Raw genomic sequence first — 574,449 nt, 5'->3', positions numbered from 1 at the left:
TCAAATGACTTGCCCTGCCCAGCCCTCTTTCCTTGCTATCATGGTCCCTTAATGGCCAAGGCCTGGGAAGAAGCCGAGGTTCTCTAGGCTTTACTGGGGTTGGCTGGAATCAGCGACCCCCAGGGAGTGGAGAAGGGGCTACCACTGATTGCCCTCACCTGGGTACCTTGCTCCGCCCTCTGATGCCTGCTAGCACCTAGGACAGGCCCTGGGGGCTTTCAGGCCCTTGTGCATGAACTAGATCCTCCTGCCCCAGGTCTTAGCCACTCCACCTATGGGCATCATGGGAATTTGCTGAGGCTGATGGACCCAGAGGATCCCACACTGACCTAGGAATGATCTCAAAATGCTGGTCTCAGAGAAGATGGAGACAGCTGCTGAGGGTACAGCCCGAAAATATTGACAGGTCTCCCCCAGCTGGAAACTGGGCTCCCTCCCATTCTCCTGGGGGGCCTGAGCCTGGGGGGCTGCCCTGTCCTTGTGAACCATCACCCCCAGAGTGGCAGCTTGTCCCCACCTTTCTCTCCTCTCCCGCTGAGTGACTGAGAAATGAATTGATGCTCATTAGCATGTGCTAATGAGTGTTAGCTGAACTGCCTTCCAAAGGGAGAGCAGAGGCAGGGAGGTGAGAATGAAAAGGAGGTCACCAGGGGAGAGAGGAACGCCAGGAGGAGACGCGGAGACGGAGGGGCAGGCTGCCCCTTAGGGGAGGGATGAGCCCTGAGTGAGCAGGGCTGAAAGAGGCAACACGATGAAGAGTCCAGAACCACTTGTGGTTTGTTTTTTTTTTCTTTTTTTTTTGCCTAGCACAAAAGTATTTCCAGTTACTTGCAGGAACAGAGTAAGAGAGAGAAGTTGTCATAAAAAGCCAGCTTTCCAGGCCTGTATGCACCCTCTGCCCCCATGCTGTCTGGTCCAGGGCTGAGGAATTCACCAAAGCCGCTGGGTCTAGGGTGGTAGGATTGTCCAATGGTTAAGAGCAGGCACTCTATAATCAGGCTGCTTGGATCTGAACCCCAGAATAAGCTGTGCGACCTTGGGCAAATTACATAACCTATCTGTGCTTCAGTTATTCTCTTTTAAAACATGGGAATGTAGGTATCTACCTCACAAGAATTGTTGCAAGCATTAAATGAGCTCACACTCCAGCTGCCCTTTGTGGAGACGGAGATCAGCGGCAGTTGGCTTGGCAAGAAATTTCTTGGCCAGCATCCCTCCTTGAGGGAGCCAATAGCTTCTAGAGGGGCTCACCCCAGAGTGAGACCAAGGAAACGCTGGGCCAGACTCTTTAACATTACACTGTGCTGCCGGCCCCTTTTGGCTCTGCCACTGTCATCTGGGCTCCTCGGCTCACCTCCTGTGCCCTCCTCTGGCCCAGACAGGGCGAGAGATCTCAGCTCCAGTTCTCTAAAGATCCAAACCAGTACCTCTTTGCTGCTGGTTTTCCTGGCGAGAAAGAGAGAGTGGAACTCATGCTTGCTACTTTTCAGAACTGCTGAGATGGGGGAAGATGTTGGCCTGGCGAGGAGAGGTCCTGAGTATGACTGCAGGGTTCCACAGTGGCCTCCAAACCCGGCATTGGGACAGCCCTGCTTTGTCATTTTCGTGCATGCTTGGAGTCTCCTTCTGGGAGGCGCACCCCTCACTTCCAGATACAAGCCCGGGAGGGGTGGCAGAGCCCAGGCAAGTCCCTTTGTCCCCAAGGTGAGTCCTGCAGAAACAGTCACGTTTAGTACTGACAAGTCCCTGCCCTGGGATTGGAGAGATGTGGGTGCAAAACCTACTTTGAGACCTGTGCTCAGTCGTGCCTGACTCTGTGACCCCCATGGACTGCAGCCCACCAGGCTTCTCTGTCCATGGAATTTTCCAGGCAGGAATACTGGAGTGGGTTGCCATTTCCTCCTCCAGGAGATCTTAGACCTTGGGCAAGCTATTTAACCTCTCTGATCCTTAGTAGAAATACAAGTCATAATAATACTGGTGGTGCAAAGTTAGTGTAAGGTCTAAAAATAATGTACTCAAAGTTAGTTATCAAGAATCCTGGCAGCAATAAGTGCTTACTTAAAAAGTAGATATTATTATTAATATAGAATGTTAGAAATTTTTTCTTGTTGTTCTGAAATAGTAGCACACAAGGGACTGAGTACCCCACTTGCAAAGCTCCTCCCCAGGAGCCAAATATCTTGTGTTCTGTCTGCTGGGCTGCCCTCTGCTTCCAACCAAAGCCATGGGCTGTGAAAGGAGAAGCTGCCTGGGGGAGAAGGAGGAACCTTAGTCTTCAGGGAGTGCAGCGTGTGTGGTTTCCCTGAAGCCACACTCTGTTGGGGAGACTCTAGAAAACTTCTGCAGGTCATGAGGGGTGCCTTCTGTAAGGGGACATTGGCAGGCCCGCCTCTTCCCCGAGCAGAATTCTGGAGTCTGCACATGAAGACAGAACTGGTGCTTTTGTCTGCCTCAGAGCTGTCTGAAGGCTCAGGCTGTCCTGTCCTGGGCCTAGAAGGAAGATGGGAGTGATCACACCCCAACCCGTTCCTGGTCTCTGCAGCCCCTGGAGGTCACTGTTGTTTCTGTGAAAGGTGCATGGAGTTGAAAAGAGGAGCAGAAGCCAGGTACTGCTGGTTAATTCTTGGTGTTGAAGGAAGCTAGGGTAGAGCTGAAAACAGCTCCGATAAAACCTTCATTCAACTGTGCAAGGGGCCCTCAAACTCCCTAGAGACCAGCCCACAGTTCTGCAACCTGAGGTGACCGGGTAGCTAAGATCTCCTCCTGGCCCCGGGCCCCCTACTCACTGAGGGAGGAGACATCTCCAAACCGGCCCACCCCTCCTTTCCATGATCAGCCCCAACCCAAGACTCTCAAGTCTCTCATCCAGTTTGCAATGGGGGAGGAGGAGAGCTTTGAATAAGAGCAGAGTCTGGAGTTTTAAGCTGGACCTAACCAAGTTTAAATACCTGAATGTGAGAAGAAGGGCATGGATACAGAAATTACTCAGGAATAAGAAAGAGAGTCAATGAGCACAGTTGAAAGCAGTGACTATAGAAACAAAATTCTTTTTATGTTTATATCTAAATTGAGTCTTGTGATTATTTTTGGGCATCTGAAGTTCTGCTACTCTTCCAGAATCTCCGCACATGATTTATAACAATGACGATGAGGACCACAAGGATACCTTTAGATGACTTTAAAAAGAGGGCTTTATTGTGCCTTGCTTGGTGAAGTCTTCACAGCTATCTTATCAGTGCAAGAATTGGGCCCATTTTAAAGATAAGGAAACCAAAGCTCAGAGAGATTAACACCCAAGCATGACCTGGCAGGAGTGGGATACAGGGAACATTCTGGCTTCTCTAGTATATGGAGACCTTGTGGACCAGGTGGCAAGGCCCTGACGTGCTTAGTCACTCAGGCATGTCTGACTCTCTGCAACCTAATGGACTGTAGCCTGCCAGGCTCCTCTGTCCTTGGGATTTCCCAGGCAAGAATACTGGAGTGGGTTGCTATTTCCTTCTCCAGGGGATCTGTCTGACCCAGGGATTGAACCCATGTCTCTTGTGTCTCCTGCACTGCACGTGGATTCTTTACCTGCTGAGCCATCGGGGAAGCCACTGGGGAAGACAGTCCGAACAAAATAGTTCCCATTTTCTGACCACCGGAGCTGCAGGGCGCCTCCTAGTGGCAAGGAACCTTGCCATGTCTGCTGTCCCTGAGATGCCAGGCGCTCAGCTGATGGTTGCTTCCTCCTTCTCCAGAAGGGGCAACCTGGGTACATCCTCCCTTTTGCACCCCAGGCCACCAGCTGCATCGTGAGTGCTACAGTCTAGTACCAAAGATTGGCAAGAAGTCTTGCCCTCTGCCTCAGACCCCAGACCTGCACGCCCAGGAAGGGAGGGCGGCCTGCTGACTGAAATGGTGAGATGCAGGAGAACAGATGACAAGCCACGTTCCAGCCAGTATCCACTGGGCCGAGGTAATTGGCAGAGCTGCTCAGAGCACCTGTGCTATTTTGGAGACCATCAAAGGAAAAAATCAGAAACCCCGTTTGGTTCTTCCTTCTGCCTGGAAATATTTCTTCCAGATATTACCTCTTTGGTCTTAATAATGGTTAGGCCTGGCTACTGGGGTGCCCGAGAGCTGGCCTTGCTTCCCAGGAAGAAGGATGAAAGGGATGCAGGAGCCCAGCAGTTTCCATGGAAACGGATCAGGTGGAGGGAGAAAAGCGTCCGGAGGAACCCAGAGGTGGGAGCAGGACTTTTGAGTAAATTTGGTCTGAAGCCAGAGAATCTGTGGACAAAATACTTCCCTCTGAACCAAGGATTTGGGTCACCAGGATAGCAATACGAAGTGGAATGACAGTAGCTGGGGCTGTTGAGTGACACCCTCCCCCAACAGGCAGGGACACACAAGAGGCTGAGAGCTCCGGCCCCAAGATCCCCCGTCCCCTTTTAGCTCTTGGTTTTGCTGCTAATCAGCAGCTCTGCCACGTGATGGCCATGTGACCCTGAGCAAGGCCTCTAACCTCTCTGTGCTTTCCTGTCCTCATTGGTAAAATAAGAATAATTCTAATAACTTCCTCATTGACCTTTCTGAACGTTAAGAGTTGGAATGCACGTAAAGAGTGATGAGGGCCTTGGACATAAGGAACACTCCAATGTTGTTATCATAGGCGAGTAAACGGAAAGCAGATGCTAGGGGGTCTCATCGAGTCAGTGCAGCCCACTGCTTGGCCAAAGTGCAATCTAAGATAGGCAGTAAGAGATCGCCTTCCAGAATGGGAAGGAGCTACTGGAAGGGATGCCCTCTCTATGGCAGGCAGACTGAATGCAGCTGTGAGGTCTGGAATTGCTGCAGCCATCTTGACACCATGAGCTAAGAGTCTAGAGTGGCCCAAGATGGGGAAGGGCATGGAATGGGGGTGAAGTCCAATCACAAAAGGCAAGGCAGGGAAACTGCAGGAAATTGGATCATATGTAACATCATTTGAGCTGCTGGATTGAGCTGAACCTGAAGCATCTTGACCTTTTCAGTTATATTAATTGATATGTACCCATTGATGTTTAAATCCCATTTATATTAGATTTTCTTTCATTTGTAACCAAAAAAGGCTTAGCTGATAATCCAAGAAGAGGAGTTTTTCTCATGAGACCTGGACTTGGGAAACCTTCAGGGACCGAGGCCTCTGTCTTTCGTTTTATCTTATGGCAGCAAGCCACTCCTGCCAGGGTTCTGTCTACACAGCCAACACAGTTCCTCCGGTTTCTTCTGTCCCACAGCACATGTCCTTATCGCTTTGCCTTTCATTGTCTATTATACCTACCCGGTCTCCACTTGTCCTCAAGAGTCACATCTTCCATTTCCCCTAGTGGCCTGAGTCTCTCAATTTCCCTTTCCTAAACGCCCACGAGAAGGATCTGATTGGTCTTGTTCACTTTTTTATATCAAGTCATTCATATCATAGGTTACTGCCCAGCTATGGGTGACACCCACCCCTTGATCCCATTAGCTATGGATCCAGTCAGAAGAGGGTGAGGGGAGTTGAGGTGTGAAGCAGTACAGAGAAAGGGCTGTTGCTCTTAGAGGGAGTTGTGGGCACAGCGGCATTAATGAACACCTCTAGGCTTGGGTGCTCAGTGTGGAAAACTCAAACCTGCAGTGGGAGGTGTTTGCAGTAAACCTGCATATGAGACACTCTGACCAATGAGTCCAAATGTGAAAAAGCCCAGAGGGGGGATGTCGTCTAGAACAGGGGTTGGCAGACTTTTTTGTAAAGGGCCATATAGTAATATTTTCGGCTTTGCAGGCCACAGAGCGTCTGTCTCAGCTACTCTGCACAGAAGCAGCCAAGGATGGTATGTAAACAAACACAGCTCCGTTTCAATGAAACTGTATTTACAGAAACATGCCCTGGGCCGGATGTGGCCTGGGGGAGGTAGACTGCTGGACCCGGAATGAATGACTCCTAGGCTCTCTCTAACTCCTTAAAGCCCCAGTTTCTTCTTTGATGAAACAGGGACACTAATAGAATCTCCAGAGAAGAGTAGTAATGATTCAGTAAAACGATGCATGTAAACTCCTCTGCACAGTGTTTGGCACGGAGTAGATAGATACTGGCTGCATTTATTCTCTTTATCGCTGGGTGGGATCTCAGAATAACTGGATTCCGTTTATTTATTGGCTGTGGGTCTTCGTTGCTGCGAGAGGGCTTTTCTCTACTCTTGCGGTGAGTGGTGGGCTACTCTCCAGTTGCGGTGCTCAGGCTTCTCACGGCAGTGACTTCTCTTGATGCGGAACATGGGCCCTAAGTGTGCAGGCTTCAGTAGCTGGGGCGCACGGGCTTAGTTCTCAGCGGCACGTGGACTCTTCCCGGACTAGGGACCCAACCTGTGAATTGGCAGACAGATTATTAACCCCTGGACCACTGAGAAAGTGCCATAAATGGATCCATTGGTTTGCTTTATGAACCTACAAAAGTCTCTTCATCTTCTCTGACTTGATAATGCCTCCCTCTAGAAGATTACAGATCACTAAAGGCCCGGGGTGAAGGAGATGGAGAAAGACAAGGCTCGGGAGGAGCGCAGAGGGAAATATAGCTGCATAGGAATCTGAAGCTGCAGGGCCTCCGTGTGAGGCTGGTTTGGCCTTTGTTTGGGGACCTGGCAGGGAGCCCTGGGCTTGATTTGCAAACAGATCCTGCTCTGTTTCCTGATGAAGGGGACTTCCTGGTGACTGTGAGTTTGGATCCTTTCTCTAAGGATAGGTAAAGAGTGCCTAGGGGAGCAGGGTCCCACTTCCAGGATTTTCCAGGATGTAGCAGGCAGTTGGAGTGAAATACTGAAAGCCAAGGGATGTCTTCCATTTATTCATAAGCTCATCTAAAATCAGAATTGTTCATGCTCTCAAAGATATATTTAATAAGCCCCAGCTTTGTGCCAGCACTGTAGGAGGCCCTAGGGATTCACTGGTTAGAAAATCAGAAATAGTCCCTCCTCTCGGGAGTGTCAATTCAAATGGGAGAGACAGGTATTGATCAAACTACACAATGGAATGTAGAAGTGCAGGCTGTAAGAGCAGTCCCCGGAATATCTAGTGTTTAAGAGAAGTCATTCTGAGAGGGAGTTAGCTGAGAAGGGAGGTGGGGAGCATTCCTGGGGTTTGACCCCCCTGTTCCATGGTGGAGGAACTGTAAGAAGACCAGTGGATTTGGAGCATAGGGGGTGTGGGGGGTGTGGTGGGGAAGACCTTGGAGAGGCAGGCATTGGCCAGGGTCCATCTCCAGGGGAGATGGGCGCCTTCCTTCCATCAAGGACGATCCCTGGAGAAGGGTCCTGGTGTGACAGGTTAGCAGCTGTGAGGTGAGAGCCCTGGTTAGTGAAGGGGGTGGATAGGGACCCAGCAGCGGCTGCTGCACCCCTAACAAGACAGGTGTAGTGGAGCTGTCTAGGCAGTAGCAGACCAGGCCAGCCACTCAGGAGCAGCAGCCAGCAGGGAGGACCCAGTGTTCCTCCAAGCGATGTCCACCCCTCACTGCTAGTTATCCAGTTATCACTGCCCTCCCTCACCCTCAGACACTGCCCTGGAGATGGAGGTGAGGAGAGGATGGAAAAGACTGCACGTTCTCCAAAGGAAACCAACTCCTTCAAATCGCCCTTCTGAGCAAAACAGCAGGGCGGTTCCACAAACTGGCGATTTTAAAGTGTGCTCCCCCGTTCCTGCTCCCACTGCCAGGCAGAGCAAAGGCATTTGAGGAAGACTGAACCAGTTACAGTATACAGAGAAACTGTTTCTTCCTTGCGCATCTATCTGAGTGATTTGTGGCCTTACCACACACAGTTCTTCCTTGTCACCCTCACAAGAATGGAGGTGAGGACCCTGTCTATTTTGTTCATCACTTTTCTGCAGCGCTTAGCACAGTGTGTGGCCCATATACACTCAATGAATAACTGCTGAGCAGATGAATGAACGAATGAATGAAAGGCAGCAGGGAGGAAGAGATATATCTACTTAGAGACTCACAACCCTTTGAAAGCCCTAGAAATGATCCCTTGTACCAACATGGCCAGTGCAGCTCCTGGTGATCAAGTGCCAGGCAGCAGGCCTCAGCAGGTCACCTTCGAGGGGCAGATGCTCACCCTGCTGGGGGCTGAAGCACCGTCTCGGGAGGAGGAGCCGCCTGCTCTTGTCCTCTCCCTCATTCGTTAATCCCCAGGCCTGGCTCATAGCTGCTCCCCACCCATCACGTCAGTGGAGATGCCCTTACAGGCAGAACACAGATGGGGCTCTGGGGAGAAGGCTCAGGCCAGAAGGATCTCATTGGGCACTTCTTGGAAACTTCAGCTCCGGCTGTGATTCCTGATGGTCTCAAACAGGAGCCAGAGCCCGGGCCAGGCACAGCCCAGCCAGTGTTGGATGGTGACAAAGGAGGAGGTCCAAGGGGAAGGGAGCAAAAGGAGGAGCAAGGGGAGGGGAGGGAAGGAACTGTGGTTTTCCAGGAGTCACAGAGACGGATAGGTCGGGCCTCCAGGGTCACTTGCCCAGAGTACATCAGTTGTGTCCTGCTGAGGACCCTTCTAACTCTGGGACTATGCTCCCTGGCTGCTGTGAGTGTTGACTGCTAGGGCTCAAAGCTGCTCCATTCTCTGGAGAATTGCCACCTTGCCCAGAGATGTTCCCCCATCCCCACTGGGGGACAACCCATGATCAATGACTGACAGATACAGGGTATCACAGTCTGGCCCCTTTCCTCAAGATGAGAGAACTCTGTGGTCCATCCCAGCTCCACTGGGGAGCTCCGGAGCTCCCCAGAGATCAGACTGAGGCCAGACTTCAGCTGAACCTATACCTTCTCCCCTCGCTCCTCAGGGTTCCTCCTGGACACCTCCCTCAATAACTCCTTGCACAGAATCCCTGTTGCAGGCTCTGCTTTTAGGTCAGACCTCAGACACACTCTTAGAATAAGATAACAAAGATTCCTCTCTCACCACTCATTGAAAGGCCCCACTGTTTAGTCTAGGACCCCAGTTTCTGACACTATCTAGAAATGCTATGTTTTCACAAGAGGGCAGGACATTTCCAACATGTCAGAGGTTCTAACAAAGGGTTTTACCACTGCCATTCATTAGCTGCATGAACTTGGACCAAGACTTGAGCTTCTCATGGTTTATATTTCTACAGCTGAGGAACTGGGATGATGACACAATCTTGGAGTGTGGCTGTGAGACAGAGAGGGTCAGGGGAGCTGGCGACAGAGAAACCGGCTTTAGAGTCAGATAGAACCCCACCCCCACCGCTCCCCAGCTCCATGCCTTGGGTGTGCTGTTAACACCACTCTTCTCTGTTTTCTTATCCATAAGATAAAAGTGATGTTGGTACTAAAGCCATAGGTTTCTGAGAGCCCTAAGTACTTGCCAGGCACTTACAGCAGAGCCTGGTCCATCCAGGGAATATTAGCCATGGAAGGTTTATATGGCACCTGCCCAGACTGAGCTCCCAGTACCCAGTGAGTATTGATTGCTGTTTTGGTAATGGGGTGGTATGTCTAAAGTCAGATGCGATAACAACAACAGATACCTTTGGTAGTTTGGGAGAGGCACCTAAAGAGTGGCCCATAGTGTGGCAGATGGAACCCTCAGGACTTGACAACATTGGAGGTGGGCTGAAAGGCAGATAGAGCCCACCCCCATCAGCTGGCGTGAACCTGAGGCCATTGCTCGTCAGCAGCCTGCCGCCGGTGGCTTGCCGGCATGCCAGCCCATTTGTCACCCTGTCATCTCCTCCACACTTGAAAGCAGATACCCAGGGATCACATACAAAGCATGCCAAACAGGGAGCCGATTCTTTTTCTCAAGGGCTGGAGACGGGAGGCAAGGATGGAGAGCAGCAAAGAATGACCACGGGCTTGTCCTTGCAGAGAGGATGGTTTGACAAGATGGAAAATGCGCAAATTCTGTCTTCCGCGAAGGACTGGGCAGCGAGCTAGGGCTCTCGGGCAAAAGCCAGCCACCTCCCATGTTTGCCTGGCCTGCAGGCTAAGAATGGTTTTTACGTTGTAAGTGACGGGAAAAAGTTAAAGAATATTTTATGAAAACGATAAGAAATTCAAATTTCAGTGTCGGTAAGTAAGGTTTTACTGGGACACAGCCATGCCTGCCACTGCATCCACGTACATAATGTCTGTGGCTGCCTTCATGCTGCCATGGCAGAGTCCAGTGATCACAGCAGATATTCTGTGGCCAGAAAAGCTGAAAACGTTTACTCTCTGGTCCTTTCCAGAAAAAGCTGGCTGACTTCTGACTCGGAGCATCAGGCTGGATAGAAGAGAATGATGCTTCACTCTTGCTTACATTTGCTTTCCCTCCATGATTCCATCTCTTTTCAATAACCTTTCCCTTCAAATGCTTGGTAGTTTCTTAACGCCTGGCTAAGGCAGAAGGAAGAATCTGATTAATAAATTCACACTAAGGTGTTGGTGACTTAATGTATTGCACCCTCCTTCTCCCAGGAGATTGGACTGAAGGAGTAAGTCTTTGAGAGGTGAAATTTGGAAACAGTTGACCCTGTGTGTGTGTGTGTGAGTGAGAGAGAGAGAGAGAGAGTTGGGGAGAAAGAAGGAGTTAGGGAAAGAGAGGGGGAGAGTAAGAGAGAGGGGGAGTGAGAGAGAGATGAGTAATGACAAAGGATGACAGCTGTAGAGCCCTGGCCCTAGGGTATAATAGATCAATAACTTTCTTGGGAAGGGCCTAGCTGGGAATGAGCAGTGAGAGCCCCCATTAGTGGCCCCCAGAACTTAGGGCGGGTTAGAGAAGGTGCAGTGCTTCTGATGTGATGACCATCCTGTCATCAAAGACACCTTGCACCATCAACCCAGATGACCGGATGGTACTGGGAGTCTGTGAACAAGTCAGGGCAGTGGGGGCACCACCTCCTCTCAGGTGCTGCCCAGGAGGTCAGACCCCCACGGCATGGCCAGGGGACAGATGACAGCTGGCTCTGTGCATGTGTTGGCCTTGACACTTGCTCTGCGGCCTCTGGTGCCCTGGGTACCAGATGCTTGCCTTTATGCAGAGGCATACTTTTGTTCTCCTCTTCTCTCTGCTGCCTGGATCTGAAGGTCAGTCGCAGCCAGAGGGCAGGGTCAGTGCAGCACCACTGCTCAGCTATCCCACAGACTGCAGACTCAGCCACCCTGACTTCAGGCTCTGAGTGGCTGGTTTCACCCAGCCCGTCACCTCTGGTTTCTCCTACCAGAGCCACGGAGAGCTTTCTGAAATGCTTACTTGTGTGGGCTGAATTGTGTCCCCCTACCCCAATTCACATGTTGATATTTGAACCCCCAGCACCTTAGACTGGGACCGTATCTGGGGATAGGACCTTTGAAGAGGTAATTAAGTTAAAACAAGGCCCTTGGAGCAGGCTCTAATCCAGCCTCACTGGTGTCTTTCTAAGAAGAGACAGTTTGGACAGAAAGAGAGACCGAGGATGTTCAGAGGATAGACCATATAAGGACACAGCGGGTTTTCTGTGGGGTTTTCGCGTGGCATCCCTGGAGAACTAACACCCCAGCTGAACTGCAGACAGAGCTCACCGTTTGAAATCTGCATTGGCCGTCCATTCTCAGATCTGCTCTCTGTGCAGCCTCTGTGCCCCGGCCTCTTCTTCCACCGCCCCCAACTCAGCCTGCATCCCCCCTCACCAAAGCCCTCGCAGTTGCCAGAGTGTGTGTTGTTCCCTGTAGGCCAAGCCCTTGCCTGTGTTGTGTTCTGTGTCGGAAAGCTTGTTCCCCAACCTGGCAACTCCCATCTCTTCTTCGAGACTCCTTCCCAGGGTCACCTCCTCCCACCTCTGTGATGGGACTGCCAAGCAGGGTTCTGGTGGAAGTTACATGCTAGGTCCCCTGGCGATCCATCATGTTTCTCCTAGACTAGTTTCGCTCATCTCTGTGGCCCCAGAACTCAGCACACGACCAGATACAGTAGCACCTTTTTGTGAGTGCTTCCTCCGTGGCGGGTGATGGACTGAGCATCCCACCTGGATGACATCATCTAACTCTCAGCTACCACATGAGCATCATGTACTTACACCTCCTACCCCTGCACCAAGGAGTCAACACTGAAGGGTGCCCAGAGTGCTCGACACAGTGCCCTGTGCCTGGGATTGCTTCTGTGGGCTTTGCTTCAGCTCACACCTGCTGCCTTCCTTAGGGACCATCTGAACCATACCACGTTCAAGGGAAGCGCTCACGCGGGGCTCAAGCCAGGCTGGGGCTTTACCTGAAGTCATGCCCTGGCTTGGCCTCTTTCCCTTCCTTGTCCTGCTCCTTCTGCCCCTGTACTGGTCCCTCCCAGCAGCATTCCCTTGATAAATCTCTTTCCCCAAATCTTCGTCCCACTTCTGGGAGATTCTAACGTGAGATGGGGTCAGCAAACTTTTTCCATAAAGGGTGAGATAATAAATACTTAATCCATGTTTTGAACTTTGTGGGCTGTCATAGTCACTCACCTCTGCTGTCCTAGTTCAAAAGTACCCATAGGTATTCCATGAATGAATGTGCCTGGTTGTGCGCCAATAAAACTTTATTTAAAGAAATAAGCATGTAGGCTGTATTTAGTCTGGGGGCCATGGTTTGCTGACCTTAGACTAAAGACAACAGCCTTGGAAGCTTGGTGCTCTGTCACATCCTCATTTTTTTTATTTTTTATTTTTCCAGAGAGAGTTTATTTTTATTTTTTGGCTGTGCCGCTCGGCTTGTAGGATCCTAGTTCCCTGACCAGGGATCGAACCCACACCCCCTGCATTGGAAGCAGAGAGTCTTAAGCACTGGACCACCAGGGAAGTCCCCACACCGTCATTTTTATAGACAAAAAACCTGAGGTGCAGAGAAGTGAAGTAGCCTGCCCAAGGTTACATGCTGGTGAGCGGCAGGGCCCGCAGCCTGGCTCTGAAGCCTGTGCACTAAACTCCCTGAAACTGGGGGCTGGTGGGGGCAAGGCAAGTGCCTTCCAGGGTGAAGGAAACAGGGAGCAAGTGAGAAAGGTCTGTTTGGCTTCACTCCCTCCATCTCCAGAAGGAACAGTGGCAAACATATCCCCAGGGTGGGGGTGGGGTGATGTGTCTCCTCCAAAGTTCTGGGCGATTTCTACTAAATCATTAACTGTTTCATTTGCCTTCCTAAAGCACTGGGCGGACTGAGCGGGACTCCTGGAATCCTCTGTGAAACTATGAGGTGGAAAGATTTTAAAAATAGCCCCAGATTTTTTGACAAGTGAAGTGTTAATTAATTACCCTGTCGATCCAGCACCCTGGCCCGGGTGCTGCCACCACTGTCTGCCCACGGGCTTGGGGCTCTCCCCCAGCTTTGAATCCTGAAGTCTTTGCTGGGGAGTGATGTGAGGCTGTCACTGTGTCCTGGATTTTCTTGTCAGGTCAGGGAGCTGCATCATAATAAGAGCTTCCAACCTGAACGTGATTCTGATGGGGGTGTGGCAGATTCTTGCTTTCTATACACGCCAGGGAGTAGGGTGGAGACTTGAGGAGCCAGGTTGGTCCCACCCAGTGACAACCAGCCCAGGAAGCTTTCTGGCTAGCTTTCTGTGTGTTTGTGTATATGTAAACTTTTCCTGAGCAAGAATACTTTATATTCATTGTAGTAAATGCTGCTAAACAAAAAGAAAAACCACCCACAATCCTATCCCCTGGGATAGTGATTTATCAACATTTTGGTTTAATTCTTTCCAGTCTTTTGCTTATACTTATACACATTATTTATTTATTACAAAAATGGGGTCCTACTGTGCAAATGGCTTTGTTTCAAAGACATAGCTTGACCATCTTTCCATGTCATTGCATATTCTTCCCAATGTCTTTTAAAATGGCCACGCATGAGACACTTCATGCATGCATCCTAACTTTATTTACCAATTCCTGCTTACTACGGAAAGAGGTATCATTTCCAGTTAGTTTGCTTGCGTAAATAAAGTAGCTAAGTCTTTGTTCATCTTTGATGATCCGCTTATAGTTTTAGGTGTGGAATCTCTGGGGCTTTGGGTAACCTGGAGGAGGCTGGCGTCTTATTAATCTGTTCTTGGTTACCTACAGTTTCTTGATAAGACATTCTAAGGGAGCAACTGGGGCATGCGTTTTAGATTGGACCCCTGGGTTTGATTCCCAGCTCTGTCTGGAAAAGGTTTGAGAACCTGCGTGTATATTACTTAACCTCAGTTTCTCTGTCTGTAATGTTTGAACAAGAGGGCTCGACTTTTTCGTGTCACGGTTGTAAAGATCTGATTCTCTTCCTTTGGTCTGGCCTGGTCCCCTCACTGCCTCAGTTCTCTCAGGTCGTGGTTCAGATGAGAAGAGTGTGACCTGTTTATTTTCGAAATGCAGTTTTAATGAGGAGATTCAGTTCCTCTTTTTTCATGCTCCTTTCTGACCATCCACTGTCCATCACTCTCTCTCGCTTTACTGGCTATGTTTCTTAGACCACTATATCTTCTTGACATATGACATGTCTATTTTCTTTTGTCTATCTCTTCCCCTATCCTGAGAATACAAGTTCCTGGAGGGCTAGGAGTTTCTTTGTTCATGGCCATGTATCTGAATTACATTGTTTGCCTTATAGAAGGTGCTCAAACATAATTTTGGGGATGACTGAATTTTGCATTTTCAAGTCCTGAGTACAGTGCCAAGCCCGAATTGATGTACAGTAAATTGTTACTTATCTCTTAGTAGAGCTGAATGGAGTGAACGAGAAGTTGAAAAGGTGTGCTCCAGGCGTCGAAGCAGTGGGAACCCTCTGAGGAGGTGGGAGGCGGGAGGTAGGAGGGATGTCCTGATGACAGGCAGCCCTCAGTGGGACAGGAGCTGGCGCTGGCTGGGGCGACGGGCATCGGGAAGGTGTGGCAGTCCCGGCCTGCTGCGTCCTGCCAGTGCCCTTCCTCTCAGGGACGCTGGCCCTCCTTTCCCCGATGCAGAGCCACCTCTCAACTAATCTCTTCCTTTGCTCTTTGGTTTTAAGGGAGAGTTGAGTAGCTGGAAGCCCATGGAAAGCCAAGGGACTTTCCCTTTCCTCCCTTGCTTTCTTCTTGAGCTACGTTTCTCCTCCTCTCTTTCACCCTCATTCTCCCTGCCACGTACAGCTGCATTGAACTGCTTACTGCACCCCAAAGGCTCTCTCCCATCCCTGGGTTTTTGCACATGCTGTTCACTCTGCCTGGAGCACCTTTCATTCTGTCCATTTGCTCCCTCCATCACAGCTAACTTTTGCCCAGCCTTCAAGACTCAGCTTCGGTTTTGCCTGGAAAGTACCCAGCGCCCCTTCCCCCAGTCTGGTGCCTCCCTGCCCCCACGCTTCTGTTCTGCCTGCTTTTCTTGCGCTGCGCTGTAACTGTTTTCTTATTGGCCTCCCTGACTGCACTGCCTTAGTGAACACAGCAATGCTCACCATTTATCCTCAGTGCCTTGCTCAACACAGAGAAAGTGTTCGGTGCTGTTGAATGAGTGGATTACTAATAAAATAGGCACCAGTAAGTGTCAGCAGGGGACATCTCTTGCGGGGGGATGCCTGTTTACAGTCACGTGGTTAATTCATGCCAGGGCCCAGGGTCTCAGGTTCTTCTCCCAGGCTGTTACTGAATTTGGGTTTGGGTCCGTTTGCCTGATGTGAAGCGAAGCCAGTCTCCTGACACCAGGTTGTGATGAAAGAAAGTACAGTGTTTATTGCGGGGTGCCAGGCTAGGAGAATGAGCAGCTAGTGCTCAGAAGACCTGACTCCCCAACAGCTTTCAGGGAAGGTTTTTTAAAAGCAACATAGAGGTGTGGGTTGCAAGGTGTCTGACCAGCTTATGGACATTCTTCTGATTGGTTGGTGGTGAGATAGCAAAGGTAATGTTTGAGGAATCAACATCATCAACTTTCCGGTCCCAACTGGTCTGTGGTCTGTGTGCTTGTGATCAGCAGTTTTCATTTCATGGGAGTCTGGTTTCTGTAAAAACGACTTAGGAGTGTGCATCAAACGTTGTTATCTGTGTCTGTATCTGTTAGGGAGGAACTAAACAGTCTGTGACTGCTATATGGCTGATCTATTGTTTAAATTATTACCAGTTTCCTGGCCCAATAGCTATACGTGTTACAACATCTTCACACTTTCCTAATCATTAATTCAGACTTTTGAGATTCAGGGGGAGCCTGACACCTTCATATTTATAGAAACTGGCTACTTAAAGAGACAGGGGACTTAGAGGGCATGTATACCAGAGAGCATCCTGAAGGGTTCTGCTTGGTTTCAAGGCCGGTACTTCCACGGTTTCTGGATAAAGCATCCTTGTGTGTCTAGGGGAGTGACATTCTCTGCTTGGTGTGCTAGTCCTATTAGATTCAAATGCTTTGCCCAATTTCTATAAATGTGAACATTTGAATCAGGCAGCAGCTGCCATGGTAACTGGGTGAATCTTAGAACTTGGGGACTAGAGCAGACAAGAGATCAGATGACTTTTAAGGGGCTCTTTTTGAATCGTGCTGGTGTTTGGAAGCTCACCAGTAAGAACTGACTTTGCTCAAGTGCCCCAGGATGCCGGGTCTCTGCATTTCCCTCTCTTTGGGAACGGATCTTTAAGGACTTTCACTGTTTGTGGCCTCATCATCTTGACCTCTTGGATCCCAGGTTGTTTGGGGCTCAGATGAGGCAGACTTAGATTTTCCTTGGTACACCGAGGTGGCAAGACTGGGGAAGAGATATGGTAAAACAGGGGGATGACGTCACACATACCTTTCATATTCTGTTCCAGTCAAACTTCTCAGTAACAATCTCACGGGTGCCTCTTTTTGAAGCTTAAGTGGCAGGACAGTATTTTTGAAATATTAACTAATGGTATTTCCCCAAGACATTTTTTCTCCTCCCCATTCAGACTGCATGAATGTGTTGTCAACATTTTGAACCATGCACAGCTGTGAATATGCATACAGCTATTCAGGTTGTACATGAGTTCACCTGGTGCTCCCTGAATTGTGCAGTGTGATAGCCCTGAAAAAGGATTTAACAACAAAAGAAAGTGGAGCTGCCTCAGGGACTCTGGCATTCAAAAGCCTTGGCCTTGGGGGAACAAAATGAACTCCAAGTATAGATAAAAAGGGTAAGAGAATGCTGGATAACTAGAAACAAGAATTCTTCAGCCTCAGTCTAAATAAAGATAGATTCCATCAGCTGTCAGAGGCCCAAGAGACAAGTGCATAGAAGTTAGCGGCTCTCTGGGAAGAGGACCCTCACCCCGCTCCCTGGCCAAGTCCTGGTTAGGGCAGAAGGGTGTGGCGAGGACCTCAGGTCAGTTTGCAGAATGAAGAACCTGTGATGTGTGCTCCATTTCCCTGTGGAGCCCCCGAAAGAAAGGGCTGCATGGCAATTCTAGGCAGGCAGGACCTTCAAAAGCGGGGGCAGTGGGATGATTTCAGTGCTTTGGGCATAGCGTCTGAGCTGGTCAAGAGTTGTTGAAACTGACCGAGCCTGTGGCCGGGTCAGTTTTCTGGGCCATCTTCTGTGTGGATCAGCGATGAAGGTGGATGGGGTGATGGCCTGAGTGGACAGGGAACAGCCGGAGTCAGGCCTTCCTCCACTCCCAGACCTTGACACTCCTGGGAACTTGGATGCCTGTTTGTGGGGAAGTGGAGTTGGTATTCTCATTTTGGCCAAGATCTCTACTCTGGTGGGGTGAGAGGTCAACATAGAGATTAAGTTGCATTAAAGAAAAACAAGGTAATGTTTCTTGCAGTCAGGCCTGAATCTTGGATACAAGACTTTTTCCTGCAACAACAAATTGCTTCAAGATTCAGGAAAAGAAGCCTGATTGGCTGTCACTGGCTTATGTTACCAGGGCTGTTTCTTAGAAATACCTAGGGAGCTTGCAAAAACATACAAGTGCTTTTAGGTTTAGAGAAGCAAACTGTCTCAGATGGGGTTGGTCTTTATATTCTGTTGGCTAGATTAGTGCCTAAAAAGTAACCAAAGAGAATCTTTCTTTGTGGAATTTGCTATGTGCTTTTGGAAAAATTCCTTATCCTTTTTCTTGTTTTGTTATTTATAAAAGTGGGTAAACCTCTCTTCTTGGGAGTGACTCTGAACACTCAGAAATCCTCAGAAGCGAGATCTTAAAAGAGATATATAGCAATGCTGTTCATTAAAAAAAAAGCATTCCGTTATTACTGTTTAAAAAGTAGTCTTTGGCACTTAGAAATTCATTCTTTAATATTAACAGATGAAGTAATGAGATGATGATAATAGTAATAAAACTAGTTACCTATAAAGGGAGAGGAAATAGATGGAACAGGGTCCAAAGCAGAATTTTTCAGGATGTACATTTTCTGTGCATTTGACTTGGAAACAATGTAAATGTTGTACATGATTACAGAACAAAATGAACTGAAGAAATGGGGAAAAAGCCCTGAAGTAACTGAAAAATGAAAATAACCGTTGTTGAATATTGAAAGAGACATGAAGCACTGGAATCTGATTGAGTACCAAGCTGGAGGCGCACAAAGATGAGTTATTTCATAGGACCTTTAAAATACAATAATTGTATATACCCAGTCGAATATATCCTAAAAACAAAACAACTAAAACAATAGATCTTCCACTGTTTTCAGTAAAAATATCATCAGAAATAATTATTGTTCAAAACTTTCTGCCATGCACAGAGTAAAACAAATAAGTAACGATGTTATTAGAAACCAAGATTCTCAGCATGAGAAAAGATACAAATGTAAGTGTACCACTTCAAGGAAAAATTCTGTAATTTAAAATTTGAATTGGAAATATTTGAGATTTATGATATATTTTCTCTTAAAATACACACACACACGTGCACACTATTTGTGTTTCTTACATCTGTAAGCCCCAGAAGCCTAGAATAATGACCAATCCCATAGCAATGCAAGGCTCAGACTCATTTTTTAGTCTCCAAATCCCATTTCAACACTGGAAGGGGTGCCATTTCAACCAAATGCAGCATGTGGAACTTTAGATCCTAGTTTGAGCAGAACAACTATAAGGAAACACTTCTGAAATAATTGGAAAAATTTGAAGACCTGTTTGATATTTGATGAAATTAAGCCAATTATGATAGTATCTGTGTTTTGGCTATGCTTTTAAAAAGAGGCTTTATCATTTAAAGGTATATACTGAAGTATTCACAAAAGACAACTCTTGGGTTTGCTTCAAAATATTTCAGTAGGAATGGGGGAAAATTAGGGGAAGGTATAGAAAAAAAAGAAGACTGGATATGCAGAGATCATTAGTTACATGGGCATTCATTGTATAATTCTCTGTACTTTCACATATGTTTGAAAATTTCCATCAAAAAATTGCTTTAAATTGAAAAGAAGGAGTAGGAGAAGAAAGAAGAGGGGATCCCACATATCTCCCAAGTCAGAGGATTCTTAGGTTGTCCTCCAAGAGGTCCAGGCACCTCCACACAGCACAGGCACTGCCCTCTGCCCAGAGGTTCCAGTGCCTGCAGGGCAGGGGGACACGTGACTGGTGACCCAGGCAGTGATTCGAAAACCATGGCAGTGAGTTGGATAATCCATTTAGAGCAGCTGGCTGAACTGGCCTGGTGGGAGGGCAGCCGGGAGCGTGCGCAGAGGGAACTGAGGGGTCATGGTCCCTCTTCTCTCTGGCCATGGCTTTTAAAGGGAACAAATCCTATTTTTAAGGCACTATGGTCCTACTTAGAAGATATCACTGCTAAGGGCTCACCTAAGTCAGGCTCTGGAGACACTATGTGATTTCAGCTTTAAAATACTTTGTAATGCAAATTTGTGGGTTTTTTTTTTTTTCAGATTTTAAAAACAACATATTCTTTTTTTTTAATTAAATTTTATGAGAGTATAGTTGCTTTACAATGTTGTGTTGGTTTCTACTGTACAACAAAATGAATCAGCCCCTTCCTTTTGGACTTCCTTCTCATTCAGGTCACCACAAAGCATTAAGTAGAGTTCCCTTTTCGATATAGTATGTTCTTATTATCTATTTTAAAATAACATATTCTTAATATTCAGTTCAGTTCAGTTCAGTTCAGTCGCTCAGTCGTGTCTGACTCTTTGCGACCCCATGAATCACAGCATGCCAGGCCTCCCTGTCCTCACTAAAACTAACCAGCTTGAACATCTGGAAGTTCACTGTTCACGTATTGCTGAAGCCTGGCTTGGAGGATTTTGAGCATTACTTTACTAGTGTGTGAGATGAGTGCAATTGTGCGGTAGTTTGAGCATTCTTTGGCATTGTCTTTCTTTGGGATTGGAATGAAAACTGACCTTTTCCAGTCCTGTGGCCACTGCTGAGTTTTCCAAATTTGCTGGCATATTGAGTGCAGCACTTTCACAGCATCATCTTTCAGGATTTGAAAGAGCTCAACTGGAATTCCATCACCTCCGCTAGCTTTGTTCATAGTGATGCTTCCTAAGGCCTACTTAACTTCACATTCCAGGATGTCTGGCTCTAGGTGAGTGATCACACCATCGTGGTTATCTTGGTCATGAAGATCTTTTTTGTACAGTTCTTCTGTGTTATTAAATAGCACATTATGTAAAAAGCATAATGTTCTGTAAAAGGAGTTAGACATAACAGAATACAGAAGATATTATTCCATTTATATAAAATTCAAAAAGAATGCTTGAAGCTATGTTTGTTTAGAGATACATGATCAAGTGGTGATTTAGAGGAAAAACAAGTGTGTGAACAATAAGATGGTGAGGGGAGTGGTTAGTTTTAGTGAGGAAGGAGGGGGCTGGGATCAGAAAGGTCATGGTGGGCTTCTAGGGTGCAGACATAGGGAGCAGTCACATGGGTGTTTATCCTGCTCTTCATTAAGCTGCAAATTTATATCTTTCTAGATGTGTAGTGTTTCACAATATAAATATAAAAACAATATATTTTGCCTGTAGGAAATTCAGAAAATAGGGAAAGTACAAAATAGAAAAAGACAGGCCACCTATGATCACTCCTTCTGAAAGTAACCACGGTTGACATTTTGGTGGGAATCATTTTAGAAGGAGTTGATCTTGGTAGTTAAGAAGTGGACTTGGGAGTTAAACAGACCCAGCCAGATTCAGATCTTGGCCCTTGCCTTATACTAAAGGTAAAAACTGGGAAAATGATTAAAGTTCTGCAAAGGGGGAATAATAATAATAATAATAATACTTACCTTGGCAAGATGTCATGGGGATCAAATGAAATAATGCATGAAGAACATCTAGACATAATAAATGTTCAATATGTTAGCTATTTTTAGCTCATTCCAGTCTTTTAAAAACTTATGTGTATTATATATGATCTTTGTGTTACATGCATATACATATAATTAATGTTTTTACAAAATTATGATTGCGCTCTTAACAATTCTGACTTGAGGCAATTTTTTAAAAAGTAATTATCCACCACTGAACTTCTCAGAGGGACGCTGCTGTACAATAAAGCCTGAATAATCTGGTGTAACTTCCAAAGCAGCCTGTAACCAGTGCTGGTCCATCGTTCTCCAGAGTGTCTGCCTGAGCCTTGGCTTACCTCACTCCCTTCGCTGGTGCCCCTTCTCCTTGTTTGCTGGTTGAATTTCTGCTGATTCTTTGGGAACTAGCCTAACTTCTCCTCTGTGAAATGTTCCCAGCTGAGGCAGGAGAGAGCAGTCCTCTCCCTGCAGATTTTCTGGGCCATGGAAACCTCAGGGGGAGGAGCCCCCATTTCCTCTTAGCTCCAAGGCACAGGTGGAACCTTAGTTACTACTTACCAATAAGGGTGGTGAACTGGTCCCAGGCTTATTTCTGGCTGATCGGAAGGCCATTAGAAATGAGGCTCAGGTCAGGGCTCAGGGTGGGGATAACCTGCACCTTTGAGCAGAATTTTAAACCCGTCAAGTGGTATGACTCCTTCCTATCTTCTAAAAGCTGAAAACAAACTGCAGATTAAAACATAAGGGCTCATTCTCTCACATAGAAAAAGTCCAGAGATGGTGGTCAGGGCCTGAGAATGGGGGCTGACTCCCATCTATCTGCTTTTCTTTTCTGGGGGGCTGCATTATGAGAGGTCCCGGCTGCCGGAAATGAAGGCTTAGAGAGCTGAGTTCACTTATCTGACGTCACAAAAGACGGAATTGGGATTTGAACCAGTTCTGTTTGATTTTGAAGCCCTTGTTCCTTAACTATCAGGCTGGAATGGCTCTTACTCCCCTTTGGCTTCCCTGGTGGCTCAGGTGGTAAAGCGTCTGCCTGCAATATGGGAGACCTGGGTTCGATCCCTGGGTCAGGAAGATCCTCTGGAGAAGGAAATGGCAACCCACTCCAGTACCTGTGCCTGGAAAATCCCATGGACGGAGGAACCTGGTATGCTACAGTCCATGTGGTCGCAAAGAGTCAGACATGACTGAGCGACTTCACTTTCCCCTTTGGGAAAAAGAGGGCCTGAGAGAGTTAAAATGACTTGGAAAAGATTGTAAACCAAGTGAGTAGGAACACCATCAGGACCCAGGCTCCCAACACTTGCTGCTGAGCTGTTGACGTCATTGCCCAGAACCTCAGAGCAGCACCCCGGGCAAGCTGACTGATGTGGCCCAGATCATCCTCAGGCTCCTGCCCGCGCTGTGCCATTCTAACCTAGAGGCATCCGGGCTGATCAAGGCCAGAGGCGGACTGGTGAAGTTCCAGAAGAAGCTGCAGACTTAGCAGGAGGGAGCAAGAAGCATCTTTTGATTTGTGAGCTAAACCCCTTTGATCTGAAAATCAATAAGAGTAAATTGGTTAGAACCACAGAAGCCTTTCTCTGCCATGCCCTGCCTGCACTAGCTCTTGAACTCGCTGCTGTCCTCCAGCACTGTGACTCCCCCCAGGATGGCCCCTGCCCTGGCCCTGGAGGACAAGCAGGCAGCAGATGGAGTTATCATTCTGCCAGCACCGAACTGGCGGTTTTTTCACGGATTCCAGCCCATAGCGTGACTTCAGTATCTCTTCCCCACTGTCTAGTAGGGGCAGCTGCCCCAGAGTCATAGCTGTAGGACGAAGGCCTGGATTTAAGAGGTCTTTATAGAATATGCCAACTGGACCATAATAAAACTTCCTGGAGACACTACAGGGAGCACCATAGGACTACTTCAAGACTCCTTAGCCTCGGTCAAGGACTGAGCGCTGTGACCAGCCAGGCATTTGCAGCCTGGGGCCTGTCTGTCCTGTCAATCACTCAGAAGCTTTTACTGACCACCGGATTGGTTTCAGGAGCACCTAGGATCAGCAGACCCAAAGCTGGAAGGGAATGCTATAGTCAACTTGTCTACTCCTGAATCTCTATGGCAAAGCAGACCTACTGGGAACATTTTCCAGTTATAAATCATTTGGCAGCACATCCTCAGCGCTTTGAATAAGCACTGAATGAATGAAAATATGAACAATGCTGTAATGAATGACTTAGCCATGAAGTTCTGCAGGAAACTCTGAGAACTCACATCAGCTGTACAGGAGTCGAGACAAGTATGAGCTCAAGAAACCAGCACCTGGGTGTTCCTGACACTCTCCTCACTGAGCATGGACCTGTCATCTGATCTCTTGTCCTGTCACAGGCAGATTTCCTTGTCTCTGGTGGGTGTAGTATGGTGATCGAGACAGTGAGTTTCAGTGTCCAGCACGTCTAGGTTCAAATCCAGCCTCTGTCACCTGTTAGCTGTGACCTTAAGAAAATTACTTCATCTTTTAGAGACTCAGTTTGTTCATCACCCGAATGGAGCAATAGCTGTACATGCATATTCCTCCTGGTAAAGAATTCTATGAAGAAAAGTAAGGCAGTTTGAGGGGGAGAGGGTATGCAATGGTGGGCTCTGCTCTTATCATACAATCTCTTCAGGGAAGACCTCACTGATAAAGTTGATGTTTGAGCAGAAACTTAAAGGATATGGAGGAAGAGGCTTTGTGGTCCCAGGGAAGTGCAGTCTAGGTGGAGGGATTATCAAGTGAGAATGCTCTGATATGGGGGTGCGCTTTGATGTTGGGTGCTATGTGAGAAGAAGTGAATGGGCTCAATGATGGTTTTTGGCCTGAGAAACTGAAAGAATGGACCTTCCATTTATTGAGATGAGAAGGACTGTATTTTATTGTGGGAGAATTTAATTTTTGATAAACTCTTGACATTAGCATAGTTTTTGATATATAGAAAAATTGTGATGATACTACAGATCCCCTCACACCCAGGTTCCCTTATTTGTATTATATATTAGTATACAGTTATCACAATTAGTGAATCAATATTGATACATTAGTGTTGACTGAAGTCCATCCATTATTCAGATTTCTTTGGTTTTTACCTAATGCCCTTTTTCTGTTCTGGGATCCCATCCAGGGTATCATAGAACATTAACAGTCATGTGTCTTTAAGCTTCTCTGTGTCAGTTTTTCAACATTTCCTTGTTGGGTTTTTTGAAAAATGAACTTGGCAGTTGTGAGGAGTGATGGTCAGGTATTTTGTAGAATATCCCTCCACTAGGATTTGTCTCATTTTTTCCCCCTCATAATTAAGGCTGTGATTTATTTGGAGTAAGACCTTAGAGTGCTCTTCTTATCATATCACACCAAGAGTACATTCTACCAACATGAATTATCATGTTGATGTTAAACTTGATCATCATCTGGATAAAATGGTGTTTCTCAGGCTTCTCTACTACAAAGCAACTTTCTTATACCTTTTCCAGGCTGTACTCTCTGAAAGGAAGTCATTCTGTACAATCTACACTTAAGAAATGTTATGATCCACCTCCTTGAGGACAGAGTATCTTCATAAATTATTTGTAAATTCTTCTGCATTTAGCTAATCTCCTCAATTTACTTATTCATTCAGTCATTTATGTTAGTATGGACTCATGGATTTTTGCTGTATCAGTTCAGTTCAGTTGCTCAGTTGTGTCCGACTCTTTGTGACCCCATGAACTGCAGCACGCCAGGCCTCCCTGTCCATCACCAACTCCCAGAATTTACCCACACTCATGTCCATTGAGTCGGTGATGCCATCTAACCATCTCATCCTCTGTTGTCGCCTTTCCTCCTGCCTTCAATCTTTCCCAACATCAGGGTCTTTTCAAATGAGTCAGCTCTTCGCATCACGTGGCCAAAGCATTGGAATTTCAGCTTCAACATCAGTCCTTCCAATGAACACCCAGGACTGATTTCCTTTAGGATGGACTGGTTGGATCTCCTTGCAGTCCAAGGGACTCTCAAGAGTCTTTTCCAACACCACACTTCAAAAGCATCAATTCTTTGGCGCTCAGCCTTCTTCACAGTCCAACTCTCACATCCATACATGACTACTGGAAAAACCATAGCCTTGACTAGACGGACCTTTGTTGGCAAAGTAATGTCTCTGCTTTTTAATATGCTGTTTAGGTTGGTCCTAGTTTTCCTTCCAAGGAGTAAGTGTCTTTTAATTTCATGGCTGCAATCACCATCTGCAGTGATTTTGGAGCCCACAAAAAGGAAGTCAGCCACTGTTTCCACTGTTTCCCCATCTATTTGCCATGAAATGATGGGACTGGATGCCATGATCTTAGTTTTCTGAATGTTGAGTTTTAAGCCAACTTTTTCACTCTCCTCTTTCACTTTCATCAAGAGGCTCTTTAGTTCTTCTTCACTTTCTGCCATAAGGGTGGTGTCATCTGCGTATCTGAGGTTATTGATATTTCTCCTGGCAATCTTGATTCCAGCTTGTGCTTCTTCCAGCCCAGCGTTTCTCACGATGTACTCTGCATATAAGTTAAACAAGCAGGGTGACAATATACAGCCTTGACATACTCCTTTTCCTATTTGGAACCAGTCTGTTGTTCCATGTCCAGTTCTAACTGTTGCTTCCTGACCTGCATACAGGTTTCTCAAGAGGCAGGTCAGGTGGTCTGGTATTCCCATCTCTTTCAGAATTTTCCACAGTTTGTTGTGATCCACACAGTCAAAGGCTTTGGCCTAGTCAATAAAGCAGAAATAGATGTTTTTCTGGAACTCTCTTACTTTTTCAATGATCCAGTGGATGTTGGCAATTTGATCTCTGGTTCCTCTGCCTTTTCTAAAACCAGTTTGAACATCTGGAAGTTCATGGTTCACGTACACTTTGCTGTATACTTTGGGTTATAATCTAGTACTACTCTATTTTGTTGCTGAAGTTGTTTGGCCATTGAGAGTTCTTTCATTTGGCTCCTGTGTCTTTTTGACATATCCGTATCATTATTATTTCCTTACAATTAGTATGCTCCAGGCTCATCTTGTATATTTTCTTCCCTAGTCTCTGGAATTAGCTATTTCTCCAAGGATCCCTGGTTTCTTTCATTGAAGAATGGTATTACCGAGATCTAGAAACCAGTTCTGCTAGTTGCTACTGGGACATTGTTGTTTCTAGTCCAGGAGCTCAAATTTGGTAATATTTATTTCAAGCCTCTCATTTGATGTCTAAGTTGAGATGTGTGCACAGATGGCAGTTCTGTATAGAGGTCTGGAGTGGAGGGAGGGATCTGGGCTGCAGAGGCATGTTTGAGACTCATCATAGTGGAAATGATCATAAAATTACAAGACTGGATGAAACTTCCTAGCAAGCAAAAAGTAATTAACGAGAGATGAGGAGTGAGCAAAGAAGGTGAGGTGTGGCCAGTGAGATAGAAAGGCAAGAGGAAAGATTTTTCAAGAAAGAGATAGTGATCAGTTGTGCCAAGTGTTGACAATATTGATGAGGTGGTTGAGTGAAATGAGCACTGAGAATTGATCAGTGGATATAAGCCATGGGGAGGTCATTGGTAATCCTAACCACTACTCTTTTAGGGAAGTGATGGAGACAAAAAAAAGCCTGACAGCTTCAGAGGAGACAGGGAAGAGAGAACCCAGAGACATTGAGTTTGGATAGCTTTGTAGAGTTTTGTTCTAAAGAAGAGTGGAGAAATGGGGCAGTAGATGGAGAGGAATGTGGATCAAGAGAAGTATTTTTTTTATTGTAATTTTATATTATAGTTGATTAACAATGGTGTGTTAGTTTCAGGTGTACAGCAAAGTCATTCAGTTATACATATACATTATGTATTCTTTTTCAAATTCTTTTGCCATTTACATTATTACAAGCAGTAGGTCCTTGTTGGTTATCTATTTTAAATATAGCAGTGCCCCAAATTCCCACTCTATCCTTCTCCCCCTGGTAACTATAAGTTTGTAAGAGAAGGATTTTAAAATTTATCCCTTTTAAAAATAGCTATTACTGTGTGTTTTATTCTTAGGAGAATAATCCAGTGGAAAAGAGAAACAATGGTTCAGTAGCAACTGGGGACAATAGCTACAGTGTTTATCGAGAATTTACTATTTGCTAGCTGCTAAATGCTGTGCAGGTACCATCTTATCAGTTCAGTTCAGTTCAGTCACTCAATCATGTCCGACTGTTTGTGACCCCATGAATCGCAGCACGCCAGGCCTCCCTGTCCATCACCAACTCCCGGACTTCACTCAGACTCACGTCTATCGAGTCAGTGATGCCATCCAGCCATCTCATCCTCTGTCGTCCCCTTCTCCTCTTGCCTTCAATATTTCCCAGCATCAGGGTTTTTTCCAATGAGTTAACTCTTTCCAAGAGGTGGCCAAAGTACTGGAGTTTTAGCTTCAGCATCAGTCCCTCCGAAGAAATCCCAGGGCTGATCTCCTTCAGAATGGACTGGTTGGATCTCCTTGCAGTCCAAGGGACTCTCAAGAGTCTTCTCCAACACCACAGTTCAAAAGCATCAATTCTTCGGCGCTCAGCCTTCTTCACAGTCCAACTCTCACATACATACATGACCACAGGAAAAACCATAGCCTTGACTAGGCGGACTTTTGTTGGCAAAGTAATGTCTCTGCTTTTCAATATGCTATCTAGGTTGGTCATAACTTTCCTTCCAAGGAGTAAGCGTCTTTTAATTTCATGGCTGCAGTCACCATCTGCAGTGGTTCTGGAGCCCAAAAATATAAAGTCTGACACTGTTTCCACTGTTTCCCCATCTATTTTCCATGAAGTGATGGGACCAGATGCCATGATCTTTGTTTTCTGAATGTTGAGCTTTAAGCCAATTTTTCACTCTCCACTTTCACTTTCATCAAGAGGCTTTTGAGTTCCTCTTCACTTTCTGCCATAAGGGTGGTGTCATCTGCATATCTGAGGTTATTGATATTTTTCCCGGCAATCTTGATTCCAGCTTGTGTTTCTTCCAGTCCAGCGTTTCTCATGATGTACTCTGCATATAAGTTAAATAAGCAGGGTGACAATATGCAGCCTTGACATAGTCCTTTTCCAATTTTGAACCAGTCTGTTGTTCCATGTCCAGTTCTAACTGTTGCCTCCTGACCTGCATACAGGTTTCTCAAGAGGCAGGTCAGGTGGTCTGGTATTCCCATCTCTTTCAAAATTTTCCACAGTTTATTGTGATCTACACAGTCAAAGGCTTTGGCATAGTCAATAAAGCAGAAATAGATGTTTTTCTGGAACTCTCTTGCTTTTTCCGTGATCCAGCGGATGTTGGCAATTTGATCTCTGGTTCCTCTGCCTTTTCTAAAACCAGCTTGAACATCAGGAAGTTCACTGTTCACATATTGCTGAAGCCTGGCTTGGAGAATTTTGAGCATTCCTTTACTAGCGTGTGAGGTGAGTGCAATTGTGCGATGGTTTGAGCATTCTTTGGCATTGCCTTTTTTTGGGATTGGAATGAAAACTGACCTTTGCCAGTCCTGTGGCCACTGCTGAGTTTTCCAAATTTGCTGGCATATTGAGTGCAGCACTTTCAGGATTTGAAAGAGCTCAACTGGAATTCCATCACCTCCACTAGCTTTGTTTGTAATGATGCTTTCTAAGGCCCACTTCACATTCCAGGATGTCTGGCTCTAGGTCAGTGATCACACCATCGTGATTATCTGGGTCGTGAAGAACTCTTTTGTAGAGTTCTTCTGTGTATTCTTGCCACCTCTTCTTAATATCTTCTGCTTCTTTTAGGTCCATACCATTTCTGTCTTTTATCAAGCCCATCTTTGCATGAAATGTCCCCTTGGTATCTCTAATTTTCTTGAAGAGATCTCTAGTCTTTCCCATTCTGTTGTTTTCCTCTATTTCTTTGCATTGATCGCTGAAGAAGGCTTTCTTATCTCTTCTTGCTATTCTTTGGAACTCTGCATTCAGATGCTTATATCTTTCCTTTTCTCCTTTGCTTTTGGCTTCTCTTCTTTTCACAGCTATTTGTAAGGCCTCCCCAGACAGCCATTTTGCTTTTTTGCATTTCTTTTCCATGGGGATGGTCTTGATCTCTGTCTCCTGTACAATGTCATGAACCTCAGTCCATAGTCATCAGGCACTCTATCTATCAGGTACTCACAAAACCCTACAAGGTAAACATGATTCTTATTTAAAATACTAGAAAACTGAGGGCCAGAGAGATCAAGCAACTTGGCCAAGGTCTAACAGCTTGTGAATGGTGGATACAAGATTAAAATCCAGGTTTTTTTTAAACCAAAGTTCATGCTCTTAGCCAATATACTGTCTCTTAAATCTTTGGGAAATTCCCTCTTCTCTTTCCTTCATTTGCTTCTTTCCTCTTCAGAAGAATTTTTAGAACAGTGGACACCGTGTGGGCTGATAACCCTTTCTGTGGTTGGGCTATGGAGCCACCACACTTCTCTTGAGCCACATAAACAAAGTGATAATTTCTGATGTTCCTCTTCTCCAGTGTGGATGCTAAGATGTCTCCAGCCAGCCAGCCAGCCAGCCTGCTAGCCCAGGAATATACGGAGCACCTGATAAATGTTAGATGCTAGGGCTACAATAGCAAATGGACACAGTGGACACCTGCTCTCACAAAACTTACCATCCCCTTCCTGAGACCTTTGGACAAAGGAGGCCAGTTCTGTGGTGAAAAGTACCAGTGACCTTTTTCTGTCCTCTGGTCTCAGGCAGGTACTATAAGGAAGGCAGAGGGGTTGGGTGTAGCACAAAATGGATAAGCAGGGACTCTGGTGAACTGAAAAGTGCATGCCATACCTCAAGCAGGAGCCACTCCTGAATTCCTCCTGAATATGGTCCCCAGGCCATATTGTCAGTGTTGTCAGATATTTGTATTTTGTCCAAAGAAGGTGGAAAATTAACATTTTTATGTGAGAACTGCCAATTTAAAGATCTAGGCAACTCATTCTAATAAATCTTCCCCTGTCTGTTCCCCCTTTTTGTGCCCCCAACATTCCCCTCTCCCCCATCTGTGGGTCTGATTCACCCTATAGGCTGTTGGTTTGCAATTTTTGCTTTACGGCAACCCAGTGGATTACCTAGCTTGATAGCCCCCGTTTAGGAGATGCAATTTCATCCTTGCTAGTCTTTGATCTTATTAAAAATTCAGATGAGACTTTAGCCCTGCAACTATTACCACTTAAGAATAATTTCTCTGAAATATGCCTTCTGGTTAGTGAAATTACTGAAGTATCCCCAGAGAATGCATGCATAAACCTGCATTTAGCTATATGGGTGTTATTGAATTTTAAAAGCTACCTTGTTTAAGTAAAAAGCTTGAAAGAAATATATCATAGGAAAACTCTTTGGTGTTTTGGAGCCCACTTTGATAGGAACAGTCAGAGTACGGGAACAGGACAACACAACTCAGAAACTTGGAACTGGGACATAGCCAGTCTTTAATGTCTAGGTCACTGAATTGAATCCACCCGAAGGCAAAGCTGTCTAAAACATGTAACCATCAACTGCTGCTCAGTGGACTGTGTGAAGGACTCGGGATCTTGATTTGCTATCGTATTTAGATCTTCTGCACCACTTTGTGGCTGAGCTTAGGTGCTGCCCTTCACGACATATGTGTAAACGCTACCAGCATGATCATTCCCTGTTTAGTGGCTGCAGACACCCGAGTGGAGAGAGGATGGGCTTCTGTATTTAGAGAGACCAAGAAGAAGCCAAGATTTAAGTTTTGATCTTGAATGTATGTTCTTTGTCCACCATGTATAATACAGTGTTTCCTATGCGCCACGTGTTCTTATATTGCCATGATTCTTATCACAGCTTTGTACCACCTGTGTTCTTATCTACACAATTTAAAAAACGCCCCATATTTTTGCTTAAATAATTAATTTTATAAGGAAAATTTATCTCACCACCATTTAATCTGAAACCATTATTACTGGCCATGAATAGAAGCTAACAATAAGGTATGATAAAATTACATAAGCGTTACAGTTTTGTAAATGTTTGTCCATGTATTAATTGTACTTATTTTGCATGCCATTAGTGGAATGCACTATGTCTAAAGCCTTCTGTGAGGAAAGAAGAGTATGCCTAGCTTTGAGTGTGTGTAAGCGATAGGTCAGGTTCACCTTCCTCCTGTATCTCTTTCTGGGTAGCTATTAGTTCATTCATGCATTCATTGACTCGACAGTCATTAGATCCCTACTCTGAACCATGCAGAGTTTCCCAACCCTGTGATCCCCCCTTTTTTCTTTGTAACTCTCCTGAGTGAGATTATTTCCTTGGGTCATGAATGGTGGGGTGTATTGCCCTGATATTTTGTTAGGCTTCTTTGGCTGCAAACTGGGCTGATCTTCAGACAGAACACACCATAACAGTCATACCAGTTCCTTATGACTGCTGTCTGCCCTGATTGCTCAGGGCATCTGGTTCAAATGGGTTGGTTGCTAAATTTTTTGAATATAACTATTAGTGGCAAGCATCAGAAATTGATTAAAATTAGTTTAAGCAAAGGGGCGTTCATTGGAAGGAACTGAGAGCTCACAGAATGTTTTAAAGGCTGAAGAATCAGGCTGGGCAGAGCCAGGGCCAATCTGGAGTGCGGCGATGCCGGAGACACCAGCACGGTTAGCACCTGATGCTGCCCAGGAACGGACCCCACAAAGGTCGGGCTCTTGACTCACCGATTGGGACATAAAATCCAGAGCGTGCCTGACTGCCTCAGGCTTCGGTCAGCTGGACACAGTTTGAGAAGCAGAGTGTTAGGCACAGGTATTTATATCTCAAAGGAAAGAAGTAAGTTCTCAGAAGGAAATAGAGGTGCTTTTAGAAAAGGGAGGTAGAGGCGGGGTGATCAAAAGGCAAGATGAACCTCCAAATATATTACGTTTTCAGATCTGGCAGAGAAAAACAGTATTTCTAAACTTAGAAAAGCTTAAAACTTGTTTATCAGGGGAATAATTGTGAGATGGGAAGAAGATGAGTTTTGTCATAAACCATAGCATTGGAAAGTAATGGCAATATTTACCCTTTAATCATTTATCAGAAAGAAGTACATTTTTCTCTCTCAGCGATTTTGTATCTCCACTGCATGATTGTACTGACATGGTGTCACTGACTCGATGGACATGGGTTTGGGTGGACTCCGGGAGTTGGTGATGGACAGGGAGGCTTGGTGTGCTGCTGTTCATGGGGTCTCAAAGAGTCGGACACGACTGAGCGACTGAACTGACTGACTGACTAAACCTGCCTATTTATTTATTTAATTGAAGTAAAGCTGCATATTTAGTGAGAAAGATCATTGTACCTGGAGTGAAAGTTTCTCATTTCCCCAGGAGTTCCTCTCTGACTTCATGTAGGTAAAACAAATAAACACCCCTGTCCCCACAGAGGTGGGATTTAGTGAGTAGGATATTTATCCCAGTTCTTTCACTGAGTAGCTTATGAGAAGAGGTCTTTGGCAAGACGCTTTCCAGGAAGCTTTTCTGTGGCCTGAAGCCAAGACAGACTTCCCAGTGTCTCTCCTGGGTTGATGTTACCCAGATTGGTATTCTGAAGCATCCAAATCTTGTGAGGCCTCCCCAGTTCATGAGCTTTTAGGGACTACTCCTCAGTTTATCAGCCTTGTGGAGAAAAATAGTTTTCTTGATTATTTAGCATCAGGCAGATCAAACCCCAGATATCTGACTGAATTTTTGACTCAGTAGGTTTGATATTTGGAGTGCTAACTTCAGTTCTCCAAAGTTGTGGTATGTTGGGTCATTGTTTTATTGTGGCTAGACGAGGAGAAATGGCATGTGTGACTTTAGTCGAAGGGAGACACCAATAGTCAGTCAAGCCGGAAATAGTTTGAGAATGGATTTTTCTAAAGAAAAATGAATCAGTGGTTTTCTAGCTTTTGACACATGTATGCGTGTGTGTATGTATTAATATATATATATATATCAGTATACACACACATGCAGGATTCATGAAATAGTACTTTGTGCAAATACACTGTGCTTTTTAAATTTCATCCTTTTCTTTTAAAAATTCTGGTCACAAGCCTTTAGTATTGATTTTGCTATAACCGCAGTTTTAAAAAGACTGGTATAGATGGTGCAAGTCCAAAGCCAGCACCTTCTGCCCTATTTGCTGTTAGTGGGGCGGTCCACAGTGCTGATTTCTGCCCACTAAATAGATCTGATATGTGAAAAAAGGCCTCCTAAAAACCTCTTGAGTTAGCCACCAGGAGATGCAGTTTTATGCTTGGTTTCTCTTCTTTCCCATCTTGAAAAATATTCTCTGACTGCAGGGCTAGATTTATCAATGCAGAACTCTGTGCAGTGAAAATAGCCCTTGCTTACCGTCAGTCACTGTTCTAAGAGCTTTGCCTATGTTATCTCCCTTAATCCTCATAGTAACCCTGTTTGCAAGAGGTGGACATCATTCTTAATATCCATTTAAAGATAAATAAGTGAATTCCCGAGGAGATTTTATAACTTGCTCAAGGTTGCGCAGTTACAAGGGGGTGGAGTTGAAATTCAGTCTAGACCTCTCTGACTTCAAAGATTTTTAATAAAACATTCTCCTTAAGATGTGTGAGTATGAAAGTTGAATAATTTAGATCAATTCCACAGTGTAGTATTTACTTTTTAGCAGAAGGTTCAAATAACGTACTCAGCCCAGGGCCCAGAACTGTGGTGGCTTGTCACAGGGCACAGCTGCGTGAGATGCTCCGTGCGTGACTGGCCAACACCAAGGACTAAGCCTTGCTGATGGCCAAAGACACCTCCCTCTGACTCAAATCACCCTGCCATCTGGAGAAATGCTTCTCTTATGTTTTGAGGGATTGCTAAACACAGCAAGGCCTCTTGCAGCAAAACATACCTTCCACATGATTATCTGCTGGCTTTGAGATGATCCAGCCAGAGAGAACACAGCCAACTCCAGAGAGTAAGAAGAGAGCACACAAGTTCAAAGAGCACCTGCATTTGCCATCCATGTAAATACACCCCCTAGTTCAAACCAAGGAGTTTACCATAGCTTCATAGATGGCTGGTGTTATACCAATGCAAGCTTCCCCAAGGTCACCTGGGAACTGCAATATTTTACAGTCCAGACCTCTGACATGAACCAGATGGCTCCCTTCTTTTTTCATAATAACATGTTTACTTCTTCTCATCCTCTGTCTGACATTTATGGAGTACCTGGTCAGATGAGCAAAGAAAAATAAGGCAAAGCTCATCTGCTCTTGAAGCCGATGCAGTCTCCTCCCTTCCAGAACTGCCTATCACAGGGCTTTGTGCATTGCCCGAGGCTTCACCTGTCTCTCTCTGCTCTTCTGTTCTGTTTCTGTAAACTCCTCCCTACTTTCCCCAGAGATGATCACAAATTAATGTGGGCAAGGAGACCAGCACGTGATGACAGGCAGGATTTTAAAAAAGGAAATTTTCCCTGTGTAGACACTGTAGGCTTGTCTCCCCATGGTTCTTCAGCTTCCAATCAAACATGCCGATTAGATCTCCATAAACAAGCAGAATATCAAATGAGAGTGATTTCAAAATGGTTAAACATAGAAAGTTGTTTGGAACTCTGCTAACACTGTGAGTTAATATTTATTTTTTTAGCCCCTATATGCAGCTTGTGGAGTCTTAGTTCCCTAATGAGGGATTGAACTCATAACCTCTGCAGTGGAAGTGCAGAGTCTGAACCACTGGACCACCAGCGAGGTCCCATGTGGGTTAATATCTCTTACTCTATGTTCTCCATCTATATGTATTACTCTGCTCTCAACCTGCAGTCTCTTACCTACTATACAGGATTCTGGAGACCGTTCTGCCATCATCTTTATCAGAGTTGACAAGTAGCACTGACATAGTTTCGGTGGTTGATCAACTGATACTTTATAAGGATAGGTACTGCTGTCTCTTCCGATCTCCCTCTGACTGCACGTGGCAGGTGCCGAATACACGTTTGTTGAATTGATTCATTTAAAAATTGATCTGGGCAAGCACCACCATGACAGTTTCAGTGCCAAGATTTTGGCTACAGCCCAGGTCCGTCTCGAAAGGGTTTTCATGTTCCTGGATGGTATAAAACGGAACAGTCTCAAAAGGAAATATTCATAAAATGAGAACTCTGAGAGTCAGCAAAGCTCTCTGGATCAGAGGCTAAGGTCCTATCAGCCAATGTCAACTGCCGTCTTTTCTTACAGTGCCCTTTGCTTGTCCTAGGATGTGATTATAGGGATTATAGGAATATAGAAAAGATAGGAAGGCTAAACTTAAGGTTGTGAAATATTACAGTGAGAGAAGGTTGAGGGACATGTGGACAAAAGGTGACTGTTTGAGTTATCTGGAAGATGATTAAAACCTCGTTCCCATCACTGGGCAAACATCCATTCTCAACAACATCTCCTAGAATTCCACAATCCAGACAGAGTGCTCTCTCTCCCCTATTCTCTCAGGACCCCAGAATGCCCCAAGGGTCTTGGAATTTTAGAGCTAGAAGTAACTTTCAATATCACTGAATCTAAGAGATCTTGTTTTATAAGTGAATCTTGGGCTAATTTAATTCCTTCAGTTGTTCATTAATTCAGTCTCTCGTCTTAAAGAGCTACTGAATGCCAGGCACTGAGCTTGTGTTGCTACAGGGCCACAGTCGTAACCAAAACAGAAAGAGTTCTGACTATCTTCTGTACTCTTTGGTAGTTTACATTCTGATGGAGTGATACAGAGGGAAAGCCAGTCAAATAAATAAATAAAATGAGATAGTTTCAGGTCGTGATGAACACTGGGAAGAAGATAAAACCAGGTAGACAGGGTGGAATGGATTGGGAAATCAAGGTCACCATAGGTACACTATGTATCAAGTAGATGGCTGGTGAGGGCCTGCTGTAGAGCACAGGGGAAAAAGAAGGTACGATCTGTTTGTAGGACATATATATTAAATTAACCTTAAAAATGCATTCCAGTATACACTAGGTGCAGACAAATGCTGTTTGGTTCCGCCTATACAAGGCACCTAGACAAGTCAAATTCTTAGAGTCAGAAAGTACACTGGTAGATGCCAGGGGCTTGGGAGGTGGTGAGGGAAAATGGGGAGTTAGAGTTTAACGGCTGAGGAGGCAATGGCACCCCACTCCAGTACTTTTGCCTAGAAAATCCCATGGACGGAGGAGCCTGGTAGGCTACAGTCCATGGGGTGGCTAGAGTTGGACACGACTGAGCGACTTCACTTTCACTTTTCACTTTCATGCATTGAAGAAGGAAATGGCAGCCCACTCCAGTGTTCTTGCCTGGAGAATCCCAGGGACGGGGGAGCCTGGTGGGCTGCCGTCTATGGGTCGCACAGAGTCAGACACGACTGAAGCGACTTAGCAGCAGCAGCAGCAGAGTTTAACGGAGTCAGAGTTTTAGTTTAGGAAAGTAAAAAAGTTCGAGAGATGGGTGATGGTGAGAGTTGAACTGCACAGTTAAGTATGGTTAAAATAGTATGTTTTATATTATGTGACTTTTACCACAATAAAGAGAATTTTTTTTAAAGCCAAGAAACAAAGCAAAGCAAGGTAGTGAGACAGGGCCTGGGCAAGGGGACGGCCCTGGGCAGAAGGGAATGCTCCTCTACAGTGAATTTTTGAATTGGGATCTGAGCAATGAGGAATCAGCCTTTCGAAGGTCAAAGTGAGGAATTTTCTGGTTGCTTCTCTGGCAGATACCTCAAGGTGAGAATAAGCTGTTATATTCAAGAACAGAAGGAAGGCCAGCGTGACTGGATTACAGTGAGGGCAGGGGAGGCGATGCAGTGCTTATAGCATGCATGATTTTGCAAGTCATGGCCAGGGTGTTTTGAATTTCATCCTTTGTGCGCTGGGAACCACTGGAAAGTGTTAAACAGGGCAGCAAAGTGATCTGATATATTTTTTTAAAGGGCTACTCTAGCTGTTGAGAAAAACAGTCCATTGGCGGTGGCAACAGAGGAGTGTGGAGTATAGGAAAGAGACTTCTGCTGTGAGCCAAATGAGTGATAACCTCTCAGTCATATAGTGAGTTAATGGCAGAGCCTGGGGGTAAAAGATTAGATTTGTTCCAATAGTTAATGTATTTGGTACAGTTGAAAAAATTTAAAAATATAAGAATAAATATCATTTATTAAGTGCTTGCTATTGCCAGGCTCTGTGCAACATGCTGTATATGCATCATCTTATTTAATTTTTATCATAATTGTGTAAGGTAGATTCTGTTTTTCTTTCTATTTTATGGATGCAGAAATGGAAGCTTCAAGAATTTCAGTATACTGTCCAAGTTCACACACATGGCAAGTGACAGAAAGGCAGACTGGGGATTAAAATGCACACTAAGTCCCAGAGCCCACAAGCCACAAAGATGAGGCTCATTACTTGTAGTAAGGGCAGTGTTGCCTAAAGGTTAAGCTGGTAAGTGTTGGAACCAGAAAGCCTGCATTCATATCCCAGCTCCCTTGTTACTAACTCTGTGACCTTGGGCAAGTCCTTTCTTTCTTTTTTTTTTTTTAAATAATATGCTTGAATTTTTTGCTGTATGACATCCCTCTCCACCCTTTCCCCCTGCCACTTCCCCACCGTGATTAGCAATAAAACTCTGGAAAGAAATAACAACCCATGGGCTTTGTCTTTGCAAAGAATGGAAAAGCTGGGAAGACTGGGTCCCCTATTATAGCCACAATTTAGAGTAGATGGTACCTGCAGGGGAACAGAAGCTGATTCTCTGGATCCCTGGGAAGGAGAAGGGTTAGGGAAATTGTGAACTAGGCCCAATAAGCAACCTTGGGGCCGAGTAGGCAGAAAGGCCTCCTAGGTTCCTTGGTACACCTGTGGTCTGGTCTCTGAAACCCAAGTTCATTGTTTTCAGTCTGTTCAGAGTCTGTGCTCTTACACATGAAGGTCAGCAGGGGGCAGTGCAGCCAACGTGTTGCTTGTGAGTGAGGGGCTGCCTGCTTTTCACACAAGGGTCTGAGGAGTTTCTGTGCCTTAAAACTGTGCCTATCTGGGCAGGTTCTGGGTGGATGAATCCACCCTTTCTCTTGTCCAAGATCCTATTCTACCCGCTTTCCTTTTGTCTCCTGTTCTGCTTGGCTTCCTCACCTCTTCTGCTCTGCCTCATATCCCCAGACCTTTTATCTTCATAAAATGTGCTCCTTGCTGCTGCTGCTGCTAAGTCGCCTCAGTCGTGTACAATTCTGTGCGACCCCATAGACGGCAGCCCACCAGGCTCCCCCGTCCCTGGGATTCTCCAGGCAAGAACACTGGAGTGGGTTGCCATTTCCTTCTCCAATGCATGAAAGTGAAAAGTGAAAGTGAGTCGTGTCCGACCCTCAGCGACCCCATGGACTGCAGCCTTCCAGGCTCCTCCATCCATGGGATTTTCCAGGCAGGAGTACTCGAGTGGGGTGCCATTGCCTTGGGTCCTCCTAAATATTCTGTGCGAGAGACAGGGTCAGGTTAAGTATTTGTCATTTGCAGATGAAGGCCGAAGGCAGTGCCTGGTCCCTAGCCCCGTCCTTTCCTCCAGTGAACTCATAGGATATGAAAGCCAATAACGCGACTGATCTCATTTACCGTTGTAGGGAAGGCTATTATGCCCCCAGGGCACCACGGGCACTTTGGAATTAGAGCAAAAGCTGCCAGAGCAGTAAGCTGAGAAGGGGCTTGATCAGAGTTGTGGACTCTCGGGTCCTATCAATTTCCTAGGGCCCTCCACAGAAAGGATAAAAAATCAAAGGGCTAACCTTTGAATACACACTTGGGACCAGACAGGTACAGATCAATCTTTATGCTTTTTAAGAAGAGAAGCTACCAGAGCCTCTGGCTCAGTGCCCAGGTGGTTGGAGAGAGCCAGCCAGTGCTAAGGCTGTGTCCTTTGTGCAGAAGTGTCGTATTGCTAGCAAGTTTCTCCAGCTCTCTAAGCCTCAGTTTCCTTTCATATGAGGGGCAGTTATAATAGAGCAGTTGTGACAGAGTCCACACATACTCTGCATTCAGCCAGTATTGCTACTGGTGTTGAAATAGGAGGTTTACTGTTTCCATAGCTACTCATTGTGGAAGATGGATTACATTGATGGCCCTGGTTCATGACTCGCCGTATACACACCCTTTGTGGTTGAGAATTTCTAGTCCCTGCCCTCTTCTGACTCAGGCTCGCCTTGGGTCTTGCTTTGGGCATTAGAATGTGGCATCTGTTAGCCTCAAGCCTCTGGGGCCTTGTAGTCTTCTGCAGTCTCTTACTTGTTTTGAAACCCTGCCACTTCTGTATGAAAAATACTGGGCTGGACTCCTGGAGGATGAGGGCCACACGGAACACAGGCCACTTGTCCCAGCTGAGGCCATCAGACTGGGCTGCAGCCCATAGACCCCCAGTGGTGTGAGAGAGGCCAATTAAGATCAACAGGACTGCCTACCTGACCCATAGCTGACCTCAGCTACTTGAGTATGTCCAGCAGACACCAGGAGAACTGCTCAGCTGGCCTGTACAGACTCATGAGCAATAACAAGTACTTATTGTTTCATGTTGCTTGGTTTTCAGAATGTTTACTATGCAGCAATAGCTAACTAATATGTTACTTAAAGTTTTGTGTGTGCCAGTTGAAGAAGAAGGGTTATGCTAGGTGAGACTATTTGAAAGGTTAGTAACTATATTACTCTTTGGAAGATTATTAACTATATTACTGAGTACTTAGGAGAACTTGATATGTATAGAGTCTCAAGTTTAGGCATCATATGTAGTGGTTCAGAGTAAACACTGGAATAAAACAGACCTGGTTCCAAATCCCTGCTCTGCCAATTACTAAATGTGTACCTTTGGTCAAATTTCTGAACCATTTCTATGGACTCAATTTCCTCTCCCATAAAATGGAGATAATAATAGTTATTGGGAGGGTTGCTTTTTGACGATAAAGCAAATGTATGCCTAGTGTTTAGGATGGTGCCTGGCACACATTGAGTGCTCAAGAAATACTACCCACTCTTCCTTTGTTTTTTGACTTTTATTTATTTGGCTGTGTGGAGTCTTAGTTGCTGCATGCGGTTTCGTTAGCCGCAGCACGTGGGATCTATCTCCACCACCAGTGATTAAACCCAGGCCCCTTGCATTGAGAGTGCAGAGTCTCAGCCACCGGACCACCAGGGAAGTCCCCCAGTTTTCCTGGTAATGGTGAATTTAATCTCCAGAGGACATCTCTACATAGAACCCTGTGGTTGCTGCAGGTCCAGTGGGTAACATAGGCAGGATTTTGCAATTGATTCGTTTAAAGCTTTGATAAGAAAATTATGATTACATATATATTCCCCCCCTTTTTAATTATAAAAGTAACATACCTTAAGCAAAAGGGAATCTAGGGGGAAATTCCTGATTCAAAGAAAATTTGTATTGTGAGCTGTGACTTGTAATTATGAATATTGATCTCTACTTCAGTGCATCGAAGTATACCTTATTATTTTTAAGGAAGAAATGTGCACACCATGCTGAGTTGTGAGACAGGGGCATAAATCTATCTTTGTTGAAAATTATAACAATTTACCTCATATTTCATTGACCAAGGAAGCAAAGCAATTATCCACAATATATGATGTAGGGAAAAAATCATGACTATATGAGCTCTCATGTAAAAGTTTAACTCGGCAGGACATCTCAAAAGGAAATCAGATTTTAGTTTAATGTTCAGGACAAAACTTCCTGCCATGATCAATTCCTCACTGGCTTTCAGATGGCATTCACTGACGTTTATTCCTGATGGAGAAAGAAAGCTCCTCTCTCCTGGTGGGGTGGGGGGCGGTGATGAGCAGTCAAGGTAGAAAGTCTTCCCAGTCTAGAGAGAGGAATGCTGTGTCTACTCCTTGTTCCTGAGCAGAATCAGGCTGCATGAGCATTCACTGATTCTGTTGACTCTCAGTTGATTTAATTTAAAAAGTAATCAAAATAAAACTGACCCTTTCCCTAAAAGCTTGGCTTCTTTCATTTTGTCTTCATCATGTAATTGGAGTATGTGATGTTACCTACATGCCTGTGAATATCCACAGTACTGCTGATAACAGTCTAGGGGTTCCTGATCCCTGGAGTGTATCAGGGAGCTCCAGGGTCCTGCTTTAGAGGGAGTGGCAAGTTCCTCCAATCCCCTTACCCACTAGTGGATCTCACCCCTCCTCACACAGATCAGATGGAGGCTCTCCGTCTGTAGGCCACTTGTGTGTGTTATTCCAAGAATCACAGTGAATGCACTTGACATTATCACAAACATTTATCTGTGAGTTGTCTGGAAGAGATACTGACTCCTCAGTGGGCTACAGAGGAAATCTGTGATCACACCAAAGTTTGTGCTAGGCTGCCGTGCGACTCCCGCTCGGGTGATCCTGAGGTTCTTGGGTCACACCTTCCTGCAGCTTCACTCCCGGAGGGCAGCAGTGTGGGTGGGTGGGAAAGAGCTGTTGGGCAACCAGAGTCCAGCAGTGAGGCTGTTCCAGATGTTTATGGAGCATTCCCCCTGGCTTAGTTGGCATTTGGGCCTTATCAGTGGTTAAACAGTATGACTATCACCCCTGGTTACGAGTGACAGAAACCTAAGGTTTTTATTGTACCTCTCCAAATCCAGGAAGCATTGCATGTCTGTCTGTCTGTCTGTCTGTCTCTCGGTTTCTTCCTCTCACCCCACTCCCATACCCATATGTGGCTCTCTGCTTATTTTCGAGCATAGCAAAAGATGGCTGTCTCATAGCTCCTATTTCTGTTCATTTCAAGGCTCTAGTAGAAAATAATCAGAGTCTCTGAATCATAATTCTGAATCCCTGGGGGAAAGTATCTAATTGGCCAGGTTTGGGTTAGGTGCATCTCTGGATGGTGGCTAGGGGGTCCCAGTCACATTATGTAATCTTAGCATCTTGCCGGCCCCTGTGAGTGATGGGGTCGGCAGTTAGCGGAGAAGGACACGGTGATAGGTGGCTTCTGAGATGGCTCTCAGTGGTTATTGTGACTATTGGCATCCACAAGAATTATCCTCTGTGTGATTCCCCTCCTCTGGAATGTGAACTGGGTCTGGTGACTATTGCTTCTAAAGTGAACAGACTGCCCAAATTAGGTTGCAGAAGACTGGGACTTTCACCTTGCTCAGACTCTTTCTCTCTGGTTCTTGTTTTATTTGCTCTGGTACAGCAAGCTGCCATGTTGTGCTCTGTGGAGAGATTCATGGGGCAAGGAACTGAGGGTGCCAACTGGCCAAGTGCCAGCAAGGAACCAAATCCTGCCAGCAACCCTGGGAGAGAGCTTGGAAGCAGATCCTTTCCCATTCCCTTTCCCTTGAGATGACTACAGTCCCAGCTGACACCTTGATTATAGCTTTGTGAGGGACCCAGAGCCAGAGGCACTCAGCTATGCTGAGATTCCCAACCCATAGAAACTGTAAGATAACAGATGTTGTGTTTAACCGTTAAATTTTACTCCACCATTCCAGAAGATCCACCCCAAAGTGCCTACATTTTGGACTAGTCTGTTATGCAGTGGTAGATAACCAGCTAGGAATGTGGTGACTGGAGGGGCTCTGAGGTCAGTTAGGTTCATGTCTTGTCCTAACTTCACCGTGAGCCAGCTGTGTGGTTTTGTACAAGCTATTGAACCTGTTCAAGTTGCATTCTCTTCTGTAGAAATGACATAACAGTAATATGGTTGTTGGGAGGGCTAAATGAGTAACCCAGTGCCAGCACCAAGTTTAGTTATATTAATATTCATTCATTCTCTAATATTAATATCAGCAATATCAGCCAAATTTAGCTATTGTTACTGAGCTTTCACAGCTCTGCTAACTCTATACTCTTGGGTTATTGGTTGCCTCAGTTTCTTCAGAGAAGTGGAGAATTCTGTGCCCTTTACAGGAATGATATAGAGAGGAACATAAAATACCCCAAAATCTCTTTAAAGCAAATAGCTTTTAAACTGGTAAATATGGAGGACTGTTTTCCTTTTACTCTTTTCGGTTTCCTGGTAAAGAACAATTTCATATCATGGAGAAGTTAAATTACAGAATTCGTGCTCTACAGTTCCAAGATATCAAAAAATATTTGAGTTGATAGAATTTGTTTTTGCAGCTTCCTTCCCACAAAGGCATCCAACAACCTTCTGCAACCAATTATTCTGTGCATGGAAATGCCAGGGCACTAGGCAGGTGGCAATCCATCACCGAGACGGAGCCCGAAGATGAAGAGCAGGGGGATGATCGTTGGTGCTTAAAAGGTTTCTGCCTTCTGAAGCCAAAGCCCGTTGTGTCAAAGGTTTGATGGGACTTGCTCATTAATTCCAAGCTCCAATGCTCAGTTGCCATGTTTTCATTACTCCTTGGGGATGCTGTTTTTCTCCCACTGGCGGCTGTGGACTTCGTGTAATGGTGGGAGATGTCAGGTTTTCAGATCTCCCACCCATGTCACCTCCATTCCCCCTCTACTTCATCCCAAGACCACTGCCCAAGCCCAGCTTCCCCCTGCATCTCCTTCTGCCATGCTGTGGGTTTATTACAGGGCCTGGGGCTCAGCCTGCCTCCTCTCATCTCCACTCCTTCACCCTGCTGGACTCCTTTCCTTCCTGAGCTGGCTGCTGAGTGGGGAGCAGCTTGGCTCACCCATTTTTGCTGTCCCCACTCTTTTCTGTCAAGTACCACAGAATCCCTTTCTGTGTTAAGGGTGACAGTACTCCTGGCTGGGAAAACACAGAACAGAAGAAAGAGTAAATGAGAGGTGTAGTCAGATACCCTTTGAAAAAACATACCAAGATTCTTGAAACGGGCCTGCCACTGCCACAAGGCTGGCGTCTGCTAGGTTCATCACATTTCGTCTCCTCCCCCACCCAACCTTGTCCCCAAGGATGGTAGAGTGAGATAACCAGTCTCCTCATGATGGAAAAAACACTGCTTTTTTGCTGCCAGAATCACTCTCACCTGTCACCCAACGAAATAAGCCAGTTAAAAATAATTACCAGCAATGACCAAACAGGGAAAGAGCTTATCCTCATGCTATAAACTGAAAAGCATCCAACAAAAGGCGGGGGGAGGAGGGCTCGGGATGGGGAGCACATGTGTGCCTGTGGCGGATTCATTTTGGTGTGTGGCAGAACCAATACAATATTATAAAGTTAAAAAAAAAAAAAAAGAAAAGCAGATTTTGGTGAGACTTAGTGCAGCCTCTATACCACCCTTTCCCCCAGAGAGTGATAAATAGGGAAACGCTGAGAATTCCCACCATCCCCTGATTTAGATAGCAACAGCACAGCGGGCATAAAACAGATAAAGGACTGCCCCTCCCCCCAAAAAAAGTCTACAGAGGAAATTAATAAGAACATGGATTCAGTAAGACAAGGCTTAAAACAAAACAAAACCCACCTACTTCAGTAATGAAATTTAACAAACCACAAGATGAATAGAGAGGTCAGGAGAGAAGAACTAATGCGACACTAATTACCAGGTGATCATGGAATAAATTCTGTAAGCTCATGAGGGAAAGAAAATCTACATGTCCTTTGAGAATAAAGGAGACGTTTTTAAGCTTGCTCAAACTTTGCACCTAGGTGCCCTCTTGAGAAAAAAAAAAAAAAAAACTCTTGGAACCATGATAAAAAGACATAAATGGAGAGAGCATAGTAAAAGGAAATGAATTAGCTTTTTATTATGACACCAAGGTTTGGGCCTGTTCAACTGCAAGAGTGCATTCCCATCTACTGACACGGGGAAGGCTGTGGGAAGCAGAGGTGTTTGGGACTGGAACTGGATCTCAGTGAAATCTGAGATGTCTAGGATGCATTCAAGTGGAGGTACTGAGTGGCTAGTTTTGTATATAAGAGACTAGAGGTTGGAAGAGAGATCTAGGTTGGAGATATAGATCTAGGAATCATAGAGGTAGAGGTAATATTTGTGGCTTGAGATTGGATGAGATCACTCAGGGAATTAGTGTAGAGAAGGTCAAGGAATGAGCTATGGTTAATCTCACTGTTAAGAATCAAGAGAAAGGAGAAATGAACAAAGAATACTAAGCGTGAAAGTCAGTGAGGAACGAGGTAAACCAGAAGGTGGTGGTGTCAGGAAAGCCAAGGGAAGGGTGGGTGTTCAGGAAAAGTAGGTGATGAACTGTGGCAAGTGTAGCTGAGAGACCAGAATAAGATGAGACTTGAAAATTGTCCCCCGCCTTTGGCAATGCAGGAGTCACAGGTGACCTTAACAAGAGCTGTTTCAGTGGAGTTGTATAGTTGAAAGCTTGATTGGAGAGAATTTAAGAGATAGTTTTCAAGAAATGCTGTTGTATTTGAGGCAAAGAAAAGAGGAGGTAACTGGTTGGGATGGTGGGGTCAAGATAATGCTTTTTTTAATTAACAGATTTTATTTTTTAAAGGCAGTTTAGGTTTCCTGAAAATTGAGCAAGTAGTACAGAGTTCTCTCTCCCCTCTTCTCAGGGTTTCCTTTCTTATTAACATCTTGCATTAGTGTGGTATATTTGCTAAAACCGAGCCAATACTGGTACAATATTATTAACTAAAGTCTCTAATTTATATTAGGGTTAATTCTTTGTGTCATACAATTCCATGGGTTTTGACATGCATCATGTCTTGGGTCATTATAGTATCCTACAGAATAGTTTCACTGCTGTAAAAAAAAAAAAAAATCCCCTATGCTCCAAGGATAATGCTTTTTAAGATGGGACTGCATATGGTAAATAAAAGAGAAGAGGGACAATTCTAATTCTGTTAAGCAGTTGGCCAGCTGGCTCTAGCCTCAGCAGTGAGCTCTGGGTTAAAGAAGTAACTCAAACAGTCATCAGCTTATTTAAGGATTGCCTGGAGATCAATGAGCCACCTTATCGGGGCATGTAGACTGAGAAGAGTGGAAGGCCTAGTGGAGAACTCTGGGGACACCAACATATAATGCATAGTCGGAGGTACTGGAGCCCACAAAGAAGTTGAAGGAAGAAGGAGCATAGGAGGAAAACCAGGAGGTTGTGTTGTCACCAAAGTCACAGGAAGAGAATGTTCAAAGAAGGAAGACCACAGGGTTGATTAGTGCCAGGAATTCAGTAAAGATGAGGGCAAAGAAGTCCAGGTTGGATGTAGCAATAATGGAGGTTATTTCAGATCTTCAGTGAGAGACTTTAAGGCATATAAAAGAAGAGAAACACATTTTTCATGAGCTGAAGAATTACTGGGAGGTGATGACGTGAAAGCCATAAGCATACAACTCTTTCAAGAACTTTGGCCATGAAGGAGGTAGCGGAGAGATAGGACAATGATTGAAGCAAAACATGAGTATGAGAGACTTATTTTCAAGATGGTAGAGACATGCATATGTAAATGTTGATGGAAGCAGAAGAGAGGGTCGGGGGAGAGGCTCCTCTGTGCCTATGGCATGCAGTTCAGCGAGAGAGATACAGGAGAGGGAAATGATTGATTGAATCAGGTCCTCTGATAAGGTGGAAAGACCTGGGACACAGAGGAGGGGTTAGTCTTAGACTTCTATTGAATTATGACAGGAAGACCAGAGAGTGGGTACAGACAAGTTTGGGATGAGTGGCAGAATTCTGAAGGAGTTCTCTCCTGATGGCTTCTGTTTCATTTGTGAGGGAGGAGGTGAGGTCATCTCCTGTGATGATAGGGTAGGAAATACGAGAAGAATGGGAGAAGTCCAAAGTCTCTGGAAAAGAAAAAAACTAGTCACTTGGAAATACAGACAGGGAATCAGGGAAATAGAAGGGAGTTTGTTCCATATTCTTCTTTGTCTACTGAAGTAAAGTGAAGTGAAGAGAAATCGCTCAGTGGTGTCTGACTCTTTGTGACCCCACGGACTGTAGCCCACCAGGCTCCTCGATCCCTGGGATTTTCCAGCATCAATACTGGAGTGGATTGCCATTTCCTTCTCCAGGGGATCTTCCCGACCCAGGGATTGAACCTGGGTCTCCCGCATTGTAGGCAAACGCTTTACCATCCAAGCTACCAGGGAAGGCCAAGAAATGTACCTCTTCTCTTCAAAATGTTAAGGGGATTCAACATCAGTCTTTACTTCCATCACCAGTCACATCCACAACTGGGCATTGTTTTTGCTTTGACTCCCTCTCCCTCTCTTCATTCTTTCTGAGGTTATTTCTCCACTCTTCTCCAGTAGCATATTGGGCACCTACCGATCTGGGGAGTTCATCTTTCAGTATCATATCTTTTTGCCTTTTCATACTGTTCATAGGGTTCTCAAGGCAAGAATACTGAAGTGGTTTGCCATTCCCTTTTACAGAGGACCACGTTTTCTCAGAACTCTCCACTATGACCCGTCCATCTTGGGTGGCCCTACACTGCATGGCTCATAGTTTCATTGAGTTAGATGCTGGACAAGATTGAAGGCAGGAAGAGAAGCGGACAACAGAGGATGAGATGGTTGGATGGCATCACCGACTCGATGGACATGAGTTTGAGCAAGCTCTGCGAGTTGGTGATGTACAGGGAAGCCCAGCAAGCTGCAGTCCATGGGGTCACAAACAGTTGGACATGACTGAGTGACTGAACTGAACTGAAAGGGGATTCAAAATGAGTGATCAAGAAGGTTGTGGATAAGTTGGTCTTGGATTCCTCTAGGTCTCCTGAGAGTCATTTTCAAAAAGCTCCTTGCCTCCTTAGTTGGTTCTCTCATGAGCCTTCCTCAGCTCCTGGGCTTGGAGGTGTGAAGGGATTGTTCATGTGAGTCCAGCAGAGACTGTGGAGGTGGAATCAGGATGCTGGGATTCGGGATGAGACAGAGAGGATGTTTAGTGAAGGAACTAGACACATAGGAGTGTCTACTTACTATCTTCTACAGCAAGGTCCCCAACCTATGGCCCATGGGCCATATCTGGCCCACTGCCTGCCTGTGTAACAAATGCATTTCAGTACAGCTATGTCTGTGGTTGCTTTCCAGCTGTAACATCAGAGTTAAATGGTTGTGACAGGGGCCTTATGGCCCACAACGCTGAAAATATTTACTATCTGGCCTTTTTACAGAAAATGTTTGTCAACCTCTGTTCTAGAGGAAAGATGGGAATGTTTTGGAGGAAGGATAACCTTGAGAAAATCCCAACTTCTGAGTCTGTTTCCTTTTCTGAAAAATAAGGACACCATTCATTAAATCGTTCTTTCATTTAACAAACATTTATCGATTGCTCACTATGTGCCAGAAGCTGGGAGAGAGAGATCAATAAGACCCAGCCTTGTTCTTTCAAAGCCCAATAGCAGAGATAAATGGGTAAGCAAATAGCTGGCATACTTAGAGATAAATGCTCTGTGCGTGCCATGGGGATGAAGGGAGGCGTCTCACCTGGCCCAGATGGATCTGGGAAGGCTTCATAGGAAAACAGAAGAGGAGGGACTCATCACATGGAGGGTTGCTGTGGATGAAGATGAAATCAGCCAGGGATTCTTGCAGGCTGAGGGGAGATCAAGGGGAATGAAGGGGGGTGAGTACTTGGAAGCACCAAGATAGAAAGGGTAGGTGAAGGGAAACAGAGAAGGAGCAGTGAGAGAGGCAGAAGGAGAATCAGGAAAGTGTCAGGAGTACCAGTGGGACACACAGGGCCCCCCGATTCTACCACTCTGCCCTTGACACCCTGCCCTGCCTAGCTGATCACTGCTAGTCCAGCAGGGCCCAGATGTGGTTTCACAACTGACTCAACACAGTATTCAGAGCAGGCACCATCAATCAGCATTTGCCCCCGTGATGAAACCCAGGGTGATCTTAAAGTATACACCATCGATTTGTTAATTACAAAGCACCCCAAAATTGTAATGTGGTATTACTATCAATTGTTAGTAAAATAAAATGCAAGAAAAACTCAATAATATGGTAATATGTGTAATTCAACCCAGATATCAGAATTGAAGTCTATTTTGATAATGTAAACATAACACAAAACATAACCTATTTTTAATAGATTCATTATACTCTTTTCAAATTGAATCTGAGACGCATACTCATTCCTGAAAATCATTCATACTTATGATTTCATTGAGCAAATGGATTTCTACAGTGTGTGGGAGTTTGAATGGATTTAAGCATGAGGCAGATTGTCCTCTTTTTTTATGCTTAAAAGTTCTGGGAAATATTTCAAACATTCAAAGACGTAAAGAGAATAATATAACACCGGTGTATCTACTACTTAGATTTTTTGAAGTGCTAGCATTTTGCCACTGCTTCAGAGCTTAATAATAAGAGTAAAAACATTGTGGATGCAGTTGAGGTCCCTTTTGTGCCTCTTTCTCATCCCTTCTGTCTTCCCAGAGCTTACCACTCTCTGAAAGTTACAGTGTGCATCTTCCTCCTCTGTGGTTTTATATTTTCCCTACATTTGTATCAATAAACGTGAAGCAGATTTTTTTCATGTTTTTAAACATTACACAAATGGTAAGGCAGTATAAAACTTCTGCCACTTGCCTTTATCATTCTCTTCTGTGTTTTTGAGCAGCAGCCATGCTGATTTGTGTGTTCATTCATTTTACAAAGCTGGTCCTCTTTCCATTCTTTGAAACCTGCCCACATTGTTAAAGACAGTGAATACATTTGACAGCTTCTCAGTGACAGATATGAAATAATTTGGTCTCAATTGTCTTCTCAGTTTTCGTTTTCTCTTCCTTCATCTCCCTCCCTCTTTTCCTCTCCTGCTCTGTTATGGGTTTTGAATGTAAAAAGAAATAGTGAAAGAAGGAAAATCCTAAAAGGAAGGTCTGTACCCTATCTTCCAGAAAAGAACAGATTTCCCCCCACCCCCCCCACCCCCAGGAGCAGCTAACATTTATCAGATACTAAGTGCAAAAACCTACGCTAAGTGCTTTATATTCACTTGTTAATCCTCAGCGTGACCCTTGGAGATCTTCCTTGCCCCAAGTCACAAAGCTTGTTTGTGAAGATTTTAACCTAGACACTCAGATGGTAGAGCTGATAAAGGCTTAACCATTCAAAAAGAGAAGCCATATTGAGCCCAAGTAGGGACAGTGTTAGGTGAGCTATTAACAATAAGAATCCCCAGGGTTAGTGCTTTAATAACTTTTGGTATTGGTCTCACTTCTAAGTTAAGTATCACATTGATTGTTAATAATAAATAATAACAAAGTACTTACTTAATTCACAAGCTTGAGAGTTAACCTCAGATTAATTTTCTCACCTGAACTTCAGTCACCCATTGATTTCAAACTCCTTCCACGATATTTCTGCTTGGCTATTCCTCTATCATCCCTTACTCTGTAAGTACCAAACAGTTATTTCTTTTCTTCTTGACCATTTCTAGTTGCTGCAAATTCTGGCACCTCAGCTTACTCTGGTTCTTCACTGCCTGCTGTGGATTGAATTGTATCCCCACAAAATTCATATTTTGAAGCCCTTCCCCTCAATGTGATGCTATTTGGAGATGGGGCCTTTGGGAGGTAATTAGGTTTAGGGACAGGACTGAGCACCTAACACTAGGTTTAGATGAGTTGATGGGTGGGGATCCCCAGGATGGGATTAGTGCCCTTATATGAAGAGACCAGAAAGCTGACTCACTCTCTCTGTGTCTTGTGAGGACACAGTGAGAAGGCAGCCTTCTGCAAGCCAGGAAGAGAGCCCTCACCAGGAACCAATCTTCCCGCACCTTGATTTCAGACTCCAGCCTCCAGTACTGTGAGAAACAAAGTTCTGTTGTTTAAGATACCTAGTGTAGGGTATTTGTTATAGCAGCCTAAAGTGACTAAGACACTACCTATATAGCATTTTAATCTTATTAAGTTTCTATCCCTTTTGAGCAATCATCCTTCCTCTTGCCTGTTTTTCCACCTGTGTTATTTTTCTGAGCTAGGCTGGGACTTCCTCTACCCAAATAATAGCAGCCTTTTAAGGAAAAAATTAAAGTCTCTTTTCCCTTCCAGTTCCTCCTTCTTTCAGTTCAGTTCAGTCGCTTGGTCGTGTCCAACTCTTTGCGACCCCATGGATTGCAGCATGCCAGGCCTCCCTGTCCATCACCAACTCCTGGAGTTTACCCAAACTCATGTCCATTGAGTCAGTGATGGCACCCAACCATCTCATCCTCTGTCATCCCCTTCTCATCCCACCTTCAATCTTTCCCAGCATTAGGGTCTTTCCAAATGAGTCAGCTCTTCACATCAGGTGGCCAAAGTATTGGAGTTTCAGCTTCAACATCAATCCTTCCAATGAGTATTCAGGACTGATTGCCTTTAGGATGGACTGGGTGGATCTCCTTGCAGACCAGAGTCTTCTCCAACACCACAGTTCAAAAGCATCACTCTTTAGCATCCAGCTTTCCTTATAGTCCAACTCTCACATCCATACGTGACCACTGGAAAAACCATAGCCTTGACTAGACTGACCTTTGTTGACACAGTAATGTCTCTGCTTTTTAATATGCTATTTAGGTTGGTCATAATTTTCCTTCCAAGGAGTAAGTGTCTTTTAATTTCATGGCTGCAATCACCATCTGCAATGATTTTGGAGCCCAGAAAAATAAAGTCGGACACTGTTTCCACTGTTTCCCCATCTATTTCCCATGAAATGGTGGGACCAGATGCCATGATCTTCATTTTCCGAATGTTGAGCTTTAAGCCAACTTTTCACTCTCCACTTTCACTTTCATCAAGAGGCGTTTTAGTTCCTCTTCACTTTCTGCCATAAGGGTGGTGTCATTTGCATATCTGAGGTTATTGATATTTCTCCCAGAAATCTTGATTCCAGCTTGTGCTTCCTCCAGTCCAGCATTTCTCATGATGTACTCTGCATATAAGATAAATAAGCAGGGTGACAATATACAGCCTTGATGTACTGCTTTTCCTATTTGGAACCAGTCTGTTGTTCCATGTCCAGTTCTAACTGTTGCTTCCTGACGTGCATACAGGTTTCTCAAGAGGCAGATCAGGTGGTCTGGTATTCCCATCTCTTTCAGAATTTTCCACAGTTAATTGTGATCCACACAGTCAAAGGCTTTGGCATAGTCAATAAAGCAGAAATAGATGTTTCTCTGGAACTCTCTTCCTGTTTCCATGATCCAGCGGATGTTGGCAATTTGATCTCTGGTTCCTCTGCCTTTTCTAAAACCAGCTTGAACATCTGGTAGTTCACGGTTCACATATTGTTGAAGCCTGGCTTGAAAAAATATTTATTTTAATATATATATATTTAATGTAAAAATATTTATTTGTAAAATATTTATTTGGCTGCACTGGGTCCCAGTTGTGGCATGTGCAATCTTTGATCTTCATTGTGGCATGAGGGATGTCTAGTTGCAGTATGAGAAATATTTAGTTGTGGCATTTGAACTCTTAGTTATGGCCTGTGGGATCTAATTCTCTGACCAGGGATCAGACCTGGGCCCCCTGCACTGGGAGCATGGATCTTAGCTGCTGGACCCCCAGGGTGCTGTGCTGTGCTTATTCGCACAGTCATGTCTGACTCCATGCGACATCATGGACTGCAGCCCGCCAGGCTCCTCTGTCCATGGGGATTCTCCAAGCAAGAATACTGGAGTAGGTTGCCATGCTCTCTGACAGGGGAACTTCCTAACCCAGGGATCGAACCCAGGTCTCCTGCATTGCAGGCCGATTCTTTACTGTCTGAGCCACCAGGGAAGCCCGGACCACCAGTGAGGTTCCTCTATTTGTTTTTTTTATGGAAAGAGATGCCATTTTTGTCTTTTGTGATACGAATCTCTATTTCCCTCAATATTTTATTATGAAAAATTTTAATAGAGAAAAGCTGAAAAAATTATGTGTCCACTACCTAGATTTTACAGTTGTGAACATTTTGCTATACTAACTTTATCATTGATCCATCCTTCTATTCATCCACCAACTCATCTTCTGTGTAGTACATTTGAAAGTAAGGTGCAGATATAATATACTTCTCCCCTAAACACTTCATCATGCAAATGGTTAACCTAAAGCTCAATATTTGTTTATGACTCTTTTTTATAAAGCAAAATTTTTATTTAGTGGAATGCTAATCTGAATTGTACCATTTGATGACTTTTGACAAATATATATACCTCTTAACCTAAATCCCCTATCAAGATACAGAGCATTTCTATTACCCCAGAAAACTCCCTCTGGGGTTTTGGAACCACGATTTGTACATTGTCGCCTCGAATAATCTGAGGATGTAATTAGAGACTCAGCAAGTCGATTGGTGATAAATGATCACAGAGGCAGTTTATGTTTTGTTTGCTTTGACAGAGAATTATAATCAGAGTAGAGGCTGGGAAGCCAGTTGTTTTAATTCTTGTATGCTACTTATGTTGTATCATGCCAATTGAAGACGTAAAGAACTCTTAGGAACTGGAAAGAATAACCAGCTGTACCTGGCTTGCACTCAGACACTGTGTATGATCATTAAAAAATATTTTTAAAAGTTGATACTAAATGCATTCACATAACTGTGCATTTTAATATAAATGTGCAAATTAGTACAGGGCCTGGTGATTTTCTTTCAATTCTTTAAAGTTTTAAATATTAATATAATTCATGCGTAACATTTCATCTATTCCCTCCAAATTAGCAACAATCCATCTTCCTGCTTTTAGGACAAAATGAATAAAACTCATCTTTAAAAAAAATTACTGGTCTACTATAAGCATTTCTGGCCATGAATGTGGACTATAAAGTGGTTTTTAAATTACTGGAGGCAATTTCTGGGAATTCTCTCTGGAACAGATTGGCCTTATAGTCAGCCGACCTAGGTCCAAACCTTGACTCCACTACTAATTGACTGTATGACCTTCAGCAAATTTCTTAACCACTCTGGTCCTTGATTTCTCTGTTTATAAAATGGAGATGATACATATATTGACCTCATATAGCTGTTGAGAAGAATAAGTGAAAAATGGCAATTTTCAGGGGTTAGCACATATTACGTACTCAAAAAAGGTTAATGTTGTGATTATTTTAGTAAAAAACAGACTCACTATAAGTTTTTTTGTTTGGGATGTTTCTGATATTCATAAACCTTGAGGAACTTGGTGATTGTGTTTAAGGGATTACATATCCTTTGTCTAGTCTTTGGTCCCGTGAAAGAGCAATAACCATAGCTTTTAGTTAATATTTACTAAGGATCAGATGTAAAAAGCAACCAACTCCCATCAGTAGTTAAAATAAAAAAGATTCACAACACTGAAAGTTGGTAAGGATGTGAAGCAACCAGAATGCTTGCATACTGTGGGTAGAGATATAAAATAGTGCAAGCTCTTTGGAAAACTCTTTGGGGGTTTCTTAATCTTCCTCAATGATTCTCAAAATAACAATAATGCTGAGGTTGAGAAATCCTGATCTGCTTCATGACCCAATCATATCATGGCTAGATACTTACCCAAAGGTATTTACCCAAGAGTACAGAAAATCAGTTCAGTTCAGTTCAGTCACTCAGTCGTGTCTGACTGTTTGCGACCCCATGAATTGCAGCACGCCCGGCCTCCCTGTCCATCACCAACTCCCGGAGTTCACCCAAACTCACATCCATCTAGTCGGTGATGCCATCCAGCCATCTCATCCTCTGTTGTCCCCTTCTCCTCCTGCCCCCAATCCCTCCCAGCATCAGGGTCTTTTCCAATGAGTCAACTCTTCGCATGAGGTGGCCATAGTATTGGAGTTTCAGCTTCAGCATCATATGCTCACAAAAAAAACTTTACTCGAATGCTTTGTTGTTGTTTGGTAACTAAGTCATGTGACTCTTGCGACCCCATGGACTAGCCCACCAGGGTCCTCTGTCCATGGGATTTCCCAAGTAAGAATACTGGAGTGGGTTGCTGTTTCCTTTTCCAGCAGATCATCCCAACACAGGTATTGAACCCATGTCTCCTGCATTGGCACAGATTCTTTACCACTGAGCCACCAGGGAAGCCCCACTGGAATGCTTACAACAGGTTTATTCATAATAGCCCCAAACTGGGAATAAAACTCACATGTCCATCAGTAGGAGAATAATAAATTAAACTGTATTCTATCCATACAATGGCATACTACTTAATAAAAAGGAACAAACTACAGATACAGAAGACAACATGGATGAATATAGTCAGGGTTCCGAACATACTACCCCTAAATAGGGTGCCTTGGCATATTGAATATTTTAAGCTAAAGGAATGTAGGAAATGGTAGGCACAGGAAAGATTCTGACCTTGCTCTGAAGCAGGTTATAAGAACCTTGAGTGAGAGATGCCCTCCCTATACCTAGGAGAAAGAAACATCCTTCTCTCCAAAGATGGGAGGACTCCAAGAGGAATCTGGATAAACATACCTTGTTAAATTTTCCCCAGTTTAGTACTCTTGTTGTTGTTCAGTCATTAACTCATGTCCAACTATCTGTGACCCCATGGACCATAGCACGTCAAGCTCTTCTGTCCTCCACTATCTCTTGGAGTTTGCTCAAATTCATGTCCATTGAGTCAGTGATGCTATCTAACCATCTTATCCTCTGCCAGCACCCCTTCCCCCTTTGGTTTCAATCTTTCCCAGCATCAGGGTCTTTACCAATGAGTCAGCTCTCTGCATCAGGTGGCCAAATTATTGGAGATTCAGCATCAGTCTTTCCAATGAATATTCAGGGTTGATCTCCTTTAGGATTGACTGGTTCAATCTCTTAGTAGTCCAAGGGACTCTCCAGAGTCTTCTCCAGCATCACGGTTTGAAAGCATCAGTTTTTTGGTGCTCAGCCTTCTTTATGGTCCAACTCTCACATCCATACATGATTACTGGGAAAACCATTGCTTTGACTATACAGACCTTTCCTGGCACAGTGATGTCTCCACTTTTGAATACTCTTTCTATGTTTGTCATGGTTTTTCTTCCAAGGAGTGAGCGTCTTTTAATTTCACGGCTGTAGTCACTGTCCACGGTGATTTTGGAAATCACAGCACAAGAAAATAAAATCTGTCGCTGCTTCCGCTTTTTCCCATCTATTTGCCATGAAGTGATGGGAACAGATGCCATAATCTTTGTTTTTTGAATGTTGAGTTTCAAGCCAGCTTTTTCATTCTTAGCTCAGACTCATTTGTCACACTTTCCCACGACATTCTACTTCTTATCAAACCTAGTATAAAAACACTGAGGTTTAAACCTAGTGTGAGAAACAGTGTCTTTCAGATCCTCAATTCCTTGTGAAGGCTCTCTTGTCATGCAAAACATTAATAAATTCATATGCTTTTCTCTTGTTAATTTATCTTTTGTTACAGAGCCCAAGCCAAGAATCCTCGACTAGTAAAAGAAAGTTTTTTTCCTCTCCTACAATACTAAAAAAAAAAAAAAAAAAATTACAGTGAGTGGAAAGGGGCTGGAAATTAAAATTTCAGACTGTAATGATAGAATATATATGACATCTAGAATAGGCAAAACTAAAATATAATGTTAGAAAACAGATCAATGTTTGCTTCTTGGGGGTGAGAGAGATTGATTGGGAAGGGGCTCAAGGGAACTTTCTGGAATAAAACTATACCTGGAAAATTTTTCTAAAAATGGCAACCAACTGGTGAGTTAGGAAGATCTTGGAAGATCTTTTTTCTTCCAAACAGCTTTGCATTGGTTGCCCATGAAACTCTCCAACAGTTATATTTTCAGTGTTTCATTTTAGCTAGTCAGTGTGTAACTGTTTCATTATGGGTTTGGTTTACATCTCTCCAATGACTAATGGAGTTGAGCATGTATTTATGTTTATTGACCTTTTGGATATCATCTTTTTGAAGTTTTTGTTCTGGTCTTTTGCCCATTTTCCTAATGGGACATCTTTTCTCATTTGTTTTAGGCGATATATACTCTGGATGCAATCCTTTGTCACATATGTGTATGGTAAATATACATATATATATATATTTCCCCTTCACTCTCAGTGCTGTCTTATGATGAATAAACATTCTTAATTTTAGTGTCAATTCATGTGTGTGTGTATATATATATATATATATATATATATATATATATAAATATATAATGATTATTGCCTTTTCTGTCCTGTTATAAACTTTTTGCCTCTTTCAAGATCATGAAGATGTTGTCTTACATTTTCTGCTACGAGTTATTGTTTGATCTTTAAGATATAGATTGACAATCCAAATGAAATCTGTTTTTGTTTATTATGTGAAGTAAGAGTCCAGATAAAGCCTTTTCCATATAACACAGATATTCAAATGTCCTAGCATCCTTTTTTAAAAGATTATTTATTTATTTGTTTTGACTGCATGGGGTCTTTGTTACTGCGTGAGGGCTTCCTCTGGTTGTGGCGAGCAGGGGCTTCTCACCGCAGTGGTTCCTCTTTTTGCAGAGCGCAGGCTTTAGGTGTGTGGGCCTTGGTAGTTGTGCCACACAGTCTTAGTTGCCCTGTCACATGCGGGACCTTCCCTGACCAAGGATCAAACCCATGTCTCCTACATTGGCAGGTGGATTATTAGCCACTGGACCACCAGGGAAGCCCCACTATTTTTTTTTTTTGAAAAGACTTTTCTCCACTGATGCATATACTGCAAGAGTTGTAAAATTTGTATGTGTATACACACACACACACACACACACATGTATATATATGACATAAATGGGCCAAACTCCACATATAGTTCTATATTCTCCTATTTTCATATGACACTTTTGGCATATATAACCTGTTAATGGCTGCATAGTAGTGTTAGTCGCTAAGTTGTGACCAACTCTTTGTGACCCATGGACTGTAGCCTGCCAGGGTCTTCTGTGCATGGAATTCTTCAGGCAAGAATACTGGAGTGGGTTGCCATTCCCTTCTCCAGGGCATCTTCCCAACCCAGAGCTCGAACCCAGTCTCCCTGCATTGCAGACAGATTCTTTATCACCTGAGCCACCAGGGAAGCCCATATATATGCGTTAGTATACAATATTTATTTTTCTCTTTCTGACTTACTTCACCTTGTATAATAGGCTCCAGTATTGTTATTGATGTTATTAAGATGCTATGATGAACATTTTTTTCCCAAAATGAGTGTCAGTTGTTTTCTAAAGCTAAATTGCTAGGAGTGGGAATTGCTGGGCTAAGGTGCAAGGTTATTTTAAAGTTTGCCTTCTGTAAAAGTGAAAGTGAAAGTTGCTCAGTCATATCCAACTCTTCGTTCCTCCATGGACTGTACAGTCTATGAAGTTCTCCAGACCAGAATACTGGAGTGGGTAGCCATTCCCTTCTCCAGGGGATCTTCCCAACCCAGGGATTGAACCCCAGGTCTCCCACATTGCAGGCGGATTCTTTACCCACTGAGCCACCAGGGAAGGCCTTGTGTTCTGTAAGGTAGTAACAGTTTTTGCTCTTCCCCAAAATATGTAAACTTGTTTTCCATATTCTCACCTATAGCCATTTCTGATCTTTAAACTATTTGCTAAGTTGAGTGAAAATAAACCTTATTTATTACTATTATTTTTTAAAGTCAAATAGCTTTGTGAAGTGAAAGTCACTCAGTTGTGTCTGACTCTTTGCAGCCCCATAGACTATACAGTCCATGGAATTCTCCAGGCCAGAATACTGGAGTGGGTAGCCTTTCCTTTCTCCAGGGAATCTTCCCAACCCAGGGATCGAACCTAGGTCTCCCGCATTGCAGGCAAATTCTTTACCAACTGAGCTATCAGGAAGCCCAAATAGCTTTGTACTATATCCTTATCGGTTATTTTGCTTTTTGAATGGCCTGTTCAATCTTCTCCCATTTTTCTTTGAGGTTATCTTGTGAAAGTGAAAAGTGAAAGTGAAGTCGCTCAGTCATGTCTGACTCTTTGCGACCCCATGGACTGTAGCCTACCGGGCTCCTCTGTCCACGGGATTTTTCTAGGCAAGGGTACTGGAGTGGGTTGCCATTTCCTTTTCCGGGGAGGTTGTCTTAGTCGTTTATAAATATATGTATGTTATGATAACAGTGTTTTTGTAGTTTCCCTAGTTTGGCTTTTTAACCTCATGTTCTTCTGAGCACCAGTTTTAACTCAGCCAGTGCTAAGAGCTAAATGCTACAGCAAAACGAGAGAACCTCGGGCGTCCGGGGCCCAGGTGGGCGGGGCCAGCGTGCCTGGGACAGGTTGTCCTCGCCCCATTCCACGCCTCCACCTTCGGGGGGCGGGGCCAGAGGACGCTCGGTGAGCGCGCAGTTGCCATAGCGGCCGTTGGGCGGGGGGCTGGCGCTTCCCAGCTTCAGCACCCAGCGGAGAAACGAAACCGAGAGAGCAGAGGTCTCTTACGAGCATCGCCGACGTGCGTAACGTTGACGTAAGACGCCAGCTCAGCCTTGAGGCGCACGCGCAGTGCGTGTGTTAGGGCCTTTGGGCCTCCGTCCGCCGGCGTCTCGCGGCGGCGCGGACTGGAGGTGTGCTTCCGGTCTGCGTGTTCTTAGGGCCGCTCCTTCCTCCTTCTCGACCTTCCGGCGCGCCACCTCCCATCCCCGTGCCAGGGGCTCGGAAGACCTGAAGTAGCGATGCTCTTGGGAATCATCCCCAGGAGTGGAAGTGGAGAATGCCCTCCTTGAGTGAGGAAAGCGAGTGAAGCGCAGCCTCTCTAGACTCTGGGGGCTGAGGTGGGCGTGAGCGAAGGTAATCCAAGCCCACTTTCTGAACCCGGGTCTTCCTTCGACTTTACAGTGAATTAGGCAGAGGCTTGGGCCGGGTCAGGGACTGGGCCGCTCGAATGGAACTTGAGACTCATTTCCACCTAGAGGAAACGAGGTTTGGGGTGCCCCTGGCGCAAAGTAAGGCGCTGGATACACCCTAGGCATTATTTTCGCTGTTGCTGTGAGGAGGTGGAGCTGTTGGCACTTCTTCTAAAATTCCTTTGCAAGTGTTAACTGGAGGAGTAACAGCTATTAATGAGACTGTGTTAGTCCGGTGAATTTTGCGGGTATTCCCTTCGTGGCTTTGGGCAGGGGTATATGACTTCCTACTCAATTCTGCAAAACAACGATGATAAAACTGACCCTCGTAGCAGAATGATGATGCCACAAAGCTCTATGGAGTGCTTCATAAGAGGGACAGAGGAACCTTTTCCAGAGGATCATACTGAAAACTTTTTCCTTGTATCTCGTAAACATACGCATTTTTGCTTTTGTTTTATGTGAGGTGCTCGAGTGACGTTGAAGTCCTTAGCTAAGACTTATATTCAGAACCTGATCAGAGGCACGCCTTTTGGGCTAGTCTGATATCCCTTTCGGAGAAGGCGATGGCATCCCACTCTTCTTGCCTGGAAAACCTCTTTAGTTATTCCATGAATACTTACTGAATGCTTTCTGTGTACTGAGCACAGTTCTTACTTCTTAATAAGTGAGTAAAGAAAACAAAGATCCCTGCCCATTGCAGCTTAGGTTGTAGTTTTGGGAAGACATAAAAAATAGTAAACATAAATAAGTAAATTCCCTGGTGGCTCAGACGGTAAAGCGTCTGCCTGATATGCTGGAGACCCGGTTCATTTCTTGGGTCGGGAAGATCCCCTGGAGAAGGAAATGGCAACCCACTCCAGTACTCTTTCCTGGAAAATTTCCAGTGGAGCCTGGCTCCACAGTCCATGGGGGTCGCAAAGAGTTGGACACAACTGAGTGACTTCACGTTCACTTTTTCACTTTCACATGTTAGAAGGAAAAGAGTGTCATAGGAAAAAACAGCAAAGTTCTTACCTTTACCATTGTTAATGGAAGATGCAATTTTAAATTAGAATGGCAACTTAGGCTCCTTAGAAAAAATGACACTTCTGTAAATTCTTGAAGGAGATAAGGGAAGGGAAGAGCGTTTCAGGTGGAGGGACTGACTGTCCAGACTCCCCTTGCTGTGTGTCTGGGCTTTTAAGTGAACAGCAAGAGAGCCTGTGGGGCTGGAACACAGTGAGAAAAAGGGGTAGTAGGAGAAAATTAGGTTAGACATGGGGTGGGGCTGGAGAACAGACATCTTCAAGGGCCTTGTAGGCTATTGTAAAGACTTTGGCACTTACTCACTTTGAGTGAAATGGGGAGCCATGGCAGCACAGTTTTGAGCAGAGCAGCCATACAATCTAACTTAGCTTTTTCAGAGTTACTCTACTGCTGCTGCTGCTGCTAAGTTGCTCTAATGGGTGTGTTTCAGAATAGAATGGTGGAGGCAAGGGTAGAAGCAAAGAGAGGAGTGAGAAGACTGTCAGTAGTTCAGAAGAGAGTTGACAGGTGTTTCTAATCAGAAAGTTGGTAGCTGGAGTGAGTGAGAAGCAGTTGGATTCTGGGAATTTGGTAGTAGGAAACAATGTTTAGATAAGGTGTGTGTTATCAACCTGAACATTTTTCAACATGCTATGCTATGCTATGCTCAGTCACTTCAGTCGTGTCCGACTGTGTGTGACCCCATAGACGGCAGCCCACTAGGCTCCCCTGTCCCTGGGATTCTCCAGGCAAGAACACTGGAGTGGGTTGCCATTTCCTCCTCCAACGCATGAAAGTGAAAAGTGAAAGTGAAGTCGCTCAGTCGTGTCAGACTCTTAGCGACCCCATGGACTGCAGCCTACCAGGCTCCTCCATCCATGGGATTTTCCAGGCAAGAGTACTGAAGTGGGGTGCCATTGCCTTCTCCATTTCAACATGATATACAGTTTATTATAAATATATAATTTTGGTCCATGTTCCACAGGTATAGGTGGGAAGAACAGTGGAGTGTTTGAATCACTTTAGTTGTTCTCCTGTGAAAGTAATTACTTATTAGCTTAGGTAAGATTTCAGAGCTTACTTACAGCCATTAATTGGTATGTGAAGTTAATGACTAAAGTCAGACTTTTTCCAAAATAGAATATAGTTGAAATCTAAAAGTTGTAGTTTCCAGTAAGCAAAGTGTGAATTAGGACAGAATAACTTGTTGTAGTACTCGTGCATTTACTTTTAATTAAAATTTTAGTGAATGTGAAAATGCTTCCTTTTTGCCTTCTTTCAGAAATTTGTCTAAATATTCTAACAGTAAAAAAAAAAAACAAAAAACAAAGTAGATCTAAGGTAAGAAAAATACATTAATTGTGACTGTTATCCACAATTCTGGGGTAAATATATGGTGGCAAACAGAAATGACTTAAGATAATTGTTACTTCAGGAAGTTTGCAAGCTCGTGGGCTTTCCTGGTGGCTCAGACAGTAAAGAATCTTCGTGCAATGCAGGGGACCTGGGTTCAATCCCTGGGTTTGAACGATCCCCTGGAGGAGGGCATGGCAACCCACTCCAGTATTCTTGCCTGGAGAATCCCCATGGACAGAGGAGCCTGGCGGGCTACAGTCCATGGGGTCGCAAAGAGTCAGACACAACTGAGCGACTGAGCACAGAATGGCACAGACAGACTTGTAAGTAATTTAAACAAAATATAAAAGGATGAAAAAGTATTTTGAGGACAAAGTAAATGCTAATGGAATGCAGCCTTCTTTTGTTACTGTTTATTGTGGTGCTCACTTGTCTTTTATCTCCCGTGTTAATCTTCATACTGATGTAGAATGTATTGAATATGCTAAATAAACACAGAAGTCATGAACTGAAGCACCTGTTGATTAACACTGCCAGCAAGTACCATGTAATACTCATTGCTGTCTCTGCTGGAATTTAGAACTTTTCCAACACTATGCCCTTAAGCCTTGCTTCCTTCTCTTGCACCCCTTTCCGTTTCCAGTGGACAGATGTTTTTGGTTACTTAGACAGTATTAGAGCACACAATGTAGAGTGACTGTTTGTAATTTATATATTCATTAAGGATATTTCTTCAGTTTAAAATTATTCTGTCAAAGTATATTAAGTTTTTGTGGCAACAAAAAGATAATATTTTATAATATAAACATGGAGCTGTCTGACCGATCATATGAGGCAGGAGTCTGAAGTTTAGAGACACACCAGGGTGAACTGTAGGTCAGTTTCAGTGTTGAGCGAGAGGCTAACCTGTCAAGTTCACCACAGTTGACAAGTAGTACGGTGATGGGTGTTTGCTGGCGGGTGGCCTGTAAAGGTGATTTGGTACCACCAAAGTGCATGACTTAGCAGGAGTCAAACCTGGACAGAGGACATATTTGGCAGTCCTCATAGGTGAGTTTAAGTGGGTGGGGACAGAAAAGTCAAAGCAGGACTGGTGCCGGGTTCAGGTGCTGGAGTCTCCTGGAAGGAAGTGAGATTTGGAGGGAGCTAAAAAACAGAGCTAAAAGTCATTTGTTAATAGTTTGAGCAAAAGGATAAATCTTCCTCTAAGCATGTGTTTGGGTCCCTGTGGGTGGTGGTCTCAGCCATGGGTTCAGAACTTTGGGGAGGAACTAGGTGGGTTACTTTGGTAATAGGAGCTGCCATTCACTGATGAATGTTCTTTCATGTATGCTAACATGTTTCATCCTCATCTTAAAAAATAATACCTCAAGTTTTTAAAGAAGAACTGATGTAAAGTTATTTACCCATGGCCACTGGAATTTGAGCCTAGGTTTATTGGACATCAGTGCTTTTATTCTTTCTCTATTCCAAATTGCCTCAATATGTAATGAATTGTATTCACATTATGTACCTATTTTATGTGATTTGTCATGATTGTGATCCAGTTTGCTGTGGATTAGATTTCACTCACTAATAAAATTTGATTCACTTAATTGTGTGTTTTCTTTTTCTAGATTTTAATTTGATTTGAAAATGAGTAAGTGCAGAAAACAACCACTGGGTTCAAGTCCTGAGACATTCAGCCCAGATGTTCTTGCTGACATTTTTGAACTCTTTGCCAAGAACTTTTCTTATGGCAAACCACTTAATAATGAGTGGCAGTTACCAGATCCCAGCGAGATTTTCACCTGTGACCACACGGAATTCAGTGCATTCCTTGACTTGAAGAACTCCCTAAATGAAGTGAAAAACCTACTGAGTGATAAGAAATTGGATGAGTGGCATGAGCACACGGCTTTCACTAACAAAGCTGGGAAAATAATTTCTCATGTGAGAAAATCTGTAAATGCTGAACTTTGTACTCAAGCATGGTGTAAGTTTCATGAAATTTTGTGCAGCTTTCCACTTATTCCACAGGAAGCTTTTCAGAACGGAAAACTGAATTCTCTACACCTTTGTGAAGCTCCTGGAGCTTTTATAGCTAGTCTCAATCACTATTTAAAATCCCATCGATTCCCCTGTGATTGGAATTGGGTAGCTAATACTCTGAATCCTTACCATGAGGCAAATGACAATCTTACGATGATTATGGATGACCGACTTATTGCAAATACCTTGCGTTGTTGGTACTTTGGTCCAGATAACACTGGTGATATCATGACCTTGAAATATCTGACTGGACTTCAGAATTTCATAAACAGTATGGGTACCATTCACTTGATCACTGCAGATGGAAGTTTTGATTGCCAAGGAAACCCAGGTGAACAAGAAGCTTTAGTCTCTTGTTTGCATTACTGTGAAGCTGTCACTGCTCTGATGACTCTTGGAAATGGTGGCTCTTTTGTTCTGAAGATGTTTACTTTGTTTGAACATTGTTCCATAAATCTTATGTACCTACTAAACTGTTCTTTTGATCAAGTTCATGTTTTCAAACCAGCTACTAGCAAGGCAGGAAACTCAGAAGTCTATGTGGTATGTCTCTACTATAAGGGAAGAGAGACAATCTATCCTATTTTATCTAAGATGGTGCTGAATTTTGGGTCTGAAATGACCAAGAAAGCTCTCTTTCCCCATCACATGATTCCAGAATCTTTTCTTAGAAAACATGAAGAATGTTGCTCGTTCTTTCATAAGTACCAACTAGAGACTATTTCTGAGAACATTCGTCTGTTTGAGTGCATGGGAAAACGGGAGCAAGCAAAGCTGAATAGCTTAAGGGACTATGCTGTTCAGTATTTCATGCAAAAGTTTCAATTGAAGCCTCTTTCCAGAAATAACTGGCTAGTGAAAAAATCTAATATTGGCTGTAGTACAAATACAAAATGGTTTGGGCAGAGAAGCAGATATTTTAAAACCTACAATGAAAGGAAAATGCTGGAAACCCTTTCCTGGAAAGATAAGGTGGCCAAAGGGTACTTTAACAGTTGGGCTGAAGAACATGCTACGTATCATCCTGGGCAAAGTTCTCTTTTGGAAGGGACAGCTTTCAATCTTGAGTGTCACTTATGGCAGGTTTTACAGGGAAAGAAACTGCCAAAGGTAAAGTGTTCTCCTTTCTGTGATGGTGAGATTTTAAAGGCTCTTAATGAATCAGTTGAAAAGTCATTAGGAGGAGCCTTGAATTTTGATCTTAAGTTTAGGCCAAAACAGAAGCATTGTTGTTCTTGTCACGTTTTTTCTGAAGAATTGATATTTTCTGAGTTGTTTAGCCTTACCAAGTGCCTTCAGGATCATCAGGATAAAGAACCCAGCACCCAGATAAAGTGCCTGCTCGTGGGCTTCCCAGCTCTCCATAATATCAAAATGCCCATACCATTGGAAGTTCGACTCTTGGAATCAGCTGCACTCATGACTTTTAGCTGTTCATTGCTTCATGATGGAGACCCCACTTACCAGCAATTATTTTTGGACTGCGTACTACATTCCTTGCAGCAGCTTCATACAGGAGATGTTATGATTTTGCCTATACTTTCTTGTTTTACAAGGTTTATGGCTGGTTTGATATTTGTACTCCACAGCTGTTTTAGATTCATCACATTTTCTTGTCCCATATCCTCTGAGCCCCTGAAGACTTGTGCAGTCCTGCTTTGTGTTGGTTATCAGGATCTTCCAAACCCAGTTTTCCAGTATCTGCAAAATGTGAACGAATTGTTGAGAGATTTGGTTAACACTGAGGCACCCCAGCAGGTTTTACAGTTTGTGCCAATGGAGGTGCTCCTTAAGGGCGCACTACTTGATTTTTTGTGGGATTTGAATGCTGCCATTGCTAAAAGGTACTTGCATTTGATTATTCAAGGAGAGAGAGAAGAAATCATCGGCAGCCTTTAGTTATGAAGTTGATCTCATACTTTCTGAGATTTAACTTGATGGCTTCTTACAGTTTCCATTGTTATTACATTCCTTTGCTATTAATTTAAAACCTTCTATTTTGAAGAAAGGCTAAGTTTTGCATCATTTAAAGTCTCACTTTTTTCTGGAAAACCCATCAGCTAGTTTGACCTCTAGGGTATATACACACACAGGCATAGAGCTTCCTATATGGTAGAAGATATGTAATGATGGTATTCAGCCTCACGCAGAGAAGTGTGTAACATGCTTGGACATACCCATGCGTGCGTATGCAGTTTAGTTGGTTTTATTTATCTGCTTAAGATTTGCACCTGTGTGCCTTCAGGTTAGATTTTTTTTCCAACTAATTTTCTCTCAATAGCTAATACTGTTATGAATTGATAGAGGTCTTTGATGAAAAGAGATGAGCCACTCCTCAGCAACATTAATTTCCTTTAATATTGACCATGTCCGTTACTAATTTGGGGAACTCATCATTCTAGACATCTTGATATGTGCCATTCATTGTGGTTAGGCCACTGATCCAATTTACTTGTGTGGTTCAAATGAAGCTACTGTGCTGTTTTATAAATATTTTACTAACTAAAGTCCAATTAGAAAGGCTATCAGGACAGCTTTAAACCAAAGATCATATTTAAAACAATGAAGAATTATTGTGTCTAAAACAGTCTTATATGAGTGAAAAGTTTCATTTATCAATGGAGTGGTGATTTTAGCTTCCAGGAAATAATGTGTGAACAAAAAAATTTTTTTTAATTGCAAAATAATGTTTATGGTCTCATTGGGGACATACAAATGTGATGAACGTAGTGAATACTGAGAAATTTTGGCACTTTGAGAATGATGGTATAACATGAACATTTTTTTAATCTTCACAAATCCTTTTTTCCATATGAAAGTAGCACTTTACCAAAAGATTAACCATGTGATGTTTATTTTTCAGTTATGTTTGATTTCTTTTGCATTAAATGTATGTATCAGTATAATCAGGCTATTATGGCCAACTATGTTAAGCAGATCTTTGTACTCTGAAATTTCACAAGGTGATATATTTGTATTTTCACATGTGCATTTTAGAGATTTTTGTTAGTTATATAAAAAAATAAATATTCTTTGATGTATTTTGTTGATAGATATTAACCTGAAGTTTTTCATGTTCTTTTCTATTTTGAGTTCCATTATAGATTCATGAATAAAGTCATTAGCAGAGAAATTTTGTGTTCATTCTTTTAAAGAGAATCATAGGGGAATTTAAAAATATAACTTGGAAACACTTTTTTTTAAGGAAAGCTTTAATGGAATCTAATGTTCCTTCATTTTCTCTGATTTGTATTCATTAAAATTTATTCCTTAATGTTGCAATATTTACAGAAGCTCTACTTCGGGAAAGAAATGGAATACTTAAGGGACAGAGGAAGAGGTTATATTTAGTTCTTGATATGGAGGATGTGAGTGTTGGAGGTAGATTTCTGAAAGAAATGTGATTTCCTACTGGTGACTTTATGAAAGCTGTTACAGTTGTGTAATGGTAGACATCTGATAGAAAATTGGTTACCAAGAGAGAATTAAAAACCACTCTTGGGAAACCATTTTGCACTTAAATAGACTTTATGCCTTGGTTAATGTGGTCCAATACAGTGACTCAGTTTATTTTTACCTGTTTTAACTATTTTATTAGAATGAAGTTGAAAGCCTAGGGCCAGGTTCTGATATTAAAACTTTAAGCCCCTCAAATAAGTATTGAATGCTCAGTTGTTTTTACTGTTAACCTGGGTTGGGATATGTAACATACTGGTGTATACTAGAATGTATTTGGTTTTTAGTCAGTGTTTGGGATCAGTTGCTTTTCATCTGGCTTACTGAATTCAGAGTTGCTCTAGACGTGAGATAGAACTCAAGGAAGATTCTGATTGAACGGGGTGTAGCTGACAGGTACCAGTGATCTGTAGAAATTGCTCTGAGAAAAAGGGAAGGAAAAATAATGTATGAGAAATGGATAAGAAAGTAGAGGAAGTCCATAAGATGAGATGATTTGTGTAGGTTATCAAGGTAGTAGTTACTGTTATTAAAAATTTTGGGGGGTCTTGAAATTTTTGACTTAATTGTGATGCTTTTTGAAAAGAATTTTTAACAGCCAGGAAATTTAAACATCACAGTTGTGTTTCCTGACAAACTCAGAGAAAGCGGTCTTAAAATACACTTAATTTCTTCAATATTGTCTTATGTTTTCCAAGAGAAAAGTCTTGTATTTTAGTGGGGGGTTTTATATATCATGCTAATGTCAAAGTTTTGAAAATTTCTGGGTCTGTAAAATCCAAATTTGTGAACTTTCTCCATCTTTATAGTCATTATTTTGTTTAAAAAGATTTGCATTAAAAGTTTTTTCTACTCTGAAAATAACTAAGTGGAACAAAAGTAACAGGTTATTAGAGGAGTTGAAAAAAATCTTTATGCTTTTGTTATTTTATTTAATCTTTGATGAGAATACAAGTCCTTTAAAATATTTAAACCTTATCTTTTATTTCTAGATATTTAATTGAATATTTTTAACATTTGTTAAGGTACTGTGGTGTGAGTATATGAAATACCTCACTTTTTTTAATACCTCACTTTTTAGAATGAAACTGTTGATTATAAACCCAATTAAATTCTTATTTTTCTTGTTTACTTAATATTTTTCATTGATTCTTTAGAAATGGCAATGTATTTTTTTAGTGTATTTTTGCTTTTTAAGATAAAAGTAAGAAAAAGGAGATGTTTTAGTTTTATTTCAGTTTTTTGAATCATTTTAAGCAATAAATGATTATTACTTTTTATAGAACCAGTACATGCTTATAAAGATTTTAACTGAAGCATGAGAGATTTTCTGTTAATTTTTATGTTCTATAGCCCACCAGGCTCCTGTGTCCAGGAGGTTTTCCAGGCAAGAATACTGGAGTGAATCTCTTCTCCTGTGGATCTTCCTGACCCAGGGATCGAACCCATGGTTCCTGCCACGTCTCCTGTGTTGTAGGAGGCAGATTACTGCTGAGCCACTGGGGAAGCCTAGTAAAAAAATAAAACCATTAATTACACTGTTATAATTAGGTCTTAAATTCCCTTTAGATTTAATATAGTAATATCTAGTATATCCTTTATTAAAATGATGAAAATTATTATACATAGATGGTACTACAGATTTGCAGGGCCTGGCTGAATATTTGTTTATACATAGTTACTACTGCAAAGAGACTCAATTATTTGGTAATAGGCCTCCCCACCTTTTTTTTTTTTTTCTTTAGTTAGATTAAAACTCATTTCTGGCTGATCTTAGCAGAATTAACTATAAAACAAAAATTTCAAGGTTCCCGAATAAATTTCTGTTTGGATAGTAGATGCTTTTCTGGTTGGCCTAATGGCCAAGTACCAAAAAGCTAAAAGCTCGATGCTGCGTATAGTCGCTTATAATATCTTGGTATGTTTTAGGGCGTGTGATTAAAACAATAATCCTCAATAAATTTATGATTTTGTATTTCTAATCAGTGCACACTTTATATAAAACAGTTTATATATAATGTTTTTAATAAGGAGTTTTTCTCCTCATTCTGTTGTTTTTTCTTAGTTTCGGCCAGTACAGAAAATGAAGGTAACTTATCTTTAGATAAGCACAAGTTTATATTGGAATGTTTTGATTTGTAACTGCAAATATGGAAGATACCAACTTTTCTTTATGAATATGAAATATTTTAGTGAAAATATTTAGAAATTACCCGTCACTGAGCATAGGTTAGCATTTGGTTTCATTCAACTGAAAATTTTATGTAAAACTGTAATCAGCTTATGTTCACATAAAGGTTGTATGTGCGTGTGTGCTAAGTTGCTTCAGATCAGATCAGTCGCTCAGTTGTGTCCGACTCTTTGCGACCCCATGAATCGCAGCACGCCAGGCCTCCCTGTCTATCACCAACTCCCGGAGTTCACTGAGACTCACGTCCATCGAGTCAGTGATGCCATCCAGCCATCTCATTCTCTGTTGTCCCCTTCTTCTCTTACCCCCAATCCCTCCCAGCATCAGAGTGTTTTCCAATGAGTCAGCTCTTCGCATGAGGTGGCCAAGGTGGCCAAAGTACTGGAGTTTCAGCTTTAGCATCATTCCTTCCAAAGAAATCCCAGGGCTGATCTCCTTCAGAATGGACTGGTTGGATCTCCTTGCAGTCCAAGGGACTCTCAAGAGTCTTCTCCAACACCACACTTCAAAAGCATCGATTCTTCGATGCTCAGCCTTCTTCACAGTCCAACTCTCACATCCATACATGACCACAGGAAAAACCATAGCCTTGACTAGACGAACCTTTGTTGGCAAAGTAATGTCTCTGCTTTTGAATATGCTATCTAGGTTGGTCATAACTTTCCTTCCAAGGAGTAAGCGTCTTTTAACTTAATGGCTGCAATCACCATCTGCAGTGATTTTGGAGCCCAGAAAAATAAAGTCTGACACTGTTTCCACTGTTTCCCCATCTATTTCCTATGAAGTGATGGGACTGGATGCCATGATCTTTGTTTTCTGAATGTTGAGCTTTAAGCCAACTTTTCACTCTCCACTTTCACTTTCATCAAGAGGCTTTTTAGTTCTTCTTCACTTTCTGCCATAAGGGTGGTGTCATCTGCATATCTGAGGTTATTGATATTTCTTCCAGCAATCTTGATTCCAGCTTGTGCTTCCTCCAGTCCAGTGTTTCTCATGATGTACTCTGCATATAAGTTAAATAAACAGGGTGACAATATACAGCCTTGACGAACTCCCTTTCCTATTTGGAACCAGTCTGTTGTTCCATGTCCAGTTCTAACTGTTGCTTCCTGACCTGCATACAAATTTCTCAGGAGGCAGATCAAGTGGTCTGGTATTCCCATCTCTTTCAGAATTTTCCACAGTTTATTGTGATCCACACAGTCAAAGGCTTTGGCATAGTCAATAAAGCAGAAATAGATGCTTTTCTCAGCCCTGTCCAACTCTGTGACCCTATGGATTGTAGCCCTCCAGGCTCCCATGTCTATGGGGATTCACCAGGCAAGAATACTGGAGTGGGTTGCTGTGCCTGCCTCCAGGGGATCTTCCCGACTCAGGGATCAAACCTGCGTCTCTTGGTCTCCTGCATTGGCAGGCAGGTTCTTTACCACTACTGCCACCTGGGAAGCCCAAAAGGTTATATACTCAATTACAAATACAGTGTTTCTCTAATTTGCTCAAGATCTTGATTGTCATGTAGTCATTCTGTGTTCACTTACACCAAGTGCAGGAGCATGAATTTAACCTGTTATCAGAGATTTAATAATATTTAATATTGCAGCCATCTGGTGATGTCCATCTGTAGAGTCTTCTCTTGTTTTGTTGGAAAAGAGTGTTTGCTGTGACCAGAGCATTCTCTTGGCAAAACTCTGTTAGCCTTTGCTCTGCTTCATTTTGTACTCCAAGGCCAAATTTGCCTGTTATTCCAGGTATCTCTTGACTTTCTACTTTTGCTTTTGAGTCCCCTATAATGAAAAGGACATCTTTTTTTGGCGTTAGTTCTAGAAAGTCTTATAGGTCTTCATAGAACCATTCAGCTTCTCCAGCATTACTGGTTGGGGCATAGACTTGGATTACTGTGATACTGAATGGTTTGCCTTGAAATCGAGGAGAGATCATTCTGTCGTTTTTGAGGTTGCACCCAAGAACTGCATTTGAGACTCTTTTATTGACTATGATGGTTACTTCATTTCTTCTAAGGGATTATTGTCCACATAGATATAATGGTCATCTGAGTTAAATTCATTCGTTCCAGTACATTTTAGTTCTCTGATTCCTAAAATGTTGATGTTCACTCTTGCCATCTCCTGTTTGACCGCTTCCAATTTGCCTTGATTCATGGATCTAACATTCCAGGTTCCTATGCAATATTGCTCTTTACAGCATCAGACTTGACTTCCATCACCAGACATCCACACCTGGGTGTTGTTTTTGCTTTGGCTCTGTCTCTTCATTCTTTCTGGAGTTATTTCTTCACTGTAGCATATTGGACACCTACCAACCTGTGGAGTTCATCTTTCAGTGTCATATCTTTATGCCTTTTCATACTGTTCATGGGGTTCACAAGGCCAGAATACTGAAGTGGTTTGCCATTCCCTTCTCCAGTGGACCGCACTTGTCAGAACTCTTCACCATGACCCGTGATATCTCCATCATGACACCTGATGCAAAGAACCCACTCACTGGAAAAGACCCTGATGCTAGGAAAGATTGAAGGCAGGAGAAGGGGATGACAGAGAATGAGATGGATGGCATCACAGACTGAATGGACATGAGTTTGAGTAAGCTCTGGGAATTGGTGGTGGACAGGGAAGCCTGACATTCTGCAGTCTATGGGGTTGCAAAGAGTCGGACATGACTGAGCAACTGAACTGAATATTGCAGCCACATTGTTGGTTTGTGGCTTAAATTTGTTATGACATAGTTAAACACATTTGTAGAGATCGTTCTTTTTCTCTAAACTATTTATGTACACTATGCTGAGAAGATACTTTCATTTTAAAAAGTCTTCATAGCTTTGTGGATAACCCTATTTTGTTTACATGTATATCTACATTGTTTTCCTCTTTAAGATAGTATGTCAACACCTAATTAATTTACTGGGCAAGACAGGTGTGCTTTTATTGTCTAGACTTTTGGGAGTTTCTGTTCTGTTGCCAGTGAACTCCAGGGCTGAAGAATTAGTCTTTCTATTAGGCTAGCTGAGAAAATTCAAAACAAGCACAAACATCCTAAAAAAAAAATTTTTTTTAGAGTAAACATTATTCCTGCAACTATTTAATAACTCTAGTAATGTTAGTCTGTTCTTGGAGCTATTTTTATTGCACATACGTTTTGGGTTGTTCAATTTGAAATTAATTGATTTTTCTATTCTCTAAAACATTTTATTTGTAGTATATATATTTTAATGAAGTATAGGGCTTCCTTGGTGGTTCAGATGGTAAAGAATTCTGCCTGCAATGCAGTAGACCTCGTTTTGATCCCTGAGGCAGAAAGATCCCTTGGAGAGGGTATAGCTATCTACTCCAGTATTCTTACCTGGAGAATCCCATGGACAGAGGAGCCTGGTGAACTAACAGTCCACGCAGTTGCAAAGAGTCAGACACAACTGAATGACTAACAACACACTATTGAGGTATAGTTGATGCACAGTTTAGTCGCTCGGTCATGTCTGACTTTGTGACCCCATGGACTGCAGCACGCCAGGCCTCCCTGTCCACCACCAACTCCTGGAGCTTACGCAAACTCATGTCCATTGAGTCAGTGATGCCATCCAACCATCTATCCTCTGTCATCCCCTTCTCCTCCCGCCATCAATCTTTCCCAGCATCAGGATATTTTGAAATGAGTTAGCTCTTTGCATCAGGTGGCCAAAGTAAGATTTTCAGCTTCAACATCAGTCCTTCCAATGAAGGGTGGGTTCATCTGCATATCTGAAATTATTGATATTTCTCCCAGTAATCTTGATTCCAGGTTCTGCTTCATCCAGGCCAGCATTTCTCATGAGGTACTCTGCATATAAGTTAAATAAGCAGGATGACAATATACAGCCTTGATGAACTCCTTTTCCTATTTGGAACCAGTCTGTCATTCCATGTCCAATTCTAACTGTTCCTTCCTGACCGGCATACAGATTTCTCACGAGGCAGGTCAGATGGTCTGGTATTCCCATCTCTTAGAATTTTCCACAGTTTATTGTGATCCACACAGTGAAAGTCTTTGGGATAGTCAATAAAGCAAATAGATGTTTTTCTGGAACTCTGTTGCTGTTTTGACGATCCAGCGGATGTTGGCAATTTGATGTCTGGTTCCTCTGCCTTTTCTAAAACCAGCTTAAACATCTGGCAGTTCATGGTTCACGTATTGTTGAAGCCTGGCTTGGAAAATTTTGAGCATTACTAGCGTGTGAGATGAGTGCAATTGTGTGGTAGTTTGAGCGTTCTTTGGCGTTGCCTTTCTTTGGGATTGGAATGAAACTGACCTTTTTCAGTCCTGTGGCCACTGCTGAGTTTTCCAAATTTGCTGGCATAGTGAGTGCAGCACTTTCACAGCATCATCTTTCAGGATTTGAAATCACTCAACTGGAATTCCATCACCTCCACTAGCTTTGTTTGTAGTGATGCTTTCTAAGGCCCACTTGACTTCACATTCCTAGGTGAGTATCACACCATCATGATTATCTTGGTTGTGAATATCTTTTTTGTACAGTTCTTCTGTGTATTCTTGCCACCTCTTCTTAGTATCTTCTGCTTCTGTTAGGTCTATACCATTTCTGTCCTCTATCGAGCCCATCTTTGCATGAAATGTTGCCTTGGTATCTCTAATTCTCTTGAAGAGATCTCTAGTCTTTCTCATTCTATTTTCTTCTATTTCTTTGCACTGATCACTGAGGAAGGCTAGTTGATGTGTACAGTATTATATAAATTTTAAGAGCATAACTTAGTAGTTCACGATTTGTAAAGATGATATTCCATTTGAGTGGTACTTACATTGTTCTTTCTTTATTTTCTCCATTCTTTCATTTTTACCAGAATTACAAACTCAAGGGCAAGGCACAATGATATACTGATTTTATATCTCAGATTGTCAATACAGATGTCTACAGAATATTCTGTGATTTTTTAAAAATTATATAAAACTTTAAAACATATGCAACATTAAAACTAGGTAACAACCCTCCCATGTACCTTCACCCAGCTTCAGTAACTATGTTTTGTTAAAACTTATTTTATTCTTTCACTTTTTTTTTCTTGGAGTGTTTTAAAACAAATATCTGTAACATACCACACCTGACAAAATTAATAGTCACCCAATACTTAAGTCTGTGTTTAATTTTTACAGTTTGTCTAAAAAATGGCTTTTTCAGTTGATTCAAATAAGGACCCAAATAAAGCTCAGATGTTGCATTTACTTAGTATGTCTCCAGAGTCTCTCCGTCTGTTGAGTCCCTCTCCCAACATTTTCTTCTCCATGCCAATTTAACTCTTCTATAATTTTGTACATTCTGGATTTGGCTAATTATTTTATCTTTTAACTTGTATCTCTATGCCACACATTTTCTATGAATTGATAGTTAGATCTAGAGAATTGATTGCCTTTGGCCCCGGTACTTGGTAAGCAGTGTTGTGTTTATACTTTTTTTAATCATGTCACAAAGCAGAAATGACTGATTGCCCTGTCTCAGTGACGTTAGGATTAGTTAGAGATTCAGATACTAATTTTATTTCTACACTACTAAGTTTTCTATCAGTCTTTCACTTAATAGCATTAGCCTCTATTGAATATTGGTTTTTAGCTCTACTAAAGCTGGATGCTTGGGGCTGGTGCACTGGGATGACCCAGAGGGATGGTACGGGGAGGGAGGAGGGAAGGGGGTTCAGGATGGGGAACACGTGTATACCTGTGGTGGATTCATGTTGATATATGGCAAAACCAATACAATATTTTAAAGTAATTAACCTCCAAAAGAAAAAAAAAATCCCTACCAAATATCAACAACAACAACAACAAATTCCAAATTAGTTGTTTCTAACCATATTATGCAGAGAAGGCAATGGCACCCCACTCCAGTACTCTTGCCTGGAGAATCCCATGGACGGAGGAGCCTGGTAGGCTGCAGTCCATGGGGTCGCTAAGAGTCGGACATGACTGAGCAACTTCGATTTCACTTTTCACTTTCATGCATTGGAGAAGGAAATGGCAACCCACTCCAGTGTTCTTGCCTGGAGAATCCCAGGGACGGTGGAGCCTGGTGGGCTGCCGTCTCTGGGGTCGCACAGAGTCAGACTCGACTGAAGCGACTTAGCAGCAGCAGCAGCAGCAGCAACCATATTATGTAGTAATTGGACTTTATAATATGTTCTTGAAGTCAGCTGTTTGTTTTTTTCTGAATAGTTTGTTTTTTTCCTGAATAGTTTGTTGTGGATAAGCTGGAGAAATGCTTGCTGTTGTTCAGTTGCTCAGTTGTGTCCAACTCTGCAACCCCCATGAACTGCATCATGCCAGGCTTCCCTGTCCTTAACTATCTCCCAGAGTTTCCTCTGACTCATGTCTTTTGAATTGGTGATACCATCCAAACATCTCATCTTTTTTTTTTTTCAAATGAGTTTTTGGCCCTTTTTTTGATCTTAGTTTTTTGAATGTTGAGTTTTAAGCCAACTTTTTCACTCCTCTTTCACCTTCATCAGGAGGCTCTTTAGTTCCTCTTTGCTTTCTGCCATAAGAGTGATGTCATCTGAATATCTGAGAGTATTGATATTTCTCCAGGCAATCTTGATTCCAGCTTGTGAGTCATCCAGCCCGGCATTTAGCATGATATACTCTGCATATAAGTTAGATAAGCAGGGTTACAATATACAGCATCGACGTACTCCTTTCCCAATTTTGAACCACTCTGTTGTTCCACATCCAGTTCTAACTGTTGCTTCTTGTCCTGTATACAGGCTTCTCAGGAGACAGGTAAGGTGGTCTGGTATTCCCATCTTTTGAATAATTTTCCACAGTTTGTTGTGATCAATACGGTCAAAGGCTTTCATGTAGTCAATGAAGCAGAAGTAGATATTTTTCTGGAATTCCCTTGCCTTGTCTATGATTCAGTGGATGTTGGCAATTTGATACCTGGTTCCTTTGTCTTTTCTAAATCCAGCTTGTACATCTGAAAGTTCCTAGTTCACATATTGTTGAAGCCTCGCTTGAAAAATTTTAAGCATGACCTTGCTAGCATGTGAAATGAGTGCAGTTGTGTGGTAGTTTGAACATTCTTTGGCATTGTCTTTCTTTTGGGATTGGAATGAAAACTGACCTTTTCTAGTCCTGTGACCACTGCCAGGTTTTCCGAATTTGCTGGCACATTGAGTGAAGCACTTTAATAGTATCATCTTTTAGGATTTGAAATTGCTCATCTGGAATTCCGTCACTTCTAGCACTTTGTTCGTAGTAATGCTTCCTAAGGCCTACTTTATATCACACTTCAGACTTCAGGATGTCTGCCTGTAGGTGAGTGACCACAGCATGGTGATGATCCGGGTCATTAAGACTTTTTTTTGTATAGTTCTGTGTATTCTTGCCCACCTCTTCTTAATCTCTTCTGCTTCTGTTAGGTCCTTTAGGAATTTTTAATTTTTAAAATTGAGGTTACTAGATCTGCATATATATTACCTACTTATTAACAGTTCTCTTAATTATACTGCGTGTATTGGCCTGTTACCTACAGGTTGCCATATTAGTAACGTGAAGTGAAGTCGCTCAGTCGTGTCCGACTCTTTGCGACCCCATGGACTGTAGCCTATCAGGCTCCTCCATCCATGGGATTTTCCAGGCAAGAGTGCTGGAGTGGATTGCCATTTCCTTCTCCAGGGTATATTCCCAACCCAGGAATCGAACCCGGGTCTCCCGCATTGCAGGCAAATGCTTTACCGTCTGAGCCACCAGGGACGCCCCATTTAAACCTCATAAAAATTGAGGTTAGTTGATATATAATATTAGTTTCAAGTATACAACATAGTGATTCAAAATTTTTGTGGTTTATACTCCATTTGTAGTTTAAAAATATTGGCTGTATTCACTATGCCTTACAATACATCCTTGTAGCTTATTTAATTTATACATAGTAGTCTGTTACCTCTTAATCCCCTACCCCTGTTTTTCCCTCCCTGCATTTGTCCCTCACTGGAAACCACTAGTTTGTTCTCTATATCTGTCAGTCAGTTTCTTTTTTAAAAAATAATTTTCTTTATTTATTTAGCTGCTCAGGGTCTTAGTTGTGGTGTGTGGGGTCTAATTTCATGAGCGGCGTCAAACCCTGGCCTGCTGCATTGGGAATGTAGAGTCCTAGTCGTTGGACCACCGGGGAAGTCCCTGTCAGTTTCTTTTTTGTTATATTCACTAGTTTAATTTTTAGAGTCCACATACAACATAACATATAGTATTTGTCTTTCTAACATATTTCACTAAACTTAATATTCTCTAGGTTCATCCATGTTGCTAGAAATAGCAAAATTTTGTTCTTTTTTATGGCTGAGTAGAATTCCATTGTGTATGTATACCACATCTTTATCCACCCATCTATTGATGGACACTTAGGTTGTTCCATGTCTTGTCTATTGTATATAATGCTGCTATGAACTTTGGGGTGCATGCATATTTTTGAACTAGTGTTTTTGTTTTCTTTAGACAAATACCTAGGAGTGGAATTGCTGGATCATATGGTAGTTCTGTATTTAATTTCTTGAGGAGCCTCCATATTGTTTTTCTTAGTGGCTGCACCAATTTACCATCCCACCAACAACATACAAGGGTTCCCTTTTCTTCACATCATTGCCAGCATGTTATATGTGATCATTTTGAAGATAGCCATTCTGATTGGGTGAGGTGAGATCTCATTGTGGTTTTGATTAGCATTTCTCTGATGATTAGTGATAGTGAGCATCTTTCCATGTGCCTGTTAGCCATCTGTATATCTGGAAAAATGCCTGTTCGGATCATCTGCTCATTTTAAAATCAGGTGTGTTTTTTTTGTTTGTTTGTTTTTAAATCAGGTTTTTTTTTATATATTGAATTTGAGCTGTTTATATATTTCAGATATTAATCCCTTATCAGTCATCAGTTCAATTCAGTCGCTCAGTTGTGTCCGACTCTTTGCAACCCCATAGACTACAGCACGCCAGGCTTGCCTGTCCATTACCAACTCCCGGAGCTTGCTCAAACCCATGTCCATCGAGTCAGTGATGCCATCCAACCATCTCATCCTCTGTTGTCCCCTTCTCCTCCTGCCTTCAATCTTTCCTAGCATCAGGGTCTTTTCAAAATTATCTTCAGTTCTTTGCATCAGGTGGCCAAAGTATTGGAGCTTCAGCTTCAGCATCAGTCCTTCCAATGAATATTCAGGACTGATTTCTTTTAAGATGGACTGGTTTGATCTCCTTGCTGTCCAAGGGACTCTCTCAAGAGTCTTCTCCAACACCACAGTTCAAAAACGTCAATCTTCAGTGTTCAGCTTTCTTTATGGTCCAACTCTCATATCCGTACATGACTACTGGAAAAACCATTGCTTTGACTAGACAGACCTTTGTTGGCAAAGTAATGTCTCTGCTTTTTAATATGCTGTCTAGGTTGGTCATAGCTTTTCTTTCAAGGAGCAAGCGTCTTTTAATCTCATGGCTGCAGTTACCATCTATAGTGATTTTGGAGCCCAAGAAAATAAAGTCTCTCACTGTTTACATTTCCCCATCTATTTGCCATGAAGTGATGGGACCGGATGCCATGATCTTAATCTTTTGAATGTTGAGTTTTAAGCCAGCTTTTTCACTCTCCTCTTTCACTTTCAACAAGAAGCTCTTTAGTTCCTCTTTGTTTTTTGCCATAAGTGTGGGGTCATCTGCATATCTGAGGTAATTGACATTTCTCCCAGAAATCTTGATTCCAGCTTGTGTTTCATCCAGTCTGGCATTTCTCATGATGTACTCTGCATATAAGTTAAATAAGCAGGGTGACAGTATACAGCCTTGACATACTCCTTTCCCAATTTGGAACCAGTCTCTTGTTCCATGTCCAGTTCTAACTGTTGCTTCTTGATCTGGATACAGATATCTCAGGAGATAGGTAAGGTGGTCTGATATTCCCATCTCTTGAAGAATTTTCTACAGTCATATCATTTGCAAATATCTTATCCCATTCAGTAGAACTTTTTTTGTTGTTGTTGTTGGGATTTGTTTGTTTGTTTGTTTGTTTGTTTTTTTGCTGTGTAAAAGCTTTTAATATGGTCCCATTTATTTTTGCTTTTGTTTCCTTTGTAGTAGAAGACAGATCCAAAAATATTTTCTTCTAGGAGTTTTATAGTTTCTGGTCTTATAAATACTTAATTTAAAAAAACACTTCATCAGTTTTCAGATAAGTAAGATGGTGTCTTAGTAACTTCTAGGGGTGACCAGTGAAAATTTTTTATAGTTTTTAAAAAAATTATCTTTAGAAACTTCTGGGTGCTTATTTAGATGTATCTTAATGGATTACAGTTATTGTTTTCACTTGATGCTCAAGTTATCCTAATTGGCATGGGTGGGTCAGAGAGAGGATCCTTCAAGTTGATACTAGGTTATTTTTAAATAATTCAGTCTCTGATAATTTCCATACTTTATGGCACAACTCAGTTCCATCTTTTATATTTTCTGCCCATACCTGCTACCATCCTGACCTTAGTGGGAATGTCTGTAGTACTGTGCTTCTCAAACTTGGTCTCAAGACCCTTTTACCCTTTTAAAAATTATTGAGGAATACAAAGAACTTTAGTTTATGGGAGTTATATCTGTTGATATTTTCCATATCAGAAATTTAAACTGAGAAATGTTTTATTAATTCAAAAATAATGATAACATTTTATGTTAAATATTTTTTTATGAAAAATAATTTTCAAAACAAAAGTCAGTGAGAAGCATGGCAGTGTTTACATTTTTCCAAATCTTTTTTTGTTTATGTGTTTTAATAGAAGACTGCTAGGTTCTCATATCTGTTCTTACATTCAGTCTGTTGCAACACTGTTTTTGTTTTGTTGAAGTACTTAACATCTGGCCTCACATAGCTATGTGGTTGGAAAGGGAGGAGTATTAAGCAGCCCCTTTAGGTGGTTAGGAATATTCTCTGATGCCACACCAGAATCTGACAGATGATAGTTTCTTAAAATTCAGTTGCAATGAAGAATGTTAAACTAAATTAATGACCTTTTATACTCTGTTACACTAATATCCATTGGTCTGTCTTGAGCTTTGAGTGGGTCCCTTACCCACACGTGGTTTTGTAACACCATGAATTTGTCCTTTGGAAAATATCAGTTCCTTGAGTTTTGCGCATCTTGCAAATGTTGACACATTTGATTATATGGTATCAAAAAAGAATCACATTTTTAAACATCTCAACTAATGTCTCCAACGTAATCTAACTACTGAGAAACTGTCATGCTCACGATGGTGAACAAAATTTTTCTTAAATTCTGATTTTAACTTGTGTGCTTGAATGTTACAGCAGCAAATATTGTCAGTTGTTTTCCTTGAAGTGATAGATCATTTTATCAATTTTTGAGAAAATATCTGTCAAAAATACGTCTGAATAACTACAGTTTATCTGCTGGTTGTTCTTTAAAGTAAAAGTGGTATTCCATGAAAAGTGTAAAGCTTCAATTTACAACTCAGTCTCACAAATGCTTTTCCTGAAGACAGCCATCATGCTTGGATACACAGCAGAAGTGCTTTGGGTATAGTTCCCATTTCTTCTCCTAGAATATTAAAGACGTGTGCTCAGGGGTCGAGACTTAATGAAATTCATCATGTTTATTACTTCATCAAAGATATTCTTTTTTTAAAATATTTTATTTTGTTTATTTGTAATTGAAGGATAATTGTTTTACAATGTTGTGTTGGTTTTTGCTGTATAACAGTGTGAATTGGCCATCACTTCAGTTCAGCCTCTCAGTCATGTCCGACTCTTTGCGACCCCATGAATCGCAGCACGCCAGGCCTCCCTGTCCATCACCAACTCCCGGACTTCACTCAGACTCACGTCCACTGAGTCAGTGATGCCATCCAGCCATCTCATCCTCTGCCATCCCCTTCTCCTCCTGCCCCCAATCCCTCCCAGCATCAGAGTCTTTTCCAATGAGTCAACTCTTCTCATGAGGTGGCCAAAGTACTGGAATTTCAGCTTTAGCATCGTTCCTTCCAAAGAAATCCCAGGGCTGATCTCCTTCAGAATGGACTGGTTGGATCTCCTTGCAGTCCAAGGGACTCTCAAGAGTCTTCTCCAACACCACAGTTCAAAAGCATCAATTCTTCAGCACTCAGCCTTCTTCACAGTCCAACTCTCACATCCATACATGACCACAGGAAAAACCATAGCTTTGACTAGACGAACCTTTGTTGGCAAAGTAATGTCTCTGCTTTTCAATATGCTATCTAGGTTGGTCATAACTTTCCTTCCAAGGAGTAAGCTTCTTTTAAGTATGTATATATCCCCTCCCTCTTGGAATCCCCGCCAATGCAACCCTTCTGGGTTGTCACAGAGTGCTGGCCTGGGTTCCCTATGTTATATATAGCAGCTTCCCACTATTTATCTGTTTTACACATGGTAGTGTGTATAGTTGGTGATGGACAGGGAGCCTGGTGTGCTGCAGTCCATGGGGTTGCAAAGAGTCGGACATGACTGAGCGACTGAACTGAACTGAGTGTGTAAAAGTGTATATATGTCAGTGCTGCTCTCAGTTTCTTCCCCCTTCTCCTTTGCCTGCTGTGTCCACAAGTTTGTTCTCTACGGCTGCACGTGTATTCCTGCCCTACAAATAAGTTCATCAGTACCATATTTCTAGATTCCATATATATGCGTTATATCAAAGGCACTCAAGTATAAATGGCTTCTCCTCCCCCCACTATAATATGGTGATGAAGAATGACTCTAGTATAGTTTGTTGCCACTATGGTGATTTATGCCAACACCAGCAATTTTGCTCGTTGCTTTTGTATTACATTTACTGTTAACATAGTGAAAAAGGGAAATAAATAATGTCTTGGTTCGGGTCCACACACCACACTTTGAGAACTGGGGCTCTTTTCCCCATTATATCAGCTGCTGAGATTTTACAAATTTATTTTTATTTATATTAATGAGGTAGTAGTTCCTATTTTTGAGGCTTTTAAAAGCATAAATGAGTGTTTCATTTTTCCATTTTTTAAAATCTGTGAAGATTAGCATAGAGCATATTTTTCTCTTAGGCTCTACTAATATGATTAATTGTATTAATGGATTTCCTAATAGTGAACTGTTATTACATTTCTGAAATAAGTCCTGCTTTATCTTGATGGATATTGGGTTCTGTTTGTTAATACTAATTACAATATTTGCTTTAATATTTACAAATGAGATCTGTTTGTATCTTTGTCTTATTGAGCAGTATTTTTCTGGTTTTGTAATCAATATTATATTTGCTTTATAAAAATAATTTGGATGTTTCCTCTTTTCCCCAACTCTCTGAAGTAGTTTAAATAGCATTTGCATAATCTTTGAGGTTTAGTAGACTTCTTTGTGAAACAAGCTTAGCTTGTATGTTTTTGGCAGGGGAACTCTTACGATTTCCTATATTTCTTTTTCCCAGGTGGACTAGTGGTAAAGAATCTGCCTGCCAATGCAGGAGACATAAGAGATGCAGGTTTGATACCTGAGTTGGGAAGATCCCCTGGAGAAGAACTGGCAATCTACTCTAGTATTCTTGTCTGGGAAATCCCATGGACAGAGGACCATGGATTTGCAAAGAGTCAGACTCGACTGAGCATGCGTTGCGTGCACACATATTTCTTTTTACAAAATTCATTTGTTTAGAGCCTCTGTTTCTATTAGAGTTAGTTTTGATATATTTGCCTAGAGTTTTGTTTATTTCATCTAAATTTTCTCAAGCATTTTCTCTTGTAGAATTGCATAGAGTAGTCTCATAATTTAAAAAAAAATTGCTGTGTTGAGTTTTTCTTTTGTGTGCTTATACTTTTAAAAATCAGGTTAACTCTATTTTGTTGCTTAATTTTCAGAGAACCAGCTGTTTTGGTTTGCTTACTGTTTATTTCTGTTTTCTAACTCATCAATTTCTGCTTAAATTTTTAAATTGAGGTATAATTTATATATAACATTATTTCAAGTGTGCAGCGTAGTGATTCAGTATATGTATATATTGCAAAATGACCACCACCACTAGTTAGCATTTGTCATCATACATAAGTTACAAATTTTCTTTTTCTTACAGTGAGAACTTTGAAGATCTACTTTCTTGGCAACTTTTAAGATTACAGTATTAACTACAGACAGTTGACTCTTGACCAACATGGATTTGAACTGTATGGGTCTACTTACATGTGGATTTCTTTCACTTAATACATATTATATACATACATTACACTATCCACAGTTGTTTGAATTCGTGGTTGTGGGACTATGTATATGGAAGGTGACTGTAATGTTATACTTGAGTTTTCGACTGCATGAAAATTCAGTCCTGGGGACCTGGGGCCTGGGACCTATATTCCCTGTATAGGTCATGGGACCTCACTTTTGCATTTTTAATTTTGAATATTCTACATATAAATGAGATCATAGGTTGTCTTTCTCTGACTTATTAATATTTCACTTAACATAATACCATTTAGATCCAACCATGTTGTCTCAAACGGCAAAATTATGTTTTTTATGACTGAGTAATCCATTGTATATATACCACATATCCTTCATCCACTCATCTGTTGATGGATAGCTTGCTTCCATATCTTGGCTATTCTAAATTTAATGCTGCAGTGAACATTGAACATGAAAGTGAAAGTTGCTCAGTCGTGTCTGACTCTGAAACCCCATGGACTATACAGTCCATGAAATTCTCCAGGCCAGAATACTGGAGTGGGTAGACTTTCCCTTCTCCAGGGGATCTTCCCAACCCAGGGATCGAGCCCAGGTCTCCCACATTGCAGGTGGATTCTTTACCACCTGAGTCACAAGGGAAGCCCAAGAATACTGGAGTGGGTAGCCTATCCCTTCTCCAGCAGATCTTCCCGACCCAGGAATCAAACCAGGTTCTGAATTGCAGGTGGATTCTTTATCAACTGAGCTATGAGGGAAATGCATATATATATATGTGTGTGTGTGTGTGTGTATGTATTTGAATTAGTGTTTTTGTTTTCTTTGGGTATATACCCTGAAGGGAAATTACTGGATTACATGACAGTTTTATTTTTAAATTTTTGAAGGCTGGGTAAGCTGGTTCCTGTTATTGATGAGGGGAACTTTCTCAGGCTGAGGAGTTTCCTCTTAGCACTGAGCAGGGCCAGCCTGGGGGATGGAAATGATGCAGACAAAATGAAACTATTCTTCCTATCTTTTTTGTGTGGTTATTTTCAATTTTTTGGCTCCGTTGTGTTGCTAAGTGTGCTGCAGTCCATGGGGTCACAAAGAATTGGCACGACTGAGCGACTGAACTGAACTGTTCTTAAGTGGGGTCCTGAGCTCTCCCAGAGCTATTTTCATTCATGGATCGGTGTCTAATTGTTAACCCTTTGTGGGGGGTGTTTCCTACTCCACAGTCTTGATGAAGTCACTCTTGTTTAGGCCTTTAAAAATGTCACACTACTGTCTTTTAGGTGCATGATTTCTAACAATATGACTGTTGTAATTGTTATTAATACATTTATTTCTCTTTAGTAATTAATATGTCTTTTTTCCACCTTTGACTGCTTTCAAGATTTTCTCTTTATTTTGTGTTTTCAGAGGTTGAATTTTAATATGTATACATCTGACTTGGGTATTTATCTTGGTTGGTAGTTTAGATCTATAGTTTGATATATGCCATTAATTTTGGAAATTCTTAGCCATTATCCCTTAAAATATTTATTCTATCACATTCTTTGTCTTTTTTCCTTCTGGAGTCGTAATTGCACATCTATTAGATCATTTGTTGTCTTATAGTTCTTGGATGCTATACTCTGTTTTTATTTTTAAATGTTTTTTTCTTTGTTCAGTTTGTATATTTTTCAAATTTGCTGATTAAGCTTTGTTAAGTCTACCGAAGAGACTGTCAGTAACAGTCTTGATCTCTATTACTGTGTTTTTATTTCTAGCTTCTCATTTTTTTTTCCTTATAGTTTCCCTTTCTGCTGAAATGACTCATTTGACAATGAGTATTGTCTACTTTTTCCACCAGAGCCTTTGCAGTATTTTTCATAGTTATTTAAAATTCCCTATCTGATAGTACCAATATCAGTGTCATATGTGAGTCTGGTTCTCTTAATTGTTTTGTCTCTTGGCATTGTGGGTTCTTTCTCTTGCTTTTTTGAATACCATGTAAGTGGTATTACTACATAAGTGGTATTATTATTATTTTTTAAATAGGGGAGATAGAGAAGAAGAATCTGCGCAGGGCTCCATGGCCTTCCTGCACAGCTGCTCTTGCCCTCCCCTAAGCCTGTACCATGAGGACTGCTTTCTCAGGACTCCTGTCATATTTTTTTTGTGAGTACCCATTGAAATCTGTTGAAAGAGGGGCCAGTGAGTGACGTGAAGTTCCCTTTATCTGCAGCCTTTAGAGCTCCAAATTCTGTCACCAGCCAGTACTTAGCCTCCACCAATACAATTCTAGGTGAATTCTTCTTACCAATATTCAAATGCCCCAAGTAAACACATGCTTGCATTTCCCATCTCCCTGTAGGCATTTGTCTCTCAGATTTGGGGCTAGTTGACATTTCTTCAACTTCAGCTCTTTGATGGATTCAGGAAAGGTCATTGACTTGCAGTTTGTTGAATGTTTTTTTCAATTGTAAGGTCTTTTTCCAGCTATTGATACCCAAGTAGAAACCAGAAACCCCAAACTTACTTTTTCTTTTTACCCTGCTCACCGCCCCCCACCCCAGAATCTCTGCTGGTAGGATGACTCTTTGTCCTGGTTTATACCAGTATAGTCCCCCTTTCACTCAAGAGTTTTCTTTATTTGAATGGTAAATTGTGTGATCACTCTGTCCTTGAAAATAATACATAATGAGATTTCACTGGGAACATATGTTAACTTTGGATGAATTTGTTTATCTTGGATAAAAATCAAATATTGAAGGTCATTTTGGCTATATTCAAAAGGACATGGAGGTGTAAATGAAAGACACATCAACCAAATCCAATGTGTAGACTTTGTTTGGGTCCTGTTTTAGTCCAAAATAATTATTTTTACACAATCAGGAGCATTTGAACATGGACTTAGGTATAAATATTGTTATTCAGTTAAGTATTATAAAGATATTACAGTTATGTTTTTTAAAAAATATTATTTGTTATAAATTCTGATGTATTTGGAGGTGAAATGTTATGATAGTGGGAATTTATTTAAAAATGCTCAAAAATAAAAATGAAGGTGAAGGGAGAGAGAAATTTGATAGGTAAAAACAAGAATGACAAAATATAGACAATTACTGAAGCTAGATAATAGGTAATTATTTTATTATCTCATATTTATTGTAGTTTTTGTCAACTTCCATAATAAATACTTTAAAAAAGAGAAACAGGAATATAATCAGGAATCTTTTTTTTTTAAAAGGTAATTATCCTAAAATTGGGCTTCTCTGGTGGCTCAGATGGTAAAGCATCTGCCTGCAATGCAGGAGACCTGGGTTCATCCCCTGGGTCGGGAAGATCCCCTGGAGAAGGAAATGGCAACCCACTCTAGTACTCTTGCCTGGAAAATTTCCATGGACTGAGGAGCCTGGTAGGCTACAGTCCATGGGGTCGCAAAGAGTCAGACATGACTGAGCGACTTCACTTTCCTTCACACTTTCTATCCTAAAATTTAAAGTGGTAAAGGTGATGTTTTCTTGTGGCAGATCAGAGGTCAGGCAACCCTGCCTAAAATTTCATTTGAAAGCTTCCTGTGCTTCAGTGGGTATTCAGGTAATCAGATAATATGTTACATTACAGGTATAGGGAGGGGAAAATAAAAGAGGTGAAATGCCATGGTTTTAATGTAGTTCAGTCCTGCAGACCTACACTGGACCCAGAGGAGGGAATGAATCTTGCAGGTGTCTTATTAATCCTGGTTCAATTTAGTGTCTATTTTGTGCAAACTTGAGCTTCCCTGGTGGCTCGGACGGTAAAGAATCCTCCTGCAGTGTGGGAGACCTGGGTTTGATCCCTAGGTTGGGAAGAAACCTGGAGAAGGAAACAGCTACCCATTGCAGTATTCTGGCCTGGAGAATTCCATGGACAGAAGAGCCCGCTGGCAGGCCACATCCATGGGGTTGCAAAGAGGTGGACACGACTGAGCAACTTTGATTTCACTTCGTGTAAACTTACCTTAGAAGGGGTATGTTTTGCTTTGCTTTTCTTTTATCCAGGTTCTCAATGTTGCTCTGTTCTCTCCTGTTTTCATAATATGCAGAGACAAATGCCTTGGGGAGCGGATATCAAGGCTATAAACTCCATGGGGGCAAGGACTATTCACTGCTTTGAACTAGGTATACCTAGTACCATTACTGTACATGAAAAGCATTTAGTAAGTAATGGGTGGTTTATGTCAGCTTCATTTAAAATGAAAACAACATTGTGCAGTTGCATATGGACCACCTTTCTTTCAAATATATTTGTGGAAATAATTACAAGAGGACAGTGATTCTCTCTTCCCCTCTAAAACTCCTTAGCTCTAGTTCAGCTAAGAAATCAAGAGACTGTAATATCCTGTCTACAGAAAGTTGAAATGACAGGTACCCTTAAATAAACAGGTGTAATTAATCATGGTGCTACTTGTTTTGATGAGCATGCGAGAGTGACAAGTTAATAATAAATCTCCAGCTCATACAGGGGAGGTGGCTAAGGAGATGCTGTGGTTTAATTTACATCTTTGGAAGGCAGCGAAGATTTAATAATCTCTCTGCCTTATATATCAAACTAACACCCCAGAGGCAGAAAAGCAAACCATTTTTAACTGTTAATCTGAGAAGCAATAAAATCTTGTCTCAGGTCAAAAATAAATTGAGTTTCTGGTGGTCTCAATGGACCCTTAGGATGTGTAATTTATTCAGATTCTAAAGCGCTCAGGACCCCTGGGGACCTTGGCTGCAAAATCAGGCAAGCTGGGAACACCATGGGGATTGCCAGTCCAATCAGAAGACCAGACCGAGGGCAGTGACTGAATTTACCTTAGACTTACCCAATAATTTATTTTACCTTCTGTGTCAGCTACAAATAGATTATGGAATACAAACCTTTGTGAATTTGAGATTCAGTTCTAAACGATTGCTTTAGTTCTGTTTAGGTTAATTGTCATATCTTGTATAGTCACTCAGTCGTGTCCAACTCTTTGTGACCCCATGGACTATAGCCCACCAGGGTCCTCTGTCCGTGGGATTCTCCAGGCAAGAATACTGGAGTGGGTTGCCATTTCCTTCTCCAGGGGGTCTTCCCGACCCAGGGATTGAACCCGGGTCACCTGCATTACAGGTGGATTCTTTACCGTCTGAGCCAGGGAAGCCCTCACTTCTGTTAATACTTGTTCTTAAAAGCTCAAAAACTGTTTTGAGGTTTTTACTAAGTGTAGGACTTTAACCTGACTAGAGAAACTGGGATACAGGGAGGGAAAATAATCCTTCACGGCACAATGAATCATTTGTGAAGCCTCAAGTGTTCAGACTTCCAGCTCTTTGTTTCTAAAGGAGCTAAACTATGAGGTACATTGAATTTATTAATTTGGAAAACTGCCTCCTTATGGATACCAGTAGAGAAGATGCCATCTTCTTTGTTTAAAGAATGGACCAGAGCTAGTTGAGGATCCCAAGAGAGACACAGAAACAATTTAGAAATAACTTGAGTCACCCACTCCTTGCTTGAAGGGAACCAGACTCTTGGTCTTTGGGGAGCCACCCAAATTGACTGAGGGAAGATGGAGGAAAATTCCCTGGATCCCTGCAGGGTTAATTTATTCAAAAAGGAAACTGAAAAATACTCAACATGCAAAAGTCTTGTGAAGAAAATAAAGGAAAACCACAGAACATGCCACAGGCTGAGGAAGACCGCCCTTTGGAAGCTGTACCACAGGAGACAGAAAGAAATCCTCAACCTTCTGAAGAAGGTTTAAGCCAGGAAGCAGAAGGAAACCTTAGAGGAGGGCTGACTCAGCCTGGTTAGAGATATAAAGAGGATGCTCCTATTAAGCATTTAGACCCTGAAGAAATGACAAGAGGAACAGATGAGTTGGAAAGGCTTAGGGAAGAGATAAGAAGAATAAGAAGCCTGTTTGTGATGATGCATTGGAAGCAAAGACATTCACGCAGCCGTCCTTATCCCATGTGGTTTAGGCCTTGAATTCTTTTTTGTCTGATATTAAAATCTGGCCCCTGCTTTCTGTTAGCATTTCCTGATGTATCTTTGACTTTTGCTTTATTTTGATCATCTGGTGGAGTTTTGTTTTAGGTAGTTTTCCTTGTTATCAGCATCTGCATTTTGTATTTTGACACATTCTCTAGGTCTATTTTTCGATTGGGAAATTTCACACATATGCATGAAAATATGTTCATTCCAACATAGCAGGTTACAAAGCAGCATATTCAGGTATATCAGTTCAGTTCAGTTCAGTCGCTCAGTCGTGTCTGACTCTTTGCGACCCCATGAATCGCAGCACACCAGGCCTCCCTGTCCATCACCAACTCCCGGACTTCACTCAGACTCACGTCCATCGAGTCAGTGATGCCATCCAGCCATCTCATCCTCTGCTGTCCCCTTCTCCTCCTGCCCCCAATCCCTCCCAGCATCAGGGTCTTTTCCAATGAGTCAACTCTTTGCATGAGGTGGCCAAAGTACTGGAGTTTCAGTTTTAGCATCATTCCTTCCAAAGAAATCCCAGGGCTGATCTCCTTCAGAATGGACTGGTTGGATCTCCTTGCAGTCCAAGGGACTCTCAAGAGTCTTCTCCAACACCACAGTTCAAAAGCATCAATTCTTCAGCGCTCAGCCTTCTTCACAGTCCAACTCTCACATCCATACATGACCACAGGAAAAACCATAGCCTTGACTAGACGATCCTTTGTTGGCAAAATAATGTCTCTAGGTTGGTCATATATTTCCTTCCAAGGAGTAAGCGTCTTTTAATTTCATGGCTGCAGTCACCATCTGCATGGTCTAGTGGTCTTCTCCACTTTCTTCAATTTAAGTCTGAATTTGGCAATAAGGAATTCATGATTTGAGCCACAGTCAGCTCCCAGTTTTGTTTTTGCTGATTGTATAGAGCTTCTCCATCTCTGGCTGCAAAGGATATAATCAATCTGATTTCGGTGTTGACCATCTGGTGATGTCCATGTGTAGAGTCTTCTCTTGTGTTGTTGGAAGAGGGTGTTTGCTATGACCAGTGCGTTCTCTTGGCAGAACTCTGTTAGCCTTTGCCCTGCTTCATTCTGTACTCCAAGGCCAAATTTGCCTGTTACTCCAGGTGTTTCTTGACTTCCTGCTTTTGCATTCCAATCCCCTATAGTGAAAAGGACATCTTTTTTGGGTGTTAGTTCTAGAAGGTCTTGTAGGTCTTCATGCTATGCTACGCTATGCTAGGTCACTTCAGTCGTGTCTAACTCTGTGCGACCCCATAGACGGCAGCCCACCAGGCTCCCCCGTCCCTGGAATTCTCCAGGCAAGAACACTGGAGTGGGCTGCCATTTCCTTCTCCAATGCATGAAAGTGAAAAGTGAAAGTGAAGTTGCTTAGTCGTGTCCGACTCTTAGCGACCCCATGGATTGCAGCCTAACAGGCTCCTCCGTCCATGGGATTTTCCAAGCGAGAGTACTGGAGTACGGTGCCATTGCCTTCTCCGGTAGGTCTTCATAGAACTGTTCAACTTCAGCTTCTCCAGTGTTGCTGTGTTTCTTGACTTCCTACTTTTGCATTCCAGTCCCCTATAATGAAAAGGACATCTTTTTTTGGTGTTAGTTCTAGAAGGTCTTGTAGGTCTTCATAGAACTGTTCAACTTCAGCTTCTTCAGTGTTGCTGGTCGGGGCATAGACTTGGATTACCGTGACATTGAATGGTTTGCCTTGGAAACAAACAGAGATCGTTCTGTCATTTTTGAGATTGCATCCATTTTGGACTCTTGTTGACTATGATGGCTACTCCATTTCTTCTAAGGAATTCCTGCCTACAGTAGTAGATATAATGGTCATCTGAGTTAAATTCACCCATTCCAGTCCATCTACAAATCAGTTCACTGATTCCTAGAATGTTGATGTTCACTCTTGTCATCTCCTGTTTGACCACTTCCAATTTGCCTTGATTCATGCACCTAACATTCCAAGTTCCTATGGTATATTGCTTTTTACAGCATCGAACCCTGCTTCCATCACCAGTCCCATTCACAACTGGGTGTTGTTTTTGCTTTGGGTCCATCCCTTCATTGTTTCTGGAGTTTTTTCTCCACTGATCTCCAGTAGCATATTGGGCACCTACTGACCTGGGGAGTTCCTTTTTCAGTATCCTATCATTTTGCCTTTTCATACTGTTCATGGGGTTCTCAAGGCAAGAATACTGAAGTGGTTTGCCATTCCCTTTTCCAGTGGACCACATTCTGTCAGACCTCTCCACCATGACCTGGCCATCTTGGGTGGCCCCACACGGTATGGCTTAGTTTCATTGAGTTAAACAAGGCTGTGGTCCATGTGATCAGATTGGCTAGTTGTCTGTGATTGTAGTTTCAGTCTGTCTGCCCTCTGATCCCCTCTCTCAGTGCCTACTGTCTTTCTTGGGTTTCTCTTCCTTGGACATGGGGTCTCTCTTCACTGCTGCTCCAGCAAAGTGCAGCCGCTGCTCCTTACCTCTGATGCGGGTAGCTCCTCTCAGCCACCGCCCCTGCCGTTGGGCACCGGCTAGCTCCTCTCGGCCGCGCTCATGCGCTGTCGCAGCAGACAAAGTCTCAAATTGTGTGTGTATGCTTGTGGGTATATGTACATGCATATATCAGAAATTAAACTGTGCTTGTTTCTGTGTGATGTTTTTTATTTCTTTTTGCTTAAATGCATTTTTTAAATGAACACATCACACACATGAAGATAAACTTTTTTTTATTAAGAGTCAATCAAATAATTTGCAACCAGCTTATAAGGTCAATGGGGGCACCTAAACTCTTGATGATAGAACTATTAAAAAAAATGTAAACCTCAAAATACCTCTGGATCTCTTAGCCAGAGGAATAAAACTGGCAATTATTACAGGGGGAAAAAAAAAAAGAATGGATCATAATGATCTCAGAGAAATAGGAAGGTAGAATTATGTGCATTTGCTGTATGTACAAGTGTATTCATTGTTCTAATTTGCTATGAAATAATTTTTATAAAGGAATTAGACTGTAAAATATGATTTCATCTTTTTACACATGCTGCTTGTAATTTCAGCTGAATCACTGTGATGTTTAATGCACTGTTGCAGGAAGTAGAACATAAAAATACCCAATTCCCCTCATCTCCTACCTCCCTCCAGCCCCCATGGCTTTAAATTATTGCTGTAAATTAGGGTTGCATTTTTTCATGTCTTCCAAAGGCACACTGACTGGCATAGCATGAGCTTCAGCCTGTAACTAGCGTACCCATTCAACTTAGCAATTAAAAAACCACCAGTATCACCCCAGACATACTTGGGCTGCTTCCACCTGCCTCTGTTTGAGGAAGGCTTTATTCTCCTGGTCAGGAATTTGGGTTGGGTCAGGTAGGAGAATTCTTAGAGGAATATCTCTTTCTCATTTGTAATTGACTTAGCAAACATCCTTTTGCCTCCCTTAGGTCATGAGGATGATGGGACATATAAGGGCAGAGGCACAGAGCGCTGTGTCAGTTTCCCATGGCTACTGTAACCAGGTACTTAGTGTCGTAAGCACAAATTTACTATCTTCCTGTTCTGGAGGTCAGAAATCTAAAATCAAGGTATTGGCAGGTGTGTCCTTCTCAAGGCTCTAGGGAAAAGTCTATTTCCTTGTCCTTTCCAGTTTCTAGAGGCTGCCTGCATTCCCTGGTTCATGGCTCCTTCCCTGAATCACTTCACTTCCTGTTTCTGTTGTCACATCTCCTGCTATTCAATATGATCTCCTCTTTCCCTCTTACAAGGATTCTTGTGATTACATTGAGCCCTGGATAGTCCAGCATAATCTACTCACCTTAAAATCCTTATTCATACCTGCAAAATCATAGTTTTCATAGAAGGTAATTCATGCATTCCAGGAATTAGGATGTGAATGTATTTGGAGGTGGCCTTATTCAGCACAGAATTTGGCATTGAGTAACTCTGCCACTCTCTAAGTTTGACTATTACATGAGTTTCTTAATGTTTCTGAATATCAAGTTTCTTTTCTGAGAAATGAAGTAAATAATACCATCTCCTAGGGTTGCGTGAAGGTTGAAAGTGAAAGTGAAGTTGCTCAGTCGTGTCTGACTCTTTGCGACCCCATGAACTGTAGCCTATCAGGCTCTTCCATCCATGGGATTTTCCAGGCAAGAATACTGGAGTGGGTTGCCATTTCCTTCTCCAGGAGATCTTCCCGACCCAGGATTTGAACCCGGGTCTCCCACATCATAGGCAGACACTTTACCGACAGAGCCACCAGGAAAGTCAGGGTTAAATGCCTGAAAACAATTAGCATTGTGTCTGAGAAGTATTACTAGTTCAATGAACAGGTAGTTAATGGATTATTGTTTTTACTATTCAATGATGAAAGGGCACAGTCTCACCTCTTTGAGGACTTCTCAGTCTAGTGGAGAAGATCAACAGCTGAACAAGTCATTATAAGTCAGCATGAGGCAGTGTTGCATGGGCTATATTTGTCACAGGCCACAAGGGTCCTTCATACATGATTTCATTCATTCTTTAGTAGATGTGTAACTAACATGAGTTTTGGGGCAAAGGAAGGGAAAACATAAAAGGTTGTTCTGAGGCTATGACTGACATGGAATGTCAGGTCCTGGAAGGTTGTGTATTTTTATTTTGATGACCTCGTATTTTTTCCTAAGGAAAAACTGTTTACTGCTCTTGAGATAAAATGTTAACTTTCTTGGACTTGGAGTATGTGCCGTTTCACAAGTTAGGGCCTTGGATGTCTCAGACTATATCATATGGTAGAAGGAGAGACAACAGTGTAGGTCTGTAAGCGAAGGTTGAAAGTCTTCCTGTTCCTCTATCTTCTTGCTGCTGACGTTCACACCTTCCCTCCCCCAGTGGGAAAGAGTGCTGATCTTCTGGAGATGTTCCAGGATTCTGGCTGGGCCGTGTGTGCTGGTAATTGGAGTCCCTGTGTGTGACGAAGTCACATTCTTGAGTGGGTGCCATTTGTGTGTCTCTCCCATCACTGTGGCTTGGGTGGTGAGGACCAGGGTCCACTCTTTTCCTTCTGTGTGCCAGCTGGCCTGAGCACATGTGCTCTCCCTCGTCTGTCTTGTTTGCTAATTCTGCTCTCATTTCACCTGGCCCTTCAGCCACAGGTGACACCAACTCTTCATTCGGCTTCTAGAATATTGCTTTCTTATGTTTTCTTCTGCCTCATGCTCAGTTGGGTCTTTCTCATTTCTCCGACTTAATATTCAAACTTACAAAAACTCAGTCCCCAAGACCTCTTCTCTTTTCTGTCTCTATTTATCCCATTTTATGGATTTAAATACCATCTATATATTAATGATGCTGGCATTAGTTTTCCTTTGCTGCTGTAACAAATTACCATAAACTTAGTGACTTAAAACAACACTGATTTATTATTTTACAGCTTTTTAGGTTAGAAGTTTGACACAGTCTTACTGGGCTACAGTAACTTGTCAACAGAGCTGTGTTCCTTTCTGGAGTTGCCAAGGGAGAATCCATTTCTTTGTTTTTTTTCATCTTCTAGAGGCCTCCTACATTCCTTCAGTTCAGTTCAGTTCAGTTCAGTTCAATCGCTCAGTCGTGTCAGACTCTTTGTGACTCCATGGACTGCAGCATGCCAGGCCTCCCTATCCATCACCACCTCCTGGAGTTTACTCAAACTCATGCCCATTGAGTTAGTGCTGCCATCCAACCATCTCATCCTCTGTCATCCCCTTCTCCTCCCGCCTTCAATCTTTACAGGATCCAGGTCTTTTCCAATGAGTCAGTTTTTTGCATCAGGTGGCCAAAGTATTGGAGTTTCAGCTTCAGCATCAGTCCTTTCAATGAACATTCAGGACTGATTTCCTTCAGGATGGAATCTACATTCCTTAGTTTGTTTTATTCTTTATCAGAATCTTATATCTCTGAATCTTCTTCCTTTGTCAGCTCTCTCTCACCACAGCTGAGAAAAATTCTCTGCTTTTAAGGTCCCATCTGATAAGATTGGGTCCACTCATATAACAGGATAATCTCCCCACCTCAAGGTCCATACCCTAACCACATTTGACAAGTCTTTTTTTTGCCATTTAAGAGAATATTTTCACAAGTTTTGAGGATTAGGTCATAGACATCTTTGGAAGAACATTGTTCTACTTACCGCAGTGTCCAAGTAAATGTCTCCAGCCTAGACCATTCTCCTTAACTCTTAAGACCATATATTCAGCCACCTACTTGACATCTCTGTTTGGATGTTTAATAGACATTTCAAAGCTATTTGTCCAGAACTGAGCCCCAAGCAACACACATACACATACACCATACATACATATATATTTATGAGTGTACATAAGAAAAAAACTTGTACATATATATATATGTTTGAAAAGATTTGTCTCTTGACCTTCATTTTGGTGCATGGTATACATCTTATCCCGAAGGTAGAACTGATACTTTGAGACTTCATAATGTATTCTTTTGTTGACTATGATGGCTATTCCGTTTCTTCTAAGGGATTCTTGCCCACAGTAGTAGATATAATGGTCATCTGAATTAAATTCACCCATTCCAGTCCATTTTAGTTCGCTGATTCCTAAAGTGTCAATGTTCACTCTTGCCATCTCCTGTTTGACCACTTCCAATTTGCCTTGATTCATGGACCCAACATTCCAGGTTTCTATGTAGTATTGTTCTTTACAGCATCGGACCTTGCTTCTATCACCAGTCACATCCACAACTGGGTGCTGTTTTTGCTTTGGCTCAGTCTCTTCATTCTTTCTGAAGTTATTTCTTCACTGTTCTCCAGTAGCATGTCGGGCACCTACCGACCTGGAGAGTTCATTTTTCAGTGTTGTATCTTTTTGCCTTTTCATACTCTTCATGGGGTTCTCAAGGCAAGAAAACTGAAGTGGTTTGCCATTCCCTTCTCCAGTGGACCAGGTTATTTCAGAACTCTCCACCATGACCCATCCATCTTGGGTGGCCCTACACTGCATGGTTCATAGTTTCATTAAATTAGACAAGGCTGTAGTCCATGTGATCAGATTGGTTAGTTTTCTGTGATTGTGGTTTTCAGTCTGTCTGCCCTCTGATGGACAAGGATAAGAGGCTTATGGAAGCTTCCTGATGGGAGAGACTGACAGGGGGAAACTGGGTCTTGGATGGAGGGGCCATGCTAAATAAATCTTTAATCTAATTTTCTGTTGATGGATGGGGCTGTGCTTTCTCCCTGTTATTTGACCTGGGGCCAAACTATGGTGGCGGTAATGAAGATAATGGCGATCTCCTTCAAAAGGTCCCATGTATGCACTGATACTCTCAGTGCCCCCAACCCTGCAGCAGGCCACCACCGACTCCTGGACACTCCTGGGCAAGTCTGTGTCAGTCTTTTGTGGGGTCACTGCTCCTTTCTCCTGGGTCCTGGTGCACACAAGGTTCTGTTTGTGCCCGCCAAGAGTTTGTTTTCCACCTGTGTAAATTCTGGTGGCTCTATGGTGGGGTCAATGGCAATCTCCTCCAAGAGGGCTTATGCCATACCCAAGTCTACTGCATACAGAGCCCCTGCCCCTACAGCAGCCCACTGCTAACCCGTACCTCCTCAGGAGACACTCAAACACAGTTCTGTCTCAGTCTCTGTGGGGTCTCTGGGACCTGTGCACACAAGGTATGTTTGAGCCCTCTGAGTGTCTCTGGTGGGTAAGGGATTTGGTTCTAAACACCATTTCGCCCCTCCTACCATCTTGCTGGGGCTTCTTCTTAGCCCTTGGACATACAGGATCTTCTCAAAGTCGCTCCAGCGCTGCGCAGTCACCGCACCAGTACCTACCATCTTGCTGGGGCTTCTCTGGCCTTGGACATTGGTTATCTCCTTACAGTCGCTCCAGCACTGTGCAGCTGCCATTCCAGTGCCACTCAGCTACTGTGGGCAAGAATCCCTTAGAAGAAGTGGAGTAGCCATCATAGTCAATAAAAGAGTCAGAAATGCAGTACTTGGATGGAATCTCAAAAATGACAAAATGATCTCTGTTCATTTCTAAGGCAAACCATTCAGTATCACAAGTCTATGCCTCGACCAGTAATGCTGAAGAAGCTGAAGTTGAACGGTTCTATGAAGACCTACAAGACCTTCTAGAACTTACACACAAAAAAGATGTCCTTTTCATTATAGGGGACTTGAGTGTAAAAGTAGGAAGTCAAGAAATACCTGGAGTAACAGGCAAATTTGGCCTTGGAGTACAGAATGAAGCAGGGCAAAGGCTAATAGAGTTCTGCCAAGAGAATGTACTGGTCATAGCAAGCACCCTTTTCCAACAACACAAGATAAAACTCTACGCATGGACATCACCAGATGGTCAGTACGAAAATCAGATTGATTATATCCTTTGTAGCCAAAGATGGAGAAGCTCTATACAGTCAGCAAAAACAAGACCGGCAGCGGACTGTGGCTCAGATCATGAACTGCTTATTGCCACATTCAGACTGAAATTGAAGAAAGTGGGAAAACCACTAGACCGTTCAGGTATGACCTAAATCAAATCCGCTATGACTATACAGTTGAAGTGAGAAATAGATTTAAGGGACTGGATCTGATATACAGAGTGCCTGATAAACTATGGATGGAGGTTCATGACGTTGTACAGGAGGCAGGGATCAAGAACATCCCCAAGAAAAGGAAATGCAAGAAGGCAAAATGGTTGTCTGAGAAGGCTTTACAAATAGCTATGAAAAGAAGAGAAGTGAAAGGCAATGGAGAAAGGGAAAGATATACCCATCTGAATGCAGAGTTCCAAAGACTAGCAAGGAGAGACAAGAAAGCTTTCCTCAGTGATCAGTGCAAAGAAATAGAGGAAAACAGTACAGTGGGAAAGACTAGAGAACTCCTCAAGAAAATTAGAGACACCAAAGGAACTTTTCATGCAAAGATGGGCTCAATAAAGGACAGAAATGGTATGACCTAACAGAAGCAGAAGATATTAAGAAGAGGTGGCAAGAATACACGGAACTATACAAAACAGATCTTCACGACCCAGATAATCACGATGGTGTGATCACTCACCTAGAGCCAGACATCCTGGGATGCAAAGTCACATGGGCCTTAGGAACCATCACTACGAACAAAGCTAGTGGAGGTGATAGAATTCCAGTTGAGCTATTTCAAATCCTAAAAGATGATGCTGTGAAAGTGCTGCACTCAACATGTCAGCAAATTTGGAAAACTCAGCAGTGGCCACAGGACTAGAAAAGGTGAGTTTTCACTCCAATCCCAAAGAAAGGCAATGCCAAAGAATTGTCGAACTACCACACAATTGCACTCATCTCACACGCTAGCAAGTAATGCTCAAAATTCTCCAAGCCAGGCTTCAACACTACGTGAACCGTGAACTTCCAGATGTTCAAGCTGGATTTAGAAAAGGCAGAAGAACCAGAGATCAAATTCACAACATCCACTGGATCATCGAAAAAGCAAGAGAGTTCCAGAAAAACATCTATTTTTGCTTTATTGACTATGCCAAAGCCTTTGACTGTGTGGATTACAACAAACTGTGGAAAATTCTTCAAGAGATGGGAATACCAGACCACCTGACCTTCCTCCTGAGAAATCTGAATGTAGGTCAAGAAGCAACAGTTAGAACTGGACATGGAACAACAGACTGGTTCCAAATAGGAAAAGAAGTACATCAAGGCTGTCTATTGTCACCCTACTTATTTAACTTATATGCAGAGTACATCATGAGAAATGCTGGACTGGATGAAGTACAAGCTGGAATTAAGATTGCCAGGAGAAATATCAATAACCTCAGATATGCAGATGACACCATCCTTATGGCAGAAAGTGAAGAAGAACTAAAGAACCTCTTGATAAAAATGAAAGAGGAGAGTGAAAAAGCTGACTTAAAACTCAACATTCAGAAAACTAAGATCATGTCATCTGGTCCCATCACTTCATGGCAAATAGATGGGGAAATAGATAAAACAGTGAAAGACTTTATTTTTTTGAGCTCCAAAGTCACTGCAGATGGTGACTGCAGTCATGAAATTATAAAAGATGCTTACTCCTTGAAAGAAAAGCTATGACCAATGTATACAGCATATTAAAAAGCAAAGACATTACTTTGCCACAAAGGTCCATGTAGTCAAAGCCATGGTTATGTGAGAGTTGGACTATAAAGAAAGCTGAGTGCCAAAAAATTGATGCTTTTGAACTGTGGTGTTGGAGAAGACTCTTGAGAGTCCCTTGGAGTGCAAGGAGATCCAACCAGTCCACTGTAAACAAAATCAGTCCTGAATATTCATTGGAACGACTGATGCTGAAGCTGAAACTCCAATACTTTGGCCACCTGATGTGAAGAATTGACTCATTTGAAAAGACTCAGATGCTGGGAAAGATTGAAGGCGGGAGGAGAAGGGGATGACAGAGGATGAGATGATTGGATGGCATCACCGACTCAATAGATATGAGTTTGAGTAAACTGAGGCCTGGTGTCCTGCAGTCCATGGGGTCTCAAAGAGTCGGACACGAATGAACGACTGAACTGAACTGAATGTATTCTTGGCTTTGGCTCAGCTTTTTGTGACATTAAAAGATTATTTGGGACCAGCTGCAAAACCTCTTTGTAATCCTGTCCGTGAACTGTCAGTGGTATAGCAGGAGGGGTCAATGCAGACATAAGGACTTCCTTCCCTCACTGGGTAGGGGAGCTGGCCTCTGGCCCTCACAGCTGTTCCCTGCTTGAACTGTCATAGTTGCTGGGTGCTCTTTGATATCCTGAGCAGCTGTGACATCAAGCAATTTAGTGCAGAATAATTCATCAATTAATCTCTTGGTTATTGGACATTTGAGATGCTTGTGCCTTTGTTCATACTATAAATGAGGTGGGATGTGGCATGATTCCTGATTGTCATGCATCTCTCAATGGATGGTTGTCCCCCTGCCCAACCAGTGACCCATGGGGACCTCCAGAGCCCAGAGAAGAATAGCAACGGTGTTAGGAGTTGGTGAGACAGATTGTTGTGGTTCATTTGCTAAGTTGTGTCTGACACTTTGTGACCCCATGGACTGCAGCACACCAGGCTTCCCTGTCCTTCACTATCTCCTGGAGTTTGCTCAAACTCATGTCCATTGAGTTGGCAATGCCGTCCAACCATCTCATCCTCTGTCATCCCCATCTCCTCTTGCCCTCAATCTTTCCAGCATCAGGGTCTTTTCCACTGAGTTGGCTCTTCGCATGAGGTGGCCAAAGTAGGCAGCCTGTGGATCATACACAACCCCCTCAACACTGGCAGTGACTCAAGACTTTGTCTGACACCATATGAAGTATATTAGAATGATACTGAGTGAGAACTAACTTCGGGTCCCCTTTTAAAACTGTAACTGAGAAGTACCTTATTTGAAAACTTTAATACTGGAAACACTGGGGACAACGTAGTGTCAGGATATCATGGTTCTTACTGCTCTCTTGGAATACTTCTAATAAATAAAAGAAATATAAATTGGTGTCTATGCACTTCAGCAGAATTGTCCAGAGGCCTGCTTTTGCCAAAGCTGAAAAAATCCCTTGGAAATCCTCAGCTTCACACTTAATTACCACCTCCTTTGGCTGTTTCTCTTCTACTCCTTTTCTCTCTTCCCCCTGTGATTTTCCTTTCTTGTTGCCAAAACACACTTTCTCTTCCAGACACCATCTGTTTTCAGAATATATTTGCCTTTCCTTTTTCCTTTCCAAAATGGCCCTGCTTTGCTTCCAGTGTTTTCCCCTCAGTGCACTGCTTCCACTGGCACCCCCATGCATTGGTGGGACGGAAAGCTCTGACCTGCCACAAACTGAAATAGGATCAGTAACCCAACAGAGACCTTCTGGTCTTGAATGTATGCAGCCACCCTCCTAAGGACCTCGGGCTGCCAGGATTGGTTTGTGGTATGTCTTTAAAACAGCTTTTGTTTTTAACTTCAAAGAGTTCCAAAGTATCAAAAGGAGAAAGTGAAAGTAATTCTCTGCTGTGCCAGTCACATTCCTCAGAGGGGCATGACCTCCTCAGCCACACACAGTGACCATAGTGACCGCTCTCAACAGTGCGGCTTGTATCCTTCTAGCTTTTTACTATGCATGTACCAAAATGTGCAATATGAATGCATGGAAATGCAAAGCAAATTGGGTTAATACTATACATATCATCTGCAGCTTGCTCGCTATTATTTTACGTAAATGTCATGGGCATCTTTTCATGTCAGTACACATATTTTCTCCTTACATTTAACACCTGATATTCTACTGTATGAATGTACAATGATTTATTTACACAACCCATTAATGATACATGATAATTCCAATATCTTATTATTATTTCCAGCACCTAACACATTTCTCTTTTTCCTTGTACAGCTATATTCTGTAGGACAGTTGGAATTGCTGCATCAAAGGGTACGTGTATTTTGAATGTTGCTGAGGACGAAATACATGTTTTAAAGGGTTATGTGTTTTAAACATTGATGTATACCATCCTAAACTTTAAATATAATCACTAATATAAGCACGGAGAAGGCAATGGCACCCCACTCCAGTACTCTTGCCTGGAAAATCCCATGGATGGAAGAGCCTGGGGTCACTAAGAGTCGGACAGGACTGAGCGACTTCACTTTCACTTTTCACTTTCCTGCATTGGAGAAGGAAATGGCAACCCAGTCCAGTGTTCTTGCCTGGAGAATCCCAGGGACAGGGGAGCCTGGTGGGCTGCCATCTATGGGGTCGCACAGAGTCGGACATGACTGAAGCGACTTAGCAAATATAAGCACAGCATTTTCTCCCTTCAGTTATCAGAGATTATGAGATAAATAATACAAATTTGCAGAGTGTGAAGCATTTCACAAAGTGTTTTTATTCAACTTAACACTCACAGATATTCTATAGGGAGATAGTATTGTCTCTCAATTTACAGGTGAAGAAACAACTCATCAGAGTCAGGTGATTTGCCTAAGGTAGTACCTTTGGGTGGCAGATCTGGGCTTGAGTCCATCTTTTATCTCCAAGCCTGAAATTCTTTGGCGGACAGCAGTATTGGCTTCTCATGGAAGAGCGCCTGCTGCTATGTGAACTGACTGAGCATAGATGCAGGGGGAGAGGGAGCGTGGAGGCGATACTGGTCTGCCCACCCCTGTGGCATACCCATGGACATACAGACATTTCTGTCTCTGCCATCACTTCCTTGGTGATGTTGTTTGGTCACAGCTTCAGATACTCTCTGTATATCAGTAACTCCTAAACTTATATTTCCAGTTTAGAACTCTCTCCTTGACATATCCTATATGGAACCCTTGATCTCTCCTCCTAAACTTGCTCTGCCTATAGCCATCTCACTTGGCCACTCCCTCAACCTTTCAAGGCCAAGTTCTTTCTTTTTTAAATTAAAGTATAGTTAACTTGCAGTATTTTGTTTCTGGTGTACAGGTGAGTGACACAATTATACATATGTATTCTATTTCACATTCTTTTCCACTGTACTTTATTATAAGCTATTTATAGTTATCTGTGCTGTACAGTAGGACCATGTTTATCTATTTTATATGTAGTAGTTTGTATCTGTTAATCCTAAACTCCTAATTTATCCCTTTGCTCGCTTTCCCCTTTGGCAGCCGTAAGTTTGTTTTCTGTGTCTGTGAGTCTGTTTCTATTTTGTAAGTAAGTCTATTTGTGTCATATTTTAGATCCCACATATACGTGTCATCATCTGTTACTTGTCTTTCTCTGTCTGATTCAACTTCATTTAGTATGATAATCTCTAGGTCCATCCAGATTGCTGCGAATGTTCAGGTCCAAATTCTTGATTATTCTTATTCTCTCATACCCCTCATTCACAGAGAATAGGATGAAGGCTAGATGCCGGTTACTGCCAGGTTTGTCATTAAAATCCAGGCACGCCTTGCTTTAAAATGCACCTCGATTATCCTGCTTTATTCTGATCCCACTAAGCCTGAAATGTGGTTCTGATTTGACTCTTACAATTTGTACTCTAGGTTAGGAGTGGTATTTAGACATGAGATCCCATTCTTAATAAATTATTTCTCCTGGTTTCTAAGACTACAAAAATTGAAAGTCTGAGTTAAATTTATTGAAAACATAATCAGTTTTAGCTCAGGAGATCATTGTGCCTAGCCTCTTGAAAACAAGTCCTTCCTAGGTCAGTTTTTCCATATTGATGCATATGTGTTGGGGGAAGAAAAAAGGGGATGAGAGGAATTCCAGAGGGAGGCTCTTGCTCTGTTGCTGTTCTCTTCCTATCAAAAGTATGGGATCACAACGAAGGTCTTCCAATGGGAAGGCCGCTGATTTAGGGCGTCTAAAGCAGGAGCTGAGGCAAAGTGGTGGATCTTTCTCCATGAAAAGGAGTGCAAACTCATAAGTAACATGGTGAGAAGCTTAAGTTATTGATCAGAAAGGGGGATTTATCTTGTTAAGAGTTGTTGATTTTAATTTTAGCATGTGCTTTGGGTGTTTGTGTTTTTGTGCATATGTTTTTGTATAGCAAGAGATCATGCTTAGGAAGCAAAAGCTGAACAGTTTATGTGCTATTTTAATTATAATTCATTTGTCAACTGGGACCTCCCTGGCCTTAGGAAATTTAGGTAAACTTAATTCAAATCCTCAGTTTTCCAGCCTAGTTAGAGTTTGCCTGGGAGAGAGGGAGTTCCTGGAATGGGAGCTTTCCAATGCTAACATTGGAGAAGTTCCACACAAATTGCAACAAGTTGGTTATTCTGAGCTTGACTGAGTCCAGAGCCCTTGCTTAATTTTTTCTTCTACCTTGTTGTGATTCTTGTATAGAGGCTTTCTCGATTCTGTCCCAGGAGGACCTACACACAAATCTCAGTTCCTTCATGGATTTCCACAGAAGATTCACTTGGCACTATGAATTTAATGCAGTAAGCACCTTTCCTGAAGACTTAAGATGCACATATTCCAATGAACAGCCTTTAACCGTTTTTTTGTTTTGTTTTTGGGGTTTTGTGTGTGTGTGTGTGTGTGTGTGTGTGTTTTAGCATCTTTCTCTTTCTTTCTGTTCCTTTCAACAAAGTACCAAATTTATTCTTATTTTACCCAGAGTATTTCTGCCTCACAAGGTCCTTGGAGGCAGGGGTCCCACCTTTTATTCCATAGGGTACACCAAGAAAGGTGAGTCTCATCTAAGAGGAAGCCTCTTACCCAGCTACAGATTGAAGAATATTTTATACGAACATAAGCAAAAAATTTTGACCTGATTTGGAAATTATTAAACTGCCTTCCTTTTTTACTCTTTCCTAAAATCTTGTTAAGATGTAACTCCACCCCCAATTATGCAATGTCATTTTTTCCTTCTCTCCTGGAGCTTACGAGTAAAGCCTAAACTGAGGGTAGAGCTTAACTATCTTCTTGTTTTAGGGACATTATGGAATTTCCCCCTGAGGTATGTGGCTTTATGCATTAACAAACCCCTCAGGATCCTGGCTATGCGAGGGGAATCAAGTGTGCAACTTAGAAACAAGTGATGCATCTTAACAGTAAGCATTAAAGATTCACTTCTGACTTGGACGTGATCATAAGAAAGTTGTCAAAACCATTCATCAGGAAGGAGCTAGAGGGAAGTGAGGTCAGGTGGATGAGACTCTGGGTGGCCTGGAACCTCTGAGTTAAACGTTCTTTTTGGTCTTCTTGGAATTGACACACCTGAGCAGGGATGGGAACCTGTGTATATCAGAGGTCAGAAGTCTCACTTGGTCTCCAGTTCCTCCTACTCTGTATGTCTGGACTGGGGGGGAAACAAGGGGTGTTACTGTTAGAGAAATTAGTCAAGAGAAGTGGGAGGCATAGGGAAAGGCATCCATGGGAGATAAACGATGGGTCAAGGGAGTATAAAATGTCTAGAAACTTCTAGAAGCCTGTGCCAATGTCCCTGTTTGAAAAGTTGTGCTTTGGAGACCACAGAATAATAATAATAATAGCAATAATAGCTAGCATTTATTGCACGCTTGCTGTATGCTAGTTGTTGTTGTTTAGTCACTGAGTCATATCTGACTCTTTGCGACCCCGAGGACTGTAGACTGCCAGGCTCCTCCATCCATGACTTGGTGTTTACTGCACACATGGCAAGGTATATAACCTGGAAAATACAAATTGAAACTATAGTGTGATAGTGCTGTAAATCCACTAAAACGTCTGAAATGAAAATGTCACAAAATTGTTAGGATGTGAAGCAACTGAACTCTCATACACTGCTAGCAGGGATTTAAATTGGAACAACCACTTTGGAAAACTGATTGGTGATATCTGCTAAAAATGATACCCTTTGACCCAGAAATTCCACTTGAACCAGAAGTGTATGCATGGTTTCACCAAAAGATATGTACAAGAATTTTTGTAGGAGCACTATTTATGATAGCCCCCAAATGGAAACAGCTGAAATCTTCATCAAGAGTAGAAGGGTAAGTAAATCATAGAATATTTGCAAAGTGGTTTAGTGTACAGCAACAAAGGTGAATGGACTCTATGTGCAGTACAATGGATGAATCTCATTTGCTCCTCAAAGTAACTTTATGAGGTAATTATTGTTAATTCCATTTTACAGGTGAGAGAACTGAGCACACAGAGTAGGTTATTGCCTAAGGTCCACACAACTCGGAAGTTGAGTAACTGGGATTCAAACCCTGGCGATTGAGTTCCAACCCTTAACCACTACACACCACTACCCCCCAACCTCTGGCTGTATTATCAGCAGGTACTTGGTGTGTGTACTGCTTCAGTATAACACACCCAGAGGCATAGGGTGGAACTGGTGCAAGTGGGCCCTGCAAAAGGCATCTACCAGCTAATTTTGGTCACCATGTCACAGGCTGTGTATAGGCGCTTCACCTAGAGTATAATCCTCACAACAGCCCTCATTAGTGCGTACTCTTGTGTCCATTATTACAAGTGGGGAGACAGATATGGAAGTTAACTGGTTGTCTGAGGTCATATCACGGGTATGTGATGGAATTAGGATTCCAAGCCAAGTCTGTGTGCTACAGAGTCTGTGCCCTTCACTGTCCCACCACGTGCCTCTCCTCAGCACCAGGAAAGCAAAGCTGCAGGGCCTACATCCTAACAGGAGCCACCACTTCTGGTCACAGAGCTTGAGGTCTTTGAGCTATATCAACTGGCAAAAACTGAAAATTGAAGACCAAACTTGAGGTTTCATGAGGCCATGTGACTTCTAAGTAAAGTGTCTGTCACAGGTTATCTTCACCCACCTTCAAGGGAAAAAGAAGCCTGCATTTCCATGGCCTTGACCACGTCTTCCTAGAAACAAGAGATAGATGGAAATCTCTGCAGTTTTGAAGCTATTCCAAATTGCTCCCCAGCATACTGTAAGCATGGCCCCCTTCTAACAGCCAGAGCTGAGAGGACTAGTACTGGGAAGAAAGGGAGGGTTACTTAGCAGATGGTGGGGGTGTTCCTTGGTGAATTCTGAAACAGGCATGGGCCTGTACCTCAGGGTTCTCTAATGAGAGGAGGCCAACCTCTAGCCACTAGCTGCTCGAGAAACAAATATCCGGCCTTCCGGCATTGCCAAGAGCAGAAGACATCAGGGGCTCAGGTTCTTTTGCTAGAAGAATGAGAAGGTAGGAGGGTTGAGGACATTTTATTTCTTCCTGATTGTAGAATTTCTTCATCTCCAGCTGGAACCATTACAGTAGCTTCTTACCTGGTCTCCCTAACTCCAGCCCTTCTCCTCCCTGATTGACCTTTCCCACAGACCACAGGGAGAAAGTCTGTATCTGAAACTCTGGCTGCCACTTCCTCAAGTACACCATACAGTTGAATATGGCCATGTCTTTGCAAATGCTGAATCCTCCCACTTAACATGGCATGAGCCTGCTTATCTCTGAAGCCCCAGTATTAAGCTCTGTCTTTGGTGTGACTCTTCCTTACCGTCTTCCTAGGTAAAATTCATTGTTAACTCCTCATCCACTCCCCAAATGATTTTTCTTCCCAATTTTAATATCCCTGCTCTGACAGTGTACTATCATCATTTGCCATCCTATCTCTGGTATAGACTGTGGTCATCTTACAGGCAGGAGCTGGGGCATATTCTTCCCCATCTGGCTCTCACCTAACAGTACACAGCCTGTCTAACCACTCAGTAAACGTCTGTTGGGTGAAGTCGAAAAGCACAGAGGTTTAAGGTATGTGATCGTGGTGTGTTTGCACCCTGAACACAGCCACTGGAAAATGAAGTGCTCTTCTCTGGCCAGCTTTGCCCTCTCTTGTCACATTGCTATCTCACCCATATATACCCCTTCTGAATTTCAGCATTAGTACTAGAAAGTCTTAGCACAGTGGTAAGGAATCTGCTGGCAGTGCAGGAGATGCTAGAGATGTGGGTTTGATCCCTAGGTGGGGAAGATTCCCTGGAGAAGGAAATGTCAACCCAGTCCAGTATTCTTGCCTGGGAAGTCTCATGGACAGAGGAGCCTGGCGGGCTGCAGTTCATGGGATTGCAAAGAGTTCAACAAGACTGAGCACACTGTAAGTCTAGCTTTTAAGGGTAGGTGATGAGTTTCTTTCCTCCATCTCAGTTTTCTCTTTCAGGTGGGTGGTGGGAGAGGTGACAGAGTTATCAGGGATGAGATCTAATGTAATGAAGTATTTGTGGGTGGGGAACAAGAACTTATTGGTTCCCTGGGCCCCTAGCTCCCTTGCTGCTGCTGTTGCTGCTAAGTCGCTTCAGTTGTGTCCGACTCTGTGCGACCCCATAGACAGCAGCCCACCAGACTCCCCTGTCCCTGGGATTCTCCAGGCAAGAACACTGGAGTTGGTTGCCATTTCCTTCTCTAATGCATGAAAGTGAAAAGTGAAAGTGAAGTCACTCAGTCGTGTCTGACTCTTAGCGACCCCATGGACTGCAGCCTACCAGGCTTCTCTGTCCATGGGATTTTTCCAGGCAAGAGTACTGAAGTGGGTTGCCATTGCCTTTTCCGCTAGCTCCCATGATGGGTTAGCAAATATCAAACTCTAACTTTAATCAAAGTTTAATAAGCAAACTTTGAACAAATTTTATTTTTTAGAACAATAAGCTAAAGCGTATCACTTATTCAGATTGCCTTAGTTTTTACCTAAGAAGTTTTTTTACCTAACAGTTTTTTTCTGTTCCAGCATGCCACCCATTAAATTTAGAAATCCTGTTTACGTGGGCTTCCCTCTGCTGTGACAGTTTCCCAGACTTTGTTTTGGATGATCTTGACGGTTTTGAGAAATGCTGGCCATGTATGTGGGGCAGAAATGGCAACCTGCTCCAGTATTCTTGCCTGGAAGATTCCATGGACAGAGGAGGCTAGTGGGCTACAGTCCATGGAGGTTGCAAAGAATTGGACATGACTGAGACGCTGAACATTCACGCATGGCTATGTATATTGTAGGATGTCCCTCAATTGGAATTTGTCTGATGTTTTTCTCATCTTTAGACTGGAGTTATGGAATTTGAGGAGGAAGATCACAGGTGAAGTGTCATTTTCATCATGTCATAACAGTAGTATAAGCAAACTTTTAAAAATGTGAACATATAATTACCCTTCCTTCTCCTCAAACTTATGTTCTCTTCTGTATTTCCTAACATGATTACTGCCATCATCACACACACAGTCACAGACTGGAAACTGCACCTACTGTTTCTTCTCCATCTTCCATCTGACTAGCCATCAATTACTAATGTGCTTCTACCCCAGTAGTTCTGTACTTTCCCCCTTATCTGATTCAAGCGATCTCTGGTTAAATGTGTTATTTTTTTCCATAAACTGTAACCACAGTTCCCTAACTAGTCTCTCTGATTGCATTTCCTTTCCTCTCCACTTCCTTCTTCCTATCAGTTAACTGTTGGTTCAACATCAACTCCATCTTTGGAAATTTCAAAATGGTATTCCATCACATACACACACTATGTTTAAATTTCTTTTTTAAAAAAATGTTATTTATTTTTAAATTGAAGGATTATTGCTTTACAGAATTTTGTTGTTTTCTGTCAAACCTCAACATGAATCAGCCATAGGTATACATATATCCCCTCCCTCTTGAACCTCCCTCCCATTTCCCTCCCCATCCCACCCCTCTAGGTTGATACGGAGCCCCTGTTTGAGTTTCCTGAGACATACAGCAAATTCCCATTGGCTTTCTTACATATGGTAATGTAAGTTTCCATTTACTCTTTCCATACATCTCACCCTCTTCTCTCCTCTCCCCATGTCCATAGGTGTGTTCTCTGTGTCTGTTTATTCATTGCTGCCCTGCAAATAAATTCTTCAGTACCATCTTTCTAGATTCTGTATATATGCGTTCGTATATGATATTTATTTTTTTCTTTCTGACTTACTTCACTCTGTATAATAGGCTCTAGGTTCATCCACCTCATTAGAACTGACTCAAATGCATTCCTTTTTATGGGTGAATAATATTCTACTGTGTATATGTACTTTATTATTCTTTATTATTCATCAACTTTATTATTCTTTATTATGCATCAACTTCTTTATTTATTCATCTGTCAATGGACATCTAGGTTGCTTCCATGTTCTAGCTATTGTAAATAGTGCTGCAATGAACAGTGGGATACATGTGTCTTTTTCAATTTTGGTTTCCTCTGGGTATATGCCTAGGAGTTGGATTGCTGGGTCATATGGTGGTTTTATTCCTAGTTTTTTAAGGAATCTCAATACTGTTTTCCATAGTGGCCCTATCAATGTAATACTGTTTAAATTTCTTGATATGGAATTTAAGGCTTTTCTGGGGCTAGCTCCAAATGACCTCATTTCCCATTTAAATATTAGTTCCCTTACTCTGTGTTTAATGGTTTTGGAGAATTTATTTATCTCAAAATAAATTGGTGTTTTCTTAAATCTGTCCCCCGCTGAAAAATAAATGAAATGATGTGTGCATGTATGTGTGTGCATGCACCAGTGATGTGCACACCTCCCTGGTTATGTGTGCCTCTTCTGGTCGTGACTGTAGCTGGGAAAAGAGCTATGTGCGTGGCTTCAAGGCTAGAATGAATAGGACCAGTTCATTTGCTGCATAGTTTGTGTCAAGTTAGAAAAGATGAGAGGGGAAAAAAAGGTGAGGAGAAAATACCCTTTCCCAGAAGTGTATGTGGGTGTTTAACAAAGCATCCACTCATTTTCCTTTTCCTTTTTTTGTGTGGCTGAAAACCACAGCATCTGTCGTCTCACAGTTTCTATGGGGCAGGAGTGGTTCAGGGTTTCTCCCAGGGCTGCAGTCAGGGTATTAGCGTCTCTACTCTTTGTTTTGCACTTCAGTCACAAACCCTTTCTAAATTCACTGACTAAACTTCAAGTACTTCAAACTTTACCGCAGAGAGCTTTTGTCACTCTGTGGGAATGGTGTTTAAATGTAAATTAAATTCTTTCCTGCCTGGGAGAGCCAGTTGTCCATGTCACAAGATGTGAACTGAGTCTATTATGCTTAATTGTATAATATGGCTATCCTAAATTTTAATGAGCAAAAGAAATTAGCTTTCAAATTCCATTTGCAAATTATTTATGTAAGTCTACAGTCTTCATTATTAAAATTTAAAGTGCACAAGGAATTTGTGAAAGTCTCTTGGGCAGTCTGCTGAGGAATGCGTAAGGCCATCTGGGTCAGGGACCACTTTTGTGCCCAACGCTAGACAGAGAAGGGCTAACAGAGATGCAGAAACAAGAATGGGGAAAGCAGGGGCCACGGGTCTGAGAGTGCTCACACCCAAGACTTTGGATAAGTCATTGGATTAGTCAATCAGGAAGGCCATTGCTGATTTTGCATATTTAGGCATATTGAGCTGTTTGCAGCTCTGTTATGGGGAAAGGCAGAGATTGTGCAGAAACTGTCACCACTGGTTTGGAAACTTTTCATTTCCTGATCTCCTAAATAATGAAACTGTTTTATGAGAGTGGAACAAAAACTGTGATTCTGGGATGGGAAACAACCTCAGCTCACCTGATAAGAGCAACAACTGTAACCAAACCACCAGTGTTTCCACACTCTTTGGGGATCCCATTCTCTACAGTATAGAGTCTTTCAGTCTCACATGCTTTTGATAACTGTGTTGCCAGCAACAGAGGTAAGGGCTGTTTATTTAGAGTTTAGGTGGTGGTGTGCAGACACTGACAGACCAAGGCAGTTGGTGAGAAACAGGAAGAATACATAGAACACATCATATATTAATAATTTCACTTCATCCATGCAGACTTAGACTCTATGTCCTCATCTTCATTTTGGCTTTCAAGAAACACACAACACACACAGCACTATCGACCACGTATATGTCAGTCACGTTCCTCTACTAGGTTTTGTCCACATTAGTAGAATAGCTAAGGATATTTCAAAATGCTAATTTTTGGTATATTATCCATGCCATGACTACCTTTGTTAGTGTAGGCGTGCAATGTTTGATTATACAAATGGTCAGCCATGTTGCTACTACTCTTTTAAATTTTTGTTTCTCCTGTTTCTGTAGGTGGATTATTTTCTTAAATACTAGCATAATTTTAGATTTTACCTTGTTCATTCCCCACCAAAAGTTGTTGCCCTCAGTTTTCACAGTCATAACCATCTCCAGACGGTCAGCAGCTAGGACCAAGTCATGTCAGGGTCATCCTTGGCTGCTATTAACCTCTCTGATATGGCCATCTGCTTTCCTAATGAGGCCTGGAGCTAAGGGCTCTCTGAAGCCTCAGGGTTGGTCTAATGAGAAGACAAGGGCAATGGGTACTTTTAAATTGGACTTTCTTGTCTTGTTTCTTCCCAAGAGTTAGCCTGGACAGCTAATGAAAGACCACTGGCTCAGTGTCTGCTTCCTTCTGGCTCCTTTGTCTTCTTGTCATTAGCCTGGAGGCTGTACCCTTTGATGTTTAGTCTAGCTGGAAAATTAACCCCTGAGAATTTTCCCCTCTTGTCCCTAGTATCAGACACAATTGATAGAGTCTTGGATACCTAGGTGTTTGAGAAATCTGGGCTTAAATGAATGAATGTATGAGTTCTTATATATTCCTTTCTATTCTGTAAAAGGATATAATTATCAGAACAAAATTTTTAAAGAATTTTTATTGGAGTGTAATGGGCTTTACAATGTTGGGTTGGTTTCTGCTGTGCAGCTAAGTGAGTCAGTTATATGTATACATATATCCCCTCTTTTTTGGATTTCCTTCCCATTTAGGTCACCACAGAGCACGAGTGGAGTTCCCCACACTATACAGTATGTTCTCATTAGTAATCTCTTTTATACATAGTAATGGATATATGTCAAATCCCAATCTCCCAGTTCATCCCACCTCCCCTTCTCCCCTCGATATCCATATCTTTGTTCCCTACATCTGTGTCTGTTTCTGCTTTGAAACAAGTTAATCATTACCATTTTTCTAGATTCCACATATAAGCGATATTATTAACATATGATATTTGTTTTTCTCTTTCTGACTTACTTCACTCTGTATGACAGTCTCTATGTCCATCCACATCTCTGCAAATGGCACGATCTCATCCCTTTTTATGGCTGAGTAATATTCTGTTGTATAATATATCCATTCCGTTGTTGATGGACATTTTAGGTTGCTTTAGGCATGATCTGTTCTAGAGTGAGGATTCAATACAATGTTTGATGAATCCATCAAAGAACCTATTAGTAAGTGAATCAGAATTTTACTTGTCTTTCAACGGCCGCTTTAAATTCAACCTCTCTTAACACTTTCATGACAACTACAGCCAACCATCATCATGCTCTTCTTAACCACTCTTGTGTTTGTTGAATGTTTTTATAGAATTTTACAGTGCTGTTTATTTTATGATGTGTTGTACATTAATATTTGCTTGTCTGTGTCCCTTCTCTCCCAGTGATTTTATAGTATAATTTTCTAGAGAGAACAGATAGTTGTTTTTTCCCCCTCAGGCATGACTAATGTAAACTGGTATGTTTACTATTGATAGTTGCTTACATATCTATGTGTGCTATTTCACATGCAGACATATTCACTCTTTGTTGTACTGCTATACCTCTGGATCCTACAAAAACAGGAATTCTATTTTGTGAGATTTTCATCAAAGAAAGGAAAACAAATACTGCATCTCTAATTGTGTAACTGCATTATCAACTGTTTTCCTAATAGGGGATGATTTTTACTTTGCCAGGACATTGACAAGAAGCAAAAGCTCTGCTTACAATTGATTGTCCATGCCCGATGACAGGAGGAATCTTTCACAGACTAGCTCTGGCTACACCTCTTTTAAACTGTAGATCTTCTCTACCACACACTTTTCCAGAGCCACATGACATTTTCATATCATGAATCAATCCTAGATCCTGGGGGTTCTCATCTACTATTTCTTCAATTATGTCTCACTGCCTACAGACACAGCAAGTGTCTGCTGTCTTCTCTTAACAAGTGTTGGTCTCTGAGTCTTCTCTTGACAGTTAATCACTAGCAGTATATGTCTGTTGACTGTTCTTGTATTTGCATTTTTACGAAGTCCAAGGTAGAATAAAATCTGATTTTAAATTTGCTTCTAGCCCAGACATTGACTGTATTGACTAAGTACATGAAGTCATCCTCAGGACCTGAGATAAGATATATTTCTCCCCTACAAGCAAAAAACAGTGGGTAGTTAAACATGGTGTGGACAGTTTTTTATTCCAAGGCCCTGTAATAACTTTGTAATTAGTCTTTTAATTGTTGAGCTGAGTCTGATGTTCTAGCAGGAGAGTTCAGTTCTACTAACTGAATAACTATAAATCACTGATATTAAAGGGGCAGGCATGGGAGATGGCATGCCACAAAGAACCAGAGGGGAAACTGGGAGTTGTGTCATCTTGGTTAAGACTTTAGACCCAAGTTGGACAGACCTAAGTCCTGCCACTTACTACCTGTGTGATTTGGGGCAAGTCACTTACACTTTGTGAGCTTCTGTTCCTCACCTGTGAAATGAAATAGAATAACCCCATGGGATTGTAAGAATTCGTGTATAAAGCACTCTGCACAGAAGCACATAGTAAGCACTTCAGAAATGTTAGGTTCCATTTATTTACTTCTAATGTTTCTGTCTCTTCTAGTTCTATATATCTAGATAGATATATCTCTCATATTTTTGGTTTTTTAAACCAAACCAGAACCCAGCTTCTTCAGCTGTTTTTCAAAAACAACTCTTGATAGCAGGGGCCAGGGCTTAGTCATTTTCTGCCTAAATAATGCCTAAAACATCCCTTTGCACATAATAATCCCTCCCATTCATTCAGCAATTTACTATTTCCAAGATGTTTTTCTCTGCTGTATAACTGAGTCTCGAAAACCAGTCTCCGGTGTTCTCTGCCCTTCTGCTGCCACTCACCCAGCTGGAGCCCAGCAGAGGACCACACACTAGAGGCTCCTCCTGTGGAAATGCCTGGCTGCCTCTGTTGTCATTCAGATCTTACTCCTGGAGTCACCTCTTTTGAGAGGACTCTGGCTCATCCCTTCAGTCATTCTCCAGCACAGCGCCCTGTTGTACTGTTTCAAGCACTTTTCACATCTGATACATTTATTTGTTTATTTCTTATCCAACTTCTCATGCTGCTACTGCTGCTGCTAAGTCACTTCAGTCGTGTCCGACTCTGTGCGACCCCATAGACGGCAGCCCACCAGGCTCCTGTCCCTGGGATTCTACAGGCAAGAACACTGGAGTGGGTTGCCATTTCCTTCTCCAATGCATAAAAGTGAAACGTGAAAGGGAAATCGCTCAGTCGTGTCCGACTCTTAGCGACCCCATGGAACGCAGACTACCAGGCTCCATCCATGGGATTTTCCAGACAAGAATACTGGAGTGCGGTGCCATTGCCTTCTCTGAACTTCTCATGCTAGAATACAGGTTTTGTGAGAGCAGAAATATCCTCTCTTCCCTTAGGGTGTACATTCTCAACAGGGATGATATTATCCCCAGGGGGCAAAATTATCTCACTGTTGAGGAGTCAGTTATCTCACTCTTCTTATGTCTATAGCACAGATTTATGTGTAGTACACAAACAAATATGCAATATATATATATGGCATTCAAATCTGGGAGGCAGAATTAGGACCAAAAAAGTCTCCTGCATGGGCTTCCCTTGTGGCTCAGCTGATAAAGAATCCACCTGCAATGTGGGAGACCTGGATTCAATCCCTGGGTTGGGAAGATCCCCTGGAGAAGGGAAAGGCTACCCACTCCAGTATTCTGGCCTAGAGAATTCCCTGGACTGTACAGTCCATGGGGTCGCAAAAAAATCAGACATGACTGAGCGACTTTTACTTTCACTTAGAGGAGCATAATGAAATAAAAGGTTGAGAACATTGCTTCAAAGTATAGAGCAATGATGAACACAGAGTAGGCTCATAAATACATTTTTTTTTCCCTTTGAGTGATTACATTATACCCTTTAATAGCTGTAGAAACTGAGGTTCAGAAAGATGAAGCCACTGGCCTCAGGACGTGAAGGTAATAGATGATAGAACTGAGTCTCAAACCTAGGTTTCATCAGTCTCGTGTTTTTTTTACTTAATGCTCAATATATGCTTTCTGAGTTGACTTGAACATACTAGACATTCCCACAAGAGGAAACAAATACTTCCTAAGTGACTAATAGACAGTCTCAAAAAGTCAGTCTATTCAGAAGAATCCAGCTAGCCTTCTCCAGGGACATTAATGATTCTTGGCTCATCTTTGAAATGGGAGTTGGTTCCATCTCCTACTCTAGGTAAAATAAGAATGAAAAGTGAGCAGTATTTTAGTGTCTTAGTAATTGTTTCACAGCATGCCTGGGCCAAAAGGAATAACTAACAACTCCATTTATTAAGTAAACACATCCAAATAGCTTAATAAGCACTTCTGTTCTAACACTTAAGTGCTTGTTGAACACTGCACACCTTCTCAAGCCTTGGAATCATGTAGGCCACCACCAGTCTTATTTTCTGCTACACACTGATTTTCAAGTGGTGCTTTCTTTCATCACAGCAATTACTAAAAACCACCTTTGAAAAGATTTGGTCTTTGGAAACAGTAAAATAAACTAATATCAAAACTGAACTACCTCAAGCACTGGCTTCCCTGGTGGCTGAGACGGTAGAAGGTCTGCCTGCAGTGCAGGAGACCTGGGCTCGATCCCTGCATTGGAAAAATCCCCTGGAGAAGGAAATGGCAACCCACTCCATTACTCTTGCTTGGAAAATTCCATGGACTGAGGAGCCTGGTAGGCCACAGTCCATGGGGTCGCAAATAGTCAGACATGACTGAGCGACTTCACTTTCACCTCAAGCTAATAGTTTCTGACAGATGTTGCTATGATTTCCATGACGATTTAAAATAACCTGAGATACCCCTCTGAGTTGACGGTGGCACCTGAGGTGCCTCAGTATATGCTTTCTGAGTTGACTTGAAACTCAGCAAGTACTGTGGCAGCAAACCAGGCAAGATGTGATACTGGCTTGAGACAGAGTGGTGGCAGGGGAATTAGACAGAAGTGGGAAGATTTGCAGAGAGGTCGAAGTAAAAAATTGAAGGCAAGGAGAGCTGGTCCAAAAATGGTAAATGAACAAGATGTGGAGATAAAGGAAAAAGATTTGAAAAATGAAGTCTGGCACCGGGATGTTTGGAGACCGCATATGTAGTAGATGGCTTTCTGCCCAGCCCACCTTCACTTCCTGGAGAACTGACAGCCACCCTCCACACAGGAGTGGCCCTGGCAGTCATGTTCATCCAGTGTGATCCATCTCTCTGGCAGAAGTGAATGGGCTCAGTGGATATGTTGTTGTATGTGAGTTAGCCTAAACCAGTTAGATTTTCTCTCCCAGGGATTTGGAATGAAAACTTAGTGCAGTTGTTTCTTACGGCTGCTGCAACAAACCACCAATAACCAGGTGGCTTCCTGCAATAGAAATAATTCTCTCACCGGCTGGAGGCCAGAAGTCCGAAGTCAAGGCATAGACAGGGCTGCACTTGCTTTGGCGGCTCTGGAGAGAATCCTTCCTTGCTCCTTCCAGTTTCTGATGGCTGTTGGTGGTCGTTGGCTTCCTTGGCCACATTTCTTCAGGCTTTGCCTTTGTGGTCTCGCTGCTGTTTCCCTTTTATGTATCTGTGTCTTCTCCTATTCTCTTACAAAGTCAGTGGATTTAAGGGTCCACCTGGGTAATTGAGGATAATCTCAAGTCGCTTTACTTAATTACAACTGCAAAGACTCTTTTTCTAAGTAAGGTATCATCCCCAGGGTCTGGATTTTAGGACACAGGCACATTCTTTTAGAGTTACCATTTAACCCACTACACTTAGAGACAGAGATGAACGTGAACTGAGAGTATGGGTATGTGGGGCACTGGGTTGATTGTTTTGCAAGATTTGGGTAGAAAAGTAGGGAAAGACAAATCTAAGGAAAAGGAAAAAAATGACATACATAGAGAAGCAGAAACAAAGGCACATTTGGGTCCAGAGAGAAATATGTAGACAGAGGAACCAGGCTTACTTTAGCTTCAGTTTCTATTTTCGGTTTACTTGGTGTTTGTTCAGTTCAGTTCAGTCATTCAGTTGCGTCCGACTCTTTGCAACCCCATGAACTGCAGCACGCCAGGCTTCCCTGTCCATCACCAATTCCTGGAGCTTGCTCAAACTCATGTCCATCAAGTTGGTGATGCCATCCAACCATCTCATCCTCTGTTATCCCCTTCTCCTGCCTTTAATCTTTCCAAGCATCAGGGTTTTTTCCAATGAGTCAGTTCTTTGCATCAGGTGGCCAAAGTACTGGAGCTTCAGCTTCAACATTAGCCCTTCCAATGAACATTCAGGATTGATTTCCTTAGGATTGACTGGCTTGATCTTGCAGTCCAAGGAACTCTCAAGAGTCTTCTCCAACACCACAGTTCAAAAGCATCAATTCTTCGGCTCTCAGCTTTCGTTACAGTCCAATTCTCACATCCATACATGACTACTGGAAAAAACATAGCTTTGACTATGTGGACCTTTGTTGGTAATGTCATGTCTCTGCTTTTTAATATGCTATCTAGGTTTGTCATAGCTTTTCTTTCAAGGAGCAAACTTGTCTTATTTAATCTTCAACAAGCACCTGTGGGGTGCTTGCCCCTATTTGATAGATGTGGGAGCTACATGAAGCACAGAGAGGTTAAGCAGCGAACTCTACATAAGGAACAAGTTCAGAGCTGGAGTCATCTTATAATAGTAAGAAAAATCATTGCTCATGTATGGAGCAACTACTGTGTTCTGAGTCTTATACACATTTTGCTCTAAGGCCTTTTATAATGATAAGTCTGTGATTTCTGCAGGTTCTTACCCAGGGTCCTCCTCTGCATGGGTCCACTGGGCCAGGACTGCTGGGTTGGGCTTGGTGTCTTGAGGTCCTCAGGGTTACTGTCCTATTTTGCTTTGAAGTCTGAAAAAGCCTCTGTCTTCATAATCTTGTCTGCTAGCTGACCCAATTATTTGCTCACAACTTAGAAAGAACACCGAGAAGGCAATGGCACCCACTCCAGTACTCTTGCCTGGAAAATACCATGGACAGAGGAGCCTGGTAGGCTGCAGTACATGGGGTCGCTAAGAGTCGGACACAACTGAGCGACTTCCCTTTCACTTTTCACTTTCACGTATTGGAGAAGGAAATGGCAACACACTCCAGTGTTCTTGCCTGGAGAATCCCAGGGACAGGGAGCCTGGTGGGCTTCGGTGTATGGGGTCGCACAGAGTCGGACACGACTGTAGTGACTTAGCATAGAGAGAACAAGGCCCTAGCCTCATCTCTCTCACTTGATCAAAATGTAAGATTCCTTGAGGGGTCAGGCAGCTTAAGACAAATGGAGAACTCTTTACACTTCCTGTTAGCCTTTTTGGTTAAAGAGAAGTGTAGGTTAACAAAAATGATTTCTAAATCTGATCTACTTTTTAATACCATAATTAGCATTCAGTTGGATATCCATTTCTGCATATGTTTCTTGTTTGTGTTTGTCTTCCCTTCTGTTTGCCTGCCCCTCCATCGCTCTGGCACTGAGGCCACACCAGGCTTCTATTATCATGCAGCAGCTGCAGCGGAGCCCTATGGAGGAGCAGCCATGGTCACTGGCCACAGCTCTCAGCAGCCCTGGCAAGGCCTCTGGGGATGGGGGCTTATATAGTCTCAGGTCTGATGCCGAGGTTCTGTGTGACTGGATAAATGTTTTCCTCCCCGTAATAGTATACACTTTAATCCTTAACTTTTTTCATCTACTGTTCCATACACTTCAGGTATAACCCATGTTGCTGCCTATATTATAGCCTGTCTCATATATCTTATGTAACCCTAAAGTTAAGCAAGCATGACTTGTGGGTCACAGTCATAAAGCTGCTTAACTTTTTTCTTCTAGTCTCCCTTTAAAATGATCTGTGGGACAAATTGTTTTCCTGCTTTTGGGTGAACTCAGTCGGATGCCAAGACTTTTATGGACACTCTTGGGGGTCAAAACACGGCCTCAGTATGTTTGTCTAAAGTGATAATCAAAACTTTTAACTTAAAATTATGGCTTCTTCCTTTTTCAGTTTGGTCCTGATGCAAACAGGGAACCTGCAGGTGGGGAATGAAAGCGTGGTCACTTTCTGCTTTTTTTTCCTGGTGTTTTCTACTTGGGTTCATTGCCAGCCACTGTACCTGTGCCTCCAGTTGAGTTACTTTTTTCTGGCTCCTCTGAGATTAGATCGGGAGGAGGGAATAGAGAAGGCATCAAAGAAATTGTCACTCGTCTGATCCTGCTGGATTAGGTTGATACTTCCTCTTGTGGGGCACTTTCAAGAGTCAGAAAACTCACCCTCATTACTGGGCGTCTGTACCCTGCATTTCTCTTGGTGGGGTTCAAACTCATTTCTGTTTTGCTTGGTTTTTTGCTTTTCCTTGGTCCGAAGAACCTGACAGTACCCTTAGCTTCCCTGTGCTGAGGCATCCTTGTCTCACCAATTTCACTCTTAGAAAGGACCCCAAATAACCATACACATTTCTCAAGAGGAATCTGTAGAACCAGGGAAAGCACTCATGCATATTTTTATCCTTAATAAACCCTAGGGGAAGGTGATGGTTTGTTCCCAACCAAGTAGTTCTTCCTTTGCTCTGGTCTCTGCCCACTAGTCCGCTGAACTCTTGCTCTTTAGAACAATTAGGTAGGATTCAGACACAAGCGCACCATGCCTCTTAATATACTAAACTTATCTAGTGGTCCCCTCAAACCTCACTTTGTGGACTAGAGGTTAGGAAATGGGGCTCATAGCTCTTTGAACAGATCTTCCTTAATCACCTACTCCTGCCCCTTTTATACACTTCATGTGTTACTGTCTGCTCTTGTGTAGGTATTGTCTTCTCATGTGTGCTTAGTCACTGAGTCATGTCTGACTCTTTGTGACCCCATGGATTGCAGCCTCCTGCTTCCTGCCGGGCTTCTCTGTCCATGGTGATTCTCCAGGCAAGAATACTGGGGTGGGTTGCCATGCCCTCCTCCAGGGGATCTTCCAAACCCAGAAATTGAACCGGGTCTCCTGCATTGCAGGCAGATTCTTTACCAGCTGAACTACCAGGGAAGTGTTGTCTTCTCGTGTCTCAGCTCAAATACCATCTCCTCAATGTGAACTTCCCTAACCATCGTGTCTAAAGGGCTCATGGCCTTAGACATCTCCATCATATCACCATATTTTATTACTGCATCGTAAAGTGATCTTGTCTATTCATCTGTTGTGTCCCACACCATAAGGAGAACTCTAAGAAATTAGGGACTCTGTCTCAATGATTGCTATCTTCCAGGGGCTAGAAAAGTGTCTCGGTGGTAAATGTACAACCCATAATTAGTGATCAATAGATAATTTATTCAATGAATGAATAAAGGTCAAGAGTTAGAGTCTGGGAGGCGTCTCAAGGCAGGATTTGAATGAGGCCACACAGTCTAAGTGGAATCTGGGAAAAACCGCACTATATTTTTATCTGCATTCTCTGAGAAGAAAGAGGGGGGTAAATGCATAGAGTAGTTATTCTCTTGGACTTTCCTGGGCATCTGGCAGCCTGGGTTTTGTTTCTGGCTCCTTTAAGACTCGATAGTTATGGACCATCCTACTTGGTACAGGGACATAAATTTTTGCAGATAACTTAAGGGTTCAGAGACCTCCTGAAGAGGGAAAAGAACTCTTAAAAATTTATGGAGAGATGAAGAACCTCACTGCAACACCGGCAGATAGGCGTTAAATAAGATAATGCATGATGCACTTTTAAAGAACTAGGACAAGTGTCTGGTGAGAGAGGGTGCCTTTGGGGAGAGAAGGTGTCTGATGGAAAGGAAATGGCAACCCACTCCAGTATTCTTGCCTGGAAAATCCCATGGACTGAGGAGCCTGGTAGGCTACAGACCATGGGGTACAAGTATCGCTGCCTGGCGGTTGCTATGGACGCTTGCCTTCTCCAATCATCAAGCGGCTTGCTAAGCTGTGCGGCGCTGAGTGGTTGCTGTGGCAACGGATGGTAACAGCTCCGCTACCAGGCGGCACAGGAGGAGAGCCGGCTGCTTGGAGCCGGGTTGGGAAGCCCTTGCTACAGCGTCTGTGAGTTGGACGCGGGGTCTTGGTGGGGAATGGGGCGCGGAATTGACAGGGGGTGGAGGTCACCGGGGTCGAAGGCCCTCGCAGTGGTCGTGGGGTCGCAATATGAGGGGTATAAGGACTGACTGGGGGCATTCCCTCGTGTTCCAGCTCTTTGTCCCAGGGGTTCCCTAAGCTTTCCAGATCCCATCTCTCCCCAGCCTCCTCATGCTCTTTCTCCTCACCCCCTCTCCGCTCAATAGTGGAGCCTCCAGTTTCTGTTGGTTCCCTAGAATCTGTGTGGATGAGGAGCAGACATCAGCCTGAAGGAGAGTTAGAAGTTCACCTTGCTTCTAACTTCTAATTAGCTCGGCCTTGGGCAAGTCATTTTCTGTGTTTCCTTAACGGGAAAATGGGGTGCCGTACCCCCTCCTCCCTTCTTCTCGAATGCATTCCCGGTATACCCTGATATGTTTTACCTGTGTGGTCTTACTGCGTAGCTGCGCCTGTGAAGTGCCTAATGATTAACCGCCCTTTACAGTTCTGCAGTCTGGGTTCATAGAGTGTCCCATGGTTAGAGCTGTCGGTATAACTCTTAACCACCTGGTGTCCCGTTCTCTACGTGTCCTCACTTGTTTTACCTTAGATTTCTTGCTCCCTGCCTCTATAGGGTCTTGGCCTTTTCTCTCCAGAATACTTCAACCAGTATGTATTTTATCTAGATGATTCTTCCCCACTCTCCTTTGCTTTACTCCTTAAAGTCATTGAGATCCTACTTAATGTTTGGTAGTAACCTAGATGTTTTGCAGGAAAAAAAAAAATGTAATGTTAAGACAGGATTTGTGCTCTTATGATCTTATTTAGTAGAGTCATGTTTTACTGCTGTATTAGGTTGGGGATGCTAAGGTCAACGTTGAAGGCAAAGCCTTCGTTGCTGCACTTGGGCTTTCTCGAGGTGTGGTGAGCAGCGGCTACTCTGTAGTTGAGGTGAGCAGTGGCTACTCTGTAGTTGAGGTACGTGGGTTTCTCATTGTGGTGCCTTCTTCTGTTGCAGAGCACCAGCTCTAGACGCACAGGCTTCAGTAATTGTGGGCTTAGCTGCTCTAGGGCATGTGGGATCTTCCCGGACCAGAGATTGAACCGGTGTCCCACGCACTGGCAGGCAGATTCTTAACTGCTGGACCACCAGGGAAGTCCCTGTTCCATTATGTCTTTGTTCTTCTAAATTTTGCTGTAGCCTTCATTTCATTCTTCAGCTTCTTCTTTGAGAACATTGAGGAGGCTGTTGCTATTCATGTGGCTACCTGAACATCACTCTGCTTGGTGGACTGCTAAAGCCTTAAGAATCATTCATGCATCCTTCTGGGCTCTCCTCAGTCTGCACTGGACTGACTGTTGAGCATTGATGAAATGGACACAAGTGTTCTCAGGACTAAAAACCATCTCACCTCATTCTACAGCCCACTGACTAAACAGCAAAGACAATCACCCAGCTATTATAAAGGTTGTTTTTTTGTCCTTTTATTTGGCTGAATATGAATAAATTGAATTTCCATCATCCCCATTGATGTAACTCTTTTGAAGTCTTGTAGAGATTGTACTTGCCCTGCATAGGCATCAACACTTGATATTATCAGTCTTTTAAAACTTTGTCTTTCTTATGGGAAAATAATGTTTACCACTTTGTTGTAATTTACATTTGCTGGCTTACTAGTGAGATAAAGCAGTTTATGATTATTTACTACTGATAATTGATCTTCTGTGGGTTGTCATTCTTTATCTTTGTCCAATTTAAATCTGACTGTCCTTTTTATATTGATCAGTTGGGGTATTTTACATACCCTTGGTATGGATACTTTGAGATATTGATACTATGTTGAGATAAAATTTAAATTAATATTTTATCCCAGTATTTTCTTAGGTGTTTTAAAAACTAATACAATATTGTAAAGTTTAAAAATAAAATAAAATTTAAAAAAAAAGTCCGATTTATTATGCATGATTTACATACTGTAAAATTCACCTCTATTTTTTCTTCTAGTTTTATTGAGATATAATTGACATACAGTACTGTATAAGTTTAAGCTGTATAGCATAATGATTTGACCTATATTCAGGATGAAATGATTATCACAGTAAGTTTAGTCATCATCCATCATCTCATATAAATACAAAATTAAAGAAATATAAACAATTTTACTTGTGATGAGAACTCTTTAGGGTTTATTTTCTTAACAACTTTCATGTATAACATACAGCAGAGTTAATTGTATATATCATGTACATTACATCCCTGGTACTTATTTATCTTATAATTGGAAGTTTGTACCTTTTGACTGCCTTCGTCCGGTTCCCCCTCCCTCAACCCATTACTACTGGTAACCTGATCTCTTTTTCTATAAGTTTGCTTGTTTTTGAAGTATAGTTGACCTCCAACACTGTTAGTTCCTGTTATACAACATCATGATTGAATATTTCTATGCCTTTAAAAATGATCACTACAATAAATCTAGTTATCTGTCACCACTCAAGGATATATAATTATTGAATACATTCCCCACACTGTACGTTTAATACCCATGATCCACTTATTTTGCAACTGGAAATTTGTGCCTCTTAATCTCCGTCACCGATTACTCTCCTCCCTTCACCTCCTCCCCTCTAGCAACCACCAGAAAAACCATACAGTTTGTTCTCTGGGTCTATGACTATCTCTGTTTTGTTATGTTTATTCATTTGTTTTATTTTTTAGATTTCACATATAAGTGATGACTTTTGGTATTCTCTTTCTGACTTATTTCACTTAGCACAATACCCTCTAGATCCATCCATGTTGTGACAAATGGCAAGATTTCATTCTTTTTATGGCTGAGTAATATTCCACTGTGTACATATACCACATCTTCTTTATCTGTTTTTCTATTGATGGACATTTGGGTTGCTTCCATATATTGGCTATTGTAATAATGCTGCAGTGAACATTGGGGTGAATGTGTCTTTTCTAATTAGTGTTTTTGTTTTCTTTGGATAAATACCAAGGAGTGGAATTCCTAAGTCACATTATAGTTCTAGTTTTAGTTTTTTGAGGAATCTCCACACTGTTTTCCATAATGGCTGCATCAATTTACATTCCCACCAACAGTGCACAAGGGTTTCCTTTCCTCCACGTCCTCACCAAAGCTTATTTGTTGTCTTTTGGATGATAGCTCTTCTGAGAGGTGTGAGGTGATATCTCATTGTGGTTTTGATTTGCATTTCTCTGATTAGTGATCTTGAGCATCTTTTCGTGAACCTGTCGATCATCTATAAAGAACCCAGAAATGAATCCACACTTATATGGGCAATTAATCTATGACAAAGGAGGCAAAAATACATCATGGGGAAAAGACAGCTCCTTCAGTAAACAGTGTTCAGAAAACTGGACAGCTACATCCAGAGGAATCAAACTGGACTACTCGCTCATACTATGCACAGAAATAAATTCAAAATGGAATAAAGACTGAAATGTAGGACCTGTAACCATAAAACTTCTAGAAGAAAACCTAAGCAGTATGCTCTTTGACAATAATATTGGAAATATTTTTTGGCCATGTCTCCTCAGGCAAGGGAAACAAAAGCAGAAATAAACAAATGGGAATACTTCAAACTAAAAAGCTTTTGCAAAAAAAAAAAAAAAAAAAGCTTTTGCACAGTGAAGGAAACTGACAAAATAAAAGGCCACTTACAGACTGGGAGAAGGTATTTTCAAATGCTATGTCTGATAAGGGATTAATATTAAAATATACAAAGAACTCATATAATTCAATGTCAAAAAAGAAAAGACCCAACTAAAAATGTGCAGAGGATCTGAATAGACCCTTTTCCAAAATTTATTCCTTTTAGATGTAGAAGTACAGTTCTGTGGGTTTTGAAAAATTGCTATGTATCCATGTAAATGTATAGAATGATTCTGTTAACTCAGAAAGTTCTCTTGTTGCTGGTTGTAGTCATTCCCAGAAAAGTCTTTGTATCAACATATGTTATTATAATTTTTGGATAAGTACCTGGGAATGTGATTACTAGGTTCTATGGTAAGTATATGTTTAATTTTATAAGAAACTGTTTTCCAAATTAACTGTAGCATTTTGCATTTCTACCAGCACAGTATGAAAGTGTCATCTGCTCCACATCCATGACATCTAGTGACAGTCTTGTTCATTTTAATCATTTTTGTAGATGTGTAGTGGTTTCTCATTCTGTTTCAAATTTGCATTTCCGTGATGCCTAATGACGTTGAACAGCATGAGTTTATCGATTATTTTATCTCTTCTTTGCTGAAGTTTGTGTTTGTATCTTTTGCCCATGTCTTATTCACTTGTCTTCTTATTGAGTTGCCTTTTGGAGTCAAAAGTTTTAAATTGTGATGAAGTCCAATTTACTATTTTTTCTATTATGTATTATGTTATCTAAAATTCTTCACCTAACCCAAAGTAACACAGATTTTCTTCTGTGTTTTCTTCTTGAAGTTTTATAGATTTAGTTTTACATTTTATTTCATGTTTTGTATATGAGAAAATTTAGAATTATTTAGGGGAAGGCCCAACAATCCCTCTGGCTTATGTGGGAGAGTGATTCATGTGATCACACAGGATAGGGAAAGTTATTATCTATTATTAATTAGTGGTATAGTTTTACGAGCTTCACAGTAGCTTTGAGAATGTTTTTACATGTTAACATAAAAAAATATTTAGAAGAGGAAAACTCTCATCAAGTGTGAGAGAACCGACATAGCCTATGAGTGAGTATTGAAGCTATGTTTAAACTGGTAAACTGGGATCTGCATAGAGTAGAGATGCTTGACTCTGGATTTATGTTAATAGTTTTGTTTGTTGTTTGTTTTGAGGTGAAAGTTTTTTCAGGGAGGAGACACATTCCATAGACAGAGTGTGGGCCATCTCAGAAGGCAAGAGAGGCATTAGAGGCACCAGGTTATGGGGTTGTCAATTTTTATAGGGGTGGGTAATTTCATAGGCTAATGAGTGGGAGGAGTATTCTAGCTCTTCTGGGGAAAGGATGGGGACTTCCAGGAATTGGGCCACTGCCCACTTTTTGACATTTATGGTCGTGGTGCCTGTGGGTGTGTCATTTAGCATGCTGATGTGTTTCAGTGAGTGTATACTGAGACTCAGAGTCTAGTGGAAGACAACTGGTCTGCCATCCTGGACCTTGTTTCTGCTGCTGCTGCTGCTGCTGTTGCTAAGTCGCTTTAGCTGTGTCCGACTATGTTCGACCTCATAGACAGCAGCCCACCAGGCTCTCCTGTCCCTGGAATTCTCTAGGCAAGAACACTGGAATGGGTTGCCATTTCCTTTTCCAAAGCACGAAAGTGAAAAGTGAAAGTGAAGTGGCTCAGTCGTGTCTTACTCTTAGAGATCCCATGGACTGAAGACTGCCAGGCTCCTCCGCCCATGGGATTTTCCAGGCAAGAGTACTGGAGTGGGGTGCCATCGCCTTCTCCCTGTTGTCTCTACTCAGATTGTTGTACCCTCAGGCTATGTCATTCTTTTAAAGGTTGTACCCTGCCCACTTTCCTGCCTCATTCTCCTTTCAGAGATTTTACTCCCATAATCTTTTGGGGAACAGAAAGTCGACAGTCTTCTGTAGCTGCTTCAGTGCTGAGTGGTCACTGAAGTGCTGTGTCGACCCTGCCTGTCAGGGAGTAAGCATTTCTGCATGCCTGATCTAGGGGCCCCAGGGCAGCACGACTTCTTGTTTTGAGTTGGTATGGGATGGAATCCTCCCATATGGTTCTAGTTGTTATCTTATGTTTATGTTTAGTTTAGATTTTATGTTTATTTTCATCTTTTGGGGAACGGTGTTCATAGCTTTTAACTGATTTGAACCTTGGAGGTTAAAGATCGCTGGTTTAGGACAGCACATTTCGGAGCTCAGGGCACAGTGACACACTCCATCACAGTTGCTGTTGTTCAAAGTGAAGAAGCAGCTGTTTCCGAGGGCAGATTTTTTCTTTCATATATTTTCTCCCAAGATCTATTTCCTCATTAACAGTTGCAAATGAGCTTAGCATTTGGCTGCTCTTCATATAAAATGACTTGCAAGGGGAAGCCAGGCTTGAAATAAGGCAAAAATCATTGTAGGATCATGACTAGAAGGATTCGGGTTGGACAGAGCATAACTGAGGAATTGACATATCGCACAATGCCTCTACCGCAATTTAACTTGAAAAGCTGTGCAGTCAGTCTTTTTACATCTTTGAGGATTTAAAGTGCTTTAGTTCTCTGATTTTTTAAGGGTCATCTTTATCTGTTGCAGTGGTAGAGGAGAGAGGGCTTTTTAAAAGTGTTTCATGTGTGACTGAAAGACTAGTCAGAAAGTATATGGTATTGTTTAAGTGGTGATCTTCATCTTAAAATGAATACCAAAGAGTCAACTCATCTTACTTTGAGGAAAAATCAGTGTGACATGACTAAGAAAGAAATCTCATGTAATTTCACTGTCAGTTCATACATCTCTCCTGAATTTTATTTTAAAATCGCATCTTCTTGCTTTAATAGGCTATCTAAAATGTCCTAAATATAAGGTTGCTCTATTAACATTATGATCTCACAGCGTTTCTCTCTCTTTATTTTTTTAAACTACTCTTATAAACCCAAGTTAAAAAACTTCGCCCCTAATTTTGTGTTCTGTACAACTATGTTGTTGATGCTTGTTTTTATTATAAAGAATCCACCAGGTTTGCGGCAATGACTTTGAAAAATCCTTAATTAAAATAAATTTCAAGGTTAAGCTATTTTTATTCATGCCTGGAAACAATCACCAATACTTGTGTCTTTTAGAATGATAACAGTGTGGTAAGCATATTTCAAAACCAAGAAGGCTGAAATTTATGCTTATGAAAGCCAAAAAATTAGTCTTGCAATACTTTGGAATGTCCCAGGTAATTAATTATAGGTGATGTGTGATTATATCAAACCTCAAAGATTTGAACAGGAGGTAGAAAACAGGAGCCTTAGGTATTTCATTTCTGATATAATCCCTGTCACTCTCAGAGGGAATTAAAGTTTAATAAAAAGGAGTAACAGAGAAATATAATCCAAGAATACTAATTAATAACTTTAGCACCACCAGAATGAGATTCTGTAATAAATAGTAGACTGCCAGTTGCTAAATCATGAAATATTGCAGAGAGGAAAAAGGCAACAACACACTCTTTCACTATATGGCTTCTTATGTTAAAACTGTTAGTGGTAGGGAAGTTTTGTACTTGTTAATCATTTGTGTTTTTGCATCGCTATTTGTAATTACAATTAAACAGATGGTTCCTAAAAAGATCGTGTGCTCTTAGCAATTAAAACCATGGCAGACAGCTTTTCCTCTTCCCCAACATACAATTAAACTGAATAGAATCACACATCCTGTGGATTCCTCTGAGTAAAGGTTCTGTGCAGATTCAAGTAGATGAGCATTCTCTTCCCTAGCCCTGACATTTTAAACCCTGCAAGTCGAGAACAGTGAAGCTGGCAGAGAACTTCCAGATTTGGGTTTTAGAAAGTAGTGAGCCCTCTCTGCTTTCTGCCCAAGTCCTATTCTCACCATATGGGGATTAGTAGAATTTGTTTTTAAGTGGGATCTTTGGAACAACCTAACAACCACTGGATGTATTGTTTCTGATATGGCTTTCTAAATTCTGGGAGCTCAGCTAGCCAGTGAAATTTCTCAAGGGCACAGGAAAATTTGTCTTTTTTTCTTTGTCAGACAACTAGTGTTGACTTTTGCTTGTGAAGAAAAAATTCTTTAGAGTTTTTAATCTGAATTTAGAATTTACTTTGGGTTCTAGGGAAAACAAATTCTACCTTAGGTTTCTGTTACAACAAATTAACTTCAGGAGATTTTTCAACAAGGACTCAGCACCCCGTGAAATATTTCGCTCACTGATTTATGGCTTTGCGGCTAGTGTCCCTTCCTTGAACCAGACCTCAGCAGTGTTAATGGGTCTCCCCCAGAGTGGTGGAGTTGGAGCCTGTGGTGATTTGCTCACAGGTGAAACCTTGGAAATGTGTTTTGTTTGCATGAGCATAGATAGGCCCAAGTATACGTTTAATGATTTTTAGGTACAGGCTTTTGTGCCCACAAGTAAGCAGTTATTTGCTGGTGTAATTAACCATCTGCACCTTATTATGAGAGTGCAGCTGGCTAATTATGCCTGGTACTCGTAGGGCAGGTTAAACTTCTCATCTCCATAAAAAGTGGATTTTCAGCAAAGGACACTGACCTTTACAAATGAGTCCCTAAATTTAACTAGTTCAGTTTGAGGTCACCACTCATGGGTTTGTTTTGTTTTGTTTAGAAGAGAAATTTATATACGGGTAATGATGTTTCTATTTGGTAAGTAATGAATACAGAGCCATAGGACAGACTTCCTTTATTATGAGTCAGGCACAAATGATATCCCTGCTGAGTTCAAACTATTTTGATTTCTCACTTTGGAAAAGTTGTTCATTAGTATGGATTTACAAGTATTAATGAACTTATATGAATGACAACTTGGATCATTCATTGAGACTTCAAATGGAATGATTTGTGTATTAACCATTTCAAAATCATTTTCAGCAATAGTTGTTCATTTTTCTTGTAACTTATTGGATGGATTGTTTGAGAGAACAGCAGAATCCTGGAGAGCAGAATCTAAAATATCAGTGTAGGTTAAAGTTGCAGTCAATACCAATTAACTAAGTTTGAAGTAGATCTGCTATGGGGAATCTTCCCACATTTGTTTATCCAAAATTGTCTTTAATTTACTCTTGAAAGATACTTTTGCTGACTATAGAATTAAAAGATGGCAGTTTTTTCTTCCAGTAAATTTGATTGCATAATTCTACCATTTTCTGTCTTCCATTATATTGGGAAATTAGCTCTCAATCGAACCATGGCCTCTTTGAACATAATTTGTCTTTTTTTTATTGGCCTTTTAAATGATTTATCTATTTTTAGTTTTCTTTACCATCTCTAAGATGAGTCTAGGTATGGATTTTCTCCCATCTATCTAGCTTGGGATTTAGTGGACTTCTTGAATCTACATATTGGTCTTTTTCAACATTTCGGTAGAATCCTCAGCTATCATTTTTTTAGATATTGCCTCTGACTCATCTCTTTGCCCTCAAGGCTCCAATGATATCAGCTCTTTCTCCTCCATGTCTCTTAACTTCACTTGTATACTTAAGAAATTTCTAAATTTAGCTACTATACCTCTTATTGTTAGATGTTCTTTTTGGATCTCACGAAATCTTCTATACGACTTCCCCCTACAACTTCCCCCTATAATGTTTTCTTCTTAAAAGTTTCCAAATCTAAAGAAAACTTGAAATAATAGTACCTAAGTGCCCTTTACTTAGAGTCATTAGTTTTTAACTTTCTGCCACATTTGCTTTTGTGTCCTTTCACATTGCTCCTTTAAATACATTAACAGATACTTTCTAAGAAGAGCAAAATTCTTTCAGGTAATCACAATATTGTTATCACAGTCCATAAGCTTAAAATTAATGCAGTGTTAATAAATTCTGTATTCATTTCCCCCCCAATTTTCAATAATGTTTCCTTTTTCTTTTTAAATTCAGGATTCAGTCAAGGGTCATGTGCTTCATTGAGTTTTTAAGGTTTTTAGTCTCCTTAGTGTCGAATAGTTCCCCTGACATATTGGAGTGGGGCAGGGGGACGGTGTAGGTTTTTGCTATTTCGAATATTAACATTTTTGAAGAGTCCATTTGTTTTCACAGAATTGTTGTATCATTTTTTGGTTATAGATTCCTGTGTCCTAAAGAGATCTTCAGGCTTATCTGTTAGTACTTCAGGCCGAGTAATATAGTTATTTCATAGTTTGTATCCATTAAGTACCCTCTATGAAGCCTTTGATGATCTACTGTCTCTTCGGTTCAGTTCAGTTGCTCATTTGTGTCTGACTCTTTGCGACTCCATGGACTGCAGTATGCCAGGCCTCCTTGTCCATCACCAACTCCAAGAGTTTACTCAAATTCATGTTCATTGAGTCGATGATGCCATCCAACCATCTCATCCTCTGTCGTCCCCTTCTCCTCCCACCTTCAATCTTTCCCCGCATCAGGGTCTTTTCAAATGAGTCAGTTCTTCACATCAGATGGCCAAAGAATTGGAGTTTCAGCATCAGTCCTTCCAGTGAATATTTAGGACTGATTTCCTTTACGATGGACTGGTTGGATCTCCTTTAGTCCAGGGGACTCTCAAGAATCTTCTCCAACACCACAGTTCAAAAGCATCAATTCTTTGGTGCTCAGCTTTCCTTATAATCCAACTCTCACATCCATACATGACTAATGGAAAAACCATAGCTTTGACTACATGGACCTTTGTTGGCAAAGTAATGTCTCTGCTTTTGAATAGGCCATCTACGTTGGTCATAACTTTTCTTCCAAGGAGCAAGCATCTTTTAATTTCATGGCTGCAATCACCATCTGCAGTGATTTTGGAGCCCAAAAATATAAAGCCTGTATCTATTTCCACTGTTTCCCCATCTATTTGCCATGAAGTGATGGGACTAGATGCTATGATCTTAGTTTTGTGAATGTTGAGCTTTAAGCCAACTTTTTCACTCTCCTCTTTTACTTTCACCAAGAGGCTCTTTAGTTCTTCTTCACTTTCTGCCCTAAGGGTGGTGTCATCTGCATATCTGAGGTTGTTGATATTTCTCTTGGCAATCTTAATTCCAGCTTGTGCTTTATCTAGCCCAACATTTCTCATGATGTTCTCTGCATATAAGTTAAACAAGCAGGGTGACAATATACAGCCTTGATGTACTCCTTTCCTGATTTGGAACCAGTCTGTTGTTCCATGTCCAGTTCTAACTGCTGCTTCCTGACCTGCATACAGATGTCTCAAGAGGCAGGTCAGTTGGTCTGGTATTCCCATGCTTTAAGAACTTTCCACAGTTTGTAGTGATCCACACAGTCAAAGCCTTTGGCATAGTTAATAAAGCAAAAATAGGTGTTTTTCTGGAACTATCTTGCCTTTTCAATGATCCAACGGATGTTGACAATTTGATCTCTGGTTCCTCTGCCTTTTCTAAATCCAGCTTGAACATGTGGAACTTCACAGTTCATGTGCTGTTGAAGCCTGGCTTGGAGAATTTTGAGCATTAATTTACTAGCGTGTGAGGTGAGTGCAATCGTGTGCTAGTTTGAGCATTCTTTGGCATTGCCTTTCTTTGGGATTGGAATGAAAACCGACCTTTTCCAGTCCTGTGGCCACTGCTGAGTTTTCCAAATTTGCTGGCGTATTGAGTGCAGCACTTTCACAGCATTATCTTTTAGGATTTGAAATGACTCAGTTGGAATTCCATCACCTCCACTAGCTTTGTTCATAGTGATGCTTCCTAAGGCCCACTTCACTTTGCATTCCAGGATGTCTGGCTCTAGGTGAGTGATCACACCATTGTGATTATCTGGGTCATGAAGATCTTTTTTGTAGAGTTCTTCTGTGTATTCTTGCCACCTCTTCTTAATATCTTCTGCTTCTGTTACCTTCTATATTCTGTTTCTATCTTCTACTGTCTGTAGTTTCTGTTAACTTTGCTCATGGTGTCTTGTTTTCTTGTGTGAGGTCTTGTTTTTTTTTTCTTCATTGTCCTTGAAATATTATTTGTAGGGATTTTAGTTTTTTAGTCTCTGATAGGATGGTGCCTTCCTCCATAGGAGATTTGTATTTGCTTCTGCCAGGCACCTCAGGATTTGTTAGTCTGGGACGACCCTGAACCTAGCTCATGACTTGAAGTTCTGTGGACAACTTAAGTGATAGGACCTGGGCTGCAAATTTGAGTCAGAAGTGACCCCACCTTTTCAGATATTTTTTCCCTCTTGTTTTTCTTTTTATTCTCTTTCTCTTTTTAGCACCATGATAGATTTTATTGTGGCTTCCTGGAGATGGTGATGGAGTCGTCAGTTTTCATTGTGGGCCCCAGGCTAAGGTGAAAATGTCTCTAATTGTACTTTCCATCTTGAGTGGAGTGTGATCATTGTTTCTTATGTTATTGCCCACCAAGGTCACCAAAACCAAAGCCCAAATTTATCTGGATTAGCAAATGCCCTAAGGCAGAAGTTGGTATGCGTTCTACTGCTTTGCTCACTTCTCTGGTGTTTGATTTCCTTTAGATTTTGGTCTGGAAATTGTTGACTATATTGAAAACTCTTTAATACTTTAGAGGAGATTAAATTTTTTTTAAGGATTCCCTCATAGCTCAGTCGGTGAACAATCTGCTTGCAATGCAGGAGATCTGGTTTGACTGTTGGGTCAGGAAGATCCCCTGGAGAAAGAATTTTCAGTTGTGTTCATAGGACTTGTTGGTTCACCTGTTACCTGCCGTTACCGGAAATGGAGGTCCTGTTTAGTTTTAGAAGAAAGTTTATAGTTGTTCTGAATTGAGATATAGGCTGGATACAGATATTTTTCTTACTGTTAATGGGAATCGATCTGGCCAAGCCCTTTGAAAGCACCACACGCAGAATTTTCTAGTCAATATATAACACTGTGATGACCGAAAGAAGAAAAATGGCCCTGTAATACACTAGAGAGCTCAAGTATAGTGTTTTAGTTTGTAACCAATCTCTGTCATTGGTTTTCATTACTGAATTCTATTATGACAGCCATCCAATATGAATTAAAAGAATTCCATTTGACATTTTAATAAAAGGTGGACATGCAGGATTTAACAAGTAGCTGCTTGTGAGGGTGTATGAGACAGTGATCAGTGTGGAAAGCTCTCTCTTGAGCAGGGCTGGGCAGGCTTGCTGCTCACTTTCTTCTGGGGTTCACCACATCCTTAAAGGCCAGTGGAGACTGATGAAAGCATTGGTCCCTTTCTTCACTCATGTTTGTTGAAACCATGGAAGGGTCACTGAGTAAATCCAGATTTGCTCTTATGTGAATGGCTTGCTTTTATTAAAGAGACTCTGTGAAGGGAAATCTGATTCCCAGGCATTATTTTTGTCAGAGAATTTGGTTAACAAATAAGATCACTTTTGAATAATGTTGCAAATAACTCTTAAGTTGTTAGTACTTGGAGAAAATGATGTAAAATGTATCAATTTCTGTAAAGGATTTTTCTGTGTAGCCCTCTATAGACTTTCATCCTTCAAAGTGTGAAAATGAAATAATTTTAGTTCTTTCTTCTGGACTCACACATTCTGGATGACCAGAATATTTGGACCCATGTGAGCTTCTGCAGAGACCTTGTCACGTGCCAGTCATGTTCAAATATGGGCTTGGTAAGAGCAGAATAATTTATATATGGAATTCCTGTCCTGGGTTTTATAATCTCATATCTGATGACTTTTCATGATTTCCAGATTTCTAGGCATCCTGGAGAGTATATCTGATGGTACAAATGAATTTATCTATATAGTATATATAAATACAAAATGTATAAACTTACTCTCTCATATACTAATAGAAGTGAGGCATTTTCTACTATTTTTGGAAATAAAACTCATGTCTTTGCATAGTAGTTATTTATAAATCATCCGCCTAATTGCCAGGAGTAATTTTCAGGTAAATGTAAAAGTCCTAAAAATATAACAGTTATCACTAGAGAGTGTCAGATTTCAAGTGACAGAATCTTACTTCAAATTTCAGTACTGCTCAAACAAAATAAGAAATTTATTAGTTTGTGTAGTTGGGACACTAAGACACTAGGATGGCTCATAAGATCAAAAGATGAGCTGTAGATATCAGGGCCTCAAAGTTTAGAACTGCTTTCAATATGATTATGATTCACTTATATTCATCTTTGTTCCCACCTGTCATCCATGCATCCTGCTGACATTTCTGCTTTTATCTACATGGCATTGTCTTGCAGAAAACTTTCTCCATGTAGTGGAGAAGATGCCTGCTGATATCTTTAAATTCATTTTCAGCCCAGAAGGTCCAAAGAAAGAACTTCTCTTTCTCAGTGTTCAACTATCATGCAATAGAAGATTCCAGTTGACATTATTAGGGTCACATTGCTCACACTCAGGAACAACCAGAGCATAGGAAAACAGATTACCATGATTGGCCAGGTCTGCCTCTGCTTCTGGAGAGGGCAGTAGGTTCTTATAGAAGGAACAAGAATGGGAGGGAGAAATAATACTGGACAACTCAAATCCTTTACAAAAATAGATTGTTAAAAAGCATTAAATACTGTTAAAAAGTATTCCTAATTGAGTATGCATTCTTGAATCCAAGTGACATAAGCAGATTTGAGAAAATGATCCACTAAACCCATTGTAGTATCATATGAGAAGATATTTTCTCATGTTAGAAAAATTCTGTAGAGGAATTGATACAGCACGCTGGAGAGAGAACAATTGAATTAGAGATTTTTTTTTGGTTAGGAAGAGAAATTAATACACCCAAGATTTTCCTTTGCTTAGTTAGATTTCTTTCACAAAGAAGTCATTAAGAGATCATAGACCGTAGCTTATTTTTAAATTATTTTTTATTTTTGCTAAACCAGCAGGAGTGCCATTTCATCTGTTATTATTAAAATAAGTCTTCATTGATGTAATGGTTAGATCCAAAAAAGGGATTTTAGTTAGCAGTAAATGATAATTTCAAAATCTCTTCTTCACTGCAACAAATTCAAGAATACATTTGAATCAGTTCTACTGAGGTGGATGAAACTGGAGCCTATTATACAGAGTGAAGTAAGCCAGAAAGAAAAACACCAATACAGTATACTAACGCATATATATGGAATTTAGAAAGATGGTAACAATAACCCTGTGTGTGAGACAGCAAAAGAGACACAGATGTATAGAACAGTCTTTTGGACTCTGTGGGAGAGGGAGGGGGGGATGATTTGGGAGAATAGCATTGAAACATGTATAATATCATATAAGAAATGAATCGTCAGTCCAGGTTCGATGCAGGATACAGGAAGCTTGGGGCTGGTGCACTGGGACGACCCAGAGGGATGGTACAGAGAGGGAGGTGGGAGGGGGTTCAGGATGGGGAACACGTGTACACCCGTGGCGGATGCATGTTGATGTATGGCAAAACCAATACAATATTGTAAAGAAAAAAAAATAATAAAAAAATTAAAAAAAAACTCAACATCATAAATAAATATGCATTTGTTTATGAATTTTCTACAATGAAAATAATATGATTGCCTAGCATTCATAAGCATATAAAATAGATTACTTTTGAGTGATGTGCATTTGTATGTGGATTGAAGCAAATTCTCCAAATGAACATTCATCATGTGTTTCATGAAACCAAAGGCATTCAGAAACCAAAGGCATTCTCACTGTGCTTTTGCAAGCCTACTGGTTTTTAGACTCTGGTGGTAACAGAATCAATGGCATATAAATTAGCAGTTATTTTATTTTAGTAAAGCAAACATGGATTTAAAATAGCTTGTCTGCCATGCTTAAATTAGTATATTTGACTAAATGAACAGGTCTGTCAAAAACTGCTTTTACATGTTATGGTCTGGAACCATAACTCTCAAGTTATTTATGCTATAGTAATACATTACATTAATTAATTGAAGAAAGAAGGGAAAATCACTAGACCATTCGAGTATGACCTAAATCAAATCCCTTATGACTATACAGTGGAAGTGACAAATAGATTCAAGGGATTAGATCTGATAGACAGAGTGCCTGAAAAACTATGGACAGAGGTTTATGACATTGTACAGGAGGCAGGGGTCAAGACCATCCCTAAGAAAAGGAAATGCAAAAAGGCAAAATGGTTGTCTGAGGAGGGCTTACAAATAGCTATGAAAAGAAGAGAAGTGAAAGGCAAAGAGGAAAAGGAAAGGTATACCCATTTGAATGCAGAGTTCCAAAGAATGGCAAAGAGAGATAAGAAAGCTTTCCTCAGTGATCAGTGCAAAGAAATAGAGGAAAACAATAGAGTGGGAAAGACTAGAGATCTCTTCAAGAAAATTGGAGATACCAAGGGAACATTTCATGCAGAGATGGGCACAATAAAGGACAGAAATTGTATGGTGTTCTTGCCTGGAGAATCCCAGGGACAGGGGAGCCTGGTGGGCTGCTGTCTATGGGGTCGCACAGAGTTGGGACACGACTGAAGTGACTTAGCAGCAGCAGCAGCAACAGAAGCAAAAGATATTAAGAAGAGGTGGCAAGAATACACAGAAGAACTATACAAAAAAGGTCTTCACGACCCAGATAATCACGATGGTGTGATCACTCACCTAGAGCCAGACATCCTGGAATGCAAAGTCAAATGGGCCTTAGGAAGCATCACTATGAACAAAGCTAGTGGAGGTGATGGAATTCCGAGTCATTTCAAATCCTAAAAGATGATGCTGTGAAAGTGCTGCACTCAATACGCCAGCAAATTTGGAAAACTCAGCAGTGGCCACAGGACTGGAACCAATCCCAAAGAAAGGCAATGCCAAAGAATGCTCAAACTAGCACACGATTGCACTCACCTCACACGCTAGTAAAGTAATGCTCAAAATTCTCCAAGCCAGGCTTCAACAGCACATGAACTGTGAAGTTCCAGATGTTCAAGCTGGATTTAGAAAAGGCAGAGGAACCAGAGATCAAATTGCCAACATCCATTGGATCATTGAAAAAGCAAGAGAGTTCCAGAATAGTGTCTACTTTTGCTTTATTGACTATGCCAAAGGCTTTGACTGTGTGGATCACTACAAACTGTGGAAAGTTCTTAAAGCATGGGAATACCAGACTACCTGACCTGCCTCTTGAGACATCAGTATGCAGGTCAGGAAGCAGCAGTTAGAACTGGACATGGAACAACGGACTGATTCCAAATTAGGAAAGGAGTACATCAAGGCTGTATATTGTCACCCTGCTTATTTAACTTATATGAAGGGTACATCATGAGAAATGCTGGACTGGATGAAGCACAAGCTGGAATCAAGATTTTCAGGAGAAATATCAATAACCTCAGATAATGCAGATGGCACCACTCTTATGGTAGGAAGTGAAGAAGAACTAAAGAGCCTCTTGATGAAAGTGAAAGAGGAGAGTGAAAAAGTTGGCTTAAAGCTCAACATTCAGAAAACGAAGATCATGGCATCCGGTCCCATCACTTCATGGTAAATAGATGGGGAAACAGTGGAAATAGTGACAGACTTTATATTTTTGGGCTCCAAAATCACTGCAGATCGTGACTGAAGCCATGAAATTAAAAGATGCTTGCTCCTTGGAAGAAAAGTTATGACCAACGTAGATGGCATATTCAAAAGCAGAGACATTACTTTGCCAACAAAGGTCCATGTAGTCAAAGCTATGGTTTTTCCATTAGTCATGTATGGATGTGAGAGTTGGACTATAAAGAAAGCCGAGCGCTGAAGAATTGATGCTTTTGAACTATGGTGCTGGAGAAGATGCTTGAGAGCCCCTTGGACTGCAAGGAGATCAAACCAGTCAACCCTAAAGGAAATCAGTCCTGAATATTCATTGAAATGACTGATGCTGAAGCTGAAACTCCAATTCTTTGGCCATCTGATGTGAAGAACTGACTCATTTGAAAGACCCTGATGCGGGGAAAGATTGAAGGTGGGAGGAGAAGGGGATGACAGAAGATGAGGTGGTTGGATGGCATCATCGACTCAATGAACATGAGTTTGAGTAAGCTCCAGGAGTTGGTGATGGACAGGGAAGCCTGGTGTGCTGCAGTCCATGGGATCACAAAGAGTTGGACACGACTGAGTGACTGAACTGAACTGGACTGATCATTGAGACAGAAAACAATAAATGATTAAACTGACCATTAATCATTAAACAAATATTTATTGATTCCTGTTAATATATTAGGTTATATACTAGTGGTGAGCACAATGGTTAAGGTGTGTGAACTCAGAGAACTTGCTCTCTGGTGAAGACAGATGTAAAAATCTAGTTACACAGGCAATTTATTCATTATATGAGAAGTGCAATTACTCTCAGAACATATAACATGGGGCCTTTCAGGGTGGTCAGGGAAGGCTTTCTAGAGGCAGTGATGTTTCAACTGAGACCTGTAGGATGAGTCCAAGCAGGGGAAAGGGTATAGAATGGCAGGAGATAGTTTCAGAATTGTTATCCCTAAGTAACCCTATAGTTGGATCAGGGGAAATGGAGAAGCCTGAGAACCTAGTCAAAATGGGGACAGAGTGTACCAGTAGGGCTAATGGACTTGGAAGAAGAGGCTGGGTATTCCAGAGATGAGAACAGTGCATTTCACCGTATCATCTGAGGGTGTCTGTGATAAGTGAGTCTCATAATCCAGATCCATATATGGATCAAGACTCTTTCTGAAAGACAAAGGCCCGTCTAGTCAGAGATATGGTTTTTCCAGTAGTCATGTATGGATGTGAGAGTTGGACCATAAAGAAGACTGAGTGCTGAAGAATTGATGCTTTGAACTGTGGTGTTGGAGAAGACTCTTTAGAGTCCCTTGGACTGCAACGAGATCAAACCAGTCAACCCTAAAGGGAATCAGTCCTGAATGTTCATTGGAAGGACTGATGCTGAAGCTCCAATACTTTGGCCACCTGATGCTAAGAGCCAACTCATTAGAAAAGACCCTGATGCTGGGAAGGATCGAAGGCAAAGAAGAGAAGGGGATGACAGAGGACGAGATCATCACTGATTCAACAGACATGAGTTTGAGCAAGCTCTGGGAGTTGGTGATGGACAGGGAAGCCTGGTGTGCTGCAGTCCATGGGGTCGCAAAGAGTCAGACACGACTGAGGACTGAATAACAACAAAGCTCGGAGAGTCTCAATTTTAATATACCTGTTCAAAATTTTTTGCTTTTTGGGGTTTTTAAGGTGAGAAGGCAGAGAAGGCAATGGCAACCCACTCCAGTACTCTTACCTGGAAAATCCCATGGACGGAGGGGCCTGGTGGGCTGCAGTCCATGGAGTCACTAGGAGTCGGACACGACTGATCGACTTCACTTTCACTTTTCACTTTCATGCATTGGAGAAGGTAATGGCAACCCACTCCAGTGTTCTTGCCTGGAGAATCCCAGGGACGGGGGAGGCTGGTGGGCTGCCGTCTCTGGGGTCACACAGAGTCAGACACGACTGAAGCGACTTAGCAGCAGCAGCAGCAGCAGCAGCAAGGTGAGAAGGAGCTAGAAAAACATGCCTTTGGTTGCTTGATAGACAAATTAAAAATGTTTACTTTCAGGCACTTAAATAGCTGCAAGTAGATGCACTAAGTGTGCATCTCAGCTAATGGTAATTGTATCTCAACTTTTACCTGAAATGAGACAATCAAGATGTCAAGATATCAGCTCTGTATATCTTAGATAAGTGGCATGAATGGGATATCCAGGTAATTTCAAACATCAAGCCTCTAAGTAGACGTCCTCTTGTCCTGGGTGCTGTTTGTATTGTGAGTATTTTATATTTTATCTTCAAAGTTTCAAAAAAGTTGGAGTATTGGAAGATTCTTTAGGCGTGGGTTAGGATTTCTCCCTTTATACCATCTACACTCAGTGAACGAGGATTTCTGCTTCTAAGAATGGTAGACTAGGTAATACAGGCCCACCCTCCTGCTGAGGGTGACTGGGAAAAGTGGACAGATTATAAACAAAGGCCTGCTTCAATTCACTAGAAGGTTAATGAATAGTGAAGTTATCAGGCCACATCCAAGGGCAACAGCAACCCAGGGACTATCCTTTTATAATAAACCAGTGATCTAGTAAGTAAAATGTTTCTCTGAGTTCTGAGGGCCACCGTAGCAAACTAATTGAACCTGAGGCTGGGGTTGTGGAAACTTCTGATTTACAGTCAGTGGGTCAGAAGCACACACGCTGGGCTTGCGACTAGTGTCTGAAGAGTGGGGGCAGTCTATAGGACTAACACTTAACCTTTGGGATTTGATGCCATCTCTATGTAGATAAATTACTTGCTATTGTGGGGAACACCCCTCCTGCCCCCGCCACACCACACACACAAACACACATGCATGTTGGAATTGGTGACCGGAACAAAATACAAAATACATCTCTATTTTTCTTTTCTTCAGCCTGGTCAAATAAGAGGATTCTTTCTGAAATTTGTCTCTCTTTTATCTGCCTAGGCTATAAGCCACACATCCTGCAGAGACAGATTGTTTTCAGGACGTATTTCAGGGGAAAAGAGCAAAGCCCAATATGAAACCTATGAAATTGAAGAAGTCCAATTTAAAAGAGATCTGACACATAAGAAACCAAGAAGCATAGCAGCTTTAGAAACAGAAGAAAACCAGAAGTAGCAGCAGGATTAAAATATGAAAATTAATCCTTTTACTCCAAGTGCCTAGAGAACCCATCAGTGGTAACAAGTCATGTTGCATTTACTTGAGCATTTTCTGCATTTTTTTTTCTTCGATATTTTCCTGCTAAAATGGTACTTTGGGGTAAAGAAATATTTATCAACATCCCAGAGTATGTAATGGCCCCTGTCCTCACTTTAGCGGTAGCACAACTTGAAGACATGTGAGCAGTTTCATATGATGCTCTTACTTATTTTTAGCAGGCAAAGTTTAATTAAACGGAATTTCCATCTTTTCTAGCTTTTTTTTTTTAAACCAAACTTTCTGCTAGTAACACTAAGAACAATTATATTTACTGTACAAAGTGACATACAGTTATTGTGTCGTTTAATCCTCCTAATAAACATATGAGATAAATGTGGAAGATGGCTTCCAAGATGGCTCCCAATGACCCTTACTTCCTGGTAATTATGTCCCTGTGTGGCCTCTCATATGGAATAGGGCTGATCTGTGTGACTAATAGATCTTGCCCAAATGAGAGTATGTGACTACTGGGCCACAGAGGACACAGCGCAGCTTCTCCCATTGTCTCTGGGACTACTCTCTGTGGAAGTAGTCAATCATCGTGCCATGAGGACACTTAAGCATCCCTGTTGAGAGGCCCATGAGAGAAGGGACTGAAATCAGGAGAAGAAAGGCATTCTAGGTGTTATGTATAAGTCTGGAGGTGTGTGAGCCCCTGAGACTTTGTGAATTGTGAGTTGAGCATAAAGTGCAAGAAGGGCAGGTTTCTGGAATGGGTGTCATGATGAGAACCTTTTGGAGTATTCCGGACTAAAGGATTTTAGGTAGGGAAATGGCATTACCAGGTTTTCCCTTTAGAATAGTCACTGTGGCTGCAGTGTAGAGAGTGACTAGGCTGTGGGGGTGGAGTGGGAGTGGAGACCCAATTCTGGAGGCAGGGAGGTCAGTTAAGCTGTTGCAGTCACCAAGACAAGCCATGGAAGTAACATTAACAAAGGAAGGCAGCAGGGATAAAAAGGCATAGGTGAATTTGTGAGATATTAGGGGATAGAATCTCAGGGTAGAGGCAGAATAGTGTCACCTTTGAGAGTGTGGACTCTGGAACCAGAATGACTCTTCTCCTTGCAGCTCTCCCCTTTCCTAGTGTGGGAACTGGGGCAGGCTACTTACCTCCTCTGTGCCTCTGTTTCCTTATCTGGGATATGGGGAGACTAATAGCACCCACGTCTAGGTGGTTGTAGTGATACACAGGTGATTGATAGGTATGTGGTATTATTTAATCATGGTATTAATTTGCATTTTCCTGATATCTGGTAATGTTGAACAACTTTTCATATGCTTTTTGTGCTTGATACATCTTCAATGAAATGTCTCCATGTCCTTTGTCTATTTTCTAATTGGATTGTGTGTTAGGTAGAATAATGTCACTTTTCCACCAAGTATGTCCATGTTGAGTCTTCCAATCCATGAACATAGATCTTCTTTTTACTTAGATGCTTTCTGATTTTTTAAATTGGCTCTCTGTCATTTTTAGTATACAAGTCTTGTATATGTTTTGTTCAACTTACTTTGTTTTTGAAGGAATGACAGTTACAAATGGTATCATATTTTGGTTTCCACATCTTTATTGTTCGTATATAGAAATGTGAATGATGTTTGTGTGTTTATACTCACTTGTTAGTTCTAGGAGGTTTGTTGTAGATTCTTTGGGAATATCTATGTAGACAGGCCATCTGCATCTAAGGAGAGTTTTTTTCCTTGTTTTCTGCTCTATATGTTTTTTATTTCTTTTTTTTTTTCCTTCTTCTAGCATTGACTAGAACTTCTAATACTATGTCTGATAGCCATGGTTAGAGTGGACCTCCTTGCCTTGTCCTCAGTCTTTATGGGGAAAGCATGCAGTCTTTTGCCATTCAGGATGATGTCAACTGGGCTTCCCAGGTGGCTCAGTGGTAAAGAATCTTCCTGCCAGTGCAGGAGTTGGAGGTTCGATCCCGGAGAAGGGAATGGCCTATCCACTCCAGTATTCTCCCCTGGGAAATCCCATGGACAGATGAGCCTGGCGTGCTGCAGTCCATGGTGTTGCAAAGGAGTTGGATATGACTTAGTGACTAATCAGCAACGGGGATGTCAGCTGTAAAGTTTTTTGTATATTTTCTTTATTATGTTCTTCTATATTCCTAGTTTTCTGGGAGTTTTTCTTATCATGAATGTTGTTGAATTTTGCCAGATGCTTTTACTACATAAATTGATATGATCATATGATGTTTCTTCTTTAGCTTGCTAATGTGACGGATTACATTGAAATTTGAGTGTTTAACTAGACTTATATTCCTGGAATTAAACTATTTGGTCATGGCATATAATTATTTTTCATATTGCTAAATAACTTGTTAGGATTTTGATAATATTTTGTTAAACTTTTTTTCACTTATATTCATGATAGATACTGGTTTTTAGGTGTTTTTTGGGTATTACCTTCTTTGTCTGGTTTTGTCTTAGGCCTCATAAAATGAATTGTAAAATGTTCCCTTCTTTTCCATTTTCTGAAAAAGATTGGTAGTATTGGTGTTAATTCTTCTTTAAATGTTTCCTATAATTCTCCAGTGAAACCATCTATGCCTAGAGATTTCTTTTTTTTTTGAGTTATAAAATTATGAATTCTTTTTCCATAATACTTTGAGTTATTCAGATTATCTGTTCATATTAAGTTGTGGTAGTGTGTTTGAGAAATCGAAGCAATACATCTAAGCTGTCATATTTATGAGTGTGCAGTTGTTTATAGTGTTTCCTTATTATTCTTCTGATATCTATATGGTTTGTCCTTTTTTATTAAATTCCTAATATTGGTAGTTTGTGTCTTCTTTCTTTGCTGGAGGTTTGTCAGTATTATTGGTTTCTCCAGAGAATCAGATCTTTGATTAATTCTCTCTATTGCTTTTCTGTTTTTAATTTTACTGATTTCTGTTCTTATCTTTATTATTTGCTCCTGTTTGCTTTTGTTTTGTTTGGTCATCTTTTTCTTTTTCTGGATGTAGGTGCTTAGATGACATAATTGACTTTTACTGTTTTCTAATCTAAAAAGCCTCTTGATGAAAGTGAAAGAGGAGAGTGAAAAAGTGGGCTCAAAGCTCAACATTCAAAAAACGAAGATCATGGCATCTGGTCCCATCACTTAATGGGAAATAGATGGGAAACAGTGGAAACAGTGTCAGACTTTATTATTTTTGAGCTCCAAAATCACTGCAGATGGTGATTGCAGCCATGAAATTAAAAGATGCTTACTCCTTGGAAGGAAAGTTATGACCAACCTAGATAGCATATTCAAAAGCAGAGATATTACTTTGCCAACAAAAGGTCTGTCTAGTCAAGGCTTTGGTTTTTCCAGTGGTCATGTATGGATGTGAGAGTTGGACTGTGAAGAAAGCTGAGCACCGAAGAATTGATGCTTTTGAACTGTGGTGTTGGAGAAGACTCTTAAGAATCCCATGGACTGCAAGGAGATCCAACCAGTCCTAAAGGAGACCAGTGCTGGGTATTCATTGGAAGGACTGATGCTGAGGCTGAAACTCCAGTACTTTGGCCACCTCATGCGAAGAGTTGACTCATTAGAAAAGACCCTGATGCTGGGAGGATTGGAGGCAGGAGGAGAAGGGGATGACAGAGGATGAGATGGCTGGATGGCATCACTGACTCAATGCACATGAGTTTGGGTGAACTCCGGGCATCGGTGATGGACAGGGAGGACCGGCGTGCTGCGGTTCATGGGGTCGCAGAGAGTCGGACACGACTGAGTGACTGCACTGAACTGAACTGAACTAAATCTAAATATTTAGTGTTATAACTTTCAACCTCCTCCAAATTTTGAACTGTTGTGTTTTCATTTTCATTCAATTCAACATACTTTTGGTTTTCCTTCTTTGATTTGTGTTTATTTAGAAATGTGTTGTTTAGTTTCTAAGTATTTGGAGATTTTGTGTTATCTTTCTGTTGTGTGTTTCTAATTAGATTTCACAGTGGTTAACCAGCACCCTCTGTATGATTCCAGTTCTTTTAACTTTGTTGAATTTTATTTCGTGGCCTGGAAAATTATCTATCTTTGTATATGTTGCTTGGATACATGAAAAGCATGTACATTTCTGCTGCTGTTGGGCAGACTGTTCCATAAATATTGATTAAATCATGTTGGTTGTGTTATGTTCCTCTATATCTTGTTAATTTTCTGCTTAATACTCACGTTAATTGTTGAGAAAGGAATGTTGAAGTCTCCAACTACAATTGTGGATTTGTATAGTTGTTTTAATTTTTTGTGTCATATATTCTGAAACTTGGTTCAAGTCATATATTTTAAAAGTTGTCTGGTGCATTTATAATTATGATTGTTGTGTCTTTTTGGTAGATTCACCCTTTGACATTACATAATGTCCCTTTTTGTTCCTGGTCATTTTCTTTGATTTGAAGTCAACTTTATCTAATATTACTATAGCCCTTCTTGCTTTCTTTTGACCAACATTTGCATGATATACCTCTTCCCTCCTTTTGCTTATAATCTATGTATGTCATTATTGTTGAAGCTATTCTCTTAATCATAATTATCGTCTCCATCCCCTCTCAGGTGTTCATGTTTGCACACAAGCACTATTTACTAGTTTAGTGAAGTGGGTCATTTTCCTGTAACATTTTCTGCATTCTTGATACGGCTTAATTATGTTCTTGCACGTGTTCCTCCATTTCCTGATCTCCTGTACCCTAGCTGGTAGATCTAGAGATTAATTAGATTTAGGTTAAGATTTTTGTTAATAGTGCTACACAGGTGGTGCTGTGTACTACATCACGTCAGGAGGCACATAATATGTCTGGTTTTCACTCTTTTAGTGTTAAGATTGATGTAGAGGGCTCAGGTGTTGTTAGCCTGTTTGAGCCATTATAAAGTTCTTTAACAACATTCTTCCTAATGGTTCTGGCATTGATGATCCTTCGTTTCATTAGAGGCTGAAAATGGTGATTATTTTTCTGTCATTTCTTCTGCATTTATTAGCTGGAGTTTGTCCATGAAGAATAATTTCCCCTCATAAACTATTTGGATAACTTATGATGCAATTTGTACAGAAAGGGACAGGATAAATGGTTGATTCTTCCCTGTTATTGTTTCCAAACTAATTAGTTTTGTGTCCTAGCAACTTCCAAAGGTGACCAGTGATTGTTTTTTAGTATCTTTTTTGAACTCAGAGTTTTAAAGAGGAATCCATTGCACACTTTGTTTTTTTTTCTCCCAAATTGTCCTGTCTTTGGTGAATGAAAACTCCTTCAAGTTGTTCTGGGCTCCTTAGACTCAACCCCAGTAGCCTTTGGTAACGTCCTTGTCTTTCAGTATAGTAGAATGTCCCAAGTTCATCTTACACATTTCATGCCCCAGACCTTGAGTTACTCATTTCTCTAAGGAGTATGGTTTCTTTTAGTGGGAAGTAGTATTTAAAGACCACATTACGTCCTGGGACTGTCATTGCTTACTGAGCTTTCATTGCTTCGAGGGTCTTTCAGTAGGCAAGTTATTTAAAAGGAGAAAATAATCATGAGCTGAAACTCATATTTGCCATTTAAATTTAAGATTATAGTATTTCTTAATATAAGAACTTTTATGATTTTATTTTTTTAATGTTGAAATGCTTGATTCCTAACAATATTGATATTGCTACTTGTTTTTAAAATATTATTACTAATATTAGGACGATAAGACTACTATCCAATGATGATATATAGTCAAAAATCATGTTTTAAGGTTGTTTAGAATAACTGTTTTCTCTTTGTAGTTATGACAACAACTTGATATACAGCAAGGTTTATTTGTTTCACTTTTCAACTTTTAAGGATTGATTTTTTTTAATGTTTTAAAATATATTTTAACAGCTTTATTGAGATATAATAATTCACATTCAATTCAGGATGCAATTCATCCATTTAAAGTGTACATACAATTCACAGTTTTTAGTATATTCGCAAACATGTGCAATTATTACCATAGTCAGTTGTAAACATTTTCATTTCAAAAAGAAATCCCATACCTTTTAGTTATCACTCTTCTATCCCTTCATTCCTCCCAGACCTTTGCAATGACTAATCTACTTTTTCTCTATAGAGGTTGTCCTTTTCTGGTCACTTCATGTGAATGGACTCACACAATACATATTTTTGTGTGTGTGTGACTGGCTCATTTTACTTAACAAAATGTTTTTGAGGTTTTTCCAAGTCTCTGTGATCCAAGGGAGTGGTTCAGTCGCACCCTCGGTTCTGGGATTTTCACAAAGGTGTCTTGTCTATGGATAATTGCTGTTAATAGATGGTCTTTTTGTGAGTGGGACAGAAGTTGGCAACTACCTATTCTACCATGTTGGTGATATCACACTTCCTATTTATAATAATTATGTATATTGTATGTGATTTATCATTATTCTTTATTTAGTATGTCATCTTTGCTTTTTCTAAAATTCCTTTTGAAATTTAGGAACATTAATCTTTATGTTCAGCAGTTTTCTTTCTTTGTAAACCCTTTATAGTGCCTATATTTTTATCTATTGCTGTATAACAAATTACTCCAGATTAATAGGTTAAAACAATATTTGTTTTCTCAGTTTCTATAGGTCAGGAGTCTAGAAGATGGTTAGCTGGGTGATTCCTACTTAGGGTCTCTCATGCATCTCCAATCAAGCTGTTGGCCCAGACTGCAGTCATCTCAAGGCTCAACCGGGGCTGGCAACTCTGCCTTCATTCCCATGGTTGTTGGCAGGACTTAGAAGACCCACTGCCAAGCCCACTCATGTCATTGCTGGCAGGCCTTGGTTCCTCACCACATGGGCCTCTCTATAGGTTTCTCAGTGTCCTTACAGTTAGTAACTGGTGATCCGAGAGAGAGCCAGACAGGGCCCAAGATGGTACCAGTTCTCTTTATAATTGATTTTACATGTGACATCCATCACTTGTGCTGTTTTATATTTGTTACAATACCTAAGTACAGCCCACACGCAAGGGGAGAAGGATTATATAAATACCTGAATGCTTAGAAACAGGTATCATTGGCTGCCATCATAGGGGCTTTCTACCACAAATCCCTTAATTCTTCTTTATTCTATCTCATTAAATGGTTTGATTCCTACCTCTTATACCAACTACTACTAATCTTAATCTACTTTTTGGCTCTCTTTTCTTAATTTTCATGTAAAATTGTGTTCTTTTGGTTGGATGAGCCCATCCTCTATTACATTCTTCAGGAAGGGAACATGTTTGTAATATTCCCTGGGCTTTGGCGTGTTCAAAACTCCTTTTCTGTAGCCTTGATGATGGAAGGAGAGCTTGGTTGCTTGTAAAATCTCTGGCTCAGGCTTTTTAAAGTTTTTGGAAAATATTCCTCCTCTGTTTGCCCATTTCATGGATTGCTTTTACAAAGTGTGCTGACATCTAGTTCTCTTTTTTTCATACATTATTTTGACTTTTTGTCTGGATGCTAATTTTAAAAATTCTTTACACTCTAGTAGTTCTTCCAAGATATGACTCAGAGTTGATCATTTTGGGTCAACCTTCTTGGGTAACCACCAATTCCTTTTGCTTGTTTTTTTAATGGAAAATTTTCTTGGATTATAGTTTTAAATATTAGTTCTCCTCCTCCAGTACTTTATTTTTCTTCTTCATTGGCTCCAGTTATAGCATGTTAGAACTTCTTTAGCTGTTTTCTATTTCAATCATCTTTTTTTCTGATTGTTTTTCTTATTTTAAAATTTCATATTAATTTCTTTGGGTGTTTTATTGCTTTATTTCAGTGTACCTTATTACATTTTCATTCATATCTATTTTCCTTTATGCACCACTTTCCCTTCCAGTTTGGTCTGGTAATGCCTTACTGTCTTTTGAACTTTTAATGATTTTAAGGTTTTTTAATTTGATGTTATATCCAGCATTTCTCCCCCACAGGGTTAAAAAATCTAGGCTGCTATTACTAAAAATAGAAATCCACTTAGTCATAAGTGAAAGTGTGAAAGTGACCCTGTGGACTGACTATACAGTCCATGGAATTCTCCAGGCTAGAATACTGGAGTGGGTAGCCTTTCCCTTGTCCAGGGGATCTTCCCAACCCAGGGATCAAACCCAGGTCTCCTGCATTGCAGGCACGTTCTTTACCAGCTGAGCCACAAGGGAAGCCCCTACTTAGTCATAAATGGATTCCCAAAGTTGCAAATGTCCTAGTAGAAGTATAAGGAAATATATTCAATGGGGAAATGTCATATTTCTTTGATTTGGAGGTATTGGGCAGCTGATTAATGCCTTATTTATTACTATAAACTTCAGAACATTTTCAGAAACTTCTTCCCCATATCATCTCATGCCGCCTTTTTCAATTCTCTGCCAGCTGTGAAGGCCTGAAGCCTTATGTTTATTCTGTTTGAAGAGTGTCATGAGAGAGAATTGTCAAATAAGCAGATAAAGTAGCAAACTATGAAGTATATTTTTTGAGCAGTTTTTATCTGGGGAAGATAAAAAGTACCAAAATGTAAGAGCTGCTTGTGTTTTCATGTCTTCCCTGAGCTTAATCCAGAATCACTTGTTTTGTCTAAAAGGGGTCCCAGAGTTTGGGATAAGGCTAACTCTAGACTGGCTCATGGAATAGACTCCTACAGTTAAGGCATTGGTTCCAAGTACTGGATGTATTTTTGAAGATCAGTATTTTCTAAACCTTCTTGTGTTTGAAAAACCTTCAAAAAATGTGACCTATATTCAGAAATTAACTGCATTTGTTCTAAAACTTTTTGTTTTTCATTCTTAGGTAAACAGAGGAAATAGCTAAAAATGACAAGTAGAAGTATCGAGGAGTCCATGGGGGCTGTTCATATGGGGTTAGTCAGAACACTTAAAGGATTCCAAAGCAAGATTTTACCACCCATGAGTCCAAAGGTGGTTGCAGAAGATGAAGTAAATCGAATGGTAATGTATCAGAGAATTTCAGAGTAAAGTATCTCCTATGAGAGGAGAAGCATCTCTCAGAAAAATAGCTTTCTCCTCTGGAGAATGACAATGGCTGCCTGGCATTCTCAGAATATCAAACAGGATATCAAATATTCTCAGTTTAGTTTATATGGTAGCTTGCTACAGAGCATAGATACCTTTTAAAGCCTGGGAAGTTTTTGAAATTACATACATCAAAGTAGAGGCTTAAATTGCTTACATTAATCAGTTGAAGACTATACAGACAAAGCAATGAATAGTAGTGGGTCTTGGGTAAGCCCTTGCTGGGTTATTTAAATGATAGGTAACATTTTTTCTCATAAGATTAGAAAGTGTTAAAGCGTTTTATGTTCTTATTTGGGTAAGTGGATGTGACTGACTATTGTATCTGATGATCAGCTGAGAGCTCTTTGGAAACAAGGTATGCTCTTATGATTTCTAAAAAGTTCAAACTCATTCCTAGGCAGCACAGTCACACTTCCCAGATCCTTTACATTTTCTAAGACTTCTCTTTAACCAGGTATAACATGATAAACACCCAAAAGCTTTGCTTGCATGTTGTAACTTCGATTGAGAAATAGAAATGTCTCAGACTCTTTAGCTCTGAAGCCCTTAAGTGATTTTAGAAACCTAGAGTTTTATGCTCTTCTGAGCATAAATGTTAAGCTCATTGGACATGCTCCTGTGCAGTTTCTTGCCCTTCCTCTCCCCAACCCCATGTTCTTTTGTGTGATTCCTTTAAAATCATAAGGAAATGGCAACCATATGTCATTTCAAATTATTGTGCAAAAAGCTCAGAAGTGCATGGGTCCTTCTCTTGTTTGTATTATTTAGTTATTTTAAATGTTTTATAAGGGAACTTAGTGGCATTCCAGAATTATCCTGAAAGCTATAAACACAAATTATTCATTACTGGCACTTAGGAAAACACTTTTTCAGTATTACCACTTATGAATCTTCAGCTCCTGTTGTTTTCAATTCTAGCTGACACCCTCGGAGTTCCTGAAGGAAATGTCCCTCACCACAGAGCAGAGACTGGCCAACACCCGTGTGATGTGCCGACCACAGATCATTCAACTTTTAGATATGAGGGAAACAACACATCAAAAGGTAGCTGCTTTCTGTTGTATTTGTGTATAAGGTAGATCCTGGAATAATGTGACTGTTCTAAAACAGTAAGAACTAAGCAGTACTTATTGTTTTGGGGCCGACTAATCCCTTATTGAATTTGTTTTATATATTCTTTTTCTACCTTTGTTGATGTTGGTATCTGTAATTTGATACCAAGAATTGCAGAGTATAAGTAACTTCTGATTAGTCATATTTCTTCCTTAGCTACTTCTGAACACTATGGTTTACATAGTAAGAGTAATCCCAAGAATTATATTAGTCAAGCCCAGTTGGGTTATCTTTCTAGAAAAAGAAGTTCCTGCTTAACTGAGCTGTCATTACTAGCAAGGAGGAAGGAGGAATTGTTTATTAACACAGGCCTTTTTGTCTGTTCTGGCTCATTTCCAATAACAAATACATCCTTTTAGTCTGTAAAGAATAGATATTTTGATGTTTCTATTTTTTAATGTAAACCATATATTCCAGGCTTTAGGAACATGTTTTTAGAATGGGTCTTATTTCCTACTTTTAAATTAATTTCTTGAATTATACACTTCAGTTTTTATGCACAAATTATGGTATGAGCCTCCCTTAGTAGAACTCCTGGAGATTAGCCCCCTCTCTAAAGGTTCCTAGCTATTCCTGAGGGTTTTTCAGAGTGATTTCCCTCAAGAGGAGTGATTGCCTCAGGTTGTTTTGCTCTCTTTGGCATGCCATTGCCTCTCCTGTCTAGGATATGCATACAATTTACTCTTTTTCTGAGCCCTGTCAGCTTTAGTTATTCATTGCTTCCTCTTTTTCCCATGCTGCTGCTGCTGCTGCTAAGTCGCTTCAGTCGTGTCCGACTCTGTGCGACCCCATAGATGGCAGCCCACCAGGCTCCCCCGTCCCTGGGATTCTTCAGGCAAGAACACTGGAGTGGGTTGCCATTTCCTTCTCCATAGCCACCCTCTAACTTCAAGGCAGGGAACACAGCTTCTTCCAAAGCTAGTTCATCATAATTAAGGGCTATCTGCTTCTTTCCCAGAGCATGACTAAAACCAGACTGTGTGTGCTGTTGTGTGTGTTACTGCTTGTGTATGTGTTTTAATGTATTTTGATCAAGGCTCTTAGTGTACCACATCTCATCTTTCCTCTTCTGTTAACTCAGTTATTTTTTCACTTTATTTTCCTGAGTTTTGTTTGTTTCTTATTTAAATGAGAGTCATACCCTTCTCATTTCCTCAAGAAGAGATTATGGAAGCTGTATGTCCTTTATATGTTTGACAATATTTGCTTATTGCCTTTAGAGGTGAACTGTAGACTTGTTGGGTGTACAATTTTTGGGCCACATGTTTTCCCTATAAGAGCTTTGCAGGCATTTTCTTCACTACCTTCTGGTTTTAAATGATGATATGAGGAAACAGTGAAAGTGAAAATTGCTCAGTTGTGTCTGACTCTTTGCAACCCCATAGACCTAGTCCATGGAATTCTCTAGGCCAGAATACTGGAGTGGGTAGCCTTTCCCTTCCGCAGGGGATCTTCCCAACCCAGGAATCGAACCTAGGTCTCCCGCATTGGGGCTGGATTCTTTACCAGCTGACCCACGAGGGGAAGCCCAAGAATACTGGAGTGGGTAGCCTATCCCTTCTCCAGTGGATCTTCCTGACCCAGGAATTGAACTGGGGTCTCCTGCATTGCAGGTGGATTCTTTACCAGCTGAGCTATAATATTAACTTGTGTGTCCAAAGATTGTTTATTCTTATTTGATATCCAGTGATTTTATTAGGGAGGCTTCCCACGCGGCGCTAGTGGTAAAGAACCTGCTTGCCAGTGCAGGAGATGTAAGAGATGTGGGTTCAATCTCCGGGTCAGGAAGATCCCCTGGAGGAGGAGATGACAACTCACTCCAGTGTTCTTGTCTGGGAAATCCCAAGGACAGAGGAACCTGGTGGCCTACGGTCCATTGGGTAGCATGTATGCAGCATGCACAATGTTATTAGGATGTGTCTAAATTTTTCCTAAAATATTATATCTGTTACTTTTTGCTAGAAAGCTTTTCTTGGATTATCAAGTATTCATGCCATTTTTTTGTTTTCCTTTAGAAATATCAGTGGTGAAGATGCTGTATCTTCTTTGCCCTTCTTCACCTTGTATTTCCTCTCTAATCCATTTTAAACTTTGTTCATTCCCATTTTACTGTAATTACATTCATCAGCATCCTCTGTCTCCCTTCTTTGAGGTATGTGTGTGTCTTAAAATTCATTCTTAAGCTTGATCAGTTCAACACCGTTGGGTCATCTCACAGCATTTTATATAGTTAGTGTCTTTTTTGTACCTTTTCATTCACTTGTGTCTCAGATATCACACTCCTTTGGCTTTCTTCCTACTTCACTGGTTGCTTTTTTCTTATTTGTTGGCTCTTTCTTCTTTTCCTAATCACTAAACATTGGAGCTCCCCAGTACTTGCTCTTTAAACTTCTTTCTCTTCTGCATTCACTCCTTAGGTGGCCCCTTGTGGGAACGAGGTTTTAAATTTCACCTTTTAAATGATTACCTTCATAATTATATCTCCTACTGTGGTCTAGCCCCTGAACTCTGGATCATATATTCAGCTCAGTGTATGATTGGCAGCTCAAACTTAAAATGTTGAAGATCTAAATTTTGCATTACATTCTTTCCCTAAATTCATGATCTTCCCTGCATCCACCATGTAATACCTCCATTGATCTGTTTTCCCAGGCCAAAAACCTTGGTGTTATCTCTGATGCCTCTGTTTTTCTCACATCTTATGTGAAATCCAACAAGGGCTAGTGACCACAAATATATCTCTATAATCAAACCACTTCTCACCACCTCTGCCACCACCATCCCATTCAACCCATCATCATCTAGACTCCTAAAGTAGCCTCCCTGTGTCCCTCTGATCATCCCATTATCAGTTCTCCACAAAGAAGAGTGATTTTTTAAAATGTAAACTAGAACAAGTTGCTTCCATGTTGAAAACTGCCTAGAAGCTTCCTGTTACTCTCATAATGAGAAAGTCCTGCAGCATCTGAGCCTGCATCCTTCGTAGTCTTTTCCTTTGTCTCTTCTGCAGCTCATTCTCCTCTAACTGCACCTCCTTTTGCTGCTCTTCAAACACTCAAAGATACTTCTTACCCCAGGGTCTTTGCATTTGTTATTCCTTCTAACTGGAATGCTGTTTTCTCAGACCTTTGCATGACTTACTTCAATTCAAACCATTTCCATAGAGAGGCCATCCCTTGACTGCCTATCCCCATTCATGCCATCTCCTTGTCCTGCTTCGGCTTTCTTTATAGCTTTAACACTGCCCGACCTTGTTTTATGTATTTTTATTTTTTATCCATTTCCTCAAGAATTTTAGCTTCATGAGGCAGTGGTTTTATTGACTTTCTTCACTACTGTATGCTCAACATATGGAAAGCATTAGAAATTCAATTAGCATTTATTGAATTAGCGCTTGAATTTTTTATTGCTTTTGATTGCTTAATCTTCCCTCGAACTCTTGAATATTTGCTTTGTGCTCTCTGATTTTTTTCTATTATGTTCTTTGAACTTATGATGAAGTGGTGTAGTTAAGATTCTTATTGTTTTCATGGCAACCAGAAAAGTGAATATTCATTTGACGTTTTCTTTGCTTCTCTTTTTCTTTTTTTGGTGAGTGTTTTTGTATAGATCCTGGCTTATTTGTCATTGTGATTATTATTATTACTCATCTTTGAAATAAAGAAGGGAATTCTTCCTGGACTTGCTGTTTTCAGGTAGTTAATGTTGAGGCAGGGCTGGTAGTATTGCAGTCCAATAGGAATTCGCCATGATTCTAGGGGCAGCTCTTTATGAAAGAGGATTATATGTGTTTGTTTATTTGAAAGGGGATGAGAAGAAGGGAGGAGATGTGACAGAATTGTGTTAGCCTTTTCTTCCCCCCAGAGTTCCCCAGCTATGATTCTTCTAGCCTGTCTAAATGATGGACTCTTCCTATAAATATGCATATTAGTGTATTTTCCACACACCTGCCAGTGGTTCAGTGTAGATTTTCTTTTTTTTTCTTTTAAAATAAAGTGATTGGGTATTTCTTCCCATTAGGGAAGTCCATAGAGTTTCTTTAGTTTCTGTCAATAATGGTTTGTAGATTTTCCAGATAAAAGTCTTAAACATCTTTCATTGGATTTATTCCTATGTGTTTTATGTTTTAGAATGTGGTTTTAAATGGTATTGTTTATAAATTTCATTTCCTAAATGTTCATTGCTAGTACAAAGAAATATAATTGATTTATGTTGACCTTTTATTCAGTGACCTTGATAAGTCACTTATCAATTCTAATTTATGGGTTATTTTGAATTTTTTAAAATTAATCAATTTTAATTGGAGGATAATTACTTTACAATATTGTGATGGTTTTTGTCATACATCAGCGTGAATCAGCCACAGGTATACATGTGTCCTCCTCATCCTGAACCCCCCTCCCACCTCCCTCCCCACTCTATCTCTCTGGGTTGTCCCAGAGCACCAGCTTTGGGTGCCCGGCATCATGCATCGAACTTGTACTGGTCATCTGTTTTACATATGATAATGTATATGTTTCAGTGCTGTTCTCTCAGATCATCCCACCCTCGCCTTCTCCCACTGAATCCAAAAGTCTATTCTTTACATCTGTGTCTCCTTTGCTGCTCTGCATGTAGGATCATTAGTACCATCTTTCTAAATTCCATACATGTGCATTAATATACAGTATTTGCCATTCTGTTACTCCTTTTAAAGTGTTTCCTTGGTTCTTAGTGTTAATATTCATAGGTATGTGTAGTAATTTCTTATCTTTTCCAGTCATTTCTGCCACTTTGTGACTATATGATTAATTTATTCTTTCAACTGTAGTTTCCAGGAATTGACCTGGATCAGGCGTTATTCCAGCCCTTTCCATCAGAAATCATATTTCAGAACTACACTCCCTGTGAAGTCTATGAGGTTCCACTGGTTTTGAGGAACACTGACACAGTGAGTATGTTTGCTGGGATGGCTGTACCTTTTATGGATATATAAGAAGGGATTAGATAGAATGGAATCCTGTAAGGTCTTAGATAAGCTCTTTAATTTGATAGACCTAGGAAAATAGATGAAGACATGCCCTTTGATTATGAGCTTGATGAAGTCAGGACTGTTCTGGTTGTTTTGTTGCTAAATGCTCAGTCCCAGGGCAGTACCCGCCATGGTAAGCTCCCATGTGCGCTAAGTATTCTGTTGAATAAAGGATTAGCTAGACGAGTATCATGCAATTCTCACCAGTGACCATTTGGGAGAGGTTTTCATTTAAGACAGTGCCATTACTATTCATGTTTACATACTCCACATTAGAGCCACTATTTCCCACTATTATAGCCACAAATTCTAGCTGTAATAAAGGAGGGGAATTAAGTGAAGTCTCTGCAAGAATTAAAGGCAAATGGGAAGACTTGCAGTTATATTCACTACAGTAGCTCATTAAAGGAATCAGTGATGCCTTTCAGAGAAGGTATCAAGTCTACTCATATGAATTGCAGTTGTTGAGCCAATGCGTTTAGATTATGCAAATTATATTAGAAAAAACTTCAAAAAGAGAAGTTCCCGTTTCTCTTTTCCATCTCCCCCCTTGTACCTCAGATAGCCTTCAGAATTTGTCTACATATAGATTTGGATGGCTTTTCCCACTGTCTGTTCCTTGTTTCCTTGTGGTTGCAACTGAGGATTTCTTCTCCATCATGATGCCTTTTCCCTTCAGAGATAAATTAGGGTTTATTTCCAGAAACAGTATTAAATGACCGAAGATTTTCTTGACATATAACAATGATGAAAGAAAGAATAATGCAGAACGTCAGCATGAAGCACAGTTAAGCGTGAAAAGTAATCAGATAGGGAGGAAGGCATTAGAGAGATGCTAAATATCAGGTGTTAAGGACAAGTAGAAATACTTATAGGAGACTTAGAACATTGAGACTAAAATTCTAGGTATAATAAAAGTGGGAAATTAAGTGAAGACTATGCAAGAATTCAAGGCAAATGGGAAGACTTGCAGTTATATTTACTACAGTAACTGATTAAAGGAATCGGTGATGCCTGTCAGAGATCAATGAGGTTATTTAGTGACAGCAAAGTCAGACTTTGGAAGATGGAACATTTAGTTCTTCACTGCAGGAGAGTTAGCAAGAGAGCTCATGGGATGGAAGCTGAAGGGTAGGCAGAGGGAAGAAAAAGAACCCAAGATGTTTATACTCAGGTTCGTATATCTCAAGAAGAGATCAGTTACATAGGGCTGCCAACCAGTTTAGTTTCTCACTTTCAGTTCTCTTTTTCCCTTTCTCCACTACTTTTGGCCTCTTGTTCAAGTTTTTTTAGGCTATTAAAGGCAGAGAGGACCTAGAACAAAAGGTACTTCTCCCTGGCCATCAACAAGAAATGATTGTCAGTGGGTGTAGTGAGCATGTCAAGGATAAGAGGCATGTGTTAGCCTTGTCTACCAAAGGACACTCAGTTCTTGTGGATAAAACCCACACCTCTTGGACAGATGCTGTTGGAGTATTGGATCCCATGAAAAGAAGGTCCTCATCCAAGGAAGTTCAGCTGCCAACAAGCAGACAGGTTCTCTAGGCCAGGCAGGCTTGTTCTTGGTAAGTTAATCCCAGGACCCTTGTACAAGGTGGCTGATGTAAGCCTGCTTCTCTACTTCCTATTTCATGAAGGAACCACTGAGATAAATTTAGGACACTGAAAAATGCTCTCTGTGTCACTCACCTTAGCTTCCTCGCTGGCTTGGAATGCCAAAGACAGAGCCAGGTTGTTGTTCTTCTATCTCTCTTGAACACACAAGTTGAAAGTAAGCCATGAACACTCTACAAGCCACAGAAAAATTCACTTGGGGTACAATTATAAGCACCCAGACTCCAGAGTCAGATTAATCTGGGATCAGATTCCAGGTGGGTACTCTCCTAGCTGTAGACTTTGGGCAAGTTACTTCACTTCTCCAAGCTATGGGGATAATAATTGTACCCATTTCAGTAGGTTGTTTGGGATATTAAATGAGATAACGGATGTAAACTATTCAGCTCAGTGCCTGTCATTAGTAAGCACTAAAGCAGTGTTAGTATTATTACTAGTGTTGCTGTTGTTTTCCTTTCTAGTTTTTAATCCACAGTTATGATCTTACTAAAAGTATTCCCAACAAGCTTATATGACATCAGTTAACACATCATGAATGCCATTGACCTTTTCTCTTAACAGCAAAGCCACTTCTGTTCCTATCAGATATGCACACATCTCATTCTTAACTCCCCAGTCTCTAGTCTTCAGATATGTCTGAATTCTCTCTGCTTTTCTTCTTCCCTTCCACATCTAGGCTCCAGCTTTGAGAGGCTGTAGGGTTCTTGTTTTCTCATTTTCCACCTGAGACTCCTAGGACGGACTTAGCTATAGTTAACTTTCTTTTGCTGCCTTTAAATCTTTTTTTTTTTTTTTTCTTAAAAAAAAAAAAAAATCCTCTCCTGTTCCTGTGTCCCTAGAACCTCTACCTCTGACCACCCCTCTTCTCACAGTTATGTTTCCTTTATTGCTGGGGGCTGTCCAAAATAGGTATATGTACTCTGGGTGAGGCAAGCAGGGCAGAAGAATAAGACTTTAAAAGGATGGAACTGTTTGAACCTGCTCTGAGACTGGCCTTGCGGATATTCTACTGCCCTCTGTGTTCTTGCTTCACGGTAGTGTTGGGTGGGACAGTCCTGTAGGGAAGGAAGGTAGAGCTAGGCCAGGATTTGATCCTGAACACCATTGCTTGGTGAAGTTGTAACTCTTAGGGCAAGTGTCTGTTTCCTCATCTGAAGAATGAATTGTAATGAAGCTCAAAGGTTATTGTGAGGATCAAGTGGTGCCTTATGTACAGCGGATGAGCCATAGCAGGAGTGCAGTGTGATTTCTTCTCCCAGAGCAGTTCTCAGATGTTGGAAAGTCCAGTGCGACTCCCCAGTGTAGGTGGGGTTTTAGATTATTAAGCAGTTAGTTTTCAAAAAATAGTCACATTTAAATAATAAAATAAAATTTTTCAATAACATTGCCCATTACTGGGTTTTTCTTGCAGATTCCAAGGATGGTGAAAGTTGTTGAGGAAAGTTCACCTTACTTTAAAGTAATCAGCCCCAAAGATATCAGCCACAAGGTCGCTCCAGGAGTGCCATCCGTGTTCCGAATCCTCTTTACTCCAGAGGAAAACAAGGTAACAGCAGCGCTGGCAAGACAGTGGTTGGATGCTTGTCGCTGGCAGTTTGCAATTCTGAACATTCACGGAGGTGGTGGCGGTGCTAGTGGTGTTGTCGATGGTGTCGGTGTCATTGATGGTGTTGCTGGTGGTGGTGGTGAGAGGAATGGTCAGGCTGGATGAGAGGAGGGGATGGTGCACCACTGGGAATAGGAAAGAACTGTCAAACAGTGATGAGGGCTTATATGAGCTGCACGTAGCCAGACTGTAAAGAAGGGTAGCCTTCTGGATGCTTCCCTGGCACCTACCTCAGCTTATTTATGTTGGACATTGCAGCTGGAGAGGCACCAAACAGGGAAAGACGTGGTCCAGGTGTAGTGAGCTGAGACAAAGGGTAGAGATCACAGCTTCTTGGGAGTTTGGGATCCTAGTTAGTTACATCCTTCCTTCCCACCCTGTAATTAGTTTAGGAGAGAGACTTAAGATTCAAATGCTGATCACAGTATCGGTCTCATTAATGGCAAAGAATGTGACCAGGACCTGAGACCCAGAGAAGGCCTCCTTCTGCTCCCTATTGACGGTAGGTAACCAGTCCTCGGGGAAGGGCTCACCTCACCAGTAGCTCCGCCCAAGCGCAAGTAGGGAAGCTAGAGCCGAAAGCAGAGGCCTGCCCTGTCTTCTTACCCCTGTCTGCACAGAGCCTGAGTTCAAAAAGAAGCCATTTCCGCCCAGCACCACCACAGCCATCAGGCATCTAGCCCGTTTTCAGGCTCTCTCTCCTCAGTTGTGTAAATTCCAGTTTCTTCTGGAAGGAAGAACTAGCTTGAGGGACTGGGAGGGTGGCTTCTCCCCACCCTTTCTCCAAGAGTGCAAGATTGCAGGTTGAGTTTTCCTCTGTAAGGAGCAAAGTGGGGACTTGTGTGGAAGAGAAAAGGATTTTGCCAGCATGACTGAAGGAACGAGGACAAAACACACACACACACACACACACACACACCCCAAGGCTAAAATAGGCATAACAAAATGCCAGTTTATCTGTAATGTTAATAGTATGTATGCTTATCTGTGTTGTGCCATTACCGGTGGAATCAGAAGAACATAATAGGGAGAGTGAACTAGCTTTGAATCCTTTCTTCTCTATCACTAATACTTTTTAGCTGCTGTAAATGTCATTAGCGGTGTTCCTGCTGCTGTTGCTACTGTTCTACATTTCTAGAGAGCAGGGATAGAGGATTTAATGTGACCTGCCAAGCGTGGATCACTGTAGTCAGTGGTTAGAAATTTCATTATATAATACTATTGTTATTAATTTTCCACTTTGTAGTATTACTGTTTATTTCTTGGATTGTGTTTATGAACTTTTAATTTTGTTTGGGGTGTTACTGAAATAACCAAAAAGATAAATAGGTCCAGAAGTAGTGTTTTTTGCTGTACATTATTGAAGTCCTGATTTTTTTTTTCTTCAGGTTCTATATCTGAATATTATCTCTGAAGAGAATGGTTGGATTTAGTTTGGGGGTCAAATTCCTACACTGTCATTTTATTATAAAAACTGGCTATAGTAAGCCTTTGTGCAGCTTGAAATGTAAAGCTTGCTGGATTCAAGGGGTTGGCTTTCCTTAATTTTTTTTTCTATGCTGGAGAAAAAAAAAAGTCTTCTGTTGAATAAGTATTATTCTACCTGTAGGCAGTCTGACTGAGAAAGGGATACACAGAACTTTCTGAAGAGGTGGAATGTGCTGTGTCATCAGAGGTGTGTGGGTTCCATGGATGAATTCATTTGTCAAAGTTGTACACTCAGTATTTATGCTTTCTCAATATCTAACTTTTACCTTAAAAACTTAAAAATGTATTAATAGCAATAGAAAGGCGAATGGATAGAGGCACAGATGAAGCCCGAAGGCCAGAACGTTAGTTACTGTTGAATCTGGGTGATGAGTACATGGGGTTTGTTATACTCTTCTGTTTTACTTATAAATGTTTTTAATTTCCCCTCATCAAAAACTAAAAGCAAAGGGAGAGATTTTTAGAACTACTTATCTATACAGCAAATAATATATTTTAAGTGAGTTTATACCTACTTTATGGAGAAGGCAATGGCACCCCACTCCAGTACTCTTGCTGGAAAATCCCGTGGATGGAGGAGCCTAGTAGGCTGCAGTCCATGGGGTCGCTAACAGTCGGACATGACTGAGCGACTTCACTTTCACTTTTCACTTTCATGCTTTGGAGAAGGAAATGGCAACGCACTCCAGTGTTCTTGCCTGGAGAATCCCAGGGAAGGGGGAGCCTGGTGGGCTGCCGTCTATGGGATCGCACAGAGTTGGACATGACTGAAGTGACTTAGCAGTAGCATACCTACTTTATAAATATGAAATGCCAGCATTCCCACTGAGGATTACTCCATGGCTGTATTTTGTGGCTGCTTATCTTACTCCTAGCTTTTTTATTCCCTCTTACCATTCCATTTCACCAACATTGCCTGTGGTCTATTGGGAAAGCCCTAATTAAAAATAAATCAGTTAAATGTTGCTTTAGTATGTCTTCTAAGTATTTGAAAGTTATCAAGGGTTACATGCATCTGTGAGAGGAGATAGGCTGAGAGTAGTGGCTGACTATGAGAAATTTATACCATTTTCAGTACATTAGGATTTTGTGTTGGATTGGGCTCTAAGCTGTGAAATAATTGACATAATGTGTGTTTCTGAGGACGTAGTGATTTCTCCTTTTACTGACTGTCTAAGACTAATGGTGGGTATTTGGGGAAGCACCTGCTGCTGGTTTTGGTCCCCATTTTTCCACAAAGATCCTGCCATCCTGCACCATCAGCAGGGCCCCATTGCAGTAGTTTTTCTGGTTGTCTGGGCATCTACATTTACTCTTACTGTTGGAAAACCAACAGGGTGTGCACAGAACAACCAGCTGGGGTTAGTCCTGCTGTCTTCAGTGCTGATCCAGAATGTAGCAAAGCGTCAGCAAGACCAGATTTATTTTAGGAAGAATAAAAGTCAATCTTTTCATTGTGTCACTTTTTCTCCACTTGGCCAAATTGATAGCCAAAGTGCATATGTGTTTTCCCTCCTATCCCCTGCTGATCTGAACACACTTCACTCTCATTTACCCTCCTCACATCTGGAGGGTGAGATATGTAAATTGCAGCATGCCACAATTTAATAAGACAGTCCTCTTTCAATTGGATTTTCAGCCCTCTTTGTATATTAGCATGTCGAAGATTATAATGCAGTATACATTTTTTTCCCCTGTCATCTAGTAATCTAGCTTCCTGGAGATTTAACTTGTTAAGGATGCCAAATACCCAGATAACAGGTGCAGCAAATTCGTTTCGGCTTTCCTTATCTCTTTTCACATGGACTTGAAAAAAAAGATTGGATATGTTATTTATCTAATAATCCTAGTGTACATGTCATGCAAAGTAGAAATATAGTAGTCAGTGTTATCATAACACCGTAAAATTCTGGAGCCTGGCATTTTTCTTGACCTCTTAAATTTGTATCTTTACTATTAAAAAGAATATAAGAAATACTAGGCTTTTGTAGGAAAGCAAAACTGGGTACATCCTTGGACTTAAGACAGCATCAGTTTGCAACAGTGTTGCCATATGAAAATGGCAGCAGTGGTTTACAGAAAATATGAAGTCATCTTTTTTTTTTTTTTTTTGCTCAGTTGTGTTTTAAGAAAATGCCTAGCTTGTTGTCAAAATAGTTTTCTTGGTTTGTTACTATGAAATTGAAAGAACATGGCCCAAGAAGAATAGAAAAACATTACAATACTTTGTTATCCAGGTGTACATATTTTTTGAAAAAATTTTAAATTTTTTAATTGGAGAATAATTGCTTCACAATGTTGTGTTGGTTTCTGCCATATAGCAATTCAAATCAGCCATAAGTATACTATAGTGCTAGCATTTTGAATTAAAATATAGATATTTTAAAAATTAAATACATTTTAATATAAATATAAAATATTAAAATATAAGATTTGCCACAATCAGCAATTCTTGTTGACAAAAATAATGATAGGGATTTAGTTTTCTTCCTTCCTGGAATTTGCCCTCCCTGGTTCTGTCTATTCCCCTTGTAATCCAGGTGCTTAGCATAGGGCCTAACATATAGGAAATTGTGATAAATATTTGAAAAGTGAGATAAGTAAGTTCATCTCAAGAAAATACAAGGTAGTTTCTTCAACTTGAAGATGGCCTAGAGATGATAAAAGCAAAGGCATAAGAAAAAGGGGCTCAAATATCTTTTTGTGCCATCAATGTATTCAGTTCAGTTCAGTTGCTCAGTCATGTCTGACTCTTTGTGACCCCATGGACTGCATGCCAGGCTTCTCTGTCCATCACCAGCTCCTGGAACTTGCTCAGACTCATGTCCATCAAGTCAGTGATGCCATCCAACTATCATCCTCTGTTGTCCCCTTCTCCTCCTGCCTTCAATCTTTCCCAGCATCAGGGTCTTTTCCAGTGAGTCAATTCTTTGCATCAAGTGGCCAAAGTATTGGAGTTTCAGCTTCAGCATCAGTCCTTCCAATAAATATTCAGGACTGATTTCCTTTAGGATGGACTGGTTTGATCTCTTTGCCATCCCAGGGACTCTCAAGAGTCTTCTTGAACACTACAGTTCAAAAGCATCAATTCTTCAGCACTCAGCTTTCTTTATGGTTCAACTCTCACATCCATACATGACTACTGGAAAAACTATAGCTTTGACTAGACAGACCTGTCAGCAAAGTATTAAGAAGTATCAATGTATTAGATGTTGACTTTTCCCTGGTCTTTTCAACCAGGAGAAAGATGTCTAAGAAGTCTTCTTTAAAAGTGTTACTCCCCACTTTGTTTCATATCTTCATAGTGAGTTACATCACTATTTTCTAGCTTTCCGGATTTGATAAATGTCACTTTGTAATATGGCTAATGAGGCTCTTAGGCATTCTCTTTATTAAGAACTCTTGATGGTGTAGTATCCAAATAAAGATATTAATATGAATATTATTTCACTCACTCTACACCAGGCTCAGTGCTATAAGCCAGGATCCAGTGGAGAATAGCAGAAGCTTGGCCTTTTTGGGGCTTATTCATTCCACAATGAATAAACAGACATATCATTTAATATCAGATACTGACATGATAGAGAACAGAAAGTGGTAGAGAATGGAGACCATTTCCTTTCAGTAGGAAGATCAGGAGAGACTTCTTCAATGAGGTGACTTTTGGGTAGAGAGCTGAACTGGGCAGATATTGTTGTCTGGGAGCAGAGCATCACTTATGGAGGCCCTGTGACAGAAGCATGTCTGGCAGCATGTCAGGGAAGTGGATGGCCAGTGTGACTGGAGGAGAGGAAACTGCTCAGAAAATGGTAGGAGACAAGGTTTGTAGAGGGTGAGACCATGAAGAATCTTAGAAGTCATACAGCGTAGAATAGGAAGCCATCATAAAGTACTTAAGCTATTTTTTAGTATGGAAGCTTTCACCCGTATGCAGAAGTTTAGAAAATGGAATAGTGAAGTGTCATCACCCAGATTTTCAAGCTATCAGCGTATGAGCATCTTGCTTCATCATCCTGTCCCCTGCCCCAGAGGATTTTGCAGCAAGTCCCATTCATCATTTCATTGTACTTCGTTGTTTGTCTCTAAGTGATACGGTCCTTTTTAAAAGTTAAATCACAGTATATTTATCACATGTAAAAATTGACAGTAGCTCCTTAATATCATCAAATATCTAGTCAGTATTCAGATCTGCCCAGTTGAGTAATGTACGTATGTATATGATGTATATGTATATGTTTATTTTTGTAGATGTAGATGTGTGTATATGTATATGTAGATTTGTATATATGTATATGTTTATTTTTTAAGTTCATTTTCTTAAATTGGGATCCAAACAAGGTACTGAGTGCATCTTTACCAGATTCCATAGAGTGATCCTCCATCCCCTCTGTTTCCTATAGATAGTAGTTAGATCTAGAGATTTGGTTAGATTCATGTTTGATTTTTGAGGGGCCAGAATTCTTGGGTGATGTGGTAAGTCCTGTTGCATCACATCAAGGCACAAAATGTCTATTGTTATGCTTTATTTTTATAATGATATAATGAACTTCCTGAGATACAGTTCATACAGGAAAGATAGAATAAATGCTTGATTCTTTCCCTTTATCTACCCTGGTGAATTTTGATTAGGAATTACATATCTGACTTACATTTTAAGATCATTCTGGTTGCTCTGTGGAGAATAGACTGAAGAAGGTGTGAGGCGTAATGGCTAGCTGTGTACCCTTGACATCTATATTTCTCTTTCCTCATTGGTAAGAGAATCACAAATTTTGATTGGATTCATAGCTGCCAGAGATAAAAGGCTGCATTTCCCCAGCCTTCTTTGTAGCTGCTGTGTCTACGTGTTGGCCAGTGAGACGTGAGCAGGACTTCCAACACGTGTACTTGATGGAAACCGACCCAGTGGGAGGAGTGAGGAAGGGAACCAGGAACTCAGTTTTATATGTTAAGTTTAAATTTCCCTTTAGACATCCAAGTAGAAATATCAAGGAAGCAGTTGGACACAATGGTCTTCAGTAAAGGGGAAGTGTTGGGGCTACAGGCAAACATTTAAAAATAATAAATCATAAATATAAGTACCACCCTTGGTGGTCAGCAGAGTATGATGCTAAGAAGAAGTAGTCATGAAGTAGGAGGGAAACCCAGAGACTGCAGTGCTTCATAGTCCAGATGGATTGTTATTTTTTAGTCACTGAATTGTGTCTAACTCTTTGCAACTCCATGGACTATAAGCCCACCAGGCCCCTCTGTTCTCTACTATATCCCAGAGTTTGCTCACATTTGTGTCCATTGAGTTGGTGATGCTATCTATCTCTTCCTCCACCCCTTCCCCTTTTGCCTTCAGTCTTTCCCAGCAGGAGGGTCTTTTCCAATGAGTCAGCTCTTCACATCAGGTGGCCAAAGTATTGGAGCTTCAGTTTTAGCAACAGTCCTTCCAATGAATTTTTGGGGTTGATTTCCTTTAGGATCGACTGGTTTGATCTCCTTACTGTCCACGGGACTCTCAAGAGCCTTCTCCAGCACAACAATTCAAAAGCATCAGTTCTTCAGTGTTCAGCCTTCTTTATTGTCCAGCTCTCACATCTGTACATACTAAAAAAACCATAGCTTTGACTACACAGACCTTTGTCAGCAAAGTGATATCTCTGCTTTTTAATATGCTATCTAGGTTTGTCATAGCTTTCCTTCCAAGGAGCAGCATCTTTTAATTTCATGGCTGCAGTCACCATTCACAGTGATTTTGGAGCCCCCCCCAAATAAACTTTACCACTGCTTCACTTTTTCACCTTCTATTTGCCTTGAAGTGAAGGGACCAGATGCCATGATCTTAATTTTTTGAATGTTGAGTTTCAAGCCAGCTTTTTCACTCTCCTTCTTCACCCTTATCAAGAGACTCTTTAGTTCCTCTTTACTTTCTGCCAATAGAGTGGTATCATCTACATACCTGAAGTTGTTGGTACCTCTCCCAGCAGTCTTGATTCCAGCTTGTAATTCATCCAGCCTGACATTTCATACGATGTACTCTGCCTAGAAGTTAAATAAGCAGGGTGACAATATACAGCCTTTTTGTACTCCTTTCCCAATTTGAACCAGTCCATTGTTCCATGTTAGGTTCTAACTGTTACTTCTTGACCTGCACACAGGTTTCTCAGGAGATAGGTGAAGTGGTCTGTTATTCCCATCTCTTTAAGAATTTTTTTACAGTTTATTGTGATCCACACAGCCAGAGGCCTTAGTGTAGTCAATAGATAAAGTATATTAAAAAAGAAGCACTAAAATATTTATGACATTTTGACTCTGCTTGTTTGACTTAGTGTGACTAGAATGCTAGATTTCTAATTAAAACAATAGATATGCAACAAGCAACAAAGATTTACTCTATAGCACAGGGAACTGTAATCAAGATTTTGTAATAACCTGTCAGTTCAGTTCAGTCGCTCAGTCGTATCCGACTTTTTGTGACCCCGTGAACTACAGCACGCCAGGCCTCCCTGTCTATCACCATTTCCCAGAGTTTACCCAGACTCATGTCCATTGAGTTGGTGATGCCAACTAACCATCTCATCCTCTGTCATCCCCTTCTCCTCCTGCCTTCAATCTTTCCCAACATCAGGGTCTTTTCAAATGACTCAGCTCTTTGCATCAGGTGGCCAAAATATTGGAGTTTCAGCTTCAACATCAGTCCTTCCAATGAACACCCAGGACTGATTTCCTTGAGGATGGACTGGTTGGATCTCCTTGCAGTCCAAGGGACTCTCAAGAGTCTTCTCCAACACCACAGTTCAAAAGCATCAATTCTTCGGCGCTCAGCTTTCTTCACAGTCCAACTCTCACATCCGTACATGACCACTGGAAAACCATAGCCTTGACTAGACGGACCTTTGTTGACAAAGTAATTTCTCTGCTTTTTAAAATGCTGTCTAGGTTGGTCATAACTTTCCTTCCAAGGAGTAAGCGTCTTTTAATTTCATGGCTGCAGTCACCATCTGCAGTGATTTTGAAGCCCCCCAAAATAAAACCTGCCACTGTTTCCACTGTTTCCCCATCTAATTGCCATGAAGTGATGGGACCAGATGACATGATCTTAGTTTTCTGAATGTTGAGTGTTAAGCCAACATTTTCGCTCTCCTCTTTCACTTTCATCAAAGGCTCTTTAATTCTTCACTTTCTGACATAAGAGTGATGTCCCCTGCATATCTGAGGTTATTGATATTTCTCCCAGCAATCTTGATTCCAGCTTGTGCTTCCTCCAGCCCAGCGTTTCTCATGATGTACTCTGCATATAAGTTAAATAAGTAGGGTGACAATATACAGCCTTGACGTACTCCTTTTCCTATTTGGAACCAGTCTGTTGTTCCATGTCCAGTTCTAACTGTTGCTTCCTGACCTGCATACAGATTTCTCAAGAGGCAGGTCAGGTGGTGTGGTATTCCCATCTCTTTCAAAATTTTCCACAGTTTGTTGTGATCTACACAGTCAAAGGCTTTGGCATAGTCAATAAAGCAGAAATAGATGTTTTTCTGGAACTCTCTTGCTTTTTTGATGATCCAGCAGATGTTGGCAATTTGATCTCTGGTTCCTCTGCCTTTTCTGAAACCAGCTTGAATATCTGGAAGTTCACAATTCACATATTGCTGAAGCCTGGCTTGGAGAATTTTGAGTGTTATTTTCCTAGCGTGTGAGATGAGTGCAGTTGTGTGGTAGTTTGAGCATTCTTTGTCATTGCCTTTCTTTGGGATTGGATTGAATACTGACCTTTTCCAGTCCTGTGGCCACTGCTGAGTTTTCCAAATTTGTTGATGTATTGAGTGCAGCACTTTCACAACATCATCTTTTAGGATTTGAAGTAGCTCAACTGGAATTCCATCACTTCCACTAGCTTTGTTCATAGTGATGCTTCCTAAAGCCCACTTGACTTCACATTCCAGGATGTCTGGCTCTAGGTGAGTGATCACACCATCGTGATTATCTGGGTCATGAAGATCTTTTTTATATAGTTCTTATGTGTGTTCTTGCCACCTCTTCTTAATATCTTCTGCTTCTGTTAGGTCCATACCATTTCTGTCCTTTATTGAGTCCATATTTGCATGAAATGTTCCCTTGATATCTCTAATTTTCTTGAAGAGATCTCTAGTCTTTCCTATTCTATTGTTTTCCTCTATTTCTTTGCATTGATCTCTGAGGAAGGCTTTCTTATCTCTCCTTGCTATTCTTTGGAACTCTGCATTCAGATGTTTATATCTTTCCTTTTCTCCTTTGCTTTTCACCTCTCTTCTTTTCACAGCTATTTGTAGGGCCTCCTCAGACAGCCATTTTGCTTTTTTGCATTTCTTTTTCTTGGGGATGGTCTTGATCCCTAATAACCTATAATGGAAAATAACCTGAAAAATAATATATGTGTATATGTATAACTGAATCACCTTGCTATGCACCTGAAATATGCACTTACAATATTTCAATTCAATAAAATCAATTTATTATGAAAAACATAAGTAATCCACTGTGCCCAAAGCTATAAAGAATAGAATAAAGCAAGGATGTGGACTTAGCCTTTGGGTTTGGCAAAGTCATTAGTGACCTCGGTGAGAACAGTTTCTGTGGAATGTTGGGTACAGAAGCCTGATGTGGTGGGTAGAAGAAAGAATGGAAAATGAGGAGGTGGTGATATTGAGTATAATAACACTGTTGAGGAGTTTTGCTATAAAGAGTAATTGGAAAATGGGGCAGTAGCTAGAGGTGGGTGTTGAAATTGAGGGTTGTTTATTTAATATTTAAGGTGAGGCTACTTAAGCATTGTTATAAGCTGATGTTTATATAAGCGATTTAAGCATTGTTATAAGCTGATGTTTATTTAAGCAATTTAAGCGTTGTTATAAGCTGTGAATATTCCGTGAAGAGGGAAAATTGCTGCTTCGGGAAAATCCTGAGGTGAGTAAAAAGGTTGATCTAGTATTCGAGGCAAGAAGTTGGTCTTAGATAAGAACAGGAGTGAAGGCAGAGTATATGGACTTAGATACAGGTAGACTGGTAGATTTAACGTAACTTAGCAAAAAAGCTCAAGAGGATATTAATTACCTTAAATGGATGATTTGTATATGAATCATGAGGTAACCACATTATTGTTATATACTAATGATAAAAGTGATCAAAATAAATTTGAAATTCCTTGGGTGTCTTCACAAGCCAAAGGTCAGAGGTTATTCCCTTTTAATAGATGGAAAAGTGTAGGTGCCCCTAAGAAGCTGAGACCTCAGCTAAATCATATGAAGACTCAAGAGTGATAGAGAATAAGGCTCATGAGACCTGATTAGTCTTGTTTTTAAACTGATTTGGACTTGAGAACTGATTCTTCCCTTTAGAAAGGTGAATTTCAGATAGAGAATATACTATAAAGTAGTTTTAAGTGGATAGGAAATTTATAATGTTTTTCAAGGACAGTGATTATTAGATGTGCTGAGTCCTAATCATACCTGGTTTTACTGTGTTAGTCCTTCCACCTCAAATTTAGGAGTGGAGAAAAGGCAGAAAGAGGATTGCAAGGGCTTAACCACGGGCTGAGCTCACTCTTGAATGCCTGGGGAGTTGTTTGCTGCCGTAGGAGACATCATTTTTCTTTGCCTAAGACATTAAAGGACAGAATTATTGTCACATTTGCTTTCTGTCATGGAGCTAATATAAAATCAAGATTCATTTTTTCCACTTCTCAGAGTCAAATCTGCCACTTCCGTATTCCACTGCATTTTTTTTTTTTTTAAGTTTGGAGGATAGGCATGTTGGAAGAGAGGCTAATGGACAAAAAGCTGGATTGGAAATTTCATCTGGAGACCATTTAGCATTTTTAGGATGTAAAGTAATTCATGACTAAGTCTCTCATAGTAGAGGAGAAAGAGTGAGGAATAAATATTTTGGCTCTGAATGGTGACCTGGTTGCTCTGAATTTAAGTACAGTGGAAGGAAGTACATCAGCTAAAGCAGTTGCTTAGCTTGCAGGCTGACAAATCCTCCCAAGTCACAACACATGGATTAATTTTAAGCCAATAGAGCAATATATAATTGTATATTATATAATCTAATATAGTCATCTTGAATATAGAACTTTAGCGATTAGAATACATTTTTAAGGAGTTGTGTGAAGAATTCCTTCATATTCTTTTATGTGACTTGATTATGAAAAAGTATATAATTCTGATAAAATTTCAAATCTTCCTCATTGGGAAATTTGAAAAGATTTGAACACATCCCTGTGAATATTTCGACTAGCCTCCTACACTATTTTCAGCTGTCTTCAATTCCTTATAGAACAAGACAGAGAATTATGTAAATATAAAAAACATTACTTGAGGATCACCTCTCTTCATGGATTCAGCAGCATCTTTTGTTCTCTCTGTCAAAGCCTCAGTTAATAATATTAAGTTTCCACATATGCCAGCAGCTTCCAGTTTCTAATTCCCAACAAAACCTTTGCTTGCTGGGTTTGATCTCCTAAGAAAAAGTGAAAACAGTACTTATCTCTTTAGGATTCTGATGTAATCAGACTCGACTGTTTCATTGTTGAATTCTGTGGAGTTTTCTAGGATCAAGTATGCTTCATGTGACTTGTACTTCCTTATATCTGAATGGCATAATTTTTGAGCCTGCTATTACTGTGCAGAAACCAAAACCAATGGAAGAACTAAGAGTCCAATTCATGAAATTCATGAAATTTAAATAAATTTCATGAATCCTGCCCACTAATTTTCATGACTTGCTCCTCCCTTAGGACCTTCATGTTTGCAACTCCCCTCACCAGGAGCACTGCATTTCTAGACCTTGCGTGACTGGATGTTTTCTTATTCAGGTCTCCATTCAGAGGTCACGTCCTCAGGGAGGCCTTCTTGGCTGTTCTAACCTAAAGCAGCCCCTTCCTGTATTGTCATTTCACCATTTAACTTTCTTTGAAGTCTGTGTTGTTTTCCAAAATTATCCTGTTCTATCATTATCATCATTAATCACCAGGATTACCATTATTATCCTAACAAGAGTAGAAATTGAGTTTTTCCTACATGCCTTGTGCAAATCATTGTGTTTTATGCAACATTTTTGTAATGACAACTAACATTCATTGAATACTTACTACTCACCAAGCACTAGGCTAAGCATTTATTGTACTAAGCCGGGTCAGTGTCATCTCTTGCTTGGACTGCTGCAGTGGCTTCCTAACTGGCCACCCTTTTTTCATCTTAGCCTCCTTATAGTTCGTTGCCTGCATAGCAGCTAGTCATTCTTCTAAAACAAGTCAGGTGCATCATGATCAGCTTTCAGCATCATTCATGTTTTTGGAGAGGGTAGGGTCAGGTCAGGATGGCAGAGTAGAGGTAGTGAGACCTAATTGTGGTCTAGATATATTTTGAAGGTCAGTCCTATATGTTTACTAAGAAATTGAGAAATAGAGCAATCAAGGATGTCTCATGCCAAGATATTAAATCCAGGCCTCTGGAAGGATGTAGATGCCAGTACCGAGATGGGGAGGCAGTAAAGGGACAGATTTAAAGTGGAAAGAAGGTCATGATCAGGACCTCAGTCAGCATTGTGGAGCTCTTGTGGGCATGAGAAAAGGCTGCTCCTGTAGACTGATCCAGTAGGCACTGCCAGAGTGAACTGGATTTCAGGCCCCATTCTTTCCCTTGGCAGGGTCTCTCTGTGTACAGTTGTAGGCAATGGCATTAGTCAGGGACTTTGCTCTGGGCCATGGTAAGTTTGTAGCCATTGAGATGCTGATTGGGCTGCTGGGTGTGAGTTTGGAGTTCAGGGAGGCAGAGAGACTGCAGATTTAAAGCTGTGTCGTCCATGGGGTCGTGAAGAGTTGGACACGACTGAGTGACTTCACTTTCACTTTTCACTATCATGCATTGGAGAAGGAAATGGCAACCCACTCCCATTCTTGCCTGGAGAATCCCAGGGATGGGGGAGCCTGATGGGCTGCCGTCTATGGGGTCGCACAGAGTTGGACATGACTGAAGTGACTTAGCAGCAGCAGCAGTAGCAGCATGAGACCACTCCTAGCTGTTTTATCTTTATATATTTTTATATATTTGTGTATGTATTACATTGTACATTAGATATGCTTTATTTACTCATTCATTGTCTCCGCCATCACTGTGTAAGCTCGAGGTGATCCATGTTTGTGTTTACTACTCAGTTGTTCACCCAGACCCAGCTCAGTGCCTGGCACCTGAACACTGATTAACATGGTTGGATGAATAGACTAATTGAGAGTACCACTGCTTTCTACTTGTTCTGTGGGTTTCATGAAACTGAGTGCGTGGCCTTAAGGTCTAATTGTCAGTTTGTCAGACATTCCCGTTTTCTGCTCAGTACTTCAAGTCCAAAGAGGTTTGAAAACCCTCACCACTGAAAACCATTTGTTATGTGATTACCAAAAGGAAACTTGAGTTCCAAGAGGCCATAATGCTTAATCAGGATTGTCTTGCAGCCAAAAACACCTGCTAAAATGCTGGGGAAACTTGAAGGAAAATGATCCTGGTTTAGATAGAAAATTCCTTTCACGGTGGTTCTGAGCTTCTGGCCTATTCTTGAGGGGACTGTTAACACTTCGCTTTCACATTTAGGTTTGCTTGTTGGTGAGGGTTTACTTTGAACTTTGGTGCATTGAGGGTAAGAATTCCAATTTTATGAGAGGAGGTAAAGGGTGACTTGATTCAGTACTTCTGTCGCATTTATGCATTTAAACTCAAGACAGGGGAAGATAGATGCCCAAGACCTCAGCATTTTTATTTGGAATGGTCAGTAATGGCTTTGCACATGAGGTGAGGTTTGAAATGGCTCTGTGTTCTTATCTATTGTTGTATAATGACAGACCACTCCCAAATTCAAGTATTAAGGCTCATAAGACTGTTGTTTACCTAAACTTGATGGGACCCACTCATGAGTTGAGTAAGCAACTGCTTAACTTGGCTGGGCTGTCTCACATATCTGGTGCCTCAGTCTGGTCTAGCATGGCCCTGGCTGGGATAACTGGGCTGCCATCTTGCAGTAGGCTAGACCAGACTTACTTACATGGCATGATTTCAAGAGCTAGACCGGAAATGCCCAAAACTTCTTGAGGCTTTAGCCTGGACCTGGCATAGCATACCTTCTACCAAATTCCATTGGTCAGAACACAGTTGAAGAAATAGACTCCACTCATGATGGAGAAGCTGTACAGTCATATTGCAAGAGTATGGTTAGAGACCATTAATTGGAGCTATCAGTCTAATAGATGGCTTGAAGGATCAGTTGGTAGGGTTTAGAAGGAGGACATGAAGTTACTGGTGTGAACCTCCTCTGGTCTGAAGAAGAATGCACCTCAACTATCCTGCATCCCACCTCCCTAATGTCTGAGAAACACAAGAAGTATAAGCTTCTCTATTGGCTTGTAGGTTTTAATTAATCTCATTGAATTTTAATTAATCGCATTGAAAGTACATCTTTCTTGAGAAGGTTTCATAAAATATATACATACACATAGACTACACTGTTTTCCAAGATGCTTGGCATACAGCCATATTTCTTGTAGTTATCTTGATCATGTTGGTGTTTTCACAAGTAATGATTGTCTCCTTCTCTTGTAGGATTATGCCCATATGTTGACCTGTGTTACTGAAAGAGAAAAGTTTATTGTGCCCATCAAAGCTAGAGGTGCACGAGCCATCATAGATTTTCCTGACAAGCTGAATTTTTCCACATGCCCTGTCAAATACAGCACTCAGAAGATCCTGCTGGTACGAAACATTGGCAACAAAGATTCTGTATTTCACATCAAAACTCATAGGTATGCATTCCTTCAGCTCTTGGTTTTAATTGATTCTAGCTAAATCTAGTCCACACATGTAATTTCCCAGAGTAGCAGTCAAGATGCAACTGCTTATTACAATCTTCAGTTGCAAGGATGGGAGACCTCCTTGATATGGGGCGGACTTCCTCTTCATCCCATGAGAAAACCAAAATTCAAGATTACCTATTTGGGTAAGGTGGTTTTCTGAAATTCTGGATAAGAGACTGAGCAATAGAGAGATTGTCTAACTTGCTCAAGAGCACACAGCTTGTAAGTGAAGGTGTTCAATGTTAATCTGATTATTTATTTGGTAGCTACAGTGTAGTAGACAGTGAGACAGTACTAATATGGCCTTCAAGGACCTCTCTTATAAGGCAGGAAAGAACAGTTGTTATGGGACATGAAAATGCTGGCTGATTAGCAGGACCATAATAAGAATGGCCAGCTTGGGAAGACAGGAGACAGAAGGTCAAGTTCTTTTCTATGGCTTTTTGAAAAATAGTGCAGATCCTGGGCTGAATTATGAATTCATTTTCATAAGGGCTTTATCTGTGGAATCCTTTGCTAGTTTAAGGATACATCTCTTCAGAAAGGATTAGCATTTACTTCTGCCTGGTTACCAAAGGTTAGACCACATAGACTGCCTTTCTGGGAATTTCTTGGCTTAGGGTTTCCTGGACTGAGCATGCGTGTCCAAACCCCAAACCTGTAGAAGACACGTGTCCAATATGAATTCCCTAGAGTCCCTCTTTCCCTCCCTCGGAACCAAGATAGACATTTTTCCTTGTGCTAATGTTTTGGTAGCCTTTGACGTTTCTCAGGTTTAAATGGGGATTTTGTTACCAGTCCCCCTGACTTCACCATCCCAAGACCTTTTCTCCTGCTTTAGCAGGGCTGTTAAACCCAGGTTTCAAGGGCTCAGTAGCCTACTGCTCTGGTTCTTATTTTCCTGAGGATTTGAATCCTGTGGATTTGCCTTTTCTTTCTTTCTTTCTTTTTTTACATGCTTAGCTACACATTTACATAAGTTATTTTTTTTTTATCCAGACTTCCTAGGTATTTTCTGGTGGGAGAGTTTTTGGGTTACTTGGTCTGCTATGTTATAAGTAGCAGGGATGCCATAATATATGTTGAGGCACATCCCACAGGAGGGAATTCATGCTTATTCTTACATGTGTCCCAGGAGCATCACTATCTGTAAACCAGTTCATGTAGATTCAAGTTTCTGTCTGGCATCATTTGTTCCTGGCTGAAATCTACTTTAATATTTCTTGTAGCACAAATCTAGTAGATATTCTATCAGTTTTTGTCTACCTGAAGAAAAAGCATAATGTCTTCATTTTTGAAAGGTTTTTTCTCTATAGAGTTGTGAATTCTGTATACATTTGATGAATATAGAATTATATATACATTTTTTTAGTACTGGAAAGATGTCACTTTATTGGCTTTTGGCTTACATTTTTCTAATGAGATTTTAGAGATTTCTAGCTTTGTTCATCTACAGGTCTATAGGTAAAATTATATCTTTTTCTTGGGCTACCGTCAAGATTTCTGAAGATATTTGTTTTTTAGCAGTTTAAATGTGATGAATCTAGGTGTGGATTTTGTTTTTGGTTATTTTTTGTTTTAAGAATTTTATTTTGCTTTTATTTTGTTTTGTTTTTTTTTAATCCTGCATGACATTCTCTGAGCTTCTTGGATCTTTCACTATTTTTGGAAAATATCAGCTATTATCTCTTCAAATATGTCTTTTGCTTTTGCTCTATCCTCTTTCATTATTTCTTCTGCTTGTAGGAATGCTCTGTCTTCCACAGGTGAACTCCTTGGCACATGTCTCATCTTAATTAGGAGCAGGGCATTGCCCATTTTTGTTTGCCTGCAATGTCAGCTCTCTTATGGGTTTGAGAAAAATTGTGATTTTGTGGTTTATCTGTTTTTTTTCATTGTTAGGGTTGGAGAAACACTCTTTCAAGCTTTCTTCCTCCTGGGTGGAAGCAGGACTCTGACCCACTTTAGATAATCAGTCAGCAGAAGCAAAGGAAAAACTCTTGTAAATCAGTGTGTGTTCATATTGTCAAAGTACTTATAAAGCTTTTGTTTGCATTTTGTGATGAGACTCATATTTTGATTGAAGGGAAGGGAGCAAGTTGTTCAACTGGCTCACTGTCACTTAGAAAGAACCAATCTCTTTACATTAAGAAAAAAAGACTGTTCATAACTGCCATCCATAATACACGTTAAAAACTTCCTGTTACATTGATATTGTTCCAGTGAAAGAAAGAATCCACATAAGGTAGAAAAACAAACACAGGCAGCATATCTCCCTGAATTGTTTGGCTGAATCTTCAAAACTACACATAAATGGCAATACATTCATATAAAGTAAAATGAAATCACAGAGTTAATAGTATGAATTTGCAGGAAAAGATCTAAAACTTTTGTATCCATACAACTGAAAGTGAGTCATAATGTAGAAGCACTTCTAAGGTAAAATGTGAGCTAACTCAAGGACTAGCCAGGAATCATAATGACATTAGAAATTCATAGTCCCACATTTTAATTTTACAGATGAAAGAAGTAAGGTCTGAGAAGGAAAATGACTTATTCAAATTCTCCCAGTAAGTTAATAATAAAACTTGGATTAAAAACCAACATGGGCCAGTTCTGGCCTTGTTTACCTTAAGATCCATTCCTCACCCTTCCAGACTTTGCTCAGCATCAGTGTTGGGCTGTGTTAGCCCCCCTAGCCTGCACACCTGCTGGATGCCAGCTGTGTTTGTCCAGGAGGTGGGAACTAGAAGGAGGTTGGAGAGTGGGAAGAAGTCACAGTATTTCTCTTTCTCCCTCTCTGACTTCAGTAGAGTCCCCAGCAAGCAGGTGCATCTCCTCTACCGTTCTAGTTCCTGTCAGACAGACCTGCCATGGTTCTAACTTCCACCCGGTCCCCAGGATCTGCTAACACTTCCTCCTCTCCTTTTGTCTCCAGCCCAGTGATGGAAGTGGCTTACTGCTGTTACCAATCCCTGAGCTAGTTTGCCATCTTAAGTTGGGCTTTTCATAGCTTTCATCTTCTATGTAATCAAATCTTTCAGTTGAATTTCCTGTTCATTTTTGTTTTCCTGTGTAGATTCTGTACCAAATGGTACTTTTATGTTCTTTCCTCTAAATGTGTGTATTCCAACCATAATGTCAATTCTGTGAGTTACTTCCAAATCCTTCCAATAAATCCCCTTTCTGTCTAAGTTAGCCAGAATTGGTTTCTGAGGAATGCAGCTGATTTTGTGGTCACATTGTATTAAATCTGAATGTCTGGGGAGATCCCCTGATGACTATCCTAAAAAACATGTAGGTGATTATGTTGCCCAGGCAGGACTGAGGACCCCTCTTTCATTGACAACATGGTTGTCAACAGACATAGTGGAGCAGTAATAGTTTGGGAAGTCAAAAAGTCTTGCTTCTTTTATGGTCATTATACAGTTAGAAATATCTCTCAGGAAATTGTTTTTAAAAAGCAGATCATATTATTTTCATTGAAATAATAGTTTAATTAATGGCCAAGTTTATAAATAGGTTCATATAAATAACAAAAAATAAAACTCTCTTTATGTGTCTGTTGCTCCCATTAGAATACGAGCTTCTCAAATGCAAGGATTTTATCTCTTTTCATTTGTATGTCCCCAGCATCTAGAAAGTGTCTAGAATAAATAAGTGCTCAATAAATGTTTATAGGATGCCTAACCAACAGTATATCACAACAACAGAGCTACAACTATAAACCTCTACAATAATTTAAAATAAAAAACATGCTCCAAGTACAATAAAAGAGGCATAATGTTTTTTTACACTATAAAAGGAGCCTCAATGTGCTGTAAAATATACAGAGAACACAAACAATAACTTATCAACTTTATTAGAGATTTGACCTAAAACTCTTGTAGGTACCAGAATAACTTTGACTATTAAAGTAGGATTAATTTTGGAAGGTGAAATAGAAAGAATGAAGAAGCAATTTCAAAATCTAAAATCTCAATTTAGGAATCAATTAATAAGATTTTCTAAAGGAAAAAAATACTAATTTTATACTGAGTGTTTAATATAATACAACCAATATTTAGTTTTCTGCTAAAATATTGAATCATTTGGATGGGATCATTTTAGTTCTTACAAGCAGTTCATAGTGAATTGAACAAAAACACAAAATCTTTCTCATGGCTCATGATTTTTCACAAACCTGAATTCCCTCCCTGATCAAGTATGCAGTATTAATGAGGATGTGGTATCAAAACCAGACATTCTGGTAGACAGAGCCAGCCTTATACCCTGGAGGAACAGCACCTTTTACCTCTTTGTAAGATCATTTTCTGGTACTTGGTATTCTCTAGCCTTTTCAGACTGTCTGCCTTTAGTAAAATGAAGTACAGAATCAAATTATAGACATGTTTGAGCACCAGAACTTAACACACTCTCTCCAATTAATGTCTGATTTATTGAGGAAGCTTAGGCAGCTCTAAGTAGCGATGGCTCTCCCAGGTGACTTTCTAACCACTGAAGAAATTTAGTGTAATATAAGCCCAACAATTAGCACAAAAAGGAAGAAACTGTTACCACTCTTTAGAATTAGAATTTCTAGAGGTCCTAAGAAGAGTCCCTTTGTCCACAGAAAATTAACTTAGGTTCTGTAATGTAATACTAATTCATTCCAGAACTGTTATTTTGCTACTGAGAAATGATTGAAAAGAAAATGAAAACACAGTGTAGGAAGAAAAATATTAGGAACTAGGGAAGCAGAGATAGAAGAAAATACTACAGTGTTTTTCTCAAAGCCAGGAAGCTGGGGCCAGTTCTTGATTCTTTCTGAGCCTTTAAGAAAGGAAAGAACTTTAAAGACAGTAAGACTCGCCTTCATCTCCCATCAAGTAGAAATTCTTGAGATACCAGAAGTCTGCTCCTTCTGTATTCCACCAAAATGGTAGAAAGATTAAGTAAAAATTAGATATATTTTAAATTTCCCTTTAAAAGTTGATTATAATTCAATTCAACATGTTTTGAGAGGCTCTTATGAGTGAATAGCTGTGCATGGGCTGGTGAGAGACACAAAGATAAATCTAACCAGGTGGTTTCCACGTTCAGGGATAGTTTGGGGAGATAGGGAGAACTTGAACTTGATGGCAGGCTTCCATCCCTGCTGTACCACTCACTAGTTGGGTAGCTTTGGGCCAGTTGCATGTGCTTTTAGAGCAAACATTTCTCATGTCTAAAATGCAAATAACAGGACCTGCTTTCTCAAGGTTTTTGAGGACTAAAAGAATTGACGTATATGAAATGCCTACTGTAGTATCCAGCGTAGAGTACATGCTCTTGAAATTTTGTTTGCTTTCTCTTTCCTTTCAAAAGTCTCTAGCTATTGAGAGAGACAGGCATGAAAACTTATTATAGTACAAAGTAAAAAGTAAAAATAAAGTTACAGCTTCCCCTGAGAGGAAGGAGACTTTATTAATAAGAGGAAGAATCTGAAAAGATTCAATTTAAGAGGTAACAGAGTGTGGGCTCTGATGGGTGACTTTGGAAAGGAGTATGATGGGGAAAACAGTGAATGTTCTTACACAACTCAAGCAGTTCTGGAATGTGTAGGTAGGTGTAGACAGTGTAGGCACTGTCTGGCTGGAAGGAAGAGGAGATGCAGTGCTAGGGAAGGTTATGGGTGAAGAGACTAAAGCCCTCCCATCCTGTGCGCCCCAGCCTGATGTGAAATGTGACAGGTATACAGGACATTTGGACAGATGTATCTTTTTGATGCGGAGAAGGCAATGGCACCCCACTCCAGTACTCTTGCCTGGAGAATCCCATGGACGGAGGAGCCTGGTAGGCTACAGTCCATGGGGTCGCTAAGAGTCGGACACGACTGAGCGACTTCACTTTCATTTTTCACTTTCATGCATTGGAGAAGGAAATGGCAACCCACTCCAGTATTCTTGTCTGGAGAATCCCAGGGACAGAGGAGCCTGTTGGGCTGCCATCTATGGGGTCGCACAGAGTCGGACACGACTGACGTGACTTAGCAGCAGCAGTAGCATCTGTTTCATGAGAAAGCCAAAACTGGTTGGAAACAGATTTCTTGGGACTTTAAATGTCCCAAGACTTTAAAGTTGAGTTGAGTAACTTACCCAAACTCATGACTGATGAGTAAACTCATGACTCATGAGTTTGGGTAAGTTGAGTAACTTACCCAAACTCATGACTGATCTGGGTTTTGAATTTATTCAGTTGACTCCAGGCTAGTAAAACTACTACCTTATGGTGCCCCTACAGCAGTGCCTGGAGCTCATCGGAGGAGGATTGGTGCTGAAGGTACAGGAAAAGGACAGATAAAGGAATGGGAAATTAGTGAAAGAAAAGGGCAATCCAAGTAGAGAACACCAGAGAAAATTAACAGTTGTCCATGGTAGGAAGCACTTGAGATCTGCAGTGATAATCTGAGGTACCACCAAGTGCTACCCAGACTGTAAGCTCCATACCCTCAAAGAAGAAAGGTCAGGTTTTCTGAAATTAAGTTCATTATCTAAGGGAAGATTTTAAGGAATGAAGACTCTAAAAATGCTTGCATTGAAGTAAATAATCAGAAACAGCTTAGCCTGCCAGATACATTGTCCAGCACATTACTTTGAAAAACAAGCAATTTAAAGAAGTGAAATGGACCATGGAAAGAATTAAATGGGCTGGGTTTCCTGTTTAAAAGGAGGAGCTCTGTAAGTTATTTAAGGTACATCACGATCAGATCCATCTTCTCTCACTGCTCCTTTCCAGGGCAATTAAACTCAATTATTTCCTGTTCCCAGATCTACCCTGCCTCCTCATAAGGTCTCCTTGCCTAAATTCTATTTTCAAGAGACAGATGTCCCCTTTCCAAATGCTCTCCATCCTTTTCCAGCTTACTCTCATCCAGGAGGCTGACCTGTTTGAGAGGTCAGTAGGCTCCTATGCCTTTGGCTTTTGGTTGGGGTCAGTCAGTGGGAGCCCCAGCAGGCAATCAGACAAAGGATATGAGGTCAAGACACTTTTCACCCTAGAGTCTTACGTGTGAGGCCCCCTGGAATGACTGTAACTCTTGACTAAAGCCCTTGGAGCCTTCTCATAGGCCACTGGTGGGTTTCCAAAACCACTCCTCCTTCTTGGCTCTTTGGGTATTTATGCTCTTTGGTAAGCGTTCTACTGTTAATAATCCTGGGTGATCGCATCGTCTCTTGTAGTTTCCCTATATCCCTTCACCCTTTTATTATAAATAGACCCTTTGTTAAACTGCACTCATCTCACCCTCATGCAATTGTGTGATCACTTTCCTTTTGAGACTTTGATATGGTTTTTCCATTGTGACACCTTCTCTTCTCTGAACTCTTCCCAAAACTTGGTTTTTATCTCTTTGAAGGTACTGTTCTTTTGCAAATTACAGTATTTGCATACATGTTATAAGTCCATCCTTCACTGGAATCAGTCAGTGAATGTTCAAAGAATGGCTAAATGGCAAGGATACAAACAAGACTATTATGCACCATTTAAGTTTTTCTTACATTTGTTGTTCTATATCTGTTATTTTAATATTAATATAAAGTTTTTCCACATTAAGGAGAAAGTATAATTCTGAATCACTGAATTGTGGTGTAGGGTGTGCTCTGTCTGCAGACCTGGAACTCATGTTTCCTCTCCCCTTCCCCTCACACTAGTCAGCAGTGTGTTCTGATGGTGTGTGTCTCCTCGTGTGTTGCAGGCCCTTCTCTGTAGAGCCATCTGTTGGAACTCTTAATGTAGGAGAGTCCATGCAACTGGAAGTGGATTTTGAACCACAGACTGTGGGCAATCACAGTGAAAGACTTATTGTGCATTACGACACAGGTATGCATTATTCTTTGGTAAAAGTTCTACACGTTATGAAAGGTTGGATGGAAAACATGATTAAGCAAAATAGGAAATGGTTATTTTGAATGCATTAGATTAAAGCTAAGACCCACAAGGGAAGAGCTAAAGAGTAAATGCCTCCAGCAGAAATAATAAATATATTATAATATATTTATTATATATAAATATATATATAAATATAAATTATATATTTATTAAATATAAATCTCACCTACCAATTTCTCCAGTGCTTGAAAGCCTGAGAAATACAGGGCTCAGAAGGAAGGGAAGGAAACAGTTACCCAGAAGTTACACTGGTAGACTGAGGTTATTTATATGTAAATGCAAACTTGAAGTTAACTTAATATTCCTTGGGCTTTCAGTTTACTGCTGCCTTTGTCTAACATTTAAGAAATATAAACTCCAGTTCAAAATGTTCTTCTGCGTGCCCTCTAGTCTGTGTAAGATTTGGTTATTTAATCCTTAGAATATGCAAATATCTTACTTAGCATCTTACTTAAATCTGGGGCTTTGTTGCTGCTAGCATTTTCTTAGAGGCCCTGCCCTGCATAATAATGAATATTCACTTACTACTTTTGCAGCTATTTGCTCTGTGGTCATGTAGATTGCATGTACATTATGCCAGTCTCCAAAACTGGTTTGCAAATTAATATATGTTATCTTGTTGTTGTTGTTCAGTTGCTAAGTTGCATCTGACTCTTTTGTGACCCCATGGACTGTAGCCCACCAGGCTCCTCTGTCCTACTATTTATTATTTCATGATTTTTCTCACTTTTTCTCATTTCTTCTTTACCCATTTATGTTGATTGACCCAGATTGTCTGCATCAGAAGGGCATTGTAGGGAGAAAACAGTGCACAGTCAGGGAAAAATCAGCAAATAACATCTAGGTCACAGTTCAGAATTGCTGGCTTTGTGGACGTGTGTCTGAGCAGGACCAATCAAGCCCTTGCTTAAGGACCTGTGAGTAAGTGGTTCTGGCTCCACAAAGCCCAACATAACAGCAACTCATAATCAGTGGCACAGTCTATATTTATCTTTAAGGAGTGGCGGCTGCGCTTTGCTGGAGCAGCCGTGAAGAGATACCCCATGTCCAAGGTAAGAGAAACCCAAGTAAGACAGTAGGTGCTTAGAGAGGGCATCAGAGGGCAGACAGACTGAAACCACAATCACAGACAAGTAGCCAATCTGATCACACGGACCACAGCCTTGTCTAACTCAATGAAACTAATCCATGCCGTGTGGGGCCACCCAAGACGGCCGGGTCATGGTGGAGAGGTCTGACAGAATGTGGTCCACTGGAGAAGGGAATGGCAAACCACTTCAGTATTCTTGCCTCGAGAACCCCATGAACAGTATGAAAAGGCAAAAAGATAGGACACTGAAAGATGAATTCCCCTGGTCAGTAGGTGACCAATATGCTACTGGAGATCAGTGGAGAAATAACTCCAGAAAGAATGAAGGGATGGACCCAAAGCAAAAACAACACCCAGTTGCAGATGGGACTGGTGATACAGGCAAGATTTGACGCTGTAAACAGCAATATTGCATAGGAACCTGGAATATTAGATCCATGAATCAAGGCAAATTGGAAGTCGTCAAACAGGAGATGGCAAGAGTGAACATCAACATTCTAGGAATCAGTGAATTAAGATGGACTGGAATGGGTGAATTTAACTCAGATGACCATTATATCTACTACTGTAGGCAGGAATCCCTTAGAAGAAATGGAGTAGCCATCATAGTCAACAGAAAAGTCCTAAATGCAGTACTTGGATGCAATCTCAAAAACGACAGAATGATCTCTGTTTCCAAGGCAAACCATTCAATATCACGGTAATCCAAATCTATGCCCCAACCAGTAACACTGAAGAAGCTGAAGTTAAACGGTTGTAAAAGACCTACAAGACCTTCTAGAACTAACACCCATAAAGGATGTCCTTTTCATTATAGGGGACTGGAATGCAAAAGTAGGAAGTCAAGAAACACCTGGAGTAACAGGCAAATTTGGCCTTAGAGTACAGAATGAAGCAGGGCAAAGGCTAACAGAGTTCTGCCAAGAGAACGCACTGGTCATAGCAAACACTCTCTTCCAACAACACAAGAGAAGACTCTACACATGGACATCACCAGATGGTCGACACCGAGATCAGATTGATTATATTCTTTGCAGCCAAAGATGGAGAAGCTCTATACACTCAGCAAAAACAAGACCAGGAGCTGACTGTGGCTCAGATCATGAACTCCTTATTGCCAAATTCAGACTTAAAATGAAGAAAGTGGAGAAAAACACTAGACCACTCTGGTGTTGGAGAAGACTCTTGAGAGTCCCTTGGACTACAAGGAGATCCAAGCAGTCCATCCTAAAGGAAATCAGTCCTGGGTGTTCATTGGAAGGACTGATTGTTGAAGCTGAAACTCCAATACTTTGGCCACCTGATGCGAAGAGCTGACTCATTGGAAAAAACCCTGATGCTGGGAAACTTTGAGGGCAGGAGGAGAAGGAGACGACAGAGGATGAGATGGTTGGATGGCATCACTGACACAATGGACATGGGTTTGGGTAGACTCCGGGAGTTGGTGATGGACAGGGAGGCCTGGCATGCTGTGGTTCATGGGGTCGCAAAGAGTCGGACACGACTGAGTTGAACTGAACTGTGTCCACACTTCACTGCCTGCTAGCAAGACAGGTCTAGCCTGGACTTAGCTTAAGCAGAAGGGGGAAGTTTCAGCCCTGGTAGCCCAAGGGGGGAAGATTAAAAGCAGAGTACATAAACCGTCATGGATGTCAGTTTTTCAAAGTAGTGCCATTTTAGTCTCCCACTGACAAAGCATGGGAGTTCCATTTGCTTCACACCCTTGCCTGCCCACAGTGTTGTATCGTTCATTTTAGGCATACTGGATATATAAAGTGATATATTCGAGTGGTTTTAGTTTTTATTTCTCTAATGATTAATGATGTTGGGCACCTTTTCATGTGCTTGCTGGCTTTTAATTTATCTTTTAAAATTAAGTTTCAAGTCTTTTCCTCATTTTTTATTGTTTTTCCTTTTATCATTAATTTGTAAGAGTATTTTACAACTTATTATTCTGAATACTAGTCATCTGTCAAGTATATGTATTGTTAATCTTCTGTTCCATTCTGTAGATTGCCTTTTCATTTCCCTAATGATATTTCTTGACAAGCTGACATTTTTAATTTTGATGATTATAATCTCTATTATAATTTTTTTTTCTGTTAAGATTAATGCTTTTTGCCTTCTTGCCAAGAAATCGCTACCTTTTCCAGGATCATGAATATGTTCTCTTATGTCTACTTTTATAAGGGCAGTAGTTTTAGCTACTTTGTTTAAGTTAATGGTTTATCCTTTATTTCATTTTTGCATAGGTGTCAGGTGCGGATCATGCTTCTTTATTTTTACCCTGTGGGTTATTAGCCGATCTCCTTTCTATTATTCTGGAATTCCACAACTACTTATTACTTATACTTACTACTATATTATTCTCTTATATATTCTACTATTTGTCTATTATTTATCCCTTTTTTTTGTATTTTATGTTTCCCATTTTCTTGTGGACTTCTCTGAATGCTTCCTATGCATTGTCCCATTCAGTAATTTCTTCTTCAGTGAATACTCATCTGCTGAATTTTAATTTTTCAATTATTTATAATTATTTTAAATTCTGAAAGTTTATTTGGTTCTGTCAAATCTGATTGCTCTCTACCCTTATTTTTCATGTTTCCCTTTTATTTCTTTAATATAGTAAATATAGTTATATTTTATATTTAGTAATTCAGCATACTAAGTCTGCTCATCTATTTATTTATTTGTTTATTTTGTTGTTTACTGTTTCTTATGGTTTTCCATAATGGTATCTGGTAGAGGAGGAAAAATGTCTTTTATCCTCTGTTTTGTTTTTTAAGATGTGGCCCCTGTAACAAAGGACAGATTAACAAGAGAAGAACATAAAAATGTTTTTAATATAAGTTTTATGTGATATGTGAGCAGCTGGTAAAGAATTCACCTGCAATGAGGGAGACCAGGGTTCGATCCCTGATTTGGGAACATCCCCTGGAGAAGGGAAAGGCCACCACTCCAGTATACTGGCCTAGAGAGTTCCATGGACTGTATATGTATATCCATGGGGTTGCAAAGAGTCGGACACAACTCAGCAACTTTCACTTGCAACCTACTTGAGCCTTCATGAAGAAATGATCTGAAGAAGTAGTAAAATCTGAATTTCTTTATGCTAGGTTTGCCCTTGAGGGCGGAAAGTTGTGGGAAAATGTGATAGGACCAAACAGCGTTTGAACTAAGCATAGTAAATTGAGGGAGACAGTAAGGCCTGCTGATTCAGATTCCTCTTGGTATCCTTCTGTATTTGAAGGTAAACATACTTCTTTCTACCTGGTATTGAAAGGCACCTCTCACATAGGGGATCTTATTATCTGCTTCAGGGGAGGTTAACAAAGTCCCTCTTGCACCTGCCATTTCTTATATTCCTTCAATTTGATATATTTAATGTCAAGGTGCCTTGTTCTGTGGTAGTATGTTATGGATCTCATATCTTATGCATCTTTGTGTTTTATAATTTTTGGATTTAGCATCATCACTTTGGGCAGGTCCTGGACTTTATGTCCTGTCCTAGACATCCAATGTGATAGTTAAAAACAGAAGTTCAGTTCAGTTCAGTTCAGTTGCTCAGTCGTGTCTGACTCTTTATGACCCCATGAATCGCAGCATGCCAGGCCTCCCTGTCCATCACCATCTCCCGGAGTTCACCGAAGCTCATGTGCATCGAGTCGGTGACGCCATCCAGCCATCTCATCCTCTGTCATCTCCTTCTCCTCCTGCCCCCAATCCCTCCCAGCATCAGGGGCTTTTCCAATGAGTCAACTCTTCGCATGAGGTGGTCAAAGTATTGGAGTTTCAGCCTTAGCATCAGTCCTTCCAATGAACACCCAGGACTGATCTCCTTTAGGATGGACTGGTTGGATCTCCTTGCAGTCCAAGGGACTTGCAAGAGTCTTCCCCAGCACCATAGTTCAAAAGCATCAATTCTTTGGTGCTCAGCTTTCTTCACAGTCCAACTCTCACATTCATACATGACTACTGGAAAAACCATAGCCTTGACTAGATGGACCTTTGTTGGCAAAGTAATATCTCTGCTTTTCAATATGCTGTCGAGGTTGGTCATAACTTTCCTTCCAAGGAGTAAGCGTCTTTTAATTTCATGGCTGCAATCAGCATCTGTAGTGATTTTGGAGCCCCCCCAAAATAAAATGTGCCTATCTGAGATTATTGATATTTCTCCCAGCAATCTTGATTCCAGCTTGTGCTTCTTCCAGCCCAGCATTTCTCATGATGTACTCTGCTGCTGCTGCTGCTGCTAAGTCACTTCAGTCGTATCCGACTCTGTGCGACCCCATAGACGGCAGCCCACCAGGCTCCCCCGTCCGTGGGATTCTCCAGGCAAGAACACTGGAGTGGGTTGCACTTTCCTTCTCCAATGCGTGAAAGTGAAAAGTGAAAGTGAAGTCGCTCAGTCGTGTCTGACCCTTAGCGACCCCATGGACTGCAGCCTACCAGGCTCCTCCATCCATGGGATTTTCCAGGCAAGAGTACTGGAGTGGGTTGCCATTGCCTTCTCCAGATGTACTCTGCATATAAGTTAAATAAGCAGGGTGACAATATACAGCCTTAATGTACTCCTTTTCCTATTTGGAACCAGTCTGTTTTTCCATGTCCAGTTCTAACTGTTGCTTTCTGACCTGCATACAGGTTTCTCAAGAGGCAGGTCAGGTGGTCTGGTATTCCCATCTCTTTCAGAATTTCCCACAGTTTATTGTGATCCACACAGTCAAAGCCAAACAGAAGTTCACAGGATAACAAAGGCTGGTAGGGCAAAAGACAGCCTTGGCACTAGAATATTTCCTGATAGTCTTCATTTTGCTTTAATGTTCTTATTTTCCTATCAGGTTAGTGATCAATTTTAAAGTAGTTTGAAAAATGTTTTATTGAGTATTTTAGTTATTTCAATCTCTAGTTTAATATGTTGCTTAAAACTGACTCTCATGTATGTCTTTTTTCACATTATAAGCAGCTGTATTTATGCAGTAGTTAGATTGCCCATACATCATCAGTAGAATCAAAACTTGACAGAAGACTTCAGTGAGAATCTAATCTAGTCCCTAGCTTTGTTTGCACATAGAATACTGACATCCTAAGAAATTAAGTGGCTTGCCTGTAGCTCATATAAGTAGTCAGAAGCACAGTTAGAACCCAAACTCAGACTCTCAACTCTCTCGCAGTGCTTTTTCCTCCATAGTGGATCATCTCCCTAATCTCTTATCTACATACACACTGTTACTCCCTTAATCTGTTGACTTTAAAATGGAGCTATCTGTACATTCTCCTAGCAGCCCTCAGTCTGGGTTTTACTTTTATGCAAGTATTTGGATTGACACACATACTTACATTTATAGTCCCTTGCTAAAGAAAGTGAATATTTGTATATTAAAATTTAGTCATGCATAGGAAAGTTGATTTCTGTACACTGAGGTTCTGGTGTCAGCTTTGATTTTTGAATAAAGTCATTTTCTAAAGATTGCAGACAGAGATAAACTGTCTTGTAGCATTTTCCTTACATGAAAAGAACTGCTGTTAAGAATATGCTTTCATCTTTATTGTGGGTTATCAATGACCAGGACTTATAACCTTTCATTAGTGAAAAACAGTAATGACTACCTAAACACAATTAATCACAGAGCTTTTCCAAGCAGCCTTGATCACATTGGCTTGTCATCTCACTAAATAAGCATCTGATTGAATTTTCTGCAGCTGTTTGAAGTATGAATTGATTTGAGGAGGGAAATTTAGCATCATTTTTTTCTTCATACTTCTTCAAACAATGTTCCAGAAGGAGAAGCAGTGATACTCCTCAGCAGGAAGTACTCAGTCACTTTTCTAACAGTTGTGTTTATGCCCTTCCATTGCTGGTCCTCCACTGGGTTTAATTATCGATTAAATACAGCTAGGACATGTTGTTTTCTTGACATCTAGAGCTTGAACCAGTGCTCTAGCAATTATGGCGGCCAAGTGTAAATTTCACCAATATCTAATATTTTACTCATTATCATTTTCCTGAATCATATCTCTCCCCTCCTTTCCTCCTGTGCATGCCCTTCCATAGTGAAATCAAGTTTGTTCAAGCAATTGATTGTACCCCAGGGGTGATTTAGTTATATTTTTATTATAGTCAAAAACTAAGAAAGAAATGAAGTAACTTGATGGTTTTTACAAACTACAAACCTCCAGAAGAGATTAGGCGTACAGTTTCTCAAGGCTACATTAATAACAGTGAAACAGAACAAAAACCAAACTAAAACAAAACCAGAACAACTAGTAAATCAATTCTATCATTTGATTAAAACTGAGAGGTGAAAATGTGGACTATTGGGAGACAAATAGCTGCAGTAGGAAGTGGCAACCCAGTCCAGTATTCTTGCCTGGAAAATTCATGGACAGAAAGGCCTCGAGGGCTATAGTCCACGGGCTTGCAAAGAGTCGGACCCAATTGAGCATGCATGCACACATGCACAGAAGGCAAAGAAATAATTGCTTAACTTTCACACTTTTCAACTGGGTATTGAGAAACTTTATATAATCTAAGGGTTCAAAGAAATATCAGTATTCAGAATAGGCTTAAAAAAGACATAGGTTCTAAGATTTTGGTTACTTGAATGAGCGTTAGAAGTAGGAGCATAGCAGTGTTTTTTTCTTTAATGCCTGGTAATGTTGCTATAACTTAGAGCTGACATTAGGCATAAATAGGAAACAGAGCTAATGCACTTATTCAGCATTTTTGAAAATGTTATGTCTTTTATTAAAGTAGAGATAGTTCAAGATCAGAAGTTGGCAAATAGGCTCTTTTCCCCAAAGGTGTGATGATGTATTATTAAATATATAAGCAATCATAATATTAATACTTCACAGAGCAGCTTTATGGTCAGTTATATATTTTACTCTAATAAACCATGAAGAAATTATTTTTTTCCTCCTAAAAGCTAATAAATGAGTACCAAATTATGATACAGTAATTGAGTGTGATATGCTGTCTTGCAGTTAAAACTGCTAAATAATATACATCTGAATATAACTGTTGCAGGAAGGGGGACCCCTTCCAGGGCCCGAAACTGGGCTCTTGTCTAACACTCAGAAATGAATTGTCCAAGGAGACACATGTGCTGACAAAGCAAGAGATTTTATTGGGAAAGGGCACCCATGTGGAGAGCAGTAGGGTAAGGGAACCCAGGAGAACTGCTCTGCCGCGTGGCTCGCAGTCTCGGGTTTTATGGTGATGTTCTAGATTCCGGGTAGTCTTTGGCCAATCATTCTAATTCAGAGTCTTTCCTGGTGGCGCGCGCATCGCTCAGCCAAGATGGATGCTAGCGAGAGGGATTCTGGGAAGTGGACGGACACGCGGTGTCTCCTTTTGACCTTTCCCGAACTCTTCCAGTTGGTGGTGGCTTATTAGTTCCATATTCCTTATCAGGATCTCCTGTCATAAAACAACTCATGCAAATGGTTACTATGGTGCCTGGGCAAGGTGGGCAGTTTCAATCAGTGTGCTTCCCCTAACAGAACCATGCAGAATTCACTGGTGGTCCAGTGTTTAGGACACTGAGCTTCCACAGCAAGGGGCCTGGATTTGAACTCTAGTCAGGGAAATAAGATTTCCTGCATGCTGCCAGGTTAGGCCAAAAAGATAAAAAATAAAAAACCCTGCTAACTGACTATACTCATGCAGATTTCCCTGTATAAGCTTTGTGTCAGTTGTACAATTACTATAATGAATTATAAACATGTGCCATTAGAATTACAAAATCTAGCAAAACATCATTACTGTTACCAAAAAAAAGAAATGTTTTAACATGGCTTTAGAATCAGTGCAAACATTCCTTGACCTAGGAATATTTTTTTGTCTATATTTTGGTCACAATTTTGTTTTCTTTGCCTCTTATTCCACAGTTTAGAATAGGGAATGGCAGAGATTAGATGGTTAGAGATTGTTTAGATAAGTGGAATGTTTTTGAAAATTACATAGCAAGTGAAAAGTCTCAAATCATTAGATGTTAGTGCTTACAGAGAACATCTCTGTAACTCTCTTCTTTTTAAAGGTGAGTAAACTGAGGCCTGGGCTTCTCTGGTGCCCCAGTAGTAAAGAATCTGCTGGCCAATGTAGGAGGTGTGGGTTGTTTCCCTGGGTTGGCAAGAGCCCCTGGAGAAGGAAATGGCAACCCATTTCAGTATTCTTGCCTGGGAAAGCCCATGGAGAAAGGAGCCTGGTGACCTACAGTCCGTGGAGTCACAAAAGAGTCAGACATGACTTAACTAACAAATAACAAACTGAGGCCCAGAGGCATTAAGTGACGGTACATCTAAGTAAAGTTTGAACTTGAACCAGCTCTTTGGTTCCCTCTGAGGCCAGCAAATTTTCTATAATACTATAATACTTTCTATAATACTATAGTATTAAATTGCAGATCAAATTGCAACATCCATTGAATCTTAGAAAAAACAAGAGAATTCCAGAAAAACATCTACTTCTGCTTCATTGACTATGCTAAAGCCTTTGTGTTCAGTTCAGTTCAGTTCAGTCGCTCAGTCGTGTCCGACTCTTTGCGACCCCATGAATCGCAGCATGCCAGGCCTCCCTGTCCATCACCAACTCCCAGAGTTCACTGAGACTCACGTCCATCGAGTCAGTGATGCCATCCAGCCATCTCATCCTCTGTCGTCCCCTTCTCCTCCTGCCCCCAATCCCTCCCAACATCAGAGTCTTTTCCAATGAGTCATCTCTTCGCATGAGGTGGCCAAAGTACTGGAGTTTCAGCTTTAGCATCATTCCTTCCAAAGAAATCCCAGGGCTGACCTCCTTCAGAATGGACTGGTTGGATCTCCTTAGATCACAACAAACTTGAAAATTCTTAAAGAGATGGGAATACCAGACCGCCTTACCTGCCTCCTGAGAAGCCTGTATGCAGGTCAAGAAGCAACAGAACTAGACATGGAACAACAGACTGGTTCCAAATCAGGAAAGCAGTGCATCAAGGCTGTATATTGTCACCTGCTTGTTTAACTTATGTGCAAAGTACATCATGCAAAATGCCGGGCTGGATGAAGCACAAGCTGAATCAAGATGGCCAGGAGAAATATCAGTAACCTCAGACATACAGATGACACCATGCTTATGGCAGAAAGTCAAGAGAAACTAAAGAGCCTTTTGATGAAGGTGAAAGATGAGAGTGAAAAACCTGGCTTAAAACTCAACATTCAAAAAACGAAGATCATGGCATCTGGTCCCATCACTTCGTGGCAAATAGATGGGGTCACAATGGAAACAGTGACAGACTTTATTTTCTTGCATTCCAAAGTCACTGCAGATGGTGACTGCAGCCATGAAATTAAAAGATGCTTGCTCCGTGGAAGAAAAGCTATGACCAACCTAGACAGCATATTAAAAAGCAGAGACATTACTTTGCCAACAAAGGTCCATGTAGTCAAAGCTATGGATTTTCCAGTAGTTATGTATGGATGTGAAAGTTGGACCATAAAGAAGGCTGAGTGTTGAAGAATTGATGCTTTTGAACTGTGGTGTTGAAGACTCTTGAGAGTCCCTTGGACTGCAAGGAGATCAAACCAGTCAATCCTAAAAGAAATCAATCTCAAGTATTCATTGGAAGGATTGACGCTGAAGCTGAAGCTCTAATACTTTGGCTACCTGATGCGAAGAGCTGACTCATTTGGAAAGACCCTGATGCTGGGAAAGATTGAAGGCGGAAGGAGAAGGGGATGACAGAAGATGAGATGGTTGGATGGCATCACCAACTCGACGGACATGAGTTTGAGCAAGCTCCATGAGATGGTTAATGGACAGGGAAGCCTCGTGTGTTGCAGTCCATGGGGTCGCAAAGGGTCGGACACAACTGAGTGACTGAACAGCAAAAACAGTACTGTAATACTGTAGTATTATAGTATACTGTAATACTAATAATAATCTGCACACTGCCTTCTGTGCAGATTAAGAATACCGATTTTGGCATTGCCATTGACACTGGTGTGCTGGGTAAGCCCAGATCAAGTTGCATAATTTGTTTTCTGAACCCTTCAGAGAAGGAGTACTTCTGAAGATGTTTGATTCAGCAGTTCACATGAGAAGTGAATTTGACCTTGCCGTGACCAGGAGATGAGAAACACTCTTTCCATCAACTTGCTAGTTCCCTAGAGAATCTATGGCTCCATTCATATTTATTTACTGTCCTCCATTGTCTGAAAGTAACTGAAACCACAGAATGAAATGTATTGTGGATATAGCTGGCTTCACATTTTGGGGGCAAAATTAGTTTTGCTTGTTTGTTTTTGCTTGATTGAGAGTAGCAAAATGTGCAAGAAGTAATGAGACCTTCCACAAAATACGTCTTTACTAGAACATAATAAATGACTCTGTCTAACCTCATTTACAGTGACTGCAGAATTCAACCCCTGAAACTGATAAGAAACTATAGTGGTAACAGGCACTCCGAGGGCACAAAAAATACCGATGGTGAGGTACAGTAACCTTAACCATTCTCCCAGGCTTAACACCCTTGCCGTCTTTCCTATCAATCGTCTAGCTGGGGAGAGGGACCCTATTTACGCTTGTCTTCATGAAAGTAGATGTGAATAGCAAGTTCTTCAACAGCTATGGAAGCAAGACAAGAGTTACTGCTTCCTTCACTTTGTGATCTGATGACTTTTGGAAGATAGTAGTGAAAAAAATCAATATTAGATGGCTCTTGAAAAGAATACAGTGGCTTTTGTTATATTTCTGGGAAGGAACGTTTTGCAGTGAGCAACTTAAACTGATGACATTAGTCTGTCTGACGCCTAGATTTGGATGAAATAAGTAAGCCCTGGAATCTTTTTCCTCAGTTAGATTTTTAAACAATGAAATATTTCAAATAAATGAAAAGCACAGAAATAATGTAATCAACAGCCATTATATTTAACATATCTCAACATTTTGCCATATGCTTTTCTTTCAGATGTTTTATAGATAACTAAACTGATTATAGATGTGCAGTTGCTCTGTTATTCTTTTCTAATCTAATTCTCATGTCTTAGTCCTCAGAGGAGCCATACTGAGTGCATATTAATGCCATTCCTGCATATTACTTATTCATAAACCATTGTCTTGAGTAGTCTCAAACTTCTTGTAAATGGAATTATATTGTGTATACCATTTCCCAACTTGACTTTTTCATTCAATATTATGGGTTTTTTCACTTGTTGAAATATTTTTTAAATTTATTTGGCTGTGCTGAGTCTTAGCTGCAGCATGCTGGGATCTTTAGTTCCCTGACCGGGGGTTGAACCCTGGCCCCCTACATTGGGAGTGTGGAGTCTTAGCCATTGGACCACCAGGGAAGTCCTTCAACATTATGTTTTAAATATTTAAACACATAGATATATAGCTCTGATTCATTTTAGCTAATACAGCATGCTCCAGCATGTGAAAATACTATAGTTTATCTGTACTCCTATTGAATGTTAGGATTTTCCTAGTTTTTTGCTATTATAAACAATGCTGCAATGAGTGTCTTTGTATATGTCTTATGCAGCTGTGTGAGATTATCCTTAGGGATAAATAACTAGAAGTGAGATTGCTGAGTGACAGGGCAAATGTATCTTGAGCTTTCAGTTCAGTTGCTCAGTCATGTCCGACTCTTTGCAACCCCATGGACTGCAGCACTCCACGCCTCCCCGTCCATCACCAACTCCTGGACTTTACTCAGACTCATCTTGAGCTTTACTGTATATGAAATTTATTGGTCAAGTGGTTGTACCAATCTGTATTTCTATCAGCAGTGTATGAAAATTCTTGTTTTTCTACCTACTTGTCAATATACTCACAAAACAGCATTGTCAAATGGTTTGATTTTTGTTAATCTAATGGTTATGAAATGGTATCTTCTTTTTTTTCTTTTATATTTTTCTTATTACTAGTACTATCTAGCACATTTAAATGTTTCCTGGATGCCCTGTAGTCCTTTTTTTACATCAGAGTTTTGGACGAGTAATGTAATTAGATAGCCAAAAAATAAAGCAATATTTGAAATGTGCATATTGAAAAGTACTATTTCCATCCTACCACATTCACCTGACCCTTCTTTCATTTTATTGGTTTCTTGTATATCTTTCCAGTGTTTTTATACAAATAGATGCAAACTTGAATTCATATTCTTATTTTCCCACCTTACACAAAAATAACATACTATTGGGTTGGCCAAAACGTTCATTCGAGTTTTTCTGTGTAATATGTTGTGAAAAAAACTCCTTTTGGCCAAACCAATATGTATATTGTTCTAAACCTTGATTTTTCCACTTAACTGTATATCTTGGAGCTCTTTTCTTTTCACTAGGTACTTTTTAATCCCTGCACAATATTCCACTTTTAGGTGTAACACAGATTTTTTAACCAGCCTTCTCTTGATGAATGCTCTGTTTTTTTCCCACTTTGTTGTTATAAGAAACAATACTGTAAGGAATACTCTTCATCTTGTTCTGAATTATCTATACGATAAATTTCTAAAAGTGGGCCATAGGATAGTTTTGTAGTTTGGTTCTAGTATTTGATTCTTTGTGAGTCTGCTTCTATTTTTGTTGTGTATGCTGTTTTAAACTTACAAAGCATTGTTTCTTTGCATGTCTGGTTGTGTTTGGCTTTTTAAAAAAAATGTTGAACAATTTGAAACATTGGATCAGGTACCTTACTCCAAAGAGAAATGAGTTCTTTTGTCCAGGTTTCTAAGGACAAAACCAGTTTGTAACAACCAAAATCAAGGTTTAAAGTCCTCTAAAAGACATAGGCAGTTCCACCATAATAGTTTTTTTGTGTGTTAACCTCTCCCTTCGATAGGCTTAGGACTTGGATTTCTATGTCTCTTGCCCCCTTCAGAATGATATCTTCTTTGATGAATGATGAAAGAATGATGAAATCAATTAGTATGAAATCAATTAATACATGAAAAGACGTTCAACATCATCTATAATTAGTTAGTTATTCAGTTGCTCAGTCGTGTCTGACTCTTTGTGACCCCATGAACCACAGCACACCAGGCCTCCCTGTTCATTACCAACTCCTGGAGTCCACCCAAACCCATGTCCATTGAGTCGGTGATGCTATCCAACCATCTCATCCTCTGTCGTCCCCTTCTCCTCCTGCCCTCAATCTTTCCCAGCATCAGGGTCTTTTCAAATGAGTCAGTTCTTCGCATCAGGTGGCCAAAGTATTGGAGTTTCAGCTTCAACATCAGTCCCCCCCAGGGCTGATCTCCTTTAGGATGGACTGGTTGGATCTCCTTGCAGTCCAAGGGACTCTCAAGAGTCTTTTCCAACACCACATTTCAAAAGCATCAATTTTTCTGCACTCAGCTTTCTTCACAGTCCAACTCTCACATCCATACATGACCATGGGAAAAACCATAGCCTTGACTATACAGACCTTTGTTGGCAAAGTAATATCTCTGCTTTTTAATATGCTGTCTAGGTTGGTCATAACTTTCCTTCCAAGGAGTAAGTGTCTTTTAATTTCATGGCTGCAATCACCATCTGCAGTGATTTTGGAGCCCCCCAAAGTAAAGTCAGCCACTGTTTCCACTGTTTCCCCATCTAATTGCCATGAAGTGATGGGACCAGATGCCATAATCTTAGTTTTCTGAATGTTGAGTTTTAAGTCAACTTTTTCACTCTCTGACTTTCATCAAAGGCTCTTTAGTTCTTTGCTTTCTGCCATAAGAGTGATGTCACCTGCATATCTGAGGTTATTGATACTTCTCTCAGCAATCTTGATTCCAGCTTGTGCTTCATCCAGCCCAGCGTTTCTCATGATGTACTCTGCATATAAGTTAAATAAGTAGGGTGACTGTATACAGCCTTGACGTACTCCTTTTCCTGTTTGGAACCAGTCTGTTGTTCCATGTCCAGTTCTAACTGTTGCTTCCTGACCTACAAAGAGGCAGGTCAGGTGGTCTGGTAGTCTCATCTCTTTCAGAATTTTCCACAGTTTATTGTGATCCATAATTAAGAGTATGCAAATTAAAGCAACAAGTTTCCAGTCATCAGTTAAATTTAACTCATCAAAAAGCTTAAAAGTTGACAAGAATGCATATCTTTTTTGGAAAGGAAGTACATGAAAATATTAGCAGTTCTTTCCTCTAAAAAGCAGGCCTAGGGTTGAGTGAAGGAGGAGAAGATGTGTTCTTTTCATGGTATGTGCTGTTTAGTACTTAAATTTTTAACCTCATGTATATATTTTTTAAATAAAAATGTAACATTTTAGAGGCAAATGCCTAGATACTTAACTTTTTCTTTAAACTTTGGGAAACGTTTTGATGTGGTCAAAGTAATAGGGCCTAAAAAACGTTTGCACTATATAAAGGGCTATCAGTTTACTAAATACCTGTTCAGTTCATATAGTTGTGAATGTAGCAGAAATAATTGCTAAAAAAAAGTCCAAGTGATTAGACCTTCTGAGTTCTAATTAAAATGGTAGCAGCACAGATCAACAGACATTCATGATATTTAAGGATTTCCTTTTTCTACCTTGATGTCGGAGTAAGGTACTTGCTGTGACATTGCAGAGATCAGATAAAATAAAAGTCTGTAACTTGTGTCTTCTTGGAAGCCGAAGGACTTTCATATTCCTAGACTCAAGGCAGTTGATGCATCCTGAATGAAATCAAAACTTAAATTACTATGCTGAATAAAGGTGTTCTTAACATTAAAACATTTAAAGTTTTAACCAATACTTTTGTCTTTCTGTTTTTTCTTTTTCATGTAATCACTGTCCAGGCATAAGTATGTATGTATGTGCATGTGTGTTTCATTTCATTTTTGTTTTGTTATAATTACTGTTGTTGGAAATATGGTTCCTTTTAAATAGTCAGTTTTCTGTTAATGAAGTTATTAATGTCACCTTTCTGATCCCCTTTGTTTGGACTTAGATCCTCTCATGCTGAGCAGCTCTTCCCAGATGTACTTGGTGCAGTTAATTTAAGAAATCCAGTTTATGCTTGGAATAAAGATGAGGCTAATAATTATAATTCTAGAACTCAGGTGCCCTCATGGTCAGGTTGTTGGATTTTAAACTATTACAAAGAAGTAAAAGATTGGTAGCACTTACCACAATTCATATTTTATGTATTCTTTTTACAGTAACCAAGAAAGATAGTTTATTTCTCTATAATTGTACCATACATAACAATTCAGATTTCTGATCATGTCTTATCTCTGACAGACGGGGAAGATGGGAAAATGAAGTGTGTAATGCTTGTGTAATATTCCCTGACTTCACTGTGGGGGGAAAATAGCTTAGTAGCATAGTTCTAGAATAAATCTAAAAGCGCATTTATACTTTGTTAATATTCTAGGTGAAAAAGTGTTTATATCTCTCTATGGAGCTGCCGTAGACATGAACATAAGGTTGGACAAGAATTCCTTGATCCTTGAGAAAACTTACATATCTCTGGCCAATCAGCGAACTGTAACTATTCACAACCACAGTAGCATCATTGCCCATTTCCAGTGGAAGATATTTGCTACCCAGGAAGAGGAAGACCAAGAAAAGTACAGGTTTGTAAGAAAAATCACTACCCATATAATTTGAAGGAACATGAAACTTAGTTATGAAAATTCTGTGGCTTTTGTGATAAGTTTCTAACCAACTCAAGCAACGTCAGATGTATTATCATTTGGGTCCAGTATACAATGCCCCTTGTTTCATTTAAAGAACCCAGACTGAACTATGTGAAACACATTGTCTGTCCTCAGTTAATCTTATCCTGCTTATGTTAATAATTTGTCAGTAGCTGGTTTCCTGAATTTTAAAGACCAAATACATCATTCTTCACTATTCTCTCAAAAGAAATCTACATGTCTTTATTTCTTTTTATACCCTAACCAGATCAATCAGTTTTTATAGGGTTTCTAAAAGTAATCTCTTTTGGATTGGGATCATTGTGGACTACTTTTTTCCCAGTGAAAAGAAACTTTCAGAAAAGACAAAGAATGGGGGAAATGAAGGCTTAGATATAATGGCTTTAATAATTTCAGTTTTCGTAGCATTGCTCAATCCTCACTAACTGTATAACTTATAGAGGTTTCTTGTATTTTAATCTGCTGCTTTTTAAAATGATACTTCAGGCAGTGGAGAAAATTAATAAAATGGAAAGCCAAACTTTTAATTAATCTCATCACTGTTAAATTTTTAGTATTTCTCTTTTTTACTGAATCTATCATTGACTCTTTTAAACTCCATTTGCAATTTTAGCTTCCCCCATCCTCCCCGAATTAGCACTTTTGCTGCTTTCATTGGAATTTATTTCAATCTTTTTTATTTGCCTCTCCATTTTCATTAAAGATTAGGCCCAAGAAGCTTCAAAGCTCTGTTCAACACCAAGTTAGTATGTGATAAAAATAAAAAGTCTTAGGTCTGCGGAGACCAGGCAGAAATCCCCCAGCGAGCTGTCCCTAATTGAATCAGAAGGAGCGGTGACAGTGATAGGACACCGCGGACCAGAGGCTTTGTCATCCAGACAATGAGCTTTAATCACCGCATTGCCACTGTGCCACCTTTAAAAGTGAGAAAAGAAAAGCCTTACCTGCCTAAAAACTTCATGTTGCCTCACAGCATAGAAACACCAGTAGTTTAAAAAGGCAAGAGGAGACCTCTTGTCCATTGCTTCATCGGTCCTGATTCTTCAGCTGACATGTATGTACCAACAATCAGAATGGTCCAGGTATGTTCAAAGATAAAAAACAGAGCAGGTACAAAGGCAGAAACAGCAGTAAAGTAGTGTTTCAGTACCCTCCTTGTGCTGTGGGCATAATCTTTTGGGGAGAAAAGAGTATGCACTATCAGAGAAGAAGTGTTAGTTGGTGGCTCAGTCATGTCCGACTCTTTGCGACCCCATGGACTGTAGCCCACCAGGTTTCTCTGTCCATGGGATTCTCTAGGCAAGAATACTGGAGTGGGTTGCCATTCCCTTCTCCAGGGGATCTTCCCAACTCAGGGATCAAACCCGGGTCTCCTGCATTGCAGGCAGATTCTTTGCAGACTGTCTGGGCCACCAGGGAAAATCATCAGAGGGAAAGCCAGCTTTAATTTCAACTATGTCTTTGTGTTTGACCAAATGTATAGGACGTGACTGATGCCATGCCTATGTCCAAAAGATATGTAAGGAAGTTATTCAATAGTGAAACTCAGGAAAAATTCAAACCAATTGCTGCCAGAAATTCGAAGAGATTATAATTTTAACCACACGTGAATGGACATTTCTACCCTCCCCCACACTTCTTGTCCCCGCAAACACTCATGGCCCTATCTGTAATATTATCTTTGAGGCTTATTCTTCCTTTTCTTTTGCATTGTCTCCCTTGCTCTTTCTGTTAGATCCTCCTGGCTGTTTTTGTTCATTTGTTTGTTTGTTTTGTTTATTTGTTTGCTTTTTTTGTAGCAAGGAAACAATATAATAGAGCATTTTAACGATCACAATTGGAAGCCCAAATTTATCATCGTGGATCATACCCCTCCCTTAAACGATGAACTTGAAAAGTGGCTTCAGATGGCTAAATAAGAATGTTTTGCTGTGTGTGGGTGACACACAGCAACATAACTCATATTGCTACAAACTGGATTGGTTGGTCTTAGTGAAGAATGGATTGAATTTTCTGCCCCATCCCCTCTTCCTACCCTTCTTTTAGGGTAAGAGGCCTTATCTCTTATTTGACCAGGTATCTCTTCTCTCCCATGCCTCTCTTGTTCCTTGATACATTCCCAAGCATGCCACCAAGTTTCATATTATTAGCCATGGACTCTTGTCCTAGACTAATGGGCAACAAAATGCCCATCATCTCAAAAAGCAAAGAAAAAGGCTATTCTTTACTGAACGTCTAGTTCATATCTTTGGATAGGTGCCCCTTTCATGGATGGCTGTACTCTTGCTGTGAGTGTAGATCCTCTCCTCCTCTGTGTAACAAACCCTTAGCTTGTCTCTTAGGCTCACATCAGCAGCAGATCAAGCAGAATGTTCTTGGATAGCTTGCTTATGGGCCAAGGTTTGCTTGTCCCTAAGAAACAGGAAAGGTCCATCTAGTCAAGGCTATGGTTTTTCCTATGGTCATGTATGGATGTGAGAGTTGGACTGTGAAGAAGGCTGAGCGCCAAAGAATTGATGCTTTTGACTGTGGTGTCAGAGAAGATTCTTCAGAGTCCCTTGGACTTCAAGGAAATCCAGTCCATTCTGAAGGAGATCAGCCCTGGGATTTCTTTGGAAGGAATGATGCTAAAGCTGAAACTCCAGTACTTTGGCCACCTCATGCAAAGAATTGACTCATTGGAAAAGACTCTGATGCTGGGAGGGATTGGGGGCAGGAGAAGAAGGGGATGACAGAGGATGAGATGGCTGGATGGCATCACTGACTCGATGGACGTGAGTCTGAGTGAACTCCAGGAGTTGGTGATGGACAGGGAGGCCTGGCGTGCTGCGATTCATGGGGTCGCAAAGAGTCGGACACGACTGAACAACTGAACTGAACTGAAGAAACAGGAGTGAGATCTTTAGCTTCTGGCATAAATTCTCTCTTGAGCTCCCCAGGAAGACCAGTGCAAGAATCCCTGGAATAATCTCTTTATGTTTCTCTGCTACTGCTAGTGGTGAGCGAGCTCTTTTTTCTCCTCTTCCTTCAGTAACCCCTGTAGTTAAGGTGTAGAGAGAAAGCTTGACTTCTGTCCTGAACTTGCAACACAGGTGGTCTAAATGGGCCTTAGGCATACTTTAGGAGACTCACGTTTCCCTTTGCAGCATCCCAGTGACTTAAGATTTTAAAACTTCAGTGTAGATTTTAGGTGAATTCAAGAGTCTTCTCACTGCTTTCCAGTTGTAACATGGCTTAAAACTCATCCCAAGGCATTCATCTAAGGGGCTGAAAATTGCTGCATGATCACTTCGAGAATTTTAATCCCTTTAGTATTATGGACATCTTCAAGGTCCTATTCCAGCCATCATAGTTTCTTGTTCTCCAGCATCTTGATGCTGTGCCTGAGCAAAGGCACATCTGAGCCCTCTACCTTTCTGGCAATTTATCACTTTAATTCTACAAAGGAAGTCTTCCTCTCTGCCTTCCAAAACATGTTGGTATGAACCTTAGGACACACATTCAGATTTGGGGACCTCAAGCTAATCTCAGGCTCCAGACTCTGACAATGGTGATATCATTTCCCCTAGGAAGAAGTTCTGAACTTTTTTTTTTTTCCATTTTTTTGAACATTAGGAATCAGATATAAGAACCTTTGAAAATGATATTTTTGTTCTCTCTCTTTTCTGAATTTTTCTAGGAGTTACATAAAATTAATCCCTTCAAAAATTGAGACTGAATTCATTCCTCCTTACTTCCTCTATCTTGGCCTTAGGGATTATAAAATATCCTACAAGATACTTCCATCCTCATTCTCATCACAGTTTATTATTTCCAGAGACACAGCATGGGCTTTTGAGGATTTCTGCTCCCCATTTCTCCGTCAAGGTCATGGCCATTCTGTCAATAACAGCTGCTCTGGTTCTGGATTCACTGTGTACAAGAACACAGAATCCTCAGTGGAGCCCCCCGCCCCGAAAGTGATTAGCGTGGGTGTGTTCCAAAGCATTACAGTGTTGGAGATGACACATTTCTCTAAATAAATCAGTTGTATTTTGGCTTTCAGCCTACCACCCAGGTAGTGATAAATTTAATCTCAGTTGTGTTGGGGAGCTCTTCCAGGTGGCGCCAGTGATAAAGAACCCGCCTGCCAATGCAGATTAGACATAAGAGACTCCGGTTCGATCCTGAGTCAGGAGGATCCCCGGGAGAAGGAAATGACAACCCACTCCAGTATTCTTGCCTGGAGAATCCCATGGACAGAGAAGTCTGGAGGGCTACAGTCCATGGGGTCACACAGTCAGACACGACTGAAACGACCTAGCACAACACTCCCTTTCCTAGTCATATAAGAACCTAAAGACTTGAGTGGTACTTGGTAAACAGGAAGAGGACCTCTAGTACTCCATTTATGACAGGCATCACAGAGTTATTAATACTCTCTGTCCAGTATCACACAGTCCATTTGAAGTTGGATGGCTCCATCCTTTCCATACCAGGTGTGGAGGGGAATGTTTTTGCCAGCCATGATGGCTGAGGTTCTTAGTTTTTAATCTTGGCATTCAATTACCACCTCTTGGGATGCTGCAAAGGGTCAGGTGCAGGTCTCTAGGAACCCAAGATGAGAGGGCAGCACTGGTTCAACACTACTGTACTTGAGACACACTGTACTCCCCACTGAGTATAGTCCGCTGACTGAACCATAGTTGATGCCTGAAGGTGATGGATGTTGGGCTACCAGACCATTTGCAAAATGGGTTAAATCCATGATTTTACTGAAAGAGAAGGCTAGTGTATTGTTACATTCTGTGATGAGAGGCATCTTCATCTGAAAAACAGAACACCTCTGAGTGCAGGAGCCAATGAGTATCAGCCAGACAAGATGGCATAACAATAGACTGAGGTATATAGAAGTCCGTGTTGGAGTCAACCCAGCTCACAGTGGTGTGACACATTCCCTTCTTACATTCAGCCATGGCTGTAATTCTGTATAGATGGCAGACAGGATGACAGCTGGTGTCCTCACCAACCCCCCCCCGACCCCGCCACTTCTCATTATACAGTGGTCACTGACTCAAGAGTCCCAGCAGTGTGGGAGAAAAGCAGCATTTTTGTGTTGTCCTCCTTTGTTTTCTGGTGTAAGGGTTGAGTTCATCATCCTCCTCAATTCATAAAGCATTATCGTCTTTGGTCCACACAAGGCGTTTTATCCCCACACCTCACTCCCATTAACCCTCATATATAAATGTAATATATATGAGTCCCATTATTTGTTAACCAATACTTCGATCTGGTACATCAAATTTACCCACATTTTTTGTGTTATTACAAGCACTTTGGTGAACCTCTTTGTTGCTCTTTATTTACATTCATGATTGTTTCTTTAGGATTTGTTCCTAAGGAATCAGATCAGATCAGATCAGATCAGTCGCTCAGTCGTGTCCGACTCTTTGCGACCCCATGAATCGCAGCACGCCAGGCCTCCCTGTCCATCACCAACTCCCAGAGTTCACTCAGACTCACGTCCATCGAGTCAGTGATGCCATCCAGCCATCTCATCCTCTGTCGTCCCCTTCTCCTCCTGCCCCTAATCCCTCCCAGCATCAGAGTCTTTTCCAATGAGTCAACTCTTCGCATGAGGTGGCCAAAGTACTGGAGTTTCAGCTTCAGCATCATTCCTTCCAAAGAAATCCCAGGACTGATCTCCTTTAGGATGGACTGGTTGGATCTCCTTGCAGTCCAAGGGACTCTCAAGAGTCTTCTCCAATACCACAGTTCAAAAGCATCAATTCTTTGGCGCTCAGCCTTCTTCACAGTCCAACTCTCACATCCATACATGACCACAGGAAAAACCATAGCCTTGACTAGATGAACCTTTGTTGGCAAAGTAATATCTCTGCTTTTTAATATGCTGTCTAGGTTGGCCATAACTTTCCTTCCAAGGAGTAAGCGTCTTTTAATTTCATGGCTGCAGTCACCATCTGCAGTGATTTTGGAGCCCAGAAAAATAAAGTCTGACACTGTTTCCACTGTTTCCCCATCTATTTCCCATGAAGTGGTGGGACCGGATGCCATGATCTTCGTTTTCTGAATGTTGAGCTTTAAGCCAACTTTTTCACTCTCCACTTTCACTTTCATCAAGAGGCTTTTGAGTTCCTCTTCACTTTCTGCCATAGGGTGGTGTCATCTGCATATCTGAGGTTATTGATATTTCTCCCAGCAATCTTGATTCCAGCTTGTGTTTCTTCTAGTCCAGTGTTCCTCATGATGTACTCTGCATATAAGTTAAATAAACAGGGTGACAATATACAGCCTTGACGAACTCATAGATATGTATTAATAAATTCCACCTGGAGGAATACATGATTTCCTCTCTTCCTGTGGACTGAGCTGCCTTTAATTTGCCTTGACCTGCCCAGCAGTATAGCACGATGGCTGCTTTGGTTACCTTGTGTCCCATCAAGCAAGAAAAAGGGAGCACACGATGCTTTCTTCACTGGGACCAGAACACACTGAACCCACTTCTTCGACTTCTTTATGCTGTGTGACCAAAGGACCCTGAACACTGAAGTTATTTTAGAAAGAGTTATTTGACATTGCTGAGCATATGGTTTGCATGAAGTCAGTTACAAAATAATTGGGGCTGGGACTGGATTTAAGTCACCCTAGCTTCTCACTCAGTATTCACATTACTAAATAATGTCTCTCACCACTGGTAATACCAGAAAAATGATGGGAAAATGGTCATGTATCCTGGCAGGGCTTGAAATTCAGCCTTCAGATGAAGTCACAGACACAAGGAGTTATGTGAGCATACCTTCAGTAATGAATAGACGGTCGTGAAGGCTGCTTTTCTGACTTATCACAAGGGATGTGAAGATCTAGAGAGAGAGAGAAAGAGAAAGGATGTGTCTCCACTTAAAGTCTGAGTATTTTATAACTTGATAGCTTGGCAACTGCCTGGGGTTCATATAGGGAGAAAACTGGCATTTCTTGAGCAACTGCTTTGTTCCAAGAATTACCCCATGTCCCTGATCATATTTAATTCTCAACATATTTTTATGATGGAGGATCTCCTATTCTTTCCATTTTGTTGATGATGGCACTGAGGCTTAGAGGGTTTAAGTAACTCCTGAAGTCACAGAGTGAATAAATAGAGAGTGGAATTAGTATCAAAACCTAGTCTTTGCTGGCTCCAGATTCTGTAGGTAATAATGGCTAGGAAAGATTTCAAGCTAAGCAAGTTTAGAAGAAACAAAAAATTTCCCTTGAAGTATGAGAGGCAGGGTAGATGTTAAATATTGAAAAAGCATCCTGGAAAACACAATTACCTAGAGGAAAATATTTGTGCAAATATCTGTAAGGGCTCAGGAGTAAGCATATGAGCATTGAGTAGGATAGGAAGCCTGGGGTACTTCTTGAAGGAAACAAACTGAAGTTCTTGAGAGGATAAGGTATAAGGTCTCTCAACTGGTATATTACAGTCTCAGGCAAGGAAGGACACCCCAAGGTCATGGGTGAGACTATTCACAAGAGGATGGGCTGGAGGGGAGCCCTTTACTTCATGGAAGTACCTCATAAATCTCATGTTTCTTCTTCTTTTTTTTTTTAGGGTCTGTGATGATCTTAGCAAAAAGGAAAAGAGTGAGACTGATGAGTTTCTTGAGGAGTGCATTATTGATTCTTCTCTCCGACAACGTCTTTCCATTCTCTCCCGAACTTTTGAGAATCAGAGAAAGCTGGTTCAGGCAGACAGCATGCTCTTCTTGAATACCATTTTCACTATTGAGCCTCTGGTAAGCAAATAAATACAATAAACCTTGCAATAAATGTAGTGGGGAAGAGGGCTTAATGTGATGTGAGTACTCACTCTGAGATTGATAACGGTGTGATCCAAGAGCGTAAAGATTCCATCTGAGGGACCTCATTGTCATTATGTGCCAGTGGTTAATGGTTAGAACACTCAGAGGTGACATTTATAGAGGTCACACTCTATGCCCCAGTTGCTGATAAGCACTTCATACATGATACCTACTTTATCTCATTTATATATATATATATATATATATATTATTATCAGCTATAATTAGTCTCCCATTCTATAGATGAGAAAATTAAGAGTTAGAGAAATTGGATAACTTACTCAAGGTCAAGCAATTAGTGTTAGTAGTTAGAAATTTATCCCTGATTGGCCTCACTCTATAGCAGGGTTTCTCAACGTCTTCACTATTGACATTTGGGGCTGGATAATTCTTTGTCCTGTATACTGCAGGATATTTTAATAGCAGCTCTGACTTTTACCCATTGGATGCTAGTTGCAAGAACCAAATCTCCATCCAGATGTCAGATGTCCTCTGGTGGGCAAAATCATTTGAGTGGAAAACTGTTTTGTCCTTAATTCACTCAATAAATACTTATTGACTGCATGTTCTGTATGAGGCACTGCGTACTGGGCATTGATGAACAAAACACATTGTCCTTGACCTCACTGTCTAACTACTGAGACCTGAGCTAGAGTTAGAACAGAATCTGTCTGATTCCACAGACTAAATTCTCTTTTTTTTTAAGGTATGCAATGTAGTGAATTGATATTTCTATAGATGGTACTCCATTTAAAGTTATTATAAATAATGACTATAATTCCCTGTGCTGTGCAATATATCCTTGTTCCTTATCTTTTTTATACACAGTAGTTTGTATCTCTTAATTCCATACCCCTATCTTGCGCCTCTCCACTCCCTCTTCCTACTGGTATCCACTAATTTGTTTTCTATACCTGTGAGTCTGTTTCTATGTTGCTGTATATATTTGTTTTATTTTTCAGGTTCCACATGTAAGTGATAACATAGTATTTGTCATCCCCATCTGACTTATTTCACTAATCATAATACTTTCTTGGTCTATCTACTTGTTGCAAATGGCAGAATTTCATTCCTTTTTATGGCTGAGGAAAACAGAATGGGAAACACTAGAGATCTCTTCAAGAAAATTACAGATACCAAGGGAACATTTCATGCAAAGATGGGCACAATAAAGGACAGAAATGGTGTGGACCTAAGAGAAGCAGAAGATATTAAGAAGAGGTGGCAGGAATACACAGAAGAACTGTACAAAAAAGATAATCACGATGGTGTGATCACTCACCTGGAGCCAGACATCCTGGAATGTGAAGTCAAGTGGGCCTTAGAAAGCGTCACTACGAACAAAGCTAGTGGAAGTTGTGGAATTCCAGTTGAGCTATTTCATATCCTGAAAGATGATGCTGTGAAAGTGCTGCACTCAACATGCCAGCAAATTTGGAAGACTCAGCAGTGGCCACGGGACTGGAAAAGGTCAGTTTTCATTCCAATTCCAGAGAAAGTGAAAGTGAAGTCACTCAGTCGTGTCTGACTCTTTGCGACCTCATGGACTGTAGCCTATCAGTCTCCTCCATCCATGGGATTTTCCAGGCAAGAGTGCTGGAGTGGATTGCCATTTCCTTCTCCAGGGGATCTTCCTGACCCAGGAAATCCGCATTTCCTGGGTCTCCCGCATTGCAGGCAGATGCTTTACTGTTTGAGCCAATGCCAAAGAATGTTCAACTGCTGCTGCTAAGTCACTTCAGTTGTGTCCGACTCTTAGCGACCCCATTAACTACAGCCTACCAGGCTCCTCCGTCCATGGGATTTTCCAGGCAAGAGTACTGGAGTGGGTGCCATCGCCTTCTCTGAAGAATGTTCAAACTACTGCACAATTGCATTCATCTCACACGCTAGCAAAGTAATGCTGAAAATTCTCCAAGCTAGGCTTCAACAGTATGTGAACCGTGAACTTCCAGATGTTCAAGCTGGATTTAGAAAAGGTAGAGGAACCAGAGATCAGATTGCCAACAACTGTTGGATCACAGAAAAAGCAAGAGAATTCCAGAAAAACATCTACTTCTGCTTCATTGGCTATGCTAAAGCCTTTGACTCTGTGCATCACAATAAACTGGAAAATTCTGAAAGAGATGGGAATACCAGACCACCTGACCTGTCTCCTGAGAAATCTGTATGTAAGTCAAGAAGCAACAGTTAGAACCAGATGTGGAGTAACAGTCTGGTTCCAAATTGGGAAAGGAGTGCATCAAGCCTGTGTATTGTCACCCTGCTTATTTAACTTATATGCAGAGTACATCATGCGAAATGCCAGACTGGATGAAACACAAGCTGGAATCAATATTACCACGAGAAATATCAATAACCTCAGATACGCAGGTGACACCACCCTTACAGCAGAAAACAAAGAGGAGCTAAAGAGCCTCTTGATGAAAGTGAGAGAGGAGAGTGAAAAAGCTGGCTTAAAACTCAACATTCAAAAAACTAAGATCATTGCATCCAGTCCCATCACTTCATGGCAAATAGATGGGGAAACAATGAAAACCATGACAGACTTTATTTTCTTGGGCTCCAAAATCACTGCAGATGGTGACTGCAGCCAGGAAATTAAAAGATACTTGCTCCTTGGAAGAAAAGCTATGACCAACCTAGACAGCATATTAAAAAGCAGAGATATTACTTTGCCTACAAAGGTTTGTCTAGTCAAAGCTATGGTTTTTTCAGTAGTCGTGTATGGGTGTGAGAGCTGTACCATAAAGAAAACTAAGTGCTGAAAATTGATGTTTTTGAACTGTGGTGTTGGAGAAGACTCTTGAGAGTCCCTTGGACTGCAAGGAGAGCAAATCAGTCCATCCTAAAGGAAATCAGTCCTGAATATTCATTGGAAGGATTGAAGCTGAAGCTCCAATACTTTGGTCACCTGATGCAAAGAACTGACTCATTGGAAAAGACCCTGATGCTGGGAAAGACTGAAGGCAGGAGGAGAAGGGGACGACAGGATGAGATGGTTGGATGGCATCACCGACTCGGTGGACATGAGTTTGAGTAAACTCCGGTGTTGGTGATGGATAGGGAAGCCTGGCGTGCTGCAGTCTGTGGGGTCGCAAAGAGTCAGACACTACTGTGGGACTGAACTGAACTGTATTACACGCCACACACCACATCTTCTTTATCTGTTTGTCTGTTGGTGGAATTAGATTGCCATAGATTAATTGACTGTAGGTGTGTGGGTTTTTATCTGGGCTCTCTATTCTGTTTCATTGATCTATATGTCTGCTTTCTATTCAGTTTTATTGATCTATGTGCTGGTACCACACTCTTTTGTTTAGCTTTTTAGTATGGTCTGAAGTCAGGGAGTGTGATACTTTGAGCTTTGTTCCTTTTTCTTGAGATCGCTTTGGTTATTTGGGGTCTTTTGTGGTCCCAAGTAAGTTTTAGGTTTACTTTTCTAGTTCTTTGAGAAATGTCATGGGTATTTTAATAGGGATTATATTAAGTCTGTAGATTGTTTTGGATAATGTGGCCTTTTTAACAATGTTATTTCTTCTAGTCCATGAATACAGGATACTTTTCTACTTATTTGTATCATTTTCTATTTCTTTTTTTTTTTATTCTGTTTTTTTTTATTTTATTTTTAAACTTTACAATATTGTATTAGTTTTGCCAAATATCGAAATGAATCCGCCACAGGTATACCTGTGTTCCCCATCCTGAACCCTCTTCCCTCCTCCCTTCCCATACCCTCCCTCTGGGTCGTCCCAGTGCACCAGCTCCAAGCATCCAGTATCATGCATCGAACCTGGACTGGCGACTCGTTTCATACATGATATTATACATGTTTCAATGCCATTCTCCCAAATCTCCCCACCCTCTCCCTCTCCCACAGAGTCCATAAGACTGATCTATACACCAGTGTCTCTTTTGCTGTCTCATACACAGGGTTATTGTTACCATCTTTCTAAATTCCATATATATGCGTTAGTATACTGTATTGGTGTTTTTTTTTTCTGGCTTACTTCACTCTGTATAATAGGTTCCTGTTTCATCCATCTCATTAGAATTGATTCAAATGTATTCTTTTTAATGGCTGAGTAATACTCCATTGTGTATATGTACCACAGCTTTCTTATCCATTCATCTGCTGATGGGCATCTAGGTTGCTTCCATGTCCTGGATATTATAAACAGTGCTGCGATGAACATTGGGGTACATGTGTCTCTTTCCCTTCTGGTTTCCTCAGTGTGTATGCCCAGCAGTGGGATTGCTGGATCATAAGGCAGTTCTATTTCCAGTTTTTTAAGGAATCTCCACACTGTTCTCCATAGTGGCTGTACTAGTTTGCATTCCCATCAACAGTGTACCACTTGTAAAAGAGTGAAACTAGAACACTTTCTAACACCATACATAAAAATAAACTCAAAATGGATTAAAGATCTCAACGTAAGACCAGAAACCATTTTCTGTTTCTTTATCTGTGTCTTTAGTTTTCAGAGTATACGTCTTTCAATTCCTTCATTAAGTTTATTCCTAGGTATTTTAATCTTTTTAGTGCAATTGTAAATGGAATTGTTTTCTTGATTTCTTTTTAAATTGTTCATTATTAGTGCATAGAAAAGCTACAGATTTCTATATATTAATCTTATATTCTATAATGTTACCAAATTCATTTATTAGTTCTAGTAGTTTTATGGAAGAGATTTTAGGATTCTTTTTATATAGTATCATGTCATTTGCAAATACTGACAGTTTCATTTCTTCCAGTTTAGATTCTTTTTGTTTCTTTACTTATCTGATTTCTGAGGCTGGAACTTCTAATACTATGTTAAATAGAATTGTCAAGCGTGGGCATCCTTGTCTTATTCCTGATTTTAGAGAAACAGCTTTTAGCTTTTTACCACTGAGTATTATATTAGCTGTGTATTTATTATAAATGGGCTTTATTATGTTGAGATATGTTCCCTCTATACCAACTTTGTTCAGAGTTTTTGTCATGAATGACAATTGAATTTTGTTGAATGCTTTTTCTGAATCATTTGAGAAGTGATCGTGTGGGGTTTTAACCTTTGTTTTGTTAATGTGGCATGTCACAGTGATTTATTTGTTTATATTGAACCATCCCTTCATCCCTGGAACAATCCCACTTGATCATGATGTATGATCCTTTTTATATATTGTTAAATTTGGCTTGCTAATATTTTGTTGTTGATTTTTGTATGTGTATCCTTCATAGATATTGGCCTGTAATGGTCTCCTGTTTTTTTTTTTTTTTTTTGGCAGTATCTTTCTCTGGCTTTGGTATCAGGGTAATGGGCTCATAAGATGAGGTTGGGAGTGTTCCCTCCTGTTTAATTTTTTGGGTTAGTTTGAGATTGATAAGTAGTTTGATAGACTCTTCTTTATATGTTTGATAGAATTCCCCGTGAAGCCATGCAGTCTGGGACTTTTTTTCTCTTAAAAATTTTTTGATTACTAATTCAATTTTGATACTAGTAATCGATCTTTCAGATTATTCTTTTCCTGATTCAATCTTGGAAGATGGTATGTTTCTGGGAATTTACCCATTTCTTCTAGGTTGTCTAATATGTTAGCATATGACCATCATAGTATTCTCTTACAATTGTTTGTATTTCTGTGATATCAGTTGTAATTTCTCCTCTTTCATTCTTGTTTTATTTGCATTCTCCCTCTTTTTCTCTTAATGACCCTGGCTAAAGGCTTATCAGTTTTATTTATCTTGGTGTCACTGATTTTTGTTGTTGTTGTTCTCCGTTTTATTTAGTTCCTCTCTTATATTTATTCTTTCCTTCCTTCTACTGATTGTAGGCTTTGTTTGGTCTTCTTTTTCTAATTCATTTAGATAATAAGTTATATTGTTTATTTGAAATTTTTCTTGTTTCTTGAGGTACAACTATATTGCTATGAATATCTGTCTTAGAACTGCTTTTGCTATATCCCATGGATTTTGGAAAGCTGTGTTTTTATTGTCATTTATTTTGACGTATTTTGATGCTTTCTTTTTTGATTTCTGCCATGACCCATTGAATTTTAGTAGCATGTTGTTTAGTCTCCATGTGTTTGTGTTTTACCCATTTTTCTTCCTGTAATTGATTTCTGCTTTCATACTGTTGCAGTTGGACATGATGCTTGATATAATTTCCATCTCTTAAATGTGTTTAGACTTGTTTTGTGACTTGGCATGTGATCTGTTCTGGAGAATGTTGCATGTGTACTTGAAAAGAATGTATATTGTGCTGCTTTTGAATGGAACGTCCTGTAGATATTTATGAAGTACAGCTGGTCTGATATGTCATTTAAGGTCATAATTTCTTTATTGATTTTCTGTCTGGTGATTGGTCCATTGATGTAAGTGAGATGTTGAAGTCCACTACTATTATTACATTATTGTAAATTCCTCCCTTTATGTCTGTTCATATGTTTTTTACTTTTATGTGCCTATATCACAGATCAAACTGCTGACCGCTCTGCCCCACTGCCTCAAAATGAATAGCCAGCATCTTCTGTATGTGCTGGGCACTGTGTGTTATTTTAAACTTAGCAAGCATAGACTGATGTGAGGGTAAAGACAATAATAGGAGTTAAGAAAGCCCACAACTAGTTAGAGCTGCTGGATTGTTACCATTCAGACCTGTTGGGCACAAGGACACATTAGAATAAAAAGTCATTTGTGAGAAATGCCACTGACTTATATACAGCAGTTTTCCTTTTATCTGTACCTCGAAATTATGATTACAAGATATAACATAGAAAAGGTATTCCATGGCTAAGTAAGTTTGAGATACACTGGGTTCCATATTGTTTGAAAGGTTTATTTTGCTGTTAGATGGCTAAAAGTCTTTCATATGATAATGAGCATCATAAATCTCTAAGAGGAAGCCTTCCCCTTGGAGATACCCTTTGGAACTAATATTTAGTAGAATTGGCTATGTGAATCACTGGTAAAGATTGTCAGGACACTAATTCAGAGGCTGAGGTGATTATCATAGGCTACAAAGTTAGAGTAGGCTTTTTGAGAGCAGAGCCTTGAGTTGGATCTTGCAGAATGGAACTTTTGGAAAACAAAATTGGGGTTTCATTCAAGGAGTGGTTCGTTTAGAGCTCCATTAATGGTTCAGTTTTGCTTGAAGTAAAGGGTTCGTGTAGGAAAATAAGGTTGGAGATGTGGATTGAGGCTGAATCTTCTCTCATGTCAGAAGACAATCTAGGGTTCAACTGAGCCAAGGGATCTTCAGATATAATGAGTTAGACCAGAAAGAGGTTAAGTCAAGGTGAAAATATAGTCTTGGAAGGACAGGACATGTACCTGTAAAAGTAAGCCATACCCAAAGATGTGAGAAGCTCAAGAAGGCATTACAAATCCCAGGCAAGTAAGTTGCTGAGTGGGACAGAGGCAGGGAGGAGCAATCAGTCAGGGCAATCTTAGACATGGCTGGCAAGGCCCAGAGTGTGGGCAGTCCAAGATTTTTCCCAGCTGGTACAGAGAATCCAGGCTGATGACTGCTGTCCTTTTCTCATAGCCTTCTGGGGTTGGGTGACTCTGGGATGGCAAAGATTGGTAGTCAAAAGGAGGTGGGAGGCCCACAGCTAAGGCTTGTACATATTAAATTCAGAAGTAAAAAGACTAGGCTTAACCTCAGATTTTCTTTTCTTCATGCACAAAACCCAAAGCTTCTCATTGCAGATGTTAAATGTGTTAATATGTGGCATTTAATATTATTTTTGAATTCTAAAATAGGAACTGAATTGGGCACAAGGCATATTTTTACCATTAGGAAGAAAACCACTTTATAAGATAGTGATACACAGATATGATATCTTTTAAATAAATGAGACTAATTTTGTTTATGTTGTATGAAAAGAATCTCCAGGAAGGGGATAATATTTGCTTAGTATATAAGTGATGCTTATAGCATCTGTAATGATTTTATCTTTTCTGTAAAGTATTCAGGCTTTCTTCTCATGATAGTATTTATTAGCTGATTCTTGATAATTTTTGCAAATTGAAAAATGAAGTCATGAATTTTTCCTAATGTCTTCCTTAGTGTTTTTCTGGTAGAAAGAGCAGAACTCAGTATCTGTTATAGTGAATTATTTATTGATATTAAATTTCCTTTTTTCCTACTTAGAGACCCTGATAGTTTTATAGAAATACAGTTCTTGTGAGTGTAATGCAATCTTACCTTGTAAATTACTTTTGAAGTTATTTGATGGGAAAATTTAGTAACAGTAGCTTCTTGACTCAGATGTGAACTATGAGTATTTTCCACCGTTGAGATTTTGGTTTTATGATACAGGTAAATGAATTCTATGAGGGAGCTGGTAAAAGATTTATAGTAGAGATTAGATCTGACCTGAATATTGGAGGAAGGGTAAGATTTAAGAAAGGAAGAAGAATGTTTCCAATTGGTAAAGTTATGAAAACAAAGAAAAGAGAAAGTGTTAGGTTCATAGCCTATTAAATAGCAATGAAATGATAAGTTTGTCTGGACCCGGTGGTCATGGAGAATATAAGAACTGAGATTGAGAAGGAGAGTTGGCATGTCTGGGCTGCCCTGGCAACCTGTTATGCTATGGCTGACTGTCTCCTACACTGGGTTTCTGTAAACACTGGATCTGACAGGTGGTAGTGTATGTTCCCTGCAAAAAGGGAATTTTGCAGTCAAATAATTTTGGGAAATACTGATTCAAGAGACTGTGACTCTCAAAGGGCAAAGTGCAAACAGTATTTCCCCATGACCAGAGACCCCTTTTCCCACAAAATATATACTGGAGTCAGTGTTCTGTGGATCCTAGTTTGATAACTGATACTGAGGGTTTCTGAGACTCAGTTCAGTTTTGGATCAGGCACAGGGAGTGTTCAGTGTGTTTCAGAAAGATTATCTTAGCGTCCACTTGTGGATCAAATTGGAGGAGGATGCATAGAGGTGGGATGGGTAGTGCAGGTCAGGCAGGGGAAATTCACTAATGCAGGGAAGGTCAGGAAACTGAACATCTGCTGGCAAGTGGAAAGTGTGCTGTGTGAAGGTGATGTTGACCTGAAACAGCCTGATGACAGTCAGAAAGCAATGGAAATGGCAGATGTGAGAGATGCTCAAAAGAAAGACACCTAAGTGCTTTTTGGTAGACTGGCTATTGAGGGTGAGACATGGTGAAGAATCACATGTCTTCTCAGATCTGAACTACAGTGACTGGGAGAATTATGACTTATTAGGAACTGGCAAGCCAGAAGTCCTGGGTTTCACTCCTAGCTTTGCCAATAGCAAATGTGACCTTAAGCAAGCCATTTCATCTCCTGTGGCATCAGTTGCCTCGAATACCAGATAAGGATATTTGGGTAGAGCATGTTGATCCTTTTTGGCTAGTAGGTTATGATTCTCTAGTCTGACAGACTCTGAGCTCCTTAAAATCAAGAAGTGCCTTATCCTTATCTATACCCCATGCATAGCACAGTACCAATTAATGGGTGGATGAAGGAATAAATGAACAAATGGAAATCAATTAATGAAGATTAATTTGGTTCTGAACAGGTTGAATTTGAGATGACACTAGATTTCCAAATGATTTTGAAAATACAGTACTTAATTTGTGGGATGGGAATCAGGTCTGGAGGCAAGATTTATGAGTATCCTTTGGAGGTCTTCACAGAAGGGATGAAGAGCAGATGGAAATTCTAAAATAAGAACAGAGCACAGGAAGAAATTTGCATCAGGCCTAAGATAGCCCCCAGGTGCTCACCTTTAGAGGCCCTGCAAAGAGGGGAGAGGCTGTTACTTCACAGAGAAGGAAGGCCAAGAGGAGAATCAGCTGACTGAGAGCTCACCAGGTCATCCTGCATGTCTTTCTACCCTATTATGCCTTGTCCATCACAATTTTCTACTGAAGGATCTTCTGAATCTTGCTCATGTATAAGATCAGTTGTGCCAAATGGCCACTATTTAATTTCTGACAGTTGAGCTATGCATCAGTGATTAGTTTTCTTTATTAGGATGTTATTCTTTTTAATTAGTTTCTTGATATGATCTGAGTTCACAATAGAAGCAGGGATGATTAAAACCAAGCAGTGCCACCTACTGATCTAACAGTCAGTCTCTAATTGATGGCCTGCTCAAAAAATAAAATTAAAGGTTGATGTAGGGGTTTAGAGACTATCTTGCTTTCTGTTAGGTCCTTCAGCCTCTTTGTCCACTAAGGAAGGATATTTTCTTCAAATGAGGTAAACTTAAAAAGTAAGTTTAAAAACCAAAAAGAAAAAAAAATGGTACTTTAGGGTCTGAAAATAAGTAATAAATGATATGCTTATTTTCTCAGACCTTTGTCTATATATCTGGTTCTTTAAATGCATCAGCTCAAATAGAGGTTAGTTTAGCCCTTATTGTGTTCCTTGCATATTGAGTGTTTTATGGGAACATTGTTCCTCTTTTAGAGGCTCTTTGAATTTAAAGCAAGTAGATTCAAGATTAAGAGATCAATCACTGTCCATAAATTGTCAAAAGGTGGTGAGGGTTTGAATTTAAATCACATTTTGTTTATATGATCTTGTGAGAAGTAGTTTGACTCAGTGCTGTAAGAATGATCCAAAACTCTGGAACTACAGGTTCTTACTCTATTCTATAACCTTTTCACTGCTTGATACCTGGTTGGTTCCACTGTCTCAGTTCACCTTCTTCTGATCATGCTCATTGAATACCATTGCTATAGGGTCTGTTGGGAGAATCTTGGGGAGTTACGCCTGGGCATCTTTGGATCTTGTGTGGTCACAGAGTATAGAAGTGGAAGTTTGTCTTTTGAGAGACCCCAGACATGTTCATTAGTGGAAGAAAGGTATGGGCAAAAACACAAGAAGTAGGCAGTTTTGGGCAAATACATGAAAACTGGATGGAAGGGATTTTTTTCAACTTAGTTTGTAATTTCTTGATATTCTAATAGTAATCACTGACATTCTAATAGTAACAAAAATTGTTGTTCTAGTCATTAAAACATGTTGTGTATTACTGCTATTTACATCAAGTTCCTCATGTCAGTTCTTTTGATAACATCTCAAAATACTAATGTCCTTAACCTAAAATTTCCCTTTATTCCTTACCTAGGGAAGGCACTAGGTTCTATAGAATACTGATCATTTCTCAAGCCACCTGCATCCACACAGGTTTCTTTCCCCTTTGGGAAAGAATCACAAAATTGAGTCTATTATGCATGTTTTGTGCCTTCCAGAAAAACGAGTGAAATGGACTACTTTCAGAAATGTAATATTCTATTTTACTAGATGGACTCTAGCTGTACAGAATTTTGACAGTCTTATTCTCTAATTTCCTTTGCTTATGTCTCTTGAGTACCCTGAGTGAGAGAGATTTAAAGACAAAAAACACAATTCTGAGAATTGAGAGGCAGAAGAATATTACAGGGCAAAAAGAGAGAATTAAGCTTTGGATTTCCATGGGCATCTAGGAGTCCTCTGAGAAATCACAGCATAGGTGTGATAGCCTTGCTTCTGAACTCTGGTACTGCTAGCTCAGGTCACACTTTTAAAATGCAGCAATTTTCTGAATGTTGAACACTAGATATTTTCTCAAAAAGAAATATCTGAGAATTTAAAGATATTTGCCCAAACTGGCCCTGACTGATTGACTGACTGACATCAGGGAAAACATGTCTGCTTCTTTTAGCAAATGTCTTCCATCAAAGCAGACTGCATCCAGTATTCCTAGGAAGCTTCAGCTTAATTTAACTAAGTCTTTTAAAGGGAGAGAAACTTGATAATTTCTTTATTATCATGTAAGAAACAGTAAACCGTGCTTTGTCGTCACCTAAGCCTGCAGAAAACAGGGGATTCAGCAATTCAGACTTTGAAAGCACAGCTCAAATTTAGTTTACTTTATTTTTCTCAAATTGGCATCGCATGTGAGCTCAGCAGAACTAGGTTGGGTGGGAGCCCAGATGGCTAGCAAAGAGGAAGGATCGAGCTTTTTACTGCAAACCCCTTCCACTTCTCGTACCATTAGTCGTGAGTCACATTGCAAACATGTGGGTGCTGACTTCTTGGAAATGGACACCGGAAAGGAGAAAAGAGGACAGGGATGTGCTGAGAACAAACTGTCCTTGACAAGTCATGGCTCTTCCATCAGCATGGTTTTCCCATTCTTCACTCCCTTTATTATTGTTCATCCTCTCAGATCTTTGTGCTCAGCTAAATCTTTTCCATTTGTGCTGGTATATTCACTGTTGTATTTGAGAACCAGTGGAGGTAGAGGGAGACTTAGGGAAGTCTTAGAACCATCAAGGTTCCTCATGGCTTGTTAAATAAATTAAGACCGTTCTTTGTTGAAAGTGATGCAGGTCTGGCTCTCTCCAGAGGAATGTAGGAACATCACACACAACTACCTCAGCTCCACAAAATCCCACTGGAGTTTTTGCTGTACATGGGTTGGAGTATCTGACCCAAAAGAGATCTTCTGTGAAACATTCTCTGAGAGATGGCCAAATCTTTTTTTTTTTAAGATTTTTTTTTTAGATGTGGTGGACCGTTTTTTAAAGTCTTTATTGAATTTCTCACAATATTGTTTGTTTTATGTTCTGGTTTTTTGGCGACAAGGCATGTGGGATCTTAGGTCCTTGACCAGGGATGGACTCCACACTCCCTGTGTTGGAAGGCAAAGTCTTAACCACTGGACCTCCAGGGACGTCTCCCCAGAATAGCCAGATCTTAAAACCTTGTCTTAAAAACTTTTCTGGTCTGAATCAAAACTTGCCTAAATTCACAGTTTCCTCTCCCAGGAGATATACGGAAAGAGAAAAATCTCTTTGCATGCCATGTGCCAATTCAGTCTTTTCTTTCAATGATAATTAGAATAGTTTACCTTTAGTTTTTAGCTTCTATTTTTTCTTATTTCTCTTTGAGACACTTCTATTAATATTTGCCCCAGGTGACAATAAAGAGAACCTTCCACTGATCTGGAAGGTTCTAAGAAAGTCATTGTGGATTATAGCTGCTAATCAGCGCTTCTGTTTTTTCTCTTATTGTCTAATAGAAATTTGACTTTAATGGGATATTTTTATTTCCCAAGAGAAATTCTTTAAATTTTTCTTAAATACGATAAGATAGCGGAAACCATTCTACCAAAAGAATATTTCCATTTTGGTAGAACCTTATGAAATCCATGACACGTTATAGCTGCTCTTGAAGTCATTATTCGGTAACCTTGTTCTGAATCGGCTGTACCCTGACCCAACCGGGACAGCTTGGTGAAAATCCTCCAGGGCACTTCTCAAGAGCTGCCCCGTGCTAACGTTGACTGTGTCATTCATAGGGACCTCCTGCCAGTCACCTTCCAGAGCCCCTGAACGTTTGGGGATGCAGCACGTCCTACTGTGTCCACTGGACGAACACCAGGTCCCACTGGCTTCTGTTAAGCCTGATTGTTGGGTGTGGTGTTTTAAAACTTCTCCTGACAGTTTTTAAAAGCAGAGGCCTCACGTTTTGTTATCATTGCAGCAGGGTTCAGGAAATTAAAGAAAAAAGTACTACAGAATCCCAGCTCTGCCACTTAACTGTTGGTGCAGCCTTGCATGAGATACTTAACTTCTCCTTGCCTTGGTTTTCACGTGTTTAAAATGGGGATAATACTCCTTCACAAGGTTGTAAAGATTGAACTAGATAGTGTACATCAGCACTTAACACAGTACTGGGAACATGAGCTCTCACTTAATAGAAAATAGAACGGTTTGAAGTTAAATACAATTCAGTCTTACGTTGTGTCTAATCTCTTGCCAGATTAGAGAGTATGATTGGAAAGTGTAACATTTGAGTGGGCAAACATTTGGATTATTCTTCTAAATGTAAGTTGGGAATTAAAATGCAGCTATTTTATGATACATATAGGCAGAGTCATACTGTAAACTACTTTCCAGATAAAACAATGTATCCATGTATGTAAGCTCAATTGCTCAGTGATGTCTAACTCTTTGTGACCCCTATGCACTACAGTCCACCAGGCTCGTCTGTCCATGGGATTTTCCAGGGAGGAATACTGGAGTGAGTTACAGCCCATTCTTCTTGTACTTTGGGCTTTGATTTTCAAAATTTTTCAAGAAATAATTCTTCATTGGAAAGAAGGAAGGAAGGAGATGGGTAATAGATAGGAGGGGAAAAGGTGATTTTAAAGTATTTTATTTTTATCTAAAGATTTTCAATAGAGAATTTTTAAGTCAGTTCAGTCACTCAGTCATGTCCAACTCTTTGTGAACCCATGGACTGCAGCACGCCAGGCTTTCCTGTCCCTCACCAACTCCCAGAGTTTGAGCATCAAGTAGGTAATGTCATCCAATCATCTCATCCTCTGTTATCCCCTTCTCCTCCTGCCATCAGTATTGCCCAGCATCAGGGTCTTTTCCAATGAGTCGGTTCTTGGCATCATATGACCAAAGTGTTGCAGCTTTAGCATCAGTCCTTCCAATGAGTATTCAGCACTGATTTCCTTTAGGATTGACTAGTTTGATCTCCTTGTTCCAAGGAGTCTCCAAGGGACTCTCAAGAGTCTTCTCCAACACCACAGTTCAAAAGCATCAATTCTTTGGCACTCAACTTTCTTTATTGTCCAGCTCTCACATCCATACATGACTACTGGAAAAAGCATAGCTTTGACTAGACGGACCTTTGTTGGCAGAGTAATATCTCTGCTTTTCAATATGCTGTCTAGGTTGGTTATAGCTTTTTTTCTTTTTTTTCTTTTTTTACTTTACAATATTTTATTGGTTTTGCCATACATCAACACGCATCCACCATGGGTGTACACGTGTTCCCCATCCTGAACCCCCCTCCCACCTCTCTCCCCATACCATCCCTCTGGGTCATCCCAGTGCACCAGCCCCAAGCTTCCTGTATCCTGCATCGAACCTTTTCTTCCAAGGACCAAGTGTCTTTTAATTTCATGGCTGCAGTCACTATCTGCAGTGATTTTGGAGCCCAAGAAAATAAAGTCTGTCATGGTTTCAATTGTTTCCCCATCTATTTGCCATGAAGTGATAGGACCAGATGCCATGATCTTAGTTTAATAATGTTGAGTTTTAAGCCAACTTTTTCACTCTCCTCTTTCACTTTCATCAAGAAGCTCTTTAGTTCCTCTTTGCTTTCTGCCATAAGGGTGGTGTCATCTGCATATCTGAGGTTATTGATATTTCTCCTGGCCATCTTGATTCCAACTTGTGTTTCGTCCATTCTGGGATTTTGCGTGATATACTCTGCATATAAATTAAATAAGCAGGGTGACAATATACAGCCTTGATGTACTCCTTTCCCAATTTGGAAGCAATCTGCTGTTCCATGTCTGGTTCTAACTGTTGTTTCTTGACCTACATACAGATTTCTCAGGAGGCAGGTAAAGTGTTCTGGTATTCCCATCTCTTGAAGAATTTTCCAGTTTGTTGTGATCCACACAGTCAAAGGCTTTGGCATAGTCAATAAAGCAGAATTAGATGTTTTTTCTGGAACTCTCTTGCTTTTTCAATAATCCAACGGATGTTGGCAATATGATCTGTTTTCTCTGCCCTTTCTAAATCCAGCTTGAACATCTGGAAATTCTCACTTCACATACTGTTGAAGCCTAGCTTAGAGAATTTTGAGCATTACTCTGCTAGTGTGTGAGATGAGTGCAATTGTGCAGTATTTTGAACATTCTTTGGCATTGCCTTTCTTTGGGATTGGAATGAAAACTGACCTTTTCCAGTCCTGTGGCCACTGCTGAGTGTTCCAAATTTGCTGGCATCTTGAGTGCAGCATCATGTTTTAGGAATTGAAATAGCTCAGCTGGAGTTCCACCACCTCCACTAGCTTTGTTCATAGTAATGGTTCCTAAGGCCCACTTGACTTCACATTCCAGGATATCTGGCTCTAGGTGAGGGACCACACCATTCTGGTTATCTGGGTCATGAAGATCTTTTTTGTATAGTTCTTCTGTGTATTCTTGTCACTCGTCTTAATATCTTCTGCTTCTGTTAGGTCTATACCATTTCTGTCCTTTATTGTACCCATCTAAGAGGAGAGTGAAAAAGCTGGCTTAAAACTCAACATTCAGATAACTAAGATCATAGCATCCGGTCCCATCACTTCATGCAAATAGATGGGGAAACAATGGAAACAGTGACAGACTTTATTTTCTTGGGCTCCAAAATCACTGCAGTTGGTGACTGCGGCCATGAAATTAAAAGACACTTGCTTCTTGGAAGAAAAGCTTATGACTAACCTAGACAGCATATTGAAAAGCAGAGACATTACTTTGCCGACAAAGGTCTGTCTAGTCAAAGCTATGGTTTTTCTAGTAGTCATGTATGGATGTGAGAGGTGGGCCATAACGAAAGCAGAGCACTGAAGAATTGATGCTTTTGAATTGTGGTGTTGGAGAAGACTCTTGAGAGTCCCTTGGACTGCAAGGAAATTCAACCAATCCATCCTAAAGGAAAGCAGTCCCGAATATTCACTGGAAGGACTGATGTTGAAGCTGCAATACTTTGACCACCTGATGCCAAGAACTGACTCATTGGAAAAGACTGGGATGCTGGGCAATATTGAAGGCAGGAGGAGAAGGGGACGACAGAGGATGAGATGGTTGGCAGCACCAAATCGATGAACATGAGTTCGAGCAGACTCTGGGAGTTGGTGATGGACAGGGAAGGCTGGCATGCTGCAGTCCATGGGGTTGCAAAGAGTCGGACTCGACTGAGTGAACTGAACTGAACTGAACTTGCATGAAATATTCCCTTGGTATCTCTAATTTTCTTGAAGAGATCTCTAGTCTTTCCCATTCTATTGTTTTCCTCTTTTTCTTTTCAATGATCACTATGAAGGCTTTCTTATCTTTCCTTTCCATTCTTTGGAACTCTGCATTCAGATGGGTATATCTTTCCTTTTCTCCTTTGTCTTTGGCTTCTGTTCTTTTCTTAGCTATTTGTAAGGCCTCCTCAGACCACCATTTTGCCTTTTTGCATTTCTTTTTCTTGGGGTAGTCTTGTTCCTTGTCTTCTGTACAATGTCATGAACCTCGGTTCATAGTTCTTCAGGCACTGTGTCTACAAGATCTAATCCATTGAATCTATTTGTCACTTCCACTGTATAACTGTAAGGGATTTGATTTAGGTCATACCTGAATGGTCTAATGGTTTTCCCTACTTTCCTCAATTTAAGTCTGAATTTTGCAATAAGGAGCTCATGATCTGAGCCATAGTCAGCTCCCAGTCTTGTTTTTGCTGGCTGTATAGAGCTTCTCCCTCTTCAGCTGCAAAGAATATAATCAATCTGATTTTGAAATTGACCATCTGTTGATGTCCATGTATAGTGTCGTCTCTTGTGTTGTTGGAAGAGGGTGTTTTCTGTGACCAACGCGTTCTCTTGGCAAAACTCTGTTAGTCTTTTCCCTGCTTCATTTTGTACTCCAAGGTCTAATTTGCCTGTACTTCCAGGTATCTCTTGACTTCCTACTTTTGCATTCCAGTCCCCTATGATGAAAAGGACATCTTTTTTTGGTGTAAGTTCTAGAAGGTCTTGTAGGTCATCATAGAGACATTGTAGAGAATTTTTAAAGGTCCTATTTAATCATTGCCAATATCATTTTTTAAGGAGATCATTTTAATGTGATTCCCTTCTCATGATCGTATTGATTGCTTATCATGAACCAGTGGCTTTATGTTCATAAATAGCTTTCAAAACGTCTCTAAACTGTCCCTGTCAAGACACTTGGTTGTTCTTGTCCCAGAAGTTCCATTTCCAGAAATATTTAATATTGGGGCCAAAAACACAAACATAGCAAATTAACTTTAAACTTGAAAATTCAAAGTTGATTTCTTCTAGCAGGTCACTTATAAGTGAAATGTAGTGGTGGTTCTGAGGGGAAAACAAAAGATTAAGACCAAGAAGGAAGATCATTACAGTAAAACTGAAGGCCATTTTACCAATTATTTTCAACAAACAAGATAATGGGCATCTGCAGATTATGTTCTACATTCTCAGTCTCTCATTTGGAGCAGGAAAATGGACAACCATGGGAAAGGAGTTGTTTGTGGAAGGCAAAGGAGAACAGCAGGGGGTTCTGGGTGATGAGGCTGGTTTCACAGGCCTGGGAGGAAACGATACTGATGTCAGAGCCAGCGGGGAACATTCTGAATGTTTTGGCTCTCAGAAAGAAACTTTAGAACTGAGCAATAAAGAAAGAAAAATTCTTTTTCAGAGACGACATAAATGGCATGGTATTTAACTTCAGAAATGTCTGAAAAGTAATATGAAATATATCAAAGATACATAAGTAAAAATGGGATCATCTTAGGCTGATGACCTGTTTCTGGTATTTGCACTCTCTGATTTGGTAGGAAATGCTGTAGTGAGTTTTTGCTGTTAAAAAAATTAAGTTCCTTAACTTTTATTTTAATTCCAGCTAAAAAATAAAAGTGTCCTTCTACATGTTCCTAACTCCTTGATATGACCTTTTGTGAGAAGCATCCCTCGGTGACAGAAAACTGAATGACTATACTTCTGTTTTTACAGATACACTCAGCACTCTTAATGCACGTAGGCTGCTACAAGCCCAGGAGAGGGTTTAGAATAGGATTTGTCCTTGAATTATCTCCTGGGGCTCAGTAAAAGCTGTAAATTACTAGCAGATGTCGTAGACACAATAAAACCACTGCAGCCTAGGATAAGAAAGCAAGGTACCCACAGTCGCATTTGCCCAGTCTGCACACCCGGTGGGCTCAGACTCTCTTGTACTGGTCTTCCCTTGCCGTGCAGAAGGCTTTCTAAGCCTCCAAGCCATCCATATCAGACAGTCTGCTCCTGGGGCACATCCAGATGTTACTGCTCCTTCCGCTGGGAGATTCTGATAGCCTCTCTGGAGCATGTCTGTCCTACCTTTTCCCAACTTCCCAATTGGAGGAAGGCATGGCAGCCCACTCCAGTATTCTTGCCTGGAGAATCCCCATGGGCAGAGAAGCCTGGCAGACTATAGTCCATGGGGTTGCAAAGAGTCAGACACGACTGAGTGAGTAAGCACAGTCTGATAATCAGACTTCTTTGAAGATGGGGTGTGCAAAAGTGCCTCTGGGATAATACTTAAGTGTATTCCCTTCTTGTGTACACATGGGCCCTGGATTTTCTTGCTTGAATAATGTTTTTGAAAGTGTTTTTTTTTAATTTTTTTAAAATTTTATTTTATTTAACTTTACAATATTGTATTGGTTTTGCCATATATCAAAATGAGTCTGCCACAGGTATACATATGTTCCTCATCCTGAACCCTCCTCCCTCCCCATACCGTCCCTCTGGGTCACCCCAGTGCACCAGCCCCAAGCATCCAGTATTGTGCATGGAACCTGGACTGGCGACTCGTTTCATATATGATATTATACTTATTTCAATGCCATTCTCCCAAATTATCCCACCCTCTCCCTCTCCCACAGAGTCCATAAGACTGTTCTATACATCAGTGTCTCTTTTGCTGTCTCGTATACAGGGTTATTGTTACCATCTTTCTAAATTCCATATATATGCGTTACTATACTGTATTGGTGTTTTTCTTTTTGGCTTACTTCACTCTGTATAATAGGCTCCAGTTTGATCCACCTCATTAGAACTGATTCAAATGTATTCTTTTTAATGGCTGAGTAATACTCCATTGTGTATATGTACCACAGCTTTCTTATCCATTCATCTGCTGATGGACATCTAGGTTGCTTCCATGTCCTGGCTATTATAAACAGTGCTGCGATGAACATTGGGGTACATATGTCTCTTTCAATTCTGGTTTCCTCAGTGTGTATGCCCAGCAGTGGGAACCATAACACTTGAATTTATCCACAGGTACTGAGCTTATCTGTCTTCCAGCATATCCCTTTTGGGGCATTTCCTACCATTTTGGTGAGGCTTTTCCAGTAGAGATTTTCTAGGGATCCACGATGGCCTCTGTGGTCAAGCAGTTTGAATGGGAACAGGTTAGCTGTATCCATTCTACACTTCCAAACAAAGCAGAGCCTGATCCCTCCAGGGGAATACATTTGTCTTGTGGGTTAGGAGTAAGCCCAGGTCTTCAACCATTCTAAGATGGACTACCCACTGATATACCACTGAATGGATGAACCACCTTTTCTGCTTGGCCTCTCTGCTCGTTCTAGCCACAAACGTACACAGCGCTCCATATCACCAGAATCCCCACAAATCAAAACGGGCGAGGTATTCACTATTTATCAGAAGAGAGCAGATACCAGATACAAGTTTGGAAAAGGGCAACAGTGAGATGCCCAAATAAGTGAAAGTGCTTAGGACTTCCCTATTCCCTGCATGATCTCAAAAGTCCCTGTCAGATCTAAAACTGTATGACTTTTGGGTTCCAGTTGAGGAGAAGGTGGCAGAAATAGGTTGCAAAGATGAATAGGCAACTGCCAATAACTACACATTGTGCAAACTGAATGGATACAACCAATTCAATAAATATATTGAACACTTACTCTGAGCCACCTCTGGTTTAGGTGCTGGAGATAGGCTAGCACCCACCCTCACAGGGCCTTCATCCTGGTGGGCTGAAGGGATGTGAGAGCTCCCAGGACCCACATGACCCCCACAGCCCTCACTGCTCCTTCTTGGAGTCTCCGTGCCCTTTATTCTCCTGAAGCAGGGGCATACAACCTGAGAAGCACGCTCACCAGACAGTTACCTTCATAAGCAAACCCAAATTGACTCTACTTTTCTCTTCCTTGCCCTCTTGTTTGATATCTGCATTTTAAACCCCTTTCGTGTCTGCTTAATTCTTTATTCCAGCACTGTGTTCATGTCAAGTCAGAATGGAAATAGAACATGCATGATGGATCATCTGAAACTGGATCCTGATTATTTATCGTCACCTTCCTTAGTTTTTTATTTAGTTGGTAGGAGTGTTTATACATTTTTGGATGTGCTTATCACTGATACTCGGCCTTATTTACAAAAACCTTAGAAAAAAACACATTTTCTTCCCTAATTTTTCTGATATTTTCATCTTAGTCATTCCAAGTGGCAAAAGAATAACATCAATCATAGCAAGCCATTATTTGCTGAGCTCTTACTGTGTACTAAATGTGGGTCAAAAGCATTTGACCTCATGATCCCTCATCATGGAAACCCTTTGAGGCAGGTGATATAACATGTCCTTTTACAGCCCTGAGAGGTTACATGGTTAGTAGAAAATGTTTTTCAAAAGGGTATCTCAAGGGGATTCTGATATTGTCATATGTTGCATTACAGTTTCAAACCTCAGTTTTCTTATTACAACTTTTGAGTAGTTTGAGCTAAAATGAGAAATAATATCACACAGGATCAGAACCAGAGTTCGAATTGGACATCATTCTGCCTCAGACCATGGGTATTTTCACAAAATAAGAGTATTTCCTTACGCTGTCACTCAAAGGCTCAGAACGTGGCTTCTCCGTCAAGTGAATTAGATCACTTCTTTGCGTGTGAAAAGCAGTATCTGGATCTTATGTAGCTAAAGCACAGATAGCAGTTATCACATATATTTTAAGATATTTGTGTACATTTTTATCATCCCTCTAAGAGATGAGCTCCATGCAATCTTAGACCTTGCCTTTCTTAATCTCTGAAGCCCAATGCTGTACACGCATTGGCGTACAATGAATGTTAGTTGAATCTACAAACTTTAGAAAATGCCCTAAGTACTCTAGCTTCCTTTAGTAAGTAATTATAAATCCATTTACTCACTGAAATGATCTTTGAAGCTTTTTTCCAGCTTGTATCACCTCTTGACAAGTAATAGAAATTTCCTATCTATTGGGTAAAGTTGTGCTTTCTTTTATTTTTTGTCAAAATATTTCCTTCAAATTTCCTAGAGTTATAATAACAGCATTTAAAAGCAGTGTCTTCCCTTCATCATATTGTTTTTTAATGATTCTTTCATGTTTTTAGGAAGGCGATGTCTGGCCCAATTCATCAGCTGAAATCATTGTGTACTTTAATCCCCGGGAAGCCAAGCTCTACCAGCAGACCATCTACTGTGACATTTCAGGTAAAGACTTCTTTCATGTGGTAAATTCAGGTTACCAAGGGCCCAGCGCATAAAGTGGTAAAGTGCTGTGTATGTGAGAATATTGGGGTCTATGTGCAGTACATGATATCAGGAGGAGAATAATAGAGGCAAGTTATACACTTCATACTTCTTTCTAGAACAGATCAAACTTTGAAGTACCTTATAATTGTGGTGTGCTGGGTGGGGATGGAAAACCATGGATCTAGGTTACCCCTTGATTTTGAGAGCAGTAAGAATATTAGTTGGAATTCTCTTGCTTTTTCTATTATCCAAGCAAGAGAATTCCAACTAATATTCTTATTGCTCTATAAATCAAAGAATAATTTGGATCATAGAAAAAGCAAGAGAATTCCAGAAAAACATCTATTTCTGCTTCACTATGCTAAAGCCTTTGATTGTGTAGATCACAACAAATTGGAAAATTCTTTAAGAGATGGGAATACCAGAACACCTTACCTACCTCCTGAGAAATCTGTATGGAGGTCAAGAAGCAACAGTTAGAACCGGACATGGAACAGTGGATTGGTCCAAATTGGGAAAGGAGTACATCAAGGCTGTATATCGTCACCCTGCTTATTTAACTTATATGCAGAGTACATCATGAGAAACGCTGGGCTGGATGAAGCACAAGCTGGAATCAAGATTGCCAATAGAATATAAGTAACCTTAGATATGCAGATGACACCACCCTTATGGCAGAAAGCAAAGAGGAACTAAAAAGCCTATTGATGAAAGTGAAAGAGGAGAGTGGAAAAAGTTGGCTTAATACTCAACTTTCAGAAAACTAAGATCATGGCATCTGGTCCCATCACTTCATGGCAAATAGATGGGGAAACAGTGGAAACAGTGAGAGACTTTATTTTCTTGGGCTCCAAAATCACTGCAGATGGTGACTGCAGCCATGAAATTAAAAGACGCTTCCTCATTGGAAGAAAAGCTATGACCAACCTGGACAGTATATTAAAAAGCAGAGACATTTCTTTGCCAACAAAGGTCTGTCTAGTCAAGGCTATGGTTTTTCCAGTAGTCATGTATGGAGGTGAGAGTTGGATCATAATGAAAGCTGAGCACTGAAGAATTGATGGTTTTGAACTGTGGTGTTGAAGGAGACTCTTGAGAATCCCTCAGACTGCAAGGAGAGCAAACCAGTCAACCCTAAAGGAAATCTGTCCTGAATATTCATTGGAAGGACTGATGCTGAGATGGAAGCTCCAATACTTTGGCTACCTAATGCAAAGAACTGACTCATTTGAAAAGACCCTGATGCTGGGAAAGATTGAGGACAGGAAGAGAAGGGGATGACAGAGGGTGAGATGGTTGGATGGTATCACCAACTTGTTGAACCTGAGTTTGAGCAAGCTCCGGAAGTTGGTGATGGATAGGGAAGCCTGTCTCTGGGGTCGCAAAGAGTTGGACATGACTGAGTGAACTGAACTGAAGAATATTAGCAGTAACAGTAGTATTTGCTCAATAGTAATAGTATTAGTTGCTCAATCATATCTGACTCTTTGTGACCCCATGAACTGTAGCCCTCCAGGCTCCTCGTGTATGGGATTCTCCAGGCAAGAATGCTGGGGTGGATTGCCACATCCTTCTCCAGAGGATCTGCTTGAGCCAGGGATTGAATTCTGGTCTCCTGCATTGCAGGCATATTCTTTACTATCTGAGCTACAAGGAAGTCCCAGAGTAAGAATATTACTTGACACAAATTCTCACAATGTTATGTTTTATTCTTTTTATAGTATTTGGATAGTTAATTTTTTCCTTTTTAAGTTTTTATCAGAATAATTCATGCCAAGTGAGATGGGAAGGTAGCCTGGCAGTGGCCAGAGCCACAAAGAAGGTGTACTGGTAGGGTGGCAACCTGATGGCTTCAGGAGATTGGATACATATAGAGGAATTAAGCAAAAAAGTAAGTATATTGAAGATAACAAGAGCTAGTAATTTTCACTCAGAGAAGGGAAATAGAGATATGGGAAGGAGGAAGCCTAAGATGAGCCCTTTGTTATTGGAATGGAATGGTAGATGTCATCTTAGTTAATACCAGCAGTAGTAGAGCAAATCAACCTCATATAGCACCTGCTAGGATGCAGTGGAAACACAGCGTCTCTTCAATGATATTAAATGCTTACTTGGGTCTAGTCACAAGGAAGCCTCAGACTAACCCAAGTTGGAGGACAAAACATGATGACATCTGGGTGCAACGTGTGAGCCTGGATTGGATCCTTTGCTACAAAGGAGATTATTGAGAGCAAAGGAATATATAGAAGTTCTTTGTACTACTAAGGAGAGTTTTATGTATTTTTAAAATGTTTCAGAATTTTAAAAAAAGCTGATATCAATAAATAAGTAAAAATACATATAGTAAGATTATAAAGCTAAATAATAGCCTTATTTCTTCAGTACTGCTTTCCAAGAAGTACTTTTAGCTGTTTCTTGCTTATATGGTTATTTGTTGATTTATCAACTTCATGTACTACTTTTGAGTCTTCAATATAAAAAATGAGGATTTAGTTCACTTTTATCTTCTCTACCCTTTCCTGGACTTAATAGATTATAATTTACATGCAGTAAAATTCACTCTTTTTTGTATATACAGTTCTGTGAACTTTGGCAGACATAAACAGTAATGTAGCCACCACCAAAAGCAAGTGTAGAATATCTCCACCACCCAGTAAAATTTCCTCATGCCCCTCTTTGCAGACAGTTCTCTCCCCCACCTTAATCCCTGGCAACCCAATTATTTTTATTATATTTATTTTATTTTATGAGGTTGACTTATGGTCTTAAATAGCCTTTACTTATATTTAAAACTATACGTTTGTGTCCATCAGCTCTACAATATCCTTGGGTGAGTTGTCTGCCCACTATAGTTCTCCCTCTTCTGTGAGTTGTTCTACTTGTGTGTTGTCATGGTTGATAACCACATTCAAGCCTTCTGTTTTGTCTACATAAATTGTATGCACTGGAGGGCCAAACTGTATTCGGGGATTACATTTTATCCTCTATTGGTTGAGTGTTCTGACCTTAAGTCGCTCGAAGAATGTCCCTAAGGTCTGAATCTTGTAGATTCTCTTTCTTGACTGGCCACCACCTTCCCACAACTATACCTCATTTTAACTCACCTCATAATTGACCTGACTCTTCCATACAGTTTTTGGTATTTTTCCCCCTGTGGTTTCTAATTCCTCATTTTTAAAATTTGTATCTAAATTTAGGGTTCATGCTCTTCTTCTCCTTGAAGATATTTCCTCAGAGCCTATCAGCTTTCTATTCTAATTTAGATCATTTACTTCCTGCACAGTTTATATCCAGTTTTTTTTTTTTAATTTCCATGTGCATTCCATTATATCTTTTGACTCTCATTTTACTCAAGTAATTTCCTCAGAAGGTGTATCTAGATGGGAAACTTTGATCCTTGCATGCAAGAAAATGTCTTATTGTCCCTCCATACCCACTTGATGGGCTTTTCAGGTTGCGCTACAGATAAAGAACCTGTCTGCCAGTGCAAGAGACTTAAGAAACATGGGTTCAATCCCTGGGTCAGGAAGATCCCCTGGAGGAGGGCAGCAAACCACTCCAGCGTTCTTGCCTGGAGAATCCTATGGACAGAGGGGCTTGGCAGGCTATGGTCCATAGGGTTGCAAAGAGTCGGACACGACTATAGCGGCTTAGCATGCACGCATGCACCCACTTGGTAGTTCAGCTGACTATAGAATTCTAGGTTCCAAATAATTTCTCCTCAGAACTTTGAAGACCTTGTGCCAAATTTATTGTAAAACTTCAGAAGCTTGAAGTCACTCAATTCTCATTCTTTTATAGGTGGTTTGGTATTTCTCTCTCATATTTTCTAGGGTTTTCTTTTTGTATTTGGGATCTGAAATGTTGTGAAGGTATGTCCAAGAGTGAGTTTTTCTAGTTCATTCTCCTCAGCTTTCTATGGGCCAAGTATGACTACTCGTATGTTACTTCAGCTCTGGGAATTTTTTTTTTTTTTAACATACTTTCCTCCATCTTTTTCATTTTATTCTTTTGGAAATTTTAATGTTCCAAAGTTAAACATACAGAATTTATCATCTTTTGTCAAAGAACAAGATTTCAATCCTCAAACATGAATAGTAAATGATATTAAACACAATTTAAAGCTATTAAATAAGGATGCCTAGAGAAATACATTTCTGACATTTATTAGTCAGAAAAATCCAGGTAGCTTGTATCTTGCATTCATAGGACTCCTTCCAGTGTTTTCTGGTCTGTGATTGTCTATTTGTATATAAGAATAAGAAAATGGGCTTAATTTTCAGAATAGCTTGTGCTACTTACCTCTTTGTTGGTCTCCCAGGAATATGGCTGTGGTGGTTATTTTAAACTTGGAGGGAGAGTAACAAGAGTGCACAATCATTAGTATCCCCAAGTGCAAAAACCCCACTATCTGTTACAACCAGCATGTTTCCAGTCCTTATCTATATAGTCACTCTTCTCTTTGTATACAGGGGTCAGGCAGCTTAGAATGGGCTGCCCAACCCAAGACTGGGCCATTTTCCACCTACCCTAGGTGTCCCTTCCTGATGATACTCCCCTCACCTCCCCTGGATGTAGCCATCACCTTGACTTTTAAGATAGTCATTTTCTTATTTCCGTGTATTACCACCTGTGTATTCATTCCTAAGCAAAACAATATGGTTTTACCTGTTTTAAAAAATTTTGTGTCTTATGCTGTTAGTACTTGAAAGATAAAGCCACTCAGTAAATACTGATTAAATGAATGAGCGGATAAGTGAAAAAAAGTGAATGAATGAGTGAATGAATCCTAGTTTGATCCGGTCTCTCCCTTGCGCATGGACGTGGGATTCTCAAGATGGCAGTCGGATGAATGTAGAACGCACTACAGATTTCTGGACCGACCCGTTTCCACGCTTCAGATCAGCATCATCGACCCCAGACTTCTTAGTGGGTCTGGAGGAAATGTTGGTACATCAGTGTTCAGACATAGGCTGGAAATGGTCCAGTGGCCCCCACATCACAGGTGCTGGGATCTCCCTCCCATCGATGGCTCCCCTGGGATGTCGTCGTGCTTGGCCTTATTCCAGGGGGCTGGCTGCTCTCCAGGAGGTTCCCAAACATTACATAACTAATTGTATTTATCTATTGTTTTCTTTGCAATTCTGAATTCTGCCACAGAATTCACATCCTGGTTCAAGTGAATGGTGTAATTTTCCATCTGCATGACATTCTTTTTTATTTTGTTAGTGATTTATTTAAAGATATGATTGCCAGGAAAGGGTTTTGTTTGCATAGTAATTCCATATTATCTTCTCTGTAAATTCCATGCAATTCTGTGTGTCTTTTCAAGGGCTGGTGCTGATTCCTTACTATTATCTTCAAAGGGTTGGTGAAACCTCCTGATTTGAGGTCACTAAGAAATACTTCTTAGGCAAATAGAAAAGCTCCTTCCCTTGCTTTAATTTTGTTTTCGTATATGGTTTGAGCACATAAAAGGAGAAACATACAGATATGGTTTTCCTCATACTTTTTTGCAAAAATGACAGCATACTTTACACAGTAGTTCTAACACTACTTTTTAAATGCTTCTTAGAGACTATTCCATAACACTAAGTTTAAAAGGGTCATTCTTTTTCATGGTTGTATAGGAATTCTTTGTATTTATATACCAAATTTTACTTTTAACCTTTTGTCACTGAGAAATAGAACACAGATTTAGAAACGTACATATTGTGTGCTGTGGTAGGCAAACTGATGGCCTCCCCAAGGCGTCCATGTCCCCAGTATCTGTGGGTGTTTTACTTTGCATGGCAAAGGGGAATTAAGGTAGAAAATGGAGTTTAGGTTACTAATGAGCTAACCTTAAGGTATGGAAAATGTCCTGAGTGACTCAATCAATAATAATCACAAGGGTCCTTACATGTTCAAGAGAAAGGCCGAAATATCAGGCTCAGTGTCAGAATGCTGCCTTGTATGAAAGATTATACCAGCCGTTTCTGGCTTTGAAGCTAAAAAGGCCAAAGAATTCAAGCAGCCTCTAGGAAATAGGTAAGGCAAGAAAAGGTGTTTTCTCCTAGACCCTCTAGAGAGGAACACAGCCCTGCCAACACCTTGATCTTAAGCCAGTGAGACCCATTTTGGATTTGGACCTACCGAACTTTTAGGAGAATAAGTTTATGTGTTAAGCCACTAAGTTTGTGGTAGTTTGTTGTAGCAGCATTAGAGAACTAATACACATGCAAGAAGAGTCCATTTCCTTCTCCAATGCATGAAAGTGAAAAGTGAAAGTGAAGTCCCTCAGTCGTGTTGGACTCTTAGCGACCCCATGGACTGCAGCCCACCAGGCTCCTCCGTCCATGGGAGTGTCCAGGCAAGAGTACTGGAGTGGGGTGCCATTGCCTTCTCTGAATTACGGAGCATACATTATGTAATTGCCACCCAGATCAATAATAGAATATCTCAAACCTTCGTTAGGCTCCTGTGTGTTCCTTCCCTGTCACACTCCCTTCACTCCAACTTCCCCCTAGGTAATCATTTTCTCCTTCACGATCATTATCTCCTTGCTTTCACTTATAGTTTACATTCCTATGTTCAGTTCAGTTCAGTCGCTCAGTCATGTCCGACTCTTTGCGACCCCATGAATCACAGCACGCCAGGCCTCCCTGTCCATCACCAACTCCCGGAGTTCACTCAGACTCACGTCCGTCGAGTCAGTGATGCCATCCAGCCATCTCATCCTCTGTCGTCCCTTTCTCCTCCTGCCCCCAATACCTCCCAGCATCAGAATGTTTTCCAATGAGTCAACTCTTTGCATGAGGTGGCCAAAGTACTGGAGTTTCAGCTTTAGCATTATTCCTTCCAAAGAAATCCCAGGGCTGATCTCCTTCAGAATGGACTGGTTGCATCTCCTTGCAGTCCAAGGGACTCTCAAGAGTCTTCTCCAACACCACAGTTCAAAAGCATCAATTCTTTGACACTCAGCTTTCTTCACAGTCCAACTCTCACATCCATACATGACCACAGGAAAAACCATAGCCTTGACTAGATGGACCTTTGTTGGCAAAGTAATGTCTCTGCTTTTGAATATGCTATCTAGGTTGGTCATAACTTTCCTTCCAAGGAGTAAGTGTCTTTTAATTTCATGGCTGCAGTCACCATCTGCAGTGATTTTGGAGCCCAAAAAAATAAAGTCTGACACTGTTTCCACTGTTTCCCCATCTATTTCCCATGAAGTGATAGGACCAGATGCCATGGTCTTCATTTTCTGAATGTTGTGTAGCTAAATATTACAATTTAGTATGCCTGCTTTTGGAATGTACATGATTGGAATCAATCTACATGTCTCATCCACGTTGCTGCTTATAGCTCTAGTTGCGTTTCATCTTCATTGTTGTGAAGTATTCCATTATGTGAATATATGTTCAGAGACAGGAAGTGGCAGGGAAGGCCAATGTCACTGGTCTTGAGGGAGGCCTCTTGGAATGCGTGAAATTTAACCTCCATCTCCAACTGCAACTTTTTCTTCATTTGAAAGCTTCTATAACGGCACCATGAGTACAAAGATGCACAAAAGCATAGCTTCTGCCCTCAGAAAGATAGAATGGAGTGGGGGGAACCGACGCAGAAACTAATAGTTATATAATGCCATAGAGTGAATGAATGAAAATTATTGAAAAGAATAGCTCTGTCTTGCAGTTTGCATGGAAGGTCCCAGAGAAAGTGACCCTTGAAATATTTGTTAGTCAAGTGGAAAAAAAGGAGGGCCTCGGCATGACAGGAAGGGAAACACTTGTGAAAACAGGGAAACACTATGTAAAAATATGATGAGCATGAAATGACAAAGAATTGTAAGTTCTTACGGTGTGAATCAGACAGAAACCGAGTTTGGGAGGGGACAGGCGAGGGCAGGAAATGAAGCTGTAGGCTGGTGTATAGTAGGTGGGAACCAGTTCTCAGAGGCCTGCCCTTGACTGGCCGACTAAGAAGCTCAGACTTCATCCTCAGGGAGCAGGGAATCCCTGAAGGGCTCTAAGTGGGGAATGAGCAGCTTAGACCTGAATATGGCAAATATAACATCATTAAAACCTTTTCAGTTAATCTGATACTGAATTTTTTTCATTTAAAAATTTCAGATTTTCTTAGAAGTGGTTAAACCTGTATATTAGATATTTATAAAAACTTGCTGGTGGTTTGATCTAGGTCTCAAAGCTGATCTTTCATCCATCTTGACTTTCCTGTGGAATGTGAAAATACCTGATTTAAAGATTCAGTTCAGTTCAGTCGCTCAGTCATGTCCGACTCTTTGTGACCCCTTGAATCGCAGCACGCCAGCCCTCCCTGTCCATCACCTTCCGGAGTTCACTCAGACTCGCGTCCATCGAGTCAGTGATGCCATCAAGCCATCTCATCCTCTGTCGTCCCCTTCTCCTCCTGCCCCCAATCCCTCCCAGCATCAGAGTCATTTCCAATGAGTCAACTCTTCGCATGAGGTGGCCAAAGATTACCCTTAAAAAAAAAAAAAAACCTCGAAGGGAAACCACACATATTTGGTTTGAATACACCATATGAGAACTTCAAAGGAAGTAACACTTCCTGATTTAAACTGTGAAATATATTGCTAGAGAACATGGTTAATGGGTGCTTCAGAGTCCAATTCCGAAAAGCAGCATGGTGGAAGTGACTCCAGATGTACCCACTTCCTTGAAAGGCCCAATTAAGGTGAAACCTCATTGTCCGTTTTCACTCCGTGCATCCCAAGAGAAACATCTGAGTTTTTAGCACAACTTGGGACTTCTGAGGTTTATCCTAATTAAACTAAAGAATGGAGGTTTAGGAAAGAGAAAGTTAAATTACTGAAGTCATTAACGGTTGGGGGTTTTCAGAGTTTTGGTGGCTCAGTGATAAAGAATCCTCCCGCCAATGCGGGAAACATGGGTTTGAACCCTGTGACAGGAAGATCCCCTGGAGAAAGAAATGGCAACTCACTCCAGTTTTCTTTCCTGGAAAATCCCATGGACAGAGGAGCAGGCGGGCTATAGTGCAGGGGGGCGTGAAAGAGTCGGACATGACTGAGTGGCTAACACTCTCACTTTGGCTTTCATGTGAGTGATGTGCTATATAGTTGTAAGTTGGCTTTCTCAAAACTCATCGGATTGCACCCTGATGATAATATAAGGTGCATTATTCCTATGAATGCGAAATTATTTTCTTAATCAGCTACTTTAAATTACATTTTCAGCTATCAAATATTTCAAACATAAAGAAAAATACAGAGAATAATATACCAGTATCATCTTTTATACTTACCCAAATTTAAGAAAGCTTGAACAAATAGAAATGCTCATGATTTTGGTCAGGAAAATCAACAGTATAAATAAATCAGTTCTCCCTGTAAATGCAATGTGATCCCAGTGATAATATCAGTAAGGTGTTTTATTTTGTTTTAATTAGGTTCATTCTAAAACTCCTTTAGGGAAGAAATAAATTCCTCATTGCCTAGAAAATTCTACAGAAATAATGTGGGAGGACTAGCTACACTATACATTGAAGCTTATTTAAAACCTATAGTAAATACAATTGTATGGTTCATAAACATGAAGAGAAGGTAACCATCAAATCAATGTTTATTTTTATTTTCATCCTTATTAATCATCATCAGTAATAGCAGCATGTCCCAATCCCCTAAAATCCTATCCTCCCCCAAATCCATATGTCCCAGTGTCCTATGTGAGCAAAATAAAAACTGTCATTTGCTTAAGTCACTTTGCTCTTTTTATGATTCGTAACAGACTACCCTCAATTTAGTGGTTTAAAACAACTAGCAATCACTTATTTTGCTCATAGATCTGTGATTTGGGATTCAACAAGGGCAGCACTATTTGCTCCACATGAGGACAACTCGGCAAGCTTGAAAGTAGAGGCTGATAGCATTTTTTAGCTCATCCATATCTGGCACTTGATCCTAGCTGTTGGCAGGGCCCTCACCAGGTTCTGTTTGCTGCAAGCCCTGTTGTGGCCTCTCCATGTGGCTGCTTGCTTCCTTGTGGCGTGAACAGTGGACTCAGTTGTTGAGATGAGAAATCTCCTGCAGTCCAATTGTCATTTCTTTCGGTTATCTGTCTTTTTTTATTAGATTAACATTAAGAATTACTTTACGCTTTGGTGTTCTACAATTTCACCTAAATGGGTTAACCTTTATTTATCCGACTTCAAATTTGGTATGCTTCTTTAATATAAGTACCTTTCATCAATTCTGGAAAATTCTCAGCAGTTATCTCTTCAGTGTTTTCATCTCATTATCTCAGTTTTCTCCTTCTGGAAATTCTTTTGTATATATGTCTTTCCCATGGAATTAAAAAAATCTTTTCACTTCTCCTTTATATTTTTTTTTTTCTTTTTGCCCCCTGCAATGAAAGCACAGAGTTTTAACCACTGGATCATCAGGGAAGTCCCTCCTTTACATTTTTTCCTTGTGTAATACATTCTGGGTTTTCTCTAAGATTTTTCTTCCAGTTTACTCTTCAGCTATTTCTACTCCATTTATTTAGTTTTTATTTCATCAGTTTGGCTTTTCAGTTTTAGAAGTTCTATTTGGTTTTAATACTTTGATTTATCTGCTTCACATGGTTTCTATTTCTTCATCTACACTTTAAAGATTTTGAGAATGCTGCATGTTAGACTTTTCTATTATCTCAAACTTTTGGAATACTAATTTACATGTTTGTGGTAACCACTGCTTTCCCCCATATTGAACTGATTCTTCAGATGACTTGAAACATAGGTGTTGTTAGCTCATCTTTAGCATGTGCTGTGGAATGAATGTTTGTGTCCCTACCCCCTCACTCCCAAATTCATATTTTGAAATATAGTACTCAATGTGATGGTAACTGGAGGGTAGTACCTTTGGATGTAATTAGGACATGAGGGCAGACTCTTCATGAATGTGGTTAGTGCTGTTTATAAAAGAGACCCCAGAAAGCTCCCTTGTCCCTTCTTCCATGTGAGTGAGAAGATAGCATCTGTGAACCAGGAAGCAAGCTCTCACCATACGCTGAATCTGCCAGTACCTTGATCTTGGACTTCCCAGCCTCCAGCACTGTGAGAAATAAATGTTTGTTGTTTAACCCTCACAGTATTTTATTATAGCAACCTAAACGAACTTAGCACAGCATAAGTACTAGATCATGAATGGTCCTTCAAAACAATTTTTTATTTCTTCAAGACCTTGCAACTTTTATTTTCTCAGCTTCTAATTCTTTCACTTATGTTGCTGTTTGGTTGCCCAGTTGTGTCCAACTCTGCAACCCCATGGCACACCAGGCCTCCCTGTCCCTCTCCATCTCCTGAAGTTTGCCCAAGTCATGTCCATTGCATTGGTGATGCCATCCAGCCATCTCATCCTCTAATGCCCTCTTCTCCTTCTGCACTCAATCTTTCACCTATCAGTTCAGTTCAGTTGGTCAGTCATGTCCAACTCTTTGCGACCCCATGAACTGCAGCACGCCAGGCTTCCCTGTCCATCACCAACTCCCGGGGTTATTCAAACTCATGTCCATCGAGTTGGTGATGCCATCCAATCATCTCATCTTCTGTCATCCCCTTCTCCTCCCACCTTCAATCTTTCCCAGCATCAGGGTCTTTTCAAATGAGTCAGTTCTTCACATCTCGTGGCCGAAGTATTAGAATTTCAGCTTCAGCATCAGTCCTTTCATCTATAATAAAGTGTAGATTTGGATCCTGTATCTATACATGGGACTTTGAGTTCTAGCGGGGGTGTCTTTCCCTTATTCAGACTGCAGGGTAGAGGACAGACTTCATCACTGCCTCCCTAGCCCTATAGGTAGAATTTTTCTAGTTGCCTTTTTGGAAAGAGGCATCCTTTCCAAGGTCCTGGACTTATGCAAGGATCTAAGTTCAGTTCCTCATTCCCAGATAGGAGCATAGCCATATGCCCTGTTTCTGTGAGGGTACTTAAACTGAAGCCATTACATCATAAGATTGTATATACTTTACAAATCTCTGAGTTCTTTTTTTAATTTCTGAAAGTGAAAATGAAAATCGATTACTAAGTCATGTCCGACTCTTTGATGACCCCATAAACTAGCCTGCCAGGCTCCTCTGTCTGTGGGATTTCCCAGGCAAGAATACTGGAGTGGGTTACCATTTCCTTTTCCAGGGGATCTTCCTAACCCAGGGATCAAACCCAGGTCTCCTGCTTGGCACATGAATTTTTTATTTCTAGCACCTGATAAATTCTTCCTTTTTTTTTAAGACTTGGATAAATATTAAAGCTACATGTCTGTCACACTTTTAATAAGTTCTTTTTGTATTTAAAGTGAAAGGATGTGCTGAGTCAGCTTACTCTGCCCTGTTGTCAGAAGTTAATGTAGTTAACCGTGTTTATATATTTCTTGAGGTAGCGTTCTTAGAGAATCTTCATTGAATAACTCTGGCTGCTCATTAAAAATGTGGGTTCTTGGGTTTCATCTATGTTTATTACATCGAAATCTGGAGATGGTGCTAGAGAGCATCTGTTTTATTGTGGACTAAAAAATAAGTGTGTAGCAAAGTTGCAGGGAATGATTTATATAGAGAGAAATCAATTGTGTTTCTAGACAGAGAACAATGGGAAATTGAATTTTTAAAAAGGCAATATTACTTACAAAGCATTAATAAATACAAATTACTTAAAGATAAACTTGACAAAAGATGTGGAAAACTATAAAACATTGCTGAGAGAAATTAAAGACAAAACTGAATGAAGAACTGTACCTTGTTAATATAGGTAAATTAAATATTAAGATGTCATTTTTCTCCAAAATTCATTTATAGATTCAATACAATTCAAATTAAGACCCAAGTTGCTTTTTTTTTTTGATAGAAATTGACAAACTTATTTTCAAATTCAAATGGAAATGCAAAGAATTTAGAATTGTACCAAAACAACTTTGGGATAGAAGAATAAAATTGAAAGGCTAAGCTATGATAATCAGGATAGACACTTCCTAGGTGGCTCATTGGTAAAGAATCCACCTGCCAATGCAGGATGCACAGTAGATGCAAGTTTGATCCCTGGGTTGGGAAGATTCTCTGAAGGAGGAATGGCAACCAGTATTCTTGTCTTTCAAATTCCATGGACTGACCCTTGTGGGTTACAGTCCATGGGGTCGCAAAGAGTTGGACATGCCTAAGTGACTGAGCATATACACAGTCAAGATAATCCAGGATAATATCCCCATCTCAAAATTCCTAATCACATCTTTTGTCATGTACGATAGTATTCACCCTTTTGTGGTATGAGGTAATATTTATAGGTTCCAGGAATTAGGACGTGGTTATCTTCGGGGCCATTATTTGGCTACCACAGATCCTATGTTGCTGCCCAGTTGTTTTAGCTCTTTATACTGTGTAGTCCATCTTTCCTACTGATTCTAGCACCTGCTGTGTCATAAGTCAAATTTACATATATGTGTGCATTTATTCTGAATTTTGTATTCTGTCTCCTCAGTTATTTTGCACTTTTTGCCCAATACCACACTGTTAATTACAATGTATTTATAATAGATTTTAGTATATGAAAGGGCAAGTCCTCATATACTAAAATGTCCCCTCACTTTGTGTTTCTTTAGAAATGTCTTGGTTAATATTGGCCCTTTAATTTTTACACTTAAATTTTATAAAGAACCATCAAATTATACCTACTGGCATTTTGTTTAGTAGCACATTAAAATTATAGACTTAGATCAGTTGGAGAAAACTTGACAATTTTATAACATTGAGTCTTCTCTTCAAAACATAACCTAGTTCTCCATTTATTTAGATCTTTCTTAATATCTTTCAGTAAAGTTTAACAATTTGTTCCTTGAAGGTCTTAAGTATATTTTATTAGATTTATTCCTAGGTACTTTATATTTTTGTTGCTATTTTAAACAATATCTTGAAAGTTAATTTTTGACTGTTGCCCTCTGTAGAAATGCAGTTGATTTTTGTATATTAATTTGGTAACCATTAATCTTACTGTGTCTTATTAATTTTAAAAAATGTTTATAGATTCTTTAGGATTTTTCAGGTAAGATCATCCTAAAATGTTAGTAATGATGATTTGTTCTTTCTGTTTATACATTTCCCCCCTTTTTCTTGTCTCATTGCATAAGAATGGAGCTCAAGTATCATATTGAACATCTAGTATATCTTAGATGGCAGGTTTTTGAAAGCCCATGGTTACATTTTCTGGTGTTTGATACAATGTAGTCTAGTACATTCACAGATTTTAGGGCCAGGAAAGAGATTTTATAGCACATCTCCCTGCTTCTTACCTGTGAAACCAGGACACTATAATCATAAATGAGAAGCTTCCCTATTTTAAAAATATTGTAATATTTTGATCTTCTGTTAAGGAATCTGTCCTTAGAGCTTTCTAGTTCCTGCAGGCTTGTCCACCTTGCTGCCTTTTACCAAAACAAGAAAAATCCCTGCTTCGAAAATCTTGTGGAAATGTAGCATTTGTAATGTAACACTAAAATTTAAATTATCTCTTGCAAATGCAAGTCTGGGTATTACTTTACTCCTGTTCTGCTCTGGGTTAGGGAAATGGCTAGCTACAAATAAGACAGTCACCTTTGAAGTAATTAATAATTCCCAAAGAAACATTGGCTCACTGCTTTCTTATAACACCTCTCCTCTTTTTTTTTTTTAAAGGAAGGCAGTCAAGGTAACAGATTGGGAAAGCTTTAAGCCTGACAATAATGAATAGGCTTGCAGTTTATTCCACAATACATTTGAAGTTCTCTTTCTTTGCCATTCTGAAAGTTGGATCTCTGTCAAAATACTTTTCTCTTGACCAGGGAGTCTGAATCACTGCCTTCACAACAGGTTTGAAGATTAAAAGTCTAAAATACTGAAGTGGGGTAATAAGGTTTGGGCTCTCTGAAAGTTTTACTGATGTTCTTGAGTGTTGTCAAGCTGGCACCTGATCTGTACTTCCAGGGATCACATGGATTGGGGGAACCCTTTGAATAAATCAACTGTCCCAAATGTTACTAAGAGTGCTCTTGTTTCTTGTAATCAAAGCAGTCCTTGCCTAATGACCACTGTGTTGCCAAGCACTAGAGGGGACAGAGACGAATGTGTGTGGGCATGTGTGTATGCTCAGTTGTGTCTGACTCCTTGCGACCCCATGGACTGTAGCCCTCCAGGCTCTTCTGTCCATGGCATTTCCCAGGCAATAATACTGGGGTGGGTTCCATTTCCTTCTCTAGGGGATCTTCCTGACCCAGGGACGGAACCCGTGTCTCCTATGGCTCCTGCAATGGCAGCTGGATTCTTTACCACTGTGCCACCTGGGAAGCTCAGAGACAAATATCCTTGTTTTTAAAAGGATAGTCATGGAGAGAAGGTACTAAAGACACAGAACCTAAATAGCAATAGAAGACAATGAAACATAAAATATCACAAGGAGTTATAATAATGATATTTAGTTAATTAATAACCAGTAATATCACTTGGTTGTTCAAAACGTATTTGCTGTAATACTGAAAATTACATCTAATGTAGCATCAAAATTATTTCAGATTTTTAAAATGTTACACGCAGAGCAAATACATAATTTTTCCTTAAATGGCTTGAAATTATAGTGGTATAAGGAAAGCCTATTAAATTATCAAATATTTAGAGCATTGATTTTTGAGGGAGAACATGGAGAGACAGAAACTATTCAACACTGTTAATACTATTGATGTTTATGTGTAAAGTAATGCAACCATTCTGGAAGATAATACAGCCATAACTGTCAAACTATCAAATGTGCATCCTTTTGTTCTGGCATTAAACTTCCAATTGTGGTGAGCTGGGTAATTTATTTTTTTTTTTTTTTTTTTTTTTTTTATATAATCAGTATTATTTTATTTTTTTTTTTTTCTCCAATTTTATTTTATTTTTAAACTTTACATAATTGTATTAGTTTTGCCAAATATCAAAATGAATCCGCCACAGGTATACATGTGTTCCCCATCCCGAACCCTCCTCCCTCCTCCCTCCCCATACCATCCCTCTGGGCCGTCCCAGTGAGCTGGGTAATTTAGATTAACTTCCTCAGTCTCTCTCTCACATGCACACAATCTCAGAGCAACTAAAAGAATAAAAGAACTAGAAAAAATATTTTTTTAAACTTGTTTAGAAATCAAAAGAGAGCTGCCAAGACACTGAAGGATTTGCAGGCCAAGATCCATGAGAAGAAAGAAACCAAAACAATCAGATCTGGAGGGGTCTCTTTATTCTCAGTGACACTGACTTTTGGGCAGATACTGCACAGACTGAAAAATTAAATGGAGTTAGGAAAGAAAACATAGGAGTTCATGGGATGTTTATGAACCTTGGAAATCGCCCATGCGTAAAGGTGGGAGTCGGTAAAGTGGGGACTAGAAATAAGTCCTTAAAAGAACTAGAGCTCAGCTTTGGATCATTTTTCAGGTGTAGATTTGATTAAGATGCTTCTCCACCAAGGTTCCAAGAGATAATTAATCCCTAATCCAACCAGTCCACCCTAAAGGAGATCAGTCCTGGGTATTCATTGGAGGGACTGATGTTGAAGCTGAAACTCCAATACTTTGGCCACCTGATGCGGAGAGCTGACTCATTTGAAAAGACCCTGATGCTGGGAAAGATTGAGGGCAGGAGGAGAAGGGGATGACAGATGATGAGATGGTTGGATGGCATCACCGACACAATGGACATGGGTTTGGGTAGACTCCGGAACTTGGTGATGGACAGGGAGGCCTGGCGTGCTGTGGTTCATGGGGTCACAAAGAGTTGGACACGACTGAGCAACTGAACTGAACTGAATGTTCTAAGGTATCTTTTATATATGAGAAATTTAACTTCTCTTCTGTATGTAGGATGGTCCTCTCTACATACCCTTCTTGGTAGAACTGAGAAAATAGTCACTTCAGTGATTTGGTGCAGGGCTTAATTCTGTCACAGACTCTTGGTGCCAGTGGTTAGATTCGGTTATCTGGGATCACTAATATCCCCTAGTTACCACCCAGTTCCTGGAGGAAGATAACATCTTATTAGGGTTTTGAATTATATCTACAGTTTCTTATGTACACTGACCAGCCAGCCCTCCATCAAAAATAACCAAGTATATAAGGAGGTAACACAAACTGATGGAATATTAAGGTTAACAATGAGAACAAACCCATAGAGAGCCAAGTAATAGAATTTTTCAGACACAGATTTTTTAAAATGTTCTCACTGAGAACATTGAGCAGAGGCCTGGGAACTACAAAAAATCCAATAGAAAGTCTTGCACTGAAAAGCTATGATGACAAATTAAGAACTCAGTAGATGAATTTAATAGCCTGTTAGGTATAGCCAGAGGTAGATTTTGTAAACTGGAAATTAGATAAAATAATGAGTACACTACAGCATGTAAGGACAAAATGCAGAAAAGAGCATAAGAACTGAGGGGAATGGGGCAAAAAGTTTGTGTGTATGTGTGTGTAAAGAAATGGGAAAATGGAGCATAAGCATTATTTGAAGAGTTAATGACTTAAAATTTTTCCAAATTGTTGAAAGATATTCATCCATAGATTCAAGAACAGTAAATCTCACAAAGGATAAATCCTAACCACGAGAATGTTACGGTAAAACTGCAGAAAAACAAAGGAAAAGTGGTCAGAGAAAAGACATATTATCTCAAATGAGCAATAAGACAATCAACTGAATTCTCAACAGAAATGGTAGAAGACAAGAAAGAATAGCATGATGTCTTCAAAGTGCTTAAAGAAAATATAGGAAACTGATCATAAATGTATTCAATGACATTAGTTACACTATATGTTGTAATGAGAAGTTGGAAACCACTTAAATATCCACAGAAGGGACTGGTTAAAAGTATTTAGTACATCTTTAGGTGATGATATGTAAAAATGTTCCAGATGTATTCAGTCAGTTCAGTTCAATCGGTCAGTCATGTCCAACTCTTTGCGACCCCATGAACTGCAGCACGCCAGGCTTCCCTGTCCATCACCAACTCCTGGAGCTTCCTCAAACTCATGTCCATCAAGTCAGTGATGCCATCCAACTATCTCATTCTCTGTCGTCCCCTTCTCCTCCCACCTTCAATCTTTCCCAGCATCAGGGTCTTTTCAAATGAGTCAGTTCTTCGCATCAGGTGGACAAAGTATTGGAGTTTCAGCTTCAGCATTAGTCCTGCCAATGAATATTCAGGACTGATCTCCTTTAGGATTAACTGATTTGATCTCCTTGCAGTCCAAGGGGCTCTCAACAGTCTTCTCCAACACTGCAGTACAAAAGCATCAATTCTTCAGCACTCAGCCTTTTATGGTCTAACTCTCACATCCATACATGACTACTGGAATAACCATAGCTTTGACTAGATGGACCTTTGTAGGCAAAGTAATATCTCTGCTTTTTAATATGCTGTCTGGGTTGGTCATAACTTTCCTTCCAAGGAGTAAGTGTCTTTTAATTTCATGGCTGTAATCACCATCTGCAGTGATTTTGGAGCTCAAGAAAATAAAGTCTGGATTCCATTTCTTCTACATGAAAGAAGCTGCAAAGTGAGGGTCAGATTAGACTCCTGGACTCAGATCTGTTAATGCCCTGGCTCCTTCTAAATCTAGGAAAGATCAGTGTGAACAAGTCTCTTGGAGCCCCATGTCAACTCTCATCTTATGGTCATATTTTAGAGACCATTTCTCTTTGATTTAGAGATACTATTTTCCTTTATAAGAAACTTTATACAGTTAAAATATGGGGTTGAATTAAAAAAAAATTTTCTGCTAAAAGATCAGTCTCACTTTCAATATAAGCTGTCCTCTAAAGTTAAGAAAATAATAGTATTTTTGTTTCTCAAAGATAAGCGAATTATTTAGCATTGGTTAAAATATGTTCCCTCAGTCCATTGCAGGGAGCTGTTGCAATAATCTTGACTGTTTTTGTTAATAAGAAGTTGTGGGTGATCTAGGGTAATAGAGCATCACTTAGGTAATAAAATCTAAATTGTTTTTACAGGTCGAGAGATCCGTCTGCCCCTCCGAATCAAAGGGGAAGGAATGGGACCAAAGATTCATTTCAACTTTGAGTTGCTGGATATTGGAAAAGTTTTTGTTGGCTCTGTACATTGTTATGAGGTAAACATTAGGATTGTTCACTGAGACTCAAAAGTATGTGCTGTTTTTGTTTGATTTTATGTGTTTTTATTGATAGGAAATTTTTGCCATCATATTTTTTTACTGTTACACCTATTTGGACCCCAAATGATCAAACTTCTCTTCATCATCCCAGTCTTACTGAAGGAAGCAATTTTTTCCATCCCTTTCAGCCCTTCTAACTTTACAAAAGGCATCAAATTCATAATTTTATTGATTTTATCAGCATCATTTTATGAATGGCAAAGGGGGACACCATAAATATTATGCATCTCCCTATCTGTTTAATTCTTGTTCTCTGACAACATAAATCCTACAGATCAGAGAATGGAGGACCTTTTACATTTTCCAGAATGTCCTAATGAGGATAGCTATTTTCACACTTCAGGGTTTTCTCTAATTTAAAATTTTAATTTAATTTTCTCTGATTTAAAAACCAATCATCCTGATTCCTGGAAGCAATCTCCCTGTTTTGTCTTTCCAATTAAATAGAAAATGATTTTTTTACATGGTGTTCCCATGGGTTCATGAGGATCAAAATTACTGCAGTGTCACTTCATCATTAAATTCGTGTCTAGGACATTTGTTTACACTATATAAAACTATAACCTAGAAAGGTTATTGTAGAAAGATTCCTAAATTGTGTTTATATTTGTATGGATGTAAAAACAAAAGCCTTCACTTAGTGAGAGACAAACAGGCATCAGGTTCCATGCTTAATTATGTGTGATGGCTACATATGCGTGTGTCGTTTCTAATTTTTATGTACTGTTTTATAAATGAGAAATATGAGGCACATAGCAGTTAATTCAGCATTCTCACCCTTCAGGTGTGTGGACCACACATGTATGAGTTCTCTTGGTCCTCACAATACCCATATGAAGTAGATACAATGACTGTTCCCATTTTATAGCTGAGGCAGGTAGATAAGGTAATGCTACATACTACAACAAACAAATACAATAACATATCTATTTTGTTCCTAACATAAAGTCCCAGACAAACTTGCTCATCAGCAGAGGGCTCTCCTCCTGCAGAGGATCAGGAACTCAGCCTCCTTCTGTCTCATGGCTCTGCCCGCCTTGCCCCTCACATGTGACTTGCAAGATTGCGATCTCACATGTATCACACTGACAGTAGAAGAAAGAGCATGGAGGGATGCGCACACGAGGTTTTTATAGGAGGCAGCACCAGCAGTGGCACGTATCACTTTTGTTCACATTCTATTAGGGTCTGTGACTGCAAGGGTGACTGGGAAATGTAGTCTAGCGTAGGCACAGGAAGAAGAGGATATGGGTCCAGTGAGCAGCCAACTTGACTCTGCCACATTTGTTAAGTAACTTGGCAAGGTCACATAGCTTGGAAATGTTAGTGAGCAGTGAGTGACTAGGGCCCTACATCCTGGGGGAAGAGAAGGCCCTTTGCTGGCTTGTCCATCTCTTGGCATCTCATTGTGGGCAAATCCAGTCTACAGGCAACTCACCTCTCAGCCCAGCCTAATCTGGCATGGAAGGTAAGTGCTCAGCTGATGTTGAGAGCTTCCTGCTATGTCATTTGTCATCACATTCATCAGAGTTAAGGATAGCCCAAATGGGATGATTTGAAAGGTAAATAGAGATGTTAATGTCATGTTGACGTGGAATATACCTAAGAGCACACGTTAAATGAAGTGATCAGTTGCGTGACTGTCATAAAATGAAAAGTGGCACACCCACCATGTTGCATTGTGCTGTATTGCATTCTGAAAATAGTCCCTTAAAGGGAAACAGGTATGAATTCTTATTGAATTGATATTCTGCCTGTAGTTTATCCAGAATAAATTTCACTTATACCTTACAGACTGTGTCTTATAGATGCTGCAGCAGAAAAGAACATTTAGTTCTGATGCAAAATGGGTAGGGTTTGCCTGAATATAATAATAATTTCTTACAAATCTTAAGAGAAGTGTACTTGAGCCCGTCACTTCCCACCCTCCCACATTTGAACAGTAACAAACCACAGCCAGCTAAATAAGTGTTAAATGAAGTGTAGCATTAAACTGGACAGTTTTGAGAGCTGTGCAGTGCCAGAGAAGGACATGGTAAGGTGCTTCTTATAGGAATATTTTGCACACACTGCATATTTAATGCTGATGCCTCATTGCATCTCTGTTTCAATTTATTACATTACCTACTTGAGACAGATTTGAATAACTAGCTATTGCTCTTAGTCATTGCTGAGCTTAGCAGATACATAAAGAATAATCCCCAAGCGTACACACTGTTCCCCAGTGTAATTAGAAGAAAAACAAATGAGAGGTGAAATTCTTCTACAAATTTCCCCCTCTCCAAGGAGTTGGACTACAGGGTAAGAGCATTACTAGTAATCAGAAGATGTCAGATTTGTGCGACCAAACAAGTTCCTGGATTCCGTATATATAAGGAGTTTCTGGTTTGTCAGGTGGGAGAAGAATGAAACGCATATTCTTGAAAATAGAGTTGCCCCCTTATAGAAAATCTGAGTAAGACAACAGAAAAGGCAGTCCTTGCACCAGCTCAGAGAGGAGAACAAAGGTCCTTCAAGTTACCACCAGTACCTTTGAGTTGCCTTCAAGTTACCACTAGTACATATCAGTTGCATCTTTTTTTTAAATTTTATTTTATTTTTAAACTTTACAAATTGTATTAGTTTTGAAGCACAGATAAATATTAAACCCATTCGGCTCAACACTGGGTATATAAATATCAATCACTGTCCTTTGTGAACACTCATGGCCATTCACTAGTCTAAAAGTAATTTAATAAATTTCATTTTCATAGCAATCTGAGAAGTTAGTAGTACTTATATTTTACAGATAGGAAAATAGGCACAGAGGCGCCAAGCAGTTCTGCACGGTCACACAGCTTGTAAAGTCAGTGGAAAAGCTAGGATTTGAACCCAGACATTTGGCTTCTGAGACCATGATCATAATCACTTTTCTACATGGTCTTTTTAAAAGGAGTAAAGAATAAAACGTGGTTCCTATGACCAAGGAACTTAGAACAAGGGAAATGGGAAATAAATGTAAAAAGATGAGTAACATCAAGTAACAGGTATCTTTTGGTGAATCATCCATCTTCTCTTGGCAGGAGCAGTTTCTTCCTTTGCAAGAGCCCCTGTCTCTATCCTACTTATGCTCTTGATTCCTTCTTCTCTGCTCCTCAGGAGGCAGCCTAATCTAGTGGACCCCCTACACCCACCTAAGTCCTATTACCTCGGTTACCTAGTCCCCTTTTCTTATTACCACATCAAACATCTAGTCTGGGCCTTGAGTGCATTATCTCATTCAATAATATAAATAGTCTAGAGCTCCTCTACCATACCTTCCTACAGCTTTGCCATCCCCATTTTCTCTTTTTACCACTAATGTGAAAACAGCAATCTGGAACAGTCAACCACTATTTCCTCTTCACCTGCGCACTCCCTAAACATTTGTACTCTGGATTCCACAATCACGCTCTTTTGGAATTACTTTCTTCTCTGAGGGCAGGGATGGCCTAATTAAAAGTAAAATATCTGTAGCATTTTCTCAAAGCTTATTCTCCTTGACCTCTGTCCACATTCAACCTCTTTTGGAAATTCTCTCTTGGCTTGCTTCGTTCCTGACATGCCTCACATACCTTTTTGAATCTTTCTTCATTATCTCCTCTTTTTTTTTTCCTCCAGTGTTTGAGTGTAGGTTGAGGGCACTTTCTACATAGAGAGAATGGCTGTTCACTTGCTCAGGTGTAAACACTGGCAAGGAATGGAGACTGTGTTCTAGAAGTCCAGGAATAGAACCGTGTGGCAATACTACAGGCTCACGGCAGCACCTGTGGCAAGTGGCAGCAGGAGCAGTGGACAGAGCCAGCGTAGAGGCCTCTAAATGCCAAGCATGAGCTTTTACACACACACCTAGTGTGCAATCAAATATGGGCAAATTGGTTCCAGAAACTGATATAAAGGAAAAAAACTCCTCTGTAGTAAAACAGTAGCTTGCATAAGCATCCCCAAACAGTTATCCCTCCGTTAGAGTTTGAGATGAAAATATCACAATAGAATGAAATCTAATGGTGCAACAAAGAGAACCTTTGCAATCTGGAATCCACAATTATACCTCATCTACATTATTCAAGCTACATTATAAAGATAGGCTTAGATAGCTCTTGCTCCTCTATTCTGACTTGATTTTTACTTTTCAGCATGTCACTTAATCCCAGCCTTCTCATGTGTATAAGAGAAAGACCTACCTTCCCTTGATAATTTCATGGATAGAATAAAAGGTATTTGAAGGTTCTTCTTCAGTAGATGTGATTATGATCAGTCTTTATAGCATAAGTATAATACGTATGACTAACTCCATTTTAAAGAGATAAAAACACAAAATTATTTTCTGGCTTGGGACTCCTGTCTTTAAACAGAACACTGTTCATTTTTCCCCTGAAGTTTTTCTTTGGAGCTGTCTTCCTGCAGCTGTCTCTGTGTTGGTGCTTATATGAAAATAAATCGGAGTCCCGTTGCCTACTTTTTTCATTCCTGTCTTTTTGATACAGGCAGTGCTATCCAACAAAGGCAGCATTGATGCCCTCTTCAATGTGATCCCTCCAGTTTCACCTCTGGGGGCCTGCTTTGTTTTCAGTCCCAAAGAAGGCATCATCGAACCAAGCGGAGTCCAGGCTGTCCAGATCTCCTTCAGTTCTGCCATCCTAGGGCACTTTGAAGAAGAGTTCCTGGTCAGTGTGAATGGGTCACCTGAGCCTGTGAAATTGACCATTAGGTAAGTTGCTTCTACAAGTAATATGGAAACTGAAGTTTTTACCTACTGCTTTCTTAAACTTCGAAACTAGATCACTTCACCCATTAATGGAGAATTACTAGGTTGACAGAATGTTTATTTTTTGTTAATAACACTATTGATACCTATCTGAAAATAACAATACGACTCCCTACTGATTACTTTTTAAAATACAGGCACAAACATAAAATGGAAAAATAAAATCCTCTCATAAAATTATTTTAAAAACCAGAACTAGATCATGTCTTGAATATCCATATCTGTCTTTGTTGATATGAATACGTCAATATATAAGGGAGTTTTAAATTTCTACCAGTGTTTCTCTAGTAGACATGTATGACTTCTTGTAACATGGATGCAGTTGCTCTTTTGGAATCTAGTTTTTCTTTAAATTATAACCTTATAAAATAAAGACTTAAATTAGTTTCTGCTTACTTTCTCTGTTTTAGTATGTTTAGGGAAAGTAAGTTACTAACACTTGGATAAAATCATCTTCTATGACTAAGCTTTGGCTGTTACCCTATTAATAGTTTCTCCAAACTTTCATCTTTTGTTTTTGTCCCCATCTTTTGTTTTTATTTTAAGGAAATTATTTAAATGGTCTTACGTCTAATGCCGCCAGAAATTATAAAATCTACTTATAGTGTCAGTCAGTCAGTGCAAGACACTTGCAACTTTTGTGCTAGACATCTTTTGATCCCTTCCCTGGCTGCTCTGTTTGTCTTCAGGTTTTAAGGAGTTTTCTGTGACCAGCCCATTGGCAGACCTATAACTTTGGTTCCTGGTGCTTTAGAAGTTCATGTCTTCAGAATAGATTGCAGATTCGATTTGGATTCCCACAGCAACAGGTTGTTAATTAGTTGATAGTCTCTCTTATTTTGGTTCAGTAGCCTAGCAGTGAGAAGGCAATGGCAACCCACTCCAGTACTCTTGGCTGGAAAATCCCATGGACAGAGGAGCCTGGTAGGCTGAAGTCCATGGGGTCGCTAAGAGTCAGAGTGACTTCACTTTCACTTTTCACTTTCATGCATTGGAGAAGGAAATGGCAACTGACTTCAGTGTTCTTGCCTGGAGAATCCAAGGGACAGGGGAGCCTGGTGGGCTGCCAACTGTGGGGTCGCACAGAGTCAGACATGACTGAAGCGACTTAGCAGCAGCAGCAGCCTAGCAGGACCTCACTCCATCTACAGCTGAGGTCTCTCCCTTGGGGTCTAGAGATGACATAGAAAAGAGACAAGCACATTTCTGAGGCCTGAATGATCCTAGGAAAACTTATTGATTTTAAGATACCTACTGAAAATGTAGAATCTTAAGATTGACTTGAAGGTGATTACCATTTCTTCTCAATTCTTTCACCTAACTATCTCTGTTATAGGGTGCATTACATTCTCTCAAAATTCGTATGTTGAAGTCCTAACACCCAGTACTTTACAATGTGACTGCACTTGGAGATAAGACTTTTAAAGAAGTAATTAAGGAAAAATGAGGTCATATGAATGGGCCTTAATCTAATATGAATGATGTCCTTGTCAGAAGAGGACATTAGGACAGATACACAAATAGGAAAAGACTGTGGGAAGACACGGGGAGAAGGTACCCATTTGTGAGCAAAAGAGAAAGTTCCTCATAAGAAACCAACCCTGCCAACACATTGATCTTGGACTTCCAGCCCACAGAACTATGAGGAAATAAATATGGACACAGTTAACAACAGATCCCAAAAATACATGAAGCAGCAGCTTACATAATGGAAGAGAGAAATAGGTAATTGAACAGTAATAAATGGAGATGTCACTACCCTACTTTCAATAATGGATAGAACAGCTCTCCAGAATATCTTAATAGAAGAGTTGAATAATACCGTAAACCAACTAGACCTAAGAGACACCTGCAGAGCTCGCCACCCAACAGGTACACTTGGAGCATTTTCCAGAATAGACCATGAATGAAGCCATAAAACAACTCTCAATAAATTTTAATAATTTGAATCATGCAGAGTGTGTTCCTCAACTAGAAAGGAATAAAATGAAAAATCAAAAGTAGAAGAAAATGTAGAGAATTTACAAATATGTGGAAATTAAAAAACACTCCTAAATTACCAATAGGTCAAAGAAAAAAATTACAAAATACTTTGAGATAAATGAAAGCAGAACAGAGTACCAAAACTTATGAGATGTGGTAAAAGTAGTGCTTTGAGGGAAATTGATAGCTGTGAGTGCCTGTATTTAAAAAGAAAAAAGATCTCAAATCAATAACCTAAATTTCTACCTTATGAAACTTGAAAAAGAAGAGCTAACTAAAGCCAAAGCAAGCACAAGGAAGGAAATAATAAAGATTAGAGTGGAAATTAATGAAATAAAAAAGAAAAACAATAGAGAAAAAATAAAACTGAAAGTTGCTTTTGTTTAACATTGTATTGAAAGTTCTATCCAAGGCAATTAGACAAGAAAAAGAAATAAAAGACTTTCAGATTGAAAAGGAAGAAGTAAAACTCTCTTTGCAGATGATGTGATTTTATATGTAGAATATTCTAAGGATTCCACCAAAAAGCTATAGAGCTAGCAATTGAGTTCAGAAAAATTACACAATATAGGCTCATATAAAAAAATCAATTCTATTTCTGGAGAGCAGCAATAAAAATTCAAAAATGAAATTAAGAAAATTCCTCTTACAATAGTTAAAAGAATATCAGTTCAGTTCAGTTCAGTTGCTCAGTCGTGTCCGACTCTTTGTGACTCCATGAATCACAGCACGCCAGGCCTCCCTGTCCATCACCAACTCCCAGAGTTTACCCAAACTCATGAGTCAGTGATGCCATCCATCCATCTCATCTTCTGTCATCCCCTTCTCCTCCTGCCCCCAATCCCTCCCAGCATCAGGGTCTTTTCAAATGAGTCAACTTTTTGCATGAGGTGCCTGAAGTATTGGAGTTTTGGCCTCAGCATCAGTCCTTCCAGTGAACACCCAGGACTTATCTCCTTTAGGATGGACTGGTTGGATCTCCTTGCAGTCCAAGGGACTCTCAAGAGTCTTCTCCAACACCACAGTTCAAAAGCATCAATTCTTTGGTGCTCAGCTTTCTTCACAGTCCAACTCTCACATCCATTCTTGACCACTGGAAAAACCATAGCCTTGACTAGACAGACCTTTGTTGGCAAAGTAATGTCTCTGCTGAATTTGGTAATAAGGAGTTCATGATCTGAGCCACAGTCAGCTCCTGGTCTTGTTTCTGTTGACTATATAGAGCTTCTCCATCTTTGGCTGCAAAGAACATAATCAATCTGATTTTGGTGTTGACCATCTGGTGATGTCCATGTGTAGAGTCTTCTCTTGTGTTGTTGGAAGAGGGTGTTTGCTATGACCAGTGCATTTTCTTGGCAAAACTCTATTAGTCTTTGCCCTGCTTCATTCCGTGTTCCAAGGCCAAATTTGCCTGTTACTCCAGGTGTTTCTTGACTTCCTACTTTTGCATTCCAGTCCCCTATAATGAAAAGGACACCTTTTTTGGGTGTTAGTTCTAAAAGGTCTTGTGGGTCTTCATAGAACCGTTCAACTTCAGCTTCATCAGCATTACTGGTTGGGGCATAGACTTTGATTACCGTGATAGTGAATGGTTTGCCTTGGAAACGAACAGAGATCATTCTGTCGTTTTTGAGATTGCATCCAAGTACTGCATTTTGGACTCTTGTTGACCATGATGGCCACTCCATTTCTTCTGAGGGATTCCTGCCTGCAGTAATAGATATAATGGTCATCTGAGTTAAATTCACCCATTCCAGTCCATTTGAGTTCGCTGATTCCTAGAATGTCGACATTCACTCTTACCATCTCTTGTTTGACCACTTCCAATTTGCCTTGATTCATGGACCTGACATTCCAGGTTCCTATGCAATATTGCTCTTTACAGCATTGGACCTCACTTCTATCACCAGTCACATGCACAGCTGGGTATTGTTTTTGCTTTGGTTCCATCCCTTCATTCTTTCTGGAGTTTTTTCTCCACTGATCTCCAGTAGCATATTGGGCACCTACTGACCTGGGGAGTTCCTTTTTCAGTATCCTATCATTTTGCCTTTTCATACTGTTCATGGGGTTCTCAAGGCAAGAATACTGAAGTGGTTTGCCATTCCCTTCTCCAGTGGACCACATTCTGTCAGACCTCTCCACCATGACCCGCCCGTCTTGCGTTGCCCCACGGGCATGGCTTAGTTTCATTGAGTTAGACAAGGCTGTGGTCCTAGTGTGATTAGATTGACTAGTTTTCTGTGAGTATGGTTTCAGTGTGTCTGCCCGCTGATGCCCTCTTGCAACACCTACCATCTTACTTGGGTTTCTCTTACCTTGGACATGGGAAGTAGGGAAAATCACTAGACCATTCAGGAATGACCTAAATCAAATCCCTTATACATTGGAAGTGAGAAATAGATTTAAGGGCCTAGATCTGTAGAGTGCCTGATGAACTATGAAATGAGGTTTGTGCCATTGTACAGGAGACAGGGATCAAGACCATCCCCAACGAAAAGAAATTCAGAAAAGCAAAATGGCTGTCTGGGGAGGCCTTACAAATAGCTGTGAAAAGAAGAGAAGTGAAAAGCAAAGGAGAAAAGGAAAAATATAAGCATCTGAATGCAGAGTTCCAAAGAATAGCAAGAAGAGATAAGAAAGCCTTCCTCAGCGAGCAATGCAAAGAAATAGAGGAAAACAACAAATGGGAAAGACTAGAGATCTCTTCAAGGAAATTAGAGATACCAAGGGAACATTTCATGCAAAGATGGGCTCGATAAAGGACAGAAATGGTATGGACCTAACAGAAGCAGAAGATATTAAGAAGAGATGGCAAGAATACACAGAAGAACTGTACAAAAAAGATCTGCATGACCAAGATAATCACAATGGTGTGATCACTCACCTAGAGCCAGACATCCTGGAATGTGAAGTCCAGTCGGCCTTAGAAAGCTTCACTACGAACAAAGCTAGTGGAGGTGATGGAATTCCAGTTGAGCTCTTTCAAATCCTGAAAGATGATGCTGTGAAAATGCTGCACTCAAGAGGCCAGCAAATTTGGAAAACTCAGCAGTGGCCACAGGACTGGAAAAGGTCAGTTTTCATTCCAATCCCAAAGAAAGGCAATGCCAAAGACTGCTCAAACTCCTGCACAATTGCACTCATCTCACATGCTAGTAAAGTAGTGCTCAAAATTCTCCAAGCCAGGCTTCAGCAATACATGAACCGTGAACTTCCTGATGTTCAAGCTGGTTTTAGAAAAGGCAGAGGAACCAGAGATCAAATTGCCAACATCTGCTGGATCATGGAAAAAGCAAGAGAGTTCCAGAAAGGCATCTATTTCTGCTTTATTGACTATGCCAAAGCCTTTGACTGTGTGGATCACAATAAACTGTGGAAAATTCTTCAAGAGATGGGAATTCCCAGACCACCTGACCTGCCTCTTGAGAAATCTGTATGCAGGTCAGGAAGCAACAGTTAGAACTGGACATGGAACAACAGACTGGTTCCAAATAGGAAAAGGAGTAGGTCAAGGCTGTATATTGTCACCCTGCTTATTTAACTTATATGCAGAGTACATCATGAGAAACGCTGGGCTGGAAGAAGCACAAGCTGGAATCAAGATTGCCGGGAGAAATATCATTAACCTCAGATATGCAGATGACACCACCCTTATGGCAGAAAGTGAAGAGGAACTCAAAAGCCTCTTGATGAAAGTGAAAGTGGAGAGTGAAAACGTTGGCTTAAAGCTCAACATTTAGAAAACTAAGATCATGGTATCCGGTCCCATCACTTCACGGGAAATAGATGGGGAAACAGTGGAAACAGTGTCAGACTTTTTTGGGCTCCAAAATCACTGCAGATGGTGACTGCAGCCATGAAATTAAAAGACACTTACTCCTTGGAAGGAAAGTTATGACCAACCTAGATAGCATATTCAAAAGCAGAGACATTACTTTGCCAACAAAGGTCCGTCTAGTCAAGGCTATGGTTTTTCCTGTGGTCATGTATGGATGTGAGAGTTGGACTGTGAAGAAGGCTGAGCGCCGAAGAATTGATGCTTTTGAACTGTGGTGTTGGAGAAGACTCTTGAGAGTCCCTTGGACTGCACGGAGATCCAACCAGTCCATTCTGAAGGAGATCAGCCCTGGGATTTCTTTGGAGGGAATGATGCTGAAGCTGAAACTCCAGTACTTTGGCCTCCTCATGCGAAGAATTGATTCATTGGAAAAGACTCTGATGCTGGGAGGGATTGGGGGCAGGAGGAGAAGGGGACAACAGAGGATGAGATGGCTGGATGGCATCACTGACTCAATGGACATGAGTCTGAGTGAACTCTGGGAGTTTGTGATGGACAGGGAGGCCTGGCGTGCTGCGATTCATGGGGTCGCAAAGAGTCGGACACAACTGAGCAACTGAACTGAACTGAATGTCTCTGCTTTTGAATATGCTATCTAGGTTGGTCATAACTTTCCTTCCAAGCAGTAAGTGTCTTTTAATTTCATGACTGCAGTTACCATCTGCAGTGATTTTGGAGCCCCAAAAAGTAAAGTCTGCCACTGTTTCCACTGTTTCCCCATTATTTCCCATGAAGTGATGGGACCGGATACCATGATCTTAGTTTTCTAAATGTTGAGCTTTAAGCCAACTTTTTCACTCTCTTCTTTCACATTCATCAAGAGGCTTTTTAGTTCCTCTTCACTTTTTGCCATAAGGGTGGTGTCATCTGCATATCTGACGTTATTGATATTTCTTGATTCCAATCTTGATTCCAGCTTGTGCTTCCTCCAGCCCAGCATTTCTCATGATGTACTCTGCATAGAAGTTAAATAAGCAGGGTGACAATATACAGCCTTGACCTACTCCTTTTCCTATTTGGAACCAGTCTGTTGTTCCATGTCCAGTTCTAACTGTTGCTTCCTGATCTGCATATAGGTTTAGTTGGGAATAGATGTAACAAAAAAATGTGTTAGACTTGCACATTGAAAACTACAAAAGCTCATCGAAAATGAATTTAAAAGAAGACCTAAATAAGTGACTTAGATTAGAAGACTTAATATTAACCTATGATGGCACAATTTCACAAAGTGATGTATAGATTCAACATGATTCTATCAAAATTCCAGCTGTCCTTTTTGCATAATCGATGAGCTGATATTAAAGTTTATATGGAAAGGCAAGAAATCCAGAATAGCCAAAATAATTTTTTAAAAATACCCTAAATTTGGAGAACTTCTATATCCCATTTCAAAACATACTACAGTTTTGATGCAGTAATCAAGAATGTGTTATACTAGTATTAAGATAGACATGTTGATCAATGGCACAGAATTGAGATTCCAAAAATAAATTCATATGATTATGGTCAGTTTATTTTTATCAAGAGTATCAAGAAAATTCAATGGGAAAAAGGATAGTATTTTCAACAAATGATGCTAGAGCATCTGGATATCTACATTCAAAATAATAAAGCTCCATGGAAACCCCCTCCATCTCACACCATATACAGAATTAATATGCACTTCCCTGGTGGCTAAGACGGTAAAGAATCCACCTGCAATGCAGGACTCCTGGGTTCAATCCCTGGGTCAAGAAGATGCCCTGGAGAAGGGCATGGCAACCCACCCCAGTATTCTTACTCAGATAATCCCATGGACAGAGGAGCCTGGTGGGGTACAGTCTATGGAGTCACAAAAGAGTCGGACATGACTAAGCGACTAACACACACATAGACCAAAGCCCTAAATGTAACAACTAAAACTATAAAACTTTTAAAACGAAACATAGGTGCAAATATACATGACTTTGAGATTAGGCAAAGATTTCTTAAATATGACACCTAAGTATAAGCAATCAAAGGAAAAGTAAGTAAATTAGACTTTATCAGAATTTTTAAATTTTGTGCTTCAAAGGACACTATTAAGAAATGAAAAAAGCAAACTACAAAATGGGAAAAAAATATTTGTAAATCATATATCTGAAAAGGGGCGTCTACCTAAGGTATATACAGGACACTCAATAACCAACAGACAACCCAGTTAAAAATGGGCAAACCATCTGAGCAGACTTTTCTCTAAAAAAGATATGCAAATAACTAATACCATATGAATAGACTCTCAACATCATTAATCATCAAGGAGATGCAAATAGAAACCACATTGAGATACAACTTCATACCTGTGTGGATGGTTATAACTTAAAAATAGAAAACAGCAAGTGTTGTAGAGAAATAAGAAGCCTCATACACTGATGGTGGGAATGTAAAATTTGCAGCCACTTTGGAGCAGTCTGACAGATTTTCAAAGAGGTAAACTTTGAATTACCTTATAATCTAGCAATCCATTCCTAGATACCTACCCAAGAAAAATGAAAATTGAAATCCACACAAAAACTTGCACGTGAATGTTTAACACTGCATTATTCTTAGTAGCCAAAAGGTGAAAATAATCCAAGTGTCTCCCAGCTGATGAATGGATAAATAAAAGATGGTCTATTCACACAATGGAATGTTATTGAGACCATAAAAAGGAATGAGAAAAGAAAGAAGGATGTACCTGCTGCAACATGGTACCTGTTAAATGGGTGAATTTATAGCATAGGAATTATATTTGAATGAGGCTGTTATTTTTTTTTTAATGTCCAAGAGCCTGTAATATTGAATAATACTTCTGTCATTTCATGAGTGAATTTTTTAAATCTCTCCTCTCTTCTCCTAAAGATCCCAAGCATGCACTATGTACTGTCACATGTCACTAGAAGGCAATGGCACCCACTCCAGCACTCTTGCCTGGAAAATCCCATGGATGGAGGAGCCTGGTGGGCTGCAGTCCATGGGGTCGCTAAGAGTCAGACACGACTGAGCGACTTCACTTTCACTTTTCACTTTCATGCATTGGAGAAGGAAATGGCAACCCACTCCAGTGTTCTTGCCTGGAGAATCCCAGGGACGGGGGAGCCTGGTGGGCTGCAGTCCATGGGGTCGCTAAGAGTCGGACATGACTGAAGCGACTCAGCAGCAGCAGCAATGTCTGAATAGATCAGGATGTACTTGGGTTTTCCACTGTGAATAACAGTTTAGAAATCTTCTAGGAACCTTCTTACAAGTAAGATTGGACTAGTTAATACTCCAGGTATTCTGTGAAGGTTAGGTCTCTTAAGTCTCTGGACCTTACCATTCATACCAGCTCCCATGCTTCTTTTTTTTTTTTTTTTTTTTGAATGTTCACTCCTTGTTTCTTGCAAAGGAAAGGAAAATCTGGCTGTGGAAAGAATGTTTATTTCATCCTAAAACTAATTACAAATTGCTAAGAGAAATATTCTTGTGTAAATTGCATTTGTCCAGAATTGTTCTAGCATGTCATACCACAAACAGTAATTTTGAAAACTTGGTAAATATCTGGTGTCACAAATAAATGTCTAATGATAAAGGTTGAAATACATGTATAATTTATTATTTATTTTCAGTTCCACACAGTAATACTCATTTTACTTATGACTTTGCCAGGGATACTCTCTTGGGCCTTATAGCCCAGGAAGTCTCTATAAAGTTTATATTGTGGATTCTGAAATTTTATTTCTTGTTCTTTTACTGTCAGGTAATCTTCTTTCCTCAATACCACATAATTTTAGCTAGTATACATTGAAAGTTATCAAAACTATTGCTGAATTTTTTTCTATTTCTGTTTATTTCTCCGGCTGCATGACACAGTACTTAAAGTGGTTGGATAAACAACACTGTACAATTGAAGTGGTTTTTTAAAATTACCTATAAGCAATTTTGTACTCTCCTATTTTTACATATGTGACTTTATGAAGTTTAACTGTAGCATATTTTCCATTTAGTCTGTTTTACCTAACATCATAATAATTCAATCACTTTATTTCTTAGTCTTTAACATTCTAATCTTAACAGACCACTGCATTGGTGTTGGGGACCATCTTGGCAGAGACTGTCCTAATATTCAGAATCCCTGTTTGAATGGATGTGACAGCGTCTAAGCCCAGTTGGTATTCAGCTGCCGTTCCCTTAGTTATATGTGCCTTTGAACAAATGCGATTTTTTCTGCTTCACTGATTAAACGACTGCATTGTGCAGTTTTGTGATCTTCTTTCCTATTTCTTTATGCTTTTGTGCACCGCAGACACTTTTGATCTATTTGTTACTTTGGCCTCCCCCAAACTTTTTTTACAAGTATCTAATCTGTAGGCTCATTTGACTTCATTCTCAGCTAGATCCTAATTCCTCCTGAGTACCAGCCGCTCCTTTTGAAACCACTTTGGATTATTAGCATGAAATAGAACAGATGGTCCTGGGAAAGGCTTTTAGAATTGAAACTTCCTGTACTGAGTCTTTGTTGTCATCTCTCCTCCCAGGCTTGCAGGAGCCTCTCAACATATTACAGTCAGATTTCTAGCAGCCGGAAGTATCACAGGGACACCAAGTGCGTTCAGCAGGGCATGACACACCTACATCACCAGCATCTGGATCTGGGTGGGTTAGAAGACTCAGGCTTGGTGGGATTTCTGGTATTTGTGTGTCTATAACTTTTGAAAGCCTGGCACACAAATGGGGAAATAGTTCAGTTCTTACCTTTGGTCTAGAGATTTTAGGGACATGGACCACGGAAAAAGGCAAGAATAAGCAAGTACCTGATATATTAGTTTTCTATTGCTGCTGTAACAAATTACCACAAACTCAGCTTAAAGCAATACACACATATTATTTTAAGTATGGTCTTACTGAGCTAAAATCAAAGAATTGGCCAGGGCTGTGTTTGTTTATGGTAGCTCTTGGGGAGCATTAGTTTCCTAACCTTGTTCGGCTTTTTGATGCCGCCCACAGTCTTCAGCTCATGGTCTCCCTCCTCCATCTTCAAACCTAGCAAAAGCTGGCTGAGTCCTTCTCACATTGCCTCACTCCTACCTTGTCTTCTGCCTCCATGTTCTGATTTTAAAGACCCTAGTGATTACATTGAACCCAACTAGATAATTCCGGCTAATGTCCGTATCTGGCATGCATGCCTGCTAAGTCACTTATGTCGTGTCCAGCTCTCTGCAACCCTATGGATTGTAGCCCTCCAGGCTTGCATGGGGTTCTTTATGCAAGAATACTGGAGTGGATTGCCATGCCCTCCTCCGGGGGATCTTCCCAACCTAGGGATTAAACCTTCATCTCTTACATCTCTTATATCTCTTACATTGGTAGGCAGGTTCTTTACCAATAGCATCACCTGGTAAGCCCAATTTCCTTATTTTAAGTTCAGTTAATTAGCAACTTCAATTCCTTCTGCTACCTTAATTATTCTTTGCCATGTAACCTAATATATTCATAGATTTTGGGGGTTGTTAGCACATAGACATCTTTGGGGACCATTATACTATCTACCACACCTGAAGTCAGCTAGAAGCTATGGAATCTCTATTATTTATTTTAAGCTAGAGCATCACTCCAAGATCATCACTGCAAGAGCCTTGCATGAGAGGGAAACAGAAAATCAACAGCTAAAGATTCCTTAAAGCCCACCCATTCCCATCTTCTCTTTTATATGTTAGGGAAAAAACTGAGACCTGCAGAGGCAAAGTGATTGACCAAGATCACAGCTAGTTGGTGCTAGGAACTGGATTAAAACAGGTTTATAAAAGTGTGGGCCAAGGAATATTGGTATCATTGATAGTCTTTGATGTCTATACCTGGATTAGACCTATAATTTTTTCTTGTCTGAGTTAATAACTTTTCATGTTGTGTTTCTCATCCACATTAACATTTTGTGCCATTAGTTCAGTGATGTATCTTCTCTGCCTCATCACTGGTAGGAATATGGTGATAAGTTAACCATAGCATCATTTGCTAAAACCCAAAGGTTTGAGAGTTGTAAAGGAATTTTAAGAACCATTGTGATTGACCATTATCTCACAGTTTCTGTGAGTCCTAGATGATGCGGTAATTGATTAAATGCCAAATTATGGTTTTCAGTGCTCACTGTCTGCCCACTTCTTGATTGTTACCTTGAAGTCACCGGATTCTCTTTCCATTCCCTCAGTGTATATTCTTACTTTCAGAGGCTGTGTCATTGGACCTACCTTCCATTTTAATGTTCCTGCTCTGCATTTTGGTGATGTTTCCTTTGGTGAGTACTTTTCCATTTTAAATTAGATATTGAGAAAAATTCCTTTTCCCTCTACGTGGGAGGGAGAAGGTTTACAAAGAATTTCTCTTACCATTTTGTGTAGGCAATAGCTAAGAGGTTCTAGAATTGTTTTTCCTCTCTAGCACTTTGGTGCCATTTCCTAGTTTTTAGGTGAACATTTTAGCTATGTGCTGGACACTAGTTGTCAGGCCATGGGTGTCCACCCCAGTTCCTGCAACAGAACAACAGAATGCTTTATGTTTCACTCCACTATCTGAACATTCTGAACACTCTGTTTTTATGCAGATTTTGACTTGCCACTTTGGCCACACAGCCTGTTAACAGAGATGCTCTCAAGTTTAAAGTGAACTCAATGGTGGTTTAAGTCAGGTGTTTTATCACTTCAAACTGAAGACTCTTCTTTATTGTTGTATCGACTTTTTACTCACTTGCTTCCCTGAGTCGTTTTCTCCCATCTGAACTTCCCCAATAATAGAAATGATAACAACAGTGGAAGCAAATTTACTTATTAATTGGTTCTTTCTTGTACTCCAATTGCTGCTAAGTAATAATATGAAATATGACATTTAAACGCTTTAGCAATCCTAGGGGGAGGCACTCTTTAAGGTTCCCATTTTAAAGATAGAAGACCTGAGCACTGGAACAGTTAAATAACTCCCAAAGGTCACACAGCAATAGCAGAATTAGTACTTCAATTGAGATCTATCTAAATCATATTTTGTCAACTTGGGTGTTGACAGTTGCACCTAGAGAAGCAAAAATTGATTCCTGGGGGTTGAGAAAACTTAGATATAACAATGGTTTGTGTCCAAAGGTCCACCCTACCCAACCGAATCTTTTTCCTTGGTATTTATTTCTCTTGTTAGAGAGAATTGAGTCTAATTAAAATAGTATTTAATTAACTGATTTGATGATATAAAATTAGTTTATCACAATGGTTCTTTTTAGGAGGTAATAATTTTTTAAAATTGAGAAACCCTGCTGCTACTGCTAAATCACTTCAGTCGTGTTCGACTCTGTGCGACCCCATAGACAGCAGCCCACCAGGCTCCCCCATCCCTGGGATTCTCCAGGCAAGAACACTGAAGTGGGTTGCCATTTCCTTCTCCAATGCATGATAGTGAAAAGTGAAAGGGAAGTCGCTCACTCGTGACCTCAGTGACCCCATGGACTCCAGCCTTCCCGGCTTCTCCATCCATGGGATTTTCCAGGCAAGAGTACTGGAGTGGGGTGCCATTGCCTTCTCCGAAGTCTGAATCTTTATTCCTTAATTATTTCCATTTTGTTCTATTGTTTTCCATTTTGACTTTTAATTCTTTTGCTTCATTTCAAGTTGGCCCATCTAACTTGGGGAAAAATATTTCTTAAGAAAAATCGTAATGCCTTTATAAATTGCTTTAACATGTGGGTGTTGTAAAAGTTTTTGAAAATTCAGAGCACATGTATTTATACAATGCCTGTACCCTGACCTATGTTATAATGGGTAAGGCACATACCATAAGAAGGTTTATATAAATGAAGTTGAATGTCTCTTCATGTAGAATGTGAAAATGGCTAGAGAGATGTTTACAAATCTGTAGGGCATATTAGAATGATAGACTCCTTTGAAGGAAAATAAAAGTGACCTACAACTTGAAGGGTAACCGTGAAGGGTAACTGTGACAGATGCACAATAAGAAGCGATACAGAAGCTAGACTCTTGTGATGTGAGAGGCTAGAAGATGCTACAGAGCCATGACCCAAGACTACCCAAGTCTGAGATCTGAGAATTTACTTACCTTCAAAACCCAAGAAGCCTTTTCTTTGAGTTTGGAGACAGATTCCTTAATCTTCTGTCTGTTATGACAAGAAAGGTTAATAATAGCATACCCTTTTTTCTTGCCAACAGGAAATCTAAGGCTGTTTGATTTTCATAACACTTGGGTCAGTGAATTTAAGCTACTTTTCTGTGCTTCTGGATTCTGCACTGACCAAAGTTAGGAACAGTTTTGTAGCAATCTTTCAAAATTATCTTGTGATAATATTTTCAAATTCCAGAATTGGAACTAGAGTCTTCATGACTCCAATACCAGGTATCATGTATTTCTCCAGGTAGATTGGCCTCCTACCACAAAGAAACATGGTTCATTGGAGAATTATTTATTTGAAGCTCTGTAACTATTACCCCACCTATGCAGGTAGGGCTTTGATGAGAGAGATAAAATAAAGCATGTTACCGGCTCAGGGATGAAAGACTAATAGAGGTGTACATCGGTAGTTCCAGATGCAAGAGAGAAAGAACTGTTACAGAAGCCAACCAGACACAGGAGGACTTCTTAAATTATTTCAGGATGACATATATATTGTGTGGAGTTAAGCAAGGTCTGCAGGGATTGTAGTAGGGCTGGGTAGTACAATAGGGTAGCTGAAGTTGATCATATCAGCCCCTTATGGGCACTAAGGCCCATTCTTGAAGAGGTATCAGTTATGGACTAGTGGTGGAGACTTGGCATTTACTTGATTACAGATAAAGATCTAGATTTGGCATCACAGGGTCTGCTGGTATTGATGATATTAGGATATTGTAATTACCATAAAGTAGGTAAGAGGTAATAGTACTATTGGTTGCTATCTAAAATATTTAAAGTATGGCTATAGCAAGCAGAGATAAGAAAGCCTTCCTCAGTGATCAGTGAAAAGAGATAGAGGAAAACAATAGAATGGGAAAGACTAGAGATCTCTTCAAGAAAGTTAGATACCAAGGGAACATTTTATGCAAAGATGAGCTCAATAAAGGACAGGAAGGGTATGGACCTAACAGAAGCAGAAGATATTAAGAAGAGATGGCAAGAATACACAGAAGAACTGTACAAAAAAGATCTTCATGACCAAGATAATCACGATGGTGTGATCACTCACCTAGAGCCAGACATCCTGGAATGTGAAGTCAAGTGGGCCTTAGAAAGCATCACTATGAACAAAGCTAGTGAAGGGGATGGAATTCCAGTTGAGCTATTTCAAATCCTAAAAGATGATGTTGTGAAAGCGCTGCACTCAAGAGGCCAGCAAATTTGGAAAACTCTGCAGTGGCCACAAGACTGGAAAAGATCAGTCTTCTTTCCAATCCCAAAGAAAGGCAATGCCAAAGAATGCTCAAACTACTGCACAGTTGCACTCATCTCACATGTTAGTAAAGTAATGCTCAAAATTCTCCAAGCCAGGCTTCAGCAATACGTGAACTGTCAACTTCCAGATGTTCAAACTGGTTTTAGAAAAGGCAGAGGAACCAGAGATCAAATTGCCAATATCTGCTGGATCATCGAAAAAGCAAGAGAGTTCCAAAAGAACATCTATTTCTGCTTTATTGACTATGCCAAAGCCTTTGACTGTGTGGATCACAATAAACTGTGGAAAATTCTGAAAGAGATGGGAATACCAGACCACCCAACCTGCCTCTTGAGAAATCTGTGTGCAAGTCAGGAAGCAACAGTTAGAACTGGACATGGCTTTTGTTTGCTGGAAGATTTTTGATTACAGTTTCAATTTCCGTGCTTGTGATGGGTCTGTTAAGATTTTCTATTTCTTCCTGGTCCAGTTTTGGAAAGTTGTACTTTTCTAAGAATTTGTCCATTTCTTCCACATTGTCCATTTTATTGGCATATAATTGTTGATAGTAGTCTCTTATGATCCTTTGTATTTCTGTGTTGTCTGTTGTGATCTCTCCATTTTCGTTTCTAATTTTGTTGATTTGATTTTTCTCCCTTTGTTTCTTGATGAGTCTGGCTAATGGTTTGTCAATTTTATTTATCCTTTCAAAGAACCAGCTTTTGGTTTTGTTGATTTTTGCTATGGTCTCTTTTGTTTCTTTTGCATTTATTTCTGCTCTAAGTTTTAAGATTTCTTTCCTTCTACTAACCCTGGGGTTCTTCATTTCTTCCTTTTCTAGTTGCTTTAGGTGTAGAGTTAGGTTATTTATTTGACTTTTTTCTTGTTTCTTGAGGTGTGCCTGTATTGCTATGAACTTTCCCCTTAGTCCAGACGGCTTCACAGCTGAATTCTACCAAAAATTTAGAGAAGAGCTAACACCTATCCTGCTCAAACTCTTCCAGAAAATTGCAGAGGAAGGTAAACTTCCAAACTCATTCTATGAGGCCACCATCACCCTAATACCAAAACCTGACAAAGATCCCACAAAAAAAGAAAACTACAGGCCAATATCACTGATGAACATAGATGCAAAAATCCTTAACAAAATTCTAGCAATCAGAATCCAACAACACATTAAAAAGATCATACACCATGATCAAGTGGGCTTTATCCCAGGGATGCAAGGATTCTTCAATATCCGCAAATCAATCAATGTAATACACCACATTAACAAACTGAAAAATAAAAACCATATGATTATCTCAATAGATGCAGAGAAAGCCTTTGACAAAATTCAACATCCATTTATGATAAAAACTCTCCAGAAAGCAGGAATAGAAGGAACATACCTCAACATAATAAAAGCTATATATGACAAACCCACAGCAAACATTATCCTCAATGGTGAAAAATTGAAAGCATTTCCTCTAAAGTCAGGAACAAGACAAGGGTGCCCACTTTCACCATTACTATTCAACATAGTTTTGGAAGTTTTGGCCACAGCAATCAGAGCAGAAAAAGAAATAAAAGGAATCCAAATTGGAAAAGAAGAAGTAAAACTCTCACTATTTGCAGATGACATGATCCTCTACATAGAAAACCCTAAAGATTCCACCAGAAAATTACTAGAAATAATCAATGACTATAGTAAAGTTGCAGGATATAAAATCAACACACAGAAATCCCTTGCATTCCTATACACTAATAATGAGAAAACTGAAAGAGAAATTAAGGAAACAATTCCATTCACCATTGCAACGGAAAGAATAAAATACTTAGGAATATATCTACCTAAAGAAACTAAAGACCTATATATAGAAAACTATAAAACACTGGTGAAAGAAATCAAAGAGGACACTAATAGATGGAGAAATATACCATGTTCATGGATTGGAAGAATCAATATAGTGAAAATGAGTATACTACCCAAAGCAATCTATAGATTCAGTGCAATCCCTATCAAGCTACCAACAGTATTCTTCACAGAGCTAGAACAAATAATTTCACAATTTGTATGGAAATACAAAAAACCTCGAATAGCCAAAGCGATCTTGAGAAAGAAGAATGGAACTGGAGGAATCAACCTACCTGAGTTCAGGCTCTACTACAAAGCCACAGTTATCAAGACAGTATGGTACTGGCACAAAGACGGAAATATTGATCAATGGAATAAAATAGAAAGCCCAGAGATAAATCCATGCACATATGGACACCTTATCTTTGACAAAGGAGGCAAGAATATACAATGGATTAAAGACAATCTCTTTAACAAGTGGTGCTGGGAAATCTGGTCAACCACTTGTAAAAGAATGAAACTAGACCACTTTCTAACACCATACACAAAAATAAACTCAAAATGGATTAAAGATCTAAACGTAAGACCAGAAACTATAAAACTCCTAGAGGAGAACATAGGCAAAACACTCTCCGACATACATCACAGCAGGATCCTCTATGACCCACCTCCCAGAATATTGGAAATAAAAGCAAAAATAAACAAATGGGACCTAATTAACCTTAAAAGCTTCTGCACATCAAAGGAAACTATTAGCAAGGTGAAAAGGCAGCCTTCAGAATGGGAGAAAATAATAGCAAATGAAGCAACTGACAAACAACTAATCTCAAAAATATACAAGCAACTCCTACAGCTCAACTCCAGAAAAATAAATGACCCAATCAAAAAATGGGCCAAAGAACTAAATAGACATTTCTCCAAAGAAGACATACAGATGGCTAACAAACACATGAAAAGATGCTCAACATCACTCATTATCAGAGAAATGCAAATCAAAACCACTATGAGGTACCATTTCACGCCAGTCAGAATGGCTGCGATCCAAGAGTCTACAAGCAATAAATGCTGGAGAGGGTGTGGAGAAAAGGGAACCCTCTTACACTGTTGGTGGGAATGCACACTAGTACAGCCACTATGGAGAACAGTGTGGAGATTCCTTAAAAAACTGGAAATAGAACTGCCTTATGATCCAGCAATCCCACTGCTGGGCATACACACTGAGGAAACCAGAAGGGAAAGAGACACGTGTACCCCAATGTTCATTGCAGCACTGTTTATAATAGCCAGGACATGGAAGCAACCTAGATGTCCATCAGCAGATGAATGGATAAGAAAGCTGAGGTACATATACACAATGGAGTATTACTCAGCCATTAAAAAGAATACATTTGAATCAGTTCTAATGAGGTGGATGAAACTGGAGCCTATTATATAGAGTGAAGTAAGCCAGAAGGAAAAACATAAATACAGTATACTAATGCATATATATGGAATTTAGAAAGATGGTAACAATAACCCGGTGTACGAGACAGCAAAAGAGACACTGATGTATAGAACAGTCTTATGGACTCTGTGGGAGAGGGAGAGGGTGGGAAGATTTGGGAGAATGACACTGAAACATGTAAAATATCATGTAAGAAACGAGTTGCCAGTCCAGGTTCGATGCACGATACTGGATGCTTGGGGCTAGTGCACTGGGACGACCCAGAGGGATGGTATGGGGAGGGAGGAGGGAGGAGGGTTCAGGATGGGGAACACATGTATACCTGTGGCGGATTCATTTTGATATTTGGCAAAACTAATACAATTATGTAAAGTTTAAAAATAAAATAAAATTAGAAAAAAAAAAAAAAAAAAGAACTGGACATGGAACAACAGACTGGTTCAAAATAGGAAAAGAAGTAGGCTGTATATTGTCAAGGCTGTATACTGTCACCCTGCTTATTTAACTTATATGCAGAGTACATCATGTGAAATGCCAGGCTGGATGAAGCACAAGCTGGAATCAAGATTGCTAGGAAAAATAATAACCTCAGATATGCAGATGACACCACCCTTATGGCAGAAAGTGAAAAAGAACTAAAGAGCCTCTTGATGAAAGTGAAAGAGGAGAGTGAAAACATTGCTTAAAGCTCAACATTCAGAAAATGAAGATCATGGCATCTGGTCCCATCACTTCATGGCAAATAGATGGGGAAACAGTGCAAACAGTGGCTGACTTTATTTTTTTGGGCTCCAAAATCACTGCAGATGGTGACTTGAGCCATGAAATTAAAAGACACTTGCTCCTTGGAAGAAAAGCTATGACCAAATTAGATAGCATATTAAAAAGCAGAGATATTACTTTGCTGTAATGTCCGTCTAGTCAAGGCTATGGTTTTTCCAGTGGTCATATATGGATGTGAGAGTTGGACTATAAAGAAAACTGAGCACTGAAGAATTGATGCTTTTGAACTGTGGTGTTGGAGAAGACTCTTGAGAGCCCCTTGGACTGCAAGGAGATCCAACCAGTCCAGCCTAAAGAAAATCAGTCCTGAGTGTTCTTTGGAAGGACTGATGTTGAAGCTGAAACTCCAATACTTTGTTCACCTGATGCAAAGAGCTGACTCATTCAAAAGACCCTGGTGCTGGGAAAGATTGAAGGTGGGAGAAGGCAATGACAGAGGATGAGATGGTTGGATGGCATCACCAACTCAATGGAGCTGAGTTTGGGTAAACTGGGAGTTGGTGATGGACAGGGAGGCCTGGCATGCTGCAGTCCATGGGGTCACAAAGAGTCGGACATGACTAGTGGCTGAACTAAACTGCTGGAGATTGTGATGGTAGGATTGGATGCTGGATGACATATCTAATAATTAATTAGTTTGACTAACACTACAGTATCGAGAGAGTTAAAGTATAGAATTTGGGTAGTGATTGTCCCTGGAGGAACACTGGGGCGATAACTCCTCAGATTGATCAAGGAATGAAATGGACCAAATCATCAGTGGTATGCCAGGTGATAGATCAAATGGGGCAGGATATGTATCTGCAAAGTCATTATTTTTCAGGTGGTACAAGAACTTGCTGAATGAGAATAAGAAATTTGGAAGGCTCTAGGTTCTCAGTGGATTTGACCATTAGATAATTTAGACAGAGAAATTAGGGTTTGAGGGCAGAGTTGTTGGGATAAATAAATATAAGCATCAAAAAATACACACGGCCTAGTATGAACTAGCAGTATTTTACTCAAGGAGAAGTATTTAAGTTAACTTTAGGAAGGTATGAAGTAGAGAGTTATGGGCAAAGCTTATTTGTCGTGATCATAGGAAGTTCTTAGAAAGATTGGCAGAAGAGATTATAGTAGGCATAAGCAAAGCCTAGATTTGAGGAAGGGATCATTAGCAGTAAAGGGAAACACAACAGTAGATATCAGAAGGATTAAGGATTAATATGACCTTAAGGTAGCAATAGAGAAAAATATGGCAGAATGATAAGAACGAAAGTATACAAGGTAAAGTGTGAAACTCAGTAATACCAGGTGTGTTGCAAAATCTTGTTCTGTCACTCACGAGCAGAATCTTTCAACTTCATGTAGAGTCTGCTGCTTCTGAGGATCTGAGAATAGCAATCTATTGCTGAAGGTCACTGATTTCTGAAAGTTTATTTTAGCAAATTTCCACTTAAGATCTCCAGCTGTCAGAATTGAAAATTTCCCTTTGCAGCCTTGCGATCTTTTGCCCCTAGTTTCCTTAAGTTTCTTCTTCGGGGCTTTCTAGGTCAGATGAAAATGCACATCTTGAATGAGAATCAAACCTCCTGAGACTGCAATCTTTTAAATGATTATTTAAGTACTGGGAGAGATATGAAGGTGTCTCTTTGAGTCTTTGAGGCATTCTGGCCAAGCATGTTGTTAATTATTTGAAGAAAAGGCACATAGATGTTGATTTTTTAAAATGTATTAGATGTAAAGTACTTGCATTCAGATGGACAATAGAATAGTAATTCGGATTTGATGCAGCCAGAAACCTAGGAATAACATTTGTATTAATGAATGTTTGATCTTTAATAAAGCAATATCCTCTTTTGGGGGGCTTCTACACAAGCAATACAGGCTATTACAAGTAGTTGTACAAGGAATTGTTCTAGCTAGAAAGTTTTAATTGACTTTATTCTCAGAAAAACTTACAGATTCAGGAACGTAGTCTGGGCAGTGGTTTGGAAAGACACATGTGAACCTTTATAGGATCCACTTCCAAATTACACCATACATTTGAAGAGTGTTTATCCTGTAAATGGTAAGGTAAAATAAGAAGGAATCTGTAGTTTTAAGAGTCATTTTGAAAAAGTTAAGAGAAGTCAGATGAAGCAATTATATGATTGTGAAAATGACTTTCTAGCAATATCTCTGGAGTTTCTAAGAATAATCTTTCAAGTGCCCTTAATCACACAATTCTTCCATAAAATGTCTCTTCCAAGGAGGTGTGAAATTAGAAGGGAGACGTGGTTGTGTTTCCTCCAACAGTCCTAATGTGTAGACAAAGGCTCAGAGAGGGAGAAGTAGATCAGTTCAAAATATTCCCAGCAGTACTGCAGCAGTTACTCCAGGAGACCAGTTGTACTTCATCAGAGTAGGTTTCAACATAGAGAGAGAAGTGTTTACATCCAATAGAAATATGCATGTTTATTCTCTTGTGGTTTTAGATCATTCTTGTTCTGAAAATGGTAGCAGATACAATGACCACCTAGGGAATCCAAAATCAGAGTTTGGTTTATTGCTTGCCAGGCAAGGAGGAGCCACAGCTCTTAGGAAAGGAGCACGAGTCTCCCTGAACTGAATCTAGGAGGGCTAGAAATAACACTGAAAAGCAGTTTTGTCTCAGGGAGGTGAAAGCTTTGGCCAGCTAGCCTTTGGCCAGCTCAAAAGCAGACCGTAAAGTCTCTCTCAGGAGAGACTAGTATTCGATTTTGTGTCATCCACTCTAAGAGCAAGAGCCTGACAAGTCTAGGATGAATTATATAATGTGTTGGCAGGCTCTGGGTCACACAGCAAGCAAAACTGCGTGGGCTTCTCCTTTCACACACCAGCAAATAAAAAGAGCAAATATACTGCTATTCCTTGGGGGAAATTGTATTTCTATGTAAAAATCAAATACAAAATGTGCTTCTAGAAGATTACTCAACAGACTGATTATAGAGACTGCCTCTGGAGAGGGGTCTGGATGATGACAGAGTGGTTTGTTTCATGTCTATTGTTGTTACATAGTAAATGCATAATAAGTACTCATTGAATGAATGAGTGAAATGTATTTATTGGTTGTGCAACTGAAAACAATACCGGGGAGAGCTGGAAATAAATAGCAGTGATGAACTGCCTGTCCAGTTCATTTAAGAGGTTTGGCACTGAGAGGGGAGGTTGAAGTTAGAGGGAAGCTATCATAGGGCATTTATTTCTCACCTTATATTTTGTTTTCCAGGGTTTCCTCATACCTTGATATGTTCCCTCAATAATACCTCCTTGGTCCCCATGACCTTCAAACTGCGTGTCCCTGGGGATGGTGTTGGCCAGCAAAGCATTTCAAGTTGTGAGCAGTATTCAGACAACCAAAAACCATTTTGGAACAAGGATGAATTACCTGTAATAAGACCAAAAGAATTCACCATAACCCCCAGCTGCGGTACCATTCGCTCCCAGGGATTTGCTGCTATCAGGGTAAAGTGCTCAGCCTTCCAGCACATGTAGCCATACAGCTGAACTGTCAAATAGTTACTGAGACCACATCTAGCATTTGCTTTATCTGCCCAGTGTCAATGAGAGGGAGTGCCTCTAATTCACATGGAAAAGTGGGTCTATTTCTACAAGGAAGTAAACTACTGTGGCAAAAGAAACCAGATACAAATAGATTGGGCCAAAGAACTGACACTGCTTCAGTAGGTTTCCATCAGTCTGAATGCGTTGCCTGTATCAGAACAATGGATTCTAGTAATTTCTGCTGAAGTCACTGCTCAGTGCCTAATAGTTCACTCATCAATATTAAGAGCTCATTGACAATCAGGTCTTCCATTAGACTCAAATCATTTATACTAGTAAGTATCCAGGTTTATGCCCCAGATGATATCCAGTTTATTCAAGTTTTTAACCTGAATTTGAGCTTCCTGGTGAATGTGGATGTGATGTTCCCAGCAGTGTTTTAAGGTCCACAGTGTGACGCTTGGCTTATGGCCTCATAGTGCCAACAGCAGAATTGTTCCAAAGCTAACTAAAAAAGGTTTTAACTGTCTCCCATCATTTACTTTTGCTTCTGGAAGCAGTTAGGTCTAGCAACACTGAAGGCTGCTAATTTTAAATGATTTTATCTCTTCTGGAAAAGAAAAAATGACTTTACAGCTAAGGTGATAATTTTCTCTTTAGTCATTATCTTTCAATATTTAATTCAGCTGTGAATTTTACCCCCCAAATTTGCTTTAAATGCTTTATAATACCTCACCATGAATTTATTCATCCTAAATCTATTCTAGGAGGTTTCAGCTTTTCTAAGGGTTTCTTCAGGGATACAGTGAGGTTTGATATCACATATTGTTGTAACTTCCCATTTGGGCTCCTATTACAAAATACCAGAGACAGGGTGGCTTATAAACATCAGAAATTTATTCTTACAATCTGGAGGCTGGAAGTCCGAGGTCAGAGTACCAGCATGGTAGGGTTCTGGTGAAGGCTATTTTTCAGATTTCAGACTGCTGATGTCTCCTTGTACCCTCACCTGGTGAAGGGATGAGGGAGCTCTCTGGGGCCTCTTAGAGGGGCACTCATCCTGCTCAAGAGGACTCCACCCTCATGACCTCATAACCTCCTAATAATCAGCACTTTGAGAGTTAGGATTTCTGCATGTACATTTGCGGTGGGAGGTGGGGACATCAGCATTCAGATCAGAGCAGTTGCTAATTGTGACTTGCCCAAGGAGAGGTGCAGCTGCAGTGAACGAATTTATTTTTTACAGAGTAGTGCTTACCTTACATATTACCTACTATTCCCCCCCTTTTGTGGATCTTCTCCCACGTAGTTCAGGAAGATTCTAGAAGACAGCATCTGTCCAGCAGGTTTCTGCCAGAACCACTTCCTCTAACCAGAGCTCAGAGACATAAGTCAGGGTTAGAGCCAGTCCAGGAATCTGGACGCTGTAGTGGCTGCTTCTCTCCAAAGCTGCCAAGTTTTCCTTCCAAATCAGCGACTCCCTCTTTGCTTTATTTTTCCTTTGTATTTCAGAAAGCTTTCTCCAAGCCTCAGTTTTCCCTCCTGATCTGCACTTTAACTACGTCTATCTGGATTCAAATTTGCATCCAACAATTCCCTTTCCAACCAAAAAAATTTTAATTAGTACCTGATGCATAATTTATAGATAGAAGAGCCATAACCTATGCCAGAAGCTGTTTTCTACACTTACAAGTATCTCTTCCAATACAAATCATTTAAAGCAATTAAAAATTGTGACAAGGCTTCAAAAGCCTAAATGTCAAGTTTCACAACAATAAATACAAACATAGGGTAAAATATATTGGTCAGATACTGTCCTTGGATTAACCTTTCTTCAGAGTTTCCTATTTTCTGCTCCAATAATGAATACGGGAGGTGGGGAGGAACGACAAGATTTTGGTTAAAAAAAAAAGACTAGTTTATTTCTCACACCATTTCTATCACTGACTTGGTTATATTCATTTATTTTGCCGTAAGTGAAATCTAGCTGTGGTGTTTTATTGTTGTACTGAATTTTCAGAATTTATATAGCCCAGAGGCATAGGGAACACTTTAAATTGCAGTAATTAAAGTTTGTTTGATGTTGATGTCCTTCAGGGCCTGGTTTTCCCTCATGCCAGATCTGTGGCTCCTTTGATACTACCCCTCAGAATTCAGCAGACCTATTATACCAAAAGCCGTTTGTTAGAATCTAACCTGGCCTTTGAAACAACTCAGCATGCCCTGACCCTGAAACGGAGCCTGTTTAACTAAAAATGTTAAATGCCATACATCCTCTAATAAAGTACTTAGAAACCACACTCATCCGTGTGCTCCTCTCCTGGCCCGCTTCTCCCCTGTGCAGGGGGAGAGCTGGCCTTTTAGAAGAGCAGCTTTTTACCTTTTTCTTTCCAGGTGACCTTATGCTCCAACACTGTGCAGAAATATGAGCTGGCCCTGGTGGTGGATGTGGAGGGCATCGGGGAGGAAGTGCTGGCACTCCTAATTACAGCAAGGTATCACACTCACCTGCTTTCTCTTTCCCAGTCTCCCCTAAGCCACCAGTAATGGGCTGGCTCTCGAGGAGGAAGGCAGCACAGGAGCAACCAACCAGTTTGCTGCCTTTCCTGAGAAAGGAAGAAGAATCTGATATTGGAGTGACAAAGTTTTATATGAGAAAACGCAGCTTTGGTGGAGATATGAGGAGGGACGCGTATGTTAGGTGTTAAGTATAATAGTGTTCTTTAATGGGCCTGATTTTCCATGTATATACTTGACAAGGTTTTATCAGGAAGAGATGAGCAGTTGCTGGTTTTTATTTTTATCTTTAAAGATAGTACTCCAGAGTTCTGCAGCAGAAAGAGTGGTGCTCATGGCCCTGCTCCAGGACATTGTCAGTAGGACTTAAAGGCAGGCTGCAAGTGGCCCCCCAAAACGAGGCCCTCACTAACATCATAAACTTCTCAGAACCATCACAACTTGTCTCTCTTTTTTAATAGAGGCAATAGTGGGTCCTGGAGTCAGGTTAAGATCCTGGCTCTGACATTTGTTGACTGTGTCTCCTTCCCTAAATTTACAGCCTTTCTCAGCGTAGTGTGTCACGTACTGATGCTGACCACGGTCCTAAATAAAATCATAGGCCGTGCTCTTGCCAAAGTAAACAAGTGTCAAGATCTGGGACCTGATAGTGTGTATGAAAATACCATCTGAAGGAAACAGGCAGTATTCCAGTATCTAGAATGTAGGACCTTCATGAACCTTAGGAAGATGTACATTAAAGAAGGTACAGGTATGCTGGTTGGTGGGGTCATCATAACCAGCACCATTTCCTCTGTCTTGGGCTTGAGTGAAGTCAGGGGACAGCCCTAAAATAACTTGAAGGTCAAGTTCTTGCCACAATCTGCTTAATATTCCCTCCAGAGACTTCACTAATCATTTGTTCAACAACAGTGGAAAAACTCTTTTGTTTGGTCTTCTCTATCCCAAAGTTTGACCTTTTGTCTAGGCTTGCATTTCTTTTCTATTTTTCTTTTATTCTGATACTTTCCAATGCCTTTTCCCTGCAGCTCTAAGTAGAAAATCCTGAATTTTAAAAAAGTGGGGGATGGGTTCTAGGAGGCTATGAGTTTTCTAGCATGTATACTCTGTGACCAAGTCAAATGCTAAGAGTCCTGTCAGCCCCGATGTTTCAGGCAGTAAAGGATAAGCTTTACCAGAATCGCTGGGTCAACTGACAACTCCCATTCTAACTAAAAGTGAACCCTCATCTTGCGCTAAAACCCGAACTTGCGGTCAAGACTCTATATCACTACTTTTGGAGCAGTCTGTAAGGACTGCTCAGACTCTCAACAGAGGAGCTGCTTTCAGAACGTGCTCCCTAAAGTGATTCTCCCAGAGAGCCAGCAGTGCGAGTGGCCGGGCAGGGACCGCAGGCTCATCCTCTCATACCGAGCCATCAGGGGGTCCCGCGCCGTCCCTTCATTCACACCATCTTCTGTGTTGCCCCAGGAAGAGTTGATGCTAATGTCGGTCCCTCAGATTATCTTCTTTCTACCTATGAGCAAAAATGGGACTCTGGGAGGGAGAGTAGCTGGCTCCAGCTGTGCTCGGTGAGGTCGGCATCTGCACCTGGCTCTGCCTGATTCACACGCCGGCACTCCTCACCTTGGCACTGCGCCGTGCAACTGCAGCAGGGCGGGGCAGACCTGGGGACTTAACAGACGCAAAAGAAAACCCAGGCCACCTAATAACAGGCCAGTCTGCACACACAGGCCTTCCATCCCTCCCTCCTCTCCCCCACAACACCCCCTTCACACTGAGCACCACTGTCACAGTGCCAGTTCTGGGTCGAGCAGCTGCCTGAGCCCACTGATCTGAGGCAGCTGTTCCGCATGGAAATTAGAATTATTACCATTATTTAGATGGTGCGAGCTGTTGCTGGTCCTCAGGGGACTCTGACTGGTCCAAAGTGTCACAGCGAGTCAGGACCCTGTTTATCACGGAAACAGATGCACTATCCTAAGGAACTTGTGCTTTGGGGGCTCCTCGCCAGAGAAAAGGCCAAATATGAAAAACAATGGAAATGTTAGTCATTACCCACAGAAGACAGTGTTTAAGGAGTCCTGCTTCTAGCCCTTTTTTGATTAAAAAGTGGTTACTAGGGGCTTAGAGATGACAGGAGAGAAGATGTGAAAATGATTAATGTAGTTATTAGAGGAAAACTACTGTGTGACAGTGACAAATGTGTTTAACTTGGGACTCTGTGTCCTCCATATGTAAACAAGCTCTCCCTTCATCCTTTTGAATTCTTTAATGGGCTCCTTCCCTCGAGCAGGTGTATTGTACCTAACCTCCATGTGGTTAATACAGAGGTGGACTTCGGGCGTTGCTTCCTGAAGTATCCATATAAGAAAACGATCCAGCTTGTCAATGATGACAACCTCCCAGGATGCTACCGGGTCCTGCCTCAGGCAAGTTACTCTATCCGTTTTCAGTGTTGCTTTTCATTCAGTTGAATTCCTTCAGTGAGAAAGAGAAGTCCTTTGAAAGAGCCATTTTCCTGACCACATGATCTACGTAATTCTGATTTTTAACTGTGGGATAACCTGGGGGTGGGGTTATAAAGCCACAGCTGGATTGCCCCCTGTATAAGTGAGCAGCTGCAGGTTGAAACAGTTGTTAATTTCCGAGGGAAATTGCCTTTGATAAAGAGGGGAAAGGGTCAATTAGGCCAACATGCAGAAGTTGCACCTGCAAATTATTGCCTGTGAATTCACCATGCATGGGAAATAAGGCAGAGCTGGGAGTTCTCATTTATCTCTATGGCTGTGACTTGAACAGAATCACTAAGATATGCTAATACAGTATTTATAAATGAACTTTTTGTACCAGAAAGCTAGAGATAATATATGAAGGAGAAAGGAGGAACTGTTCCGTAATGTTTTATGAAATGGATCTATCCACATGCCATTATACCTATCTAGGTGGGAGACTAAGCACTATACCTATCTAGGTGGGAGATTAAGCACTTAAACACTTGGACAAACAATTCAAAAATATCTGTATAGACTCGAGTAAATGGAAAGTGACTAATGAGATACAGTTTACCAAGGAAGTGTTTGGGTTTAAGACTCAATTCTATAAGTACTACTCTAATAAAAATTCATGCAGAAAATCAAATGGTTTTATTTGGCTACAATTGCAAAATAAAAAACCAGTGAGGTGACTCCATGGTGCAATGAATAGTGCACTGGACTTCCAAAAGACCAGTGTTGGGGCCACAGAACCAAGGCAGGTTTAGGCTGCATCAGCCCTGGGTGTTCTTTGGAAGGAATGATGCTAAAGCTGAAACTCCAGTACTTTGGCCACCTCATGCGAAGAGTTGACTCATTGGAAAAGACTCTGATGCTGGGAGGGATTGGGGGCAGGAGGAGAAGGGGACGACAGAGGATGAGATGGCTGGATGGCATCACCGACTCGATGGACATAAGTTTGAGTGAACTCCGGGAGTTGGTGATGGACAGGCAGGCCTGGCGTGCTGCGATTCATGGGGTCACAAAGAGACGGACACGACTGAGTGACTGAACTGAACTAAACTGAAGAGTTTTATAATTTCTGGTCTTACATTTAGGTCTTTGGTCCATTTTGAGTTTATCTTTGTGTGTGGTGTTAGGAAGTGTTCTAATTTCATTCTTTAACACGTAGCTGTTCAGTTTTCCCAGCACCATTTATTGAAGAGGCTGTCTTTGCCCCATTGTATATTCTTTCCTTCTTTGTCAAAAATAAGGTACCCATAGATGCATGGGTTTATTTCTGGGTTTTCTGTGTTGTTCCATTGGTCTATATTTCTGTTTTTGTGCCAGTACCATTCTATATTGATGACTGTAGCTTTGTAGTATAATCTGGAGTCAGGAAGGCTGATTCCTCCAGCTCCATTCTTCTTTCTCAAGACTGCTTTGGCTATTTGGGGTCTTTTGTGTTTCCATATGAATTGTGGAATTTTTTGTTCTAATTCTGTGAAAAATACCACTGGTAATTTGATAGGGATCACATTGAATCTGTAGATTGCACTTGGTAGTGTAGTCATTTTCACCATGTTGATTCTTCCTACCCAGGAACATGGACTATCTCTCTTTCTGTTTATGTCATCTTTGATTTCTTTCATTAGTGTCTTATAATTTTCTGTGTACACTTCTTTTGTCTCCTTAGGTAAGTTTATTCCTAGATATTTAATTCTTTTTGTTGCAGTGGTGAATGGGATAGATTCCTTAAATTCTCTTTCTGATATTTCATTGTTAATATATATAAATGCAAGTGATTTCTGTGTATTGATTTTGTATCCTGAAACTTTGCAAAATTCACTGATTAGCTCTATTAATTTTCTGATACTATCTTTAGGGTTTTCTATGTACAGTATCATGTCATCTGCAAACAGTGAAAGCTTTACTTCTTCTTTTCCGATCTGGATTTCTTTTATTTATTTTTCCTTTCTAACTGCTGTAGCTAGTACTTCCAGAACTATGTTGAATAATACTGGTGAGAGTAGACACCCTTGTCTTGTTCCTGATCTTAGGGGGAATGCTTTCCGTTTCTCACTATTGATAATAATGTTTGCTGTAGGCTTATATATATGGTCTTTACTATGTTGAGGTAGGTTCCTTCTATGCCCATTTTTTGAAGAGTTTTAATCATAAATGGTGCTGAATTTTGTCAAAGACTTTTTCTGCATCTATTGAGATTATCAGTTCAGTTCAGTTCAGTCACTAATTCATGTCTGACTATTTGCGACCCCATGAACCGCAGCACGCCAGGCTTCCCTGTCCATCACCAACTCCCAGAGTCTACCCAAACCCATGTCCATTGAGTCAGTGATGCCATCCAACCATCTCATCCTCTGTCGTCCCCTTCTCCTCCTGCTCTTAATCTTTCCCAGCATCAGGGTCTTTTCAAATGAGTCAGCACTTTGCATGAGGTGGCAAAAGTATTGGAGTTTCAGCTTCAACATCAGTCCTACCAATAAACACCCAGGACTGATCTCCTTTAGGATGTACTGGTTGGATCTCCTTGCAGTCCAAGGGGCTCTCAGGAGTCTTCTCCAACACCACAGTTCAAAAGCATCAATTCTTCGGCGCTCAGCTTTCTTTACAGTCCAACTCTCACATCCATACGTGACCACTGGAAAAACCATAGCCTTGACTAGACGGACCTTTGTTGGCAAAATAATGTCTCTGCTTTTCGATATGCTATCTACATATGTGAACCGTGAACTTCCTGATGTTCAAGCTGGTTTTAGAAAAGGCAGAGGAACCAGAGATCAAATTGCCAACATCCGCTGGATCATGGAAAAAGCAAGAGAGTTCCAGAAAAACATCTATTTCTGCTTCATTGACTAGGCCAAAGCCTTTGACTGTGTGGATCACAATAAACTGTGGAAAGTTCTGAAAGAGATGGGAATACCAGACCACCTGATCTGCCTCTATATGCAGGTCAGGAAACAACAGTTAGAACTGGACATGGGACAACAGACTGGTTCCAAATAGGAAAAGGAGTACGTCAAGGCTGTATATTGTCACCCTGTTTATTTAACTTATGTGCAGAGTACATTATGAGAAATGCTGGACTGGAAGAAACACAAGCTGAAATCAAGATTGCTGGGAGAAATATCAATAACCTCAGATATGTAGATGACACCACCCTGATGGCAGAAAGTTAAGAGGAACTAAAAAGCCTCTTGATGAAAGTGAAAGTGGAGAGTGAAAAAGTTGGCTTAAAGCTCAACATTCAGAAAACGAAGATCATGGCATCTGGTCCCACCACTTCATGGGAAATAGATGGGGAAATAGTGGAAACAGTGTCAGACTTTATTTTTCTGGGCTCCAAAATCACTGCAGATGGTGACTGCAGCCATGAAGTTAAAAGACTTCATGGCTTACTCCTTGGAAGGAAAGTTATGACCAACCTAGATAGCATATTCAAAAGCAGAGATATTACTTTGCCAACAAAGGTTCATCTAGTCAAGGCTATGGTTTTTCCTGTGGTCATGTATGGATGTGAGAGTTGGACTGTGAAGAAGGCTGAGCGCCAAAGAATTGATGCTTTTGAACTGTGGTGTTGGAGAAGACTCTTGAGAGTCCCTTGGACTGCAAGGAGATCCAACCAGTCCATTCTGAAGGAGATCAGCCCTGGGATTTCTTTGGAGGGAATGATGCTGAAGCTGAAACTCCAGTACTTTGGCCACCTCATTCGAAGAGTTGACTCATTGGAAAAGACTCTGATGCTGGGAGGGATTGGGGGCAAGAGGAAAAGGGGACGACAGAGGATGAGATGGCTGGATGGCATCACTGACTCGATGGACGTGAGTCTGAGTGAACTCCGGGAGTTGGTGATGGACAGGGAGGCCTGGCGTGCTGCGATTCATGGGGTCGCAAAGAGTTGGACACGACTGAGCGACTGATCTGATCTGATCTAGGTTGGTCATAACTTTTCTTCCAAGGAATAAGCATCTTTTAATTTCATGGCTGCAGTCACCATCTGCAGTGATTTTGGAGCCCAGAGAAATAAAGTCGGCCACTGTTTCCACTGTTTCCCCATCTATTTGCCATGAAGTGATGGGACCAGATGCCATGATCTTCGTTTTCTGAATGTTGAGCTTTATCATTTGGTTTTTGTCTTTCAGTTTGTTAATATGGTGTATCACATTGATTGATTTGGGTATATTGAAGAATCCTTGCATTCCTGGAATAATCCCAACTTGATCATGGTATGTGAGCTTTTTGATGTGTTGCTGAATTCTGTTTGCTAAAATTTTATTGAGGATTTTTGCATCTATGTTCATCAGTGATATTGGCCTGTAGCTTTCTTTTTTTGTGTTGTCTTTGTTTGGTTTTGGTATCAGGATGATGGTGACCTTGTAGAATGAGTTTGGAAGTATTCCTTCCTCTGTAATTTTTTGAAAGAGTTTTTGAAGAATAGGCATTAGCTCTTTTCTATATGTTTGATAGAATTCTCCTGTGAAGCCATCTGGTTCTGGGCCTTTGTTTTGGGGGAGATTTTTGATCACAGCTTCAATTTCAGTGCTTGTAATTGGGTTGTTCATAATTTCTATTTCTTTCTGGTTCAGTCTTGGAAGAGAAGGCAATGGCACCCCACTCCAGTTACTCTTGCCTGGAAAATCCCATGGATGGAGGAGCCTAGTAGGCTGTAGTCCATGGGGTCACTAAGAGTCAGACACGACTGAGCGATTTCCCTTTCACTTTTCACTTTCATGCATTGGAGAAGGAAATGGCAACCCACTCCAGTGTTCTTGCCTGGAGAATCCCAGGGACGGGGGAGCCTGGTGGGCTGCCGTTTATGGGGTCGCACAGAGTCAGACACGACTAAAGTGACTTAGGAGCAGCAGTAACTTCTCCCCTGGAGAAGGAAATGGCAACCCACTCCAGTATCCTTATCTGGAGAATCCCATGGACGGAGGAGCCTGATAGGCTATAGTCCACGGGGTCGAAAAGAGTCAGACACGACTGAGTGACTTTTTACTTATTTTTACTCAGTCTTGGAAAATTGAACTTTTCTAAGAATCTTTGCATTTCTTCCAGGTTATCCATTTTATTACCATATAGTTGTTCATAATAGTCTCTTATAATCCTTTGTATTTCTGCATTGTCTGTTGTAAGCTCTCCTTTTTCATTTCTAATTTTGTTGATTTGATTCTTCTCTCTTTTCTTGATGAGTCTGGCTAAAGGCTTGTCAATTTTGTTTATCTTCTCAAAGAACCATCTTATAGTTTTATTAATCTTTACTATTGTTTCTTTCATTTCTTTTTCATTTATTTCTGCTCGGATCTTTATTTCTTTCCTTCTACTAATTGTGAGGATTTTTTTCCTTCATTTTTCCAGTTGTTTTAGGTGTAAAGTTAGGCTGTCTATTTGATGTTTTTCTTGTGTCTTGAGGTAGGATTGTATGGCTAGAAACTTCCCTCTTAGAACTGCTTTTGCTGCATCACATAGGTTTTGAGTTGTGTTTTCATTGTAATTTGTTTCTAGAAATTTTTTTATTTCCCTCTTGATTTCTTCAGTAACCTGTTGGTTATTTAGAAACGTGTTGTTTAATATCCATGTGTTTGTGTTTCTTACAGTTTTTTTTTCTTGTAATTGATATCTAGTCTCATAGCGTTGTGGTCAGAGAAGATGGTTGATACGATTTCAATTTTCTTAAATTTACTGAGGTTTGATTTGTGACCCAAGATGTAGTCTATCCTGGAGAATGTTCCATGTGCACTTGAGAAGAAGGTGTATTCTTCTGCATTTGGATGAAATGTCCTGAAGATATCAATGAGATCCCTCTCATCTAATGTATCATTTAAGCCTTGTGTTTCCTTATTAATTTTCTCTTTTGATGATCTGTCCATTGGTGTAAGTGGGGTGTTAAAGTCTCCTACTATTATTGTGTTACTGTCAATTTCTTCTTTTATGTCTATTAGTGTTTGTCTTATGTATTAAGATGCTCCTATGTTGGGTGCATAGATATTTACAATTGTTATGTCTTCCTCTTGGATTGGTCCTTCGATCATTATGTAGTGTCCTTCCTTATCTCTTGTAATCTTCTTTATTTTAAGGTCTATTTTGTCTGATATGAAGATTGCTACTCTGGCATTCTTTTGCTTCACATTTGCAAGTATATTTTTGGAATATATTTTTCGATCCTCTCACTTTCAGTCTATATGTGTCTTTAGGTCTGAAGTAGGTTTCTTGTAGACAGCATATATATATGGGTCTTGTTTTTGTATCCATTCAGCCAGTCTGTGTCTTTTGGTTGGAGCATTCCATTTACATTTAAAGTAATTATTGACATATATATTCCTATTGCCATTTTCTTAAATGTTTAGGGTTGATTTTGTAGATCTTTTTTCTTCTCTTGTATCTCTTGACTATATAAGTCCCTTTAACATTTGTTGTAAAGCTGGTTTGGTGGTACTGCTTGTCTGAAAAGCTTTTGATTTCTCCCTCAGTTTTGAATGAGATCCTTCCTGGATACAGTAATCTTGGTTGTAGATTTTTCCCTTTGAGTACTTTAAATATATCCTGCCATTCCCTTCTGGTCTGCAGAGTTTCTGCTGAAAGATCAGCTGTTAAACGTATGGAGTTTCCCTTGTATGTTACTTGTTGCTTCTCCTTGCTTCTTTTAACATCCTTTCTTTGTGTTTAGTCTTTGTTAGTTTGACTAGGAGCCTGGTAGGCTGCAGTCCATGGGGTCGCTAAGAGTCGGACACGACTGAGTGACTTCACTTTCAGTCTTTACTTTCACACATTGGAGAAGGAAGTGGCAACCCACTCCAGTGTTCTTGCCTGGAGAATCCCAGGGATGGGGGAGCCTGGTGGGCTGCTGTCTATGGAGTCACACAGAGTCAGACACGACTGAAGTGACTTAGCAGCAGCAGCAGTTTGATTAGTATGTGGCTTGGCATGTTTCTCCTTGGGTTTATCCTGTATGGGACTCTTTGTGCCTGTTGGAATTGATTGACTATTTCCTTTTTCATTTTGGGGAAATTTTCAACTATAATCTCTTCAAAATTTCTTATATCCTTTCTTGTTCTCTTCTTCTTCTGGGACCCCCTATAATTCAAGTGTTGGTGCATTTGATGTTGTCCCAGAGGTCTCTGAGCCTGCCCTCAGTTGTTTTCATTCTTTTTACTTTATTCTGCTCTTCAGAAGTTATTTCCACCATTTTATCTTCCAGCTTACTGATTTGTTCTTCTGCTTCAGATATTCTGCTATTGATTCCTTCTAGAGTATGACACGACTGAGTGACTGAACTGAACTGAACTGAACTGAGAGTATTTTTAATTTCAGTAATTGTGTTGTTTGTCTCTGCATGTTTATTCTTTAATTCTTCTAGGTCTTTGTTAATTGTTTCTTGCACTTTCTCCATTTTGTTTTCAAGGTTTTTGATCACTTTACTATCATTATTCTGAATTCTTTTTCAGATAGTTTGCCTAGTTCCTCTTCATTTATTTGGACATCTGTGTTTCTAATTTGTTCCTTCATTTGTGTAGCATTTCTCTGCCTTTTCATTATTTTTTTAAACTTATTGTGTTTGAGGTCTCCTTTTTCCAGGCTTCAAGGTTGAATTCTTTCTTCCTTTTGGTTCTGCCCTCCTAAGGTTGGTCCAGTGGTTTGTGTAAGCTTCTTATAGGGTAAGATTTGTGCTGAGTTTTTGTTTGTTTTTCCTCTGATGGGCAAGGCTGAGTGAGGTGGTGATCCTGTCTGCTGTTGATTGGGTTTGTATTTTTGTTGTTTGGATGAGGTGTCCTGCCCAGGGGGCGCTACTGGCAGTTGAGTGATGCTGGGTCTTATATTCAGGTGGTTTCCTTTGTACAAATTCTCACTATATGATACCCCCTAGGGTTAGTTCTCTGGTAGTCTAGGGTCTTGGAGTCAGTGCTCCCACTCCAAAGGCTCAGGCTTGATCTCGTTCAGGGGTGACTCTTGTTTAAGGAAATGTCCCTCTTGTATGTCTGTGGCTTAGAGTTGTATGTTGTGGCTTCTTTCAAACCTGAACAACTGCGGTGGTGGCCTGGCAGCCCGCTCCGGTGTCCAGGTGGATGACTGAGTGGCCCAGGCAGTGGCTTGGGTGTGGGCTCCCAAGCATGGGATTTTTAAAGTTTTATTTGTGTTACATAAAAACTTAGTAATGTGCTGCAGAACACACACTAGTAAACAATGGACAACATTCATTCATTCACCTACCTGTTTTTTCCACTTAAAAAACATATACTGAGCATGTGTTTTGGGCCAGAAAGTGGGCAGGTATTGAGGAGAGAGGCCCAGGTCATGGCTTAAGACATTTATAGCCCTTGGAGAAGATGGACATGTTAATAGTGCATGCTGAGGAAAGGGACTGAGGGATGCTCCCTGAGAACAAAGGAAGTGCCTGGACTTTAGGGCCCGGACACCCCTGGGGGTTTCAGGATGAGTTGGGGGCAGGTCAGAGGGTACGGGCATTGCAGAAAGAGTAACGGCAACTGCAAAAGGTTGGAGGTGAAAGCAGTATCACGTGTTCAGGAAATGCCAGTGGCCTCTACTGATGGAGTGTACAGGGGTGAAGTGGACGGGGATTAAAGCATGAAGGTGCAAAAGGCCTGTTCAAGGAATTTGGCCGTGGGAAGCCGTTGTCCTGAGCTAACTCACATTGTGGATGATTCTGCACTTTTCTGGGTCGCACACTTTGGATTTGGGGCTTGTGCACCTCTCTTAGCCAGAGTTCCTTTTGGCTGAATTGAGGTGGTCATCCCCATTCACTTGCTTTAACAAGGGTACATTATAAGACCCTCTGTGGATTCAGGACAATGCTTGTTTCAAAATAATGTCATGTGCTACTGGTTTCATACTGAACCTGAGGCTTGCTTATCCTTCTAGCTTCTCTCCCCCACTAGGTGTATCAGGATGTGCCCGCTGTGCTGCTGTCTAGTCCCACGCCCTGTGGGATCATCCCCCCGCACAGCACAGTTCACATACCTCTGACCCTGGAGACCCAAGTCCCTGGGGAATACAGGTCCACAGTTTACATCTCCACCTTTGGGAGCCAGGATCCCCCGATGGTGAGTGCCTGTTTTCAGAATTGCAGTTCTAAGTGCCGTGCTTCTTGTGGGGACATTCTAACCTTTGCCTGTAAGGTACTCACTGTATTTGCGTATCCTCTAGTTGTTGGTCTTCTAGAGTCTTTCATTTTCTCTCTGCAGTGGTAAAATACCAGGGCTGTTACTTTGGGAATCTGTTTTGTGGATACATCTGAAAATGATGCTTTATAGCAATTGATTTTTCTCACACATACAGACACACCTGACCCCTCTCCAGACCCATGAAACCAGAATCTCTGAGGACAGAGGACCAGCACACCCCTTCTCAATTGTTCCTACTACAAAGCTAGGTATCCCTAGCTTGCTACATGTGGTCTCTGAGATTGATTTCCTCCACTGCTCACCAGATCTTTTCCTGTAGGTTATTGGATATGTATACACAACTTTATGTTACAGCATATCCTATTATATTCTTGGACTTATACCACCGATGAACCTTAGTTACTCCAAGCCTGAGAAAAGGGAGACATGGAAAGCTGTCTGCTGCTTGAGCTGAATCAAAGGACGAATCTTGAAGGAAGTTACCCAATAGGCTATGAATTCCTAGCCATCAGATTTACTTGGAAGCTGGGTGGTGTCAACATGCATTTGTTTGAAGTGATTCTGATTGCTTAGAGAGTATAATAAACTAGGGTTTTGCTTTTATCTCTTCCATATAAGATCATGTAGATAAGCCATCTGACATAAAGCAGCGTCATTAAGGCAGGCCAGCTGAAAGGTGCCACATCCAGGTAACCTGCTAGCCTACACACCTGCCCTGCACAGATGCAGCACAGATGTACCTTGCTGAGCAGGAAACATTTTATGAAAGAAAAAGACCCCCTTCCTTGGGCAGACAGAGTGCCTGGCAGAGAGCATAGCAGAAAGGAAGGAGAGCAAGGCGAATTTCAGTCCCCAACCTGCACAGCTTTGCATGGTGGGTACCCTTGTCATATTGCTAGTACAGCAAAAGGACTGGGACTCAGTCCAGCCACATCCAGCCCTGAAGTGCTGGTCCTTAACCCCTCAGTGTTCCTGAGACTGGAGTTCTGGTGGCACATACTGAACTGTCATTCTGGTTTCCCATCGGTGCATGGCTCTGGGCTGACCCAGGGAAGCAAAGCTTTATTTTAAGGGAGGAATTCCATGCTAGATCCACGGGTCTGATCAGAGGGGCCATCCTTGTGGCCTTTCACTACATAATATCAGGGAGAAGGACTGTCGATTCTAATAGCAACCTTTTATGTCCCTGCTTTTTATAAAGGGATGCTTAGAAGGTTCCGTTTCAATTTGATTTTAAAGGCCCACCATTTCAGCCATCCCTGTATTCTTTCTCTTGCATGGACTGCAGGTATGTCACTTAAAGAGCATCGGAGAAGGCCCAGTTATCTATGTACATCCCAGTCAAGTTGACTTTGGCAATATCTATGTCCTGAAGGACTCCCTCAGGGTTCTCAAGTTGTCTAACCAGTCCTTCATCCCTGCACTATTCAAGGCACGCATGGTGAGTAGAGTGTGCGCTGTCACATGACGAAAACACAGCTTTGCCTGTATCTTGGGGACAGTGGCCTTATTTCAGCAGCATGTCTTTGAAAATGATCTACAGAAGCAGAGATTTACATAGTTCAACTGCATTAAACTGTGTTATTCTCATCCCTAATTCCTCTTTATTATAACCCTCTCCTGGGTATGTCTCTTAAAAAAAAAAAGCACTAATTAAAAAAGACACACTCACGCCTATGTTTATAGCAGCATTATTGACAATTGCTAAGACATGGAGATAACTATGCCTGGCTTTTCATTTTTTCAAAGTATTATCTTTTTTCTGTGTATTAAACTAAAAGACATGTTTTAACACTTAAACTCATTGATTTATAATCAAACCTCTTAACTATTTTTATAATGTTTAACATATTACTAGTGAGCACCGACAAAAGACACTAAAATGTATCTTTATGAGAGAGCAGAGTTCTTATGTCTTAGCCTTAATTGTGAACAAAATCTATAGAATAAACTCACAGGAATAAGGAAATAAGAGGATAACATCCTAATTTATCAAGATGGGCATCTTCTCTCTTACCATGTAAAAGTCATAGCCATTCCAAAATGGACCACCCTCTCCCTAAGCCTACCAAGTGACTCTTTCAGTCACAAGAGGCTACCAATGGCAGTGATGTCAAGAGACTTCCAGAAGCAAAGGTTTGTACTTGGCAGACAGCTGTAAGCCCCTCATGCCGACCCTCATTTGAGACTTTTTTTACTTTGGCATAACTAAATGTGAAACTCATAAGACAGATTCCAGCAGGTTATACTGATTATAAACTACTCTAGGAGAAGGAAAGCTATTGATTACATGATGGGTCAGCACCTTCCCTGAATTTAGAGTGACAGCTCTACTGATTAAATATGATTAATTCAAGTATAAGCTCAAGCCAGAATGAAAGGAGGCTTGATTTCCTTGTCGTGAAAGAGCTTGCCAGAAAATAAAAGAAAAATATATTGGTTTCCTGCATGCTTTATAAGCTTTTCCATCTTCATTCTGCCTATTCCAGCTCTTAATTAGCTTTAGCAAATTGTTTTTGCTAATTAGTTGTTATTCAGGCATACACTTAATACTTGTCACCACAGAGGGAGATTAAGGCAAAATTTCCTTCATATGGACCAAATGTGGCTTTTTTATTTCAAGTTCTACTTTCCCTCCTCCATACAAATCTATAACTTCTTCCCCATCGCCAGCATCACCATCAGCAGAACGACAGTGGACTAAGTGTTTGTGCCCTGTGCCACCCCCCAACCCCTGCCACCGTCAATTCATGTATTGAAATCCTAACCCTCAGTGTGATGGTATTAGGAGGTGAAGTTTTGGTGAGGTAAATAGGTCATGAGGATAGAGTCATCATGAATGAGATTAGTGCCCTCACAAAAGAAACCCCAGAGAGCTCTCTCACACTCTCCATCACTTAAGGATACAAAGAAAAAAATGGCAGTCTACAACCTGGAAGAGACCTCACACCAGAACCTGACTATATTGACACTCTAATCTCAGACTACCAGCCAGAACAGTGAGAAATAAATTTCTGTTGTTTGTAAACCACCCAGTATAGTATTCTGTTATAGCAGTCTACATCAACTAAGACACCAACCAACTCATGTTACTCTTAAGGGATGGCTGTCATTGTCATTAAAAACTAAAGAATTTATTCTGCCTGTTTGTGTACTGACAGTAGTCAGTCATCCTCAATAATAAGCTAGTACAAAATGAAACACACTTTTATGTAATGAGAAAAGACAGATGCATTAAGGAGCATGGTGTAAAGGTTTGTTAATGGTATGAAATCCTGACACACATACATAAAGATCAGATGGAGTTGATCGGGGAGCAAGTCTATTCTTCCTCAGTGCCATTTTATCTTCTCTGTCACAAGTGAAAGGAAAGAGACTGGAGAGGCATCTGTAACATGGTACAGCTCTCTGTAGAATGGCATTTGGGATTTTTTTTTAAGTGGTTGTGATGAAATTGTATGCAGCATTGTTTTATGCTTTGAAAGGAAAAAATCCTCCTCTGGAATGTTAGGATATTAAATTGAAATGAGTCTGGGAAAGAAGGGCAACATTTATCTGAGGGTCTTAGATACAGTAGTCACTCAGCAAACAGTGGTTGAGTATCTGAGAGCTGCAGTAGTATTCTGTACTATCAACAGTATGGGTTCTAGTCAGACACATCTGGAATCAAGCCCTAAGTCTGTGTGTGCTAATTCTGGGCACATTGTTTAATCTTTCTGAGGCTTTGGTTCCTTCTCTTTCAGTGGAACTAATAACGGCATCTAGAAGATTAAACATGATAATCTATGTAGAAAGAGCCTGGTGAAAAATAAACATCAGCATTCAATAGATGGTAGTTTTGATTATTAATGTTGACAGACAAAAAGATCTAGGTGAAATGGCTTATGGAAAGACTTTTTTATTTTTTTGACACTATATCTTAAGATTTTTTTCTATTTCTTGGGTAAGAAAGAAAAAGAAATAAGGCACACTCAGAGAAGCCTTAAGATTTCAAATTTAACTGATCTACATAGTACAGTGCTCTATCAGATGGGAGCACTATTACTGCCTTTTTTCTTACTCTTCATTTGTTTCTGTAATTTTTGACAGTGAAGCCAGCTTATAAAATATAAAACATTTTTATTGATGAATCCATATGTGTTCTTCTACACCAAAGAAAAGAGATTTATTAGCAAATAAATTACTCTAGAAATTTTAGGTTCATTAGCTTTCTGATTCTCGGAGCATTTTATTCATGTATTTGTGCAGATGCTTCCTGGCACCATGTAAATCATATCTGTGTGCTCAGAGCAGTCCTAGTTCTTTTATTTAACTATCTTTATGTCTTGTGTTTGATTGAACACCTTTGACTGAGTCTTGAGAAGGCAGTGATTTTCAGAAAGAACATTATTGTCCCTGTTGAAAGATACCTCCTTGTAGCCTTAAAAGATTATTGGTAATCTTAAGAGCTGTGTAATCATAAGAGCTATATGTAAGTTACAGAAACCTGATTCCCTCATATAGTCAAACTCTGCTGGCCTTAAAATTCTCACAGACTTCCCCCTACCCCCTACTCCCTGCAAAGGGGCAAATTAAGAAGTAGGACAGTTGCTTGACCAATAGGAACTCTCAGCATCTCAGTGACCAAGCCCTTTCAGTCAATCTGTCATTCTAAACTCCTTCCCTCTAAGAACAGGGAGAAAATCTGGGCACAATATGGAAAATCACAAGTTTAAGGGAATGATGGAGCAACAATGCCAGTGACAACAACCCAGAAGGAAAAGGAAGTTAAGGAATTTAAACCCAGCATTTATGACTGCTCTGGTTTCCCTGGTGGCTCAGACAGTAAAGCGCCTGCCTGCAATTTGGGAGACCTGGGTTCAATCCCTGGGTCAGGAAGATCTCCTGGAGAAGGAAATGGCAACCCACTCCAGCACTCTTGCCTGGAAAATTTCCATGGACTGAGGAGCCTGGGGGTCTACAGTCCATGGGGTCTCAAAGAGTCAGACATGACTGAGTGACTTCACTTTCTTTCACTTTTCTATATAGTACCAGAAGAGGTTGAAAACTAAAAGGAGCTTTCAGAAAACTCATTGATCTAAGAAGATAAACATTGGAATCAAGACAGGCTAGAGAGATAAAAACTGGAGAAAAATGAACTTGGTAAAACTCTCAAACTTTTGGTTCCGACTAGGAAAAGCTATTTTCTGGAAACAAAAGTGACCTAATGCAGACCTCATAATCTCTGTTTGGATGAAGGAGTTCCAGGATTCCTAGTTCCTTCCACATCTTTCCTAGAAGCAAATATATGTTCTTACCAGAAGATGACAACATGATTCTAAGCCTCAAAATATCTCTACAGTTTTCATATACAATGTCAAACAGTTAATTTTAAAATTACCAAGCATAGGATACAAATTAACATAAAACTACAATATGCTTAATATACTCAAGGAAATAAAAGGCACAATTTAGAATTTGGTAGAGATCTAGAAAGTATAAAAGAGAACAAATGGGAATTGAAAACCTGAAAAATGCAATTGAAATTAGGAACTCAGTAGATGAGTTTAACTGTGCATTACATACAGATGAATAGATAACTGTGGAAGTGAAAGTTCAGAAGGAGCTACTCAAAATGAAAATGTAGACGAGTTGGTAAAACAGACAAACTCAGAGAGAGAGGGAAAGGGAAAAAAGCTGTCATTGCCTTCCACAGAAGCAAATGGATAGGGCTCAAACTGCCCAGGTAAGAAGTAACAGTAGATTATAGATGAGAAGGCGAACAGCAAAAGAAAATGCTGAAAATTGACAGTGGTTGCCATCATTAATGAGCAACAGGGGGATTGATAAGGGTGGGGTGGGGTGCAAGAGACTTCTGTTTTTCACAAAAATTGTGTAATGCATATATCTCATAAAAATAAGATTTAAAATTTTAAATCATGCTGCAAGACAGTATGTAGAAGTATGCTACCATTTATGCAAGAAAAAGTATATAAGAAAAAATATAAATATGTATATTTTTTAGTTTTGTTTATAAAGTTTCTCTGAAAAGACAGGCAGAAAACTGAAAACAATGGCTGCCTCTGGGAATGGTAACTAGTGGTCCTGTGCAGGAGAGAGAGAGACTCATTAGAATCCATTTGAATTCAGCACTGGGACATGCATTATTTATTTTTTCAAGAAAAAGCTTCTAAGAAAGAAAGAAACTGGGAATGAAACTAAGGAGAACAAGCAGAGTTAAAATTAAATGGGCCCTAAAGAGAAGGGTAATCATATCCTTTTAGGATGTGTAATTTATTCAAGAAACAAAAGTGTGTTTTCCCTGTTACACAAATTAGCATCCTTATAGAACAAACAGAAGTTAATAAAAGAAAAAAAGTCACTCATATGGCACCCTACCAATAACCACCATTAAGCTTTTGGTGTACATGTTCCAAAACTGTACTGTGTGTGTCTGTCTGTGTATTCCTATCCCCCACCATCAATACTACTTCATTACCAGCTATTTTTATTCAACAGTGTGGTATAGTCAGTTTCTGACATGAATTATTAAGGAATATTCCTACACAGATCATTTACAGTGACTGACTTTATTCCATCATTGGGCTTCACCGCAGTTGATTTAGCTAATCGCCTATCGATAGGTGGTTTCCAGCTTTTCACCACTGTAAACAATGTTCACATCCTAATTGCTGCTCCCATCTTTAGCTGTTTCCTTAGACTAAATTCCTAGAAATGCAATTGCTGGATCAAATGACATGAATGTAACTAAGTCTTGGTAAGTCTTTTGAAATTATCTCCTAGAAAATTTGTACCAGTTTATATCCTACCCCCCTCAGTGTTAAAGAAGGTTACCCTGTCTCAGACCCTTGCTGGCATTTTGTTTGCTAAATCTGGCAGATGAGGGAAAAAAAAAACACATATTGCTAGTTAAGTTTGTGTTTCTTTGGCTTACTGGTGATACTGAACATTTTCCACGTACTTGTTGACTAACAAGTATTTCTAAGTATCTTCCGCATGCCTGGGACTAATTGTGCTCACTGAAGGGAGAGACATAAAAATGATCTCTTAGTTCATAAGATCATAAGAATGATCTCTTTCTTCAAAGAATTTGCAATCTCAAAAAAAGAAATGACCACAAAAACAACACAGTATTACAGTGTGCAGTGTTATATATAAGCACAGCATAAGATGTGGCTAGTGAGTGAGTAAAGTCAAAGTCACTCAGTCATGTTCGACTCTTTGTGACCCCATGGACTATACAGTCCATGGAATTCTCCAGGCCAGAATACTGAAGTGGGTAGCCTTTCCCTTCTCCAGCGGATCTTCCCGAACCAGGAATCGAACCAGGGTCTCCTGCATTGCAGGCAGATTTTTTTTACCAACTGAGCTATCAGGGAAGCCTATAGGAAGTGGCTAATTCTCCCACAAAATTAAAAATGTTTATAGATGGGCACATTCGAGTGGAGAGTTGAGGGGTAAGGAGGAGGAGGACAGGGAAATGGGGTGTACATTTCCAAAGAGCAGCACAGTTAAATGCAGTGATGGTGTACCACACCTTTGGGGAGATCCAGTGTGGCTGAGGCCAAGGATGCCTGTTGGAAACTGACAGCGCCTGGGAAGTAAGCCTACAGAAGTGCTCCTTAACAAAGTATTTGAAAGAGATCCTCCAGACCGGAGGCTCCTATCTGATGGTGCCAGTCTTGATCGCAGGCTGCCTTTGTTTCAAACAAATTGGACTTCCCTGGTGGCTGAGATGGCCTGCAAATACAGGAGATCTGAGTTCAATCCCTGGGTCAGGAAGATCCCCTGGAAGACGGAATGGCAACCCACTCCAGTGTTCTTGCCTGGAGAATCCCATGGACAGAGGAGCCTGGTGGGCTGCAGTCCATAGGGTTGCAAAGAATCAAACATGACTGAAGTGACTTAGCACACAGTGCCTTTGTTTCAAACAGAAAAGATGACAAATATCCACCATGTTTGGAGGTCCTTGAGCCCTGGAAATTATATATAAAGTTTGGGGTATGTATTTAGAGTATGTTTGTATGTGGGAGGTGTGTGTTCGCATGCGCACATTTTTCTTTGAAGAGATTCCATAGTTTTCCCAAAGAGGGGAAAAGTCAGCACTACTGGTCCAGACATTGGAGAGCCATCCAGAATCTCCAGTAGGAGAGGCACAGGATCAGGTCTGTGAAAGACATTCCTGTCAACAAGTTGGGTTGGTCTGGGGGCTGGGGGTGGGACACAAACAGGAAGGTGGACTGGACATGAAATTTTGAATGCTAACCTTCTAATAACCACCAGTTACTGAGTATTTATTCTGTGCTAGACAAAGTGCTTGGCACCCATTTTATTAAAAATTAGTACAGAGTCGTCTGGCTACAAATGGACAGAGTCTGCAGTTGACCTGTCGGTCTCCATGTGACTCTGAAGCCCTCTTTTTTAATCATGACCCTCTGTGCCTCTCTTCTAAAGCTCTGTCATCATTTCTTTTGCATTTCATTTCCTAACGTTCAGTTAATTATTTTAAGCAGCAAAGTGACTCACTTCAGGGCAGAGAACCATATGGCTAGAGATACCATTTAGAGGACAAAAAAACAGAAAGGCCTCGGTGACTGTTCATTGTTTTGTTCCACAAAGAATTGATCATCTGCTGAGATAATGGTATAAATCCAAAGAAATCCCTCACTCTGCACTTTGGTTCCTGTTGTTATTTGTGTCCTGTCATCCCGTGGAAGGAAATTCCTGCAGGTTTCAACTGGCAAGCGAGTCATTCTGGAGACAAGTGCACAGTGCTGTTTACTTCAAGCTTCCTAGTCATTAGCTCTGCAGGATAGAAGGTCTGCCTGAGTGTATGTGCATTCATTTATTGATAAAACGACATGTGCAAACACTTCTGTCTTTTGTGGAAAATATGAAATACACGATAGGGTAACTTATAAAAGCACTGGCTGCTTTACCTTGGGACCTGAGTGTTGGCTAAGAGGTGTGCTAATGCCCTGTTGTCAAATAAAAAGCAAATGTTAGCCTTAGATATGTGTAACCTCAGGGAGCAGGGATTAACACTCCTCACCAGTGGGCCTGGAATTCTGAAATGCAAAAGATCAAAACTTTTTGTGTTCTGCACAATCATATGCACATATGCATACCAACCACCTGTATGTGTTGTTCATGAGCTACTGTAATGACTGAAGCATTTTAGCCCCAATTCATAGAAGAAACAGAGGCAACTATTGCTGAAATTTTGGTAGAAGCCTTAGGAAAGCTTTTTTTTTTTTTTTTAATCATCTTAGGAAGAAATATTTGAAACTCTGCATTAGTTTTTGTTTGTTTGTTTGTTTTTAATTTTATTTTATTTTTAAACTTTACGTACTTGTATTAGTTTTGCCAAATATCAAAATGAATCTGCCACAGATATACACGTGCTCCCCATCCTGAACCCTCCTCCCTCCTCCCTCCCCACACCATCCCTTGGGGTCGTCCCAGTGCACCAGCCCCAAGCATCCAGTATCATGCATCGAACCTGGACTGGAAAGTAAATAATTACTACAGACTTAGTGGCTTAATACAACACAGATGTATTACCTCAGTTTCCGTGGGTCAGAAATCCAGGCATGACTTGGCTGGATCCTCCTCCTAGGATCTCAGAAGGCTGAGATGGAGTTGCTGGCTGATCTGCATTCTCTTCTGGAGGTTTGACGAGGGAAAGATCCATTCTGGGCCCCCTCAGATTTGGCAGAGTTTCTTTTCTTGCAGTTGAATGACTGAGGCCCCATTTTCTTGCTGGCTATCAGTCAGGGACCACTGTCAGCTGTTGAGCCCCCTACAGACCCTCTCCTGCTTGGAATCTCATTAGGAAGACCCAGTCCCTTCTAAGGGCTCCCCTGATTAAGTCAGGCCCAATAGGGTAATCTCTCCTCCTTAACATCAACTGAGTCAGGACCTTTCACAGTAGTGCCTAGATTGGTGTTTGATTGAATAACTAGGAGAAGATAACTGGACACCAGGAGAGGGAGATCTTGGGGGCCATCTTAGATGTCCACCTACTGTGAACCCTTGTGAGATGCTTCTCTTCTGAAAAGAGTATTGTATGTTAAATGCTTCTTAGCATCTATCCTTGTTTTATGAGTTTGGTAATACATGTCATGGGAAATACTGTTGAGCCCGTAATTATATGTCATGTGGAGCATTTCAGCTCTTGGTAAAATGATGACAGTAGCTGTGACTTACAGGGATTTACTATGTGTGAGACAATGTTCTGAGTTGTATGTGCATCACCTCATTTAATCATCAACTCTTTGCAGAAGTTGTCATCAGTATCATGAGCTACAGGTGGGATAACTGAGGCTGGACACAGTGAAGTGACGTGCCCAATGTGTGAGAGCTGGCAAGTGGCAGATCTGGGACTCAAACCACAATGTCTCTCTTCCTTTAGAACCCTCCTTTGTAACCATCAGAACCTTTAAAAGGGTTACAGAGTGTCCTCCATAGCCAAGATTACCATTCATCGGTTCCCCCTTTAGTCAGATTTGCCATCTAATAACAGAAAATGTCACACAGACCAAGTCCTCCCTAAAAACAAAGGACACCCCTAAGAGCCAAATACCAAAGAGACACAAGGTGAGCATGGTTAGAGACTGACTTTTGATAAGGACAGTCCAATACCTGAGCAGCAGGCATCTTATTGTGACTTGTTCTTGGATTCTAGGATGTACTGTGCTGCCTGGTTTTATGCCAAACATTGATTAATAAGCTTCATCAAAAAGAAAACTCATCACTTCAGCCCTGGAAAGCAACGTCAGGTCTTCTTTCCAGAGCAGCCAACCTGTGTCAGCAGGAATCAGAATAGAAATGGTGCCCATCCATTGAAAACTAATGTCCCCTGACTTGAAACAGCACTTATGCTGGTGACACCCTCTCTTTACCGTGGACAGAGGGTTGACCTGTGTTACTAGCTAGAGGAGGAAAATAAATGGTTAGAACACGAAAGCTGACATTCACAATGCCCTCTTATGAAAGGCATTTGTTTTTTTGATAAAAGAAGAACAAAAATGGCATTGATTTATGTTTTAATTGTAAGCTAAGCCTCAAACTAAATAGAGTGCTCAAAGGCCACACATCTGGGGAGAAGGGCCATCAGAATGAGATGATCCTGCCTAGAACATTTTTTATTTTTTCTCCTAGCTGCTCCTCCATTTGTCCTAACAGCAGATAGATATGAACTCCAGGCCTGAAATTCCCAGAGAAGTTGAAATGTGATACTTCTACCTCTGTGTTCTGGTGGAGTGAACTCTTCACCTTCCAAAATCTACGATCTAAGGCAGTTGGGGAAGACCTAAGAATATGACAGTAGACTGAACCCACAAAGTTGCTGTAGCAGAGGGTGGCTTATAGTTCACTATGCCTGTCCTCCTTTCCTCTTGAACCAGAGCGGGTGACGTTTCCCAGCCTGCTCTGGAGTTAAGTGTGGCTGCATGACTGAGCTCTGGCCAGTGGAAGTGAGCAGAAGTGATCTGTGCCACTTTGAGGCTTGGTGCATAAAATCTTGGCCCTCGAGCCTCCATTCTCTTTATTTTCTTATTGGCTGGGCAGATGTCAGTCAGTGTCCAGACTGCCAAAGAAGCCATGAATTAAACATGACGTTCTCTATTTAGCTGGGGCCCTTGAATGCCTGAATGGAACAGAAACCCATCCTCAGTCCTGCCAGCAACTGGAATACATGAGAACAGTAATAATAATAAAATAAATGGTTTTTTTTTTTTTAAAGCCATTAAGTGTCAGGGGTCTTTCCCTTATAGCAATTGACATTACTTTATCTAAAATAATCACCTAAACAGATTACTGTGTGCCTTTCAAAGTCAATCTGGACATTAAAATTCTAAAAGACCTCTAGAAATGTGAAAGATTACATCAAATGTTGTCTTTTTATTGTTCTATAGGAGATCAAGCAATTAAATATCTAACTTATTAGCAATTGTATTTCAGCAATTTTTCCTTTCACTGGCTATATAAACAAGTCCCTGTGTTCTCCTTGGAGCCAGCTGTATTATTTTACTAATTTTTTCATTAAAGAGATAAAGAACTCTTTGACAAAATAAAATAAAAGCCTAGACTAAAAAGACTGAAAGTAAAACAAGCAGTTCTAAGTAAGGAGAAGAGCTGGTTGCTCAAGCATGGAATATCTATTTCCATATATAACTTTGATTGTGTAGATCGGACTGAAAATGATACATCAAAGACTCCTATGTACAATAATAAAAACTCCAATGAAATGAAGCTATAATGACTCATTTAAAAGCATCTATCTGCATTTATAGCTCTTTCGAACTCACTTTTGTGTTATTTCCTATGGTTAATATGTTAGAAGTGAAAGTCGCTCAGTCATGTCCAACTCTTTGCGACCCCATGGACTATACAGTCCGTGGAATTCTCCTGGCCAGAATACTGGAGTAGGTTTCCCTTCTTCAGGGGATATTCCCAACCCAGGGATTGAACCCACGTCTCCCACATTGCAGGCAGATTCTTTACCATCTGAGCCACCAGGGAAGCCCAATATGTTAGAAGGTATTAGTATTTGTACTTTGGGACTGTGTGTTAGTTCAGGCTACTATAATGAAGTACCAGTAGGCTGGATGGCTTATAAACTACCGAAATTTATTTCTGTAGTGTGGTTGAATTCTGCCAAGGGCCCTCTTCCACCCCAGGAACTCATAACTTGTCACTGTATCCTCAGAGTGGAGTAGATGAAGTAAATCTTTCATGACTCTTGTGCTGTGCTGTGCTTAATTGCTCAGTCATGTCTGACTCTGAAACCCCATGGACTATGGCCCACTAGGCTCCTCTCTCCATGGGGATTCTCCAGGCAAGAATACTGGAGTGGATTGTCATGCCCTCCTCTGGGGTTTGTGACTCTAAGGATAACAGTAATCTGGTTCATGAGCCCCACCTCCTGATACCATCATACTGAGGAGAGGGTCTCAACATTAATTTAGGGGGAAACACAAAACATCAGTTCATAACATTCCATCTTGGCTCCTCCAAACTGATGTCCTTCTCACATGAAAAATAAGTTCATTCCATCCCAACAGCCTTAACTTGTTCTAGTATCACCTCTAAGGTCTAGAGTCTTAGCTAACTATCAACTAAATCAGGTATGAATAAGACTCAGAGTACATTCATCCTGAGGTAAAATTCCTCTCTAGCTGTGAACCAGTGAAACCAAACAAGTTAATCAAGCAAGTGCTTTGGGGGCTATTTAGATGAAATGGATATATTGTGCATATGAGAATGGCATGGATTTGGGGGCTCTGGGGCAGAATGTCAGAGACTGGATTGTTCGTATTCTTCCAAAATTCATATTTGAAACTCTCTCCTCTGGTGTGATGGTGTTAGGAGGTGAGGTCTTTGGGAGGTAATTAGGATTAGATGAGATCATAAGAGTCGAGACCTCAGGAAAGGATTAGTCCCCTAATAAGGGTCAAAAGAGAGCTACTTCCTCTGCTCTCTCTCCACTGTGTGAGGACACAAGGGAAAAGCCAACAGTCTTCAGTCTGGAAGAGGGCTCTCAGGCGAACTCAATCATGCTGGCACCCTGATCTTGGATTTAGTCTTTGGCATTGTGAGAAATAAATTTTGGTAGTTTATAAGCCACCCAGTCAGTCTATGGTACTTTGTTATAGCAGCTGACTAAGACAGATACTGATGCTGAGAGTGGAGTACTGCTGTGACAAATACGTACAAATATGACTGTGGTTTTGGAACTGGGAAATGGGTTGAAGCTATGAGTTTTTTGTTGTTGTTTTTTTTTTTTAACTTTTTATTGAAGTGTGTATGTTTGTGTATGTGTATTCTATTTTAGATTCTTTTCCTTTATAGGTTATCGAATAACATTGAGTATAGTTCCCTGTGCTATGCAGTAGGTCCTTTTTGGTTGTCTATTTTTAAAAAAAATTATTGGAGTGTAATTGATTTATAATCTTGTGTAGCTTCTGCTGGACAGCATAGTGAATCAGTTATACATGTAAGAGTTTTGCAGTTCATGCTAGAATAAGCCTACATTGCTATGACTGGGCTATCAGACACTGTTTTTTAAAACATGGATAAATTAAGAAGATGCAAAGAAGTTATTTCTTTGAGCCTAAACATGAGCAAAATATAGCGATATTCAATCATGTAGTTTATCTTGCCAGTAATAATTGATCTATAATCCCCCAAATTAAATTTATGAGAATTATTATTTTTGTTACTAATATTTTAGGATAAAATTATGCACAAGTACAAGTCAATTTTATAGAAGGGCAGACTTTGCTTACTGTTTTCTTAATATTAAAAGTATTTCACTGGGGCTAATTTACTATGAGGAGAAAAGTTTAAATATTTTGGAGAAATAGTTTGTCATACAAACATCAACATTTCTTTTGGCAAGTGTTCTGAATAGAGATAATTAGCATACAAATATCTTATCTCAGCCCTAGTTTATCTAGTATGGCATTTAATGTTTGTTTTCTTTTCTATCTATGTCTCTAGAGATGTCCCATATTAAAAGGTTACGAATAATAGTAGGACTTGTGACTTAGAGTTAAATCTATAATTTCCATTAATACTAAAATTAAAATTTTCTCATCATTCATCTACATCCTCTTTATAAACAATTTATAATCTTGAGAACTGTTCTTCTTTGCTTCATTTAATTTATTTGAATTTTAAAATGCAATTTATTAGTTCCCATGCAGACTTTCAAGCCAAGAAAAATTTTAATTAGCATTCTGATCTGTGCAATAGGATTTTCCTCAGCTGTTAACTGGGAAGTTGGCATTTGGGTTTAAATATTAGATTCTCCTTATTTAAGTACCTGTGACCCTGTTCCCAAGAGGGTGACCATTCAGGGCCCACTGACCAAATCCAGTCTCTGAGTTTACACTGGGGCTAGACGTGGGTTATGGAGACATTCCAAGGCACTGTCATCCTACAAGATTCTGCCTACTGAAATTTCTAACTCTTGACTGCAAATTGCAAAATACATTCTTCTTATTTACAATGAACATCAATCAGTACAACTCTATTCCAAACCCAGGAGATTTCTGATCTGTAACTTTACATTGAACCTCAGCCCTCATGGAGCTACATGTGTTTTTACATTTCTCTTTTTCCTTTTGCTAAGAGAAATACACCATAGAAATTAAATAGAGGAAGGATAACTTTGTACTGGAATGCTCTCTCAAATCCAGCCCGTAGAGTATATTTTACATTTGTTTTTAAATTGTTGTTTTCTTCTGTCTGCTTTTTTTAAAGAGAGCTTATTCAGAGCTTCCTTACTCAGAAGAGTACAGGGAGCCACAGAAGATTCATGAGGGGATAATCAGATTCTTCTTCAATGGAGTGGAAAGCTTGATTTTGCCACTCCATTATTATCCTGGAAGTTTTGAAATGATCTCTACATCTTTCCTGTTTTCAGCCTTTTCCCAATGCATTGTTAGTCATCGTTAAATATTTTCTATGAATATTTACTCATATAAATATTTCTGAGTATTTTTTTTCTCAAAACAAAACAGTACTGTTAGAATTAATTTAAATAATATAACAATCAAAATAGGGATATGGTGCTTTGTGTTAATTTTGAGATACTGTTTACATGTAAAATGAGAATGGAACAAATTGAATTTTATTAAGCAATGGCATAATATAGTTAAGGATCACACTCTGTGATAATTAAGCTCAATTTCATATTTAGACAGAAAAGAAAATGTGTCTGGAAATTTATCATACAAAGAATTTCAGTATCTTCTGCTCCAAAAATGCAGCTTGTTCTTTATATTTCCCTGAGACACATTCACTGTAGCCTTCTTCTGACTTGCATTTTTGTTTTGCATGGTTGTCTCTCTGAATGTCATTATTATCAGCTTCTTGGGGGCAGAAACTGTGCTTTGGATATTTTTGTGTCCCAAAATATCTGGACCTCAGAACCACTGAGCATGTATTTGGTATATGCACTTAAAAAGTATTTCCTTTTAAGTACATATAAAACAATTTGCTTATCAAATTTGTAGATAACTGGGAAGGATGAGGAAAAGTAGCTAATAAGTTGAATGTCATAATCAGAATTTTAAAAGATCTCCAAAGGCTGAAAAATGTATAAAAAGAAAAGTAAATAATAAAACTGAATTAAAAAAAAACCCTGAAATTAAAATATGCTAGATGTGTTTAACAGTGAATTATATGCAGCTGAAGAAAGAATTATTGAACTGGAAGACAGCTCAGAGGAAATCATCCAAAATGAAGCACAGGGAGAGAAAGGATGGAAAATGCAGATGAAGCCTGTGAGGACACACTAGGAAAGTCATACCCACATAGAATGGAGTAATATAAAGAAAGAAGAAAGAATGAGTCAGAAACTGTATTTAAACACAAATTGCTGAGAATTTTTCAGAAATAAAGATACCAAACCACAGATTCTGGAAGGGTAGCAAATTCCAAGCAGGATATACAAATAAACTCATAACTGGACACACTGTGGTAAAACTGCACCATAATTAATCAAATACAAGGAGAAAAGTCTTAAAAGCAGCCTAGGAAAGTAGATTAACACCAAAGACACAGAGTTTATATTTTTAAATAAGGTGCTTATAGCTTGAGTCATTTTTTTAATTCTTGACACGTTAGCCAAATTTTCAACTTACTTTGGAGCCATAAGAGGTTTTCTTCTTAAGTTGGAGGTGTAATTTGAAGGGCTGTTAAACAAAAGAGGGAGATTCAATTTTTTCTATTTAGCTCCAAGGGAGTGGACCAAATACCAGTATGCTGCTGCTGCTGCTGCTGCTGCTAAGTCGCTTCAGTCATGTCCGACTCTGTGCGACCCCATAGACGGCAGCCCACCAGGCTCCCCCATCCCTGGGATTCACTAGGCAAGAATACTGGAGTGGGTTGCCTTTTTCTTCTCCAATGCATGAAAATGAAAAAGTGAAGTCGCTCAGTCATGTCCGACTCTTAGCAACCCCATGGACTGCAGCCTACCAGGCTCCTCCATCCATGGGATTTTCCAGGAAAGAGTACTGGAGTGGGGTGCCATTGTCTTCTCCAAAATACCAGTATATGGAAGGTCAAAAACAAACAGATCTCTGCTTAGTGTAAGGAAGATATACCAGATATTATGGATTGTTAAAAACCAGGGATACGTTACCTTAGTTGATAAATGAGTTCTCTAACATCACAAGATTTGATTAAAAGGCAGATATATGAGTTCATCTAACAAATACTTATTAAGCATCTACTATGTACCATGCATAATTATAGATAAAAGAACAACTATAACAAAAGAGACAAAAATCCCTTCTACAGAGAATGTATATTGTAGTGCAAGGAGAGAAGGATAATGATAAGTCAGCCATGTACTATGTTAGAAGATGGTAAAAAATGGAGCAGGGTAAAAGTATAAAGAGTACTGAAGGGGGAAGGTTTTCAACTTAAAATGTGATGGTAAGCATAAGCTACATTTCGAAGTGTTGTTCAGTCAAAGACCTTGGGGAGGAAAGAGACTGAGCTATGAGGATCTAAGCAGTTAAAGGGAATACACTGGTGGGAGTCACTTCCAACTCTATTATTTAGTCCTGTAACATGTTTCAAAATAAGTTTGGAATTTTAGCAAATGAAATTCTATTGATTATTTTGAAATAATAGAAACCAGGATGATTTTACATTGTTTTTATTAATGAAAGCTGTTCACCCCTACTATAACATCACGAAAACTTTGCACTTGAAAAACATTTCTTTTAAAAATTCCAAATTCCAGGAAGGATTTTGCACCTTCTGTTGGTGTCTCAGAGTTTGGAGATTAGAGCAGATAATTAGTATAAGTTTGTTAGAGAGCTGAGCTGTCATCTTACAAAAAGGATGTAAAGAATCTTCCCAGAGCATTCAAAAGTAGAATTGTAGGTTTGCTCTTCAGAATCATATTCCTTTTTGAAAAAAAGAAAAGCCAACAAACACCCAGCTGCTTTGATTCAAAAAAATGTTTGTCTCTGATGTTGAATTCTGCAGTGCCAGGCATCTGAAGTATAGAGGGCTTTGACATGTGCAGAATGAAAAGCCAAGAATATCTTCACAGTTAACTTGTAGTCTTGTTTTGCAGGCACACAAAAAGTCCCTTTGGACCATTGAGCCCAAGGAAGGCATGGTTCCCCCAGAAAGTGATGTTGAACTGACACTGACCGCCAACTTGAACGACATACTGACATTCAAAGACACAATCGTTTTGGACATTGAAGACAGCAACACCTACCGAATTCCTGTCCAGGCTTCAGGAGTTGGCTCCACCATTGTTTCAGATAAGCCCTTTGCACCAGAACTCAATTTGGGAGCACACTTTAGGTAAAGAAATATCATGGACCAATTTTTATACATATCATATATATTGCATAAGCCAAGCACCACTTCTCCTTTGGAAAATTATTTTTAAGTAAATAGAACTAGCCTCCTCATCTTCACTTTCCCTCCTCCAGGTGGTTCATCAGCCATAAGAAGACATTTTCTAGTCTTAGTTTGGTTACATACTGCAAGCTGTGTCCCTCTGCACTAGAGAAGAGATGGTCCGTAAGCAGGGTGTTCTCTAAAACTTAGAGTGGATTCTCTGTGACAGATTTAGAATCTCAACCATGGTTTCTCTTCTTTGATTTCAATACAATTTGCTAACATCTCTCCATGAATGTAGAAAATAAAGATGCAACCTAGTGATAACATAAATAGAGTATAACTGGGAAGGTAAAACTATATTACAAATGTGTCTTTTCAGGTATTGCAAAGCCAGTGATTTTTTCCTGTGTCATGTCCTCTGCTTGCCTCCTTACCATAGCACCAACAATCAAAATGATTGTGGTTGGCTTCACCTGATCACTCAGGAAAAGCTAGAGAGCCTAGATATTTGAATAACAGGTGGTACAGTATAGACACCTCTGAGCAGAATGATGTAAATGTAACTCTTAAAATGTCTGGGGTTTGAATACTAACCATGGAGGGTATGTGTGGGAATTTGTTCATGGTTCCTCACAAGAGTCACAAGTTGTCACAAGTTGACTCTCAGGAGCCAGCTGAATTGGTGCCTGTTTGTTTCAATACTGTGAACAGATGTCAAAGGGATGCTCTTGCCTTCCGGTCTGATGCCCTGAAACCAAGATGGACACACTGTGTTAAGAGAAGGTGTGCCTGACAAAATAATATTAGGAGAACCGTCTCTTCCTGTATGTTAACCATAAGCCAGGGCATTGTCATTGCGTACCATGCCTCTGTTTCCAGATTTCTTTGTTAAGTGCATTCAGATATAATTATAGAAAACATTATATTGCAAACCAGACTTAATTACATGTTCTCCTTAATCTACAAATAGTGTCAAATACCTGAGAAATCTGTATGCAGGTCAAGAAGCAACAGTTAGAACCAGACATGGAACAACAGACTGGTTCCCAATTGGGAAAGGAGTAAGTCAAGGCTGTATATTGTCACCCTACTTATTTAACTTATATGCAGAGTACATCATGAGAAATGCCAGACTGGATGAAGCACAAGCTGGAATAAATATTACTGCGAGAAATATCAATAACCTCAGATACACAGATGACACCACCCTTATGGCAGAAAACAAAGAGGAATTAAAGAGCCTCTTAATGAAAGTGAAAGAGGAGAGTAAAAAGGTTGGCTTAAAACTCAACATTCAAAAAACTAAGATCATGGCATCTGGTCCCATCACTTCATGGCAAATAGATGGGGAAACAATGGAAACAGTGACAGACTTTAGTTTCTTGGGCTCCAAAATCACTGCAGATGCTAACTGCAGCCATGAAGTTGAAAAATGCTTGCTCCTTGGAAGAAAAACTATGACCAACCTAGATAGCATATTAAAAAGCAGAGACCTTACTTGACTGACAAAGTTATGGTTTTTCCAGTAGTTATGTATAGATGTGAGAGTTGGACTATAAAGAAAGCTGAGAGCTGAAGAATTGATGCTTTTGAACTGTGGTGTTGGAAAAGACTCTTGAGAGTCCCTTGGACTGCATGAGATCCAACCAGTCCATTGTAAAGGAAATCAGTCCTGAATACTCATTGGAAGGACTGATGCTGAAGCTGAAACCCAGTACTTTGGCCACCTGATGCAAAGAACTGACTCATTGGAAAAGACCCCGATGCTGGGAAAGATTGAAGGTGGGAGAAGGGGATGACAGAGGATGAGATGGTTGAATGGTGTCACCAACTCGAAGGATATGAGTTTGAGCAAGCTCCAGGAGTTGGTGAAGGACAGGGAAGCCTGGCATGCTGCAGTCCATGGGGTCACAAAGAGCTGGACATGACTGAGTGACTGAAATGAACTGAGCCCCAAAAGATATTCTGATGCTTTCCTAGAATTGGAGGGTTAGCTGATAGTTTTCTATGAAAACAGAAGCAATCTATAGCTTTTAACTGCCAATTTCTGCTCTGCCTAAACTCTACTGTCCTTCTTTCTGACATAAAATCTTGATGCCAGCAATCTGCAGAAGAGTCATCAAAAGCAAAGGTGGGAAATCTACAGCCCATTGCCTGTTTCTATAAATAAAGTGTCATTGGACGTATTTTCAGGGCAGAAATGGAGAAGCAGATACAGAGAACAGACTTGTAGACATAGTGGGAGAAGAAGAGGGTGGGACAAAGTGGAAGAGTAGTATTGAAACATGTTCAAAACCATATGTTAGACAGCTCGCTAGTGGGAAGATGCTGTACAATGCAGGAAGCTCACCCCAGTGCTCCGTGACCACCTAGTGGGATGGGATGGGATGGGGGTGAGAGGGAGGCTCAGGAGGGAGGGGACATATGTATACTATGGCTGATGCGTGTTGTTGTATAGCAGAAACCAACATAACACTGTAAAGCAATTATCCTCAGATTAAAAATAAATTTTAAAAAGTGTTATTGGAACACAGCCATGGCTATTCATATACATGTATCTTCTATGGCTTCTTTGACACTGCAATGGAGAGTAGAGTAGTTGTAATGCACCACAAGGCCCAAAAGGTCTAAAATATTTATTATTCAGTCCCTTACCAGAAACATTTGCTAATTTTGGGGGCATAAGATCTAAAGAAATACCCAGATGTCACCTTTTCTGATGGCATATTTTTGAACAACAACTTTAAGTTTTCAGAGCTTCTGTTTCTTTGTCAATAAAATGGGAGTAAATATACTTATTATTCCTGGGTTGCTGTGATGGTTAAAAGATATACCGTGAGTAAGTGACAGAGACCCTACATAGTCTATAGTATTTACTACTTGTTATTTCCCCCAAAAGTGTACTTTTAGCCATGAAGTCTAACTACAAAGACTCCAATGAGGAAGCTCTGTTGGACATATATTTAGATAAAAATGGTTATACCTGACAACTGGCACTCATTTTTTATCAAGGTTCAGCTTGCTTATTAGATATGACATCTTTCCAAAGAAGGGCCAGATGAGATGAAAACTCAAAGTCCCTCAAAATTAAAAATAAATGTAAAAAGTCCTGAGATGAGTTTTTCCCTGAAAAGAATATTTTAAAGTAAGCTTATAATCAGTTTAAAAAAAAACACTCAAAAACACGTATAAACCACCTCCAAGATCTTATAAATCCCTGTAGCTGGCAAAGAACCAGACAATAAAGAGGTGCTTTATTTGTGGAACAGATGAATGAATAAGTGAATGAAATATTAGCATCTTTAAAGCACACGAGTCTAAGAAAAATGACCAGGCTGGCTGGTGTCCTAATCTATTACTGTCTCCTTGACTGTAAGGCTTAGAGGATGTTTTGTTTCTCTTTGAAGTTCCCTTCAAATTGAGTCCATCACAAGGCATTGTACTGGTCACTAGAAGTTTACTCAACACAATTTGAAATAAGCTGCTCCTCCAGGTGGTATTTTATTTTCACTCCTCAGAACCGTTTCTTGCAAATGAAAGTGGTTTTCACATGATCTGTATCTTTGTGTTCTATGGTGGCTTCTCCTGATGAGAAGGACTGAGGACGGATGGAGCCACTTCCCCACAATGCTTCCCTGGCGATGGCAACTCCGGGACTACTAATGACTCTATGAGTAGATGCTACGTTGTCCTATGACTGTAGCAGCTCCCAATAGCATCACTGTTTAGCCTTTTTACATTACAAAAAAAAAAATACTAATGTCTATTTTTTTGCTCACTTTTTAAGTACTTCCAGAGGAATAAATCCCAAGGGTGTAGACCTGGATAGAACAACCCACAGGGAAGTCCTGTGAATCCCTCCCTCCTCTTTTCCAGCCTGGACACCTATTACTACCACTTCAAGTTGACCAACAAGGGACGTCGGGCCCAACAGTTATTCTGGATGAATGAAGATTTCTGTCCAAAAGAAAAGTTGAGCAAGAAGAAGCTGGCCAAGGAGGATCGTGCTAAGAGCCAGCCCCAGGTCCAGTGCTGCCCGGCACCCAGGGAGCCTCGCGGCCCCGTGTTTCAGCTCCACCCCGTCAGGATGGAGCTGTCCCCAGGCCAGACAATCGACGTGATACTCGAAGGCTATTCTTCCACTCCCAGGGTAAGAGGATGACATGTTTAGAAGCTGTTATTCTCCTAAATAAATCTTTACTGTGTTTCTTAGGTGAGTCTCTTGACATTTATCTGAAGGAAGGCTATGGTTTCTCAAGGATTGCATACAGCACTGTGTTACCATGGCAGCACCCATTCCATTCAAGGCTCAGCACTGTGGAGTTTTCTGTTTGTTTCTACAGCTGCTGTGAACCCAATCTTAAAATACCATTTCAAGTAGGTTCTCATCCCCAAAATCAACAAAGCCAGTAGGTCTCTGGTGGAGGGACAACCAGCATTCAGCCAAAGCTAGGCCCCTTATTAACACATAGCAGTATTCACTTAATATTTATTTTAAAAAATGTTTTTATAGTTACTCTTGCCTGCCTCTCCTATCCAGGTATTGGAATGTCTTCACTTCCTTTCCTCTCAGCCTGAGTTGAAAGATTCACATTTATAATCATCACCTTTTTATGTATGAATAAAAGAGCCACATTTATCTTCAACTCTGATATTCTGCTGTTATTCACATTATCACCATTCTGCTAAAGACATTTAGGCAGATCCAACCATGTGTTTATTCTTATCACCTCATGGAGGTTAGAAACCATCAAAAACATAAAAATCTGAAATCATTTATAAGCCTCTTCACAAAGACAGACTTTGTGAATAAGAAACGGTGGTTACCTGAGCTTCTGCTCGTGTTAGCAAATTAGGATGTGACGCTGAACTTTCTCCTCATGAAAAAGGAAACAGTAATAAGTTGTCTCCTAGCAGATGAGATGGGAAATCTGGTCCACTGCTTAGCTCCTCTGGGGTCACAGGGTCACTTTGTCTTACTTAAATTGTTTCTTCACAGAATATTTTCAGGTAAAACACATCCTCAGTTTTTTAAAGACAGTTATTTCCCATGGTGGCATGTATAATGTGTTCTTTCTCTCTGTTATTGAGGGGTTCAGCCAACTTTCACTGAGTATGTACACACGACAGACACCACAGTAGGCACTGAGGATGTGAAGATGAATAGAAAGCAGCTCCTCAGCTCAATACTGATGGTCCATTGCAGGAACATGTTTACAATGTCATTGTCAGGAGTTGCCTATTTTTAAAGCCATTAAATCTGAGCTGCTGGGGTTCTAAATTCAGTTGTAGCCTTACTAAAAGCTTTGCTGAATGTTCTTCCAAGTTCTGCTACATGAATGAGATGAGTCTTGAATTCATTAACATCTGAAACCTTAGCCAGTCTTCAATAAAGGCTATTCATGATATAAATTCACTTTGGGTCCTTTCTACTTTATAAAAATCTAGGCTTCTTGGGCCCAAAGAAGTATTAGTTACCATATATGATTTTTAAATATTCAAATATGTAAGGCAAAATTGTTCCAGTCAGTTTCCAGCTAGCTTGATACGAAATTGTGTAACTACTGTTGAACTGTGAAGATTTTTTGTTTTAACTGAAGTATAGTTGATTTACATTGTTGTGTTAGCTTCAGGTGTACAGCACAGTGATAGCCCATGAAGGATTTTTATCTGCCTCGTCCATCACTGTATCCAGTCCCTAACAGCCCAAATGCATAATAGATCTTCCATAAACACACTGGATGAACCGGATGTAAATTGATTGTGCCCTCAGGGACAGTCAGAAGTAGACACAGGATCCGCCTTGGCCATATCTAACCAATCAGACTTTAACTGTGACAGAGACCCCTCCCTGACATGCACTGCTCAGAAAACTGTGCTCTTCCCTGGTGTCCCCAGGCCAGCAGTTGAGAATGTTTGCTGATGGTTGAGAAGTAAGTTTTCTGAACTGTGGAAGGTCTACAAATGCTGGTATATCTTGTCCGCAGGTAGTCAAAGAAAAGCTGGTATGCCACACCATCATTGGGACACAAAAGGGGAAGAGCCTGGTGATGACCGTGAGCATCATCTGTGAGTTTGTGGCGCCATTCATCCAGCTCTCCACCAAGCAGCTTGTTTACCGACTGGAGAAGGTCAGTGAGGCCGTGCAGCAGAGGGCCGGGCACTCTCCAGCCAGGAGTCCACATGTTCTCACTTTCATTTAGGAAGCTAAATCAATGGGAATCCTGTTAGACCCACACCCCACAAGTGTTTTTTCAACTTCAGAGGCCAGTACACATTCAACTAAAAATTCCTAATCTAAGCCTACATTCCTTTGAAAGGTGAATTGCCATGGAAATTCTATTTCCATCATTTCTGATGTATAAGACCAAAATGAAGGGATATTCCATGGACTGAAAATGCATTTCAGTCCATCATTTACTCTACATAGGTAAAATTGACATCATAGTACAGAAATGGATGGAGAAGAATTTTTGATAATTACAGTAACCAGTTAGAATAGCTACCCATTTTTGATTGGCATGTCCTGGGCGTTGAGCCATGTTCATTACACACATTTCCCAGTTGTCCCTCACAACAATCTATGTGGGAAGCTCTGATATCTTTCCTGTGATATACAGGAGGAAACTGAGAGACAAATTAAGCTATTTTGTAGATCACCTAATACTGCTTGAAAATCATTGACTTAAACTATTTGATTCACATTCTTTAATTCATGTGCTTATACCTGTGTAAGACTTTATGTGCCATTAAGGGTGAGCAGTAAGTGGGGGAGGCCCAGGACAAGGAAGAGATGGTATGATTGCTGCTCAGGGCAGGGGGCAGACATGGTTGCAAGGAGAGGGAGATATCACAGCAGGACTCAGCCTACTCCTAGGCAGGTTTCCAGCAGAAAATTATTTACTATTCAAAACAGGTATGTGTGGAGGGCTATGTTGGTGCTGAAAATCTGACATAGTCAAAGCTGAGACACACTGGTTGAGGTTACAGACTGTAAACAAACTATGAAAATTTAATTATTTAAATGGCAGTCCTAAACAGTACTATGAAGAAAAGATACAAGGTGCAGTGAGAGCATGTGTCAGGAGACATGACCTTATTTGTGCATGAGGTAATAGATGACTTCCTTGAGCAAACACATCAAGTTGGGACTTGAAAAACAGCAGTCTGGTGATGAGAGATGGAGAGAGAATTGTAAGGAACAGCACATGCAAAGCGCCTGAGTCAGGAAAGAGCTTGGTCAACATAAAAAAGCTGGAAGTCCACCTTAGACAGAGATTATGCCAAGAATGACAATGAAGTCCATCTGGAGAAGTGGGCAGGGGCCAGATGTGTGTGGCATGACTGGGACGTGTGTTGTGAACTTTGGGATTTGCTCCGGGTGACCATTGGAGGGCTTTGGGGAAGGGAGCGACATGGTCAGATGTATTCATTGAAACAGGCCACTGAGTGGAATATGTATCCAGACCTACTGTGTGCCAAGCCCTGTGCTGGGTCATAGAGATGCAACAGTGAGTAGTGTTGAACCTCACAGTCAACAGGGAAGACCAAGCCTTAAGGAAGATCCCACAGGTATGATCTGTGCTGTCATACGAAAGGTCTGGGTGTGGCAGTGTCTACCTAGGTCGTGAGGGAACCAACTGGGATTCCTTTTATTAAGAGAGGCTTGAAGGAGAGTGTTCAGAATCATTTGTTCTAGTAGCGTGTTCTGTAAGATTGTTCATATTAAATAAATACCTGTTGAACACCCACTATGCATAAGGTGCTCTGCCAGGAGATGAGTAAGAGAGCTTATTGGCTATATGCTCTATGAGATGTGTTAACACGATTCAATTCAAGTCAACAAATAATGTGTCAGCACTTAGAGACAAGCGAAAACTCTAACATTTCACAGACTGGTGGAGAATGAAGAAGAAGTAGGATTGCGGTTTCAGTTACAGGATGCTAAACTGACTTTGTATCAAGAGATACCTGAAATAACAGGCAAGTTTGGCCTTGGAGTACAAAATGAAGCAGGGAAAAGGCTAACAGAGTTTTGCCAAGAGAATGCCCTGTTCATAGCAAACACCCTCTTTGAACAACACAAGAGATGATTCTACATGTGGACATCACCAGATGGTCAATACCAAAATCAGATTGATTATATTCTTTGCAGCTGGAGATGGAAAAGCTCTATACAGTCAGCAAAAACAAGACTGGGAGCTGACTGTGGCTCAGACCATGAACTCCTTATTGCCAAATTCAGACTTAAATTGAAGAAAGTAGGGGAAACTACTAGACCATTCAGATATGACCTAAATCAAATTCCTAATGATTATATGGTAGAAGTGACAAATAGATTAAAGGGATTAGATCTGACAGACAGAGTGCCTGAAGAACTGTGTGTGGAGGTTCATGACATTGTAGAGGAGACTGTGATTAAAACTATCCCCAAGAAAAACAAATGCAAAAAGGCAAAATGGTTGTCTGAGGAGGCCTTACAAATAGCTGAGAAAAGAAGCAAAAGGCAAAGGAGAAAAGGAAATATACACCCATTTGAATGCAAAGTTCCAAAGAATAGCAATGAGAGATAAGAAAGCCTCCCTAAGTGATCAATGCAAAGAAATAGAGGAAAATGAAAGATTAGAAAAGACTAGAGATCTCTTCAAGAAAATTAGAGATAACGAGCAAGGGAACATTTCATGCAAAGATGGGCACAATAAAGGACAGAAATGCTACAGACCTAACAGAAGCAGAAGATATTAAGAAGAGGTGGAAAGAATACACAGAACCATACAAAAAAGATCTTTATGACCCAGATAACCACAATGGTATGATCACTCACCTAGAGCCAGACATCCTGGAGTGCAAAGTCGAGTGGGCCTTAGGAAGCATCACTGTGAACAAAGCTAGTGGAGGTGGTAAAATTCCAGCTGAGCTATTTCAAATTCTAAAAGATGATGCTGTGAAAGTGCTGCACTCAAAATGCCAGCAAATTTGGAAAACTCAGCAGTGGCCACAGGACTGGAAAAGGTCGGTTTTCATTCCAATCCCAAAGAAAGGTAATGCCAAGGAATGTTCAAACTACTGCACAATTGCACTTATCTTACATGCTAGCAAAGTAATGCTCAAAATTCTCCAAGCTAGGCTTCAACAGTATGTGAACCTAGAACTGCCAGATGTTCAGGCTGGATTTAGAAAAGGCAGAGGAACCAGAGATTAAATTGCCAACATCTGTTGGATCATAGAAAAAGTAAGAGAGTTCCAGAAAAACATCTACTTCTGCTTTATTGACTATGCCAAAGCCTTTGACTGTGTGGATCACAACAAATTGTGGAAAATTCTTAAAGAGGTGGGAATACCAGAACACTTTCCTTGCCTCCTGAGAAATCTATTTGCAGGTCAAGAAGCAACAGTTAGAACTTGACATGGTACAACAGACTGGTTCCAAATCGGGAAAGGAGTACATCAAGGCTATGTATTGTCACCCTGCTTATTTAACTTTTATGCAGAGTAGATCATGCGAAATGCTAGGCTGGATGAAGCACAAGCTAGAATCAAGATTGCTGGGAGAAATATCAATAACCTCAGATATGCAGATGACATCACCCTTATGACAGAAAGCAAAGAGGAACTAAAGAGCCTCTTGTTGAAAGTGAAAGAGGAGAGTGAAAAAATTGACTTAAAACTCAACATTCAGAAAACTAAGATCATGGCATCTGGTCCCATCATTTCATGGCAAATAGATGGGGAAGCAATGGAAACAGTGAACGACTTTATTTTCATGGGCTTCAAAATCACTGCAGATGGTGACTGCAGCCATGAACTTAAAAGATGCTTGCTCCTTGGAAGGAAAGCTGTGACCAACCTAGAGAGTGTATTAAAAAAACAGGAACATTACGTTGCTGACAGGGGTCCATCTGGTCAAAGCTATGGTTTTTCCAGTAGTCATGTATGAATGTTAGAGTTGGACCATAAAGAAAGCTGAGCGCTGAAGAATTGATGCTTTTGAACTGTGGTGTTGGAGAAAACTCTGGAGAGTCCCTTGGACTAAAGGGTGGTCAAACCAGTCAATCCTAAAAGAAATCAGTCCTGAATATTAATTGGAAGGACTGATGCTGAATTTTCAATACTTTGGCCACCTGATGTGAAGAGCTATCTCATTGGAAAAGACCCTGATGCTGGGAAAGATTGAAGGCAGGAGGAGAGGTTGATGACAGAGGGTGAGATGGTTTGATGGCATCACAGACTTGAGTTTGGGCAAGGAACAGGAGATGGTGATGGACAGGAAAGCCTAGCGTACTACAGTCCTTGGGGTCGCAAAGAGTCGGTCCATGGGGTCGCAAAGAGTTGGTCCATGGGGTCGCAAAGAGTCGAACACGACTGAGAGACTGAGCTGAACTAAAACTGACTTTACAGTCTCCCTGAGACACAAAGAAAATACTACAAGAATTGCTGCTGCAGCTATCAAGTTTTCATTGCTGTTTTAAATTCTTCCTTTTTTAAAGTAATCAGGAAGGATATTTACTGGTGACAGCTGCACCAAATTTGGTGGCATCATATTTTCTCTAAATGTAGCCATTCAGAGAAAATTCAGTGAAGATTTATTGAATAGTTACTCTATACAATGTGCAAGACATTGCAGTGTATGCAGCTTAGTTTCTTATTAGATTGTTTTTTCCAAAGCTCATAAACATATGTGGATAGTGTCCCTTTTCTTTTCTTTATTTTCTTAAGCCATATTCCTGTTTAAATGTCTTTTGTTTGAATTTATCACTGGAATAAAACAGCAAATATTTTGAATGTGACAGTAACTTGTTGAACTAAGAAATGAATTGAGTCATAAGGCCCTGCTTGTTTTTGCCTTTCTCTACTTCCTGCCAAATGTCACAAGTTTGCAATCTGCCCCACTATGGTATTTTTCATTGTTCATTTCCTGCTCACATTGAATCCGTATCAGGGGCAATGAAGAAATGTGACTTCATTACCCAGGATGTGCAGGAGACCTGTTAGGTCTTGGTATTCAGGTTTAATTGCATAACACCCAGTTATCCATTCTTGTCTCCTTGTTTTCGGCTCAAGGCAGTATCTGATTTAGCACATTAGACTATAATGATACCAAGCCTGCCTATGAGAAGAATTTTTCTATAACCGTTTCCTCAGTTTTGATCTACTGTGTAACTGTTATACCATTCATAAGCCACAGAGATGAAACCACATCTCTGTGGGATTGAAAAGGTCATTTGAAACTAGCAGTCAGTTTGCTTCATGAAGTCCAGCAGCAAATCCTGTCTGCTGATATTTGGCGAGACAAACAAGCCAGAAGGGGTCATTTTAAAATAGAGCATGTTCTCCGTGCATCGACTCTTTCTCATCACTGTCCTCTAAATGGCCTCTTGCCAAAACAACCGAGTGTGGCTTTTTCTCTTCAAAGTTACCTGCAGTGACCCAGCAGGCTGGGAGGAAGGTTGAAGGTGCTGCTCCATCCCTCCCCAACTTGTAATATGCAGTCTGCGAGTGTACAGTGAACCCAGGACCCATGTCACCATGTTAGAGGGAGAGGAACAGTGGCAGCTTCTCTTGGGAGGTTTGAACACTGAAGGAACGTCAGGCATCCACAAAGGGCTAGTGGGGTGCAACTGAGGCAGAAGGCTCAAGCCAACTTTATGGACCGAACATTGTGTCCCTCCAAAATTCGTATGTTGATGCCCTAATTCCTTATGTAGTGTTGTAAGTGGGCTTTGAGAGTATAAGATCATGGAGGTGGAGCCCTCATGAATGGAATTAGTGCCCTTATAAGAAGGGACAAGGGAGATGATCTGTCTCTCAGCCATGTGAGGACACAGTGAGAAGACGGCTATCTACACACCGAGAAATAGGCTCACTCCAGACCCCGCATGTGCTGGCACCTTGATCTTGGCCTGGCTAGCCTCCAGAACTATTAGACATCAATGGCTGCCGATTTAAACCACTCAGTCTGTGATACTCATTACAGCAGCCTGAACTGACTAAGGCATCATGGACACCGGTCACCCTAGCTCCCTCAGAAAGCCCAGTAGAGGAAAGACTATGCTGGGCAAAGGAGCAGAAACAGAGAAAAACATGGAATCAGGGGCATTTACCTTAAATTCAAACAAGGAGAAAAAGCAAATCAAAACATTGAGGCCTGGGAAAAATAAGCTAGAGTTGTTGGAGGAGACAGGGAGTGAGAGGGAGCTTGTCGTTGGAGGCCAGAGACTAAGGTTTCTGGTCCCCTCCTACTGATATTAAAGGACCCCCTTTCCAAGATACATAAGGAATAATGTGGATCCCAGAGTCAGAAGGAGAAAACTTCAGTCTGAACAGAAACTTCCAGTTCAAGATCCATTTCTGATGCTTTCTCCAGTTGAAAAGTGAAATTTGATCTAAGAGAGTGAAAGGTGCTTCTAAATCACCTCTCCCAGTGTTATCAGGAAATTTTATAGAAAACAGTTATGAGCATTTCTGATATAGCAAGGTGAGTATATTTGCAAATTGGGTGTTTTAAGCATGAAAAAAATACTGTGTAAGGAAAAAATGTTTTATTCATTATAGTGGTGCATGGATTCTTCCTTAAAATACCACTAACTTTTTAAACTTTTGTTTTATGATGCTGTGGAAGCTTCAGTAGTAGTGGTTCTATTCAGAGGCATGACTTATCTAGGGTTTTTTTAAACCAGGTAACAAGGAAGTAAGACAATCTAATCTGTATTTTCTGGCTTAACATAGGATCATTTCTAGTGAGATAGATAGATAGATACATACATAGACAACTCTATACCTGTATTTTCATCTATATCAATCCCTTGTTAATGTATGGTAGACCATGGAGACATGAATCTATGTAATATATAGATACATATTACCTATATTTAGATAGATGGGTGGATAGATGGAGATAATATAAATCCATACATCCATAGATATAAACAGAGAGAAGGCTAAATCAGCTGTTAACAATGAATATCAGACCTTTGTTGCTAAAGGCTTACTGTGGTTTGTTTCCTCTTTTTTTTTTTTTTTTGCAGAAACCTAACACTATCCTAGAACCTGAATACCAGCCCTTGGCCATAAAGAACATTTCCACGCTGCCTGTGAACTTGTTGCTCTCAACAGGTGGACCCTTCTTTATCTGCGAGACTGATAAATCCCTACTGCCCTCAACTCCTGAGGTAACTAGACAGAGGATGTCTGAACTCCCAGCGGGGAGCCATGTGTGTGATAAAGGAAGAGAACAGTATCAGTGCACTGCCAAATGTCAGTCCAGAAAAAAAGTGTAAAGAATCTTGGAAACAGAGAGGAAAAATCTAAAATAAGTCAAATTTCAGTATCAGTTGGTAGTAAAGCTATTATTAATGATGTAAGAACTTCTCACTGACTATTTTGATCCTTCCTTTCCTGCCTGTGATGATGAAGCTGATCTTTAGAAAACAGTGACTTCCCAGCAATGAGAGAAAAGATCTTAATGTCCCTCAAATTTGACCAAAATTCAAAGCCCAGGCCCTGAACCAGCCAGCACATCTCCAGATACTGAGAAATGGGAACCAGGCCACAGGAGGAGGCTGTGAGCTCCCCTGGCCCACCTTCTGGGGATGTGGTGTTCCCTGAACAGTCCCACGAGATCATCCATCCTTGGCTGGATGTGCGGACACCAGAGGGAATGACTGGGCCCCGCAGCAGGTGGTGCTGCAGAGGGAAGAGGATTGAAGGAGAGGGCAGCCCCACACTCCATCGTGTTCAGTCTCTCAGGGGGACACCTAATGGAGAAATGAGATGGAGGAGACAGGAAGGGCAGGCAGGGTAGAGGGAACCTGTGACTGAAGGATGTTTGCTGTGGAACATGAGTGGAGATGACTGAGACATGGAGACATGCTGGGGGAGACAAGTGTTTGTGGGAGATGGGGGATAAGCCAATGGATGAGAGGGTATTGCAGACAGACTGCACTGCCGCCCTCCCCCGCCCTTCCTTCCTCACTGACTCTTTAGGGTCTCATTCAAGGATGACTGCTGGGAGGGGGAAAACAGCTGAGGTCTTTGAACAGAAAAATAAAAGGAGAAGATGATTATAAGCAAGAGGCAGATGAAAATCTCCTGCGAGGGAACCTGTGCAAAGAAAAACACAAAGTACAAACAGGGAGTTTTCTACAGCCTCAGAGAAATGACAGACGATATAACCTGTCTTTAAAAAGAGCTCAAGGACAAGATACAAAGGTTCAAAGAGGAGACCAAGAGTGGACTGAAGAGCAGAGGAAAACAAATGGATGAGAATGAAAATTCAGGCACGAGCAGTTTTCTCTGTCTTAGGTCAGACCCCATCTTGTACCTCTTGAAATCTTAATAAGATAAAAGTAGAAATGTTCAAAAGGAAAGCCACCCAGAATGATAAAATGAAAGAAGAGGGTTGGTGTAACCAATTAATGAGAGATTTAAATTCTATAAGATAGAATGAGGAGGGGAGTGGGTAGACAAAAAGGCAAAGATGTAAAGCATAGGAAATTCTCCAGTGAGGCAAGGCAGTGTGAGTCCTTCAGCCCAGGTAGCCTGGGCTGAGAAGCACCAGCTGTGAACACAAGGGACCCTGTGTGCACCAGCCAGCTGTCCTGACCAACTCCACTCAGAAGACATGGGCAGCGGGCTTTCATCCCAAGATATAAAGATAAATGCTCTTCCGCAGAGAAACTCATCAAAATGTTCCGGGAATTTAATGTGCCCTGTGTCAGTGTCGATAGGTCAGAATAATCCCTGGTATCTGAGTTGTGTGCAATGCCTGATCATCCCCTCTCTGACCAAAAAAGCCCTTCCGTAGACCCATCCTGCTACCGGAATTGAGAACTGGTGGCCTTGGGACTGTTGGAACACCAGAGTGGGTCAGGAACAACTGTTTCTTGTAATAAATCGTGTAGTACAGTTTGACCTTTTATATTACTTGCACATGTAACTTTAATAAAAGCAATACATATAATTTTGGAAATAACTTCTACAAATCAACAGGAAAAGTACCAACAACCCAGTGGAAAAACAGGCAAAAGAAATGAACAGAGTCCACAAAATGAAAACAGCTCTTAAATATATGAAAGTATGTCCCACTTCACTCATGTTAGAAAAAATGCAAGTTAAAATGACTATGAAACACATTTTTTCCTATCAGACTGGTAAAGAGCAAAAATTGGATGATGCTGTATATTAGGGGGCATGTAGAAACAGGCACTGTGTTGGGGAAGTATACAATGGAAGACAGTAGAGCTCTCGCTATCAACATTTTAAATGCCCATACCCTCTGACCTCGTCATTCTACTCCTAGGAATTTATCCTATAGACATAGACACAATATACAAGATAATATATATACAAGGATATTCATTGCAACATTGATTATAAGAACAAAAGACTGGGAGTCAATATCTGTCCATAGAAAATTGCTTAGAAAATGATGGCAGAATTTTATGCTGGAATAAAACGCAGCTATTGAAAAACAGTGAGGCAGCTCAGTATGCACCGATGAGTGATCCCCCAGTGGAAAAAGCAATGTGCAGAACAGGAGTGCATAGTATGCTATCATATATGTAAAAAATAAAGGAATACATGTTATTTTATATTCATGTAATATCTTTATGTTCATACAGGGACAGATAAGACACTTGTGTAATCATAAGCGCCTCAGGGGAGGGAAAGAGTTCACTTGAGTTACAGGAGGGGAGATGGGCTTAACATGGTTTTCATTGTCCTGTCTGTTCAAAAATAACGAAATATTGTTTTAAGATTAAAAAAAAAAAAAAATAAGGCCACACTTTGTCCTGGAACAAAATGATGTAGAATATTCAACAGGTAGATATATCTTAGTGAAGTTACCAGTCTTACGATTGACCAAAGAATTCAATGGCTTTTAAAGAGAGGAGACCCACCAAGGAAAGATTTTAGACTTACCTTAGACTTCTCCACACTTTCTTATCAATTCTGTTGATCATAAAAGGATGATAGTTCAGTTCAGTCACTCAGTCATGTCCGACTCTTTGCGACCCCATGGACTGCAGCATGCCAGACCTCCCTGTCCATCGCCAACTCCTGGAGCTTACTCAAACTCATGTCTGTTGAGTTGATGATGCCATTCCACAATCTTATCTTCTGTCGTCCCCTTCTCCTCTCACCTTCAATCTTTCCCAGCATCAGGGTCTTTTCCTATGAGTCAGTTCTTTGTATCAGGTAGCCAAAGTATTGGAGTTTAAGCTTCAGCATCAGTCCTTCCAATGAACGTTCAGGAGTGATTTTTAGGATTAACTGGTTTGATCTCCTTGCAGTCCAAGGGGCTCTCAAGAGTATTCTCCAACACCACAGTTCAAAAGCATCAATTCTTCGGGGCTCAGCTTTCTTTATAGTCCAACTCTCACATCCATACTAGACTACTGGAGAAACCATAGCTTTGACTAGACGGACCTTTGTCAGCAAAGTAATGTCCCTGCTTTTTAACATGCTGTCTAGATTGGTCATAGCTTTTCTTCCAGAAGCAAGCATCTTTTAATTTCATGGCTGCAGTCACCATCTGTAATGATTTTGGAGCCCAAGAAAATAAAGTCTGACACTGTTTCCATTGTTTCCCCATCTATTTGCCATGAAGTGATGGGACCAGATGCCATGATCTTCGTTTTCTGAATGTTGAGCTTTAGCCAACTTTTTCCACCCTCCTCTTTCACTTTGATCAAGAGGCTCTTTAGTTCTTCTTCACTTTCTGCCATAAGGGTGGTGTCATCTGCATATCTGAGGTTATTGATATTTCTCCTGGCAATCTTGATTCCAGCTTGTGCTTCCTCCAGCCCAGCGTTTCTCATGATGTACTCTGCATAAAGTTAAATAAGCAGGGTGACAATACATAGCCTTGATGTACTCCTTTCCCGATTTGGAACCAGTCTGTTGTTCCATGTCAAGTTCTAACTGTTGCTTCTTGACCTGCATACAGATTTCTCAGGAGGCAGATAAAGTGGTCTGATATTCCAATCTCTTGAAGAATTTCCCACAATTTGTTGTGATCCACACAGTCAAAGGCTTTGGCATAGTCAATAAAGCAGAAGTAGATGTTTTTCTGGAACTCTCTTACTTTTTCTATGATCCAATGGATGTTGGCAATTAGATCTCTGGTTCCTCTGCCTTTTCTAAATCAGGCTTGAACATCTGAAAGTTAATGTTTAACTTACTGTTGAAGCCTGGCTTGGAGAATTTTGAGCATTACTTTGCTAGTGTGTGAGATGAGTGCAATTGTGCAATAGTTTGAGCATTCTTTACCATTGCCTTTCTTTGGGATTGGAATGAAAGCTGACCCTTTCCCATCCTGTGGCTACTGACGAGTTTTCCAAACTTGCTGGCATATTGATTGCAGCACTTTGACAGCATCATCTTTTAGGATTTGAAATCGCTCAACTGGAATTCCATCACCTCCACTAGCTTTGTTCATAGTGATGCTTTCTAAGGCCAACTTGACTTCACACTCTAGGATGTCTGGCTCTAAGTGAGTGATCACACCATCATAGTTATCTGAGTCGTAAAGATCTCTTTTATATAGTTCTTCTGTGTATTCTTGCCACCTCTTCTTAATATCTTCTGCATCTGTTAGGTCCATAGCATTTCTGTGCTTTATTGAGCCCATCTTTGCATGAAGAGGGCTTCCCTTGTGGCTCAGCTGGTAAAGAATCTGCCTGCGATGTAGGAGACTTGGGTTCGATCCCTGGGTTGGGAAGATCCCCTGAAGAAGGGAAAGGCTGCCCACTCCAGTATACTGGCCTGGAGAATTTCATGGACTGTATAGTCCCTGGGGTCACATAGGTCTCCAGTAGCTGGCCGTGATTGTACAGTGGTTAGTACTCGGTGTTGTGGCCACAACAACCTCGGTTTGAATCTGAGTCACAGCATTGTGACAACAATGGCACAGCAAGGGGCCTCTCTTTTCAAATTCCTTTGGGGCTTCCCTGGTGGCTCAGATGGTAAAGCGTCTGCCTGCAATGAAGGAGACCTGGGTTCGATCCCTGGGTCAGGAAGATCCCCTAGAGAAGGAAATGGCAACCCACTCCAGTACTCTTGCCTGGAAAATTCCATGGACTGAGGAGCCTGGTAGGCTACAGTCCATGGGATTGCAAAGAGTTGAACATGACTGAGCAACTTCACTTTCTTTCTCACTGCATGAAATGTTCCCTTGCTTGGTATCTCTAATTTTCTTGAAGAGATCTCTAGTCTTCCCCATTCTATTGTTTTCCTCTATTTCTTTGCATTGATCGCTGAGGAAGGCTTTCTTATCTCTTTGCTTTTCTTTGTAACTCTGCATTCAAATGGGTATATCTTTCCTTTTCTCCTAACCTTTAACTTTTCTTCTTTCCCCAGCTATTTGTAATGCCTCCTCAGACAACCGTTTTGCCTTTTTGCATTTCTTTTTCTTGGGTATGGTCTTGATTCCTGCCTCCTGTACAATGTCACAAACCTCCGTCCATAGTTCTTCAGGCACTCTGTCTATCAGATCTAATCCCTTGAATCTATTTCTCACTTCCACTGTATAATCGTAAGGGATTTGATTTAGGTCATACCTGAATGGTCTATGGTTTTCCCTACTTTCTTAAATTTAAGTCTGAATTTGGCAATAAGGAGTTTATGATCTGAGCCATAGTCAGCTCCAAGTCTTGTTTTTGCTAACTGTATTGAGCTTCTCCATCTCTGGCTGCAAAGAATATAATCAGTCTGATTTTGGTATTGACCATCTGGTGATGTCCATGTGTAGAGTCTTCTCTTGTGTTGTTGGAAGAGGGTGTTTGCTATGACCAGTGTGTTCTCTTGGCAAAACTCTATTAGCCTTTTCCCTGCTTCATTCTGTACCCCAAGGGCAAATTTGCCTGTAACTCCAGGTATCTCTTGAATTCCTACTTTTGCATTCCAGTCCCCTGTAATGAAAAGGACATCTTTTTTGGGTGTTAGTTCTAGGTTTTGTAGGTCTTCATAGAACCATTCAACTTCAGCTTCTTCAGCACTATTGGTAGGGGCATAGACTTGGAAGACTGTGATATTAAATGATTTGCCTTGGAAACAAATGGAGATCATTCTATTGTTTTGAGATTGCATCCAAGTACTGCATTTGGGACTCTGTTGACTATGAGGGCTACTCCATTTCTTCTAAGGGGTTCTTGCCCACAGTAGTAGATACAGTGGTCTTCTGAGTTAAATTCGCCCTTTCCAGTACATTTTAGTTCACTGATTCCTAAAATGTTGATGTTCGCTGATATGTAATAACTGGCATTTATATACCCTACACTATGTGCCAGGCACTGCTGTGAACATATAACCAATATATTAACTCATTTAATCCTCTTAGAAAAGAGTTAGGTACTATTACTGCTCCTGTTTTACAGATGGAGAAACTAAAGACTAGGAAAGACAAGCAACTTCGCCCAAGTTCACAGAGTAACTAACTGGCAGAGCCAGAATTTGAACCCAAGCAGTCTGGCTCCAGAGTCCATGATCTTACAATTAATAGCTCTTAAATAAGAATTTTTCATAATTTTAAAAGTGAAAACATGATTTTTAAAATAAATTAGTCTAATTCCATTTTTGTAAAATTTTATTTATCCATTCATCATGTCTGGACTAATGTTTTACCAAATATGATCTCTGAGAAATAATATCTGGTGAAATTTTGGATAAGTTTGTGACTTCTTCGTGCTTTTGTATTTAAACACTAAGCATTACAATGCCTAGTGCTGCAGGTGCCATGGTCTACAAGAATGGCTTCTAAACTGTGCCAAGCCACATGTGCCAAGTGGCTGGCAAGGCTCTCAGAGGAGATTAGCCAACTGGGGAGTCATTACCCTCTCTCTGACTCTTCAATCGGGTAATTGGTTTTATCCACTGAAGCCATCTGATCATGTCAGTGAAGCACACGGTTAAATACCTGAACCTTAAAACTCAGTGGAGAGGAAAGTGCTCTGTAAACAGATTCGTTCTTGTGCTGTATTCTTCCTGACTTCCTCAGGGCACTTTCTACAAAACCAGGAGGTGGCTTTCATGCCGATTAAATGTGGGGAATAAGGGATTCCTAAAAAAGCGAACTCAGGGCCAGGCTTTCTATGGGAAGGTGTTTCTATCGCCTTGGTATCAAGGAACACATGGGGATTTGAATCAGAGAAGAGAACAAACACAATCTCCTGAACAAACTCTGTACAGCTCTGGAGTGTCATTTTAAGTTGAATAGAAAACAGCGGAAAGTGAATAACACTGTGCTGTGTTAGAATTGCAGACGTTAGAAAAGAAATTAAATTACCTAATCTATCCCTTTCTGGGTCACCGTCTACAGAACCGCCGCCCCCCCCCCCCCACCAGTCCTTTAGAAAGCCTTTTAAAAATTTTCTTAAGCAAAGAACATTTCCCACTTATCTAGGAAGAGCGTTTTGCAATCTAACTTATTTTCAGTTTTTATATTATTTTCAGAATATTTTATAATAGCTATTCATTGCAGACTTTCCTTTCTCAACTCCTCAGCCCTTAGAACCTCACAACGTTTATCAAAATCTCTTCTTTCAAATCATTTTTCTCCAAACTTCTCTTGCTTTCATTTTCAACTATTGAAAAATATGTGTGTGCATAGAGATTGAGATAGAGATGGATACATATAGATATTGCTATCAGTATGTCAGCTGTTTATGTAAACTGTGGATGCATGGTTATGGATAAAGTGTGTGTGTGTATGTATATATATATATTTATATATATGTGTGTATGTATGTATTTCTTACTAATGTGTGTGTCTGTCTGTATGTATATGTATGTGTGTGCACATCAGTCAGTTTAGTTCAGTCGCTCAGTTGTGTCCGACTCTTTGCAACCCCATGAATCACAGCATGCCAGGCCTCCCTGTCCATCACCAACTCTCGGAGTCCACCCAAACTCATGTCCATTGAGTCGGTGATGCCATCCAGCCATCTCATCCTCTGTCATCCCCTTCTCCTTCTGCCCCCAATCCCTCCCAGCATCAGGGTCTTTTACAATGAGTCAACTCTTCGCGTGAGGTGGCCAAAGTATTGGAGTTTCAGTCAGCATCAGTCCTTCCAAAGAACACCCAGGACTGATCTCCTTTAGGATGGACTGGTTGGATCTCCTTGAAGTCCCAGGGACTCTCAAGAGTCTTCTCCAACACCACAGTTCAAAAGTATCAATTCTTCGGTGCTCAGCTTTCTTCACAGGCCAACTCTCATATCCATACATGACCACTGGAAAAATCATAGCCTTGACTAGATGGACCTTTGTTGGCAAAGTAATGTCTCTGCTTTTTAACATGCTATCTAGGTTGGTCATAACTTTCCTTCCAAGGAGTAAGCGTCTTTTAATTTCATGGCTGCAATCACCATCTGTAATGATTTTGGAGCCCAAAAAAATAAAGTCTGACACTGTTTCCACTGTTTCCCCATCTATTTGCCATGAAGTGATGGGACCAGATGCCATGATCTTAAATTTCTAAATGTTGAGCTTTAAGCCAACGTTTTCACTCTCCTCTTTCACTTTCATCAAGAGGCTTTTGAGTTCCTCTTCACTTTCTGCCATAAGGGTGGTGTCATCTGCATATCTTAGGTTATTGATATTTCTCCTGGCAATCTTGATTCCAGCTTGTGCTTCTTCCAGCCCAGCGCTTCTCATGATGTACTCTGCATATAAGTTAAATAAGCAGGGTGACAGTATACAGCCTTGATGTGTAAATCACTTTGCTTGTCCTGTATATCAGATTGAAAATGCATAGTGTAGAGGTTGGTAATTCCCCATTGTCTTCTTTGTAGCCTGTTAAACTGGAGGTCGGTGAAGTGAAAGACCTGCTGGTCAGATTTGACCCTTCCTACAAAAATGATCTGAACAACTGGGTGGCCGAAGAAGTTTTAGCCATCAAGTATGTGGAGCACCCTCAAGTGGACATCCTGCACCTGCGTGGAGAAGTGAATTACCCCAATCTCACCTTTGAGACCATGGAGCTGGATTTTGGCTGTATCTTGAATGACACTGAGGTGATCCGCTACGTCATGATCACCAACTGCAGCCCCCTGGTTGTGAAGTTTCGCTGGTTCTTCCTGGTGGATGATGAGGAAAATCAGATAAGGTACCAACCAGCAGGGCAATCCTGCAGAGCTCTCCTGTGCTTTCATTTTTTTAAATCTCCTTTGGACTTTGCACTGAGTTTCCTGTATTCTGAGTCCTGGTCTTCCACGAATATTTTCATTTTTTAACTTCTATTTATTTATTTCTGGCTTTGCTGGGTTTTCTTTGCTGCATGCAAGCTTTCTCTAGTTGCAACAAGCAGGGGCTACTCTTCAGTGGCGATGCCTGGGTTTCTCACTGTGGTGGCCTCTTGTTGCAGAGCATGGGCTCTAGGGTGCGTGGTCCTTCAGTTGTTGCAGCTCTTGGGCTCTAGAGCACAGGCTTCAGTAGTTGTGGTTTATGAGCTTAGTTGTTCCACGGCACGTGGAATATTCCCAAACCAGGACTGAACCAGCGTTGCCTGCATTGGCTGGCGGATTCTTAACTGCTGGACCACCAGGGAAGCCCTCAATAATACTTTCAGTTGGGATAAAGTTCCACAACTAATCACCGACAGAGGAACAAAGAGCCATGGTCCATCCTAGGTTTCACAGGAATAGCAGATAACATATCCTTGAGAGCCCCAATTGCCACTAGACGAACAAAGTGATATCCCTAAGCCTGCTCTAATTTTGAATCTAGCGGTTGGATCATTAGAGATTTATCACTAAAATAGTCTTTGTCGAGTTTCCTTAATAAGCATTTCAAACTCAAAGCACAAATCGAGTAGGACAACACATGAGGCGTGTGCTCCCCTGAACTCTACCTTCTGCATATTTCAGTGGGTTTTGTCCTGGCCCATAAAGGTACGTTGTATGTATAGACATATACTCATACATGGGAGTGTATGTGAGAGATGGCAAGCACTGAAAGGGAAAAGCTGTCTTCACAATATTTAGGTTTAAAAGTGTCTCTCCTTTTCACTTAGAAGCTAAATCCAACTTAATTTGAAAAACACTTCCTTATAGAAACGGAAGCAGCCTATTTCATTCAGGCCTTAGTAAGTTTCATCTGGGTCAAAACCCACATTGGTGGCCAGGATGAATGGGCTTCTGCGTGTTTCCCTGCTAGATGTTTGGACAGCTCAGTTTTCAACACCTGAATATGAACAGCCATTCTTAACTGGGAGTAGCTCATGTTGTTTCTTGGCTAGTCGATGCTTCCTATACACAGTCTCATCTTGTGTATGACAGCCATCCTTTCCTTTAGCATCCTGTTTCCATGGTAACTATGGCTTGCTCTGCACGTCTTCCGTAAACATCTGATGATAACCCAGTGTAGCACTGAAGCCGGTTCAGGGCCTGAGTGATGAGCCTACTCATTTAGGTGCCAATGATTGACTGTTCAGGTTTGGGATGAAATTTTGTAGATAGTGAACGTTTAAAATAATTATGGAAAAATCAGTCAACCTGACCTAATGAGTTTTGACTACCAGATTGTAGAAGTTATTCTGATGAAACAAAGCTAAATGAATTTATTCCATCTGGGAGCAGGTGACATGCTTTATTTATTTTTTTGTTTTCGAGAAGCCATTTCCATAATTTAAAATGATGACATTTTGAAAATGTACTTGGCCAGTACTAGAGGTGATACACTTAATTTTTCATTGGCTTAAACACTCATTTGACCTTTATTTCCCTTTCTTCTTTGTCTTCTGATATCTTGATATTGAGCCTCTTGCTTATATTTCATTTGTTCATTCAGAGAGTCTCTTGGAAACCATTTGATAAGTGACTCTTATACACCAAATACTTAATGAGGCATCAGAGATACAGAAGTAAGACGTGATCCCTGGACTGAGGCTGTTGGGGAAGCAGGTGTGTAAACCACGGTGGGCACATGGTGGTGCCAGGCTCTATGAGAAGCCATGGGGATGAGTGCTCACAGGAGTCAGAGAAGACTACGCTGAGAAGCACAGTTAAATGCTCTAGTCAGAGAAGCCCAGAAACATTCTCAGTTACAGAAATAGCATGTATAGAAGTTAGGATTCATGGATTCTGTCCCAAGTGACAGGAAACCTGGCTCTATGTAAAAACGAAAAACAGAGTTCATTCACTGGTTGCCACAGCTCAAAATTCCAAGTTCATTTTGGCTTCTGGCCTGGCTTAAAGGAAAGACGCAAAGAATGTCCCTGGTGCCAGTCTCCCTGTCTCAGCTCTGCTCTCCTTCACATGTTAGCCATGTTCTCAGAGCTGCCAGCACTCCTGGGGCCATGTCTGTGCGATTCTGAGCCACTGGAAAGGAAGATGAGCCTTGGTCCCAGAATTTTCAGGAGATTCACTCTGATGGGACCATCTTAAATCACCTCTCCTGTCCCCTCCCCTCACCAGTCCTGTCAGGAGAGGGTGAAGCACTTGATTAGCATTGACCTGATTGTGTGCCCCATGCCACGGGCTGCACTGGTGACTCAGAACCACGTGGACTGAAAGGGTGGGAGTGGGGCACATCTCCAGACAAAAGCTGCAATATGGGGGGAGGAATGCGGGAGAAGCAGATGGTACACACTTGTCAGTGTCCACAGGGCCACAGCACAGACGTCATCTGTAGGGGGCAGTCAGGGAGAGGAGTCTGGGCAGGTAGACTGGCGGAAGCACGTGAGAGGCCTGGGATTCCATGATAAGGACCTTAGACTCTTCTTGGAGGCACTGGTTGGAGTTGTAATCAGGAGAGTGACAGAGACAGGTTTTCTTGGAAAAATAACCCTTAGCAGCAGTCAGCACAGTTGTCCAACCCTTCCTTCCTGAAACATAATTCCTTTCATGTCTTGAATAGCACCATACTCTCCTGCTTTTCCTCTTGTCCCCTCGACTGACTATTCCGCAGCTCTTGGCCAGCAACAGCTGGAGTTGTGGGGGCACAGGGCTCCCTCCTAGGCCCTCTGCTCCTCCTGGAGTCGCCCCACCCGCAGCTTCACTCAGCTCCTGTGGCAGAGGCTTCTGAATGTGTATCCACTCCTAGAACCCTCGGAGTTGCACGTTTACCTTCTTGACATCTCCTCTTGGCTGTTTCATAGGCGACTCATGTCCAGTGTACCGCACTCCAAACTCAGGCTCAGTCCCCTCCCTGCTTCTCCTCCAGGGCCCCTGTTCCAGTAAATGACCCCACTGGCCTCCTGGGAGGCATCCAGATTTCTTCCTCTTTCTTATCCCATGTGCCCCATCAAATCCATCACCAAATTCTACCTACTCCACCTTCTAAAAACCTCTCATTCCCATTCCCATGGTTGTTACACTAATTGAAGGTATCCTTGCCTCTTCCCTGGACCGTTGTGATAGCCTCTGACTGGGTTTTCAGCCTTTGAGGACACCCGTGCTTTTTGAGATTAAGTATAGATACTCACTGTATTCCTCAAGGCTCAACATGTACCACCCCTGTGTTCCTCTCCAAGTGTTCCTCACTCTGCTGTCTGCTGCCACCTTGACATCTTTCTGTTTGCTCACATGCCAGCCTCTTTCCTGCCCTGTGCTGTTGTTGCCTCACGCCTTCTCTCTGCTGGAAGCTCTACCTGCTCACCTAGCTAGCCCTGCTGCCTTGTCAAGTCTCAGGTTAAACTTCCTTCCCTGAGAAGCCTTCTCTAAGACCCTTCCCTACTGGAGATCCCCTGTCATAGGCACTGGTAGCCCGTCTCCTCCGTGACTCATCACATTTGAACTCTGGCTTAGGTTCAACTCCCCTGCTGGCTCTTAATCCCTGTGAGACTAGGGAGAGCATCTGACCTGTGGCTTCTTTATCCCTGGGCCTAGCACAGTCCATAGCACAGAGTGAGTCTTGAAAGAATATTTTGTAATTAATCAACTTCTCTCCCTGCCCCTGGTGTTTGTAGTGAGAGGAGAGTCATTTCATAACTGGTTTAACATTCTTTTCTGTGAGCTTCCTGGCACCTGCCAAATGGAAAGGTTCAAGGCATAAATGTCACCTTGCATAGAAAAAAATGCCACTTGCTGTCCAGACAGATTCTGTCTGGACAGCCTGTCAGGAAAACATGAACCACTCATTGACTAAAGGTCACTTTTATCAGATATACCAACACAAACCTTTCATTTCCAATCAGAAATTCCTCTAACCCTCACAACTAATAAAAGAAACAAAATCGTAAAAGAGGATTTTCTTTTTTATTAGACAGGATATGAGGAGATCTCAACACCGTCAATATTCCTACCTGTCGCAGCACACATATATCACACCGAAGGGAGTGTGTGTGTACATGTGTGCAGACATGTGTCTGTGCATTTGGGAGTTTGTGTATATGTGTGAGATTTTGTAGGCAATTCTGACTCAGACATTCAAAGCGTCTCTCTTGTTTGAGCATAATTTTTGTTCCAAAAATTTTTCCATCTCATGTCACACATAAAAACAAAGAAGTGAAGTGGGCAAGTGTGTTTGGTAAGCACTCTGTAAGCCTGCCATTGTCTGAAACCCACTCATCTATGTGAGTCCCTGTGCATGACAGGGTTGTAGACTGACTCTGGTAGATGACAGTCCAGTTGCTCACGTGTAGTGAGGAAGCTGGGGTGACACATCGGGGCTGGGCACGGCTGCCGGCCTGGCCAGCGCTGTAGGAATGTACCCTTTCTTTGGCCTGACTGCTCAGCTGGATAAGAACATGATGTTTCATGGCATCCGTGTAGAAGGAGAGCAAAGGAACACCCACACTCAAACCAGGCTTTGCTCTGAAGAGACCAGAGAGAGCCAAGCAGATGCTGGCTCAGCTGGCATCTGTGCCCAGACTAAGAGCTGCAGGCTGACGCGATGTTAGAACTTCGAGCGTGGGCCACGTGGTCCCCAAGGACAGCTTTGCCTTTTCATTTCCAAACCAGATTATAAATAAATCAAATACAAGAGCCTAAGGGAGCCCAGCCTGACAGCAAAAGAACATGTATTGTTCTCACACTGATTTTTCTGTGGTGAGCATCATTTATCCAATACTGTGATTGTAAGAGGAGAGTGGAACGGCTGGAAGCCCGATAGAGGGACGCTCATTGCCTGGAGGCTTCTGTCTGTTTCTTCATCACCCCTCACTCTGTCTTGCCTTGGAAGTGGAACTTTTTAAAGACACGGAGTCAGTGGTAGCTGAGGTCCTGGGCTGTGGAATTGGACATGGCTGGTTATGTCCTCCTAGGTCTGTGCTCCTAAATGTATGACCCTGTGCCCTGGTTTACTTACCTGTAGAAGCGGGTAATGCAGAAACTGAAAAGAGTTGTTGTGAGCACTAAATGTTTATGAAGTGCATGTGTCTCCAAGATGACACTTGAAAGAAAAGTCTGCAACTGGTGGCTGTTTCCAGGTCTCAAAAGGTTCCTTCATCTCTGTTCCTTCCCACCAAGGGCTGCTAAGCGAAACCCTCCCCAGGACCCTAAGCGTTAGAACCACAGGATCTTTAGACATCCAGATAATGGACTCAGACCCCTTTTTCTTCTAAAGGGTAGAAACTCACTTCCCTGTACCAGGCCACATTCACCAAGGCTGAAGCTGAGCCTTCACAGGCCAAGTGTGGGCCGGATGGCCAGGCCCAGCTTGCCTCCCTGTCCTCCCCACCACTCCTTTCCACAACCAGGTAAGCCCGGACTCAGGGTCAAGGATAAGCCCTTGCTTTGCCCAAGGGCCCAATCAAGAAAACAAAAATGTTTAGGGGGAAAATAAAATGAGGCTTTATTTTTCTTTCAAAACAAAAATAATTTTATTGAGTCCCCTGGGGCAGGCACTGGGTATCCTTGCACCACAGCCTTCCAGGGCTGCTCAGTACGCTGAGAGCCTGGCCTCTGAGGCAGCCTCCCACTCAGCCACCTGCCCCACCTGACTTGGTGGATGGCTGAGGGTCCCTGAGCCTCGGCTTCCTCATCTGAAATGAGGGTGATTGTAATGGCGCCTCCCACATATGGACGTGGTGAGGATTGACTCCACCCCTACTCAGAGCTTAGATCTTCGCCCATCACATAATAAATGATCAGGAAGTGTCAGGTGTTATGGTCATTCCTTTATTGAGGAAATCATTGGATTGGCACCCCTGTGCAAACACAGGACCTATTTGAGAAGAAGGGTCCCAGAGTTGGCTTGGAGATACCTTCTCCTGAAATCAGTCAAAAGCTACAGAGCCTGAGGGCCACAGGTTATCTCTTGCTAGCCTGAGCATTTATCCCTTTCATAAATAACCCTCTCCCTTCCAGGCCCTGAACCTCTTGGAATCCTTTAAACTTCTGCAGCATGGTTTTTTCTTTTCCGCCTTCCAGGAAGTTTGTACAAGAAATTATAGAGCCTGAGGGCTAGAGGACAAGCAGCTCTGTTGAGCGAGCAAGAAGGTCAAAAAAGGGAACAGAAGTGGCCACAGATGGCTTCAGGCGAAGTGCCAAGTCAAGTCAAGTTAGGCCCCTCCCACCCCCCTTTTTGCCCTAATTCTCCCCCTGCTTGTATTTGACCCAGAATGATGATTTTACAGCCTACAGAATGACTCCAGGGGCACCAGGGACTAACCCTTCACCTGTATGAGTCTCCTTTTGCTGCTGTAACAGACCACCATAAGCTGATGCTGGCAGGAAGTAGACAGCACGCCTAAAGGATTAGTCTAGATGAGGTTAGGAAAGAGCGTGGAGGCCTGAAGGGATAAGGGGTGAGACTTAACCAGAACCTCCGTGGCCTTCCTCACCAGCTCAGGATGTCCTGTGACCTGTTCTTCTGAGTCATGTATGGCTGAGGGTTGAGGGGCAGTTGACCTAAGAATATCCCCTGAGCAGTGGGGCAGAGGTACTGGGGATTAGAACTTCAACATAGTATTTCAAGGGGGACCTTGAATTCAGCTCATAACAGTCTTTAATTAAAAAAATTTAAATCAGCAAATGTATGAGTAAACATTCGAAGAGTAAAAAGGTCATGACATCAGAAGCCCATGAGCCAGGGAAATGGTAACAATATGACTGGGAGGTTCTGCAGGGCCAGTCAGGTCATGCTAAGAAATTTGATTTTTCTTCCAAAATGTGGTGAAAAGCTATGGAAGGGTTTAAAGTAAGAGAGTGACATGGGCTACTGTGAACCAGAAACAGCAGTCCTTAGAATAACTGTAACTGCAAGAGGTCATTATCAGCAGGCCCATTAAAGGAGGGACAGACTCATTAAAGACACTTCTATGGGTATACTTAAGAAAGAAGGAAAATTATCTGATATAATGTCTAAGATTCAAGAAAGATTTCTGAACTAAGAAAATGGTACATTATGGGTAAAGTTAAACTCCATTAACTACATAAAATGATAATAGTAATGTAAAATCTGGGGGATAAATATCATTTCAATATAGGACTGAAATACTGTTCACTATGAAAGAGGAGAAATCAAAGATTTTAGGTCTTTGAATTGTTCCAGAAGAGGGAAAAAGTAAAGGGGACAATTACAGTCAATCCAAAGATAAATTTAAAAATTAGGGGAAGGGGTGACATGGAGAAGATACAGAGAAAATTTTTAAAAATTACAAAATAAAATGATAAAGTAAATCCAAATGTATCAGTAATTGAAATCAATGTAAATTAAACTAGCTAAGAAAATGGCTGTGCTTCTGGATTTTACTCACAATTATTTTAAAAAGAGATATCTGAAAAATAAGGACATGGTAATGTAAAAGGATGGGAAAAGATAAAACAGGCATATCTTGAGGGGGAGTTCTGACAAACCTATGACACGTCAGTTCAGTTCAATTCAGTCACTCAGTCGTGTCCGACTCTTTGCGACCCCATGAATCGCAGCACGCCAGGCCTCCCTGTCCATCACCAACTCCCGGAGTTCACTCAGACTCGCATCCATCGAGTCGGTGATACCATCCAGCCATCTCATCCTCTGTCGTCCCCTTTTCCTCCTGCCCCCAATCCCTCCCAGCATCAGGGTCTTTTCCAATGAGTCAACTCTTTGCATGAGGTGGCCAAAGTACTGGAGTTTCAGCTTTAGCATCATTCCTTCCAAAGAACACCCAGGGCTGATCTCCTTTAGAATGGACTGGATGGATCTCCTTGCAGTCCAAGGGACTCTCAAGAGTCTTCTCCAACACCACAGTTCAAAAGCATCAATTCTTCGGTGCTCAGCTTTCTTCACAGTCCAACTCTCACATCCATACATGACCACTGGAAAAACCATAGCCTTGACTAGACGGACCTTTGTTGGCAAAGTAATGTCTCTGCTTTTTAACATGCTATCTAGGTTGGTCATAACTTTCCTTCCAAGGAGTAAGTGTCTTTTAATTTCATGGCTGCAGTCATCATCTGCAGTGGTTTTGGAGCCCCAAAAAATAAAGTCTGACACTCTTTCCACTGTTTCCCCGTCTATTTCCCATGAAGTGATGGGACCAGATGCCATGATCTTCGTTTCCTGAATGTTGAGCTTTAAGCCAACGTTTTCACTCTCCCCTTTCACTTTCATCAAGAGGCTTTTGAGTTCCTCTTCACTTTCTGCCATAAGGGTGGTGTCATCTGCATATCTGAGGTTATTGATATTTCTCCCAGCAATCTTGATTCCAGCTTGTGCTTCTTCCAGCCCAGCGTTTCTCATGATGTACTCTGCATATAAGTTAAATAAGCAGGGTGACACTATACAGCTTTGACGTACTCTTTTTCGTATTTGGAACCAGTCTGTTTTTCCATGTCCAGTTCTAACTGTTGCCTCCTGACCTGCATATAGGTTTCTCAAGAGGCAGGTCAGGTAGTCTGGGATTCCCATCTCTTTCAGAATTTTCTACAGTTTATTGTGATCCACACAATCAAAGGCTTTGGCATAGTCAATAAAGCAGAAATAGATGTTTTTCTGGAACTCTCTTGCTTTTTCAATGATCCAGCAGATGTTGGCAATTTGATCTCTGGTTCCTCTGCCTTTTCTAAAACCAGCTTGAACATCTGGAAGTTCACGGTTCACGTATTGCTGAAGCCTGGCTTGGAGAATTTTGAGCATTACTTTACTAGCGTGTGAGATGAGTATAATTGTGCGGTAGTTTGTGCATTCTTTGGCATGCCTTTCTTTGGGATTGGAATGAAAACTGACCTTTTCCAGTCCTGTGGCCACTGCTGAGTTTTCCAAATTTGCTGGCATACTGAGTGTAGCACTTTCACAACATCATCTTTCAGGATTTGAAATAGCTCAACTGGAATTCCATCACCTCCACTAGCTTTGTTCATAGTGATGCTTTCTAAGGCCCACTTGACTTCACATTCCAGGATATCTGGCTCTAGGTGAGTGATCACACCATCGTGATTATCTTGGTCATGAAGCTCTTTTTTGTACAGTTCTTCTGTGTATTCTTGCCATCTCTTCTTAATATCTTCTGCTTCTGTTAGGTCCATACCATTTCTGTTAAAAAATACTGTATTTTAACTGACACGTCAGTTAAAATATACTTAATTTTGTATTATCATTTTAAAATTTTTATTGGTGAATAGTTGGTTTACAATGTTGTATCTGTTGCATAGCAAAGTGAATCAGTTATACACATACATATATCCACTCTTGAAAATTTTAGATTCCTTTCCCATATAGGTCATTACAGAGTGTTGAGTAGAGTTCCCTGTGCTATAAAATAGGTCCTTATTAGTTATCTCTTTTCTGTATAGTAGTGTGTATATGCCAATCCCAATCTCCCAGTATATCCCTCCCCTCCTCCCTGCTTCCCCCAACCCCCACCCTGGCAACTGTAAAAATAGACTTTGAAACAAAAAAAAAGCATTGCTAGAGATCAAGAAAGTTACTAGGTCATTTTTTAAAAGTTCAGTTCACCAGAAAGATATAATAAATCTAAACTCCACATGTCTCAAAACATAACTTCAAAACACTTAAAGCAGATACTCAGAGGACCACAAGTAGAAGGAGACAAATCTACTGTCTTTAATAACACTCTCTCAAGCAGACAGAAAATCAGCAAGACTATATAGTTTTCATTGCCCCATGGAGTAGCCACCAAGGCTCATGTAGCTATTTAAATTAAAATTTTTTTAATTAAAAATGCAGCTCCTTAGTCACACTCGCCACATTTTAAGTGCTGATAATCACATGTGGGTTAGTGGTTATTGTATTTAATACCATAGATATAGAACATTTCATCACTGCAGAAAGTTTTGTTAGACAACTCTGCTACAGACAACTTGAACACAATTAACAGGCTCAATATAATTGATATATGTTGAACATCCCACTAAGAAAAACTCATCCAGCCCTATGGAACATTTATGAAAAATTATCATATTCTAGGGCTTAAAGCAAATGTCAACAAATATGTTAGAAATGGATAACAAATAGATATTTAAAAACAAATAAAGAAGTACATAGGCCTAGACATTTTAAAATACACTTCTGAATAATCTAGGGTGAAAAAAATCACAATGAAATTTAGTAAATACTTAGATTGAATGATGGGCTTCCCTGGTGGCTCATCAGTAAAGAATCCACCTGCAATGCAGAAGATGTGGGTTTGATCCCTGGGTTGGGAAGAGCCTCTGGAGAAGGAAATCACAATCCACTCCAGTATTCTTGCCGGGAAAACCCCATGGTCAGAGGTGCCTAGTGGGCTATAGTCCATGGGGTCGCCAAGAGTCAGACACAACTTAGTAGATAAACAAGAACAACAGATTGAATGAGGATGGAAAAAAAATAGTGGTAATAAAAGCTAAAGTGTAGTTATAAAAAATTTTTATTGGATTATAGTTGATTTACAATGTTGTGTTAGTTTCAGATGATTCAGTTATGTAGATACATATATTCATTCTTTTTCATCTTCTTTTCTCATATAGGTTATCACAGAATTTGAGTAGAGTTTCTTATGGCTATACAGTAGGTCCTTGTTGGTTATCTATCTTTTATATAGTAGTGGTGGTTGATGGTTTAGTCGCTAAGTTGTGTCCAACTCTTGTGACGCCATGGAGTATAGCCTGCCGGGCTCCTCTTGTCTGTGGGATTTTCCAGGCAAGAATACTGGAGTGGGTTGCCATTTCCTTCTCCATTATATAGTAGTATGTGTATGTTAATCCCAAACTTCTGATATGTCTCCCCAACTTCCCATGCTTCCCCTTTGGTTTTCAATATCTGGAAGTCTTGTTTGTTTTATAAATAAGTTTATTAGTATCATTTTTAAAAATTAGATTCCACATATGAGTGATATCATATGGTATTTATCTTTCTCTGTCTTTAGTGTGATCATCTATCTCTAGGTGCATCCATCTTGCTACAAATGGCATTATTTTGTTCTTTTATGACTGAGTAAATGTTCCATTATATGTATGTGCCACATCTTCTTTATCCATTCCTCTGTTGATGGACATGTAGGTAACTTCCATGTCTCAGCTACTGTAAATAGTGCTGCATGAACATTGGGGTGCATGTATCTTTTCGAAGTATGGTTTTATTCAGATATATATGCCCGGGAGTGAGATTGTTGGATCATACGGTAGTTCTGTTTTTTAGGGAATCTCCATACTGTTCTCTATAGTGGTTGTACCAGTTTACATTCCCACAAACAGTGTAGGAGGGTCCCTTTTTCTCTACACCCTCTTCAGCACTTACTGTTTGTAGATTTTTTTGATGATGGACATTTTGGCTCGTGTAAGGTTATACCTCATAATTTTGATTTGCATTTCTAGTGATAATTAGTGATGTTGAACATTTTTTCATATGCTTTTTGGTCATCTCTATATCTTCTCTGGAGAAATGTCTATTTGGATCTCCTCCCCATTTTTTGATTGGGTTGTTTGTTTTTTTTGACGTAGAACTGCATGAGCTGTTTGTATATTTTGGCAATTAATCCCTTGTCAGTCAGTCACTTTGTTTGCAAATATTTTCACCCATTTTGTGGGGACAGGCCAGGCATGCTGCTCAGCATTTTTGAATTCACAGGACAGCCCCCAACAACAAAGAATTATCTATTCAAAATATTGATAGTGCTTCCATTGACAAACTCTACTTTAGATGCTTATGTTACAAAAGAAGGGAGGCTGAAAATTGAGTTGAACATTTACACCTTTAGAAGTTGGGTAAATAGATAATAAAGTCAAAGAGAATAGACAGAAGGAAATACTAAATGTATGGCCAGAAACTAATGAAAGAGAAAATTAAATAAAACACAAAGAATCAACAAAGCCAGGCGTTGGCTATTTGAAGAGACTATCAATAAAATTGATAGATTCAAGCAAGACTGACCAAAAAAAAAAAGACTCAACTATTGCTAGGAATACACAAGTGATATAACTACAATTGTAGCAGATATTAAAAAGCTGAAATTTTCATGAGTAACTTTATGGAAAATTTTGAAAAATTGGATCAATTCCTAGAAAAATACAACTTTTGAAAACTAACTTTAAAAAAAGAAATACAAATAGTCTTTTAATCAGTAAAGAAATTGAATAGTTTCAAGTCTTTCTATAATAAAACAGTAGTCCTGATAGACAAAAGCAAGTTTTTCCAAGCATTCAAGGAACAAATAATTCCCAACTTACACAAATTATTTTTTATATTACTTATTTTTTTATTGAAGTACAGTTGATGTATAATATTGTATAAATTACAGGTGTATAATATAGTGATTCACAATTTTAAAGGTTATACTCCACTAATAGTTATTATAAAATATTAGCTATGTTTTCCATGTTATACAGTATGTCCTTGTAGTTTATTTTATACATAATAGTTTCTAACTTTTACTTCCCTACCCCAATATTGCCCATCCCATCTTCCCTCTCCCCACTCGTAACCACTATTTTGTTCTCTATATCTGTGACTCTGTTTCTTTTTTGTTATATTCACTAGTTTGTTGTATTTTTTAAGATTCCTCAAATATGATATCATATAGTATTTGTCTTTCTCTGTGTGACTTATTTCAGTTAGCATAATGTTGTTATCCAACCATGTTGTTGGAAATGGCAAAATTTCCTTCTTTTATGGCTGAGAAGTATTCCATTATACACACACACACACACGTGTATATACATATATATATATATATGTATATACACACACATATAGACACACGACATCTTTATCCATTCATTTGTTGATCAACACTTAGGTTGCTTCTGTATCTTGGCAATTGTAAATAATGATGCTATGAACACTGAGGTACGTGTATCTTTTCAAATTCATGTTTTTGGTTTTTTTTCCAGTATATACCTAGGAATGGAATTGGCAGGTCATACAATAGTTCTATTTTTAGTTTCTTGAGAAACCTCCATACTGTTTTTCTCAGTGGCTGCATCAACTTATGTTTCCCTCAGCAGTATTTGAGGAGTCCCTTTTCTTCACATCCTTTCCAGCATTTGTTATTTGTGTTCCTTTTTATAACTCTTCTGATAGGTGTGCAGTGATAGCTCATTATAGTTTCAAAAATTTGCATTTCTCTGATAATTAATGATGTTGAACATCCCTTTGTGTGCCTGTTGGACATCTGCATGTCTTCTTTGGGAAAATGTCTATTCAGGTATTCTGCCCATTTTTAAATCAAATTGTTTGTTTTTCTGATGTTGAGTTGTATGAGCTGTTTATATATTTTGGGTATTAACCCCTTATTGGTGATATCATTTCAAGTATTTTTCTTCCATTTAGTACATCTTTTCATTTTGTTGATGGCTTCCTTTGCTTACACAATTCACAAACTTACATAACTCTTGAGAAGTAAAAAGAAAATATTACTTACGTCATTTTTTTAAACTAAACTAGCCAAAACCAATTAAGCCAGATCAGAGACATAAATATTTCATGTCATTATCACTCATTAATTAACAAATGTGAATGCAAAATATCCACCAAAATGTTAGCAAACTGAACCCAGCAAAGGATAAAAAGATGGAATATCATGACCAAGTTGGGCTTATTCCAGGAATGCAAGATTGATTCAAGATATGAAAAATCTAAACATGCATCACTTTACTATTTTAAAGAAATATGGTCCTTTCAATAGTAAAATTAAGGAAAACCCATTTAATAAAGCTAAACAACTGTTCATGGGAAAATTCCTCAACTCCATCAAGGAGAATTTGAAAAACAATAATATGTTAAAATTATTTCCTTTAACATCACAAACAAGACAAAGTTGCATTTCTATTCAGTAATTTACTAAAGAGCCTGGCCAGTGCAAGAAGATACAAAAATAAATAAAAGGGGCTAGATTTGGAAAGAAAGAAATGAAACTGCCATGTTATGATTACTTATATAAAAAACTCAAAATAATCCATAGCAGATTATTAGAATTAGGAAAAAAATTTAGTGAGGATGATGGATGGGTATGAGTTATAAAAGCCAAATGCATTTCTGTGTACCAGCAACAAATAAAAAAGAGAATGCAAATTTTTAAATGTAGGAATAAATTTAACAACATTGCAAATATCTTTATGTATAAAATAATTTTATTAGAACTCATTTTAAAAGATGTAAATACAAGGTGAGACATACTATGATCTTTGCTTTAAAAGACTCAATTTGTTAAAGATGTTATATTTCTCCCCAAAATTATAGTTTCAATGCACCTATAATCAAAATCCCAACAGGTTGATTCTAAAATATTAATATATATGCAAGAGCAAAGGGACAAGACTAGTCAAGTCCCTCCAAAGCAACAGGTCTTTCTCTACTGGGTTACACATTAGTATGAAAATATAGTGATTTTAATAGTGTGGTATTGGTGCACAGATAGGCGAATGGACTAAAGAACAGAATAGAGTCCAAAAACAGACCCATACATGTATGGGAACATAACTAAGTTGAAATCATAAAACAAAGGAGAAGGAATGGTATATTCAGTGAATGATCTAGGGACAATCCACTATCTATGGTGGAAAAAAAGCCTAAATGCATCCCTAAACTCACACTATACAAAAAATTAATTCCATATGGGTTAAAGGTATAAAAGTCTGAACTTTAAATATGAAAAAAATGTGGGATGATGCCTTGATGATCTCTGAATAAAGGGGAATTTTTTAAACAAGATAACAAAAGGCTTAAGGTTCAAAATAACAGAAACTTAGAAACTTTTCATAGTTTCTGCCTTAAATTTGAGAACTTTTATTCCTTTTTACACCATAGAAAAGAATGAAAGACAACTTACAAACTGAAAAAGGTTTCAGCATACATATTACCTTAAAATTATTAGAGTACATAATACATACAGCATGCCTTTGAAGGAAGAAACATGTAATTCAATTTTAAAAGGGAGGAAATGAGCAGTTATTTCACGGAAGAGATCTGAATGGCCAGTAAGCGTATCAAAAGATGTTCCATCTTATTAGTAATCTTGAAAATGGAAATTAAAACAACAACTGGGCACCACTGCACACCCACCATATTAAATGCAATACGGCCATACTGAATGTTGTTGAGGGTGTGGAGGTTAGAAGCACATGCATTGATAATAGGCTTCTAAACCAACACAGTTACTTTGGAAAGCAACATGTCGCTCACTGATCATTGATCCTGAACATTCCCAAGGCTATGCCTATCTGGTTTTGTACCATCTTTCTTTGGTTCTGCTTCTGTTCTCAGCCCAGTTGGTCAGTACGTGCCATCAGTTTTTCCTCAAAAGTGTTTCCTGGATCGGTCCTGCCTTCTAGCTCCTAGCCACCCTCTTACTCAGGCATCCGTCCTTCCTGGTTCCCGCCGCACTGCTAGACAGCTTGCTTCCCTCTAGCCCACACCACATACTGCTTTTCTTCGGGCTACCGCTTTCATCATCTCATTTCCTTCTCCTGACATCTGTTGCTTTTCAAGGCCAGACTTTCCATCTGTGCTTCTCTCCATCAGTAATCTCTCTCACCAGAGAGATTTTTGGCCTCTAGCTTTTTGCCTTCGGCACAAGTGCTCCACATCTTGGAAAGCCCTCCTCTTAATCCTCTTGTGTCAAGCACCATCTCTGTATGAGGAGCCAGAGGAAAACAGTACACTAGTCACACCTTTCACTGCCTTTTTCAAATTCAGCTGGCTTTTGGCCCGTTGCTTAACTGAAACTGCCTCTCTGGGTCAGTAATGATTTCAAACCCAGCTGAAGCCCTTTCTCACTCCACAGTGTTCCTTGACATTCACTCTTGTTTTATTGTGAAATTACATCATGTAGGCAAAAGCATGTATAACACATGCACATAGCTTAAGAATAATAATGAATTCAACACCTACATCTTATCACCCTCATCATAAATATAACACCATTGGTAAATCTGAAGCCCCTGATGAAAGAGAACAATGTGAGGTCAGCCCCCAGCTGTCCTGCTTATCCTCCATGCTGATGCCCCTGGAAGCCCCCCAGGCCTCCCATAGCCCATTTATCTAGAATCTCCTCTCCTGCTATGATGTCCAGCTAAAAACAGGGGATCACATTTGCCTCTGGGACTAATGGGAGGGTTTCACACCATGTTTCAAGTCTGAGCTTCCAGAAATAAGTTCCTGCCTTTGTAGTCAGCCTGCAAGTGACTCCAGTCCAAGAAAAGGGCGACTTTTCACTCTCTTCATATTTAACTTAAAAGTGATCACCATGTGAGGAATCGTACAGTCTGCTTCTGTTTGCAGTTTAATTTAGTCCAATTTCCTGAGATACGTTACCCCATAGAGAAATGAATTGGGCTGCCTTTTCATTTCAATTTTGAGTGTTATAAAACTTCTAGTACTGTTTTTATGTTATTATAGAAGAATTCCAGTTGCCTTATTTTAGATTCATTCTTTTTAAGGCATCTTCTCAATGTCTCAAATTCAGTGGAGGGCGTCAGGCTTTTAGATATTCAGTGTGAACTAACCTGGCTTCTAAAGGAATCAGTGGTAAGTTATAGGTGCACATCTGAACCTGAGTTAGGATGACATCTGCTTGCTTCATATAGTGATCTGATTTATCCACATGTTTGTATTAAGATTTCCCAACTCCCCCAAAGCTAGCTATATCTACTAAGAGCCAGACATGAAAGAAATTGACAATTTTTTAACGTCTGGCCCTTAGTAGATATAGCTAGCTTTGGGGGAGTTGGGAAATCTTAAGTAATACACACGTGGATAAATCAGATCCCAGGGAACTGTGTTCAATGTTATATGGCAGCCTGGATGGGAGAAGAGTTTAGGGGAGAAGGGATACACGTATATGTATGGTCAAGTCGTTTTGTTGTTCACCTAAAACTATCACAATGTTGTTAATTGGCTATACCCCAAAACAAAATAAAAAACTTAAAATTTTTTAAAAGAAGAAATTGACTTTAAAAGCTGTCCTGTTTTGGAAACATTTCTGAAGAGCTTTGAAGCTGATTGTAAGGGAGATTTCACAGCCCACCTGTTCGGCAGCATGTAGCAGTGGAGACACCTTCTGGAGCTTTTATAGAAGTGGTCACTTATCACGGAAATCCCTCTGGAGAGCTTCAAGGTAGACTCTGGGCACACCCCTCTACTCTTACCTTCCAACAAAACTGTAGGAAGTCACTGCAGGGGCAAGGTCAACTGTGTCTTGCTTTCCATATTTAGATACAATCAGAATGGGTCCCTCCTCTTCCAGAGAAAGCTTTTAGACAATGCACTGTATGTTCCTTATGTTGTAGATTCCAATTACTTTTACAATAATAAAAAAAAAAAGCCTACTTTATGAGTCACTGCCTTGGGCATGGCCTGGCATGAAGTAACCAGGGAGGAGCCTTCTCCTGTTGTCCAGGAAAGTGTGAAGGGCATCAGCTTTGGAGCCAGGCTGACTTAGCTCAGCCACTGACTTACTCTAGGAGTTTTATCATCTGAAGACTGAAGACCATCATCATACCTACCTCATCAACCTGTTGTGAGGATTTAACTAGGCAGTCCTTGAAAAGAAAGTAAAAGTATTAGTCCTTTAGTCATGTCCGACTCATTGCCATCCCATGGACTGTAGCCCACCAAGCTTCTCTGTCCATGGACTTCTCCAGGCAAGAATTCTGGAGTGGATAGCCATTCTCTTCTCCAGGGGATCTTCCCAACCCAGGGATCAAACTCAAATCTCCTGCATTGCAGGAAGATTCTTTATCATCTGAGCCACCTGGGTCAGGAAGATCCCCTGGAGAAGGGAGTGGCTACCCACTCCAGTATTCTTGACTGGAGAGTTCCATGGACAGAGGAGTCTGGTGGGCTTAAGTTCATGGGGTTCCAAACAGTCAGACACAACTGAGCAACTAAAACACAGGCAGTCCTTAGAAAGGCCCGACCCTGCTTAGCTTCCGAGATCAGACGAGATCGGGCGCGTTCAGGGTGGTATGGCCGGAGACTAATATAATAGTTGAGAGAGAGTAAGAGGTGCTAATTGTTGGCTACGGTTACTTTATTAGGGCCTGTCTTAGTCCATTTGGGCTGCTAAAACAACTACTGCAGACTGGGTGGCTTAAAACGACAGACGTTTATTTCTTACAGTTTTGGGTAGACAAGTTGTTCTTAAAGAACCACGGGTGATTCGGCGGATAGCTGCAGGGAGATCCATTGTTCTGGAAGCAGCAGTTCCTTCTGAGAACCTTTAAAAACAGTATAAGTAACTTGAGGTCTCGGCTGTTCGGTTGTGTCTCACCAACGTGCAGCTTAGAACAGGTAGGCCAGTTGGAAGCGTTCTGGGACATAACAGAGGGCTCAGGCAGGCTGCTTTCCGTGTCAGAAAGTGTGTAGGTGCCAGATGGGAGCAGATGATGGTGATGGCAGCGCTGTTGACGGTGATGACAATGATGGAGACTAGAGAAGCAGTGAGCTGGGGGTCAGGGCTGGCCACAGTGGAGGTACGCATGACAGGAGGGCGGGGATAGCAGCCACAGTGGCAGGAGAGGTGCTCGTCCTGCTGCCGCTTGATTTTTAGTGTGTTCACATGCCTCTTCCTCTTGGTATTGGGCAGGGAAAGTTGCCAAATGTACGGGGAACATAGGTGATTGTAGTGCGGCCCCTCAGGCTCCTATCTCCATCCCCTCTACCTAGCCAGCCACTCAGCCTTGCTCATGGACGGGCTGGGGAGGCGGCAGCAGTGGGGGCTGGATCTTGGGCTGCGGTCTGTGAGGATGAGCTCCTCGCCCAGGGCCATGGTCCTGCCATCCCACCTCCTAATCTGCACAGGAGCGTCTCGCTCCGTCTCCATCTCCGTCTCCACCTCCTTGACCAAGGCCGCCATTATCTTTTGTCTGAATGTCTAGCACTGTTTTCTGTGCGAGCTTCCTGATTCTTATTTTGTAAAAAAAAAAAAAAACCATATAAAAACAGAGAACATCCCATTGGGTTATATTTTCCATCGCTGTTTACGGCATGGTTCACAGGTTTGGGCGTGCTAGGGCTGTTCCCTTCAAATCCCTGCCCCTTTCTACAGCCCAAATGAACTTACTGATCATTTCACTTCCCCATTTAAAACGTTTTAGAAGACTCCCCATTTTCCTGAGGATAAAGTCAGCTCCTTAGTGAGACATACGAGGCCCTTCAGGGTCAAGCCTTCTGCTCCCCGCCCTCCCCTTATTTTGAAAACAAAATGAGAAAATGACCCACAGCAGTTGCTGGTGTCCCATCAGTGCTCCTAGCATGGGTCCAGAGGTCCAGCTGAAGTTCCAGCAATTCAAGGCTGTGAATGTGTGCTGTTTGACAAGACTGATTTCATTGTCAAGGTATTTTCTCCTACAATTATACCTCCTATTTCCATTGCTTTAATTTATAATCTGTGCTACACTAAGCAAACCATACATCTTTACTTGTTAGATCTTATCAGGTGGTTTTTTACATTCCCATTCTTCCTCTCAGCTATCTGACCTACGCTTCTCTCAATTTCTTAAACCACCCTCTTTCCTTCCTTCCTGCCCTTCTTCCAACACTGCACCTCAAAAACTGCCCTAGATTAGATAGCCCCCCCACCAGTTCCTGCTTCTAAATGGAGCAGATTATAATCATCACTTTAAATTACATTAAAAGTAGGCAAATTTCAGAGCCTCTCTGAGCACAAACACAAAGCCTCAGCCACGTTTCCATATTTATTGCCCGGCTTTGTGGTCTTACACTTGCTGATCTTTCCACATTGGGAAGCAAATGACAGACGAAACAGATGGGACTTGCTCAGCACCTTCCCCATCAGCACTCACTCTGCCACATGAGTGGGCGAGGCAGACTGCAGACATGCACACAGGGAAGACAGCCTGCCTTAGCCCTTCATTGTGGCCCAGAAGGCAGATTCCCGCTGGCCACCCATGCTGAGGTGGGACACAACTGCATAGTTGGGACTGTAGGGGATGAGAACCATAACCTCCTCGGCAGCTCGGGGCGGGTGAAGCAGCTCCCACTGAGCCAGGGCAGTGCTCAGAGAAAGGTGTAACCAGCAGCCACAGCACCCAGGGGTGGGCGCATCATCCCAGTGCACCTAGCCTGTGTACCACCAGCCTCTGCTGCTGTCAGTAATTTCAAAAAATATTAAATGTGAGCCAAACAAAACATACCTGCAGGACCTTTTTATCCAGCCAGTGGCCATTTTCACCCTCATATATGGATGTTCCCAGACTCCAAGTTTCGATGAATCTGCAAATTAAAAGTCACTGTCTACTACAAGGGTACCCCTCTTTTTCAAGACCTTGTCTGCACCGCAGAGACTTCAGTGGCTGTGCAACATAACACCATTCCATCTCCAAATGTGGTCTAAACCATGATACACAGCATTACCTGAAACACCAGCCTGTCCTTTGGGGTTTTGTTTTGATGGAACACTGCATCCAGGTGAAGGGAGACCAGGAAAGAAGAGAGGTGGACTTCTTTTAATTTGTAACACAAAAGATTGCATCGATCGTAACTTACCCATGAATTGAAAATAAAATATGGAAAGGGAAATCGCTGAGCCCAAACCAACGTGGCTGACAGACAGTGTCTGACATTCACACAGCCCTGTCACAGCTGAGGGGAGGGCTTCTTTGCTGGCTCCTTCAGCAATCCTGACATGGGCAGCTCTGCAACTGGAGCAGTATTGATTTTCCTTGTTTGCCACACATTCTCTTTTAAAAATAACTGAATCTAATCCTGTTTGGGTCAGCATAACAGGAAAGTAATCATCTGTTCCTGAGAGCAAAATGAAATTTGATCCAAAAAACTCTCCCAACATTCTATTTCAATTCTTTGAAGCAGGTTTTCCATTTTAATGATAAGTTAAAGCCTTCATTATGATGAAGCTTTCTCTGTCTGCTGCCTGTTAGCAGTGGGTCAGCTTTGCTAGTCTCCTTTGTTTGTTTCCAAAAGACCTCTTGCTTCCCCGATGTCCAGGTAGCATTGTCAGCTGAGGTGTCTGCAGACACTCTACAGCTTCGTATTTTTACTTTTCAGATATTCCCATATGCTTTTTTCCCCCATCCAAACCACATCCCAGCGGGGTGCAAATTTTGGATGAGAGTGCTGTTATGCGGGGCAGGGACCTGCAGAGTCTCCCCAGAGAGTCTGCTGCCTGGGGTGATTTAATAAATGCTCCGAATCACCCTCTGCTGGTCGTCACTGTCCCGAGCTGGTTAGGCTGAGTGACAGCGCCACATTAATTATCAGCTCCAGCCCTTCACTGTCCTCTGGCCTTTCCTATCCACAATGGGTCCTAAATTTGGCCTTTCCTATCCACAATGGGTCCTAAATTTGGCTCTACATTAGAATCAACCTGGGAAGACATTAAACATCTAACTCCTGGGCCCTACTGAGACCTGAAGAATCAGAATTTATCCAAGGATGAGGTTCCGGAGTCTAATGAGCCTCCCAGCACCCAGTCCCTCTGTCCTTTGCCTTTGAATGGTATCATTTCAGCCCAAGATAATGTCAGCCAGAGACACCTGACCTGAAAGGAGCCAAATGGAAAGTTGTGGGAGATAAAAAGAGCTTTTCCACAGTCTTATGAGGCCATCCTGGATGGGGATGGGGGTGGAGGTGGAGGTGCAGAAGAGCCAAATCACCCTGCATGCTGCCTTCCTGTTCTTGTTCAACCATCCATCCATCCATCCATCCAGTCAGACCTGTACTGAGCTCATGCCCTGTATCTAAGACCCTGGGCTTTGTGAGTGGTGAAGAGGAAAGACCTTGAACACTGCCCTCCAAGAGCTCACAGTGCTTGGGTGGTGCTAGCCCAGTGTTTCCCCAAGAGGAAACCGAACTGGTCTCTCTTCTAGAAAAGAGTAAGCGGGAGTCAACTCAAGTCTTCACCAGGCAAGAAAGTAATGACATTAATTTTTCCCATCATGCTGATTTTTCTAAATGTGGTAGACAAAACTAGTTTTTAATTTAATGATACAAGGTTTTCCTTGAAAATAAGCCTACTGATTAACACTATAATGTGCCTTCACTTCATATTCATTTGAATAGTTACAATTTAAAATACTGAATACCAAGTATGGGTGAAGATGTGGGCCAACCAGAACTCTCAGCACTGTGGGTGGTAATGTAAACTGGTGTAAAGTCACCTTGGAAAATGGGCACTTTCCTATAATTTTAAACATACGTATACCATACAACCCAGCAGTTCCCTTTCTTGGAATTTACCTGAGAGGAATGAAAGCATAATGTCCACAGAAAGACATGTACTCATTTATTCTTAGCAACTTAATTTATAGTATTAAAAGCTGGAAAAAGCCAAGGTGTCTTATCAACAAGATGATGGATAAACACTCTAGTCATCACACATACTGTGGAATACTGCTCAGTGATGAAAAAGAAGAGACTACTGCCCCTTGGAACAGTATAGATGATTCTCAAAACCACTATGCTGAGCAAAAGAAGTCAGACACAAAAGAGTACATATTTAGGATTCCACTTACATGAAACTGTAGGCACAGCTTAATCTACAGTGGTAGAAAGCTGATGAGTGTTCATCTGGAGCCAGGGTTGGGGGTTGCCTGGGCAGAGGCACAAGGGAACTTCTTAAGATGATGAACATTTTAAGTGCGGTGTACATTAATAAGGTAATGATTATACTGGGAAGGTGTATATATATACATGCAAAAATTCATCAAACTGTATGTTTAAAGTGAGTGCATTGTGAATGTTAGCTATACCTCAATAAAATGGATTTATTAGGTGACACTCAACAAGGCAGAAATCGTGAAGTCAGAGGGTAGTGGAACTTCTGAAGGTTAGGAAATGGCACTCAGGTGAAGTGGACAGTATCCTAAAAAACGTGCACGTGAAATGCTGTGAAACTTCAGAGGAAGATGGGAAATGGTGGGAGCTTCATAAAACAGATAACATTTCTCCTGAACCTTTTAAGGAAACGTAGACAGCAGATGGGGTCAGAATGAATATCTAAGTGAAATTGGGTTGAAATTAATATCAGGGGCCTGAGATGGGAGAGGGGAGGTATCCTTAAAAAAGCCCCTGCACCCTGGGAAAACTAAGAATGGGGGTGACCCCACCACTCTGGCCTTTGTGAGGTCCATTCCGTGAAAACTGAACATAAGACCTGGACATAAGGCCTTTAGTACCAGCTGGTGCGGTCACCCGCTTTCCCCCTCGGCCCTTGGGGGCTCTGAGAACTGGAGTGGTGACAAAGCAAACTGGCCAGGCCAGGACCAGGGTGCAGCAGGCAAGCCACCCAGAGCAAGCATGGTGGGAGGCAGGGCCCCACAAAGGCTAAGCCCTCACTAGCAGGACTTGAGAGTGCGTGCCTCGCAACCTGACCCTGCTTTCTGCTCAGCCGGGAGCAGGAGCCCGAGTGACTCATTAATTCCTAGCTGTGCCTGCGTGCCCCTGCAGGCCATGCACTGTGTTAGAGGGCATATTAGATCCAAGTCCCCAGCGAGCTCACAGTCTAGCAGGAATGGGGAGAACAGTGTGTGAGGGGAAGCCCGGAGGCCACGAGTTCTCAGGGAAAAGACACTTGACCCATACTGGAAGGGGCTGATCAGCAAACTTTTGGAGAAAGTGAAACCTCAGTTATGAAGTGAGGAAGGTCAGTCCAAGAGAGGGGTGGGGCAGTCCCGTCTCAACCTACCTGGTCTAGGAGTTAAGAGTTTGGCCTCTAAGAAAGAGCCCACCAGGCACTGACCTGCAACAGCTGATGTGACTGTATTCCCCTGTCCACCCTATGTTTTGTAGGTTTGTGCTGTCCCACGGGGAGTCCACCCCAGTAACCTTGGCATCTGGCAGCTCGGCTGCAGTCCCAGCAATAGAGTCCCCCGAGATCGACCTAAGTGATTTTGTTAAGTAAGTGCAAACTCAAAGCCACAGTGTGTCTCTTCATAGCGTTCTTTTCTCCACACTGAATTATATTCTCGAACTCATTCTTCATGTCCTTCATTTATTCTTCCAGCAGTTTAATGAGCGCCTCCTCTGTGTTAGAGTCTTTGCTGGGCATCTGTCTGGGATCCAGAGTTAAAAATCATCTCTGCTCTTAGAGAGTATAGCCTCCTGATTCCTGAGGGATATTGCCTTCTCCATCTGCCTAAGGTCTGCAGCCAGGGTCAGGTCAAGTTTATTTAGAAGGCAGAGAAGGATGTGACAATTGGCCAAACCTGGTAGTCTCACAATAAAAATGTGCTAATAAATGATGAAGCTTAACATTGAGCACTCGGGGGCACATCCAAATTGTCTGAAGGGTTGCCTGAGCTTTTGAGAACTTCTGTAAGTCAGATAAGGCCCTCATAGGCCAGGAAAAAAGGGTTGGGGCCTCTGGAAAACTGGCCAGTTTGATGCTGTAGACTGGGTGTTTGGCGGCAGGGAGTAACAGAGCGCTGACCAGCTTGAGAAAAGTGTCTCTTGAGTGAGAACCTCACTTATTCTTTGGGGTGCAGCAGAGGAGAGAGGAAGACAGGGCCATCATGCAGCTGAAGACTGTGTTGTGATGGTGGCTGAATGAGTGATTCTCCACATTTCATTAAACTCCCTAGGACTATCATTGTGGATGAAGATGTCGGATGTGAAGAAAGAGAAAACAAAAAAGCACAAGTGCCCCCCCTGGCCATCTCAGACGTACGGTTTCCTTTCTCTGGGGCGAGTGGGCTATGAATCTTTTTCCAGGTCACTTCCCAACCAAACACCCACAGAACCATCACCTCAGTGACAACCCAGACACCTCAGCACATAGACTTTCTCTGTAACGGAAAAGCCAGTTACCCCTGACCTTGGGCATCATGCATTCTTCCCAGCCCCTAGATAGAGGCTACAAAAGGAGAACTGTCTTACATGGTTTAAAAAAAAAAAAACAGGAAGAAAGTTTATAAATTCATACTCTTAAATTCTCCTTCTAGAATGATGGCCTAAGGAAATAATCAGGAATACAATACAATATGTATATTGTATATACATAGATGTATATACAAAGATGTATGTTAAAACACTTTAGAAATAGCAAAAAAAAAAATTGAGAAAGTAAATTGCTTTGTGTCCATGATGATCTGCAATCTTTTAAAATAGGATTTGTCTCTATAGTGGCAGAGTTGGGGGAAGCAAGCATTTTCACACTTTGTAGATAGGGGTGTGAATTAGTGGAGCCTTTATGACAGGCAGTTTCATAGGTATATCAAAATTTAATGGACAAAGAAATGGCAACCCGCTCCAGTATTCTCACCTGGAAAATCCCCTGGATAGAGAAGCCTGGCAGTATACACCATGGGGTTGCAAAGAGTCGGACATCACTTAGCGACTGAGCACATCAAAATTTAAAATACACAGTTCCTCTACTACAGTACTATTCTACACATACACTTTTAGGTTTGCATAATGACAGGTAACTATCCTTGTACATAGCAGCTTTATTGGAAAGAGGAAGAAAATTGGAAACGACTTAATTCTCCCAATGAGAGACTGGTTGAATATATTATATTTGCACAAGGCAATATGATGAAGTCCTTTTTTTAGAAAATGAGAGCTTTTTTTTCTTTTAATTGATTTTGAGAAATCCCTGATAGTGGAGGTGATGGAATTCCAGTTGAGCTATTTCAAATCCTGAAAGATGATGCTGTGAAAGTGCTGTACTCAATATGCCAGCAAATTTGGAAAACTCAGCAGTGGCCACAGGACTGGAACACCTGTTATTCCAGGTGTTTCTTGACTTCCTACTTTTGCATTCCAGTCCAAAGATGGCCGATAAAGGGCAGAAATGGTATGGACCTAACAGAAGCAGTAGATATTAAGAAGAGGTGGCAAGAATACACAGAAGAACTGTACAAAAAAGATCTTCATGACCAAGATAATCACGATGGTGTGATCACTCACCTAGAGCCAGACATCCTGGAATGTGAAGTCAAGTGGGCCTTAGAAAGCATCACTATGAACAAAGCTAGTGGAGGTGATGGAATTCCAGTTGAGCTCTTTCAAATCCTGAAAGATGATGCTGTGAAAGTGCTGCACTCAATATGCCAGCAAATTTGGAAAACTCAGCAGTGGCCACAGGGCTGGAAAAGGTCAATTTTCATTCCAATTCCAAAGAAAGGCAATGCCAAAGAATGCTCAAACTACCGCACAATTGCACATGCTAGTAAAGTAATGCTCAAAATTCTCCAAGCCAGGCTTCAGCAATACGTGAACTGTGAACTTTCTGATGTTCAAGCTGGTTTTAGAAAAGGTGGAGGAACCAGAGATCAAATTGCCAACATCTGCTGGATCATCAAAAAGCAAGAGAGTTCCAGAAAAACATCTATTTCTGCTTTATTGACTATGCCAAAGCCTTTGACTGTGTGGATCACAATAAACTGTGAAAATTCTGAGAGATGGGAATCCCAGACCACCTGACCTGCCTCTTGAGAAACCTATATGCAGGTCAGGAAGCAACAGTTAGAACTGGACATGGAACAACAGACTGGTTCCAAATAGGAAAAGGAGTACATCAAGGCTGTATATTGTCACCCTGATTATTTAACTTCTATGCAGAGTACATCATAAGAAACGCTGGGCTGGAAGAAGCACAAGCTGGAATCAAGATTGCCGGGAGAAATATCAATAACCTCAGATACGCAGATGACACCACCCTTATGGCAGAAAGTGAAGAGGAACTCAAAAGCCTCTTGATGAAAGTGAAAGTGGAGAGTGAAAAAGTTGGCTTAAAGCTCAACATTCAGAAAATGAAGATCATGGCATCTGGTCCCATCACTTCATGGGAAATAGCTGGGGAAAGAGTGGAAACAGTGTCAGACTTTATTTTTTGGGGCTCCAAAATCACTGCAGATGGTGATTGCGGCCATGAAATTAAAAGATGCTTACTTACTCCTTGGAAGGAAAGTTATGACCAACCTAGATAGCATATTCAAAAGCAGAGACGTTATTTTGCCAACAAAGGTCTGTCTAGTCAAGGCTATGGTTTTTCCAGTGGTCATGTATGCATGTGAGAGTTGGACTGTGAAGAAAGCTGAGCGCCGAAGAATTGATGCTTTTGAAGTGTGGTGTTGGAGAAGACTCTTGAGAGTCCCCTGGACTGCAAGGAGATCCAACCAGTCCATTCTGAAGGAGATCAGCCCTGGGTGTTCTTTGGAAGGAATGATGCTAAAGCTGAAACTCCAGTACTTTGGCCACCTCACGTGAAGAGTTGACTCATTGGAAAAGACCCTGATGCTGGGAGGGATTAGGGGCAGGAGGAAAAGGGGACAACAGAGGATGAGATGGCTGGATGGCATCACTGACTCGATGGACGTGAGTCTGAGTGAACTCCGGGAGTTGGTGATGGACAGGGAGGCCTGGCGTACTGTGATTAATGGGGTCGCAAAGAGTCGGACAAGACTGAATGACTGAACTGAACTGAACTGATACATTAAGTAAAAATACTACATTTTCTGTTTTTTAAAGTATTTTAAATTATGCTTGTAAAGAATATTTAGTCATATGGGAAGGTGTCAGTCATGCTCTAATGTTAACTGAAAAATCAGAATATAAATGTATATACTCACACTGTGCACACACACATATATATTTAAATCTGCAGAATAACCTAATGATTGATTGTATTTTGATCTTTTAACCTTTCTATGTATTTTTAAGATGTCATAGAAAAAATTTTTTTATTTTTAAACTTTACATAATTCTATTAGTTTTGCCAAATATCAAAATTTAACAATATAGAAAAATGAAAGCAAAAATTTTCAAAATCCCACCATTCATAGAAAAACTTTAGCATTTACCCTCCCAGATATCTCTATTTGCATATTAAAATCTGAGTTAATTTATACACACTCACACTTGCAGGTGTGATACCTAGGCATATGTAATGTCACACATATGAGATGAAATGGTTGCATGGCATCACCAACTCGATAGACATGAGTTTGAGTAAGCTCCGGGAGTTGGTGATGGACAGGGAAGCCTGGCCTGCTGCAGTCCATGGGGTCTCAAAGAGTCGGACACAACTGAGTTACTGAACTGAACTAAATATTACACAAATGGAACTGCGTTTTTACTGATGATATCAGTAATGCACGTCATCCTTGGTTCCTAAATGCACACTGCATCATCCTCCACAGATAGAGGTACCACACACACTTCACTTAAAGCGACCCCCCTACCTGCCTAGTGATAGGCCTTTAGTTTACTTCCAGAGTTTTGCTCTTATAAATAACACTGCAGTAAACATCCTTGTACATACATCTTGGACGCTTGCCCAGTGATCTCGGGATGGGGGGCGGGGGGCAGGGGATGGGTGGGGGGCAGGGGGCAGATGGGAGGGGAAAGGTGCTATTTTAAAATATATTCAACCTACTTCATTGTTCTGTCAGTGAAGGGGAGAAGCACATTGATGACAAATTATGAATGCTTACAAGTTTTTCCTCACACCTCGAATCCCTAGGGATCGAGAATGAACTCCGCTGAAACGGAAAGAACAGACGTGAACCAGAGCCACAGGGAGTTTCAGGAATCCCCATGGAGCTTTGAGCGGGATGAAATGTTTTCCATTGGGGTAGAAGAAGTAAGTTAACACCTCATGGGCCCTAAAGTCATCTGATATTAACTCTTTTTACTGAGCGCCTGCCCCCAAGTTAGAAATTGAAAATTTCCCAAGCACCATTACTGCCTTATCATCATATATTTTCAGAGTGCTGAGTTAGTCACCTTTCGTAGAATCAAGCAAGGTAAAGTGAGGAGTCAGTCTGTAAGCTGGCTGAACTTGAGCCTACCCTTTGCAGAAGACCTTCCTGTGGAATGACTTTCTCTGCAGGTGTTTGATATTTTGCCCCTCTACGGAGTGCTGCGGCCACACAGTAGCCACCAGATATCATTCACCTTCTATGGACACTGTGACATCATTGCACAGGCTAAGGCTCTGTGCGAAGTGGAAGGAGGACCCACCTATGAGATCATACTAAGGGGAGAGGCCTCCCTGGTCAACTACTCCTTTGACACCAAGGATATTAACTATGGATTACAGGTATTGCCAGCCATCGGGAGGAGATTTTTCTGGGATTGCCTTCAATATTGGTCATAGTCCTTGTGCTCTCATCTCTCCTGGAACCTCAGTCTTCATAGTCTCACCATCACCCGTGTCCTTGATCCCTAATCTGCTTCCTAACCCTGATCATCCTTCTACTGCCAACCACGTGCCAGACATTTTCACTTTGCTTTTCTTATTTTATCCTCAAATTCTGCATGTTAGACCCTAAAATTTGGATCTTTATTCTCAATCCAAAAGCCCATTCCAGGCTCTTTATTTCTTTCCGTAGGACTCCTCCTTTCTCAGCCCCTTGAGTTTACGACCTCTACGGAATTTTCCACTGCACTCTGTCCCTCGCCTCCCCACATCCTTACACCCTCCAGGGTTTGTTTCTTCATCAAGCATAATTCTTCTGAGCTGGTTTTCCTTTCCTGTCACCAATACAGTTATCACACTCCAGGATCTCATCAAGCTATGCCTAAATTACTACTCAGACTATGATGTGTGTACGAATCACCTGGAGTCCTGTTCAAGTGCAGATTCTGATTCAGTAGGTCCATGATGGAGCCTGAGACTCTGCATTTCTAACAAGCTCCCAGGTGATGTCGACGCTGCTGGTCCACGGACCCATGAGAAAAGGGATTACAGTGCATTCCTGGCTTCTACCTATCACCCATCTAAATATCACTGTCAGATAGATTTCCGCCAGATTACATTTTCATGCCATCAATCCCTGAACAGTTAACCCCAGCGGCATTTGGAAAAGCAGCATAGAGAAGAAAACATTGTTTTGTGGTCAGAAGAACTGGGAGGTTATCTTACTTTTACTTCCTACTGACTGTGACTGTCACCTAACCTCTCAAAGTCTCAGCACCCCTCACCTATAAAATGGGAATGGGGTAGCAATTCCTATTTCACCAAGTGGTTATGGTTTCTTTAGTGTCTGGTCAGTACTATGCCTGGATCGGAGAATGCATTCAATCGTGAGTTACTCTGTGGATCAGAGCCAGGTTCCTCCACCTGAGTAAGGGTATCCTAAGTCCCTCTATTAATTGATGTTCCCTGTATATTGAACTTTATTTCTCATGATTTCCCATTATAAACCATTTATTCATTTATAGTCAGACTGGTTTACCCACTAGCCCTAATGCACCCCAGCCCTTCCTGCCTGCCTCTTTCCTGTTGTATTATCCCTTTCATTTTCCACTCTGCCAACTCCAAACTCACACATACTGTAAGACCCAGCTCAGCTCCATCCCTCTGTTACCTTCCTCCTCCACTACATTCTCTTGGCTATACTTAAGTATAGTCTTTGCCATAATATAATAATATAATTTACTTTCTAAATCTTGCTTTGGAATAATTGTCAATTCTATGTCTGTACAGCTTCTCTTCCCAGTTAGAATTAGTGTTATGTACTCAGATACTGTATCTCCTACCAAATTTTAATGGGGATTAGACTCCCCATTATATAGCAACTGCAATGGCACCGCACTCCAGTACTCTTGCCTGGAAAATCCCATGGATGGAGAAGCCTGGTAGGTTGCAGGCCATGGGGTCGCTGAGGGTCGGACACAAGTCGCTGAGCGACTTCACTTTCACTTTTCACTTTCCTGCATTGGAGAAGGAAATGGCAACCCACTCCAGTGTTCTTGCCTGGAGAATCCCACGGGTTGGGGAGCCTGGTGGGCTGCCGTCTATGGGGTCGCACAGAGTTGGACACGACTGAAGTGACTTAGCAGTAGTAGCAGCAGCAGCATGTATTATTACTGAATTGCATGTGTACATGTATATTAATAAGTTAAAGACTGTGCTGAAAATCAAATTCACCCAACACCTATTGACACTTTGTGTATCATGTTGACTAAATAGAATTCTCTTTCACTCCTTATCTCCAAGGTCTTCTAGGTGATTGGTTCTGGCTCAGCTCAGAGTACTTCCTTTGAACCAGCTAGTTCTTGCCCTTGTTTATTCTAAGAGCCCCTTACGTGGCTTCAGTTTGTGATTATTGGACCTTTTGGATTGTGTTAGCAAAATCTCAGGAAAAAGAACATGTCTGGCCTATTACTCCCATGTCTCTCTGTAAAAATAGAAACATTCACTCTAGAATTCTGAACTCAAATCTTATCCAAATCTTCTTAATGTAAAAAAGCTTACTTTAAGATCCTCTAATATTAATTCCTTGTGGTAAAGAAACAGAGGTCTAGGGAGGTTACCCACAGCTGTACTAAACTAAATTAGTTGTTAGAAGACCTAAGACTAGAGCCAGACTGCAGGGTCCAGTGCTCCTCCCACCCAGTAGGCACCTGGTTGTGATACTAAAATGTGGATTGGCCCTCATCTACTCCCTGGAGGAGGGCACGGCAACCCACTCCAGTATTTTTGCCTGGAGAATCCCATGGACAGAGCAGCCTGGCGGGCTACAGTCCGTGCGGTCTCAAAGAGTCAGACACAACTGAACCAACTTAGTACACAGCACACACCTCATGGAAAATGAAATACATGTATGTGAGGCATGCTTGTCTATCCACCTTGGTCAGAATGATGCCAGAATCTCAGAGGGTGGGCGGCAGGGGAGTCACTCATCTCTTTTTTCTCCTCTCGAGCTGTTCGACCTGGTCACAGAGAAAGAAATCACTCTCAAGAACACTGGGAAAGTTGGCTTTGAGTTCAGGGTTCTGACTGACCCCCAGTCTTCAGCAGACAACCTTCTACCAGGAGTGCCACTCATCCAGCCTCTCTCAGTAAGTAGCCTACCCCACACCCACCCATGACAGCCACCCATCATGGTAGGAGGGGCCCACACTCAAACCTGTAAGCCACACCCTGGAGTATATAAAATGGTATATAACAATATATAAAGTTTCATTTTATACATTTTTTATTTCTGTGTTATTGAAGACACAAGATTTAATGACTATTAAGTGTTCTTCCTGGACTGTATATTTTATCTATTTTAAATAACCACTTTCTTCCCTTTAATGCTTTTTACTTTGAATTCTTCTTTGTTTATTAATATTAATTCACAATATTAACATCACATCTTTTAAAGTAGCACAGTAGCTGTCTTTCACAAGGTTTGGTATGTTGTTTATACTGTGATTTGGTTCTCTACATTTTATAGCAATCATGACTGTATCTTTTTCTTGGTTATATGTTCATTCCATCATTCTGGCTTCCCTGGTAGCTCAGCTGGTAAAGAATCTACCTGCAATGCAGGAGACCCTGGTTTGATTCCTGGGCTGGGAAGATCCCTTGGAGAAGGGATAGGCTACCCACTCCAGTGTTCTTGGGTTTCCATGGTGGCTCAGACAGTAAAGAATCCGCCTGTAATGCAGGAAACCTGGGTTCAGTCCCTGGGTTGGGAAGATCCCCTGGAGGAAGGCTTGGCAACCCATTCCAGTATTCTTGCCTGGAGAATCCCCATGGACAAAGGACCTTGGCAGGCTCCAGTATTCTTACCTGGAGAATCCCCGTGGAGAGAGGAGCTTGGCAGGCTCCAGTATTCTTACCTGGAGAATCCCCGTGGAGAGAGGAGCCTGGTGGGTTACAGTCCATGGGGTTTGCAAAGAGTCAGCCATGACTGAGCGACTAAGTACACAGCACACCTTCCTTCTGAGGACCTGTGTCTTTCATTTCTTATCTCTTAAAGTATTGCTTCTACCCTGCTCTCTCTAGTCTTTCTCTAGTCTGCTAAAGCACACGTTAGACATATGTTGGACCTCACTCTGTCCATGTTTCTTAACCTATATTTCACATGTGTGTCTCTTTACTCTTTATCTCTCTATACTGTTTTCTATATAACTACCTCAGCTCTTTCAGTTACCTAATTTTCTTTTCAATTGAGTATAATCTGTTTAACCCTACTCTCTTAATTTCAGAAATTCCATCTGATTCACCACTTTCACTTGGGATTTTAATTTCTTCATTTATCACTAGTCATTTTGCACATTCTTTTAAATTTTTCTAATTGAGTTATTATTATTCCTATTTATGTGACTGTTGACTCTCTTTCATTATCAATGCTTTCCCTGTATGATTTGTAATGTTTGGCTTGGGGTCATCTTTAGCTGAGAGTGTTCTCCCTGAGAGAGCCTCATTCACCCTGGATTGTAATGTGACGCTACCAAGAGTGTTGCATTTGTTTTTGCCAGGTACCTCAAGGGGTCAGGTTTTGAGTTAATATTTTGACCTGGATTAACCGCAGTGATCTGTCAGTGTACATTAAGACTCCATAAGTTTGCATGACTCAGGCTTTTTCTTATCTTCATTCTCTAATTTTTCCTCAAAGAATATACATCCATTGTAACATCGAAAGACAATAAAATATATTTAAAAATTATTAGAGGCCCCTTCAAAGATGACTTTTAAAGCACTTCTAAATAACATGAATCTATAATAGCATTTTCCCTGGTTTATATTCTAGGCTGATTTGCCTTTTCTGGTAGTTTTTTACCATAACATTCTCCCACTTTTATTTTCTGATTACTGACCTAGAGCTTTTATTTTGTGACCTTATTGACAATTTTAAAGATTTATTATATGATATTTGATGTATGTAGAAGATATCCATATCACATGTGTTTGACTTATAGCGCATAATAAAAAAATGAATACCCCACCTACCACCCATCTTCAGACTCAGGACACCACTAATATATTTGAAATCACTTGGGTGTTGGTGCATGCACTTCAATATACGACAATCTACCCAGGCTCTTTTTGTCTCTCATACTCCTTCTGGCTACCCCTGGGCCTGCAACCACTAGTCTGAATTTCATGTTTGTCATTTTCTTTGTAAAATACAGTTCTATTACATATGCATGCATCTTTACATTGAGTACTTTTAGTTTATTAATTTATCAAAACTTCTAAGCACCTGCAATGACCAGGTATTTTTCTAGAACTTGTAGTCGAATAGTAAACGAAACATACAGATATACCTGCCCTCATGGAGATTTCATTTTATGGGATTTTGCTTTATCTTGAGCTTTATAAAAATGTCATCAGTACCTGTAATTTGTGCAATTTTCCCCCCTAATATTTTGTTTTTAAGGCTAGTCTGCATTGTTGCATGTCACTATAGTTCATTTATTTTCACTAATGTACGTTACTCATTTTGTAACCACTACATGGAAGGTAGTTTTCCTTTTCCCTGTCAAAACACATTTGGGGATTTCCCCCCCAAGTTTCACTGTTAAATAATTCTGCTACAGATACTCTTGTACCTGTGTCCCCGCCAACAGGCGGAAGAGTTTTCACAGAGAATTTTCCTAGGAGTGAAATTTTGAGGTCATAGGCTATGCATTTGTTCAACTTTATAAGGAGGTGCTAACACAGTTTTCATGGTGATTTTTCCTGTGAAAAATCTGGTGATTTCCCACCAGATGTAAATGAGTTTCTTTTGGTTCATAGTCTCACTGAAATTTGGCAAAGTTTGCCAATCTTATGGTTAAAATTTTTTTCATTATGATCTTGATTTTCACTTCCCCGATTACTTATGAGAATAAGCAGCTTTCACTGTGTTGACTTGCTGTTCCGGTTTCCTCTTTTATGAAATGCCTGCCCATATGTGCTTCCTATTTTTCTATTGTCTGTCTTTTTCTCACATCTGCAATAGGAATGAATCTTGGGAGAGGAAACCAAGATTCCTCTCTATGAGGACACTGTGAGTGGACACTATGGCATACACTAAGCCCTTGGGATTATTCAGTGCATCAAACCACTGGAAGCAAGAGTCTATTGTAAATTTTACTTAAAGTTCTCTCTGATCTTTCTGCCGCATAGGGTTTTATCAGTTCCCATAAAGAGCAAGTATTGAAGGTTTATTACTTACCTGGAGTGCCTGAGATCTTTCAAAGAAGTTTCCAGATACAGATTGCCCACCTGGACCCAGAAAATATTACTCTGAGTGGAGAGGGAATCTTTCCCCGAATCTGCCTTGATCTCCCCAGGAACCTCAAAGGTACTTCTACCCCCTGTAATATTTCCCCACTGGATGACAGGATGCATTTTAGCTGCTTATCAAGAGTGCTGCCAGTCTGCATTATTTGTTTGGCAGTCCTCCTTTTCTGTTATTCCTCAGTTGCAAAACATATCAAGAGTTGAAGCTGACTGAATGACCTGAGATAAGTGCAATAAGATATGTCCATGACAGTCCCAGATTAAGACATTTGGCCAATTTCACCATTATTAAATTACAGGGTGATCAGGACTTCGTACTTCCAAATGCCTTTTCTTCCATGGCATGTTCCTTCCAGCTGCACTGTCTCCCTGAGTTGTCACTCATGGTTGGCCATTGAGAAGGCTACGGCTAATTTTACTGCAAGGAGTACAGTTCTCAAAATATAAACTGTAAAGAGAAGCAACCAAGGTTCCAACCCCTTATGCTGGCATTACTCAGTTTGGGCTAATTTAGACTGTTATTATTATTATTTTTTAGACTGTTATTAATCCCTAGCCAAGGCTTTTCTGGGCAACATCCAACTCTTGGAGCCATCACTCCGTACCAGAGTATTTCTGTCTTAGCAGATTCTGAAGCTCAACTAAGCAGCTTTTTGAGCCATGGACTGACTCTGGCTCTTTCTTCCTGACGTGGGCTGCAGGATGAGGAGTCAAGAGAAACTTTTCACTCTTCAAGTTCCTTGAAACCCACATTACCTAAGCAGCTTCAGACTAAGTCTCCCACCTCAGCCTTTCCTCCTACCCCGCTCCCCAAAGTCACTAACTCACCTGTTGATTCATTATATCCCAATTGTCTGCTTCCTGAAAATATGAACACAAATATTAGTAAATCTAAGACCATGTTACTCTCTACCATCTAGAGTTCCAACCAGACATAGGTTAGTCCAGCTCCACATACAATTTCAAGAAGGAAATCCTTTGCCTCATGGCTGAAAACTGGATGCCAATCTGGCCTCTTTATGGCAGTACACATGTTTAACCAATACAGAGCTTTAAAATAATTTAAATCTGAGTATTAGTTGGGTTTTCTCTGCTCCAGTTTACCACAGCCTCAGGACTTCCTATGATTTCACAGAAGGCACTTTAATTACTTTGTCTACTTGGGCATTTGAATTTGTGCTAGCTTACTGGTGAACTTGGGTGTCCGACATTTCTCCGGCCGTTGCCCATCCTCCCTGATTCGGGGGGGACTATAGCTTATTTAGTTGTAGTTAAAGCAACTTGAATCAAATATATTCTTTTAGTTAATAAATAATCAACAAACATGAAGACCAACCTAAGGGTGACCATCCATCTGGGTTTGTCCAACATGGAGAGGTTTCCCAAGTGGTACAGCCATCTGTGCTTAAACTGGAAAAATATCAAGAAAGCTGGCATCCAGTTGGTCACCCCATAACTGACTCAGGATGTTACTGCCATAAAGTTCTTGAGAACTAGACGGTAGCTCACTAAAGCATAATGTTATAAACTTCAGTGAGGTCTCTGGTACAAAATATCTTCTGAAGCAGAGAAAACATGGTAGGTGAGGTATCACAAAGTTCACTTCCCCTCTCATTTTATTGACCCTGAGCTTAGAATCTATGTTTTAGGCATAATTCGTATATTTCTAGCCATCCAGATTTACTTCTAATTCCAATCCCCACAGGATGTGAAAAATATGAAATCTTCTTAAATCAGGCCAGAAAAAACCTAGAGAAAGAGTACAATAAATGTGAAACTCTGTATCACTTAGAGACACCAGAGGAGACTGTGCCTGATGATGATTCTTCTGAGGTAAGATTGGCCTCACTCTGCACAGGAACTAGATTCACAGGAAGCTGCAAGGAAAAAAAAAAGTTTTTCCCAATGGTAACATCTTATGTAACTATAGAACCATATAGAAACCAGAAAACTGGCGTTAGTACACGCCATAGAGCTTATTCAAATGTCATCAGTTTTATATGTACTCGTGTGTCTGTCTGCATGTCTACACGTGTATGCATATCTGTATGTGTGTGCGATTCTACCCACTTTTTCCACGTATAGCTTTGTGTAAATACCACCACAATTAAAACACAGAAGTGTTTCATCTCCTAAGTATCCCTTGTGCTTGTTAAGGGAAAATAGAATTACAAACAAACTCTCTTTCCAACCCACAAAATCTCTCCACGAAGAAAGAATCCAACTTTATTATTGATAAGCATTAAAGTAGAAAGTACTCCATGTTTCTGCTAATCTGCTAAGAGATTGCAAAGACAGAAAGAAATCTCAGTCTTTCATGGAGCCAAGCAGATACAATCCCACTATATATAACCCATTATATGCATGTTCTCAAAGTAAGTAGTAACTAGTCCTTAAGAACTAGAACTAGTCCTCGGGTAAGAGGACTAGACAGCACCATTTGTCACACTTACTTCATGCTGAACTCACATGGTAATTGGAATGACCATCTGTGTTAGCTAATTGGCTTTACCCAAAGGGAAAACAAACCTCTTGTGTTTTTATGATAGAGTCCTCTGAAGTTGGACTCTGTCCCCCCATGGAAACTGGGAGATGGGGCTTTGTATTCCTTGATGGTGACACAGAGATGTCAAACCATGTCAAAGAGGTGGTTCCCAGGTCCTTGAGAAAGACACTCCTGGGTTATGAAGCTGACAAAAAGCTTACCATCTAAAAATATTTATATATATATATATATATATATATATATATATATATATATATATATTTCTAAGCGATAAAGAAAGAACTTGCAAGTTTTCTTAAGTAAATGCTCAAGAAAAGTGAAGCTGGAATAAGTCTCCACCCTTATTTTTAACAGGGAGAATTGAGCCTCTGTATTTTTTTTGCTGTGCTGCACAACTTGTCCCGCACAACTGGGATCTCAGTTCCCAGATTAAACCTGGACCGCAACAGTGAAAGTCCAGAATACTAACCACTCAGTAACCGTGAACTCCCTTGAGCCTCTTATTTTTAATTTGTTTTTGCCCTTACACGCTTACATTGATGTAGCCATCCCCAGGCTCCCCACCCCTTTCACTTGGCAACCACTATAGTTCTCCATCTCTGTACTCTTGTTATGAGCATAGAAGTTATATAAATGGAATCATACAATATGCAACCTTTGGAGATGTTTTTTTTCATTCAGCATAATGCCCTTGAGAACCATTAACATAAATAGTTCATTCCTTACTTCATTGCTGAGTAATAGTCCATGGCATAGATGCACAGTTTGTTTAGCCCACTCTATCCTACAATAAAAAATTTAACCCCATAGTTATACTGTATATCTATTTATGTACTCTGACCCCTTGGAGGGCCACAAGCCATTGTAATATCTAAGATTTTCTGACTTTCCCTCCACAAAGTAGTTTTTGCCCCCTTGGGGTGATATTGCCCCGACTGAGAATGCATATTCTAAAAGAGTTTATTCACTTGCTCTTCTCTCTTGCTCCAGTTAAATGCTCACCTCCAGATGGAAGTAGAGCGACTTATAGTCCAAGACTATGCCATAGAACATCAGAAATCAATTGTCCCTGCTTCCATGGATGACTTCTACCATCGGAGTCGCCGTAAACCAATCAAGTAAGCGACCTTCCCTGTCATGTTTGTTTCAGAATGTAGCAGAGCTGGTGGTGCCCTCCACCAGAGTGCTCCCTGAATTAATGGTTGATCATGTTGGGATGAAATCCACTTGCTTCACATATCTGCTGTTCTCCAGCAGCCAGCCAGCCAGGCAGGTCTCTGCCTCTTAGAAACCTCCCACTTTGTGTAATAGACAGGCTGGGCTTCAGGTGCTTAAGGACCAGCACTGACTGCATTTAGAGATGAGGGCTAAAGCCGAAGTGTGGTCTCCTGGGGGAGGTGTCTCGTTCCTAGCCTCCATTCTAGAGAGTGGTGGTTCTCCCCGAAGTCCCCACAGAAGGGACTTCTGCAGAGGGAACAGACAAGAGCCTCACCCTGTCTCACATATGGAAACGTGAGTGGTAAGGAGAGCTTGTTCACTGTTTCAGAGTCCAGCTACCAGAATACATCCTGGACTTTGGCTACATCATCCTCGGTGACGTCCAAACCCACATCATCAAGATCACCAACACCAGTCACTTTCCAGTATCCTTCCATGCAGAGAAGCGTGTCCTTCATGACACAGGTGACCAGGCTGGAGACCCTTCCTATTGTACGCTGTCATTTCTGACAAGGTGCCCAGCTGTACTGTCCTGGAGAGGTGGTTATGTTTATTCTGGGATCAACTGAAAGAAGTGTTGGGCTATTAGTCAATTCTTTGAGGGATTGTCCTGCCTCAGATAGGCTCTCTCTAGAGCAGCTCTTGATTGCTACTTTTCCTTCCCACAAAGAAGTTTTGTTTGTCTTGGTCCAGGCTTTAGTATTGAGCTAGATCGTGTGAAGAATCTACCTTACTGTGAAACGGAAACATTTGAAGTGCGATTCGACACACAAGGGGGCAATGTTTCTGTTGGCAACAAAGAGGTCATTCTGCCCATCAAGGTAAGACGCGCCACTGGGTCCAGCTCATCCTCCCCAGCTTCCAGCACTGCTTACTGACCACCCTGTGATGATCCCAGCTATTTCAAAGCCACGATTCTTCCTCCAAGCCTGTGCTATGTGGTAACAGCAATTTTATGCCCACCCTAGGTGGTTGGAGGGCCACCAGTTCACATCTGTCTCCAAGCCAAGGTGACCGTTCCCAGTATGACCCTGTCTTGTGGAAAAGTGGAGTTTGCCACAATTCAGTGTGGACAGTGCCTTGTGGAAACTATTCAGCTTTCCAATCATCTCCAAGTCCCTTGTGAATGGTTTGTCCAGAGCCATAAGCAAGTTGTTAGCAAGGTAAGTGAGTTTCGGCCCGTTGTCGCCTTTTCCCCATCTTCATTTATGCCACTTTTATAATTCTAGGCTTTCACTCTCTTCATTTCACCCTCCTGCTCAAAGACTTCCAGTGACAACCACTGCCTCCTGAATAAAATGTCAGCCCTCAGCCCGACACTCAGGGGCCTATCAGGTCATGCTCTCTGGCGAATATCTTATTTATCCTGGTGTCCCTGGTTCCACACATCCCCTGACACCTGGGAAGTGATCAGTAAACATGGGTTGAGTGAATGGAATGGAATCGTTTTCCAAAGAAAATGATCTGGTTGTCTAATATTACTTCACCAGCTGGAGAAACACATGCCAAAATACTTGAGACGCAAACTGTGTGCTGAATTAAAGCCAAAGACACGGATCTTTGAGATTCAGCCCACTTCTGGGGTCTTGGATCCTGGTGAGAGGTCCAACGTGCAAGTGAAATTCATGCCCAAAGAGGAGGTAAGCTTTAAAGAAATGTAGTCAGACTGCCTGGATCTCTTTGAGATTTACTCGAAGTCCATGCTTAATTGATCTCCAGGGAAGTTTTGAGTGACCCGTCCCTCATTGTTCTGATTATGACATCCAATACTCTGGTTCATACAGGAGCTGTCGTCCTGGTGGTTAGGAGCACCGCTGCTGCCGATTCCTATCTAACACCCTGACTTCTATCAGTAGACCTGGCTTAGTGGCCTTCTTCCTTTGTGCTTGGAGGGAGCATGATTTTGGGCAAGTTACTCAGCCTCACTAGACCTCAGTTTGCTCACAGATAAAATGAAAAATAATAATATCATATGTCCCCAAATCCCTTATTGCAATTTCAAAATCCAATAAGATCTAAAAACGGGGGCAGGGGTGGGGGGAGAATTTCATAAGTTTCAGACCCAAATTCATTTGGCAGAAAAACCTAATCTGAACTGACATGAAACTACTTAACCTTTATTTACCCACCTTGGTTTGCAGACTCAAACACTACAGCCACAGAAATAATAATGTGCTTGATTCCAGGGGACCCCGCAGAGGATACTTTATAACATAGGGCATGCGGTATGTTTACCTTTTTAAAAATCTGAATTTTTAAAGCATCTGGCCCCTAGGGTTTCAGGTAAGACATTATTGACCTGCAATAGCTACCTCCTAGGGTCATTTTGAAGAGGAAATGAATTACTGTGAATAAAATGCACAGCATTTGCTCTATATGTCCTGGCTCAATGTCTACTTACTATTATCATCAGGAGTTGTGATAATAATAAGTACTTCCTGATAAACATACTCCCTGGGCCTCACAAATGTCTCTTTTGCAAACACCATCAACACAAAGCTACTCCTGACAAAGAACACAGTGAAAAATGATAAAATCCTAGAACCAGAGAGGATCTCAAGAGGTTACACTGTAAAGACTTTTGCTCAAAGCCTAAGGCATTTGGGAGATGTTTTTCCTCTATTCTTTTAAAAGAAGAAATGGATGTGAGTTTTATAAAACACCTATAGTTAACTCCTGTTTTCCGGGTAACAGCTTTGATGAGATGCTTAAGATTCTAGTGAGAAGAAAGAAAAGTGAATGGTTTCATATCTGATTCTAAAATAGAGTCCCTGTTTCTATCATCGTCAAACTCTCTCTGATCCTTTAAAAGAAAAGAAAACTAATGTGTTTGTCATTCTTAGGAAGTCCTAAGACTATGAGCGGGGTTATTCAAGATTTTGGACGTCTTATTGAATGAGAGAATTATCAGTAAATATAGTAAGAAACATAGATTTGTTTGCACAATTCCATAAATGCTGGATTAGAATTGATCAAAATTAATAAAATATTTCCACCAAATGGGAGAGGCATTTTTTAAGCATCATTTTTATTGAAGTATAGCTAACTTACAGTATACAATGTTGTTAGTATTAAGTGCACAGCAAAGTGATTCAGTTATATATAAATATATATATTCTTTTTCAGACTCTTGTCTATTATAGGTTATTAAAAGATATTGAGTAGAGTTTACTGTTCTATACAATAGGTCCTTGTGGTTTACCTGTTTTGTTAATAGTATATATATGTTAATCCCAAAGGCTTTATTTTTGCCCCCACACCACTATCCCTTTTGGTAACCATGCATTTGTTTTCTGTGGCTGAGTTTGTTTCTGCTTTGTAAATGAGTTCATTTGTATCACTTTTTTAGATTCCACATATGTGATAACATATGATATTTGCCTTTGGCTTACTTCACTTAGTATCTCTAGGCCCATCCATGTTGCTAATGGTATTATTTCATTCTTTTTTATTCAGTTGTACATGTATACCCCATCATCTTTATGCATTCATCTTTTGATGGACATTTAGGTTGCTTCCACGTCTTGACTATTATAAACAGTGCTGATATGAACATTGGGATGCATCTTTTCAAATTAGAGTTGGGAGAGAAATTTACTGGATGTGTACAAGGGCTTCCCAGGTGGAGATAGTGGTAAAGAACCCACCTGCCAATACAGGAGACATAAGAGACGCAGATTCAATCCCTGGGTCAGAAGATCCCCTGGAGAAGGAAATGGTAACCCACTCCAGTATTCTTGCCTGGAAAGTCCCATGGACAGAAGAGCCTGGCAGGCTACAGTCCATATGATCACAAAGAATCAGACACGACTGAAGTGACTGAGCATGCACACATTCTAGGAACTGGTTAGCCTTGCAATCCACGCGATCCACACCTTTATCTGCACCAGCACCGGGAGCACAGAGAAACTATTGATGTCCCCACTAACAACTCCTAGGCATTATAACGTGTTCTGAATACAAGGAGATGAATGAAATGTTTTAGAAATATTTCCCTAAAAAGCAGTTAAATATATAGAAGTTTGGATCACATAAGATGCTAAACTCATAATTATATAGAAAAGCTTCACGGCCAATAATTCATTTTCTTACTCTCTCCAACAATAGGTATTTTTTGAACTTGTATCCACATCCTTACACATTCCATCCATCTGATTTTCCCCTTTAAACTAAGGTATTCAAAAGCTCCCCAAATTGCTCAGTCAATCATGCCGTCCAAACCCAAGCCATGGGCCCAAGTTTCACAATAATCTGGGCATCTGGTTAAAAGTGCAGAATTCCCAGCCTTTCTCTGCCAAGTCAAGGTCTCTAGGCATGGGCCTGTGAATATGCATTTTAATAGATTTCTCAGTGAAACCAGATTAGGGTAACTGGTGGCACTGTCACCTGGTATTGGATTGTAATTGTATGAGATGAATTGATTGCCCTCGCTGATCATCTCTGACCAGTTGCTTAACTGTATCTTCAAATAATAGAAGTATGATCATTCAGATTCTCTAAGAAACAGACTTGGAGTCAAGAATTTGAGTGTAAGCTGTAGGAAGTGTAGGGGATACTAATAGAGAAGTAGAAAGTGATGAGGAAAAGGAAGGCAGCTAATAGGGTGTGAAATTGAGCCAGCTACCTTGGACACTGGATCATAATCCCACTGCAAACTCAGAGAAAATATACAAAACGCACATTTCAGAATTTTCCTTCCCCAGGAGTGAGGGAGCTCAGGTCTTCATACAGTAACTCCCAAGAATCGTTGACTGAGGATTGTTCCCAGAAGGTGTTATTTCTCCAGCATTTCTGCCCTGCCCTGCCCTGCCCTATACTTATGGGACACAGGGCCCATGAAAGGAGAGTCCAGAGGTGCAGATAATGGCAGTGGGACATCTGAGCATGTTGGAGGTCCTGAAGGGTATGAGAACAACATTCTGAGGACTGTGGTAAAGCACTGGTACAGTGCCTGGCATGCTAGATTCCCAGCATTAACACTCTAATCTAAATTGCTCTCGTGCTGTTCTATAAGAAAAGTTTTCTTTCTTAATCTAAGCAGAATCCATTTTGTTCTCCAGTGGTTATCAGTTTTACCTGACACACAACAGAAACAGATTCAGATGCTTGTTTTGTTTTTGTTTCCCAGAAAGTCTACAACCAAACCTTGGTGTTCCAGATTGCACAGAGTGCTCAAAAGATTACTCTGCTGGTGGAGGGGCAAGGTCTAGAACCACGCTTGGAGTTTAGTCCCTCGGTTCTAGAGCTGGGGCCCCTGCTGCCCTACGCAGCTGGAGATGAGGCCGAGGTGGTGGTGAAGAATCCCTGCAGCTTTCCCATTGAGTTTTACTCCTTAGAATTTGACCAGCAATATCTTGTAGAAGAGAAGGTGAGCACAGACCAAAACCAAACTCCGTTTTCCTACACATGCTGGGCCCTGCCAGGTACTCTCCTATCTGCTTGGACAACTCCTGACCTTTGCTTCTTCTTCCTATGAACCCTTCCCTGTCAATTTAAAGACCACTTCACAGTCTTTCCTGACCTACTTCCCTTGCCTTGAGAGAATTCATTGCTTCTTTGTGATCTCATTATACATTTTAAACAACTAATTGAAAAACTAATTCCTGCTTATAGTTAAAACAGTAAAGAACATATGCCACAGTCATTGTATTTGAAGTGAGGTTCTTGTGGACAGCATATATTTGGGTCATCTTTTTAATATACTCTGGCAGTGTCTAAATTGGGGTATTTATATATTACATTATATTTAATGTAATCGCGTTAGGACTTTAGTCTGCCTTTTTCCCCTCCCACTTGGTTCTGGGCTGCATATTTTACAATTGCTCTGCTTTATCCATTTTTTTTTAACTTAATTTTTTAGAGCAGTTTTAGATTCTCAGCAAAATTGAGGGGAAGGTGTAGAGATGTCTCATATCTCTCCTCCCCCACACAGGCATAACCTCCCCTATTATCAACCTCTCTCGCTAGAACGGTACATTTGTTACCATTGATGAACTTGCGTGACATCCTAACCACCCGAAGTCCATAGTTCACAGCCCACTCATGGTACATTCTAGGGATGCAGACAAATGTACAAGTATCCATCATTATAGTGTCATATAAAGTATTTTTATTGCCCTAAATATCCTCTGTGCTCCACCTGTTCATCCCCCCTCCTCCCAACCCCTGGTAACCATTGATCTTTTTACTGTCTCTGTAGTTTTGCCTTTTCCAGGATGCCATATAGGTGGAGTCATATCGTATGTAGACATTCACACTGGCTTCTTTCACTTAGTAGTATGCATTTAAGATCTGCTTCCTCTGGACTCTCCACCAACTTGGCCTTTGAATATTGTCTTTACATCCAGTGTTTATGCTCTGCCCAATTTGGATTCTGTATCCAGAAATTTTCCTCCAAGTGGGACTCTGTCCCTCTGGAAGCAAGCTTCTCCATTAGGTAATATTAAGTGTTCAATGGCTTGTGTTGGCACAACAGTCTTCACTGTGGGCCAGGGTCTGGGGAAAGCAGAATCTGAGGCTCTGAGATTTGCATGCAGAAGGTTTATCAGGGAGCAGTCTCAGGGATGATCCTGTGAAGAATAAGGACCGTAGGCCTGGGTAGACGAGAAGATAAACTGTGACGATGTGGCACAGGGAGTTCAGCTGATGCCACAGGACGCTGTACACCTGGGCTGGCTCTTTAACGCTGGCCTAGTTGAAGCAAGTTGGCCAGGCCTTTGTGTCTCTATGTCAGCCAATCTTTGGACCAGTCCTTCCTTTCCCCACTGATCTGCTGTGCCGCCTCTGTCCTGTATCAAGCTCTGCATACACATGGGTCTATTCTGAACTTTCTGCTCTATTTCAGTTTGTCTGTCCCAACATCTGTACCTCCCAATCTGTTGCTCCAGCTTCATAAGGCCTGATATCTGGTAGGACAGTCCTCTCTGTTTTTCTTCATTAGCATTTTAACTATCCTTAGCCCTCTGTTCTTCCATTTAAATTTTAGAATAAGCTCATTAATACTGGTTTTCAAACAACTAAAATTGGTGATCTTGGAGAATGGTTACCTAACTGATTTTTCACACCAGTAACTTAGGAAGTAGTTGCTTTCTAGGAGTTGACTTTACTGTCTTCTATACTAAATATACATACATCCTAGAGTAGCTGGATTTAGTAGAAAAACAGGTTGCCCCAATTAAACTTGACTTCCAGATAAACAATGTGGGACAAATTCATACTTTAAAAATTATCAGTTTTTTTATCTGTAATTCAAATTTAACTAGGCATCTTATGCTTCATCTGACAACCCTAATATACATCTGTATCTGTGTTTCTCTCTCAAACACACACGCACACACATACACACATACACACACGTATGCACATACATACCTAATGCCATTTTACCTGTTTTTCTCTATATCCTCTATTTATGAGACAACCTTTTTTTTTTTTTTTTTAACATGTCACTCAAAGTGGATAATTGAGTTCTGTACTTTTGTCAATGGGGGAAAAAAAAAACAAACAAAAGAAAAACAGTAAATGTTGTTTTTAAAAACAAGGAGAAAATTCTTTTCCACATGGGAAATGCCCAGACACAAAATCCTATACCCCCTGTATATATCCCCCATACCCAGGACTCAATCTTACACTTTAGACCCCTGCAGAGGACCCTACCCTTTGAGGTCCAGAAAGTATTTGTCCACACCCCAGCCTTGGGTAGAAGTAGGGCTTTCATGACATGGAAGGCAGGCCCACCTGGGGCTGTGGGGAGGAAGCTTCCAGTCAGGCCAACAGCAACTCCCGTTCTTCTTGCGCAGATCTTGCGAACACTGAAGGGCTATGATTCTTACAACTCTCTGCTGCTGCCTCCTCGCCTTCCCGGGGAGAAGCTGCCCCCAGAGGTGTATGAGTACTTCAGGGAGATAAAGCGGTCCAAAGAGGAGCAGATGAAGGTGAAATATCTGGAGACTCTGGCGCAGGAGAACGGTGAGAACTCAACGGCTCTGGAGCCCCTCGCTTCTTTAAGATATCTCTACTGGGAGATGAACCAGTTACTGAACACCCGCTAGGTGCCAGGCAGGCTTCAGGTGTCCTGGGGATTTCCTTTCTAACCCTTACAGAATGACCCTGTTGTCCCCATTGTATGGATGCGCATGCTAGGACACATTCTGCTCTCACTGGAGTCTGGTGGGGAGTCGAGGCTTAAAAACATCTAATGCAGATATAGAAGGATGCTTGCTAGAGCAAGCTCTGTGTTGAGGGCTTCACACATACAAATGAGAGAGGAAGCACTGAAAAGCCAGGCCCACAGTTTTAAGTGGCAAAACCAGCACTCAAGCCCAGATCTCTCTGACTCTGGAGTCCACGACAGTAACCACTCTACTCCACAGCCTCCAAGTGTGTGCCTAGGTGATGCAAGGTAATCTGTCACGCATGGTGGACATTAGTGCCCTACGAGAGGTAGGGGTGGGAGTTCACGTGAAGAAGGACCCTCCATGATCATAACCTCAATCACAAAGCTAGATTGTGCTCTTATAATCTTGCCCTTTCTTGCCCAGCATCCCCAGGCTATCCGTCATCTGCCCAGGGGCCCCCTTGTGTACACTTGAACATCAAGGTTCCAGAGTGACCTGCAGGGTGACCTGCAGGATCATGTAGCTTGTTGGGGTGCTTGCTTGTCTTCCCTTCTTCCCTGTGCCCTCATCCTGGAAATTCACCTTCCCCATTCTTTTTCTTTCTTCTGCATAATAGTCATCATGTATATTTTCTTCACACCCATCTCCCCCTCTAGACAAGAAGCCCCCATAAAGGCAGTGACCATGTATTCCCCAGTGTAAACCCAGTGCATGGACCAGCACCTGATACATCATAGTGCCCGATAAATGTGTGCTGTTAAAGTGAATGAATGAAGTCCGTTTTTCCGCCCTTAGAGCTGTCTTATTGTCTCTCAGGGAGACAGAAGCTAGTTGGAGAACATTAGTTTGCTCTAAAAGGAGAGGAAAGAAGAAGGCTGCCTGTCCACCTAGTCTTCTGGTTGTATTCACTGAGCATATTGTTCTCCAGAACTGCCATTGCAGATACCACAGACTGGGGGGCTTAACCAAATGAAACTTATTTTCTCATGATTCTGGAGGCTAGAGATCCAAGATTAAGGTGCTGGTGGAGTTGTTTTCTATGACCCTCCCTCCTTCGCTTGTAGATGGCTGTCTTCCCACTCTGTGTTCACAGAGACTTCCCCCTGTGTGTCTGTGGTTGGGCTGTGGATGGATTGGGACACTCACATGACCTCATTTTAACTTAATTACCTGTTTGAAGGCTGTGTCTTCAAGTAGTCACATTCTGGCATACCGGGGTGGGGGTGGGGGGCTTAGGACTTCAGCAGATAACTTTTATGGAAACTAGTTAAGTCCATAACAAACACCCATTGTGTTCTGAGCACTGAGCTGACATGCTGGAAGGGAGATCAGTGAAACCAGTCCCTGCCTTTGAGAGCTCACAGTCAGGAAGGGTTGGGGGATGGCCCCAGAATTGCCTGGTGGCCCGAGGCAGAGAGCCCTGAGAAGCTTTAGGGCAGAGAGGATTTAGTGAGGGTCAGGAAGGGCCCTGTTGCTCTCATCCCTGTCCTCCGCACCTTTTTCCATTTGGCCCATGAAAAGTTGGTCTGGAGCTGCGACCTGAGGGCCAGCAAGAGTCCAGGGAAGCGCTCGCTCTGCTCCTCCCCAGCACCTCTCTGAGCTCCTGCTCACTCTGCTGTCACAGAGAGGGTCCATCCTCCTCTGCTTCCAGACCACGTCCAGGGAAGGCTAGCAGCTCCAAGTTGCACTGCTGCCATTTCCAGGAGAGCTACAACCTCTCTGACTCAAATCCAAAGTTAAACAAAGAGGATGTCTTAGCTGCAGGGCAGAGCAGACCTTGTACAATGACAACCCGGTACACCCACTGAAACTCTGTGGAATCAGGACAGTGAGGAGGGTTCGGGGAAATAAAGTAGTATATGTGCTCAGCAATGCTCATGAAAAGGAGGAAAGCAGGCTACAAAGTGATGTGCGTAAAGTATGATCCCATTAAAATTAAAACTCTGAGAGGCTGCAGTTCTTCCACTCTGGTATCCGGTGAAGCTGCCATTCCTGTACTACCATTTTTTGGTATCGCTTTCTGCAGCTAAATTTTATCATTTTTGCTCTTTGGAATTTCCCAAATTTTCTGGAGCGAATGTATAATTTTTGTATCTTTTTTTTAATGTTAAAATGTGGAAACACTCTGGGCAGAGAAACTTGGAGGCAGACTGACTGCAGTTCTTTTCAATTTGGGTCAGATGGCCCAGGCTGACGGTAACCAGTTCAGTGATTCTCCTCTTTGTCTCTCTTCCCTTCTTTGCCCCATCTCCCTGGTCCTCTTCCTGACTCTTCCTGTGTGTTTCCGTCCTTTTCCCCCCGGCAGAAGAGGACGACGGTCCCTTGTCAGAGCAGGGCACTTCGGCGAGCACAAAGAGGACCTCGCTCAGCCGAGGGATCTCTGTCACGTCCAACCTGGAAGAGCGGCACATCCCAATGGTCGAGTCCAAGACCTACCCGGAGGAAGAGGAGGATGAGGAGAGCCTGGAAAAACTCATGTTGCAAAGTAATCATGCATTTTAATGTTCGGGTACCAGTTCCTTCTAAGCAAAAGTGGAAAGTCTGTTCAGCGCCTTTCACCTTTCTCCATAAAATGCATTTAACTAGCACAATCATGCATTGATTCTACAGTTTGAGCAGGCCATCATTTATTTAGCCGTGTCCCTTATGATTGCAAACACTAGTTTCCAGTGTTATTTTTAAGCAGGAGAGATTCCCCCAAACGGGATTAAGAATCAGAGAGTAATCTGTGTTTTCAATTCTAGTAGCTTCGGACAAATTATTAGCCAAAAAGGGTGCTTTCGTCTGCTATGAGGTGAGTGACTCTGGCAGCAACATCTGCAGCAGATTGTGCTGGTCATTTTAAACTAACATGTAGAGTAAGCAAAGTCATCCCATTTTCATCAGAACCCGTGTGAATTGTGGGTGTGTCCACATGCACGCATATGCGCACGTGTATTTTTAATTTGTAGCTGACAAGATTCAGAGTACTGACAGCCACTCTGCGGAGGAGGTTGGAGAAGTAGAGAACAACCCAGTGAGCAAGGCCATTGCTCGCTACCTGGGCATTGACATCTCTGCAGAAGGCCGCATGGCCAAGAACCGGAAAGGCATCGCCATCATCATCCATGGGACGCCCTTGTCAGGTATGCACAGGCCTGAAGAGTTGCCCCTTTGGGATAAATTTACAGTGAAATCTGCAAGTGCAGTTTCTGAGGCAATAAAATACTCTTCTGTTTGAGATTTACGTAACAAAGGATTATCCCTAAATTGTTACATTGCCAACTTCAAAGATACAAAGTTAGAGAAAGAGCAGGGACATCTCATTTTTAATTAATACATCTCTGAATTGTTGGAGCTTGTATTCTTTCAATAATTTAGTAGCATTAAAATATTAAAGAAAAATCCAAGACATTAAGTCATTTAAGAAGAGTGGTGGGGGAAATATGTACAAACTCTTTGCTGCTGCTGCTGCTGCTTCTAACTCGCTTCAGTCATGTCCAACTCTGTGTGACCCCATAGACAGCAGCCCACCAGGCTCCCCCGTCCCTGGGATTCTTCAGGCAAGAACACTGGAGTGGGTTGCCATTTCCTTCTTCAATGCATGAAAGTGAAAAGTGAAAGTGAAGTCACTCAGTCGTGTCCAACTCTTAATGACCCCATGGACTGCAGCCCACCAGGCTCCTCCATCCAGGGGATTTTCCAGGCAAGAGTACTGGAGTGGGTTGCCATGTCCTTCTCCACAAACTCTTTGACCTTGGAGTATTATTTCTAAAAATTTCTCTTAGGAAAGTAATCATATGGATAAAGACTAACTACATTCGGTGTTGTCTGCAACATTATCGGCCATACTAAAAATTTGGGAGCAGTTGAAGTATACAGTATGAAGTATACTTCGTACAGTATGAAGTATACAGTATACTAGTATGGGGGACTAGTTAATTAAACCATAGTACATTCTCTAGGACATGACTGAAGTGACTTCACATGCATGCATGCATGCATTCATGTAGTGAATTATATCACCTTTAATTTTTTTTTAACTTTACAATATTGTATTGGTTTTGCCAATACATGCCAATTCATATCAACATGAATCTGCCACAGGTATACAAGTGTTCTCCATCCTGAACCCTCCTCCCTCCTCCCTCCCCGTACCATCCCTCTGGGTCGTCCCAGTGCACCAGCCCCAGGCATCCAGCATCGTGCATCGAACCTGGACTGGTAACTCGTTTCATATATGATATTATACATGTTTCAATGCCTTTCTCCCAAATCATCCCACCCTTTCCCTCTCCCACAGAGTCCAAAAGACTGTTCTATACATCAGTGTCTCTTTTGCTGTCTCGTATACAGGGTTATTGTTGCCATCTTTCTAAATTCCATATATATGTATACCACCTTTAAAAACAGTGCCCTGTACACCCATTTTCATGGCAGCATTACTCACAATAGCCACAAGGTAGACACAGCCCAACTGTCCATTGATGGATGAGTGGATAAACTAAATGTGGTACAGTGGGATATGATTCACCCATAAAAGGAGGGAAATTCTCACACACGCTAAAACATAGATGAACCTTGAAGACATTATGCTAAGTGAAATAAGCAAGACGTGAAATAGCAATTACTGTTTGATTCCATTTGTATAAGGACCCTAGAGTCATTGTATTTATAGAGACATAAAGTAGGATGGTGATTTCCAGAGGCTGAGCAAAGGGAGGAATGAGAGCTTATTGTTTAATGGTACAGAATTCCAGTTTGGAAAGATGAAAAATGCTGGCGATCGATGGTGGTGATGGTCGCACAACACTGAGAATATACTTAGCTTTTTAAGTTGTGCACTTAAAACAGTTAAAATGGTAAATTTTGAATGTATACTATGACAATTTTTAAAAGTACCACTGAAGTGTATTAAATGAATAGAAAAAGGCTCATGATATATCCTTTTAAGTGGAAAAAAATCATGCTTACAATTTGTAATCTCTGGTCATTTCCTATTGCTACTGTAACAAATAGCCACAAATTTAGTGACTTAAAACTTTCTTAAGAGTTCTGGAGATCAGAAGTCTAAAATGGGTCAACAGGGGTGCATCCTTTCTCGAAGCCATAGGGGGAGAATCCATTTCCTTGCCTTTTCTTGTTTCTAGAAAAGTTATCTGCATTCCTTGGCTCATGGGCTCTTCCTCCATCTTCAAAACCAGCCTCATAGCATCTTCTAGTCTGTCTGTCTCTCTGTCTCTCTGTTTTCATCATCACATCACCTGTACTCACTCTGACCACCCTGCTTCTCTTGTAAGGACCCTTGTTATTACATTGGGCCCACCCAGATAACCCAGAGCACTCCCCCACATCAAGATCCTTAATTTAATCACACCTGCAAAGTCCCTTTACCATATAAGGTACCATATTACAGGCTCTGGGCTTCCCTGGTGGCTCAGTCAGTAAAGAATCTGCCTGCAATGTGGAAGACCTGGGTTCGATCCCTGTGTTGGGAAGATCCCCTAGAGGAGGGAAAGGCTACCCAGTCCAGTATTCCTGCCTGGAAAATCTCCATGGACAGAGGAGCCTGGTGGGCTACAGTCCATGGGGTCACCAAGAGTCAGGCACGACGGAGCGACTGAGCACAGCACATCACAGGCTTCAGGGATCAGGATGTGGACATCCTAGGATGGGGGATTATTCAGTCTACCACCTAGCCCACTACATTTTTTTATAAGAAATGTAAATAAAATATGCATAAATAACATAAATAACAGATGCATGGGGGATTATTCAGTCTACCACCTAGCCCACTACTTTTTTTTAATAAGAAATGTAAATAAAATATGCATAAATAACATAAATAACAGATGCATAAATAGCAGCCATATGTTAACTATAATCTCTCTGGATGAGTAAATTATGGATCTTTTTTCTTCTGTTATTTCTGAATTTTCTGCTTTCTTTTTTTAATGAGCAGGTATTTTGAATGAGAAAAACAGACATCAACACAAATTATTCTTTAAACCAAAAAAGTCTCTTCCCAGTAGAATGAGGGAAATAAGAGCTACAAGATTTTTAAAGTTCATCTTTTGAATCACTTTTTAAGCTGAGGAGAAAATCCAGAGGGAATGTGGATTGCCATAGCAAATGGCTATTCAGGGGTAGAATTAGGACCAGAACCCCTAGTTATGACTCCTGGCTCAAGTCTTCCCTCTTTTCTTGGCTGCCACATGAGAGACTTAGAGGCTGGGACCTTGGAGAGGTCACTTTATAGGAGCCTCTGACCTAGAAACTTCTGTTGAGAACAGTGAGCAAATGAGAGCTGTGAAATTCAATCCCCTGACCTTTTTTGTAGGAAAGTCAGCCACCGCAGTCAACATGGCCAGGTACTATAGTGCTGCCTGCCTGAACCTTGACTCTGTCATGCTGGAAGCCATCTCTGACAGCAACAACGTCGCAGGCATCCGCGCCCGGGAGCTCTGCATTCGAGCTGCCATAGAGCAGTCCATGAAGGAGGAGGAGTCTGGTGAGAGCCATTTCCTCTGACTCTTTGTGGCCAACTGGCCCTAATCCCACTGGTGATGCTCAGTTTACCCCCACCCTCCACGCCAAGCTTTTCTCCCACAGCTCCACTGAAGGCTGACTTATAACCTGTTGCCCATCAGCAGCTCAGAGAATTCTCTCTCCCACAGACATCCACTCTCCTGGCTGCCCAGTGCTCTTGGCACTACAGGGAGCAGGGCGAGGATGGCCCACATCTTTGTGGGTGACCCCTGGAGTGGGGACTGACATGCAGAGCAGAGGACAGTATGTAACAGAAGTACCAGCTTCTGCAGCAAACCAACTTTGAGATAATTGAGTTCCAACAAGCATTTGGGGAAGTTTTCAGGGAAATGGGCTTTGAAGGAGGAGAATGTTGACAGGCAAAGATGAAGATAAGGACATTCCAGACCAAGAGAGCAGGGACGGTAAGTTAGAGGTGGGAAGACAGATTGAGGGCAATCACAGTTGATCTTAGTGCTGAGATGAGGCATCTGGATTGTATTTTGAAGGAAAAGAGTAATTGGGCACTTTTCACCCTGTGGGAGAGATAGCCAGAAAGTCACAGGAGGAAAGGCACTCTCGTGGTATCTTGTAAAGAAAGCAGTAGTAAAGCTGAATGTGAGTGGGGCTAAGAGTGACCTGCATGGCAGGGAATTGAAAGAGGGGGAGGCATTCAAGGTGACCACACTCAATGACCAATCACAGAAACCAGAAAGAGAGTTACGCCATTTACCAAGACAGGGAACATGGGGGAGGAGAAAGCTTACTGGAGAGAAAAATTAGATTTTTAAACCCCATAGTAGTAGTACTTACTACTAAGTACTAAGTAGTATGGCCCTACCCACCAGAGGTTAAGAATCCTGACTCCCTCAGATCCTCTAAAGACCTGCGGGGCAGGAGAGCAGCTGCTCAGTGGGAAAAAAAATCTATGGACTATAAAGCCGAGTGCCTGCTGAGAGTAGACTCATTCTTTTAATAGGAATGCTTAGAACAGCATGATGTCATTCCTGATGGTGTCCCACGCTTACTAGTTCGTAGACCTGGCTGGGGCTTTCAGGAGAAATGGGAGATTCTTTGCTGGGAAGATGAGAGAAACAGCTTTTTAGTGGTGAAGGGAAGAAAAAATAATTTTCTCTCCACTTTTCTGATTTCTTGACTGAGTGCCCCTGTAATAAAAAGCAAATTAATAGGAGAAGAACAAGTTTATTAACATGTATGCTTCATGTGTCCATGGGCAATACTCAGGAGGGAAATGAGTGGCTTTAGAATTCAGAAGTAAATACCACCTAATAGGGAAAGGAAAGGGGGTTGTGGTCCTGTTGGGGAGGGTCAGTGGTTTTTAGGAAAGATGAAGGGGCCTTAGGAGGATGGATGGGAGGTATGATGACTTCTGATGGTTTGGGTGTAGTGTGGACTTGAGTCTTTCTTCTGTGATAAGAGTCCATCTCCCTGGTTGATGAAACTTCCCTGGATGGGATTTGTGACAGGGGAGCTTCTTAGGGAGACTCTGTCTTTGAGTGGCTAGGGGGAGGTCAGAGAAAGCCACTCCTTGCATTTACTGCTTTTTTCAAGTGCCTACAGCTTAGAATAGCCAGTATATCAAAGCAGCATGTTTCGAGGTGGCGTATCGTGAGCTCCTATAGTCTTTTTTTGGGGTGGCATATTCTGGCACCCTTTAGTGGGAACCCCAAGCTGCATCATAATTTCAGTTCTGTTAGATTTTTTTGATTTCCTTTTCTGTCAGACTGCGTTACTCAGAGGTCTTTGGAGCTGTGTTGATGTCCCTTGACGAATCGTAAATTTGAACTCCCTGAGAAAGTAATGTCAAGCTAAAGGCTTAATGATTGGGAGAGACTTCCTCAACAAAGTGAGAGATGTGGCTGCTGAAGCATAGGAAATCAGTCAGTCCAGAAAGTTCCAGAAAGAGAAGAGAGAGAGATGGACACAGGGCAGGATGGGACTTTGGAGAACACTTATCTTTCAGGAGGAGGCAGAGGCAGCGAAGCCAGGGGAGGTGGAGAAGGCAGAGTGAGGGTCAGAGGCAGGAGCAATCAGAAGGGCTGCTGGAGCGGGGGCCAGAAGGACTTTCATGTCTCTCCAGAGCCCTAGTTAAGAGTCTGGGGGACCCTTCCCACTTTATTTTTCTCATAGCCCTTATCCCTAGTTAACATACTATTTATTCTACTTACTCTACTGTCAATCTTCCCCCGACTCCAACGGGAATGTGAGCTTCTGAGGCAGAGATTTGTGTTAATTTTTGTCACTAATGTATTCCTGGCATCTAGAACAGTGCCTGGCGCATAGCAGACACACTAAATATTTACAAACATGTATTAAATCAGTAAATGAATATAATCAGAGGTGGCTGAAAGTTCAAATTGAATGATCCCTGAGAAGAGGACAGCTATAGTTCATAGTTCAGAAGTCACTGGTGACTTCATAGAAAGCCCTTTCAATGGTGGGGGTTAAACCCAGACCTACATGTGCTGTTTGCTGTGAAGTCAGCTGGCTATACTGAGGTGGAAGTGACTAGTCTAAACCCATGGGTCCCACTCAGGACCCGCTGGCCGCTTGAACTGTGCCAAGTCCAAACTGAGATGTGCTGTAGGTGTATGATATGTGCTGGACTTTGAAGATTTAGTGAGAATAAAAGACTGTAAAACAGCACAGTAATAATCATGAGAGGTTTCCTGGGCAGGCAAGGCTGTAGTCGTACCAGCAGTTTCAGAAATGATTACCTTCTGGGCTGGAAGAGAAAGTGGCAGAGTCTCGTGGGATCCCCTGAGAAGATGAGCAGTGTAGGCCGGGGCTCCAGCCCAGGCTGGGCACACACCCACCATCATCACCATCCACCCCCAGTGGTGGAGCCCCTTCTCCCAGCCCTGCTGGGTGAGCCGCAGGTGGAGGTGGCTGCGCCATCCCCAGAAGAATCACAGTAGGTTTCAACTTGCCATCCTCCCTATTATTTCCTTATTATCCTGAGATGATTTTCAATATAAACCCACTCTCTCCGTGTAGCCCAGGAGGCTGCTGCTGCGAGTCAAAATGCCATGGGACAATTGCGACTGAGCAATGAGACCCTGGGCAAGTTAACTTCGGAATGCACTCTGGTAACTCCCGAAGTTAAACCTACCAAGCCTGTGCGTGGGAGTGTGCTGCTCACCAAGGGCAAGGCAGAGAGCCACGGCTCTGGGTCTCAGAAGCAGCATCACCAGCACTCGTCCGAAACGCCCCAGGTACAAATCAGGGCTCCCCAAAAGGAGGGTTGGGATTCCCCCTCCTCCTTTCCCCTAATCCTCCTCCTCTCCTACCCCTCCTCCTCCTGGCATCTTGCATCTGGGTCAGCACAACCTCATTCCTACAGGTGCCCTGGCCAGGCAGGCCTGGGTACTGCCCTGTACCGCTCCTGAAAGGAGTATTCTACCAGGTGTGAAACAGGTCAGGCCCTGGCAAAGTGAAGATAAATAAAGCAAAACCCTGCACTCAGGCTGAACCAAGAGCCTGATGAGGGTGATCACCACACATTTTATTTGCAATAAAATGAGATTAGGACAAAAGAGGTATGTAAAAAGAATTAGGTTAAGCCATACGAAATTGATATGAGATTGACAGTATTCAACCACTTGAGACCTCTGTTGCAACAACTTCATGTGGTTCAACCTACTTCTAAAGGAATGTTAAGGATGGACCCACTAATATAAATTGTGGGAGGGCTGCAGGGGAGTCTTGAAAAGTCATAAAGAAGCCAGAGAGTTTGAGTCATGTGCCAAGGGACTTCAAGAACAATCTCGGCTGAATAGCAGGGGCTGAAGCCAGAGAGAGTGGGTGGCACAGTGGATTGTTGGTGGGAACCAGAGTCAGATGAGTGCAAGCTTCTGAGATATTTGAAAGAAAGGGGGAAAAGATCAAATAATCATTAGAGGAGCAAACCCAGGGTCAAGAGAGTTCTTTCTGTGGAAGGAGGTAGAGGCACAAGCAGGTTCTGTAAAGATAGGAACTCCTGGAGAAGTATCAGATGATGATCTTCCCAAGAAGGAAAGAGATTCCAAGGAAATGTGGCGGGGGAGACCAGGATTAAGCATAGTTGAAGGAAACGGGTGCCGTCTTCCTCTAGAGTCAGTAAAGGTGTGGAAATAGATACAGCTACTTGTGGGGGAAGCAGGGTGGAGAGTGGAAGTGAACAAATGTTTGAACGAATGAACAAATGTTTGCTGTTCAATACACATACAAGGCATCTTCCACAGTGTTCCTACTCGAAACTTACAGCAGTTATTCAAGTGAGATAGGAATCTTCCAGTTTACAGTACAACCCCCATTTTATAGATGAGGAAATGAGACCCAGAGATTAGATGATTCTCCCAAGGTCACATGGCCTGTTAAGTGGAGGAGTTGTTGAAACACCAGGCTTCTGGATTCTGACTCCTGATCCTTCTCTCTCGAAACAGGTTTCCTCCAGCCCTCTCCCCTCGGGGCCCACGCAGCGTCGACTCAGTGTCAGCGCCAGTGTGGGAGGTGATACCGGGCTCGTGAGCTGCGTGCTCCCTGAGGAGCTATTCACTCAGATCCTGGTGGACCGAATTCAGGTGTGTCCACACCTACCTGCGTGGAGATGCAGAGCTTACACGCCTGTCCCCCTGCTGTAAGCTGAGGTTCTGAGCCATTGCCCACACACAGCAGCTCAAAACCCAGGGGCCTCGGAGAGGAAGGATGGGTTTCCTCACCCTCTTTTGTCCTTTGGATAGCCCTCGTCAATCTCTGACCCTGGCTGTCTGCTGGCTGAAACCACACTCACCTTAAGGACCAGTGAGCAGAAGGTAGCACATTCAAAACACACACGTCTACAGAGTCATGGTACAGCCCTCAGAAGTATGTTAAAAATCATAACATGGAGCCATGATAAGTTAGAATTTGGAGTGATGTTAATTGTGGTAAAAATAAGTGTTTACACAGCTCAATTGGTAAAGAATCTACCTGCAGTGCAGGAGACCCAGGTTCAGTTCCTGGGTCAGGAAGATCCCCTGGAGGAGGAAATGGCAATCCACTCCAGTATTCTTGCCTGGAGAATCCCATGAACAGAGGAGCCTGGCAGGCTACAGTCCAGGGGTTGCAAACGGTTGGATGTGACTAAACTACCACCACCATGTTATTAACTGAGAAAATCAGATTATTAAATAGTATGTAAACCATAATTATATTTCTCTAAAAATATTTATAAATGTGTATCATACACATAATAAAAATCCTTAAAATACATGTTAACTGTGGTTATCTTTGGCTAGCAAAATTATAGGTTTTTAATTTTCATACATTTCTGAATTATTTTATAATACTATATGGCTCTTAAAGTCAGAAACACAGTAACTGTTTCTTTTTGTTTTGATTTTTCATTAGTGTTGTTCAGTTCAGTCGTTCAGTCATGTCTGACTCTTTGCAACCCCATGAACCGCAGCACACCAGGCCTCCCTGTCCATCACCAACTCCTGGAGTCCACCCAGACCCATGTCCATTGAGTCGGTGATGCCATCCAACCATCTCATCCTCTTTCATCGCCTTCTCCTCCTGCCCTCAATCTTTCCCAGCATCAGGGTCTTTTTCCAATGAGTTAGATCTTCACATCAGGTGGCCAGAGTATTGGAGTTTCAGCTTCAACATCAGTCCTTCCAATGAACATCCAGGACTGATCTCCTTTAGGATGGACTGGTTGGATCTCCTTGCAGTCCAAGGGACTCTCAAGAGTCTTCTCCAACACCACAATTCAAAAGCATCAATTCTTCGGCGCTTAGCTTTCTTTATAGTCCAACTCTCACATCCATACGTGACCACTGGAAAAACCATAGCCTTGACTAGATGGACCTTTGTTGGCAAAGTAATGTCTCTGCTTTTCAAAATGCTGTCTAGGTTGGTCATAACTTTCCTTCCAAGGAGTAAGCGTCTTTTAATTTCATGGCTGCAGTCACCATCTGCAGTGATTTTGGAGCCCAGAAAATAAAGTCGGCCACTGTTTCCCCATCGATTTGCCTTGAAGTGATGGGACCAGAGGCCATGATCTTCATTTTCTGAATGTTGAGCTTTAAGCCAACTTTTTCACTTTCCTCTTTCACTTTCATCAAGAGGCTTTTTAGTTCCTCTTCACTTTCTGCCATAAGGGTGGTGTCATCTGCATATCTGAGATTATTGATATTTCTCCCGGCAATCTTGATTCCAGCTTGTGCTTCCTCCAGCCCAGCGTTTCTCGTGATGAACTCTGCATATAAGTTAAATAAGCAGGGTGACAATATACAGCCTTGACGTACTCCTTTTCCTATTTGGAACCAGTCTGTTGTTCCATGTCCAGTTCTAACTGTTGCTTCCTGACCTGCATACAGGTTTCTCAAGAGGCAGGTCAGGTGGTCTGGGATTCCCATCTCTTTCAGAATTTTCCACAGTTTATTGTGATCCACACAGTCAAAGGCTTTGGCATAGTCAATAAAGCAGAAATAGATGTTTTTCTGGAATTCTCTTGCCTTTACCATGATCCAGCGGATGTTGGCAATTTGATCTCTAGTTCCTCTGCCTTTTCTAAAACCAGCTTGAACATCCAGAAGTTCACAGTTCAGGTATTGCTGAAGCCTGGCTTGGAGAATTTGAAGCATTACTTTACTAGCGTGTGAGATGAGTGCAATTGTGCAGTAGTTTGAGCATTCTTTGGCATTGCCTTTCTTTGGGATTGGGATGAAAACTGACCTTTTCCAGTCCTGTGGCCACTGCTCAGTTTTCCAAATAGATGTTGTACTTGTAAAGAAAAGAAAACTAGATCACCAGAATTTGGGAGGGTTTGCTGCTTATGGATTACAGAAAACTAAACTGCTTACCAGGTCCTAGAGTTCTGTGTTTGCTTTGGTTTGCCAGAATGGGCCACAGTATTAATGCATGTTTAAGTAAACAAAAATTCAACTTGAGTTTCGCAGAAGAGGAGGAATGTAATCACCAGAAATGATTCATGTTAAGCTTTGAACTCACTACTGCGTTAAAGGTGCCATTGCTCTCAGCTCATTTGAACACAGGCATCTAGTAAGTGTGCAGGTGTTTCATGCACCCCGAGTAAAGGCTGAGACCACTGGTAAAACCCAAAGTAAGCCAGGAGAGCTGTGCTACTCATAGTACTGGCCTCTGATGAGATACAGAGTTTGTGCTACTTCGTTTATTGACAAAGTCTTCCCTATGAGGAAAAAAAAAAATGGCAGCTAAACTAAATAGTATATGTACTGATTGCAATAGTTGATTTTCTGACACAGGATTCTTGTCTCCTCAGAAAGTGGTAGTAATCAGTCTCTAGCACGTGGTGGCCAGTCTCTGCAAGTAACACTGCAGCACAGCCAAGGCCTGTTCTACAGTAGTTACTATTACCAAAATCATTACGCTCCAAGGCAGGAAAACCACTAAGATAAAAATGGCCCATCTGCTACCGCTGTCTTTGCTGCAGAGGGACACCTTTTATACACATATTCCTTCTCTGTATTTCATAGATCTTCCCAGATTCTCATCTCAACATTATTTGCTTTCTTGATCTCTACAGAGACAGAATAAATCCTTTACTCTGCAGATATGTATGGAAAAGATCTTTCATGACTGCTGAAACATTTTTATTTTTCTCTCTTGTTTAATTACAGCCCCAATGAATCTGGCAGGTGGGAAGGCAGTGGAACTTTCATCTGGGCCCAGAACCAATGGTTCTGGGTCTGCAGAACTAGTGGCAGCACCTGTAAAAGCAGCAGCAAAAGAAAAAATAGCTTCCTTCTTGGGGAACAGATGATCTTGTGGCCACAGTAACTGTTTGTGCTCTGGTTTCAGCTGAGTGACTGCTACCGAGGAGTGGTGTTTGACAGCCTGGAGACACTCTTTGCTCGGAACGCAGCTACCGCTCTCCTCTGCCTGCTGAAGGCCATCGGCAATCGGGAGCACATCTATGTCATCAACATGGCCCAGGATTACGCAGCCATGAAGGCCCAGGAGAAAGCCAAAAATGAGCAAGAAGGTAAGGCCATCCCCTCCTGGGCTGTCCTTCCAAGCCCCATAGGTCTTTCCTTTAAACAGAGCTATAGGCTTTTTACATTCCTTCCCTGCTGTGAGTACCCATTAGGCTTATGTTGCTACATCTGCCATCTCATTGGCGCCCCACCTCTGCCCTGGAGGGTGGCTGGGAGTTCTTATTTCTACTTTGCATGTGAGGCAATTGAGACACAAGTGACCTGTTGAGAGATTATAGAAGGAAGGATGGAACCCAGCTCTTCTCACCATAGGCATCTTCCTCTTTCCCCCGACATCACATTACATCCCTTCATCTTCTCTATAATTACAGCCTACCTGAGGGTATCACAGGGCTTCCAGGTGGCTCAGTGGTAAAGAATCCACCTGCCAATGCAGAAGTACAGGAGGTTCAGTCACTGGGTTGGGACAGTCTCCTGGATGGCAACCCACTCCAGTATTCTTGCCGGAAAAGTCCTATGGACAGAGGAGCCTAGCTGGCTACAGTCCATGTGGCTGCAAAAAGTCAGACGTGACTGAGCAACTGAGCACTGACTGAGAGGGCCACATCACAGGTCCCATCCTTACTCAGGTGACCCATTCATTAGCTTGTCGGTTTTAAGCCCACTGTGAATTTCCTGTAAGACCAGAGTAGAGCTTGTAACTTGAGGAAACAGTTTCTACATTCTAGCCTGTTGTGTACCAGGCACTGCAGCAGATTGTGTACACTTAAAATGTCTTTAAAGGACACTTTGGGTCATTTAGTCCTGACAAAGATTATTGCCCCCACTCTACAGATGTGGAAAACGAGGCTCACAGATATCAAAAGTTTTGTGTAAGATCACAGAGCATATTAGTAAGATCTGTGTAACTCTGAGTTCTTTGCTTTTTTGTCATTCCAGTGGCCTGTAAAAAATATTCAATGATTGAAAAGCCCATACACACATACACAAAGAAAGTAATGTTAGCTTAAGTTCCAAATTTAGACAAAAGCAGACCCAGGAGATCTTGGCCCCCAAGGGAGAGGACGGCGCTACCCCTCAGAGGCAGAATCCTGCTTCAGCCTCAGCTCCGGTCATATCACTGCCCTTCCTCACTCAGCCTTGCCTCTGTCTTCCAGAACAGTCTGCACCTTTTCCTTTTAAGGAAATATTTACAAACACTGAGCTATCTTAGTTCATAGTGAAGTGAAAGTCGCTCAGTTGAATCTGACTCTATGCGACCCCATGGACTATGCAGTCCGTGGAATTCTCTAGGCCAGAATACTGGAGTGGGTAGCCTTTCCCTTTTCCAGGGGATCTTCCCAACCCAGGGGTCAAAGCAGAACTCAAAGACTGCTTCCTTTTATTCTCATCCAGAGATTGACCAGGCATCTTTCAGCAATATTTCAACCTCCAGATTCCTAGTTTCCAGAAAACTCATTTCCCATCAACAATCAACTTTTGAAAGAAAGTATCTCTTTTCATTTTCTCAATTGCCTGTAGTTTTCACAGTTTCAGTATAGGTTCCTATTCCCTTAATCATTTTAAAAAGTCCTGAGGCAGCATACAATATTATTATATTAGAATCTAGTTGTTATTGAACATTTATGAATGTGCCAGGCACTGGGCTAGGCGCCTTACATGATTGCTTATTTGATCCCCACAACAGCCCTGTGAAGGAAGAATTATTATTCTGATCTGTTACTATCCTCTGTAAGTGTTAGAGACTAAGAACTCAAGATGTAGATCTCTGAGCCCAAAGCTCAAACTTAGGGAGGCATGAGGAAAGACTGGGGTGCCTGCAACATGTGCAGAAGCAGCCCAGAGCCTTCGTGCCAAGTGTGAACCACACTTCAGGACCTGGAACCTGCAGGGTGTGGAAGTTGACAGTTCTGTCACCTGAGCACTTTGGTGGCTTGTGTTAGTAATGGGTAAAGTCAGTGGGTGGTATGTTACTTTCCTATTACTCCTGTAATACACTGCTTCAACCTTGATGACTCACCACAGATTTGTTCTCTGACAGTTCTGGGAGTCAGAAGTCCTAAAATTGAGGTGTCAGCAGGGCCATGTTCCTCTGGAGGCTCTAGGGGAGAATCCTCGTCTCCTTTTCTGGCTCCTAGAGGCCCCCTGCATTCCTCGGCTCGTGGTTCCTACCTCGCAACTCTCTGACCTCTGCCTCATTGTCCGCTCTTCTTCTCTGACCCTGACCCTCCTGCCTGCCTCGGGTGGACCTCTGTGATTATATTGGGCCCACTCAGATAATCCAGGGTAATCACGCCAACTCAAGATCCTTAATTTAATTACATTTGCAAAGTTCTTTCTGCCATGTAATGTGACATATTCACAGGTTCTGGGCATTAGCACGTGGATCTCTTTGGGGCCTCTGTTCAGCCCACCACAGGTGGAAACCATTGTGGGAACTGTATGAGTGCAGGAAAGCCCAGCAGAGATTAGGAGGCCACCTGTGGTACCCACTGCCTCTCGTTGTCACACACGCACCACAGCCTGCTTAGGCAAGAGCTAAACCACTGGGGTCCCCGCAGCCAAACGTGGTGAGTGAGTTTTTCCCACCCTCCTGTTTGTTCCCCACAGAGCACAAACGCAGAGAAGCGCAGAAGAGAGAGAAGGAGCGTCTCCAAAGCATGGATGAGGAAGAATATGATGCCTTGACAGAGGAGGAGAAAATAACCTTCAACCGAGAGGTTCAACAAGCCCTGCGGGAGAGGAAGAGGAGGTCAGTGTCCGGGGCTGGTCAGAAGGGAAGCACTGCCACTGGGAGCAGTTTCCATCAGGCACACGGCCCATCCTGGAGACTAGGGTCACCGGGGCCAGGGAGGAGGCAGCAATGGCCGCAGGAGACCTGGGAGGATGACTTGCTGAGAGCAGAAACAGGTATCTTGCACAACCAGGGTGCTGGTTGCTGCAGCCTTCCCACGTCTCCATTCTCCTGTCCTTCCTTCTTTCTGGGGGACCTGTGGGACCCAGGGCTAGAGGCTGTAGTGTAAAAAGAGGAGGGGCTTCTGGCCCCTAATCTCCTGCTGGCTTCCCTGAGAGCTGCGGCTCATCAGCCTCTGTGCTCAGGTGTCCAGAGATGGTGACCCAGGGGGCCACTCTTGTGACGTGGGCATGGTGGTTGCCCTCCATAACTTAGCCATTTCTCCTCCTTTCCTGGCCAGCATCCTGGCCTTTGGTGGTGCCGTCCATCCCGAGGTCTGACTGCCACTCCCACTTGCTCCTTAGCCTGGGCAGTTCAGCAGAGACCCTGGGCAGGCTCCCAGGCCAGTGCTCTCAGCCACCTTCTGTGCCCATCCCTGGGGACCACACGGGACTGACTGAATCCCCTCCATACCACCCACGAGACATGGTCCATGATTTCACGCTGTCTCCAATACAGGTGGGCAGTGTCCTGTCCTCAGATCTTCAGACATGCCAAGGGAGGGAGGAGGGTCTACTGCCTACCCCTCCCTAAGATTCCAAACACTGGTGGTGGGGGGCAAGATGCTACCTATAATTTAATCCCCTTTTCTCCTCTCCCCCTACCTCCAGACTCCTCCCGCTGGCCCCCAAAGAGCTTTTATGTACTCTACAGTATCAGTATATATATATATATATACCCACATCTCATGCATGGTCTACTGTAAACATGCCTGGGCCTCAGGAATCCCAGCTTTGGGATTCCAAAAAAATCGCTTTTTTTTTTCTCATTCAGGTCATTTACTTTCAGGCATTCTTCTCACAGTGGACTTAGAAAATCCAAATCTGATTCTTAGAGCTCAGCAGTGACTTGTTTGTAACGCGCACACACACGAAGTGATGAAGTAATGATGAGTCAACTTCAATGAGCAGAGAGCCACAGCAGCCAGGAACAATCAGGGATTCCCAGAGATAAAAATAAATGGATTCCGTATCTTCAGAAATGCCATCCCCTCCACTCTTTGTTTATACATGGTGCCCAGGCTTGGAGCCCTCTCTGCCATTAGCAGCAGGGCAGACACGGCTGAATCCATAGCTGGAAAGGAAAGAAAGGGCGAGAAGGAGAGGAACGTGGCCTTCAGCTCTAGCTCCATGGCTCCAAGTGGGCCACAGTGGGGACCGCTGTGAAAAACATCATTTCTTCTTGTCTACACCTCAGACATGAGTGTAGAAAGCTGGGCCTCATCTGTACTGATATCAGAACAATCTTTGAAAGTTGGTTTTTAAGGGTGATAACATCCAGCTTGTTTACAGCCCTTGCCTCACTCTCCTGTGAAACGAGATTGAAATAGAATTAGAGATCAGTTGAGAATTCCTCTTAGTTGAGCTTCAGTTATCAGTTTTACTAAATGACTATTCAAAGGTAGATGTGAGCCATCCTTTCCTCCTTTCTTCCCTTCTTTTCTTCTCTTCCCTTCCATCTTCCTTCCTTCCTATAATATCCAGCTTTCTTTTGTTCTTTCCTGGTTTTTGTGCTGAAGAAAGCTCCGCGCCACGTTCCCCCACCAGGTGATTGCAGCAGGGGAGGGGCTCGGGCAGGCCCCTCTGAACTCTTTTCTTCTCTGCCTGACTTAATGAAGGGAGCTAGAGAGACTGGCAAAGGAGATGCAGGAAAAGAAGCTACAGCAGGAACTTGAGCGACAGAAGGAAGAAGATGAGCTAAAACGGAAGAATAAAAAGCCAAAGCAGGGACCCGTAAAGGAGGAGCCGTCCACGAAGAAATCTCAGATACCAAGCCGGCAGGTAGCAACCCTCCCTGGCCCCTCAGCGGCAGGCAGGTGCAGAGTGGCCCACCACCACAGCTAGCATATCAGCCCAGCACTTCTCCCCTCCAGAAAGCTGGCCTAGGACTGTGTAGACTCTGTGGTGGAGCAAAAGGCAGGAGGAGAGGGATCAGCATTTTCTGAGCACTGACTGTGTGTCCCGTGCTTTCTTGTGCTTCCCATAATCCTGTCCTGTTACATCCTGTCCTTCCTCAGAGGTTCAGAGATGTGAACCCCATCCAGAATTTAACAGGACGAGCTGTAACAGTTGTGTGTGTGCACAAATCTGGCTCCTTCTGCTGTCTCCTGCAGCCCCCTGGATGGTTTTAAATAGACTGGTGGTGAAGAGCTGTTTGCAGTGAGCCACCAAGTCAGTGTGTTCAACCAGGAGCTGATCCTTGACCGCAGTCAAGGGAGATGCTCCAGCATAAGCTACCCTTGTGAGTATCAGTCTGCCTGTCACGTCTCTGCCCACTGTGATACACGGTACCCAGGCTTGGTGCAGACTGGCCAGAGCAACGTCCAGGGTGGCGCTAGTGGCTGAGGGTTGTGCTAGCTGGGGTGCACAGTGGCCACTCCAGCCCCGAGAGTTCTGAGGGTAAAACTAAAGCTAGACTCCCAGACGAGGTGCAGACTGGTCCCAGGAGGCAGATGGAAGAGCAGAGGAATCAGTGTCCAGGAGTCCGCATCAGGTAGAGCTCAGGAAGGAGCATGTCTGAGCACTTAAAACTTAGGCACCAAAACAAGGATAAGAAACAGGCTCCTGCAAGTTTCCAAATGCAAGTCCTCCCCTCAGTAGGCGCTTCTTCCACACTCAGTCCACTTCCACTTGGAACAGGATATCTAGGCAGAACTCTGTAGATGGGAACATACAGCAGGCACCCCGCCCTCCCCTCACCCACACAAATAAGGCGATCCACCCACTCCAGGAGACAGCGTTGCCAGTACTGTTGTGTCAGCTCTCTCCAGGCTGTAGAGACGGACATTTAGCGGGGAGCTGATGCAGTGCAGAGAGGGGATAACCAGCCTGGGCCTCTCATGCCTCCACACCTGAGCTTAGGCAAGAGAAGAATGTCACTGGGCTGAACTGGACTGTATGTCATCAAAGAAGAACCCCCAGACCTGTGAAGCCTCCTGGAGGGTTTCATCAGGAGGGGAGACAATCAGAACCCACAAAGCAGTAAGAAAAAGAATAAGGTTGGTTTCTCTCTGCAAGGTTCATTAGCTAAAATACAGGTTTGTTTAAGAGGCTGGAGTGTAGCCAGATTCTGAAACCCTGTCTGTCCCCAGCAGCACTGATTAATCTGTATACATAATCTGTATAATTTTAATAACTTGGCACTATGAGACCTTTTACTCTGTGACAGACACTGTTATAAACTTTTTACATGTACTCACACATTTAACTTTCAGTGGTCCTCTGGGGTAGTTATTAATATTACTGTCAACACAATACAGGTGGGCCAAAGATGTGGCTTGCTCACCCATGGTCACACAGCTAACAATTGTGAGACCAGGTTTGGACCACTAGACTCAGTGGCCTCTCCAGAGGAAAGGCTCGTCTTGAGCATCTTTTCCTGTTGATCCTTCAGAGCAGCAGCTGTCAGCCAGGAGTGAACATTACAGCTGCTATGCATAATGCCCGGCCCCAGCCAGCTCCAAGACAAGGCAGGACCACAGAGTGAATCTTCTGAGAAAGGCCCCCACACAATCCATAGGCACAGCCCTGGCGTGTATATGAGGGGCTGGAATCCTATGAGGCCATCTTACAAAGCACAGTGCCCTCTTTCTCCTTCTTTTGCAATTTGCTCTCCCCGAAAGAACTGTTTTAAGAATGTTTTATGTGTTTTTGCCTTCTAGATTCTTACTTTTTCCAAACTAGAGGTGAAGATTGATGCAGTAGAAAGAAAAGTGTCCGTCAGAGAGCAGGTAGCTGTGGAGAAGGAAGAATGGATAAGAGGAGGAGGAACCTCTTGTCAGATATCAACACGCTTTGGTTTCCTCTTGTCCAGGAGCAAGAAGACAGTGAGGGGGACCTTCCGAAGGACACTGACAAGAACGTGGCCCAGAAGTTTAAGACCTTCGAGCTGACCCTGAAGGACATCCAGAACATCCTCACGTACTGGGACCGGAAGCAAGGAGTTCTGCTGCATCACATCGGTGCTGAGGACATGAGCCATGAGGATGGGGCCGACCAGCGCCAGGTTCCCTCGGGTGGACGCCGAGGCCGCAGGGACCGGGAGCGGGAGCGCGCGGAGAAGGAGCGAGCCGAGAGGGAGCGCCTGGAGCGGGAGAGGGCCGAGAGGGAGCGGCTGGAGAAGCTCCGCGCCCAGGAGGAGCGCAGCGACGGAGGCGAGGGCGAGGAGGAGGACCACGAAGGGAAGAAGGATCTGGGTGTGCCGTTCATAAACATCCAGACGCCTGACTCCGAAGGCTCGAGCTGGAAGCAGGCTCTGGAAAATGAGAGGCTTCCTAAAGGGGAACAGGTACAGACTTTCCTCCAAGACAGAGATGTAACGGTCAGGTAGCCAGGCAGACGTACAGAGCTAGTCCTTGTAAATGTGCTTTTAACACAAAATCCAGATCCCCTTAATTCCATTCATCTCTGATATCCCTTTGTATATAAAACAAAAATGGCTAAAAGGACCTTTTTCTATGTGATGAAGTATCCATAGGAAGTTCCACAGATCTAAACTATTCCATCTAACCTTATAAAAAGCCACTCATAAAGTTAATTTTAGTGTTGACAATACTGTGTTATGGGTTGGCAAGGCAGGTACACTTCAGGGGTTATGCAAATGGCTCAACTATTCTAAAATTTCTTTCCCATAAGCTTCCCACCATGACAGAAATTATACGACCAGATGGCTTCTTGTTCCTAGAAACAAAAGCATCATATTCAGAAACCCCTTTGGCAGTGATTTGGAGGGAATGGTTATTATAACCTTTCATCCCATGACAAACTTTATCGGTGAAACACCAAAAAACAAATATTTGCGGCTACAGGTCATATAGTCTGTGTCCCAAACACCCACCCCCAATAATGGATATGACTGGAGATGACTCTGTTCAGATACAGCTTGATTCACAAAAGCAGGCGGCAAGCCAGATTTGAACAGGGGGGCCTCAGTCTACCCACTGGTTTAGTTTAGTATTTATCAGAAACTAGACGCAACCTTCCAGTACTTTGGCCACCTCATGCGAAGAGCTGACTCATTGGAAAAGACTCTGATGCTGGGAGGGATTGGGGGCAGGAGGAGAAGGGGACGACAGAGGAGGAGATGGCTGGATGGCATCACTGACTCGATGGATGTGAGTTTGAGTGAACTCCGGGAGTTGGTGATGGACAGGGAGGCCTGGCATGCTGCAATTCATGGGGTCGGCCACAACTGAGCGACTGAACTGAACTGAACTGAGATGCAACCTTAGAAGTAGAGAGCAGAGCCTGAGAGGAACCACGAGTTAGACTTGTTTAAAGAACTTCCTGCCTCTATTAATTTAATAGGGGATGCAAATTATTCATCGCTTTCCTCACAGATATTCTGAATCCTGGGAGTTAACTCTAGCTACATGTTAGTCAGGAAGTGTCTTCAACTTTCTGACCAAGAGAATTAGCAACACAGGATTACATGAAGATAGTTACTTCCTCGAACTAATAGCCTGTTTGGTCCACTCAGGTGGCCTCATGGTTGTGATGACAACAATTAATCAAGGGATAGCATCCTTTTTCTGAGGGTTTTACAAGCTGAGGAGAAAATTGCTACCAGATTTTGAAGCCATCTGCTCTGGATGGCTCTCATTCATTATATATCAGAGTAGAATGGGGAATGCTACAGGAATAAGTTGACTCTCTCAAGTTTCTTTTTTGACTTCTCTCTCCATTCCCATCTTTCACCCCATTCCCAGAACTTTGATGCACTTTTTTTTTTCTTTGCTGTATATGACCTGCTCTAGCCCTAACTCTCTTTTATCTTTGAAAAGAAAGAACACTTAAAGGTAGAAGAAATGTTAACAGGGGATCTGAAAATAAATGAAACAGCTCTATACTATAGACATCAGAATATTAAGAGATGGTCTCTTTAAACAGAGGTTTGAGTCCCAGCTGTGTGCTAGGCCATGTGCTATATCACCCTAGTTCCAGTCCTAATGAACTTTACAGTCCAGTTGCAGAGATAGACCACCAAGCAATCATAATAAAGTGACAAAGGTTATGATAAGAGAGGGAGCCTGAAGCCCATAGCAAGAGCCCCAGCTGAGTCTGGAGGTGTGGGGTCTGGAAAGACCTACAGAGCTGTGTCAGAGGCCCATTATACACCATCCCTGACACATGCCTATATCAGGGCGTCTCCTGAGAAAGTTGAGAGAAAGGAGGGAGGGTCTCACCATCCTGTGCTCTTTCAGGGAGGCTGTTAGGGGTAGCCTGCCCTCTACACCAGAAATTCATCTTGATATTTTTCTTTAGATCCTAGACATCTTGGGCCTGGGTTCCTCTGGACCACCTATCCCACCACCTGCTTTATACTCAATCATCTCCTACCCTGTGAAGCGACAGCCTTTGGCCATGACAGAAATCCTGAAGCATTTCGTGTTTATAACTCCACCCTCTGAAGACTTCTCCCTGATAGAGGAGAAAAGAGAAGTGGAAGCAGAAACAGAGATTTCAACCACCCCAGGCTCCTCAAAGGTAAATGGAGAAACTTATCCTCCTGACCTTGGCAAGACTTCACATGGGCCCTCCATGTGGCCAAAAATTAAGCCCGGGGTTGATGTCAAGCTCACTGGGGTGTTTGCCTCCACTCACTTGGGATTCCACCTGAGCCTCCCTAAGCTGCACCTTCCCTGGGTCTGACTCTTCCTATGCCCCCAAGAAGAGACTAAAAATGATACTTGTTGATTTGCTCTGAAGCCCATTTACAAAAAAAAAAAAAAGTGTGAAACAAGCTCTTTTAAAAAGGTAGCAGAATGTATTGTGAAGCTAAGGTAATTCACACAGTGCAGAAGAATACAAGAGTCAACAGACACAAGGAAACACACATCATTAGAGAAAGAAAAGACTATTAAGAAATTATATGGGGAAGATTGGATATTTTGGATAAAGTTGCTTTTTATCTTCTTGCCTGATACAGTGCAGTAAAAGTAATTCCACCTAGATTAAAAGGATAAGTGATCAAAATGAAATCATGTAAAAGTATAAAATTGATTTTTACATATACAGTTAATGGAATAAATAAAAAAAGAAAAATAGATTTGACTAGTAATATGAAGAATGCATGGATATTAAAAATTACAGAGGGGCTTTCTGTTCCCAGAGGAGTAGTTCAGTTCAGTCGCTTAGTCATGTCCATCTCTTTGTGACCACATGGACTGCAGCACGCCAGGCTTCCCTGTCCATCACCAACTCCCAGAGCCTACTCAAACTCATGTCCGTAGCATTGGTGATGCCATCTGACCATCTCACCCTCTGTCGTCCCCTTCTCTTCCTGCCTTCAATCTTTCCCAGCACCAGGATCTTTTCCAATGAGTTGGTTCTTCACATAAGGTGGTCAAAGAGGAGTATGGGGACCAAAATTTGAATTGCCTCCTAGCTTTCTTCCTATAAACCATGCATGTTAGCAAAAAAACAAAATCAGCAGCAAATAAAGTTATCTATAGGCCCTGCTTACACCTCAATTAGGTAACAGAGAGCCCCAAACTTAAGTTTGGTAAGTAAATAGACAATCAACATCAGGTCTCAGCACTGGTGAGCAGGCCTTACTTGGGCAGAGTCCAATGAAAAGGTAAAAAAGAAAATATTGCCACCATCAGAGGTGACTATTACACCAACCTCTTTTCTGAAAATTGAACCTTAAGGGGAAAGAGTTTAGCTTTCTTTAACTTACAGTTTTAGAAGGAACTCAGGCTCATCTCCAGTACATGAAGGAAAGCTCTTCTTTCTAGGAGAATGACAGCTGAAATTATAGAAAGAATGGTAGAATTAGAAAGGCACTGTTCTGATATCCCCAATGACGTAGGAGTCCTTGATTAAGGAGTGCCAGGGGATTCCTGGAGTGCTGGTTTTCTGGAGAACAAGACACTCACTCTGAGCCAGAGCGTCGTCCCATGGGTGGCTGGCTGGCTGCAGAGAGGGAAGTCCGCTTTGCCATGGCCAAGATCTGCGAGCATCACTGCAGCCACACAGATACCCTTTGCGTCTGTAATCGTGAGTCAACCTGACATCATTTGTCCCCCAGTGTGACAGAGTATGATGCACACAGCATCCTCTCTGAATCTAATCAAGTTTTTAAATCTTTTTTTCAACTTACATGAAATACAGGAAATAAGTAAGTTTTAAGGGACACTCTGAGAACAGTCAAAAGATTTGCAGACTATGGAATATTCTGTCATGATACAGATTTGGTCTATGAAAAAAAATCAGTGTGATTGGGAGGGAATGAGAAATATAGATTAAAAAAAAATACTACAGAAGCACAACAACAAAATGCAGTATGGGAACACACTCCAGACCAGCTTCCAGCTTTCTCTGGAGCTTTGGCCTCCCTTCAGGGAATTGGGTACCAGGGAAAGCTCTAGACTCGTCTCCACACTTCTATCCTACAGTAGTGTCATAGTCTGGGCCCTGCCATTCTCAGCAGTCGCCAGCATCTTGAACCTGGTGAGGTCACCCCAGACTGCAGGCAGAAAGGTCACTCCAAACCGCAGGCAGTGTCATGGGCATTCCTGTCTCCTGCTTCTGTGGTCGTAGGATGAATGTTTAAGACCCTGTACTCATTTTCAATTTAAGACCCAGGAGGAGCAAATCACCTCATCTAAAGGGAGCAAACAGAAAACGAAAGAAAAAGAGAAAGAAAAAACGGATCAGCCGCGTGAGACTCAGAAGGAGAAACGTCGAATGGCCTTCAATAGGAAGGGCCTTTCTGCAGGAACTTCCGGAACCATTGCTCCGCTGTCAGACGTAGAGCAGAACAACTTATCTGGGCAGCATTCCCAGGAGAAATTCACCAGGTGGGCCTCGGAGCCACCCAGGGAGGGGAAGGCCGAAGCTCCAAATGAGGGTGTGGCTGTCACAGCCTCAGATGGGAACCAGGTTGTCCTGACTGTTAAGGACCTCCATGGCGGTCAAGGATCGCCATGCCTAACTGCAGCAGGACCGGACTTCTCCCAGGCAACAGTCCTGTCTTCTCTTGGCCCAAAGGAAGCATCCTCACAGTAAAAGCATGTGTGGTCATTTTCAGGCTGAATCATTTCCGGTGGATCGTGCCTGCCAACGGTGAGGTGACATTGCGCCTACACTTCTGTTCCAACGATCTTGGGATTTTTGACCAAACATTTAACTTTGAGATCCTTGGAACTCACCGCCAGTACCAGCTTTACTGCCGAGGTGTCTGCACTTACCCATACATTTGCCAAGACCCAAAGTGAGTGTATTTTGTTCTTAAAGAAAAGATTGGCAGATACATTTTTGTTTCCCCCCATGGGACTTTGAACAAAATGTGTCTTAATAGAAATGTGGAACCAGGGCAGCATCCCAGGCCCTCTTATACTGGGCTCCAGAGCCACGGACACTGAGTCACAGAAATGACACGGTACCATGTGGCTAAAATAGAATGCTAGCAGATGTGAAGGGCAAGGGGATATCTTCCTGTGTGAAGTTAGTTTGTTTATTTAACTATTAAGCATATATAAACAGATTTTATATTTGCTGTAGGACTTTTATCCTATAACCTCAGTATATGTGGGTATCTCCACAGGCAGATTTTTTTCCTGAGTACCAAACACTGGGCCCCTTATGCACCACAAAAAGGCCCCTGGCTTGAGCAAGCCAGGGGACTTTTTATAGCTTGTACACCTAGAGGAGTTTTTTTTTTTTTTTTTTTTTTGCAATTCTCACCAAGGGGCCACTTCAGACAGGGAACTCAGAAGCTGGTTAAGATCCACCCGAACTAGATTTCCTTAGGGTTTCTCAGGACTTTCTCTAGCTAGGCACACTAGAACAGGAAGTCCAGCTCAGTTTCATCATCAGCCCCATTATGAAAGACACTACTGGGAATATTTTTTTCTCAGATTCAAACTGTACTGTCTTCCCTCAGGGTTGGTTCCATAAATGTCCTCAAATTAAGAGTCGTTCCAGAAATGTCCTCAAATTAAGAGTTGTTCCGTCTCCAGACTCCTGGACCCTTTGCTGAACAGAGAATGTTGGGTTCCTGTATACATCATGTGGAGGCATTCAGACACTTCTCCTCTCCTCTTCCTCCTCTGTGTTCAGGGTGGTATTCCCTCAGCGGAAGATGGAAATGAAGGCAAATGAGGTCATCTTTAAGAAGTATATTGTGAGCACAGAGAGGTTTCATTTCGGACCACTGCTTTGTGGGAAATCAAGAGATAAGTAAGTGTTCCATTATTTCAAAGCAGATTTCAGACCCCTGGGTTGGATGCATGAGGAGTACAAGCCAGGGTGCCTGTGTATTAATAGTAGATCCAGCTCTTAATGACATTGCCTCAGGCAGCCCTGCTCCACAGATCAGGAGAAGTGTGTTCTTGTGCCACAAGTTTCTGCTAAGCTCTCAAGTGATTGAGGACACTGTTTTCCCAGATGGGGTGGCCTAGAGGAAGACCCAGTTTGGGTAGGGGAAGGGTAGAATGTAGAGTTTACTTGGGTGTGTGTTCAGTTTGAGATGCTCGAGAGATACAGCTAGAAGCCACAGAAAGCAAGGCATAGTCTATGTGGTTTTGGTTCTCAGAGGAGAGTCTGTTTCAAGACAAAAAAATGCCATGGGTCTGATGAGATCACCTAAATGAGAGTACACAGTAAGGCGAGAAGGACCATGGATGAAGCCCTAAAGAATTCTACCACTCACAAGAGATAAGAGGGCAGGGGCTACTGGTGGAAACCGGGGGAGCATGGTGTCCTGGAGCCACGAGAAGAGGGCGTGGCCATCCATGTTGATTGTGGCAGGGAGGGTGGAAAGGTAATGACATCAGCGTCCATGGGGCTTAACAAATGGAAGGCATAGGACCCTCTCAGGGCTTTCTGAGGATGAAACCCAAGTACAGTGAGTTGAGGAGTGGGAGGTGAGAGAATAGAGACAGAGTGTGAAGGTGGTTCTTTGGAAAAGCTTGACTGTAAAGGGAGATGGAGGCAGCTGAGGACAGGAGGGAGACCTGGAGTGCGGGGAAGGCTGTTCGTTCACTGTTGTTCTTATGATGTTTAGATGTCAAGGGGGAAGTAGGGAGGAAGAAGCTAGAGTTTCCAGAGAAAGTCAGGGCGGTGAGTGGTGCAGCTCCCTGAAACAACACGAGAGGTGGAGATGCTGGCTTTGCCAGGAAGAGGGACCGTCATCACATCGGAGGAAGGTGATATGGCCGCAGGTGCAGGCAGGGTCACAGGTTTGGCTGGAATGGTGAGGAGGTTCCCACGCAACCATTTTCTCCATAGTGAATGATGTGAGGTCATCCCTAACAGTGAGGCAAGTGGAAGGAAGTTTAAAATGTTGGGAAAGTGGAGTAGGTATTAATAGGTTTTGTGCAAAGTAGGAGAGGGAGAATATTATAGAAATAGATTAAAATTAACTGGCAGAACTGGGGGTCCAGCTAAGGTTAATGGTCATAAATATTTAGTGATACAAGTTTTTTTTTTTTAGTCATATATAAGTTGCTTATTATATAGGCAGGAAGGTGAGACCAAAAACAGAACCAGGATCTCAACCATGTCTTAATTCCATCTAGCATTTATTGTGATAAGTGGCAAGTGATTATTTCTATGCTTACTTGGTGAAATTAATGAGCCGTTAGTTCTCCATTCCCTTCATAATCTCCTGTTTATTTCCTAAGATATTGGACTAGAAAATGAAGTTGAAGAGAGTTACCTGCTGATGGAGAGGATCCTTAAGACCCAGTAGAAAGGCTTAGACAAGAGAAGGGGTGGGAGTCAGGTTGATGGATGTGATGTGCACCCATCAGCAGCCGGAGGTGGGATTCAGGGAAATGATGGCCGGTTCAGAGAGGCCTGTGTTCAGAGCAGCGTTGGAATTAAGTAGGGTATGAGGCCAGACAGCCGTGATCCAGAAGGGCAATTACAGTGGTCCCTAAATAAGTATCATTTATCTTTTAAGTCTTGCTGAGCCTCAACATCCTCATGTGCAGAACAGGAAAATAATAGCCCCTACTGCACAGTTTTGGAAAGACCGAACTAGAGAGTACACATGTAACTTTTAGCAAAGTGCTTGGTGGTGATAATTAACAGTGAGATATGAAGGCCACCACCTCTCTGGCAGTTACACAGAGAAAGCTCTGTCTCTCGGATTTAATCTCTGCCATGCCTTCTCCTTCCTCCCTTCATTGCAGACTGTCCAGACTGTCCAGAGCTCTTCAGACTGTCTGTGGGCACAGTGGTGCCATGCTTTCCTGACCTGTGCTGTCACCTCCAGCGATGCGTGTGTCCGTTGATGTTCCCTGTGCCTTCTCTGGCTGCCTTTCTGTTTGGCACCTTTAACTGGGCAGTTTGCAGTGCTTACAGTGCTTCACTCAGCGGGTCTCTCCCTAAAGTACTAGGGAACAGAAACAGCCCTGAGCAGTGAGCAGTGTCAAATGTGTCTGTGTCAAAACAGTAGCATCCTGTGCGAGTATAGGAAAAGGTGGTAAATGAGGTCTTCTCTAAGATATGAAATAACAGGCCACTCAAATGATCATCTCTCTTGGAAGCATAAGCACTGGGAAGGATAGAGCTGCAGAATTCTTAGTTAGAAATCTTTGCCATAGTAACAACTGCCATTTATTGGGCATTTGTTATCTGCAGCTGTCCTCAGAGCATTAGGTGCTCCATCTTGATATCTAGAGTATCAAATATACTCTTGATATTTCATTTGATACTTGAAATCCTAAGAATTTTTATCATCCCATCTTAAAGATGAGACCAAGGTTTGGGGTGAGTTTGAGGGGGGAGCAGTCAGGTCACAGCTGCAAGTCTTCACCATAAGGTTTGTGTTCGTAGCCTCCACTGCCTCTGTTTAGCCACTTGATCCTTTGAAATCGCCTTGCACCTCACAGTCTGCTTTTCCACCTGAATTCTCAGCCAGTCCTCACAGCCACATCCCTAATTTCTGTTCACTTTCAGGTACAAGTCCTCCTTGTTCCCAGGCAACATGGAGACACTGACAATCCTGAACAGCTCCCCAATGGTCGTGGAGGTGTACTTCTGTTTTCAGAATGACATCAAAGCAAACACCTACTTTCTGGAGCCCATCAACATGATTCTGAAACCCAATGAGAAGCAGGTACAGTCACGTGGAAACAAGTCTACCAGGGCAAGGCTTTCCTTTGAAGTTTGAGGCCTTGGCATCCTGGATATAAATGTTCTTTGTTTTGACTCTCGCATTAGATGCTAAATGTATGGGCCTACCCTACTGCAGTCGGTGTCTTTGAAGACAGCATTGTCTGCTGCATCAAGGAGAACCCTGAGCCAGCTGTCTTCAAGTTAAGCTGCCAGGGTGTCCGCCCAGAATTGGAGCTGGATCCCAGACAATTGCATTTTGACCGGCTCTTGCTGCACAGGTCAGAGTTCTAGATAATTCCAGGACTGGAATGAAATTAAAGAACATTTAGTTCTAAAGCGACCGACTCATCCTGATCTGCTTGGGACCTGCCTGGTTTTAGTGTTGAAAGTCCTCCATTCCAGGAGACTTCTGGTCCTGTGCAAATCGGGATGGGTGATAACCCTCTGAGTTCACAGGTTGTCAGCTTGGGTTCAGTGAATGGACTGCAGGCTGTTTAAGGACTTCTCTAAGATCAACTGCCAAAGTGTGTGCATATTTGTGTTTTTTTCAGAAGGGCTAGCTTTTTTCAGATTTTCAGTCCATTACTCTAAAAGGTTAAGAATCTTGGCTCTAGAAATTTAGAGGACAAGCAGAAAACACTAGACCAGACCTAGAACTTACACAATCATTCATGGAAATTATATTATTCTAAATAGGGAATGTTTATTTCTGAGGCAGCTGGGTGAGTATATTGATTCATGTATCCTGCATTCCCTGATCATCACAGGTAAGCCCCGTTCCCTGCAATAAATAGTAATAAACTGGTATGAATTGAAATAACCAGAAGTGTTTTTTCTGACTTGCCATAATAAGTCAGAATTGTTTGAAATTGACAGAATTTCCTTTGGTCTCTGCAGAAAAGACTCTAAGGCAGTTCTTCTCCGCAACATCACACTCCTGCCCCTGGCCTGGAGGATCACCAGCCTGGAGCACCTGGGCGAAGACTTCACCGTGTCCACCATGCAGGGGATCATAGCCGCCAAGTCTGAGTATAGCCTTCAGGTGCAGTTCCAGCCCTCCAAACCTGTCAATGTCAAGAAGGCAATCCGGTTGGAGGTGAGGTTTCATATGTCTTCAGACCTGGTCACCAAGATGTGTACACATTGAGTTCACTGACACCCACACTAGCAACTCACTGACACACCAAGGCAATTCTCCATGTTACATGCTCCCGTCTAATCTATGTTTGACAACCCACAACGCCCTGCTCTGCTTCTCTTCCCAGGTTATATTCCTTCAACATCCACATGAGGAAATGCCTTGCTTTTTGGTCACTCTGAAAAGCACTCTGGTGAACATTATTTGATTTCTGTATCTCTTAAATTGTCCTTATTTTCCCCAATTACAAAACTTAATCCCCCTCTCCTTCCCCTGCCATCCAGTAGAGTAGCAAAGGAAATAGGATGCTCTGGGTACTTGGTCTCTGTCAATAGAGAAGAACTATATAAATTCTGGATCTGACAACCCAAGTTCTTTGTCTTACCTTCCCCTCCTGCTGCCAGCCCTTCTTGTCCTCTCTGTCAGAGGCTGAGCATCACAAGAAAGAAGGTAAACTCAAGCAATCCAATTTGTTTCATGAAACGTTGGCAGAATGCTTGATGAAAGGAAAGATGGAAACTCTGAATTAAAACTTGAGTTTGGTGACAGCTACAGATTTCCCCCCTGGCCCCTTAATAAGACACCAGCCGTGGGGAGCTGGCCACTTAGCTTTCCAGCTTGGGGCTTCAGCAGAGAGGCAGGTGGTCTCCAGGCAGATACAAGGAGCCACACCCACTGCCCAGTGGCTCTTCCCCTTGAAACACAGACCCTTTACTGCCCCGTCGTCAGTCTCAAGAGTCAACAATCAGATCCAGCTAAAGACTGACACCAGTTCAGATGTTCCTCAGGACAGTGAGGGAGGTGCCACCATCACGGATGACCACAGAGGGGACAGCAATCAGGAGAGGTACCGCCATCAGGGACAATAGAGGGGACAGAAGTCAGCTGGAGGCTAGGAGTCTTGCTTTTATTTATTTTTTCAACTTTTCCAGCTTTAATAGTAATGATGTTCTTTTTTTTTTTTAATCTGAAATTTCCAAAAGAGAGACATTAAGCTCTCATTTAATATGAAAAATCTGACCCTTTTATCATAGGTTGAATCAGAAATAAAGAACAAAGCAGTTCAGATTTATAAAATGAGTTAAAGCAATTTAGAATATAAAAGATTTTCATTTCAACTGTCAGAAAAAATGCTCTTCAGGTTTATCTGACTTAAAAGTTCAGAGAAGACTTTCCTACTGTGTACTCACAACCCAAACTTCAGTAAGGTAGTGCCAGTGATACAGATTATTGAAACCCAGGGAGTAGACAAGATGGAAAATGCAGTCCCTCTTCCTCAACCTTTTATTGATTGCCTGTACCAGCCCTCCCTCAAAGGATGTTACGAAGAACACTCAGCCTACACAAATGCTCAGTAAACAAAAACTAAATACATTGCAAAAACGTTTCTTACCATAGCCCCTTCTAAATGATCCCCTCCTGCAGGTTCTTTAGTCTCCGACTCCCAAGAACCCTGCGGGTCTTGCCCTCACTAAAGAATGTCTCTTACCCTGACAGGTTTTGGACGCAGACAACCTCGTTGGTGTCGTTCAGATTGAAAACATCCTGATCTTCGCCGAGTCCTATGACGTTGCCTTAGACATCACCTTCCCCAAAGGTCTGTTGACCCCTCCAAAGAAAGAGTGTTTAGAGGTCACATCTTTTAGGGCAGTGTGTTTCCTGTGTAGAGAAAGACCAGTGATTATTGGAGAGAAAGGTGGAATTGAGGAAAATAGCGGGCAAACTCAAGTGATGTTAGCAGTGTTACTACAAATATTAATCTCTCCAACTGGAGACAATAATGGGTGGTCAAAATTTAAAATTTGAAGAGTTCTTTTCTGAGCAGTCATCTGAGAGTGAGTTCTTATCTGCCTGTTTATGTTGCTTTTCTGTCACCACCCTAACAAATTACCACGAACTTTGTGGCTTAAAACAATACAGATCTATTATCTTACAGTTCTGTAGGTCAGCAGTCCAAAATGGCTCTCCCTTGGCTAAAATCAGAGTATTGCAGGGCTACTGTCCCTTCTGGAGCCTTTGGGAGACAACCCATTTCCTTGCTTTTTCCACCTTCTGGGAGGCACACACATCCCTCAGCTCGTGGTCCCCTTCCTCCCTCTTCAAAGCCAGCAATGTTGGGTCCAGTCCTTCTCACTCTGCCATCTCTCTGGTTCTCCCACTTCCGTCTCTCTCTTCTGCCTTTATGAACCATTGTGATTACTTGGGGTCCCCCCAGAGACTCCAGGAAATTCTCCCTTATTTTAAAGACAGATGATTGCCAATCTTGATTCCATCTAATACCTTAATTCCCCCCTTGCCACATAAACTGGCATATTTACAGGTTCTGGGTATTAGGACATGGGCATCTTTGATGGGGGAGGTGCCAGGCCTTATTCTGCCTACCACACTGCCCCAACACCCAGGTTAGGGCCCTCCTTTCTCTGATAGGTCTCCTACTCAGCACGACTCATAGAATGTTAGAGCTACATGTTTGCCTTGATGTCATTGGTCTTACATACAGCATTATTTATAATAATGGAAGATTAGGAATACCCTAAGTGTCTATCTGTAATGGAATATTATTATTGTAGGAATAATATTGTAAATTATGAAATAGCCATATCATAGTATATTGTGCAACCGTTAATACCACATGGGGAGATTTTCGTTACATGGGGAAATGATTATGATGTAATACAAAGTATAACAATATGAATTTATGCATTATATCCCAACTCTTTACGTTATACACGTGATTCGAAAGATTTTTTTTTAAACACTGGGAGTTTTAGCTAATGAGAGACATGAAAGGAAGAAGAGCAGTCCTAAGGTGGAAGCTAGAGGGAGCCACCGGTTGAACTGAGTACAGAAGTGTCTGTTGTTTGTTTGCTAAGACTCAATTCCAAGAAGTTTTTCTAGCCACAATGTTTTTAAAAAACAGATTCTCTGAAATTGTCACCATGGATTTTCCATGTGAACTTCAATAGGAAGTTCCCTTGCTCCTCGCTCCCATGTTCACTCACCCCTTCCCACCCTGGCCTCTGCCTTCTTCAGGAGCTGAAGGAGGCCTTGATTTGGGGATTGTGAAGGTCATGGACGAGGTGAAGCAGCCCCTGCAGCTGAAGAACCGTGGGAAATATGAGATCATGTTCAGGTAACCTAAAACTTATCCAGCATATGGTCGTCCACATCCTCTCATGGTGAGAGGAGTGTTGCCTGAGAGAGTTTTTTTAAAAAGTCGATGAAGGAAATTCTAAGAACCATCTCTGCTGTTAGCCTCTCTTAGCTTCAAATGAATGGAATCCCAGCTGCTCTGCAGGTTGAGCCACAGGGGCCTGGGCGTGGGGAAGAGCCTAGCAGGGAGGTTGGAGGAGGAGATACTGGGGTGGGGGGAGGTCTTAGGGGTTGAGAGAGAGACTGGAGATGGGGGCCCTGGCCTCAAGCCATCCTGCCCACCTTCCAGCTCCTGTCTGTTTCATAAGCTGATGGTCTATATAAGATTTCACGTTAAGAAGGGATTGTCTGTTTTTCTTTCTTAATGTTAAGAACTATTATATTATAGATTCCAAATGACAGCCTGGTGGAAGACAACTCCAGCTTGTGCTCTTTAGATTAAAAATAAAACCTCTAAATAAAGAAGACTCCTCAAGGAGGAAGAAGTGGCTCTGGGGCAGGGAGGGAGGAGGTCCTCAGGCAGCACCAGCACCCACAACTGGTCGATGTTATGGAAGGTTGTCCTTTGCCCAGAAGAATTTGAAGTTGATAAAGGGACTTCCCCCGCCACACAGACTTAATAGGAACTCCGTATATTCATGAGTGTTTCTTTCAGTTCAAAGAATGCTGAAACTAGAGAGGTCCCACCTCAATAGTGCTGTTTCTTAGAACTAGAAAATGAAATAAGTTAATAAAAATAAATGCTAAACAAACCTAGAAGAAAGCCACAGTCACTTTGGAATTAGCACTAAATGGAATTTTGCACATTGTGAGTTTTATTTTATAGATTATGAGAGGTGTTACCCCTGCTCTTTTAGGCTGCATGGAACAGTCTCCCTCAAGTTGGAGCAGGTGATCAGGGTTCACTGAAAGGATGTGCAGGGAGGTGAGGCAGCTGAGGCAGCATGCACGCTGCAGTGAGGGGCCAGATCTCCTGGAGTGAGCATGGGGACGACATGGGTCCCTATGGCAACTTCACGCATCTTGCCTCGGCTTAGGTTTCTTGCTCCAGCTCCAGTCCCCAGGCTTTCTCTGTGGCCTCTCCTCTCACCTGCACTGGGCCAGGGCTGCGCTTCTGAATACCTCGGTTGCATGATTTCTGCCCCTGCCTTTCTGTCCTTTCTTAGATCCCCCAGCTTCTGCATCACTGTTCCGTCTATATCTATTGCATTCAGTCTTAGAGCAAGGAGGGAGACAGAGAGAGAGAGAAGGAGACAGAGAGGCAGGGAGAGGGAGAAACGAATTGATTTGGTCCTTATCCAATATCACATGTTCCTGTTAGAGCTCTCCTTCAAGGACATCTCTTAACCACGGGCTGGAGATGGCTATCTTTGCCTCAAGCCTCAGTGCCTGGCCTGGTCAATCCTGGCTAAGGAGTGGTCACGGAATACAGAGCACAGTGAACACTGCTGGCATAGTGGTTAAACAGGGCTGGGGATGTGGCAGGCACTTACCAGTCTAGAGTCTCATCTCTGGTGTCTTGAGCTCCTTAGATAATGACTAAAACTGACTTTTTCTTCTTGTCACTCAGCTTTTCTGTGGACTCCTTAGGGCTTTCTGCAACCAATATAAGTTCCATGATCACAGTCCAACCCAGGAAGGGCTCACTGACCATGACAGAAAAGCCCACAAATGTCCAGGTGCTCTTCCATGCGAAAAAGGAAGTGAAAATCGAGAACCAGCCAGTTTTGCGCTGTCAGGTAAGAGAGCTTGAAGGGATGACTCACACAGTGGCAGGTACCAAAATGAAGCTTATGTAGTCTAACCCATGCCCTAAGCGGGAAAGGCAGGGCTGACTTTGTGGCCACCAGAAGGGATTCACCAGGGCTTGGGGAATCACAGGCACAGATAGGTCAGGTGGGAGGTGTTCAGAGTCATCAGAAATTGAAGCTCCAGAGAAGAAATGTGGCCCCTGGTCTTTGGAAGAGACCAGACCAGAGACAGGGAGGCTGAGTTCAGTCATCAGTGCAAAAGAAAAGGGGGAAGTGAAAATGGGAGGCAGGGTTGGTGCGTGTTGACCCATAGCTGGTACACAGTAAGTTTCACGTTAGCATTTGCTTGTATTATCGATGCAGTTATATAAAGAGAATAAAGAATGTGGCTTCGTGTCAATGAAGAAAATAAGGAATGGAGTAGACAGCCATAGAAACTATGCTGGCAACTGTTATTCTGGTAGCTGACATCTTCCCAATCTGTCTTCCCTTTCTAGATTATTGAGCCTAATATCTCAGAAGGAGGTGAAATTATTGCCAGCATCCCGATTAAGTTTTCTGTGACTGCGGTGTTCTCCAAGTACAACATCAGCCCCTCCTCCATCATCAACTTTGGGGCTTTGATCTATGGCACTCGTAAAAGTGCCTTCTTCACCATAGAAAATCAAGGCATGATCGACTTCAAGTATGCCCTGTATAGGCTGACAGGGGACAGCCCCCTTCATCAGAAGAAAGTGTAAGACAAGTATTTACTTAGCTCAAAACATCCCCTGGTTAATTGGTGCTTTGTGTGTGTGTGTGTGTGTGTGTTTTAATTTTATTTTATTTTTAAACTTTACAATATTGTATTAGTTTTGCCAAACCTATTATTCTCCCATGAGCTTTCATATATTTTATCGAAACTCATCCACCCAGTCCCCCTTCGTGGGTGAGGTTACTAAGGTTTAGAAATGGCACATCCAAGATTATCAAATAATCACCAGTGAATCTCAGTTCTGAACCCACATCTCTGACTCCAAATTTCACATGCTTTTCAACTGCTGTCCAATATGCGATACATTTTAATTGAATGAATGTAAAGTCCTCTGCATGGGATTGTGTCTGTTGCCTCGGTGCTCCCAGTGTGCTACGTTGCTTACCAGTAAGTCACTTCCTGTCTGTCATTCTGTAGAAATCAAGGGATGATTATAACAGCAAGCTAAATCAAAAGAAATCATGATGTTTCAAGATGAGGGGGTGGCAAAGAGTACCCTAGAAATTTGGACTAAAGAAGGCCTGGTGAGGCCTCCACCTTCCTGGGACTATCTTTACCTTATCCCCATGAAGACAATCGCTATAACCAACTTAATGATTGTTCCAACAAAGAACTGTAATTATCACAAAGTGGTTGTCAGTCAACTAACCGAAACAGTTCATGTTTTTGAGTGCTTTTGGCTTTGATCTGATTGTCATATTCTTTTTTTTTTTTTGACAAATTAGGGACTATTTTTGCCAATTCCCAGGCACTTTGTCTTGACTTTCTAATGAACTGACTTTGTCAATAGTCATTTAAGACTGACTTTCTAATTAATTTTTTAAATCACACAGCTTTACATTGTTTGTAATAATTTCATATTTTGGTGGATCTCCTCTTCCATTTTGGCAAACATTTACAATTATTATTTACTTGCAGTAATTTTAATGTCCTTATGCGTCATATGTAATATGCATAATTTCTGCATACTTTTCTCACACTTGTTAAATGAGTTTGGCTGTTAATAAATAAGCTGACCATGCTCCCTGATGCCCTCTGGGCAAAGAAAGGCCCTTTCCTCCTTTCCAAGAAGAAGGGACCTTGCAAGCAAGCAGGAAGGTGGTATTTCATGATCACCCCACCCTGAGAGTGCATTCCCACTTCTTTAATCAGAGCCACCCATGTCAGACATGCAAGATCCCGGGAAAGCGAGAGCTTCTACAAGACTGGACCTTCCAAAACAACCAAGTTCTCTGACTCTGTTCAGAAAGACATGAATGTCACAAGCCAGGTGAGCACCCTTTTCTTTGTTCAACAGAAACCCTGTAAGGCCTCCTGCAAACTAGTTCTTCCAACAGATAACTCCCTAGGATACCAGGATTTGAATTTTGAACACTCCTACTGTGGCAGGAACATTAACTAGTTATAATGAAACTATCACTTTCATATTAAAATAAGGAATTATGACTTAATTTGGATATCCTCTTTTGCTTTAAAACCTTCATTGGCTCCTCATTCCTTTACAATTAGTGTCTACTCTTCATAAGTATTTTAATCACGAATCTTTTGCTGGACTTCGCTGGTGGTGCAGTGGATAAGAATCCCCCTGCCGATGCAGGGAACGAGGGTCCGAAGATTCCACAGGAAGATTCCACATGCCGCAGAGCAATTAGGCCTGTGTGCCACAACTGCTGGGCTTGTGTGCTGCAACTACCAAGCCTGTGCACCCAGAGCCTGTACTCTGCAACTGGAGCAGCCGCTGCAACGAGAAAGCCGCACGCTGCAACAAAGAGTAGCCCCTGCTCCCTGCAACTTGAGAAAGCTCACACAAAGCAACGAAGACACAGCACAGCCAGAAATAATCATTTGTTGATGCAAAACAGAAGCCCATTCAGATCGACTTAAATAAAAGGAGATTTGAAGACTTTTACTTCCGGTACTATGAAGTAGATGATTTTTCCCTATTCTTACAAATGAGTACAACTAAAGCCATGAACATTATGTATAAAACAAACATAGAAGACTGAGAAACAGAGAAAAAAACATCACACCAGCTAAGGTTTTTGGGACCCAATAGACATCACAGTGATGAGTTCCCTGAGATTTCTTTTTACTTCATACTTCTCAGATTTGGTACTGAGGGAGCCAGCAATCCAGAAACATCAACAAGCACAGACCAAAAGCCTGCTCTCACTAGCCAAAGAACCAGGAAAAGGGTAGTCTAGCCAGACAGGAATGTTCAAATAAGAGCTGTAATATTACAATCAAACATGACAGAGAAATCTGTGGTCCTACACCACATATTTCAAGAAAAGACCCACAAGGAACCTAGACTTCCCACTCAATTCAGGCTGTAATGAGGTCAAAGTGGTGTCCAAGAACACTTAGCAGAGAGCCAGACATTCATTACCCACCACCACCTCTGCCATTGTCAACAGAGACACCAATTAGGAAGCCTTGACTTCCACTCCAACCGTGTGGAAATGAGCTGCCCTTCCCCTCCGCACAGTGGACCTCCTACTCTGTGGAATCTGCAGAACAGTAATGAGACAATATTACCCTTCCCCCACCCCCGCCCCGAGGGTGATACTGGTCTAAGACTAGTGGGGAACGGGAACTCCCACCCTTGCCTGGCAGCAGTAAGAAGTCCAGTGTGGAATCTGGACTACTGTCCCCACCCAAGAGGTATCAGAGAAAGCCAGCCCAAAGAGAAGGTTAGTAGGATCCAGAGTCTCATAATATAATATCCAAAATGTCCAGGTTTCCACTGAAAATCACTCAGCATATCAAGAACCTGGAAGATCTCAAACTAAGTGAAAATAGATAAGCAATAGATGCCAACACTGAGATGACCAAAATGTTAGAGTTATATGACAAAGATGGTAAAGCAACCAACATAAAAATGCTTCAAAACACAATTACAATAGGGCAAAAAAAGGAAGAAAGCTCCTAAGACCCAGAGGAGTGCATGATAACATCCCATGCTTTGAGCAGATTCTGTGCCCATTGCTTTGTTAACTGCTTCTTGCACATTCTTTCATTGAAGCCTCCGGTGGTCTCAGGGTAAAGGCTTTAGCTCCATTTTCTGGATAAAACTAAGATTCAGAGAAGTCACTTGACCAAGGTCCAACAGTTAATACCCAGGAGGGTTTGAAGGCTGTGATTCAAACCCAGGACTATCTGACTCAAAGGTCGATACTCTTAAGCCCTGCCCCTCTGCTCAGAGCTTCCCATCTGGATAAGTGTTATACTATGTGGGAGTTGGTGATGGACAGGGAGGCCTGGCGTGCTGCGGTTCATGGGGTCGCAAAGAGTCGGACACAACTAAGTGACTGATCTGATCTCTGATGTGGAATATGTCTATTTCCTTAAAACCCCCACTTACCCATGATTGTTCAGAAGGAATATGTATAGAAAGAAGCGCTGAGAGAGCCTGTTCCTGAAAGACTGCCCCCGCCCCAGGCCCTCCCTGCCTCCAGGAGCACAGCTGGAGCCCAGAGAGAGCTTATGGGGAGGGCCTCCCAACCCTGCCACCCAGTCCTTCTTGACACCATCTCATGGCTGGTGGAAGGGCTCAGACCTTGCCACTTACTCTGCCTCCGCCCCTCCTGCAGGCTCGCTTCACCCACGGGATGTTCACCGTGTACCCTGGGTTTGGTACCATCCCTTCCGGAGGGATGCAGGTCATCACTGTTGACTGTGTGGCTGACCCCGTGGGAAGATGTGAAGAGTTCATAGCAATTGATATCTCTGACCGAGATCCAAGAGACCAGCCCGCTGGCATCCCATACAGCCTGTTGGCTGAAGCCTGTCAGCCAGGTACTGAGCTCTCAGATGGGACAGCATCCCTTAAAAGACCTTCCTCTGTAAAAGACCCCTCTCCCTGCAGGCACCTAATAGACATTGCTAGGCTTCTTCCTTTGGGACCTTAGAACTTCCTGTGGTGTCTTCAGCCTTATTTTTCCTTAAGACTTACAGGGCATGTGCACACCTAGAAGAGGATGTGCAGCTTTAAACTCCAGGTCTTCCTGAGTTTGGTCCGGGATTCTCAGATGGACGGTGTTATCTGGGAATCATGGTGTGATGGGGTGTGGCACAGGGTGACCCAGGAATACCGAATTCTGCTCATCGGAGATCTTGCGGGGTTCGAGTAGCCAGGCCACTCCCTGTGCAAATGTGCACAGAGAACAATGATCAGTGACAAAGCAAGTTTGGAGCAAGAGACAGCTCCTCTTGCTTTGGTTCTAGGTCCCCAGCAAACTTGCATCAAAGTGAGCTGAAAGCTTCCTTCTTTCCTCAGCTCACCCCAGATCTCATCCTCCTTTCTATTGGAAGAAGAAGGTGGTTGGAGTCTGGAGACCAGCAAAAGCAGTCCAAAAAGAAAGAGAAGATAGAATTTGTCCCACCCCTCACACTCCCTTGTGTGAATCCCCCTGTCTCTCCTCTGTGATCGTCCTTTGTCAGAGTCTGAATCTCCAAGTTAGGGATTACAGAGAGTAGAAACCGGGCACTTAGGCTCCATCTCACAGTCTTCCCTCCACTCCCCAGCCTTTGTGACTGACAACAATGGCTTGATATTTGAGGAGCACCAGCTCTGTAGCAGCACCAACCTGAACAGCATCCTGCAGACCATAGAGAGCGGGGGCTTGTATGTGGAGGATGAGAACAAGTTCATCTTCTGCAACGTCCTGGTGGGCCACCAGGCCAAGGCTCGGTTCAAGATCTGCAATGTGGGAAAGATCGCCTGTGACGTGAACCTCGTGGTTAAGCCCATCTCCAGCAAGGTAGGTAGCCCAGTCCGCTTGATTGGACTGGTCCACTGTGGCCCTGGCCCACCGTGGTTGGCGTAAAGCCAGGGCGGGAGCTCTTGGAAACCCCTGCAGTGGAGCCTGCATCTCTCGTGGGAATTTTCTGGCTCTCAGCCTCCCTGGAAGTTGTGTGAGGGGACATACATTTGTCCCAGTGGATGTCTCTCTGGGTACCTTGTGATAAACGGGTTCACATGACAGAGCGGAGCACTCCTGCATCAGACACTCGCTGTGTCTACAGGACAGAGCATGTAGTGCCAGCTCTGGCACAAAGGAGGTTTGGGAGATGTCACTCTATAAAGTGTAAGATGAGGTGAGCATTTATTGAGCTCCTGCTGTATTCTGAGCACTGCGCTGATGTTTGTTTATCGCATTTCACCCTCAGAAGTTTGTATTATCAGATTTTCTCCCCGTTTTATAGTTAGGAAAATTGAGACTCAAAAATGCTGCATTCTTCCCCTACATCCCAGAGCCTAGGGATATATAGCTTGGTTTAAAACCAAGCTTCATCCGCTTAGTAGCAGAAGTGAAAATCGCTCAGTCATGTCTGACCCTTTGTGACCCCCTGGACTGTAGCCCACCAAGCTCCTCTGTCCATGGGATTCTCCAGGCAAGAATACTGGAGTGGGTTGCCATGCCCTTCTCCAGGGGATTTTCCTGACCCAGGCATCGAACCCAGGTCTGCTGCATTGCAGGCAAATTCTTTACCATCTGAGTCAATACCACGTAGAAAATAAATGCCTGTCTTGGGCTCTGCCAGACCAAAACTGCCTTCCCTCTCTGGGTTGGATCACACTGAGACACTGTTTCCTTGCCGTGGAACAGAAAATTCAGGAGACCAAGAGAAAGGACTGAGTCAGTGGGTTTCACTCCCTGTTAATTTCCAATCAGTGTGCTGCAAACACTGCCGAGTGTCTCTCAGCCACATCAGTTCTCTAGCCAAAGGTAGAGTCTTGACCCGGGTGGTCCTTGTGCCCCAGAGTCACATGAGAGTAAGTTCTTACAGCTAACAGTGGTGGGGAGGTGACCTAGAGGATTGGCCTAGCCTAGAGCTGACAGTAGGGTGCATTCTTTGGGAATGATCACTGCCGAGGGCCAGGGGTTGAGAGACTGTCATCACTTTCTGGCCTTCTTGGGACAGGAAAGGGCAGCTTTCTCCCTGTTCCATTGCTAAAAACATAAGAAATGAGCAAGCCTGACTTCTAAACAAAGATAGGTTTTTAACAGGGATTTGTAAACATTATGTTGTTGTCCTCCTCTGTTTTTTTCTTTTTTTACATGAAGCAAAATTTTAATTTCTGGCTCTTACAAGACCTTTTACAGTAACTCAAAAATAAAGGGATGGAACAAGTCTTATCATTCCAATCTACCCAACATAACTCATTAGTTACCCAGGCACCAGTTCCTCTGTATTTCTTCCACCCCTTTGGGAAAAGGGACTACAGAGAAGCCTAGCACCTCTTGAGCAGTTCCATTCATTCCATGAATCAATAGGCACTGATGTGCTTCACCTTCTAGCCCAGGCTTCAGAGCTTGCACCATATTAACCTTTGGTGATGGGTGCATGCCTAGCTGAATCTGCCCTCACGTGGCCTCAGGGGCCCAGTGACCGAGGCCCACATTTTTCCAGACAAATGCATGCCGTCATCCTTCCTTAATTTGCAGATTATCCTTTGGAAAGGGCAAAGAAATTATACTCTCAGCTTAAGAGCAAGAAGGAATAGTCAGTCTTGAATCCCACCTGCCTCCCATGAGAATAAAAAACCCTTTTGAGGTCATACCCACAGTCTTCCCCAAACATTGCTCCAAGACAGGAGCAGATAAAGTGCTGCAGGAGGTGGTTCTAACTAGCACTCTTAAAATTGCAAAGAGCAGAAGCCCACTCAGAATGGCCCCACCATAACAAGGTTTGCTTCAGTGAATCCGAGACCTCACACGCAGGATGGAACACAGCCTGTAGCCAGAGGCCTGAGAGACTGACTGGAGTTGTCACCTGAAATCAAACTTTCAGAAGATCATCTGCCAAAGGCCACGCGTCTCTCACACATGGTGTCTCCATTGCTCCTTTCTCTCGTCTGGCTTCTAGCCCAAGCCTCACATCAGTAACCACCAGAAGTCTCTGGCATTTTAAATTTATTTGTGTGTGTGTGTGTGTGTGTGAGAGAGAGAGAGAGAAAAGTGGGGGTGGGGTGGAGTGGATCTGCTATCCAAGATACAGTTTAGTTCATCTAATTGCAAAGACCACAAGTCTGGCCAAGTCCAGCCAATTAATGCTTAGGGTTGGGTCCCCAAGAACCCAGGCCACACCTTCCAGGAGCAGGATTGTCCAAGTAGTGGGACATACCTGCACAGAGCTTAGAGGAGGGAAGTCACAGCAGGGCTAGTAGAGATGAGCAGCAAGCCCTGTGCAAACATAGAGTAGTATACACACCAGTCCCTGCTCCCCTTCCCCTTTCCAGGTCTTTGCCCGCATCACGGACATCTTTGAAGTGGAACCCAACAAGATGTGTGTTGCTAGCCGCTCACACGCCTTTGCCACAGTGTCCTTCACCCCACAGACCATGCAGACCTACCAGTGCATCTTTGAGGCCACCTTGGATGGCTTGCCCAGGTACCAGCTACCCAGGTCCCCTCCTCCAGCAGGGCTGCAGGCCATGCTGTCTGTGGAATGTCCTTCCTGCCTTGCTAGGCTGACAGGCCTCTATCTTCCCGTTCCCTGCAGCACCCTGGCCAAGAACCGAAGCCTTGTGTTTGATATCGTTGGAGAGGGGAACCTCCCTCGGGTGACCGTTGTGCGACCAGTTCTCTACAACCAGTATGGAAACCTCTTACTTCTCTTTAAGAGGCTTCTGCTTGGTCGTTCAGAGACACTGCCTCTTATCCTCAAGAACAGCGGTGCCATCCCCGCCAAGGTACTGCTGGAGGGTGAGCATGGGGTGAAAAGGGAGAGTCTTCTAGAAGCGAGACTTTTGATGTTGGGGTCTCTGCCATCCCTAACTTGTGAGGACTTCTTTCATGTTCCTCATACGGGAACATGGGTAAGACATGGGGCATGCAGAGGGAACCGGGGTTGGTCTGATTACTGGGACACTGATGCATGGCACACTGGAAATGATGGTGCAAGGCGGTGAGCAGCGATATACACCAGGCTGAATGAATAGAATTATGGGTGTTCTGAGTGTCTTTATTTTTTCACTTTTTTTTTCTGTAATGAACACTGCATTTGCAATAAAGAAAAAAAAATGAAAGAAACTTCATCAGGGGTGAGAGATATATCATCTGAAGCGACTTTGGGTTCAGCACTTAAGTTTTTATTTTACAAAAAAGGTGATAAATCATGTAAGTATTATTCAAAGAACTGTAGGACTTTTGAAAATGACCTACTCCTATCTAGAAGATACTGGTTTTTAGGAACTCACATTCATGCAAGTCCTCATAAAGTGATGAATATTTATTTCCATTTTATTTTTGTTGTTGCATTAGTTGCTTAGTTGTGTCCAACTCTTTGAGACCCCCATGGACTGCAGCCCACCAGGCTCCACTGTCCATGGAATTCTCCAGGCAAGAATACTGGAGTGGGTAGCCTTTCCCTTCTCCAGGGGATCTTCTCAACCCAGGGATTGAGCCTGGGTCTCCTGTATCACGGGCAGATTCTTCATCATCTGAGCCACCAGGAAAGCTGTCGTTCCCGCTTTATTAGTCTAATTTATATTTTACAACTGATTTGTCAATAACAGAGGGCTTGGCAGCCCCATTTTAACACTACATAGCTGGGTGTTCCAGAAAGTCCCCATATCCTCTGGACCTCTGCTTCCTTATTTGAATAGCAAGAGCCGAGCTAAAATTTTTATTTCTCCTTTCCAGGTCTAATATTTATTATCTCTCTCAATAAGAAACTCAAAACAGTGAGGCCTAGGCACAATGATTTGGGGTTAAGAGGGGTACTTCCCCAACTCAGTTCCGAATGCATGAGCAACCTATAAGCTTCACGTTCCGTCTTGTCTTCCTTCTGCCAGCTGCATGTTGACCTACAGGACCAACTAGGAGTCTTCTCCCTGAAAGGGAAGCCTTCTACCTCCTACATCTACATCACAGAGGAAAACAAACCACAAGCAAAAGGTAAGTAGGGTGAGTATAGCTTCTGGAGAGCGACGGGTGCCAGTAGCTGTTTTGTTAGGAATTAATGTGTACTCAGCCTGCGTCAGATGCTCAGCCTTGTCACCAACGGCCTCTCTAGGCAAGACTCCTTCCCACACAAGGGCTGCTTTCCCTTGAGTCCAGGTCTTTACAGATACATATTCCTTTAAATTGACTCTACATCATGTTTCTCACTTCTCATTGCAGCAAAGAAAGCTCACACAGCTTCCCTGGTTGTTCCTCCTGGAGAAATAGCCGAATTTGATGTTGTTTTCCACTCCAAGAAAGTCGGGAGAATGGCAGGCACCCTTCACCTGTCAGTGATCAACAACCAGTACGAGGATACAGTCATCCACATTGCGGGAGAGGGCTATGAGGATGACATCACCTTGGACAACATCCACGGGCTGGTGGCTTCCTCCAGCCAGGAGTCCTCAGATATCTCTGAGGCCAATGAGGAAAGCACCATGGAAGACTTGGCAGGTGAGAGAAGCAGCAATGACGTGTTGACGACTGTTGGCCCTTGGGTCATTTTTATCATTTTATTTTTTAAGATTTTTTTTGATGTGGACTATTTTTAAAGTCTATATTGAATTTATTACAACATTGCCTCTGTTTTATTTTTTGACCACGAGGTGTGTGGGATCTTAGTTCCCTGACCAGGGATCGAACCCTTAACCCCTATATTGAAAGGCGAAGTCTCAACCACTGGACCACCAAGGAAGTCCCTCTTGGGTCATTTTAAATAAGAACGAAATTTAAATAACAGATTGGCCAGCTTCCTGGGAGTTCAGGGTGGCATCTCCTTCTTATTACTGTTTGCTCCCTCACGCCTGGCTCAGTCACCGCATCCTCCATGTGTTCCCTCAAGGGACATTTGTTGAGTATCAGTGTGCATGCGCTTGGAGTTCCAGAGAATAATTAATAAGAGAGTCTACCCCACAGGGAGCTTTTTCTGTGAGCTCACATTCCAATTTAGTCAGTTAATAAGTGAAATTTAAATTCCAGATTAGCTAAGAAGTGAAAGCGTGTATCTCTGGAGTTTTCCCTGTCTGTATTTTCGAGCTGGCTTGTGTTGGTATTGTCTGTTTCATCTGTATCATGTGTCCTAGACATTCTAAAGGAAATGGTCTGCTGGTTGAATTAGAGAACGTGTAAGTCTGTGCTTCCCCTAGACTGTCCCTTGCAGCCTCACTACTAAACATGCTGTCAGGACCTACAGCGTCGGCATCACCTGGGACTCACTAGAAATGGGAGTTTCAGACTCACCGCAGCACCTCAGACCTGTTGAATGAGAATTTGCTGTTTAACAAGATCCCTCGGTGATCTGTGTGTGTGTTAGAGCTGAAGACGTGCTGCTCTGTATTCTGTCAGGCACCACTGCTGCATTTGGTTAACTGTATTCATTGGGCAGGAGAAAATGTACTTCATCATTATTATCTAAAAGCATCCGTCAAAACCTTGATTGTGTGGCCGACCGCTGTGAAGTGAGTTATAAACACAGTCTCACAGTTTTTCTAGGAGCTTAATTCCAGTCCCAGAATGTAGCATCAGGCAGTCCCTACAGCAGGGGTTAAAATCAGTGCTCCTCATGTATCTGGTGTTTTCACCTCTGTTTGCAGCTACAGGGTAGCATCTCTCTTATCAGGGGTCAAGTGGGAGCCAGCCATGAACCCTAGTTCAGAAATCAGATTCCATTTACTTCTAATAGGGTTATCAGGTTTGGAAAATCAGAATACAGCAGTCCCCATTAAATTTGAATTTTAGATATTAAACTTGAATTTTAGGTAAACCATATATAACTTTGAGTATATTTATGTCCCCAAATTTTGCCCCGGACATTACTTATACTAAAAAGTACTCGTCATTTATTTGTAATTCAAATTCAGCAGGGACTCCTGCATTCTGCATGGCAGTTCCAAGCCTTAATACTACTCTTTCAGCAAACAGAGTTGAGGGGGTGGTTGTGTTTTCCTTTGTACAGATGGAGGTGAGGGCCAGGATGGGTGGGTAGATGGAAGGATGGTAAATAGTTGCTCCCGTAGGAGAGAAAGCGTGCTGCCAAGGGACTCCAGGGTTTCCCGGATGACTGTCCGAGGAGGGTAGGGTTGCATGAGAGTGAGGTGCAGTGTCTTTCAAGTACTGGCTCCTCAGGGGAAGCGAGCCTGCAGAAACAAGGGGGGACTCACTGCCCCCTGCTTCTGTCCCCTAGCTGCTCTGATGAATCACATCCAGTTCGGGGACTGCCACATTGGAACCAGCTATAATGTGAGCTTCACCATCACTAATCACAGCCAAGCGAATGTGATACGGTTTGAATGGCCGCTTTTGGCTACTGTTTCTTTCTCCCCACAGGTAAGTGAAGGACAGTCCTTGTTTTCCACACTCTGTTAGGCCTACACCAACCCTGACTTGATTGTTGACCCATGTATCCCACAGATACATGGGATGGGGTGGATGTGTCCCTCACTCACACTTGGTATCAGAAGTATCCCCTCTGGCCTAAGAAAAGAGAGTGAGGTCTGCCAAGTCGATGGCTAGGCCGATGTTGAGAAATTCCATGATGAAATAGTGTTACTATGATGAAAATAGTGTTGACCTTGTGGACTCCTGAAAAGGTCCCAGGGTCTCCCAAGGGTCACTAGATCACACTTGACAACTGCTAAGGTACTATGTACATCTGTCCAAAATTTGTATGGATCATATGATTAAGAAGTACAGATGGTTAAGAGTATGGTATCTGGCACCATCCTACCTGGGTCTGAATCCAGATATTCTAATATTAATGGTATGACCTTGAGGAACTTACCAGTTTCCTTGCCTATAAAATAGGGGTTATAGCTGCACATCTATAGAGTTGTCATGGGGGTTCGTAGAATTTTGTAAAGGTTTAGAATAGTACCTGAAGCATGTAACAGTTTGATAATATTAGTTCCTCATGTTTTGTTTTTATTTCTCATAGTATTGCATTGTATGAATATTTATTTTTTTATTGGAGTATAATTGCTTTGCAGTGTTGTATTAGTTACTGCTGTACAATGAAGTGACTCAGCTATGTGTCTACTTATATCCCTTCCCTCTTGAGTTTCCCTCCCGCCCTACTATCCCACCCCTCTTAAGTCATCGCAGAGCACTGGGCTGAGCTCCCTGTGCTATATAGCTAGCTGCTCTTGCTTTTATGCTTTTATGTTCTATTTCTAAGAACCTCATGTACATATTTAAGATGATCTACATGTATGTTCTTGAATGATGCATTTTTTGCCAGGACTTTGGCTCTACCCCTAGAATGGCACCATCAGGCATGAAGAGTCCTCAAGATTGAATTCCCCCAAATACTAATACAAGGCTCTTCCACAGATGGGCCACCTCCACCCTGGCTGTGCCAAGGACGTAGTGGTGACCATGAAGTCAGACGTGCCCATCAACCTGAAGAAGATGGGGGTCAAGTGCAAGGTCTCCAAGATCATGTTTCCGCTCCCTGCAGACCAAGTGCCTGACTGGGATGACCGCATGCGGACGGTCAAGTGGGTGGACGTGCCCAGAAACACTCCTGGGACTTTCACTACAAAACGAAAAGTGAGTAGGAGCACCAAGCCCCTAGTCTGGCCAGGCCTGCCACGCTTAGATGCCTACTGCCGTCCTGTTCAGTGTCTCACCATTTCGTTCTTTCATGGAAGAAAGAAACCGTCCCCAGTCACCTGACCTGGGGTTCCAAAGCGGCAAACTGAACTTCCAAGCATGCCTCCTGCCATCCTCACCACACATACCACACAAACCACTCAGCTTCATTAGCAGAGCTTTCGTGTAAGTCTCGGTATCTAGTTTCTAGTTGAGCAAGCCCCCCACCTTTTTCTATATCAGAACCTCACGACTAGTCTTTTAGCTGCTTCCTTTTTCCCTCAGTGTCCGGAATTAGGTTAATCTCTTGTTTGCTCCGTGCATGCCACTCCTTTAATTATTCCTTAGTTGGTTTATTTTTAATAAAATAATAAACAGAGATGAACCCACACCCAACACAGGAATATAACCAGGATTACCTGTGTGCTTCTCAGCCATTCCTTCCCACCATCTGAGAGGTGGTCACTATCCCAGGATCTTGTTTGCTCATTCCCTTGATTTTTGTTTTTAGTTCTTTTTTAAATTAACCTATGTGTTCTGCATATTGTTTCAGTGTGGTTTAGAACTTTTTTTTTTTTTAAATTTTTCAGCACTTTATTTTTTTTTTATTTGATAAATTTAACGCCTTTTATTGCCATACCTCATTTTACTGTGCTTTGCTTTAGTGAGCTTTATAGATACATGTTTTTTTTTTTTTTTTCCTTGTTAATTTTCTGTTTAGTTGATCTATCCATAAGTGTGAGTGGGGTATTAAAGTCTCCCACTATTATTGTGTTATTGTTAATTTCTCCTTTCATACTTGTTAGGATTTGTCTTACATACTGCGGTGCTCCCATGTTGGGTGGATATATATTTATAATTGTTATATCTTCTTCTTGGATTGATCCTTTGATCATTATGTAGTGACCTTCTTTGTCTCTTTTCACAGCCTTTGTTTTAAAGTCTAATTTATCTGATACGAGTATTGTGACTCCTGCTTTCTTTTGGTCCCAATTTGCATGGAAAATCTTTTTCCAGCCCTTCACTTTCAGTCTGTATGTGTCCCCTGTTTTGAGGTGGGTCTCTTGTAGACAACATATGTAGGGGTCTTGTTTTTGTATCCATTCAGCCAGTCTTTGTCTTTTGGTTGGGGCATTCAACCCATTTACGTTTAAGGTAATTACTGATAAGTATGATCCCGTTGCCATTTACTTTATTGTTTTGGGTTCGAGTTTATACACCATTTTTGTGTTTCCTGTCTAGAGAATATCCTTTAGTATTTGTTGGAGAGCTGGTTTGGTGGTGCAGAATTCTCTCAGCTTTTGCTTGTCTGAAAAGCTTTTGATTTCTCCTTCATACTTGAATGAGATCCTTGCTGGGTACAATAATCTGGGCTGTAGGTTATTTTCTTTCATCATTTTAAGTATGTCTTGCCATTCCCTCCTGGCTTGAAGAGTTTCTATTGAAAGATCAGCTGTTATCCTTATGGGAATTCCCTTGTGTGTTATTTGTTGTTTTTCCCTTGCTGCTTTTAATATTTGTTCTTTGTGTTTGATCTTTGTTAATTTGATTAATATGTGTCTTGGGGTGTTTCTCCTTGGGTTTATCCTGTTTGGGACTCTCTGGGTTTCTTGGACTTGGGTGATTATTTCCTTCCCCATTTTAGGGAAGTTTTCAACTATTATCTCCTCAAGTATTTTCTCATGGTCTTTCTTTTTGTCTTCTTCTTCTGGAACCCCTATGATTCGAATGTTGTAGCGTTTAATATTGTCCTGGAGGTCTCTGAGATTGTCCTCATTTCTTTTAATTCGTTTTTCTTTTATCCTCTCTGATTCATTTATTTCTACCATTCTATCTTCTAATTCACTAATTCTATCTTCTGCCTCTGTTATTCTACTATTTGTTGGCTCCAGAGTGTTTTTAATTTCATTTATTGCATTATTCATTATATATTGACTCTTTTTTATTTCTTCTAGGTCCTTGTTAAACCTTTCTTGCATCTTCTCAATCCTTGTCTCCAGGCTATTTATCTGTGATTCCATTTTAATTTCAAGATTTTGGATCAATTTCACTATCATTATTTGGAATTCTTTATCAGGTAGATTCCCTATCTCTTCCTCTTTTGTTTGGTTTGGTGGGCATTTATCCTGTTCCTTTATCTGCTGGGTATTCCTCTGTCTCTTCATCTTGTTTAAATTGCTGAGTTTGGGAGTCCTTTCTGTATTCTGGCAGTTTGTGGAGTTCTCTTTATTGTGGCATTTCCTCGCTGTGTGTGGGTATGTAGAGGTGGCTTGTCAAGGTTTCCTGGTTAGGGAAGCTTGTGTCGGTGTTCTGGTGGGTGGAGCTGTATTTCTTCTCTTTGTTCAGTCGCGCTATGGGGAGGGAGGGAGGGATGCTGCAAACAAATGACACTGGCGTGCGCTCGCAGTGCCTCAGCCACACTGGGTCTGCCCCCACTCACGGCGCGTGTAGCCTCCCTACCCACACTGCTCAGGCTCTAGGTTGTTCCGCCGGGAACAATCCGAGGCTGGCCCTGGGTTGCATGCACCTCCCAGGTCCAAGCCGCTCAGGTTCAGGCACTCAGGTAGTCCTCAGAGGCGCAGACTCAGTTGGGGCTGCGTTTTGTGCTCTTCCCAGGTCCGAGCAGCTCAGGTGATGAGGTGTTTGGCGAGCGCCAATGCTGCGACTTATCACCTCCCCGCCACTTGGTTATCTGGGTGTAAAACCGGCGCACCTTCTCAGGCAGATGTTGACCGTCCAGACCCCCAATAAGTTTTAGTTAGCAAAGAAGCCAGTTTTATAGATAATGTCTCTCTGGGGCTGCGATTGCCCCCTTCCGGCTCTGGCTGCCTGTCACCGGAGGGGGAAGGTTTGCAGCCGGCTACCTCTGTTTAGTCCTTTGTTCCATGCGCGGGCTGGCGGTGTCTTAGGTTAGGGCTGGCTTTTCACATGGTAGATATCCCACAGTCTGGTTTGCTAGCCCAAATTATTTTGCTCAGATAGTGCTCAGGGTATTCAGGCCAGATTCTTACTCTCAGCGATGCAGCCCGCGCCGCGCCTCCCTGCCCAGCCCCCGCTTGCTAATGGCGGATGTAGGCGTCTGCGCTGCTTCTCCGCTGGAGGAGTTACCGTAGGGCTCGCAATCTGCGAGTTTTAATTGTTTATTTATTTTTTCTCCCTGTTATGTTGTCCTCTGTGCTTCCAAAGCTCGGCACGGATTCGGCAGTGAGAAGGTTTCCTGGTGTTTGGAAACTTCTCTCTTTTTAAGACTCCCTTCCCGGGACGGAACTCCGTCCCTCCCTCTTTTGTCTCTTTTATTGTCTTTAATATTTTTTCCTACCTCCTTTCGAGGAGTTGGGTTGCTTTTCTGGGTGCCTGATGTCCTCTGCCGGCATTCAGAAGTTGTTTTGTGGAATTTACTCGACGTTTAAATGCTCTTTTCATGAATTTGTGGGGGAGAAAGTGTTTTCCCCGTCCTACTCCTCCGCCATCTTGGCGCCTTCCCCTAGAACTTTATTTTTTATAGGTTATTGGATGTGGTCATCTGAGTTGCTGCGTTTGGCTGTAGCACACCCATGTCACTGCTATGTAGAATTACATTATTATTTACCCATTCTTCTTTTGAAGATTACTTAAGGTTTGCTACTGTGGACAGTATTTCTGTGAGCATTATAGTTCAGGTCACATGGTCTTCATTTGCAAGAGTTTATATTCCTAAACTGAGTCACGGGAAGTGGAAATGCTGAGCCATAGGGTATGTGAAAGCTCAGCTTTCCAAGATAATGTCCAAGTGTTTCCAGAGAAGCTCTCTGCTAGCAGGAGTAAAAATTGGCACAGCCCATTTTGGACAACACAGGCATTATCTTGGAAAAATATGATGTTAGTTATTTTAGTTTTGATAAGCTCTTTTGTTCCTGTGGTGGTGGTTTATGGTTTAGTCGCTAAGTCGTGTCCGACTCTTTGTGACCCCATGGACTGTAGCCCACCAGCCTCCTCTGTCCATGGGATTTTCCAGGCAAGAATACTGGAGTGGATTGCCATTTCCTTCTCCAGGGGATCTTCCCAACCCAGGAATCGAACCCAGGTCTCCTGCATTGCAGGCAGATTCTTTACCAACTGAGCTATGAGGGAAACATCCTCACCATATTTATCACTTATTTTGTCACTTTCTTTAGTGTATCTTTTCATGATTATCTCCATACTGTTTTGTTCTAAAGTATTTTGATTATTCTTGGCCCTTTATTTTTCTAAATAATTTTTGAATCCATTTAAACAAGTACTGTGAAAACCCTGATGGAAACCTGATTGGAATTGGATTGTATCTATAAATCAGTTTAAGAAAAATTGATCATTTTATAACATTAATTCATCAAGGTATATCTCTCTTTCAATATCAATATCAGTTCAGTCACTCAGTCGTGTCTGATTCTTTGCGACCCCATGAACCGCAGCACACCAGGCCTCCCTGTCCATCACCAACTGCCGGAGTCTACCCAAACGCATGTCTGTTGAGTCGGTGATGCCATCCAACCATCTCATCCTGTCGTCCCCTTGTTCTCCTGCCCTCAACCTTTCCCAGCATCAGGGTCTTTTCAAATGAGTCAGCTCTTCGCATCAGGTGGACAAAGTATTGGAGTTTCAGTTTCAACATCAGTCCTTCCAATGAACACCCAGGACTGATCTCCTTTAGGATGGACTGGTTGGATCTCCTTGCAGTCCAAGGGACTCTCAAGAGTCTTCTCCAGCACCACAGTTCAAAAGCATCAATTCTTCGGTGCTCAGCCTTCTTCACAGTCCAACTCTCACATCCATACCACAGGAAAAACCATAGCCATGACTAGACGGACCTTTGTTGACAAAGTAATGTCTCTGCTTTTGAATATGCTGTCTAGGTTGGTCATAACTTTCCTCCCAAGGAGTAAGCGTCTTTTAATTTCATGGCTGCAGTCACCATCTGCAGTGATTTTGGAGCCCGCTGCCCATACAAAACAGTGAAAGTGAAAGTCGCTTTTTAGGTCTTTTTAGAGATTTTTTTTTTTTTTTTTTTTTGGCTACTGCTCAGTTTCTTTAATATTAATAAGACTCTTTAGGATTTTTTAAATTTGTTTTGAGTCCTTTTCTTAATATTTATTTATTTGGCTGCATTGGGTCTTAGCTGTATCACGCAGGCTCTTTGTTATGGGATCTATTGTTGCACTGTGAGGGCTTCTCTCTAGTTGTGGTGTGTAGGCTTTAGTTGCCTGTGGCATGTGGGACCTTAGTTCCCTGACGAGGGATCGAACCTGCATCCCTTGCATTGCAAGTGGATTCTTAACCACTGGGCCACCAGGGAAGTCCCTTGAGTCTGTTTTATTAAATTATTTTTCTAGGAATTTTCTCTTCAACTAAGTTTTCATATGTATCTTCATAAAATTATTCATAATATTTTTTATCATGTTTAAGTATCTGTAGGGTAGACAGTGATGTCTCCTTTTTCATTTGATATTGGTTATTTTTATTCTGTCTTTCTTTTATTCTTCTTGATCATTCTCACCAGAGTTTTTCTTAATCTTTTCAAATAAACAGCTTTTAGTTTCACTGATCCTCTCTGTTTTAGATTTATTTTCTGTTTTATTAATATCTGTTCCTATCTTCATGATTCCTTTTTTTTTTTTTTAACCTTTTTTGGAGTGTATCTGACCCCAAAACTCATGCCTGTGCAGTCGTGATGCTCTCAGTAATTTTGTGTTATTCAGTTTCTTCCTTTCCCGTTTATGAGTCGTTTTAGGTTTGACCTCATCAGGTATCCTGGAACTTGGGTTTGTGGGCTGGTGCTCGCTTGCATGGGTAGGATGAAGCACTGTCTCATCTCCCCATCATTCCTATGAGGTAGCTGGCTCTGCATCACTGAGGACATGGCTGTCTTTGTTGCAGGTGATAGAGACTGATCCCGAGCCGGCTTACTCAGTCCTAGAAGAGAACTATCGAGAACTGCAGCTGCAAATCAGTGCCCACGTGAATTTCGCCTCATATAAGTGCCAGACTACCGATGTGCACTTTAAGGAAACCCTGGTTTACCAGACTCGAGTGTTTGAGTGAGTCATCAGAAGCCTCCTGACCCTCTTAGAGCAGTCCTTTCATTCCATCATTCACTCACTCAAACATTTATTCCGTGTCCACGACAGCACAGACCAGACATAACGTCTGTGTAGCACACACCAGAGGGTCTTCGTAGGTCCAATGAAACACTCAGACCCACAAAACTATTCAAGTTCACACTTGAAATCAAGATGTAGACTTGATTCAGCTTCAGTGGGAACAGTCCTTGCAATGGTCCATATCACCACCCAAAAACTATTCTTATTGCCCAACCCCCTGCCCCAAGTGACAGCTCAGACAGTATCCATGTTGGTAGGCAAAAGGTTCATCTTAGCAACAGAAGCCAACATTTCTCACAAGCACTCCATGGCTATAGCTTCCAGGATTCCTGCAAGTCACTACACTCAGAAAACCCCAGTGCTATGGCTTCTCTCCAGGTATCATGATTTCTCCCAGCCCCGACACAAGTTAGCAATCAAGGGTCATTTTTACTGTAAACAAAGTTGTCTCATAATATAGATGACATTTCTCTCTTATCAGGCTTCCAGGGACACAGAACTCAAAAACTAATTCAAAGTCAAAACTGTACTTAGAAGGAGAAGGGGTTATGTTAACCCTTTATTCACACTCAGTTGGTACAAGGATGCATGGGTCCTGCTCTCAAAGAGCTCACAGTGGGTGTTGGGGAAAGGGTGAAAATGGTTGAATTGATGGTTACAGTCCAGTGTTCTTGGTTTGCAATAAGCATCCCAAAAGCAGACCAAGATATGGCGAGAGACAAGTGTCTGGGAAGGCTTCCTAAAGTGGTGGACCAGCTGAACTTCAGAGGACAAATAAGAGGTGGCCAGGTGAAGTGAGAAAAAGGGCCTTCAGGCAGAGAGAAGGCCTGTGACTCTTCTTTGAGAATTACAAACACAAAAGTGTAAACCACTGACATTTCTATTTTGTAAAAATTGGTAATTAATTGTTCAACTCATTATGCACTTTGGCCCTTAATGTATCCTCTCAAATTATTATAGAACCAAAAGCTAGGAGACAGGAAGTGGGATCTTCTGCTGGTGGCCATTTCACCTACCATGGAGATCACCAAACTCTGGCCCATGGCCCAAACTGAGCAGCTGCTTATTTTTGTAGATACAGTTATGCTGTATGTTGTGTGGGCACACAGTCATGCTCATTTGTCTATTATCCAAGGCTGCTTCCCCAGCAAAGGGAGCAGCTACTGTGGAGACCTCTGGCTCATGATGCCCAAAACCTTTACAGAAATGTTTGTTCTGTAAACCCTGGGCCTAAACCAAGAGTGTTTCTACTGGAAGTATCCTGTGCCGCTGAGATTTCTCCCCTTCATAAAAATTTGCTTTAGCCTAAAGACCAGTGCTCATAGATTCACACAAGCCCCTGAGGCCAAAACACTTGACTTCATGCACAGCTGCATGGTCTACCTGGACTGGATATCGGGAATCTAACCCTTCAGCCCCTCCCTTGGACCTATTCCCCCTGCCCCCGAGTCCCAGCTCCCACTTCTCCCCTAAAACTCGGAAGAATGTGTGTGTTTTTCTCTCACTTGCACAACCATTTCCTTGAATCATCCCCTTGTGACTGTCTGTGATCACGTTTAACAGTGACTCCAGAAAAAGCTTCTGTCTCCCAGTTCTTACCACAGAGCAGGAAAACTTGAGGCAAGACGAGGATTCGCTAATTCAGAATCTGAGACAAGTCAGTAGCTCAGCCAGTGAAGACACCTCAGGCGGAGGTCAAATGATTTCTGACCGTGAGGACATTGTTTCTGGGGGAAAGTAATTCCGGAAGGTAGAGGCCTTAGAGTTTGCACCCGAGGGAGATACTGTCTTATGAATGGATTTTGTTTCCTCTCCCGTGGGAATTTTTCAGGATGACCACGATGCAGGCTGAGAGCTCAAGGCACAGTGTGCAGGGGTACGCAAGACGAATGAAGAGCTAAACATCTGGATTCTTTGGCTTGTAATAGCTATGTATATATTTTTGTGTTTTAGAAGGAACTATAATTTTAAATCACATGCTTGATTTCAAATAAAATTGCCTTTGACTAAACATTTAGGAAACAAAGTGACTTGACTTTAAAAAAAAGTTAATGGCACAGATGATGTGCAGACAGGACAAAAACTGTCTTCAACATGTTTCTCACATCCGTTCCCTGATCTGTTTGCAGGTTTGAACTGATTAATTCAGGAAAAGTGCAGCTGGAATTCAACTGGATCTCAGAAGAGACAGCAAAGGCTGTCAGCTTTGCCATGCCAGACAACCAAGGTAAGTGAGCTGACAGGTAAAACCCAGGGCTTGAGCTGGGTCCCCAATTAGTAGAAGAGTCTGGTTCACGGAGAAGCAAGCACTGCTCCAACCGCCCCCTTGGCAGCAAAGAAGCAGAGCAGAGGCCCCCTAGCGTCTGCAGAGCCAAAGGGGCCCAAGAAACTCCAGAACTGAACTCTGCCTCCTTGGGCCCCACAAAGCTGGTACCCCCTCTCACAGATCCCTCGGAGTCTTTTCTTTTAGATCTTAACCTTCTAGAAATCACAGACTCTTGGAGAAGCTGATGAAACTTGTGAACTGACTCCCCAGGAAAACACACACCCAGGCCCAATTTGCAGTTGGTACATGTGAAGAGAACCCAACCCTTGGTGGGCAAATGTCCAATACTACTCTTTCAGTTTGGAAATTCCCATGGACTCTTTCCAGTGGACTCTTTTTCATGGACACTCCAGATTGTGAACCCCTGCTTTAAAGCAATGATTCTCCAAAAAATTATTTCACAGCCCATTATTCTTAAGGCAGATGACCCACAGACATCTACTTGACCCATACCCTTGAGTAAAAAGGAAAAACACTTGAAAACCTGATGTAATTAATAGAAGTATGTTTCATGAATCTTCTGTGAGACACAGCTAATTCCTTACCCGTGGGGCCCAAAGTCAAGTATACTGGCTAGGAGAGGTGAGCCCACAGACCCCGTAGAGGGTGCCTAAGGCCCTATATGAGTGGGCTGCCATCACCGCCCCCCCACTGCAAATGCAGAACATCACTGGCCCTCTTATCTGCCCCCAGGTTTCTCCCAAAAAGACCAGCTTAGCCAGGCCACGCTGCACACGCTCAGCACGGTGGACAGTGCCCTGGACCACTGGAACGAAACTTCCCTGCCACCCTTCTCTGTGGAGCCCATCTCGGGTATCGTGCCAGTGGGGAAGACTCAGAAGCTCAAAGTAAAATTCTCCCCACTGGAAGTTGGAGACTTCGAGAGCAATCTTTTCTGCCAGTAAGGAGACTCTCTCCTAACCCCTCTTCCGTCCCACCACGACCACCATTCTTTCACCCCAGCCCCATCTAGAGCCCCACACTACCACATTTCCCTCTGGAGAACGGGAGGAGTCTGGTCTTTTGTATTGTTCATCCACCCTCTGTGGACCCTGCCTCCTGCCCACCTGCCCCTTCCCAGCTACACACAGGATTCCACTGGGGCCACAGAATGGTGGGCAGCCAGCTGGGCCCCAGTCCTGGGCAAGCATGGCCTTGGAAAAGCTTTCCTTTACCTCTTCTGAGGCTCAGTTTCCTCCTATGTAAAATGCAAATAACAGTACCCACTCTGTAGAGTTGTGAAAACGAAATGAGCTAATTCAAGTGAAGAGCTTAGAACGGTGCCCGGCGCACAGTAAGTACAGTTAAGCATCCGGTGGTGGTGGTGACGGAGGAGGTGGGCCTGGAACATAGGAAGAGAGGAGCACATGGAGTCTAGGTCAGGTAAAGGAGAGCTGATCCAATAATATCTGGCAATGAAAGTCCCTGGGGGCTCCACGGAGGACACCTGCCTTAGAGGAAGTCTGTGACCCGTGGCATGGGGTGGCAGAGACCTACGTGAACCATAAGACCTGTGGAAAGCATGCAGTCACACCTGCAGAGACCCTTCCCACACCTGGGCCCCCTGAGCTCAGTGCTGGGGATAGAGGTCTGCTCACATCTCGTTCACCTTCTCCAGGGAGCTCAGGGTAGTTTTTTGTTTTGTTTTCTTAAGGATGCCTGGGTCCTTTTTCCTATCCCATTAGATGCCAATGAAAGAGCCCAGAGGGAAAGACTCTGTGCTGACTTTATAGCAGGGAGGTTTTCTCACCATTGGTAAAGGAAGTTAACTTGAGGCCAAAATAAGGCAAGCTGTTGTTCAGTCACTCGGTCGTGTCCGACTCTTTGCGACCCCATGGATTGCAGCACGCTAGGCTTCCCTGTCCTTTACCATCTCCTGGAGCTTGCTCAAACTCATGTCCATCGAGTTGGTGATGTCATCCAACCATCTCGTCCTCTGTTGACCCCTTCTCCTGCCTTCAATCTTTCCCAGCATCAGGGTCTTTTCTGAGGCACCCAGAAGGAACCAGAATTCAGGCTCCCTGTACTCAGCCCATGCATGTATTTATCCCTGTCACGATTAATTAGTGAATACCTACTATGTATCATGTATGCCTCAAGGCACTGCGGTTTTGTTGTCAACCAGACAGACCCATTCTCTGTGCTCATGGAGCTCACATTCTCGTGGGTGTCATATCCATTTCCAGCCATGAAAGCAAGAACTGATTAAAGAGTTAAAAATAGATCAAAATAACCTTATTCTCTCAGGATTCCTAACCTGCCACCCGGAGAGCATGGCCCAGTCCTGTCAGCCAAAGGGCGGAGCTCCCTGCCCATCTGCCATTTTGACCTGAAAGATTCAGACTACATCATTGGTCATCGGCGCAACCCAGACCTCCGAGGGCCTAGTGGTGGGGCTCTGGATCCAAACACCCGGGTGATTGAGTTCACCAGCGTGGGCATAGGAGGGAAGAATCTCCGGTGAGTGGTGTGGGTTTGCACTGCTAAGTCGCTTCAGTCGTTTCCGACTCTGTACGACCCCATAGACAGCAGCCCACCAGGTTCTGCCATCCCTGTGATTCTCCAGGCAAGAATACTGGAGTGGGCTGCCATTTCCTTCTCCAATGCATAAAAGTGAAAAATGAAAGTGAAGTCGCTCAGTCATGTCCAACTCTTAGCGACCCCATGGACTGCAACCTACCAGGCTCCTCCGTCCATGGGATTTTCCAGGCAAGAGTACTGGAGTGGGGTGCCATTGCCTTCTCCTGGGTTTGTACTAGTTGAGTTCATATCAGTTCATCTTTCTAAAAACCCGGAGGTAAAAATTCAGAGAGGCAAGCTAGACTGACAGCTAGAAGCACGCTTGCTATCCTAGGGGTTGACTTGAGAGAATTTTTCCAGTGAGGAAGTGGATTTCTGTCTCCTTAGTTTTGACACTCAGGAAATTTGAAAGACATAAAGCATGATCCCTGACCACCACCTAGACCACAGAGGATCACTGGGACAGAAGGGCCCTTGGTGGTGTTATTACTCCAAAGTCCAGAACTAGAGCCACACGTGGGACCCCCAAGTGAGATGCGGTTTTTGTTTCTACATAACGAAGTGGCCAAAACAGTTCTGATCCCCACATAAGGGGACTGTGCTAGGGAATAGTCTAGAAAGGTTTCTCTTAATCCGCAAGCCCCTCTCTCACTTTCTGCTGTCGCTTCTTCCCCTGGGGCAGGACCTTTACAATACTAAACCCAACCAGTAGCGCCTACGCCTTCTCCTGGGTCTCTGAAGAAATTGAAAGTCTCCAGAACCCTCCAGCCTTCACGTGCCTTACAGAGAAGGGCCTCATCCTCCCTGAAAAGAAAGCTGAGGTATGTGTGAATGGGGACCGCTCGACCCAGGGCTTTATTCATCCCATCCGCCTCTGCAGAGCAGGTGTGCTGCAGAGCGTGGGTAGAGTTAGGGAGAGCGGCCTGAGGCTGTGTCCGTCGACAAGTGTTTCTAGGGTGGTTACTGTGTGTTAGCCAGTCCTCGTGAACAGGACAAAGCTGAGCCATCTTGGTTGGCCGTGGAGAGACAGAAGTTTTAAAAATTGATATTTCAAAAGCAAGGACAAGAGAGCTGGACACCAGTGCCTGGGGACTCTAGGACTCATGCAGTAGCAAGGAGCCGAGTTATTTTTGTCCAGGGACTGACAGCCGTGAGAGAACAGAGATGTATCTTTACTTGGTCAGGCCAAAGGGCAAAAGAGAACAGCAGAGTCATGTCCCACGATTGAATCCTAATGTCTACACAGTGATTTAGAGTAGAGGGTCAGATTTAAAGAAATACAATCTTGCTGGCCAAAGCAGCTCTGTGGGCCCCGTGTCCTATAAATTCTACAGAGAATATTGGGGGCAGAAATAAATCCATGAGACAAAGATTACGAATTGAGATGCCTTCAGAAAGATCATAAAAATGGAGAGCACAGGCCAAGGGTCAATGACAGGGAATGGTGGGCACCAGGGTTGGCTGGCCACAGTGCTTCTCTGGCGACAAATCACCACACACAGCAGTGAGCCCAGGGTTGCCAGTTCTCCCGAACTTTTCAGGAAAATTCCGAATTCTACCTGAATCTTTCCATTTTTACATGCTATCCCAAGACATGGCAGCCTAGCCAGCAGAGCCTTAGAAATAGAAATGAGCGAGGCAGATGCCCTTAGAAATACTTGGTGGACTGGGCACACAGACATGGATGTTACTGGTACAGCCAAACTTACGTGCCCTTACAAAGACAGGGGAGAGGAAGTGATGACCTGGTAATGTCACCTGGCACAGCCCCAGGGCTGGCATGCCTTTAAGGTACGTGGGGCGCACACACGGAAGCGCCTCTAACCACCGTGCTCCAAACTGTCTTCTTAGGTCATCTTCCAGTTCACACCTTCCCATCTGGACATCTCAGAGGCGTTCTGGACTTTCTTAATCCCCGAGCACAACATTACAGTCCCTTTCCTGCTGGTAGGCAAAGCCACTGACCCTCTCATCAATTTGGACAAGTCACATATCAACTTCAGTTGTCTCCTCATTGGTAAGGCTGCCCCGCTGGTTTGTATATTTTAGAGTTGGCATGACCTGTGGGGGAGGGGTGTTCCCCCTAGCAGGGGAACTCTTCCTGGTATCTTCTAGAAGCATGTCAGAGGGCCTCTTTTTGCTATTCACAGGGCCACAGAATATTTAACTTCTCAATCTAATTTCCATCAAGTGTCTTCTAAACCCACACACTAATAACCTAAGAACATTGGGGGAGCTTGCTGCAGAGCCTACTTGGAAGATTCCCTTGGGGTCTGGATTGACTAGTTTATCCCCAGAGCCCCATACTAGCCCCATCCTACTTGCATGTGCCCCCAGACTGTGGCCCACAGTGGTCACACCCCTCTGCCATCCTTTCACACTCTTGCCCAGTTCAGCAAATATTGTTGAGCCCCACATGGGAGCCAGGCACTCCTCTGTGAGCTGGGAATACAGAGGACAAAGCCCATGTCCTGATCTTCATGATGGTTACATTCTAGTAGCAGGAAGCAGGCGACCAAGAAATGAGAAGGTGAAATATGTAGCAGGTCAGGTGTGGATAAGTGTTCCAAAGAATAAAATAGAGTCGGGGGAAAAGGAGTGCCAGCGGGCAGTGGGAAGGTGACATTTGGGCAGAGACTTGAAATAAAGGAAATGATGGACAAGTCCCCCTATAATACTGTGACGCTGTCACATGGATGTGATGGTGTGTGTGTGTGTGTGTGTGTGTGTGTGAGAAGTACAACCCAAGTCAGAGGATTTGTTTTAGTAATTCATTAGGCTAGTTATAAAAGTAGAATTCTTTATAAGTCAATCAATGTGGTGTTGTATAAGGAAAAATATAATAATCACTGCCCGCCTCCCTCATTTTTCCCTTTCCATCAGAGGAAACCATTGTGAACCGTATGGTGTGTATTATTTCCATACATTTCTTACACTGATACATATAATAGATAGGAGGAGATTGTGGCATTAATCAGGTTTTGAACAAGTAAGTGGGCAATGTAGCATAAGAATAATAAGAAGACAATTTAGGAATGCAATGGTGGTGCATTTCAATATAATTATTACATCACCAGATTAAAGAAGAACCAGGTATTGGCATATACCAGAGTCATTGCCAAAAATTCAGCAGACATTCTCAACAAAAACTCTAGTAGTAAAATGGGAATAGAGGGGAAAAAACTTGAATAAAGATTAACCAAAATCAAGAGGCAAATATTACCTGGTAATAAACCACTGAAGTCACTTCAGTTAAAGTCAGGAATTAGGCAAGAATGGTCACTGTCACTGTCATTATTGGACACTTGGTTAGTGATTTTAGCAAGTACAATAAAATAAGAAAATTAAATAATTGGCATAAACATTGGGAAAAAAGAGACAAAATTATCTCATTATGCTATTGCTAATGACAGCATACACAGATAAGCTCAAGAGACTCTAGAGAAAAGCAAAACAAACTTCTAGAATCAGCAGGATAATTTAGGAAGTGGCTGTTTGCAAGTCGTATGCAAAAATCAATGGTTTCTCTTTCTTTTAGCAATAAGCAGCTAGAAACAAACAGAAAATTCCGTTCAATACTGATATGACCTATATAATAGCTAGGGATAAATGTAACAAGAAAAGCACAGGACCTATATGAATAAAACTATAAAATGTTATTAAAATGCCCTCAAGCAAAATCTGAACATTTGTCCATTCTCCCAAAAATTAAATACAAATTTAATCAAGTTCTCAATAAAATCCCAGCTAGTGTTGTCTAAGAAAACACAGGATGCACAGTTTAATTTGAATTTCAGATAACAAGGAATGATTGTTTAGTATAAATATGTCCCGTGCAATATTTGGGACATACTTATACTAAAAAAAATTGTTTACTAAACCTGGCAACCTTAATCCTAAAGGATTGAGTTAAGGGCAGAATTTGGTAAAGTGATTCTAAAGTTTATGTAGAAAAATAAATGCTCCACAGTAGTCAAGGAAAGTAAGAAAAAGGAAGCTAGCGATAAGAGACACGTTGGTCAGGGCCCTGTCAGGACACCCATGACACACCTGAAATTTAATTCAAGTGAGTCCGACGCACAGATGATTCATAGAGATATGGCAGAGCAGAGGGGCCTGCAAGCCCCCATTAACAAAAGCAGGAAGGCATTGAGTCTAAAGGAGCAAGCAGGATCCCAGGAGAGCTACAACCCAGGCTGAGTGGCCACCTACGAGGAGCAGACAGTTGATGGGGTACAGTTTTAGAAGGAAAAGCTGGAGCGCCTTGAGAGGAAGAACACTTGTAGAGTAAAAAGAAGGAAGAGAGGTAGCCAAAGGCTGAGGAGCTTGGCAGAGGGAAGAAAAGAAGCTGGAGAATCCCTTCTAAGCAGGCTTCCTCTCGCTTGCTGAGGTGCGTCAGGAGCAGGCACGAGGCCTCCTCTGAGGGTAGTGTTTCCTCCTCAGGCCGGGAAGCCAGGGAGACTGTGAAGATCATCAACAAGGAGGAGCAGGAGTTCCATTTTGCCTTCCAGGACACCTCCCGGTATTCTGAAGCTTTCAGCAACAGCCTGGTTGTATGTCCCATGGAAGGCTGGGTCCCCCCACTGTCCAGGTAAAAGAAAGGAAGCCCCTAGGACTGCCCTTGCCCAATGGCAGGGGTCTCAGGCCTACGAGCCGGGAGAATCAGGTTCCTTTAGAGTGCCCCGTCTCTGAAGTCTCTCCCAACTCTAAAATTTGGAGCTTCCCAGTTGAAGCTAGTGGTAAAGAACCCACTTGCCAGTTTAGGAGACAGAAGAGATGTGGGTTTGATCCCTGGGTCAAGAAGATCTCCTGGAGGAGGGCATGGCAACCCTTTCCAGTATTCTTGCCTGGAGAATCCCATAGACAGAGGAGCCTGGCGGGCTATAGTCCATAGCGTCACAAAGAGTCAGATACTACTGAAGCAACTTAGCAGAGTGTCCCATCTCTGAAGTCTCTGCCAACTCTAAAATTGAGACATTACAGTTCCATCTCTGTCCTGCTTATCCCCTGTTGATAATTTTCATGATGAGTCGTAGAACACTGAGAACTTTAAGCACTTTTTCTCAGTATTTTCTTATGTTTATATTCTTCTCCACACTGTCCACTGTGTTTGTGAATCCCTAAAGCAGTGGCCTGCCGTGCCTGGAAAATTCACCCTGATTTGGAGTTAGGCTGCCTTCCCCTCCTAGTGCATGTTGATCCATGGGGCTTATCTTCTTCAGCTTCTTTAACAGATTGGTCTAGTTACCCAATCTGCTGTCGTCTTCCCCAACCAGGTTCCCAATTGATATTTTCTTCACACCGAAGAAAGAAGGAGATGTGAACTTTAATTTGATCTGCAATGTGAAAAAGAAAGCCCACCCTCTGACCTTAAATGTCAAGGCTGAGGGCTACTCTGTGAACGTGGAGGTCAAATGCAAGGACAGGAACGGCTCCGTCACTCTCCTGACTCCCAACCAGACTACCATTGTCAACTTCTATGAGGTAAAGGTGTGAGAGGGCCCTGCTCTCTCTGCTTCCACACTGGCTGGGAAAAGCAGTGCATGCGAGCATTCGAAGAAGCTCTGTTTCAAACGCCAGGGAGATCAGGAGAACAGAAACAAACCAGCAGCAGCTCCAAACCAGACTGTGTATGGCTCTGATGCGAAAAGAAAGCTTTTCGCATGATATGATAAGAAAGCTTTTCTTATTTTACTTTTCAGGGGGCAGAGAGATGGTAGGGAAGGGGAAGAATGCTTATCTTAAACATACAGGAAGGAGGTTTTGCTACCTCCTAAGTGATCTCTAAGAATTCAGCTGTCATCTTCCTCTTCAGATAGGAAGGACTCCAGCACTTTGTAGCTCCTGCTGGACTCTGGCTGCATTATGCTAATGATACTCACTCAGCTCACTAACACCATGGGTTGTCACTGCTTCCCAAAGGGTATTTCCCCCAACACGTTACATACCCTGACTCCAGAGAAGGGAACCATGGTTTGCACTCACTCAACATACAGCTCTGTTCTCCCTCAGGTGGAATTGAATGAGTGTGTCCAGTGTGAATTCAGCTTTATCAACACTGGAAAGTTCAACTTCAGCTTCCAGGCAGAGCTGTCTGGCCCCAGATCCCTGCTACAGTACTTGGAATTTTCACCCACCGACGGCAGTGTGGACGTGGGGCAGAGTGCACACGCCTCCCTGTCTTTCCGGCCATTAAAGAAATGTGTCTTGAAGGGTCTGGAACTCAAAATCAAGGTGAGGCATTTAACATTGTCCGACACTGAATGCACTCACAGCATTCTGTCTTGAGAACTGTGTCCGATGTCCACCCTTAGCTGCAAGGCAGGATGGGAAGTCAAGCATGTTTCCCAGGCAAGTTGGCAGCCAATCGGAGTCCTGCTAATGAGGAAGCCCCAGGAAGCAGATGTTGGGTGGGAACTGACAGGTCTCTGCATACCCCTCTGCCTTTGAGCTGAATTATTGCTGCAATGATTCAAGAGCCAATGTGGGGCCTGGTTGCAGAATCATCCACCTTGGTTTCCTTAAAGAAACTTAGAGCCTGAATCAGAATCTCTGAATCAGAATCTCTGTAGAGATTCTGCACATGGAGTCCTGGGACCTGAATTCTTTTAAAGCACCTGACTGCTTCCCTCCTTCACCTGAGGGTGTAAGGGCCCTTTTCTCTCACTTCTCCCTGTCATCTCTACTGGACATTCTCTCCCCGACAGATCAGCCACGGTCCAACATTTACATGCACCATCTCAGGCTTTGCTGTGAGCCCAGCTGTCCATTTCTCCTTCACCAGCTACAACTTTGGCACCTGCTTCATCTACCAAGCTGGCATGCCCCCATACAAGCAAACCCTGCTTGTCACAAACAAGGAGGAGACAGCTATGAGGTAAGCAGACTTCCCAGAGCTTCCAGATGATTCTGCCACTCCTGCGGGTCCTACAGCCTCCACACAGCTGAGGTCCTGCCAAGACAGAGAAAAGATTATAAGAGAGCCTCTAGCACAGATGGGCATGAATCCTGAGTATCTTTTCCTCACTTCTAATACTGATATTTGGATAGCCATGAACTACTCTGCTTAAAAAAAAAAAAATCCTCTTCTGGAAGTGAGGAGGACAATGCCAGGTGACCTGACAAGAGGCTTGATGACTTGCTTTTATTTTCCCCACATAATAAATGTGGGAACTCAGATTTGGAGAGTTAAAAAGTTAATTTCTTGGGCGAGTGACCTGGCAATAAAAGGCAGATCTATACTGAGCTTTGGAGAAGGCAATGGCAACCCACTCCAGTGTTCTTGCCTGGAGATTCCCAGGGATGGGGGAGCCTGGTGGGCTGCCGTCTATGGGGTCGCACAGAGTCGGACACGACTGAAGTGACTTAGCAGCAGCAGCAGCATACTGAGCCTTAGCCCTCTGATTCAAATCCAGCCTCTCTGTACCATCCCTGTGTCGAATGTTCCAATCCAGATTTCTGGGCCCTATTCCGGACCTAACAAAACAGAATCTCCAGAGACAGGCCCAGAGACCTGTGTTTATTAAAAGTTCTCTAGATCAGTGTGCTGCAATTGAACTGAAACTTCAGTTTCAGAAAAATTGTCTATCTGCAGTGTCCAATATGGCGGCCTGTAGCTACATGTGGTTATGGAGCCCTTGAAATGTGCCTAACGCCACCAAGGAACAGGATTTTTTATTTTAATTAATTTTAATTTAATAGCCACATGTCTAGTGGCTACCATATCAAATATCAAATAGCACAGGTTCAAATCCCAGTTCTTCCCTAGCTGTGTGACCTCAAGAAATTTTTTTTGCCTTTTTTTTTTAAATTAATTTTTATTGGAGCATAGTTGTTTTACAATGTTGTATTGGTTTCTGCTGTATAGCAAAGTAAATCAACTGTATGTGTACATACATCCCCTCTGTTTTGGATTTCCTCCCCATTCAGATCCCTGCAGAGCATTTAATGTAGCTCCTTGTGCTATACGGAAGGTTCTCGTTGGTTACGTTTTATATATAGTAGTGTGTATATGTCCATCTCAATCTCCCAATTCATCCCACCCACCCTTTCCTCCTTTGGTATCCATTTTTGTTCTCCACATTTGTGTCTCTGTTTCCACTTTGCAAAAAATGTTCATCAGCATCATTTTTCTAGATTCCACATATAATATATGATTTTTTTTTCTCTTTCTGTATGACAGTCTCTAGGTCCATCCACATTTCTGCAAAGGGCACAGTTTCGTTCCTTTTTATGACTGAGTAATATTCCATTGTACCTATGTACCACATCTTCTCTATCCGTCCCTCTGTTGATGGGCATTTAGGTTGCTTCCAGGTCCTAGCTATTGTACGTAGTGCTGCTATGAATGTTGGGGTGCTTGTGTCTATTTGTTTTTTTTTTTAAGTCCTTATTGAATTTTTCACAGTATTGCTTCTGTTTTATGTTTTGGTTTTTTGGCCATGAGAAATGTGGGGTCTTAGCTCCCTGGCCATTAATGAAGTCTGCACCCCCTGCGCTGGAAGGCGAAGTCTTTTAACCGCTGGACTGCTAGGGAAGTCCCTATCTTTTTGAATTACGGTTTCTCCGTATCTATGCATAGGCGTCCTATGGTAGACCCATTTCTGGGTCATATGGGTAGTTCTATTTTTGGATTTTTAAGGAACCTCTATTCTGTTCTCCATAGTGGCTGTATAAATTTACATTCCCACCAACAGTGTAAGAGTTCCCTTTTCTCCACACCCTATTCAGCATTTATTGTTCGTATTATTTTTTGATGATGGATATTCTGACCAGTGTGAGGTGATACCTCATTGTAGTTTTTTTTTTTTTAATTTTATTTTATTTTTAAACTTTACATAATTGTATTAGTTTTGCCAAATCTCATTGTAGTTTTGATTTGCACTTCTCTAATAATTAATGATGTTGAGCATCTTTTCATGTGTTGTTGGCCATCTGTATGTCTTCTTTGGAGAAATATCTATTTAGGTCTTCAACCCATTTTTTGATTGGGTTTTTTTTTTTTTTTTAATTGAACTGCATGAGCTGTTTGTATACTTTGGAGACTAATAATCCCTTGTCTGTTGCTTAATTTGCGAATATATGCTCCCATTCTGACGGTTGTCTTTTCATCTTATTTAGGGTTTCATTTACTGTGCAAGAGTTTTTAAGTTTAATTAGGTCCCATTTGTTTATTTTTGTTTTTATTTTCGTTACTCTGGGAGGTGGGTCAAAAAAGATCTTGCTATAGTTCATGTCAAAGAGTGTTCTTCCTGTGTTTTCCTCTAGAGTTTTATAGCATCCAGCCTTGCATTTAGGTCTTTATAAACTCTCCGTGCCGCCGTCTCCTTGCCTGCAGTGGGGGATGATAATAGTACCTCCCCATGGGTTATTAGGAGGATTCATGAGCTCATTTAGAGAGAGTACTTAGTGCCTGGAACATAGGAAATGCTCGGCTATTTTTGTCTGCGGCTACTTTTGTGGCAGTGATACCGGTGGTGATGACGATTCTCCCGAATGTTACATTACAGGAGTATCGTGTAATTTTAAATACGAATTTAAAATCTTATCTGCCTATATTCCTTCTTGCCTAATTTAATTGAATCTGACTCTTACTTTGTCTTAGGCATTATACTCTATTTACTGCCTTAGCTAGAGTCCTTCTCTAAATAACTTGGAAGACAGACGAGGAGGGATTGTAATGGAGGTCTAGGTGCCTCCCACCCACAGATGCAGGAGGGTGGACGTGATCTTTGAAGGTCCCTTCTAGTTGAGCTATTAGTAATAATAATAACAAGAGCTCACCTCTAGAATGTTTCCTCTGTGCCTGTAGTGGCTGATTTAGTCACTTTATCTCGTTTAATCCTCACAACAGCTTCATGAGAAAGAGGTCGCTACTCTCATTTTACAGATGAGGCAACAGGGACCCAGACAGGCTGAGTAACTGTCCTCAGGCCACATGGAAGTTGGGGCTGGAGTCTGGGTCCACACTCTTGTCTGACTCTGGACATATCCTCCTCCCCACCGTGCTTTGCCACCCAGTTACTCCAGGAAGTGCACCCTTCGTCTAGGAAGCTACCACACATGAGCTGCGTTATCAAGGAAGAGAGGGTGAGAGAGTGAAAGGAGCCCTGGGTAAAAGGTCCTGAGACTGCCTTTGAGGCCTGGTTCTGCCAAGGTCTCAGGATGTGATCTGGGGGAAGTGACTCAGTCGTGCCCAGGAGACTGTAGGCTGGACCACTGCTGCAGTCCCTTCCAGCCCTGAAATTCCAACTCCAGGACAACACGGCAGGACATCCCGCAGTGGGTCCAGCTCAGAGAAGCAAGGGGCTCATTCCCTCTATGTCAGCCATTCGAGAGCTCACACAGCTTCCTTCTGATTTCCTCCAGCTTGGATTGTTTGTACACCAACACCAGCCACCTCGAGGTGAACTTCCGAGTCGATGTGATAAAGCCAGGAAAGACACTGGAGATCCCCATCATCTTTTATCCTCGAGAAACTATCAGTTATCGAGAACTCATCCCCTTTGAAATCAATGGGCTCTCACAGCAAGTAGTTGAAATCAAAGGGAAAGGAACGGAAATGAAGGTGAGCGACAGCTGGGGGGATCATCGGGCTTGGCACCACCCCCCTTGCCCTTCTCAGCCACCTTGCCCACCCGAGCCCACACTCCTCCGACTCCATGTCTCCTGCCCCCTGGCTGCTCTGTCAGAGGTCAGCCAGTCCCATCAAGACAGATCAGACCCAAGAGAACCACATAGATCTCGCCAGTACCAAATGTTCCCGTATCAAAGGACATAAGTAACCACAGGCACTGCAGAACCATTCTTTTTCTTGGAGAAGTTTGAGACTATCAGATGCAGTATCCCAAGCAAGTCCTCTTCCTCCCACATGAGAGCACGTAGTGTTTTCAGGTTACAGTCAAGGTTTGTGTGAAGCACTGTATGCAGACGTAAGTTTCAGTTATGGGCCATCGTTCCCTAAGACCACATAGACTGACATTCTGCAGCCAGCCCCAACTCCCAGGATCCCGTCTGACTGAGGGCCTTCCTTCTAACCAGGTGCTCCTGGCAGGAAGGGGATGGTCTGGTTCTACCACTTATCCTTTCTTCCCCATGTCCAGTATACATTTCACGTGTCTGTCTGGTGGGAGTTTTTGCATTTATTAGGCAGTTTCAGAAGACTGAAGACCTTCTGCAATCCTCAGCAATGCATGGGACATTTCAGCAACCAAGAGGAAATGGGAGGGGTGTGTTCCTGGCATCCTTTCCATCAATCCCGGGGAGCCACAGGATCGGGCCACCTGGTGTGTCTCACCCAAGCCAGTGGCGGGGTCTCTTCTGATGTCGTGGTTCCTTTCATGTGTTCATTCATTCACTCGCTCAGCACTCATTTATGTCAGGTGCTTTCAGGAGACTTAAACGAGTTCTCTGACCTCCAGGAGCTTACCCGCTGGGGCCAGAGACTCTCACCTTTGTAGACAACATGGAAGCCTGCGGGCGGGATGGACAGAGCCCATCTTTCCGTTAGGGGGAGGGGCGCTGCTTACTGACTGGTCAAGCGACAGTGACTCGTGGGCGCTGTTTCTGTGGGTCACACCATCCCAGAGGGCAAGGCCCAGCCTGATCTCAGCCTCATGCAGGCCAGCACTTTGATCAGGGCTCTAGATGGGGACTTTAAGGTGTACCTGTTTTTCCCACCTCTGCTGCCATGGTCATCTCTCTCTCTTCACGGCTCTGTCTCCTGCCCTCTCCACAGAGGAGCGAGCCAGGGCACACTCACATGATACCCATCTGATGGGAGCACTCCAGGCTACACTGGCTTCCCAGTTCTCCCAGAAAAACACTCGATCCCCCTCCAAACTATCTTCCTGTGTTCCCCACCTCGCTCCCAGCCACAGGCCTGACCAGGCCACTCCCTCCAGCTCGGGGCCTTGCCGCAGCTTGTCTCCTCCTTTGGGGTGCAGCCCCATGCCACCCTGACTTAAATCCAGATGCTACCCTTCCAGCAGCTCCCCGTGTGAGCATGCCTTCCTCAGGGAGGCCTCCCTCACCCTCAGACTGGCTCAACCCTTTGTACCCCAAGGCTTTCCTTCTTAACGTCTTTGAACCCAGCTGTAAGTATGTAATTGTGCAACAAGTTGTTTAGTGCACATTTTATGCGCATAAATGTTTGTTGAGTGAGTGAAGGCGAAGGCCCATCCAGTGTGAAGAATGAGGGACACAGGAAGAGAGGGAACCACCCTTGCCTCACTAGGGTCAGTTCAGTTCAGTCGCTCAGTCGTGTCCGACTCTTTGTGACACCATGAATCACAGTACGCCAGGCCTCCCTGACCATCACCAACTCCCAGAGTTCACTCAGACTCACGTCCATCCAGTCAGTGATGCCATCCAGCCATCTCATCCTCTGTCGTCCCCTTCTCCTCCTACCCCAATCCCTTCCAGCATCAGAGTCTTTTCCAGTGAGTCAACTCTTCGCATGAGGTGGCCAAAGTATTGGAGTTTCAGCTTTAGCATCATTCCTTCCAAAGAAATCCCAGGGCTGATCTCCTTCAGAATGGACTGGTTGGATCTCCTTGCAGTCCAAGGGACTCTGAAGAGTCTTCTCCAACACCACAGTTCAAAAGCATCAATTCTTTGGCGCTCAGCTTTCTTCACAGTCCAACTCTCACATCCATACATGACCAGTGGAAAAACCATAGCCTTGACTAGACGGACCTTTGTTGGCAAAGTAATGTCTCTGCTTTTGAATATGCTATCTAGGTTGGTCATAACTTTCCTCCCAAGGAGTAAGCGTCTTTTAATTTCATGGCTGCAGTCACCATCTGCAGTGATTTCGGAGCCCCAAAAAATAAAGTCTGACACTGTTTCCACTGTTTCCCCATCTATTTCCCATGAAGTGATGGGACTGGATGCCATGATCTTCGTTTTCTGAATGTTGAGCTTTAAGCCAACTTTTTCACTGTCCACTTTCACTTTCATCAAGAGGCTTTTTAGTTCCTCTTCACTTTCTGCCATAAGGGTGGTGTCATCTGCATATCTGAGGTTATTGATATTTCTCCCGGCAATCTTGATTCCAGCTTGTGCTTCTTCCAGCCCAGCGTTTCTAATGATGTACTCTGCATAGAAGTTAAATAAGCAGGGTGACAATATACAGCCTTGATGTACTCCTTTTCCTATTTGGAACCAGTCTGTTGTTCCATGTCCAGTTCTAACTGTTGCTTCCTGACCTGCATACAGATTTCTCAAGAGGCAGGTCAGGTGATCTGGTATTCCCATCTCTTTCAGAATTTTCACAGTTTATTGTGATCCACACAGTCAAAGGCTTTGGCATAGTCAATAAAGCAGAAATAGATTTTTTTTTATATTTCTCTTTCTCATTAACTTCTGACCCCTCCCTCCCTCCCTGCTCTCTTTCTGGTCCACAGATTTTAGTCCTAGATCCAGCCAATAAGATTTTGAAGTTAGGAGCCATCCTACCTGGACAGGTGGTGAAAAAAATGGTTTCCATCATGAACAACAGCCAAGCCCAGCTCACATTTAACCTGTCAGTCATGTTCTCGGCAGAACTCCAGGAAACCAAGGTTGGTGATCAGGGTCCCAGCGGCGTCTTCATGCCTCCGCACCTCACGATTCTCAGGCAGCTTCCGTGGGCCAGGCCATTCCAAGTGCTCTCCCTGTCTGATCACCTTCATAAAAAACGGTATAGGAGAGCCCCTGTCACTCCCCTTTTGCATGTAGGGAAACCACAGCTTGGAGAGCCTCTTCCTCTAGAGGGTGACAGTGACACCCAGAAGTGCCCTTGATAGGATCCGGAAGATCTGGGCGCAAGTGAATACACATACATCTTCATGACAGGAAATTTGAAAAATATGGAAAATCACAAAGAAAAACATTTGGCCTACAATGTCATACCCCAAAATAATCACTTAACATTTTTGTACCTTTCTTTCCCCTGTTTTTCCTACACATTTTAAAAATAAATTACCAACTTTCAGATTGTTTTGAAGCCTGCTTTTACCATCTACCAGTAACTCCTAAACATTGTTTCATTTGTTCATCTGTACCTTCATTACGTAGATGAACCAGGCCTCTATTTCTGCTCATTTCAGGTGTTCCTGTTTTTTAATTTTATTTTATTTTATAAGCAACATTGTAATATTCATTTAAACAAACCTTTGTGTGCACCCATGACTCTCTGCTGAGCATATACTCCTAGAAGTGAGCTTCTTGGACCAAAAGGAAGAGTGTGTTTCAATATACATCATTCATCTGCCCCCGAAAGGCTGTCCCTCTTTCCACTGGATTCCGCTGTGTGAGGGAAACATGCCTGTTGCTAAATCCATGTCCTCAGGCTCCCTGCATAAGGAACCCACAGCCCCGGCTGCCTGCTTCCTCTCACAGTGTTTGGATGGCCCTTTGAAATGGGACCAGATGTATTTCATCTTGAGAATGGACTGTATCCATTCCTTCATTCAGTTCATTCTTACGTTTACTCAGTAATCCATCCTCACAGCAGGACCTTGGAAATGGAGCTCCAGGAGTCCCCCGCCCTCAGCTGCTGAGACTTGTTGTCGTTTTGTCCAGGTCATCACCTTGTCACCATTCCGCAACATCACTCTGAAGCCCAAAGAGGTTCAGAAGCTGGAAGTCACCTTCGCCCCACTAAAGCGTGTCCCTCCCTTCTCCGAGGAAGTGTTCATGGAGTGCATGGGGCTCCTGCGGCCCCTTTTCCTCATCAGCGGCTGCTGCCAGGCCCTGGAGATCTCCCTGGACCAGGAGCATCTTCCCTTTGGACCAGTCGTGTGTCAGACACAAGCCACGCGTCGCATCCTCATGTTGAACACGGGTGACGTGGGTGCAAGGTAGGAGAGTCCCCTGGGCCTGGGTTCCCGTCAACTATCCCAGGACCCTCTAAAGTGGGCATTTGGTGGTCCCCATGCCACAGATGGAGTTAAGGCTCCACAGTGGTGCCCACCAGCAGGTGCTTGCCCAGTCACCATTCAGCACGTTGCCACAGCCGTGCCTGCTGCACACTGCCCACCTGCAGGGGACGCCCTTCACACCAGCTGCAGGGGAACAGTGCCCTGAAGCTGTGAGGTGGCAGCCTTGGCACTGGAAGCACTGGTCTGCACCATCCTGCCTGGACCAAGGGCCAGACCACAGAGGGGTGACCACAGGGCCAGCAGGTCCCAGGGCCACCAGGATCAGGGGCAGCTCTCATGTGAAGGGATTGTCTCCACCCTCCTGGATCAGACCCGAGAGGCAGTGCAGGGATCGGTCATGGCTACCAGCTCGGGAGGGTTCCAGTCCTGGCCTGACCACGTCCTAGCTGTGTGACCTCAGGCACCCACTTAAATGTGTTCACACACATGCTCCCCCCGTGGGTGTCACTGTGGACAGAAAGATAAGATGCACCACTTTCCACCCTTCTCAGCCCCTAGGGAGAGTGAAGAGGTCGCACCCAGGGATGACTTGGCCTTGGTCCCACACCGCAGCTTTTCCTGGCAGTCTTCCTTCTCCTAGGTCCCAGGAAGGGCACAAGGGGGTGAACCTCCCACCTGAAAACCAGACACAGTCTCTCTTCTCAGCAGCACTGAGAATACCACCGGGATATTAATAAACTGTCTCTCTTGTCTCCTGTCTTGGAAAAGGTTCAAATGGGATACCAAAAAACTTGAGCCTCTGTTCTCCATCAGCCCGGAAGAGGGCTATATCACCGCAGGCATGGAGGTTTCTTTTGAAGTGACTTACCATCCTACCGAGGTGGGCAAGGAGATTCTCCACAAAAACTTGCTCTGCTTCATCCAGGGAGGCAGTCCTCTGAGCCTAACCCTGTCTGGAGTGTGTGTGGGACCACCTTCAGTAAAAGAGGTCAGTAGGGGCTACCAACAGATGGATCAATGGTGGAATGGCCCAGCAAGCCCCACAAGAGAACTCAGTCAGACTCTGTTCAAACAGTCCTCAGTGCCCACATCAAACATGCAGACCTGCTCCCTCCTCCACAGGGCCTCTGCACGTGCTCTTCCCACTGCTGACATACTCCTTTTCCCCTCTCCATTTAGTTAATTCCTATTTATTCTTCAACTCTCAACCCAAGCATCTCATTCTCAAGGAAGGTTATACTGACATCTCTGGCTAGATCACATTCTGCCATAAGCTCTGTAAGTAAAGGGTGACACCTGGGTTAACCTCTGCTGACCCTGTCGCTAGAAGCCCTAGCAGTGGAGACCTGATAGTTCCTGGCAACATTGCTTACGGTCATAATGACACCTGAGCTCCATCTCTTGCTATTTCAACAATATTATGTACCTGGAGTCACGCAGTATGTTATAAATGTGTATGTACAAGTCTTGGCAAGAATATATACTTTCATTTTCTTGGGTGAATATGTGAGAGTGAAATGGCTGGATCATAGGGTAGGTACATGTTTGCCTGTTTAAGAACTTACCAAATTGTTTTCCAAAGTGGTTGTGTCATCTTATGTCCCCATCAGCCACCTCAGACGTTTCTACTTGCATCACATCCTTGCCAATGCTTGATATGGTCAGGTTTTTTAAAATTTTAGTCATTCTAATAGGTACATGATGATATCTTATGGTTTTAAATTTGGATTTCCCTGGCTAATGGTGTCAAGCATCTTTTCAGGTACTTCATTGCCATCCATCTATCTTCTTTATTGAAGTATCTCTTCAAGTCATTTTCATTTGGGTTGTTTGTTTTCTTGTTTTACTGTGTTTTGAGAGCTCTGTGTGTATTCAGGACATAAGTTTTGAATTTATATCTTCAATCTGTTTAGAGTTCATTTTTGTATGTAGTATAAGATTATGGATCAAAATTCAAAAAATCCATTTTTTGTACACAGATATCCAGTTGTTCCAGAACCATTCACTTAATAGATTGTCCTTTCTGCACTAAATTGCCTTTGCACTTTGGTAAAAAACCAATTGATCATATATGTGTGGGTTTCTTGGTAAACTATTCTCATCCCCTTGGTGAACTCTTTGATTCCCTTTATAGCAGTGCATTGTCCATGTTGCTAGATTCAATGGCTAGTTCTCACTGCTCATCTTACTTGACTTGTCAATAGCATTTGAACACGTTGAACAAGGCCCTCGTCCTTCAAGCAATTCCTTCATCATGTGGCCTCCAGGATACTGCCCTCTCCTGGTTTTCCTCCCACTTTAATAGTTGCTGCCTCTCATCTCCCCTTCTGGTTTTTCTTAACATTGGAGCGTGTAGGATTTTAAGAATTGGTTCTAAAATTCCTTCTTTTTTCTAAATACACTTACTTCTTGATGATCTCATCCAGTTTCTTGGCTTTAAAAAAAAAATTGCTATACTGACAGCTCCCAAATGCATGTGTGTGTGTGTATAAACTTTCCTTTGAACCCCAGACTTGTAAATTCCTCTACCTGCGTGAGGTGTCCATCTTCTTCCAGGTGGTGAATTTCACCTGCCAGGTGCGCTCCAAGCACACACAGACCATCATGCTTTCGAACCGCAGCAACCAGACCTGGAATCTGCACCCCATCATTGAGGGTGAGCACTGGGAGGGGCCCGAGTTCATCACCCTGGAGCCTCACCAGCAAAACAAGCCCTACGAGATCACCTACCGGCCCCGCAGCATGAACGTGGAGAGCCGCAAACATCAGGTGGGTTGAGCCCCACCTCCCACATGGGTTTCCTGGCATGGCTGGAGGAAGGAGCTGTGGGAGAGAGAACGTTAGGACAAGGGGGGAACCCTACAAATAATGTGGAAACCACAGGGAACTGTGTCCAAAGCTCATCAAGACCAAAGCTTCCCTTTTCGTCCATGTATTTTCGTGTTGAGGGGCTTCTCTTGGAACCAGAGGCTCATCTCTGAAATGAAGTCCTGGATGAAGCACCAAGCAATTAATACTTAATTTAAGTGCACAAGTAACATCAAGGTGACTGTGATAAAGATTAAAAAAGGAAGCCACAATCTTCTACTGCCCTCACAAAAAAAGAACTGTTTTCTTCTGTCTTCTTTACCAATCCTTACTCAGAGACAGCCGTGGCTGCCCTCACAGCATCCTCAGTTCTGCATCCTGCTTACTTTCACATTACATCACATCATGAGCATGTTTCTGTTTAGCTGTATAATCTTCATGATAATCATCTTCACTGATTGACTAATATTTCATTGAATGACAGTTCCATAATTTATTTAACACCCCCAGTTATTGGATGTTTAAGTTATCTCTAAATTTTCATCAGTAGAAGCGATTCTAATATACGTGTGCTTCCCCGATGGCTCAGTGGCAAGGAATCTGCCTGCAATGCAGGAGCTGCAAAAGACTGGCTCAATCCCTGGGTTTGGGAAGGTCCCCTGGAGGAGAAATGGCAACCCACTCCAATATCCCTGCTTGAAAAATCCCTTGGAGAGAGGAGCCTGGCGGGCTACAGTCCAAAGGGTCACGAAGAGTCAGTCACGACTGAGTGACTGAGCGCACACGTTTATGTATAACTTTTTCCTCTGCAGGGATTTTTCTTCAGTAAGTTCCCTGGGATGAGATTCCTGGTTCGAATACATGTGAACATGTTTATGACTCTTGGAAACGTATTATGAAGCTACTTTCCAAAAGTGTTAAACCTATTTGCATAACTTCGTTAATCCTGTGTCGCTGCCATGCCTGAGAGGTAGCTGATAAAGGCTGCTCTGTGTCATGCTCTCCACTGTTGTTCTTCTCTTAGGGCACCCTCTTCTTCCCCCTCCCAGATGGGACTGGCTGGCTATACATGCTGCACGGGACTTCCGAGCTCCCCAAGGCTGTGGCCAATATCTACCGTGAAGTGCCATGTAAGACACCCTACACTGAGCTCCTGCCAGTCACCAACTGGCTGAACAAGCCCCAGAGGTGAGAGAATAGGTGGGGGATGAAGAGGGGATGGAGGGAGGACCCGCAGTGTCGAGTCTGGCCCTTTGTGCTGCTGCCAGGCATTGCCTGACCTGCGCCCCACAGAGCGTGTCCTGTTCAGGGCTGCCTGTGAGCAGCTGACGCCTTGTAAATTTCCTGGAAGAGCGCCAGGCACAAAATAAGTGCTCAATAAATGTTAGCTGTTATTATTGTCAAAATGATAATCGTGGTGGTTATTACTGAGAGCCCTGTCGTATCACATCAGCCACTGGCCAGATCCTCAGATCTTGTACTTGCAGAGAGAAAAGAAGCTGGAGGAGCTGGAGGCCAGCCAGGTCCCCTTCTTTTATGGAAAAGGAGCCAAAGGCTGGGAGAAGAGAACTACCTGCTCGGCATAGTGGATAAAGGCCCAGACCCACGTTTGAATGCTAGTTCGGCCTATAACTCGGCATTGTTACCTGTGCATGGCATCTTCCTTCTCTCCGCCTCAACTTCTTCCCTAGTAAAATAGAGAGGATAACGAGATGTACCTCCTATAGACACTGGCGACTAAAAGCTTGTAATGTAACCCATGTGGAGCAGGACTCAGTACCTGGCACATAGTAGGGAGTTGTTAAGTGGTAGTTCCTGTTATTACTAGTGGCAGTGTGGAGGTTAGAACCCTGGACCCACATGCTTTCTGTGAAATCAAGAGTGGACAAGGTACCTTGCCTTCTTTCCTTTGGGCAAACTGTCTCATTTCATCCTCTCTTCTTGCACCCCTGTGTTCCCCCAGATTCCGGGTCATTGTGGAAATACTGAAACCAGAGAAGCCTGACCTGAGTGTCACCTTGAAGGGCCTTGATTACATTGATGTGCTGTCCTCCTCAAAGAAAGATTACAAGCTGAACTTCTTCTCCTACAAGGAGGGACTGTACACAGCAAAGGTATCCATACACTAAAGGCACTGCCCTGGGACCCTGGAGGGTTGGCCCTGAGGTTGATGATCCTGTGTTGGGAGGGAAGATATACCCTCCCTTATCCTGCGAGACTGACCATTGAGGGGGACCAGACCCTTTAAGATGAGACTAGATAGCCAGCCAACATGTAGGCCCATAACAAACCCTCAAGGTGGCGGAATCATGAAAACCCTGAAGCAGTAGGTAACATTGGGCATCAGACACCAGACCACAATAAGAGTGAAAGATCCCTTTTCTGAGGGTTTAGAGAGCGCCCGGCATCAGGCTGAGCCCTCGACACAGCTAGTGACATCAGAGCCAGGATTCATCTCAGAGCCGGTGACTCCAGGACTCCACAGGGTCCTTCACGCATGAACCGTTCCTCCTGACTCATTCATCAGTTCAACAAGCATCTCTTGAGTACACGTGCCATATGCTATACCACGTGCTGATAACACAGCAGTGATCGAAAACAGGCAGAGTCTCTGTTCTCCTGGAACACACAGTCCAGTGAAGGAGATGAGCATTCATCGTGTAATTGCACTCTGAATGGGTAATTTCCAAATGGCGTAAGTGCTTTGGGAAAAAGGACTGCGTGGTTCAGTGGCTCACTGAGAGGTCAGGGCTGAAGAGAACTTACAGGAACTATTCCCCTACAGACAGTGCTTGACACCAAGATGGAGGATGGAATCACCTAGGGGAAGATTTTAAAGTGAAAAGAACAGCACGTGAGCACACAGAAGTGGCAAGAATGAAGGGAAATAATGACAAGTACTGGCAAGGGTGTGCAGAAGAGGGATCTTTCGTGTGTTGCCGGTGGGAGAGAAATAGTGAAGACTCCGGAAGACAGTCTGGCAGCTCCTCAAATGGATAGATGTAGAGTTACCATAGAATTCAGCAATGTGTTCCCCAAATAAGAGAAAACATACGTCCACACGAAAGCCCATATGTAAACGTTCATAGCAGCACTATTCATAAGAGCCAAACAATGGGGACAGCCTAATTTCCATCCACTGGTGAACGAGAAATACAATGGAATATTCTTTGGCAATAAAAAGTGATAGGAAGCGAGTACTACTGCAGGCAGCACTGCAGTGAGCCCTGCAAACATCACACTGTGTAAACAAAGCCAGCCACAAACGGCTACATGTTGTGTGGTTTTTTTTTAATATGAAATGTTCAGATTGGAAAGTCTATAGGAATAGAAAGTAGACTAGCAGTGCCTAGGACTAGAGGCGATGGGTTAGGGGGACATGGGAATGATCGTTACTGGATAACGGGGTTCTTTTGAGGGTGATGAAGATGAGTGGTGATGGTTGGACCACTTTGTGAATATACTAAAAAAGCACTAAATGGTACACTTTCAATGGGTAGATTCTATAACATGTACTGCTGCTGCTGCTAAGTCGCTTCAGTTGTGTCTGACTCTGTGCGACCCCATAGACGGCAGCCCACCAGGCTCCCCCCCCGTCCCTGGGATTCTCCAGGCAAGAACACTGGAGTGGGTTGCCATTTCCTTCTCCAATGCACAAAAGTGAAAAGTGAAAGTGAAGTCACTCAGTCATGTCCGACCCTTAGCGACCCCATGGACTGCAGCCCACCAGGCTCCTCCATCCATGGGATTTTCCAGGCAGGAGTACTGGAGTGGGTGCCATTGCCTTCTCCAATAACATGTGAGTTGTATCTTAATAAAGCTGAAAGGAATTATGAGACATAAAGTACAAATCAAGAAGTTCTAATACCCATCTTATAGAAGCGCCTGGAACAGAAAAACACGACAATAAAGGGAAGAAATACTCTTCAAAATGATTGGGGGGGAAATCCAGAGCTATTTGACAAAGTCTGAGTCTTCTAGTTGAAGAAGCCCAGTTTATGAAATGAGTCCTGTGATTATCCCCTCTGCCCTGGGACAGTTTCCTGATTGCAGTACAGTGAGCTAGTCTGAGCAAAGCATATCAGGTTTGGTGAACTGAGGAGGAGGAAGTTAATAGTCGGGGCAGTTGGACAGGGGAGAAGATTATTTGAAAAAGTAATTGTTGAAATTTCCCTGATTTTATTTTTTTATAAAACAATTTACAAATCCAAGAAATTTGATGGAGTTTTAACAGGAGAAACAAAATCATGCCTGTGCACATCATAGTAAAATTGCTGAAAACCAAAGATAAATAGAAAACAACCAGATTAAAAAGTTCTATTATGTACAGGGAGACACCAATAAAAAATGACCACTGACTCCTCTTCAGAAATAATGGCAGCACTCTGAAAAGTGCTGAAAGAAGAGATTGTCAACCTAGAAATCTTTATTCACTGAAAATATCCTTTAAAACAGACAGTAAAATAGACATTTTCAGATTAAAAAAAAAAAAAAAAAAGGAGAGAATTCATTGCCAGCCCACTTGCCTTGCTGTAAAACATACTAATGGGTATTCTTCAGTCAAAAGAAAATGATGCCAGGTGGGGACGTGGATATCCACTGGGAGGGAAGAAGAGCTCTAAAAATAGCAAATAAGTGTGTAAATATGAAACATATATATCTTTATTCTTAGAACTTTCTTAAAAAGACAACTGGCAGTTTATAGTAAATACCATAACACTGTAAGGGGGGCGAAGGTAAATGAGATTATACCTCAGTAAGATTACTGCATTTGTGAAGTAGGATGTGTGAGATCGGAAACATAAAGCGTCAGTTACGAAGTGGGAAGTGATGAAATACCAACTCTGCATTAAATGTTGATAAGTTGTCAGTTCTAGAGCTACTACTAAAACTATGTTATATAAAAATATAGCTAAGAAGCCATAGAGGAAATAAAATATATTCCAAGAGATTTCACATTGATCCATAAGAAGGCAGAAAAGTAGCAACAAAGGAATTTAAAAAATAGACAAATTGAAAGGAATAGCAAGAGGGCTGACTTCAACCTAAACATATAAATGATTGCTTTAAATGTAAAACAACACTCCTATCAAAATACAGAGGAGGTCAGAGCACTCTAAAGACAAGAAGAGGTCAAAAATAAAAAGGCAGGTATGTAAGGAACTATTAGCACCTAACAAAGATAAACAACTCAAGGGATTAAAAAGGACAAAAAACTGGAATCCTCTACCTCACAGAAGTAAATGTCTGAGTGGCCAGGAAGCACAGGGGAAGATGCTGAATGTCATTAGACATCCAGGAAAAGGACTGCGAAAGGGGGGCAGCTTGTCCACAGGTCAGATGTGGGCTGCAAGTGTGGGCTCTGGAGTCAAGCCAACCTGGGTTCAAATTCTGGTTCTGACACTTTTTTGCACAAGACCCTGGGCAAGATAACTTCCTTAGTCTGTTTCCTCATCTTTAGAAAAATCAGTGAGGGAAATAGTAATGTTGCCCACAAGCTGTGTGAATTAAACAAGTACCTCCAGGGCTTGTTGTTGTCATTCAGTTGCCAAGTTGTGTCCGCTCCTTTGCAACCCCATGGACAGCAGCACACCAAGCTTCTCTGTCCTTTACTGTCTCCCTGAGTTTGCTCACATTCATGTCCATTGAGTTAGTGATGCTCTCTAACCATCTCATTCTCTGCTACCCTCTTCTCCTCCTGCCTTCAATCTTTCCCAGCATCAGGGTCTTTTCCAGTGAGTCAGCTCTTCACACCAGGTGGCCAAAGTATTGGAGCTTCAGCTTCAGCATCAGTCCTTTCAGTGAATATTCAGAGTTGATTTCCTTTAGGATTGACTGGTTTGATCTCCTTGCTTTCCAAGGGACTCTCAAGAGTCTTCTCCAGCACCACAATTCAAAAGCATCAATTCTTCAGCACTCAGCCTTCTTTATGGTCCAATTTCCAGTGCCTAGGACACAGTGATCATTAAGTGTTAGATGCCATTATTAGTAGTAGTATTGATGTATTAACTGTTCTAGCAGTAGCAGGAATAGGGATGAAACCCACCACAGCATGAACCTCTTGAGGTCCTGCTTGTTCTCCAGGACCACTCACTGTCCCCACTGAGAACACCTTCCTCCTCAGCCCTAGACCGTGCTGCTCTCTCCTCTTCTAAAGCAACCCAGGTTCCTCCATGCCTGCGCACCTGGAAGGAGCCAGAGCAGAACACCTGAAGAGAAGGGCTGGGTGGCGGGGTTCACGTAGGCTGGGAGGGCCCATGCTTCACATGCCCAGGCATTGCTAACGGAGAGAAGGATCCTGTCGATGGTGGAAGACCCCGAACTAACCCCTCTTCTCCGCCCCACTTCCTCCCACTCTCTCTGTGAATCCAGGTGATCTTCCGAAATGAGGTGACCAACGAGTTCTTATACTACACGTTGAGTTTCAGGGTCATCCCTTCAGGCGTCATCAAAACCATTGAGATGGTGAGCCCCGTCCGGCAGAGCACCTCAGCCTTCATCAAGGTGGAAAACCCCCTGCCCTACATGGTGACCTTCTCCACGGAATGCAGGATGCCCGACATCAGCCTGCCCTCCCAGTTCGTGGTGCCCGCCAACTCTGAGGTATGGCCCTGCCTGTGGGGGCTCCCCACTGGACATCTGTGATGGAGACTCTGCCCAGGGGGCCTCTGGACCCACTTCTGCATCCTTGAGTCGGGGCAGCCTGGCAGTGATCAGGAGGGTGGAAGACCACTGCTCCATCACGGTCCTATTCTCTCCCTTCCCCTGCCACCCAAGTCCTCATATAAACCAGGGCCACATAGAGCTTTGGCTCAGGCATGTTAAAGGAAATTATTTATTAGCCTCTGGGGCTTCCCTGGTAGCTCAGACAGTAAAAATCTGCCCTCATTTCAGGAGACCCAGGTTCCATCCCTGGGTCGGGAAGATCCCCTGGAGAAGGAAATGGCAACCCACTCCAGTATTCTTGCCTGGAGAATTCCATGGACAGAGGAGCCTGGTGGGCTACAGCCCATGGGGTCGCAGAGAGTCAGACACAACTGAGCGAGTAATACTAGCTGTCTCTGTTACATGTTTGTTTGCCCTGCTCAATTTAAATTATTTTTCTTACTTTTCCTAATTATATAAGTCACATGGAATATATGTAGTGAAAAGGACAGCAAGGGACACTTAATAGTGTTACTGGATCAGTTGATAATATTTTTATTAGATGTTTTGTATGTATGTTCAGTAAGGAAACTGGCATCCAGTTTTCCTTTCTTCTATTAGCCTTGTTGGAGTCTGATGTACAGATTATGTTCGTTGAGGTAGGTTTCCTCCTATTCTTTTCTATGGGAGAATTTGTGGAATATTAGATTGGTAAAAAGAAAGCTTTATGATCCTGGAATTTTGTTAAGGGAAATTTTTTTTTTTTTACTATTGATTAAATATCTTGAATGGTTATACGACTATATGGGTTTTCTTTATCTTTTTGAGTCTGTTGTGGCAAGTTATATTTGTTTACACATTTGTCCATTTTCATCTAAATTTTTTAATTGTGGTAAAATCATGTAAATTTTAACACTGCATTTTTTTCTGTTAAACATCTACTACAACTTTAATGATATCCTCTTCATTTTTCAGTAAGACCCAGTTTTTTAAGAAACAATATCTGTTCATGACAAAAAAGACTATTTTATCTCTATGTACATGAAACAGAAAATGAAAGTCCCAGGCCTCCCTGGCGGTCCAGGGCTCAAGACTCCATGCTTCCACTGCAGGGACCAGAGATACAGTCCCTGGTCAGGGAACCAAGACGCTACATGCCACTTGGCATGGCCCCCCCAAAAAAGAATAGAAAAGTCCCCCAAATCTCATTTCCCCCACTTTAAGACAATTACTGCTAACAGTTCAATATAGCCTTGCTGTGTCTTTTGTATACATATGTAGAAATATTCCTCTCCACAACAATGAACTCATATACATTTCTGGAATCTTCTTTTTTTCCACTTAAAATATGATTACCACCTTTTATTTCAATGATTAGAGCTTTGGTGCTTCCTTTTTAATGGCTACATAATATTCCACTGAAGTGAGTAACGTATAATTTATTTATCCAGTCTTTTACTGCTAATACATTGGAATTATTGCCCTTATTTTGCTTTTATAAGCAACACTCTTTGGTTCTTGTTTTGTTTTGCTTTGGATGACAATAGAGGAAGCAGAATGCCTCCTCTAAATGATGGTAGAACCCCAGAAGCTGGTTGGAGATTGTCCATGAGCAGAGAAGGAGCTGCCTGACCTTTAGCCCTCTTGCTCCCCCAGCCTACCCACTCCTGTCTCTGTAATTATGCTTCTCAAGAGAGGATCCAGTACCTATTTTTATATTCAGAGAGATTCCAGATACAGAAATACCCCAACTAGGGAAAAATTCCAGGGAGGAAAAGTGGGCTGGTTTGGACAGAGGTTCTCCAGGCTTAAGATCAGTGTGAGCATCTACTGCCGACCTGCTCTGAGGATCACAGGAGCCTCTGTCTTCTCTCGCAGGGGACCTTCACATTTGAATTCCAGCCCCTGAAAGCTGGAGAAACCTTCGGGAAACTGACACTGCACAACAGCGAGCTGGGTTACTACCCATATGAGCTCAATTTGAAAGCCTTGCCAGCACTGCCTGAAAAGCCCGTCCACTTCCAGGCTGTTCTTGGCAGCGGCCAGAGCATCTTTGCCAAGTTCACCAATTACACTCGGCAGAAGACAGAGTACTACTGCAGGGTGAGCAGCCCGGCCCCACCCTCTGCCCTCTGCTTTCCAGAAGTCTGGGCTCAGAAACAGCGGGAGCAGGACACTGGGGTACAGAAAAATGAAATTCCTACTTAGGGCCTTCATCTAGTTGAAAACTCGCAGCTAGAAACAGAGTATCAGAAAAAATATCAGGTCTGGGTTCTTCCTCACAGACTTTCTAGCTTAACAAGCTGGAGTGTGGCGGGTGGGGGTGGGGGCGTGGGGGGTGCGGGCAGCGTTGCTCAGCGGTCGGTGCAGAGACAGTTGGTTTTGGGGAGGTTCTGTTTCGGTAGTTAATCCTGTATTCACACTGATGTAATAGGTAGCATATATGGAACACTTGATATGGGCCAGGCTCAGTTTTACACGCGTATTTAAAAAATCCTGACAGCTATCCCGTGAGAGTATTGGTAAGTTACTGGTAAGCTCTACTGAGAGCTCAGTGGTCATGAGTACACGTTGTGAAATCCAACAGACCTGGATTTGAATCCTCACTTCATTGTTTATTCTTTGTATGAATATCTTACCAATACTCACATGTTCCAGTCATAGGAGCAAAGGGGTGAAGAGACCCCAGAGGGGCCTGAACTGGCACCTAAACACGCGGGTGTGGAAGGGGCGCCTTGCACTTCTGTTCTCAGCTTATTATCCAGAACCCGCCCCCCATCCCCGAGGAGCCAGGATGTCCAGTCCTCCTGCCTGTGGAGGGAAAGGAGTGCAGGCACAGGGGAGCAGCACCAAGGGCCGCTGCCCACATCGCCCTGCCTGTTTCTCTTGGCCTTGGTTCTTCTTAGTAAACTAGGGATAAACTAGTAATACCTACTCTTCGAGAGAGTCACAAGGACTCGACTTTTGTACAGCCTGCCCTGCCTCACACAAGCCTAGGTTGCTCATGTCGGAGGGTGGGGGTGCTGGGGAGGCCCAGAGCTGCAGGCTTGCTCTTCAGGGTCCAGGGTGAGCCGAGCACATGTGTTCCCCTTTCAGACCGACTGTCCAGACTTCCACACGGAAAAGGTCATCTACGCGGCGCCTGGGGCGCAGGGCGGCACGGAGGTCAGCGTGGAGGTGTACTTCGAGCCCAGCCACCTGGGCGAGAGCAAGGGCATCCTGACCCTGTCGTCGCTCGCGGGCGGCGAGTACACCATTCCCCTCTTCGGGGTGGCTCTGGCCCCCAAGCCGCAAGGCCCCTTCCTGATCCGAGCCGGCTACAGCATCGTCATCCCCTTCAAGAACGTCTTCTACCGCCCGGTCACCTTCTCCTTCATTGTGGAGAACAACGCGTTCTCCATCCGCGCCACGGACTCTGTGAAGCCCAAGAAGATCAACAACATCACAGTCTACTTCGAAGGAAACCCATCGGGCAGCAAAACCCCCATCACCAGCAAGCTGATTGTGACCTGCCCGCCCGGAGAAGGCAACGACACTGCAATTAAGTGGGTTTATTACCTGAAGGGGATCACCCCATAGTGTGAACCAGGGTTGGCAGCGTCATCAAAAAGCCATCTCATCAACCGTTAAGACCTTTGTGTTGCTCTAAGCCCCACAAAGAATAGAGGAAATAATGAGAATTCTAAAGGTACTACCTCCAGCTCAATTATAAGGGCACTTACTTTCACATTATATGAATTCCAAACATCTATATGAAATACAGATACTCCATGTTTAACACAGTAACTATATAAAACAGAGCTGTATTTTACTTTGCAAGATCAAGTCTCTAAATTTGGTTTCTTAATATACCTGCAAAGCCCAGACACTGTGTAATAGTCCCCACGTTTAATAAGGTGACCTTCCCTCACACGGCACTTAGCACATGACTCTGGGGCCCCGCAGTTTCTTTTTAAAACCCACGATGGCTTCAAGAGCCCTTAGCCATGACTCTGTTTTGACACTGTATTTTATTCTGCTTTCACATGAAAGCCAAACAGGTCACTACTTTCAAAGCAAAGAGCAGATACATCAAGCCAGTTTTTGCAGGGACAGAAGTTGGGGCGCTCCCCAATCTCTGGGTCCCTGATCTATTTCTATAGAAAGTTCTCACAGAAGGCCAGTTCCTGAAGAGATGCTAATAGAGACCCCAGGTCCCCAACCCCACTCAGCTTGTGGAGCAGTGAGTCTCTGCCTAATTCTGGTCCAGACCCCACCTCCCCAAATACTGATTTAATCAGTCCAGGGAGGGACCTGGCATCTTTTAGCTTGTATAGCAGAGTTGAGAAGCAGCGCTACAGATCAAAAGCCACCTGGCCAGGCATGCTGAGCCAGTCAGGAATCTGCTTCCAGGGGGACCGTGACTCAGGTTGGCATGTTTTAACTGCGGCTGTCTTGTGTGCTCACAAAGGGTGACACTCTGGTTGGTGCCCTTCAGAGGGAAGGCACCATGGAGGCCCCAGCTCTGGGGAGAGTGCCTCCCTGGACTCTCCCCAGGGCCCTGCAGTGGTCTGAATAGAGCCACTCACCTCTTGGCACCAGCTGTTGACATAAAAGTGGTTGAAGACTGGCCCTCAGGCATAGGAGTGGAGGGCCAACAGGCTTCTGCACAAATGCACACACACACCTATGCCTGAGGGTTCCCAGCCTCCACCTCCTCCCCTCTCCTCATCCACTCCACCTGCAAGAGAAGGAGGAGGCATAAAAGAACCTCCATGGCCTTTTGGGAATGGATGCGCCCAAGAGGTGGCACTCAGAAATGATCCCTGGACCGACAGCCTGAGGATCGCCTGGGAATTTATTAAAAATGCAAGTTCTCAGGGCCGGCCCCAGACCTATTGAGTCAGAAGCCCCAGGGGTGTGGCCCAGAAACCTGTGTTTTTAACAAGACCTTATGGCTCCTGGAGGTGTTTTCTAATGGACAGAGATTCTTCCACCTCTTTGTACCTCCCTCTGACCCTCAGCCCATTACACTTGACACACAGCTATACCAGATGAAGCCTCTCCTAAAGAGGCTGCAGACACACGCTTGAGAGCTCATTTTTGTGACCCCTGAAGACCGTCCTGATAGGAATAAAGCTGAAGAAGAAGACAGCAGATATTCCCAGTGATTAAACGAGCAGCACGCCGAGGGGCACAGAGTAAGGAGCACGCCCTCTAACCACCCAGTAGAGAGTCCAAAGAAACCAATGGTTCTCAAGCTCACTATCGGTCAGAATGACCCTGAGGACTTGCTGACCACAGACTGCCGGGCCCCACCCTCAGAGGGCCTGATTTAGTAGGTTTGGGTGGCCCAAGAATTTGCATTTCTGCCAGGTTCTGAGGGATGCCATTGCTGCCCAAGTGAGGATCCCACGTGGTCAGCACAGCTCTGAAACCTGGGCCTCCTCACATCAGTGGCACCTAGGAATGCAGACTCTCAGGCCCTCTTGGACCTACTGAGTCAGAATCTGCATGTTAATGCCCTCCTGGGTGGGGGTGGGGGTTGTGTGCACAGTGCAGAGGAGATCGTGGCTGTAAGGCCCCAGGAGAACTGGAGCCTTTGCTGAGCCCACAGCCCCTAACGCTCTTCATTAGAGCCCTGAAGAGAATCTCACCAACTCTGCCTACAGCCTAGTGAGTGAGATGGGCACCTCCCCCCAAAAGTGCCCCCTCCCACCCATTCCCCAGAAGCACATCTGGGGGGAGGGGAGCCATTGGCCCACCACCAGCTGCTTCTAAAAGGGTAAACCTTTTCAACACTTTTAAACCCCGTATGATAAACAGTTCTTAAGACTGCAGGAAAGAGGGAGGAAGCTGTGCAGAAGCTGGCTAAAACATCCATGGTCCGAGTTGCAGTGAGACTCAAGATTTCTCTAAATGTGAGGGTCAAGACTCAGCTATGTTCCCTTGAGGCTGTGGGGCTCCCAGCCACCACCCTAGACACTAATTGCTACAGAAACTGGTCACTTCCCAGTATCACCACCAGCGAAACAGTGCCTTTAGGTAGCCAGGGGCAACTCCCCTGCTTCAGCCCCACCCTGCTCCCGCCAGCCACTGAGTCTAGGGCCCAAGCCTCATCCGCCTGGAGACATACCTCCCTGGGACCAAGCACCCAGCCCAGACCCTGCCCCAGCATGAACCCGCTTCCGGGGTGACTTGAGATGGGGTACATCGCTTTCCTGCACGTGGTTCTTACATTTTCTTGGCCTCAAAAAAGGCAATGACGAAAATCATTTCATATTGGTAAGTTTGGAATGGCAGAATAGCTCAACAGAGGGCTGGAGGGGAGGCGTGGTGAAAACAAGCATCCTGACAAAAGCTCATAGAAGTTGCATTTGAAAGAACACTTACTCAGCAAAGCAGACCAAGAGACGTCTCACTGAGGAGTGCTGAGAAAATATCAGGCCTCAGGTGGCACAGTCCCAGAGACCATGGTGCTTGGAAAACGATTGTGAATGCGGCCCCCTGACACCATTCGTTCTACACCGAGGCCCTGGGGAGTATGGCATCCTGGTGAGTCTAGATACTTCTCTGGGCTAGACGGGCCTCAGGTCGGAGGTGATTATACTGTGACACCACGAGGGCCTGCCAGATACTAAGAAATGCCAAATGTGGGATTTCCCAAGCCTCTTAGACCCTTAACATATTGCCCTGACACTCCAGCAAAATCACACTGCTGTTGGAGAAGCTGCTTTGTGCAGTTCAAGATTCAGGGACAGTCTTACAAGCCCCTTCTTGCTATATAATACCTGTAAGTTATGTGTCGCTAACCAGGTGTCATCACACATGTACAGATGAGTTGCAACTGTGAAATGATGGCCAGTGTGTAAGCAGACATACTAATTATCCACTAGTCTGGAACAGTCTGAGCACAGCAAGCCTGGCCAGGACTGGTCCCCACGGACAGAGAAGTGAGCACATAGAGAAGGCAGTGGAGGCCCTTGGGCTTTGTTCTCGGTATCCCTGCCAAATTACGGGTGGAGAACTTAACTAGTTGACACTTTCCAAGATATCAGAAAAACAACAATAGCAGTTATTTCCAGGAACTTCTGCACTAAAGGTAGGACAAAACATTGATTTGGGCCTTGAGCAAAAAACTGGTTTCTTAGCAACCTAGGCCAGAATGTGATTTCAGAAGAAAAGAGTTCCTTCTGGTAAAAAAAAATAAACATCTTCTTATTGTTTCAATTATTTAAAAACTCTATCACATTATGACCCATGAGAAATTCAGTTCGCCTTTAAGAAAAAGCCAAACCAAACAGCAAAAGAAACATGAAAAATTATCTTAGATATGGGACTAGTAGAAATGAGCACACACTAAAGAAATAGATCCAAATTGTTCCCATTGATTTTTTTCATTGTTTTACATCAACCATCATCAAAATTCTAAAGACATAAACCTCACAAGACATTTAGAAATGCCCTGATCAGTGCTACTTGGTGTCAAGGTACAGGGAAGAAGCTGTTAAGCCATGCATTGTCTTCTGGAGATGAATCTGTATTTGGAGCAGTTTTCAGATTGTTGCTGCACCCACCTTTATTTGTAAGGTTATATTGGCAGGGGTTTTAAAAGCTGTGAAGACCCCACCAGTAAAGGAAAGAACAATTTATGTTTTATAAAAATATATCACTATTCAAGCCCATGATTTTAAGGCATAAGCAAGGTTGAAACAGTTCTATGAAGACATACAAGACCTTTTAGAACCAAAACCCAAAACTGATGTCCTTTTCATTATAAGGGACTGGAATGCAAAAGTAGGAAGTCAAGAAACACCTGGAGTAACAGGCAAATTTGGCCTTGGAGTACAGAATGAAGCAGGGCAAAGGCTAATAGAGTTTTGCCAAGAGAATGCACTGGTCATAACAAACACCCTCTTCGAACAACACAACAAGACTCTACACGTGGACATCACCAGATAGCAAACACCGAAATCAGATTGCTTATTTTCTTTGCAGCCAAAGATGGAGAAGCTCTATACAGGTAGCAAAAACAAGACCAGGAGCTGACTGTGGCTCAGATCATGAACTCCTTATTGCCAAATTCAGACTTAAGTTGAAGAAAGTAGGGAAAACCACTAGACCACTCAGATCAGATCAGATCAGATAAGTCGCTCAGTCATGTCCGATTCTTTGCGACCCCATGAATTGCAGCACGCCAGGCCTCCCTGTCCAACACCAACTCCCGGAGTTCACTGAGACTCACGTCCATCGAGTCAGTGATGACATCCAGCCATCTCATCCTCTGTCGTCCCCTTCTCCTCCTGCCCCCAATCCCTCCCAGCATCAGAGTCTTTTCCAATGAGACAACTCTTCACATGAGGTGGCCAAAGTACTGGAGTTTCAGCTTTAGCATCATTCCTTTCAAAGAAATCCCAGGGCTGATCTCCTTCAGAATGGACTGGTTGGATCTCCTTGCAGTCCAAGGGACTCTCAAGAGTCTTCTCCAACACCACAGTTCAAAAGCATCAATTCTTTGGCGTTCAGCCTTCTTCACAGTCCAACTTTCACATCCATACATGACCACAGGAAAAACCGTAGCCTTGACTAGATGGACCCTTGTTGGCAAAGTAATGTCTCTGCTTTTGAATATGCTATCTAGGTTGGTCATAACTTTCCTTCCAAGGAGTAAGCGTCTTTTAATTTCATGGCTGCAGTCACCATCTGCAGTGATTTTGGAGCCCAGAAAAATAGTCTGACACTGTTTCCACTGTTTCCCCATCTATTTCCCATGAAGTGATGGGACCAGATGCCATGACCTTCGTTTTCTGAATGTTGAGCTTTAAGCCAACTTTTTCACTCTCCATTTTCACTTTCATCAAGAGGCTTTTGAGTTCCTCTTCACTTTCTGCCATAAGGGTGGTGTCATCTGCATATCTGAGGTTATTGATATTTCTCTTGGAAATCTTGATTCCAGCTTGTGTTTCTTCCAGTCCAGCGTTTCTCATGATGTACTCTGCATAGAAGTTAAATAAGCAGGGTGACAATATACAGCCTTGACGTACTCCTTTTCCTATTTGGAACCAGTCTGTTGTTCCATGCCCAGTTCTAACTGTTGCTTCCTGACCTGCATACAAATTTCTCAAGAGGCAGGTCAGGTGGTCTGGTATTCCCATCTCTTTCAGACACAGTTTATTGTGATCCACACAGTCAAAGGCTTTGGCATAGTCAATAAAGCAGAAATAGATGTTTTTCTGGAACTCTCTTGCTTTTTCCATGATCCAGCGGATGTTGGCAATTTGATCTCTGGTTCCTCTGCCTTTTCTAAAACCAGCTTGAACATCTGGAAGTTCACAGTTCACATATTGCTGAAGCCTGGCTTGGAGAATTTTGAGCATTACTTTACTAGCGTGTGAGATGAGTACAATTGTGCAGTAGTTTGAGCATTCTTTGACATTACCTTTCTTTGGGATTGGAATGAAAACTGACCTTTTCCAGTCCTGTGGCCACTGCTGAGTTTTCCAAATTTGCTGGCATATTGAGTGCAGCACTTTCACAGCATCATCTTTCAGGATTTGGAATAGCTCAACTGGAATTCCATCACCTCCACGAGCTTTGTTCGTAGTGGTGCTTTCTAAGGCCCACTTGACTTCACATTCCAGGATGTCTGGCTCTAGGTCAGTGATCACACCATCGTGATTATCTGGGTGGTGAAGATCTTTTTTGTACAGTTGTTCTGTGTATTCTTGCCATCTCTTCTTAATATCTTCTGCTTCTGTTAGGTCCATAGCATTTCTGTCCCTTATCAAGCCCATCTTTGCATGAAATGTTCCTTTGGTATCTCTGATTTTCTTGAGATCTCTAGTCTTTCCCATTCTGTTGTTTTCCTCTATTTCTTTGCATTGATTGCTGAAGAAGGCTTTCTTATCTCTCCTTGCTATTCTTTGGAACTCTGCATTCAGATATTTATATCTTTCCTTTTCTCCTTTGCTTTTTGCTTCTCTTCTTTTCACAGCTATTTGTAAGGCCTCCCCAGACAGCCATTTTGCTGTTTTGCATTTCTTTTCCATGGGGATGGTCTTGATCCCTGTCTCCTGTACAATGTCACAAACCTCATTCCATAGTTCATCAGGCACTCTATCTATCAGATCTAGTCCCTTAAATCTATTTCTCACTTCCACTGTATAATCATAAGGGATTTGATTTAGGTCATACCTGAATGGTCTAGTGGTTTTCCCTACTTTCTTCAACTTAAGTCTGAATTTGGCAATAAGGAGTTCATGGTCTGAGCCACTTAGGAATGACCTAAATCAAATCCCTTACAGTGGAAGTGAGAAATAGATTAAGGGACTAGATCTGATAGACAGAGTGTCTGATGAACTATGGACAGAGGCTCATGACATTGTACAGGAGGCAGTGATCAAGACCGTCCTCAAGAAAAAGAAATTCAAAAAAGCAAAATGGCGGTCTGAGGAGGCCTTACAAATATCTGGGAAAAGAAGAGTAGTGAAAAGCAAAGGAGAAAAGGAAAGTTATACCCATTTGAATGCAGAGTTCCAAAGAATAGCAAGGAGAGATAAGAAAGGCTTCCTCACTGATCAGTGCAAAGAAATAGAGGAAAACAATAGAATGGGAAAGACTAGAGATCTCTTCAAGAAAATTAGAGATACCAAGGGAACATTTCATGCAAAGATGGGCTCAATAAAGGACAGAAATGCTATGGACTTAACAGAAGCAGAAGATATTAAGAGGTGGCAAGAATACACAGAAGTACTGTACAAAAAGATCTTCACGACCCAGATAATCACCTTGGTGTGATCACTCACCTAGAGCCAGACATCCTAGAATCTGAAGTCAAGTGAGCCTTAGAGAGCATCACTACAAACAAATCCAGGGGAGGGGATGGAATTCCAGTTGAGTGATTTCATCCTAAAAGATGAAGCTGTGAAAGTGCTGCACTCAATATGTCAGCAAATTTGGAAAACTCAGCAGTGGCCACAGGACTGGAAAAGGTCAGTTTTCATTCCAATCCCAAAGAAAGGCAATGCCAAAGAATGCTCAAACTACCACACAATTGCATTCATCTCACACGCTAGTAAAGTAATGCTCAAAATTCTCCAAGCCAGGCTTCAGCAATATGTGAACCATGAACTTCCAGATGTTCAAGATGGTTTTAGAAAAGGCAGAGGAACCAGAGATTACCAACATCTGCTGGATCATGGAAAAAGCAAGAGAGTTCCAGAAAAACATCTATTTCTGCTTTATTGACTATGCCAAAGCCTTTGACTGTGTGGATCACAACAAACTGTGGAAAATTCTTCAAGAGATGGGACTACCAGACTACTTGACCTGCCTCTTGAGAAATCTGGAAGCAACAGTTAGAAATGGACATGGAACAATGGACTGGTTCAAAGTAGGGAAAAGAGTACGTCAAGGTTGTATATTGTCACCCTGCTTATTTAACTTATATGCAGAGAACATCATGAGAAATGATGGCTGGATAAAGCACAAGCTGGAATCAAGATTGCCAGGAGAAATATCAATAACCTCAGATATGCAGATGACATCACCCTTATGGCAGAAAGTGAAGAGGAACTAAAGAGCCTCTTGATGAAAGTGAAAGAGGAGAGTGAAAAAGTTGGCTTAAAGCCCAACATTCAGAAAACTAAGATCATGGCATCTGGTCCCATCACTTCATGGGAAATAGATGGGGAAACAGTGGCTGACTTTATTTTTCTGGGTTCCAAAATCACTGCAGATGGTGACTGCAGCCATGAAATTAAAAGACGCTTACTCCTTGGAAGGGAAGTTATGACCAACCTAGACAGCATGTTAAAAAGCAGAGACATTACTTTGCCAACAAAGGTCCATCTAGTCAAGGCTATGGTTTTTCCAGTAGTCATGTATGGATGTGAGAGTTGGACTGTCAACAAAGGTGAGCACCAAAGAATTGATGCTTTTGAACTGTGGTGTTGGAGAAGACTCTTGAGAGTCCCTTGGACTGCAAGGAGATCCAACCAATCCATCCTAAAGGAGATCAGTCCCGAGTGTTCATTGGAAGGACTGATATTGAAGCTGAAACTCAATACTTTGTCCACCTGATGTGAAGACCTGACTTATTTGAAAAGACCCTAATGCTGGGAAAGATTGAGGGCAGGAGGAGAAGGGGATGACAGAGGATGAGATGGTTGGATGGCATCACCGACTCAATGGACATGAGTTTGGATAAACTCCAGGAATTGGTGATGGACAGGGAGGCCTGGCGTGCTGCAACCCATGGGGTCACAAAGAGTTGGACGCGACTGAGTGACTGAACTGAACCGAAGGTTGAAATAGGAATTTAAGATTTTTAAAAGTGAACTGATTAAAGAAAGTACTGGTTAAATAATAGTACAAGTGGCTAATATGTACCTTCTTTTTTCTCCTGTGCTACACAGTGGGTTCTCATTAGTTACTCATTTTATTCTATTTTTTTTATTGAAGTATAATTGCTTTACAATGCTGTGTTAGTTTTTGCTGTACAATGAAGGGAGTCAGCTATATGTATACATATATCTTCCCTCTTGTACCTCCCTCCCCTGCCCCACTCACCCAACTAGGTCATCACAGAACACTGAGCTGAGCTCCCTGTGCTATACAGCAGGTTCCCACTGGCTATTGTTTTCACATGGTTGTGTATATATATGTCAATCCTAACCTCCCAATTTGTCTCACCCTCCCCTCTCCCCTGGCTCTCCCCCCACCGCCGTGTCCATATGTCCATTTTCTACATCTGTGTCTCTTCCTGCCCTGGAAATAGGTTCCTCTGTGCATTTTTCTAGATTCCAGATATATACATCAATATTCAATATCTGTTTTCTAATTTACTCTGTATGACAGACTCTAGGTCCATCCACATCTCTATAACTGATCCAATTTCATTCCTTTTTATGGTTGAGTAATTTGTTGTTGTTCAGTTGCTAAGTCATGTCCAACTCTTTTTGACCTCATGGACTGTAGCACACCAGGCTCCTCTGTCCTCTGCTACCTACCAGAGTTTGCTCAAACTCATGTCCATTGAGTCAGTGATGCTATCTAACCTTCTCATCCTCTGCCGCCCCCTTCTCATTTTGCCTTCAGTCTTCCTAAGAATCAGGGTCTTTTCTAAGGAGTCAATTCTTCATATCAGGTGGCCAAAGTATTGGAGCTTTAGCATCAGCATCAGTCCTGCCAATGAATATTCAGGGTTGATTTCCTTTAGAATTGACTGGTTTGATCTCCTTGCAGTCCAAGGGACTCTCAAGAGTCTTCTCCAGCACCACAGTTCAAAGATATCAATTCTTCAGCACTCAGCCTTCTTTTGATCCAGTATTCACATCCATACATGACTACTGGAAAAAATCCATAGCTTTGACTAATGTGCACCTTTGTCGGCAAAGTGATAGCTCTGCTTTTTGATATGCTGTCTAGGTTTATCATAGCTTTCCTTCCAAGGAGCAAGCATGTGTCTTACTTTCATGGCTGCAGTCACTATCTGCACTGATTTTGGAGCCCAAAAAATAAAATCTGTCACTGCTTCCACTTTTTCGCCTTCTATTTGCCATGTAGTGATGGGAGCAATATTCTATTGCATATATGTTTACCACAACTTCTTCATCCATTCATCTGTCATTGGATATTTAAGTTGTTCCTGTGTCCTAGCTATTGTAAATAGTGCTGCAATGAACACTGGGGTATGTGTGTAATTTTGAATTATGGTTTTCTCAGGGTATATCCTCAGTAGTGAGATTGCTGGGTCATAAGGTAGTATTATTTTTAGATTTTTAAGGAGCCTGCAGACTGTTCTCCACAATGGCTATATCAGTTTCCATTCCCACCAACAGTGTAAGAGGGATCCCTTTTTTCTACATCCTATCCAGCATTTTCTGTTTGTAGATTTTTTAGTGATGGCCATTCTGACTGGTGTGAGGAGGTACCTCATTGTAGTTTTGATTTTCATTTCTCTAATAATTAGTGATGTTGAGTATCTTTTCATGTGTCTCTTGGCCATGTGTATGTCTTCTTTGGAGAGATGTCTATTTAGGTCTTCCACCCATTTTCTGATTGGATTATTTCTTTGGTATTTGATTGGGCTGTTAGTTTCTTTGGTATGAGCTGTTTGTATATTTTGCATATTAATCCCTTGTCAGTTGCTTCATTTGCAAATATTTTCTCCCATTCTGAGGGATGTCTTTTCTTCTAGTTTATGGTTTCTTTTGCTGTGCAAAAGCTTTTACATTTGCTGAGTCCTATTTGTTTATTTTTATTTTCATTACTCTAGGAGGTGGGTCAAAAAAGGTTTTGCTGTAGTTTATGTCAGAGTGTTCTGCCTGTGTTTTCCTCCAAGAGTTTTATAGTGTCCGGCCTTACATTTAGGTCTTTAATCCATTTTGAATGTATTTTAGTGTATGGTATTAGGGAGTGTTCTAATTTCACTCTTTTACAGGTAGCTGTCCAGTTTTCCCAGCACCACTCATTGAAGAGACTGTCTTTTCCCGTTGTGTGTTCCTGCCTCCTTGGTCATAGATTAGTTGACCACAGGTGCACGGACTTGTCTGTGTTTCTGTTTTTGTGCCCAGATCATACTTTCTGGATTACTGTAGATTTTTAGTATAATCTGAACTCAGGGAGCCCGATTCCCCCAACTTCATTTTTCTTTCTCAAGATTGCTTTGGCTATTCAGTGTCTTTTGTGTTTCCAAATAAATTGTAAACATTTTTGAGTCTAATTCTGTGAAAATGCCATTGGTAATCTGATAGGGGTTGCACTGAATCTGTAGGTTGCTTTGGGTAGTATAGTCATTTTCACAATATTGATTCTTCCAATCTGAGAACATGGTATATCTCTCCGTTTCTGTGTGTGTGTGTGTGTGTGTGTGTGTGTGTGTGTGTGTGTGTTTTATTTCTCTCATCAGTATCTTATCGTTTTCTGAGTACTGGTCTTTTTTCCTCCCTAGGTAGGTTTATTCCTAGGTATTTTATTCTTTTTTGTTACAGTGGTAAATGGTGTTGTTTCCTTTGTTTCTTTTTCTGATCTTTCCTTGCTAGTGTATAGGGATGCAAGAGATTTCTGTGCTTTAATTTTGTACCCTGCAACTTTGCCAGATTCATTGATTAGCACCAGTGGTTTTCTGGTAGCATCTTTAGGATTTTCTATGTACAGTATCATGTTATCTGCAAACACTGACAGTTTAACTTCTTTTTCAATTTGGATTTATTTTATTTCTCTTTCATCTTTGATTGCCATGGCTAGCCTGGAGAATCCCAGGGGCGGGGAAGCCTGGTGGGCTGCCGTCTATGGGGTCACACAGAGTCGGACACGACTAAAGTGACTTAGCAGCGGCAGCAGCAGCAGCACTTCCAGAACTATGTTGAACAACAGTGGTGAGAACGGCCACCCTTGTTTTGTTTCTGATCTTAGAGGAAGCGCTTGCAGCCTGTCGCCCGTGAGAACGACGCTGCTGTGGCGTTGTCACAAGGTCTTTATTACATGAGGGAGTTTCCCTTTGTGTCCACTTTCTGAAGAGTTTTTATTACAAATGGTTGTTGAATTTTGTCAAAAGGCTTTTCTGCATCTATTGAGTTGATCATCTGGTTTTTATTCCTCAGTTTGCATCCCTGGGGTAAATCTCACTTGATCGTGGTGTGTGAGCCTTTAAATGTGTTGCTGGATTCTGTTTGCTAGCATTTTGTTGAGGCTCTGTGTCTATGTTCATCAGTGGTGTTGGCCTGTGGTTTTCTCTCTGTGTGATATCTTTGTCTGGTGCCCAGCAGGCACTCTGCAAGAACCACTCCAGACCCTGCCCCCCAGCAACCCTGCACCTGCAGACTCCACGCCCCCCTACTCCGCCATCTTGGCCGAAGTTTAATTTATAAACTAGACACAGTAAGAGAATGTCCGCATGGCCAGCATCACTATTCTTGCATTTTAGAATGGTTATTGAGTAAAATAAGAGCCTTCCCTGGTGGCTCAGATGGCAAAGAATCTGCCTGCAATGCGGGAGACCTGGGTTCAATCCCTGGGTCAGGAAGATTCCCTGGGGAAAGAAATGGCAACCCACTCCAATCTACTTGCCTGGAGAATTCCATGAACAGAAGAGCAGGGTGGGCTAGAGTCCATGGGGTTGCAAAGAGTCAGACACGACTGAGCGACTAACACAAGGGTTCCTTGAACATAATAAGCACTGCAGTACTGGACAGTCAATCTGATAACCCAGACTGTCCAGTATGACAGCTATCAGGTGGGTAGGTATCACATACAGCATGAGTATCCTGGAGGAAGGGCTGATTCATGCCCTGGTGGGACAGCACGCGATTTCATCTCAACACACAGAATGGCGGATAGCTTAAAACTTACAAATCGTTTATTTCTGAAGTTTGCCATTTAATATTATGGACCTGTAGTTGACCGCTGGTAACTGAAACCTCAGTTGATGGGGGGACCACTGTATGTATCACCATGATCTGACATTCTGCTTTCTTCAGGATCTACAAGATAAGGTGTTTAACTTCAAACTTTTTTTTAAGACTCTTCTGCTGTTATTTTACATTTGTATTTTTTTCCAGCCGAACCTTTGTGATAAAGTCAGGTGGGTGGGCACTCTCAGAAACATGGAAAGAGACAGACTGTGAAACTGAAGGAGTGCCAGTCTATGTATCAGGAAATACAAATGGTAATTCTGTCCTGTCCAGGCCACGCGTGGCTGTTTAGTTACATTATCACGGACAAATAAAAAATGTAAACCAAGTTCTTCACTCACACCACCCATATCTCACATGTAGCTGTCTGCTGCCACGATGGACAGAGTAGAGTGTAGAACGTACCCGTCACTGCAGAATGCTCTAAGCTAGTCTGTGGTGTGACATTCTCTGACGTGGGCAAATTCCTTAACTCAGGGTTTCTTAACCTCAGCACTATTGATGTTTGGGGACAGGTAACTTTTGGTTGTGGTGGGCCATCTTGTGCTGCTTTTAGCGGCATCTCTGTGCTCTGTCCACTAAGCATCATAGCTTTACATCAGTTGTGCAACCAAAACTATCTCCAAACATTGCTATTTGTCTCCTGGGGATGCATAGTCACCCCGGTTGGGAACCACTGCCTTAACTGCTTTGGGATTTAGTTTCATCATCGACTAAAGGGGGTTTTGCTATAAGAAGAGGACCCTCCCATAAGTCTAACATTCAGCATGTCCAGACACCTAGCTGCTTCTCTCATCAAGTGCCGCTTTCTCGAGCACCATCTTTCTCCACCGCTGCTTGTCGTTACCCTGCCTCTCGCCAATGCCAGCAAGTTGCACTGAGGAGCATTGCTCTAACGAGTGGGAGACCCAGAGCTGACGTATAGACCTGTCTCCGTGCCATGGTTTTTCTGGCTGAAGGTACAGTGGCACCTGGTTTTGTCCATCACTAGCTCCGCTTCTCAAAAACCCCTGGTTTCATCATAGCCTGAGTTGAGTTCCTAAACAGAGGTGTTCATCTCCACATGATTGCTGCCTCCTGCACATCCTATGTAGGGTCTTCTGGAAGGATGTTGTCTTCACTGGGATGCATTTTGTATTTGACATTGCCCTTGGCTCGTGGAGTCAGGGAAACCCCTTAGGGCCTTAACTGGACTATGAACTCAAGAGCAGAGACCCTGTTTTATTAACCCTCAGCACCTGGCACAGTGCTTGACAGCATTGGACAGTTGGCATCTAGATAAATAAATGACCATATATTTTTGGTGGGGAAATAAGATGGTAGTCTAAGGACTTTGCTACTCCAAAGTATAGTCGGCAGACAAGCAGCATCCGGATCCCCTGGAGGCTCATTAGGGACAGGTTCCCCAGCCTCACCCCAAGCCTGTGGATCGCCATCCCTGGTGATCTGGGCACGCAGTAGAGTTGGAGAGCACCGGTCTAGAAGACTCTGCACTCAGTCTGTAGCCTTCTTCAGGGACAGAGGGACTTACCACGAGCTTTACCTGGGAGCTTTCTGGTGTCTCTGCTTATAAGGACACTAATCCTGTTGGATCAGGGCCACATCATTATGACTGACTTAACTACTTTCCTTTAGGTCCTGTCTCCAAACACTGCCACCAGGGCTATATGAACTGGGGGGCAGGGGGGCAAAATTTAGTCCATAATATCGATCATTTTAAAAAGTGATCATTGCGAAACGCTGCCTGCCTTAGTTGAGGGGAGGAGGACTTGGCCATCTCACACCCTTTATCTCATTTATCTTGTGCAGCTGCCCGATGAGCTAGGTAGCGCCACCTCATTTCACAGATGAGGAAACAGAGGCTCCTCGAGGTTGATTCATCTTCCTAAGGTTTCACAGCTAGAACCTGGAGTCCAAACATCTGTGCAGGTGACAGAGCTGGTGCTGCGTAGGCTGCTGGAGTGAGGGATTAAAATTCCTAATAAGGCGAGGGAGTTTTATCTTCATGGCAGGCCTCTCAGACACTGAAGACACAGAGTCAGATGTTTGGCTCGCTGGAAGGACCCCAGACTCTAGAATCTCAAGAGCCAGTTGCACACAGGGCTGAGAGCCCACGGTCCTGGCTCCGGCACACCCACGAGCTTTCTCAGAGATAAGATCCTGAGGCTTAGGTTTTAGAATGGCTGTGGCAGATTCTTCAGGCTGTCGGTTTCAAGGGGTCTAGTCACTGATCATGGAGAAGGCAATGGCACCCCACTCCAGTACTCTTGCCTGGAAAATCCCATGGACAGAGGAGCCTGGTAGATTGCAGTCCATGAGGTCGCTAAGAGTCAGACACGACTGAAGCAACTTAGCAGCAGCAGCAGTCACTGATCAATCCCGAGGACAAGGTTGGTGAGACCCTGGGCCCTGCTCTCCAGGAGAGTCTAGGGCCGGGGAGAAATGCCAGCAGGCACTCTGACCAGCGCAGTGGGTGCTCCCTCAGTGGGGAATTCTGCCCAAAACTGCAGTGACAGGCCGCCAACTGCAGGCTGAGGGAGACGATGCCACTCATGGTGACCAGGGGTGGGCTCACTGCCAAGTCTCTGGTGTTCCTGAACTTCGAGTTCCAAAACCTAGCAAGCTTTGGAGGGTGCCCAGGCCACACACCCTGAGGACATCAAAGCCTAAGGGAGGGGCCCAGGATTAGAGCTCCTGAGAGGTGCATTGCTGCCTGCTGGAAAGGTGGGCTGGGGGGCCGGGAACGCTGGGCTCTGCAATCATATCAGGGTTGAATAGTTGAGTTTGACCTAGATCACTGGAACCTACCACCTCAGTAGGGAGAACTATTAATTGCCAAATGGCCATAGACAGTTTTTCAAGTATGAGTCAGAATTCTACCCACCACTGTTCTTTACCAGCTGTAGGATCTCAACGAATTGCTTCATCTGTGGGTCACAGATGGGCAACCCAGGGCTGTGTCCTGGCAGACCTTGTTGATTTGGCTTTGATCATGGTAATTTTTTAAAATATTTCGTTTGTTCTTTTTCTTCCACTTTTGTGAAAGTGTTGGCATTATTTTCATTCTCTGAGGTAAGCTTGATTTTGCTATTCCCTTTGTTTTGTAACTTGGGGGTTTCTTGCTCTTTTTTAAAAAATTCATTTTATTGAACTATATACTTTAGAGAGCTGTTCCAGCACAGAGTGCCCTCCATTTCTGAGTGAAAGAGGCTTGGTGTAGGGGGCCTGCCTGGAAGTGAAGACTGTGGTCCAACTAGTGGGAACCAGGCACGCAGGATCCTCAGGGGGCTCATTTGCTTGAACATCCTCCCCAGCTCCCTCCACACATACATGGCAGCCTTGGGGACTAGACTGCTCAGGCCGCAGGGAGGAGACAGCAGCCCCAGGGACTGACGCCTAAGAGGAGTGGAGGAGACATTTATTTTTGGTTTCCTATCGTGGAATTTTTATTCTCTATTGGGACACATTGATTTGGAGGGTTGTGTTAATCACAGGTGTACAGCAAGTTGATTCAGCTAACATATACATGTGCCTGTCTTTTTAGGGTTCTCTTCCATAGAGTTTGAGAGGGTATTGGGTACAGTTTCTTGTTTATAGAGCACATCCTTGTTCATTATTCTTTTTCTCTTGTCTGTGTATTTATCTGTATAGAAGAGTACATGGGTTAATCCCAAACTTCTCAGTTATCTCTCCACAACCACCTGGTCTTCCCATTTGGTAAGGGAAGTCTCTTTTCTAAGCATCTGTTTCTGTTTGATCCAAGAGTTCATTTGTATCCATCATGAGATTTCACCTGTATGTGGTATCGCGTGCTTTTTGTCTTTCTCTGATGACTTGACTTAGTGTGACCGTCTCCAGGTCCGTATCCTTGTTGCTGCAATGGGCACCACTTCATTCTCTCGTGAGGGTTTCGGTCATAGTCCATGAATGTGTGCGGCACATCTTTAGCCTCCCTTCTTCTGTGGCTTGAGGTTTTTGTTGCTTGTGCGCCTTGGCTGTTGTAAACAGCACCGTAAAGAACGTTGGGACGCATGTGTGTCCCGGAGGGGTGCTTTGCCTAGGGTCTAGGCCCCAGAGGCAGATTGCAGCATCCTGGGCTGCTTTTTGCTTTTAAAGGAGCCTGCATGCCCTTGTCCATGGTAGCTCTTGTCAAGTGCATCCCCCACTGCAGCTCTAGGAGTGTTCCCTGGTCTCCTGGCCTTCTGCAGTATTTATTGTTGGTACATTTTCCACCAACTGCTGCTAACCAGAGCTCCTTGTAGTTCTGGTGTGCCTTCCTCTATTCAATTGGGCGGCCCAGGATTTCCACAGGAGGGGGATTTGTTTAAGCGTAAGCAAAATTTGCCATTTGAAATTGGCTCCTGAAGGTCGGCCTTCTTTTGAATTCTGTTTCTGCTGCCTCCTGCGTGTCATCTGTCCAGCAAAGAGATCATTTAGAGCAGAGCAGCTCTGGTGAATATGAAATGCCCATAGGTCCTGGATTTGCGGTTGTCGTTTCCTAGGACGGCCACAAGGGGGCAGCACGTATTCGTGCCCCGCTCTGCCTACTGCGGAAACTGCGTGTCCCTGGGCTGGAAATTATTGTGGAAAGGGCAGAACAGACACAAAGGGCCAGAGTGTCATCCTCTGCCCCTTACCCTTCTCCCTCCAGACCCATCCCATCCCCTGCCAAAGTCTTACGCTGAGGCAGCTGTCCTAGGCAGGTGGAGCCTCTCTAGGGGGAGAGGCTGGAAGTAGGAACCCCTTGAGCAAAAGAGGGGAAAACAGGGTGACTTTTCAAACCTCTTCCAACACAGAGTCCACAATTTTCTAGGTGCAGGAGGCTTGCTTTATGTGTAGTGGGACCACTTGAATTTTAAGGTGGTGGTCTCAGGCAGTCAAGATATCACTGTGCTCCTTGGCTGGCACAACCTTTCCAGCTCCCCCATGAAGACCTCAGTTAGGCCTGGAAGTCAAGCCCATTAAGGCCCAGGGACGAGAGAGCAGCGCAGGGGTCTGAGACCTGAGGAGAACGCAGGGACGCTGGTTTGGGGGTTTTTCTTCTAGAGTAGTTTTTATTTTCTGTTCGAGTCAGTCCTGAATTTAAACCAGAGTCCGCCCTGAGTGTGGTACTCATTTTGGCCTGACTCTGGTCCACACTCAGGCCTACCTATGGTCCACACAAGCCTGCCTCTGGTCCACTGAGGACTGATTCTTCTCAACACTACGGCCTGAATCCATACACGAGGCCTGATGTGGTCTGCAACGAGGCCTGCCTCTCATCCACAGAGGCCTGACTGTGTCTAAACTGGGCCTGACCCTGGTCCACACTGAAGGCTGACTGTCGTACCCACTTAGTCCTGACTCTAGTCCATGCAGAGGCCTAAGTCTGGTCCACCCTGAGGCCTGAGTCTGGTCGACCCCGAGGCCTGAGTGTGGGCCACGCTGAGGCCTGACTCTGGTCCATGCTGAGGCCTCACTCTGGTCCACGCTCAGGTCTGGCTCTGGTCCACAATCAGGCCTGCCTTTGGTCCATACAGAGGGCTGTCTCTCGTCCACACTGAGGCCTGGCTCTGGTCCACATGGAGGGCTCACTCTGGTCACACTGAGGCCTGACTCCAGTCCTCACTTAGGCCTCACTCTGGTCCACTCTAATGCCCGTCTCCTGGTGAACACTAAGGCCTCACTCTCGTCTACACTAATGCCTGACTCTGGGCCACACTAATGCCTGGCCCTGGTGCACACTAAGGCCTGACCCTCATGCAACTAAGATGTGACTGCGGTACTCAGGCCTACTCTGGACCACACTCAGGCCTGACTCTGGGCCACACTCAGGCCTGACTCTGGGCCACACTCAGGCCTACTCTGGACCACACTCAGGCCTGACTCTGGGCCACACTCAGGCCTGACTCTGGGCCACACTCAGGCCTGACTCTGGACCACACTCAGGCCTGACTCTGGACCACACTAATGCCTGACTCTGGGCCACACTAACGCCTGACTCTGGGCCACACTAACTCCTGACTCTGGACCACACTCAGGCCTGACTCTGGACCACACTAAGGTCTCACTCTGGGGCGCACTAAGGCCTGACCGTGGCACTCCCCTAGGACTGACTCTGGTCCTCACTAAGGCCTGACTCTGGTCCACCTAAGGCCTGCCTCTCATCCACACTACGGCAACTCTGGCCCACACTAGGACCTGCCTCTGGTCCACACCAAGGCCTGCCTTTTGTCCACACTGAGGCCTGACTCTGGTCCTCACATTGTCCTGACCGTTGTACTCAGGCCTGACTCTGATCCATACTAACGCCTTACTACGGTCCCCACTAAGGCCTGACCCTGACTTACTCTTGACTCTGGGACTCACCTAGGCCTGACTGTGGCCACACTAAGGCCTGATTCTAGTCTTAGGTCTTACTCTGGTCCACATCAAGACCTGACTCTGGTTGTAGCAAAGGCCTGTCTCGTCGTAACACAGGCCTAACTCTGGTCCTCACAAAGGAAGGCCTTAGTCTGTCCCTCCCTCAGTCTCTGAGTCAGTCTTCTCTATGGCCTATACATCTTAAATCAACTCTACGCAAAAATAAGTTAAAATTACTGGTGGGCTGCAGGTAAGTGAGAAACCGTCACAAGATTTCAAAGCTATTATCAACATAGGACTATATACAGCATCATCTATTTAGCTTCCACGCCTAGTGAGAGATCTGGAGAAAGCTACTGTTTTTCTGAAGACAGCTGCACCTCAATGACATTGGCAGCACGAGGAACAATAACCAAGACAGCTAAGCAGGTACGGTGCAAGGAGAGATGATGGTAGAGGAGAGGCGGTTCAGATATACAAGGCAGTGTCATTCTGCCGTAAAATACAATCAAATATTGCCTTTGCCAGCCACAGCAACTGAAAAACACATGATCATGATCTTGGAGAGACAGCAGTGAGCGGTCCTGAAGAGAAACCTTAGCTCCCTGCTCAGGAATTGAACCCGGGTAGCCTGTATGAACACCAGGATTCCCAACCACGAGACCACCAGTGGCCAGAGGCTAGAAGCAAAGTGACCCTGCGTCTTTTCCCCGTTTGAAACCAAGACTATTTTAAGGAGGCGAGAGGTGTAAATACATATATGAAGTCCATTATTATAGACACAGCACAACCTGTGGGAGAGCACGCGGAAGCCCAGTTTAAGACAGAAGCAGGACAGAGACACAACCGAGAGAAGCCTGGGCATCTGAGGGGCACAGGAGGAGGCGGTGTGAGTCCCTCACGTGGGGCAGCCCTTCCGCGTCTGTGCTTACCTTTCACCAACTGTCTTGTTTCTTGCTTCACACACATCTGACTCGACTAGGACCCTGCCCAAGGTGAGGGCACAACTTTTTGCTAAGATTGACCCCACAGTGGAAGCCTGTGGGTGCACGTCCACACTTATTATGGGGTGGGGCCCCCTCCCTCTTTGGCCTCCAAGGAGCCTTCCTGCGCCTGTGCACACAGGGAAGTCTTCCTTGACCTCAGGCGTAGGCACCTTATCTTTATTCCAGCAGCGCTCAGCCTCTGCCATTAGCCTGAGTGTCTGGGTGAAAACAAAGCTTCAGTTTCACTCCACTTGACAAACACCAGCAGTCCACCAGAGGCACCTCTGTCTCCCACCTCAAATCCCTCCGAGAGACATGAACCCCAGAAGCCTTTATTGGGAGGGTGAAGCTCTGTCTTCTGCAGTTTCTTCAAGCTGGCGTGGGGCTCGTAGACCCTACCTAGCTGGGCCATGGCGCTCTCACCCTGTCTCATTTAGGGCCCTCAGAGGGACTTCTGTTGTTACTCCTGAAGGATCTGTTCTGAGGATTTGCTGGAATCTCTGCATCACCGTCATCTTGATGTGAACCTGTAGTAATCTGAAAGAGACAAATTTAACAAGATTTAAAAAGGCAGGAGCCAAAGGTCAGTAAAAGAATTATTTTGACCAGGGGCCCAGGCAGGAGTGAGAAGCAGGTTACGTTTTTTACAAATTTCAATCCTGGTCCAGATACAGAGTCAGTGCTTGAGCCACCCTGTCCAAAGGATCCACAGAACCTTTTGTTGTGGTCTGACATATTTTTGGTATCATTTTTATTATCCCAGAGTGACTGATGTAGGTGTGACAGGCCACTCAACTTCAGAAGCAGTTGGAGAAGTGACAACCTGAATATTAATATACAAAATTGATCTCATTTATTTCCAGGAGAATAAGCTTGAATCCCTGTCTATACCTGGCACTTCAAGGAGACTTGCAGGCTTGTAGCCAGTAGCCTAGTTTTATCTAAGTTGGTTTTGATGTATTATTAACACTTAAACCAAAGCATCTTCCCCTGGGTCCTTTAATGCAAATCTTTTGTCACCTTCTAGATCTATATTTCTTCTATTTTTTCCCCCATTTATAAACAACCAACTGTAGAACAGAATTATTATCATTACTTTTTTACAACAAAAACATCTCCAGCCTTTATATCTTCTCTCACTGACAACATATATCTTACTTGCTTTATGCACCAAAATCATTTCCTTGTCACTTTAGTAGCTTTTAACCTTTAAAAAACCTTGACTCCTAGTGAAAACCAAGAAGAAAGCAATTGTTAACTTTTTATCATATTGGCACTCTCTAATTAGCAAACTCAGGAACATATTTTAAAATCTCTAAAAACATGTATTTTTCCAAAGTTCAATTTCTTTTCTCAATATAATACAAGGGATGTGTCTAATAAACCCAAATATCTTTAGTTTTTTTCTTATAATTAGAATTATGTGATTTGTAAGTACTTACTTTTCTTTAAGTCAGTTAAATAGAGCTCACTTACAAAATAACCTCAGCAATATTATCCAAAGACAAAGACACACTGAGGCATACATAAATCGAGACAGACAGCGATCTTATAGTTTTCTGCTTAAGATTTAGTATAAAATGTCTCTTGCCCCTTTTCTTTTTCTTGGCTTGATTTTCTACTAATCTACCGAAGGCTGAAGTCTCAGGGAAAATAGGCTGTGTATCTCCCGGTCAAGATAAGTGCTTCAGGCTTTTTTCTTGGTATATTTTTATTTTCTCAGGGTCAGAGTTCTGAAAAAAAAAAAAAAAAAAGCATTTCAACAAGCCAGCTTTTCCTAACTGTACATGCAGAAGGAACCAGTTTTGCAATTTAAAAAAAGTTTCATTTTAACCCATTTTCTCTGGAATCTGAAGAATATCACGGCCATCTAGTGTCAGAAACTGTCATCTCTCCTTTCTGCAGTCCTGGTTTCATAGCTAACATACAGACGGAACACGCTCAGATTGGCCCTAGTAACAGGAGCAGACTGGCTGATAAAGCGCTGTCCCAGCAGGGACTTGCCCTCTGGCAGCTGGGGTCTTAGTTTGATCAGAAGGGTCCGAAGGAATAAGGGAACATGCAGGAGGAATAGGGGACGCTTGGTTCTTTTCTCACTTTCTTCTCTCACTGCTATATATCAAATAGACAAACAAAAAGGACCTTCTGAATAGCACCGGAAGTCAATTGAACACACTGTGATAATCTATATGGGAAAAAAGAATAGACATATGTCTGTATATAACTGAATCAAGTTCCTGAACACCAAAAACAAACACAATATCGGAAACCAGGTCTGCTCCATAGAAAATAAAAAATTACCAAAAAAACAACCAAAAAAAGCGTGAAGAAATGCTGCCGCCTTGTGGGCACTTTCGGTAACAACACCTGAAAAGCCTGTGCTGCTGCTGCTGCTGCTGCTGCTGCGGCCGCTGATGGGCACCATGTCTATGAGGGCTTTCCTGCTGGCTCAGCTGGTAAAGAGTCCGCCTACAATGCGGGACACCTGGGTTTGATCCCTGGGTTAGGAAGATCCCCCGAAGAAGGGAAAGGCTACCCACCCCAGAATTCTGGCCTGGAGAATTCCATGGACTGTGGGTGGGAAAGAGTCGGACACGACTGAGTGACTTTCACTTTTCACTTTCATTCAGTAATGTCCTCAGGTAGGTCCTGGAAAAAGTATTCAAAACGGGGCAGATGGTCAAGAACCCCACCGGGACTTGAGAGGTGTTACTCACACTGTTTAAAAATAATCACATGAAAAGATTTTATATCTCTAAGTCCTACCGAAATGCAAATCAAAACTGCAAACTACCTCAGATTGGCTTTTGGCAAAAAGTCTACAAACAATAAATGCTGGAGAGGGTGTGAAGAAAAGGGAGCCCTCCTACACCGATGCTGGCATGATAAATTGTTAACAGCCAGGATGGAGGACAGCGTGGAGGTTCCTTAAACAAGTGGAAAGAGGATGACATGAGGACACTCCCTAAACCCACGCAGAAAAATATACTCCAGATCAAAGATCTAAATGAAGGACAGACACTATAAACCTCTTGAGAGAAATACAGGCAGAACACACTTTGCTATAAATCACAGCCAGTTTGCTTTGGATTCATTCTTGGAAGAATGAACACCAAAACCAAACAAATGGGACCTCACTAACCTTAAAAGTGTTTGAGCAGCAGTGAAGCCGCTCAGCCGTGTCCGACTCTTTGCGACCCCATGAACTATGGCCTACCGGGCTCCTCTGTCCATGGGATTTTCCAGGCAATAGTACTGGAGTGGGTTGCCATGTCCTTCTCCAGGGCAGCAGGGTAAACCATAAATGAAAGAAAAAGACAGCCCTGAGAATGGGGGGGGGGGGGGGGGTACTTGCAAATGGAGATATCCACAACAGGCAAACACCTCATGCAGCTCAATATCCAAAAACAAACAACCCAACAGAAAAATGGGCCAAAGATCGAATGGACATTTCTCCAGAGAAGGCATCCAGGTGACCGTAAGGCACCTGAAAAGATGCCCAGCATCCCTAATCATTAGAGAAATGCAAATCAAAAGTTCAGTGACGCATCACTTCACGCCAGTCAGCGTGGCCATTTCAAAAATTCGACAACAATAAATGCTGGAGGGGGTGTGGAGAGAAGGGACCCCTCCTACACTATGAGTGGGAAAGTAAATCAGCACATCCACTCTGGAGAACAGTATGGAGGGTCTGTGAAACACTCAACAACGAAGTGCCAAGTGACCCAGCCATCTCACGCCTGGGTGTAGACCCTCAGAAACCAAGTGTTCAAAAGATACTACATGCCAACAGTCATGGCAACACTAGGTACAATATCCAAGATACGAAAGAAACCTCAGTGTAGAAGGTCAGGTGAAGGGGTAAAGAAGATGGGGCACGCATACCCAAGGCAGTGCTGCTGCTGCTGCTAAGTCACTTCAGTCGTGTCCGACTCTGTGTGACCCCAGAGACGGCAGCCCACCAAGCTCCCCCGTCCCTGGGATTCTCCAGGCAAGAACACTGGAGTGGGTTGCCATTGCCTTCTCCAATGCATGAAAGTGAAAAGTGAAAGTGAAGTCGCTCAGTCGTGCCTGACTCCCAGCGACCCCATGGACTGCAGCCCACCAGGCTCCTCCGTCCATGGGATTTTCTGGGCAAGAGTACTGGAGTGGGGTGCCATTGCCTTCTCCAAAGGCAGGGCTACCCAGCCATAAAAAGGATGGAAGAACACCACCTCCAGCCACAGAGAGAACGAGAGATGATCACTCACTGAGACAAAGACAAGCATCACATGTTATCCCTTCTAGGTGGAATCCAAACATGGACACAATGAACTTCTTTACAAAACAGATTAAACAGCTTTACAGACTTAGTAAAGAAACTCACAGTTACCAAAAATGAAAGGTGTGGGGGCAGGGAGAAATTAGCAGGTTGAGAATAACATACACACACTACTACTGACAAAATAATCCACAAGGACCCTCTGTAGAGCACAAGGAACCCCACTCAACAATCTTTAATAACCTACTGAAGGCAGGAGGAGAAGGGGACGACAGAGGATGAGACGGTTGGATGGCATCACTGACTCAATGGACATGAGTTTGAGCAAGCTCTAGGAGTTGGTGATGGACAGGGAGGCCTGGAGTGCTGCAGTCCATGGGGTCACAAAGAGTCGGACACGACTGAGCGACTGAACTGACTGAACTGATGAGAAACGAACCTGAAAAGAACGTACAAACATCTACATACAAATTAATTAAGTTGTTATACACATAAGAGAAAAGGGGGCTTCCCAGATGGTGCTAGTAGTTAAGAACCCACCAGTGAAAGCAGGCAGACGTAAGAGTCGTGGGTTCAATCCCAGTGGTCAGGAGATCCCCTGGAGAAGGGCCTGGCAACCCACTCCAGTATTCTTGCCTGGAGAAGCCCATGGACAGAGGAGCCTGGTCAGCTATAGTCCATCAGGTCCCAGAGTCGGACACAGACACTGAAGCTAATTAGCACAAAATTAAAAAAAAAAAAAAAACCCATAACAATGCAAATCACCTATACACTGGAATTCAAAATAAACAAACAAACAAAAAAAGACAAAAGAACTGTTGACTCTATTCCCCTCAGGCCTTGGGTACCTGGGCTGGGGTCACATCCCTGGAGCCTGAGCAGGCTTGGGTCCCCAAGCTGGCTGTGGTGGGGCTGAGGGAGCTGGGGAGGGTGTCCAGGCAATGTGCCCCTGCCACCCTCCATGGACCTGGACTTCCTGTTCCCCTCTGCACGAGCCCACAATCTCCAGACCCAGGGCGGCCCTCCTGCAGCAAAACCAAGCCTAGTGCTCCCAAAGGATGGTGGAGTCTCTGGCCTGGAAGAGCTTTTGCAAAGTGCCCTGGGCTCCATGTCTCCTGCTGGCAGGGTTCCCACCTCCAGCCTCCTTCCTTAGGGTCGCCCACTTGAGGACAGCACCCTCAGCAGAGTGGTGCGGCAATCGTTGGGATGTGTCCGGGGGATGAAGACTAAGGGGGAAGAAGTAAGATAACACAAGCCCTGGGTGTTTCCATTCTAGTTGACAACCAAGGAACTGGACTTTCCCTAAGGCTCTGGTTGCCCAGGTAACTAGAGTTGGGCATGAAGAAATGCTGCCACCTTGTGGCCATTCCTTGTAACAACCACCCGAAAACCTGGGCTGATGGGCTCTTAATACTCACAAAGCCTGCAGGGCTGGAAATGACACCTGCCCTCAAGAAATGCCCTGGGACAGATCACCAGAAAAGAATTCAAAACGGGGCTAACTTGAAGTCAGTTTCAAGAGGTTAATTGTACTCACAAGGTAGAAGGTAAAAAGCCCACGGAAAGATACTCAACATCAATAATTATTAAAGAAATTCAAATTAAAACCAGGATGCGGTATCACCTCACACGGCTCAGAATGGCCATCCTCAAGAGATCTTCAAAGGTTAAATGCTGCTGAGGGCAAGGGGAACGGGAACCATCTCACACTGTGGGCAGGGCTGCAAGTGGGCAGGTGTAGCCACGAACTGAATATTTGGAGTCTCCTTAAAACACAAAATAGAGAGTTACCACATTTTGAGGCAACCCCACTCCTTGCTTTGACCTGGAAAAAATCCTAATTCAAAGAGAATACATGCACCGCTATTTTCAGGGCAGCACTATGCACAATAGCCAAGACATAACATTAACCAAAATATCCATCGATAGATAAATGACTAACTGGCCCATCTGTACAATGGAATACACTCATAAGTCAAAAAAAAGAGAGAGAGAAGGAAAAACACCATGGGCAGCAGCATAGATGAACCAAGAAATTATCTTACTAAGTGAGGTTAGAGATAGAAAGACAAATATCCTAAAATATTACTTACAGGCGGAAGCCAGAAATTCATGCAAATGAAATAATTTGCAAATAAAAACAGACTCAGTTAAAAAACCAACTCATGATTTTTTTTTAAGTTGTGGGGAGGGATACACTAAGAAGGATTAAAAGGTACATGTTACTAAGTATCAAATAGGCAATCCAAAAGGACCAATTGAATAGCGCAGGAAGTCGATGGGACAAACTGGGATAACCTTCATGAGAAAAGACGCCGGAAAAGAACAGGTAAATGTCTATATCTGCTTGAAAAAATGTTATTATACGTCTATATCTGTTTGAAAAAAATGTCCATTTAGATCTTTGGCCCATTTTTGTTGTGTTTTATTTTTTATTGAGCTGCATGTGCCGTTTGATTTGCAGATGAATTACTTGATATATTTGCTTGCAAACTTATTTTTTCCATCCTGAGGCTCTGAGGGTTGTCCTTTTGATTATGCTTTCCCTTGCATAAATTGATGCAAATACAACCTCGGAAATCAACTCTATTAGAAAATAAAAATTAAAATACAAAAAAAAAAAAAAAGAGGGAGAAGAAATGCTGCCGCCTTGTGGCCGCTTTTGGTAACAACTTAAAACCTGCGCTGATGGGCACTTACTTCCCAGGCCTGTGGAAAATAAGGAAAAAACACCTGTTCTCAACAAATGTCCTGGGGTGGGTCCTGGGAGAAGATTCAAAACTGGGCAGACGGGCAGGAGGCCAATACCAAGAGGTCAGTTTTACTCTCACTGTTTTAAGAAACAATCACATGAAAAGATTTTAACATCGTGAAATCTTAAGAGAAATGCAAATTTAAAGCACAGCGAGGTACCACCCACACTGGTCAGAACGGCCTTTGTTGAAAAGCCTACAAACAATAAACACTGGAGACGATGTGGAGAAAAGGGAGCCCTCCTGCTCTGATGCTGGCAAGGTAAACTGTTAACAGCCAGGATGGAGGACGGGGTGGAGGCTCCGTGAACAAACAAAGAATGAAATTACGTCACTCCATAACTGTTGAAAGAAAAAGAATTCCACATTGGTTAAAGAACTAAACGGAGGGAGGGTCAGGCCCCACCTCTAGAGGAAAACGTAGGAAGAACAAGCCTTGACATAAATCGCAACAAGTTCTTTTTGGGTCCACCTCTTAGAATAATGAAAAATAGAAAAACAAAACAAAACCTCAATAAAAGGGCCTTGTTAACCTTAAAAGCACTTGCACAGCAAGGGAAAACATAAACAAATGGACAACCCTCAGAGCCTCAGAATGGAAAAAATAAGTTTGCAAGCAAATATATCAACAAGTAATTCATCTGCAAAACAAGCACACAGCACATGCAGCTCAATAAAAAATAAAATACAACAGAAAAATGGGCCAAAGGTATAAATGGACATTTTTTCAAAGAATGCATTCAGATACCTTAAAGCACATGAAAAGATGCTCAGTGTCACTAATGATTGGAGAAATGCCAATCAAAACAACGAGGTATTTGCTCACATCATTGAAAATGACCCTCTTCCAAAAGATCTACGAAGATTACACTCTGCCCGCAGGCGTTGGGGACAGGGAATCCTCCTACACTAGGGCAGGGATGTAAGTGGGTAGGTGCAGAAAGAAAACAGGAAGGAGACTCCTTAAAACAGTGAACATAGACTTCCCGCCCCCCTCTGGCAAGCCCACTGAGATCCAAAGAAAATAGAAGTTTTAAATGACATGTGTGTGCACCTGCCGGGTCCAGTACAGCGGGTGAGAAAGACCTGAAACGGGGTGAGCGCCTAATGAGAAGACACACGTGTAATTCAGCAAGCGGGGAGTCAGGAGGCCCTCCTGCTCTGCATGGCAGGAGGACAAAATGGCTCCTTTCAGCCCACACTTTTATTGGCAGAAGTCACACAAGATCACTAGGGAATAGCTATGCTGGGGAGTTTGATCAGCGCCCCATAAAGTTAAGGCTCTGCTGTTGATCAGCAACATCTTGTTTCCATGGGGACGGACGCAGGGGAAGGCAGTGAAGCGGAGCAAAGAGCACACACGTCCTGCCCCAAGAATGTTCGTTCGGCATGTTTACCAGGGCAATCCCGAGGGCACAGTCTGCCACACCCTCGAGTCATGGGGCAGGTTCTGGTCTCTGCTCCGCCAGGCTGCAACATGCACCCTTATTTTCAGGGCGGCACTAGTCACAAATATCCAAGACAGAACATAAATCAAAACGTCCATCAATAGAGAAGTGAAGCGTAACTGGTCCATCTAGACACTGGAATACATTCAGCCGTCAACAAGGAAAAAGTGGAGTAGCATGGATGGCCTGAGAGATTTAAGGTACCGAGTCAAGTTGGTGAGAGAGGGAAAGAGAAATACCACTTACAAGTGGAATCTATACATTCATTCAAATAAACTGATTTGTAAACAGAAACAGACTCATAGACTTAGAAAACGAACTTACGATTATTAAAATCAGAAGGTAGGAGAAAGAAGACATGAAAAGGTTGGGATTAACATACACACACGCTACTTATTATCAGATAGAATATCCCAAAGGACCTACTGTTAGCACAGGGACGTCTACTGGACACACTGTAATAACCTATGTGGGAAAAGACCCTGAAGAAGAACAGATAATCTGTGTATAACGGAATCAAGTTCCTGTTCACTGAAAACAAACAGCAGAAATCAAATCTACTGCAACAGAAAAAAAAAAAAAAAAAGACTGTGGGGAAATGCTGCCGCCTTGTGGCCACATTTCATAACAACAACTGAGAAACCTGTGCTGATGGGTATTTAATACTCCCCAGGCCTGAGGGGGTGGATGGAAGGAAAAAAACATCTGTCCTCAACAAAAGTCCTCGGGTAGGTCTGGGGGAAAACAGGGCAGACAGTCGAGAGGCCAATCTCCAGAGGTCAGTTTTTTAACTCATACTTTTTTTTTTTTTAATCACATGGAAACCTTTCAACATGGAGTAATTTTAAAGAAATGAGAATCAAAACTAGAACTAAGTACGAGCTCACACCGGTCAGAATGGCTTTTGTTAAAAACTCTACAAAAAGTAAATGGTGGAGAGGTTTTAGAGAAAAATAAATTCTCCTACGCTGATGCTGTCAATGTAAATTGTTAACAGCCAGAACAGAGAACAGGGTGGAAGTTCCTTAAACAAGGGAAAAGTGAATGAAACTATGTCTCTCCCTAACCTCACACGGAAAAGAAACTCCAAATATATTAAAGAGCTAAATGGAGGGACGGATACTCTAAACTTCTTGAGGAAAATATGGGCAAAACAGGTTTTGAAATCACAGAAAACTTCTTGGTTTCACTCTTAGAAAAATGAAAAATAAAAAAAACTCAACAAAAGTAATCTCATTAACCTCAAAAGCTTTTGCACAGCAAGGGAAATTCTAAATGAAAGAAAAAGACAACCCTCAAAGAGGGGGAAATGGTTATGATCAAATTTAAAAACAATTTATTCATCTCCAAACATGGAAATAGTTCATTCAGCTCAACATTCAGCTCAACAAACTCAATAGAAAAACAGGCCAAAGATTAAATAGACATTTGTCTTAAGAAGGCATCCAGATGGCAATAAAGCTCATGAAGAGATGCTCAGCATCACTGTTAGAGAAATGAGACAAATCAAAACTACGAGATACCAACTCACACCCCTCAGAATGGCCATCCTCCAAAGATCTACAAAGATTAAGCGCTGCCCAGGACATGGGGAACAGAATTCTACAGTCCACAGAATTCTCCAGGCCAGAATACTGGAGTAGGTATTCATTCCCTTCTCCAGGGGATCTTCCCGACCCAGGGATTGAACCCAGGTCTCCCATTGCAGGTGGATTCTTTACCAGCTGAGTCACCAAGGAAGCCCCCTACACTGTGGGTAGGGGGGTGAATGAGTGTGTGCAGCCAGGAAGGAAAAGAATATGGAGATTCCTTAAAATACTAAATACAGAGTTACCACAAGATCCAGCAAGCCCACACCTTGCCTTAGATCTGTATAAAATAAGAATTTAAAATGACACTTGCAACCCTATTTTCAAGGCAGTACTATTGACAATATTTAGTAGAGCACATCAACCAAAATGTCCACCAATAGAAAAATGAAGAGCAACTGGTCCATCCACATACTGGAATACACTCAGTCACCAAAAAGAGCAAAAAATGCCTTGTCATCAGGATTGAGAGACCTAGATTTATCATACTGAGTGAAGTCAGTCAGAGAGAGAAAGAAAAATATGAAATCACAGGTGGAATCTATAAATTCATACAGTTGAACTAATTTATAAACAGAAACAGACTCACGGACTTAGAAAACCCATTTATGATTATTAAAATAAAAGGTAGAGGAATGGAGACATTAAGAGGTTGGGAGATTAACAGATACACACTATTATCAAAGATAATCCGAAAGGACCTATTGAATAGCACAGGGAAGTCCACTGAACACCCTGAGAAAACCTCTGTGGGAAGACCTTGAAAAAGAATAGATACAGGTCTACGTATAACCGAATCAAATTCCTGTAAACCTAAAACAAACAGAACAACAGAAAGCAACTCTACTCCAAAGTGGAAAAAAAACACTAAATTACAAAAAAAAAAAAAAAGCGTGGAGCATGAAGAAATGCTGCCATCTTGTCTGGGCGCTTCATATTCCCCAGGCAGAGGGATAGAAGGCAAAAAACAGCTGTTCTCAACAAACATCCTTGGGTAGGTCCTGGGAGGAGATTCAAAACAGGGCAGACGGTCAAGAGGCCACTCTGGAGGGGTCAGTTTTACTCACACTGCTTAAAAAAAATTAGTGGAAAAGTTTCACCTCCTGAAATCATAGAGAAACACAGATCAAAATTATAATGAGGTACTGCCTCTCACCAACCGGATTGGCCTTTCTTTAAAAGTCTACAAACAGTAAATCCTGGAAAGGCTGTGGAGAAAAGGGAACCCTCATACACTGATGCTAGCAATGTAAAATGTGGACAGCCACTGTGGAGTACGAGGCGGAAGCTCCTTAAACCAGGGAAAAGAGAATGAAATCATGACGACTCCCTAACCCCACACAGAAAAAGCAACTCGAAATCAATTAAAATCTAAATGGTAGGATGATTACTATAAACCTCTTGAGGGAAGATATACGTAGAACATGCTTTGATACAAATCACAGCAAGTTCTATTTGGATCCATCACTTAGAGTAATGAAAAATAAAACAAAAGTCAACAAAAGGCACCTCATGGACCAAAAAAGCATCCGCAGAGCAAGGGAAACCTTAAAGGAAAGAAAAAGTCAACCCTCAGACTGGGGAAAAAAATGTTAGCAAACTAAGACCCACAGGGCCTTCATCTCCAAAACATGCAAACTGCTCAGGTAGTTCAATATCAAAACACCAAACAACCCTACAGAAAAATGGGCCAAATATCTAAATATACACTGCTCCAAAGAAGGCATAAAAAAGGCCATTAAGCACATTAAAAGATGTTCAGCATCACTAATTATTAAAGAAATGCAAATTAACCCGACAGCAAGGTCTCAGCTCCCACCCCTCAGAATGTCCATCTTCCAAAAGATCTACAAAGATTAAATGCTGCCATGGCCGAGGGGAACAGGGAATCCTCCTGCGCTGTGGATGGGTGGGTGCAGCCACAAAGGAACATGATATTCAAGTTTCTTAAAACATTAAATACAGATTAACCACATGATCCAGCAGGCCCACTCTTTGTCTTAATCTGGAGAAAATCATCATTTTAAATGATACACGCACCTCTTTTTTTCAGGGCAGCACTATTGACAATAGCCCAGACAGAGCGTCAACCAAAATGCTCATCAATAGAGAAGTGAACTCACTGATCCATCGAGACACTGGAATATACTCAGGCTTCAAAAAGAGGAAAACTGCCATGGTCAGCAGCATCAGTGGGCCAAGAGATTCATCATACACAGTGAGTCAGTCATATCACCTACAGGGGGAATCTATAGAGTCATATGAATGAACGAATTTATAAACAGAAACAGACTCATGAAGAAAACCAGCTTATGACTATTAAAAAAAAGTAGGGGAAGGGAGACATTAAGAGTTTGGGATTAACATATACACACGAGAAGTCCCAAAGGACCTACGGGATACCACAGTGTTTAGGAAGTGTCCTAAACACACTGAAATAAGCTATATGGGAAAAGACCCAGAAATACATCTACAGTTATTTCTATAGAATAAACATAAGTCTATGTATGAAACTGAAACAAGTTGCTAAAGTAAACCTAAAACAAACACAAGAACGCAAATCAACTGTATGCCAATAGAAAACAAAAATTAAATTTGTCCAAAAAAACAAAAAACATGGCGCGTGAAGAAATGCTGCCACCTTGTGGCCACTTTTGCTAACTACAACTGAAAAACCTGTGCTGGGGGGCATTTATTAATAATATTCCCCCGGGAAGCGGAAAAGAAAGGCAGTGCCAAAGAATGTTCAAATTACCAAACAATTGCACTCATCTCACACGCTAGCAAATTAATGCTCAAAATCCTCCAACCTAGGCTTCAACAGTCCGTGAACTGAGAACTTCCAGGTGTTCAAGTTGGATTTAGAAAACACAGAGGAACCAGAGTTCAAATCGCCAACATCCGCTGGATCATAGAAAAAGCAAGAGAATTCCCAAAACATCTACTTCTTATTCACTGACTACACCAAAGCCTTTGACTATGTGGATCAAAACAAACTGTGGAAAATTCTTCAAGAGATGGGACTACCAGACCACCTGACCTGCCTCCTGAGAAATCTGTATGCAGGTCAAGAAGCAATAGTTAGAACTGGACATGAAATAATGGACTGGTTCTAAACTGGGAAAGGAGTACGTCAAGGCTGTATATTGTCACCCTGCTTATTTGACTTATATGCAGAGTACATCATGAGAAATGCAGTGCTGGATGAAGCACAAGCTGGAATCAAGATTGCTGGAAGAAATATCAATAACCTCAGATATGCAGATGCCACCACCCCTTATGGCACAAAGTGAAGAGGAATTGAAGAGCCTCCTGATGAAAGTGCAAGGGGAGAGTGAAAAAGCTGGCTTAAAACTCAACAATCAAAAAACTAAGATCATGGCATCCAGTTTCATCACTTCATGGCCAATAGATGGGGAAACAATGGAAACAGTGACACACTTTACTTTCTTGGGCTCCAAAATCACTGCAGATGGTGACTGCAGCCATGAAATTAAGAGACACTTGCTCCTTGGAAGAAAAGCTATGACAAACCTAGACAGCATATTAAAAAGCATAGACATTACTTTGCCAGCAAAGGTCCATCTTAATCAAAGCGATGGTTTATCCAGAGTCATGTATGGATGTGAGAGTTGGACTGAAAAGAAAGCTGAGTGCTGAAGAATTGATGCTTTCAAACTATGGTGTTGGAGAAGACTCTTGAGAATCTCTTGGACAGCAAGGAGATCAAACCACTCAAACCTAAAGGAAGTCAACCCTGAACATTCATTCAGAGGACTGATGCTGAAATTGAAGTTCCAGTACTTTGGCCACGCACTGGGAAGAACCGACTCATTGGAAAAGATCGTGATGCTCTAAAAGATTGAGGGCAGGAGGAGAAAGGGACGACAGAGGATGAGATGGCTGGATGACATTACTGACTCGATGGACATGAGTTTGAGCAAACTCCAGGAGTTGGTGATGGACATGGAAGCCTGGCGAGCTGCAGTCCACGGGGTCGCAAAGAGTCAGACAGGACTGAGTGACTGATCTGAACTGAAGGGGATATAAGGAAATGTACCTGTCCTCAACAAATATCCTTGGATAGGTCCTGGAAAAAGAATTCAAAACAGAGCAGACAATCAAGAGGCCAATCTCCTGAGGTCAGTTTTACTCACATTGATTTTTTTTTTAATCACATGAAAAGGTTTCAGCATCATGAAATCTTAAAGAAATGCAAATCAAAATTACTATGCTGTATCAGCTCACACAGGTCAGAATAGCCTTTGTCAAAAAGTCTACAAACAGTAAATCCTGAAGAGGTTATGAAGAATAGGAAATCTTCCTCCTATGATGATGCTGGGAATGTAAATTGTTAATTGCCAGGATGGCAGACAGGGTGGAGGTCTTTAAATGGTGAAAAGAAAATGCAATTACGTCACTCCCTCACCTCACACAAAAAAAGAAACTCCAAATGGATTAAAGAGCTAAGGGGAGGGGTGATTCCTCTAAACCTCTTGAGGAAAATACAGGCAGAACAAGCTTTGACATAAGTCACAGGAAATTCTTTTTGGATCAACTGTTACAATAAGGAAAAAAAAAAAAAAACTCAAAAGGGACCTTGTTCACCTCAAAAGCTTTTGCACAGCAAGGAAAACACTAAGCAAAGGAAAAAGAGAACCCTCAAAATGAAGAAAAAATATTTGCCACCGAATTTAAAAACAAGGAATTCATCTCCAAAACACACAAACAGTTCATGCAACTCAATAGCAAAAGCCAATCAACCCAACAGAAAACAGGCTAGAGATCTAAATGGACATTACTTGTTCAAAGAAGGCATCCACATGGCCACAAAGCACATGAAAAGATGCTCAGCATCACTGTTAGAGAAATGCTGATGGAAACTGCAACACGGCCTCAGCTTACTCACTCAGAATGACCATCCTCCAAAAGACCTACAAAGATTAAACTGCTGCCTAGGGCAAGGGGAACAAGGAATCCTCCTACACAGTAGGCGCGGATGCAAATGGGTGGGTACACCCACAAAGGGAGACACTCCGGAGATGCCTTCAAACTCCATAATATAGAGTTACCGCCTGATTCAGCCAGCCCACTCTTGCCTTAGATCCCAAGAAAATGATCATTTAAAATGACACTTGCACCCCTGTTTTCAGGGCAGCACTGCTGACAACATCCAATCAGAGCATCAGCCCACTTTAGCCGAAAATGACACCTAAAAGTTGAAGAATCAAAAATCTCTATCTCCAGACCACGCACTCCATGTGGTGTGATTTTTCCAAATTTAACTGGTTCCTTAGGCTTCCCTACTGGCTCAGATGGTAAAGAATCTGCCTGCAATACAGGAGACCAGGGTTTGATCCTTTGGTTGGGAAGATCCCCTGGAAAGAAATAACAGCCCACTCTAGCATTCTTGCCTGGAGAATTCCAAGGCAGGCTACATACAGTCCACAACGTCACAAATATTCGGACATGACTGAGCGACTAACACTTTCACTTTCTTAGACTCTCAGAATTTTTTCACTAAGGAGTCCCCCAAGCCTAATTCACTCCACCAAAAACTCAAACCAGCTTTGATTCTTCTGTCATCTTCATTTCAATAGGTAAACATTGTTTTTATCAGGTTAATGTGGAAATTATCTGTAACTTCCCTTAGCATCTACCGCCAACCACAACCAATTACTTCCCAAGGCTTATAGATTACAACCCCTTCAGTGTCTGACTCTTTGCGACCCCATGAATTGCAGCACGCCAGGCCTCCCTGTCCATCACCAACTCTCGGAGTCCACTCAGACTCACGTCCATTGAGTCAGTGAGGCAATCTAGCCATCTCATCCTCTGTCGTCCCCTTCTCCTCCTGCCCCCAATCTCTCCCAGCATCAGAGTCTTTTCCAATGAGGCAACTCTTCACATGAGGTGGCCAAAGTACTGGAGTTTGAGCCTTAGCATCATTCCTTCCAAAGAAATCTCAGGGCTGATCTCCTTCAGAATGGACTGGTTGGATCTCCTTGCAGTCCAAGGGACTCTCAAGAGTCTTCTCCAACACCACACTTCAAAAGCATCAATTCTTCGGCGCTCAGCCTTCTTCACAGTCCAACTCTCACATCCATACATGACCACTGGACAAACCATAGCCTTGACTAGATGGACTTTTGTTGGCAAAGTAATGTCTCTGCTTTTGAATATGCTATCTAGGTTGGTCACAACTTTCCTTCCAAGGAGTAAGCGTCTTTTAATTTCATGGCTGCAGTCACCATCTGCAGTGATTTTGGAGCCCCAAAAAATTAAGTCTGACACTGTTTCCACTGTTTCCCCATCTATTTCCCATGAAGTGATGGGACCAGATGCCATGATCTTCATTTTCTGAATGTTGAGTTTTAAGCCAACTTTTTCACTCTCCTCTTTCACCTTCATCAAGAGGCTTTTGAGTTCCTCTTCACTTTCTGCCATAAGGGTGGTATCATCTGCATATCTGAGGTTATTGATATTTCTCCCAGCAATCTTGATTCCAGCTTGTGCTTCTTCAAGCCCAGTGTTTCTCATGATGTACTCTGCATAGAAGTTAAATAAGCAGGGTGACAATATACAGCCTTGACATACTCCTTTTCCTATTTGGAACCAGTCTGTTGTTCCATGTCCAGTTCTAACTGTTGCTTCCTGACCTGCATACAAATTTCTCAAGAGGCAGGTCAGGTGGTCTGGTATGCCCATCTCTTTCAGAATTTTCCAATTTATTGTGATCCATACAGTCAAAGGCTTTGGCATAGTCAATAAAGCAGAAATAGATGTTTTTCTGGAACTCTCTTGCTTTTTCAATGATCCAGAGGATGTTGGCAATTTGATCTCTGGTTCCTCTGCCTTTTCTAAAACCAGCTTGAACATCTGGAAGTTCACAGTTCACTTATTGCTGAAGCCTGACTTGGAGAATCTTGAGCATTATTTTACTAGCGTGTGAGATGAGTGCAATTATGCAGTAGTTTGAGCAGTCTTTGGCATTGCCTTTCTTTGGGACTGGAATGAAAAGTGACCTTTTCCAGTCCTGTGGCCACTGCTGAGTTTTCCAAATTTGCTGGCATATTGAGTGCAGCACTTTCACAGCATCATCTTTCAGGATTTGAAATAGCTCCACTGGAATTCCATCACCTCCACTAGCTTTGTTCGTAGTGATGCTTCCTAAGGCCCACTTGACTTCACATTCCAGGATGTCTGGCTCTAGGTCAGTGATCACACCATCGTGATTATCTGGGTCATGAAGGTCTTTTTTGTATAGTTCTTCTGTGTATTCTTGCCACCTCTTCTTAATATCTTCTGCTTCTGTTAGGTCCATACCATTTCTGTCCTTTATCAAGCCCATCTTTGCATGAAATGTTCCCTTGGTATCTCTAATTTTCTTGAAGAGATTTCTACTCTTTCCCATTTGTTGTTTTCCTCTATTTCTTTGCATTGATTGCTGAGAAAGGCTTTCTTATCTCTTCTTGCTATTCTTTGGAACTCTGCATTCAGATGCTTATATCTTTCCTTTTCTCCTTTGCTTTTTGCTTCTCTTCTTTTCACAGCTATTTGTAAGGCCTCCCCAGACAGCCATTTTGCTGTTTTGCATTTCTTTTCCATGGCGATGGTCTTGATCCCTGTCTCCTGTACAATGTCATGAACCTCAGTCCATAGTTCATCAGGCACTCTATCAGATCTAGTCCCTTAAATCTATTTCTCACTTCCACTGTATAATCATAAGGGATTTGATTTAGGTCATACCTGAACAGTCTAGTGGTTTTCCCTACTTTCTTCAATTTCAGTCTGAATTTGGCAATAAGGAGTTCATGATCTGAGCCACAGTCAGCTCCTGGTCTTGTTTTTGTTGACTGTATAAAGCTTCTCCATCTTTGGCTGCAAAGAATATAATCAATCTGATTTTGGTGTTGACCGTCTGGTGATGTCCATGTGTAGAGTCTTCTCTTGTGTTGTTGGAAGAGGGTGTTTGCTATGACCAGTGCGTTCTCTTGGCAGAACTCTGTTAGCCTTTGCCCTGCTTCATTCCATATTCCAAGGCCAAATTTGCCTGTTACTCCAGGTATTTCTTGACTTCCTACTTTTGCATTCTAGTCCCCTATAATGAAAAGGACATCTTTTTGGGGTGTTAGTTCTAAAAGGTCTTGTAGGTCTTCCTAGAACCGTTCAACTTCAGCTTCTTCAGCATTACTGGTTGGGGCATAGACTTGGATTACTGAGATATTGAATGGTTTGCCTTGGAAATGAACAGAGATCATTCTGTCATTTTTGAGATTGCATCCAAGTACGGCATTTCTAACTCTTTTGTTGACCATGATGGCTACTCCATTTCTTCTGAGGGATTCCTGCCCGCAGTAGTAGATATAATGGTCATCTGAGTTAAATTCACTCATTCCAGTCCATTTTAGTTCACTGATTCCTAGAATGTCGACGTTCACTCTTGCCATCTCTTGTTTGACTTCCAATTTGCCTTGATTCATGGACCTGACATTCCAGGTTCCTATGCAATATTGTTCTTTACAGCATCGGACCTTCCTTCTATCACTAGTCACATCCACAACTGAGTATTGTTTTTGCTTTGGCTCCATCCCTTCATTCTTTCTGAGGTTATTTCTCCACTGATCTCCAGTAGCATATTGGGCACCTACTGACCTGGGGAGTTCCTCTTTCAGTATCCTATCATTTTGCTTTTTCATACTGTTCATGGGGTTCTCAAGGCAAGAATACTGAAGTGGTTTGCCATTCCCTTCTCCAGTGGACCACATTCTGTCAGACCTCTCCACCATGACCTGCCCGTCTTGGGTTGCCCCATGGGCATGGTTTAGTTTCATTGAGTTAGACAAGGCTGTGGTCCTAGTGTGATTAGATTGACTAGTTTTCTGTGAGTATGGTTTCAGTGTGTTGCCCGCTGATGCCCTCTTGCAACACCTACCATCTTACTTGGGTTTCTCTTACCTTGGACGTGGGGTATCTCTTCACGGCTGTTCTAGCAAAGTGCAGCCGCCGCTCCTACACATGTCTCAAGTCAATCATCTTTTCCTGTTTAATCTATCCCTTCATTTCTATTCTGAATATTAGAAAAAAATTAATATGGCACCGGTCCTGTTTTTGAAGGTCTGATTTTCATAGCAGGAGAAATAATTATTTCATTCTTTCTCCATACACCTTCCATGGGTGCCATACCTACTTTTATTGAGTTGATTATTAATTCAATATTGGGATTCCCTGGTGGCCCACTGGTAAAGAATCTGCCTGCTGATGCAGGAGAATCGGATCAGATCCCTGGGTCAGGAAGATCCCCTGGAGGAGAGCATGGCAACCCACTTCAGTATTCTTGCCTGGGAAATCCCATGGATAGGAGAGCCTGGTGGGCCACAGTCCATGGGGTCGCAAAAAGTCAGACACGACTTGGCAACTAAAACAGCAATTAATTCAATAACCAGACAAAGAGGGCATTGCTACTGTAATTTAAGGGGTGGAAGGCAGGAGTGATCATCAACGACTTATAGTACATACCTGACCACAGACATCTATCTAGTCTCAAATGTCAGCAGTGCCACCGGGAAACACTGACCTAGGCCCCACAGTTAACAACTGACACCTGTTCATAACAAGTTTCTGGACCTGTCCTCCAACCCTCTTCCCAGATCAGGAATACACAATAGCAAAGGTTTTTTTTGTTGTTGGTTTTTTTTTTTTTTTTTTTTTTTTGCCAGTGAGAATGCTATGGTCTGAATGAACCAGAATATGTAGAAGTTAAGCAAGGGGCTTTGCAGAAAGACTGCCTCTGTTGGCTAGGACTTTAAAGCCCTAAGAACAGTGCCTGGTGTAGATTTCTCAACAGGAAAGAGAGAGCAAAGCAGTCAATCCTAAACAAAATCAACCCTGAATATTCATTGGAAGGACTGATGATGAAGCTGAAGCACCAATACTTTGGCCACCTGATGCTAAGAGCTGATTCACTGGAAAAGACCCTGATGCTGGGAAAGACTGAACAGAGGATGAAATGGGTGGATGGCATCACCAACTCAATGAACATGGATTTGAGCAAACTCAGGAAGATAGTGAAGGTCAGGGAGGCCCGGCGTGCTGCAGTCCATGGGACCTCAAAGATTCAGACATGACTGAGCAACCAAACAACAGGGTCAGGGCTTGGCTTTCTCAGTACGAGTCAGGGTGGAACCTCGCCCTCACCCTGGATGCAGACTCGGAACTTTCACCGGCAGTGACACCCAGTTCAAACCTGCCATCAGTCCACATGCAGTATAAACACTCCCTAGAAAGATTTTCATTGGCAGAGATGGCAGGCTAATCTCAGATCTATGGTTTGGAAATCTTCCCCTAGGGCACAAAGTAGGACTTCTGGGGGTTGTGAAAAGATTTTTTTTCTACTGCTGTCATTCTTGAAAAATATTCACATTAACTTACTAAGCTATCTATTTGTGGGAAACTCAGAAGTAGTATATTCTTTTCCAGGTATCCATGGCTTTGAAGCTCCAATACTTTGGCCACCTTATGCTAAGAGCTGATTCATCGGAAAAGACCCTGATGCTGGGAAAGATTGAAGGCAGGAGGAGAAGGGGACGACAGAGGATGAGAGGGTTGGAAGGCATCACTGACTAAATGGATATGGGTTTGAGCAGGCTCCAGGAGTTGGTGATGGACAGGGAAGCCTGGTGTGCTGCAGTCCATGGGGTCTCAAAGAGTCGGACATGACTGAGTGACTGAACTGAACTGAATTTGATGTTAAGATATTAAAACTAATTTTACCTGTTACTTTTTTTTCCCCAAATGTGGCTACTCAAAGATGTTAAATTATCTTTCTGACTTGCTTAATATTTCCATCAGACAGGGTGCTTAGGGCTGGTGCACTGGGATGACCCTGAGGGATGGGATGGGGAGGGAGGTGGGAGGGAGTTTCAGGATGGGGAACGCATGTACACCCGTGGCTGATTCATGTGAATGTATGACAAAAACCACTACAATATTGTAAAGTAACTAGCCTCCCATTGAAATAAATAAATATTAAAAAATTTCCACCAGGCAGACTCTAAGGAGGTTTTTTAAGTTTTTAAATTTTTATTTTATATTGGAGTATAGTTGATTTATAATGCTCTGTTTCAGGTATATAGCAAAATGATTCAGTTATACATATAAATATAACTGTTCTTTTCCCATATAGGTTATTACAGAATATTGAGTAGAGTTCCCTGTGCTATAGAGTAGGTTCTTATTGATTATCTACTTTATATATAGGCAGGTTCTAAGGTAGTTTTTTTTATTTCTTTATTATTTCTTTACTTATTTTTATATGTTTGGCCACAAAATAGAAAAGCAGGACCTCAGTTCCCCAACCAGGGATCAAACTCGTGCCTGCTACAGTGGAAGCGTGGAGTCCCAGCCACTGAACCTCTGGGGAAGCCCCAGGCCCTAAGGTTTGACCAGGGTGTTCTATGCCTGAGAATTTTGGGCAGAGGGACAAGAATGATTAGAGACATACAGGTCAAAGAAGTGAGAGGCCAAGTTATAGAAGAGATCATCCATGTACAACTAGCGGGAAGCTGCTGTACAATACAAGAAGCCCAGCCTGGTGCTCTGTGATGACCCAGAGAGGGAGGCTCAGAGGGAAGGGGCAAATGCGTACTTACGGCTAATTCACGATGATGTACGGTAGACACCAAGGCAACACTGTAAGGCAGTTATCCTCCAATTAAAAAGAAAAAAGAAAAATCATCCATGTAGAAATCGAAACCATCCAAAATGACAGGGATAAATGTTGGGAGAGACACAAGCCATGTGCTTAAAAAATTTAAGGAATGAGAGGCATCCAGGAGAAATATCAGGTGGTATGATCTAAAGCGGGGGCTTCCCTGGTGGCTCAGATGGTAAAGAATCCGCCTGCCAATGCAGGAGACATGGATTTGATCTCTGGGTTGGGAAGATCCCCTGGAGAAGGACATGGCAACCCACTCCAGTATTCTTGCCTGGAGAGCCCCATGGACAGAGGAGCCCGGCAGGTACAGTCCACAGGGTCGCAAAGAGCTGGATGCAACTGAGCGACTGAACGACAAATAAGAATGATCGAAAGGGTACCTGTGCCCGCCAACGTCCGGCCATCCCCCTCCTGCAGACAGTGAGCACCCAACAGGGAATAACTCACCTCAGGTGCTGTGTATGCTATGAACTGGATTCTCCAAGGCCTCACCCAAAGGTGAGACCATCTCTAGGGAATGCGGTACACGGTCCAGGCTCAGGGACATCAGATTCTGGTTATGAACAATAGACTTGAACACGTCTTCAAACCGGGTACCCACCGAGACATAGGTCAACCTGCAGAAAGACAAAACCGCGGGAGAGTTGCAGCCTCGGTCCCACACAGAGTATGCGCCTCTTCTCTGTGTCATTCTTCCTGCCCTCCCTCTTCAGGCCAAAACAGATTCTCAGCGTTTATCCCATGTTGCTCTCCACCTCAGACTCCCAGCCAGGTCAGGGGATGTCTGTTAATTTCAAAGTCAGGTTGTCCAAGGACCTACTGTAGAGCACAGGGAACTCTGTTCAATATTATGCATTACCTTAAATGGGAAAAAAGAATTTGAAAAGGAATAGATATGTATTTCTTGGACTATAAGGAGATCAAATCAGTTAATCCTAAAGGAAATCAATCCTGAATATTCATTGGAAGGACTGATGCTGAAGCCTGAAGCTCCAATACTTTGATTATCTGATGCACAGAGTTGACTTATTGGAAAAGACCCTGATGCTGGGAAAGAGTAAAGGCAGGAGGAGAAGGGGATGAGAGAGGATGAGATGGTTGTATACCATCACTGATTCAATGGACATGAACTCGGGCAAACTCCAGGAGATGGTGAGAGACAGGGAAGGCTGGTGTGCTGTAGTCCATGGGGTTGCAAAGAGCCGGACATGACTGAATGACTGAACAATGACAACAGGGGAAAAGAACTTCTCCGCTGATCATCTCAATGTCAGATAACCATTTGTAACATAAGCTATGTATGAAGAATATTCTATTCGATCTATACCAGGCTCTGATAGGAAGCCTTTCAAATATGGGGAGATGGGGACTTCCCTGGTGGTCCAGTGGCTAAGACTCTGCACTCCCAATACAGGGGGCCCAGATTCAATCCCCAGTCAGGGAACTAGGAACCACATGCCATCAGTAAGAGCTCGCATGCCGCAACTAAGGCTTGGTGCAGATAAATAGATGCATGCATGCTCAGTCAGTCCTGTCCAACTCTTTGTGACTTCACGGACTACAGCCCACAAGGCTCCTCTGACCATGGGATTTCCCAGGCAAGAATTCTGGAGTGGACTGCCATTTCCTTCTCCAGGGGATCATCCAGACCCAGGGATGGAACCCACATCTTCCTGCATTGGCAGGCGGATTCTTTACCATTGAGCCACCTGGGAAACCCAGAGATGGAAGGGGGTAACTATTATTCCCGGGGGAACATCTGAGGTGGGGTAAACCAGCACCTACCAGAGTATCTGAAGGCGACAGCAGGGATGTTTCAGAGCTTTCACAGGATCCGTTCTGACATGTCATCAAGGTCACTGTTATGGATTTCCAGCTCCCAGAGGCTCTCCTTAGTGTGCAGTAGGTTGCAGAGGTCTCTCCAACAGGCAAGGGTCCTCATTGTACTACTTGGAGGAAAAACATCATTCTCTAGAGGAACAAATTCAACTCCAGCCATTTCAAAGATAACACCTACTCTAAACTATCTTCTCAGGGAATTCTCTGGAGGGCCAGTGGTCAGGACTCTGCACTTTCACTGCCGAGGGTGTGAGTTAGAGTCTTTGTTGGGGAACTAAGATCCCACAAGTTGTGTGGCTTGCAGACAGGCAAATAAGTAAGTAAATGAATAAGGGGCCTTCCCTGGTGGTCCAGTGGTTAATAATCCTCCTTGCAATGCAAGTGACATGGGTTCAATCTCTGGTCCGGGAAGATCCCACGTACTGCAGAGCAACTAAACCCGTGCACCACAACTATTGAGCCTGCACTCTAGAGCCCGGGAGCCACAGCTACTGAGCCCAAGTGCTGCAACCACTGAAGCCTGAGCGCCCGAGAGCCTGCGCTCCGAAACAAGAGAAGCCACCACAATGAGGAGCCCATGCACTGCAGCTGGAGGGGAGCTCCCACTCGCCACAGTGAGAAAAGCCCGCACAGCAATGAACACCCAGCACAGCCAAAAACAAAATAAATAAATAAATCTTTAAAAAGTAAATAAATAAGTACATAAGTAAGTAAATAAAATATCTTTGGAGAGTGCCTGTTACCTGACTCAGACTTAATACTTGGAAGAAATAAAGTATGGTGAAGTGTGAAAGACGATAGACCCACAAAAGCATCAGTAGTCACTGCGTCTGTAGGCAGGCGAGATACAACTTATGGAGGGCAGCGTCTTTGAGTGTGAGGATGCTCATTATTAAGAAACATCAATATGAATGACACACGTTGCACGTTACCTACAACTATGAACATCTCTAAGAAATTCGCAAGCATGACTCGTACAACTATGAACATCTCTAAGAAATTCATGAGCGTGACTTCAGTTCCTCTGCACAACTGAAAAGCAGAGGTCAAACCAGTGATTCTTAAAGAAGGGACGTTTTGGACACTTGGCAATGTCTGAAGATATGTTTTATCATCACCACTGGAGAGAGGGAATAAGTTCTAGTGTTTTCTTGTGGGTAGAGGTCAGTATTACTACTGAACAGGGCAGTCCCTGACCACAAAGAATTATCTGGCTCAAAATGTCATTAATATTGACATTTAACCCAGAAACCCTGAGTTAAACAGAAATAGAGAGATTTTAAAAATCATTGGTTCAATAAGAGACTAGATCAATTTCTTCATGGCCTTCAGTCTCTTGTTATAGTCAACAAGCAGTAGAATTATGGGCAGGCCTTAGGAATACAGGAATGAGCAACTTTTTTTAGAGGACTCCACCTGTGCCCAGACACACAGACACATGTATCCCAGTGTTCATCGCAGCATTATTCTAGGACATGGAAGCAACCTATATGTCCATTGACAGGTGACTGGATAAAGAAGTTGCAGTACATATATACAATGGAATATTACTCAGCCATAAAAAGGAAAGCATTTGAGTCGGTTCTAATGAGGTGGATGAACCTAGAGCTATTATACAGAGTGAAGTAAGTCAGAAAGAAAAAAAAATATCATATATTAACACATATATATGGATCTAGAAAGATGTTACTGATGAACCGATTTGCAGAGCAGGAGAGAGATGCAGACACAGAGAACAGACTTGTGAGCACAGCAGGGGAAGAAGAGGGTGGGACGAACTGAGAGAATAGCATGGAAACATACGTTACCATGTGGAAAATCAGATAGCCAGTGGGAATCTGCTGTATGACACAGGGAGCTCAAATCCAATGCTCTGTGATGACCAAGAGGGGCGGGATGGGGTAGGAGGTGGGGGGGAGGTTCAAGAGAGAGGAGACATATACGTATCTACGGCTGATGCGTGTTGCTATACGGCAGAAACCAACAGAACGTTGTAAAGCAATTATCCCCCAATTAAAATAAATTTAAAATATTTAAGTAATAATTCATTTGAGTTCAGTCACTCAGTTGTGTCCAACTCTTTGCGACCCCATGAACCGCAGCACGCCAGGCCTCCCTGTCCATCACCAACTCCAGGAGTCCACCCAAACCCATGTCCATTGAGCCGGTGATGCCATCTAGCCATCTCATCCTCTGTCGTCCCCTTCTCCTCCTGCCCTCAATTTTTCCCAGCATCAGGGGCTTTTCCAATGAGTCAGTTCTTGGCATCAGGTGGCCAAAGTAATAATTTAAATCCTTAAAATTTTTTTTAAAAAAGAAAGAAAAGAAAACTCACCTGGAAGTTAGCCTTTTTGGCTGTGTGTCTTTAAAGATGTATTGAATACTCAACTCAGTTTTCTGTAGAAAATGGCAATGCTCCAGACAATATAATGAAACCAAGAGATCTTTGTGTTTTTGAATATAAGTGGTAACTTCTAAAATAGAGCCCGTTATCCGTTTTACAAATTCTTCATCCTGATTCTCAACGAGACAACAGAACAGAGGCATGTGGTGCTCCACTGCTTTTGGATTATCACCCAAATTATTTCATTTTCTCTAGGAAGTACTGATTAAATTCTCCTGTCAACAGGTGATAGTCAAAGGCTGTCTCAAAAATTTTTCTCATTAAGAAGACCGAAAACAGAAGTAATTACCGGGCTAAAGTCATTGTGTCTTTCTCTTCTCTCTTTATACAATTCACAGATGGAAGGAATCAGACACTCAGTTAATATCAGCATATATGCTATGGATGTACGACTCCTGGATTTTCAAGTGTACGAACATGTGATGGTCTTTATGGTTGCTGCTTGGCAAAAGAATCTTCAGGGCCTTCAACTCAGGAACATGAGCAGCAGTAAACCCAGCACTCCCGAGGTCCCCATTACTAAAACACAGGATGACACAACCCTTCCAAGGCCAGCAAACACTGGCACTCCAGGAGGACTCGGCAGCACCGACGGGCGCTAACTGCAGACTTCCATGCCAGTGTGTTGGAAAGAAAGCAGGCATATAAGTCAGTAAGCATTTGGCATGAGAATTTCCCATCATCCCGTCTCCATCTGCCAACTTAGGGCCATGCAAGTGACCCAGCATAAGCTGGGCACGTGGCACAGGTCCACAAACGCATCCTTCTCTTGCACCAGCTGAGGGCAGTCAGGGCCTTCCATCTGTCCTTGAAGAATAAGGTGAAGTACTTCCTCCTCTTTTCATTGGGGAACTTCAGGGTCACGGAGTAGTTGTTCTCCTTTGTGAATGCTCTCCTGGCAGCCTCATGTTCAGGCCGGGAGGGGACAAGGAATGAGGAGCCTGGCACCATCTTTCTTTTCACCAAACAGGACAGGAGCAGCGTCAGCGACACCTGCTTTCTGCTCTCGCCGCACACGGCGGATTCATGATCGACAGTCAGATCAGTCTCCATGTTGTCCATGTCCTTGAGGACGAAGAGGAGCTTTCTGGGATTGGACAGAATGGGAAAGCAAGAGAAGCAAAGATCAGAATCCAACGGGAGCCTGGCCACTGGGTCAGTCCTTGGCAATCAGCTCAACCAAGCTGCACGCAGCCATCAGATCTATGTTGTGAGAAGGGAGATGAACTGTGTACAAGAGGACGCCTTCCCAGATGTCCCCGTGTGTCCACTGTAACAGCATTACTTTACAATCATCACTTTGCCAGCAGCCTTCTCTCCCACCAGGAACACGTTCCAGCCCTTTCAATGTCGTTACTAGGATTATACACAGCATTAAGTATGCTGAGACCACCGACTATCATTTCTTGGTAGAATTTATTGTGAACTTTTTCAAAAAGGCATTTTTTCCCACTAGGGGAGGGTTTTTTCCCTTGAGGAGGACTTCATAGCTTTCTTTGATACCTAAGTCAACGAGCACAGGGCAGAAGAAATATAGAACAGATTAAAAATTCAATGTACAAATATTATATATATATATATATATATATATATATATATATGTCCTTTCTTTGACACCTGGAGCCTCCCCCACCTCAGGTTCTCATACTGCCCAACCCAGTGTCAGGCTGACTGAAGCCCTCCTCTTGGCTCCTATGGGCAAAGTGTGGAGGCCTCCTTCACTGATGCTCCAAAAGCAAAGATCAACAGGTGTCCAGGTGTGTGTTAAAGATGTATCCTCCATCAATACATTTAGCTCCTGGGGGTCCCCACCGAATCCAAAGGCCTGAGACAGAGAAGCCACTCCAAGCTCACAAAGAGGGCTGCAGCACCCAGCCCCCAAGCCCTGACGGAAGACTAGCGCTCTGAATAAAGAGGGCCTGGTCACCAATACTTCACTGACAGCCTTGTGAATGTGGGTAATACGGGGAAGATAGAAAACAATTCAGAGTCCAGCCTGAATCATTCTCCTGCTGGCCAGCTCCACGTCCCAGGGCTTCAGATGCCTGAGACTGCTCAGAGGGCTCCCATCCAGGTGGAGCAGCCCCAGGGACAGAGGGCACATGGAGGACCTTTCCCAGGACCTGAGTCCTCTAGCACCAGGTTACACGAGAGCTGAAATAAGAGTCCCCAGGACTCCTTCAAGCAAAACACAAGGGTCTAGAGAAACCTCGGGGCTTACACGAGACAAATGTTTATCAGATGATTTAAAAAGAAGGGTGAATGTGGAACATATTCTCAGTAGTTATGAAAATGTTAAGTTTGAACACGCAAGCAACTGCAATATTGCTCCATCACAGGGAACATGGAAAGTGTTTTCTTCAGCTCCGAATTCCCACATCTCTGCTGAAATTCCTCATCTTTACACCCATTTTCCCCCTTCTTTTCCTCTAAGCTATTTGATGTATTTGTAATAGTATTCCATTTTATTTCTTTATTATTTCTTTGGTCGTGCTGGGTTGTTGTTGCTGTGCATGGGCTTTCCCTAGTTCCAGAGACAGGGGCTACTCTTCATGCAGTGCGTGGCTTTTCACTGTGGTGGCTTCTCTTGCTGCTGAGCACAGGCTCGGCTCTAGGTGCACGGGCTTCGATAGTTGCAGCACGCGGGCTCGGCAGGTGTGGCTCGTGGGCCGAGTGCACAGGCTTCAGTAGCTGAAGCTCACAAGCTTAGTTGCTCCGCAGCATGTGGAAACTTCCCCAGATCAGGGATAAAACCTGTGTCCCCTGCTCTGGCAAGTGGATTCTTATCCACTGTCCCAACAGGCAAGTCCTATAATAGTTTTTAAAGGCTGTGTCTTTCAATTCAAACATCTGGGTCATCTACAGTTCTAGTAGTGGCCATTCTTTTCTCTTGATTATGGTCACAGTTCCCATGTCCTATATACCATGTTTTTTGTTTGTTTTGTTTTTTTTTTTTTTTTTTTTTTTACATCTTAAGCTGTATGTCCCATCACTTCATGGGAAATAGATGGGGAAACAGTGGAAACAGTGTCAGACTTTATTTTTGGAGGCTCCAAAATCACTGCAGATGGTGACTGCAGCCATGAAATTAAAAGACGCTTACTCCTTGGAAGAAAAGTTATGACCAACCTAGATAGCATATTCAAAAGCAGAGACATTACTTTGCCAACAAAGGTCGGTCTAGTCAAGGCTTTGGTTTTTCCAGTAGTCATGTATGGATGTGAGAGTTGGACTGTGAAGAAAGCTGAGCGCCAAAGAATTGATGCTTTTGAAGTGTGGTGTTGGAGAAGACTCTTGAGAGTCCCTTGGACTGCAAGGAGATCCAACCAGTCCATTCTAAAGGAGATCAGCCCTGGGTGTTCTTTGGAAGGAATGATGCTAAAGCTGAAGCTCCAGTACTTTGGCCACCTCATGCAAAGAGTTGACTCATTGGAAAAGACTCTGATGCTGGGAAGGATTAAGGGCAGGAGGAGAAGGGGACGACAGAAGATGGGATGAATGGATGGCATTACTGACTCAATGGACGTGAGTTTGAGTGAACTCTAGGAGTTGGTGATGGACAGGGAGGCCTGGCGTGCTGCAATTTACGGGGTCGTAAAGAGTTGGACACGACTGAGTGACTGAACTGAAGCTGTATGGTGTATATTAAAGAACAGAAGAGAAGGGAGAAGACCACCCCTACTTCCCATAGGGCTTTGAGACTCAATACAAAAAACAGGGGTCTCTTCACTTTCCAGTCCATCCCAATTCATTTGAGGTGATGTTATATCAGCTCCTTCTCCTTCCCAGTTCCCCACATTTTGAACTAGCCTGGACACACACATATGTAAACACACAGCTCTTCAGCCAGGAGCCAATGACAACTCCCCCAAAGTTAAGCACAAGTAAGGAGAAATAGGAGCTGCATGCACACACGCCCATGAAGCCCACAGAGGTTTCCCTATAAATCCTTCAAGTGCCTCAAGATCTACCCCACACATCCACCGAAGGAGACCTCTTAAGACCCCAAAGAGCCTCCTGTGTGTTCAGATGTTGTTGTTTAGTTGCTCAATCGTGTCTCTTTTGTGATCCCATGGACTGTAGCCCTCCAGGCTCCTCTTTCTGTGGGTTTCCCAGGCACGAGTACTGGAGTGGGTTGCCATTTCCTTCTCCAGGGGATCTTCCTGACCCAGAGACCAAACCTGGGTCTCCAGCATTGCAGGTAGAAATCTTTACCACTGAGCCACCAGGGAATCCCATGTAGATACTGCATCATGAAAACCAAAACCAAGCATTTCCCAGGGGGTTCAGCTCAGCATGAAATTTCTTCAGGGAACTGGGCAGATCTATAAAAGTTGCATTTTAGACCTGTGGGATCAAGGTAGCCTTGAAGTGTGACATCTGGATGTTGACTGAGTGATCTGGCTTTCAGACACTGCAATTTGACCACACATGACATGTATTATAGTCCTTGCTATTCAAAAACCTAAATGGCTGATCTGAAATTGATTTAGAGCGTGGCACTGCCTCTTGACCAGAGAGATTGACATGGCATCCTCCTTTACACGCCAGTTCTTTGCTTCTTGTAGCTAAAACACCCAGTTACCCAGCAGGAGAGGGTTTGCCTGAAAGAAACGTCCAGTGTCCACGCTAGGACCTTACTGCCTAGTCTCTTCAATCTCCCAGAGTGGGCAGTGACACGAGTAAGCCTAAAGAATGATCGCTGGGGCCGCTGTGTCCAGGTCACCCTGACACCACCATCATTCCCAGCTCCTCTTGTCCATGTGCCACATCTGGACCAGTTTACAGACCAGAGGCAAAGCAGGGCCAGGGATGTTCATAACCTTGAGCCTGAGGGACTTTCAGCTTTGTAGGGAGGAAGATAATAACCCTCATTTCTCAAACTGTGCTATCTATGCCACGCCACTGAACATGGGCATCATCTCACTGGGTGCTCACAGGCACCCTAGGAAGCAGGTACTGCTGCCAACCCATTGCAGACAAGGCCTTCCTGTTGTAGAAAAGCAGCACAGACAGGCCTTATCCCTCTTTAATCATTTAAAGGAAACACAGAATAAAAATTTACAAATATGTGTATGAATGTGTATATACATATGTGTATCTATGTATATACACATATATAAGTATGTACAATATATAAAATAACATGCTGACTTTTTTGAACTTTGAGGATTGCAACTTTCATTGAAATGAAAGCTTTCCATGCTCTCACTGCAGGTGTGCTGGTGTTTCTTCAGGATCATTACCTTTTCTTACATTTAAAGGAATGGCAGAAACTCTACTAGTAACGATGTCTTTCTTTAATCCAAAAGTGGAGGAAAAGGAATGCAGAAAAAAAATTTTTTTCCACTGTATTGTCAGAGGCTGTTAGATAAATTATTTCTATTGATTTAGTTGTGTTTATTTACAAGAAGTGTCCTAATTTTCATGGATATGCACTTATTTAATAGCTGAGGCTTAATCTTTTTGACTTTGCATATGAAATTTTCTTTGAGTGCTCAATCTAATAGCCTGAGTGTCTTAAAGCAGCAATCAAAAGAAACTTGTACAAATATAACAAAATGTTAACTGTATAATCTAAGAGCATAAGAATAGTCACTATAGACTTCTTTCCATTTTTCTGCATATTTGAAGTTCTTTACAATAAGTTGTTCAGGGATAGGGGAAAGTCACCTGCATGATACTAACAAAGCTTGACTTCCCATGGATCGCTTGCAAGGCTGCTAGTGGGAAAAACGGGTATCCGTGTTTCAAAGCTATAAAGAAAAAATTTAAGGAAGTCTTATTTTCACTGAGTAAAATTTAGAAAAGGGACAAAAAAAGAATCTCTCACAAGTTCACTTACACAGGTATAGAAACTTTCAGTATATTATTATAGTTCTTTTCAATCCTTTTTGTGTATATACTATTTGTACTATTTGGTTATATACTTTAATATTTTGAACACTTTTTAAAAAATAGAACGTCATTTGATTAATGGCTGCATGGTATTCCATGATATAAGTTATATAAAGATACCATACTATAGTTTCCAAACTTATTCAACAAAATCACCTGGGAAAATTCTTTGCTGCTGTTAAGTCGCTTCAGTCGTGTCTGACTCTGTGTGACCCCATAGACGGCAGCCCACCAGGCTCCCCCGTCCCTGGGATTCTCTAGGCAAGAACACTGGAGTGGGTTGCCATTTCCTTCTCCAATGCATGAAAGTGAAAAGTGAAAGGGAAGTCGCTCAGTCGTGTCCGACTCCTAGCGACCCCATGGACTGCAGCCTACCAGGCTCCTCCGTCCATGGGATTTTACAGGCAAGAGTACTGGAGTGGGGTGCCATTGCCTTCTCCCCACCAACTAAATAAGAATCTCCAGGGATGGCAAAGAATATGAATTTTTGAAGCTTATCCTGTGATTATAATGCATTTAATTAACCTAATTAATTAGCACATACTTCATTTGTTTAATCCCTTATTTTCAAAAGTTTTCAAATTTCTGCTAAACAACAATCACAATAACATACCTGTAAGGACAGGTATCTCTCTGCATACATATACAATTATTTCCTAAGGACAATTAAGTAGTTTGTTTGCTTTTTAAAAAGAATTTAGTAATCAGGGACTATGGAATAACTGCAGTTCAGGGAGTGCTCACGCCACCACAATCATAGAATTCTACAGGAGACTCATCTAGGGTCAACTTGGAAGTTAAAACTCCTAACAACCCTTGAAAAAGTCCTAAAAAACTGAGGTTTGCCTTCTCCCTTATCTCCATAATCACAAAGGTCCTGCTCAAAAGGGCCTGCTTGCGTATAGCTCTGAAATTGGCTCTTGCTATCTTCTGCTGTTGTATGCTGTTTTAAAATACAGATATGTTAGTTCACTTTGTGTGGATCACAACAAACTGTAGAAAATTCTTAAAGTGATGGGAGTACCAGACCACCTTATTTGTCTCCTGAGAAACTTGTATGCAGATCAAGAAGCAACTGTTAGAACTGGACATGAACAAGGGACTGGTTCCAAATTGGGAAAGGGGTTTGTCAAGGCTGCATATTGTCACCCTGCTTATTTAACTTATAGGCAGAGTATGTCATGTGAAATGCTGGGCTGGATGAATCACAAGCTGGAATCAAGATTGATGAGAAAAATGCCAACAACCTCAGATAAGCAGATGATACCAATCTAATGGCAGAAAGTGAAAAGGAACTAAAGAGCCTCTTGATGAGGGTGAAAGAGGAAAGTAAAAAGCTGGCTTAAAACTCAGCATTCAAAAAATCAAGATCATGGCATCTGGTCCCATCACTTCATGGCAAATAGATGGGGAAAAAGTGGAAGCAGTGACAGATTTTATTTTCTTGGGCTTCAAAATCACTGCAGACAGTGACTGCAACTATGAAATTAAAAGATGCTTGCTCCTTAGAAGGAAAGTCATGACAAATCTAGACAGTGTATTCAAAAGCAGAGACATCACTTTGTCAACAAAGGTCTGTATAGTCAAAGCTATAGTTTCTCCAGTAGTCATGTATGGAAGTGATAGTTGGACCATAAAGGAGGCTGAGCAAAGAAGAATTAATTCTTTCAAACTGTGGTGCTGGAGAAGACTCTTGAGAGTCCCTTGGACTGCAAGGAGATCCAACCAGTCCATCCTAAAGGAAATCAACCCTGAATATGCATTGGAAGAACTGATGCTAAAGCTGAAGCTCCAATACTTTGGCCACCTGATGGGAAGAGCCAACTCACTGGAAAAGACCCTGATGCTGGGAAAGACTGAAGGCAAGAGGAGAAGGGGGTGGCAGAAGATGAAATGGTTAGAGAGCATCACCAACACAAAGGACATGAATTTGACCAAACTCCAAGAGATAGTGAAGGACAGAGGAGCCTGATGTGCTAAAGGTCGAAAAGAATCAGACCCGACTTAGCAACTGAACAACAAGGAATGATAGTTCACATAACTAACCCCAAGAGCAGTTTCTTAAACTTAGTCCCAGAGATTCCTAGGTATTTTCAGGGGTCTGCAAGTGCAACACATTTTGGTTTCAATGCTGTTTCCATTTTGGTGGCAATATACATATAAGGTAAATGCTAGACAAGTCACCCAATATCAGGGCCTGCAGTCTAATGTTTAATATCAAATGACGCAAGGTCACCACTCAAAGAAACTTAAGCCAATGTTTCTAAAACTAGAATGTATGGACATACTCCCAGGGTTCCTTGAGAAAACTTTTCCTTTAAAGGGAGCAATGGCACCCCACTCCAGTACTCTTGCCTGTAAAATCCCATGGACGGAGGAGCCTGGTAGGCTGCATTCCATGGGGTCGCTAAGAGTCAGACACGACTGAGCGACTTCACTTGCACTTTTCACTTTCATGCATTGGAGAAGGAAGTGGCAACCCACTCCAGTGTTCTTGCCTGGAGAATCCCAGGGACGGGGGAGCCTGGTGGGCTCCCGTCTTTGGGGTCGCAGAGTTGGACACGACTGAAGCAACTAAGCAGCAGCAGCAGCATACCGTACTGAAAACTGAGAGCCACCTGCTTAGAAGAAAAGTGTCATACTGCTTTTCCTTCCAGAGCAGCACCCAGCCCAGGCTCAGCACTGGGCAAAAGTTCAGGCTGCATGATTCTGTGCACCATCGGATCACTTGTAAGAGATCTCCACCAGGCCTTCCAGCCACATTTCTTGAACCCATCTCCAGGGCAATAATAATCCATTCCTTGCCTTTTACCTTATTGACAGAACCTAGTATTTCAGAGACCATCAAGCCCAACCCCACTCACAGTACACGGGAAAAGTGAGGCCCCGAGGTGGAAAGTGCCTTAAGCGAGATCACACAGCTAGCTAGCAGTAGAGACAAACAAGAACTTCCTACCCCAACTTCCGTGCCTCCGCTGACCCTGTAGAGAGCAATGATTAGGGATCGTACAGAACTCATTTCCTCCACCACCACCACCATCCCCAAACCCATTTCCACCCTCCTCGCGTCCCCAACCTCCCTGCGTCCTCTCCAAGTCGACTCGTCTCGCTCTATTCCAGGACTTCACAAACTCCACACTCCCCAACTCCAACCCTATTGCTTCTGGCAGTCCCTCGCCTACAAAACACACAAACTGAGACAGAGCCATTAGACAGCGACTCGGTCGTTCCGCAGTACTCCGCGCGCGGGGGTCCGCCCCGACGCGCAGGCGTCATCCTAAATCGGCGCGCGTCGGTGACGTCACTGGCGGCGCCACCCCTGAGCTAGGAACCCGAGACTCCAGCTCCGAGTAGCAGGTCGTTCGCCTGACAACCTGCTTCCCGCGCGACTTCGGGCACAAGGAACGTCTGCGCCACAAACTTGGACGAGAGAGGCTCTAGTGGTCGAGGGCTGCTGAAGAAAGTAGAGACGGGTGAAGAGTGAGCGACGCCTGAAGGAGACGTCAGCAGAGCGCCCCGGAAGCGGTCCGAGAATGACGAGTAAGCCGGGTTGAGGGCCACGAAACTGGAGAGGGGTGGGGTGTTAGAGAGCCGGAGAGTAGGCCTCGGTATTGGTGGGTGACAGGGTTGCAGGGGAGTCTGGACGGAACTGCCGTGGGCATTGTCCCGCCTTCTAGAAGTGTAACTGTGGCCCGGAGTCCCGATTGGCCTGGCGCAGCCTCTGAACTAGAAACTGATGTCGGGTTCTCTGGGCCGGAGGAGGGGGAGGGGGGCTCCCTGCTCCCTGGTGAGTGGTGCTAGAGGAGGGCCCAAGGCCTTGGTCTGACTTGGCTGCTGTCTCCCATAGTGGCGTGGTCCCTTTTCCTCTCTACAACCCGGTTTCCCCTTTTGTAACGGTTGGTGGCATCACCGACTCAATGGACATGAGTTTGAGCAAGCTCCGGGAGTTGGTGATGGACAGGGAACCCTGTTGTGCTGCAGTCCATGGGGTCGCAAAGACTCGGACAGGACTGAGCGACTGATCTGAACTGAAGGTACTGATAATGGTGTCTGACCAGCCAGCGGTTCTGTGAACGACCCTTTTCTGGTGTAAAGCGCAGAGAGCGCGCTGGGGAACAATACCACTAACCCAAGGCTTTGAGAGTTTGAGCATAGCGGAGGTGAGCAAGCACCCTAGGCAATTTATATAGGCAGGGGAGTGACACCGTTAAACTGGATGTTAAGTTCCGCTTCTGCCTCTCGATCTACGTGATCGAGTTAAGTGTCTCAGCATATTTGAACTTCCAATTTTCTCAGAGCATAATAGGAATGTGTGTGTGTGCTTAGTCATCTCTGACTCTTTGCAACCCCATGGACTGTAGCCCACCAGGTTCCTCTGTCCATGGGATTTTCCAGGCGAGAATACTGGGGTGGGTTGCCTCCTCCAGGGTATCTTCCCAACCCAGGGATTGAACCCATTTCTCTTGTGTCTCCTGCATTGGCAGGCGAATTCTTTACCACTGGCGCGTCCTGGGACTATATAATAGGAATAATAACGCCTTTAAAATGGTCACTCAGAAAGTATGAGATAAAATATACATAGCTTTTAATTGGTCATGGTAAGTATTGAGGGCTCAATAACTGTTAGATGTCTGATATAGGAGAAAAAAAAAAGGCTTCTTGGTTTAATGCTAGTCACCTGTGACAGTTGCAGTCATTCATGGGGTTCCATACCCTGCAAGTTACTTTCTACAAACAGATTTCAATCCCTGTCTTCTTCAGAAGAAGAAATTAAGAAACAAGAGTGTGAAAATTTTTGAAGGTTGAAACCATGTTGAGCAATATGTATTTTGAGCCTAAAGAAAGCTCTATGGTATTTTATCAATTTAGGACACCATCAGTTGTATGATACATCTCAGCTTCATTGATAATAAAACGTGAAAAGTCTTTTCTTTTTTTTTTTTTTTTTCAACACACCCCAAACTCCCTTCTTTCTTGAGAGCAGCCAGGTTTTGAGACGAGGTACTTTCTTGAAGTAGGCACAGGTGCAAACAAACAGCAAACCAAACACCAGAATCCCATCCAAGGAGTACACGTTCGTCATGGCGGCTGGGCCCGGTCCTGGATAGGGAGTCCGGGGGAGGGGTCAGTGGCGGTAGCGGCGAAGACCGGGGGAACCCAGCTCCCACCTGACACTTCCCGATCCGGGCCGCGGCAACGGGCAGGAGCCGAAAAGTCTTTTTTTAAACATCAAACAGTAAACAAAATGTAATAGTTTCAACTGTCCTCATCCTGAAAAGCCCTGTCACATAACTGTTAAATGAGATACATTCTTAGAGTTCTAGAGCAACAGATTCCAGAGACTCTGACACACATTCAAGTTTGAGAAGCACTGAAGCACACCGCTGGGACTGCTAGGGTGGATGGATGTGGCTGGAGGGTAGGACCTTAGACATCTGAGAAAGCTGTGGTGCTGTGCTCTTTGTACCACCCATCTTCTGTCTCTTGATAAGCAAAGTGCTTTTCCTGGTTAGAAAAGTCTTGGATTTTACAGCCATAGCCAACAGGATTGATCTTTCCATGTTTGTGTGTGTTTTTTTTACCCCCTAGGTGTGGTCTACCATGCCTTTTCTCAGAAAGAGGCAAAAGAGCTCGACGTTCAGGTACGGTGCTTGGGCAGGGGGTCTGGGAGCAACAGAGGTGATGGCAAAGATGGCTCAGCGGCTTCTTAACTTTCCCACAGTTTACTCCTCACGTCTCCAGCAGACATGTTAGGTTTAATCAAGGTCTGTTGTTCTGCTGGCCTGCTTTCCCAGAGTCAGGTTTGGTAAACTGGGACTTCTTGAGGTGTGTCACCTCACCATGTGGGGGACACCAGCCTGTGCTCCCCTGAAGCCTGTCATGGTGAGCACTGTCATTTGACCTTGTTACTCTGCCCGCTTCACTCCTGACGAGGGAAGACAGATCATATTTCAGAAGTATAATTTATGGGTCATATCTGGGTACTACAGACATACTTTGTCAGTTGGGCAGAAGCTTCACTGGTGACTCATAATGAGGGAGTTACTTAGGGAATCAAGATTTTGAAAAACTGATACACCTTTATTTGGCTTCTGCATGAAAGGTGGGCCACTTAGGTGTTTAAAGAATCAGATGTCCTCTCACAATAATAATAGCGATGATAGTGAATTTTTACTTAGCATTTAAAAGCACAGAGCTGAAGCTGACTGCCCTCCTTACTATGGGGAACCTTGAAGATTGTGTGTATCACATTTATCCCCATCTCCCACCCATCCCCAAGCCCATGTCTGCTCCATGAAATGAGAGCTTGATTACTATCAACACATGAGCTCCAAGGTGTTTGCAGCCCAGTTAGTGCAACAGAAGTCCAGGAAAGGCCCTGCCAAGAGGGCGAGCCTCAGTAGAACCTCAGTGCTCCCTGGGGCTGTGGCACACATCTGGGCAAAGGCACTGGAATGAGGAAGAGACTGGTGGAACTTCAACCTGAGAGACAGCAGTGCATGTTCTTTCAAGAATTACATGCAGTCATGACAGTTACTTGCCCAGAAGCTCTCTCTAAGCGCAGGTGTTCAGTCACAGCCACATGATGCTCTGCTCTGTGTGGAGAAGCGTGAACGTGCAGGGCTGACAGTTTCTTCCTTCATGCAATGCCAGAACCAACTAGGAGAGTACCAAGCCACGTCTGCAAGGCTGAAGACTCAATATAGAGTATTAATGATATGGCCAGTGTCAAAATTGCTGCAGCTGGGCCCAACCTGGAGTTCTTGATGATGCTGTTTTTTCCTAGTGTTAGGATCATTTCCTTCGAGGCCATCACTTGCCTTCATTTGATCATGATTGATTAAATACTGTTGCCTTATTGTTTCTCAAGCTTTCCTCCCTTCCAAGGATGAGAGAAGTCTTTTCTTCCAAATAACAATGTTTTTGTCCATTTGGGTTTTTGCTGTGGCTTTTGTTTTTGTTCTTAACTAACCTCAAAGAAGTAGAATAGGAAGTTGGAGTCTGAGGTGATTGATCTGTGTGGCAGTCACAAATTGACATTTAAATGTGGCTTTCACTTCTGGCCAGCTGGTTTGGTGGACACTCGGCCAACAAGAGGCTGTGTGGGCCTCAGTGGGTAGATAGGTGGGTTGGCAAAGGTGGCCACCTGCTGTTGCGGTGGTGTGTGGGAGGGCCCAGGGCCCTGGGTGGCCCCAGCCAGAGCAGCACCGCCCCGTCTTGTTCCCAAGCAGCACTCGGGAGCGCAGCGGGCCGAGGCCTTTGTGAGGGCCTTCCTGAAGCGGAGCATGCCCCGCATGAGCCAGCAAGCCCTAGAGGACCACCTGCAACGCAAGGCCGTTGTCCTGGAGTACTTCACTCACCGGAAGCAAAAGGAGAAGAGAAAGAAATCTAAAGGCCTTTCTGCCAAGCAGAGGAGGGAGCTGCGGCTCTTTGACATTAAACCAGAGCAGCAGAGGTATGGCGAGCTTTTCCTACCTTTCCATGCCAGCAGCGTAATCTTCCTAGTACTGAGTACGGATTTGGAAAGCTAGGGGATTCCCTGGTGGCTCAGACCGTAAAGAGTCTGCCTGCAACACGGGAGGCCCGGATTCGATCCATGGGTCGGGAAGATCCCCTGGAGAAGGAAATGGCAACCCACTCCAGTATTCTCGCTGGAAAATCCTACGGACGGAGGAGCCTGGTGGGCTACAGTCCGTAGGGTTGCAGAGTCTGGCACAGCTGAGCAACTTCACTTTGGGAAGCTAGGCAGCCCCTGCTCCGCCTAAGCTAAGAGAGCCTTTCCCATTTCTGCCACAAGGGGGCAGCCTTCCTTTACCAATTCAGACCTTTTTGAATTTCGCTTCTGTCCTATCCTTAACTAATAAGGCCAGTGCCAAAAGTGAGTCTGTCGCCCATGACAACAGGGCGACAGTTTTCTTAGAACAAAAGGAACTGATACTTCTTAACATGTATCTCTCTGTAGCTTTTAATAGCACTAGACAGTCACCCATTGGGGTTTTATTGCCAAAGAACGTGCTGCCCATGTGTTTCAGAAGTTTCTGAGAGAGACATCACTCTCTGTGGGAGGACACGTTCCTCCCTCCAGCTGACACTCCATCCCTCCTTGGCTATAGTTCTGCATTTGCATGTCTTAAGACTGTTCATATGCTTTGGTTCCAAGATCTGTAGCCAAATAGCCTCCCACATCCCACAAGACAGAATCTGTCGCTTTGTTCATGGCCCCCTCACAAAATCAGCTGGGTTTGGGGAGGAGGAAGGGACTGCTGCCTGCCCCTGGTGTGCCTCGCCCGTGTCCCTACCGATGGAGTCCACTTTGGGTTTCAGCCTGAGGTTCTCATTTGCTCTAACCAGTGGCTTCGTTAAGCGGATTCCTCGTGAAGCATCAGGAAGGCCCATTCGGGGTCCCCTCACCTGCTTCCTCCCCGGCACCCCACCACTTCTCACCCTCCAGGCAGACCCTATCACCTTGCACATGGACTTATGACAACCAGCCACTCCTGTTTACTGAGGACTTATTGGGGTCAGCTTCCTATAACAGAAAACCTCAAAACAACAGTTACTTAAATAATAAGCCAGTAGTAAGTAAGACTTTTCTCTTGTGAAAAGTCCAGTTGAATACCGTCCTGGGCTGGTGCAGCAGGCAGTTCCACAGCCATCAGACACCCCAGAGTGCAGCCTTGGGTGCATCCTTGCTGCTGCACCAGCTTTATCTAAGGTGTCTGCTTGAGTGCCAGCCGTCACGGCTGCATCTAATCAGCAGGAAAGATGAAGGGGCAAAGGAAGGCAACGTCTTTCTCTTCTCATTAGCAAAAACTTAGCCTTGAGAGTGTTCTACTGGAGAGGAAACTAAGATTTGAGAGGTGAAAGTACTGGATTTCAGTGCGGTTATAGGAAGTAGAACTAGGATTTGCACCCAGGCCCCAATGATGCAGGTCATTGTCCTTGGCATCAAGCCAAGCTCTGTGCTCTTGGGATGTTATATTGTCATATATTATAAATGTCACATGGCCTAACTTTTTACCTCTATCTGAATTTGCCACAGATACAGTCTTTTTCTCCCTCTACATGAACTCTGGAAACAGTACATCCGGGATCTATGCAACGGCCTCAAACCAGACACGTGAGTCACAATTCTGAAGCCTTGCCCTTTGAAGCAGAACCTAAGGGACCCTGCTATTAGCATCGCCTGGCTGCAGAAGTCTGGAGACTGCCGGTGCCAGCCGGCAAAGTCGATCAGGTCCCGAGAACGTGCATGGCGCGGCTGAGAAGGAAAACTACAGCAAAAGAATTCTACAACAAAGATGGGGTTGAGAGGTTCAGACACGTCTCCACAAAGGGAAGCGGTCTGACCACGACTTTATTCAGCATCTTATATTGATACAGGAGAGCGTGAGAAAGACAAGACAGTTAACATTTTTTCTTGGTTGACCTATACATCTTACAAAAAGTCACAAGAAATCTTGAGAACATGGGAATGGCACCCTGTTATTATTTCTTACACCAGATAACATTTCCCTGTGCGTGAGAAGTTTGCCCAGAACTCCAGGTGTCTGCAGTAAATAATCGCCTAATCTCTGGGGTGGCGGGACAGAGAGCTATGTTTGCAAGCAAACCCTCAAGGACTGAGGCAGCTCCCAGAGCTGTGTCCTTCAGACAAAGGACCCCGTTCTCACGGGCAGCTCCCTGCAGTAGACCTGTTTACTTCTCTCAGAATTTATCATTATGGTATACATTGAAGGCTTCTGTTTACCTCTTAGGCAGCCACAGATGATCCAGGCCAAGCTTCTAAAGGCAGACCTTCACGGCGCTATTGTTTCAGGTAATTTGCCCAACAAACACATCATCCGGGTGCCCAAGATCCTTCAGTGCCATTTCTTTCACTGCTGAGACCCCCACATCACCAGCACTTAGGACAGGAGATGACTATAGCCGTCTTAGTCCATTCTGGCCACTTGTTGGATGCTCTTAAATGGTCTCTGTGTGCCTTCTCCACACACAGACCCCTGCTGGTATCCGCACACAGCCTGCTACCTTGAACGGTCCCATGGTTTTAAATGTCAGCTCTGGGCCAGCAGTCCCCAAGTTGTCATCTCCAACACAGACCTTACCATTGAACTCTTTGAATTCAACTGTCTGCTGGATATAGCCACCCAGCTGGGCAGTAGTCACTGTAAACTTTACACATCTGAAACATAACCCTGGGTCTCTCCTCAGATCAGCCCTTCCCCTGGTCTTTGTCGTCTCAGTTGCCACTGAGATCAGTGTCAGTGATACCACTGAGTACTGCTGAGGGCCACAGTTAATAGTGCACTGTTCACTCTGGTGGTTCAGGCCGAAAGCCTAGGAGGCATCCACATCTCCTTCCTCATCCCCACCTCCAAGGCATGAGCACACCCTAACATCCAAATCTAAGCCACTGCTCCTCCCCTGGATTATTGCAAAGCCGCCTAACCCTCTTCCTACCAGCACACTGCTCCTCCCCTGACCAGGCAGCCAGAGGGAGGATTTTTTTAACTGAAAAAGTTCTGTCCCTTCGGCCTCTTTACTGTGGTCCAAACAGCCTGTCCAGTCTCCTTGGGCAGCAGGTCTAACCACACTGGCCAGCTTTCTGCTTCTCACCAGGCCTGGCCCTGCCTCAGGGTCTTAGCATTTGCTTCTTCCCTCTGCCCAGGAGTTCTTTGTGCTCACAGACTGATTCTTTCTCGTTATTTGGGTCTCTGTTCAGATCTCACTTCCCAGGGGTCTACCATTACTAAAGGTGACCCCTCTCCCCCATTACCCGGCCCTTGTTTTTTTTTTCGTAGCACTTACCACTTCAGAAAATACAGTTGTCTGTATTCGTTACCCCTCCCGCATTAGAACAACAGCTCCCTGAGAGCAGGACCCAGGCCTGCCCTTTTCACTACTGTGCCCAGCACCTGCCTAGGACAGTGCCAGACACAGCAGGTGTTCCGTGACCATGTGCTGGCTACACGGGAGATGGGTTGCAGGAGGTGAGGGGCCTGCTGCTGTGGTGGCAGCTCACTGCTGGGTGACCTGTAGAGGCTGCCCATTCTGGCCAGAGTGTAGGAGGTTACAGGAAGACCATGGTGAACAGGTGTTCATTCAGGTCCTGTAAGTGAGACTTGGCCTTGCCAGAGCAACCCAACTGTGGGTCTTGGTGGTATTGGATACATGTGTGACCTCTTGGCTCCAGAATCCTGCCTAGGACCCCTGTGGCAGCAGGCCCTCTGAAGGACACCTTATCAGAGCAGCACAGAGGCTGTAATGCCCCCAGTAAGGGACTGGGAAACCTGGGTTTGTCCATGCCCAGCAGAGTAGCCAGCACTTAGGACGGGAGTGCTGCCCCTCACCATGCCCCGCCTGGTGCCCTTTCTTCCTCTGCTGGCTCAAGGTTGAGAACAGAGCCCTCATCCCCGACAGGCCTGGCTGCCTGTGGCTCCGCTAATAGCACAGAGGCCTGAGCCCTGAACTGCCCTTTTCCTTTGCAGTTACAAAATCCAAGTGCCCCTCCTATGTGGGTGTTACAGGGATCCTTCTACAAGAAACAAAGCATGTTTTCAAAATCATCACTAAAGAAGACCGCCTGAAAGGTATGTGACTGGATGGCCGTGGCTAGGGCCACCACAGCCAACTCATCAGCCCTTTCCTAAGGGCTCTAAAGGTAGTTTGGCCTTTCGAGTCAGCAGATCCCTGCCTGTCTTACATCTCAAGCCTGGAGAGACCATCCTGGCACCCAAGGCTCTCCATGAGACACTTGTCAGCCCAGCCGTGGCCAGATATGATCAAGGGAAGGAAGGGTTGCTTGGCTTTGCCTCCAGACACCTGGGTCTGTTTCCAGGACTGGGACCCTCCACCTGCCCAAAGGCTGCTGCCTCCCAGAGGATTGTAGCCAGAGAGCTAGAAGGGAGGAAGCCAAGGCAGCGCCTGCCCCTGGAGTTCCCAGAGCCCGCGCCCTGGGATCCAGGGAAGTGAGTCCCTGCTCATCTGCCTGTTGTGCTCACCGCTCTGGCAGAGGAGCACCTGGTCTGTCAGGATTCCCACACCCCTGCCTTGCCCACGAATCCAGAGATTTCAAAACCACAGTGGGGGTTGTTCCTTTAATTTTTGACCCTTGGATTTCTTGCGGCTTGCTTCCATTTCCCTAAATCTTCCTCTGCTCTCATTTTAAACCTCAGAAAGTGGTGTACAGGTTTCCCCAGGAAGCATAAAGCCATGAGTCTGTCTGCAGGTTATGTGGTAAGACCTGTTTGTGGCAGTTTTTCTGGGAGTTTTTGATTCTGGGAGTTTGGTTCATAGCCTTTCACCCTGAAAACTAGGTGTTGAGTTATATTTAAAATGTGAGTAAATGGGCCTTCTGGTAGAATCATCACCTTCATCCTGGTATTGTTAACTTTGTGGGTTCCTCCATTTCCTAATGTCTTCCCTAGTAGCTTTGTTTATTTTCTAATACAAGCATCTTGGGAATGATAGTTTCTGTAAAAGTGAACTAACTGCCAGGATTTTTTCCTTATCCTTTTTCTCTTACTTTTTTTCAGTTATCCCCAAGCTAAACTGTGTGTTCACCGTGGAGATCGATGGCTTCATTTCCTACATTTACGGTAGCAAATTCCAGCTGCGGTCAAGTGAGCGGTCTGCAAAAAAGTTCAAAGCCAAGGGAACAATTGACCTGTGAGCTGTTGCTGCCTAAGGGGATTATTTATGCCAGCCAAAGACTGGAAACATCCACCTTTCAGGAAAGAGATGGTCAGGCCAGTTCTGGTTGTAGACCACTTCCAGCCAGTTTAAATCAGCGTTAAGGACACTTAGTCGTCTGGGAAGAAGCACACTGTACTGAGCACAGAATGCAGGGACCAGAGGGATGTGTCTTTGTAGATGCTCTTGTTTTTATATTACTCCCATGGAGAGAAGAGATCGGCAGAAAGCACCAGGATTAACACAAGTTGACCTAAATAGTTTATTTGGTTTTTCTTTTTCATACTTTTCTGTGTTTTCAGAATGTTGTTTGATAAATCAGTAGTTTGTGTGATAATAAAATACGCGTGTGGGCGGGAACAGGCCACAGGAGTGATTCCTGCAGCACAGCCGGGACGGAAGGGAAGAGAGGCCTGAGGCTCTCCCTGGCTTGTGCCTTTACTTTTGCTCTGGGTGCCATGAGGCCCCGGTCTCACTAGTTCAGAGGTGCCTGCATCTTCGATGCGTCACTTTAAATCATGCCTTCTGTGAAGCTCTGTGACCTAACCAAGGTTTACTTTGCTGTTTCTAGAAAGCAGAAGAAAGTTCCAGTACAGGGAGCTTAAGCCTATGGAATGTTCTCAATTCCTGAGTCTATTAGGCTCCAGAGGAAGGTGGACTGAAGGGAAAATAAGACTACAGCCTTTCCCAAGGTCTAACCTGCTAGGAAAGCCTGAGTCCCCAACGGTGCCGCCTTAGGTGACTTGGTTCCATTTCTGCTGCCAAAAAGCATGGCTCTCCAGGCTGACCCTAGGCCTGTGGGCAGTGTGCCCGTGGGCCAGTAGGTGGGGCCCTTCTATGCAGGCCTGAGTACAAACCCACCGAATGAGAACAGGGTGGGGACCAGCCTTCCAGGTCTGCTATTAAAAAAGCCATGTGGCTTAGCAGGCCCTATCACCCCTTTCCTTTGAGCAGCAGGTGTTTGCCAGTCAGCAAGGTGAAGGCAGAGCACTCCTGATGACAAACTGGTGGCAAATTCACGTGCTTTTTGCTTCCACACCAAGAGAAGCAGCAATGCCAGAGCTTTGCTTTCTCAGCATTTCCCACTCAGACTCTACACGGGACAAGAAACACGGCAAGGGGGGTGTAAACACTGATTTCACATCAGCTGGAGAACAGCGAGAAGGCCTAGCTGTGCCTCCTGAAGGCTGAGCCCACCGAGAGTCTCCCACGGTCATACCCGCCTGGCAGCTCGACCCCGCTTCCCTCTCTGCTGTCCCTCACTTAGCAGGAGGGTCTGGGTCTCCTGGGGTGTTCTCCGCAGTCTAGCCACCGTTGCCTGTGGTTTGGAGCACAGTTCCCAGCACCACCTCAGACAGGGCATCCTGACCCAGTGACAGCCATTGGGTGTGGCCACAAGGACATCAGAGTCAGAGCACTTTCTTGCCTGGGGCCTCACCACCTGAGAGGGGTCAAGCTGGGATTTGAACCCTATAGTCTAGCTCCAGAGTCACACGTTTTAGGATGGGAAGAGACTTCGAGAATGCATCCTTCATTACCTGGGTTCCCGCTTCCTGAGGGAATCTCTTGTCTTTCCCATAATACGGCTTCTGTTCTTCCGGCTGTCTGAAAGTGCCACACTGGTGACAGCATAGGTGCTATCACTTCTAAATCCCACTGCTCTTACCCACCCCTCTGCAATGTAAAAGGCGGCCAATGTTGTATAAATATACAGTTGCTTTCCAGAAAAGTTGTTGGAACCAATTGCCATGTGAAATCTGTTTTTCATTTGGCTCAGACTCAAGTTTCCATGTGAGTGGCTGTTTAGTTTGTAGACTTCTCTCCCCCTCCCCAAGGAGACTTGGTGAGAACGCTCACCTGCCACAAAGCCGCTGCTGGGCTGCCTGTTTCTGGGAGACCCTTTTGTCCCTAGGGGCCATGAGGCCCTGTGCCCCAAGGACCACGCCGTCCTCAAAGGCAGAGGAGGCGGTGAGGAGGGCCCAGGCCGGGCTGGGCGCTGACTGTGAGTGAGCGATCCCGATGAAACTGTTCTAAACACTGAGCAGGCAGGTGCATGGGGCTGGCCATGTCCCCATGGCTGCAGCACAGGGCTTGTCTTGGAGAGCGGTGTAGTACTTGCAGACCAGTCTCTCCCATCTCCACTGCCCAGGGAGCAGAGCGCCAGCAGAGCTGGGGCCTTGGACACGTAGGCTACTGTGAGACACAGTGAAATTTGCCTTGTGTATAAGCCTTCATGCAAGGGAGAACCCTGTGCCCCAAGAGAGGCCTGTGAAGCAACAGAAGAGTTAACACCATGGGACGAGACAGGAGATGTGGGTACAGTGACCCACTGTCCCCCCCAAGAGCGAGCGGGCCCCAGGCCCTTTATATCCCCTAGGGCCAGTTCTGAGAAGGACACAGCCACAGTGCAGGGCCTGCAGAGGACAGGCCAGCGCCTCTAGGGCAGGAAAAGGATGAAGCACCTGGAGGGTGAGAGGGGCAGCGTGGGCCATGCCTTATTAGCCCAGCCTGCCGTAACAGTACTGCAGGGAGTCAGCTTAATCAACAGACATTTCTTTTTCTCATTGTTCTGGAGGCTGGACGTCCAAGATTAAGGGGCCATCAGGGTTGTTGTTTGGTAAGAGCTTGCTTCTTGGCCACATCACTGTGTCCTGAGATGACCACCTGTGTGCACTCGGGGAGAGGTGAGAGGAGATCGCTGATGTCTCTTCCTCTTATAAAGACACCAGTCTTATGGAATTAAAGCCCCACCTTCCTAAGCTTATTTAACTTTAATTACCTCCTTAAAGGCCCAGGGCTTCAACAGAGGAATCTGGAGGGAACATGATTCAGTCCATAACAGCCATGGAGGTGTCCCAGGTGGGACAGACTAGTTGTGCCCTGCACCCTGACCCACATCCTCAGATACTGGCCTGGCCAAGCCTTCCCACACCTGTCTATGGGGTGCTCAGACCATTAGCCAGTTCATCCAACCCACCTGCTTTACCCTGAGCTCCCATCACCACAGGACTCCAGGATTTGCTCATGGAACTTCAATTCAGCTGCTCTCTCCAATACCAGGAGCTCAGAAGGTTCCAGCTTCTCTTACATTTCTGCAAACAGCTCCTCTTCCCAAGCCCTCTTGTTGGGGCCAGGCAGAGTCTGGTTGGGAAAGGAAATGAACACACAGGTGGGCAGGTGGGCAAGGGAGGCTCCCTGGAGGTGGCTCTGGATCCAGGCAGTTGTGGGATGTTTAATAAGAGTGCGGTCACACAGGCTCGGTAGGGGCCTGCAGGGCCAACGTGGAGGACCCAGGAAATCACCTGCCCAGAGGGCCTGGGCCCAGCAGGGGAGAGACAGGAAAGGCTGTGGGGCTATGGCTACCAAACTCAGGAGATGCCCAGCGGGAGGGGAGAGATGGCGGGAGATGCTAGAAAGTTCTACCGCATTGGGGCAGGCTGTGGAATTGTACTGATCTGGTCACCCAGTTCTGGTCTTCCAAGGCCTCAGTGTCACCATCTGTCAAGTGTGGCCTTGAGACTAGATCAGGGCTTCCTGAAGTGGGATTCTGGCACTACCTGTGCGAGAATCTGCAGGATATGTGTTAAAAGCAGCCAGATCCTGGGCTGCGATCAGACTCCATGGGTGGAGCCCAGACAGCTTTCTGTTTCTCTAAGACCCCAGCTGGTTCCTCCGATCGTTGATGTTTGAGGAGGCTGGACTCCAGATGGTATCTGAAGTCTTTTCCAGCTCTGACATCTGGACTGTGATTTAAGATTTGGGCCTCTCGGGATGGTGCTTTCTGAATGCTGGAAAAGATTGTCAAATGACTGATCTCTCAGGTTCTGAAGAGTAAACATGAGCATTCCCCCCAAAAGCCATAAATTATGGTAAAAAGCTTGCTTTCTGGACAATGGCTTTAGTTCTAATTTAGTTTGCATTTCTTAACTATAATGTCTAATTAAGACATCTGTTAAATGTCTATAATATTAATTTAATAGAGGGGGTTCTAATAGAACTGTATTGGAATTGTCCATTTAATTAACCTCATGGGCCTTTAATGGATGTCTTAAATAGACATCATTAACAAGAGTGCTAGACAAATTAAAATTAGAGTCAGTAACATTCTTGGTAATTTTTCCTGAGCTGTGAAGGACAAGCACTGCTAAGTAGACAGACACAGAGATGGGAGTGTTGGTTCTGTTATCCCCAGCGGGGTCCGCAGTGGACAAGGCCCCAAGCACGGCTCAACCATGCTGTGTCCTGGTCAGCTCTGCCCAAAGAGGGTCCAGCCATCGGAGGCAGTTCTCAGGAGCACAGTCCTGCTCTGCCCACTTTGTCTACCTTTCACAGAAAACATTTGCTGACCCGGTCCTTCAGACAGCTCCTGGCTGCGGGAAGGAAATGGAGGAAGGAAGGACTCAGCCAGAGATTCTCACTAGATACCATAGCTGCGTGGATCAGGAGAGGTGGCACACTCTAGCGAGCAGGACTGGCTGCAAGGGGTGGGCGGAATAGGGTGAAATGGGATGAAAGGAAAACATTCTATCACTTTTGGCCCCACCACTCCACTAAACAGCTCCCACTCAAATGAACTATAGCCTTCCAAAATCAGTAGTCAGTTCTCTCTTAGTTCATCTCTCATCCATTTTTGTCATAACTAACCATTCCCTGCCTCTCGAAACACCTCCGAAGCCCCACACTCCCTGACTTTCCTCCTGCCTCTCTGGCCACGCCTTCTCAAGTGTTCTTTCATGGTTTCTTGTCCTATTCCAAACGTTCAAATGTTTGTTAAGCCCTGAACTCCAGCTTTGGACTCTTCTGCATTTGCTCTGTAGCTGGTCTCATCCACAATTTCAAATACACTTGACTCTCAAAATCATATTGGCAGCCTAGCTGCCTCCTAACCCCAGACGCAAGTCTGTACCTGTATTGTCTGCCTCCCAGCCCCGCTCCAGTGTGAACTTCTGAAGGACAGCTTTGTACTGATCTCTGCTGTCCCCCCAGTGATGTAGAAGCACTGTCGGAACCCTAACAGGTGCTCCATGAGGGAATGAACGCAAGTGCACGTTGAAAGCTCCACCTGCAGATCTCATGGCCCCCCAGCCCACCCCCGCCTGATATGGCAGTGAATGGCCTCATGGTTCTCCCATTACTTAAGCCAGAAACCCAGCATCATCCTCTCTCACATTCATGCCCCCGAAACCAGTCTTCCATAAAGTGCTTCCATAAAGGGCCCTCCTTCCAGCCCTCCTTGCTATCTCCCTGCTCCCACCTGCTCTCATCTCAACCAACAGCCACAGCCCCTCCCTACCGCCACCCCCCGCCACCGCCTCCACATGGGGCCCCGCCACAGCCTACATGACCTTTGTGAAGCATGACTCAGATCTTATCGCCCTTCTGCTCAAAACCTGCAGGTAGACTTCCCAGTGCTCTTTGAATTAAAGCCAGCTTCTGAGCAGGGTCATCGGGGCCCTCTCCAGCCCTGGCCTAGCCCACCTCCCCAGTGTCCCACCCCCATGCCTTCTCTGCATAGCCCTACTCTGTGTTGGCACCTGTCACTCAGCCTGGGACGCTCTTCCCCTGGACGTGCAACCACAGGCAGCCCCTCTGTACTCAGCTCTCCACAACTGGCCTTTGTCAGAGCGGCCTCCTCTGAGCAGCCCCACGCCAGCCCCTCTCGTATGATTCCATCTTACATTTTCTGTAGCATTTCTTAGTATCTAACAATCTTGCCATTATTTATTGTCATCTTCTTCCACTAGAATATGAGTCCCGTGAACACCTGGACTTTGCCTGTCTCGTTTGCCATTATAACCATTGTTTCCTCAGTGCAATCTAGAACATTAAGTTGCACGTAAGTGTTCAGTTAAGTAGTTCCTGTCTGACCAAAAAAAAAAAAGAAGCCAAGAGTGTGGCTTGATGGTGGATAAGGGTTGACACACAGCAGCTGTGACACTGGCCATGACCCCCTCCGGCCCAGACAATACCCCACCAACCACTGCCACAGCTTGTCCACAGCAGAGCAGAACTGTGTCCTGCAACCCAGAGGCTCCACACCTTCCACGCTGGCAGGCATCCCAGGCAGCAGCGATGCCCCATGTCATCGGGCCTGCCCTTCGTCTACTCGGCCAGATGCACTCAGCTGTGACATGCACTGTGTGTGGCCAGCGCTCCTCTGCCCTTTCCAGCTTCACACGCTGGAGCCCCGGTGTGAGGGGGAGCAGGTGTGGCTTGGGCAGGTGACCCGGCCCGAGAGGGTGCTGAGCTCAAGAAGCTCAGTAATCAATCAGGAAACTCGAACTCAAGGTCCAACTTACTCTTGACTTGCAGGTTCAGCCACAAAGGATGTGGAAAAAACAGTGTGTTCATGGTAGTTTTATTTAATCTATACAGATTAACATGCATCCTCTGCCGGAAGAAAGGGGAGAGAAATGATGTTGCAGATGGAGCTGCCTGTGGCCCTGCCCTCCCATTCAGTGGAAGCTTGCCCTGCAGTGCTGTGAGATGGAAAGCATCCTCAGTTGCCCTCTGCCTCCCCAGAAAGTGTGTGACTGTGGTGCTGTTCACAACAACACAGACCCTAAGCCTGAGGTGTGCTGGAGGGGCTCCCCAGCCCGGGAGAGTTGACGTGTGCCTCTCTTCCCAGCTTCACTATACCATTCAGGTCAGCAACTCGAGACCAGCCATGGTGTGAATATTTAGACCACACTGCCAATCAGGGCTTGTTCACCATTTTCCAGCTTGCCACCTGAAACACCAGTCAGCTCCTCTGTGTGCAGGAGAGGCCATGATAAGTTCCGGCCCTGTGAGCATGACCTTCTGAGGGAGGAGGGCCTGTCCCTGCAGGAGATATGACAACATGATTTGAGCCTAAAGTGTTGTTTGATGCCTAGCCCACAGAAGATGGGACACCATGGCCTGGGGACTGGAAACATAATTTGCATTTGCTGTCTGATAACTCGCAGGGCTATGAATTTAGGATCTGTGTCCTTTCTGTGTGTGAGTCTATTATGTGGGTGCTGCATATGTTTCTACAAGTTAAGCATCTCCCAGAAATCTTGTTTTTTGATGGTAGCTGGGTTACCCTAACAGCTCTTGCTCAAGGATCATGGATTGAAAGTGAGGAAACTCAAAGTCCTGAGAAATGTGGTGTGTCACCAACTTTACAGTTTTAACACCTCCCTCTCAAAATATGTGCTCTTTCCCTCTGCCCTGGACCTCCACGACCAAGAAGTCAGCAGTGCTGTTACTAGGGTGTGATCACCACAGACGTCCTCATCCCCACCCATGAGAAGCTCTAGCGGGTGTGACAGACAGCAAGTGGTGGAAACGGTTATTTTGGGGGCTGCAGAATGGGGTGGCAGGGGTGGGAAACAGCACCTACCAGGGGAAGCTGGTAGGTCTGGAGGTGAAGCAGGTTTCCCTGGGGACCTGACCTTAAGATAAAGCCAGAGGGCTGAGCTGGAGCCAGGCAGGCAAAGGGACCTCCTACAGAGGAACTGGAGCAGGCAGAGGGGCGTGGGTAGGGGAAGAGTACTGACTGCAGCTGAAGGCTTTGGACACCGGGCAGGGCGGCGGGAAGCCAGGGTCAGGGGGAGGAGAGGAGACAAGAGTGAGCTGGAGCTGGCCGTGGCCAGGCCTGGAGGACCAGCAAGGAGGCTGTCCCTGTGAGGGAGCAGAGTGCCAGCCTCAGGGATACACATAAGCAGGTTTGAAGGGTGCACACCACTCCCCACAGACAAAGCCTTGTGTTCACAAACCTCCCACATGAGCCGCCACCTGAGTCTCCATTCACAGCCTTGTGCCCTGTAAGGTGGAGCCTTACAGGTCAATAAGCAGAGGGTGGCCTCAGCCAGCCAGGCTGTAAGTGGAGGGGCTGGAGCACGGCCAGCAGGGCCAAGGAGGCGGGAGGAGGCTGCAGTTGAGCTGTCTCAGACAAGAAAGGGCCAGTGGGCTGGTGGGGAATGAAGGAGGAACCCCTGGGCAGCAGGAAATGAAGAGGAAGATGGGAAAGCTGGGCCAAGAACAGGGAGTGGTGTGGGCACACTTCTGAGATGTCCTCAGCTGCTTTGGCCCTGTCGCTTAGGCAAGCCACCACCTCTGCAGTGCCTGTGTCCCCATCTGTAAAATAAGCATCACAAATAAAGCACAATGAGTCAGGTTTACTCTGTGGGACTTCCCTGGAGGTCCAGTGGTTAAGAATCAGCCTTCCAATGCAGGGGGATGCGGGTTTGATCTCTGGTTGGAGAACAGATTCATGTGCTGCAGGGCAATTAAGCCTCAACGCCACAACTGGAGAGAAGCCCACGCTTTGCATCAAAGAGACCATGTACTGCAACAAAGACCCAACACAGTCAAATAAATAATTTAAAGAAGATTTACTCTGTGTGTGTGTGTGTGTGTGTGTGTGTGTGCTCAGTGCGCTGAGTTGCTCAGTTGTGTCTGACTAACTTTGCAACCCCGTGGACTGTAGCCTGACAGACTCCTCTGTCCATGGCCTTTTCCAGGCAAGAATACTGCAGTGGGTTGCCATTTCCTACTCCATTTGCTGTGCATATTACCCCCAAATTTGGAGAGTTCCCACAATATATGGTCTCTTCTTTCACACACACAGGAGCTGTCACTTGTCCAAGCTGCCCCTCTGTGACTACACTCTTGGTGGAGCCTTGGCACTGGTCATCTGTTTGCTGGCCAAGGACACTCGAGATTAATCCACCCAGGATCGCACAATGGTAGCTGGGTCACGTGGGTAGGCCTTTCTCCCGACATCAGCTATTCTTCTGGAATTTGATAAAGACTCCCTTTCCCCCTGAATTTAAAGCCCTGGTGTTGCTTGCCAGGGTAAGAACAGGACTGATTTTTGCAAAGTAGGAGCCCCTGCCAGCTCCTGGCTCCTGGCGGCGTTTGCTGCAGAATTTACAGGCTGTAATAACTATTGAACATCCTATTATCCGGCTGCCTAATTAATGTAAATGATAGTTACCGTCCGCTCACCGAGGCTGATGTTTCTCGGAGGAGGCTCTGCCAGCCGCCCGGGCCCCATTCCAGGGACGTTTATAGTGGCAGCCCCAATTCTGACTTTGTGGAGTAACAGGTAAGTTATGGGCTTAAAAAATGAAGACAGAGAGCTAATGGGCCCCAAGAACTGAGGAAGCTTAGTCTTGAGGCCCCAGATCAGATGAGAGAGACACTCCCACCAAGGTTCTTTTTTCTCAGACCCAGAGGCTCAACTGTTCCCTGAAACCCAGTGGCAACATTTCCTAGGCCTTCCTGCAGGGAGACCAAGGAATGTTTCTCCCAGAAACACTGAACAGAGAATGAAATCCTAAAATTCCTGCCTCCCTCCAGCTTCACCTCTCCCTCACCTCCGGACTAGGGGACCAGCTTGTCCAGGTTTTGCCCAGACAGTGAGTTCAGTCGCTCAGTCATGTCCGACTCTTTGTGACCCCATGAATCGCAGCACGCCAGGCCTCCCTGTCCATCACCAACTCCCGGAGTTCACCCGGACTCACGTCCATCGAGTCAGTGATGCCATCCAGCCATCTCATCCTCTGTCGTCCCCTTCTCCTCCTGCCCCCAATCCCTCCCAGCATCAGAGTCTTTTCCAATGAGTCAACTCTTCGCATGAGGTGGCCAAAGTACTGGAGTTTCAGCTTTAGCATCATTCCTTCCAAAGAAATCCCAGGACTGATCTCCTTCAGAATGGTCTGGTTGGATCTCCTTGCAGTTCAAGGAACTCTCAAGAGTCTTCTCCAACACCACAGTTCAAAAGCATCAATTCTTCGGCGCTCAGCCTTCTTCACAGTCCAACTCTCACATCCATACATGACCACAGGAAAAACCATAGTCTTGACTAGACGGACCTTTGTTGGCAAAGTAATGTCTCTGCTTTTGAATATGCTATCTAGGTTGGTCATAACTTTCCTTCCAAGGAGTAAGCATCTTTTAATTTCATGGCTGCAGTCACCATCTGCAGTGATTTTGGAGCCCCAAAAAATAAAGTCTGACACTGTTTCCCCATCTATTTCCCATGAAGTGGTGGGACCGGATGCCATGATCTTCGTTTTCTGAATGTTGAGCTTTAAGCCAACTTTTTCACTCTCCACTTTCACTTTCATCAAGAGGCTTTTGAGTTCCTCTTCACTTTCTGCCATAAGGGTGGTGTCATCTGCATATCTGAGATTATTGATATTTCTCCCAGCAATCTTGATTCCAGCTTGTGCTTCCTCCAGCCCAGCGTTTCTCATGATGTACTCTGCATAGAAGTTAAATAAGCAGGGTGACAATATACAGCCTTGACGTACTCCTTTTCCTATTTGGAACCAGTCTGTTGTTCCATGTCCAGTTCTAACTGTTGCTTCCTGACCTGCATACAGATTTCTCAAGAGGCAGGTCAGGTGGTCTGGTATTCCCATCTCTTTCAGAATTTTCCACAGTTTATTGTGATCCACACAGTCAAAGGCTTTGGCATAGTCAATAAAGCAGAAATAGATGTTTTTCTGGAACTCTCTTGCTTTTTCCATGATCCAGCGGATGTTGGCCATTTGATCTCTGGTTCCTCTGCCTTTTCTAAAACCAGCTTGAACATCAGAAGTCCCAAGCAAATCTACAAGGATGGACTTTCCTGTTCACTAGCTCCTTTTAGCTCCTGGGGGTAGGGAGCATTATAGATGCCGCCGTCTCAGGAAGGCCTTCTCAGACCACCTTGCCTCAGTTGATCCCCTCCGCCCAGTGCTAGGGAACAAAGCCCACAGGTCTGTCCCCACCCTGTAGTGATGGCTGGGCCTTGCAGTGGCTGCCCACACTTCCCTGCCCCAGTCATGGTTGGCACACAGGACAGGTCGGGGCTGGCCTCTCTTCAGAAGAACCTGTATCCAGGTCAGTGGCTGCTCGATCCTAGCTGCACATTTCAACCATCTAGGGAGCTTCCAGAACAGTTCCGAAGGCAAGACCTCACCTTCCCAAAATTAAGCCAGAATTCCTCAGGGGCAGGGCCCTGGCATCTGCATGTTTTTAATCAGTGGTAGAAAAATCTGGGTTCAGATGCCACCTGAGACACTCCCCAGCGGCGTGGCCTTGGGCAAGTCACTTGGCCTCTGAGAGTCGGGACTTCCTCTCTGCCCAGTAGCAATGTCTCCCCTGTGCTGTAAGAAGTGAAGAGGGCCAGGCACAGTAAGTCTCATTAAGATTTGCTCTGTGCTGGCTCTTTCTACTGCTGAATGGATAGTTTGTGAGCATCAGGAACAAATCTGGAAAAAAAAAAAGAACCAGTCTAAGAGCTGGGGCTTTGGAATTAGCTGCACCTCGCCACTGCAGACATGTGGCCGAGGTCTCCAAGGTGACCACAGCTCCACCCAGGTCCTATAGACTGGGCTAGGTGCCCCTTAGTCCAGATACCAGGGGCCTGGATTTGTCACGACCCTTCTACAGGTGTTATAAACACACACCTGCCTCCTTGACTGTGAGCTCTGAGAAACCCACTCTGAGTCCCAGGGCTCAGCACAAAACAGGCTCCAAGCAGGTGCCCGGGGAGTGAATGGGGGCGGGTGTCAGCTAGGGCGCAGACAGCTGGTTTAGCCAGGTGCTCATGGGTCATCTCAAAGCCACCTCTGTGGCAGGACTGTGCTTCTGAAAAGCTTCCCTTGAACACTTCACCTAGTGACCCACCAGCAGGCCAGCACATGTCCAAGCATGCCTTGCAGAGGACACTTTGGGAAAATGTTTTTTAAAAAAGTCTATTCCAAAAACTTCAGTGAATCAATGTTAGCAGGTGGTGATGATCATTTTTTTTTTTTCCCTTTTTGAAAAGATAGAATAAACTATGGAATAAAATACCAAAGCAAATTGCACATTTTATTGTAATAAAGTCAGGAAACTTTATTTCCTCACATTTTGTTTAGTCCTATGTGAAAATGGAGGTCTCCAGGCACAAGGAACACTGAATTGGGTCCGTGTTAGGGAGCTCTGCGCCAACATCTGGCACAAGAGACAGTGAAGGCATGTAAACAGAAAATAGCGTTCAGAAGAGTGAGGGAGCAAACAAAGGGCACTGCAAATGATCAAGATTGGAGCTGGACTTCAGCTCCAGTTTCTTACTCCATTACCATTCTCCTAATTCATCCACACCTCTGTGGAACCCCGTGGTCTGCTCTGGCTCAGGAGCACTGAGGTGGGTGAGTCTTCTCCACTTCGGTCCCATGCATACAAGGTCTCTGAGCTGCAGTTCCAGGAATCACTGACTTTGGCCTTTGACCACTGAATGCATCAGCTGGGGCTGTTTTGGTTGAAAGTAAAAGAAACCCAACTCAAACTGGTGAAACAAAAAGGGAATTTATTGTACCCCATAATTGAAAGGTCAGAGTAGAACTGCCTTTAAGAGTGGTTTGATCCAAATGTCTTCAGATCCCTTTCTCTCTTGTCATATCTTTGCTCTGTTCTGTCTCCTTGCTCAGACAGATTCTCCCTTCATAGCAGCAGCAATCCGCACATTCTCTCAGTCTAGCTGAGGTCTAGCTAGAAACAAAAGGAATGTTTCTTTCTGGTAGTCCTTCCTCCAGTTCCTAGGACTCCTTCACCCTGATTTGACCATTTAGATCAGGTCTCTGTCTCCCTAATCTGTGGCTGGGGCATCCAAGGCACTGATTGGCCAGGCCTGGGTCACATGCTTCTGCCCTGGAAACACCTGAATGGATTATGGGACAAGGGATGGTCCTTGAAAGGCACCAAGGAGTTATTTTTAAAAAGAAAGGAGGATGGATGCTGGATAATAGTAATAGATGCCCACTCCACTGAGCTCTTACAGGAGGAACCAGTTGCAGCACAATGAGGGGCTCCGGGATGGATTGGTAGCAACAATGCAGCTGAGCTGGAACTACATTTCCCAGCATTCCATTTCGGGCATGGTCTCAGTGTGAGAGGCCACAAGAGGCCTTCTGCCTGAGAGTTGGAGGTGGAAGTGCAGCGGCAGCATCTTTTTGGAGCTCTGAGGTTGGTGCTGGTCATGAGGTGCCACTGTCGCTGACGTTGTTGGCTCACAGGGCTGGTGCAGCTTACAACCAGGCCTATGGAGCTTCCAGCTCCTGCTGGGTCCTCCTCCAGCTTCTCTGGTCCTGAGCCTTTAAGAAGGATGCCAGCGCCTCTTGCAGAATACCCTCATGGGTGAAACTGGAGGTGGGGACACAGTGAGGGCCTGATGCAGCGCCAACCTCCCAGGGCCATTTCACCCTTACATCACCCACCCCAACACACACACACGTTATATGCATCGTCCCTTCCCAGTCACGTGCCCTGCAGGTTCTCAGTTCCAGGATCAGATACAGAAGTAATGGCCTCATGCCATCTGTTTAACCAACTCCTACAGGAGGATGAGGTCAAGGCTCTATAATAAATCTTCCTTTATGATATATAGTCTCACAGAGGTTCTGTTCCTCTGATGGACCCCTGACACAACAGTTTCTGAGCTTCTGGCTCTGAAATTATCCTGATGAGCTCATGAATGATACATAGGACCAAAACCAGGAGCAGCCTTCTCCCCCCTGCCTACAAGGATTCCTGGGTCACCCCACTTCAGTTAGACATGCAAGTCCTTGGAAGAAGCTTTGGCCCTGGTAGAAAACCTGGACTAGAGTCACCCCATCAGGACACAGGATAATCTGGGTGAAGAATATCTTCCCCACAGCCACTGCCACCTCCCTCCCCTGGCTTATGCCAATGGAAATGCTTTCACTGTGTGTATCTCACTATCTATAAATGTGGTCACAGATACATTTACAGAGGTATAGGTCTTTGCAGTTAACTAGCCAGAACCTCGGAGAAGGCAATGACACCCCACTCCAGTACTCTTGCCTGGAAAATCCCATGGATGGAGGAGCCTGGTGGGCTGCAGTCCATGGGGTCACTAAGAGTCAGACACGACTGAGTGACTTCACTTTCACTTTTCTTTTTCATGCATTGGAGAAGGAAATGGCAACCCACTCCAGTGTTCTTGCCTGGAGAATCCCAGGGACAGGGGAGCCTGGTGGGCTGCCGTCTATGGGGTCACACAGAGTCAGACACGACTGAAGCGACTTAGCAGCAGCAGCAGCAGCAGCAGCCAGAACCCAGTCCCTATCCAAACAAGGCTCTAAGTCAATCATAGTCATCCAACTCTCCTTGGCAGGGACTGGTTTATAAACAGCCCTATTCTGGCCAACGAGAGCAATTGTGACAATTGTTAGTGCTGTTTCTAGTTCTTCCCACTTCTGGCTGGGGAATATTTGTTTCCTGGTCTCCTGGTGGTCAAGTGGGTCGATAAAACTAACCTTAGCCAATGAGTCATGAGACAAAGCTCTGTGTATCACTTCTGAGGCCCAGCATTTAACTGCTGGTGAGAGCCCTTTGCACAGCAACCAACAACATCCAAGATGGTGGCTACTCCCTCAGCCAGGAATCTGAAAGACTCCAGCGAGACAGCCCTCTGCAGATCTGCTCTGTCGCGCAACATAAGTGAAAATAAAGCTTTGTAGTTTTAAGTCACTAGCACTTTGAGATTTTTTGTTACTGCTGTGTAATTTAATTTGTCTTGGCTGTTACAAAATTCTTCTAGGGGCTCAGGGACAGTGTCTCTTTCTAAGTATGAGGTACATATAGAAAGAAAGCCAATACTCCCTTTTTGTTCCTCTAGATGGTGCTATGTAGGGATGCTGCTGCTGCTAAGTCGCTTCAGTCGTGTCTGACTCTGTGCGATCCCATAGACGGCAGCCCACCAGGCTCCCCCGTCCCTGGGATTCTCCAGGCAAGAACACTGGAGTGGGTTGCCATTTCCTTCTCCAATGCATGAAAGTGAAAAGTGAAAGGGAAGTCGCTCAGTTGTGTCCGACTCCTAGCGACCCCATGGACTGCAGCCTACCAGGCTCCTCCGTCCGTGGGATTGAGAAGTCTGGAATTCAGCCTCCATCCTGACAGGGAGCCACCACCCTGAAGACTGCAGGGCCGAGAAACTGAGAGAAACCAGATCCTGAAGGATGTGGCCAAATCACTGAGTCAAACAGCCCTGCAAACTCTCTTACCATTCAACTTCCTGTTATGAGAGGTAATAAAATCCCTTCTTGTTTAAACCAGTTGGAGTTGGAGTTTCTGCTACTTGCACCCAACAACACCCCAGGTGGAAGGCACAGTTAGGGTGTTTGGGATGGACATGTACACACTGCTATATTTAAAATGGATAAATAACAAGGATTTACTGTATAGCCCTCTACTGTATATGCAGAGTACATCATGAAAAATGTCAGGCTGGAGGAAGCACAAGCTGGAATCAAGATTGCCGGGAGAAATTTCAATAACCTCAGGTAGGCAGATGACACCACCCTTATGGCAGAAAGTGAAGAGGAACTAAAGAGCCTCTTGATGAAGATGACGGAGGAGAGTGAAAAGGCTGGCTTAAAACTCAACATTCAAAAAACTAAGATCATGGCATCCCATCCCATCACTTCATGGCAAATAGATGAGGAAACAATGAAAACAGTGACAGACTTTATTTTCTTGGGCTCCAAAATTACAGCAGATGGTGACTGCAGCCATGAAATTAAAAGACGCTTACTCCTTGAAAGAAAAGCTATGACCAACCTAGAGAGTGTATTAAAAAAAGCAGAGACATTACTTTGCCAACAAAGGTCCATCTAGTCAAAGCTATGGTTTTTCCAGTAGTCATGTATGAATGTGAGAGTTGAACCATAAAGAAAGCTGAGTGCCGAAGAATGGATGCTTTTGAGCTGTGGTGTTGGAGAAGACTCTTGAGAGTCCCTTGGACTGCAAGGAGATCCAACCAGTCAATCCTAAAGGAAATAAGTCCTGAATATTCACTGGAAGGACTGATGTTGAAGCTGAAGTTCCAATACTTTGGCCACATGATGTGACGAGCCGACTCATTAGAAAAGACCCTGATGCTGGGAAAGATTGAAGGCAGGAGGAGAAGATGACAGAGGATGAGATGGTTGGATGGCATCACCAACTCAATGGGCCTGAGTTTGAGCAAGCTCTAGGAGGTGATGAAGGACATGGAAGCCTGGCGTGCTGCAGCCCATGGGGTTGCAAGGAGTCGGACACGACTGAGCGACTGAACAATTGCGTAGCACTTGGAACTCTCTCAATGGTGTGTGGCAGACTGGATGGGAAGGGAGTTTGGGGGAGAATGGATCCATATCTATGTATCACTGAGTCCCTTCACTGTTCACCTGAAACTATCACATCGTTAATCGGCTGTACCCCAATACAAAAATAGAAAGTTAAAAAATAAATAAACAAAAACACCCCAGCTGATAAATGGTGTGGACACACCTCTTCCTCAGGCAAATTTTGAAGGGATTAGTTTCAAACCAACTTTACCTGTGAAGAATCTACACCCAGAAAGGAGAAAACTCTCAAAGCCACATGCCCTCTCCTCCCGATCTGAAAGCTAAGAAGGATGAAAGTATGTATTAGTCAGTTGGAAGTGTCAAAACCAAACTCAGAATTGGCCCCTGTGGAAAAAAAGTGTGGAGGGCAGAAAAAATTGGCTTATGTGACTGAAAAGGATGAGGGCATTGTAACTTCAGACACGGCTGGACTCAGGGCTCAAAGATTCTGTTAGGAATATGCTTTTCTCCATCTCTCAACCACGTTTTCCTCCATGTCAGCTTTACTCTCACTCGAGTCAACTGATCTTGGGGAACGTTGGTCATATCTGATTGGCCAAAGCTTCCCAGTGTCGGGACAGCTCTTTCCCAGGAGCATAGCAACGACTATGAGCGTAGCCTGGCTCAGATCGTGAGCACGTCGCTGAACCAATTGCAGGTGGAGGACATGGCTCTCTAGTCCAGCAGACTCACATCTCATAACTACCTCCAGGGCCAAGACTGGGGTCAACCCTCTCGGAATGAAAGGCATGATGGGAGAGAAAGGCTCAGTTTCCCCAAAGAAAACGGGTATTTCTGCCAGAAGGGAGAGAGGACACCATGCAGGAGAAAACAGTGAATAAAGATGTCTGTGTAGGCCTGGTGTACTTGGTTTTAATGTGGAGGCTGGGCTGGGCCAGGGATGTTAGTTGGTGTTCACCAGGAAAAAGCCAGAGACAGGGCTTTTAATGCAAGTCATTTATTTGGGGGGTAAAGACAAACACTGGCAGGGGAGAGAGGAAGTGAGACGGTAAGAGAGGGCTGCCAGCAAAGGGTTTCGAGGCATGGTGGAGTTGTGAGCAACTGCAGGAGACCCCACCTGAGGCATCCTACCCGAAGTGTGAGGAAGCTGGGGTATTAACCCACCAAAGTTAGCGGTGAGGGCTGTTGCAGCAGGTTGATTCCTGGAATGCCTGTGGATTTTCTGTCCTGGAATTTACCAGGGAGCTCTGGTAAACAGATCCAGAGACTGGTTGTTGGCCTTCAATTTACAGGGTACATGTGGGCACCGAGTATCTGTTACAGAATTAATGTCGATTAGGCTATCACTGTCTGCTATACAAGTAACCACTTCAAATCCTACCAACAACTCAGAGGGGCAACTTTCAACATCCAAGTGCTCTGAAAAGCCTCAGGAAGTGGCCCTCAGCTGGTGAGATGAAAGGGTACATATTTGAATCCTGGACGTGTGGCTCTGAGATCAATGCTGTCCCCAAGAAGAAGAAAGAAGAAAGTGTAGTCAGTCATGTCCGACTCTCTGTGCTCCCGTGGATTGGAGCCCACCAGGCTCCTCTGTCCATGGGATTCTCCAGGCAAGAATACTGGCGTGGGTTTCCTTGCCCTTCTCCAGGAGATCTTCCTGACCTAGGGATCGAACCCAGGTCTCCCACATTGCAAGCAGATTCTTTACCATCTGAGTCACTAGGGAAGCTGTCCCCATAGACTCCACAGATTCATCAGGGTTATTTTAAGCCACCACCAGGCTCTGCCAACTTCTCAGAGAAGGAAAACTGAGCAGCCACTTCAGAGACCCTCAAAGGCCTGCTTTTACCAATAGTCACTTTCAAGGTTGATTCTGGGCTCTCTTTGCACCCACTGTGATCACAGTCAAGGCCTCCCCTTCTGTGATAGCCGCTCTTCCCAGAGTCTCTTTTCAGGAATGTTTTTCTGCAGATGCTAATGAATGACCCTTAAATTTCCCAGGAAAGGCTGCCTCTTTTTGAAGTGGTTGAAGATCTCCGCTCTTGATTGCAATCTTCCCAGAGCTGATTTTGGCCACTTGGCTCATTTCTGAAGTGATGATGGGGGTGGGAGGAGAGGAGAGTGAGGAGAAGACAAGCATTGGGGGCTCAGCTCTCCTACAGAACTGCAATTTCAGGACGCAGTTTTTCAGTCAATCAGAATTGTGAGATAGAGAAAAGAACTTTCAGTTTGGGGCTCAGTTTCTCCCTGGTTTGCACTCCAGTTTAAGCCATCCTATTCCTGTAAAAATCATGACTTGTAAAGATTAGCCACATTTTTGGTGATTTTATCATATGAACAAAATTATTTCTAGAAGTCTCATCCCTAATTTTTAAAATTAAAGACTACTGGGAAATGTGACTTAAGTTGGAGAAATTTGTATTACATGTAATTTTTACAAATCACATCCATACACTCATAGATGTTGGAACGCTTGTGAAGCACTTGCCAGGCAGTGTTGCTTGGATTAACAAATTTAAGCTTCACAACAACCCAAAGAGGTCAACGCCATCATTATTCCCATTTTGCAAATAGGAAAACTGAGGTTTAGAGAGGTTAAGTCACTAGCCCAAAGTAGGGCTGGGATTTGAATTGTGGCAGCTTGGCCTCAGAGTATGGGCCCTTTAATGGTATTCTGCATTCACAGATAGATCATAGGGAGGCACTTGGGCCTCTGCAGACACACTCTTGCCCACCACACACGTGCATACACGCCTCCAGCGCTTCGGTGCACCAGAGCACACACACGATCCCTTCTGCAGCCTCTCTCCCACACTGTGGTGAGTCCTGGCACAGATGACTGAGGGAAGGCTCTGCACTCACAGCCTCATCTGGGTGCTGGGACCCTCATCTCCTCGTTTAAAGCCCAGCCCCCACTCACACTGTCTTCTTCACACCCCACATGTGAGAGGGTGGCCCCAGCCTCTCCAGCACCGCCATCCACTCTGATCCCCTCATCACATTGTAAGGCAGGTGGGAAACTGTTCACTTGGGGAAACTGAGGCCCAGAGGAAAAAATCAAGTGGCCCAGAGGCATCCTAGGAGCTCCAGGTGCCAAGCCCCAACCACTGGGGTTCCCTGGGCAGGGCCTGAGCAGGGCTGGCAGCTCTTAGGGCTCCTCCAGCAGCCCTGGGCAGGCAAGTTAAGGCCCCAGCTGGGGTTGTGGCATTTTGGAGGGTCTGTCACAGCACAGGGCTATCATCCCAACACCAGGTTAAGCCTGAGGGTTGCTCTTGTTTTATAACCCACATGTCCCGCCCACGTGCCTCCCAGCCCGTCACCCTCCACAGCCCGCAGACCGGCCTCACAGGATGTTCCTGTTTAGCCTCGACCCTGAATGCCAGCGGCCAGCACGGCAGCCAGAGCTATAAATCTCTACTTCCTCTTCCAGCTCCTGGGCTCTCCCTCACCCTTTGTGCGGCTGGAGGTTTTATGGGAAGACAAAAAATAAAAAAATAATAAAAACCCCAAAAAATAAATTACTCGGGAATTTGTTTTTAATTAAGCAATAAGGCTCGATGGGGCCTGGCTGCTGCCTCATAAAGCTGCTCCCGGGGTGTGGGGAGGCATTCGGTCCAGATGAGTGCCTCAAATCAGCCTGGAATGTGATTAGATGATTACTCCCCGGAGTTAATACGAGATGATCTTCCCCAGAGTTGTCTTATTGCTATTATAAAAAGTCTGCAGGCAGGAGGGGAGAGGAGTGCCTTTGCTTCTTGGAAAAGATGAAAACGCCGATTCTAGCTGTCAGGGTGACTTCAGGGCCTGAGCTGCCTGCCCCTGCCTCCCCTCCTTCACCACACCTGCTCAAATGGCGGAACCCACCAAGCTGGATGAATGCGAACATCTTTCAAAACAAATGGGTCCCAATACATGGGAAATAGGATGTATCTCAGGGAAGTGGGCCAGGGGGATCGAGGGGAGATACAAGGAAATCTCACTTTAAGATACTTTCTCCTCTCCTGCCAAGAGCAGCAAGCTGTCCTCTCTCCTAGGGCAGCTCAGTGCATCTCACCAGTGCTACAGAGACTACAAGTATTAATGTCTGTGAATTTTCAAACATCTATCCTCATCTCTCTCTGTCTCTCATTTCTCATCTCTAAGTGTTTTTTAAAATATATTTCATTTTGACAAGATATAAAATTCATCAAAAATATATATTTTATATATATATATAAAATAAACCAGTTAACAGTTGGAGAAAATCACTAGATTAGTAACAGGACAGTTACTTCAAAAGAAAATGATTTGAATGTCAATGGGTTAAGAAAATTGATAAAATAATTTAAGATATATATATATTTTTAAAAAATAATAATTAAAGAAGATATACATATGTATATATATATATATATATATATGTGTGTGTGTGTGTGTGTGTGTGAATTCCCTGGTGGCTCAGAGGATAAAGCATCTGCCTGCCATGCGGGAGACCAGGGTTCAATCCCTGGGTTGGGAAGATCCCCTGGAGAAGGAAATGGCAACCCACTCCAGTATTCTTGCCTGGAGAATCCCATGGACAGAGGAGCCTGGCCAGCTACAGTCCACAGGGTCGAAAAGAGTTGGACACAACTGGAGCGAGTTCGTTTCACTTCATATCAGCTCAGTTCAGTTCAGTTCAGTCGCTCAGTCGTGTCCAACTCTTTGCGACCCCATGATGCAGCACGCCAAGCCTCCCTGTCCATCACAAACTCCCAGAGTTCACTCAGACTCAAGTCCATCAAGTCAGTGATGCCATTCAGCCATCTCATCCTCTGGCATCCCTTTCTCCTCCTGACCCCAATCCCTCCCAGCATCAGAGTCTTTTCCAATGAGTTAGCTCTTCACATGAGGTGGCCAAAGTACTGGAGTTTCAGCTTCAGCATCATTCCCTCCAAAGAAATCCCAGGACTGATCTCCTTCAGAATGGACTGGTTGGATCTCCTTGCAGTCCAAGGAACTCTCAAGAGTCTTCTCCAACACCACACTTCAAAAGCATCAATTCTTCGGTGCTCAGTCTTCTTCACAGTCCAACTCTCACATCCATACATGACCACAGGAAAAACCATAGCCTTGACTAGACGGACCTTTGTTGGCAAAGTAATGTCTCTGCTTTTGAATATGCTATCTAGGTTGGTCATAACTTTCCTTCCAAGGAGTAAGCGTCTTTTAATTTCATGGCTGCAATCACCATCTGCAGTGGTTTTGGAGCCCAAAAAAATAAAGTCTGACACTGTTTCCACTGTTTCCCCATCTATTTCCCATGAAGTGATGGGACCAGATGCCATGATCTTCGTTTTCTGAATGTTGAGCTTTAAGCCAACTTTTTCACTCTCCACTTTCACTTTCATCAAGAGGCTTTTGAGTTCCTCTTCACTTTCTGCCATAAGGGTGGTGTCATCTGCATATCTGAGGTTATTGATATTTCTCCCGGCAATCTTGATTCCAGCTTGTGTTTCTTCCAGTCCAGCTTTTCTCATGATGTACTCTGCATAGAAGTTAAATAAGCAGGGTGACAATATACAGCCTTGACGTACTCCTTTTCCCATTTGGAACCAGTCTGTTGTTCCATGTCCAGTTCTAACTGTTGCTTTCTGACCTGCATATAGGTTTCTCAAGAGGCAGATCAGGTGGTCTGGTATGCCCATCTCTTTCAGAATTTTCCACAGTTTATTGTGATCCACACCGTCAAAGGCTTTGGCATAGTCAGTAAAGCAGAAATAGATGTTTTTCTGGAACTCTCTTGCTTTTTCTATGATCCAGCGGATGTTGGCAATTTGATCTCTGGTTTCTCTGCCTTTTCTAAAACCAGCTTGAATATCAGGAAGTTCACGGTTCACGTATTGCTGAAGCCTGGCTTGGAGAATTTTGAGTATTACTTCATATATATATATACATATATAAATATATTTTCAAAACTGTGCCTTACAACCCACAAAGAAGAGTCAGAAGAGGGGCATGTCATATCAAGTGATCACATTTTGTCTGAAGATATCTCCTCCAAACCAACATGACTCAACCTTTGTTCATCCTAAGCATGTTTGGGTAGTTGCAAGCATAACCCACATTTTGTTAAATGGAAGCTAAATGTTTTCATAATTTTATTTCCTTTTTTTTTTTTTTTAACACAAAGGCACTTTTTTCTTTTTAAATTTTCTTTCTTATTGTGTCCCCATTTGAGCTGACTCACTTTAAGGGGCTTTTCTCTGATAGTGGTTCTCCTCAGATAATGAGGACATGTGTAATGAAGAGAGGTACAGATGTATTCTAAGGTTAAATTTCATGCTCCATCAGAAAATTTCTAAGGGAAAGAGCACTCATAAATAGTAGACATATGCAAGCACTTTCAAAAGCAATTGTGATGCCAAAGTCAAGAGGGATCCCTCTTAAAGAAAACAAGTTATAAATGTAATGAGTCTGGCTGAAACTTCAAGCAGAGCTCAACACGTTGGCACCAGAACATTTCTAGTACATTCCCTAACTCTAGCCTATGCTCCGACATGCCTGTGTGCATGCTAAGTCACTTCAGTTGGATCTAACTCTTTTATGACCCTCAGACTGTAGCCCACCAGGCTCCTCTGTCCATGGGATTTTTCAGGCAAGAATACTGGAGTGGGCTGCCATGCTCCTAAGGGAGACTTAAGTCAACCACAACAGGAACAGCGTTGCTTGCTATGTGTGTGCACATGGGGAGTGAACCCAAGTCACTTGTCCTCTGGTCTTAGTCTCCAAGGAAGCAGAATCACAGAAGATCACACTGCTGGGCAGCAGAGCAGTGAGGGGATTAGTGAGGACGCGGTGGAAGGAGGAATTGGAGCAGGAGTCCCAGGGAAGCCTCTGCAGTGGGAAGGACAGTTCACCTGAGGCCTGAAGGCTGGATCTCCCAGGCGAAACTCAGAGTGAAGGGGGTTTCAGGAGAGGAACAGCGGAGATTCAGAGATGTGAGAGGGCGACTGAGCACGTCTAGCTGGGCCGCTGACAGCCTGTACACTGAGGAAGAACCAAGCCTTGGGTATTAACTCTCATGAAGAAGAACTGCCCGATATCCAGTGTCAGATCTTTGGTCATCCAAGCCTCTGAGTGCTGAGGAAGAAGCAGCCCCAGAGGGCTGCCGGTATGTGTGGGAGCCACAGCTTTCTATGGCCAGACCTGGATATCCAAGGTGATCCCCGGGGAGAAGCCCAGGAGAGGCGGCTGGGCCTTGCAGCTCCTGTCCACATGTCCCCCTCCCCAAGGGTCCTCACCACCTCCTGGCGGCCCTCTGTAAAAAGGAGCAGAGTCAAGAAGGGCCCTGGTCACCCACTGCACTCTGATCTGAGAATGGACACAGCCCAAGGCTCCCACAATGCAGTGAGACCTTCCTCAAAGCTGGGCAGGAGCAAGATAGAAATAAGCAAAGAAGCAGTCATCATGGCCATGGCTACAGTCAATGGAGCTGGCGATAAGCTGGGTACTCAGAACTACAACAGGAAAACCTAACCCACTTTATTTGGTAGCTTTGTTCCATTCACTTTGGATAAGGTTTCTCTCCAGAGGCACTGCAGACATTGGGGCTGGATAATTCTTTGTTGTGGGGCTGCCCCGTGCATAGTAGGGTGTTTAGCAGCATCCCTGGCCTCTGTCTAGAAGCCGGAACTACTACCCTCCCGTTGTGGCAACCGGAAATGCTCACAGACCTTACCCAATGTCCTCCGGGGAGGAAAACCATCCACACTTGAACACCATTGGTTTTAAACATAAATCTTGTGAGGAACATCTTTAGGCCATTCAAGAGACCAAGGTGCCTGATCTGCTCATATAAGCCTGAAGGGTTGTTTTGCTCAATGAGAAGTCCTAGAAAATTCAAAGAGGATTGTGTTGTGGCAGTAGATTTTAAAAAATAACCTCCAAACTCCCCTTCTAGACTGACAACTGAAGAAAAGTGCCCTCTCTGGACTCACGTAGCCTATGGGGCACAGCGTGGCAAGTAAAGGTTGGATTTCAGCCTTCTCATCTCTGCTGGGCATCTTTGTGCGGAGAACAACCTCCCAACTGTATGCTATGACCATTAAGCCCCATCTGGGTTCAGAACTGGGGGATGCTCAAAACCAAAGGAAAGTGGAGAATAAATACATTCTGGATTTTTGTTAGATGCCATACTGCCGATTGGGAAATTCTATTTTTTGCTTTACACGATGAATTCAGGAAACTGTAAATTGAATAAGGAGGTTTGGACTCCAGAAATTCAAACAGGCTTTGGACAGGTGAAACCCTCTCTTGACACTGACTGTAGCCAGAGGCCCATGTGACTCTGATGCTCATGTTGGCAGGGAGGAAGGGAACAGAAGGTTCCGGGCAGTCATAATACCAGAGAATGAAAAGCAGAAGGGACCTACTTTCTCAAACAGGAAACAGATATTCCCAAATCACTCCCAGATCACAATGCAGAAAGCAGTCATAAAAATAGCTCATCCTTACACACAGCCTGTTATATGCCTGCCCTGCTGTAGACACTTCCTATGTATCAAATCACCCACTCTGAACTTGAATGACCTCCACCTTGAAGAAGCAGAAAATTCAGTCCTTAACTTCACGCTGCCTTAACTTCCCTGCCTCAAAGTGCTTATTGTTCAGTCGCTCAGTTGTGTCCGACTATTTGCAACCCCATGGAGTGCAAGACGCCAGGCTTCTCTGTCCATAACAATCTCCCAGAGTTTGCTCAAACTCATGTCCATTGAATCGGTGATGCCATCCAACCATCTCATCCTCTGTTGCTCCCTTCTCCTCTGTCCCTCAATCTTTCCCAGCATTGGGGTCTTTTCTAATGAATTGTCTCTTCCCATCAGGTGGCCAAAGGATTGGAGTTTCAGCTTCAGCATCAGTCCTTCCAGTGAATGTTCAGGACTGATTTTCTTTAGGATGGACTGGTTGGATCTCCTTCAGTCCAAGGGACTCTAAAGAGTTTTCTCCAACATCACAGTTCAAAAGCATCAATTCTTCAGTGTTCAGCTTTCTTTATAGCCCAACTCTCACATCCATATATGACTACTGGAAAAACCATAGCTTTGACTAGATGGATCTTTGTTGGCAAAGTAATGTCTTTGCTTTTTAATATGCTGTCTAGGTTGGTCATAGCTTTTCTTTCAAGGAGTAAGCGTCTTTTAATTTCATGGCTGCAATCACCATCTGCAATGATTTTGGAGCCCCCCAAAATAAAGTCTGTCACTATTTCCATTGTTTCCTCATCTATTTGGCATGAAGTGATGGGACAGGATGCCATGATCTTAGTTTTTTAAATGTTGAGTTTTAAGCCAGCTTTGTCCACTGTCCTCTTTCACCTTCATCAAGAGACTCCTTAGTTCCTCTTCACTTTCTGCCATTAGGGTGGGGTCATCTGCACATCTGAGGTTGTTGATATTTCTCCTGGCAACCTTGATTCCAGTTTGAGCTTCATCCAGCCCAGCATTTCACATGATGTACTCTGCATAGAAGTTAATTAAGCAGGGTGACAATATACAGCTTTGACATACTCCTTTCCCACTTTTGAAACAGGTACTTGGAAACCCTCAGTCCAGTCTGAGATTGACTATCAGTCAGTGTGTGCGCTCAGTGGTGTCTGTCTCTTTGTGACCCCATAGCTGGAGCCAGTCAGGCTCCTCTGTCCATGGGATTCTCCAGGCAAGAACACTGAGTGAGTTGCCATTTCCTTCTCCGGGGGGGGGGGGGGGGGAGTGGGGGTGGGGGGTGTCTTCCCAACCCAGAGATCAAACCTGTGTCTCTTGTGTCTCCTGCATTGGCAGGCAGATTCTTTACCACTGTCCCACCTAGGAAGCATGAGACTGATTATAAAAGCTTTTTAAGAAGCCTAGATGGCTGAGAGAAAATACCTAAATGAGATCAAAGTGGCTGAGTCGGGGGAGAGTAGGACACGTGAGAGAGGTACACCAAGATAAACTTTGGGTGCATTGCTGTTTACATTTTTAAACTTTGCAATTCAATTTGTTAAAACATTTAGATTGTGGATTACTCTTTTGTTGTTATTGTTGTTTGTTTTACAGTATTTTCATTTCAGAAAGACACACACTTTCAAGGATCTTTACGCAACACAAGGGCTTCCCTGGTCACTCAGGTGGTAAAGAATCAGCCTGCAAGGCAGGAGACTGGGTTTGATCCATGGGTCGGGAAGATCCCCTGGAGAAGGGAATCGCTACCCACTCCAGTATTCTTGTCTAGAGAATTCCACGGACAGAGGAGCCTGGGAGGCTACAGTTCTTGGGTTGCAAAGAGTCCAACACAACTGAGGGACTAACTCTACTTTCACTAGGCAATGCAAAGGCTAATCCTGACGCTAGCCATGTCAAACTCTCTGTGTAATTTCTTATATTCATGCCAGGCTTTCAGGACTGCCCTATGAGCTGTTCCTGGGAGGGGGAATGAAGGGAGAGTTGGGTCAGTGTCTCTCCATTGGGTGGTTAAATCAACCTGTTGCCCATGGTTCCTACAGGCAAAGCTTTGAGGTCTGCTTCCTAGTCACCAAATAAACAATACTCAGTCTGGATGGCAAAGCAGTTGAGATGAGAGACCTTCGAGCACAGGTGGGCAGTGTCTTTACCTCATCAGTTCAGTTCAGTTCAGTCGCTCAGTCTTTGCAACCCCATGAATCAGCACACCAGGCCTCCCTGTCCATCACCAACTCCCGGAGTCCACTCAGACTCACGTCCATCGAGGCAGTGATGCCATCCAGCCATCTCATCCTCTGTCGTCCCCTTCTCCTCCTGTTCCCAATCTCTCCCAGCATCAGGGTCTTTTCCAATGAGTTTACTCTTCACATGAGGTGGCCAAAGTACTGGAGTTTCAGCTTTAGCATCATTCCCTCCAAAGAAATCCCAAGGCTGATCTCCTTCAGAATGGACTGGTTGGATCTCCTTGCAGTCCAAGGGACTCTCAAGAGTCTTCTCCAACACCACACTTCAAAAGCATCAATTCTTCGGCGCTCAGTCTTCTTCACAGTCCAACTCTCACATCCATACATGACCACAGGAAAAACCATAGCCTTGACTAGATGAACCTTTGTTGGCAAAATAATGTCTCTGTTTTTGAATATGCTATCTAGGTTGGTCATAACTTTCCTTCCAAGGAGTAAGCGTCTTTTAATTTCATGGCTGCAATCACCATCTGCAGTGGTTTTGGAGCCCAGAAAAATAAAGTCTGACACTGTTTCCACTGTTTCCCCATCTATTTCCCATGAAGTGATGGGACCGGATGCCATGATCTTCGTTTTCTGAATGTTGAGCTTTAAGCCAACTTTTTCATTCTCCACTTTCACTTTCATCAAGAGGCTTTTGAGTTCCTCTTCACTTTCTGTCACAAGGGTGGTATCATCTGCATATCTGAGGTTATTGATATTTCTCCTGGCAATCTTGATTCCAGCTTGTGTTTCTTCCAGTCCAGCATTTCTCATGATGTACTCTGTATAGAAGTTAAATAAACAGGGTGACAATATACAACCTTGACATACTCCTTTCCCGATTTGGAACCAGTCTGTTGTTCCATGTCCAGTTCTAACTGTTGCTTCCTGACCTGCATATAGGTTTCTCAAGAGGCAGATCAGGTGGTCTGGTATGCCCATCTCTTGAAGAATTTTCCACAGTTTATTGTGATCCACACCGTCAAAGGCTTTGGCATAGTCAATAAAGCAGAAATAGATGTTTTTCTGAAACTCTCTTGCTTTCTCGATGATCCAGCAGATATTGGCCATTTGATCTCTGGTTCCTCTGCCTTTTCGAAAACCAGCTTGAACATCTGGAAGTTCACGGTTCATGTATTGCTGAAGCCTGGCTTGGAGAATTTTGAGCATTCCTTTACTAGCGTGTGAGATGAGTGCAATTGTGTGGTAGTTTGAGCATTCTTTGGCATTGCCTTTCTTTGGGATCGGAATGAAAAGTGACCTTTTCCAGTCCTGTGGCCACTGCTGAGTTTTCCAAATTTGCTGGCATATTGAGTGCAGCACTTTCACAGCATCATCTTTCAAGATTTGAAAGAGCTCAACTGGAATTCCATCACCTCCACTAGCTTTGTCCGCAGTGATGCTTTCTAAGGCCCACTTGACTTCACATTCCAGGATGTCTGGCTCTAGGTCAGTGATCACACCATTGTGATTATCTGGGTAGTGAAGATCTTTTTTTGTACAGTTCTTCTGTGTATTCTTGCCACCTCTTCTTAATATCTTCTGCTTCTGTTAGGTCCATACCATTTCTGTCCTTTATCAAGCCCATCTCTGCATGAAATATTCCCTTGGTATCTCTAATTTTCTTGAAGAGATCTCTAGTCTTTCCCATTCTGTTGTTTTCCTCTATTTCTTTGCATTGATCACTGAGGAAGGCTTTCTTATCTCTTCTTGCTATTCTTTGGAACTCTGCATTCAGATGCTTATATCTTCCCTTTTCTCCTTTGCTTTTCGCTTCTCTTCTTTTCACAGCTATTTGTAAGGCCTCCCCAGACAGCCATTTTGCATTTTTACATTTCTTTTCCATGGGGATGGTCTTGATCCCTGTCTCCTGTACAATGTCATGAACCTCAGTCCATAGTTCATCAGGCACTCTATCTATCAGATCTAGTCCCTTAAATCTATTTCTCACTTCCACTGTATAATCATAAGGGATTTGATTTAGGTCATACCTGAATGGTCTAGTGGTTAGTGGTTTTCCCTACTTTCTTCAATTTAATTCTTTACCTCATGGAGAGACACTAACCCAACCCTCCCTTCATTCCCCCTCCCAGGCTGGAACAGCTCATGGGTCTCATGCAAAGCTTAGTACTGACTTAAATAGGAAATAGGGGCAGTTTTGCCCTGGGATCTAGATTTTTTTTTTTTATTGCAATTAAAAGAAATCAAAGTACAGTGCAGTTCTAGGTGGGGAGATAGTTCTACATTTTTCTTCAGACAGCAGTCATCTATTTTCTGAATCCCTATAGAATCTGTAGCTGGAGAAAATTAGAGCAATGGCTACATGATTGTTCTGTGGTCCATCTCTAACTGCACTGCCCCCCAGGAAAAGTCAAAACGAGGAGGGAAAGCAGGTGGCTTCCTACAGTGAGACCCAGGGGATGGCAGGGGTGTGGAAGACAGTCATAACTTCTGTGTCTCCTCCCAAAGTCATGCCTGCTGCTAACCTCAGTCTTGTTTTCTCCACTGGAAGGTATTACTCAGTAGTCCCTCTAGGATTTTGTCCTCTCGCTCTCTCTTCTCCCTTATAGCTCTGAGGTTTGGAGACCAGGAGTTAGGGAAGAGTTACGAACTAGGTTCATTTCTGAAATTTTGTTTCTCTTAAATCTGGTTGCTCCCCTCCTTTTTTTTTTTTTTTTTTTAAGATTGATTGATTGATTTTTAGCTACATTGGTGCTCGGTGGTTGTGCGCAGGTTTTCTCTAGTTACGGTGAGCAGGGGCTACTCTCCAGTTGCAGTGCACTGGCTACTCATTGCAGTGGCCTCCCTAGTCACCCAGTAGGGGCTCCAGAGCGCCGGGCAGGCTCAGCAGTTGTGGCACACGGGCTTAACTGCCCCATGTCATATGAGATCTTAGTTCCCAAGCCAGGATCGAGCCCATGTTCCCTGCATTGGCAGGTGGATTCCTAATCATAGGATCACCAGGGAAGTCCCTGGTTGCTCCTGTAGAAACATTTTTGGCAGGATATTGCGAATGGCCTTTGCAAGGCCATTTCTATTCTTAGGTTGCTGTTTGTTTTGTCTAGTGGTGCTTTATTTCATTTGATATGTGAGGTTTTTGCATTTTGTTATTGCTGTATGTCTTTGACTTTGATTTTGCTGATTTATCTTTATTTATTCAGTGTTCTGCTTGCTAAGATTCAAGGGAGGGAAATTCTGACTTCTTACCTGGGAAATTCTCTTCTGTGACTTTGGAAAAGAGAACGGAAGTTCTAACTCCTGGGCTCCTAGTCAGGAAACAGCTGAAGAATTCTTAGGAGAAGTCTTTTGTTTACAGAAAAATCTGTTAACAAATACTTGTAACAGGTTTATTAATAGAAACAAGAAACTGGAAATGGTCTAAAAATCCTTTATGTGGTGGATGGTATATCAATACAATTAAATGAAAAGGAACTCAGTCAAAATAGAGAATAAACTATTGTAGACCCAGCAACAAGGATAAATCTCAAATGCATCATGCTAAAAAAAAAAAAAAAACCCCAATATATGGAATTTAGAAAGATGATAACAATAACCCTGTGTACGAGACAGCAAAAGAGACACTGATGTATAGATCAGTCTTATGGACTCTGTGGGAGAGGGAGAGGGTGGGGAGATTTGGGAGAATAGCAGTGAAACATGTATAATATCATGTATGAAACGAGTCGCCAGTCCAGGTTCCATGCACGATACTGGATAATTGGGGCTGGTGCACTGGGACGACCCAGAAGGAGGGTATGGGGAGGGAGGAGGGAGGAGGGTTCAGGATGGGGAACACAGGTATACCTGTGGCGGATTCATTTCGATATTTGGCAAAACTAGTACAATATTGTAAAGTTTAAAAATAAAATTAAATTTAAAAAAAAAATCCCAGACTCAAAGGCTCTTTGCTTCTCTTGAGTAAATATTTATGAATTAGGTTGCTGGGTCACAGGTGAGAGTATGTTTAACTTCTTAAGACATTGTCAAACTATTTCTCAAGCTTTTGCACTATTTTGCATTCTTAGTAGCAGTGTATGACAGTCCAATTGATCTTCACTCTCACCATCACCCAGTATTACCATTTCTTTTTTTTTTGGTTCTGGTTTGATTTTTAGAGACATTCAGATAGGTATGCAGTGATATCCAGTTGTGGTTTTAATTTGCGTTTCCCTAACATATAATGATGTTGAGCATTCTGTTGCTGTTTCTTAAGAAGAACTACAGTAGCATCTTCATAAATGCCCCATGAAAGCTCCCTGCTTAGACTCCTTAAAGAAAAGAAGGAAGAAGGACTATGTTTTCAACAAATGATGCTGGAATAGCTAGCAAAGACATGAACCTTGACCTATGTCTTATACAAATATTAACTCATAATAGATTGTTGACATTAATGTAAAATGTCAAATTATAAAACTTGGAGAAGAAAACAGAAAATCTTTGTGAGTTTGGGTTAAGCAAAGGATAAACATCGAAATCATGATCCACATAAGAAAAAATGATAAATTACACTTCTTCAAGATTAAACTTTTTCTCTGTGAAAGACACTTTTAAAATAAAAAGAAAAGCCACAGACAGGGGGTTCAGTTCAGTTCAGTTCAGTCACTCAGTCGTGCCCGACTCCTTGAGACCCCATAAATCGCAGCACATCAGGCCTCACTGTCCATCACCAACTCCCGGACTTCACTCAGACTCACGTCCATTGAGTCAGTGATGCCATCCAGCCATCTCATCCTCTGTCGTCCCCTTCTCCTCCTGCCCCCAATCCCTCCCAGCATCAGAGTCTTTTCCAATGAGTCAACTCTTCACATGAGGTGGCCAAAGTACTGGAGTTTCAGCTTTAGCATCATTCCGTCCAAAGAAATCCCAGGGCTGATCTCCTTCAGAATGGACTGGTTGGATCTCCTTGCAGTCCAAGGGACTCTCAAGAGTCTTCTCCAGTACCACAGTTCAAAAGCATCAATTCTTCAGCGCTCAGCCTTCTTCACAGTCCAACTCTCACATCCATACATGGCCACAGGAAAAACCATAGCCTTGACTAGACGAACCTTTGTTGGCAAAGTAATGTCTCTGCTTTTGAATATACTATCTAGGTTGGTCATAACTTTTCTTCCAAGGAGTAAGCGTCTTTTAATTTCATGGCTGCAGTCACCATCTGCAGTGATTTTGGAGCCCAAAAAAATTAAGTCTGACACTGTTTCCCCATCTATTTCCCATGAAGTGATGGGACCAGATGCCATGATCTTCGTTTTCTGAATGTTGAGCTTTAAGCCAACTTTTTCACTCTCCACTTTCAACTTTCATCAAGAGGCTTTTGAGTTCCTCTTCACTTTCTGCCTCTGCATATCTGAGGTTATTGATATTTCTCCCAGCAATCTTGATTCCAGCTTGTGCTTCTTCCAGTCCAGCGTTTCTCATGATGTACTCTGCATAGAAGTTAAATAAGCAGGGTGACAATATACAGCCTTGACATACTCCTTTCCCGATTTGGAACCAGTCTGTTGTTTCATGTCCAGTTCTAACTGTTGCTTCCTGATCTGCATACAGATTTCTCAAGAGGCAGGTCAGGTGGTCTGGTATTCCCATCTCTTGAAGAATTTTCTACAGTTTATTGTGATCCACACCGTCAAACGCTTTGTCGTAGTCAATAAAGCAGAAATAGATGTTTTTCTGGAACTCTCTTGCTTTTTTGATGATCCAGCGGATGTTGGCAATTTGATCTCTGGTTCCTCTGCCTTTTCTAAAATCAGCTTGAACATCAGGAAGTTCATGGTTCACGTATTGCTGAAGCCTGGCTTGAATAATTGGGTAAATACATGCAAATCACATACTTGACAAAGGGATATAGATCCAAAATACATAAAGAACTCTCAAAGCTCAACAAAAAAGGAAATAGCCCAATTAAAATATGGTCAAAATATTCCAGTAGATGCTTTACCAACGGATATATATGGATTGCAAATACACACATGAAAAATACTCGAACAAAGACTAAAAGCACTATAGGGAATTCCCTGGAGGTCCACTGATTAGGATTCTGTGTTTTCTCTGCCAAGGCCTGGGTTCAATCCCTGGTCAGGGAACCAAGATCCCACAAGTCATGGATTAAAAAAGAGAAAAAAAAGAAAAAACAAACAAAAAAAAACCCCACTGTAGCATTTGCATAAAAACAGACACAAAGATTAGTGAATCAGGACTGAGAGTGCAAAAATAAACTGATGAATATATAATCAATTTAGGACAAAGGAGTCAAAAATATACAATGGGGCAAGGATAATCTCTGCAATAAAAGGTGTTGGGAAAACTGGACATACCATACACAAAATTTCTCACACCATACACAAAAATGTACTCAAAATAGTTTAAAGACTTGAATGCAAGGCCTGAAACCATAAAACTCCTAGAAGAAAACATAGGTAGTAAGCTCCTTGACATAGGCCTTGGTGATGATCTTTTTAATTTAAGATGGAAAGCAAAGGAGACAAAGGCAACAATAAATAAATGTGACTACATCTAACTAAAAAGCTTCTGCACAGCAAAGGAAACTATCCACAAAATGAAAAGGTTGAATGGGAGAAAGTATTTGCAGACCATGTTTCTGCCAAGGAGTTAATATCCAAAACATATACAGAACTCATGCAACTCAATAGCAAACAATCAGTCTGATTTTAAAATAGACAGAGGATCTGAATAGACATGTTTCCAAAGAAGACATACAGATGGCCATGGATACATGAAAAGATGGTCAACATCACTAATTATCAGGGAAGTCCACGTCAAAGGCACAATGATTTATCACCTCATAACTGTCAAAATGGCTATTATCAAAAATATAAGAAATAACAACTGTTGGTGAGGATGTGAAGAAAAGGAAACCCTTTTGCATTGTTGGTGGGAATGTAAATTGGTGCAGCCACTTTGGAAAACAGTATGAAGATTCCTCAAAATATTAAAAGTAGAATTACCATACGGTTTAGCCATTCTACTTCTGGATGTTTATTGAAAACAAATGAAAACACTACCTTGAAAAGATATATGCACCTTATGTTCACTGAAATAGTATTTATAATAGATAAGATGTGGAAGCGACTTAAGTGTCTATGGAGAGATGAATAATAAATATGTAGTATGTGCTAAGTCACCTTAGTCATGTCCGACTCTATGTAACCCTATGAAATACAGCCAGCCAGGCTCCTCTGTCCATGGGATTCTCCAGGCAAGAATACTGGAGTGGGTTGCCATCCCCTCCTCCAGGGGATCTTCCCCACCCAAGGATCGAACCCATGTCTCTTATGTCTCCTGCGTTGGAAGGCAGGTTCTTTACCACTAGCACCACCTGGTAAGCCCAAATACGTAGTATAAATGTAAGTTGAATATCATTGAGTTAGACAATACCGTGTCCAAGGTTAGGACAAAACCGCGTCCGAGGTTAGGACCTAGAGCCAGACATCCTGGAATGTGAAGTCAAGTGGGCCTTAGAAAGCATCACTACGAACAAAGCTAGTGGAGGTGGTGGAATTCCAGTTGAGTTATTTCAAATCCTGAAAGATGATACTGTGAAAGTGCTGCACTCAATATGCCAGCAAATTTGGAAAACTCAGCAGTGGCCACAGGACTGGAAAAGGTCACTTTTCATTCCAATCCCAAAGAAAGGCAATGCCAAAGAATGCTAAAACTACTGCTCAATTGAACTCATCTCACACGCTAGTAAAGGAATGCTCAAAATTCTCCAAGCCAGGCTTCAGCAATACATGAACCGTGAACTTCCAGATGTTCAAGCTGATTTTAGAAAAGGCAGAGGAACCAGAGATCAAATTGCCAATATCCGCTGGATCATCAAAAAAGCAAGAGAGTTCCAGAAAAACATCTATTTCTGCTTTATTGACTATGCCAAAGCCTTTGACGGTGTGGATCACAATAAACTGTAGAAAATTCTTCAAGAGATGGGAATACCAGACCACCTGACCTGCCTCTTGAGAAATCTGTATGCAGGTCAGGAAGCAACAGTTAGAACTGGACATGGAACAACAGACTGGTTCCAAATAGGAAAAGGAGTACATCAAGGCTGTATATTGTCACCCTGCTTATTTAACTTCTATGCAGAGTACATCATGAGAAACGCTGGACTGGAAGAAGCAGAAGCACAAGCTGGAATCAAGATTGCTGGGAGAAATATCAATAACTTCAGATATGCAGATGACACCACCCTTATGACAGAAAGTGAAGAGGAACTCAAAAGCCTCTTGATGAAAGTGAAAGTGGAGAGTGAAAAAGTTGGCTTAAAGCTCAACATTCAGAAAACGAAGATCATGGCATCCAGTCCCATCACTTCATGGGAAATAGATGGGGAAACAGTGGAAACAGTGTCAGACTTAATTTTTTGGGGCTCCAAAATCACTGCAGATGGTGACTGCAGCCATGAAATTAAAAGACGCTTACTCCTTGGAAGGAAAGTTATGACCAACCTAGATAGCATATTCAAAAACAGAGACATTACTTTGCCAACAAAGGTCCATCTAGTCAAGGCTATGGTTTTTCCTGTGGTCATGTATGGATGTGAAAGTTAGACTGTGAAGAAGGCTGAGTGCCAAAAAATTGATGCTTTTGAACTGTGGTACTGGAGAAGACTCTTGAGAGTCCCTTGGACTGCAAGGAGATCCAACCAGTCCATTCTGAAGGAGATCAACCCTGGGATTTCTTTGGACGGAATGATGCTAAAGCTGAAACTCCAGTACTTTGGCCACCTCATGCGAAGAGTTGACTCATTGGAAAAGACTCTGATGCTGGGAGGGATTGGGGGCAGGAGGAGAAGGGGATGACAGAGGATGAGATGGCTGGATGGCATCACTGACTCAATGGATGTGAGTCTGAGTGAACTCCGGGAGTTGGTGATGGACAGGGAGGCCTGATGTGCTGTGATTCATGGGGTCGCAGAGTCAGACACGACTGAGCGACTGAACTGAACTGAATTGAAGTTGAATATATTATACTCCCATAGAAAAGGAAAAAAATCTTGCTATTTGTGACAATATTAATGGACCGAGAGGGCATTAAACCAAGTGAATTAAGTCAAAGAAAGACAAATACTGTATGATCTCACTTTTATGTGGCATTAAAAAAAAAATATCTCCTAGATACAGAGTACAGTGGTTGCCAGAGGCGTAAGTGAAAGCAATTGGTTCTCTCAGCAACCTGCCCCCACACCTAGGTGCATCCCAAAGGTCACCTCATTAACATAACAAGAGACATTTTTATAGCTCTGGACACTTAGGAAACACCAAAAGTTTTAGGCGCTCTGTACCAGAAACAGGGGACTGATCAAATGTATATTTTTTATAAATCACCATATCACATGTCACATGCATTTTCATTCAGCTTTCACTGTCTGGGCACAGCGTAGGGAAGAAAACCGCAGTTAGATTGCTTGCTCTCTCCTGTCCCTAGTTGGCTGCCCCGCACAGACTCCAGGGCCGCTCCGGGAGAGGCACCAGGAAACACCAGTAGACAGCACGTCCTGTGAGAACCACACTCAGTCCTCAGAGTCCAAACACTGGCAGGGAGCTGGACTGTGGGATGCATGCCCTCAAATAGCACTCAGAGCAGATTTTTTAAAGCTACATCGATTCTACTTTATTGAGGTATAGCATATACATAATACAGAGGATAACTCTTAAGATTTATGTTCAAACTTCAGTGGATTGTTCTATAAATGTTTATATACACATGTGTGTTTGCGTGTGTCCGTCACTCAGTCGTGTCTGACTCTTTGCGACCTCATGGACTACAGCCCTCCAGGTTCCTCTCTCCACGGAATTCTCCAGGCAAGAGTATTGGAGTGGGTTGCCATTCCCTTCTTCAGGGTATCTTCCTGACCCAGGGATTGAACCCAGGTCTCTGCCTTGCAGGCAGATTCTTTACCATCTGAAGCACCAGGGAAGCCCCTCTGTGTGTGTACACATGCGGAATCATCACCAAAATCCAGATAGTGTCTGGGACACTCATCCCTATGAGATACATATTTTCTTTTGTATAGCAGTAATTTTATTCCTTGGAGGAGGACATGGCAACCCACTCCAGTATTCTTACCTGGAGAATTCCATGGATAGAGGAGTCTGGCAGGCTACAGTCCATGGGGTCTCAAAGATTCAGACATGACTGAGCAACTAACACACACACACACATTCTTCTTACTGTTGAAGAGTATCCAATTATATGAATACACTACTGTCTATTACCCATTTACTGTTGGTGGACATGAGTCGTATTCATTATGGAGCTATTATGAATAATGTTCTTATAATATTCTGTCAACCACAAGTTGGCACTTGCCATGGGCACTTGCCATCTACCTCTCCAAGGATTAAATTATGTGCTGCTGCAACTCCTAACCTTTAACACCTTCAAGGTGGAGAGCAGAAATGAGGCTTGGGAAAAAAAAAAAGGCAAGACAAGTGTTCAGATTTAGATATTTTCAGGAGCAGATTTTATGAGCCCAATTCTTGTATCTCCCATATCTAGAAAAGCACTAAATTCCTTTATGGTGACGATTATTCCTCTTGACTAGCAAAAGCTTCACTAGTAGAAAGCTTTTGGAAAAATATGTGCTTGGTTGCATGCATTCCTCCTTCACCAAAATCACGTATATACTGAATTTTCCCCCTTGCCTCTTTGGAGGAGTTTCTCAGAGCTATCTGAGGTGCTGTCTCCTGGGCTGCAGTCCTCATTTTGTGCCAAATAAAAACCTCACTCACAGCTCTCACATTGTGCACTTTTTTTTTTAAGTTGACAATTCTTTCCTTTAATCAGTCGATTATTTATTGCTTCATTTTTGGCTGTGCTGGGTCTTCACTGCTGCACGCATGTTTTCTCTAGCTGCAGTGAGTGAGGGCTACTCTTCATTCCCATGTGAGGACTTATTGTGGTGGCTTCTCTTGCTGTGGAGCGTGGGCTCTGGGGCACACGGACTTCAGAAGTTTGGCACAAGGGATTACTTGCTCCATGGCATGCAGACTTCCCTGATCCTGCAAGCCACAACTACCGAGCCTGTGCTCTGCCACAAGCCACTGCAATGAGAATCCAGAGCACCGCAACCTAGAGAATAACCCCTTGCTGTTGTTCAGTCGAAAAGCTGTGTCTGACTCTTTGCGGCCCCATGCACTATAGCACACCAGGCTCCTCTATCCTCCACTATCTCCCAGAGTTTACTCAAATTCAGGTGCATTGAGTCAGTGATGCTATCTAACCATCTCATCCTCTGCTGCCCCCTTCTCTTTTTGCCTTCAATCTTTCTCAGCATCAGAGTCTTTTCCAGTGAATCGGCTCTTTGCATCAGGTGGCCAAGGTACTGGAACTTCAGCTTCATCAACAGTTCTTTCAAGGAATATTCAGGGTTAGTTTCCTTTAGGATTGATAGGTTTGATCTCCTTGCAATCCAAGGGACTCTCAAAAGTCTCCTGCACCACAATTAAAAAGCATCAGTTCTTCAGCACTCAGACTTCTTTATGGTCGAACTCTAATATCCATACATGACTACTGGAAAAATCATAGCTTTGACTATATGGACCTTTGTCCCTTTGTTGGCAAAGTAATGTCTCTGCTTTTAAATACGCTGTCTAGGTTTTGTCATAGCTTTCCTTCCAAAGAGCAAGCGTCTTTTAATTTCATGGTTGCAGTCATTCTCTGCAGTGACTTTGGAGCCCAAGAAAATAAAATCTGTTATTGCTTCCACTTTTTCCCTTCTTATTTGCCATAAAGTGATGGGACCAAATACCATGATCTTAGTTTTTTTAATGTTGAGTTTCAAGCCAGCCTTTTCACTCTCTTCTTTCACTCTCATCAAAAGGTTCGTTAGTTCCTCTTCACTTTCTGCCATTTCTCTAATGGCAGAGAGTAGGCCTACCCACCACAACTAGAGAAAGCCTGTACACAGCAACGAAGACCCAGTGCAGCCAAAAATAAATATTTTTTTCTTTAATTTAAAAAGACAAAATCCAATGTTCTAGCCAAGCAAAAAGGGTCTGTGAGCCTGCAGGCAGCTAGTATGCAACCTCTGCCCCAAAGGGCTCTCCATTGCCCCACCCCTTACACACACCTGGAAGCCAGGTTCTCCGAGCATCCAGGTGGAGTCCCTTTGTAGTCCAGGGATCATCACCCAAGCAGTGGTTCCCATCTCTCCACCCCAAATCTACCCAACAGTAATATCCTTGAATTATTGCCCACAAAGTCCATGGTGTATAGGTTGTTAATATGATTATGATTATTGTCATCATCACCACCACCATTATTTGGACATGGACAAATGTAAAAGGTACAGATTTCAAAAGACCTATTAGTTATCTAGTACTACACCACAAATTATCTCAAAATTCATTGGCTTGAAACAATAAACGTTTATTATACCACATGACTTCTGTGGGTCAGGAATTAGGAAGTGGCTCAGCTGAAAGGTCCTGCCTCAAGGTCTCTCAGGAGGTTGCAGTTAAGATAAGAGCCTGGGCTGCAGCCACCTCAGGGCTTCTTTGGGGCTGGACGCTCTCCTTCCAGGCTGGCTTGCTCACACACTTGCAAGCTGGTGCTGGCTGTCGGCAGGAGGGCTCTGTTTCTCACCCCAGGGTTCCTTGCGCAGGGCTGCTCACCATCCTCATGACTAAGCAGCTGCCTTTCCCCAGAGCCAGTGATCCAAGACAGCATGGCAGAAGACACTATGTCTTCTGTGACATATTTTGGAAAAGTCACACACTGTCATTCCCTACTGGTTACACAGGCTCATAGGTTCACACCATCCAATGTGGACTGTGAACATCACAAGGGTATAAAATGTGAGTCTCCCTCTCATGGGTTTGAGTCACTAATTCTCTCTTCCACAGTCAACCATGGGGACCAGTTTTTTTTGTGAATTCTGCCAGCAATATTTTTCATACATACTCACACAGGAAATCACACTTATTCTTGCACCTTACTTTTTTCGCTCGCTATATCTTGGAAATCCTTCCACATCAGGACATAATGACCTGCCTCTTTCCCTTTAAGTGTGACAAGCCATTCTATGGCATGCATAATTTATTTAACCATTCTCCTATTGATTATCATCTGGGTTATCCTCACTGCTTCTCCACTGAAATCAAAGCTGCAATGGATAAATGAGCACAAGTCCTTCTGCACTAGAATAAGTATCTAGAATTTATTAGACATACATATCTATACTGGATTAGCCGGACAGAAGGGTCCTGACCTCTTTCGTGTGGTAGCTGCTGCTGCATTGCTGTCCATGGAGGCTGGATAGAACAACTAACCTTCCCACCAGCAAAAGTGTCGGTTTTATGAAGCACTGAGGGGTGATGGCCAAAAATGTGGAATCTCTTGGGCAGCTGAGTAAGTAATTAAAATGGAATATCACGCGGAATCTAAAAAGAAATGATACAAACGAACTTACTTGCAAAATAGAAAGAGACTCACAGACTTAGAGAACAAACTTCTGGTTGCTGGGCAGGGGGGAGGTGAAGAAGGCAGGGAAGGGAAGGTTAGGGAACTTGGGGTGGTCATGTACACGCTGCTTTATTTAAAATGGATAATCAACAAGGACCTACTGTATAGCACAGGGAACTCTGCTCAATGTTCTGTGGCAGCCTGGATGGGAGGGGACTTTGGGGGAGAATGGATACATGTATATGTGGCTGAGTCCCTTCCCTGTTCACCTGAAACTGTCACAACATTGTTAATTGGCTGTACTCCAATATACAGTAAAAAGTTAAAAAAAAAAAAACAAGTGAAGGGAAAAAAATGGAATATCACCCATCCTTGCCGTTTGAAACTTTGTCTGGTCGCACCTCTCAGACGGCTTCCCCTGGCCCTCTCTTGCACCTTGAGCTGGGCCTTTTTCTCTCTCTAGCTTTCTTGCTCCTGACCCTCAAAATTCCTCTTCTTGCCTCAAATGCTTCTGATGAAGTATTCTTTGCCAGCCAGTCCCCCAAAGCTGAATTTTTTAATGCCAAAATAATGATCCAAGATGTGTTATCCAACCAAGACCATTCTCACCAGAGATGACCTCTGCCCTCTGCTCGAGGCGAGCAGTTCTCACTCCTCAAGGATAAGCCTGTGTTCACAAGTCTGCCTTGCTCCGCTGTGAGTGCCTCAAGGGCAGAAACAGTGCCTCATTCATCATGGAATCTGCTGCTTGGGGTGACAGAAAGAGTGTCCAATAACTATTTGTTGAATGAATGGATGATGCAGATAGAACCTTGTTAAACCAGTCCTGGCAGAAGCCTCTTAGCTTTCCTCCATTTGAGAAGCTAGGTGTGTCTAAATCACTGTGAAGAATATATTTAGGTGAACGCGTATATTTCCGTCACCCGAAGCATTTTTCAAAGGGCATTGTTTCTTTTCGTCTCTCTTGTTTTCCCGTTTGGCTCAGTCAGAGCCTCATGGAGACACCCATGATGAGAAACAGGAACAAAAATGCCCACAAACATGAAAAGGATGCGCAGGTTGGGAATGACAAACACGAGGCAAATTTACACACGGAACAGAATAAATATTGACACTGCAGAGGGGGAGGGGAGAGGAAACCGCTGCAGTTCCAGTTCCCTGGTTTAGCAGAGTATAGATGTCGTTGTGGTTTCAAATCCAATAATTCAGCAATCCAAAATCCAAACGTTTTGAAATATTTTCCTTTGAAATCATAGTTTCCTAATATCTCAGGTGTCC

The 574,449-nt window shown here is 42.6% G+C and overlaps 3 protein-coding genes and 2 pseudogenes across 4 annotated transcripts; 4 read left to right on the top strand and 1 right to left on the bottom strand.

Moving 5' to 3' along the window:
- The first annotated feature begins 59,478 nt into the window (after positions 1-59,478).
- On the top strand, positions 59,479-67,347 carry CMTR2 (cap methyltransferase 2). The gene is made up of 2 exons (XM_027516056.1): positions 59,479-59,763; positions 63,800-67,347. Exon 2 carries the CDS (start codon positions 63,819-63,821, stop codon positions 66,111-66,113), a length of 2,295 nt encoding a protein of 764 aa, XP_027371857.1. The 5' UTR covers positions 59,479-59,763; positions 63,800-63,818; the 3' UTR covers positions 66,114-67,347.
- Positions 67,348-89,550: 22,203 nt separating this feature from the next.
- Positions 89,551-90,258, top strand: LOC113875766 (annotated as a pseudogene).
- A 32,259-nt stretch (positions 90,259-122,517) lies between these two features.
- On the top strand, positions 122,518-469,778 carry HYDIN (HYDIN, axonemal central pair apparatus protein). Its single transcript, XM_027516055.1, is given in 87 exon segments — positions 122,518-122,616; positions 151,687-151,844; positions 152,850-152,975; positions 157,855-157,974; positions 161,081-161,215; positions 176,377-176,576; positions 184,342-184,466; positions 200,964-201,165; positions 208,841-209,024; positions 231,034-231,133; positions 250,193-250,311; positions 254,880-255,103; positions 267,185-267,252; positions 277,651-277,886; positions 280,320-280,420; positions 282,739-282,874; positions 291,832-291,996; positions 293,366-293,518; positions 310,181-310,419; positions 314,338-314,611; positions 316,449-316,592; positions 323,487-323,630; positions 332,253-332,566; positions 356,530-356,637; positions 357,321-357,402; positions 361,205-361,324; positions 361,574-361,783; positions 364,393-364,530; positions 367,574-367,751; positions 369,396-369,523; positions 371,187-371,314; positions 371,743-371,879; positions 372,108-372,235; positions 372,383-372,577; positions 372,905-373,054; positions 376,543-376,782; positions 379,214-379,382; positions 381,837-382,016; positions 382,483-382,656; positions 385,851-386,021; positions 389,057-389,274; positions 390,484-390,621; positions 393,869-394,052; positions 396,616-396,757; positions 398,577-398,739; positions 400,620-400,707; positions 400,710-401,245; positions 403,222-403,443; positions 405,541-405,761; positions 405,992-406,174; positions 407,023-407,142; positions 409,870-410,029; positions 410,134-410,306; positions 410,926-411,124; positions 412,664-412,763; positions 414,200-414,299; positions 415,890-416,058; positions 416,568-416,806; positions 417,977-418,094; positions 420,418-420,622; positions 421,352-421,587; positions 424,071-424,222; positions 424,334-424,523; positions 425,628-425,730; positions 425,956-426,231; positions 427,961-428,103; positions 429,106-429,324; positions 435,259-435,419; positions 437,612-437,709; positions 438,502-438,709; positions 440,056-440,268; positions 441,011-441,149; positions 442,180-442,345; positions 444,772-444,919; positions 445,605-445,812; positions 446,341-446,562; positions 447,036-447,205; positions 450,697-450,895; positions 453,735-453,890; positions 454,894-455,171; positions 455,961-456,180; positions 457,749-457,961; positions 459,025-459,188; positions 459,964-460,114; positions 464,373-464,603; positions 466,524-466,748; positions 467,742-469,778. Coding segments are annotated over 86 exon segments (15,330 nt in total). The 5' UTR covers positions 122,518-122,616; positions 151,687-151,709; the 3' UTR covers positions 468,225-469,778.
- A 13,564-nt stretch (positions 469,779-483,342) lies between these two features.
- On the bottom strand, positions 483,343-523,327 carry LOC113875337 (annotated as a pseudogene).
- A 234-nt stretch (positions 523,328-523,561) lies between these two features.
- Positions 523,562-533,336, top strand: POP4 (POP4 homolog, ribonuclease P/MRP subunit). Of its 2 annotated transcripts, none has more exons than XM_027516053.1 (7): positions 523,562-523,815; positions 525,865-525,917; positions 527,508-527,731; positions 529,319-529,396; positions 530,034-530,095; positions 531,768-531,869; positions 532,815-533,336. In XM_027516053.1, the coding sequence occupies exons 1-7, from the start codon at positions 523,809-523,811 to the stop codon at positions 532,949-532,951; spliced, it is 663 nt and encodes a 220-aa protein (XP_027371854.1). In that variant the 5' UTR covers positions 523,562-523,808; the 3' UTR covers positions 532,952-533,336. The 2 variants fall into 2 exon arrangements, with proteins under 2 accessions (XP_027371854.1, XP_027371855.1); XM_027516054.1 differs by having other exon boundaries at positions 523,815-524,309.
- The last annotated feature ends 41,113 nt before the right edge of the window (positions 533,337-574,449 follow it).

Source organism: Bos indicus x Bos taurus, chromosome 18 (assembly GCF_003369695.1).
Source record: "Bos indicus x Bos taurus breed Angus x Brahman F1 hybrid chromosome 18, Bos_hybrid_MaternalHap_v2.0, whole genome shotgun sequence".
Classification (NCBI taxonomy): Eukaryota; Metazoa; Chordata; class Mammalia; order Artiodactyla; family Bovidae; genus Bos; species Bos indicus x Bos taurus.
This window is presented reverse-complemented; position numbering and strand designations above follow the sequence as displayed.

What these genes read in the sequence shown, in the direction of transcription:
- CMTR2 (XM_027516056.1), top strand. Translation starts at nt 63,819, where the DNA reads ATGAGTAAGTGCAGAAAACAACCACTGGGTTCAAGTCCTGAGACATTC.
- POP4 (XM_027516053.1), top strand. An exon ending in CAAAAGAGCTCGACGTTCAG is followed by an intron (nt 525,918 to 527,507) that starts GTACGGTGCTTG and finishes GTTCCCAAGCAG; the next exon opens with CACTCGGGAGCGCAGCGGGC. An exon ending in ATTAAACCAGAGCAGCAGAG is followed by an intron (nt 527,732 to 529,318) that starts GTATGGCGAGCT and finishes AATTTGCCACAG; the next exon opens with ATACAGTCTTTTTCTCCCTC.